Source organism: Zalophus californianus, chromosome 12 (genome assembly GCF_009762305.2).
Source record: "Zalophus californianus isolate mZalCal1 chromosome 12, mZalCal1.pri.v2, whole genome shotgun sequence".
In the NCBI taxonomy this organism is placed as follows: domain Eukaryota; kingdom Metazoa; phylum Chordata; class Mammalia; order Carnivora; family Otariidae; genus Zalophus; species Zalophus californianus.
In genome coordinates this window covers 53,041,858-53,457,843 of record NC_045606.1, presented here as the reverse complement: position 1 = coordinate 53,457,843, position 415,986 = coordinate 53,041,858, and the positions used below count along the sequence as shown (strand labels likewise).

Below are 415,986 nucleotides of genomic sequence, written 5' to 3'. Positions count from 1 at the left end.
ACCATAGTAATTAGTCTGTCTTCCTAATATGTTTTTTTTTAAAGATTTTATTTATTTATTTATTTAAGAGAGAGAATGAGAGAGAGAGAGCACATGAGAGGGGGGAGGGTCAGAGGGAGAAGCAGACTCCCTGCTGAGCAGGGAGCCCGATGCGGGACTCGATCCCGGGACTCCAGGATCATGACCTGAGCCAAAGGCAGTTGCTTAACCAACTGAGCCACCCAGGCGCCCCCTAATATGTTTTGATATCTGGTAAGGCATATCTCCTCTTTGTTCTTCTTGTACAGAATTAGCTTTACTATTCTTTTTTTTAAAAGATTTATTGATTTATTTGGGGGGGGCACATGCACAGGGAGGGGCAAAGGAAGAGGGAGAGAAAGTCTTTTTTTTTTTTTTAAAGATTTTATTTATTTATTTGACAGAGAGAGACACAGCGAGAGAGGGAACACAAGCGGGGGGAGTGGGAGAGGGAGAAGCAGGCTTCCCGCTGAGCAGGGAGCCCGATGCGGGGCTCAATCCCAGGACCCTGGGATCATGACCTAAGCCAAAGGCAGACGCCTAACGACTGAGCCACCCAGGCACCCCGGGAGAGAAAGTCCTTTTTTTTTTAAGATTTTTATTTATTTATTTGAGAGAGAGAGAATGAGAGATAGAGAGCACGAGAGGGAAGAGGGTCAGAGGGAGAAGCAGACTCCCTGCCGAGCAGGGAGCCCGACGTGGGACTCGATCCCGGGACTCCAGGACCATAACCCGAGCTGAAGGCAGGCGCTCAACCAACTGAGCCTCCCAGGCGCCCCCCCGGGAGAGAAAGTCTTAAGCAGACTCTGTGCCGAGCGCAGAACCCAATGCGGGACTTGACCTTATGACCCTGAGATCGTGACCTGAGCCGAAACCAAGAGCTCAACTCACTGTGCCATCCAGGCGCCCCATCTTTACTCTTCTTGAAGGCTCTTCTTAAATATTAATTTCAGAATTTAAAGCTTGCCACATTGCAAGCTTGCAACACAAAAATTGTGTTGGCCTTTTGATTGTGATTAACTTGTATATTACATCATGGAGGATTTTTCACCCATGAATGTTTTCATTCACCAACCCAGTATATCTGTCCCTTCATTCAGATCTTCTTTTATGTCTCTCAGTAATATGTTACAATTTTCTTCATAGGCTTCATGGATTTGTAATGGTTTCGTCAAGTGGAGCCATCTAGCCACCCATTCCAATTTTCTAACAGCTATTTTGACTCTGAAGGTAGTCTGTGTGATATAACCGCTTGCCATTATTTTAGACCATGTCTTATATTGTTGACTAGTGGGGTGTATATTCTAGATGGGGAAACTCTAGGCTTGAGATCCTAGTTGATGAAGCTTTGCCCTTGTATAGTGCTAGCTGCCAAAGCCTCTGGAATAAGGAACACAAATTCTAAATCCAAAGAGGTATCAACTTCCTTCACTACACAGCAGGCCCCTCTCGCCCTGTGGACAAGGCTCTGATATAGTCCATCTGCCAGCAGTGGGTGGTTTGTACACATTTGAGCTTGTGCCTGGTGATATTCACTTGTTCCCACTCTGCAGCAATATTTTGGTTTTCAGAGAGACAATGAGACCTACCCGAGCAAGCAGCCTACCATGCCCTGATACTCTGTGAGCCCACTTGGTGTTCTGCAGGTTAATAAAACTCTCATCTCTATGTACCATTCAAATTTGACCTCGATGGGCCCAATTTTTCAGCATCTGTTGAGCCCAAACATGGACTGTCTTACACGACCCAACTCTCCACTGTCCACTTGGCCTTAGTGGAGTTTTGGCAGTTGTTCAGGAACTGGTATGAATATGTACCAGGTGGCCAGCAATGATGCCAGCCAAACTTTGGCCTAACAGACAGACTGATTATTCTCTGTTCTTGCCACTCACATACTTCGAATGTTGGCCATAGTCTGGCAGTTTACCACCAGTAGGCATCAACTAATACTGTTGGTGAACCAAACTGTGGCTTATAATTATTTGGAAAGGATCTCAAAAGTAGAGCCCATTGAGCCACAGATGGAGACTGTTCGTCCAAAGATACTAAGGACTCATTAGTCTTTGTGCTCTGCTGGCCTTGTTCAAGAACCTGGCTCTCCACCTGGATCTTTCCAGTTGGCATATTCCTGACTACTGCCTTCCATTCAACGGAGACACTCTGCAGCTCCTTTTTATGAGATGATTGCTCTAACATACCTGAGACATAGTTGCACACTCCCTGAGGAGAGTAATAAAATTGCCCATTGATAGTTAGGGTGAGCTCCAGTGAAGCTCTGTAGTAACCACAATAAATGATGAAGATGATAATAAAAATGTTGAGGGCTTACTCTCTGCCAGGTACTATTCTACGTGTTATACATGTGTTAACTCATGTAACCCTCACAACTATCCTATGAGGTTGGTTTGATCATTAGTCCCACTTTACAGATCATAAAACTGAGGCACAGGGAGGTTTAGAAATTTGCCAAAGGTAATGCAGCAAATAAGTACCAAAGACAGCACTTAAGCTCAGGCCCGCTACTCCTGGGGCTCTGAGACCAAACACTTTACTGCCTCCAGGTGTGTGCCTTCGGATTGTGAATATCAGATATCAGTTCCAGGAAAACACTGAGTCCAGAAGGCAGTGTTAGAAAGCCACCGTCAGCCTTGCGTAGCTGCAGCCGAGACACCAGACTCCAACGGACCTCACATGTGCAGCTCATGTCATTGCCTTTTAGTAATAACTCAGCGGAGCGTGTGCTTGGTTCCCTACACCGTCGGTCCGTCTTCTTCCGGGTTACCCGAGATGTAGGACCCAATAGGATCCACAAGTGTGGGGTAGGATTTTGCCCAAATCCTAATAGTTCTGCCAAGGGTTAGACTTCTCCCTTGGATTTGAGGACTGTCGGGGCTAGTCACTTATTCTTCAGGTTTCGGTATGGTTCCATGACTGCGTGTCCCTCTCATGCTGTTCCCACGGGTAGGACTGACAACCGTTCGGTTCAGAGGGCACAGTGTCTGGGGCCCATGGTACTTGAGGGCCTCCAAAAATGTCTTCAATTCTTTAAAAATCAGAAGAGAATTTGTAATGTTTACAGAGGAAGACACCTACAAAGGCCAAAGTGGGGCCCACAGAAGCCAGAATGCAGCCCTGTCTGTGTGTCTTAGTTATTTTTTCTGTATCACACCATCCAATTTAGCAGCTTCAAATAGCAAACCTTTATTATTATCTCATGCAGTTTCTGAGGGCCAGGGGTCAGGGAGCAGCTTAGCTGGGTTGTTCGGGCCGCAGGTTCCTCTTGAGGTTGCCATCATTTGAAGGCTCTGCGGCAGAAGGTCTGTCTCTGGGCTCAGACCTGTGTCTGGTGACAGCTCGCTCTTCCACATTGGCTGTGGGCCAAATACTTCTCTTCCTCACCGCTGTGCCTCTTCATAAGCTTCCGGATGTGTCTTCACAAAGTGGCAGGTGGCTTCCCTCAGAATGAGTGATCAGAGGGAGGGAGAGAGAGAGAGAGAGAGAGAGAGAGAGAGAGAGAGAGAGAGGCACCATGACAAAAGCCACAATCTGTTTGTATTTTTGTTTTTTTTGTTATTGTTTTTGCTTAACCCAGCAAAGCATATTTCGCACATATGCTCCCCATCTACCGTGGGTGGGCAAGGAGGTCTGCTCATCCCAGTTACCCAGAGACCCGGGCTGATGAAAGTTCCATGTGGACACAACGTTTCCAGAATTGCAGAGCCAAGGGATAGAAAATAGAAAATATGTCAAACCGCATGCCGACTTTTAAACAATTATTGTTTTTTATGAATTGAAATAATTACAGACTCACAGGAAGTTGCAAAAACAGTACTGAATTTTTAATTGTCCACTTAGAAAACAAGCATTTCCTCCAAAGAAAAGAAGTGCTTCTGAGACCCTGAACTCGGAACTCTGTTTGGAAATCCTCTGTTAGCTTCACCACCCCATCTAGTTCCAAGGACTCTGCTCTTCTTTCTGAACCTAGAGGTTCTAATCTGAAAAGAGCAGGATGATTGCCTCACAAACATTAAAACAGAAACTCTACTTAAAAGTGATCATGTAACACATATGTAGATGCACTAAAAAAGATGGGGCAGACACCGTTGACTCGAGATCCCCCCTGGGAGTTGATGTGCGTGGGTGGGAGGGGGGAGGGGACAGGAATTAAGAGGAACTTTAAGATTTGACTTTCTGTAGGTCTATATAGTTTGTTTTGTGAGGATGTATTCATGTATATATAATGATAATCGTCAGGAAGTCTTTTATTTTTTTCTTTGTAATCTACTTCCCTCTTTTTTTAATCAGCCACGCAGGTAGAGTTACATCCAGTAAACATTTCTCAGGTTCATTCTCGCTCCTTCCCCCTCTCACCCCCACAAAAGTCAGCTATGACCCAATTTCTGCCTGCAGGTCTCCAATCACGAGTCCGCTGGGGGTGTAAGGGGCTTTCAGTGCCTCACCTCAACCTTTCCTACTTTACTACTATTGGGGCTCCAGGTGTCAGAGATTGGTCCATGACCCAAACTTTAGGCGCCCCCACTTCAGGGATTCTCTGTTCCCCAGCCCACCTTGGCTGTGTGGTTCTGAGAAACCAGGCAACCATGTCTGAGGGCACCCTGCCCTCCCCTCAGGTTTAAGTAACTGCTGGGCAAAGCCAATTGGTAGTCATGGGAAAACTGGGTAAATTCTACAAACACACTCCTTCAGGGGCACAAAGCCTATCCTGTCTGCCCCACCAGAGTGCCTGGGATATTCTTCATCATGTTCTCCCTCCAGCTTCCCGAGCCTCAGCAAAGGTCATTTCCTTGCATTTGTCCTTTCTGTGTCCCGAGTGTATGGATGCCATGTCTCTCTTTTCGCCATCAGCAGTCTTGTCAGATGCCTATGTAAGTTGTCTTTTCCAAGAATCAGCTTGGTTTTTCTATGTTGCCATCATTGTTCATTTTCTTCATTGTTATTTCTATCGTTATTATTTTCTTCTTTTTTCTTTGAGTTCAGTGTACCCTTTTTCTTTTTTGAACTTTCAGCTGAATGCTTAGCTCATTTATGTGCAATATGTCTTACATTCTAGTGCATTTTAATTTAAGGCTATACATTTCCCCCCAGTTTTTTATCTGTATCCTCATGTTGTGATTGGAAGCACTTTGAATATTTCTTGGTACTATTTCGTATTGTATTTTAGTTCCTTTGAACCCACAAGTTACTCAGAAGTAAATTTGATTTCTGTCTGTTTTGAGTTTCTTTTTCTTTCTGTTTTTGATTTCTAATTTATTTCGCACTGAGATTAAAGAACATGACAGGTGTGATTTTAACTCTGCAAATATCTAATATGGTCTTATTGCCTGCTCATAGTACATTTTTTAATGTGTTTTAGGATTTATGAATCCCATAAATTGTACATGTGTGTGTTCTATATCCTTCCTAATATTTGGTAAACTGCATAAAAAATTTGCCAGGAGAGAGATATGTTTAAAGTCTCTCACATTAGTGTTAGTGTTATGGATTTGTCAATTTCTCCTTGTAATTCTTTAAATTTTTTTTATATTTGAGATTATTTTGGCAGGTATGCAAAAACACACAATTGTTATACATTCTTAAGGGATTATTCTATTTATTATTATATAATCTCTCTTAATCCCTAAAGTGCTTGTTATGGACTGAACTCTGAGCACCCCCCCTGCCCCAAAATTCATATATTAAAATCCTAACCCCATCCTAGTACCTCAAAATGTAACTGTATTTGGAGATAGGCCCTATAAAGAGGTAATTAAAGTAAAATGAGGTCACGTGGGTGGGCCTTAATCTGACATGGCAGGTGTCCTTATGGAAAGAAGAGATTAGGGCGCAGACATTTACATATACAAAGGAAAGACACGTGAAGACTCAGTGGTAAGATAGCCATCTGCAAACCAAAGAGAGAGGACTCAGAAAAAAGCCAATTTGCCAAAAACTTGATTTTGGACTTGTAATCTCCAGAACTATGAGAAAATAAATATCTGTTGAGTCACCCAGTCCGTGGTATTTGGTTATGGAAGCCCTAGCTGACTAATACAGTGCTTTTTATCTTTTATTAATAATGCTATGCCAGTTTCCTTTGTTATTATTTGTCAGGTACCTCATAAAGATTGGTAAAAAGGAACAAATGTATGGTTATTTATAGACGCCATGATTTTCCTGATAGAAAATCCTATGGAATCTTACAAAAATTCCTAGGATAAGTGAATTTATCAAGATCTCAGGAAACAGAGTCAATATATAAAATTCAATTGTAGTTGTATATACTAGCAACAAACAATTGGAAAATGAAATTTGAAAAAAAAAAATCCAACTGGAGATGAAAAGACAGACCACTGATATTTAAATCAGGAGTCATGGGACGAGACTGATGAGAGAAAGAGTTGAAATAGAGAGGGAAGTGGTCCCAGGATCTAGCTCTGGGCATTGCAACATTTACACGTGAAACTGAAGAAGAGGGGATCAGCAAAGGAGACTGAGCAGGAGTTGCCAGTCGGATAGAGGAACCAGAAGACATGGTGTCTCAGAAACTGAGAGACGTTATGTGGCCGGCTGAATCCATTGCTGTTGAGCGGTCATGAGTGATAAAGACAAGAGAAATGACCGTCATTATTGGCAACACGGATGTCTTTGTTAATGCCGACTGAAGCCCAATTAATTTGGTTTCTGAGAGAACAGGACATAAGGAAATAAAGATAGCTACCGTAGGCAACTCTTTCAGAATGTTTTGTTGTCAAGTGAAGGACAGATTCGGATTAGTAGCTGAAAGGAGATTGTGAAATCAGGGGAGGTTTTTTTCTTTTTTTTCTCTTCTCTTTGTCTCTCCTCCTCACTTTTTATTTCTTTCTTTCAAGTTTTGAGGCTTTTCATAGGCCATAGGGAATAATCCAATGGAGAGGGAGAAACTGATGACAGGAAGTGAGGGGATGATAGTTGCGGAAGTGAAGTCTTTGGGAAGAAGAGAGGAGATGAAAGCCAGGACCCAAACAGGGGGGCTGATCTTTCATAGAAAAAGAGTCATGTCACCCATTCTGCGAGAAGGAAAGCAAAAAGTCTAGGCTCAGATACAGTTAGCTTGGTCTATCTGGTGACAGGAAGTTGAGGGAGCCTAGGTTTCTGTTTTTGCCATAATTAGCTGGCAGTGATGGGGAGAGGGGTAGAGTGAATGAGACTAGAGGAGAAAGAGAAGTTGTAAAATGTGAAATAGTATTTGGGAAGGGAGAGAAGTAAACACACCAGGAAGATACGGTCAAATTGTTGAGGAATATTGAGGATCTGTTTGAAATGTATGATCATGGAGTTAAAGTGAGAGCAGTCAACGGTCAGCTGCTTTGCTGCGGGCATAAAGTGGTTGGATCATTTGGGCTTAACTAGAGATGGCATTCTGATGGGCAAGTTGGACACAAGGAGAGAAAATCCAGGGAGTTAACAGTAAGGACGTGCCTATCATGACATGGAACCCAAGCTGTGTAAGGAGGCAAGTATAGTTAGAAAAAGAGGGATGGTGACTGTCTGTTGAGCATCAATGGATTGGACCTTTTAATGAGGTCAAAGTGATGCCAAAATAGGAGTATTAGAGCGGGGAAACCTTAGGTATGGGAGTAGTCATCAGAGAGTGAGATGCTGGAGGTTATTATTTCAGAGGTGACACAGATACTGGTGGTGACAAGCTCAACTGCATGATCATGGGAAAGACCGACGAAGGTCAGGGCGCCTGGGTGGCTCAGTCGGTTGAGCGTCTGCCTTCGGCTCGGGTCGTGGTCCCGGGTCCTGGGATCGAGTCCCGCATTGGGCTCCCTCCTTGGTGGGGAGCCTACTTCTCCCTCTGCCTCTTTCTCTCTGTCTCTCATGAATAAATAAATAAAATCTTTAAAAAAAAAAAAAAGACTGACGAAGGTGAGGTGGGAGAAAATGTCACAAGAGATGTACCCACTGTTAAGCCCTTGTCTCTTTGCTCCAAACTCACCTTGTATACTTCCCCTTCTGATTCTAGGGCTGGAACTTTGCAGCTCACTTGTGCTTTGTCAGTTGGCTCCCTGTTACACTTTGCCGGTGATGGAGTGCAGAGCGAGACGGCAGGGCTGGAGGAGAAAGAAGGGGCTTGCTCCTTCCTGTTTCCCATTTCTATCACTGTTACCCAGCAGGGTTTCTTCACCCAGGCAGCAGTTCCTTCCTATAGCAGCCAAGGAGTCCAGTTTGTGTTTTCCCACCACTTGCAGACCCGGCTTTATGGAGCCCATCTCAGAGACCCCAGCACCAGCCGAGCACACTACCCTTCAGAGGTATATGTTTCAGCTCTGAGGGCTCTCTTCTCAGTGTCTGATTTTTGATAATCCTGGCCTCCTCCCTGCCCTCCACCCAGCCCTAGGGATGGTAGCTGCCTACTGCAGCAGTACCTTAGTGCTCTCTACTTAACCCTTTCAGTGACCTTGTTAAGAATTTTATACCTAGCTAACAAGTCTTCACATTCAATTCTCTCTGTGCAAATAGCTGACATGGTTCTTGTTTCCAGACTGGACTCTGACTGACACAGAATGTGAGGAAGTCAAGAAGCAGGACACCTAGATGTCAAAGTCAACAAGAATGATGCTAGGAGTAAGGGTGAAAAGCAAGACAGTGATTCAAAGGGGAAAGTTACCATGAATGTGACAAATGGAGCACTGTGGGAAGGGGGATATTAGGTGCTAAAGTCTGATGGATTTTGTGTATTTAAATATTTAACTTGTCATCTTCCTATCCACAATTTAGGCTTGAAAGTGACCAGACTTAAAATCCACCAGGTTCTTTTCATAGGCATACTTAATTTCATCTTGTCCTTCCCCCTGGTAGGAATTGCAAGTTAATATCAACTCTCCAGGTTGGCATTTCTCAAAATACAGTCTGAAGATTATCCACACACAAATGTACTAGAATGCTTGTTAAATGGGCAGATTCCAGCAGATAGACCCAGAACTGAGGGGTTTCCCAAGTAGCATGATTTTCGTAAAACCAGGACAGTTCCGGGCAAATTGGGATAGTTGGTCATCCTAATGCTGGACCTACTGAGTCCACATCTTAAAGGGTAGCACAGATATCTGCAATTTGAACAAGCATCTCAGGTAGTTCTTGGGCATACTAACATGAGAACCACTACTCTAGGTATCCCTGGGCTTGACGTATGCCTGGACCTCTTTCTGTCTAGGCTTCGTGCTGCTTCCAAATTGGGAAGCATTCCTTGATTGAGGTAGTTTCATTGACTTGTCCTGGAACATTGTGGAAATCCTAGCAATTTCTCCTGCTGCTGATAATGAGATCTTAGCGTAAAAAGTGAATCACACTTCCTTTTCTTTCTTCCCTTGGTCCTTAGGACAAGATGCACAACCAGTGCTTTCTCATGGTAGTGTGGGCTGGCCAAGCATAGCTGGGGGCTTCTGTGCCAGGGTATCACTGGCACAAATCCAAAGTATCAGGTAGCTCGGCTTGCCACAACAAAATACCGTAGACTGGGTGGCTTAAGCAACAGAAATTTATTTTCTCAGAATTTTAGAGGTTGGGAAGTATAAGATCAAAGCGCCAGCTGATTCAGTGTCTGGTGAGAGCTCTCCTTCTGGTTTATAGACAGTTGCCTTTTTCCCCCCGTGTGCGCACACATAGCAGGGAGAAGGAGAGGAAAAGATGTCTTCTTCTTTTTATAAAGCCCGTAGTCCTATGGGATTAGGGCCCCACTTTTATGACCTCATTCAACCTTAATTACCTGCTACAGACCTTATCTTCAGATATAGTCACCTTGGAGGTTAGGGCTTTAACATATAAATATGGGGAGGGGGAGACAAGTCCAACACATCCAACAAAAAAATGTATCATTTTGCAGCTGCCCCACATGATGCTGCCATGGTGAAAAAATATAAAGTGCTTTATCATTAATCCCCATGAGAAATGCTGAACTTTTCCTCTTTTTTTTTTTTTTTAACAACCACATCTGTTGACTACTATCTGACATTTTGAATAATGTGCATGGGCCAAATGTTCTAGTCATGAAGAAGAGGGAGAGGGTACAAAGAAAGGGCTGCAGAGGAATTTTGCTATTTGCCAGAACCTACAGCTAAAGCAACAAAAGCTTAGAAAATCCAAACATTTATAATGATTCTTTTACTTGTATTCAATATTGTACTGGGAGATCTAGCCACTGCAGTAAGGCAAGAAAAAGAAATAGAAGGCATATCATTTAGAAAGAAGGCAAGAAAAGTGTCCCTATTTGCAGGTGACATGATTGTCTTTATAGAAAATCTCTGAGAATTTCCCCATACCTCCTAGGAGTAATAAGCAAGTTCAGCAGGGTCACAGGATAAATGAACAATGTACAAAAATCGACTACATTTCTGTATAGTAACAGTGAACATATAGAAGCTGAAATTAAAAACCATTTGCAACAGCATTGTAAAAATACTATTTACAGTTGCTCCATAGAAAATGAATACTTAGGCATGCACTTAAAAACATGTATAGCATCTATATGCTGAAAATTACAAAATGCTGATGGAAGAAATCAAAAGAGACATAAATAATGGAGACATATAACTTGATCATGGATCGGAAGAATCAGTATAGTAAAGACATCAGTTCTCCCCCAATTAATCTAAAGGCTTAATGCATTTCCTATTAAGATTCTAGCAATCTTTATGTAGCTATAGGCAAGCTTATTCTTAAATTTACATGGAAAAGCACAGACCTGAGAGTAGCTAAAATAATCTTTACAAAGATGAATAAAGTGGGAAGAATTAATCCATCTGATACTTAACTATCCAGTTACAGTAATGAAGATGGTGTGATATTGGCTGAGAGCTATCAATGGAACAGAATAGAGAACCCAATCATAGACCCACACAAACATGCTCAAGTGACTTTGAACAAAGGTGAACAAGTTATTGAATGCAGAAGGGATAGCCTTTTCATCAAATGGTGCTGAAAGCAACTGGATATAGGGGGAAAATATGAACCTTGACCTAAATCTCACACCTTCTAAAAAAAGGAACACAAAATGGATCATAGACTTAAAATATAAAATGTAGGGGCGCCTGGGTGGCTCAGTCGTTAAGCGTCTGCCTTCGGCTCAGGTCATGATCCCAGGCTCCTGGGATCGAGCCCCACATTGGGCTCCCTGCTCCGCGGGAAGCCTGCCTCTCTCTCTCCCACCTCCCCTGCTTATGTTCCCTCTCTCGCTGTGTCTCTTTCTGTCGAATAAATAAATAAAATCTTTAAAAAAAAATAAAAATCTTTAAAAAAAATAAAATAAAATATAAAATGTAAAACTATGACTGTTTCTGGGGAAAAAAGTGGCAAAATGAATTGCATCAAAACTAAAAACTTTTGCTCTGTGAGACCCCCTCCCCGTGAAAAGGATGAAAGGACAAACTACACACTGGCAGGAAATATTTGCAAACCACATATCTGACAGAGGACTCCTATGGAGAACATAAAAAAGAATTCTCAAAATTCAACAGTAAAGAAACAGCCCAATTAGAAAATGGGCAAAAAGAAAAAAGACAGACATTTTATCAAAGAGGATATACGCATGGTAAATAAGCACATGAAAAGATGTTCTACATTATTAGCCATCAGGGAAATGCAAATTAAAAGCACACTGAGCTATCACTACACACCGCTCAGAATGGTTAAAATAAAAAGTAGTAACACTGAATACAGGAGAGATGCATCTGGAGCAGGATCCTGGATCCAGGAGAGGAGATTGGATCACTCACAAGTTGCTGGTGGGAATGTGAAATGGTACAGACAGTCTGGGAAAAGTCGGCAGTTTCATCTGGAACTAACTTACAACTACCGTATAACCTAGCAGGTGCACTCTTGGGCATTTATTCCAGAGACATGAACACTGTCTTCACACAAACGTTCATAGCAGCCTTATCTGTAACACTCCCAAACTGGAATCAACCCGTGTCCTCCCATAGGTGATGGTTAAAACCTGTGGTACAGACATATCATGGGCTACTGCGCAGCAATAAACAGGAGCGATACAACTATTTGGATGACTGTCCAGAGAATGATGCTGAGTTTAAAAAGCCAATTCCAAAAAGTCACATAGTGTTCTCTAAGAGGTTATAATAACATTTTTTAAGAAGTAGACTCCACACCCAACACGGGGTTCACACAACCCCAAGATCAAGAGTTGCACGCTCCACTGACTGAGCCAGCCAGGCACCCCTCACATTTTTGAAGTTATAAAATGTTATAAATGGAGAACACACCTCTGGTTACCAGGGGTTAATTTAAGGAGGGGAGTGGGTCATTAGGAGGGAAGTGGGCATTGTTATAAAAGAGCAACAGGAAGGATCCTTGTGAGGTTGGAATGTTCAGTATCTTGACTGCTGAGGTGTAAGCACAAAGTTACATATGTGATAAATTTGGAACTAGATACACACATGCACACACACATGCAGGTCAAATGGGGGATATCTAAATTGGATGGTAAATTGTATCAGTGTCAATATCCTGGATGAGACTGTACTGTAGTTTCCCAAAATGTCACTATTAGGGAAAACCGGGCAAAATACAGAATTTTGTCCTATTTCTTATAACTGCCTGTGAATCTACCATGATCTCAAAAAAAGTTGCAACTAAAAATGACACTTTTAGAGGTGTATTTCATCTCTTTGTGGGTCCTTGGGGAGAAAGAAACAATCTACTTTTTAAAAAATGAAGAAACAGTCTGCTTAAAGATGGGCTGTTGGCCACAAGACCACAATTAGCCACAAGGCCACAATTATGTCTTTATTTGCAGCTCTCAGGGATGCAGGGGAACTTCTAAAGCGTAGAGGTCAACAATGAGGATCAAATACCAGCTGAAATGTGAAACAGTGAGGTTGCACAGCAGTTCTATTGCTGGAGGGAATTGAGATCAAGATGCTGAAGCAGAAGCTGTCAGCCCAACCACTTTTGCTCATCTCCAAGGTTTTGGGTAAACGATTTTGTGAGGATTAAAGATACTTAAACACTTTTAAGCAGTTACAGTTTTGCCCAGAAGTTAAAAAACTTCAGAAACCGCTGATTTTAGTATGTGACTTTTGCCTAATCTATTTCAATAGTTTAGTTTGCCTTTTTTTTTTTTTAAAGGAAGAGCGGAAAGCAAATGTTACATTTATGAGGTCAAATAAATGGTTTGCTTGCCTTGCTTTTTCTTTCAACCTTGTGGGTGAATTCCCTTTTGGTTGTAATATAGGCACTGCTTTACCTTCTCTCAGAGCATATTTTTTAGGCTATGACTATTATCCCAGGCACTAATCATCAATAGAACATGAGCAGTTTCTGAAAAAGTACACCTCCATATATTACTATTATTATTGTCTTGGTTTCTGTTTGATTGTTTTGCTTACTTTCCTATTTTGAGAAGCATGTTTCAATTTTCAAGTATAATAGATTCTTTCTGGGCCATCACATACCCCGGCTTTTCTAAACAATTTGCAGAAACTTCTTACATAAGAAATCCTTTCAGCTTTTCCTGGGCCCTGTAGAGAACTGCAAGCTCTGGGATATAAAATGCTTTGACAGTTTCAGAGTGTTTGGAAAGAAAGTGGCAAGGAAAAATGGAGTGGGAGCAATTCTAGGAAAGAGGCAGGGGAGCTGGTATTAAAGAACAAAAAGACTGAAACAACATTTCAGTTTACTTGGTCAGTGTCTGAAACAGTCCACCTGTTTGTAAGCGGAGGGTGGTAGGGCTGTGTGTGCAAAATGACATTCTGTAACAAGCCATGTTTAATATGCTTTCTGAGTGTGGGACTTCGAGTCCATATTTCATATACAGATATGATTTGCTTTGGAAATAACAGTCAGAAATGCCCAAGTCCTGTTGTATTTCATTTCCTGAGCCTACCTTGGAATTTACGGTTATCGGTTCCATTACATAGTCTTAAAATGAGACCTCGAATTTTATGCTACCAGAAATTTCCTGGTACTGGGCTACAGTTAGCAAGGTCAGGAGCTCATCTGGACTCAAAAGCTGTAAACAAATCCAGACATGATAAGCAGGTCAGAGCCAAAAGCTGTAGAAGGCATGGTGATCAGATTATCAGCTGAGAGTTTGTCTTATCTGGGACAGTTGAGCCACATGAGAGTCCAGAATGTGTAGATTTTGGAAAAGAGAGACGGTATGTGTGGTCGGGGGAAGACTTGAAAAGAATGCAGAGACACCTGCTAAAGGTGCTCTGTAGATGGAGAAATCATTACTTTCAGAAACAAGGAAGGAGAAGATACCCGAATTCTAAGTACAGTGTAGGTTGGAATGATAGTACATAAAGAACCTCATTCTCGTTTTTTAAGTTAAAGGTTAAATTTCTGCCCCCACCCTCAAGCTACCTGAATCAAGGCAAAAATCGAGAGTACCCCTTTGTGGTAGGATCGATCTGGATTCTCTCTTGGCTCTGCTGGGTCACCATGAGCAAGTTTCTTAAACCCTCAGAACATCAGTTTCCTCATCTGAGAAATGAGGATTCTGTTATGTACATCCCATGTCAGTGGTGGTGACTGAATGTAATAATGCATTTGCGGTTCCTGGAATGTGGTCAATGTTCAATAAATGGAAAGGTTATTACTGTTAATACCACTTTACAAGTGTCCACCACTCTAGCCTTCTCAAAATACAATCACATCTGATATGACATGTTCATCTTTGTAGAATACTGTTGGCAGGGATTCCGCAGGTATGCGGTCTCTCCATTTTTCAGATGAGAAAAATGAAGCTCAGTGATTAGTCCCAAGGTCACCCAGCTGGTGAACAGTAGACCTCGGAGGACAACGACAGTGGTTCTTAAATTTAAGCAAAAATCAGAATCGCCTGGATGGTGATTAAAAAAACCCAGATTGCTAAGCTCCCCTTCCACAGTTTCTAATTCAGTAGGTTTCGGGTGGGACCCAAGAATCTGAACTTTTTTTTTTATCAGCTGATGCTGATATTGCTGGGCTGAGGATCCTACTTTGCAAAGCGCTGAGCTAGACTAGGGCAATGGTTTTCAAACACCCGTGCTCATAAAATCACCTGGAGGCTTAAGGGAATAAATGAACAATAAATGAACCCATAATCGCCCAAGTCTGTGGATTTTCTATCACAAATATGATTTCCTCTTATTACTAGTATAAATACTTGATTATTCCAAGTAAAAAAAGAATAAATCTGTAATAACTTCAGAAATTCTACAAAGTCTGGAAAGTTGTTATATATATGTAGAATTAATACAAAATATTCGTAGCGCCAACTATTTAGAGAAATTTTACATTGTTTTTATCTTTAAAGATTTTATTTATTTATTTGACAGACAGAGACACAGCGAGAGAGGGAGAAGCAGACTTCCCGCCGAGCAGGGAGCTTGATGTGGGGCTCAATCCCAGGACCCTGGGATCATGACCTGAGCCGAAGGCAGATGCTTAACAACTGAGCCACCCAGGTGCCCCTATAGGTTACTTTAAAATAATGCTGCATAGGGGCACCTGGGTGGTTTAGTAGGTTCAATAGCCAACTCGGGTTTTGGCTCAGGTCCTGATCTCACAGTGGTGAGATTGAGCCCTGCATCAGGCTCTGTGCTCAGCACGGAATCTGCTTCAGATTCTGTCTCCCTCCCTCCCTGGCTCTCTGTCTGTCTGTCTGTCTCAAATAAATAAATAAAATCTTTAATAAAAAAGGCTTCATATATAATTCATTGTGAAAAAACTTAGTTCTTTAAAAACCTCATACCACAGTACCTTTGTCGAAATAGATCATTATTACCCTTTCCTTTTATAATACATTAGGTTCTTAGAAAGGTAAGAGCTTTGAATAATGTTTTCATTTTCATCCCTTTATTGTCAGTGCCTAGTTATAATTACATTTTATGTTCACAGACTAAATTATTAAGACTATTATTTTCTAAAAACCCTACAAAATATGGATTGCATTAATCATGTTTCGAGTTTATTAAGAAATCTCAAATGCTTTGAAAATACTCTTTCATTTATTTTCCCAGCACTATTTTTGAGTAGCAGATGGGTCACTGTCAGAGTTGAGAGATGAGATGAGAGAATGCTTGCAAAGATGAACTCAGCACAGGGTTTGTGCCCAGCCAGTGCTCATTTAGCTAGCTGCTGTTACTGATACCACTACCACTCTTGGCTTTTTGGTGGAACCATGCATTGGCATTACAGTTTCATTGTGATGTGTACTCTTCTGCACCCAATATATGAAGGCCTCAGTTATTGGTCGTTCACGTCTTGTTCTCCATAGCCGTTCAAGTGGTTATTATCAGAACGTATTTAAATTGGCTGTGACAGCAGTATCTTGGCAAGCCAAGTCAGGAAGATAGAATACCAGCTTGTAATTAAAGAAAACTTCCCAGATAGGCACCCAGTCACTGTTAGATGATGACTTTGCTCTAAGAGACTTGATTTTAGATCTTTTATTCTGCAACAACTTGGAAATGTTATCTCTGAGGTCTCAAATGTAGTGATGTCTCCCCTTCTAGGTGGGGTGTTATCTAAACTCAACGAGATGGGAGTTTGAAGATACTGAGATAGAGAACAAGTAGGGATGTTATCTTGTGTGACTGTCACTTCGCTTATTCACGATCAAATATAATGCTAAGCGGTATTCAGATATTACCCACATTGCTTCCAGTCCTCTGCCAAAGGTGGATTCTTTGCTGGGCGTCCAGAATACCAAACTGGCATGCTTCTCTGTTATAAAGGGTGCACTGAGGATTTGCCCACAGCTGAGCTCCGTGGGGAGAGCAGAGCTACTACTTCAGAGCAGAGGAGAAATGTTTGGACTCCTTTTACGGAGGAAAAAGTTGTGGGCCAGGGCTGATAAACAATCGCAATTCTTTCATGTCATTTGAGGCATGTGTGGTGGCATTTAATCCCAAATTTCTTATCTTGTTGAAGGTACTATGGACCAAGTTTTTAATCGCATAGACACATTAAAAAAACAGGCACAGATTTCTAGACGGATTCTTAAAGAAATTTTGCAAACACGACATCTCATTTTCCTCTGTTGCAGTATGTATGCTATTGCTTCTGGGAAGGGACACTCATTCTTACAGTGCCATGCTGAAACCCAACGCTCACAAGGCATGAATCCCAGACCCTCGAACAGCATGGGTTTGAACTGCAGGTCTACTTACACGTGGATTTTTCTAGATAAATACAACACAGCACTGTAAGTATATTTTCTCTTCGTATGATTTTCTTAACATTTTCTTTTCTATAGCTTACTTTATTCTAAGAATACAGCATATAATACCTGTAGCAAATATGTGTTAACAGGCTATTAGTGTATAAGTGTTGGGGGAGTCAAAAGTTCTGCATGGGTTTTTGACTGTGCTGGGGTTTGGCCATCCTCACCCCCAGGTTGTTCAAGGGTCAAATGTAGACAGAAGGGAACCAAAATCTGACAACAAAACACACCACTATAGAATCAATTACTAAGTACTATTCAAGTGCATGGGCTTTGCCTGACAAAGGAGGAAAGTTTCCACGTTGGCGTTTGAAAACTTAATACTAAATTTCTAAAGCAAGATGGCTCAGCTACATTCAGGTTTCCAAATAAGGACTAGGTTACTGCAAGGGCTTTGCAAAATCTGACCTATTTCAAATTTATACTCCCTTTTGCAAAAGGGATTTGATGCATCCTACAATGAAAGGAAATAAGTGAAAACAAGACCACTGGTTCATGGGAAAGCAAGTACACCAAAAAAGAAAAAAGTTCCAATGGAACAAATTTCACTCTTGAGTTTCCTAGCAGCCAAAAGGAAAAGGTAAAGAAGAATGGAGACAATGTTGAATTTGGAGGCATAAGGAATGTTTTCCACTTTGGCAGTCTGCAATTGTCATTTACTAGCAGGGGGACGGGGATCTTTTTCTCTTAATGCATCTTCTTAGATTCTGTCTCCACATTTAAAAAATGTGGATAATAAGAATCTGGAAGAATGTGGGGAAGATTCAAGAAGATACTCTATATGAAGGAAAACTCTAAAGCATAATAAAAATGAAAGTGGCTCTAATGAATAGTTTGTTACCCAATAAAGAGAAAACATTTAAAAAAAATCATACTATGTTTTATTGGTCTTTCTTCCTCCCCCCAGTCTGGAACATGGAGAGCACATAACACATGTCTGCTGAACCAGTGAAAGTAGGAAGGAGGACAGTTTGCAGATGTTCTCTCCTCAAGTTTGAGCAAATGTTTGGCCAATTTCATTCACTGCTTCAACAAAAAAAAGATGAGTGTCAGATCCCAAGCAGCCAAGAAGGGCTGCAGAAGGTCTCATGCACTCCGTGATCCACTCTGAACGCATGACCACAATGCTAAAAGGCTTTCCATACTGCCCTGCAAACTTGCTCTGATTTCAGGACAACTTCATCTACCACCCTTCCCCAATACCCACTTCAAGCCTTCCACAGTCTCCACCCACTGGATTCTTCACTCTTCCTACCTGAACTTTTAAGAAGTTGTCCCTGACCTGTGCCAAAAGTCTCCCTATTTTAAACCACCATAGTACCATTTACCTTTTCCCTCGTGGCATCTATCATGGCTCCAAATTTACATTTATTTGCATCATTATAATTGAACTTATCACATTAATGGTATTTGAATCGTTAAATTATGAATCAAATTATTGTTACATTATTATTACACTTACTTGCATCATTATTACATTTATATCATCTTGCTGGTGGCTGGCTCCCTGACCATAAGCTCCAACAGAGCAGGGACCTGTTTTATTGTTGTTCAATCTCGTGTTCCCAGGTCTAACACACAGTGAGTGTCTGACGCATAGAAGCTACTCAGCTAGTATTTGTTAATTAGCGTTTCTAACCTCTAGAACTCTCTGTCTAGTGGGGCTGTAGGCCTACGTGTATAATGGTAGAGCAAAGACTGCCGCAAGTTCGAGGGGATTTTTCAGCTCCCCAGCCTCAGGGCCTCGGTAAAGAAACCCGGGTTGCTAGTTTTGCAAAGTGAACCCTGTAGCAAACGTTCTGGGAGGCGGCAGAACCCCGCCCCTTTACAACAACTGAACAAAACGAGCCCCGAAGTTTCAAGCTCTAAAATGCTCTCCTGGAGCAGAGACGGATTGCCGCGGAGGCATGTGCTTCAGGGCAGGACCTGGAATAAGCCCTGCAAATATCCGGCGCGCGTAGCCGGGCGTGCCAGCTGGAGGCTGCGCCGGGACTGCCCCCTCATTTCTCCCGCGCGAAACCCGGCCGGACGGCTCCACTCCCTCCCTCCGCTGCAGGGGGGAGCCCGGCGCCCCCGCATCGGCAACCGCCGCCGGCCGCGCCCCATCTGCAACCCCCTCTCGCGCCGCGGGCGAAGCGAAGTTCCCCAGTCGCGAAGTTTGGCCCGAGATCCGAGGCTCGCAGCCGGGCGCGGGGGCGCCGAGTGGGCGGCGCGGCGCGCTCCCCCTGTCCCGGGCGCCGAGTGCGCCCCTCCCCCGGCCCGCCGGAGCTCCGGGCGCAGCGCGCGGGCTGCGCGGCCGCGGGTGTTCTGCGTGCGCCGGCCCGTGGCGAGCCAGGTTCTCGTGGCCGCGTGCTAGGAGGAGGCCGGAGCCCGGGTGGGAAGAATGGAGTTGGCGTCTCGCTCCCAGGTGAGGGTCCCGCCGCAGCCCGGCCGGCATGCCTTTGCGCCCGGCCCTCCTCCCCGCCTTGGGCTGGAAACGTGGCCCTTGGCCACCGCGTTGTGGACCTGGCCAGCCTCGCCCCGGGAACGCCGGAGCGGCGCGCCCTGCAGGTGTGCGCGGTGGCTCACCGCTGCGCCGGCCCGGACTGGAGAGGTTGGGCGTCCCCCCGCGCGGCGGTCGCCTCGGTCCCGGGGGGTAGCCCGGGGGTCGCAGGCCGGGCCGCGAGCCCCAGGAGTGGACGTGTTTCGAGGGAAGTGCGGGCGGGAGGCAGCAGGGGCGTAGCGCCTGCGTTTGCAGCGCTGGTGGATCCGGCCCGGGGGGGGGGGGTGCGGGGGGCCGTGTGCGGGGAGCTTTTCTGGTGCGCGCCCCCCACTTTCTCCGGGAATTGACACAGAGATGAGGAAGTTTCAGAAAAGTATAATTTTTCTAAAAAAATTGCCGGGAGTCCGGTTCAGCTTGGATGAGGGAGTGTAATTTGCAAGGAATTGCTCTTGTATTTGTTCTAGAACTTTTGTGTTTTTAAGGAATTTCAAACCACTTGGAGGGGGAAATGGCAACGTCATGAGGCCAAGTTAAAAAACAAAAAGCCCCGAGATCACAAACCGTAAACACAGCAGGACCCCAAACTGGGTTTTAAAAATCTCATTTACAAACATTTGAGAGTAGCCCCCCCCAATGTTTCAGTGGGTGGTGGGAATGTGAACGTGACCTCAGTTTTCTATTTTATTTCTTAAAAGAGCTTTTCCTTACTTTCTAGTAACGAATATACCTAGTATTTTCAGAGGTAAGCAGTACCCACTTTTTTCAAATGAACTAAAAATAAAACTATTAGAAAGGGAAGGAAGCAGCATGTGGGAGCCCCGAGAGAGGCTTTGTGACGGTTGGATTTTTTTCTTGCTTTTTTGAGTGCCTTTGACTCGCCGCTTCCACTTTACCTTGGACTGGTAATGTTTTACTACTTCTCCACCTGGGTGCTGGGCCTTGGAGAGAGAGGAGGGGCTCCGGGCGTATCCTTGGAAGACCGAAGCGACCCAGCAAGTTCAGTGGTGCCTGAGCCCAGGCCGCTGTCACCTGCCTCGGTTCTGGTGCCAATTAAAGGCAGAGCCACTAATGATTGGTCGCTTTGGCCATTTAGTGATGCCCGAAGGGCTTCCTGAAACTAGACATTTGAGAAAGAATTGTTGTGGATGTTGATGAGAAGTACTGTTTTTAACTTTACCCAATGAGGGGGAGGTATTAAAAGCAAGGAAAAGAAACAAGAGTAAGGACTGAGACAGGGTTAGTTTGTTTTTATTTTCCACTGATCTTTACCATATAGTCAGTATCCTCTGCTTCTAGGAGGCTTGGATTTCTCTAGGACTTAACCCTTTCTGCAAGGAGCCTCGAGCCACGTGTGAATTTCATCAGTGTATCTTGATAACATAGGACTCTAGAAACCTGTTGTTTGCTCAAACTGTACTTCCACCACTTAAATACACAGTTCATGTTTAGATTTAAAATGTCCCCAGAATGTGTGGTCGGGAGTGAACCTTTTACCATCAAATAACAAGGCTAATTTTTGGTACCTCTAAAACGTTAAACAATTTACCATGTGGGGGTAATCCACAAATTATATCTGACCCATTATGCACCAATTAGGGCAAATTACTATATGTAAGATAACCAGTTTTTTCCCCCCTTTTCCAGAGACTTAATTGGCAGCATAAATTAAGATGCATGACGATTTTTTCCAGTGGAAATGTTCCTGTTCATCATAATTTAAATGTGAGCAGATTATAGACTCTTTAAATTAGTGGAGAGGTTCAGTGGGGTGGGCAGGTGACTGCAGATAAGAGCCCTTAATGAACATTTCAGGCACAGCAAGATCTTAAATCCGTGCGGTTCTACCCTGTACCCCCAGCCTTATGAATAAAGCAGTGTGATGAACCGCCTGAGGCGGCATTAGTGCACAGTGGTTTTTACTCTCCCACGTACAGTAAATAGAATTTCCATCCCTTGGAGGGGGCAGAGCGGGAAGGGCTTCCAGCGAAGCAGCTTAGGCCCGATGTTATGAGAAGACCGTGATTTGAACCAGCGTCCTTTCTAGCTTCTGCTTTTTTGCAACCTCACCCGTGTGTCAGATTTGATGCCCACTGACTGGGACCACAGCTCCCAAGGGTGTAGTCCTTGTTGGGCTGACCACCGTGTCTTTGTGTCTTTACGTCGAACGACAGGAGTAATACTCAAGGCAAGGGTCTGGTCCCTTTCTGAGAGCTCTCAGCAGTGCAGCTCAGAATTTCTGGAGGATGAGACTACCTCCGCCTCCTAGCAGAGGACCCAGCAGGTCCTGGATGTCACTGTTGCCCTGTTACTCTCTTCTTGCTCTAGGGTGCAGGTTGGACTCGCACAGGAAGAAATGCAGCTAACTGGTCTCAGGAGTAGTATGGAGCATGCTGTTGGAGTGGTAAAGAGGCATTTCTCTGGTGCTGACTTCATAGCTACAAAGTGTTGTCTTCTCATTCTCTGACTTAATGTGTATGCCCAGAGCCTCAGAAGCTGCTCACAGAGGGGGATGGTTTGTGACTTCTCGGAAGGACAAGCACAGTGATTTGCCCTGAAGAACTAAATTCTCAGTAATGAGGAGGAATTTCGGAGATCACAGCAATTCTGATCTGGTCGGGCACACGGGACAGTAATCCATGAGATAATTATGTGACTTAAAACCGTTTATGAATATTACAATAAATTAAAAATATCAATAAAGCCGTTCAAATAGAATAGGCATGTTCATTTTAAACTGTTCTTGAGAGTTCTGCTTTACCCATCAGCACTTTCTCTGAGCTACAGTTTACAGTTTTTACCTCCAAGATATGATTTTGTTTCATAAAAGACATAGCTTCATTCACCAAAGTGGGATTGATAGAGGCTCATGGAGAAGCCTTACCTAATAGAGTTAAGACAATATTAGTAGGACTGTTTTATTTTCTTTTTGGAAAGCAGTGGTTTCTGAATGTTTTATTTTTATTTCATAGAGTTTTTAATTTTAATTCCAGTATAGTTATTAAACAGTGTTGTATTAATTTCAGGTGTACAATAGAGGGAACCAACAATTGTGTACGTTACTCAGGGCTCATCATGAGAAGTGCACTCTGAATCCCCGTTACCTCTTTCACCCATTCCTCATCCAGCTCCCCTCTGGTAACCATCAGGTTGTTCTCTCTCTGAATCTCTTTAAATAGGACCAGGCAGAGGCATATTTGGTAAATACAGCTGAAGATAACATGCGGGAGACTTTGTTTTCCACAGTGGTAAATGCTACCATCTGTATGCAGTGCAAAAATACGCTGTAGTCTCAAAGTTAAAGGGGCCAGAGTTTGAGTTCAGATAGCGGATGGCTTCCTGCCTGTTCTTAATCATCAACTGATGACAGAGGGCTCCCTGACTGGGTTAGTCCATTTGTCAGATATTCTTTGAGCACTGACGTGCTGGGTACTAAGGTCACTCTGGAACTCCTTGCCTCTTCTGCCTTTGCCGGAACTCAGCTGGCTCCTGCCGTGCTTTGGGGGGGATCTACAAGGCCTTGGGTTTTGGGAATGGGAGAAGACCTGAAGAACCATCCCGCCCCCCCCCCCCCCGAAAATGTCATTTCCTTTTATCAGATTTAATCCTCACTGTAGTTCCGAAATGGCTTGTATTATCTCTATTTTAAAGATAAGGGGAAGTAGAGCCATTTGCTCTGGGCAGCCCAGCTAGGAAGGGGCTGAGCCAGGATTCTGTCCTCAGAGCCAGTGCCTGACTGGCCAGTAGACTCACGGGATCTCGGCAAGTCACACAACTTTCATGGAAATAACATTGGGAGGATAGACATCTTTGTCCAACTTACAGTGCCATTGAGTTGATCAAGGACATGCTAAGTATAATGTAGAATTTAAATACAAGGGGTTGTCAGCGCTTTGGGGTTTTCTCCTAATACCTTTACTTTACTCTTCCCTTTAACTAGAAGGGCTGGGGCATTAACAACAGCTGGTCTGGTTCTTTTTTAGAAACTGGCCAGTTGAGGCTTTGGACAGAGTTCCTTGGATACTTACTGTAAAAGTCAGCATGGGAGTATGAATCAGATCCAGAAGGCTTTTACACAGTAATGGTATTTAGATGAGTTTTGTATTGTACAAGTAATATTGTACAAGTGTTCATAGCAGCTGAAATAAAAACAAAGTTGGAACTACTCTACCTCCCCTGCTCCCTGGGTGTCATTTTCTAGATCTTTCCCATCCAGTGTTTGCCCGTGTTTAGTCACCATTTCTGCAGTATGATTGCAGTTTGAATTCTGTCTTTAGCACCGTCAGTGCTATTTCTTAGTAGCTCGGAGGTCTTCACGGTTTTCATTTTTAATTACTGCAGCCTTTCCCTGAGGTGTGTATTTTATGTACTTTTCTGTTTAAAATTTTTTTCTTTATTAGAAGGAACTTTGCAATAAATGTCTTGGGGTGGTACATGCCTTGTGCCTTGTGTTGGGAGTCCACGTTTCTTTATCATGTACTTTCTCCCAAAAAGAATGTGCCTGCTTTGCAGTGGATCACAGTCTCTGACACAATGTTTTTTCCCCTTTATTGTGCTGTGTTAGCCAAGAGAAAGCAGTGTTTACTCAGGTTAGAACCAGGGCTCTTGGTAACTGGACTGAAACAGTGTTTTCTTCCTGAACCTAGAACACCTAGCAGTGTGTTTCTAGTTTGGGGGGAAGATGGGGAGTCGTCTTAGAGGTATGTTCTTTACCACCTAGGAAACCAAGAAGATCCAAGCACGTGCTCATGGACGCATAGTGGCAGTGCCTGTGGATTGGGCTGTCCTGGCATTTTGCAAGTTGGTCACGTGGATGCGGGAGGGCGGGAATCCCCTGCTCTGAGCTCCTCTCCCATGTGGCACTGAATCACTTTGTTTTGCCTTCTTTTGTATTGCTTATTTCAATTGTAAATCATCTCCTAGATGTCTGAAAATAGGTGTTCATTGAAGGTTGGCTGTCTAAAGGTAAAACCATAGGTTCCTAATAAGCGGTTTCTAAGAGCTGAGACTGTATTTCTGGATCTGGGTGCTGGTTATCATGAGTTGGTGCAGTTTGTAAAACTTGACCAGACTGTGCGCGTAAGCTATATGCACTTCCCGTTGCACTTAAAATGTTTAAAAAAATAGCATTTAGAATCCCTACGAATCAGGCCCAAAGCCTGTGCTTTCAGACCGCCCAGCCTGCCCAGGGGTATGGGTGATGACTGCCCAGGCGTCTTGTGCCCTTCCGGTTGTAGGGATACCCCCTGCACTGGGCATGGTCCAGGGATCCCTTCCCACAGACCCCCTCTGATGTTCCCCCCAAGCCCTGCAGAGTGGCGGCACGGCTGTTGGGGCAGCCCACCATCGCTAAACCTCTGCTGCGGGAGGGTCCTACGTACCTGGAGAGTCCCTTGCGTTTGTGTTTGCACTCTGGCATCTGGGTCTTCTGGCACAGAGCCTGGTCTGGCCCCCCCCTCGGCTGCCTGCTGGTAGACCTCATCCTCTGTTAGAAGGGCCCTAGGATTTACCCCAAGGTGGTGACCCTCAATCATGTGGCAGGCCAAAATGATAATTATCCTGAGTGTGCAGGGCCTGCCATATAGCAGGTGCTAAATATTTGTTGAATTGAAAAAAAAAAAGGTTTCTTGCTGTCATCGTGTAGTGAGAGGAAGTATGAGTTATGACAGGCTGCAGCATCCTTCGGGGGAGCTTCTCAGATTCTTCTGTCAGACTGATAGCGGAGGCCAGTCCGAGCCTGCCCCAGAGCCCGGAGGTGCAGCAGCCCCACCCTGTCTGTGCAGGGGATTTTTTTCATCCATCTCCAGTTTTATCTTTTAAAGTTAGGCCTATTTTGCATTCTATTCCGTAATATATGTTTGTTTATTTTAACACAAAAAGGGTTTTTAAAATTACTCTCCTGGGAGAAAAAGTCCCCTCCCCTGTCCCACCTGTGGTCTTGAAAGCCTTGCGGCTGTCACTGAGCTCCTCAGTTTGAGAAGCGTGGGACTGCGGGCTGAGTGTACCATGCCGAGAGCATCCCTGTAATAAATCCTAAAACAGAAAAGGTAACCTCCCTGTTTACTCCCCCACCCCATGATATCTTCCTATTGCAAGCTCCACGACTCTGAAGGTAAATGGAAAAACAAAAAACAAACCAAAAGACTTTCGTTGATACTGAAATAAATCCCTAAGCATATTTTTTTTTAAATGCAAGATGTCTAGTGCCTTTATTTTGTTCTCCATAACGCTGGTTTAAAATGGGAAGTTAAGAAAAATAAAAGTGCATTTAAAATTACTGGTTATTCTTAATTCTTCCCCCCCCCCCCCACTTGGTCCCAGGCATTTTTTATTGGAGGAGGTTTTTCATTAAAATAACTGAAGGCATTCCCGCGCTCACACGGGCCTCCTACATAAGGCTGCCCCGGCCCGACCTCACCGCACAAAGCCTCCCTCGTTCTGTTTGACCACACTGCCGGCTTCAGCATCCCCGTGAGGGCGCCTCCTCATCAGGAACCTCCTTCGCAACAAGTGTATCGTCCTCCCTGGCTGTGACTGAGGACCTGAGAAAGGCCGCCCTCGGGGAGGGTGCACCTTCACTGCGACACAGTGCCAGGAGCTAGGTGCTATCAGCAGCAGCATGGCCGCGGTTCAGGGATTGTTCGGCCGTGTCTCCGCCCCCGCCCGTGTTTGTCTCACACGGGGTGGCCGTGTGTCCAGAGGATCCCAGGATCAAGGCTCTCAGGGCAAGGCGGGGGGATGAAGATCCCTCCCCTACACTCCTGTCCCTGTGAGGGTCTGTTCGGTGCTTGCTGGGAGCGAGCACAGGGACCCTTGCCTCCCCCTGCCTGCCTGTTCTCCACCTTTTTTTTTTTTAAGAATTTATTTGGCAGAGAAGGAGAGAGCGCATGCGCACACAAGCAGGGGGCTGCAGGTAGAGGGAGAAGCAGACTCCCCGCTGAGCAGGGAGCCACCCGCCCCCCCCCCCATGCAGGGCTCGATCCCAGGACCCTGGGATCCTGACCTGAGCCAAGGACTTAACCGACTGAGCCCCCAGGCGCCCCCGTTCTCCACGTTCTTGCTTCCACCTGTCCGTCTACTTCAAGTCCTCCTTGAGGCTGACTCCGCCCTGCGGCTGTGGGGACCCAGCCAACCTGGAGGCTGCCAGCCGACTTTGTGAGCGGTACCCCTCACTGCTGGGTCAGTTGCCCTGCTACACTTGCTGCCATGATGATCCTATGCCTCACACCGCATTGAAATTGTGTAAAAATTGCTTCCCCCGCCCGTGGCTCATCCCTCATGGGGCTCCTTAGCCTGGCGCCAGTGGTAGTACCCTCTCCAGGCCTACACTAAGCCGTAACATGCTCTTCAGTTACTTTCAGTGATGGACGTGGGCCTAGCATCCTCACAGAATGCTTTTAAGTCATAGCTGGGAAGCGGTCAGGCCTCTGTACAAATGATCTCTGGTTCTTTTCCTTCTGGGTAAATGGGAGGAATGCATTTTCCTGGCCCTTGTAATAGGCAAGACCATTTGATCTGCTTTGGCCAATAAAATGTAAGAAGTGTTGTGTGTCACTTCTAGGTGGAATTTTTATTTTATAAGAAAGACTTTTTTTTTTTTTTTTTTTTTTAAAGAGAAGGAGAGAGAGACGGGTGGGGGGAGAGGGAGAATCTTAAAGCAAGCTCCATGCCCAGTGGAGAGCCCAACACAGGGCTGGATCTCGTGACCCTGAGATCACAACCTGAGCCAAAATAAACAGTCGAATGCTTAACTGACTGAGCCACCCAGGTGTCCCCCAGGTGGAATTTTTAAATGCCAGTACATCATTTGCCATGTCTCCTTCCCTCTTTGTCAGCCCAGGTCCTGTGTGAGGACAGTGTGGAAGAGTGTGGAATGTTCCACCTGGCTGGCCCGGAGGAACAGGTCATGAACAAGAGAAACCTTGTTTTGTTTCAGCCCTTTAAGACTTAGAATTGTTTGTTACTGCTTTATAACTTGACACATCCTGACACACACAGGCTATCATATTTCAGTTGTTGGATTCACTCTGTGATGTTCATCTGAGTGAGCTGGGGTTGTGGTGGTAATAGAAATCTGTAGGCTACTTCTCGATTGTTAGTGTAATGGGGTGAGGAGAGTGCTCCTATATTAAAGGGTTTGGAGTTCAGGGATAGTAAGTGCCCTGTGGTGAGCAGGAGAGTCCCACTGGAAGCAATAGTCATTCTTGTCCAGAATGCCGATAGCCCCTTGTTGAAAAACACGGAGAGCAGACTTGTCCAGTTTGATAATCAGTCTGTTAGGGTCCAGTGAAATCTTGACATTGGCTTCATATTTCCTGTCTGCTCACCTTTTTGGAAAAGGAAATCACCCAGCGTTTCCCAAGTGGTTTGGCTCACTTCCCTCCTAGGACCTCTGCCAAAACTCTAGTTCCTCTGTTGTTACTCACCTGGATAGCTCTTCGAAGCCCTCTGCACATACGTGTCTGTAAGTTTACATGATCTCTTTTTGAAATAACATTGGTCATTTGTTTTGCCTTTTCTTTTATTATAGTAAAATACGCGTAGCATAAAATTTACTGGCATGAAGTATAGTCACATTGTTGTGCAACCATCCGCTCTGTCCATCTCCAGAACTTCTTCATGATCCTCAACCGGAGCTCTGTACCCACTAAACACTAACTCCCCATTCCCCACCCTCCCCCTCATTCCACCACCAATGGTCACCACCATTCTCCTTTTCTGTTTCTATGAAGTTGACTAGGCTAGGTAAGACATGGAAGTGGAATCATAGAATATTTATCCTGTTGGGTCTTATTTAGTTTGCTCAGCATGTTTTCAAGGTTCATCCATGTTTCTATATATCAGAATTTCATTCCTTCTTAAGGCTGAATAATAATGCATTGCATGTATATACCACATTTCGTTTATCCATTTGTCCATCCAAGCCAGTTGGGCTGTTCCCACCGTTTGGATATTATGAATAATGCTTCTGTGAATGTTGGTATAAAATAACTGAATCTCTGATTTCAATATTTTTGTTATATACCTAAACTGGAATTAATGAATTACGTGGTAATTCTGTCTGTGAGTTTTTGAGGAGCTACCATATTTTTGTCGTAGCAGCTGCCTTGTTTCACCTTCCTTCCAACACTGCACGAAAGTTCCAGTTTCTCCACATATTCACCACCACTTAATTTGTTTTTTTGGTTGTTTTTTTTTTTAAATTTTATTATGTTAATCACCATACATTACATCATTAGTTTTTGATTGTTTTTTTAAAATTTTTTTTAATAGTAGCCACCCAGTGGATGTGAAGTGGTATCTCATTGTGGTTTTGATTTGCATTTCCCTAGTGATTAGTGTTGTTGAGCATCTTTTCACATGCTTAACTGGCCATCTTTTTATTTTTGGAGAAATGTCTATTTAAGTCTCTTGCTCTTCTAAGTTGGGTTTTGCTGTTGGTGTTGAGCTCTAGGAGTTCTCTATATTCTGGATGTTAAACCCTTAGCAGATGTATGATATGCAAATACTTTCTCCCATTCTGTAGGTTGCCCTTTTCAATCTCTTGATAGTGTCCTTTGATATCTAACAGTTTTTGATTTTGCCAAGTCCAATTTATCTATTCTTTTCTATTGTTGCCTGTGCCTTTGATGCCATATACAAGAAATCATTGCCAAGTCCAGTGTCAGGAACTTTTTCCTTTATGTTTTCTTCTGAGAGTTATGTAGTTTTAGGTCTTGGATACATTTTGGGTTTTTTGTAGGTTGTTGTGTTAAGGTAAGGATCCATCTTCATTCTTTTCAGTGTGGATATCCAGTTTTCCCAGCATCATTTCTTGAAAAGACCATCCTTTCCCCATTGAATAGTCTTGGCACTTGGTCAAAAATCAGTTGACCTGCATGTACGTGAAGGTTGATTTCTGAGCTCATTGTTGTATTGCACTGGTCTTTCTGTTTTTTTTTTTTCTAAGATTTCATTTATTTAAGAGAGAGGGAGAGGGACAGCACAGGGGAGAGGGAGAAGCAGATTCCCCACTGAGCAGGGAGCCCGATGCGGGACTTGATCCCAGGACCCTGAGATCATATGACCTGAGCCAAAGGCAGATGGCTTAACTGATTGAGCCACCCAAGCGCCCCTGTATGGCTTTCTTTATGCTAGGACTACTCTGTTTGGATTACTGTAGCTTTGTAATAAACATTGAAATTAGTAAGTGTGAGCCCTCCGTCATGGTTCTTCTTTTTATTATTTGTTTGTTTATTTATTTTTTCAAAGATTTTATGTTTAAATAATCTCTGCACCCAATGTGGGGCTTGAACTCACAACCCCTGAGATCAAGAGTCACATGCTCCACTGACTGAGCCAGCTGGGGGGCCACAAGTTCTTCTTTTTACAGATTTTTTTTTTTTTTTTTTTTTGGTTATTCTGAGTCCCTTTAGATTCCACATGAGTTTTGGGAACGGCCTTTCTGCAAAAAAAATGTTGCCAGGATTTTGATAGAATTGCATTGGATCCATAGATAACTTTGGGTAGTATTGTCATGTTCATAGTGTTCAGTGTTCTGATCCATGAATGTGTGATGCTTTTTCATCTGTTTCTGTCTTTACTTTTTTTCAGTGATGTTTTGTAGTTTTCAGTGTGGTTTTACTGCTTGTTGCTTCAGTTAATTCCTAAGTGTTTTATTCTTTTTGATGCTATGGCAAATGGAATTGTTTCCTTAATTTCCTTAGCCAATGGTTCATTGTTAGCCTGTAGAAATGCAACTGATTTTTTATGTGTTGATTTTGTACCTTTCAACATTATTGACTTAGCTAATTAGTGTTCACAGGTTCTGTGGAATCTTTAGGCTTTTCTATATAAATGATCATGTCACCTGCAAACATAATTTTACTGCTTCCTTTCCAATTTGGATGCCTTTTATTTCTTGTATAATAGTTCTGGCTAGATCTTCAAATACTGTGTTGAATGTAAGTAGTGAAAGTGGAATCCTTGTCTTGTTGCTGATTTTAAGGGAAAGCATTCAGTCTTTCACCGTGGAGTATGGGGTTACCTGTTTTTTTTTTTTTAAGATTTTATTTATTTTTTGACAGAGAGAGAGACAGAGAGGGAACACAAGCAGGGGGAGTGGGAGAGGAAGAAGCAGGCTTCCCGCTGAGCAGGGAGCCAGATGTGGGGCTCGATCCCAGGACCCTGGGATCATGACCTGAGCTGAAGGCAGATGCTTAACTACTGAGCCACCCAGGCGCCCTGGGGTTACCTGTTTTCCATATGTGACCTTTATTATGTTGAAGTTTCTTTCCATTCTTTGTTGATTGTTTTTTGGATTGGTTTGGTTTGGTTTTATCATGAAAGGGTGTTGGATTTTGTCGCATGCTTTTTCTGCATCTGTGGAGACGATCGTGTGTTTTGTTTTCTGTGTTATTGTGTGTGCTGCCGAAACGAGCACATTTGTTTTCTATGTTGAACCATCTTGCATACCAGAAATGTATCTCGCTTGGACATCTTGTGTAATCCTTTTACTATGCAACTGAATTTGGCTTGCTAGCATTTTGTTGAGGATTTTTTCGTTGCTATTCACAAGGGATATTGCTCTGTACTTTTCTTGTCTTTGTTTGGCTCCAGTATCAGGGGAATACTGGCCACATGGGATGAGTTAAACTCTTCATTTTTTGGAAGAGTTTGAGAAGGCTTGATGTTAATTCTTCTTTAAAAGTTAAATCGAATTCACTAGTGAAGCCATCTGGGTCATGGGATATACTTTGGGGGGAGGGCTTTTGATTACTGATTCAAATCCTTAGTAGTTAGAAGTCTATCAGGTTTTCTATTCATGAGTCAGTCTTGGAAGGTTATGTGTTTCTAGGAGTCTATCCATTTCATCTAGCTAACCCAATTTGTTGGCATTCAGTTGTTCATAGTACTCTTTGATTATCCTTTTTATTTCTGTCAGATTGGTAGTGATGACTCCACTTTATTTCAGTAATTTGTACCTTTTTTTCATAGTCTAGCAAAAAGTTGGTCAATTTTGATATTTTCAGAGAATCAGCTTTTGGTTTTGTTGATATTTCTCTGTTGTTTTTCTGTTCTCTATTTATATCTGCTGTAATCTTTATTATTTCCTGCCTTCTGTTATCTTTGTGTTTAATTTGCTGTACTTTCTCTAGTTTCTTTTATGGAGTAAAATTTGATGGTTTGAGATCTTTTTTTAATATAAGTGTTTACAGCTTTAAATTTCCCTTTTAGCATTGCTTTCTCTGCATAGCGTAAGTTTTGGTGCAATTTTTTAATTTCTGTTGTGATTATTTCTTCTTTGGAGTAACCCCTTGGTTATTTGACAGTGTGGTGTTTCATTTTCAGCGTATTTGTGAATTTGTTAGTCTTCCTTCTGTTACTGATTTCTAGTTCCATTCTGATCAGAAAAGATAATTTGTATGATTTTAACTGTTTTAAATTTATTTTGACTTATTTTGTGGCCTACATATGGTCTGTTCTGGGGAGTTTTCCATGCGACCTTGAGGAAAATGTATCCTACTGTGTTGGTTGGAGTGTTCTATATATGTCTGTTACTTCGAATTGGTTTATGGTATTGCTCACTTCCTCTGTTTCCTTATTGATCTTTTGTTGTAGTCTGTCCATTATTGAAAGTGGGGTATTGAAGTCTCCAACTATTATTGTAGAACTATTTCCCTTTCATTTCTGTCAGCATTTGTTTTATATGTTTTGGAGCTCTGAAGTTTCCTGCAAATGCATATTTTTAATTGTTATAGCTTCTTGGTGAATTGACCCTTTTATCCATATGCAGTGTCCTTGTAATATTTTTTGACTTAATATCTACTCTGTCTGACGTTAGTACAGTCATTACATTTCTCTTTGGATTACTATTTTCATTTGCATATCTTTTCCGTCCTTTCACTTTTCAGCCTTAGTGTCTTTTTTAGGTATGAAGTGAATCTTCTGTAGGCAGTGTATAGTTGGGTCCCATTTTTTTTTTTTTTAATTCTTTCTGCCGATCTGTGTCTTTTGATTGCAGAGTCTAATCTATTTGCATTTAAAGTGGTTACTGTTAGGAAAGGACTTTTGCCATTTTGTTTTGTTTTCTGTATTCTTAAAAGCTTTTTTGACCCTCATTTCCTCCATTACTGCCTACCTTTGTGTTTTGTTGATAAATGGCATGTTTTGATACTCTCATTTCCTTTTCTATGTATTCTATAGATTTTTTTCTCTGTGGTTAGCATGGGGGTTACATAAAACATTCTACGATTGAAGTAATCTATTTGAATAATACCAGTTTGTCAGTGGCATATAAAAACTCTATTGCTATACAGCTCTTCCCCTCCTTTTGTTATCAGTGCCACCAATTCTATCTTTATGTGTCGTGCACCACAAAATATAGAATCATAGGTGCATTTTTATATTGGAGAAAACAAAGTGAAATTATAGACTGAATTTACATTAATACCAGTATTTATATTTTACTTAAAAACTTTGTATTTCATATGTCTTTGAGTTACTCTCTAGTGCCCTTTCATTTCCTCTTGAAGAACTCCCTTTAGGATTTCTTGTTAAGCAGGTCTGGTGCTAATGAACTCTCTCAGCTTTTGTTTATCTGGTAATGTCTTAATTTCTCCCTCATTTTTGAAGGACAGTTTGCCAGATAGAGAGTTCTTGGTTGACGGTTTTTTTCTTTCAGTGCTTTAAATGTCATTCCACTGCTTTCTGACCTCCAAGGTTTTTTTCTGAGCAATCAGTTGATAATCCTTTTGAGGATTTCTTGTGTGTGATGAGTAGCTTTTTTTCTGGCTGCTTTCAGTATTCTCTTTTTCTTTGTCTTTCACTGGCTTGATTAAAATGTGTCTCAGTGTGGGTCTCTTGGGTTTATCCTACTTGGGGTGTATTGAGCTTCAAGTCTTCCATCAAACTTGGGAAGTTTTCGGTCGTTATTTTGTCAAATAGTCTCTCTGATTCTTTGTTCTGCCTCTTCAATTTGATTTTGAACTCCTCTAATAAAATTTGCAATTTGGGTATTGTATTTTTTCACCTCCAGAATTCCTGTTCCTTTTTATAATTTCTCCTTGTAGATATCATTTTGCTTATACAGTTGACCCTGAATAACACAGATTGGAACTGTGTGGGTCTACTTATACATGGATTTTGTTTTTTATAGTCCAGTACTGTAAATGTATTGTCCTTATGATTTTCTTAATATTTTGTTTTTTCTAGCTTAGTTTATTGTAAGAATATAACGTATAAGACATATATCAAACCTGTTAATGGACTGTTTGTGTTACTGGTAAGGCTTCCAGTCAACAGTAGGCTATTAAGTTTTTGGGGAGTCAAAAGTTGCGTGTGGATTTTCAACTGTATGGGGGCAGTCAGTGCCCCAACCCATGGTGTTTAAGGATTAACTGTGTATCATTTTCCCAATTTATCTTAGTTTGTGTTTTCCTTTTGTTCTTTGCGCATACTTAAGGCAGTTGTCTTTTGTCTAGTAAGTCCACTTAGGTCTGTGCTACCTCAGGGACAGTCTCTATCACTTTGTTTTGTTCCTTTGAATGGACGAGTTTTTTCTATTTCTTTGTGTTTGATCTGTTGAAAAGTGGGTGTTTGAGGAAACAGCCACCTCTTCTAGTCTTTGCAGATTGGCTCTGTGCCAGGGAAATCATTCATTGATTAGTTGGGCATGTTCTGACCCTGTAAGCTTAAATTCTTGTCAGATCTTTGCTGAGCATGTGTCTGGCCTGGCCCGGCCCTGTGTGAGGCTTTTCCAATTCCCCGATGTACACAGCTGCTTTGCAATGCCTTGGTTTCCCAAGGAGTCTTACCCAAGCTTTCCCCTGGGGCTTTGGGTGGTCTGTTGTATTTCTTCTGCATAAACTCTTCATCTCAGTCGTTTGTAGGTCTGTAGTCCCCTGCAATTTTCATGAGCAATGGCTGGTGCTCTTCCTTGTAGGAGACTGAGTTAGGTGAGAGAGGGACCAGTCCCTTCAGGCAGTCCCCCTTTTGGTCAGAATGTCGCAGTCATTGTCCTAAGGAGCTGCATTCTGCATACGATTTGCAGTGTTTAGTAAACCACTTGCCTACTTTTACATAATTATAGGTAAATTTGAATAGTAAGATGATAAGTCTTTCAATTCTTATAAGTTTAGGTTTTTAAAAAAAATTAGGTGAAATTCATATAACATCAAATTAACCATTTTAAAGTGAACAATTTATGGGACCTTTTGGGTTTGGCTTCTCATTACTTAGTATAACATTTTGCAGGTTGACCTACGTCGTAGCATGGATCGGTACTTCATCCTTTTTATAGCTGAATAATAGCCCGCTGTATATTGTGTATACTACAGTTTCTTATCCATTCATTTGTGATGGACCTTTTGGCTACTGTAAGTAGTCCTGCTATTAACATGCATGTATATGTATCTGAAACAGCTGTTTGCAGTTCTTTTAATTATATATCTAAGAATGAAAGTGCTGGGTCAGATAGGAATTCTGTGTTTGACTTTTTGAAGAATCCTCAAACTGTTTTCCATAATGGCTGAACCATTACATTCCCACTAGCTATGTATAAGTGTTCTGGCTTCACTATATCTTCTCCAACACTTTTTCCTTATGATTTCTGGACTCTAGAGGATGTGAAGTGGTATCTTGTATTTTTGATTCGCATTTCCCTAATGACTAATGATGTTGAACATCTTTTCATTTGTATATATATATTTTTTGGGGGGGGAGAAGTATATGTCAAGTCCTTTATGCATTTTTTGATTGGATGGTGTTTGTTGCATTGTAGGAGATCTTCATATATTTTGAATGCTGGGTCCTTACCACTTACATGTTTCGCCGCTCTTTCTTCCATTCCATGGGTTGCCTTTCACTTTCTTTTTTTTTTTTTTTAAGATTTTATTTATTTATTTGAGAGAGAGAATGAGATAGAGCATGAGACGGGGGAGGGCCAGAAGGAGAAGCAGATTCCCTGCCTGAGAAGGGAGCCCGATGCAGGACTCGATCCCAAGACTCCAGGATCATGACCTGAGCCGAAGGCAGTCACTTAACCAACTGAGCCACCCAGGCGCCTGCCTTTCACTTTCTTGATAATGTCCTTTGATGAAAAGATGTTTTCAGTTTTGATGAGGTCCAGTTGAATCAGTTTTTTTCTTTTGTTGCTCATGCTTTTGGCCTCCTATCAAGTTTAGGCTTTTTGATTGAATTAAACAGTAAATACTAATTAGTAGGTAGTTATTTTATTGAAAAATAGCATTTGCCTGGAATGTCATTTGTAGGGGTATGACAAGCGGTGTGCCCTTGAGTAAGTAGTAGGCTAAGGTTTGCTCCTTTCTGAGAGGAGGCGCTCCAGCTGATGGATGAGATCTTGTCACACTCTGCTCATCCTTGACTTAGGATCCTCTTAGCTATAAATAAATACTTCATATGCTCCATCACTGAGTTGAACCATATTTTCTGGAGGTTTTCAAATCTCACCGCATATACTTGTAAAAAACTAACTACCCTGCTTTAGATGTACATGACCACGTTGGTGTTTTGAAACCTCAGGCCCTCTTGTCCTACCACCAGTTGTGTACCAGGGTGCTTGTCTCGTCACATCCACCCCGTCCTTGAGTGTGCCCTTAAGGGAAAGAGAGCATGGCTAAGTTGCTAGTTGAGAGGGGAACTTGTCCTAATTTCTCTTGCTTTCATTACTTAGGGTGGTTGAAGGCTTTATGTTCCCTTTATAGTGAATTTTCTTTCGTTTACTTATTTTATCTGTGTGACTCTTGGAACATTTCATTTTGTAAGCGCTTTTCATTAACAATAATTTATCTATTTGTGGCAGATGTTTTCTCCCAAGTTTGTTTTTTTTTTTTTCCCCTGGATTTGTTTTCTTTTAAGGCGACTAGAACTCTTAAGTGGTCCATGATACTACTCCTTTCCATTTTGATCTCCTTTATGTGGGGGCTTAAAGTCTTCCTCATTCACGGGCCAGCTGCATATTCACATAAATTCTCCTCTGTGGTTTGTTTACCTAATTTTAACTCTCTGATCTTCTGATTCGTAGGTAGTATTGGAGAGAAGCAAAGTGGACTGTTGAATTCACCTCAAATAAGCAGTTTTGCCAGCATCCTTTATTGACTTACTGACATCTCTTTCCCATTGATTTGTGGTGGTTTTCCTATCAAATTTTAATGATATATGCTAGGATCCATTTCTAGGCAATCTGTATGCCCCACTGTTTCTACATCATTTTCTTTCTTTCTTTTTGACCAAGGCTTAATTTATATACAGTAATTTCATCCTTTTTAGTTTTCAGTCCTATGAGCTTTTTGTGTAATCACTATCACCATTGATTTTATCACCGCTCAAAAATTCCCTCTGACCTCTCTTGTCAGGCAACCGTTGATGTGTGTTCTGTTTCTCTAGTTTTGCCTTTTCTAGCATGTCTGTTAAGTGGAATCAGACAGTATGTAGCCTTTTTCACTAGGCCTAATGCATTTGAGATTTATCCGTGTAATTGTGTCTATCAGTAACTTATTCTTTTTTATTGCTAGCTTTAGTCCATGGCATGGATGTCCCCCGTTCTGTTAATCCATTCCCTTGCTGATTTGGATTGTTTCTGGGTTTGGAAATAAAATTGCTGATGAGAAGTTTGTTGTGAACCTAATTTTTCGTTTCATTTGGGTAAACACCTCGGAGCAGAATTGCTGGATCATGTGGTAAGAATCTGTTTAACTTGATGAGAAGCTGCCAAATTGTTTTCCAAAGTGGTCCTACCATTTTGCGTTTCCACCAGTCGTTTAGGAGAGTGCCAGTTACTCCAAATCCTTGTCAGTCAGCACTTGGTATTGTCGTATTTTTTTAAGCCATTCTAGTAGGAAGATGATCGAGTCTCATTGTGGTTTTAATTTGCATTTCCCTAATGGCTGTGGATGTAAGACATTTTTCATGTGCTTATCTGCCGTCCTGTATCTTTGGCAAAGTGCTCACATCTTTTGCCCATGTTTAAATTGGGTTCTTTTCTTTTTGAGTTTTGAGGGTTCTTTATATATTTTGGGTACAGGTCCTTTATCAGGCGTATGGTTTGTAGGTATTTTCTCCCAGTTAGTTGGTTTTTCTTGTCATTCTATTTAAAGTGTTTTTTGAAGGGCGGAAGCTTTTAATTTCGATTGTCTAGTTTATAAATTTTTAAAATCTGTATTCTGCTTCTGGCGTCATATCAAAGAATTCTAATCTAAGGTCACAAAGATTTTCTCCTGTTCTAGAAGTTTCAGAGTTTTAGGTTTTATATTCAGGTCTTCTCTATTTTGAGTTAGTTTTTGTAAATGGTGTAAGGTATTGTATATATCTTAGGGATCGACCAATTTAATCGTAAGAGATTTAAAGAAATGACAGTGTTTGTGATAGAAAATGTTGCAAAACAACCCTATTTGTGGAGGATTGAAGGAATGCTTTCCTCTGTGTAAAAGGTTCTTTCGCAGATGCAGGGTAGTACACCCTGCAAATTCTGCTTTCCTTGCTATCAAAATTGCTTTGAAAACACTTAATAAGGAAAATGCAGTAGTGTGCGCAGATTTCTTCTGTGCTCTTCCTTAGGCCTACAAATGGAATTTGTTTCCAGGTGAAATATATGCAGTGTTCCTGGAATAAGAAACATTTCCTGAAGCTTTATCAAAATCAGCTCTGGAATCAATTGGCCTTTAAGAAGAATCTATTTCTTTCCTTCAAAAACTAGTAGATGATAAATATGTGCCTTCCAGCTAGGAGGTGGTATTTCTTAATCTAGGAAGAATACATTCATATATCATTGAGATCTAGAAAAACCTTAATTAAAAAATTATACTTAATTTTAAAAGTACAAAATTTTAGATTAATGATAGACTCATTTCTTTTCAAGGGTGAATCCTTGATTGAAAAGCAGCTGGTGGTTTGAGGCATCTTTTTATGGCTTACTAGTTTTCTCTTTTTAATTGAATTTTAATTGAGGGTTAGGCTGAGGTGGTTAAAGAGATACGGAGAGCCCCCAAGCATTGCTTTGTGTTCCTCAAGAAATGCTGGAAGGGCACCTGCTAAATAGGAAGCAAGCAGCAATTTGGCAGGATTGATTTTTATTAGTATAGCTTAGTTGGGAGAGAACAAAGCCAGATTTTAAACCAAGTGCAGTTCTGCAGACGGCTCGATCTCCCAGACTTGCTGTTAACTTCAGGGTTTCGGAGCCCAGGTACTTGGGTTCAGGGTGTGGTGCTGCCAGGCATGCAAGCTGAAGCCTGGACTCAGGAGCTGATGTTTCTGAACCTGCCTTAAGGTGAAGCACTGGGTTCTTAAACCACATGCGCCTCAAGTGCTGGTAGCACGAGAAGTGGAAGGAGGTCTAGACTTGCTCTGGGAGTTTGGGAACAGATTGCATTCATTTAAGGAGGGAAGATTTTCTTTGTTAGTGTATACAAATGCAGCAGACTTTTGTGCGTTGACTTTATATCCTGCAACTTTGCTGAATTCCTACATGAGTTCTAGCAGTTTTTTGGTGGAATCTTTTGGGTTTTCCACACAGAGTATCATGTCATCTGCGAAGAGTGAAAGTTTGACTTCGTTTTTGCCTATTTTCATTTCTTTTTGTTGTCTGACTGCTGAGGCTAGGACTTTCAGTACTATGTTGAACAGCAGTGGTGAGAGTGGACATCCCTGCCGTGTTCCTGATCTTAGGGGAAAAGCTGTCAGTTTTTCCCCATTGAGAATGATATTTGCTGTGAGCTTTTCGTATGTAACCTTTATGATACTGAGATATGTACCCTCTATCCCTACACTGTGAAGAATTTTAATTAGGAAAGGATGCTGTACTTGGTCAGATGCTTTTTCTGCATCTTTTGAGAGGATCATACGGTTCTTGTGCTTTTATTAATGTAGTGTATCACATTGATTTGCGGATATTGAACCACCTGTATCCCAGGAATAAATCCCATTTGTTTATAGCAGCAATGTCCACAACAGCCAAAATATGGAAAGAGCCCAGAAGTCCATCAACAGATGAATGGATAAAGATGTGTTATATACATACAATGGAATATTACTCAAGTATCAAAAAGAATGAAGTCTTATCATTTGCAACAACATGGATGAACTAGAGGGTATTATGCTAAGCGAAATAAGGCCATCAGAGAAAGACAAATACTGTATGATTTCACTCATACGTGGAATTTAAGAAACAAAACCGATGAACATAGGGGAAGGGAAGGAAAAATAAGACAAAAACAGGGAGGGAGGCAAACCGTAAGAGACACTTCACTCTAGAGAACAAACTGAGGGCTGCTGGAGGGGAGGTGGGTGGGGGGATGGGGTAACTGTTAGGGTGATGGACATTAAGGAAGGCCCTTGATGATTGTAATGAGCACTGGGTATCATATACAATTGATGAATCACTGAATTCTACCCCTGAAGCTAATAATACACTGTGTTAACTAACTTGAATTTAAATAAAAAATTTTTAAAAAGGATGATTTTCTCTGCAGTTTTAAATTTTTTAAGATTTTATTTATTTATTTGACAGAAAGAGACAGTGAGAGAGGGAACACAAGCAGGGGGAGTGGGAGAGGGAGAAGCAGGCTTCCCGCTGAGCGGGGAGCCCTATGCGGGGCTCGATCCCAGGACCCTGGGATCACGACCTGAGCCGAAGGCAGATGCTTAACCAACTGAACCACCCAGGTGCCCCAAATTATCTTCTAAAGTTGGTCTTTTATTGCGGAATTTTAAAAAATTGTGGTTAAGGTACACATAAAATTTATCCTTTTAATAATTTTTAAGTAGCATTAAACACATTTAAATTGTTGTCAACCAGAAAATATTGGGCAAGCAATCTCCAGAAGGTTTTCATTTTGTAAAACTGAAACTCTCTACCCATTAAACAACCACTCCCCTCCCCCACCCCCGGCAGCCTCCCTTCTACTTCCTGTGTCTGTCACTTCGAGTGCTCACATGAGGTATCTCATATGAGTAGAATCATAGTATTTGTCTTTTTGTGACTGGCTTATTTCACCTAGCATAACGTCCTCAAGATTCATTCATGTTATGGCATGTGACAATTTCCTACCTTTTCTTTTTGAATTAGTTGATGCTGCTCATCAGTTAATCAGATGTTAATTAAATACCTCTAAGTACACAAGACTCTGTTCTTGGTGCTGGAGGGGGGCAGTCTGGTGAGAAAGATGGCAGGGAACTCAAGAGTCCACTATGAGAGTTGACTGTCCGTTTGGGAGGTTAGGATAGGCATGTGGATAGCTGGCATGGCGTGGAAAAGGCCATAGCCCACGAGACAGGAACAGAAAATGGGCCCACACCTTTGTGCTCTGAGTGAGCGAGTATTCTCTGTGTCACCAGGGAACTTGCTACAACTGTGCAGTCTCAGGCTCTGCCCCCACCACCCCACAGACTGTTAATTTTGTGGAGGTATAATTGACCTGTAACATACTAGCATCAGGATTTGATAGTTTTAGAATTTCCTTCCTAAGGCTGAATAATACTTCATCATATGTGGCTCTGAATTTTGTCTGTTCTTCCACTGATGGATCACACTTGGGCGGCTTCCCCTTTGTGGCTGTTGGAAATTGTGCTGTTGTGAACAAGGGAAGGGCAGTTTTTTAATTAGTTAGTTGATTTTTCTGCTCCAGTCGGTGAAAGGGAGACTTGATTGAGGTGCCAGGGCCTTGAGGCAAAGTCAGAGCCAGTGGCGGGGCCTCGTGTGACCTTGGGGCGCAGTTGTTGGCGTGGAGCACTTCCTGCAGGGGTGCAGGCGAGCAGAGCACTCGGCGGCGGATCATCTTGGGGCAGTTGGTTTCTGGGCCAGCTGGCTGAGGGGAGGCTCAGTGATGCCGAGCACGGCTCAGTGATGCCGAGCGCAGGGTGCACTCTTTCTGGATCCTGTGGGCTGAGAGAGTGCGGGCATCCTCCAGCTGTTCAGCTGCCGAAATCGGACGCTGCTGATCATGCGGATGCCCTCCTTGTCTTGGATCTTGGCTCTGACGTTCTCAGCGGTGTCCCTGGGCTCGACCTCGAGGGTGCTGGTCTCGCCCGTCAGGGTCTTCACAGGGATCTGCCTCGCTGTGTCCACAAGGCCGCCACCACCACCCCACCGCTCAGCCGCCTTGTAGAGGAAGAGGGTGGCCACGCTCTTTTTAATGTGAAGTTTTTCTTTTTACTTTGTTTTTTTAGCACTCCAGTGTCCACTGCTATTTGTACCAGACGCTGGTAGATAGACTGTTGGTAATATTTGAAAGTTTGCATTTAAAATGCCCTTGGTGTTCTACGAAGCACCATGAGCGCTGCTGAGCTCTTTCCCTGAACGAGTGTGAGGTCCAGCCGGTGGACGTTTGCTTCTTACCTTAGAGGCTGATGTTACACGCCTGGGAGATTTCTCAGCAAGACCAGGATTCCTGGCTTCCCTGGGGGGGGGGGCGGGCCGGGAAGGGGGTTGAAGGTGGAGCACACGGGACCCCCGTTTCTGCATGGCAGAAATGAGCTGCTGCCTTACCACCCTCCTGTTCAGCCCCCAGAACTGCTGAGCCTGCATCTTTGTTTGCGATGAGCTCTGAGGTCATGTTTAGGGCTTGCACGTGATCTGCAGTCCTTTCCGAAGGAGGAGCTGTGAATGGGACTACTTTGTACGTAGATGGTCTGGGTGAAAATCTTCAATTCCTCTTTTATAGGAATGGCATAGAGTGCACCTTTTCACCCTGTGCCCCTTCCCTAGGAAACGGACGACAAGGGCAGATGTGTGTCGATACCGTCAGTGTGGATTATTGATAACCTGCTTTAGGCCAGGCCCTGTGTGAGGTGCTGGGGACTCCGTCCTCGTCGCTGTACCCTTGTAGGGGGTTTGGCTCGCAGCCGCCACCTGACTCTTGGTGATACATTGTTATCCCAGCAAGGACCGAGGGCATGGATGTGGCGAGTATATAGGATGTGGCGAGTGTATAGGAAAGGAATAGAACAAATGTATGTACTTCAAAAAATTATGAATCATTAAACAATCTTTTCACTTTCAGAAGGGAATTTTCTTGATTTCTTTTTGGTTAGCTGGATTGCAGTTATCTTAATGTGCAAGTTTGACTACGTAAATGTATCGGTTGGCAGTTTTTAATATTTTCTTTTCAGTTACTTTAATTATTATTAGTAGTATTTTGTGAGTGTTATGATTGGGGTTGCAATCAAATGGAGCATAGGCTTCAGAGAAAAAAGTCTGTTGCACTCTCTGTCTACACGATGCGGTGACCCAGTGGATCCCTGGTGATCTGCACAGGGAAATGACAACACCTTGGGCCTAACGTATTATGATATTGCTGAACTGCTCACACATTAGAAGGGTGTTCCCGTGAATCTTTTAACAGGTGCCTTGCATAGAAATCCTGATTTCTTTGTCAACTCTGTTAAACAGTGTCTTGCAATGAAGACACTTGAATATCTTACGGAGATTTTTGCTAAATCTTGGAGCTTGTGACCGAAACTCTTCTCTTAACACCTTGTGAAGTTAGGCAGGCAGAAACCCAGCCCTGCGTGCCCCAAGAATGCGTACTGGTTTTTGCTTTTTTCAGAGTGTGTCCTTTCCTTTTGTTCCTAATTGGTAATTCCAGCCCCCCTCGTGGCACCTGTGGAGCAGACTCTGGAGCAGACGCAGAAGTCCTAGATGAGTAGGGAGGATTGGGGGGTGTGGGGGGACGACACAGGCTTCGCCGGGAAGCAGTTCCTTCACATTACCAGCCTTCCAGGTGCTTCCATTAAGTCATGACAGGGCATGCTGCTCCTCCTTTAACCTTTTTAGGGTAAACAAGCTTCTGGGCCAGTGGAGCTTTCTGGTTCGTAGAATGGGGTAAGTCAAAAAGGCGACGACGGAAGCCAGTCCCGGCCGGTGTGTCTCACTGCCCCAGTAGGGACGGACCTCGGGGCTGTTACGTAAAGTGTAACACACTTACACTGTGATAAGTATCATTTATGTTTCTCCTGTTACCAGTGTTATCTTGGCGTGTTGGTTTCATGACGAAACAAAAAAGTATCTTTGAAAAGATAAGAGGTGCCAAATACTGTTTAAATTTACCTCCTTATGAAAAGTTTAATTTTTCTCCCAAGAACCGTTTCAGGGTTTGTTAGGAGCTTCTCAGCATAAATGGGGCGGGTTTTTTGTTGTTGTTGTTGTTGTTACTGTTACTGGAACTCTACTTCTGTGTCTGCCCCATCGTCCCAAGCGGTGATTTCGTTAGATGGTGGGAAAGTGTGTTAACCCGCTGACACCATTAAACTTGGCATATTCAATTTCTGGATTTGTGTTCTCTATAAACCAAATGTTAGACTTCCTTTGATTGAACCATTGACTTTCTAATCATTTTTTAAACAAGCATTAAAATCATGATAAAAATATTAGAGATTAGTGATCTCTTAAATGAACCTAACTGTAAAATTAATTCAATGCACAGAAAAAAATTCAAAGAATTAAAGTAACTTAAATGTTACTGTGTGTGCTAGTGCCCCACGATGTGGTCTAGGGAACCCCGAGGGTTGTACAAGGACAGAGTTATTGTGAGGGGTAATAATTCTAAATGCTTGTTTCACATAAAAATGTCTTGTTGTAGTCGAGGCGCCTGGGTGGCTTAGTCAGTTCACCATTCATCTCTTCATTTCGGCTCAGGTCATGATCTCAGGGTCGTGAGATCAAGCCTGCTTAAGATTCTCTCTCTCCCTCTACCCCTCCCCTTCCTCTCTTAAAAAAAAAAAAAAAAAAAGTATAGCAGTAAAAATTATTATATTAAAATTTCAACCCTTGAGGGCTTCTCTTTATTATTCACATGATGAAATGTGAAGTATTAAGTACCTTTGCATCCCCACGAACAGTGATTGTCAGGTTATCTCAGGGCAAAGATCTAGGAAATAGCGGGACTATATCCCAAGGATAGAAAGAACTACAAAGAAATCTTATACTTGATTGTTGTTGACGGTTATTGTTGGTAGTGGTGGTGGTGGTATAAGTTTGAAACTGTTTTGTACGTATTGTAGATGAAGCAAATGGGTAAGTGTATGAGAAATACTGAGAGTTGGAGCTCTCATTGTGGGGGAAGGGAAATAATGTGGGATTGAGGGAGGTGAGGAAGAAACCTGCCGTTTTGGATTTGAATTCAAGGTGTCACCGTGAATGTGTGATTTAAGACATTTAAAAGATCCTTACTCTGTCCAAAGAGCCGAGAAGTAATGATACTTAACTAGCAAGGAGCATACCGAGTCCTCACATCTGATTTCGGAATGCCTGTGCACCTTGGGGAAGTGGCTGATCCCAGGGCTGGGGCAGGTCAAGTATAAGGCTAGCTTGGTATCCTTGTGCCAGAAAGCAGAGGTGCTCAAAGACCATTAGGGTTGTGTCAAAAGGACACAGAAACTGGCTTGAAGGAGCTCCCAGTGGCCAAATTTAGGACAATTTGAGCATCAGAAAGAAAGGTGACAATGGATCATAGCACGTGGAATAAAAAAAATTCCGTGAATCTACATGGGAGCGAGAGATGCAGAGAAAGGGAGAGACAGCAAGAGAGAGAGAATATTGTGTTATAGAAGAATGCCAGCAAATATATGTAGAATGGATAGAATTTGAAAATGACCATTTTGCAACCTCTAACGTGTAATCATTGATTCAGGTAAGAGCTCTCAGTGGATGCCAAAACCAGAGTGAAGTGTTATCAGTCGGGGGGAAGGATAGTCATAGAATATCACATATCACCGTGCATACTTCTTACTAAGTACAAAGGGGAAAAGGTATTTTTGCTAAGGAGAAATATGGTACATCCCACCTTAATGTAATCAAAGAGCATTACCACTAAAAACGAGAGACAGCAAGACATTTGCTTTCTAAGAATGTAGTACTACCTGTGAAGTAGTCATCGTTTTGTCAAAGGAAAAAGAGGACCTGTGAAAAAAGACTTTAGAGACCTGTTGACCAACATATGGACCTTATTCAAATCATGATACGAGTAGACTGTGTATGTGCTGATGATACAGGGTGAAATGATACTGTATCTTCATTTGCTTCAAAATAATGTGGAAGGGGGGCAGTTGGGTCGGGATACAGACAGAACAAGATTAGCCATGGCACAGAAGTGCTCCGACGTCCGTGTGTGTGTTCATTATACTGTCCTGTGTAGGATTGTTTGAAAAATTACATAATTATGTTAAAAAACACTAATAGGGGATAATCTGATATTTTGTGCCTCTTTATGCATTGCATTGAGAAGTGCATGTCATCTGTATAGAATTGTTGCCGAAAATATTTCGCTTAAATGTATTAGGAACCAATCAGATAAGTTCAGAACGTATGACATTTGATAAGGCGGTTGTCTTGGGCTATTTAAATGATGTCAGTGTTATGAAAAGCAACAAAAAATAGTGTCATTAAAAAAACAATGCATGGTCTTTGCTTGAATGGATCCCCTTTGTCCCCCAAAAGTTATTAAAGACATTTTGGGGACAGTTGCAGACATTTAAATATGAACTTGTAGTAAATGATACTATTGAATTATTTTAGGTATGATTGTAGTTTTATGGCTCTAGGAGAGTGTTTTTATTTTCAGGAGGTATGTGCTAAGGTATTTTAGGGTGAATTAGTATGATGTCTGCCGTTTCCTTTAAATATACACAGGTTGGGGCGTCTGGGTGGCTCAGTTGGTTAAGTGTCTGCCTTCGGCTCAGGTTCATGATCTCAGGGTCCTTGGATCGAGCCCCGGACGGGGCTCCCTGCTCAAGGGGGAGTCTGCTTTTCCCTTTCCCCTTTGCCCCTCCCCCTGCTTGTGCTCTCTCCCTCTCTCAAATAAATAAAATCTTTAAAAAAAATAAATACACATGGATTAAGTTGACTCATACCAAGTGACTGTCTAGGTCAGAAACTGAAATACTAACAAATGCCTATGGTTCCACTTGATGTTTGTTGAAAGAGACAGCAAACGTGGTGACACATGGGGGCTCCCCTTGAAGAATATCTAGATGTTTGTACCATTCCTTCACCTTACTCTGGGTTTGAACTTTTTCAAAAGAAAGAGTTAGGAACAAATAGTCAACATATGAAAGTGAACTGAACAGATACATACTTGTTAGATGAAGTGTGCTGACAACATTCTCAGAATACCTGCCTATAATGTATGTGTTTAAATTCTCTTGGAATTCTGAAACTACTCGATTGAGAATATAGATAAGGAACAAAAAAGCTACTTATTTCATTTTATGAATTTCCATGTCTGAATCAGCAGATGACAACAGAAAAATTAAAGAGCTGTAGGTGGAAAGGAAGAAAAGAGGAGCTTAGTAATACTGTATTTTGACATAGTTGACAATTTAAAGACAAATCCACTTGTAGGAGAAAAATAGATCATTGGTTTCTCAGAAACCGAAGACTGTTTATTTTTTGTGAAGAGATCACACGTGGCTTCTGTCTAGGTATGGCCTTGACATTGTTTGTAAGATAGGATAGATCTCTAGAGTTTGAGAACAGTCTTGTCCTGCCCTCCCCCACCTTCAAGCTGAAGCACATTTTGCTCTGGGGGTTGCTGGGCTCTCCGGGCGACCACAGCAGATCGATAGAGCTAGGAGATGCTAATTCCTGCTGCTCTCTAGAAAATATCCCTAAGTGATGATAACAGCCCCTGGTTTGATCCTTCTTCTTTTCTGAATCCAAAACAGATCCCTAAAGAAGTGGCTGACATCTTTAACGCCCCCAGTGATGATGAAGAGTTTGTCGGTTTCCGAGATGATGTTCCCATGGAAACCCTCTCATCAGAGGAGAGCTGTGATAGTTTCGACTCACTGGAGTCAGGGAAACAGGTACGGATGCTTCCTTTCATGGAAGGCATGGTCTTCTGGAAGCCTGGGTCTTGGTTCGGATATTCTTTTATTTGAATTTGGTCTGAGATTGGTGATAGTGCTTAACTGTCGAGCATTTATTTTATAAGCGTTTTGCCTTCATGTTTCAAGAACCAGTGAGAGTACCTAGATCACTTTGTTTAAGCCCTTTCTGTGTACGATAATTTTTTTTTTTTTTAATGGGGCCTCCCATGATCAGATCCATTTTCTTTGCAACCTCAGGGTTGCAGACTGCCGAGGCTGCATTCATAGTGTTCCTGCTCAGCCGGCAGGGAAGGGCTGGGCCCCCACAGCAGTGGGCCACCCCACAGTGCTGTGCAGGACCGTGTGGTTGCCATGAGCCAGTCGTGCCCCCGTGCTCCTGGAGCATGATTCTCTGGGCATCTCACTCTTGGAATTGCCAGGGAGGGCGTTATTCTTTCTTGAATTACTTGGATCTCTGGCAAACACAAGTTATATTTCTCTGAGAGCTGGTTTCCTGGAGGTTTTTGTTGTGCCTTAGCGGGGAGCATGGCCAGTCAAAATTGCTAGCCTTCGGTGGCATTTTCTTCTGCGTTCATCGTGGCTCTTAAAATTCTTCATTTTCCCTGGACTGTAGCCTCTCTTAAAAGACTGTAAATTAAACCCTACCTTGCTTCGAGTGGGCAGGCGCAGGAGAGGCAATAAATTATATAGGGAAGTACCTGCTTGATCGCGTGGCTGCCTGCGCGTGTTCTGGCCTCTGTGCGGGCGGGTCTTGCCCCCCGGGTTCAGGGGCCTCCCTGGTCTCTGTGGTCCACACTCTACATGCTGTCTCATTTGACCCGCCAGCCACCTGCTTCCACTCCCCCTGGTCTCTTCCTCTCTCTGGAAACAAAGCAGCTTCCATATCTTGGCTGTTGTAAATGTAATGCTGCAGTAAACATACGGGGGTCAAATTACGGGGTTTTTTTTTGGGGGGGGTAATACCCAGTAGTGAAATTACTGCATCATAGGGTAGTTCTATTTTTATTTTTTTGAGGAACCTCCCTGCTGTTTTCCACAGTGGCTGCACCAACTGTATTCCCACCAGTAGCGCGTGAGCACCTTTTTCTCCCACTTTCTTCTCCACATCTTCACCAACACTTGATTTTAGCCATTCTGACAGGTGTAAGGTGATACCTCATTGTGGTTTTGATTTGCATTTCCTGATGATTAGAGAGGGGAGCAACCTAAGTGTCCATCAGTAGAAGAATGGATAAGGAATCGCTGAGGATGTGTACATTGGAATATTATGCAGCCATAAAAAGGATGAGGTTTTTGCCACTTGCGGCAACGCGGGTGGACCTAGAGGATAGTATGCTCAGTGAAATAAGTCAGACTGAGAACGACAAATACCACAGGATTTCACTCACGTGGAATCTAAAAAATACAATAAATGAGCAAAAAGCAGATTCAGACTTATACAGAGAACAAGCTGATGGTTGCCAGCAGGGAGGGGGGAGGGAGATGGGCAAGATGGGGGAGGAGAGTGGGGGGCAGGCTTCCAGTGACTGAGCAAACAAGGCACAGCACAGGGGATATAGGCGACGATCCTGTAGCCGAGTTGGATGGCAGCGGACGGCAGCTACACTAGTGAGCGCAGCATGAGGCCTAGAGAAGGTGAAACGCTGTGTTGTGCCCCTGAAACTAACGTAGCACTGTGTGTTGACTGTACTCAGATACCAAAATCTAAAAAAAAGCCAAAGCAGCTGCTTTTGCTGCTCTGAGCACTGCTCATTCCGCGCAGTCAGGCCTGCCCTGCTCCCCCTGCCGAGGTGGGGACGCCAGTGTGCCCGAGATGGCCCGTGACCGTGTGCTTTTTATACAGCTCCCCCGGAACTCACGCACCTCCCAGGGACAGTTTCACAGGGGATGGAACTGACGCTCAGGGCAGCAAGGCGACTCGTCCAAGCCCCCACGTCTGAGAAGTGTCCAGGCCGGAATGTTTGAAATCTGGGAGCATGACTTGGCAGCCTCGTCCCTCTCACTGCTCCCCTGTGCTGCAGGGGACCGGAAGCCGCACGGACACCCTCCTTGTACACCGTTCCGCTTGCTGTAGGCACTGGTCCATGCTGTGCGTTCTGCTTGTGTGTCCTCTCCTCATTTTTCTAGTCTGCCCCGGTTCAGATCCAGTTCAGATGCTGGTGCTGCCTGAATTTTTACCGGATTTCCTTCCTTCCTCCCTCCCTCCCTCCGTCTCCCTTATGACACTGATCCTCACCTCTGTCGCACTGCCCCACTTAAACCCTTACCTCCTCAGTGGGAGGAGGCGTCTCGTACGTGAATGATGCTTTCCAGCTTTCCTGGGTTGGACTGCTTACTCGTGTTTGCCTTTCATGTTCCATGCGTTCAGCACCCATTAGTGAATGAGTCCCCGCAGGGTGGAATTGAGATGGGAATGCTGGTCTAACTGGTTCAGCTCACCATCATTTTCTAGTTGGTTTCTTCATGTCCCGTGAGCTTCAAAATAAAAAGTGTAACCACTCTGTTAGCTCCACTTCTCATCTATTATTTGCTTACGTTCTCAATCATGGGAGGTAGATACAGGGAACCCAGGGCCAGAGCATACTGCCTGCTACTGACTTTAAAGGGTCACAAATTCTGGAGAGCAAACTGCTACGTGAGAATTGTAACCAAGACTGCAGTGAGACCATGGAGTGGATATTTTGTTTTATACAGACTCACATTAAGAACAATTTTTTGTTTTTGTTTTTTAAGTCAGCTCCATGCACAGTGTGGAGCCCCAAGTGGGCTTGAACTCACGATCCTGAGATTAAGACCTGAGATCGAGAGTCGGACATTTAACTGACTCTGCCACCCAAGTGCCCCCAAAAGAGTTTTTATATCTTGTGGAATGAGGAGAAGAAAAGCAGGGGTTTAGGACTGTGGCTAAGTTGTTTTTGGGTTCAATCTGGTCACCAAAGATCCTGATTTCTCCCAGGCTGACCACTTCCTTGTGAGGCCAGCTCAACGGGTAAAGCGAGCCAAAGGACTGGAAGGTTGGAACTTGCTGCTTTAAGATGTGACTTGTTCTCTCTGGGTCCTAGGCAGGGACAACAGGTGTATGATGAAATGTACACATAGACCCACATGTGCCCTAGAGCCACCTGCAGGGGCCAGCTCAGGGCTCCATGAGCCAGATGTTTCCTGCCCTTGGAGGTGGCAGGTTTGTGGTGGGTTTTCGTGGCAACCAGCTATGCACCAGTTTTCCTTAAAAATCAGCCCGGGCCTATTGCTTCTTCACCCTTAGCCCACACATTCATGAGCCGTGTTAACCGGCCAAGAGAAGCTGCATGAACTTGCACATAGTATGCAGCAGTGTTGACTTTGGTCTTCCTTAGATGCCATTTGAATTTCACTTTAAAGAAATTTCCCTTTTGTGGTTTTTTTTTTCCCCCCAAGCAGCTGCACCACAGCTATCAACAAAGGAACAAAGTAATTTAGCTCCAAGCACACTCACTCCAATTACCCATAATAATTCATAGGAGACATTTAAGCTTAAAAAAAATGCTGGATATAGACATTTCTTTCTCTATCCCCCTGTAAATTTTCCTACTCATCTATTACATCTATTTTTCTCCAGAAATGATCTGAGCTTGAAGAAGTATATAATTAAAGTCAGGGAGAGGCAGTGGGGGAGATAAAGATTCTCTAACCACATGTGCTGTGATGAGGGTCATTGCTCTATCGGGTGCGGGGGGAAGAGACATCAGAGGCAACTGGGGACACAGACTCCAGCCCTGGCTGCCAGCTTGGAGGAGGCCAGTCTGCGGGTCTCCTTTCTGTACTGCAGGTCTGTCTGTTCCCTCCTTTCTTTCAAGAGAACCATTTAGAGAGCCTGGTTTCTTGCCTTTTATTGGTTCAAAAGACAGAAAACGTCATTTGAAAATGTCTTTCCTTTTTAGGTGTCCTAGAGCATCTTTCCTTCTGCTCACTTGCCACCTGTCGGTGGTTGCTGGCCTCCCACCTCCTGCAGGAGAGGCTCTCCTGGAGGCTGGGGGAGGGGGGGGTTGGTGCTCCTGTCCACCCCTGCCATGGGAGGCACCCTCCTCAGCAGTGGGCAGGAAGGGGTGGGAAGGACTCTGGCCCTTTCCTGCACAGAAACTTGCTGTGTCTGGGAGGGAGGCGGGAGGTATGCTCACGGACTTGGAGGAGACGGCTTTGGGTAGCTGCTAGGAAGGAGGGCCAGCCTGTGGCAGGGAGCCAGGGTTTCTCCTCCTGGCTCCTTCCCGTGTGTGTTCGCTTGTGTGTGAGAGCAGACCTTCCTGATGGCCAGCCCTGGCAGGAGGAACTGAATTCCATCGGTGTGCACCAATCACAAAAGCAGCTGAGCCTGTGGCTCTGCTGACTTCTAGAAATGGTGCAGTTGTTTGATGCTTTCAAATTGTTCAGTTCTGTTTCTGTGATATATAGAAAGATGCATTTATGTGTGTGTGTTTGGTTATTGTGGTAAAATATACGTAGCAGAAAACTTATCATTTTACTATCTTTTAAGTGTAGAAACTCCCCATTAAACAACTCTTAGTCCCCTTAGCCCCCGGTCACCTCTGTTGTTCTTTCTTTATGATATTTTGTGTTTTTAATTTAGCAAGATGTACGTTTCCATTCCAAATACTTCACGGAAGAGCTAAGAAGAATTTTTATAGAGGACACTGACTCAGAGACCGAAGAATTTGAAGGATTTACACAGAATGACCTGAATGGAAATAGTAACTCAGAAGTCATGGTAATAATTATCAAGACGGTAGAGTGTGGGTTGTCATATTTTCAGTCCTGTTTCTGAATTGTATTTTCTCATAAGAAGTCACTTCACAAATGAATGACTTTTTCTTACGTGTTTATCTTCTAAGCCAGTTAACACAATATAGAAATGGCTGTTCTAAAGCTAATCGCTCCAGTTGTCTTTCCTTGGTACCTTAGGGGTTTGGGAGGACATGTTTCAGGTGTCCCTTACTGTCCTTCTGAAAGAATTTATTTCAGACTTTCTGGAACATCTTTTATCTGGAAAGAGGACCGTCTGCCTAGGAATAGCAAGTTCCTTAAAGTCATTTCTTGTTGTGTGTAAAGTCATGTTCTTAAGTTTGGAGTTAATTTGGCCAAAATTTAGCTGTGGTACAAACCTCAAGAGTTTTCCCTGTGTATTCTTGATTTGGATGCTGAAATGCTGTTTCAATGATAAAGATGACCTGGACTTGTCTGACTCCTGAGGGAAGTCTGCTCTTAGCACTTGACCTTTAGGAGACTTGATGATTTCTTCCTTCGCTCCCCTATATTGAGGCCAGTGAACTGCCAATTAGTATTTGAATCTCAGGGTACCTCTAAAGAACAGCCTTCGGGTTTTTTCCAGGCATGAAGGTGTTTTCTGCTAACTGAAAAATAGCATACGTTTATCCCCCCCAAATCGGTCCACCGTTTCTCCTTCTTTGGTATCAAGATAAAGGATAGAGGTTAAACCTTTTCACATTCAGAAGCTCCTAAGGAACCACGGCTGGCGTGGAACTTGTGTAGAAATTTAAATAAGCTGTAACTAGTAGGTTTGCTTTGTTCCTCACCTTTTCCTGGGGGCATCTTAAGGCCTGAAAGCCCTAATGGTAGGCTGCCTCGTTTGATGTTGATCCCCCACCCTGCCCTTCCCAGCGAGTAGCAGCACAGAGCCCCTGCCAGCCTGCAGTCACCAGCCCTCCTTTGGCTTTCTTTACAGAAGCTGCTTGTGAAGCAGTTGATTTGTTCTGGCCGGCAAGCCTCCAGTTCTCTGCCAGCAAGACACTAAAATTCTTCCCAAACCCTAATGGCTATCATCTCCTCTCAGTAACTTCTAATTTTTAGCTAAGTGATGACAGGTTATTCAGGGAATCTGTGTTTCTAGCACTGGGAAGACTACTCCAAAACTTTGTTGGTTCCCCCCCCCCCCCTTCCCCGTTCCTAGTCTATACATTTGGGGTATGAATTCTGACGTGTTGACTGATGTAACTCATAGCTTAGGGCAGGTCCAGCTGCAAATTTTATTTTACAATTCAGTGAGCCAACAAGCATTCTGGCCTCCCTCCCCAACCTCCTGCCCACCTAGTGGGGACTGGTGAGACCCTGTTTTCCGATAGTAGGATGTTACTGCCTCTTGGTGCCTCGTGGTCTTCTAGCCATACGTGAAGAGGCCCTGTGTGCTTTGCCTCTGGCCTCCACTGGTGGTTACAGTTTGCTCTTGTCTACTTTAGTCCTTCGCAGAGTCCTTAGCAAAGAGATATGGTTTAGAGGATGATGAAGATAAATAAAGCCAATCTGAGAGATAGTTCCTCTGAAGTTCCCCAACACTGTCTTCCTAAAATTGGATCCTCCATTCCCACCAATTTGGATTCCAGATTTTTTCCCCTCCCTTTTCCTTTTTTATTTTATTTTATTATTAAGTAGGCTCCAGCCCAGTGTGGAGCCTGACACAGGGCTTGAACTTACAACACAGAGATCAAGACCTGAGCTGAGATCAAGAGTCACTTAACCGACTGAGGCACCCAAGCGCCCCAATACATTTAAAAATTTTTTTAAGTAGGCTCCATGCCCAGTGTGGGGCTTGAGCACACCCTAAGAGTCACGTGCTCTACCGGCTGAGCCAGCCAGGTGCCGTCCTCTGCCTTCTTTGAGTCCAGCTAGAATTTGGGGGGGATGGTCACCGAGGAGGAAGCAGGGTCATTTACCTCAGTCCTGGGCCCATTGGGATGCTGGCTACCTGCTCTTCTCACAGCAGTCCCGTTGTCCACAGTCCCTGACAGAGGGTCTCAGCGTGTGGTAAAGGAAGGAGGTGGCCTTGATCTCCATAGTCAAGCCTAGCTCTGCCATTGCTAAGAGTCCCCTGGCATCTGAGATGTCACCCCCTGCCGCCTGGGTAATGTCACCCTGCCATTGCCTTCTGTTCTGTGTTCTCATGTGTAAGACTGAGTTCCACTTTAATGCCAGAAACCTATATGCCAAGCGGAATCAGAAAATTGGGGGCAAGAGTTTCTTGAGCTGACAGAATGGATGCTTCGCAACACCCCAAGGGCTCTCTGCCTTGATTTCACCCTGTGGCTCTACAGGTTGCAGAAAAGGGAGGGGACGTTCCTGGGAGTGAAGACCCATCCTGTGCTGGGGATAAGGCTCCCCTGCTGACCCCGCTGGCTGGTCATCTGCTTGCAGCTCTCCTGTCCCTTCTACCCGAGTGCTGTTCCCTCTCTTCAGCACAGAATAGTATTCTTCTTCCCCTTAGCACTCTGTTGTTACCTGAAGACGACCCTTAACGCCATGCCCACCCTTTTCTTTGGCCAGTCCTCATAATACTTGGCTGTTCCACAGTGGGGGAGCCCTCCTTTGTCAGTGTCCCGCTTGCAGCCCATGCAGTGAAGGCAGAAGTCTGCCGGGGCCGGGCCAGAGGGCAGCAGTAGAATGCCTGCTCTTCCACCAGATGCCTCAACAGAGCACTTAACTGAAGAGTTCAGCGGGAGCTCGCAGTAGGAAGGGGAAGCTTTCTTCTCATTTTTCTCTCTGCAATAATGTCAGAGTGCTTTTAGATAATGTGTTTGGGGAGGTCTGTTGGGAAACGTGGTCTCTTTTCTCTCCTTTTGTTTAGCTTGTGGAGTCAGATTTGAGTGATGCTGGTGAGGCGTCTTCAGTGAGTGAGGAAGAGGAGGATGAAGGAGGAAAGGCCACACCTAGAAGAAGCAGGCCTAGGAGGAGCAGTATTGGTCTTCGAGTAGCCTTTCAGTTCCCCACCAAGAAACTGGCAAAAAAATCAGATGACAGTTCTTCGGAGCCACTGTTTTCTAGCACACGCTTACAGGACAGTAAAAAAGCAATTCTTGGAAGAAAGAGAAGCTGCAGACAGGGGAAGGAAAGGGAAGATTCGGTCTCGGAGTCTGAGGACGACTCCAGGGATGAGGGCCAGGAGGGCTCGGATGCACTGCTGAAGAGGACCATGAACATCAAGGAGAACAAAGCCATGGTAAGGCCCTGCGGCAGGCGGGCCGGGAGCTGGCACCGGGCGCCGAGGCTCCAGGGACTGCCCTTAGAACTGCTGCTCTGGCTTCTGTCAGGATACGTGATCTGGGTGTTGGGCGTCCTTCCTCTGTTCCCGAACCCCAGCCAGTTATTACCTGATCAGCTCTGGTTTGGGAACAGAAAGCGACTCCCCTGGACCGTTTTAGCTCTACTTCCTGGTACGATGACCTCCTGCTGCTTACTGTCCATTACAGAGTTCTAAATAGGAAGTGGTATTGGAGAGGGGAGGGCTGAACAGCTAGCTGGTTCCCAGCAGAAAGGAGCGGAGTGTGGACAGTGTCGAGGAGCCCACGTAAGGTTTGCAGTGTGCAGGATAGTCAGGCAGCTTGCAACGAGAAACCCTTCTTTGATGACCCACTGGGGCTTGAAGACCTCAGGTGAGGGAATGCAGGAGGCCTAGGTATTCAACTGAACAGTTTTGAATCGCGTGAACACATCTTCGCTGGAATGAATGATGGCACACGGGGAAGTTTTTATGTGTATTTGGTTTTTCTATATTCGGTCAGTAGCTTGTTTGCTTCATAATTTTGTATATACAGAATTAAAAGAATTCTACCATTCAACCACTTTTAGCATTTTGGTGTATTTTTAATATTTTCTTTTTAAAAAGCATAATGTACTGTATATGCAGTCTTAGATGTCTAGTAAGAAAATAAAAAGCCTACTTTTGAGTGAAACTTATCCTAAGACATATTTATGCTCATTAGCTAAGGGAAATTTTTAGCACTCTATCTGCATCTCATTAAAATAACTATGTTCGATTTTTTAGTGACACCTACACATTTGTATAAATCTAAAATTAAAAATCCGAACTGACTGGAATATTAATGCCTGTCATTTGGTATTCTTAGGTGTTTATTTGGGAATATTTTCATAAATTATTAATGAGAAATCAACTTAGAGTTTTTTTGGAGCTCTAAATAACTGTCCGAACAATCTAGTTGAGCCTTTCGTTTTGAACCTGATGAAACCTGACTTAGGTGTGCATGATGATCTGTTCCAGGGTCACACTTCTCATCAGTGGCCCCGTCATTCCAGGGACCCGTCCATCGTATATGATATGATGGTCTTTATATATAGAGAATGGGCATAGACTTTATTCCTATGAATGACGATCCCAGCATCTCACCTCTGGAGATAAAAATCTTTACCTTTGAGGCTAAAAATATAGCAGTTCTTGAGAATCGTACCTGAGCTACTTGAGTCAGTTTCTCATGTTGGCAAAACTGAGGACTTGGGGATAAGGTGTTAGATGAACGAGGCGTGGCAGTACTGATGTGAGGTCCTTTCTTCTGTTCTGAACCCCAGCTCGCTCAGTTACTGGCAGAACTGAACTCTATGCCCGATTTCTTCCCAGTACGAACCCCGAACTCCGCTTCTGTAAGTAGGACTCCTTTATAATTACTGATTCCAGTACCGATGGATAGAGTCTGTTGCCACAGGGCCTTTGTCCAAGGAAGCACCTGGTCGCATGCGTCTGTGCTCTTGTTTTCAGAAGAAGAGAACAGCAAGGCGGGCTTTCTCAGAGGGACAGATCACCCGGCGCACGAACCCGACCCGGAGCGCACGGCCTCCCGAGAAGTTTGCCCTGGAGAACTTCACCGTCTCAGCTGCCAAATTTGCCGAAGAGTTTTACGGTTTCAGGAGAAGGAAGACAATTAGTGGGGTATTTTCTGACCACAATAACCAGATGATTCTTGGTCTGAGCCAGTGCTGAGGCTCTGACCCAGTAGGTGTGCAGCAGCTGAGCATTGGCATTTCTGCCAAGTTCCCCGGGTGGTGCTGGTGTTCCCGGGACCACACTCAGAGAAGAAGCCCCCCCACCTAAGCTGAAGGCTGGAGTGAGCCCTTTACCTCAGCCGAGCAGAAGAGCTGCTCAGGGTTAGGAGCCTCAGCCTAATCTGCAGGGGAGGTGGTAAAGGCCCGTCAGTGTCGCCAGGCTGCCTTGTGGTTTTGCTTGTGGGAAAGGGCAGTGATTTCTCCATGCCTTTCAGTTTTAGGAATGGGGCATTTTAAGTGCTTTCCAAGTCTGGAGTGAGAAACTGGGTCCTTTCCATTTGCAGGTGTGGCTGTTCATTGTGGTTCACTTCCCTGTCCTCACAGAGTTTACAGCTGCTTACTACGTACTGGTCGGGGAGAACCTGGGCTGCTCATTTACTGTTGTATCACCTTGCCACGGAGGCCGCCGACGCCGTGTCTGGCAGGAGCTCCATAAATGATGGGTTCCAGGGAGATTGAAGAGAGGGACATAGTTAACATTACTGGTGTTAGAGCTCTGAGAGAAATGATTTTTTTTTTAAGATTGTATTTGAGAGAGCATGAGCAGGGAGAGGGAGAAGCAGACTCCCCATGGCGCAGGGAGCCCGATGCGGGGCTCGATCCCAGGATCGTGACCTGAGCCGAAGGCAGACGCTTAACTGCCTGAGCCACCCAGGCGTCCCTGAGAGTGTGAAATTTTTATGTGTGTGTTTTAACCATTCAAAACAGCTTATACCAGGTTTCGCTTTGGCTCATTTTGCAGGGGAAATGCCAGGGGTATAGACGGCGTCACCGAATATCTTCTTTTCGGCCAGTGGAGGATATCACTGAAGAGGACTTAGAAAATGTTGCCATAACTGTTCGAGATAAAATCTATGATAAAGTTCTGGTAAATTATGTATAATAATTTGCATGATTGTGATTCTCATGGGGAGCCCAAGGCACTGGTAGTAGAAATCTTGCGCTGTTTCTAAACTGTAGCTGGGCTTGTCCCCTTAGGTCTTCTCCCGTCTGACGGGGTCACCTGTGACTGGGAAGGGGAAGTCGGCCAGTGTGGGAATTCTCCTCGGGAAAGGTCTTTCCAGGGGATGCATACGCTCTGTGGGAAGGCAGGTGTATAGTTTGGAAAAGCATATTTATAATAGTCATTTTTTTTTTAGGGTGTCTGAAAAAACATACTGTGGGGTTTTTGTGTGTGTGCTTTTTGGTGCATATAACCATAGGAACTTAGTATTTTTTAGTAAACAGTGATTTGGAGGGAAGCTGTGTGGTGTTATGCATCATTTTTTAGATGAGGCAGTGTCCTATTACTTAAATTTTAACACCAGGAAATTGTATCCTGAAAAGACCCAGATCCCCGGAAGCTAGGCCAGAGCCCAGTGCTGCTGCCTGGGGCTCAGGGCCCGTCACCCTCTGCGGGCTCTTCCTCCCCTGCCTCAAGGCTTTCTGCTGGTCTCTCTGGTCACGTCCTTCCTTCCAGACTCCTCACTTGTCTTACCTGCCCTAATAGGTTTCTCTGGCCCCAGAAGGAAAAGTGCTTACAGGCTTCCCGAGGGTGCTGTGGTTTGTACCAGAGAGGCAGTGCTGCTTCCCTCTGGAAGACAGGCCGTGCTGCTTCGTGCGGGACCAGTGTACGCCGCAGCACGTGGCCTTGCGGCTGTCACCCTCTAAATCCCCGCCTTCCTGCCTCAGGGCAACACCTGCCACCAGTGCAGGCAGAAGACCATCGACACCAAGACCGTGTGTCGGAACCAGAGCTGCGGGGGGGTGCGAGGACAGTTTTGTGGGCCGTGCCTGCGGAATCGCTACGGGGAGGATGTGAGATCTGCGCTGCTGGACCCGGTAGGAACAGTGTTCGCCTTTGTCATGAATTGTACGGGCAGAGGGAAGCAGGTTGAAGGTGGGGCTCCCTGGGCCCTTTATCGGGTCCTGTAGCTGCAGAGCTCAGTCTACCCCTCAGCACTCTAGAGGAAATGAAAAATCTGGCTTCCTTCTGGAGAGAGAGCAAGCTAACCAGTAGGACAGAAGAGATGAGGGTGTTTTCCAGGGTCCAAGCCACGGTGGTTTGTAAGGTGGACCGGTGTGCCTGGCCCTGGTCTAAAGTTTTTTCTCTGTTAATGCAGTTGACTGTTTCAGGTGTTCCTAATTCGTTTAACCTAGTAAAGTAGGTATATACCCTCCCCGTTCCTCGGTTCCCTCTATAAAATGCGATAATAGTATGGTTAGTACACATGCCAGGGATTGAATCTGGGCGTTCTGGCTCCAGAGCCTGTGCCCTTAGTTAGCCCCTGCCCTATGTACGGCCTCTTTCACCGTACGGGGTAAATACATACTGTCCGCAGTTGGCAGACGAATCTGTACTACTACTCAGGTGAAGTAGACGAGCTAGAATTCACACCTAGGTCTCACTGCTCTTTGGTACTCCTAAAATTCACAATTTTTGATTGTCTTAAGTTTTTGGGTTTCTGCACATGTGGGACGCTGGGGTGGTCAACCAGTCTGGGCCTTTGAAACCTGCGAAGGAAGGAGACATGTTGAGGAGCCTGGGCCTCAGGGTGGGAGGGGAGGCCGCGTGAGCCGGGCCGGAGCGTGTGACGGGTGGGGGCTGCTGCTCTTCCAGGGTTGGATGTGTCCCCCCTGCCGCGGGATCTGCAACTGCAGTTACTGCCGGAAGCGTGACGGCCGCTGCGCCACGGGAATCCTCATTCACCTGGCCAAGTTCTACGGTTACGATAACGTTAAGGAATACCTGGAGAGGTAGGTCTCCCAAAGCAGAACAGAGGCTGTGATCCCCAGAAACCCTCGTGCGAGGGCCATCCATTCCATGTCTGCTCGCGTGGGAGAAGCTCAGGACTCCCAGTCCCCCCTCATTGTGTAGAACAGACGGGAAGCGGCAGAGAGGTGTGGGCAGTGTGCTCTTGGGATGCTGTGATCACCTGTGGGGCCAAGGAAATAGCGTTGACCTCCAGAGCTCAGTTTTGGAGTGAGGCACGGGGGCTCCTGCGCCCTGGTTGCAGGGTGTACTCATGGAAGCAGGACGAGGTAGGGACCAACCTTGCAGCAGAAGCTCCGGCGCCGGGCTCCGTACTCTCAGTGGGGGGGTTGAGCCTAGAACGCAGCTCCCGGTTTGCCTCCGTGCCTCGCGCACTAACGCCTCCGTGCCCTCTTGCTCTCAGCTTACAGAAGCAGCTGGTAGAAGACAACTGAGGAGAACTGGCCGGCGCGCCGTGGAGCACGCCAGCCGGACCTGCCCTGCCACTTGTGCCTGAGAGTTCTTACAGTTGTGTGTTTATGCAGAAATTCTTTGTAGATCTAAATACTATTTTTTTTTAAGATTGTTTATATGCTTAAAAAGATTTCTCAGGAACCCGGCACAGCAGAGGAATCTCTATGCATGTATCCATAGGCCCCTACGTGTATTGAATTGTTTTAAAGCATCTGCATACGATGAAAAAAAAAAGCAGTTTAAACGGGGTGGAGTTAAAAGTCCAGCTAAGTAAGTTCCAGAGAAAACCTAGTATAAGCAGCTCTTGCCTTTGACACTGTTTATTCGGGTGGCCTTGATCTTTACCTCCGGTCCAGGACCACATAGTTAATCCTTCTCGGGGGCATTGGAATTTGCTAAAATTACAAAGTGCAATTAATCGTAGATCTTGAGAGTACTAGAGTTTTATTTTTATGAAAACTTGAATGAACAGGAAGTAGACTGGCACGTTACTGCTTGGAGGCCGTGGAGCACTGCTGGCTGGCGGGAGCGGCTGCCCCTTCCTTCAGGGTTCACTGGCTGCCTGCAGTGTAAGCGTGTCAGGGCTAATTCTTAATTTAAAAAGATTTTTGTTTAAAGTCTGCAAGAGCTAAAATCCCCCTTCACGGATGGGGAGACTTTATTAAGGAGGGTGTTTGTTTAAACAAAATCAAGGCACCTGTAAGTTACTTGGAAGTGGGAGGAGGGTGTGTAGCTCTCAGAATGACTTAATGTGCACGGACGCCAGTGGCTCGACCCCCTCCCCCTCACGCTTCGAGCAGCAGAGCCACGCCTGCCAGGACCCACTTGGTGGTCTTGTCTGGGCTCCTCAGCCGGAAGGTCCACACATAGTTGGAGCCCCTCATTTTGGTTCTATACACCGGGCATTCATATGTGTGTTTGGTTTCTTGTCTGTCCGTGGGGATGGCTTTGGCGAAGATGACTGGCATCACCGATGTGACCTCCTTGAGGCAGGCTTCTGCAATGGTTCCTGACTGTGTGTCCCATCTGGCACCTACCGCAAAAGCACAAGGGTTGTAATAGTGTGGCATGTTGGTACCGCTCCTCTCCCTGTTGGAGGCAATAAATGTTTGGTTTTTGGCACGTTACCGCTTGTCAGGGGCTTTCTTACCGCGGGGGGAGAGTGGGCTAGCTGCTCCCCAGCTGCCCCACACACCCTGGAGGCAGAAGGCACGGCTCCACACCTCCGCTTTCCTTTGAAAAATCAACTAGTTTAAATTCAAAAGGTCTAAAACTTGCATAAAAACAGATTCTATAGGAATCCAGGCCCAATAAAGCCAATGAGTTCATCCTCCCTTAAAAAAAAAAAAAAAGGAATGGGGAGGTTTTTCAGACAGAAGTCTCTAGTTCAGTACATTCCCTTATCACCCACCCACACCCCTTAGAGATTCACACATGTGCACTGGCATCTTCACGGCTTAAAGTCTTGTAGTAAAGGAGCAATTAAGTTGTTTTTAAGATTTTGAATTAAAAGATTTTGAATTAAATCTGCATCTGTATCTAGTGTTACCACCATAGGGTAATTTCAGGCCTACACTGAATTGACAGCCATCACCCTAAATGCCTTAAAATTTGGCTCACCTTGAACACAGAACCTGGTATAAAATTTTGTGAAAGTGGGAAACAAGGTAAATCAGCACTAGATACAAGTGACTGTGAGCAGAGAGGTGTGGGCAGTGGGGTAAACAGGGCAAATACCAATCCAAACTTAGGTCCTTCATGTACTAACCATACAGGTGCTCCTCCCAGTGTAGCTTACCTTCCATGATGAGCCCGTGGAGATAGGCACCTTCCCGTGGAGGATGGCCGTAATCTTCCTTCGTTTTTTTGGTGACATCAACAGTCAAGCACGTTTTATCCAGTGGCCACCCGTTTCTTCGAGCCATGGTCTGCATGACTGCTGTGGGAGGAGAAGGAACAGGCAGGTTCGCAGGAGCCGGCAGCAAGCTGCCCACGGACCCGCGGCATGCTTCCGGCCCATGGGGGGCGGCGGGGGGCAGCGGGCTGCACTAGACCAAGGGCCAGCCAAGGCCTGCAGGACATCCTCCCTGCTCTGGCGGAACAGCCATGCCCAGTGGGTTACGTGTCATCGGGGTTTTGCACTGTCGTGGCAGAGTGGAGCCGTTGGGAAAGGGACCACGTGGCCCTTGACAGAAAATGGTTCCTAGAGTGAACCACGTCCCACCTCACAGGGCTGTTCCGCTGGGACTCTTCCTTCCTCCCCCTTCTGTACTGGCCCCTCGTGAGCACTGGGGAGCAGGGCAAGAGGGGCCAGCAGCCCTTACCAGTTAAGAAGGACTGAGGGTTGAAGAAGCCAGAAAGCCACACCACAGCCGGGAGGGCAAGATCGTGGGTCCAGGTCTCGAGTTCCTGGCATCGCAAAAGGAGGTCACTAAACCTGGTAAATACAAGGGAGCAAGAAACAAACTCGCTCTTTAGTAATAGATTTTTCCAATAAGATGAGGTAGATTTGGGGAAAGATGGGATAGGTACACCACTGATACCCAAGAAAATCCTTGCCTAATGAATGATTTGCAGAACACCAGCCCTTTAAAAAGCTAATTTTTTTTATTCTAGGGACAAGAAACATGAGAATGTGGAAAATTCATCTCCACTTACTGAATGATTTTAGGGATGGGTGGTGATCACACAGGCGACAGGCTCCAGTGCAGAGAGTGGACAGGGTGCGCGGGAACGCAGGGGCGCGTGAGGACGGGTGGGGGAAGGCTGCCGGGACAGGCGGGGCGGGGGGGGGGGGAGACAGGTAATGAAGAGGGACAGCACCTGCCCGCCTCTGCATGCCGGTGGTTTGAGCAAGTGCGGGTTTTACCCAGGTTCTGAACTCATCAGCGCAATTATGCAAGGGCGGAAGCCGACTCCCAGAGGCTATGGGAAAGTGAACCTCTTTGATAAAATCAGACGTGTCAAGCCTTGCGGTGTAGAACTGAGGGCTGCCAGAAAGGGTGAGAAGCTAGAGCAGGGGTAGGAGATGGAGGACGGCCCCGAGAGCGAAGCTGGCAGGCACTTCTCCAGGGGGAGGGCCGCACAGGCTAGCTCTGAGGTTCTCCGGGACCTGGTTCGGTTGAGGATTACAAAAGTAGCAGGGCTAACGCTCACAGAGAAACTTGGGTCACCACCAGGAAAATTCCTGCCATCTCAGAACATGGCCCTTGTCCTGCCCCATTTAAATTCTTTCAAATAGCTGGTTTAGGGAGAACCTACTTGAAGATAGTGAAGGTGAAGAACAGGAGAAGCAAGGATAGGCAAAGATGGTAAAGAAAAGACTTTTATCTAAAAATGTCGCCACAAGAGGACAGGCTTGTAACCGATTTCCAACAGATTTTTAAACGATTGCCTGTGCAAGTAGGACTACGGTTTGGAGGTGATGAGGTAAGAAGACGACATTAAGTAGACAGATCTCAGAGTAAGAAAAAATGAAATGGGATAAAAGTTGAATACAATTCTAGGAAATTTGAGTTTTCCTCAATTACAGATTTGACTCTAAAATCAGGGACATGCCGGGCACCTGGGTGGCTCAGTCGTTAAGCGTCTGCCTTCGGCTCAGGTCATGATCCCAGGGTCCTGGGATCGAGTCCCACATCAGGCCCCCCGCTCCTTGGGAGCCTGCTTCTCCCTCTGCCTCTCTCTCTGTCTCTCATGAATAAATAAATAAAAAGTTTAAAAAAATAAAATAAAATCAGGGACATGCCATGTGTCAAGAAGATTTGGCCGCAAATAATCAATACTAAGATAAATCTTACTATACACTGAGGACAAAATCCTAGGAAAAAACAGTCTTTTTTTTCCCTTCTTTCTTTCTATAAATTAGCTGCAAACACCACCTCCCCAGAAGCATTTGATCAGAGAATGCCGGACTGCCTACAAAGCCCCCCAACTGGGTTAAATTTATTTTATAACCCACCAGCCTGTCGTTTGAGTATAAAGACAGTTGGTTATATGGCATAAAAAACTGGCACCAAATCCAACGAACAAAAAGGTTGATAACCCAGCAAATAAAAATAAGAGGAATCTGAAAAAAGGTCTCTTAATGTGTTTAAATTCCTAAAAACTAGAGTAATAGTCATAAAAACAGGAATTTATGAAACCAAGTCTGGTACCTCCCCTGCCCCCAATATAAAGAACGTGGAATTGAAAATTGATTTTGGACAAGGAAATTTTAAAAGCCAAGGGGAGACACAGTAAACTGGAAACAAGTTTCCCCCCAGGACCAACGAAATCAACCAGAATACAGCAGAGCAAGACACAGATTGAAAATATAAGATTTCAGACAGGTAAATAAGATGAAGACAACGGGGAAGGCAGCATTCAGAGAAATAAGGGCTAAGAACTTTTCGGAGTGGAAACAATAGGTAAACTTACACATTTATCACTACACAACAGTACCAACGGGGATACATTTAAAAAAGTCCACACCTAAATAAAGTAGTGAAATTGCAAAACATCAAGGGTGAAGAGAAGAATCTTAAGAATGTCCCAGAGAAAACAAGTATATTTAAGAACAGTCTCATCAGCTATAATAAATGCCAGAAACCAATGGAGGTACCAAACCACAGGGCTGAGAAAATCATCGGATCCTAGAATTGTACATGTAGGTAAACTATTGAGCGAGAGTGCAGTGAGGGAAACTCAGATACACAAAGAACCCTATTTACTTCCCACCACATACCCTGAAAGCCCTTTAGTAAAAAGGTAAAGAGGGCCCAGAACAAAGGAGCCCAGAATGAGATATAAAAAGCAACAATGAGCGAAGAAATCAATATATGTTGTTAAAGCAAAAATAATTGACTATAAAAACAAAAATACAATGGTTTAAAATAAGGTTGAATTACAGTTGCAGACCGGAGGAGGCTGGCGTTCAGAGGGAGGTTGAAAATGTTGACTTTACATTGTGTTAGAAAAATCAAGTGTGTAGGTTATAGTAAAGTGTCTCTGCTAAAATAACAGGAACTGTACAGGGATAAACATGGAATAAAGAAAACTATGAGGGGTGCCTGGGTGACTTGGTTGGGCGTCCGACACTTGATACCCACTCCGGTCTTGATCTCAGGGTCATGAGTTCCAGCCCCATGTCGGGCTCCACACTGGGCATGGAGCCTACTTTAAAAAAAGGAAAAGCGGGGGGGGGACCCAAACTATTAAATGGACAGAAGCCAGAAAAAATTGGAATAAAAGAAGAAAAATATAGAAATTAGAAGGCACAAAATAAGATGGTGGAAGTGACTCCAAAGTTACCATTATCATAAAATTTAAGTGTAATATATATATTTTTTTTCAAAGATTTTATTTATTTATTTGAGAGTGCGAGAATGAGAGACAGAGAGAGAGCATGAGAGAGGAGAGGGTCAGAGGGAGAAGCAGACTCTCCGCTGAGCAGGGAGCCCGATGCGGGACTCGATCCCAGGACTCCAGGATCATGACCTGAGCTGAAGGCAGTCGCTTAACCAACTGAGCCACCCAGGTGCCCTGTAATATATTTTTGATTGGAAATAGAAAATCTGATTTTGGACATCCACAGCGTTCACAGAAAGCCAGTGAGTAGCTCTGCTCTGCTCTTTCCCGCCATGGTCCTTTGCTGCCATCTGTGTCCCTTCCACATCATACCTTCCCTTTTTATGTTTGCACATGGCCCCACACAGCCAACATCTGGCTGCCTGGTGGTCAGTTCCAAGGTGCAGTCATTTGAAAATGTTTTAGATTTTATTTTTTTAAGTAATCTCTACAGCCAACATGGGGCTCGAGCTCACAATCCAAGAGTCGCAGGCTCTACCAACTGAGCCAGCCAGGTGCCCCTCATCTGGAATTCTGATGGAGCTTTCCAGTTTAAGGCTCAGAGTAGCATTCTGGTTCATGGAAAGAAGACAGGAAAGCAAGGATAAAAAAATTTCGGTACGGAGAAGACAGGAATAGAGAGAATCTTTGAAACTTCCTGTGTTGACTATGAAGGCCAAGGAGCAGTTGGGAGAGAGCACTAGCCGTCAGGGAGCTGTGAATTTCGGCCCCAGCTTTGGAACACCTCTTTGCACTCACACCCACACACTCAAGCAGTCAGATTTACTGTATACTGTAAATTTTTTTTTTTTTTTTAAGATTTCATTCATTTGCCAGAGAGAGAGCACACAAGCGGGGGCAGTGGCAGAGGGAGAAGCAGGCTCCCCGCGGAGCAAGGAACCCGATGCAGGGCTCGATCCCAGGGCCCTGCGATCATGACCCGAGCCGAAGGCAGACGCTCAACCGACTGAGCCACCCAGGCGCCCTTCTACTATCGTCTTTTAAAAAGTTATCTATGAGATGGCATTGGTAATCACTAACTTTGAAAAAAGCATATGAAGTGACAACGAAAGCAAACTCAAGTTGCCTCCCGTGGCTATTTAAATACTGGTGGAATTTTATTACCTACGTTTTTCAGATGATAAACTGAGAAGTTAGGAAGATCAGGTATTTTGTCCAGGACCAAACAGCTTAATAAGTAAGGCGCAGAATTTGATTCTTGCTTTGACCCTAACTTTTCACTGATTTTTGTCTTTAAAGCAACACACGGAAGAAACTCAAGTGAAACTGGTGGTCCTCTGTTTGCACAATCACAGGCCAGGTATACTCACAAAGTACACTCTTCATAGTTGTTCCAACACAACAGTAACTGAGAACACTGAACCAGCACCCAGGTAGATAATGGCAGGGGGAGCAGCGAGGGGGCCGCTTACCACTGGGCCAGGCTGTACGTAGATGGATAAGCCAGTCTGCTCCAGGTGTCTGGGACCCTGTCAGAACTCAGCTGGGACTGCTGGGCTTCCACCTCAGGAGATAAGGTCAGCTCCCCCTTGCATGGAGAAGAAGGGCCACAGAGTCAGTGTCCCCCCACGTGGTGAAGCCGGTTCTAGTACCACTGTTAAACTTACTTTGTAACCGAGGTCTAATTGTTGGAGTGACACACGGATTTCCCGCAGGAGAACATTCATCCTTTCACACTCTTGGAAGCAAACAAGAACGTAGGGGCTTCTGTTTGAGCTTTTTTGCATTATCTCCACCATGTTGAACTCTTCTGGAAGTTTCTCCAAAAGGTCATCCAAAACATTCTTCACCTTAAATGATCAACACACACAAGCTTGAGCTCGTCTGGGTTTCATTTTTAGTTACAGGGACTATGCCCTTGATTTTTCAAAGTCCCAGAATATATTCTACAACTCCTGAAGATGCTTGCTAATGTTTTAAAAGATATCCACTGCCTCCTGGAGGTGGGCAGACAGGCACTGCCGACTACCTCCACTACCTTTGCATCAGTGCAGCCCTCCCTGCTCTGTAGATCCCAGCAGGAAGGAGCTACTATTTGTCTGCAGTTTATTCACTGTTAGCATTTAGGGAGTAGAACTGTCATCAACGACATTTCACTTGTACATAAAGATACAATCAGAGGAAGTAGAACCCCAACGTTTAGGTATTACATTTTGTAATCTAATGCTAATTAAAAAAGGAAAAAAAAAAAACATTTGAAAAGTCACATGAACCAAAAATGCCCTTTAGGGTTGAGCTAATTCTGGTTAGTCTATGATGTTGCCCTCCTGACTGACATAGCCTAAAATTTTAAGAGCAGTTTGGATCCACATTTTCAACAGCAAGGGAGCCCCTGTCTTCTTCAGTTATTGCCTTGAAGAAATAAAAGATTTATACATTAAAGATTTGGGTGCTTACTATATGCTAGGCACTAAAGGAAGTGCTACATAAATTTTCACAAGAGTCACCGCTACTATCTGTTTGCCATACTGAAGCATCTAAAGATCATTTGCTTTGCAGTTTCTGGTTTAATGGTCAGCTTCTTTGTTGGAAAGATCAAAGCCCCAAAACTAAATGAAGACTTCATCCATCTCTCTGCTTCTATTAATACTATAGCTTTTCCCAAATGGATGAATGTTTCCTTTTGTATCTTAAAAAAAAAAAAAAAGGTCTAACATTCATACAAGGAAAATGTTAGTATATAGGATAAAACACTCCACAACAAATCCTAAAGCCTCTAAATGACAACCAAGGGTCTCAACAAATGGCCCTATTTCAAGAAATAATACGGAAAATTCCTCAGACTTCACTATAATTAAATCTGATGGTTAGTGTGTTCCAACAACCTGAATCCTTGTCAATCAAATTCTGATTAAATGGGGGAGGGAAATAAGGGCTAATTTATCTAGGGGGGGAATAAACTAAATGTAAAAAATAGCATTTGATGTCTATTTCTCATTCCTGTCATTCTAGGACAATATATACCTTCAAAAGAATAATGTCAGTCTCCCAAGATAATGTAAGAAAGACACCATAACAAAATGACAGAGCCAAAAAACACAGAGTGAAAGGCAAGTCACAGATTTGGAGATGTTTGCAATAGGGCTATCTGAAAAAAGGATGTATGTTTAGAGTCCTTAACAAATCTGTAAGAGAGACATTGACAACTCAATTAAAGAATGGGCAAGCAACTGGAACAGGCACTTCATATAAGATTACATCCAGATGGCCAAGATCATATGAAAAGATGCTCAGCATCACTCCTTGACTAAGGAATGCAAAGTTAAAAACCACAAAGAATTATTACCATTAACACAACCTCAAGGACACAGAACAGGTGAAACTTGCACACTGCTGGTGGAAGTGGAAGTGGTCCAAACACTTCACAACTGCTTGGGAATATCTACTGAAGTTACACATTACACCCCACAATCCAGCAATTCCACTTCTGAGGAAAGGGGTGAGAAGTATGGGGGGACACCTCTGAAAGTTGCCTGTGCCGGTTGACAAAGGACTACAAGAATGTTCATGGCTGTGCTAAGTCAAAATAGTGAAAAACTAGAAATAACCCAAACATCCATCTACTGTAGAATGAATAAAGCATGAACTGTATATTCATGCAACAGAATCTAAACAAAAATGAGTCACTGGTCCATGCAACATGGATGAATCTCATAAATGTAAAAAAGGAGCTGGACATACATCAGTACGTATTGTATGAATGCATCCATTTGACACTGAAACACAGGCAAAGCTACTCTATGGTGATAGAGGTAAGAGTGGTAGTTAACGTTTGGACAGCACGGGGAGGGATATACTGACCCTGAGTGTTGGAAATGCTAAGTATTTTTTATCTGGGTGGTGATTATATGGGCATATGGAAAGGGAGAGAAAGCCACCAAGTTGTACGCTTAGATCAGTGCACTTCACTGTTAGAGCTCAACAGAAAAGAAAGACCTTCTACCTTCTCTTCTGTGGACTGCCCCAGCTCCTCACTGATGAGTGCATTCCTGGGCTGCAGCTCCAGCAACGTTCTGAAGAGAGTGTTGGACATCACGGTCAGGAATTCTATTTCAGCATTTGGGTGGAGGCCATACAGTGCTGGGCTTTCTGGAGGAAGCTTCTCCTCTATGTACTGATGGTAGCCTGAATAATCTAGATTAGGTGGGGCTGCAAATCCTGGTGCCAGCATAAATTCATCTTCAATCTTCAACCACAAAGGGAAAAAGTCTGTTATTACAAGTCTAAATGGAAATCAATCTTTGCATCCTAAGACACTGAGAACACTCTTGATAAGAATGTCCAGTGCAATGCTGGATGGATAGCAGGCTCTCTAAAATGTTTCATGATGCTTTTGTAATCGATCATTTTGACCCCGTGTATGGCACCAGGCTGATCCCCGGGGAAGAGTCCAAGAAACACTCGCGAATCCTTGCCCCAAGGAGACAGGAGTCTGCAGTTTGCTTGGGGCAACGTGATACATGCACACAAAGGAATGACTGGGTGCTGAACCATCTACTGTGTACTGGTCACCCTGTCACATGCTCCAAGTCACCGATTCTCCCAAACCTCTGCAAACATTCTGCAGAGAGAAATCGAGACAGAGTAACTTCCCCAGGCAAGAGGTCTGATTTAAATCTTAATTCTGAACTCACTTTAGTATGACTCTATAGGCTTTGCTTTCCTAATGTACATTTTTTCCACAACGCTGCTTCAAATTATTTTATATGATACATATGCATGTTAGAAACAGAGTTATATGTACATATACTGAAAAATAGGACTGTGCATATGTAACATTTTACAGGGCAGTATATACAAAGAGCCGTATCAGTGCTACCTCCTTACCTTTGAGCTACTCAGGGCAGAGTCAGTGTTGCTCACCTCAAGATCCATAGACCCTGGGACAGTTGCTGGCACATACTGGTGCTCAGTGAATGAGGCATAAGTGCCTAATGGACAAATGACTGGAATGATAAGGCATTTATCATGCCCGTCTACTTCATTAAGGCTTGGGTAGAGGGTAGACATTCCATGTAGAGAAAGGTTCTTAACAAAGGCAATATGAGTAGCAAGACCAAACCTAAATATGTGCATGTAGTTCTTCTAACAAAAGAATTTACGGACCTGGTTCTCTCACCAACCATAAACACAGTCGAGTGCTTATAATTTTCTAGTTCACTCAGCATCATCTCAGATTTTTTCCTAATAGTTTTTAGTTCCCAGGGGCCATAACCACCTGTTTTCATTTTCCCAATCTCTCTTGCTATAAATTCTGTCTAGATATGCTTACATGTACAGAGGGATACTTGAAAAAACACCTAATGTAGCTATTTTATGCCTAGATTTTCTCAATCATTCTCTGAAATTGGGGTTTTCCTCTATAATTGTGTATGTTATGTGTACGTATGTCCCCTCACTCTCACTCAGAGCCAAAGTATTCACAGATTCTTATTCAATACTATGTACTCACCACCTAGTATACCCCAACAAGCCTTGAAAGTGTACAAGGTCCATCTACCCTAGTTCTTAAGAAACTCCCAGTCTGGTGGGGAAAAGGAAGTGATTTTCTACACAACCAAGTCATCCGTGAGTACTGAGAGTTCATTCCCTCTCAGACACGCAGTCACTGGTTTCCAGAGAGCCTGTGTCCTTACGGACGATGCTCAGTGGCTGGCTGTGAATTCCAAAAGGCGTTTTAAATCTTTGAGTTGGCATTTCTTTTTGGCGCTAGGAAGATTTCCAAGTTAATCTAATCTTTCATTTTGGGAGAAACAGAAATCTGGACCAACTAATGGGAGAAGGAGCAACTTGGACCATCCCCCCACCGGTATCTATTAGCGTGGTTTATTGCACTTGTTTATCCACATTTTCTATCATTTCATTCTTATAAATCAAAATAATCCATTTCCTTTTTTTTTTAAAGATGTCATTTATTTGAGTGGGAGAGAGAGCGTGCGCACACACAAGTGGGGGGAAAGGCAGAGGGAGGAGAGAGTCCAACGTGGGGCTTGATCCCAGGACCCTGGGATCATGACCTGAGCCAAAGACAGACGCTTAACTGAATCACCCAGGTGCCCCCAGAATAATCCATTGCAATCTCACCTGTTCAGGGTGACCGAAACAAAACTGAGGGGGAGATTTCAACTCATGTTATTAGTCTATGACATAATTTAGTCAAAATACAGATATGGGCACAAAGTACAAATAATGAAACGAAAAGTTAGAATGCATATATACAAACCACACTTTATTCCCTGCAAACAAGGACTTGGTGTTCCCTGTAAGTGCTCACTAGACTGTTAAGAGGAACGTTAAGAACCAGTTAAATTGTCCTTCAGTTAAAGACAAAGTTAAAAAACAGAGTTTCAAGCAAAGAAACAAACTAAAAAGTGGAACCACTTAAAAATGTTAAAATGCGGGGTGCCTGGGTGGCTCAGTCGTTAAGTGCCTGCCTTCAGCTCAGGTCATGATCCCAGGGTCCTGGGATCGAGCCCCGCATCGGGCTCCCTGCTCAGCGGGAAGCCTGCTTCTCCCTCTCCCACTCCCCCTGCTTGTGTTCCTGCTCTCGCTATCTCTGTCTCTGTCAAATAAATAAATAAAATCTTAAAAAAAAAACGAAGTTAAAATGCCATGGGGACTGGAAGTGTGTTTGAGTGCCTACTCTTGTAGTGCTGGTGGGAACGCAAATGGTCCATACTTTCTGGAGAGACAGGCAGTCTTTTTACAAACACGTGAAGAGTGCCTTTTATATGTTCGTTAATGAGCAAGACAAAAGAAAATCACAAAGGAAAGGCAAGGGCTTGAGGTTTACAGTCAGCCAGACGTGGTTCAGTTCCCATCCCTGAATACGGGTTGGTGGCTGGTGGCCTTAAGAAATGGCAGTTTATCTGAGTTTCAATCTCGTCAGTGAAATGTCGCTACTAGCAACCTAGTAGTGATTGTGGCTGTGGGAATTTAATGACCACGTATGCAAAGAGCTAGGCATGTAAGTAGGCTTTTATGTTAGTTTGCGCTTTTTCTGTGTCCCAGGAACAGACATGATTATTTCAAGTACATTTTGATTTTCTGGAAGGAAACAACCTGAGGAATGTTCTACTGTACATTCCTACTGTGATGTCAAACAGGCAAAGTCTGAAGTGAGTCTTTGTTTATATAGGTTCTTATGTGTTCTCTTTCTCCTTTAAGAAAACTAAAGATTTCAGTGTACTCAAGGAACTCTGTCAGTCTTAGGTGTGAATCCCTTCCCAGCTGAGGCTTTCATGAAAAGCTGCTGCTTGTTGATGGGGCCTGAAGAGTAGAGCTCTCTGCATACGCACCACCTGTCTGGGCTTTGGAGGAGGATATTTGAGGTTATTGTTACTCCTCCAAGAATCAAGAATCAATAATTCTATAGACATTTCTCCAAAGAAGATAAATGAATTGCCAATAAGCACATGAGAAGATGCTCAACATTGTTAGTGCTCAGGGAAATGCCAATCAAAACCACAATGTGATACCACTTCACACCTACCAGGATAGCTTAAGGAAAAAGAAAAAAAAAGGTAACAAGAAGTGTTGGCAAAGATGTGGAGAGTGGAGAACCTGATACCCTGCTGGTGGGAATATAAAATGGTGCGTCCATTTTGGAAAAATAATATGGCAGTTCCTCAAAATGTTAAACAGAGTTACCATATGATCCAACAATTTCACTCCTAGGTATATATACCCCAGGGGAATGGAAATGTATGTCCACACAAATACTTGTTCATAAATGTTCATTAGCAGCATTACTGATAATAGCCAAAAAGTAGAAACTGCCCAAATGTCCATCAACTGATGAATGGATAAGGAAAATGTGTCCATACAATGGAATATGATTTGGCCATAAAAAGGAAGCACTGACATAACACTACAGCACGGATGAACCTTGAAAACCTGACGTTAAGTGAAAGGTAGCAAATACGTAAGGCTGCATATCGTATCATTCTATTTACATAAAACGTTCAGAATAGGCAAACCCAGAGACAAAAAGGAGATTAGTAGTTGCCTGGGGCTGGGGAGTGGGAGAGAGGATGGTGAGCGACTTCTAATGGGTACAGGGTTTCTTTGGGGAGTGGTGAGGGGTCTAAAACGGACTGTGGTGATGGCTAAACGGCTGTGAATATGCCTAAAACCTGTGGATCGTCCATGTGGAATTGGGAAACTTCTGTCTGAATTTGTCTCAATAAAGCTATTTGAAAAAATTAATGGCGTTGTGCTCAAAGAGAACGAGACTCCACATCATGAAGAAAAAACCCATCAAGGATCTAAAGTCATTTTTGCAGAAATCAGTGTCAGGCACAATTACTGGGCACGGGGGAAGCTGGCACCCTACCGCTCTGCCGACTGTAGGATTGTGGTCCTTCCTACATTTTGCTTTCTGGTATTTAATAAAAGGCCCACCTCCTCTGCCACCTTTCCAAGTAGTCTTCCCTATGACAAGCTCCCAAGTCAGTGCGAGTCTAAACAAGTCCATGTGCCCTTGGCCTTTTGAGGCAAAAAGGCCATGGCCCCGAAGTGCTGTAAGGGATTTTCAGCAATTACTCAAGGTTAAATTATATCATCATGGTGTCTTCAGAGCTGACAGGTACCGGAGTGATTTTTCTAGATGGTGCCTTCATTTTGCAGATCACTAAACTGATGCACAAGGAGGTCCTGCACAAAGCTGGACAGCAAGGTAGTGGCAGGACCAGAACCCGGAGCTCTGGGCTCCTGGACTGCCCGGTTTTGTTCACGGCAGCACCCGGGCTGCCCACCACGCACAGCACAGACACGAGTCAGTGGTTCGGGGACTCGCGCTCCACATACTACAAACGGATCAGCATTCCAACCGCTGCAGACAAAGCCCACGGTCTGTGGAGGCTGACTGCGAGTTCGAATCCTGGTTTAGCTACTTACCAACTGTTTCACCCCCAGGAATCTGGGTTTCTTTTCTGATTATAGGGGATATTAATACCTACTTGGCAGAATAGTGCACAGAAGAAATAACACACATGAGATGTGTAGTACTGACCCCTGGCACAGAGCAAGTGTTTAATAAATGGTTTCCATTGTTATCATCACAGATTAAATCTAGTCAAGTATGCAAGAGATGTCATGAAAATTTATACTTAACAATAAAAGACCTTCCATTTATTAAGCATGTTGTTCTAACACTGTACCAATGTTTAAACCTAACAACAAACCCACGAAATGGGCCATTCTTGTTCGGTAGATGATGAAACTGAGGCTCAGGGGAGGTGTCTAAAATCAAAGCAAATACAGGGAGAAATGAGTGTGAACCCTAGTATTGTTTTTTATTTCAAAGTCTAGCCTCCTAATGGTTACTCTTTATTACCAGAAGCTTTTTTAATACATGACAACTTTCAGGAGACTTGATACCTTATTTTCCCGAAAGTAATTTTCTGTGTTACTTGTTTAGCATTGCCAAGTACATGCCTTAGGTCAGAGAATAATAATAATAATAATTCCCTAACTCCGGCCAGAGACCTCGAAGACACACTGCCGTCAGGGAACCCTCTGCCAGTGCAGCCCTCACTTATCCAGCCAAGAAACTCATCCATCCTCCTAACAGGACAACGCCACTGAAGGCATTCCGAGCAGAGCTCTGAATTCCACACCACTGACGAGTTGCTTTTCTGATCATGTTTCAGTGCAACCAGAGATGGCTAATTCCTAAATCAGTTAACCAGCGTGAGAAGTGGTGAAAAGACGTCCTGCAGATGCACAAGGGTTAGATCAAGCTCCTGATATAAACAGCAAGAGTAGGACACATTTGCTAGAGGACAGAATAACTGACTGGGATGGCGGCGGCGTCTGACACCGAGCGAGCAAGTGTTTTAACTTCCGCTGTCGAGTTGCGAAGGTGGCGCTGTCCGGTGAGGATGCAAGATGGCAGAGGAAGCGTTTTGAGCCTGACAAACGTCAGCGGATCTGCAGGGGAGGGTGGATACCTTCGTTTCTCAAGGGCTCACGCACACTGCAAGGCTGCCCCTCTGCTTTCATCATCTGTATTCAGTGTACCACTATTTGAATGGGAGTTCAGACTTGTGAAGGTTAATGGACTGTCTAGTTTGGCAACAGCCATTCGCTCCTTATCCTCAGGCCAGAGCCAGAGAGGGAACATCAGCATGAGCTGCTCACTCTGCCCCGTGACCTCCACTGTTGTTTGGAGAAATCAACCTCTGTAAAGGTCGTGCGCCTGGCACTGTTTATCTTGCCCATCTCCATGGTAACCTGCTCCCAGACCTCTTCTGAGGAGTGACTTCCAATTGTAGAAAATTGAAAGTGTCTTTCTGACCTGTGAAATCCTGCTCATTAGAACTAAGGAAAGACCAGGAGACTCACGGCAAAGGAAACAAATAATGGTCACATGGCAGGTTTTTTTTTTTTTTTTTGGCACTGTCCCCAAATTGTTTAACATTATTAAAAGTAAAACAAAATCAAAATTAAAAATCAAAAGTAAAACAAAAACAAAAACAAAATCTGTCCTCAGTTTTCTACATTAGACAACAAATAATACCCCACATTTTCTAATACATGATTATTTACTTCTCAAAATGGACTCAAGGAAGGTGATCAAAACTATGTAATACTTTTTTTTTTTAATTTTGGGTTTTTTATTTTTTTATTATTTTTTTAAAGATTTTATTTATTTATTTGACAGAGAGAGACACAGCAAGAGAGGGAACACAAGCAGGGGGAGTGGGAGAGGGAGAAGCAGGCTTCCCGCTGAGCAGGGAGCCCGATGTGGGACTCGATCCCAGGACCCTGAGATCATGACCCGAGCCGAAGGCAGACGCTTAACGACTGAGCCACCCAGGCGCCCCAAAACTATGTAATACTTTTATAAGATGAAGTTCTCAGAGAAATTATCAACAGGAGGTTGCTCAAATTATTAAAAAATATGCACTACTTTGTTATTTTTTGCAGTCCTTTGCATTATTTTTTAACGTTTTTATTTAAATACCAGTTAGTTAACATATCATGTAATACTAGTTTCCAGCGTACAAGACAGTGATTCAGCACCGGCATACATCACCACCCAGGGCATCCTCCTGCATCCTCATCATCCAGTGCCCCCTCCCCCCAGCCACCTTAATCATTAGTTTGTTCTCTGTAGTGAAGAGGCTCTTTCTTGGTTTGCTTCTTTTTCCCCTTTGCTCATGTGTTTTGTTAAGTTCCACATGAGTGAAATCGTAACAGTGTTTGTCTTTCTCTGACTTACTTCTCTTACTTAGCATTATACTCTCTAGTTCCATCCATGTCCTTGCACATGGCAAGATCGCATTCTTTTTTATGGCTAATAGTCCATTGTTATATATACGCCACTGCTTCTTTATCCACTCGATGGATACGTGGGCTCTTTCCACAATGTGGCTACTGTAGATAATGCTGCTATGAACATCGGGATACATATATTCCTCTGAATTAGCATTTTTGTATTTTCTGGGTAAATTCCTAGTAATGCAATTGCTTGATCATGGAGTAGTTCCTTTTTTTTTTTTTTTTTTTTTAACATTTATTTACGAGAGGGAGAGAGTGAGTGCACGAGCAGGGGGAGGACAGAGGGAGCAGGAGAGGGACAAGCAGACTCCCTGCTGAGCTGGGAGCCCGGTACGGGGCTCAATCCCAAGACCTTGAGATCACAACTAGAGCTGAAGCCGGACGCCTCACAGACTGAGCCACCCAGGCGCCCCTCATGGGGTTGTTCTATTTTTAACTTTCTGAGAAAACTTCCTATTATTTTCCAGAGTGGCTGTGCCAGCTTGCATTCCCACCAACCATCAGGAGGGTTCCCCTTGCTCCCCATCCTCACCAACACCTGTTGTTTCTTGTGTTGCTGATCTTAGCCATTCTGACAGGTGTGAGGTGGTAGCTCATTGTAGTTTTGATTTGTGTTTCCCTGATGAGGAGTAATATTGAGCATCTTTTCCTGGGTCTGTTGGCCATTGGTATGTCTTCTTTGGAAAAATGTCGATTCATGTCTTCTGCCCATTTTTCAATTGGATTGTTTTTTTGAGTGTTGAGTTTTATAAATTCTTTATATATTCTGGCTACTACTAACCCTTAATCAGATGTCATTTGCAGATATCTTCTCCCATTCGATAGGTTGCCTTTTAGTTTTATTGAATGTTTCCTTCCTGTGCAGGAATTTTTTATTTTGATAAAGTCCCAATAGTTTATTTTTGCTTTTGTTTCTCTTGCCTCAGGACACCTACTAGAAAGAAGTTGCTCTGGCCAATGTCAAAGAAGTGACACGGCACACCTTTAAACATAGTTGGTATCTTGTTCAAGTGGGAAAAGAGACTGCATGGTACAGGGTGCCCTGTGTTTCCATGAAAGAGGCAATGGCCATGAAACATGGAGGCCTTTAGAAAGACAGCATGAGGAGAGTGTGGCCACCACTTTTGGCTATTTCAGTAGGGAAAACAGGGACTGAGCACTTTTGCCAGACACACAGCCCTGGTGACAAATGGAGCAGCTGTTTGGTCTTCGCAGACACAGAGTGGTTAAGATGAGAACAGGGAAAAGGAGCTTGGTCTCTCTCAACTGCAGTACAGGGGGTGCTCTGCCCCCTCCTCACAGACGGAAGAACTGAGTTCTCGCATCCCATTTTTCTTGAGCATATATTTAGGAGTTAGTGACCAAAACTGAGGCTACTCCATGGCTTCTGTGGCAGGGAAAAACCTAAGGGTTTCACTTATTTTAGAACCCTCAAATTGAAATCAATACATCTATCTTCTGGCTGGAGCTCTTCTTGCCCAAGGTAACTGATGGAGCGGGGGCACGCCATTCCTCAGTCTGTATAAAATAGGTTAACAGCCTCAGTTCTGCAGACCTCCCAGGGTTATTCCTAGGATCCGGTCAGTTTATGGGAGGGTCCTTTGCCTGGGCGTAGAACATGAGACACACACAAAAATCACCTAGGAGGTCTTACTGAAACAGATTTGGATTTCATAGATAGGAGATGGGGCCCAAGACTCTGTATTTCTGGGGCGCCTGGGTGGCTCAGTGGGTTAAGCATCCAACTCTTGGTTTCAGCTCAGGTCATGATCTCAGGGTCAAGAGATGGTGCTCTATACTGGGATCTGTGTTCAGCAGGGAGTCTGCTTGAAGATTCTCTCTCTGCCCCTCCCCCGACTCGCATGCCGGTGTGTGTGCACACTCGCGCTCTCTCAGATAAATAATAAATCTTAAAAAAAAAAAAAAAAAGACTCAGCATTTCTAACAAACTTCCAAACTCTGTGACAGTGGGCAAGAATATATTCACAAAAGTCTAAGATTCGTCAATAATATTTAAGAAGTATTTATATAGTAAAATTAGTTAAAAAAATTCTTACTCGAGGGGCGCCTGGCTGGCTCAGCCAAAGGAGCATGTGACTCTTGATCTTGGGGTTGTGAGTTCAAGCCCCATGTTGGGCGTAGAGATTAAATAAAACTTAAGAAAATTAAAAAAAATTCTTACTAGAATTTTCTCCTCTGTAAAATGAATTATAGTGTCTTACCAGAGATGGATTCAGGAATTCTTCCAAATACGCCCGACAAAGTTTGCGATCCCAGTCATCTGTGATGTGGCCCCCATACATGATCTCACCAAAGAGGTAACGGAGGTCTTCCCATGGGACCTGGGAGGGATATCATGCAAATGTTCATTTCTAGGCCTGGTGCATCTGCCTCACAGAGGCCAATTAGCAGTACACGCCTCTCTCCAAGCCCCTCTAACACCATGTTCCCCCAAATCCCCATCAACAGGAACATTTAAAAGAGGTTCAGAAATTGTCTGGGCTTCTCCCATAGAGTTTCTTGACAGAATTATATTCAGGGTGTTTTAATACATTCGGTGAAAATTCACTAACACTGAACTTCTCATGCAGATTTTAAAGCAATTATTCCTAGAACATCATGCCACGCAGGAAACTTTATAAATTCAAAATCTCATCCAAAAATCCAGAAAAGGTATTAGTTCACAGGGCCTTTGAGGTATGTCATGTTTTTATGATCTGACTGGCAGCAGGTTTTATGATCTCATTTAGGCAAATAAAGGAAAACTTATATGATCTGAATTTGGGGTATATTTAAGATATCATCCCCCTGCAAAAATCCAGGCAAACCAATCCCCTTGCTGCAGACTGATTTGAGGGCTTGGTTTATGGCACGACTGGCCTATTCCATGACTGTTCTAAGGGTTCTAACTAATGACTGTACCATGTGGTATTCAAGAAATAACGGTATCTCTTCTCTATTTGGCTTAGCAGGATTTGAAGCCTCTCTCTGCTACCCTTTAGCTTCCTCTGGGTTTGCAAAACATGCCAGTCTGTGATGAAGCCTTTCTAGACAGGAACCTTTAAACCCTCAGGGGCAGTAGATTGCCTCCCAACAGTTCAAGTAAAAACTTAATTATAGCCTTCATTGGTTGCATGATGTGACAGAACAAGTAAAATTGCTTCAACTATTCCAATGTACTGGTTACAAGTTTATTTGAATTTGAATAAATGAACCTCACAGAGGTCTTTCTTTTAAGCCCATCTGAGGTGAGTGAGGAATACGAGAGAAGTGAGTGGACTGAAGGAGGCTCCCTGAACCACCATGTGGGCCCCTTCCATGTCGCCCTCATGAAATGGATGGGCAACAGAGACCTCTCCATTTCATTTCTCTGAGTGTGTTCTATTAGTACCTGCTGTACATTCTACCATCGGATATGCATCGCCCTCAAGATTTTCATCAGCTAGGGTTCTATTCTTTTCGATAACTGACTCTTCTTCACCAAAATCCTGATCCTTGTTTTTAACATATACCTTCTTGAAAATTTCAGGGCATTTTGTACCACCAAACTCCGTGAACATAACCTAACCCCCAAATCCTGGTCACTGGCTTCGCCATACTGGTTTCTCCACGTGTGGTGAATGACTTGGGTGTAGACATCTGAGAGAGGAGAGAGCATTCAAAGCCAAGAGCTCTATTGCTCCTGGAGTGCCGGTGTGGGGGTGGGGTAAGCAGCACAACACCATTCACTTGGGCCACCCGGTTGCCACATCTCGGGATGCGAGAGGCAGGGACCAACAGAAGTCCGCTCCTCTCTTTCTCCCGGTCATTTCTAACTCCACTCTGTACAGGATTCAGCTGAACTGGGATAATATTCCTTGCCTCAGCCTCAGCGGACAGTTACAAAGGACTGGGATCGAGTCCCGCATCGGGCTCCCTGCTCCTTGGGAGCCTGCTTCTCCCTCTGCCTCTCTCTCTCTGTCTCTCATGAATAAATAAATAAAATCTTTAAAAAAAAAATAAAAAAAAATTGTTTTAAAAAACAAACAAACAAAAAAAAACAAAGGACTTGTATAAAAGGTTAAGTGGTCCATTTCACTTTCTACCTAGAACTATTGTAATAGTTTCACCTGCAACATTTTACATAAAATGTGTTAAGATCAACTCAAAATATTATGTATTACGAAGATCAAAATATGCTCAATTTTTGTATATTTAAAAAATGATAGATATGCGGGCGCCTGGGTGGCTCAGTCGGTCAAGCGTCTGCCTTCGGCTCAGTCATGATCCCGGAGTCCCAGGATCGAGTCCTGCACTGGGCTCCCTGCTCGGTAGGAAGCCTGCCTCTCCCTTTGCCCCTCCCCATGCTCGTGCTCTCTCTCTCTCTCTCAAATAAATAAAAATTAAGAAAACAAATTTTAAAAAATTGATGGATATGTAATGTTGATATGATCATCACATGCCATATTAAATCCACTTATTTTGGATACAACTTGCTCAAAATAGGTTCCTTAGGAGAACACACCCATGTTATACACTAAGTGTACATACTCTGATAGCAGTCACATCACCTTTGAAGCTTGAGAAGACTTACGTGGCAACAAAAATTGTAACAATTTGGTTACCAAAAGAACATAAAGCAACTCTCTATACACAGAAACACAGATGAGTCATTTTAAAGGCCCTTTACAGAAAGTGTGGCCCAGAGCATAATACCTGGTTTGGATAAATATTATCTCAATTTTAACAGCTTTAACTGAATGGGAAAAGTTTCCTTTATGAGGACTAAGCCAGAAAATTCTTACAAATGGTTCTTCCTTTTTGAAATCCAATCACTGGGTTTCTAAGAGTTTACACAAATGTTCTTGATGAAGCATTCCCATTCCCATCTGTAAAATACATTTTAGCTATGAAATAAAATCATTCATCTACCTTTAACTTCCAATCAAGGGGAACATTACTGAGAAAGTCACAACAAGGTGGCATCCTTAATACATAATAATGACATATGCAGGAAATGCACCATTATTTATACATGTGACGTGCTGTAAATTGCTTCCATCATAAGAACTAATTGTAGTGATTATTAATGCAGTGTTATGAACTGTCAGAATTGCTGTATGTAATTACATTTGTGCAAATGCTTCATTACCTGCCTAATGAATCTGGCATACATGCACATGTAAACCACTGTTTTTGTTAACATAATGAAGGACATTTTTTTTTTTTTTTTTTTTTTTTTTTTTTTTGCACTAAGCTGCTATGTAGAACTGGTTTGACCTATCTTATGAAGTTCGAGCCTCCACTGCTAGAAAACCTTTGATCTGGTGTATTTTCACACTTGGCAGAAGATGCATATACAGTGTCAGCTATTTCAATAATAGCTTCAAAAGAGAAATTATGGTCCATTTGATAGTGGCCAAAGACTGACAGATTCAGTACACTCTTTGGAAGAGGTTATCTGGCCACTGGCACTTACGTGAGGGTTTGCCTCTAAGTAGTTGTAGAGGACATTGGCGCAAATGGTGAGGTCTCCAGGACTGAAGGGGTAGTTGCGGCTCCAGCCCCGGGGGCCAAACCTCAGTCTCCCGGCCACACAAGCATGGAAGTAGCACAGAGCAAAGAGGATGCTTTTAAACTCCTGCTCCTTGGAGCATGCCTCAAGTGTATCCTGGGAGAAAAGGAAAATATTTGATTATCTTTCTGCACCCTTTCCAAGGGCAAGGGTCTGCATATTCAATGACCTTGTGTATAACCTCGAGGGAGATCTAGACAGGGGTACCATGCAGTTTGAAGCACCACTGCTTACCCTATCAACGCATAATAGAAGACTGACCTTTTGGTGCCTGCCAGTCTGTTAATTTAAGAGGAATGCTTTCACTTTGCTTCAGTTATTTTACTGAATGCATCTAAGTTCGCTAGAAAATGACAAAATTCATTCTGAGCAGTGCTGATACTGTTTGACATCATTTCCCCCTGCAAAATTCTTCTTGAGAAATCTAGCTGATCAAAGGACACCACCTTCGTTTCATCAGTGTAGCAGAATACTACTTAACCCCCAGCCCTTCATTTCCTCTAGTTTCAGAGTCATACAGATTACCTGGGCACATGGCCACCCATCAAAAAACCATTTCCCATCTCCTGCTGAAGCCAGATGTGCCATATGACCAAGTCCCTGCCAAAAGAATTTGAGCAGAAGTGATGTGTACAATTTTCATGTCGTTTACTTGAAAGGAGGTTGCTTGCCCTGGGTGTCACTCTTTTCCCTTCTCTGTGGGCTAGACCGGAGGATGACCAGACAGCCATGGAAGCCATGAGTGAGTTCCAGGGGAGACACCTACCAGCTTGGGTGTGCGGCTGAGCTCATGAAAGCTGCCAGTTATACATGAGAGACGTCATCTTGTTTGGATCACTCTAATTATGTAGTCTACCAGAGCTAATACAATCATCCTGACAAATGGTCTCCTTCCAATGAACTTAAAGTAGAATTCATTGCTGGGTGGAGAGAATGGCATATGGAAGGCGGGAAAACACACCCTGTAGACTAGATCTCCAACATTTTTTTGAAATTGCAGAGGGAAAATTAAATCCTGGCATGCTGGTATGGTTATGGCTCCCCCTGCCATAAATTTAAAAGGTGAACAACAGCCATCCAATCTCTGTCTTAAGTAAGTAGTACTTTATTCTCAGCTTTGGCAGTTCTGTGAGGCAAACAAGGACTACTTCGACTGATGCTGGGCAGTAGAGGAAGATAAGGCCAAAGCTGTACCTTCTTGCCTTGTCCTTTAAAATGGCCCAATTACAGCCAGTCTACATTTAAAATGAATCTGACAATTTGGGCCATCTATAAAGTGTATTTAGCACCTTTCAGGTGGGAGTTCAGATCTGGTCTCCCAGGCAACTTCTAGTAAAAGTCTAAGCCAAACCAAGACTAGACTTGTTCTCTTGTTCTAAGACTAGAAGAAGCTTTTCAGTTTCTTTCTGTCTCACTTTCATGAGAATCCAAGATTACTACTAAATACAGTTCTAGAACTGGCCAGGCCATCCACAGTGCAGACTCAACTAAATCACTAGGTCATTCTTTTTTTTTTTAAGATTTTATTTATTTATTTGACAGAGAGAGAGAGAGAGAGACAGCGAGAGAGGAGACACAGGCAGGGGGAGTGGGAGAGGGAGAAGCAGGCTCCCTGCTGAGCAGGGAGCCCGATGCGGGGCTCGATCCCAGGACCCTGGGATCATGACCTGAGCTACCCAGGTTCCCTTCCCCTCACTAGGTCATTCTAAAGCACTAGGCCATTTCTAGGTAATTTAGATAGGCTTGAAGATACACAGTCATTAAACATAACATTTCCACAAACATGAAATAAAAGACAAGTTCGTGAAAGAATAGAAACCATACCATTGGAATTAATCTTGAAGAATATAAAAAATGTATTAGTTTTAAATGTAAGAAATTTCTAGGAGATGAAACAGAAATATCAAACTTTTACTTAGGAATTATGATCTAACAAGTGACCTACCAGCTCCCTGAATAACATATAGTCCACAGAAAACCAAGGTACTATAATAACCAAGTACATTAATTCCATAAATAATTCATATAATGGATTTAGTTTTATCCTCAATGCTAAAAAAAAAAAAAAAAAAAAACCAAAACTTAAAATTTGGGTACCCGGGTGGCTCAGTTGGTTAAGCGTCCGACTCTTGATTTCAGCCCAGGTCATAATCTCAGGGTAGTGAGATCAAGCCCCACTGTTGGGCTCTGTGCTGGGCGTGAGGGCCTGCTTAAGCTGGGAACCTGCTTAAGATTCTCCCTCCCTCCCTCCCTCCCTCCCTTTCCCTCTGTCCGGCCCCTACCCCACCCCCCTCTCTCAAAAAAATTACAACTTAATGCCCATTTCTTTATGCTCTGATAATATAAATGCCACTGGAAAAAATATGAATCAAGTTTTTCTAATTAGGAAAAAGTATGAGTCTACCTAACATTCTACACTTCAGGTCAGTTGTATTTTTACAAACCAAAAGATGAGCAAATTACTATCAGAAAATACACAACAGCACTGTGAACAGAGAACAGGCATCCACACTCACGCAGATGACAGTTTTACACGTGCAACTACCAGTTATTTGTTTCTGCTGCAAATCTTACAGAAAAAGAAACCTAGGGGCGCCTGGGGGGCTCAGTCGGTTAAGCGTCCAACTTTTGATTTTGGGTGGGGTCATGATCTCAGGGTCTTGGAATTGGGCCCTCTGCACTGAGCACGGGGCCAGCTTGGGATCCTCTCTCTCCCTCTGCCCTTTCCCTGCCTCCCCTAGCATGTGCTGTCTCAAAAAAAGAAAAAGAAAAAAGAAAAAAAAAAGAAATCTATATCTTATTTCAAAAATGTGGTTATTATCTGGGTATGAAAGGAGCCTAAACAGCCTAAACAGTACTCCCTTATGACATCTTCCTTCTTTCTTTCTTTGGTTTTTAGTTTTTTTTTAATTTTTAAAATTCAAATTCAATTAATTAATATATAATGTATTGGCTTCAGAGGTACAGGTCTGTGACTCATCAGTTTTTTTTTTTTTTTTTTTAAGATTTTATTTGTTTGACAGAGAGAGAGAGACAGCGAGAGAGCGACCACAAACAGGGGGAGTGGGAGAGGGAGAAGCAGGCTTCCTGATGAGCAGGGAGCCCAATGCGGGGCTCGATCCCAGGACCCTGGGATCATGACCTGAGCCAAAGGCAGACGCTTAACGGCTGAGCCACCCAGGCGCCCCTTTTTAAATTAACATATAATGCATTATTTGTTTCAGGGGTGCAGGTCTGTGACTCATCAATCTTTTTTTTTTATTAGCATATAATGTATTATTTGTTTCAGGGGTGAAGGTCTGTGACTCATCAGTCTTACACAACACACATCTTCAAGAGGCAGGTGCTACTGTGCTGAAACACACAGGGAGACAGGACCCTCTAAGAAATGCTTCTTTACATCTTCATCACTTAATGATTGCATTTACATAAATAAAGGACTAATATTAAACTTGTTCATTATGAACGTACATATCAAAGTTCAAAGGTAAATTCTCACTTGGGGGTAAGATTAAAAATACAAATTTAATTGATTTGAACAGTAAAACATGCAAAACAAAAACACCGCATGAGAACAGTTCATTTGTCCAGATCCCTTGAGTGCTTTTCTCATCTGAGGAGGGCGCCCAGTCAATAGAAGTGATGATTTGGACTTGTTTCCCGAACCCAAAGGAGTACGCAAGGTAGACGGCATTCATTACCCTTTGTCCATGTCGCAAGCCTCAGCTACATAAGACTGTGGCAGCCACACAGAGCACCCAGGATGATACAAGCAGCCGTGGCAAAGTGGGAAGCCTGTGATACAGATCACTAACTGCCTGTCCGAAAATATCCTGTTGCTGACTTTTAGCTGGGCATACGGCTGCCCAAGATAAACTGGCTTTTCCTAGCCTCTTGTGCAGGTAGGTAACAAAATGTGACTGCGTATAACCAGCAAGAGGCAAGGAGAAGCATTATGTATTCACTTGCAGAAAGCATCTTTAAAAAAAAAAAAAAGCAAACATGTGCCCATGGTCGTCATCTTTGTTTCTTCTTTCATCCTACTGTTAGGTACATGGATATGGGGGCTGCCACCTGGAACCCTGGCAAGCCCATTCCAGAAACAGCGAACTGTAAAAGAACTAGATTGATGACAACTTCATGTGACACAATGAGCTCTGAATGACCTACCTCCAGAATTCTCAGGTGGCAGATATACTTCTTTAACTTCTTTTTAAGCTACAGTTGTTTCCTACTTCTTTCACAGGTAGCCAAGCATAATTCTAACTGGGAACATACTCACAGATGGCCAGGGAGTATAGGTTAATACCCTTGAATCACATCATCTGGATAAAACCCACATTTTATTTTCTAACATAATGACAAGTCAACATTCATAAAACTATCCTAAAATTTTTAGATTTTCTTTAGAGTTTTTGTTGGGTAGGTTTGGGCTGTAAGAGGTTTGATAGGAAGTTTATTAAATAACTTTGATTATCTTTGCTTTTGCTACTTCTGATCAAATTTAGTCTTAATATTTCAGAGGATCCTTTCTACCAGATAAATATTTCCCCTTTAGGTACTTAAGAGTCTTTCCAATAGTTGTCATCTTCAGTTAATCTAAGTGGCTTTCCAGGTAATACTCAAAAGAACAGATACTTTCATAAATAAACTAGAACAGGGGAAGGGATTCATGTATAGGGCTTTGGGGGGATCTGTTCATCCCTATCATGATATGCAACAAATTTTTCAATGTGCATTTCCCTGGGGAGAGTATCTGTGGTTTTATCAGATTATCAGAGAAGTCCTTACCCGCCCCCCCCCCAAAAAAAAACCCAAAACAAAAAGCTGACGGGCAATGGGGCTGAGGCATATTTGATCATGATATGCTCACTTTTCAGAAATACAGATAATTGTCTTATGGGTTGGATAAATCCCATTTAAATGTATTAAATTCCTGTTTTGTATTTACTTTGGGAAAGAGGTTGAGAATGTCCTAAGTGGTCAGAAATTATCAACCGAGGAATAAAAAAAAAAAAAAAAAAAATGCCTGCCATGGCTCACAAAAAAAAAAACATACTGCAACTATGTAATACAGTCAACAAGATTTCTTGAGTGCCTTCTGTATACAGTTGACCATGTTTATATAGGCTATAAATTAATTACTTAATTAGGTAATTAACTGTATTCTTCAAAACTGTAATCTTAGGTGGCCAATTATTATAATTCCTTCATAATGTTGGCTTGTATTGGCCCAGAAGATACTAGTGAAGAATGATAATATTTCTAACAGGAGTCTTAATATACCAAACCATGTGCATTTCCTCTTTAGGGTTCAGTCTACTTCTCCTAATAAGAATACTATTTCCCGGCATGCCTGGGTGACTCAATTGGTGAAATGTACTACTGTCGAATTTGGCTGGGTCATGATCTCAGGGATGTGAGGTGGAGCCCTGCATGGGGCTCTGTGCCGGGCATGGAGCCTGCTTAAGATGCTCTTCCCTCTCCCCCTCCCCTCAACCCCTCGCTTCCACTCTCTTTCTCTAAAACGGACAAACAAAATACTGTTTCCCAAGGGTGTCTAAGAAATCAGAGGGAATGGCAAATGAGAAAAACAACAAAGGAAATTTGAAACACTTGATTATGATACAGATGTGATGATACACACAAGGAGAGTAGTGATAATAGGAGTGTTTGTTTGTATTAATTTATTTATTTTGGGAGGAAATCAAAGTATGAATAAGATGGCAACATGGATATACGGGGAAAAGACAATTTACATTTACTAACATCAAAAGCAGATAATGGTGGCTTCTTCTGTTCCCATGCTAAGGGATACTGGTCTGCCATGTTTATCTTCAACAGCAGGTTCTTCAGAAAGGAATGTAATTTATTCTCCTTAAACATGTGGCTGCAGTATTTTTTTTAAAGATTTTACTTATTTGAGAGAGAGAGCACATGTGCAAGTCTGAGTGAGGGGGAGGGAAGGGGAGAGAGAGAATCTTAAGCTGACTCCATGCCCAGCGCAGAACCTGACTTGGGGCTCCATCTCACAACCCTAAGATCATGACCTGACCCTAAACCAGAGTCAGATGCTTAACCGGCTGAGCACGTGGCTGTAGTTTTAAGGCAAAACATAGATTTTCTAGTCCCTGGAATAGGGAATGGCAGGGGGATCCTTTCAAGAGATTAAATCAGACACTCAGATTTCACTTCATCCCTCTGCACGAGATGCATGAGTAGCTAATGGCCCCGTGGTTTTGTGAGAAGACCCTGACTTTGCCCTCAGACCAGGCTTCTGCTTTCTTACCTGATCAAAGTTGTAGAGGGCGGCATGCAAATTGGCCAGCATTCCTGTGGGGGGTTCATTAGTAATTTTAATGGAATTTTCCAGGAGTCCTTGAGGGATGATGTGTTCATGTGGTGTAGCTGCAGATTCAGCACTCATGAAAACCCGGTAATCTCTGTGGCCTCCTTGGCTGAATCTTTCGAGGAGTTTCTCCAAGGTTCCTAGCCACTTGGCTACCAAATGGACATTCTGAAAAAAACAGTATGGCTTATAATTCCAGTGAAACTGAAGTAGCTTACTTCAATTATGGGATCACAACATTTTCCTATATGTCAATGCGTAGAAAACTCAGAGAACCAGGATTTAATTTTTCCTGTATCCTCATGTTAGGGAACAAAACAAAGCACCAAAACACGACTGTACAGTGAACACGTGTAGGGTTCCAAATCACCACAGCTTACCTTTGCAAACCCAAATCTCCTTCCAACACACTTAGCCACTTCCAGCACCCATCAATCACCTCTGACATGGAGTTTCTGACACCCTTCTTTGTTACAGTTCAAACTCAATTATGGAGACTTATCTGGTTAATCAAGTATAAAAACTAAAAGCCAGAAATGTACCTCATCACCCATTTCGTTGTTTCTGATACCAACCACCTCTACTCAACGCCTACATTAGTATATGAACTCCAAAGGATGTGAGCGGTAAACGGCTCGCCAAAAAAGAAATCACTCTTTGTTAAGCTGCTCTGCGGATCCCTGGCAGATTAATTTCCTTAAACCTAGAACTTTCAAAAATTATGAAAGAAACAAATGTCACCACCATCACTTCTTGATTTTCAGTTTTATGATTCACAATCCTCCAGCCCTCCAATCCTAAACACCCACGGAGTACATGGTAGTTGGTGCGGTGAGAACAGCATGAAGGCCCTACCCTCACATGCTCTCTGGCCCTGGAGACGTCCTTATTGTAGTGATTGCAACATCACACCTAGGAATATGTAGTTACTTCCAGCAATATTATAAAAGCTACAAAAAACCTGAAGAATAAAGGCAAATTGGGAATGGAATAGTAATGTAGGTATCTTTCTTTGAAACAGTTCTGTTGTAAGAAGATCTATGCCAATTGAGTTGTTCACATAATGAGGCTTTTTCTTCCTTTGGCAAATACTGAACACTGCTAGGTGTCATAGCTGAACTGTATCCCCCCAAGTTCAAATGTTGGAAGTCCTAACCCTCAGTACCTCAGAAAGTGACTGTATTTGGAATAGGTCTTTAAAAAGGTAATTAAGAGTAAATGCAACAATTAGAGTGGGTCTTAATCCAATATGGCTTACATCTTTATAAGAAGAGCCGATCAGGGGACAGACACACACACACACACTCACACACACAGAGGGGAGACCATGTGAAGACACAGGGAGGAGACAACAATCTACACACCAAGGAGAGAGGCTTCAGAAGAAACCAAGCCTACTGACAACTTGATCTCAGACTTTTGGCCTCCAGAACTGTAAGAAATTAAATTTCTGTTGATTAAGCTAATCAATCTGTGATACTTTGGATTGGCAACCCGAGCAACCTTATAGAGTAAGTAAGGGCTGTGAGCTTCCCGCCCTCCATGCTTGCTACTAGATTATAGCCAAAGTACTTCTCACACCTAACTGTGCCACTCGCACAAGCAAGCAAAACAACAACAATAAAACCTACTTTGCAAGCTCAGATATGACCTCTCTATCTTATGGCCTACAAGACCTTACTCCAGAAGTTTACTTGAAACGAACATAAGGATACTCTAGGCAGTGACTTTGGAGTCAAGGAACAGAAAAATCTCCAAGTGAGCCATCCCTGAACACAGGCACATTCTGGAGTCCAGCCTGAGGTTCTTGGTCCTTGAGGATCTTCTTGAGGATCTTGGCTTTGACACTGGCTAGATTCTTGTGCCCGTTTGTCCAAGGGCAGCTATGCCCGTGCAACATTTTTAGACAATCCATCTATCTTGGAAACCACCCATTTTACCCGTGAAAATAGATTTTTAATAAATCCATCATGTCAATTCACAAGCCATCTGGTGTATATCTGAGACAAAGATAGATGCCATCCTGCTATCTATGCGCCAGTTTTCTCTGGCCTATGGGCTTCTGATAGAATGCTAGCTAAACATCCCTTGAAGCGCTCTATCTGATCGCAGTAACTGACCGCGGTAGAGTCTGGTTAAGAGCTCATTAGCATGAGCACACATATCACATGCCTACGCTGATATAATTTAAAGTACATTACAAACAACATAACAAGTTCCCATTATGCTAGTCTCCCCTCTATTCAAAGTCCTGCTTCTCTTTTGAATGGCAAAGAGATACTAGAAACCTCCAGAAACTGGGACAGCCACAGGCCTGGGGCTGAGCTCCGCATCAGGCTCCCTCTCCCTCTGCCTGCTGCTTCCCCTGCTTGTGCTCTCTCTGTCAAATAAATAAATGAAATCTTAAAAAAAAAAAAAATAAAGCAACTTGCAAATGTGAGGTATTATGACAATGGCGTTGGCAATCTATACAAGCCTGTTTGTCTTCAAGCACTCTTAGAATGTTCCAGCTATCTGTAAGTCAGGAGAATAAGAGGGTGCCCTCTAGTATTTTTAATTTTAAAGCACAATGGCTAGAAAATCCCTCAAAAGATGATGGCCGTCCTTGTCAGCTGAGTCTCCTAACACTTGTGGAGGGGTCACCAGTACTGGGAGAACCCCGAGGACTCTGCCAGTCACCATCTGTCAGGAGGAAGGATCATTCCTATTGGCCTGGACGACTCTGCACCGTCCATCCCTTGGGGTCATTGCCAGTTTTTTCCAAGAAGATGAAATACTCACTTGGAGGATGACCCAGTGTCCTCCTTTGGAAGCTTTCTCCAGGGCCTTTTCTGCCACCATCTCCTGACCTTGTCCTAAAGACACGTTGTGGAATTTTCCCGAGTCCATCGTAAACCCCAGTCTTTTGCCTGTGGGATCATACAAGATGGTAAGAGGCGGGGTGAATCAAGGAGAGGTGAGCAGAGTCTGGAATCCTGCGTCTCATGTCCATCTGTGGTTACTGCTGCCACCTGCTAGGTCACTTTCCTGAAGAATCCAAACTCAACTTCTGTTGTTTCAACAGGCAGCATTTTGAGCTCTCAGCAATGGCCTCCTCCGGAGCATTAGCAGAGCCTGTGCAAATAAGTTCCTCTGGTTTTATGGTAATGAAGCTTTTGACATTTTGATAGATGGCAAGTATTGTTATTGAGCTTTCTTAACTCTTGCAGGAGTAGCAAAGCATTTCCCTCATAAAAACGAGCAACATGTGGTAGCTATCACATCATTTTTTGAACAAATTGGCTCACTGGGTAAGTGCAGGAGCCTCTCACCTTGTGGCCATGCTTGAATCGAGCACAGGCAGGTCAGAGCTCTGTTAACCTGGCATTCTCGGTGCAGGCTGCGCAGTATAGTAACCCAGAGCATAATGCGACAGTGCCCTGCACAATCGAATAGGCCTGCTCTAATGACCACTACTTAGTCACAGGGGGCACAAGATTACACGAGAATGCAGAAAATTGCCCTCTGGCCCTTATATAGTCAGAAGGCGGAAAACAGTACAAAAGAAACTTGCATTATGCCAACCAGAGGAATGTTCCGCTTGAACATTTCTTCAGACCACAGTGTTATTAGCCTTACATTTTCCATATACTCCATCTCCCACAAATGAAAAAGAAAGGGGGGGGGGAGAGAGAGAGAGAGAGAGAGAATGAAAGTAACTAGCTGTGAACTGAGAGCAAGGTTGGGTGGGCATCGGGCGAGAGGGAGGGTGGGAAGGCAAGCCTCTGGGCCCCTCACCAAGGATCTCTAGGTCTTTAAGGGCGTCCACCCCTGGAGACAGGATGAAGAAGATGGGCGTGGCCGGGCTGCTTTCTTCAAATGCTTTAACTAAATCCACTCTGGTCCTCCCCACATACTTGGCACCCAGTTTTTCCTCCACGAAATTCCTATAAAAGAGGATAATGTCAAAGACATGATCAGTGCTCATGACCTTGAAAAGTGCCACAACTTGGATCAGCTTAAATCACAGGCTCAGGAAGGAAGCAAACTACGTTCATTACGTGGGATGTTTTCGCGGAACAATACGAATCCAGCTAGATTTATGCATCGGTGTCAGTGAAATCTCTTCCTGCTTTAGAAGCTCTGAAAATCAGAGGCCTACTTTCCATTTTGGGGGCTATTGAGACCCCCCCCCTCTGCGTACCACCAGCTGCCTGCGTATGGCTTTGTATCCCCCAAATCTCCTGCCAGATCCCCCATTACTTATTAACAGTTCATTAGATTTGCCACAGTGCAATTTTCCGGCTTGCTGGGTTTCTCATGAATATACAAATGCTTTTTGGGGTGTTTCTAATATAGGGAAGCTCAATTAAGCAGGGATTATTTTCCCGCGGTATCAGATTTAGCAGAAAGTAAGTACTACTAAACAGAATTAACTTGTAAAGTAGGGCACGCAGAGGCATCTGCAAAGGGGAAATTAGTTGGACAGAGTGGAGGAAAAGACCTGAGGTGTGTCACTGCTGTTGAACAAGGAGCAGAAAAGGAAGGAACCCGAGAACTCTTTGGTCGGTGAATTCAAATGAAAACACGACTTGGCGTGAATTAAGCCGCAAGTTACCATTTAGAAGCCAAAAGAGCAAAGAAAAAGGACACAAGGACCAAGACACAGACAGGGGTTCCTGCTTTAAATTGCATTGGTTGTAAAGTTATAGGACTATTAGTGTCTCCATGAAAGGAATTCATTTTTGTTTGATGTGCAAAATCGTCGGAGCCCAAATGCTATGGCTAAATAAAGACAGTGGAAATTGCACTGGGATAATGCATGCTCCTAGCCTCTGAACTCTGCTGACACCCATCTCTCGGGCTAGAATATTTCCAGCAGTTCCCCATCTCCCCTCCTGATGTCAGAAGCAAGGTTTTCAGGAAGGATGGGCTCAGCCTGACGACAGACCTGCACACTGCTTAGCGCTCAGCGAGTTTCAACAACAGTAACGATGACACTATCCAAGTTTCAAGCAGCATCGTGGCTCATCAACAGGGACCGCACATGCCTCCACCAGATGCTCCTCGCCCCCTAAGACTAAGTCTCCTCTAGGTCAACATGTATTTCCAAAAATGCTGACTGCCCCACCTGAGAGCATATGTCATTCTGTCAGGGCGCACTGCTCTCAAAATAATCAGCTTCTGTATCAAACTTTTCTTCTTCCATTCTTGCGGCAGCTTCTCCTTCTCCGGGCACGCGGATTCCGCCCATTTCCTCCACTGCTTGGCTGATCCTACCACATCTCGGTCTATGCCTCGAAACTCTTCCAGGACGGCGAGTGCCTGTCATACAACGGGGCACAGACAGGACGGGGGCAAACAGCTTAGAGTCTGAGAAAGAGACTAGCGCAAGTATCGAATCCTCTGTGAACACGCTGGCCCAGAGAGTCTTGGTTTCCTCGCTGGAGGTACTCTCACCCTTTCCTGTCCTGCTAAGAGGGTGACCAGTGAGGCTTACTGGAACCCAGCTCCCTGGTTCTCTGGCCTAGTTGGGGATGGCCAAGAGGGGCACTGGCCAGAGACTGGAGGGCTGGAGGAGAGAGATGCAAGGGTATCCCTTCCTCAGTGCCGTCCCTGTAGTGACGTAGGTTGGCAGTGGCTTTGTTCGTCTATGGGAGGTCACAGCTCCTATAGGTTGGCTCTCTCCCCCAACTTCACTTCTCTACAGCTGCAGTAACTACTCCTTTTCTTCCTTTTCCCATCCCCATTCCTGGCTGATTCCCTTAGTCTTCTTCCCATACGATGAAAATACACTCTTTCTTAAGCTTTTTTTATCACCCCTTTGAATGGGCCATCTGTTTTCTGCTGAGACCCTGAGTGATCAACAAGCGGACTTGAATTTATAATTCTACATAACCTAATAGAAAATTCTATTACAAATAAACCTAAATATACTCTAAAAATAAGGGATAATGGTTATTTTTAATGGACAGAAATTTTCCTTCTTAGACAAAGAATGCAGCAAATACCATATGTATATTAGCATACAACAAACATCTTTAAGGAATTCCAAAGTCTAGGGGAATAAACTTTTTTTTTTATAATGTCAAATTTGCTCTTTTTTTAAAAGATTTTATTTATTTATTTGACAGAGAGAGACACAGCAAGAGAGGGAACACAAGCAGGGGGAGTGGGAGAGGGAGAAGCAGGCTCCCCGCTGAGCAGGGAACCCGATGTGGGGCTCGATCCCAGGACCCTGGGATCACGACCTGAGCCGAAGGCAGCTGCTTAACCAGCTGAGCCACCCAGGCGCCCCGGGAATAAACTCTTTTAACAGTAGGATCTTCTGACCAAAAAATGAGGTAAGTATCGGTACCTGGGGTTGACGAATAACTTTTTTCTCTATAACATTCTGTTCTGCTTAAACAAGTTATAATGAGAATAAACTACTGTGTTGTTGTATGATTAACAAAAGTATTTGGAAAAAGTGGACAAATATTATTAAAAAAAAAAAAGAAAACAAACCTGATTTAGGTAAATTGACAACAATGCTCATTTCTGTTCCTTGACTTTTAGCAAAGGTCCTGCAGAATATATCTACTGAAGTAAGTTTTAGAAAGTGAAATACTGTCTTCTTCACCTACCTTGAGAGTACTCCATGACTGAGTAGTGAGGAAGTCAACAGGACTCAAGTAAATGTGTTCAACTGTGAATCGAAGCAGGAAATCCAATTCCAGAGGGTCTATCTCTTTCTTTCTCAATAAAATCTTGAGGATACATAAATTAAAAAGGGTCATTTAGTTTACATCAAAATCAGGACCCAGGAAGCAGTCACGATTTAACAGGATTGAATAGGCAGGACCAAGTCTACTGATAATTCCTATAGATACCTCTCTGTTCTAAAGCTGAAGTAATAAATCTCAGATTATGCTCATGATCTCAAAACCTTGACTGAAAAATCTAGTAACAAATAATTATGAAGACTGCTTTTTTCCCCAATTTTAACACATGCCTATTAGCAAATTATTTGAAATATACATTCATACTTAGTCTTTTGCTGTTAGGCCAAACTTGTCTTAAAACTTGCTACACAAATTGAGAAAGCCTCAGGTGGTCATGGACCAAATTACTAAACAAAAGGTAGAACTAGTATTGTAATTTAGTCCTGATACAGAAATTACATCTAATAAACTATGAGATATATGAAAGATTTTTTTTAAGAGAGGTGGGGGAGGGGCAGAAAGAGAGGGAGAGAGAGAGAATCTTAAGCAGGCTCCACGTGGAGCCTGATGAGGGGCTCGGGCTTGATATCACAACCCTGAGATCATGACCTGAGCTCAAATCAAGAGTTGGATGCTTAAATGACTGAGCCACCCAGGTGCCCTGAAAGAATTTTCTTAAATGTGAGATTATATTAAGAAAAATAGGAAATTATTGTTTTATAGATACAACTAAACAAACAGTATAAATGGAAATAAACTTTAGATATCTGCATTAAAAAATGGGTAAGTCCACAGAACATTTTGGGGGGTAAGGAGAGGGGGATGAAATATTCCTAACTTTCACATAAAAATTATAATACCACATAAACAGGTAAAATGTTTGAGTTTTATGCTATTTTAAAACTCTAGGTATTTTCAAAATGTATTATGGGTAGTAACACATTAAAAGGATATTTTATTCTATTGATTTTTTTCTAAATTCAGTTTATTTCAACAAATAATTGCCATATATATATGTATATGTGTGTGTGTATATATATATATATATATATATATATATGAAGCTTTGATTTACAAAAATTGTCAGGATTTGAGATGAGCTATAATTTATCTCTGGCTTTCAAGGAAAAATTTTTTTTTTTTTTTTTAGAAAGAGAGTGAATGGTGGGGGAGTGGTTGGGGGAGGGAGGAGCAGAGGGAGGGTAAGAGAGAGAGAGACTCTCAAGCAGACTCCCTGCTGAGCACAGAGTGTGACTTGGGGCTCAATCTCACAGCAGGGAGATGATGACCTGAGCCGAAATCTAGAGCTGGATGCCTAACAGGCTGCATCACCCAGGTGCCCCAAGGAGACTGTTTTAATTAGATGATGTGCATACATGTGTGTGCATGTCACATATCCTCAATCCTGGCTTTTTACTGTTAATGAATACTATGTATAAAAACCATTTCATTTTGTAGCACCTTGCTCCGATTTATGACGTACATCGTGAAGCACCTACACCCATGTATTCCTAAGTCACCCGAAGGAATCTACAAACACTGAAAGTACTGAGAGTCATAGCCTGTCATTGTTAACAGCAGGTATTTATAAAATGCCTTCTTTGGGTGAGGCACTTTGGAGGGTACAACACACACCAGGCATTGATCTTCCATGTAGATTTGGGTTGACAGAAAAAGTTATACAGCAAACAAACTAATGAAAGGACAACATGCTTATTTCATCTAGGCATTCAGTCCTCAATGTTTTCTTCTTATCACGGGCATCTTTATTTAAAAACAATCTTTTGCTGGGGCACCTGGGTGGCTCAGTCGGTTGAACGTCTGACTCTTGATTTTGATTCAGGGGATGATCAGGGCCGTGAGACTGAGCCCTGCATTGGGCTTCCTGCTCAGTGAGGGGAGTCGGCTTGGGATTCTCTCTCCCTCTCCTTCTTCCCCTCCCCCAGCTCTTGCTCTCTCTCAAATAAATAAAATCTTAAAATCTTTTGCTGCAGTCCCTATTAAAAGAAGAAAAAAGAATGAAAGGATAGATCTCACTAAAGGTGGCAGCGTGAAACCTGGAGCTCTTTTACGCAGTCACTGGTTTTTAAAGGGAAAGAGAGACTCCTAGGAACATCTAGATCTGGAGTCATAATTCTGGTCTCAAAGAATCTCCCCGGTAGCACCTGGGAGGCCCTGCACAGGACCTGAGTAGTGAGGCGGAGGTCTCACTGATCTGCTTTTCAGGGTGACAGCTAGTGGAGTCAGCTAAAGTGCATACCCACCCAAACCAACACCGCAGGACCTACTCAATGGCGGTCATACGTCCAAGTTTCCCCTGGGAAATTCAAACTTACCTTAGGCTACCAAGGGCTTCCAAGAAAGGTGTCATGTCTCCCTTGGGTGGAAGTAAAGCTTATAATAAACAGAGGTATGGGGCTCTGGGGATGCTTTCAAGTGACGGATTTCCTTACCTGAAAAGCCATCTGGGACAGGAAGGTGAGCTTGTCCCTCTCAAACAGCGCCCGGCTGGTATAGAGGAAGACAGCGTAGGTGATGCTCTCCATGAGGACTGAGACACGCCCCTGCGTGGCCTCTACCTTGTCAGCCTGCTCAATTGCTCTGAGGAACAGCATGTTGAAAGCCTGGGGAATTTAAAGTGACTGGTAAAGGCTGGAAACCAAGGCCTGATGTCTAGCTAGTCCCAGACACAAAGTAAACATGTGGAATCCCTTTGTACGCGTTTACGTTTAACTTTATACAAAACTGCCGAACTGTTTTCCAGAATGGTTTCACTGCCTTGTGCTCTCATCAGCAACGTAAAGAGTTGCAGGTCGGTGCCTGTGTGGTACTTGTTACCGCCGGTCTTGGACAAGCGTGGCTATTCTTTTTGGTCTATAATAATACTTCATTCTGCTTTTACTTTGCATTTTTCTGATGAACACTGAGCATTTAAAAATGTGCTCATGGGCAGTACACATAACTTAGCATAGGACATGTCTGTTCAAATCTTTCATTGTTTGAGTTGTCTGAGTTGTACAAGTTCTTTATATATTCTGGTATAAGTGCATTATTAGATACATGTATTGGAAGGAAATTTTAATAGTACATGGCTTGTCTTTTCATTTTCTTAATGTCTTCTGAAGACCATAGATTTTTAATTTGATAAGATTCAATTTATCATTTTCTATTGTATCCTAAGAAATCTTTGCCTAACCTGAAGCCCAAAGATTCTCTCCCATTTTTTTTTCCTAGAAATGTTATAGCTTTGCTTACTTATTTTGAGTTAATTTTGCATAAAGTGTGATGTAACAGTTAAGGTTCATTTTATTCTTTGTGGATATCCTGTTTTCTCAGCACCATTTGTTGTAAAAACTATCCCTTCTTCATTGTCTTGGTATCACTGCCAAAAATCAATTGATCATACATCTGTGGGACTACCCCTGGACTCTTGTTATCTACGTATTTTTCTTTAGGCCAATTAGCATAGGTTTCTAATAAGTGCTGAAATCACGTGCTGTAAGTTTTCTAAATTACTTATTCTTCTTCAAAATTATTATTTTAAATCCTTTGAATTTCTACACAAATTTTAGAATCACCTTGCCGATTTCTACTAAAAAAGCCTTCAGAGATTTGATTGAGATGGAATTGAATCTATAGATCAATTTGGAAAGAATTGGCATCTCAGTAATATTGAGTGTTCTAATCCATAAACACGGTATACCTCTCCATGGTCTATCTCAACAATGTTTTGTAGCTTTTAGCACATGGATCTTGTTTTGTTAAAATTATCCCTAAGAGTTTTGTGATTTTTTGGAAGCTACTGTAAATAGATCAAGTTATTAGTTTTATTTTCCAATTGTTTGTACCTCATATATAAAAACAACTGATTTTGTATATTGACTTTATATCCTGCCATCTTGCTGAAAACTCACTTCTTAGTCCTAGTAGGTTTTTGGTAGATTTCTTAAGATTTTCTACATACATTATTAGGTCATTTGTGGAAAAAAAAAAGACACTTTTTCTTCTTCTTTTTAAATGTCTGTGCCTTTTATTTTATTATTGTACTGGCAATAACCTGCAGGGCAGTTCTGAATAGAAGTGTTGTGAGAAGACATTGTTCTGATCTTAGAGGAAAGCATTCAATTTTTCAACATTAAGTATAATATTAGCTGTAGATTTCTGTAGATGACCTTTTTCACTTTTAGAAGTTACCATCTATTCTTAGTTTGCTCAGTTTTTTTTTTCTTTTTTTGACCAGGTGTTGAAATTTGTCAGATTCTTTGTCTGCATCCAATGAAGTGATCATATGGTTTTTCTCTTTTGTTCTATTCATATGAAGACTTGTGTTATTTTTATTTTTATTATTTTTTAAATTTTTATTGTTATGTTAATCACCATATATTACATAATTTGTTTTAAGACTTGTGTTATTTTTAAATGTTTAACCAGCTTGCATTCCTGGCATAAATTCCACTTGGACATAATATATTGTTCTTTTTATATGTGGCTGGATTCAATTTGCCAATCTTTCCTTGAGAAGTTTGGCAACAGTGTTCATGAAGAGGTCTGCTCTGTGGTTTTCTTCTCTTGTAATAGTCTGGTTTTCCTATTTGGGTAATGTTGGGTTGATATTACTGATTTAATTTTATTACTCTTTACACAATGTGGTTGTTCCGAAATCCAACCACTCTGTGCTTCTCAGAATTTCTGCACCTAGCTCCATATTACTAGAAACCTGCTAGTTATTCTTGACTCTTTTCATTATTGTCCATATCTAATCCATTTCCAAGGGCTGATTATTCTAGCTTCAAACCATAGGGCAAGTCTATTCACTTTTGAGTCTTCTGTCATCAGTCATCTGCTTCAAACTGTTCAATGGCTCCTTTTTGCAGACAAACTATAATCCAATATCCCCCACCAGGCAATGAGGTCTCCCATGATCTACATTTTCCCACCTCTCTAGACTCTTGTCTTGTCATCTTCTCCCTCACTAATTACCCTCCAGCCACATAGATTCATTTACCACCTGGAATCCCAAACTCTTTCATGTCCCACACATCCTTGTTTTCTCCAAACACTCCCTAGGTGACTAAACTCTATAGGAATCAACTATAATGTCACTTCCCCTGAGAGGCCTTCTCTGAGCTAAGAGTGAAACAGTCCCTCCCATCCTTATTATTCTCTCATTATACTCATCACTTTTACACACACACACACACACCCCTGTGTATCTCCATTCATATCTTTTTTTCGAAATTGTACACTCAGCACAACATCTGGCATGATGATTGATCTCAACAGCTATTTGTTTAAAAACTGCCTGACAGAATGAATGAATACTGCCCAGAGGCACAATGACGCAAAGTAAAGAGCATGGCTTTTCGGATCACAAAAACCATGAGTTCCAATCCTACCTTTTACCATTATAATGTGAATTCTTGGGCAATTTATTTAAAATCTGAAAATGTTAGCTTTTCTTTTTTTTTAAATAGGGACACAATAATATATTGAGATGTTCCATGCATAAGAATGAACCAAAGTATGAAAATGTCCGGTATGTAATAGAGTGACTTAATGAATAGTTGTTCTCAATCTTTCTCCTGCTCTACCAAAATGATATGAGAAATCTTTATATAAGACACCTACATTTTCACAAAGTAAAGGAATCACAAGGAGACTTCCCTTATATATAATAAACTCAAGACTCGGTTTAAGAACAAAAACAAATGTATTATGATGCCACATAATTTAATTATCTTAGAGCCTTAATGAAAATCATAAATAAAAGTTCCTGAGAAAATGAGGTGTTTTTTTTTGGGTTTTTTTTTTTTTTTTTCCTCACTAGATCCTCAGGATTCCTTACTGGATATACCGATTGCTTAAAAATAAATTCTAAACTTCCAGAAACAGGTAGAACTCATGAAATTAAAAATTTTTCTTAGTTTATTCAGCATTACCTTCAAAGAGAACTGATAGATGGGGTTAATTTTTCTGAGATCATTAATAACAAAATAAAGAAGAGATGCTCTTGCTGCCACTGGTCTGTAACCTTCTCGGGCCTCATTGATTTTTCTTTCATTTTCTTTAGCTTCAATCACCTATGGTGAGATCAAACAAGGTAAGTAACTCATAACTTACTCTTCATATTCTTTATACTTACCCAATTGATGGAAGGTATGTATCTGAAATGAAAAATTATTTGCATTAAATAGAGAACATATATGGCATCTATGTGCTTCAATTTTTCTAAAATGATTAGATTCATATTTTAAACCGGTTTTTTCCATAAATTGAGTTTTCAGCAAGAATGGACATAATCCTAGCTGTTTTACAGTTACAGATTAAACAAACCTGATTGGTTTCGGTTTTTCAGAATTTGTTCTGAGTAATGTCACCTTCCCCTGCCTCCTCTCTCTTTTTCAGGTTTAATAACCCAGCTATATCACCTCCCAGGGATAGCTCTTAAAAGTCTGCTGGGTCAATTCAATGCCGATAACTTTATTAGTCAACAAGGTATACAAAAGCAGTCAAGGGCAATAATATATCCCACAGCCAGGCTTACTAAAAAGTCTTTATATGAAGACTCTCATGACTGTCTGACTTTGTACCAGATGATCCATATGCTCACGTTTTTCCATTTAGTTTCTGTATTAGCCCCTGGTTACATTCAGTGAGATAATTAAAACAACAATAATACCACCACCACCCATCAACCAACATATTCATTTTTACTCAAGGTTCAAATATTTTTTTTTTTAATTTAGGATTATTGCTGGTCCTACAGCTTTTTAAGAAGTTTTTTTTAAAAGAAAGTTGATTCTTCATACTTGTGTATAAAAGGAAATAAAACAGAGCAGAGAGGGGAATCCCTACATAGCAATATACTAAGAAGATAGGAAGAGACATTTTAAGAGACAATTAGAAGCTAACTTCAAAGCTAAGACCTAATTTACTTAATTGCCTCAATCTTTACCATCTTAGGAGCTACCTAGAAGTCACTTAAAAGGATAGAGTAATTTGGGATTCCATTTCTTAGCTTAAATTAAGACAAACATATAGGATGTATGGTGACACAGCCTCAATCGGGGAATTAAGAGATTACTTAGTAATGAGGATATTCCAGAAAGGAAATAAGGTTCCTCTCATTCCGAAACAATGGAATTTTAAAGTTCATGGCCATTTGTGTGAGTCCAAAGTGCACGTCATGCGTAAGGCATACTGGGACATAGGCTGGACATTCAGCAGGAAATCTACTCAATAAAAATTTTTACTGGCATTCAGGAAATGTCATTGTTTCCCAGGGTGAATAATGTATCTGAGCACAGCAAGAGACTGTCCCTTGCTCAGCCTCTGACCACTGAAGGCCTGTAAACAAAACGTCAGCTCTGAATATTTCCCTGAAAGGCACAACAGACTGGGAAGCCTGTGGTGGCACTGTGGGGTGTCAGTCTGCCAGAGCTGGACGCTAAGCCTTTTTAGATTTTAGACCATATAAGCCAGCAGGCTCCAATTTTCTTCCGATTTGGCCACTCAGAAAAAATAACAGCCTGACAGAGTCTCATGTGAATGACTGGATCTCTGCTGAATTAGGACAAGCACAAGTTCAACCACCTCCGTCTCCATGCACAGCCCTGCACATTTTAAGGGTAGTTTATTAAAGGACCTGAAATCCGCAACAAGGCAGTGCTCTTAGAGACGCTGTCAGGTTGGATCACATTTTTACACCAACCACTTGATTCAAAAGGAGCACTGTGACCCTCCGGGTGTCCTGGGCGCCTTGTTACCTTGCGTTCTATCTCAGCCACGGTTGCTTTTGTCATCTCTAGTCTCTCCACCAGCTCGGTGTCATCTAGAAAGCTCCCCTCTGCCGCAGAAAGGCGCAGAAGGAGGTCATCCTCCAGATACTTCAGCTCGATCTTAAAGTCATTTTGGTGCTTTGTCAAAACCAACTAACACAAACCAGGAAAAGTGTGAGAAATGGTGATACAATTCATGTTTGAAAGCAGTTTCTTTAATCATCGATTTCATGGAATCATGTCACACTTAAAATTAAAAACATACTAATCATCATCTTTAAAAATTTATTTTAAAACAAGTCAGAAAATAGGTTAAGAACTGGTTGCACTCCAGGGTCCAGAGAGTGAGTGAGTATTTGTCATAATCATTTAACATTGGGAACCTACAGGAAGAATCTACTCTATAGAAAGAAACTTCTGGTTTCTGCTTCATATCTAAAGAGTTGGAAGTCATCATTTCCATCCTCACAACGGGAAAAAAGTGAATCCTCAAACTCCTCTTACATCCATCAAAGAACTGAGGTCATAGGGCGACTGCTACCCTCAAAATCAGAGAGGTAGGTGAATACAGACCATCACAGCTACTGGCAAATTCACAACAGTCACTGGCTAATTGCTGGAGGCAGAGCTTGAGGGTTAAAAACCTCTGGGGGTCCAGTCTTAGGAAGCCCTTCATACTTTTGTGAATTTACCTCCAGGAGACTTACCAGGTTCTCCTGGTAAAGATCAGGAAAACAAAACAAAACAAATCTACTCCTGTTTTGTCAGTGGAAGGGGGAAAAGCAACCATTCTGAAATATGGCCAGAGGAAAGCAACCATTTAAAATATGCAAGAGCTTTCCGTTCTCTTAACAAATGCCTGCCCTCAAGGGAAATTACATTATCAGAGCCTTACCTGACCTTAGGTGGGAGGATGACTGGACCCCTCAGCCCCCCCCCGAGGTGGCCTTTCTCGCACAAGGAAGACAAAAATAAATGATAAACTCTTCTGAAGTTCAAACCCCAGTGGGCCTATCAGAAAACCCTGAGATTTGATGATAGGATTACAGAAAACTTCCCATCCAAAATACCTTACCATCATACCACATCAGCAGACTCCAGTATAACACTGGATTACAAGACAGTGCAAGGTACTGACTCTATTTAAAAAGGAGCTTCCAGGGAAGTGCAAGGACACAGACGGAAAAAAACAGGGGTCTGAGAAGGAAAGTGAAGCCGATAGCACTAAAAGCTCCAGCAAACATGACATGTAGCCTAACTCCTAGTCACATAAACAAAACCTAACACTAAAGCTCTACTTACCTCACTTCAAATTATCTGATACATCATATCTGGCTTTCAACAAAAAATTACAGGGCACAATGAAAGACAACACAGTCTGAGGAGATAAAGCAAACCTAAGAACAAGACTCAGGAATGGCAGAGATTTTGAAATTATCAGACTGGGAATTAAAAATAACTATGCTTGGGGCGCCTCGGTAGCTCCGTCATTAAGCGTCTGCCTTCGGCTCAGGTCATGATTGCAGGGTCCTGGGATCGAGCCCCGCGTCGGGCTCCCTGCTCCGCGGGAAGCCTGCTTCTCCCTCCCCCACTCCCCCTGCTTGTGTTCCCTCTCTTGCTGTGTCTCTGTCAAACAAATAAAATCTTTAAAAAAAACAAAAAACAAAAAACTATGCTTAATGTGCTAAGGGGCTCTAATGGATAAAGTGGAAAACATGCAAGACTATATGGACAATGTAAGTAGAGAGACAGAAATTCTAAGAAAGGAAATGCTAGAAATAAACACTATGACAGAAATGAAGGATGTCTTTGATGGACTCCTCAGTAGGCTGGACACAATCAAGGGAATCATCAGCCACCTTGAAGATAACTCAAAAGAAACTTTTCAAAGTGAAAAGGAAAGAGAAAAGGAATGAAAAAAAAAAAAGGAAAAGAATATCCAATAAATGTATGACAAAAAGTTTAACATACACATCATGGGAAAACCTGAAGGAGAAAAAGGAGAAGAAATATTGGAGGTAATACTGGCTAAGACGTTTCCAAAATTAATGACATTCACCAAACCACAGATCCAGGAAGCACACAGCATACTAAGCAGAGTAAGAAACCAACAAACGAATCAAATTCAAACTGCAGAAAATCAAATACAAGGAAAAAATCTTAGAAAAAGCTACAAGAAAAAGAGAACAACAACCCACCTCACCCATAGAAGACGACAAGAATTACACAGAACTGTTGAGAAACAATGCAAGCAAAGAAAGAGTAAATATTTTAAAAATTGAAGAAACAAACTATCAGTCTAGAATTCTATATCTTGCCAAATCACTCGTCAAAAATGAAGGAAAAATAAAGACTTTTTCAGACACACAAAACCTAAAGGATTCTGTCACCAGGAGACATGTCTTACAAGAAATGTTAAAATTTTTTGTCACAGAGAAAAAAATGATATAGGTCAGAAACTCAGATCTCCATAAAGAAAGGAAGAATGTCAGAGAAAGAATAAATGGAGGTAAAAATTTTTTTCTTACTCTTGACAGAACTGTTCAAAATAGTACAGACAACAATGTATTCAGTGATTATAACTTACAGTAAATGAAATGAACGACAACAATGTTATAAGAGACTGGAGGGAGGAAATGAAACGGCTTGTAAAAGATAACCTGCATGTCCCAGGAGGCAGTATAATAATGTGATTTGAAAGTGGACTTAGGTTACTTGTTTTTTTAAGATTTTATTTATTTATTTGACAGACAGAGACACAGCGAGAGAGGGAGAAGCAGACTTCCCGCTGAGCAGGGAGCCCGATGTGGGGCTCGATCCCAGGACCCCAGGACCATGACCTGAGCTGAAGGCAGACGCTTAACGCCTGAGCCACCCAGGCGTCCCTGGACTTAGGTTTCCTGTAAATGTATAGAGTAAATGCTAAAGAAACCACTATACGTTTTTAAAAAGAAGTATAATTTATATGCTGAGATAGGACAGGCAATAGAATCCTTTAAAATGCTCAGTTAAAATCAGAGGAGGCAGAAAGAAAGAAAAGAAAAAAAAAAGGGTAAGGAAGAGTGCAGTAAACAAACAAAAAAAGACAAATATGGTAGATTTTAATCCAACTGCGTCAACAAAAATCTCTTTGTGAATTTTCTAAATACATCAATTAAAAGACAGACACTGACACAGTGGATACAAAAACAGAAACAAAAAACAACAAAAACCAAGACGCAACTGTCTGCTGTGTACAGGAAATCTACTTTGCTCAACGGCAAAGGGATGGAGAAAGATACAGCATGTAACACTAAACAAAAGAAAGCTGAAACAACTATAGTAATTTCAGACAAAAAAGACACAAAAACAAGGAAAATTATCAAAAGCAAAAAGGGGACTTATATAATCATAAAGGGGTCAATTCTCTAAGAAAATGTAAGAGTCCATAATGAGCATGTCTCTGACAGCAGAGCGTCAAAATACATGAGGCAGAGACCGATAAAACTGCAAGAAGCAGACAAAGCCACAGTGCTGGAAAATGGAAAACTCCTAGATATTTATACTTAATACACCTAGTGGGCAGAGATTCAGGAACGACATGGTCGAACCAAACAGGACCATCACTGGATGTAACCGACATTTATAGCATACCTTCTCAACTAACAGCAGAGTATGCCTTTTTTTCAGGCTTAGATAGGATATTCAAAGATAAACCAAACTGTGGGCCAGAAAACACATATAAAAAAGTTTAAAAAACCCCAGAAATACGAAGTATGCTCTCAAACCACAATGAAATTAAAGAAGGAATGACTAATGGAAAGACAGCTGGAAAAATCCCAAAATATTTGGAGGTTTAACAACACACTTCTAAGTAACATATAGGTGAAAGAAGAAATCTCAAGAGAAATGAAAAATACACTGAAATAAATAAAAATGAAGGTACAACTTAACGAAATGTGTGAGAGGTAGCAAAAGCAGTGGTTGGAGGAAAATTTATAGCCCTGAACACATATTAGAAAAGGAGGAAGATTCTAAAATTAATTATCTAAGCTTTTACCCTAAGAAACTAGTGAAAGAAGAGCAACATAAACAAAAAGCAAGGAAATGAAAATAAACAATAAAAATTAGAGCAGAAATCAATAAAATATAAAACAGGAAACCAATGGGAAAAAAATCATCAACCAAACATTGTTTCTATACAAAAATCAATAAAATTTATAACCCTGTAGTCAGGCCAACCAAAAAAAAAAAAAAAGTGGGGGAGAAAGCAAAAATTACAATGTTAGTAATTAAAGAAGGCCCATCACTATTGATTCTACGGGTTAAAGGACAATAAAAGATTATGATAAACAATGGTATGCCCATAAATTTGATAATTTAGATGCAGTAGACCAATTCCTTGAAAGACACATCTACCAAAAACTCATACAAGGAAAACTATATAATCTGAATAGGCCTTCGTCTAATTAAAAAATTGAATTGACAATAATCTTCTAAAAAAGAAAGCACCTGGCCCAGATGATTTTTCTGATGAGTTTACCGAAGATTTAAAGAAGAAATGCTATCAATTCTTTACAGTTTCTTTCAGAAAACAGAAGCAAAGGGATTACTTCCTAACCAATTTTATGAGGCCAGCATTAGCCTAATATCAAAACCAGATAAAGTCATTACAGAAAAACCCCAAAACTATATACCTCTATTCTTCATGAGCATAGATATAAAAATCCTCAACAAAATATGAGCAAATCAAATCAAACACATGTGTGAAAAGAACTATATACCATACTACGTCGGATTTATTCCAGGTATGCAAGTCTGATTCAACATTGAGAAGTAATGTAATTCATCTCATCAAAAGGCTGAAGAAAAAGCATATGATATACCAATAGACGAAGAAAAAACATTTGAAAAATCCAACATTCATTTATGATAAAAACTCTCAGCAAACTAGAAATATAGGACTTCAACTTGATAAAAAACATCTAAAAATGAAACCTCTAGCTAATATCCCACTTAATGGTCAGAAACTATATGCTTTCCCCCCAAAACTGGAAACATGACCACTATTTTCCTTTCACCACTTCTATTCAACATTGTACTGAAAGTCTTAATGAACGCTGCAAGACAAGAAAAATAATAAAAGGTATACAGAATGGGAAGGCAGAAATGAAAACAGTCTTTGTTCAATTATGGCATGGTCATCTTTGTAGAAATTCCTCAAGCATCAACAAAAGGACTCCTAATAAGAGATTATAACAAAGCTGCAAGATACAAGGTTAATATACAACAGTCAATTGCTTTTCTATACACTAGCAATGAACAAATGGAATCTGAAATTTATAATGCAACCCATTTGCATTAACACCAAAAAACTGAAATGCTTACGTATAAATCTAAGAAATTATATTGAAGATATACATGAAGAATTCTACCATATTCTGATAAAAGAAATCAAAGATCTTAAAATGTAGAGAGAATCCATATTCATGATAGGAAAACTCAACATTGTTAAGGTATCATGTCTTCCCTTCTGTGATTCAACATAATATCAATCAAAATTCCAGCACATTATTTTGCAAATATTGACAACCTGATACATGGGAAAGGCTTAAGATCCAGAAGAGCCAATAGTCAGTGTACAGAGGAAGAAGTTGAAAGGTTGACAATACCCAACTTAAAGGCTTGCTATAAAGGTACCACTAATAAGGAAGGTATGGTTTTCACAAAGTAGACAACAGATCCACAGAAATATCAATTGATCTTTGACAAGTAGCAAAGGCAATGGAGAAAGGACAGTCTTTTCAACAAATGGTGCTGGACAACTGGGTATCCACATGCAAAAGAATGAAGCTGGATCCCTACCTTATACTATATAAAAAAATTAACTCAAAATGGATCATAGACCTAAATGTAAGAACTAAAACTATAAAACTCCTAGAAGAAAACACAGGAGTAAGTCTTCATCAATCTGTGTGAGGCAATGGTCTCTTAGATATGACATCAAAAGCACAAGCAAAAAGGAAAAAAAGACTGGATTTCATCATAATTAAAAACTTTTGTACATCAGAACACACCATCAAGAAAGTGAAGACAAACCACAGAATGGGAGAAAATATGTGTATATTATATGTCCAATAAGAGCATAATACTCAAAATATATAAAGAACTATGACACAACAATAAAAATAACCCAATTTTTAAAATGGGCAAAGGATTTGAAGAGATGTTTCTCCAAAGACGACATATAAAAGGCCAATAAATATATGGAAAGATGTTAACCTCATTAGTTCGTAGGGAAAAGAAAGTCAAAACCAGTGAGATACTGCTTCATATCCACTACTATGGCTATTATCAAGAAGAGAGACAAGTATTGGTGAAGATGTGAAGAAATCGGGTCCTTTCTACATAGTTGGTAGAAATGTAAAATGGTGCAGTTGCCTTGAAAACAGTCTGGCAGTTCCTCAAATATTAAACATAGAATTACTATATGACCCAGCAATTCTGCTCCTAGGTACATACCGAAGAGAAGTGAAAAATATATGTCCACACAACTTACAGTGAACATTCACAGAAGCACTGAACATCACTGCCCAACAGTGGGAACAACCTGAATGTCCTTCAAATGATGAGGGCATAAATGAAATATGGTATATAATATCTACAAAAGAATATTATTCAGCCATAAAAAAATGAAGAATTGATAGATATTATAATATGGATGCACCTGAAAAACATTATGCTAAGTGAGAGAAGCCAGGTACAAAGGCCAGATATTTTAAGATTCGATTTATATGATATGTCCAGAACAGGCAAATCTATAGGGATAGAAAGTAGATTAATGACTGCTAGGAGCTAGGTGGGCGGGGACGCTGGGGTAAGTAACAGCCAAGAAGCATGGATTTTCTTTTTGAGGTGCTGAAAATGTTGTAAAATTGATACTCTGTGAATGACCTAAAAAAACCACTGAATTATACAATTAAAAAGGGTACGTGAATGATATCCCAAACTTATAAAACACAGGGAGAAATATTACTATGTCTTAATGAACAGCAATGAATGGATAGGTTTTACTGAAGCTGAACAGTATTTTAAATAAATTTTATTTTTATATTGCAAAAAGAAAGGATAACATTAGGAGAAAGTGACGTTGGGCTAGTGATGTAGAGGAACTCTGTAGTATCTTGCAACTTTTCTGTAAATAAATCTAAAATTATTCCAGAGTAAATTAACATTTATTTTAAAATCTTGCTTCTGATTAAAAAAAAAAAAATAGGGGAGAGAGGCAAAATGTTGCTAATTACTGAAGCTAAATGATGACCACATGGAAACTTAGAACTGTTTTTTTTTGTTGTTCCTATGTTTGAAATATTTCACTATCAAAAATAAAAGCAAATAAAGAAATTAACCAGACTGTCAAAGCTTTTGGAAAAAAGAAAAACATGTATACATAAATTACCACGACAAGACGATTTTCTTATATGGTCATATGGTGTTTCGAATGCAGACATGTTCCCTGTCCAATTTGGCAGTGATGCACCAAGCAGCCTGTGGTCCTTGAAACCCTGGCCTTGAATCACTCATCGCTAGCAGGTCGCGATTTCACTACATGGGAGCATGCCCGCGAGGAGACCGGAGGGAACTGTGCCCACTCACTCAGCCTCCATCCCAGGGCTGTCTCTGCCCTGTTTGTGGACTGGTGCAGAAGTAAATCCAACTGAAATTCGCTTCCAATGGACTCTTGAACATGCGTGAGAGTCCCTTGTAGGGCCTGGTAACACAGACTGCTGATCCTGCCCCCACAAGGTCACTTTTAGTGGGATCTGGTCTGTGGCCCGAGATTTTGCATTTAAGGTTCCCAGCTGATACTGATGTTCTAGGAACCACCATTTGAGAACCACTAATTTATATCAGGAATGGCGAACACTTTCCATAAAAGGTGAGAAGGTATTTTTGGTTTTGGAGGCCATATAATCTTTGCTGCAATGACTCACCTCTGCCATTGACTTCCTTCTACATTTTCAGGCTTCCTCTGTTGTTTTGGGTGTGGGTGTGGGTGTGGGTGTGGGTGTGGGTGTGTGTGTGGGTGTGTGTGTGTGTGTGTGTGTGTGTGTGTGTGTGTGTGTGTGTGTGTGTGTTAAATCAATCCTCATTTTTTTTATTAATTTTTCTTAATCACTGTACTTAAAGCCATATATTTTCCTTTAAATGCTAGTCATCATCAGCTATGAGCCCCTCAATTTGTCCAACCTTATTCCATTATGCCTCTTTTTTGTTCTTTTGCCCTGGCTGACTTAGACTATTATCACTGAACCTACCAGGACATGTTCCTGCTTCTCTCCTTTCGTTGTCCATGACTCCTATGTCTTCTTGCTTGTCCTTGTCACCTGCATCAAAACACACCTAGAGCGAGCCCATCTCCTACTGGGGGCACAATGCTAACTACCTGCTTTAACGGGAGTTCCCTTGAATTGTTAACTGTTCAAATACATCCTCATTTTTCTCAATGAGACTGTAAATCCCTGGTGGGCAAGAATCCTATCTTAGACTCCTAGGTCTAAGCACTCTAACTTGGGCAAAGCAGATACTGAGTAAGTGTTGATGATTTTGTAATTTTTACCTTAAGTTTCTCCAGATCTGGTCTTTCAAGACTGACCACCTCTGCCAGGAGCTGGGCTTCTAGACCATCTTCTGTGACTGTGAAATTGAGGAGGGTTGTTTGAGCTTGCAATTCTGGCTTATAGTGAGGATTTGCCAGTTTTGTGTGAAGGATAAGGCGAAAGTTCTTGTTAAATTCACATTCTTTGTCTCCAATCCTGATGTATCTAAAAGGGCACAAGACAAACATTCAGGAGAGTCCCACGAACCATAACTGATATTTAGGTGGTATTCCATTTCCTCTATTCTGATAATGTATCTAGGCTGTAAGACCAGGTAATTCAGGACTTTTCAGCTACTCTGTCTCCCTCAAGTACAGAAGAAAAAGGAATTATCCACCGAACTTCTACAAGATTGTTTACATGCAAAATTGTGATAACAGTACTCATCTCGTAACGTCACCATAACAAGAAAATGCAGTACTTCATATGAAGGTCGTATAACAACAAACATTAGCTTCTATTATACTTCTGTGATTAACCTTCTATTAAACATTGTTCTTTTTTCTTTTTAATTTTATTTATTTTTTTGTGAGAGAGACAGAGAGCATGCACAAGCAGTGGGGAGCGGCCGGCAGAGGAAGAAGCAGACCTTTCACTGAGCAAGGAGCCTGATGTGGAACTCAATCCCAGCACCTGGGATCATGACCTGAGCCAAAGGCAGACACTTAACCAATTGAGCCACCCTAGAAGTCCCTAAATATTGCTATTCTGAAAGGATGAGTATGTATTTGCATATATCTGCGTGTATTAAGTGCATAAATATTTAAAATTTATATACATGTTAAAAGTACACATACACTTTAAATTACTATTTCAGTATTTTTAGTACTGGCTCACGAGCAAAATTTAAGCAGCCTCCTGTGTGGAATGCATGGGGATGGGATCTCAACAACCACGCTTCTGTCCCATATCCCGATTCCCTCGGTCACGGGGACCAGAAGCGGGCACTTCAAAAGTACTCCAATCAGAGTGAGCTTTCCTGGGGCTTGGGATTGGAACAAAGAGAAGGGAGCGGTGGAACCTTTAAGCTCATGTTGACGTCACTCTTTCTTCCTGGTAAACCACACAGCAGAGAAAGACATTCCTGGTTTCCCCAGGTATGATTCAACCAATATTCAAGTTGAAGAGTCATACAAAGGGAGCAGGTTCTGGATTCTATGGGCTTCCAGGTTCCATGTTCCTTGAAGCCTGGCTGCCTTTTTACCACAGTTACCATGAGGCCTGCAGCCTTGTGACACGGTCTTTGTTTGGCTTCAGCTAGATGGAGGTGGTTTCTGTAACTGCAAGAAGCTCTGAATGAACGCAGCCTCGCCCTGGGGGGAGGGCCTGATTTCTGTTCTACGTCAGATACTGGGGTCTACCTCGTAAGGACCTCATCCCTCAGGCTCTGTTGCCCTCTGGGTTCTGGAAGGGCTTTGGCCAACGGAAGCAGGAGCAAGACGGCAGTACAGGCGAGGGGGTTCAAGGCAGATTTTCCCTGCCTCAGTGCCGTGGTCTGGTGGGGGCTCCGTCCTCCCATGACCATATTCCAGGTTTGGGATGTTCCCCTTCCCACAGCTCCACTCACAGGACCAAGTCGTACCTTCGGGCCTAGCAGGGGTAATGGCTTCCTGATGTTGTAAACCCCGGGTTGCCTGCACTCTTCTCCTGCGTTCCTTTATGCTGCCCTTAGAACGTTCTTTCTGTCAACAGTCACTCTGTTAATTCTATTAAAAGAATCTCCAGCCTATTTCGTGGTCTTGTTTTTCTGCCAGGCACCTGCTATGGGGATTCCGTAGAGGGGTTTTTAAATTCACACAACAGACAAGTGACAAACACTGAAATTTTTCAAACTCTTCCATCAAAGAGTTCTGAACTGCACAAGAGGAAAAATAGATGTAAAAAGCCTAAGAGTGAGCCTGAAAAGAGTATCTTCTCAGTCTCCTATTTTATATTAAATATAAAACTTCTGCATTCTTCCATAGTCCATGTATAAAGTATTTTAGTTATAGACAGAATGTTATCCAAAGGCCATATTATTTTTACTGTAAATACAGTATTTTGAAAAAGACTACTTATCTCACTGACTTACAGGCAAAATGTTATTTCACTAAATTTATCAATTTGAATAACAAGTTCAGCACTCAGGCAATATTCCTCTTTATTAAAATGTCACAATACTTGCAACAACCTTTTTTAAACTTGAGGAGAGATGCCCCAAATTTGTGATGTGGCAATATTTTAGGTTGCTGCTGGTGGATGTTTCCTAATTTTATCTTGCTCTGAGGTTATTCTCTTGCACCACATGGTGAGGAAAGGGCTTCTGAACCACTGGCCATTTTATCTGAGTAGGAAGAATTTTGTAAAACAGTTGTAGTGTGTAATGATTGTTTAAAAAGTCAGTTTTCTTAAATCACTAAAGCTCATCACAGAATCCCTCTTAATCACTAAAGATTTAGTCTTTACAGCTAAGAATCTCAAAAGACAGGTAAGACTCATTACCTCTTCATCCAACTCTCAAATTTTGTTTGCATTGTAATAATCTTATATTTTCAACAAAAACTTTCACAGGTTTTGATTAAGGGTCTAAGCTTGAAAAAGATCTGTGACACAAACCACTGTTGGAGACATTCTTTATTAAGTTGAATGGTCAATCCATTCATGTTATCTAGCTTTGGGCTGTTTTTACTGTGTCAAGACTTCCTACTCTTTAAAATTTTTTTCCTAGAAGGACAAAGAGCAATTTAGTTAGCAACTTTCTTCTAAGCCAGTATGTATTTGTATAATATGCTTCCCTTTAAAAAAATAAAAAATAGGGGCACCTGAGTGGCTCAGTTGGTTAAGCATCTGCGTTCAGCTCAGGTCATGACCTCAGGGTCCTGGGATGGAGCCCCCTTGTTGGGCTCCCTGCTCAGCAGGGAGTCTGCTTCTCCCTCTCCCTCTGCCCCTCCCTCCGCTCATGCTCTCTCTCTCGAATAAAAAAAAAATCTTGAAAAAAAAATTAAAAAGAGTATTCACATTACTGTTAAAGAGAAACATTGAGAAAAAAAAAAAGACAGAGATGAATGAACCACAGGCCATATGTTATAAATGAACCCGAGAGCAGCTGGTGGTGAATCCAATGAGCAGAGGGGCCCTGAGCCCTTGTTTCACAAGTCATGGAAATGACCCCATCTGTTCACATGTTTGCAAATAGTTTCCAGCTGATATCATGCTCATTAAAATCATCATGTACCTTATTGATAATTTCTTCAATTCTTTGTTTTTATAGAAAAACATGTTACAACCAAACATTCATTCACCCAAAAAGCAGTGACTGAACAACTACACCATGCCAGGCTGTTAGAGAGTCTTGTAGGCACTGGGCATATAACAGGCACAGTCTCTGCTCTCACCAACATTATTACCTAACTCTCTCATCATAGGCATTATGACTATAAGATCTTACAACACTGATGCAGCCACTCTTCTGTTTAGTCCGTTCAATAAATGAAAACACCTTAACTACCTACAACATGACAGCCATATCAAGATCAAAGATCTGCCTCTATTAAAAGATAGGCAAAGAATATGAATAGACATCTCTCCAAAGAATATATACAAATGGCCAATAAGCATCTGAAAAGATGTTCGACAACATTACTCATCAGGGAAATGCAAATAAAAGCCCCAGCAAGGTGCCACTTCACCCACTAGATGGCTAGAATGAAACAAACAAAACCCCACAGACTATAGTAACAAGTGTTGACAAGGAGAGAGAGAAATCAGAACCCCCCCATACACTGCTGGTGGGAATGTACAATGGTACAACTACTTTAGAAAGCAACTGGAGTTTCTCACAGTCTTATATACACAGCTATCATTTAACCTAAATATTCTACTCCTAGCTATATACCCCAAAGAAAGATACCCTTGTTGTATAAGACCATCCTATGTCATGGTTAACCCAATTCTTTTTGATGAAGACATATTCAACCACACCTCCATTTGGAGCATGATAAAAAATTTCTCCCACTACTTGAGCTTCTCTTTCCAAGGGTTTCCAAAATTAATTTCAAAGGTAGCTTTGAGAAAGATCTTTCTTTGCTAGCACTATTCACTGACTGGCCTTTAAAGGAACTTTCAAGAGTGAAGGTTTCATTACCGTGCCTGGGGTTCCCACACATAAGCGATACCAAAGCTGATACTCATTTCTATCACCACAGTGATAAAACCCAAACTTAAAATAAACCTCTGGTATGTTTTATGATTTTGTGATACTGCTCCATCTTGGTTTGAATTCTTTCCCTCTCAGAGCAGTATCTCAGAAATGCTAAGTCTGTCACCACCTTTCATGACTTCAGATTTAATTTCCCCTAATTTGCTTATGAATTTTTACTGGATTTGAGTTCATACCTCATAAACTTCCTGTTTTAATCACCAAACTATATCCCCAGATGAAAAGAAAATGTAAATATTTTTACCACTTAGAAATGTGCATTTTAATGAAGAACACTGAATGAACTAACTTCACAATTTTCTTCATTGTTGTCCACTGGGGCAGCTCAGTGTGGCTGGCTGAGGAACTGAGGTAAGAAGTTTAATTTCGAGGTCTGCATGTGTGTGTGTGTGCACGTGAGAATCAGAACAAGCCCCACAAGACGACTAACTTACTTCTGGAAGTCCTAGCTGTCCAGGCCTCAGGGAGAAATCTCTCTAGAGTGGGGGTTGGAGAACTATTTCTATAAAGGGTCAGAGAATCAATACTTCAGGTTCTGTGGCCGCATAGGTCTTTCCCAAATATTCTTCTTTGTTGACAACCTTTTAAAAACCATTCTTAGCTCACGGTTTGCATTGAGACAGGTTGTTCGCATATCACCACTCTAGAAGATCACGCGGTGAGTGGTATGAATGTAATCTTGCAAGAAAACAGCAGCTAATCACACTCAATCTCCTAGTACCACTAAGCTATAATTTTTCCAAGCAGCTACTACACATAACATTGCTCCCCTCCCTCGGCTTTCAAGAAAAAAAAAGTGTGAGACCAACCAACATGAAGCATGAGGTTTGAACAACTTTGCTTCTGGGTGTAGGTGACAAACACTTTCAATGGGTTAAATAATTAACAAATACCCAAGTTAAGGCAATGCTCCATAAAAGGCCTCAGAAACGACTCTGCAGCTCCCAATTTCCCTTGCACACCTCCCTTTTATACCTACATGTACCCTGAAGTGTTCACATACCCTAGTTTGAGAGTTGGAAATCTATCTGCTTGAGGGACAGGTCTGATTTTCTCGGGAAGAGACAGTTAATCAGAGGAAAAGAGAAGGATGTCTGCCTATAAAACTGGGTTTTACATTTTGCTTGGAAACATTATTTCATAGGTTCAAATCTCCCAGGGATAGTATATTATCCTCAATTGGGGTGTTTATGATCTATGAAAGGCAAAAACTGCATAAAGACCCAGTGGATTTTATCATTGCTGCTAGGTTAATTTTTGGTTTATCTTCTATCTGGGAAAATTAAACAGACTCCTAGTGCTCTCTCATGATTTGAAGGATCCAAAAAACAACGGAGTTAACCAGAGGGGTGGGAAAATCAATCACTTTGTTGTCTCTGTGAAAGACATGGGTCCAGAGGTTATGACTTCTAGAATACAGCAGGCAGCTACAAGCTCTTGAACTCGAACTCCAATGAGAAGCAATAGCAGGTGTGAAGAACAACATCAAACTTCCAAGTGTGGCTATTATCTTAAAGCCATAGGTCTTAACCCATTTTCCGGCCCTATTCACCCCATGAGCAGGACTGGCCCCTTTCACTGTATCCCAGTGAGAATCAAGTGGCGCAGGAATCTCTGAAGCTAGGGTGGAGTTGCTTCCAGAGGGTTTTTTTCATCTCTCCAAGGGAGTGACCAACTCCTGCCCCTTTTACTCAACGCCTGGTGTGGAGGTTAGAGATGGATTATATGACCTCAGATCAGAAATAAAATTATTTTCCCCAGTACAAACACTGTGGTTTTACTGGATAGGACATAGGATGAATCAAAAACATTGTTTCACCTGGCAGTCCTGCAGCTTTAGAGAGCAAGAAGGGCCCCTAGAGATCATTCAACTGATTCCCTTTCTTGGACCTGAAGAGTTTATGACTTGTCCAAGGTTACAGAGCTCAGTGACAGAGCTGGGACTAGAACTGGGTCTCTGGACTCCTAGTATAAAGTTCATTTCACCGCATCACGCTGTAGGTTAATTTGCTCTGTTTGATGGTGACAGCTTGAAACCCCAGCCTCCGTTGACCTGACCGTCGATCACAAGAGGGTCCTGAGAGAATATGACTGACTCAGTACAATCCATGGCCACTTGAGAAAATAATAGAGCCCAGAGAACATGCCCTGCTGATCTTCGCTTCGAAATTCTGTCCTTGTTTATGAAGGAGAATAGCACTGATTATCGAGGTGCCCAGGTCTAACCAAAGAGTTGAATTTCTGGTAGATATTTTCATTAAATTAATTAATTTATAAAATCTTAAAAAAAAAAACAGTCAACGTACAGAAAAATTTTCTGTCTTCTGGCTTTAAGGGGAAAAAAAGTCTTTTAAATATGCCAAAATGCTCACTCGTTAGTTGAATAAATTACTGTATAAAAGAACATCATCTACAAATTAACTATTAATTCAGTTTTCCATAGGTCAGGTTTACATAAAAATCAGGTACATTGGGAATTTCAAAATTCTTTCAGAGTTTATTCAAAATCTAGCTGAAATGTGTTTTGGGATGAAAAGATTCCTAACTTCGTCCAGTCATAGAAGGTCATTACCACTCTATGGACTGATATAAATACATGTGAAATGAATTCGTGGCTAATATTCACAGCACTTCTGGGACAGAACGGGGAAACATTTCTCCCAGCTATCAAATTTACCTGAAAACCAGAATCTCTGTGAGTCGAGGCACCATTATCTCAACATAATCAAGATGAGAATCTCAAGTTGGGGATTATAACCTGGATAGCTTGTATCTAAGATACCTATGTAGAAACTGAGGAAGTATCTTTTACTTTTGTTGGAACTGTTCTCAAGATTAAGTGTAGCTCCTGCTGAAAATGCCATCAGTCCTGGATCATAAAAACCCAAACGACTTTCTGTAGTGATTAGATATTCTGAGTACATGAACCAACACTATCATTAATTTTTATTGCCATCTAAAACAAAGCTTGGAAAAGCAGCATATTCAGTTTAGAACAAGGACCCGCTGCAGGAGGACTGTTTTAAAAAAGATTTGCAAAACCTTTCTCACAATGCCGTGGAGAGAGCAATTTCCTAGGACACCGTGTTGGCACACTGGAGGCCCTTACTCTAAGATGGGCAATTCAGAGAGCTCCCAAGTTCCCTGGACTGGAGGAATTCTCCAGGCCTCTCACCAGGGCCTGCTTGTCAAGGTAAAGAAATGGCAGGTGGGTTTTGAGATAATAATATAGTCACACTCATTGGGGGAAAAAACACACGCAGGAAAAGAAAAGGAAAAAAACAAACTTTTCAATGGACATCTAAAAGCCTTACTGCATGTCCTGCTGCTTAAAATTAAATGCTTCTCCGTGAGGCTTGGGAGCTCCCATGGCTCTGGCTGGGAACATGGTGGCAGGCCCCAGGCCCACGTGGCGGTGGCCATGTTACTTAGCAACTTAGCAACCCCATCAGGGGGGCCCCCCTGCAGAGTTGGTCACCCCCCCCTTTCCTGGGGAAAGGTGTGGGCTGAAAGCCGCACAGCCGGCAAGATGGGCCCGGTAAAAGGAGGAAAGAAGTCCTGAATAGAAATGAGTTAACTGTCTTGCTGCTTCATACAGTTAATATAACCAACACGTCCTTCTCAGATAAAAGCAAACTTCAATTAAAAAAAAAAAAAAAAAAAAAAAGACTGGTGTTGCAGGGACTCCAGGTACCCTTGCACAGAAAGAAAAAAGGAAGCTAAACAAGAAAATCCTAGATTATTTCCCTTCTGACAAACAGAATATGTACACATTTTACATATATTATGTTCAATATGATGACATACATATGTATCTCGATATCTATTTCATTTTTCAATATATCCATATTAAAATATTATAATGTAGCATGAAAAAGAAATTCTGGTTCTCTTTGCATTTGCTTTTCTAAAGAAAGTAATGTAAAGATTCTTTATCTGTGGTCTGTTTGGAATCACATGAAGACAACTACTACCCAAGAGAAATATGAGTTGTGTATCTACACTATCTACGCACTATCTACAGACCTGCGATGTTATTCTTAAAAAAGAAAAAAAACTTGACTGAATTTAGGAACAGAAATGTCTTTTCCGTAATTAAACTTTATGTTGAATTTAGAAATTAGGAGAGACTAGAATGCTGAATTTTACTACATGAGGACATGAATTAACTTGAAAATAAAGCAATTCCTATCGGCAAGGGTGATAATGAGAGAACTACATACCTCCTGAGTTTATTTAAAAACCAGAGGCTCCCAGCTCAAGAGAACACATTTTATTACAGTGTGGGATTGAATTTGTCATGGTTCTCTATCTTACGTCTGACCAAAGACCTCATATATTTAAACAGATCTAACATCAACTGTAATACAATCATGTAGCATCAACTCCAAGGGTAACAACATAAACATACCGAATAAACTGAAAACTGGCTAACTGTAAGCAATTCCCCCAATTAATCTTAGTAGCACTTTTAGGAAACACAGTCATGGTATATGTCTGTAAAATATCTTTCATTGTATTATTTCTGTAAAATTTATAATCATACAGTTAATATTTCAGTTTTAAGTTTCTTTATATGACATGCTACTTAAGGACTATAATTAAAAGGACACTTACATGAAAAATATAGGAAAAGTATAAAATGTCTTTTAGAAAATATTTATATGCTTAGAAACAATCTGAAATACATCTTACAGTAAGGTTACTCTAAGATTAAAGTTAAAAAATTACTTCAATAATATCCGGGGGGATTTGAAAGATTAAAGAGATAAAATTTTATGAAGATGCTTCACAGATCAGCAACTTCTCTAATATGTAAGCCAGTAAATTTGCTTTGGAAAAAGTACATGTTGATAAATCTTCCCAGATATGTTTTCTGTCGATTGATATGATAAGATGTATTTTAGTTAAAATTAGGATTGTCTGGAGTTTGGTGGATTTAATTATTTGTAATTACCCAGCTGTTGTCAGCCTGTGGCCATTTTATGACAGTGGTATCTACTATGTGGGTCAGGTTCAACTGTATATCTTCTCAAACACAGACTTAATGTGCTATTGATGAAACCATTACTAGAACCAAATTAAAGTCTGGGCTGATGTATTGGTCCACAGGGACCTGTCAGACATGAAAGGAGTAATTAGTATTCATTACTTCATACTCCACAACATTCCAATTATTAATGAACTTCAACTTTTGGACTATGCTATATCTATCACAAGCGTCTTCCCAGACATTCGTTATCAGGAAGAATAAACTAATATTGGTTAAAAAAAAAAAAGGCCTCTAAAACAAACAGAACTAAAATGAACAAAAACGCTATTGACGCTGGAAAATTTTGCAAGGGATGTGACTTTCAAGAGGATGCAAATGTTATCCCACCTGTGTGGGAGGGATGGGATGCGGTGAGGACGCGCTGGGTGAATACTCTGGCATTGCAACCCTTGTGGGTTGTGTCCCCCTCTTTTCCTTGTTTCCAATGCTACTGTGACTTTACAAGAGGAAGGGAATCATTTGCAGGCACAAAGGTAATGGCACGGACAGAACACAGAAGTGTAGAGACAGAAGGGAATAGGAAAAAAGTGAAATGTTCATCGGTGGACATGAGAATAGGATGTCCATTAGACAATTTACGACCATGTAGGTCAGTCTGGGATGTGATCAAGGTAAAGTCAAAATTCTTCTGTTCCTGTTCTGATATTGCAAATGGGTATCTCTATTTTTAAAGCCCAATTGACCTTCTTCCATCAGTTTTCTTTCCCGTTGTTTTCTTTTTATTTACTTCATCAGAAGAAAAATACTTCTTACATCAACCAATTTATTTTAATTTTGCATATCCCCTTCTGGTTTGCATATGTGTATATTTTTCAAAGTTTTCTTTTTTTTAGAGTTACACGAAGTCACAAGGAAGCATTTGCTTTGTTTAAACAGAAATCTTGTCAGGTGGAAATAATACTCTCACTAAAATATCAAACATTATTCCAAAGTACTTTTAAAGCTCTTGTAAACAAAACTAGTATCAAAATGTAGAGTGTCCTCAACTTTTTCCACTCAAAAATAAGAGGTGGCAAAAAAAAAAAAAAAGGATGTAGAATAGTTCCTCCTAGAAGAAGCAGCTAATAGGACTGAATATATAACTTGTCTGTATTCAAGAAAACACCAGAAGGGCACGAGTCCTGCCTTGGCTCTCCGAAAGCCTCCATAGTTCTTACACACTAGTGGTGAGCATGTGAGTTTGTACTAACACTTTGGAGAACAATTTGGCATTATGTTTTAAAGCTATTTGTGCACACACTCTACAACCTAACTCTTCTACCCCAGAATATAAACTCTGAGCACCTCCTGCTGTGTACACCTGTAGATGCATATATGGATGTTCAGTGTATTAATATGCATAGCAGCATGGCTTGTAATAACCAAAATGTCCTTCAATAACAATATTAAGTAAATTGAGGAACAGTTACACCACTGAATATTATGATGATGAAACAATTAAAGCTAAAAACAAGAATTCGGGTAAGTCTTAGATACGTAACAGTACAAAATTTGAGTCCCTTTATATACACAATGATGACACTTTTGTAAAGGCCCAACTCAAACAAAAATAAAGTATTGTAAATAAGTTTTGAAATGAGAACAAAATTTAGGATACTAGCTTTGGGAGAGAAGGCCCAATGGGGAATGAGAGGGGCACAAATGTGGCTTAAAGAATATCGTTAACCTTTCGATTCATAGTTTGAATGGAATTTATATATCTAATTTATTATTATGCTTTCTAACTTTTATATATTATGTATTTTATACGTACCAGCACTAACTAACACAATTTAAGTGACTAAAAGTCTCTCTTGTTCTTAGGAGTCAACTTAAAACACCAAAAGCTATGACCGATTCCTTGTTCACGCATCCTACATCCAAAAAAACAATGTCTTACGTCAGGATCTCTGGCTTAGCATCTGATTCAAGCTCCCAATCACCCACATACTGTACTTATCACTGGTTCAAGATTCAAAGGAAATAATATACTTTGACTCCCTATTTGTGCTATGTTGTATTCTTTTCCTCATCACCAGGTAAGAAAACGTAAAGGCAGAAAAATGGCCTGAACCACTTACCCCAAATCACCAAACTAGAGGGTAGCGGACCAAGATCCGAACCAAATTTCATCTTCCTTCTTCTACCGCAATGCTAATTTCTAACAACCACATGCTAGCACATAAGCCCCAACTCAGAGCCTTAAAGTCTCTCTTGGAAATGCTCACACAGCTAGTTCAAGACCATGGATTGATCATGGTATTTACTTTCCCTCCTATGCCAAGTCCTATGGAAAAGATGGAAAAATATATGTTGAAAGAGAGAATAAATTCAAAATCATGTTGGAAAGAGAACAATGAGTGGAAGCAAAAAAAAATGAATGAAAGAAATTGATGAACATCTCATGGAAAACATTAGCAAAAGTTAACAATAAACAATCCTTGGAAGGTTAATAAACATATCCTCATTAACAATCAAGGAAATATGAAACAAAGCAGCAATGAGATAAGGATTCTGTTATATGATGTAACTACTGGCTCTCGTTCATGATGCCTTATTTCCTATGTTCTGTGATTTTTGCCCGTGAACTCATATACCCTAGAATTATATCCTGTATGTCCTCTGAAGTCTGGGTACATAATTACAGACAGGATTTTTGTTTGTGTCTGCCAAGTACTTCAGGGTGTGACCAATCCAGCACCACTTAAAGTAAGTTATAGGTTTGAGTTTTTTAGGTCATCTAAGTAAAAATTTGTCTTAAACATTTATAAGAGAGACAGTTTCTGAACTCTCAGGGCACATTTTCCCACCTCTTCTCAGTGCCAAGGTACAGAAAAGGAAAGCACTCTTTTCTGCAGGGCTGGGTTTTGTTTAATTTTTGACAAATTTACCCTTAAAATGAAGGCATGGCCCCTTGAGTCTCTAGGTTTATACAGCAATCTCTAGGCAGACTTCACACCCTCAACTGGCTTGGTCCAGGCTCTAGGCATCCATCAAAACAGAAACCCATGGTCATCAGGTTTTAGCAGGTGCCCTTGAGAAGAAAACCAGCTTTGGTGTTCCTTGTCTAATCCAATTCCCGCTTTTTGGTTGCACTTTGTCAACCAAGTGCCAGAAGGTATGAATATTTTAACATATTTAGTTGTTTTTCAGCATTCACACATCTAATCTGCCCCATAATGCCAGAAATAAAAGTCTATGTTTTGATTATTTTTACTATTTTACTTTGGTTAACCATCTTTTTAAAGACAGATGTTTCTTATCCATCTAAGAGAACCTGCCATCTAATACAGACATAGGACTGAAAAAAAAAAATGAACATATCATAAGAGGGACAGATAAAGGCAGAATGTCACAGTGGCCCAGTAGAGAATGGATTGTGGTTGGAAGGCAAAGAAAGTGGAAACTTAAAATTCCTATTTAATTAGTTAAATGGCAGTTGAATTCTGAATTAAGTGAATATTGGATTTGTAGAAAGACAAGGTAGGCAATATAGCACATCATAGGAGGGGGCAAGTAATCTGTGTGAATGAAGGGAATAAGAAGCATCAAACAGGTAAAGCATTTCATAGGCCTCAGAGCAGAGTTTCATTTCAATTTAATGTAACAGGCAACAGAGAATTCTTAATGGGTTCTTCAACAGGCCAGCAATAGAAGCAGTATTAGGGAAAGATTATTTTAACCACTCTCTGGGTTGGAAAGGAGTGAGCAGAGAGAGAATGTAAAGACATTACTCCAACCAGCAATAAGAAATGAAAGGTCTGAACTCATCGGAAGATATAGATTAAAAAAAAAAATGAAACACGGATTCCAAAACATTGATGAGAAAATAAACAAGGTTTAGGGGAAATAAAGAGTAGGGAGAGTTATGATGGCCAAGTAGCATTCATAGGAATTCTACTGAAAGGGGGTAGTGCCTATTTATTTGGAAAGTCTTAAGAAATTATGATTCCACATATGTATGAAACTTCATATGGTCAAAGGGCTTTCAAGAGGACATTTAGTTGCTCGTTTAGTCCCCATTTTTCTCATCTGTGAAGTGATTGTGAAGTGATTGTGACCTCTGATCACATTGTAGAACATGTCCCTAAATAATCACATCTACGGGGGCACCTGGGTGGCTCAGCTGGTTAAGCGTCCAACTCTTGGTTTCAGCTCAGGTCATGATCTCATGGTCTTGGGATCGAGCCCACATAACACCAGGCTCCCCTGGCTCCCAGGCTCAAGGGAGAGTCTGCTTGAAGATTCTCTCCCTCTCCCCCTCCCCCTGTTCACGCACAGGTGTGTGCACTCTCTCAAAAATAAATAAATCTTTAAAAAAAAAAAAAATCACATCTACTATGCTGGTTTAACTACCTCTTCATGTAGATATTCCCCGATCTACAGTCAGCCAAGATCTCCTTGTGAAGCTCCATACTCACATGTCCACTGGCTTCTTAGACTTCCTGAGAATCTTAAAGTAGCACCTTCATCTTGGAAAGTCTAATAAGTGAAATCATTACCTCTTTCCTTACACGTACTCTGGTTGCTGTACCACAACTCTCCATAAATCACACCATCATTTAACCTGGCAGAAGAGTGGAAATAACCCTCGAAACTTCCTTTTTTCCCCTACCTACAAAATTCCATTAATGACCATGAACTGATGAAATTAACTCCTTGAGGGGTGCCTGGGTGGCTCAGTCTGTTGAGTGTCTGCCTTCAGCTCAGGTCATGATCCCTGAGTCCTGGGATGGAGTCCCACATTGGGCTCCTTTCTTGGCAGGGAGTCTCCTTCTCCCTCTGCCTGCCGCACCCCCTGCTTGTGCTCTCTCTCACTCTCTCTGGCAAATAAATAAATAAAATCTTAAAAAAAAAAAAAAGAAGTTAACTCCTTGAGAATTCTTTCGTTTGTCCTCTCCTGTCTTTCTAGTATCACTGCCTTAGTTTAGGGTCATAGCATGTCTCAACTGGATGACTCCAACTGTTTGCTAATTAGATCCTGGCCCCATGGACCATGGTCCATGTCCCTTCAATCAATACTTTACAATGCCAACAGCATGTCCCTTCAGAAACAAATCTGATTACATTACTCCTAGCAGGCTTAAGTGTCTTCACTAGCTTCCCCATTGACATGCTCATGATTCTCAAGTGAAAATACGGAGACTCCAGATTTGTTACTCCAGGAAGGCAAGGTCTTTTGGTGAAGTACCACTGCTGCTATTGTCAACTAATGTTACTGACAGGAACAGGCCCCTTTAGTGTGTTTACTGTGTTTCGTAGTGAAAGGAAAGAGAATTACCAACCTATAGGAAAAAGCCAACTTAGAAGTCATCTATGGGTACCCAGGACATCCACACTCTGGGGTTCCTGCCCATCTCTCAGGTCTCGCCTCACCCAAGCCTTACTGTCCTTTATGCCTTCCAACACAGGACTCTCCATTGATGTGGATCCTATTCACAGTCCTGCCCAAAGCTGTCAGGCTGTTTTCTGTTTTGCTATTTGTTATTAGTTTTCTCATTCCAAAATTCTCTTCTCCCACTTGTCTGTCTGACAAAGGCCCACTCATCTTTCCAGACTCCTATTAAATGTCAATATAACCGTATGTAATTTTTTTCACAATGTCTTTCCAAGTCTCCACTCTGGCAATGATGAATCCCTGCCACGTATACTTCTATCGTCACACCAACGGCACGGTATTTCTTCTGTTTACAGGTGTGCCTTTCCCCTAAGGAAATGGAGCTTCCTTAAAGGCAGGCTCTCTACCTTATCATACTTTGGATCTGCAGCCCCCAGTACAGTGCCTGGTAAACACAGAGCTCAGAGAAGTTTTATTAGTGACTGATACAGTATGTAAGGAGTCCACCAGCACTCAGATTCTCTGGAAAAAGATACTAAAAATATGTGCAAGGGAGAGGGAAGTGGGAAAAACTGGAGATACAGATATGATTTTACACTCATGTAAGTCATTGTTCCCACATGTATGAGTTTAGGAACTAGGATTGGTAATGTAATAACTGCATGTGATAAACACCACTTGTTATGTCCTTACATATCATTTTAAATTCTCTTGGTCGTTAAAAAAAAATGCTGGAATGATAAGATCAGTACTATAAAGTCTAATAGAGGGTACCTATTCAGGAAATAATATAATTTGGAATAAGTTGTTTTAGACTGTTTGTGATAAAGCCTTGATGCTCGACATAAAATAATTTGTTTCTGAAGTATAAGACTTCTGGGACTCACAATAATATGTACCTACAGCCATCCTGAAGAAAACTCATGACTCAAATTTATTAGTCTCTGGAAATTTTAAATTTATATATATATATATATGCACATGTATACTTGTAATTATTTTATTTATATTCATTATATATTATTCATATTATATATTTAAACATGTAATATAAAATTATGTATTTATTTTATATTTATATTATGTATTACTTATATATTTAAATACATATATAATATATAAAATATAACTATATATAAAATCATTTATAATCATATTTATATTTATTACATATTTATATATTTTTTGTTTTATTATATATTAGTTATATATCTAAATACATGTATACAAAATATAAAAATAAATAAAATGTTATATGTTTATAATATTTTTAAATGATATAAATAGAGAGAGAAAGAGTGATAGAGAGAAAGAGAGAGAGAGAGAGAGAGAGAGAATCACCAAATTTCTTACACCTAAATTGTGTTAGTAAAGGTCCAAGTTAAAGCTAGAGAATGTGTATTTCACGGACAAAAAATTTTAGATCTTTCTAATAGAGTCAAAACCTTAATAACAAAGATTTCACTTCAGTGACATTCACGATTTTACACTATATTTTTAACGCATCAGACACAGCTACAATTATATTCATGTCAGAGTTGCAGTTTGTAAGTAGCTTATTAAATTTTTCTAAATGCATGGCTGGGTAAATTTTGGCTTATTAAACAATTATAAGTTGTCAGTCACTGTAAATGGATTTCCTTGTATAATAAATATTATACTAAGCTGTTAGGGACTCTTTAAAAACCAGAAGTTAGGTATCCTTATGTAGACCTATTTCCATTAAAAATTGACAAGAATGAACTGGTGGTGAGAAAAGAGACCGTTAGCTCTGAGGCAGAGACTGGGTGTCAAATAAGGGTGCTGGAGAAATTTTGAAATCGTATCTCTTTGAAGGAAAAAACCCACACAAGAGGAGAAGGAAACCCAGTGAATTAAGTCTAGCAAGTGTTGGTTTCGTGAGTGAAGGGGCACAGAGAGTGTACGGCATATGCCACAACCCCTGTGAGCCCGCAGAGGCTTGGTCAGAGACATACTTGCTGCTTGTAACCTTTCACACATTTATAGAAAGGGCTAGGAGGACTCCTTGGAAATGGCTTCTGGGCCTCTGGGAGAATGCCCTGGAGAGTCTGGTGTCCAGGGGAATGGCAGCTATCTGGAACATCACACAGAGCTCACGGGGCCCGTTCTTTCTTGTTGGTGGTACCGCTGCTGGTATGGGAATGATTTTAGGGGTCCGCTAATGAAGTTCTAAAAAATATACTATCTACATATTGCAAGTGTATTAGAAAAAAGAGAACCAGCACAGTAAACCCCTCATTTTGTGTATGCCATTACTCTGGATGAAGCTGAGTTAAACCAAAAACATTAGTGGGCTTAGAAGTGTTCTAAAGAAAAATATGAAGTAAATAAGGATACAAAAGATACACAGTATAGGTAAACACACTAAAGCCGTTTTGCGAAGTCTTAAACTTCGTTGGTATGAACTGATAAAGGAGCAGCTACTCGCGCATTTGTGACAATGCATTTTCTGGTTTATAAATCAGGGACTGGATAACATGAGTCTAAATCTACCAAAGAAATAGTCTGTAAGTCTGCATCATGTTGAGGTTGCTTCTCTCTTGGAATGGAGGTGCCACGGAATGGAAACTCAGAAACCTCATCAAGAAGATTCCAGTGGACTGCGCTGATTTCAAGGCTAACAGGAGCTGCTGATCACATTCATATGCAGCACAAAATATAGGTGAAAAAATCAAGAATACTTACTTTCCTTTTTTAATTGTGTTTCTGCCAAGCAGTGGATCAAGGACTGGATCTATTGTTTCCCCCAGATTTTCGACTAAGATGACATCTCCAAAGGCCAAAGCAGTTTCAATGGCATTCAAAAACCTTAAAATTCAATCAGAATTAAGATAAATAAGCCCAGCAAAAATGTTCAAAATTATTTATATTAAATTATATTTGATTTAATACATTTTTTTTAACGAGACAGACTAACTTAGAGAAAACTGTTTCATAAACTATTCACCTAGATTACACAGAAATTCATAAGATTTTGAGATGAATTACACAGTGATATTTTCCAAGTGAAATTCAAGAGTATGAATAAGTCCATGTGTAAATTAGTTCTTTTGACAATAACCGTGGTTGAGACAAATGTAACTTACCCAAACATCATAAATTTAAATTCATTTAACAGGTCCTTTTTTTGATTAAAAAAAAATTCAAAATACATTAAAAGTCTTGTGGTTTTGTCAAACATTCCTTTTTTTTAAACCTTTAAGTTCAGTCATGACAAGTGGCATATTATCACTATATTTCATTCGCCCTCTCCAAAAATAGGCTCTCCCCCTCAAAAATAATTTTCCCCAAGTATTCAGATAAGCAAGGAGTACATTTATCTGTGCAGTGGCAGAAATTCTTTATTTCGTTTTATATGTGAAAAGATAATGAAAGGATCAAATCAAATACCAGTAAGTCTAAAATTATTCAATATTAACTGAAGACCAGCTACGTCCAAGACAACTTTATTTATCAGACAGTATTGTCATGAGGACCCAATGACACAAAGTCTCAGAAGAGACTGAGTTCTCAAAGGTGATATATAAAACTCAACTAAGAGATTATCTTCAGGCATTCAGCGCTGGGGCTTGCAGCTGTGCTAAAATCCTATATTCAGGAATAGGATTCTGGTCTGCTGACCATTCTTGGGTTGCCGTATGCCAAATGCCCTAAAGGATTACAGTCCTTCCTATTCCATTTTTGGCCTTGGGAAACCCACCTATTTTTCCACTCAGGGGCAGTGTTTGTTCTCATCTTCAACCTCATTTCATCTTCAGGTCAGTGGATGCCACCTAACAGAAACGCCCTTTCAAAAAATATTTTATGTGAAACCTGAGCAAGCAGATAGACAAGGAGTGCCAGAGCGTCGCATGTAACAGCGCTAGCAAACGCCGGGACCTTGTAAAAATCGGACCCAGTTCACAGCAGCTCAATAGAAAGTCAATCCTTCCGATTTCACATACCCTTTCTGGCCCAAATGTGTGACTTTCAGCTCTGTTCCGTACTTATTCTTGATCCACTTAATTCCCTGCTGTTGGGGATCTATCATCAGGGGCCAGCGCTCACAGTGTGTCAGGATAGTGGCATTTTCGGTGGACATTCTGTCACTGGGCAGCCCCTCGTTATGCCAGGTGGCAATGGTAGCATCATCCGTCAACATGGCAATCGAGTCCAGGCCTTCAGTTATTGGGATGGAAACCTTGAAAATCAGAGTTGAATGCAGTCAGCTGTCAGTGTGGCAAAGCAGAAGACTCCGCATGACAGACCAGAAAACAAGAGACCAAAGCCAAGACAACACATGCCGACTCTCTCCGCGCTCTCAGAAGCCAAAATGAAACTCTCATCGTGAGGTACAATTTGACCCTATAAGCGGGGTATTTACCTCTCCAAATTCTGTCAAATGCAGTATTCAACATCTGGTTTATTATTTTTTTTTAATTTTTTAGATTTTATTTGGGAGAGACAGACAGAGATAGTGAGATAGAGCAAAAGTGGGGAGGAGAGGGAGAAGCAGGCTCCCCGCAGAGCAAGGAGCCCGACGCAGGACTCAATCCCAGGATCCCGGGATCTTGACCTGAGCCAAAGGCAGACGCTTAACTGACTGAGCCACCCAGGAGCCCACATCTGGTTTATTATTGCGTCTCACTTCAAGTGAAAGAGACAGGGCCCTGTGCAGACATCGACGGCTGCTCCCCCAATGGGGGGCGGGGAGGACTTAGACACCAGGAGGGACCACAGGACAACAGAAAGGTACTTGCTGCAGGGGGTCATCACCCCACATGAGCAATGCTCAAGCGCAATACCTTGCTCAGGCAATTCATCCTGTAGCACAGGTCAACACTACGAAGAGAGGACTTTTCTTCTGTGGATAAGTTAATGGAATGTATTCAGCCGGCGGCAACTCCATCAGCTCGCTGGCTGTGCCCAGGAACAGACTGCAGCCTCGTGTGCCCGAGCATGAGCGGGAGTGGGGGTGGGGTGGGGAGGGAGGGGCAGAGAACAGAGGGAGAGGGAGAGAAGCAAACTCCCCGCTCAGTGCAGAGCCCTATGTGGGGGGCTTGATCTCACAACCCTGAAATCGTGACCTGAGCTGAAATCAGAAGTCAGATGCTCAGAACTGACTGAGCCACCCAGGTGCCCCCAAAACCCGTTTTAAAGAGTAAAGAGCATTCTTTACAAAAGTGGACTTTACAAAAAATACACGAGATTATAGCAAGGAATTTATTAAGGAATTTATTCATTTGGTCATCCATCACCCAATATTTATGGAGCACCTCCTATGTAATAAACACCGTCTGGCAGCTGGGTGGGGGCTGACATGGAAACATGCCTCTATAAGACAGTAAAAGCCCTACTTAGCGTGGGCCAGGGGGATGTAGCAGCAGCTGGAGTCAAGACTTAGGGGTTAGCCAGGGATCTTCAGCAAAGAAAATGCTGGAAGAATTCTTACAGGAGGGCTGCGATGCAATTTGATATCAATAAATCTAGGGAAAGTAGCATAACAGTCCCATTGTCTCTGACCACGTTATCTTAGAAATACACTCTATCACCTACTGATATGAGCAGCGAGCCTTGGTATTAACACACAGTTTTCTTAAAGACACAAGAAAATTGGTATCTTTTAGAATATGCATCCTCCTATTAGCAAGGGATCTGTGGCTTTAACTTCTTACCTTCTACTTAATGCAAACAGCTTGGAACAACCGGAGGCTTGAAATAACTTTAATTTCTGATGCAAAAAGGAGTAAGAGACAGTATACATGTAGATCTTGTGTCCGAATTAGACAGTTTGAATTGTTTGAGCCGCTACCGGGCACACCTCTGACCACCTTTGTCTCCTTCCCTCCCACCTAAGTTCAAAGAACCTTACTTCTCCTATCTGATGGTCATTCTACTACCTCTATTCTGGAGCCCATGCCCTTCCCATTTCTGGTGGCTCATCCCTCTTCACCCTTTTATCCTCCACAATTCCTTTTCCTTTTCTTCTCCTCTTGAAGCAAAGAAACATGCTCCTGTCTCATTCACACTGAAAAACTAACACTGCACGTAGCTCCATGTCTAACTAGGCACTCGGCTTACCTCCTTCCCATCACAGGCAAATTCCTCCAAGAATAATCTGCCTTTTCCTTCTACTTCCTCACCTCCCACTTACTGTGTAACTCTGTGCAATCTGGCCTCTGTCTTGTCACACCTTCGTGGTCACAGAAGACCTTCACATTTCCCTATGTGAGGACACTCTCAGTTCTCAGCTCCTCTCTCCGAGTCTCTGGGGCTCTGACCATTCTCATGTTTATACTCTGGTCTCCCATGTCACCACGTTTGCCAGAGGTGGTCTCCAATCTTCGCTCCTTCTTCATCTTTCTCTACTTCCCAGCGCTGAGTCATTTCCCTTTACTCTAAAGTTCCTCTGATGTGATCTCATCCAAGGGCAGTTCTAACAACTCCCTACACATCAGTGACTCCCAAATCTGACTCTCCACCCAGTAACGCTCTTATCCAGCTCCCTACTGGTCACGGACACTTGAATGCTTCCGAGACACTGTGCAGTCATCTTTCTGTTATCTTCATCTTTTCTCCCAAACCAATTTTCATCTCCGGGAATGGCACCTGCACCTACTTACTATCTCCCCATCACTCCCATGTGCAAGCCAAAACTTTGTTTTACCAGTGCTTCCTCCTGGCCTCCTCTGGTATCACTCCCCGGCTGGCCGGGTCCGCTGCCATCACTTTGTTCAGCTCACCGTCTTCCAAACAGCCATCATAACACGTGGCCTCAGTAACAGTGGTCTCTTCCCCGTCAAGTCACTGTTTCTTCTGTGCCCACTGTCAGCTTTCGAATGTGTAATTCTGACCACAGACCTACCTAAAATCCTTCAATGACTCCCGATGCTTATGATAAAATTCAAACTCTGTTTCTCAGTTTATAATATGGGGGCTATAATGCGGCTCCTTACTAATTCTGTCATGTTCATCTGTATTTTCCAGTCTATAATGATATACCAGAGTATTTACATTTTTTAAAGCTTACTTAACATTCTAATACTTAAATCACTTGGAACTCTTTTTGTTTGCTATGAAGCTGAGAAGGAGAGGGCTAACTGTTGTTTTGTCCAAAAGGTTGGTTAGCAGTTCAATCACCTTTCATTGAAAAATCCATTACTTCCCCCACTGATGTGCAATGTATATTTAAGCATATATTCCTTTATTTTAGAATATATAGTGATAGTCTGGTAGTTCTTCAAAGGATTAAACATAGAGTTACCACGCAGCCTAAAAAAATAAAACTCACTCCTGTATATATACCAAAGGGAAATCAAATATGTCCACGCAAAAACCTCTATACAAAAAATTCTAATGTTTACAGCAGTCTTTTTCATAATAACCAAAAAGGAGAAACAACCCAAATGCCCATCAACTGATGAATGTGTAAATAAAATGTGGCACATTCATGTAATAGAATATAATTGAGGCTTAACAAGTAATGAAATCCTGATACAGGTTACGCGTCATGGATGAACCTGGAAAACATGTCAAGTAAAAAGTCAGGCATCAAACGCTGCCCATTGTGCGAGTTCATTTGTAGGAAGTGTTCACAACAGGCAAATCTCTAGAGACATAAATTAGACGGTGATTGTCTAAGTCTGAAGAGGATGGGGTGATTGGAGCTAATGGACATGGGGTGATGAAAATGTTCTACAATGGACTGTGATGATGGTTGTACAACTCTCGGAATACACTAAACACTACTGAAATGGATACTTTAAGTGGGTGAATTGCATGGTATGTAACTTACACCTCAATGAAAAGATATACTGAGCATCTACAATGTTCCAGATGCCATTCCAGGACAGAGTAGTTAACAAAACATACAAAATCCTTGCTCCATGGATCTTACACCATAGCTGAGGGACGGGAAAGCTATTAACCACAGCAAATGAATAAATGAAATGACATATTCCACCACATTATGGTGAAAAAAATGGAGTGGGATGAAGCATGTTGAGGGATGGAACTTCTAATTCTATCTAGAGATACGAAGGTGTTATTTGAACAAAGACCTGATCGACGGGAATGAGGTACTTTTATGTCCTGAGAGAAGACTTTAAGAGATAACAACTTGTGCAGAGGGCCTGCGGTCAGAATGTACCTGGTATATTCAAGAAAGGTGGCCCATGTGACTGCAGCAGAGCAGTGAGGAAAGAGTAATAGGAAGTGAGATAAAAAGAGTAAGGGGCAAAATCACAGAGGGTTTTGTAAGACTTTATAGGATTTCTAGCTTTTGCTTGGAGTGCAGTGGGGAGTCATCAGAGGGATTTTCAAAGAAAATTCACTTTACCTGACCTGCACTTGAGATCAGATTTTGGAGAGAAGCAACAAATGCAGCAACAGGGAAACTGGTTAGGATATTTCTGCAGTTATTTAAGAGAGGGATGATAGCTTGGTCCAGGATGGGAGCAGTGAAGGTGGTGAAAACTGGTCAGATTCTGAATAGATTTTGAAGGTGTAGCCTACAGAATTTCCTAGATGGAGTGGATATGAGTGTCAGAGGGAAGAGTCACATCAAGGTGACTCCAAGGTTTTTGGCCCAACAGAAGGATCGAGCTGCCATTCAACAAGTTGGGAATACCTGGGTAGAAGGAGCTTTGCGGGGAAGGTCAGGATTTCGGTTTGGATGTGCTGTATGTGAGACATCTTTCAGACACAGGAGTGAAGATGCCAGGTCTAAGCCACTGATATACTTTTGCAAATTACTGATGTGCAGGTGACATTTAAAGCCACGAACCTGATGAAAAGCAGCTCAAAGATTAAAGGCCGGGCATTTCACCATTAAGGTTGGGGAGAAGAGGAAAAATGTAACGAAGTCCAAGAAGGATTGGTCAGTGAGGTGGAAGGAAGATGGGGAAAGGGGAGGTCTTAGAATCAAGTAAAGAAGGTACTGATGCAAAGATGGAGTGATCGATTGCATCAGATGCAGCCAAGAGTCAAGCATGATGAGAATGGAAAACAAACCGCTAGACTTAGCAACATGGAAGCAAAATCGCCCCAGAGGGGTCTTGGTGCAGTGGTGGGGACAAAAGCCTGTCCAGAGTGACTCAGAAAATGGAGGGAGGATGTGGTGACAGGGACTACAGATGACTCTTCTGAAGTGTTTGCTGTAGATGAGCAGTGAAATGGAAGAGTAGCTCGAAGGCTGGGAAGGTTCAAGAGAAATTTGTTGGGTGTATTTGGTTTAATGGGAGAAATAACTACATATGTGAATGCTGGTAGCAATGATCTAGTAATGAATTAGTAGGGAGGGAAAAATTGGTGAGAGGGGAGATCTGCTCTGGAATTATCCCCGAGGAAGGGAAAGGGGATGGGAACGAGTATAAACCCAGAAGATCACCCTCAGATACAAGCATCAGCTGTTCCTCTTACAGCATCAGGAGGGAAGACACAGTATGAGCACAGATATTGTAGGGAACGTACGTTTGTGGGAGTTTATACGCTATTACATATTAAATAGATCGAATCTCTCTCGACACCCTCGATGGCTTCTGAACTTGATTCTAGTTTTCTCTTTCCCCTGCAGAACCACCTTGTTGTAATTATTATAGTTTTAGAACACATTTTACTATCTTGAAGGGCAAGTGCTTTCTTAGTGTTCTATTCCAAAATTAGCTTGGTGTTCTCAAAAACATACTCTTCCGACAAACTTCAGAATCACTCGGTCAAGTAAAAATATAACTTCTCACTGGAGTTTTGACTTGAACTGAGCTAAATTTATTTACTAAATTGGGGAGAATCAATCATTTAGAATATGAAGTCTTCATTTCTAGGAAGTAGTAAGGATGGCTGACTTGCTTTATAAAAATGTTCCTTCCAAGGTCACCCTACCTATGTCAACAGGTCATTAATAAATGACATGCTTGGTTTGCAGGTTTTAAAAATCACAACAACCATAGTCACTTGCTGACTGGTTAACTCACAAACCATCTGAATCCCCAGGATACCTGAGCCAAACCAACAAGCCAGAGACACTTAGGGCACTTATAGGCAAGTGGAGCTCTAGAAAACACCGTAATATAATGGGGAGAAATAACAACGGAGGCTTCTTGAGAGGACAGGACAAAGAAACATCTCTGGAGGAAAATTAATTTAAAAATTAACACTATTAAGTGATTTTAGCTCCTCTTGGCCCCTGGCACAGGTTTCACACAGATGTGATCATCTTCCCACTTCGCTGTGACTGGATCTAGAAGTAGGCAAGGTTAACTAGCTCAGAAACTGGAACCCTCTTTCCATAAGGACAGGCCTCTGTTAGGTCTTATGGGGTACGTCCTGCCTGGTGTCTTAGAGACCGAGAAGACTCTTCCAAAGGAACGTCATTCATATAACTTGGGACCCTCTTCTTCCTTTAGCATAGGTATGCCCAGACAGAAGCCGAAGAGTAAGCTGCTCCCATCTTAGGGCCTGCTTCTCAGTTTGCACAGTGCCTGTGCGCTCAAGAGGGCGGGAGAGAGACGGGGATTACGGGAAACAGGCATGAGGCTCCCTGAGGACAGCTGCAGGGCCACAGGCATGCCAGGCCCACGGTTAAAATGACTATGTGTTCAGCATATAGCATCAGAGAGGTGCTATTTTGCTCTGGGGATAAGTTTAGCATGTTCAGACGTTTTGGATAAGTCAATCAATTCTATTGTTTTATTTGTACGACTTCTTCAAAACAAGATTTTATTTAATGTTTGGGCTTTTAAGTTAGTGGGAAAATACACATGGGTTGACAGGAAACTTCCTAGAAACACACACACTAAATAATGCTCTATCAGCGATTCAAGACCGATTTTAAAATTAAATTTGAGAAGGCACGATTTAAACTTAAACACTGTAAAATGACTAGTACCTGAAGTTCCCACCGTCAGGACTATGACATGCCCGAAAGTGAAGAGGAACTGTAGCAATGAGAAGACAAGGTGAAGTTCAATAGTTTGGACAGATCAAGAAGAAGGTGAATTTCCCTATAATTTTGGAAACAATGAGAAAGCTTTGTGGATGATGGAGAATGCAGAGGGGACCATGCAAGAGGACAAATGTCAGTCTAAAGTAGGCACGGGGTGACCCGGGCAAAGACACCCATACAGAGGACTGAAGTCTGGTGAAGGCAAAACTGAGAAAAAGGGCCTGAGCAGAGTCAGGTAGCTGATACCCTGAAGCTCACGACACAGTCAGAGTTGGATGGTATCAGCAGAATGCTTTATCTTCTTACGTAAAAGCTACATTAGGGCAGAAATACTTAAAGAGAAGCCTTGCACTTTCGGGGAGTAAGAGAGATAACCACCTTTTAAAAATCCTCGATATTACAAATGTTTGATACCAAAGGTATGTTAAATCATTACAAAAGGATTGTTCTTTTAAAATTATCAATTATGGAATGCCTTTAATAGTGAATTTTCCCTCCATCATTTCATTTCATCTGCACGAGCGCACAGACATGTATTTATGTCATGAAAACAACTATTGTGAAAACTGAGGCATTATTACCAACGTAGAACGTTAATATACCCAGAGATGTAACGATATCTTAAGGGCTTCTGTCAACTGAGCTGACACAGTGTCGCAGAGCAAACAGGGGCGTGGAAATCAGGAAGTCAGACTTCCTCTTCTATAGGACCTTAGTCACTTAGACTTCCATGACTCAGTTTTCTCTTTTATACAAGGACGATCATGAACTAGATGATTTTATATCTTCCAAATCTGTGATTTCACTTTGCTCGTGGGTTTGGATTTTTAGATTTAGGAGGAGTTATTTTTATACTTGCATACAAAATGCTCACTTTTTATCTGAAAGTAGGTGTGAAAAAAAAAGTCTTTAACAAATAACCCATGTCAGGAAGAAAACAAAACTTCATGTTATACCATAACAATATAACAATAACTATAACAACCCCAATTTGATTTCAGTTATCAGTTTTGTTAAAAGCAGTTTTGCAATTGTATCACTACAGTGTATACAGTACACTCGTACGGTATACACTGTATATACAGTATACAGTATATACAGTATATATTTACACTACGATTCCTTATACAGTATATAAATATATACACTGAATATACAGTATACTGTATAAGGAATCGTAGTATAAAAAATAATTTATTACTTTTCATCTCTCTGGTGAAACCATCATTTAAACAAGAAACACTGTGACACACAAGAAATGTCTTTGTCCTATGAGAATTTCCAGTCAGAGAGTCATGGTAGAGGTACCAAAGAGCCTGGTATACAGACTGTTTTTTCTACTGAAATGCCAAGATGATGTTTCCAAATGCTGCCAAGGTAAGGAAGTGAGCTTACCTTGTGCTGGAGAAAGGGAACCCACTTGCAGTCTACCAGTTTCTGGCGATACGGTCTTGTAAAGGATCCAACGTAAGACACAAAGGCTGCCGTAAGGAGAACATCTCCACAGAGGGTCTTCTCTTGAGCTTCAAACGATTTAATAGACTGACCCCAGCGAATCTTCTCTGACTGAAAGGCAAAATTACTCAGATGTAATTGCAGGGTGAACACCAGCTAAAGAAATGCTTAATAAATATGACCACCTTACAGCTCCGTCTTAGTGTACATCCTTCTGCAAAGCCTTTAGAAGGAACAGAACTGGACTGCAAGGCTATCATCATCTTTCTTACGTTTGAAACCCATCATTAGGAAGTGCAGTTTACTGCAGTATGGCATTAGATCTTTCATGTCTCCTTGTTGGATGCCCTCTTTCTTCAAAAGCTGACAGTCACTTTCCCATCCCTCTGAGAGTGGAGGACCAAGAGCTTCGGCCAAGCCTGAGTGATATTAGAATTTTTAATGGCAGCTTGGCGGCTCTGCCTTCCTCCCACTTTGCAGCAATGGTAACTGTACCGCCCTAGACAAATGTCATTTTAAACATACTGGCTATCAGCTGATTATAGACAAAGGAAAAATGACCACCACCACTCACATCAACTAATTAAAATGCAAAGCTTTAAGAGCTACCTATCCTGGATTCTATTAAAGAATAATGCTGGTAGTTACTAAACTCACTCTATCAGTGGAAGAACCTATAGCCTACGTAAAAAAAAAAAAAAAAAAAAAAGATATCAGGAGGGTTTCACTAGGCTTGAAGACAATACACTCAAAGAATGCTGTTGAAGTCCTTCTATCTAGTTGGATGGCCATTTAAAATCTGATTTCCGGGACACCTGGGTGGCTCAGATGGTTGAACGTCTGCCTTCGGCTCAGGTCATGATCCCAGGGTCCTGAGATCGAGCCCCGCATTGGGCTCCTGGCTCAGCGGGGAGTCTGCTTCTCCCTCTCCCTCTCCCCCTGCTCATGCCCTCTGTGTATCTGTGTCTCATATGAATAAGTAAAATCTTTAAAAAAAATAAAATAAAATCTGATTTCCAGGTTAAGTATGTGGAGGCCTTAATATTGGATTTAAATAAAACTGCAATAAATGTCTATGGATTGTCTGAAGGACAACTCACTAACTCACCGTTTGATGCATGCTAAAATTAGCTATCACATTCTAAGAACATGCAAATTAATAGGTACTGAAAAAAATCAGCAATCTGATAGTCCAAGCAAAGAAGAACCCTGTGGAATTTAGCTCTGCTTGTGAAAGAAGAGAGACAGCACAGAAAGCAAAAATAATGTATGTCATAAGAGACTGGAATGCCAGTTCCCTGCAAGCCACCATAATAACCATAATAACCACCAACACGGAGGTTGTGAAATTAGCAAGTGAGAATGGTTATCAAAGCTATTTTAAGATTGTCTCTTTGCTTTGCTTGATAAAGATCACCTCGAGTTAGCCATACAAACACTAAGGAACTTCACAACTCTTTAGCCCTTGTTAGAGAATTCATTACTCTCCCTCCTCAGCTACCAACCATATATCCATTAATTTTGAAGAGAAATTTCTCATTTGCCTTTCCTCCATCTTTGTTGTCTTTGGATAGTAAATGATAAACAATAAAGTGCACCCACCTCATTCTCCAAAACAGCTTTGAAATTTGAAGATTTACTAAACACAGACTTATCAGCTATTGAAATCGTCAATAATTTCACTATACCACCCACGCAACATAAATCATTACTGACATTGGCTAACAAGGGTTTAAGAGTTGGAACATGTCCTGTAATAAATTTCTAGACAGTTAAAAATCACTATAATTTTATTCTAATGCATTATAGATTGCCTGTAATGTCATCCTGGCTGGGGTGACCCATTTCTAATTTTGAACAGCTGTTCAGCTCAGGAGTTAGTTAATGATTAAATATAAATTGCCTGATTTATTAGTCTGAATGGTTGAGACTATAGCTTCCAGGTCAATGCTATATAGACAAAATCATCAGTCTTGATGCTTTTCAGAAGTTAACTGTCTCCTGTTCTAGTCAGAAAGAATTTATTCTCAAAGGAAAAGGTCTGACGTTTTTAATTAATCCTTAAAAACGTGTGTATGTGTATACAAATATATATGTAATTTGTTTTTTGGCTAGTTAACATGCTTTCACCTTCTTTCCTCATCTAAATCATGAGTAAGCAAAGCCTTTGGAAGACATTGCCATGTGACAGACACAGGGTAGAGCCTGCTCTTTACACTTCATGGAAGTTTTGGATATCCCAAACCTACTACAAGGAAACAGTCCATTAAATGGCACTTTTTTTATTTTCGTAGGTACCTCGCAAGTGGTGAACACTTCAAACTACTTAAATCAAATCCCTTTTGATGGGAACGGGTATAAACTCCACTAATGGCTGTGGAATTTCTCAAGTGAGCTAAGAAGAAAGAGTCAGTCTTCAGAGGGCTACAGAAATTTTTTGTTTTTGAACCCAGGAGGCTCCCCAAACTCAACCACTTACTCATTCAACAAGTATCTATGGGTGCCTGTGATGGGCCAAGGATTATCCTCTCTACTTGGGGATCAAGCGGTGCAGACAACAGATGTAGCTCCTGTTCCGGAGGAGCTTATATTCTAGTTAGGGGAGAAGACCTCCCCCAGAGTATACGCATTCACGTACGTACATATGTAAGTATGTCATGTGGTGGTAGATGCTGTGAAGAAAACAAAGCCAACTCAGGGCAAAGAGAGCTACGGCGTGGGGGGGGTGTATGGGCAGAGTGAAACCATGTGATAAGGAGAACTTTCAGCAGCCGCCTGAAGAAAGTGAGGGAGCTAGTGATATCATGATTTGGAAATGTGTAAGCCATGTGAAGGAAAGAGGCAGGGGCCACAGGTGTAAGAGTGACTGACAGTACGAGGAAGAGCGTGGAGGCCAGCGAAAGCGGAGCCAGAGGGAAGGTGACAGACGTGGGGACAGAGGCATCTGGGAGCCAGATCATGCAGGCCAGTGAAAGCCTTTGGACTGTATCTTGATTTAGACAATTAATTATTGGAGACTTCTGGGAGAGGGAAGACATGAATGAATGTAATTTTTTAAATTACTCAGGTGCAACAAGGGGGGCAATACTCCAGAGCTGAGGAGTGGGTGGCCTGGACCAGTGTGGGGGAGAAGCCTGGGGTGAGGAATGGACTTCAAAGGCAGAGCCAAAACAATATGCTGATGGACCAGGTATGGGTCAAGAGATAGAGCACAAACACTCAAGAGTGAGTCCACAGCTTTTGGCTGTAACCGTTGGAAGAACAGACTTGTACTAACTGAGATGGAATGCAATGAGTGGATTTTGCAGGACGGACCTTGAGTTTATGTACAATGAACCATGAGTGTCAGAGAGGAATTGAGTTCAAATTTGTAGTAAATTTTAACTAGATTTTTTTTTTTTGAAGTCGACTTTCAAAGTGAGGCTGCCGCCCAGCCCAACCCGTCCTACACACATCCTCCCCTCCTCTGTTGCTAAGACAAACCGGATTTTCAAGAGGGGTGATGTGTGCAGCCCCACGAGATGAACTGTTATTGGCTAAGCCAAGGATGATAACCCCATCTGCCATCTTCCTGGCCTTCTTTGAAGCTAGATGGGGTCAATCGAGTTCTGGCTAAAGAAGCGTTAAGTGGCTGTCTGCTAGACAGGTTTCCAGGAAAACTTCAGTTTTTCACATAAAAGGAGAAGAAACCAGGCGCTACAGATTATTTTCTCTCCCCCGGAATCTGGAGGTCTAGCAGCCGTCTGGGAGGAGGCTGCAGAATGCATGAGGGTGAAGGACCACGGGCTAAGTATGGAGAAGCAGAAGGGTACAAAGAGATTCAGTGTCTGACCACCAATTCCCCGAATCAACAATGATAACTGCCCAAAAAAAAAAAAAATAGCCCAGGTAGACGGTTATTTGAAAAATAAATTCCCATTTCTCCAAGCCACTGTAAATCAACTTTCCTATCACCTTTGGTTAAATGTATTTCGAATAGTTCAGTTATATACTTCTGGTAGCACTTAAAAAAAAATAACAGCTTTACTGAGACTTAATTCACATATAGTGATATTCATCCTGTAAAGTACGTCACTGAGTGTTTTTTAGCATATTCACAGACGTGTATGATCCTTCCCACTAATTTGAGCATGTTTCTATCACACAATGGACAAATTCTATACCTATTAGCAGTTACTCCAGACTCTGCCCCTTTGTCCAGACCCTGGCAACTGCTAATCTGCTGTCTCTGTAGCCTTGCCCATTCTGGACGTTTCATATACATGGAATCATGCAACATGTGGCATTTTGTGTCTTTTTTCACTGATTTCCATTTATATTTTCAAGGTTCCTCCATGTTGTAATATGTACCAAGACTTCAATCCTTTTTATGGTCAAATAATAATCTATTGTATGAATATATTATACATTGGAGAGCAAATAAAACCTGGGACTTCCTGAGGACAAAGGCTGTGTATTCTTCTAATGCTCGTGTTCAAACAGGAGAAATTTATTAAGAATTGTTTTGAAAGCATTTATTTAATAGGGGCACCTGGGTGGCTCAGTTGGTTGAGTGTCTCTTGATTTTGGCTCAGGTCATGATCTCAGAGTTGTGAGATTGAGCCCCATGTCCTGCATGTACTGGGCACGGAGCCTGCTGGTCTTTCTCCTTCTCCCTCTGCCCCTCCCACCCTGCACCTTCTAAAATAATAAAAATCTTTAAACAAATCTTTATTTAATAGAATAACCATTAACATTAGTATGTCAGTCACTTGTCAAAAGATGTCATAGGAAGAACAAACCAGCCAACCAAGCAGGCTTAGCTTTAAAAAATGTTCTGATGATACAACTCAGTGGCAAATGTATATTAAAAGGATCAGACAACAGTTCAACCCCACAGTTATCCAACACCTGCCCTCGGTTTCTAAGATAGCCTAGAAAGCCCCTGAGTTTGTGGCTCTATACTAAAAAATGCAAAGAATCCATCACTTCTTCCTTTCAGCCAGCTGCAACTACAGTGTGAAGGCTGATTATTTCCTTTCACTATTGATTCCATGTCTATTCAGTTATTATTGACAGCAAATAAAGATAAAATCCAAAAAAAGGGTGATCTGAATATTTTAGTTAGAATTTTGGAAGAAAAGGTCAACTTGCCTCAAGTTCCTTGACAAGCCTGTTGGCTAGTTCAATAGTTTTGTTGGTTTGGTTCACCTCTTCTTGACATTGGACTTTCTTGGCTATTGCTTTTTCAAATGAAGCTGTGAGTCTGCTCAGATGTCGATCCAAAGCCTAGGTAAGAGTGAAAATTAGCTTGTGAGCCACTGTTAGGTAAAATGGAAATACTATAATCATCTTAAATCATCTATTATCTTCAGGTCAATCAAACCAACCTCCCTGCCTCCTTCACCTTTGCCCCTGGTAAGCATACATATTTCACCTGCCTTCTGCACTAAGCAGAGTGTACACAGCCACTGGGTGGGGTGGGGGGGGCAGTGGACGAGCCCTCCAGACTCACACACACCCTGGGTACACTGTCCCCTCTCCCTTGTACCTAAGCCTCATCCTCTGGTACCATCTTTATTCATAATAATGGTCATCTTTTGGTTCTCCACCTCCTGACTCTTTTCTTATTTCTCAATGATCAGTAACTCAGGCAATGAAGAGTGGTATTGATGACAGTCCCTCCAGACCTCAGCAACCTGACCCAGCCTGGGCCAGATTGTAGCTTCTGGAAACGGGCAACTGAAACTCAGAGGTATGTCATTGCTTTTAGCATCAAAAGACTGGGAAAGAGGTGTACATTTTGGAGGGCTTCATATGGAGAGGGACCATGTTCAGGGGCACAGGAAAGCAGGGAAAAACCATGCTGGAGAAAGAGAAAGAAAGGGCAGCAATAGGAGACGTCACAAGGCTCTGGAGAGACACTAACAGACATTCACAGCAGCATCCTCTTTTCTGGATCTCTTTCCTCCTGAGACCAATCACACTTCTTTCCCTCAGAGCTCTGTCACTCATCCTCATCTCCTTTTTGGCTTAAGGTTTTCTAAGTAGGTTTCTGTTACTGATAGCCAAAAAAACAAAAAACAAACAAAAACCCCCAACTAAGATAACAGTACTAGGGAGACTCCTCACTACAGCATCTTGCTATCTGTCAAATTCTAACAATCCTAAAGATTTATAACACTGCTTTTGTGAGTGAGTCCCAACTTCTAAGAGACTTTAATAAGCAAACCTGTAAGAACATACACTATTCATCATTTAGAGATTGCTTATATTCCAATGACCCAATTACCACATCACAGTCATTAATGCAGCACCTCTAAAGAAAAAGGTGTACGGGTCCTACTTAAGATTAAGATGCAAAATAAGATCAAATATATGAGAATGGGAGAAGACCATCACACATCATCAGTTCGAAATCAGATTAAAATAAATAATATTTAAGTATTTGTGTTAGGTCAAAGTACTTGTGGTTCCCTAAAATAGAGGAGCATACGTGAACTGTGGCATCCAACACCCACGTTCATACTGAGACTCCGCTACCAGCGAAGGGGCATCAAGGTGGACTGCTTACTTGACCTCTCTGTGCCTCAGTTTCATCATCTGCAAAATGGAAATAACATTACCCAATTCATAGGGCTGAACTAAATACACACAGAACTAAGGTATAAAATGGTTTATATTCATTCCCTGCATAAAGTTGGGAAGGGGAGCTGGATGTTGGGACACCACAGTCTCTTGCACTGGTTTCTGGGTCTCTAGTGAAGAAGCACGGAGAGCTTTTGTTTGGGATGCTCTTTCCTAAGATATCTACATAGCAAATCAGGAAGACAGAGACAGTGTTCTTCTCTGGGCAGAAGACAGAATGGCCTCCTGGCAAGAAGAATAACGACAGGTTTCTTTCCGGGGGAAAGGCTGAACAAGTCTAGTTGCTGTGCTCTCTACACTGGGCTCGTGCGCCTGGCATGTCTCAGCTGAGACACTCACAGGAGAGGACAGCATCAACTCTTCCCCAGTGCATCAGTCCCGTGGGGGCTGGGGGCCCAGAGAAGCAATGCACGACATCCGTGCTGCTGGCTGCACTATGCATCACGGGGTCCCCTGGCCTCTCTCCCCCAAGGGTCAGGTCTTCCACCCGCCTCCATAAAACTAAGGCAGGCTAATGGTTGAAAGACCTAAACGTGAGACAGGAGTCCATCAAAATCCTAAGGGAGAACACAGGTTGCAACCTCTTCGACCTCAGCTGCAGCAACGTCTTCCTAGAAACATCGCCAAAGGCAAGGGAAGCAAGGGCAAAAATGAACTATTGGGATTTCATCAAGATAAAAAGCTTTTGCACAGCAAAAGAAACAGTCCACAAAACCAAAAGACAACCCACAGAATGGGAGAAAATATTTGCAAATGACATATCAGATAAAGGGCTAGTATCCAAAATCTATAAAGAGCTTATCAAACTCAACACCCAAAGAACAAATAATCCAATCAAGAAATAGGCAGAAGACATGAACAGACATTTTTCCAAAGAAGACATCCAAATGGCCGACAGACACACGAAAAAGTGCTCAACATCGCTCGACATCAGGGAAATCCAAATCAAAACCTCAATGAGATACCACCTCACACCAGTCAGAATGGCTAGAATTAACAAGTCAGGAAACGACAGATGTTGGCGGGGATGTGGAGAAAGGGGAACCCTCCTACACTGTTGGTGGGAATGCAAGCTGGTGCAACCACTCTGGAAAACAGTATGGAGCTTCCTCAAACAGTTGAAAATAGAGCTACCATACGATCCAGCAATTGCACTACTGGGTATTTACCCTAAAGATACAAATGTAGGGATCCGAAGGGGTACGTGCACCCCGATGTTTATAGCAGCAATGTCCACAATAGCCAAACTGTGGAAAGAGCCAAGATGTCCATCGACAGATGAATGGATAAAGAAGAGGTGGTATATATACAAAATGGAATATTATGCAGCCATCAAAAGGAATGAGATCTTGCCATTTGCAATGACATGGATGGAACTGGAGGGTGTTATGTTGAGTGAAATAAGTCAATCAGAGAAAGACATGTATCATATGACCTCGCTGATACGAGGAATTTTTAACCTCAGGAAACAAACTGAGGGTTGCTGGAGTGGTGGGGGGTGGGAGGGATGGGGTGGCTGGGTGATAGACATTGGGGAGGGTATGTGCTATGGTGAGCGCTGTGAATTGTGCAAGACTGTTGAATCACAGATCTGTACTTCTGAAACAAATAATGCAATATATGTTAAGAAAAAAAAAGAAGACAGCAGGAGGGGAAGAATGAAGGGGAGTAAATCAGAGGAGGAGACGAACCATGAGAGACGATGGACTCTGAAAAACAAACTGAGGGTTCTAGAGGGGAGGGGGGTGGGGGGATGGGTTAGCCTGGTGATGGGTATTAAAGAGGCACGTTCTGCGTGGAGCATTGGGTGTATGCACAAACAATGAATCATGGAACACTACATCAAAAACTAATGATGTAATGTATGGTGATTAACATAACAATAAAAAATAAAAAAAAATAAAAACTAAGGCAGGCTAACTTGTTAGCTTGCAAGTAGCGTCAAATCTTGGTTCCTTCACAGTTCTTGACAGGCCCTGGCCTCTCAGGTTCCAGAAGTAAATGGAATGAAAAAGGAAGGGACCCAGCCCAAGGGACCCAGCCCATCAACTACCCTAAAACCAGGGCTTCGCACACTTGAGTGTGTATCAGAACCACCTGGGGGGCTTGATAAAACCCAGATCCAGGGGTATGCCACCACAATGTCTCATTCTGTCGGTCTGGGGTGGGGTCTGAGAATCTGTACTTCTAATGAGTCCCCCGGGGGCCCTGCTGCTGCTGCTGGTCTAGGGAACACACCTGGAGAACCAGGGCCCCCAAGAGAATGACTTCAGGTTTTCTTTATGCCCACCCTTAGCTCCTGTAGATTTGAGAGACACGCAACCTTTCTTCCACTCCAACTCAGCCAGTTCTTTTCCGTTCTACCGTCACTAAAAGGCCACTTTTTAGTCTTAAACTAGAGATCAAGAGTGAAAGGAACAAAAACATACAGACTGGCGCTGGCATGAATGAAGTGCCATCACGGCGCCAATGCCGGTATCAGACACACCCGTCCTGCACGAGGCAGGAAAGCAACAGGAGATGTAAAATCAGGAGGAAAACCCAGGAGGGAGGAAAACTCAGAGGTGGCAGGAAACGAAGGCAAAGCTAGCAAAAACTGTAATTTCACTTGGGCTCCAACATTCATCTAACCTGTGCCAACACACAGCAACAACTCAGAGGTACTTTGTCCTCGCCGCCACCAGCATGGTGTCTTCACAGCGAACAGAACCCTGGTGGGACGGCAGCGACATTAGTAACTACTCTTCGGAAATCTATTTGTGGTAGGGGTATAGAGGGAACCCATTCTTCATCAAGACATTTCAATTATTACTCTGTCTTCTTTTCTGTGTCTGCAAACTTAGCTCTGAGGCTTACTGATAACGTGAACCTCTGCTTACATTGTGAGTCTCTGAAAACAACCGGCATGAACAATTCTATTCAGCTAGTTGCAGTGTCCAAAGGATTACTAATTCTACAACCACAGAAATTCTTATGTTTAGGGTCACATGTGGCTGGCACCCTCATCCCTCTTTCTATAAACATTAAATTGCTTACAATGGAGATGAAGCCATTCACAGTAGATGGCAACTTTTTTAAAAGGCTCTGGTCAAGGTGACAGAGTTTTGACCAATGAAGGTAATTTTTCTAAAATGAGTATGCTTGCTCTACGTTTATCTAAATCAACAGTTTGCCTGTTTTTCTTGTGATAGTCACCAGGTATTTATTGAAGAGCATGTATGGTGCTATAATAGGAAATGTGTGTGAATGCTGAAATGTTCCACACCTTAAGAAAACTTTTGGGGTTATTAACCACCTTATCAAAATAGCTATCAGAAAGAAGGCATCTCTTCATGATTGAAGAGTAAAACGGACCCTGTCTCTAGAATGCAGGAACTCTTGTCAGTCGTCTTTATTTTTGTGCTCATGGTTCAAATTCTAGAGGATGAGGCCCAAAGTGGCAAAGCATGGATCGTATACCCAGCCCTCAGCTGGAGAAGGCCAGGGCATCTCTGGGAAAAGCCCTACCTGAGTGTATCCAATGAGGAGGGATCATTTCCCCAAGATACATCAGGCTGTTATCACCCCGAGAAGGTAGACTGGATCCTTGGGAGCCACAAATCACAAACGCCCACCTTGAAAGGCAGCTGGTACAATCACTGTGTTACAGAAACAGAACCAAAGCTCACTTAGGCATTCCCTAAGTTGCCAGTGACGGACAGCCTCAGCACTCTGACTGCGCTCCTCCAGGCCAGGCACAGTGGGCTCAATATCCTTCTTCTGGTTCGCGCCCCCTCCCCACCTGCCATCAGCCAGCCTGGCCCCCACTTCGCTCTCTCCATCAGAGCTGCTCCTTAGTGGAGGCCCTACAGGGACCCACCACAAGGCCTCGGACTTGTCTGCCTGCATCGGGACACTTTCCTCCCTCCTGCCTCTACTCAAGTTGTTTAAAAGTTAGTTTAATCACTCCATCAGCCTATTAAAATCTTTCAAAATTTCTAATTACACTCGTCAGATAAAATTTAAATTCTGTAGCATAAAAGTCAAGGAAGGCCTTTGCTCACCTTTGCCAGTTCATTCCTTGTCACTCTGTACTACTCCCGACCCTCCCCCGAATGCTCATCTTCCTTAGGGCTCTGGCCCGTTGAGTTTCGTCAAGTGCACCAATTGCTTCTTCCTTCTTTGTCTTTAGTCTTTGCTAGGAATACCTTTTCCAACCTACTTATCCTCGGGATTCCTAGGAAACTCGGGAAGCCCATGTCAAGTACAGCTTCCTTATGAAATGTTCTCTAATTTCTCCAGGAAGAATCCTGTTTTGTTGCCCCCTCACAGATACACATAGTCACAAATGTACTTATAACCCTGGGCTGGAACGACTGGATAGATACATAGTTGTAAAAATAGTAACAATGACAGTATTTGTAGCTGATATTCTCTAAGCACTTACCATGTGCCCGGTTCCATGCTAAATTCTTTTTTTTTTAAGATTTTATTTATTTATTTGACAGATTGAGAGAGACAGAGAGAGCACAAGCAGAGGGAGCAGCAGAGGGAGAGGGAGAAGCAGGCTCCCGGCTGAGCAGGGAGCCCGATGAGGGGCTTGATCCCAGGACCCTGAGACCATCACCTGAGCTGAAAGCAGATGCTTAACCGACTGAGCCACCCAAGCACCCCTCCCTGCTAAATTCTTAATATTAATTACTCTCATTTAATCCTTATAACCCTATCTAAGAAGTGCACGCTATTATAATGCCTATTACACAGATGAGCAAACAGAGGCTCAGAGAGGGGAACTAACTCATGCAGGGTGAGATAGTACACGATGCAGCCAGGATATCAACCCAGGCAGTCTGGCTCCAGAATCCTTGCCTTTAACCACCATGTGCTATGCTCCTCTTTCTACTACCAGACCAGGAAAGACTTTTAAGTGCAGAAACCATCAACATTTCTACTTTTTCAGGTCAGGGTCTAGCATACAGCAGACAAAAGACATCTACTGAATGAGTACCTAAATGAGTGTATCGATGAAAGCTCAAGCTCCTTTGTGCTTGCTTGGACTCAGACGTGACCCTGTCTAAGGGGGGAGGTACCATTTTTAGTGTTACATTTTGCACTCACCTCAAGCTTCTTCCTGATAGCCTCGAGTTTTTCAGTAGCTGCAGCCAATTCGAAGTTGGCTTGGGCTAACGCTTGCCGTTTGGGCTCCACGTCACAGTACACCTGAAAATCCATATGGAGTTTAACTCATGGGGTAATGAGAGGCAAAGAGGACACATAATCATTCAATCCTACATTTGAGGGAAGCTTTGTCATTAAGATTTCTATCTCGGGACGCCTGGGTGGCTCAGATGGTTAAGCGTCTGCCTTCGGCTCAGGTCATGATCCCAGAGTCCTGGGATCGAGTCCCGCATCGGGCTCCTGGCTCAGTGAGGAGCCTGCTTCTCCCTCTCCCTCTGCCTCTCTCCCTGCTCATGCTCTCTCTCTCTCTGTCAGATGAAATAAAATCTTTAAAAAAAAAAAAAAAGATTTCTATCTCACCCAGCAACTTGGGTTTTATTTCTTAGCAATGGCACTACCCAATGGCAGAGCCAAAATCTACACAGCCTTCCAAGTTCTGTTTGGTTGTTCACGATTGAGTCATTGATTCCGGACAGGAGAGTTATAAATCCTTGCTTAAAGTGCTATAAACATCAAACAACATTAAGATGCTACAGTAAGTCTGTCCTAAAATTTGGAGATAATCTTCCTGTCATTAGAAACTGCAGTGGGCAGGAACTATACAGCTCAAGTCGGGACCAAGTCTTGACTTTAAAGCAAAACTAAGTGTGGAGAAATTCTCTGAACCCAGAAAGGACCGTAAGAGATAGCCTCACAGTATTAACCGTGTTTGCACTTTCCAAACTCCTGCCAGCTTTCAGGGTATGTTATCTGAACGGGTGGTTTGAGAATGTGGGGCACCCACTTTCTTCCCTGTTGGCGAGAGAGGAAGGAAATGACGTTTTCTCTTTTACAGCAAAACCACACAGAACATAGCCACCATCTAGCTCCATGCTTATCTACCTATGGTGCAAAGAGCGCACAGGGGTCAGACATGTTCTTAGGGAGAGAGGCCATACATCAACTACCACCTGTCCAAACGCTTGCTCTATACAGGCTTCCACTGAAGAGATAGATCCATAGGGTCCCACTCCCGTGGGGGCCCCAATATAAAGTCTACAACCTGGTTTTACAAAAATCACTTTGGGACTGCCAGTGATTATACTTGGTATTTCCTCAGTAATTCTGTTTTTGAATATAACATAACCTTCCAAGAAAAAAAAAATGAGATGGTTCTTCCAAGTTAAGGGCCATCCATTGTTCCCTTTTTACATCCAGCCATCTGCAAAGTGCTGGCAAGACAGGTGTCAGGCAGTGAGTACCTGATAAATAAATGACTAAACAAAATAATCATCTCTCCCTATGCTGCTTGAAAATACAAACTTTAGATTAGACCGTAATACGGTCAGAACGGTATTTGTTGTTAAAATACTAAAGCAAAAAAAAAAGGGGGGGGTGGGACTATTTCCTCATCTCATTAAGTCTACAATACATGGTGTCAATTTCTGCATTGACAGCAGGGATTGAGTTGAAACATGAATTGAGACCTGCAGTTGCTTTGAGCCAATGCAAAATTAATATTTACTAAAATTTTAAAAAGATTTTATTTATTTGAGAGAGAGAGAGTGTGAGAGCGCACAGAGGGAGAGAGGGAGAAGCAGACTCCCCGCTGAGCAGGGAGCCCGATGAGGGGCTCGATCCCAGGACCTGGAGATCATGACCCGAGCCTAAGGCACACGCTTGACTGAGCCACCCAGGCGCCCCACAAAATTAGTATTTTAACGTAAAAGAAATATAATTAATCTACCAGCAAGTTTTTTATCTAATCAAATCAAATTAACTGCTATTTGATCTATAGTAGCTGGTCACTCTACCCTAAAAGATAGTTTCAAACATTTCAAATATCCTCCTGTGTAGAACTCTGTTTAGTCTGACACTTTCGGATCTCATTCTTAGAACTTCATCTTATTCAGGTAATTAAACTTCAAAGTATTTTATTTTTTGCCACTACAGAAATTAGTATCTTGATGGTCCTTGCGAGTAACAGCTATACCCAGTGGATTAAGACTGATACCTCATAGAACTTCATGATGTTGATGACCCAGGCACACAGACCAGCTGCTGCAAAGGATTTGGTCCGAATCAGGCTTGGATTGAACTCTGGGTCTTTCAAATACTGCTCATTTACTACTTTCAGAGAGTTCTCTGGAATGTGCTCTTTGTCATAGTTAATTAACGCTTGCAAAAAATCATCAACCTGTAAAGCAAAAAGGCTGATTGCAATGAACCCATTTTGGCTGCAGAGAAAATTCCAAGATCAAAAGTTAAAAACCAGCTTTTAGGACTCACATTACAAAGGCAAAATTGGCAAGCCACATTTATCCTACTGTTTGACTTGTTCAGTCTTTACCGTATGAAGTAAGAATTAGCAATGGACACTTTTAAAACCTCTTCTATCCCAGGGTAAAATATTCAGTCCCCACACAGGAAGCATTCACATTTTGAAGAAAAGACAGAAAAGAAAAACACCTACCAAAAAGCCCCTCTGCCTCACCTTCTTGTGCATTAGTAACATTTTTCCAGCATAAGAAATCTATGTAATTTTCTGCCTCCTACACTTAAACGCTTTCATAATTTTGCAAATAATTAGCAACCTTCTGAGTGCTGCTAGTGTTGACTTAGGTATGCTATAACACCAAGCTAACCTCCAACTTGGCAAACAAAAATTCTGTCTAGAGCACACGTGGCAGATTATACTCGATGGATGCAAAGACGATTTCCTTTGGTTTGAACACCTTTTGCTGTCGAGTAGGGCCACGGTACGAGGAAGAGCAACTGTGGGGATTTTCATCCTGCCAGGCTGTCTGATACCTTTCCCATGAAGACTCTAGCTGCTTTCCAACTCCGGTCTTTGGGCACTCTGCCCCGGGGAGCCAGGAGGACCATCACGGCCGCAGTAACATTGGTAACGGCATTCGGTGGGTTGGGAAAGGCTTTCAGCTCAGTGAGATTGACCTGAAGAAAAGCACAGCCACACTGAAGGGCAGGGTAGGTCTGGAGAAGAGCTGTGAAGTTGGCAAGCTGGTCGTCAGGGGCCTCCTCCCTCTCCCTGTCCCCCCAGTCTCGGTTTGGCAGTTTTTCCTCCCCCGCCAGTGACTCCATCTTGGGACCCCAGGAGGTTCAGTTCTCACCGGACACTTTCCTGATACTCTGGAAGCAGCACTGGTCTTTTTCGCTTCCCCAAAATTCTCCATCTGATATACCAGTCCTGTGGAGCCTGGCTCACCGAGCCCAGGGAATTTTATATACCAAGTCTTTAACGTGTTCATGGGTTCTACCCTATCTATGTAGTGGATCTGCATTTTAACCAGGCCCTCCCAGAAACATCATCCCTTGGTGGAGAGTCTCTTGGTTTTTTCTGCACAAGAAACCTCTTCGATTACTCTACGATGACTCTCAACTGGGAACATGCTCGTATAGGCTGAACCTATTCTCTGCACAACTCCCTAATCTCCTCTGGTCAAAATCTTGATTTACCCCACAGATGGTATTAATGTTTGTATGACCTACAAGTATTAAGGCAAATACTTTGAGGCAGGAATTACTGTCTATGAGCAGTATATGTAAGTTCATGATATAGGATTTACAAAACTAAGGACTTCCTGTGACTATTTCATGACAATTCATATAAAACCCTATCACATGTTCAACCTGGGCGCTTCTCCCCCTGTCCCTCACCCTCTGCTCATGCTCTGTTTCTCGCTTTCTCTCTCTCTCAAATAAAATCTTTAAAAAATAAGAAAAAGAAAAAGAAAAAGGACGTGAATTATTTCTTCGAAGGGCAGTTGAAGTCTGGATCAACCTTCGAGGTTGAATCTTAAGAACCTCAGGCCTGGTTATTTCCCGGGATTCTCCCCAGAGGCCTAGTGGAACCCGAGTACAAAACTAGCTGCAGACTCCTCAAATACAGTGCCCACAATTCCTTTTTTCCTTACAACACCCTTCTGACTATCACACATTATTTTCTCTTAGGGGAATCTGAATGGTCAATGAGGTTTTGCTAATAAGCTGAAGCTAGGGAAAATGATGTGGGCCAAACCTAGGTACCCGTGTTCCTAGCACATTGTTCTTTTCATGAGGATCTCTCATTAATGCCTTTTTATATCCAGAGGAAATAAAGAGTCCGCATTTAGTTCCTAAAGCAACACATAATACGAACAACTGGATTTGGGCCAAATCCAGCAGCTAACGACAGAGCTGCCTCTCAAGAAAGTATAAATCCCACGGTATTGGAAGTATTCAAAAGGAGACTGCTTGTTGGGGTGTGGAAGGACAGACTCCCAGATGGGAAAGGAAGTCACATGATTAATGATGACCTCAAATGCTTGTTCCCACTTTAGTATTTCCTGTCTCTATGGTTGCATGGAATCCACTCTGAGTTCACTTACTCAAACTCTGAGAACCTTTAAATACTATGTGGAGGAATCCCACGAGCCAGGTAATCGTCTTTACCCTGTTGAGCGTGTTGAGCGCAGCTGTTGCGGCCACGAGCGCAGGCTCAGCCTTGAGTACGTCAACCTCACACTCTCTCTGTTTCTGGGACACTTCAGTCTGAATGGCTGTCACCTAATGAGAGAGGAAAGAGCACAAACCTGCAAATGCACACCGTCACCTTGGATATCGCTACTGAACGATACGGGCTGACTCAGATGCACTGCTCAATCATTCCTTCATCTCTACTTTCAAAAGGTGAGGAGTCTGTCCTGAGGATGAATTTCTCTCAGGCACCGTGTACACACAAAGCTTCGTATATGCACAAAATACACTCACAAATCCCAACTCAAACGGACTCAAATATTGAAGTGCCCCAAGAAGGGCTTTGACTAATTCAATTATGAGGTGCTAATAATAAATTCAAGATTGAGCGATTCCTGTGTTCTTCCATTTTCTTTTTTTTTTTTTTTTTGTTAGTCATTTTTGGCTTTATTTTTGTGTTTTTAAAGTTTCTTTTTTTTTTTTCATTAGTCACCATACAGTACTTCATTAGTTTTTGATGTAGTGTTCCATGGTTCACTGTTTGCGTATAACACCCAGTGCTCCATGCAGTACGTGCCCTAATACCCGTCACCAGGCTAACCCATCCCCCCACCCCCGTCCCCTCGGAAACCTTCAGTACAATGGAGTATTACTCAGCCATCAGAAAGGATGAATACCCATTTGCATCAACATGGAAGGAATTGGAGGGGATTATGCTAAGTGAAATAAGTTCCGTTTTCTTTTTGAGAGTGTCCAGGCTGGCTCAGTAACATAGACAGAAAATATTCTTGTTAGAAATCCCTATCTAATTTTTGTTTACATTTGCCCAAAAGCCACATTGGCTATTCTTTAAGAATAAATGGGAAACTTTTTTTATTCAACAGAATAGAAGATACTGCGGTTTCTGTGTATGCTTAACCACCAATCTAATTTTTATAAAGACTAATAACAGGTTTCTCTAAGGACCTGGTAAGAAACTAGCTAGGATAGCCCAGTTCTGTCTTCGGCAAAGCACCAATCACATGGATGTGCACCCTACTGTCAAGGCCCAGTGGCTCCCTTCACATGCCAGACGGAGCGCTGCATCCGCCTCCTGACGTGAGCACAGATGTTATGCCTATAGTAAAGCCAGGCTGGTAAACCCGAACCAAGACCAAATGAGAAGCTTTGGAGTTTTTACCCTCCTGTTCCTCGTAAGACACATATAAAATTCAAACGGCCAGGAAGAGTCGATTTTGATCCTCAGCAGAAAGTGGAGGTCCAAAGCTGTGGCACTGGGCACCAGGACCCAGTCACCAGGGGGCATGGCTTTCAGGGATGGTGACTGGGGCATGTAACGTGTGAACAAAAGTGCATTTCTTCAGATGTGTCTGGAATGAACAGGTTTAACTCTACCATAAATTTAACGGTGCTTACAACAAATTATGTTGTCTAGTGCCGCTTTATTAGTGGTAACTACCATTCTTCTGATTAACCATTATTTTGCTGTATACTGTAGCTTTTACGAACATAATTGGTTCAGGGTAGAGATGTGATCTCCTGCCAATCCGTACACAGCCACCGTTAATGGAAATAACCCTGCATGCTTACTGAGAACTGCTCCAACCCCCTCGGAACTGCCAAGAATGGACCATGAAAATTCTAAGACTAGGGCACTGTCGGTGTGCTAGACAGCACCCCTGCAGATGAAAGGGAGCGGAGAGGTAAGGGAGTGAGTTCGTACCTCAGGGGTATGTACCTTCCATAAGGATACACTCAATCTAAAAATGCTGTTTGCTACCATTTATAACAGCATCATTTTAAATTGGTTTCAAGATCACAGAGTTTTGGTACTAGAACAGTATTTCTTTTGAATGCTGTTTCGATGAGACTGGGTGTTGCTATTCTTCTCCATCTGACTCCCTTACCATTCACGGAGTATTATTCTTTTGGGTAATCTTTATAACCAGAGCAATCCTGAACATTAACAAAAACCGACAAATGAAAATGAAAAAAATACCCTAGGTTGGTCAACTTACTTCTCATTCCCAATTCCCTCTGCGCACTTTTGTTCACAGGTCCTATGCCGCAATCACCGTGGGGACTGCGCCCAGCGCCACAGGCAGGACGCTCGGAAGTTCTGCGGAGGACGAAAACTCACCTCCTCCCGCCCTCTTCAAATTCTAAGCTACAATACTCTACATATTTCAGGCGCAATGATACTTGAGTGGGGAAAACGCTTTGTATCTTAGTGACCTGATAAACCTCAGTGTGCAATTTCCTCTGCCCCATGGCTCCTGGGTAGTAGTCAGCAAGGTTCAACTTGGGGAAGGAGGGAAGAGGTACACACATCACTTGGAATGTGTGCTTTTTCTTGACAGCTGTCTGTTAAAGCAGAGTTTTGGAGATACTCCCATTCTTGGATGCACAGAACTTTTCTGCTCTCTATTTGGTCAAAAGCTCCTTGCAAATGCTTCATGAAATTTAGTGACGCTCACACAGAGAGAATTAAGTAGCAATAATGGCTTATTATGAGCTGAAGTTATGTCCACCTAAAAATATATATGGTAAAGCCCTAACCTTAGTACATCAGAATATGACTGTATTTGGACACAGCCCTTTAAAGAGGTGATTAAGTTAAAATGAGCCTGTTAGAATGGGCCCTAATCCAGTCTAACGGATGTCCTTTTAAGAGGAGAAAGTCTGGACAGGCACAAGGGACACCAGGGAGGTGTGCACAGAGAAAAGACCATGTGAAGACAGAGTGAGAAGGTGACCATCTGCAAGTCAGGAGAGAGGCCTGTCTTGAGAGGTTCCTCCAAGGGGAGAGCGAGAAACCAAACCTGCCGGCATCCTGATCATGGACTTGCAGCCTCCAGAACTGTGAGAAAAGAAGTTTCTGCTGTTGAAGCCATGCAGTCTGTGGTATTTTGTTCTGGAAGCCCAAGCAAGCTAATACACTGCTCTTGTCTGCCTTCAGCCCATAGGAAATCCCAGACGATCCTTCAAAATCCAGCCATTCCGACATTTAGAAACACACAAAAAACTGAAGACCACTCCAAATCAAGGAGGATGTCCAACTTCTGAAGAGATTATATTAGCCCCGCAATGTGGAAGGTACGTTAACTCATGAGGATTATACTCAACAAAGAAAGCAGTGTGAAAGGGATCAGAGGATCCTTAGAATTTGGAACTGGTAAGTCAAACGAAGATGCAAGAACTAATTTTCATAGGCTTCATGGTGCCTGTGTGGCTTGGTCCCTGCTGGTCATGTCAGTGGCTTGAAAGGCTCTTGACTATTTCAGGAATCTGAAGGAACAATTCCAACCTGCTGTGCCACAAGGGTTGTCAAGATGCATGGGAAGGCAGTCAACATCTGCTTAGTCATATTAAATATGGCAATGTACTTTTTAATAGCTTCTCGCGTATTAAGCCTTGAGATCCCAACTTCATAGGATCACAGCGCCCACATATACCCATTTAATAACTGCATACAATCTAGTATATTGCTGAACCTATGATAAATGTGAACCCATAGCACATACTCGATATTGATTAGTTCCTTGACTCGATATACTCGATATACTCCTTCCATGACCAATTTAAAATAATTCATTCCACTATCACCTCGATTTGATTTTTAACTTAGCCCTAATCACTAACCCACAGTATCTTGTCCCTTGTCTCCTGCCAGTCTTTTCCCTTATAATGTAAGCTATGTGAGGGTGCCATGTATGTCATATATGCTCAAGAGCCTAGAATAGTGCCAGGCCAAAAAGAAAAAAAAAATTGCTTAGTATCTGTTACTGATAATTAAATTAAGCATCATGGGTAAAGTGAAAATATCTTTATTTCTTCGTACAGGTTAGATATAAAAACAGTATGTGTCAGGGCGCCTGGGTGGCTCGGTCGGTTAAGTGTCCGCCTTTGGCTCAGATCATGATCCCAGGGTCCTGGGATCAAGCCCCTCATCGGGCTCCCTGCTCAGTGGGGAGCCTGCTTCTCCCTCTCCCTCTGCCTGTCGCTCCCCTTGCTTGTACTCTCCCTCTCTGTCAAATAAATAAACAAAATAATTAAAAAAATAGTATGTGTCTTTTTCACGTTTGAAGAACTTTATAAAACAAGTCAGATGAGTTCTCATTTGCTAGAACATTTTTTTTCTTCTTTGCAAGGATGACTTTGCCTTAGGAATTCACGTGCAAAATGTGAAAATACTTCTGGCATATTTTAAGATCTCTAAAAGGTATTTGTAGAGTTAGGTTATAATAGAACAATTACCAGAACATCACTTATTTATGTAATGCTTGAAAAATATCCCTTGAGTGGAAATGGTTCATGATAGTCACATCATATGTGATACCTAATCGCTTAACATAATACACTTTTAAGGACATCCTCTGCTTATCTGAAACTCAATAGAAACAGTTATTGCCAGAATTAGGAATTATATGCCCATCAGCCATGCCAAATGTAGCTTAACTTCAACTTTAGAAACAAGTTTTTTTTTTTTTAAACTATTCAGCATTTTGATTTTCAACATACATTTCAACCCTTTAGTTGTGCAAGCAACACATAAACATGCTCAATACCTATTAGAAAAAAGGGAAAAACAACTCAATTGTCTATGGATGAATGGCAACCCCAGTGGAAAGCTCAAGTCTTTCTGGCATCATAAAAACAGAAGAATAATGGCATAAAAGCTACTGATTCAATGGCTATAAGTGTGGTCATAATTTATAATTTTTCATCAACTAAGCCCTGATTATAATCTTTTGTCTAAAATGAAAGAATTTGTCTCAAAAAACATATTCAATTTTTAAACAAATAAGATGCCTAAAAATGGAATACCTTCAATTTGTGGCCAAAGTTCTGGTAAAAGAAGAGGACAAAGAAGTTATATTTATTTCAGAATTGCCAGTAACCCAGGTACAAAGAAAGCAGAACCTATATAATCTTAAAAGTAATTGTTTCTAACAGTAAAACAAAATACAAAATGCCAGGGCCCTCAATCGAATCAAAAAGAACAAATTTGGCTTAGGATTTAATAATCAACTCAAGTTGTATTATTAAAATGAAAAATCTGAAAAACCATCTTGCATAGTGATGGAATGGGCTTTGTTAACAATTGAGTTGTTCAATTTGCCTAAAAACTGAAAACCTTTAGAAACCTCAGAGGTGACTTCGTGACCTTTACTGTATTACAAATCGGCCTGATGTTCAAGATCCACATCCATTATATGCTTGAATGAGCTCAGTATTTATTGTTCTTGCGTATCATTAAAAGAGCTAAAAGGGTGGGAAAATGCATAATGTAAAGAAAGGTCAAGTGGTAATCATGGTGTGAAATGCTGTTCCATGTGTAACTATAATAATTCTTTAGCTTTTATGCTCCCTGGAGAGAAAGTTGTTCAAAATTGTTCACCTACAAAGGTTTATTTTGTGCTCAATATAGCTCAGCGCTCTAACTGGTGGAATGAGCCTGACCTTTCGCTCCTCAGCGTCGGCAATGGCCTTTTCCCGGCTCGCTTTCTCCGTCTGGAGTCCAATCTTTGTGATCAGAGCTTCGGCATCATCATTTCTCAGTCGCAGCTCGGCTTCTTGAGAGGCCAGTCTGGCTTTCAGATCTGCAACCTGAAGGCAAAGTCGGTATGTGGAAGCAGCCTCCGTCCATAAACAACAAACAGCAGGCATGGCTTAGTGTTTGTTAAATGAGCTCACAGATGCCTACCAGTCTGCATCTTTTCCTTCTTTCTACCCTGTCCCGACTTCAGGCCCGTGTGCAAAAATACAGCCCCATTCCCCCCACCCCCCTGCAGAGAGGAACACACAGAGTCCTGGTTTCCAGCGGTTTTCTGAAAACGGTCATTTATGCCAGCACCAACTAGACATGTATCTTCTCCACCCAGTCTGTGTAGTCAGGGCCGTGCCAACAGCCACCCCAGCCAGAGCACATGTCCCCCGAGCACGTGCCACTCACAGCCCTGGGTTTTCTGGTCCTGCGAAGCCCAGGCTCAAGACAGCAGGGGCCAGAGGGAGACTTGCTTAGAAAGACAGGCTGGAGAAACTAAGGCCTGCACTCTCCCCCAGAACCTCACTAAAGGCTCAGACAAGCTGAAGGCATCGGGATGCCCTGGCTGTTAACTATCAGTTTATTTAATCCATTACTTACTTTGATGGAAATGCCCACAGACAGGGCTCATCTCTTCACACAAAATAAGAAATGGTCCTCTTAGCTTCTTCCACCACATACAACACTCAACTTAGTACCTACTACAGAAAGACAAACCACAAGCGCCCCGTGGGCATCGGTTGGGGTGTGCAAAGCCTGGTGAGTATCCTAGGTGGGCACTCCTCCTCTCGGCTCCCCAACTCAATAGCCTTACTCAGCTCTTGAGGAGCTCAACTCTTTCTGAGGCATCAACAAATTAATCTGCTCTAAAGAATGATCCTGCCCTTTTAGGATTCAGAAGGTACCACTAGGTTCCCAAGTGTGAGGATTGTGTAAAGAAAAGCAGAAGTGCTGGAAAACAAGATCTCACTACTGCGGCCGAGGACTCCTGTAACCCCCACCTCAACACAGTCAACTTGCCCTTTGCCCAAATGACACAATTACTACTATTACTGCTACCTGTACGATTTATTACAGTTTAAGCTAAGATGGATTTTTTTTTTAGCCTCTCTGTGAACTCAGGGTAATAATGCACAGTGACATTTGCTTGTCTGTTCCCTTTAGTCATGTGAAACTTGTCCTATATTAGACTATAATCGAAAGAATCATCCAAGAGACCACGAGGAAACGGTTATTTCAAGCCCTGACTTCAGTTTCTAAGGAAGCCGTTAGGTCTGAAGTATCTAGTGACTCAATCCCTGGAAGCGAAGCCTTATCTATGAAGAAAAGGTCACGAGGATATCTATGATGACCCAAGCTGACATCTAGAGAGGAGATATGTGGCTTTAACAGGAATTTATGGCTTTAATGCAGTGAATAAACACGGCTGAGGTTTAGACACATATTTCAAATGGCATGGATATTCTCCTCCGAGCAATTACTTAAGGCAGGTCCGTAGAGGACGCATGCTCCAATATGAAGGCATTCTGTTCCACACACAACCTGATCTTATAAGGCTTTCCAACTGCCCACACAGGAAACTATGCTTCCTTTCCATAATCAATAGAAATTTTTAAAACTCTTAGGGACATATTAAATATTCCAATCACTCTTCTGATATTAAGAGCATTCCATGCGCTAATACCTAACGAAAAGAAATCACCAGTAGTCCTTCAATTAAGACTTCACGTATCTTCTTCTTAGACTTTCTGCCTGTTGTTTCTAGCCAAGGGGAAATAAGGAGACCCAAGCAGCTCTGAACTTGGCAGACACCCTGAATAGCCAGTCCCTCTCTTTCTTCCTCTCCATCACCTCTTCTTTTTCCCTATGGTTGAGAGGCTGCCACCAAGGGTGCTACTCTGTTTTTATACTCTGAGCTCTGTTATTTGGGAAGGGAACATTAAGTGTGGCACAGGCCATTTTTTTCCTTGCCAAGGGCTGCCCCACCAGTACGACAGTTCAGTTTAGTCAATGCTATCATTTCCTGGGGCAAAGTCAATGGGTCCAGTTTGGGACATTATTCAAAGGGACATTAATGCTCTGGGACATAGATCTCTTGCACTCAATGTCTTCTAGCTCAACAGGACTCCTAGGCAAGTCTTCACTAGGAAAAAGAGTCATGATTTAAGTGAGATGGAAGTGGAGCGATTGGTAGAGAGAAGAAAAAGGAAAGAGAAAGAAGGCAGAGAGTCAAAGAGTAAGGTAACACGTACGCAAAAAGTAAAAATAAAATTTTTTTTTTTTTTTTTTTTAAAGAAAAGGGAAAGATGCACAAATATGGATATACTCTTTGGGTGCGTCCCAACAACTATTCTTTGCATCATTAGATTCTGGAAATTGTCCTGGAAACCTCCTCACTCTGGTTCCTCTTTCCCAATCGTGGTCCATCTACCCACTATTCAGCACACGTGAGTGGTTCACCAAGAGACAGTCCTGGTTTTCGAAATGAAGGGCACAGGGGGCAGGAGGTGCTTTGGCTGACAGAATGCGTGGAGGACGTGGCCAGAGAGGCCTTCAGGGTCAAAGGCACCCCCGTGTGCTCCCCTTACCAGGTTGTAGCTTATATCCAACCTGGGCACAGATAGGCCACGTGACATGCTTGGGGAGAAAACTGGCCCAATCTCTTGAAAAGCAAAGGACTATGACCTAATGACAATCCTCTGAAGAAGCCCGCTGCAATTCCTGGCCTTGAAGGGACCACCAGGGAGAACTGTTCCCTTTCCAACCCTAGAGCCCAGATGGCTCAGAGCAAGCTGAGCGAGTCTCCAAGGTCTCCCTATCTTCTTATTCTCATTTTTTTCTCCCCTGGTCACAGAGGCAGCATGGGACTATGGACAATAGCTTTTAGAATCATACAACTCTGGGTTTAAACTCCAACCTCACAGGTTCTGTGGCCTTTAATGCTCTAAGTTTCATCTATAAAATTATAGTAGCAACATTTGACTTCATAAAAATGGTTAGTTTTTACCAATGAAATGAGATGACAGATGTAGAGACCCACACATGGTTAACATCGGGAGTGTGCGAATTCTCTCCCGACTTACTCCTGGAGGTTAACAGTACTGTCCTTCGAGACAGCAGGGGCCTTATGACTGAGGATGAAGACTACCCTGGACACTCTGTTCAAAGAGAGATTATGGCCAAAAGGAGATGAGACGCCAAGGTGGGAGGAAACAGCTACACTTTGGGACCTCACACAGAGCAAACCGTGTCATGTCATCAGACTAGAAATAATGCTCTCACTTGGGGGTTGAGAATTTGAGACCAAAAGGGATCCTACTTCCATTACTGTGTGACAAAATTCCTAACAATAAATGCAGGGCACCAAAGCAGGTGGACAGAAGATGGGAGTGAGCTGTGCACTGAGTCAGGCCAACAAGTGAAGGGCTCTCTCCAAACCAGCATGAGAGAGTACTTGGCCAATCCCTTTCTGGACTTACAAAAGCATAAATAGTGTTGTTTTGGTGTCATTAAACTGTACATTTTAGGATGGAGCATCTTATATGAATGGGTTGAAACGCTGCTTTCTAAATAACTACATATTTTTTTAATTTTAAGAGCATACGTTTTACTCAGTAATAACACATCCTGATCATACCTGAGAGGCAGTGGTCTTTAGCTTTTGGATGCCATTCACCAAGTGCTCTTTCTTCTCAGATACCTCTTTTTGTTTCTTCTTCAACAGATTCTTAAACAGTGATATTTGTTCTAGAAAACTCTTCGGGGTGGTATAGTTGTATCTTCTCTCATTCTGGTAATACCTGGTACTCATTTCATTCACGCTAGTGTGAACGTGGGCCATGAAGAGGCTAATAGAATCTTTGTCCAGTGGCTGAAAATATAAACACTGTAATTCATATGCAATTCTCTCAAGTTAAAACAAAAATGTAATTTAAAAAACGAACAATCAGCAAAATTATGCAGTATTCTTTTGTCTAAAAGCCAGAACAAATTACAGGAGGATCTGGGAAGACTTATTAGTCTTTAAGAGATAGCCACAGGATTAGAGAGATAACAATAAAGCATTCAGCTTTGCCAAGTAGAGCAAAGGATTTTTATGCGCTCCACATACCAAACCCACAAGCCAACATATAACACAAACACAGCTTTTCACAACCTGATTTTAATCTATCAAGTGTGTGAAAGAAAAAAATGGAGAAACTGAGACACAGTACTCTGACAAGTATTTCTGGTGTTGCTTTCAAACTAAACTGCAGCAGTCTCTCTCTCTCACTGACTCTCTCTCTCTCACACACACACACAGCTGAAACTGAGAAATACAGTTTTATAAGAACCCAGGTGGAAACAAACAGGATGGTAAGGTATAAAAGTCACTGCTTCTGGGAGAAAAACACCATTTCTAATCCTCATTTGGAAAAAAAACAACAGGAAACAAAACAAAACAAAAAAATGAGTAACTTCCCTTAGAAGATTTACTAGAGAACCCCCCACTATACCATTCTTTCTGTTTTGTCCTCTATGACTTCTGAAGTAGTTAACTTTTTAATTTGTGGAGTCACATCTCCCTCATTTTAATGATTATTTATTGCATTCTGTACAAGATGAACCAGGTTCAATTAATCAAGGGAAGCCTAAAAATCAATTAATATGAATTAAATGAGCTACACCAACTCTTAGGAAAGTCACACATAATTTACCAAAGTGTTGTCAATAATGCTCAGACATCTTTGGGAAAATTGCACACAAGTGGCTGGTGAGGCAGTTGAACGTTTCAAACCTGCACCATTAATATTACAACCAGGGTGCGAAAAGAGACAGGCCAATTCTTGTTGGTGAAAAACAACTGCTCCCAAGCAACTAGGTCTAAACACTTAGCTTTCCAACCTCATGAAAAATCTGTGAGTGGGTTTCCAATATGCATATATAGGATCGTCCTGCATATCAAAAACCCACCTCACTAGTAACTGAAATAATGTTTTTAAAGCCAGAGTTAAATATAGAATGATGCAAAACCTGAAAAGTCTTTATTCTCTAGATCTGAGACATATGTGTATGTTACCCAATAGTGGACTCCGAGTCTACACTTCCAAGGAAGTTCTAGAACTCCATATAAATGAGATCCCCTGAGGGATTTTTAAGAGCTTCACTGCAACATAAACAGGGATAGAAATTCATTCCTGTCCTATCTTGTTTTAATGAACCAAAAGCGAGCACATGTCTTTCTACAACATAAATACTTGCCCGGCCAAGAACGACCTCCTTGCGTGGGGCGGAGGTCGGTGGGGGGAGGACCTGGCCTCTGCCCAACCATGATCCTTATGAGGAGGTTCCTAGGCTGCCCTGAAAAGCTCTCTCCAACAACGGTTTCATTTGTAAATCTGGGATGGAAGAAGTGGCTTCCGGGAGAGCTGGAAGTGGCCCGAGACAACTTGTCTCAATGGGGCAAAATCACTATTGTTATCGGGCTTAACAAAATGGCACAGCATGGGAGACTTGCAGGGCCAGGGAGCAGCTGGTTGTAATTCACACTGTTTTTCAGAAAACTCTAATCGTTCCAGAACAGACCTCTTTGACGACTGGTCTTCCCCGCATTCTCAATTTGTCACTTTCTCCTATGATAAGGTCAGTAGTGACAGCACTTCTTGACATTAACAGCTGTGGCTTTTAAAAGGGTCATTGTAGAACCACTAATTGCAGTAATTTCATTAGCATAAATTATTTATTCTGCCATTCATTTACCTCCAGTTTTCTTTTTTTGGGGGGGTGTGTGGGGAGGATATGGCTGCTGCCGCTGCTGCTGTAGAGAAGGAAAGGCAAGGCTGTATTTTTCGTTTTCAGAGATGCAAGTGGAGAACGCCGTTCCCGCTACATTTGGCCCTGTAACGACTACCAGGGGATCCGATTCTGTCGTCATTTAGCAGCCAATCGTGGCGAAAGCAAAAATATAAACAAGCAAAGTGCTAGTATCACACAGTTATAAATCCAAGATTTCTCCATTACGATGCCCTGGAAAACACTGCTGTAGCCAAGGCAGCAACAGATATACACGGGAACGGCTTTTTGTCCTCCCAGTTAGAAAGAGGTTTCGTTTTCACTCTCTCGCTGGGCTCACTGTAAATGCAAAGACAAGTCGGCTATTTGGGGTGGCGGTTCTCAAGCGGTGGCAGTCGCTGCCACACCAAGTCCCCCGGCCACCTGACTGTTTAAGCAAGTGCCCAGTGTGGCCCGGTTGTTGAAAAGGACGGACAGCACAATTCAAATGAAAACCAATACCGGAGGCCAACACCAAATATCCTGGGTTATACAGGATTTTACATCTGCCCTCGGCCAGCTGGTGTCAGGATTATACTGGTCTGTACTTTTACATTCGGAATCTCAAGAGCACTGTCTTCAAGGAGAGGGAGAAGGAGGGACAACAAAAGAGAATGGAGATGAAAGGAAAACTATTTCTTAAGTTTAACTTGGGATCATGTTGTAACGTGTGATGTCCTACACCTAACACTCGGCCTTGAAAGTTGGTCTCAGAAATTATTTCTATGTTTATTTTTTTACAGTTTTTGAAGCACTGGTGATATAGAAAAAAACTGCCCGTATTTATTATCTGTTCTTTTATAGTAATCCCAAACTGCTGGGTTTCAAAATCTATTATTTGTACTTTTTAGCTCCTTTGGGGGTGCTCAATAATAGAGACTAATTAGATACTGTGGTTGTAAAATTGGCTTATTAAATAGAGAAAATGTAACGATACACGAAACGAGCACGCTGCACTTGAGCACTTCTCCTACGTTCCTCAGAGTGCAGACTCCCTCTGAGGAAACGTGATCCTGGAGGGCGCCAGGGAGGCTGGGTTTGAATCTGGAGACGTGGGGTAGACTCCCGGTTCTGTATTGTCGGGCAAATGATTGCACTGCTTCCTGCCCACAGAATCCAAGGTTAGACTTTTGGCACTCCTTTTAGTCTGTCTCTTCTTCTTTTCCTTGTCTTCCTTTTTCAGAACAAACTCCTCTGCACGGGTCCCGAGCAGGATTTAAGACTGGATTCTGGCGTCAAAGGGCTGAGGGGGCCCTTACCTGCTAAGTGATCTTGTGCCTGGCCCCCACCCCTCACCTGGAAGCCCAGGGATCCCTCCTTAGAAGGTCTGTGAGCAGAGGCTGTGGGCACCGCTGCCATCAGCAATGGGAACAGCACACCAGTGTTGGTCCTAGGGAGAGGACTTCTGCCACACACAGCGGCATGGGAGTTGGAATGCAGCGCCCAACAGGTTCCTGTATCACATACTGGTGTCTTGTTCTTGCCTTTTCTGTTTGTGTGTTTTTACTTGGTCTGGTGAATGCATTTTGTTAGTTTGCTTGAGTTTTTAAAGTTTTGTCTCTAATTTTAGAGGCTACTTTCCAAGGCCAAAAGTAAGATCCAATCCAGCATAAGCCAGCCGTCTTCAAGAAGAGTTTCCAGTCGCTGAAAAGGTAGCCTCACTGGTTCTCTGACACAACGTTCGAACAAAGAAGTAACGGAGGATGGTGGGGGCGAGGAGGTGAAACGCAAACCAGCTACACCTCCCAGAGCCAGCAGGACAAGGCAGGTGTTGTAGCTGGTGCTGGTGAGGCCAGGAAAGTCACAAAGCTAGGATTTGGAGGGACCGATGCCTTCATTTGATTGACTTCGACTTTGGGCTTAACAGCGAGTCCAGGTTTACGGGCAGCTATACTAAGTGGACCCTACTTTCAAGGTAGAGGGGATTCCTAAAGTTTATCTAACTGCAAAAACCCTGGAAAGCGGCATTTTACAGCTTTTTTGCAATTCTGCTCTTAATTTGATTACTATGCACAGAGAAAGAAATGCATGATGAACAGTGTATTGGTGTGCATGCACAGGAGAGGCGGGCTGAAGAAGAGGGAAGGATGTTAACAACCACATGGGCCTTCCCTCATCTCTTTGAATACAGGCTTAAGCCAGTTAGAGATGTAGGCAGATTCAGGATAAATTTGATTGCATTTGCTTCTGCTTTGATCTCTTAAAATGACTTCAGTACTCCTCAGGACGAGGAGATTTTCCTCAAATTCACAGAATTTCTAATGCACAAGGCTTTCTACTTATAAATTCATACTGAACAATCCTCATTTGTATTTCAAAGAAAAAAACTGCACTAAAAGTCAGTAAGAAAAACACTGCTAACATACTTATCACTGACAAAGCATTGTTTACTGTTCTTCATGCTGTCCCTACCATTTTAAAAAGGAACCACTGAAGAGATCGGTCTTTACGTACAGCAGTAAAGTAACTTTCCTCTTTGAGGGGACGCTTTCCGTGATTGGACCGGCAAATGCTTGTAAAATATGCCATTCATTTGTTACCAGACCTTGCAACAAGTTCTGGATTGGAGAGGTGGAGGTATGTGGAAATTAATGAATTTCACTGAAAAAGCTGATGATATTGAACTTACGGAATTATTCAGTTGTATCGCAACCAAAGGAGGGAGAACTTTAACTTGTCAGGTGGCCAATATGCTCGGAAAGGACGGGTCCTCCACCTTGCTCAGATCTTAATGAGAACAGAGACTCCTCCCAATGCAAATGTCACTCCTCAGTCAGAGTGCTTACCTTTTCATTTCCAGTCAGTAATTTCTGCTTTCCTCAAGTCCAGCTCTCCAGTATGTCTATTACTCACTTTGAGTCAAAAACTAACAACACTACTTATCTTTTAACACCTGTTTCTCCTGCCTTTTTTCCCTGTGTGTTCCTGTCTGGGACCCACACACCTCTTGGGAAGGGCTCCTCCCAGTTACCTCCTCACAGCGTGTGCAACCCCGCTCCCGGGGATGCCCAGTGCGCCTTTCCTTCTCTCCCTCCTCACACCACATGCCCCCATCTGCACTTCCAAACCCGAGGAGTGAGGAGTGTATGTTGACACAAAGCCTTCATATTAATACCTGGTGACACTTAAGGGTCAAACTATTTCGGTCATCTGCCAGCTCTCATTTAGTTCAATACCAGGTAGCAGAAAAGTAGCATAAACCTTTCCTTAGACACAGGCAGCCCACACCCCTGGGTGCTGAGTGTGTCCTGCTAAAAGAGTCTACGTCAACACACACAAAACCGCTTGCCTTGCGCGAATCCTTTCTCGGTGGCTAATGGGGGTCACCTTGGATAACTACCTTACACTCAGCAAATAAGGTCAATAACTAAGAAGTGCCTAAATTATGCAGATACCATTCAGTCTTAATGATGAAAATTCAAACTAAGAAAATGATCGAATTAGTGCCCATTCAAAAAATTTAAAAGCTATTTTTGACCTCTGCAGAAAAGGCACCATGCATTTTTAGAAGATAGACACTTTGCCCTCTGAATGATAATTACTGCTCCTAAGCAACAAATTGGGAAGGCGGGAAAGTTAAATAAGCACACTGCACTGAAATGAAATCATCTGGCTGAGCTCTTTGCAGGCATCATTCAGCTCAGCAGAAATAGTTCAGCCCGCTTTTAAAATTCCTATTTGACAATAAGCATCCTATAGGAGGCGTCACGACACCACAAGATAGAGCTTAGCACCTGCCAGGAGGTCTCTGGACTGAAAATGATGCAAGTCCAGCCTCATCCAGCAGATGTCAATGGTCACTGGCGTATCAAAGCTCCTGCACTTTTTGAAGTGGCACCTAACTTTGCAGGACCAAGTCGGCATCAAAGAAGTAAAGGCAAGAAACTTAAAAAAGCACTGAGCCAAGCACTAAGTCAAAGCATGCTACTAGCTTTGGGTTCCTCTCATTTGAGAAATTAATATTAATATATGAAGTGCACTGGTCTTTAGCAAACCTGTGTGATCACATGAATGGTATAAAACAGAATTATGAAAGATACATACTGATTCTCTAATCAACTGGTATTTTGAACCCTTTTTATAATGATCAGGAGACAAAACAAGGCCCTATATATAATTCCAATAATGCAGTGATCCTAGCAAGAGTTTGAGAAGTGTGTGGGCTTAATAACTGTCACTATTATTTGTCATATTTCATGTGTTTTCAGATTTTATTTATTTATTTATTTGACAGAGAGAGAGACACACAGCAAGAGAGGGAACACAAACAGGGGGAGTGGGAGAGGGAGAAGCAGGCTTCCTGCTGAGCAGGGAGCCCGATGTGGGGCTCGATCCCAGGACCCTGGGATCATGACCTGAGCCGAAGGCAGACGCTCAACGACTGAGCCACTCAGGTGTCCCTGTTTTCAGATTTTAAAGTATAAAATATTTCTGGCAGACTTTACCTAATGCTAGTGTTAGTCTCCATTAAAATGCGGCTCCTTGGGCTCTTCAGAAAAACACAGTGAATGGTGAAAGCCGGGGCTCAGAAAGAAATTAACCACTTCTGGGACTATCTCTTATTCCACTTACCTATCATGAGAACAAATTTACATAGATTTCCCCAAAGGTAAGAAGTGCTATGCAGTGCCTCCTGACCAGTGGAAAAAAGTGAAAATCAATTATAAAAAAAATCCAGCTACACATTCCTATTATTCACTCTTTAGCCAGAAAGTCCTTTGCCACTGTCCCCAAGGTCCAGGTAAGAGCATCCGACGTGGAGTACAGAGAAAGGCAAAAGAAGAGCTTTCCGGATGTAGAAAAAAACAGCCAGAAACAGAAGGAGTCATTGTTTTTTCACTTCTTTAAAAGATTTTATTTATTTACTTGACAGAGAGAGAGAAAGAGAGCATAAGCAGGGGGAGCAGCAGAAGGAGAGGGACTCGATCTCAGGACCCTCAACTGACTGAGCCACCCAGGTGTCTTTTTTTTTTTTTTTTTCATTTCTTTACAGAAATGTTTTTAGGTGTGTGAGAAAAGGAGAGAGGAAAGTAAGCATCCAAGTAGATTAACGGATATTCCAAAAGACAATAAACCATATTATAATAAAGCTACCCATAAAAATAAGCAATAAGCAATAAAGCTAGTTGCATACAAATCATACAAATAATTAGGTAAATATGCAAATATGCCCAGATTACTAACCACCTGGCCACCAAGAGATACAATAGTCAACAACATGTGAAAGGATTCTCGGGAGAAGTGACAGGCTCTTGGGAGGAAGGGAGGCCAGAGGGGGCTGTCTCTGCATGCAGACACTTTCAAGTGGAAGCAGACATCATTCCTTACACAGCCCTGACTCTATTTTTGGCTCCGAGAATCACTTTCAATGTCTAGCCTTATCGCTCAGTGGACTCAGAAGACAAACCTCCCTGGGCAATGTTCACAACTACCACATTTCCAAGCTATTTAGTCATGAAGGTGCAAGATACCAATAAAGCTTCATTTCTAGGAAGCCTAAATGATGCTTTCGTATTTACATTCCTTTTTCCCCTCTAAGTGGGGAAGTGTACTGGAAGTGCTTTTCTAAACTCTATGCAAACATTTTAAAATGTAATTGGATCTGCAAATTTCATTACAGTCAAACGACAAACCTAATTTATAAAACATAAACCCATACAACAAAGAAGCAGATACATTATTTGACTTAGTGACTGAATTCATGGGGCTGATTTTTCACCCCTCCATACTATAAGGAGAAAAATCACAATTAATTGCTTTACTTTGTTAAGATCAAGAATTGCATGACTATGAATGGCTACTTTTTTATTTGTGGATTTGAAGGATTCATATTCAGCAAATCCTATCATGACTCAAGGAAGTAATGATCCTGGCTTTCTGGTGAGTCAGGCTACGTAACACGCTTGTATGCTGTGTGTGCTCATGTGTGCACAGACATTCAACCTGGTACAAAGAGGTCAACTACCATATTCCATAGAATGTAAACACAGATGATCTTTTTTTTTTTTTTAATATTTTATTTATTTATTCATGAGAGACAGAGGAGGAGAGAGAGAGAGGGAGAGAGAGAAGCAGAGGGAGAAGCAGGCTTCCAAGGAGCAGGGAGCCCGATGCGGGACTCGATCCCAGGACCCTGGGATCATGACCTGAGCCGAAGGCAGACGCTTAACCATCTGAGCCACCCAGGCGCCCAACACAGATGATCTTATCTCTAATAAAAGGGATAACTTTTCTATAGGAGATGTTGTATTTTGGAAGTTACTTCTTTACTGAGGACTTTTGGTCAGAGTGAGTGAGTATGCGTGTGTGTGTTTGTGTGTGAGAGAGAGAGAGACAGAGAGATTCAGAGGCTGACACAGCATACCTCAATTCCCTTGGTTTCTTCAATGAACCTCCTGCTGACTGAGACCAGAGCCTCCTGTGGCCACGCATGAAACCAGTCAATAGCTGTGCAGTTAACTATGGCAGGGAACTTCCGAGCTCTCCCTCTCAACGTTTGACCAACGGGAGAGAAACACAGAATGATCTGTGGAGACATGGGGGCAGGGCAGAAAGGGGAGGGTGATGAGTGAGCCAAGAATTACACTGCAATCCTAGACAATGAAAGCAAGGAGCGCAGCCAAGCAAGACATGAAACTATCCTAAAGCACTACGGAGGAGAAAGCAACATTAACCTCCGTGCTAACCAAAGGATAAACCTCCCCCAGGTGGCTGCCCCATGGAACATTCAGAAACACTGCTGTGTACCTTCCTTCAAATTGGTCCCTCTCCTTTTAAACATTTTTGATGATTATCATTAATAATGAGAAATGTATTCTTTTCTATTACACAAGTAACAGTATAGCAATAGAAAATAAATATCCGAACCCAATCACCATGATAAAATAACACCAGTACTTTCACCTTCTGTCTCCTTCCATTCTGTAATTCTTCAGGTCCAGTAAAACTTTGTAAATCGCTTAAAAACAATTTGTATCATATCGAATGATTACTTTGTTTTCATTTAAAATAAACCCGCTTGCATTCTTCAGCCCTCCAGGTGACTCCGACACCCGCTGCTCTTCTCTAGGAATGGCATGGACTTGAGAGAAAACAAAGCCTGGAACTCTCTCACCTCAGTCTCTAACCCTTTGAGATCAGGCAACCAATGAAATCACTTTTCAAAAGGTATGATATTTTTTCTTAGAACATTTAAAAAAATTCACATCCTAAAAATCTCCAGCGTATAGGAAGCCATATAATATCTTATTTAACATGTGGGTTTATTTTTTTTAAATAATAAATAAAATAAAAAATTTTTTATTCCTTTTTAAAGGAATAAAAAATTCAGTTTATACATGCTCCTGGTGAGAAAATGTTAAGTTTCTGGTTTAAATCCGAAGATCTGTGTATTTGATGATTTAAGAGTTAATTTATATCTGATTATGTTTCCATGCTCTCTGTAGTGACACAGGGATTTGATCTGGAAGGAGCACCTGAGCTTGGCTGTGGTGGGGTCCACAAGCTGAGTGAGGGGAGACAAAGGAGGTTGGCTCTGAGTGTCCCTTCTGGGCATCTCTGAGTGTCACATGGCTCTCAGATGAGACGCCCTATGTGAAGTGCCAGCACAAAGGAGGTGTTCAGGAAGCACTCCTTTCATGCTCTCCCTTCTCTCCTAGGTTCCTGTGGACTTGAGGGCACTGGGGATAATAGTGACGCCCACTGGGGTAAGGTCTGGGAATTTACCCATCCCGGTTTCCTCTTCTCTAGGAATGGCATGGACTTGAGAGAAAACAAAGCCTGGAACTCTCTCACCTCAGTCTCTAACCCTTTGAGATCAGGCAACCAATGAAATCACTTTTCAAAAGGTATGATATTTTTTCTTAGAACATTTAAAAAAATTCACATCCTAAAAATCTCCAGCGTATAGGAAGCCATATAATATCTTATTTAACATGTGGGTTCACTATGTTTAAATAGTATGGCTCTTGAAAAACTTGATAAATCCTAATATTTAAAATGTTTAACAGTACATAAGCTGACTGATCATGTATTCCTTATATGTGAGAGTCTAGTTACAAATTGAATAACTGCTCTAAGAGTGCATGTACTGGGTTAACGAACTTCAGTTAGAACGCAGAATTTTCACTTTCCCTCATAGTTCTTAGGTTTCTCCCACCAGCCTTCCTTTCTCCCCCTACCTGAATATTTCTTTCTGTCCTAGAAGTTCGGTTTCCACACCCAGTTTCTCTCTCATTCCTGGCAAATTTAGAAGCTTCATTTATAAATAATTGTAGCCAAGGCAAAGGAGGGAAAAAAGGATCCTTTTGAGATCTTAAATATTCCCATCACTTCTACACTTACTGCATTTCCCTTTTTGGTACTGGCACATTACTAGGTCTATGGAAAATATTAGAAAACAAAGTACCGGAACCATGTGTGTTTAGCCTAAAGGAAAAATACTTTGAGTTAATATAATGATATAATGATATAAATTCATTATTTATTGAAATACAGATTTCTCATGGAAAGAATTATTTTTCTTTTCTACAATTTTACAGCTGAATTTTACACAGTTCTCTATGTTATTTATTACGGCTTAAATAAGGATCCTCATAATGCCAGCTTCATTTTACATGGAGGGCGGTTGGCAGGCCATCAGTGATTCTCAAAGGATTATTAGGCGCTGGTTAGAAAAGCAAATTCTTGGACCCAATCTAGACCTAAGGAATCAGAAACTCTGGATGGGGCTTGGCAATCAGTTTTCAACAAGCCCTCCAGGTGACTCCGACACCCGCTGCTATAACCTTCCAGTTTAAAATTTTCTATGGGAATACTTAAATCAAACACAACATTTTCAATGCTTCTGCAGTTGGTGAAATACTCATAGAATGTAAGTCTCCTTCTATATAGAAAGTGAAAATGAAAAATTTAGAGGATTCTAAATAAATTAGATAATCATGAATAACCTAAATTCTATCATCTAAAACTGACCTTGGGAACGAATTTACAGAAAGATGCTTGGTTATTAGTACCTCCTAAGAAAGAAAAGGCCAGTATCACACCAAACTTGAGTTGTGCAATTATTGACCCAATGTGTTACTCAGTAATTTTTAGTTTTGCTAGAAGTCTAGCACAGAATTTCTCCTCCCATCCAGCTTTCCTTGATAGTAGTCCTATGTGAGATTTTTCTGAGAGCCCATGCTAATGTCTGGAAATAGGTGGTTGTTCTTTTCTAACATGGTCTCCACATTTTTTGATTATGAGCATGGAATGGAATGTCAGCTCTGCCACCGGTTCCTAGATGATGTGAGAACAGCCACGTTTCTTAATTGTCCTGTACTGTCCTCGTCTCCAAAAAGGAGAGATCACAGTCACATCCCAGGGTCACCAGGAACAGATACAATGTATGTGGTAAGACCTCCTCACAGTTGCTGAAGCATGAATGGTGCTCCGTCAACTCCATGCTCTGTTACTTAAAAAAAGAAAAAAAGTTTCAACAACTTTACAGGTAAAGTTGTTGTTGCCTCAAAGCACATTACTATGGGGAAAAATCATCCTGGATAATTTCCCTATTGTATTTCCCTTAATTTTAGGAGATTAAAATAGCAGAGGATTTTTAAGTAATAAAAACACAAAGATTTTAAAAAGGGTGTTAGGTTATCTAACATTTACTTTTTTAGGTTTAAAAAAGTAAACCTAAAACCGTGTGAGGTGAAAAATAGCATCTTTCACAGAGCTAGAACAAACAATCCTAAAATTTGTATGAAACCACAAAAGACCCTGAATAGCCAAAGCAATCTAGAAAAAGAAAAGCAAAGCTGGAGGCATCACAATTCTGGACTTCAAGTTATATTACAAAGCTGTAATGATCACAACCACAACCACATGTTACTGGTATAAAAATAGACTCACAGATCAATGGAACAGAACAGAAAATCCAGACATGACTCCACAATGATACGGTCAACTAATCCTCAACAAAACAGGAATGAATATCCAATAGGAAAAGGACATTCTCTTCAACAAATGGTGTTGGGAAAACTGGACAGCCACAAGCAGAAGAATGAAACTGGACCACTTTCTCACACCATACACAAAAGTAAGTTCAAAACGGATTAAAAACCTAAATGGGAGACCTGAAACCATAAAAATCCTACAAGAAAACACAGGCAGTAAATTCTCTGACACTGGCTGTAGCAACTTCCTTCTAGATATGTCTCCTGAGGCAAGGGGAAGAAAAGCAAAAATAAACTACTGGGATTTCATCAAAATAAAAAGCTTCTGCACAGCAAAGGAAACAATCAACACAACTAAAAAAAAAAAAAAAGATAAGCTACAAAATGGGAGAAGGTATCTTCAAATGATATATCCAATAAAGGGTTAGTATCCAAAATATATAAAGAACTGATCAACACAGCACCGCAAAAAACAAATAATCCAATTAAAAAATGGGCAGAAGACATGAATGGACATTTTTCCAAGGACATCCAAATGGCCAACAGACACATGAAAACTCATCATCAGGGATATACACATCAATACTAAAATGAGATACCACCTCACACCTGTCAGATGGCTAAAATCAACAACACAAGGAACAGGTGTTGGCGAGGATGTGGAGAAAGGGGAACCCTCTTACACAGTTGGTGGGAATACAAACTGGTACAGCCACTCTGGAAAACAGTATGGAGGCTCCCCAAAAAGTTAAAAATAGAACTACCCTATGACCCAGCAATCGCACTACTGGGTATTTACCCAAAGGATACCAGTATACTAATTCAAAGGGATATCTACACCCTGATGTTTATAGCAGAATTATCTACAATAGCCAAATTATGGAAACAGCTCAAGTGTCCATTAACTGATGAACGGGTAAAGAAAATGTCACACACACACACACAGGAATATTATTCAGCCATAAAAAAGAATGAAATCCTTGCATTTGCAATGACATGGATGGAGCTAGACTGTATAATGCTAAGTGAAATTAAGTCCATCAGAGAAAGACAAATACCATATGATTTTTCACTCATAAGTGGAATTTAAGAAACAAAACAAATGAACGAAGGAGAAGATAAAAAAGAGAGGCAAAGCAAGAAACAGACTCTTTACTATAGAGACGTGATGGTTACCCAAGGGGAGGTGGGTGGGGGGATGGGTTAAATAGGTGATGGGGATTAAGGAGTGCACTTGTTATGAACACCAGGTGTTGTATGGAAGTGTTGGATTACTATATTGTACACCTGAAACTCATATTACACTGATGTTAACTGGAATTTAAATAAAAACTTTAAAAACAGAAAACAACAAAAGGTGTGAGGTGTTATCTCATTGTGGTTTGGATTTGCATCTCCTGATTATGAGTAATGTTGAATACCTTTTCATGTACATGTTGGCCATTTGTGTTCCTTCTTTGAAAAAAGGAGCGTTCAGGTCCTTTGCCCATTTTTCAATTGGGTTCTGAGTTTGTTGAGTTTGTTGTCTGAGGTATAGTCTCAGTTTGGTGAGTTTTCATTATATATGAATGTTCTATTTTTTCAAATGCTTTTTTTACATCTATTGAGATCATCATGATTTTTATCCTTCATTTTGTTAATATGGTGTGTCATGTGGATTGACTTGTGGATGTTGAACCATCCCCGCATCCCTGGAATAAATCCCACTTCATCAAGGGGTAGGGTTGCTTTAATGTACTATTAAATTCAGTTTGCTCCTAGTTTGTTGAGGATTTTCGTACCTTTCTATCAGGGATACTGGCCTCTAAGTTCTTTTCTGGTGACATCCTTGTCTGCTTTGGTATTAGGGTGATGCTGGCCTTGTAAAATAAGTGTTTCCACCTCTTCAATTGTTTGGAGGAATTTGAGGAGGATTAGTATACATTCTGATATTAAGTATTTGATAGAATTCACCAGTGAGAGCTATCTGGTCCTGTATAACCTACCTCTGAAGTAACTTCACTCTCATATGATCTGCATGGAAATACTCATTTTCTATCTTAGGGGCCATTGGCTCGTATCTGAAGTACTTCAAGAGAAACTGCAGAGGCCAGGAATGCTTAACCAGCATTTCCCATTTCTAACAGAAACTCACAATGCAAAATCGGCTACCTGCGCTCTTTGCTAACTTCTTTCATCAACATAAATGGTTGATTAGTTAGCATCATGCACACCGGATCTGATTTTTTTACTGATGAAAGGAAGAGTGTCCAAGGTATCTGAGGAAAACGGAAATATTAGACTTCTACCTCCACCACTGAAGGAACCAAAGAGGAAAGTCTAGATATCGAAGTATCCCAACAAATATACCCTTTGGCTTTTTAGACTTTGATTTTGACCAGTCCTGTGGTAAACAGCTTACAGAAAAATTGTTTTTATGCGATTCCAGTGAAAACACCAGCTGAATCGTACCATGAGAATAACTACTACAACTGCCCCAGAAGGTCCTTCTGGTAAGAGCTCTTCCGTTTCCCAAAAGAACAGAGCTGAGACCGCAGTAAGCTTACAGAGCTGGTTTTGGAAACTTTAAGACCCACAAACTCTATGCGTACCCGAGTTCAGTTTGAGACTTCCTCTACTTGAAACACACCCGAACTGGGATACTGGGGGACAAGAGCTCCCCCACCCCGGAACAGGTGCCATCTACCTGTAAGGACTAAATGTCACTGAAATATTCACCTCCTCCCAAACAGTCCCTGACAACTGCAAATGACCAAATTGGCTTCAGTTAGTTCCCAGCAGTGGACTGAAAGAAAAGTCTGCTAAGGAAATAAAGTTAAAAATGCCTCAGATAGCTGTGTTCTTTTCTAAAAGCAAATTCTCACAAGTAAGAAGCAAACCCTGAAATCACCATCTATGTACTTCCTACAGCTCTAACATTTGGACGTCAGAATCTTGCTTTTGGAAACCATACCATAGAATTTTCTATTCCTTTTTTCCCCCTGCCATAGGTGTTAGGACTCATTCGCAATAACCCATTTTTCATTGTGCTTTGTAATACGTTTCAATTTCTTTTGGGTAAGATTCCATCATAAGTACACATTTATTTGTATATCACTAACAGGACTCAGTCCATTTCCTCCTGTAATGGAAATGTGAATTGCTACCGTCACTCTGTATTTTTTTCTAGTCAATATATTCTCAGATAGAAGTAACCCTCCCACATATTTACTTCAGAAGCTTCTATCTGTAACTTAGGTTTGCATTTATTCTCAAAAGTCTAAGTATTTTTCAAGAGTGATAAGATCTGAATCTTACTGAGAGAATCCTCTTAGGAAGTTTAGCAGATAAACTCTTCCCTTGTTTGACTGTTTTAATATCATTTAATCATTCTTATATTTTCCCTTATCAACCACCATCCAATAACCTTTTAATTTCAATTATTTTCATGAACTCCAATAGCATCTTCAACATATACACATGCAATACATTTTTATATTTCATTCTTTTTAGGTAACATAATGAAATAATTCACACAACCTTTTATTTATGAATATTGGTCAGTGCCAATTTTTAGAAGAGGTAATATTTTACACTGGGGAGTTTTTGTTTGTTTTTTTTTTTTTTGGGTCGGGGGAGAGGCAGAGGCAGATGGAGGGAGAGAATCTTAAGCAGGCTCCATGCCCCATGTGGACCCAATCTCACAACCCTGAGACTGTGACAGGAGCTGAAATCAAGAATTGGATGCTTAACCAACTGAGCACCCAGGCGCCCCTACATTGGGGAGTTTTCTTTCTTTTTTAAAAAAACAAAACTCAATTCATCAAGAAATTGTATGTGGAATCCCAAAAGAGAGCAAGAAGCAAATCCATTCCTGGGGAGTAAAGACATTAGGAGTTATACTCCCCACTCTGTTCTCCCTGCTCTATATTCCTATCTACAGGAGGAATGTGTTCCCTCATCTCAGCTGCCCTGCTTGATGCCAGGGACTCACGTGCCCACATACTACTTTCGAGGCCAGTCTGCAGCTCCGTACATTGTATAACAGTGTTTTGTTTTTATTTTTTCAAATAGACGATAGGTGCCTAATGATCTACAGAATAGGCCCATATTAAACCACGTCATGCCAAGTTTTTGGCTTGTGATCTGTGCTGCTCTGCTCGTGGTCGGCATTTCTGCCGACACCACGTGCTAACTCCACACACACGGGCATTTGCAAGCACAAGCCCCATACTGTGCTGCAAACCCTGTATCCAAATGTAAGCAGAATGTGAAAAACATGAACCATGCTTTCCAAAATGCAAAGTTTATTCAATTTTTTTCCTTCCTCCCTCCCTCCCTTCCTTCCTTAAGATTTTATTTATTTGCCAGAGAGAGAGAGAGAGAGAGAGAGAGAGAGAGAGAGCGCGCGCACAAGCAGAGGGAGTAGGAGAGGGAGAAGCAGGCTCCCCGCTGAGCAAGGAGCCCGATGCGGGGCTCGATCCCAGGATCCTGGGATCCTGACCTGAGCTGAAGGCAGACGCTTAACACTGAGCCACCCAGGCGCCCCAAGTTTATTCAATTTAAATGGATAAATCCTTTAGTCTTTGATTAAGCCCTTCACTTCTGGTATTAAAAATTTCTTTTATAATATAAAATACGGGAGATGATATCTACTAGAATAGACACCTTGGAGATACTTCCCAGTCCTTTCCCCCCGCTCAGTGAAACCTTCCTTGTTCCGTCTTTTGTTATCCTATATACCCCTTACCTCTCATACACAGAGGTGTAATTGTATACTCAGTTTGTGTGATTTGGAGGTTCAGGTTTGTCTTTCCAACAATGAGGTGGGCAGGGGCTGGCTCTTGCTCACTACCCTAGATTCAGGGACCAGCACATCACAGGCACTCAGCAAATACTTGCTGAGGCCCGGTGGAAAGATCAAAGAGTCAACAGATGGCGATGTGAAATATTCTTTAGAGCAAGATGAAATTTTGTTATTTGCATCCTAATTTGTTTTGAACCAGCCCTTGGACCTCTTGTCTTTGCACAGGTCGTAACTTCCTCATCTAACCCCATGGGTGGCTTTAAACTCCATCTCTAGCCCCACCCGCCTCTCCAGACTCCAATGGCTACGTTCAACTGTATCCTGTTCGTCTCTCTTTGAATGTTTAATGGGCATCTTAACTTTAGGTCGAACTTTTTATTTACCCTCATCCACCAAACAAATACAAGGCATACCTCTTCCCATGTTCCCTATTTCAATAAATGGTATGTCCTTTATCCCGTTTAGTCAGGCCAAAGTCCCTGAAATCATCCTTGACTCTCTTCTTCGACCCTACCTCCAAAAAACAAAAATGTTTGGCTGTTTTATGAAATTTCAAGAACAGTGAACCTCAGATACAAAATACAAGGTCACACCTTTCATCTCTCTCTGATGTTCTTCCCATTCCTCTTATGTAAATAATACCCAAAAATGCAAGGGCAGGAGTTAGCATACTATATTCAGAGAGGTGTGGTCCTGGTCAGCAAAGCACTACTGGCAGGGCAGAGCCTGACAGGGCCTGGGATTGGCCCTGGACAAGCTGTCCATGAGAGTGGGTGCTGTCTTCCACCAACTCGAGGATCAGGATGAGGGGCAGGAGGGATAGAAGACAGCACTCCTCACTGATAAAGCAAGCCGTCCTGGGTGGGCATACACACGAACGAAAGGAAGCTGGGTGCTCTGCCTGTTAACCCATGAAGATCTGAGGCGATAAGACTTGACCATCATGCCAGGGTAAGGTTTTGCAACATCTGATTTTCAATGATTTTCTACTGGACAGGTTAAGTATTTGAGCGTTTTATACAAGGTCACAGACATACCATGAAAATTACTTGTGTGGGTGCTAAGTCTTGTGGTTTCTGCTATGTGCTTCTGTGTTAAACTGTTGCTTCAATGGCAGTGTTGCTCAACGTCTCCGCTCAGACTCTCAGGCTCCCTAGATGAGCTGCAGTGGGAGCCAGGAGCCCGTCACCCACCCTGGCTGTTGTCAAACCCCACACAGGAATTGCTCTCTATTCTGTCCAAGAAGGAAGAAGGGGGAGAAGGAAGAGGGAGAAAGAACAACAAAACCCAGAAGAATAAGGAAAGCTCAGCTGGGGCCTGAGGAAAAATATTATGAAAACAAGAAATATTTGAAAAACATCCAGCAGATTTTCAGGGAAGGTAATTCCACTGAGGTATCTAAGAACCTAAAAAAGAAAACTTGCTTCATACTCTCAAAAGGCTAGAAGGAATGTTGTAAAAACCACATGATAATAAAACAGTCCAAGATTAAAAAAAAAAAAAAAAAAGGATAAAACAAGAGGATTTATGAAAGGACATATATGATAAAATACCTCTTCCTAAAAATATTAAAAATATCTTAAGCCTATATTTAATCAATATAATGATAGAAAGCTTAATGATGGAAAGCTAAAGGCATTCCCATTAAAATAAAAAATAAGACAAAGATGCTACTATGATCACTTAAAAGTTTTAAATGGTATGCAAAAATTATGGTTATTATAATACACAGAAAAGAGGTAATTATTAAAAAGGAAGAGTAAAAATTCAAAGGTTATATAACTACCTACTCAGCAAACTCAAGTATAAAATGCAAAACTTACTGGAGTGTTCAATGGACTGGCTGGTCAAACAAACAAACAAACAAACAAATAGGCATCTGTCCATCCAACCCTCCCTCCAGTCAATGGCGCTCTTATACGCCCATCATGACCTGTGGGAAAATTTGGCAAGAGCAAAAAATAATATAAAATATTGAGAAAGAACTTAAGAAATGTGTAAAACATATGAAGATAGCTAGATGCTTTACTGAAGGTCAGTGAAGACATTTTGACCAAATGGCAAGATGTGCCACATTCCTGGAGAAGATCATCTCTTATAAAGGTATTTATTCCTCTTACGTTCATTAATAAATTTTAGGCAAGTCTCGTAAATTCCCAAAAAGATGAGCGGAGCCTGACAAAGTGATTCTAAAGCTCATATGGAATAAAAAAGGCTAAGGACATCAAAGGACATTTGTAAAAAGAGAATATTCACAATTCACACTGTTGAGGAACAAAACTTAAGTTATAAGTTATCAATAAAGCAGTATGGAAACATTTGATACTGTAGATGTATCCATCACCCTCAATTTAGTCTCTACATTCTCATAGGATTTTTAAAAAATTTTTTTATTGTGAGAGAGAGTGGGAGACAGCCTGTGTGCGAGCATGAGCAGAGGGGTCAGGCAGACAGAGAGGGAGGATCTCAAGCACACTCCACACTCAGCTTGGGGCTCGATCTCATGACCTGAGCCAAAATCAAGATGCTTAACCTACTGAGCCACCCCAGGTGCCCCTCACAGGATTTATTTTAAATGTTAAGCTGATTCCATAGTTCATCTAGTAAAGGTACAAATAGCTCAGTAAATGTAGAAAAGGAAGAAGGTATTATTCTACTGGATTCCAGAATATACTATAAAGCTAATAAGCAAAGCAGTGTGGTATTGATGCAGGCTGAGATGAACAGAGTTATAGAACATAAGAGTAAAAACTAGAATACCATGTATTTAGACATTTAGTTTATGATTATGAGACAGGGAGCATTTCAAATAAGTGGTAAAATATTATATAATAAATGGTGTTTGGAGAATCTAGTGGTGGGGAGAGTAGAAAAGCCACCTTGTAGTAGACACATCCAGAGCTAACCGTTCAGAGTATTTTACATTAATTTAAATAGAATTAAGAATAATATTTTCATAACCATGAAGTATGGAAATGCTTCCTAAAAAAAGCTTTAACACATAAAATCCATGTAAGAAAAATTAGGTATGTTTTGATAATATAAAAGAGAAGTCATTGTAAACAAAGTTAGGATTGTGATGAACTTTGACAAACAATGGCAACATGTAAAATGGACAAGAACATTACAGACACAGGAATATTATCCAGATGTAAAAAAGAGTTCCTATAAATCAAAGAAAACAGTAACAAACCAGTAGGAAATTTGGTAAAGGGTATATATGAATAAAGGTGTTCTACAAGTAGAGAACTAGAATAAAGTACATGTGAGTGAAATATTTCACTCCATACACCAAATTCTTGGAATCATTTCATTTTTTTTTTCCTGTGAGAGGCTTCTAGTAAAAAAGGCAAAGAGGAGTATGAAGAAAATTGTGACAGATGTGGAAAAACATTTCAGTTTGGAATATGCACTTTGCATGCATTTATATACATATAGAAAACTAGAAGGAGATATACCAATGTTTTCAGTAGTTACCTCCAGGCAATATAATTAAAGCCCAATTTCTTTTCCTTCATATGGTTCTGTATTTTTTAATTCTCTACAATGAACACATATATCTTATATCATCAGAAAGGATGCTTTCATTCTCTAAAAATACAGAATCACATGAGTATGTATGTGTATACACATGCGCACACACACATACACACCCTCTATAGACAGATACATAACAAGACAGATGAGTATCTAAAGTCTTGGGAAACAATCAAGGGCTGTTATATTCATTAAGCATTCCTTTCCCTATGGCATCAGACGGCCAAGAAGGAAGGCAAGAAAGAAAAGTTCTTGGGTTAACTAAAATCAACAGGAGAGAAGATGAAAGTACTACGTTCTAGTTGCAAAGTGAGTATTACGTAGGAAAAGATGCACGTGTGCAAACGTGAAGGAGAGAAGGCATTTGGAATTTATTCACTGGTTTATTTCAGGCAATCCAAGGGCTCACATCTGATCATCATTAATGGGAACTGCCCTGTGGGATTCGGAGGTCACATTTTGCATGCCAACAGGTTCTTACTGCCCTGGCATTCCAAATGGGAACTGGCTTTGGGTGGTGAGCATGGGTAATGGGGTGGTAACTTCACATCATTGAGTTCGACCTGCCAGGTGTGCTCACCAACCCTGTAACACATTTAGCTTCCCATGTTGCCCAGCTAGGAACATATGCAAGGGAAGGATCTGCTCATCGGGAATTCGGAGTCATTAGTATACGATGGTGAATATCACAGCATATGAAACTAACACAGAGCAAGCCAGAATTCTTTAAAAATCCAAAGATGCCAGGGTAGTATTTATGTATTGAAGAGAAAGATGTTACCATTTCCTAGCTAAAGGGTGACCCACTTTCAAGCCATGTTATTTCTCTTTCAGGGTAAGGTGCTGATCACTACTCCTTCTCATGATGCAGCAACCTGAGTGACAAGGCCAAGAAGGTTTGGGAGCGTTTGAGGGAAATATCCTATTCCCCCTTAGCAGGAAATAAACCAAAACAGTACAAAGCCCCCAAAAACCCTGCTATTCATTTTAGTAGAAAAGAGACTATCCAATCAGAAACCCTGTGACAAGGTGGGGAAAATGATCCATACTGAACTCCAAAATAAATTCTAGCTTGTAATGAGGTAAATGCTGAAAAGGGGCCTCGGAAAAGAGAGGGACATAAAACTGGTCCCAGCTTTGGGAAGGCTTCCTGAAGTGGAGTCAAAGGAAACAGGTGATGGGAAAGACTGATGGGTTTATTTTTTACTGTTTGAAGATCTGAGAGAGAGAGAGAGAGAGAGAGAGAGAGAGAGAGAAAGAACGCAAGTGGGGGGAGGGGCAGAGGGAGAGAATGTCAAACAGACTCCCCGCTCTGCGCAGAGCTCCATCCCAGAACACTGAGAGCCAAAACCAAGAGTCGGACGCTTAACCGACTGAGCCACCCAGGCGCCCCAAGACTGGTGGATTTAAAACAGTATAAAATGTAAAACTTCTGTACATCCATCTGTACTGCATGAATATTAGTAAGTTCAAGGAGCAAAACCATATAATTATCTCAACAGATGCTGAAAAGGAATTTAATAGAAACTTCCTTGACAAGATAGAGCCAATGTAAGACCTAGAGGAAAGCCGATAAATAGAATATTAAAAAAGACAAAATATTACCTGCATGCTATGTGATAGCAACCCACTAATAGAAACTATCAGAGAGGCTGGTTATAAACACAATGGGTTATAAAATTAAAAATCAATAGCTCTCTATATACAAACAATACACCATCAGAAAACCTTATGAAAGAAATATTCCTTCCATAAAAAACTTTATATAAGATTAAATTCTCCCAAATATAAAATAAGCCATCAGTACAATTTCAATCAAAATTAAAACAGAATGTATTTAGAATTTGAAAAAATGATTCTGATATTTTTCTAGATCTGTAGGCATGTGAGAACAAAGAAAAACTAGACAAGAACACTGAGATATTTGATATAAAAATGTGTAACAAAACCTTAATAATTTATACAGTACAAGGCTGGGATCAGTAGTACCGAGACTTACCAAGAAAAGAAAATAGAGGATCTAGAAACAGACCCAATGTGACATATAATAGATGTATTACTCTAAATCAGTAAGGAAGGAATACACGGTTTTAAGATAAAAGGATACCGTTTTGGAAAAAAAATAACTTGAAACCTCTCAGCTCACTCTCTACCATGTATGGTAATATATTCCAGATGTAGTCAAGTTTTAAATACAAAACATAAAGATACTGGAATGATGGATTCTGTTGCTATTCCAAAATCCCATTTCTAATTTTATTCATAAAGGCCATGTGACAAGATAAAAAATTCACTTCCTTCGACTCCCTGGTAGGTAGAGGTGGCAGGTGATACACACGGCCTCAAAGACGTCAGCTTAGGGTCTTGGGGGAAGCCTTGGTTTCCTACCCAGAGTGCCCTGGGGTTGCCTGCCCCCTCCTTCCTGAGAATGCACACCCCACCGCCCTCGCGTGGTGCTCACGAGGCAGGGGGCACCAGGAAGGGCGCTGGCAGGAGGGAAAGACAAGAAAGCATGGGTCTTTCAATTTTTTGATATTTTCTACTTTACTGCCCAGTTGAGTTCTAAATGCTTCTAGCCACTAAGTTTTATCATCTTGGAGAGAAAAACTATGCTATGAAGTCAAAAGCATCTCCAAATCTAAAAAGAAAACACTTCAAGTTATAAACAAGTACGTACTGTATGAACATTTAAAAGACAAATGCTATTAGGAAAAATAGACGCAACACATATGCAAGACGAACTGCTCAGTATACAGAGAACTCCGATAAACAAAATCACGTGCAAGTCAGTGGAAAAGCAGGCCCTTTGGAGCTGAGCCTCCCAAGTTCCTCAGAGTCCTGTCTGGGGTCCTATGCTTGCAAGCCCACCCTGATTCAACAAGCGAGGACTGAGACCCTACCTGTGAGTAAGAAGCATGGCAAAGAACTGGCAGGCGTATTTTAAGCTGCAACTGTTGAACCCAGCAATACCCCTTCCAGGAATTTATCTCACGGAAGCAAGCAAAGGTGTGTATAAAAGACATGTGTAAAGGGCACTTACTTCAGCCTTCCCCCCACCCCCCCCAAGAGAGAGAGTGTGTGAGAAGGAGCAGGTGGGAAGGGGCAGAGGGGGAGAGAGAGAGAATCTCAAGCAGGCTCCACACCCAGCACGGGGCCCACATGGGGCTTAACCTCACAACTCTGAGGTCATGACCCGAGCTGGAATCAAGAGTCGATGCTTAACTGATTAAGCCACCCAGGCAGCCTTGCATTATTTTAAACAATGGTTCTCAAAATTTCAGCGTGCCTCAGCATTACCTGGAGAACTTATTACAACTTACATTGTGCATACCATGCAGAGTTTCTGATTCCAGAGGTCTGGGCTGGGACCAGGGGAGAACCCACATTTTTAAAACGTTTCTAGGTGATGTTGATTCTGTTGCTCTGAGGAACAGACCTCAATAGTCAGTGATTTATAACATTACCATCTCATATTCTATTATTGTACTTGTTTTTCCATTTCATAAAGAAAATGTGATCCAAATGTACCGCCATGGAACAGGGAGAAATCTCTAGCCTTGTTACATATGACCTAGCAAAAATATTCTTAGTAACATTTTGATAGGGACAAAAACTCTTTGGGCCACTGAACCGTAAATCCTGATCTAACAGTAGCCCAGAATTGCTCAGTAAGATTCATGTGGAATTTAACAGAGTAGGGCGGACGAGAAGCTTACAAACACTCCACACCTCCAAGGAGAGGTATATTCCTGGCTAATGCAATGCCCCTATCCCCTTTCCCTGGGGGCTCCAGGCTCTTTTGCCGCCTGGACCCTGTTACTAGCTTGACAAACCAGGAATACTAGAAGCAGCAGCCAAGTGGAAACTTGTCTAGGTTACTAACCATTTCTACACCAGGAAGCCAGATTTTGCCTTAAATTGGGCTTCCTGCCATGAGTTCAGAGGCATTTCTTACAGTACTTGATCTTCACTGCTGCTAGTATTTGGTTACATTATATCTCTAGGAGCCACACTGAAGCAGAGTCATCTGTGGGGGGGGGGAGGGGGAACCTCCCGGGGGAGCCTCAGGGCATCTGGTTAATACACCTAAATGGCTTGCCTCGAAGTTCTGACATAATTCAGTTCTGTAATTCAAACCTCGCCCACCTCTCCCTTCATGATTTTCAGCCCCCTACCTCGTCCTAACTTACTTCCCAGCCTGATCCACCTCCTTCTCCCAAAAGGAAGCCTGTGTTCCAGTCGTTCAGAGCCATCTTGGGTTTCTCTGAAGGGGTCCTGTCCAGTCCAACCTTCCTCTTACATAAATGCTATTTCCTCTCCCTGAAGGCTCCTCCCCACTCATTGCTTCTCCATGGATTCCAACCCATGCCCGACCCACGGCACAGCGCTTCCTCTAGCGAGCCCAGTGCAGTGAAGGATGCTGCTCTCATCTGTAACCCGTGGCACTACCCACATCAGTCCTGTACTATCATTACTTGTGAGGGTCCTTCTCTCCTGGAGCAGTGTCAGCCCCTCCGGGACAGAGACCACGTCCAGTTCAATCGAGCACCGCACTGTCTGCTCAGCGCCATGTTTTGTAGATGCTCAGCATCACGGGCAACTTCAGGAAGGTTTACTCCAGACATGGGCACATGTAAAAATGCAAATGTCCTTTCAAAACGAATGGCTGCAATTCAAAGTCATGGTATGAATCCTGACAGAACTGTGTCATAGTTCCAAGAGCAGGTTTTAAATATTATGCAAGTAAACAAGGGTTCCTTACTTTGAGCTGTAGCTGCACCCTGGCCAGAAAGAATTTCCAACAATTTTCTCTGGAGTCCGCCATGCCTAGACCACGAACTTCACTACGAATTCCAGAAATTATGTTGTCTACATCTTCATCACTGAACAGATCCAGGATTTCTCCTGCTCGCAAAGGAATGAGAAGAATTACTGAAAGACAGTCACAATTTAAATTTTAGATAGCAATGCTCTATCATACAAAGTTCAGTTTAAAGGATGAAGAGTTTGAAATCAGAAATGTCTTTTTTTTTTTTTTTTTTGCATTTACAGGACACGCCACACACTGAGGACAAGCTCTGACAGACACACCCACTAAGCAAGTATGTGTAGGAATAACATTTACTTCACTGAAGGCTTCTCCAAGGCACCTCACTCACATCCATAAACAGGCTAAGAAAGTGATACCCCTCAAATTAGTTAGGTTTATAGGTTTCTCCCCAAAGACTGCCCCAGCAAACATCTCAAAGACAAATTATCTCTCTTTAAAGTTCACTGCAACTACAGATAATTTGTCATTGGGGAAGATCTTTCAAGGAATGTGTTGGTTTAATCACCTGATGCCAGCAAGTCATTAATCAGCACGAGAAAGCTCTCATCTAGAACCTGGGCATCTGTCAGGAGGAACACAGTGGGCATGTTCTTGGCTCCAGTTCTGATGTACAAATTGGCAAGATCTACCTGTAAGGAAAGGAGGCCATCATTCATGCACTGTTAAAATGCTGATGTGACGTGGGGAGTATGTGTGTGAGGGCTGGGAAGAACTCAGGAACTATAATTTGAGAGCTTTCCCCATTCACACCTTCTTCCCTCTCAGTGATCCCGCCTGGGGGCAAAGAGCATGACATCACCTCCTTTTCTGGCATTTAATGATGAGCGCCATGTTCCTGGCTTAATGGACCATAGGGATGACAACCGGCGGCTGGTGGACAACTCCCTCCGAATACACTGAAAATGAATTTGGTGACGCCTTTGCCAAGCAACGCATTAAAAGGAAGAGTCTGCTCATTTCAACAACTATTTCACTGAAAATAGTTTTTGTTTGGTTATTTACTTAGCTTTGTTTAATAATAATATTGAATGCATGGGATTTGTTTTCTTTTTTGGGTTGAAAATGGCCACATTTCACCCACATTTCACTTGCCACAAACTCTGAATATTATTTTTAAGTACTGTTGTGATGAAAAAGCCAACTTTTAAAAGCACACGGGGGTTTCCTGAATGTATTCTCTCACCACATTTTATTTTCACGATTCATCCAAAGTGGACTTGTAAAGGCAGTATCTTTTTCTCCCCCTCCAACGTACAGGAGTATTAACTGTGTCGAACAGCAGGTGTGGTCAATACAAAGGAAAAGCCACTTTGTTGTAATCAAGTATGTAAACTATTTTTCAAAAGATTTATTTGAGAGAGCGAGCGTGCGCACAGGGAGGTGGGGCAGGAGGAGGAGGAGAGAGAAACCCAAGCAGATCCCAGGCTGAGCACAGAGCCCAGTGTGGGGCTCGATCCCACAACCCTGAGATCATAGCCTGAGCTGAAACCAAGAGTCAGACGCCCAACTGACTGCACCACCTAGGTGCCCCCTGTTATAAGTATTTAATAAAATATTTTCTGAGTTGGGTCTATAGGCTTATAGGTTTATATACCTATAAACACTTACAAATTTTATGATTACTAAACTTACCATGAAGGAGAAACAGACAAATATAACTAAATCCCCACAAAGACTTCCCCCTCTTGGTTGGGGAAGCCTTGGTCAAATCTAGGAGTCAGAGCGGATGTGGGCACGCTACCGGCTCAGGCTTTATTCGCCGGGCAGGACGGGAGACGGGCTGCCTCCCACTCTTACTCACCCGAAGTTCTTGGATTCCGAAGCCTTCAGTCAGAGTGATCTGGAAGACCTCAAGGCTGCAAATGTAAGCTGCCAGCCGGGACAGGCTCTGCTTGCCACTGCCGCCCACGCCAATCAAGAGCGCGTGACCCTGGGGGGTCTGAAGGATTCGGCTGATGCGACACCTGCTGAGACAGCACACCCATGGAGGAAGACTGCAGGGCCTAGGGACTCTGTCTGTTTCATTTTTGGGAAAAGTTTCTAGACACGCAATCTGAATTTTTATTTTACACCTTTAGCCTTTGTTCATCTGCTTCCCCATCAAAAAAAGAGGCCCCTCACACTGGATGCCAACTAAGTGTCCCTGTGGAGATCACATCCGGGGCTCTAACTGCTTCCTTACTGTCCATATACAAGGCCTTTCTGCAAGGCTTCAGGTTTTTTTGACTAGCAAGAAAGACCCCAATTTTACACCAGCAGCCATGTGCAGCAAACATCAAAGGGAGAATGTCTTCATGCCAGAAACTTGTGCTGTAGAATTATTTTGGAAAGACTGGATTTGTTTAGGCCAACAAACATCTCACATGTGATTTACTTCATGCAGATTCAACACTTGCCTCTAGGATTCTTACTTCCTTTGCAACAAAGCTTTGTCTGTCCTCGAGCACTCTAGAAAATTTATATGAAATTTTCAGGAGATTTGCTGAAACCTTCAGAATCCAGCAAGGCCAACTAATCCCTTGTTCTATATTGTGGAAGAGATTCTGAATGATTGAGCTACTGATATTATTGCTACATTTTACAGTTCGGAATAAGTTGGCCTTATCATCTTAGAGGATGAAATAGGTCATAATTATGTTATAAATACTGAGAAAAGAAAGAAACTGAAATATAAGGATACAGATACCCAAATGCAACAAATGAGACACCATCATGTTAGTTCTAGGTTGCTTTTCTCAAATGAATGTAAGCTTCTGGCCTTGACTGATGCACCTAGATGACTTTTTTACCAAAGCACTTCGTGGAAAAGCAAGGTTGGGGTCACTTGTACCAGGACAAGCACATCTCAGCTGCAAACCATCAACAACTGAAGAGATGGGTCATCGTGAGAGGCTCAGGCAGGTCCATGAGGTTGACTTCACAGGACCACACAACAAAACCACCTTGGGAAAGCTGTGAAATTACTCTGAGGCAAATGAAACCCCAAGTTATAAAGCAGAGTTTTCCTTTTATTTTAATGTACGCTTTGAGGTTTGGACCTTACCAGATTCTCGAAGCAATAAAGTTCCTTCCTAGGAGCTCTTGAGGACACGTTTTCAGATCATCTCTAACCCTGAGTAAATCAGCTGTGAGCTCACAATCCCGGATCAAAGCAACAGCCTTCCTCTTGAAGGCCACCGAGAAGCCCCCGATGAAGGATCAGGGGAGAAGTCTCTCGCCCTTGGTGGCAATGGGCCGTCGCTCTCACCTGCCCCGTGACTCCCATTCACAGTCAGTGTCCTAAGCCAAGCAGGAACAGCGACACTAATACTTCAATTAGCAGTGCAGTCATAGACTCTACCTACCACCAGTGTGTATCATCAGAGGACTGAAGCTGTGAAGGGATCGATGAATCAATCAATACTTCCCATGCTTATAATAACTCATGATGGGAAGGTCTCCCAAGTTTTTCCTTGCCACTCGTGAAAACTGAACTCTCTGCCTTTTTGGGATGTCTCTTTGAATTTCCTTCTTCCCATACTTCCTTCTTTCCTGACTCATTTTTTAACCATGATTTCCTTATTTTAATCTTTGCCCAAATATCCCTTGTTGGAAAGGCCAGTGTTACTTACTGAATGGCAACCCCCCCCAATTCACATATGAAAGTCCTAACCCCGAGTACCTCTGAATAAAAGCTTATCTGGAAATAGGGTCGCTGAGGAAGTAATTGGTTAAGACAAGACAGTATCATTCTGGAGCAAGGTGGGCCCCTTATCCACTATAACCAGTGTCCTTCTAAAAAGGAGAAATTTGGACGCAGGCACACACAGCAGGGGAAAGCCATGTGAGGGCTGGAGGTAAGCCGCCACAAGCCAAGGAACGACCAGAAGCTCGCAGAGAATTCTGGAACAGATCCTTCCCAGCATCTGCAGAGGGAGCATGGCTCTCTGTCACCTCTCTTTCAGATTTCTTGCCTCTACTGTGCAACCATAGTACCTGTTTTTCTAAACCACCCATATGCGGTATTTCAGTACAATGCTAGCAAACTAACAGAGCCAGTGACAAATCATGGTGATGAGGGGAGCAGTGCCGGATGTGACGGTATACCCAACTGCCCACACAGAGGCAGCAAGGGCCAGCTGCTTGGACTCTTCCACAAATGACGTCATTCCCATGCTAAAATGTGTTGAAAAACTTCTCACTGCACTTAGAGTAAAATGGAAACTCCTTTCTCTGGTTACAGGGAAATACCCTGTGTCAGTAAGACCCGTTCTGGCGTCTCCATGCTTGTCGAATATTGCTCTCTCCACTTTTTCTCCATTCCGCAGCCATAATGACCCCTTTTCTGTTTTTGAACATTCAGCCTTGGGGCTGCATGAAATATGCCCCTGCCTAGAATGGTCTTCCTCTAGATCTTTCCAGGCTTCACTCCTGCTTACCATTTGATCTTACCTTAAATGTCACCTCCTCATAGAGATACCCAGGCTTTTTATGGGAATGCACATATTTATTTCTCAGAATCGATCTATTTCTCAGCATGACACATCACTTCCTGCCATCTTGCTTATGTCTTTATAAAAGTTCATCAGCATCACTAAAATGTAAGCTCAACTAGAGTAAGGACTAGAGTATCTTGTTTGCTGCTGTATCCTCAGTACCTAGAACAATGTCTGACAGCAAGGGAGCAATGGATGGTTGCATGATTTGTGCACTGCACAAGGCACCCAGTCTAGGAGGTGAGCCAGAGCCTTGTCAGCCAAGCTCTACATCAGGACAGCGGCATCTGTCATTATCTGCCAAGAAAACATGCTCCCTTCCTTTCCTAACTTGTACCAGAGTAGTAAATCGGCTGCCAACTGTTCCTGTTTAGCACTCAGTAGGCACTCAATAAACATGCTTCATCAATGACCAGCAGTTTCCATTCATCTTGTTTCTGTCAGTTAAGAACCTTACGGCTTTGAATGAGTCCCACGCCTTTCTCTTTCTCAACCTTCTTACCTATTAGGGCTACAGTGAAATAAAATGAAATTATGGCTGTGACAATGCTTCAGAAAGTAGTGTACTGACCTCAGACATGATTAAGATTAGGATGTAACTTAGAGAGACACTTGCAGTTTTATACTGTATGGCAAACAAGAGACAGGAGCTGCTAGCTCGGAGTACCGAGTATGATGCACAGAAGTACGATGACTGTGGAGACCTCGCCATTTCTACTCTGAGAGAAAGCATCATGACTTGTCAACTCACACATGCTGCATGGCGTCTTCAAATAAGACCAGGTGCATGGCAGCATTCAGTTCATTATAGTTGGCTAAGGCTTCCGTGAGGACGGTCTTCAGCACTTCCCAGTCCCTCACTGGCAGGTAGCATGGATCTTGGCCACCGTGAGCAAAGTGGCAATAGATGAGGGGCTGCTGAAACAGCACGTGACTGTCTACACCCTGCAGGAGGAGGGAGAGAAGATCTGCTCACGTCAGCCATCCAGAATGAGCCATCTGGAAGCAGAGTGGCCCACCAAAGGCAGAACCTGCAGGTCAGTCTGTGAGTCGCTGGGCAGAATGTTCCCCAGGACAGACCCAAGTATATTCTGGAATCATGGCTGTTCCAGCAAGGTAACCATGTGCCCAATTCGTTCACATCCTTAGCTGATTCTGCCCCAACACTGATTAGTGCCAGGGCAAAGGGTGACCTCGGACACCCCACACACTTACTTCAAAATATTTACAGGCAGTTTCCAGCATTTTTTTCTGAAACAAATCACAATCCTTTGGGTCTACCAGTTTGTCTCCATAAACACGAGAAGACTCATGAAGCCACAGGCGGATTAAATCATTTGGACATTTTAAACATTCAGGAGAAGTAAATAAAATGCCCTACAAGGCAAGAACGGGAACAATTAAAAATTTGGAAACTGGTGACATTCCACAACAGTATTTTCCTTTAACATTTTAACTGTATACTAAATTCAGTTTATTAAGTTAGAAGAATTACTATAAGTAGAATTATTATAATAGTAGTTTTACTCTCTGAGAAGTAACATCTTAAAAACTGACGATCATTATACCCAGTTTCAGAATATAGGTAAGACTGTATTTCACAAGCCAGCCCAGGAAATAAATAGCTCATCTGAGGACTTGTGTTTATCAAGTCTCCCAACAGATGAAGTTTCCCAAAGTACAAAGAGCTAACATGAATGTCACAGGATCAACATTTCTTTTAATCCTAAAATCCTTTGATATATCTGTTAATCTAGCCCTTCCATTTAGCAGATGAGGAATATGAGACCAAAAGTAAATTGTCTGAAATCACACTTTGTGGGTAGATCCGGAACTAGCCCCAAAACATTTTGACTACCACCCCCCCCGCCTGCCTTCAATACTACCCTTCAGTATCTTGGATTCATAGACCCACTCCTTTGGGAAAGAGTCAGCTGTCTCTGGACTTCGAAGAGACACAGAGAGTTGGCGGCAAGTAGTTACAAAGCCTCAACAACTGTTTGGTGGTGTGAGGGGTAGCTGACAGACTGGACATAGTGGTGAGCAATCCCCTCATCCCGTGTCACCTACGGCTTCCCTTCCCGTTTTTCCCTAAGATTAAAAATCAGCTTTGATGCATCTGGGTGGCTCAGTTGGTTAAGCATCTGACTCTTGATTTCGGCTCAGGTCACGATCTCAGGGCCATGAGATCGAGTCCCATGTCGGCCTCTGTGCTCAACATGCCATCTACTTAAGATTTTCTCTCACCCTCTCCCTCTGCCCCTCCCCCACCTTCTCTCTCATGCGAATAAATAAATAATTTTTTTAAAAATCAGCTTTTAAACAACACCGTAGTGAGCACAGTCGTTCTAGCAGGTGCTAGAAATACAGCAATGAGAACGAGTGGAAGCTCGGTCTCAGGAATCTGTTGTCTGACACAGTGTTATGGTTGTAAGGTATTTGCAGAGTGATTGAGAAAGAGGATTATAAAAATATAAAGAAACAAAAATCACCAAATATAAAGAAGTCTCCTGAAATTCTCCACTAGCCCTCTCACAAAAGAACTTCATGCCATAAATAACCCTCTAACTGCTTTTCCTGTGGAGGGTAGATCACACCAGTTGATTTTTTTTTTTTGTTTTGTTTTTAATTCTGGTTTCAATACCCTCTGTAGAATTTCCTTTCTAAACCAAATACAGAAACACTGCCCTTTTACCAGGTAAGCCAATAAGTGTCAAGGTCAAGTAAAAATAATCCAATGGTGTAAGAAATTGTGACGTTTCTCTTGGTGTATGTTTAAAAATCATACCGTATAAATATGAATAAATAACAAATGATCCTCCTCACTTGGCCCAAAAGGAGGCACTCGGATATTTATATAGAACACACAGAACAGGGAGTGAGACTTCTAGCCTTGTTTCTGCAGCTAAGTCTCTGCGCTTGAGGGAATCCATGAGTCCCATCGGTAAAATGAGAATAAACCTGCCATCCAGACTTTACAGAGAAGTTTATGGTGTAACATCCAAGAATACATACAACAGTACACAGCTTCACCTTGAACTAAGTTCCATAACTGAACGCCATTAATCTTACCAAAATCATTCCTCCACCCAAGATGCATAACCCAGAGCCACCAAGGTACCTGGAAGACGTTTGATAAGTCTCTCAGATTAAAGAGGTAGTGGAATTTAACAGCTGTGGGTAAAAAGTTATGTGTCATCATCTGATGGAACGTGATTGTTGCCTGTATCAAAGAGGGGCCACTCCTGAGAAGTGATGGACAAAAGGCTTGCTGCTGAAAATGGAAGTTAAGAATTTGGCTATAGATGGTTTGCAGCGTATCCAAGGATGGAAAGTTGAACGCAAACACAGTGAAATGTCTCTGAAAAACAAAACAAAAGAAATATAAGAATTACATATAATAGGGATTATAATGGAACCATTAGATTGCAAAAAAAGGTTTTTTTTTTTTTTTTTAACCCTTCCTGTATTCCGTGCCCCCTCCCATGTCACTGTGGTACTTTTCTCTCTGACTCTGTGCCTGGCTATAGGACTCGACTGAGCTAACAGAGTGAGGCAGAAATGACACTGTGCCAGTCACTGTCAGAAGCCTGTGTGTTTCCACTTGCTCTCTTAAGGCTCTACCTTTGCCATGAACTGTACAAGCCTATTAACGGATGAAAGACACATGAAACTGAGCCACCCTGTTCCTATCACTTTAGTCAAAGCCACCATAGATTCGCTGATAGAGTCACCCAGCCGACCCCCAGTTGATTCCAGATAAGGGAGTAACCAACACTTACTGTTGTATACTGTTGTTTTTTTGTGTGTTACAGTTGGTGGGGGTTATTGTTATTAAAAGCTTATATGTACACACAAAACATGCACATTAATATTTTTATCAGCTTTATTCATAATTCCAAGATGTGGAAATTACCAAGGCATCCTTCAATAGGTGAATGGATAAACAAACTGGTACATCAATACAATGAATATTACATAGTGGTTAAAAAAAAAAAAAAAGAGCTATCAAGCCATGAAAAGACATGGCAAAACCTTAAATGTGTATTTAAGCTAAGTCCAAGAAGCCAATCTGAAAAGGCCACATACTGTGGGATTTCAACTGTGTGACATTCTGGAAAAGGTGAAACTATGGAGACAATAAAAGGATCAACTGGTTGACAGGGATTCAGGAGTTGGGGGATGGATGATTAGGTGGAGCACAAGAGATTTTTAGTACAGTGAAACTATTCTGTATGGTATTTTCACGGTGGATACCTGGCATTATGTATTTGCCAAAATCCACAGAATACACAACACAAAGAATGAGCTCTAATGTAAACTTTGGACTTTGGTTAATAATAATGAATTGATACTGGTTCATCAACTGTAATAAATGCAGGACACTAAGGCAATAATGCTCCTAATAGGGTAAAATGAAGTGGGCGGAGGGTGAGAGGGTATTAAGGGAACACTTTGCAGTCCTTTCAACTAAAACTGCTGAAAGAGTTTGTAAACCTGTACCTGCTCTCAAAAAATTAATTAAAAAAAAAAAAAAGCTTCCAACAAAAGTCCAGTAGGAGCCCTAGGTTGTATGAAAAGCATCAAGAATCACAATCTACAATGTTTGAGGTTTTACTCAGGGCCTATTTGGGCGAAAGCAGGACTCTACATCCTACCTGCAGTCGAGGATTGATCGTGGAACTGCCCACTACTGGATTCATGCAGGTGATATACTGACAGCTGTGGATTTCTTTAAGCATCACCTTCTGTCTATCATACCTGAAAAACAGAAACTGAAGTCCAAAACCTGAAGGTGACAACACAACAAAATCCCTCAGTTTATGAAGGACTTCGTCACAAACTGTCTCCTTTGGGGTTTATAATCTCTCTGTGATGTTGGGCGTGTTAGCCTCAACTCAGAGACACAAAAACTAAAGCTTAGAAAAACGGAAGGCTACATAGCTCTTCTGATGCCTGAATCAACATAAGGAACTGAATCAATACCTGCTGTTCCTGCTTACTGATTCCCACGTGACTCTATTTCCGGTGAGCAACAACCACAGTGAGGCTGGGGCTCTCCCTCTAGTTAACGGCAGGGATGGACACACTGCAAGGCCCAGAAATGACCCAACAGCTACATCCCACAGAATAAGGTTAGGTGTCTAAGTAATTTAGTGCGAGTTAACGTATCTGAGAGTTTAATGCTTCAACTAGACAGTAACATATCTAAGACACTTTTCAATCCAATTCTTCCAAAGATACAAAGGGAACCTACAGCATTTACGATGATGAAAGGGGGATGTAAAACGAAACCTAAAAGTTATCCCAGAAAATGCTCCTCCTCCTCAGAAGAAATTGGGGTAATTTCATTCGTCGGCATTCATCCATAATAACAATAATTAGATTTCAGTAGACAATAAGACACAGAGAATCGCTTACCAGTGTCCGTAATCGATGTGCTGCCGAATCAGAGTGTGGGGCTGCACTGTGCCATAGGGGTCCACTTCGGGCATATTCAGGTCGTCGATGAAATAAACTAATTTTTTATTTCCTCCTGGACCATAGATACGACCAGCCTTTTTCTCTAGAGGTTTCTCAAGAATTCCTGAAACAAATGCATCATTTTGCCCACCAATCAGATAAAATGTCACTTTCTGTCCTTCGTCTTTTTTTTCCTGGTTTTTCCTCATCTTCTGTCCGTTTCATCCCCTCCTAAGTCTTCAAGTATTAACTCTGTGCAGTTCAGTATCAGCGATGACCCTCTGGTCACCTCCTCTGTGTCATGCTTTCCTGCCAACCTCCCTCCTATTGGCAGCTCACCTCACCTCTCCTTTCCTGGAGAGTCAACATCTGACACACGACATCACACTGGCCAGCAATCTGAGGCAACGCCGCTGCTGGTCTGAACAGTTCGCCACCCGAACACACTCTAACCCACGGCCCACTCCCTCTGTCCTTCCCCATCACCCCTGCAGGAGAGGTATCTACCCACAACAGAGAGAGTCCCCATACCTCTCTTCTTCTTGGGTCATCCAAGGGCACAAGTGTAAGGGAAGGCTGTACATAGACTCTATCCTGTGCACACATGAACCTACATTTCTTCATGTGCCTCAGTGACTGTGTTGGGGGTAGGAAATCCTGAATTGAGTGTGTAAGACATAGTGTCTAATAGTTGCTGACTCTCCAAATAGACTATGAGTAGCCTGAGGACAACGAACTGCATCGTGTTCATGACTGTATTCCTGATGACAACCACAATAAGCCATTTGTTAAATGAATGAAAGAACAAAGAAGTATATCAGGAATAAATTAACAAAGCCCTCCTCCAAGCAGTGGCTTGGCACTTCCAAATGCGTGCGTCCTACCAGCCACTGGTGCCTGGATGTTTGGCCCACACCAAACAAGCCTCTTGCCCACTCCCAACCCAGCTCTTCCTTTATCCCTTCTGTGCTCCTCTTCGTGTGATTAACACTCTCTTAGGCAGGTGCCAAGCTTTAGTATCATCTTTCTCTCCTGGTCCCAGATCTGCCGGACTACAGCCTATAAATGCTACCTCATATCTCTTCCCTTTCACCATTCTTTCTACCATTTTAGTCAGAGCAATGTTACATTCAGCTGGTACACTACCCAGGGGAACTGGTCTCCCCGCTCAGACATCTCCTCCCAAAGGACAGCCTGCATCCTTGCTCCCCATCAATGGCTCACCATTTCCTACCAAATGAAATACATTCTCTTCAGCTTGCATCTTAGCTTTTTCTACAGTTATAGTGACCATTCCACATTGCCTGGGACTATCCTGGTTTGTCTGTTTGTTTTCTGAGAGAGAGAGAGAGAGCACGCACACATGTGAGTTGGAATGGGGGTGGGGTGGCAGTGGGAAGGTAGAGGGGAGAGGAGAGAGACAATCTCCAACAGGCTCCACACCCAGTGCAGAGCCCAACTAGGGCCTCAGTCTCATGACAACAAGATCATGACCTGAGCCAAAACCAAGAGTCAGATGCTTAGCCACTGAGCCACCCAGACCCCCTGAACTCTCCTGATTTTAACAATAAAAATCTCATGTCCCAGAAATCCCCTCACTCCATGGCAAACCTAAGAGTTGGGCCTTCTATCTACAATCTAGCTCCAACGTACCACTGTAGCCTTTTCCCTATGTTCTACCCCATCTCTGTGCTTCAGCCAACTTAGAGATTCAATTAATTGCATGTCTTCTGTAATTTTCTCTTTCCTCTGTTTGCTTACACTCATTTTTCTATCTCAAATCCTATATTTGCCTGCATACCACCCCAACCTGAAGGTCTGAAACCCAAATCTTCTTTCAAGTACACTGGTCTATTTGTTGTGATAACAGGCAATGTCTAAATCTTACACCATGCCTGTACCCTTTCAGGAATTAGCAAGATGAACTCATAGTACAGTCAAGTATTTTGTTCGATTATTGAATTGTAGCCCTAATCTTCCATTTACAAGTGATAAAGTGATCCCTCCTTCTTTGTCTGTGCATGAAAAACATGCACTGGACACAATGCCTTGGGAAAAATAGATAAGTAATATAAATTTGCTAAAGAATTAAATAAAACATCATCAAGTTGGATTTTTTTAACTGTTCCATTCACGAGGTCAAGAAAGACAAACCTCATTAAGAGATTACAAAAAGTCACTCTTGGCTGAGTTAATGATGTCAGTCAGTAAGAAAATTTATTATTAACCTCTACTGATAAAGCTAGGAAAACAGTAACAACATATACTGATGTGCATGAGCGCGCGCGCATACACACACACACACACACACACACACACACACACACACACACACACACACACAGAAACCACAATCAGGGCAACTCAATAGGTTTAATCAACTACTAGATAATAGGGAGTTTCACTGCCCCCACCACCAACATAACCCTGACACTTTCCTGGATAGTGACAGATCTACCAATAGCAGCTCTTCCTACACTATCTCCTTCACTTCCCATGTCTACTTAGCTTGCCCTTCCTAACTCAGAATGCCCCAAATCTGGTTCTTTTGTTTACACCGATATATTTATTCAAAGGCTAAAATTATTCTTACAATTTTCCTAAGATTTAATTAACAGCTCATGGCCTGGCATTTCATCAATACAGTTTTAATGAAGTTCTCCTAAATCAATCCGTTACTTGAAAAGGTAACCAGGACACTCTTCCTTGTGGACACCCTTATGTTGCTAGGGCTCCATAAAATTGACTAAAGGTGACCAAACTGTGTTGAGGCAAAGCAATGAACACTGCTGATGTCGGTTCTTGCTGTTCTGAACAGTAATAAGCGAAATAAAGCCACTAGTGATATAAAAAGCCAAAATCACAATACTGAAACAAAATATATTTTACCCAGATTGGTGGTAAGTAAAAATTCATCTGAAGCCAAAGCGAAATGGTCTAAAGCCTAGAGAAAGTAGTTGTCCCCTCCAGCTACATGCCCCAGCCTTGACAGTTTTTGATGCCTTGTTTCTAAAATATAAGCAGGAGGAACACTTACTTTGCAGAACTGCAGATGTTGTATAGTAGTTGAAAGGCACACAGGACACGAAATAATCCTCAGAGAGACTTGCCAGTGTATCGCCTACAAAGGCTGTCTTTCCCACCCCAGCATTTCCTACCAGCATTAGGGGTTGTCCTTTCTCAAGCAGCAACTCTATGAAATATCTGAGACGAGTTGTCTCTGATGTATGAACCACAACTCTCTGTGGGGGGGGGGGGGTTGGGGAGGGGGGGAAGGATAGAATGAGAGAAAAGTCAGAAAGAGAGGCATTCCAAAATTTTCTATCTTAAGCAACACAGTCACTTGAGAATTGAGATACAAAAAATTCTTAACTCAAGTTCACACTCGGTAGGAGAGATCTTACCTGATTTTCAGTTTTGAATTGTCAGAGTTCAGACATCATAACTTGAGAAGAGCAACTGGGTAGTACCATCAAAATGCAGTAGCATAAGCAACGGATTTATCTTTTCCAACTTAAGTACCAGCCAAAGCCCCCTATCACAGAGTACCTACACTCTGTCCAGCCTCATGTTAGGCATACCAGGGAATCCAATAAAAGTTTAAGAAACCGTCCACCACTCTCTAGGAGCTGACAAAACATGTGAAAATCAAGCCAAACATAAATCAAAGCTGGGAGCAGTGCCTTGGCTGGGTAAGATTAAGTGGTCAAATGATTAGGGCAGAATTTAGACTAAAGGAGTTCTGCATGGGGAGAGACCCAATGGCAGGAAACGGTGATTTTAAGTGAAATATTCCTAAGTCCAAAGTACTGTCAAACATATCATGCATTGTTTTGTTAAAAAAAAAATCTTTATAGCAATGCTTCTGCTTTGAAAATTAGCGACTTATTTATATACTTTATTGTTTCACAACAAATTTGAGGTGGCTTAGGGGAATAAAATAAAATGAACAGAGGAGGAGGGGAAAAGATGGCAGAGGAGTAGGGGACCCTATTCTGACTGGTCCCCGGAATTGAGCTGGATATCTACCAGACCACTCTGAACACCCATAAAACCAGCCTGAGATGTAAGAAAGCAGATCTGGATCTCTACAAACAGAATCTCGCAGGTGGTTGGTTTTGAGGTATGAAGCGGAGAGCCCTGATTCTGCGGGCAGATATCGGGGGATAAACGGCTGCTGGAGGGAGCCTAGCCATGAGGATCCTACACCACCGGTGAGCGATACCCTCCCACGCTGGGGACAGGGCACAGACTCGCAGACCGGTAGGTAGCGGTGGGGAAAGGACGTTAGATGGAGACCGGAGCGGTGCGGCCATGTGTGCGAACTGGCGGCGGCTGGAGGTTTTAGAAGCACAAAGGGCAGAGACGTGCCCCGACCTGGAGGCACGATTGGGAGCACTGCAGAAGGGGGCACAACTCAGGACACTGCAATTTAATTATTTTTTTTATTTTAAAGATTATATTTATTTATTTGACAGAGAGAGACACAGCGACAGAGGGAACACAAGCAGGGGGCGTGGGAGAGGGAGAAGCAGGTTTCTTGCAGAGCAGAGAGCCCGATGTGGGGCTCGATCCCAGGACCTTGGGATCATGATCTGAGCTTAAGGCAGATGCTTAACGACTGAGCCACCCAGGTGCCCCGAGGACACTGCAGTTTATAGCAACACAGACACAAACAGATATAGTGTGGCCTGGAGAGCTCACTGAAGAAGAGGCTGCGATCTCTCCACTCTGAGGCAGAGAGGTGGAAACGGTCTCTTCTGCTCTGACTCTCAGAAGAGATGCGGAAAGCCGCCAGAGAACAAAAGCCGCAAAAAACCGGTTTTCACTGAGCCCATCCCCTACCACAGGGGGGCAGGGCAACAGGGTTGCCTGAGTAAGAGCACGGCAGACCCCTCCCCCAGGAGACAGGCTGGGAGAACAAGAGGCCAGCAACCCTAAGGTCCCTATAAAACAGGTGCATCTTGCTTGGGTTGTGGTCAATAATTTGGACTCTGTACATTCCCTCAACCACCCCTCAACAGAATGACTAGGAGGAGGAAACCCCAAAATAGAAAAGACTCAGAGACTGTGACTACTTCTGCCACAGATTTACAAATGGATACAGATATAACCAAGATGTCCGAGATGGAATTCAGAGTAGCAATTTTGAAGACAATAGCTAGAATGGAGAAATCGATTAATGGCAACATAGAGTCCCTAAGGGCCAGAACTGAAAGTTGAACTGGCAGGACTTAAAAATGCTATCAGTGAGATCCAATCTAATCTAGATAATCTAACAGCTAGGGTAAGTGAGGGAGAAGAATGAATAAGCGACCTGGAAGACAATATAATAGATAAAAAGGGAAAAGAGGAGGCCAGGCAAGAACAACTCAAAATCCATGAAAATAGAATCAGAGAAATAGGTGACACCATGAAACGTTCCAGTGTCAGAATTATTGGGATCCCTGAGGGGGTGGAGAGCGAGAGAGGACTAGAAGATATATTCGAGCAAATCGTAGCTGAGAACTTCCCTAATCTGGGGAGTGAAACAAACATTCGTGTTCTAGAGGCAGAGAGGACCCCTCCCAAGATCAAGGAAAATAGGCCAACGCCCCAGCATGTAATAGTAAAACTCAGGAATCTCAGAACCAAGGAAACCATCTTAAGGGCAGTTAGGGGGAAGAGATTCCTTATGTACAGAGGGAGGAACATCAGAATAACGTCAGACCTATCCACAGAGACCTGGCAAGCCACAAAGGCCTGAAGACATATTCAGGATACTAAATGAGAAGAACATGCAGCCAAGAATACTTTATCTGGCAAGGCTGTCATTTAGAATGAATTGAGAGATGCAGAGCTTCCAAGACCTGCAGAAACTGAAAGAATATGTGACCACTAAGCGGGCCCTGCAAGAAATATTAAGGGGGGGGGGTTCCATAAAAGGAGAAAGACCCCAAGAGTGATATACAACAGAAATTTACAGGGACAATCTATAAAAACAAGGTCCTCACAGGCAACATGATGACAATAAATTCGTATCTTTCAATAATCACTCTCAACATGAACGGCCTAAATACTCCCATAAACTGGCACAGGGTTGCAGATTGGACAAAAAGACAGGACCCATCCATATGCTATCTACAAGAGACTCATTTTGAACCTAAAGATACATCCAGACTGAAGATGAAGGGATGGAGTTCCATCTTCCATGCCAGCGGACCTCAAAAGAAAGCTGGGGTAGCAATTCTTATAACAGAGAAATTAGATTTTTAAGCTAAAGATGGTAGTTAGAGACAGAGAAGGACACTATATCATTCTTAAAGGGTCTAGCCAACAAGAAGATCTAACAATGGTAAATATCTACACCCCCATAATGGGAGCAGCCATCTACATAAGCCAACTGTTAACCAAAATAAAGAGTCATACTGATAACAATATGTTAATTGCACGAGACCTCAATACTCCACTCTTAGCAACAGACAGATCATCTAAGCAGAAAATCAACAAAGAAACAAGAGCTTTGAATGACACACTGGACCAGATGGACCTCATAGATATATACAGAACATTGCACCCTAAAACAACAGAATACTCGTTCTTCTCGAGGGCACATGGAACTTTCTCCAGAATAGACCACATACTGGGTCACAAATCAGGTCTCAACCGATACCAAAAGATTGAGATTATTCCCTGCATATTCTCAGTCCATAATACTTTTTAAAACTGGAACTCAATCACAAGAAAAAATTTGGAAGAAATTCAAACACTTGGAAACTAAAGACCACTCTGCTCAAGAATGTTTGGGTCAGCCAGGAAATCAAAGAAGAACTTAAACAATTCATGGAAACCAAGGAGAATGAAAACACATCAGTCCAAAACCTTTGGGATACTGCAAAGGCGGTCCTAAGGGGGAAATACATAGCCATCCAAGCCTCACTCAAAAAAATAGAAAAATCCCAAATTCAACAACTAACTTTACACCTTAAAGAACTAGAGAAAAAGCAACAAATGATGCCTCAGGCACTCATTAGAAGAGAAATAATTAAGATTAGAGCAGACATCACTGAATGAAAAAGCAGAAACACAGTAGATCAGATCAACAAAACTAGAAGCTGGTTCTTTGAAAGAATTAATAAGATCGATAAACCACTGGCCAGACTTATCCAAAAGAAAAGAGAAAGGACCCAAATTAATAAAATTATGAATGAAAGGGGAGAGATCACGACTAACACCGAGGAAATAGAAACAATTACTAGAAATTATTATCAACAACTATATGCCAATAAATTGAGCAACCTGGAAGAAATGGATGCCTTTCTGGAAATCTATAAGCTCCCAAGACTGAAACAGGAAGAAATTGACAACGTGAATAGATTTCGACAATAACCAGTAACGAGATTGAAGCAGTGATCAAAAACCTCCCAAAAAACAAGAGTCTGGGGCCTGATGTATTCCCTGGGGAATTCTACCAAACACTCAAAGAAGAAATAATACCTATCCTCCTAGACTTATTCTATGAGGCCAGCATTACCTTAATCCCCAAACCAGGCAAAGACCCCATCAAAAAGGAGAATTTCAGACTGATATCCCTGATGAATATGGATTCCAAAATCCTCAACAAAATCCTAGCTAATAGGATCCAACAATACATTAAAAGGATCATCCACCACGAACAAGTGGGATTTATCCCAGGGATGCAAGGGTGGTTCAACATTTGCAAATCAATCAATGTGATACATTAATAAGAGGAGAGAGAAGAAGCATATGGTCCTCTCAATTGATGCAGAAAAAGCATTTTACAAAATACAGCATCCTTTCCTGGTTAAAACTCTTCAGAATACAGGGATAGAGCGAACATTCCTCAAGTTCATAAACTCCATCTATGAAAAACCCACAGTGAATATCATCCTCAATGGGGTAAAGCTGAGAGCCTTTCCCTCAAGATCAGGAACATGACAAGGATGCCCACTCTCGCCACTATTGTTCAACATAGTACTAGAAGTCCTAGCAATAGCAATCAAACAAAAAGAAATAAAAGGTATTCAAATTGGCAAAGAAGAAGTCAAACTCTCTCTCTTTGCAGATGACATGATACTTTATGTGGAAAATCCAAAAGACTCCACCCCCAAATTACTAGAACTCATACAGCAATTCAGTAATGTGGTAGGATACAAAATCAATGCACAGAAATCAGTTGCTTTCTTATACACTAACAATGCAACTGTAGAAAGAGAAATTAGAGAAATGATTCCATTTACAATAGCCCCCAAAACCATAAGACACCTTGGAATAAACTAACCAAAGAGGTAAAGGATCTATACTCTAGGAACCACAGAACACTCGTGAAAGAAATTGAAGAAGACACAAGATGGAAAAACATTCCATGCTCATGGATTGGAAGAATAAGCATTGTTAAAATGTCTATGCTACCCAGAGCAATCTATACCTTCAACGCCATCCCGATCAAAATTCCAATGACATTTTTCAAAGTGCTGGAACAAACAATCCTAAAATCTGTATGGAATCAGAAGAGACCCCAAATGGCCAAGGAAATGCTGAAAAAGAAAAACAAAGCTGGGGGCATCATGTTGCCTGATTTCAAACTATATTACAAAGCAGTGATCACCAAGACAGCATGGTACTGGCACAAAAACAGACATATAGACCAATGGAACAGAATAGAGAACCCAGATATGGATCCTCAACTCTATAGTCAAACAATCTTCGACAAAGCAGGAAAAAATATGCAATGGAAAAAAGGCAGTCTCTTCAACAAATGGTGCTGGGAAAATTAGACAGCTATATACAGAAGAATGAAACCTGACCATTCTCTAACACCATACACAAAGATAAACTCAAAATGGATGAAAGTTCTCAATGTGAGACAGGAACCCATCAAAAACCTAGAGGAGAACATAGGCAGTAACCTCTTTGACATCGGCCACAGCAACTTCTTTCAAGATACATCTCCAAAGACTAGTGAAAGAAAAGCAAAAATGAACTTTTGGGACTTCGTCAAGATAAAAAGCTTCTGCACAGCAAAGGAAACAGTCAACAAAACAAAGAAGCAACCCACAGAATGGGAGAAGATATTTGCAAATTGATACTACAGATAAAGGGCTGGTATCCAAGATCTATAAAGAACTTCTCAAAGTCAACACCCAAAAAACAAATAATCAAGTCAAAAAGTGGGCAGAAGATATGAAAAGACACTTCTCTGAAGAAGACATACAAATGGCTAACAGACATATGAAAAAATGTTCATCATCATTAGCCATCAGGGAAATTCAAGTCAAAACCACATTGAGATACCACCTTATACCAGTTAAATGGCAAAAATGGACAAGGCAAGAAACAAATGTTGGAGAGGTTGTGGAGAAAGGAGAACCCTCTTACACTGTGGGTGGGAATGCAAGTTGGTACAGCCACTTTGGAAAACAGTGTGGAGGTGCCTCAAAAAATTAAAAACAGAGCTACCCTATGACCCAGCAATTGCACTACTGGGTATTTACCCCAAAGACACAGATGGAGTGAAAAGAAGGGCCATATGCACCCCAGTGTTCATAGCAGCAGTGTCCACAGTAGCCAAACTGCGGAAAGAGCCGAGATGCCCTTCAACAGACGAATGGATGGATATGGTCCATAGAGACGATGGGATATTCCTCAGCCATCAGAAAGGATGAACACCCGACTTTTACATCGACATGGATGGGACTGGAGGAGATTATGCTCAGTGAAACAAGTCAAGCAGAGAAAGTCAAGTGTCATATGGTTTCACTTATTTGTGGAACATAAGGAATAGCAGGGAGGACATTAGGAGAAGGAAGGGGAAAATGAAGGGGGCGGGGAATCAGGGAGAGACGAACCATGAGAGACTACAGCCTCTCAGAAACAAACTGAGGGTTCTGGAGGGGAGGGGGGTGGGGGGATGGGTCAGCCTGGTGATGGGTATTAAGGAGGGCACGTACTGCATGCAGCACTGGGTGTTATATGAAAACAATGAATCATGGATCACTATATCAAAAACTAATGATGTATGGTGACTAACATAACATGATAAAATAAAAAAAAAAAAAATGAAGAACAGAAATAAACCCCAGATTCAGGGAACACGGACTAATATATAAAGTCAGGGAAAGAGGTAGCAGGTGCAGACATGCAAGAAATAGAATCCTGCACAGTGATTAAAACAGAGTTGACATTTCTTGCATTTTTAGTGGCCAAATTAAAAAGGGGATTAAAAAAAAACCACCTGCAAGATTCAGACTGGTTCTTAAAAAAAAAATTAACACCTAAATTCTGCAATATATTCTCCCCTGTTTGGTTAGCTTATACTGAATACAACTGAGTATTTTATAGATCATTCAGGATCATTTTCATGATTATGACTATTTACACTAGAATTCTGTTTTAATTTGGTGAGACTCTCAGGGCCTACTGAAAGGCAGACTGTTCTATGCTACATCAAACAGTCCCAGATGACTGTTTTTCATCAGAGTTACATTTTACAGTATTTTTTTCTCCTCTTTGTCTGCTCATTGTCATCATGTGCTTTTTAATTGGGCTATTAGCTCTGTTTTCTACACAGTAATTCACACTTCCTGAGAGTTCAGTATGTGACAGGTACGATGTTAAGCACCTTCATACACTAGGTCATCTGATACTCATAATTTACGAGGGGAGCTGTGTGATGATTTTCATTGCAGAGACGATGAACCTAAAGCTTAGAGAACAATGGTAACTTGACCAAGGTCACAGCAAAGTAGTAAGTGGTGGTACTTGGATTAAAACTCAAGCCCGTCCAGAGCCCAAGCCCTGTCTGCCCTACCACACAGAAGGCGTGTCAGGACATGGACCGGACACACGTTATGTCATCTCTTGGCTCTCCCGTTTTCCATATGTAAAAGGTTATTAATAGGCTATGCCTTAGAAAGTTGTTTTAAGGATTAATCTATGTAAAGCAATTAGAAAAGAGTCTGAGATAGACTTATGTAATATTAGCATTGACTAGGATTGCTGACTCTGTATGGTTCCCTTCCAGTATGTTAAGACGCTGTTAGTGGAATAACCACCCTTGGTACAACTGTGTGTAGAGTAAGACTATAAAGTCCTAATAGGTTCCCTGTTGAATAAAAGATATCATTGGTCAGATCCATCAACCTTGCTGTACCAGTTTTGGTCTTTGGTTAATTATGAATTCTCACCTTTCAGCCAGTTAGGTAATACTCCCAGGTAGGTGAAGTCCGGGTAGGTTGAGCAAAAGCAGATTTCAAAATATATCAAGCAGATGGAACAAACATGGTTGGTTGCCTCCCAGCACCCATGTCTTCACTTCCCTTCCTGTCAGAGCTCCCACTTTGTCTAAGTCTCCATGCTTCTTCCACACACTCATGTGTTCAACCTGGCTCCTATGGTACTGTGATGCTCTGTCAAATCCAGTTAGGGTAAGCCAGTACCTGGCCTGAGACAGGTTAGGGGTGGCTTGTGAGCCCTGGAGTATTAGGTGCTCAAGAGACGGTCTGCTCTGGGGCTTCTGAGAAGTTTCCTCACTCTTAATAAAAATATGTGACAAAGTGTCCTTTCCCTCTGAAGGTAACTCCTGGCACACTGGAGCCAGACCAGGAAGGATACTAGTCTTAAAAATGATGCCAGTGTTAAGAAGAGTAGAGCAGAGAGATGGAAAGACCCAAATCCTTGGTGATATCACCAAGTCACAGAATTAATCAGTCTTGGGGCCATCCTACTTCTGATTGCTTGTTCGTGAAGTTTCCTCATGGTTAGGTTTATGGGTTGAACTGTGTCTTCCCCAAATCCGTATGGTAAAGTCCAAATCCCTACTACCTCAGAATGTGACTATATTTGAAAACAGGATCTTTCAAGAGATGATTAAGTTAAAATGAGGCCGTTAGGGTAGACCCTACCCCCATCTGACTGGTGTCCTTGTGAGAAGAGGAAATTTGGGCAGACCTGGAGACGTGCTCAGGGAGGCACACACACAGAAAGGCCATGTGCGGACACAGCAAGAAGGCAGCCATCTGCAAGCCAGCGAGAGAGCGCTCAGGAGAAACCAAACCTCCCAACACCTCAATCCTGGATTTCTTGCCTCGGGAAAGAACTGTGAGAAAATGAATTTCTGACACTTAAGCCACCCAGTGTGTGGTATTGTGTTAGGGCAGCCCCAGGACAGTTAACACGAGTAGGCCCCTAGCGCGATGACCGGTGTCCTTATACAAAGGGGACTTTGCACACAGAGACACACATGGGGAAAATGCCACATGAAGATTGGAGCTATGCTGCCATGAGCCAAGGAACATTGAGATCACCAGTGAACTCCAGACGGAGGCCTGGAGCGGACTCTCCCTGACAGCCTCAGAAGGAACCATTCCTGCTGACACTTGGTCTTTCAACGTCTAGCCTCCAGAACCATGAGACAAGAATTGTCTGTTGTTTAAGCCACCTACCTTGTGGCGCTTTGCTCCAGCAGCTCCAGGAAGCAAATACACTGGGTTTTCTCTTATTTCACACCAGCTGCCTAGTTAATACCATAGAAACCCCCTATACTCTAGTCACACAGTGCCATTGGAAGCACTAAGCTCCCAAGTGAATCAGAATGTCGTGATTTTAAGAAGTCTAATGAAAAGGAAGAGAGATTGGGGCAGAAGAAGAAGATGACTGAAGAATAAGTCAACATTAGAGAAATGCAAAACAACAATCTATGAAGAAAAATAATTAAAAAACAAAAAAGATTCATTTAGATTTCTCAGCGGCCATGAGAATTGGAAACCTCTGAGTTGAGGAGCTTGAACACATTTATTTTATGGCTTAGGGGGCTAAAGGAAAGACGTTGTATGTGAAAAGTGCTGTCTAATAAATTCACAATATGGTCAGATACAAGAATCACTGGAACTAACAAATATGTCTGATTTTTAATAAACCTCACAAAATGTCTGAGATATTAAGAAAGCAGTTATTTTAGACTTAAGCTGAAATTTTTTAATAAAAAAGTTTGCATGAAACTTAAGAGCCATCTCACTAGTTGTTCTTATAACTAAGATTCTTCTCTCCCAGGCAATATGCTATATATGCTTGACCATATCAACAAAAATTTTTCCATCAGGCAGGAAAAGAAGGACGGCTCAAACATGAAACAAAAAGGCTCAAAGCAGCACAGTGTGGCTGGAAAGTTACTACGTTCCATCCACCTACCTGCAGAGGTACCTCTTGATCCATAGTAAATTTGGGGACTTTATCAGCCCAAGGCAAGAATTTCTTAGTTTTGTGGTCCAGATAATAATCGAAGATTGTCCCCTGGGATGGAAACTTTACTGCTTTCATCTCTTTATGCCACCACCGACTGAATTCAGCTTGAGAGCCAGAAAGCTAAGGAGAACAAGAGAAATCCTTACTGCAGACTTAGAGGTAATTTTAACACATACAAAAAGCCCCTCCAAATCCTGTTCAACACAGTATTTGCCATGTAAAGAGTTATAATTACAAATGGGATTGAGTAACTGACCCAAGAAAAATAAGTAACTAGAAGGAACTTAGAATGAGTGATAATATCAAAGAGGCAGAAAGCTATAATTGCCATATATCCATCAGGTACAAATTTTCTGGAATAATTATTAACTTAAAAAGCAAAGTAAGTTTAGGTGAACTTCAGATTACCTACCCCTGGGTTATTCAATTTAACAATGAGCTCTCATGCAAATTACTATGCTAGGTTCAGCGAGACAGTGGTTCTCAAACACTGGTGTTGATTTCTACCAATATTATATCAATTCGTGATAAAATAAAAAAGATAAGAACAAAGGAATACTTTTTAAAAAACTGGTAAGATTATTTGATTTCAATACTGCCCTCTATTTGAGCTTATAGGCTTCTTGGACCTTTTGGTGTTGAAATAGCTTTCCTTTTATAAAATTATGGTATTCATTATGGTCCTTGTTTATAAATGTCCTTATTTAGAAAAGTAAACATTTGGTAACCCTATTTCATTCCTTCAAGTCATTAAACTGTTTATCTTTTGAAATTCGAAATGTGGAAACCCCCACCATGAGGGATGAGGAAAGGCATGTTCTTGGTTTTCTAGCAGGGCACAGGTGAGCGGTCCAGTTGAAAACTCTCAAGAGACAAACTGCTGCCCTACAGAGAGGACTGAGAGTGGTAGGGAACAGGCTCTCCTTGCTAGAAGGTGCTCCTTTTTATACAAGCCCTTTGCTACTAGATTAGGGTTTGGAAAACAAAGAAGGGGAAATGGCAATTGTGTATCAGCAGCTTATAAAACCCTTCTGTATCTATACGAAGACCTGGCCTACTGTCTCCAACATCCACTGGACGACCTGGCCCGCTAACTCCCTCCATCCACAGCACAACCTGGCATAGTGACTTCTGTATCTGCAGGATCATCTACCACAGTGAGCTTCGGTGAACTCTAAGAACAGTGTGTTTGAGTGGCCATGGCATTCAGCAGTCTCCTACTTTCTAAGATCTTAACTCCCATTTTTCTCCAGTGACATTCTTTTTTGTTTTTTAAAGATTTTATTTATTTATTTGACAGAGAGAGACAAAGCCAGTGAGAGAGAACACAAACAGGGGGAGTGGGAGAGGGAGAGGGAGAGGGAGAAGCAGGCCTCCCCTGAGCAGGGAGCCCGATGTGGGACTCGATCCCAGGACTCTGGGACCATGACCTGAGCCGAAGGCAGATGCTTAACAACTGAGCCCCCCAGGCGCCCGGGGGTGAACCTATTTTAATTGGATGTCCAGGTGAGCCATCTTTGAAAACCAGCACAGATTAAGGAGAAGACGGCTCCAAGAAGCAGGAAGAGGTCATCACGGGCCAAGATCCTGTGGTATGACAGACCCTGTGTTCCAGAAGTGGCCACTGCAGCTGGCAGACGGGGGTGGGAGGTGGGGGGAGCGGTAGGGGTAGGCAGAAGAAGCAGGGAAGGACTGGCAGGACCAGCTCCAGGGGCCGTGTAAATAGTATTACATTTTTCACTTTATCCGAAAGGCAAACAGAATCCATTAAAGTGTTTTAAACTCTCAAGTGTGTCAGGTAATTCAATTTACATTTTAAAAAATTGCTCTGGCTGCTGAGAGGATAATGGACTATGGGGGAGGTACAGAAGCAGACCAGTGAGGCTGTTACCTTAGAAGCCAAGGGAGAAGTACTAAGAGCGGTTTATGGGAGCTCAGGGAGAGTTGATCCAAGACGTGTTTTGGAAGCTGCCTGCAATGGCCTGGCTTTAGAACACCGGACCTGAGTCAGTGTGCTGTGGTCGGAACGTGGCTCAGACAGTACCTGGGCATCCTCAGGCGGGCTAAGTTTCGACTCCTTTTTTTGTTAAAAGGGGAGGAGGGTAGTTGTACCTATACATAGGGGTTTTATTTTTTTGAAGATTCAGTAAAATAGCTGACCAAGAGGCCTAAGCACCTTCTTGGACATCCGGCAGGCGCGCCGATTTGTTCAATTAAGAAATGGCTATCTTAAGAGCATTTCTTCCGTCTTTTTCATTCCTGTTTCCAACTATCTAGCTTCTGTTTTGACTGTTTCGTAGTTAGGGCCCTTTTGAAGACGTGAAGGTGATGATGATGAGGAGGAGGAGGAGGAGGAAGATGAAGCTTATTTAGGGAGAGAGTGTCTGGAGAAGTGAGGTGACCACTGTGGCGGCCCAGGGCCCGGCTTGACGGACTGCTAGGAAGGCCACCACGTTTGAAAACTGGGAAGATGAAAAGGCAATCAGCTGGGAGGGAGGTGGTCAGGAATAGAGGGATCTCTGCTGTCCACGTCCTACTCACAAAATTTTACCTGGTTTACATCCTAGCGAAGGAAAAAACCTTGTGGAGAACCCCAGGAGGACATAAAAGAAAACATGGGGGAGGGGGAAGGTGGGGAGAGGGGAGATTCTGCCTGGGGCCTCCATGAAGGAGAAGTCCACGCATGCTGTAAATTGTGCCTGAGAAAAACCACATGAAGTCACCCAACACCAACTCTTGATTTTCACTCAAAGTAAATGGGCTGCTTTTCTTTAGAAAGCCCCTGGATATTAGAGAAGGAAATGTGGCTTCTGAGAAGGATCAAAATCAGATCTAGCAGGCCAAGTGAATTCCACACCTATTTATAGACACGGTTTATGGTAACCTAGTGACGAGAAGCAGAACTGGGCAACGGGTTTTAGTAACCATGTATCTGAGGACCTACACCAAGTCAACCAATGGAAATATGGGGCCCTCTTGGCTGTGATGCCTTCCAATTTAAATTCCCTGTTTACATCCGGAAATATTTGGCAAAGTCTAGAAGATGAGTGCCATCTATTTTTAAGGCAAAGATTCAGGGGTACCTGTAGGATCAGTCATGACCGTGGGAGATCCTGAGGTACCCTGGAACAGGTTGCCTTTGGAGATGTACATGGGTGTGAATCCTGGTACTGTCATTTCCTATCAGTGTAACCTTGGTCAAGCTCCTTGCCCCTCTGAGCTTTATGAGCACCATGAAGATAGCCTGAACAATTACTGGAAACATTACATGACAGAATCTACATGCAGAGGAGCATGGTGGAGATGTGCCCTCCTGTAATGTTGAAACACTTCCACTTGGCACCTGAGCAAGTCTAAGCCGTGTGTACACATGTGTGTATGTGTATGTACGCACTCGAGCAAGCTCGTCTCAAGTGTTTGCCCAAAAGAAATCAGCCACAGATGAGCTATGCTAGGAATGCTGGGCAGGCATAGTGGCCTGTTAGGCTGAAGGCAAGACCCTTGGAAAGGATCTGGCCTGAGTTGAGTCTGGTTCCCCAGTAATTACCCCAGGAATCATGTAAGAGACTGATTGCAGGTAAGAGGCCAGAGACAGGGAAACCGATTTCAAGGTTCTTACGTGCTGTATACTGCATGTGTCCGCTCCTCTCACCCCACATCCCTACATTGAAGCTCTAACCCCCAATGTGATGGTATTTGGAGACAGGGCTTTGGGAGGTAACTTGGTTTAGATGACGTCATTAGGGTTGGGCCTTCATTATGGGATTAGTGCCTTTATAAAAAAGACATCAGAAAGCTTTTTATTGTTCTCTGTCATGTGAGGACACAGCAAAAAAGCACCTGTCTGTAAGCCAGGAAGAGGGTCCCAGCCACAACCTGACCATGCTGGCACCCTGACCTTGGACTTGAACCTCCAGAACTGAAAGTACATTTCTGTCAGTTACGCCATCCAAGGCACGGTATTTTGTGACGGCAGCCTGAGCTAAGATACTGTGACAGCCCAGGACAAGCTAAAGATGATACATTCCTGAATGAAGGCTGGAGGGACTTGGAGGTGGGGACTGACCTGACAGCTGTTGTGTGACTGAAAGAGTCTGATAATCACGAGATTCAGAAGTAAAGAAGAATGGGGTCTCCCAGGTTTTTAGCTCGAGCAACTGGAAGGAATGAGAGCATCCCCGAGGATAAGAAAGGGAGGAGAGGAGGAGCCGTCGGGGGCTGGGGCAGATGAAGAGCTCTGTCTCTGGCCAGAGAGCCGAGCGGCGTCTGAAGAGCACGCCGCCGGCCCTGCTCCCGAGGCAGGCAGGAGCACCGACCCCTGAGCTCCGAAGAGAGACCGGGGCAAGGCTATGGGTTTGGCAGCATCTGCCAGAGTTAGAGCTACCAGCCTGGATGAGCTGGCCTAAACACACCGGCTTACAAGAGAACAGGGCAAATGGCAGAGATTTATGATGATATAAAAAAAAACAAAACAAAACACAACAACAAAACACAGGGATCACATCACAACCTGCCCCCCAAGTAAAACTGGTGCTATAAATTATTTCTGTGAACTATCTCAAAACATACCTGATCTTGCAGCAGAGTGCCTCCAAATGCCCAGATACAAGCAAAGACAAAGTAGACTTCATAAACCTCTTTTGGGCTGTCCGAAGGTACGTTGTCAGGAGTCAACAAGCATTCTAGAAGGGTACAAATAGTCTAAAGAAAAATAAATAGCTATTTACTTAGGGCGACAACTCCTTAATAGCAGAGTAAGGTCAAAGGACATACTAACAAATCCACTTACTCCTTATGAGATTATAGAATTTTCCCCAATCTGGGACTTGCTACATTGAGACAGACAAAAATTACTGCCTTGGTTTTCTAAGGCAATACAGGAAAACCTTTGCCACTTTTAATGAAACCGATCTTCTAAGTAATCAAGTCTTTTTAAAAAAGGACTATCTTATCCAGTTTGTACTCACTATAATGAACACGAATACATATAGGCACAAAGGAAAGATAATGCGGAATATATCTAAGCTCTCTCTCTCTTTTTTTTTTTTTTTTTAACAGGGAGTCACCGGACAGAGTCGTCTACAGCTCACATTCTCACTCAGTAGCAAACTAAAGATATCTTGCCTTCCCAGTGAGCATTGCCCTACGGTGTCAGTGGGAATGAGTGCCTAAGATTCCACTTGACAGAGAGGTATTTATTCATTTCCCTCTTGCTGGACATTTAGATAACCCACTTTCCCTTAGTGCTTTGGCAGCGGCTTTTCCCACCTGTTGTATAAACTTAGTCAGACTGGCAGCCTTCGCCCATGACTTTTTTTTTTAAACACCAAACTAAATTCAACCTTGGAAGAAATGCTCTTCAGGAACTTGTCCTTCACTCCTTCCATGTCAGACAGCAATGTGCTGTTGGTCAGAAACACCGTCTGAGTGTTCTGACCTTAGTTCAGGACAATCAGGTCAGTGATGAGGGGGACATGGCTGCTTGCTTGCAAAGGCCTTTCCAAAGGTAACAATAACCAGTCATGAACATGTTTTCCAGCTACTTCTTTGACCTGAACAAAACAGGTCAGGATTGCCTGTGGGTCTTTCTTTCCCAGTCATGAAAGCTGGGGAAAACCCATGGTAACCTGGAAAATAGCTCCTGGAAATAATTTGCAAAGGTTTTCAATTTGAAAAGTTGACCGCCTGTTATGTTTTTCAATCTTCTCTCTTGATTTCTATTATGTTATATAGTTCTGTATCTGCCAATTTAAAATAAGCCTCCAAAAGAAATAAAAATCACCCATTTGTTATCAAGAAAAGCCCTGGTGCTCTAAGGGACTGTGAAAACCAAAACCAAAACAGGGACTGGAAGATTTCAATGTGACGTTATCCGCTGATCTGGAGACTCTACTAATTCATCGCTTCTGTTTTCTCCCAAACACATTACTTGGAAAACACTTAGAGCAGTTCTATGTCAGCAATTAGTAACATCAGACTCTGGTGTATATTATGGAGTCAATATACCTAACCAAACTTAAAGCAAATACATGTCATTTATTGGAAAATGGAGCACATTAATTTCTTAAAGTAGTCATTTGAAGGTATTCCCTTTTGTACTCACGTTCATCTCGAATTTTGTCCTTACAAGTAATCACAGAAAAGACACTACTCTATAAAACAACAGCTGAAAAGGAGCTGAGAATAAAATGCCATTTCTGAATACTACAAAAGAAGGAAGTGAGAGGGAAAGTCATATTAATTCCTACTGACCTATTTTCACACTACTCTTGAATGAAAAAATTCACACTACAGAGAATCACACCAATACATAAGTCAACTTGAGAAAGAACACAATCATGCTTTTGCAAGTACTACACCAGAGGAAGTCTAATTAGGGTAACCACATAATTAATTCATTATGAATAAATTCAGACCTGCTTTCAGAAATAAATTATACCTCAGATAATTACTGTTGAAGACTATCGTTTACTTAATTGGTGTGTGAATTATCCAAAAACCTGAACTTTCTCTTCTTATTATGCTTGTGACTATTTCTAATTTAGCTTCAAACAAATCTGGTAACATAGGAACTTAATGGTAACAAAGTACTCTGAAACCAATTTTGTTCCTAGAGGAAAAAAAAAAAGGATTTCTAATTGTAACCCTTTTATGAAGTTTTATACTTGTAAAGGCTGGGGACTGTTTTTCTTCATGCTGAGATTAAGATCACAACCTTCATTTCTGTGTGCTGTGAATTATTTTCATTTGCTTCCATGACAACCTATCACATATACCCTTCAGTCTTACCAGCTGTCTCAGAAGGAGAATCAGAACAGACTAGTAACTGGAGTATTATGAACTCTCCATTGGGAGTGACCTGACTTTATGAGCATCTGGGGGAGGTGGGAGAACAGAAAGGAAGAAGAGCATGGGAGGGCCGTGGGTGATCAAGCTCAGAAGCTTTCTTTTACTAGCCAGCATCTTTAGTTGCTGGATTTACTGTAGTCAAAAAACATACTGAGCCCCTTCTCTAGGCCAGTTTCTTAGAAGACAGAAAAATAAATACGGTTGTTACTACTTTGTTCTTCTTATTCTATTCCAATATACTTGGAGGAACACAGTGATTAAGTAAACACATACTTGGCCCCCGCTATGTGCGCTATGTGCAAGGAACTCTGTAAATTTCTGGGGATATCAAAATAAATACAAGGTAGCTTCTGCCCTCTAGATGACAGTCTCATGAAAAAAAAACCAAAAAACAAAAAACAAAAAAAACCCCAACAGACTACAACCCATAGTGGTAACAGACTGTGACAGGTGTGTAGGTTTGCAAAAACACTGGGGGACATGGAGCTGGGGAAAGGGAAAGATAGATGGAGCAACCTGACGATGCCAGCGATCTTTGCCTCTTCTTTTTTTATGTTTCATTTTTTCAAGTAGGCTCCACACCCAGCATGGAGCCCAGCACGGGGCCAGAACTCACGACCCTGAGATCAAGACCCGAGCTGAGATCAAGAGTCGGATGCCCAACCGACTGGGTCACCCAGGCGCTCCTCTCTGCGTATCCATCGAGCAAACGAAACCTCCTGCTGCCTCAGTCAGGCCACACACTACCGCATCAGGACTAGAGCGTGGATGGTGTGCCCAAAGCCGCACCTGTACCAGGCTGTTCTCTAGAATTGAAGTGATGGTTTTAAAGCTTGTTCTCAGCTTATCCAAGCATGCAGGAACATATTTATCAAAAAGAATAGTTAAATTGGCCTTTTCTGATTGATGCCGCCTTCTGTCTATCCAACTGGCCACATACCTGAAAAAGAACACAGAAAATCTTTTATTGAACACAAGGCTTGAAAAGCCAAATTCCACCAACTCAAAAGCTTCCCCCCGACTCAACACAGCTTGGTGCCACCCTTCGGGGACATGTTAGTGAGTTCATTCTATTTCTCAAATGGAAAATATTTTTAAATGACCCCTTAAAAACTTGTTCTAATGGCCATTTTTACCTTAATGAAAAAAATTAACAGAAACTCCTAATAGCACTTAGAAGGCAAACATAATAGAGTCTAAGTAGGCCATTACTGAGCATTTATAAGGAGGTACCACGTGTCATTTCCTAAGGGACTGAAACTGGTTTCATAGGGCAGGCTTTATTTATGAAAACAGCTTGGGATTTTTCTTGATTAATCTTGGGATCAATTATTTAGTAATGACAAATCAGTTACATATAAAAAGGTGAAAATTCCACAGGGGCTATTTCAGAGTCCCTCCTTTTGCATTGGATTAGAGGTAACTCCAACCTAATAAGCAGATAATGTGTTTCTAATAAGTAGCTCTGAAATGGTTATCTCACGCCTGGGTACATGTGTATTAATCTGGAGCTTATAGAAGGTTATCAATTCTGATACATTAGTATTCTTAACATATTAATAAAATCATACTTATCAATAAAATGAAACATAGCCTAGAAGCTCCAATAGTTGTCTCTGCGGAGAAACTGTGTGATGTTAAATGAAAAATAACTGCTCGAAAAGTTCTCATCAAAGAGAAGGCAGTGATAATAAATACATTTAGCCACCAGCAGGGCAGCCATACGATTACCACTATACCTTGCTATAGGCAAATCAGATTTCACATTTCTACTATCAGAAGAAATTAAGGCAAGATAATTATCCTATAAAAGGCTCCCTCTGATTTTTACAAAGTGCCACAACAAGGGCTCTATTAACCGTTCAATTACATTTACACTATAGTGAGACTTATACAGCATCAACTGTCAAAACCTCTTCAGGGCCAAGAGAAATGGTTTTCATGTGAAGTCCAGGTGCAAGACGGTAACTTGAGAGAGCATCTCTGCGTGGTGGGGACAGTGGGCACCAGGGAACAATGGCAACCAAGTGTGAGTTACTGGAAATGAAGACACGAAGGCCTCACCTACCTCTGCGCTACTTGTTCAGCCGCACAGCAGCTGCTGGAAGCAGAATGTTAGTGTCCGGAGCTTTACTAGGGTAATGGGGGTGGTAAGGGGACTGCTCTCCTGAGTTCTCAAGTCAGACTGCCTGGGTCTGTATCCCAGCTCCACCATTTTTTAACCGTTACCTAGGCTGAGTTGCTTTAAGTTTCTCACAAACTTCTTGGATCGTTGAGGATGAGACGATTTCTTGTGCAGAAAGTGTTTGGATTACTATCTGACATAGAACAAGTTCTCAGGAAGTGCCATCCAGCACAGAGTTGGTTCAAGTCTGAGAACTGGGGTCATACCCTGGCTCGGCAAATCTGAGCATCTCTTAAAGGCAGCAGAGTCCTACAGGGCCCAAGAGTTGGTGGCCAGTGCTCTGCTGCGTTACAACAAATTCTACCGCCACCCCTCTTCGGTGTCGGTAGGAGTAAAAGCCTATGAGGGGATGACTAGAGGCTGAAGCCTCAAGAGAGCCAGAGAAGGGGAAAAGGGCTTTGCATGACTTCAGTTCAACCAAACCAGGAGACATGGCAAAAGGTGATCTTGCATGCCCTCCTAAAAAGGCCCCAAACGACCTCTGCTGGGGGGTCAAGCACACCATATGGCTTAGGGAGTAAAAAAAAGTCTGTATTGTCAAATAGCAACAGTTTAAAATTTCACATATAAATTACAGATAAATTTTCATAGTTTGGAATAAAAATAGACATTAAAACATAGTGAATTCAGAAGAAGACACTATTACCTTCAGCAATGGCAAAAACTGAAGATACAGATCTTTGTTGGCAATTCTTTCCACCTTACTTCATAAAAAAGTCCCTTATGGTTTCCAAGAAATGATATACGTTTGAACATAATCAAATGAAACAGTGCTATTATATGACATACAGTGGAAGATGACATGCTAAAAGGTTGTATTTATTTCTTACCTACGTGAGAGATGGTTGGTGCCCCTATCTCAGGAAGGAGCCACATAGTGATGCCTTAATGCATCATCATCATGCCAATATCCAGGTCACTAACAGAGCATCTTCAGTTCTTCAGCGTTTGCAAATGTGTTCCATATATTCAGCTGTGTTGCCCTGCCCTTCTTCAGAAGTGCTATTCATATGATCACACGACTCTAAGACCCTAGAGTTTGGAAACTACCTAGGTAGCCAAAGTTTTCAGGCTCCTGAAAACTTTTCAATGTATTACTCACGAGTCTGGGATTGGAATAGTGTCCTGGAGGAGAGCAGGAACTCATGAGAACTCTGGTTATACACGTGCCCCCCACAGTAAGCTGCAGGTTCTCCATCATTCACGGTGACGCGGAAAAATGGCAGAAGTTAGACATACTGACTGGCAGCGTTATGTTGATGATTTCTAAATCTATTTTTGCAAATATATACAGGAGGCCAAGATGGAAGGATGGGATTGCGGGGGTAAAAGCCAACAAGCTTGGGGTGCCTGGGTGGCTAGGTCGGTTAAGCACCTGCCTTCAGGTTAGGTTGTGATCCCAGGGTCCAGGGATTGAGCCCTACATCGGGCTCCCTGCTCGACGGAGAGCCTGCTTCTCCCTCTGCCTCTGCCCCTCCACCCCGCTCATGCTTTCTCTCTCTTGCTCTATCTCAAATAAAATCTAAAAAAAAAAAAAAAAAAAAGACAACCAGCTCATCTAATGCAGATCAGAGGATGAGAGAGACAAAATCAAAAGGATATCATACAGTAATAAAGGAGTAAGTATGATTTAAAGGTGGGGCTCCCAAAACTTATCTTCCAGGAATCTCTTAGAATCAGACTAAATTCCAGAGATATTCCACCTTTTCCCATCATTATCTAGAAGTTGAGTAATACACCATTTGGAACATCTCATTTTCAATTGTGTTTGCTTTAAATAATTTTAAGTTAAGGGACTTAATTTTAAGTGAATTAAATAATTTAATTCCGAATGAATTTAAATAATTCATTACCTGTATGCTTTTCCTTTTCTATCCATTTAATCCCTTTTTATGCATTTCATCCCTTTCTAATGGGAATAAAAAATCTTGCTAATTTTTTAGAAATTTTCTTCTAATTCCCGTTCTTTCTCAATTTCTCAAGATCTCAACAGACATATATGAACTATCCAGCATTCACCTAGTAAACTCACTTAGGACCGAGCAGTAGAACAGTATTTGATTTCAATAGCCAGTCACGTACTCATGTGATTTTTAAGGATGTTTGTTGTCTGACATGATATGCTCTGTGTCTGTTAAGTGCGTATATAACATTATTTTTTAGAATAGCTCAGTGAATTTAAAAAATGTCTAAGAAGCGGGCGCCTGGGTGGCTCAGTTGGTTAAGCGACTGCCTTTGGCTCAGGTCATGATCCTGGAGTCCTGGGATCGAGTCCCGCATCGGGCTCCCTGCTCAGCAGGGAGTCTGCTTCTCCCTCTGACCCTCCCCCCTCTCATGCTCTCTCTCTCTCATTCTCTCTCTCAGATAAATAAAATCTTAAAAAAAAAAGTCTAAGAAGCTTACATGATGATACTACTTTCATTCCTTAAATGGAATCACAGATACCATAAACAAACTATGTTGTCATCTCTTCTATCCATGATAACTTAGGGTTTCCCACAGTATGAATTAAGAAACTATATTTCCTAATTCCATTCACTGAAAGAGCCTAAAAGCAATGACCTATCAGTAGCAATGAGCACACTTAACATCGTTCTCTGGGATTCTAAATACCATTCCTTATACAAAAAGTCGTTTCTTCTGGCTTCTTGGAGAAATGACGGAATTGGGCGAGGGGAAGGAAGAATGAAAGGAGCCAGAATCATGTTGGATAGCCAGAAAGCCACGTGCTCCAAGACTGGGGAGGAAAAAGTGAAAAAGAACAGGTAAGGGGCTGGTTGGAAGGGGCTCTTGTTGGCAAACTTGGGACCAAGAAAGCGTTCAATAGGATCATGTTGGTAATGAATTCTAACCCACTGAACCGAAAGAAAAGAAACCATGAATAGAAAATGATGCCCATGGAGAGGGAAAGGGAGAGGGAGAGGGAGAGAAAAAGTGAGAGAGAAAATGGAAGGGAGAAAGACCGGTGAGGGAAGGAGGGGATTAGGGGGAGAGAGGAGGAGGAATTCTTTTAGGAAAATGTCAGCTCATCTATGTAAATAGAAGGAATGAATTAGAAAGTCACCACCTTGCAGCCACCAATGGGTCACTCTTCTGGGAATCTGGCAGGTTACCCTCAAAACTGTGAATGTCATGAAAGAAAAAGGTAGGCGGACAGTCTATATTAAAGGAGAAAATACAGACAAGTAGATGCAATGCATGATGCATGCAAAACATCCTTGCTTTGACACTGGATTCAAAACAAAAACAAAAACAAAGACAAAACCTACCAAGGAAATTTCTCAGTTAACTGAAAAAATTTGAAAAATTACTGTTTAACACATAATACTGTATCCAGAACAAATATCTTAGCACGTTACTTGTACTGTGTTCATGTAGGACAACATCCTAGTTCTTAGGGAAGAGATGCTCAAGTACACAGTGGTGAAGGGGCTTAATGTCTGCAGATAATTTTGCAAAAATAAGTAAAAGGAGAAAATGTGCCTCTATGCCTGTGTGAGAGTGTGTATACATTCACAGAGAAAGTAAATGTTGGACGATGCTAACAACTGGTACCGTGGAAAAAAGTGGATAGAGTACTACCACCATTTCAGATTTACTGTAATTTTCAACACTTTCAAGTTAAAAAGTTGGGGGAAATTGAGACCTCAGATACAGGTTTGGAAAACTAGGTTGATAATTTTATCTCAGAACGTAATTAAGGATTGAACGAGTCAATACATGCAAAGTTACCCTGTAATTAATATTATGACATTAAAGGTAGCAATGTACCCAATAAATATGGAGTGAAAACATATCCCCCGGTCTGAAAAAGCCACTTTTCTGTAGTATATTTAAAGATTCTGATGGTAGGAAGTAAAAATATAAAAGCATCCTTTAGGGAAGATTCCCATTGTTTTGGTTAATGAGTCTGTGGTCACACACATGAAAATTAAAACTTACCCATTGATCCTGGATCAAAGAAAAACCTCGGTAAAAATAAAGTGTAATGGTGAAGACGGAGTTGTTTAACTTTCATAGGAATGCAAATTGGGTGTTTTTTTCTAATCAAGTTAAGAGTCTTTGACTTACTAGATAAAAGTCCTTCTTGAAATAAGGATTTAAAGATTTATTTATTTATTTATTTATTTATTTATTTATTTATTTGAGAGAGAGAGAATGAGAGACAGAGAGCATGAGAGGGAAGAGGGTCAGAGGGAGAAGCAGACTCCCCGCGGAGCAGGGAGCCCGATGCGGGACTCGATCCCGGGACTCCAGGATCATGACCTGAGCCGAAGGCAGTCGCTTAACCAACTGAGCCACCCAGGCGCCCTTGAAATAAGGATTTAGACAGCTTTTACTAGCACGAATCTCCAGGTGATGTTACTGAGACCCTGGGAATTGTGAGGTTCATGACTGAAGCCAGACCAAACCCAGAGGGGTGAGGGGTCCCCTGAAGGAAAGAGGGTGTGGAGAATGCCTCTGCTCTCTGTCTAGAGGGGGATCAAGGAATACTGGAGATTCTCTGTTAGCCAGCCCCAAACCCCTAGAAGCATCTAGAAGACAGTCTGAATCCTAGCTGGGGAAAGGACCTATTAGCTCAAGAAGAACTCTCCATTTTAGGCTTTTGAAAATCACCCCTTCCCCAGACAGATCCAATAAAACCCTGTTAAAACAGAAGTGTGGGCAGGGCTCTACTTTGCTGTGGTGAGACCTCGAGTGAACAAATCAGTATCCAGAGAAAGGAGCCTGGAGAAGTGCCATCAGTCAAGCATCTGGCAGGGAGCAGAGGTCATCCTCAAAACAGGGTAACAGGGAAGGATCTAGAAGGACTGTTGGCAAAGGTGGACATGGAGCAGGGAAATGAAGGGAGAGAGCTGTGCCACAGGTATCAACTGAGGAACGGGTAGTGTACCTGTGCCTGCAGGGACAAGGGAACGAAGGACTACCATGGTGTGGAAGGGATGGATCGTACAGAGACATTTTAGAGGAGAGTGACCTGCCGTTGAGGGACACAGTCATCCTGATGCAACACTGCGGGGAGGGAGCCAGGGAAATAAAGAGCCTGACCTCACTCTTGTCTCTCTCCCTCTCGTTTCCTGCTAGGGTTCCTCATGGGCCAAACCAACCGGAAGCCAGAGGGCAAGGAGCCCACTGAAGTGGCTCTGGGGTCAGCCTGCGCAGCCTGGACAGCCTCTGGGGTCACAGAGCAGGGTAGAGGGTCAACAGAAGATTCTGACACCAGCAGCACACCAGGCGCAAGCACGTGTCACTTGCGGAGGTCAAGCATTATTTCCGCAGCTCCTAGTGGGAATGCTAGGGGCGGCAACACATGACCTCCAGGATGAATTCTGGAAAGTGCAAGCATCTGAAGAGTAAGCAGGTGGGCAAAGTCAATCTGTTCTGAATCAAAGCATTACTGCTATTCATGTATGGCTATTATACATATACATATGAATATACATGTGTTTATATGACATATTAATATATTTATATAAATGATTCATGTCTCAGTGCTCCATATGAACTATTATTATTACTTATTCACTTATTTAACAAATACCGAGTTCTTAACTTGTACAAGGTGTGAACAGGGTAATGTCCAACTAAAACTGACAAATCATACAGGTGCTAATTTCATTATCTTTAGCCTATTCAATTAGCTTTCAATTTATTTGCTAATACGTTCTTCAAATGATCACATAAAATTTTAGTTTTAAACCTAAGACTGAAAAAAGAAATATCCACAACAATAAAAAAAACCAAACTAGATTTAAAACCTAGGCAAAAGACTGAAATAAGCATTTCTCCAGGGAAAATACACAAATGGCCAATGAGCACATGAAAAGATGCTCGATATGACTAATCATTAGGGAAATATAAATCAAAACCAGACTGACATACCATTTCACACCCATCAGGATGGCTGTCATAAAAAATAGAGAAAATTACAAGTGTTGGCGAGAATGTGCAGAAATTGGAACCTTGTACACTGTTGGAGGGAACACAAAATGGGGCAGCCACTATGGAAAACAGTATGGTGGCTCCAATGAAAATTAAAAATAGAATTACCGCATCATCTAGAAAGTCCCCTTGTGGGTATATATCCAAAAAAGTTGGAAGCACTCAAAAATATACCTGTATGCCTATGTTCACAAAAGTATTATTTGCAACCATCAAAAGGTAGAAGCAGCCCAAGTGCCTATCAACAGATGAATGGATAAGCAAAATGTGTTGTACACATACAATGGAACATCATTCAGCCTTAAAAAGGAAGGAAATTCCGGAACATTCTATAACATGGATGAACTCTAAAGGCATTACACTAAGCTGAATAAGCCTGCCACAAAAAGACAATTACCGTATGATTCCAGTTTTAAGAGGTACTTAGCAGAATCAGATTCAGAGAGGCAGAAAGGAGAAAGGGAGGTTACTGTTTAATGGGGATGGGGCTTCCGTTGGGGAGGATGAAGAAAGCTACGAAGACGGATGGGGCTGATGGTTGTTTCACAATGTGAACGTACTTAATGCCACTGAAGTGTACACTTAAACACGGTGAGAGTGTTTTTGGTTATGAATATTTTACCACAATTTAAAAAAAAAAAAAAAAGCAGTACTCACGGATTCCAGCCCAGATCTTGTGGGTTCACATACAGAATACCAGCTCTGGAAACAGTAGCCGGGGTTGCGCTCCGCAAGTGATGAATCTCAAAGAGCAGCCTCATGGAGGGGGTGAGTGCTATGCGCTCATTGCTGGCTAAGGTCAGCACCTGGACAGACCAGCACAGCAGAAAAGAGGCGTTGTTGTTGGGGGGCAAAGGCTATGCGTCTAACTCACCAGAACAACACCAAGTACTCCCTCTCCCGAGCCCCCGGTACAAGTGCCAAAAGCAATGAGCTCACTCTCCCGAGTTTGAAGAGTGGTCTGCATAAAGATCTCAGTTAATCCCTGAGGGGAGCTCACTGACCCTTGAGGAACAAACTCCCCAACATGGACTCATTCATGCCAACCTTTAAATGTCTGTGGTAATTACTACTAAATAGGAGACATTTGTTCTAAGAGTTGATTACATGAAAAGGCCTGAATACCACATACACAAAAAAAAAAACTTTCTTTAGAATCTGAAATACCACAATTATCAATTGTGCTATAGAATCTCATGCAAGTATAAAGATCTCAGACCTACATTTTATGATGAACAATGTCTTAATGCAGGAAGCGGTAATTACCGCTCATTTAAGGGGGTTAGTAATTCTGTTCTGTAGCAAGGATGATTGCCTATTTCTTTCTCCTGACCCTAACCACAGACCTTGTGTTGCTTTAAGTGGTGTCTCACGGACCTGGACTATCACTTTTTGTCTTTGTTGGGAATGCTGGATCAACCACAGCAAAATGCTTAGAAATGCATTTACACTCATTCTGTAGCCATAGGAATTACTTAATTTTAATAGCTATATTTCATCAATTTACATAGGGCACAAACTCATCCTTTTACTGTCCAAGTACTGCAGACTTAACCGAAGACATAATAATTTATGCCTGGCTCTTAGAAAATGGTGAGGCATGTATGAACTAAATTCTCAGATGTATATCTCTCTTTAAAGGTGGTTAAATTTATGCAGACAAGAAAAATGTATTTCCCTTCAAATCTTTACCAATGAAATTAAGAGAACTATCAGGATAGTGCCACTTACCAAAACAGCAATTACATAAAGAACATTAGGTTAATGATTAAAAACTAGCATTCAAATCAACAAGTGAAAAGATCTTCCTACACTCCCAGTGTGATATTTGTTTAGCTAAAAGGTATTATTCACCTTGTTGTCATCCATGACAGTATTTAGTGACTCAATCCACATGGGATCAATATCTCCATCCAGGATGATCCATTTTGGTCCATCATGCTTAAGATTCGCTTGTTCTCGCAAAATGGATGAGAAGAGACCTATACATTAAGAGTAAATGATCCACAAGAAAAAATGCTCCAACACTTGCCATCAGGGAAATACAAATCAAAACCACAGTGAGATACTACCTCACACCAGTAAAAATGGCTAAAATTAACAGGACAGGAAACAACAAATGTTGGCGAGGATGTGGAGAAAGGAGCACCCTCTTACACTGTTGGTGGGAATGCAAGCTGGTGCAGCCACTCTGGAAAACAGTATGGAGTTTCCTCAAGACGTTAAAAATAGAGCTACCCTACGACCCAGCAATTGCACTACAGGTATTTACCCCAAAGATACAGATGTAGTAAAAAGAAGGGCCATATGCACCCCGATGTTCATAGCAGCATGTCCATGAGAGCCAAACTGTGGAAGGAAATGAGATGCCCTTCAACAGATGAATGGACAAAGAAGATGTGGTTCATATATACAATGGAATATTACTCAGCCACCAGAAAGGATGAATACCTACCATTTACATGGACATAGATGGAACTGGAGGGGATTATGCTAAGTGAAATAAGCCAATCAGAGAAAGACAATTATCATATGGTTTAACTCATATGTGGAACATAAGGAATAGAACAGAGGATCATAGGGGAAGGGAGGGAAAACTAAGTGGGAAAAAATCAGAGAGGGAGACAAACCATGAGACTCTTGACTCTGGGAAACAAACTCAGGGTTTCAGAAGGGAGGTGCATGGCGGAATGGGGTAACTGGGTGATGGGCATTAAGGAGGGCACAGGATGTGATGAGCACTGGGTGTTATACACAACTAATGAATCACTGAACACTATATCAAAAACTAATGATGTACTCTATGTTGGCTAACTGAATTTAAAAAAAAAAAAGAGTAAATCATCCTAATATAGAATAGAGTTGTGTGTTTATTTCTAAAATAAACTGCTATTATTTCTATAGGAAGCTCTTTTATTAAGTAAATAAATTTGCTGTACATTTGCTGCCTCTTTCTGATGGGCAATGTGGGATACCTTTTGAGCTACATCTGGACTGCAGACCAATGGGCAGGTTTCACTTCCAGGAGGATGCACCTTACCTTCTCTGAGGCTTTCCCACAGTTCCATGAAGATGATAGTAGCTTTCTTGAAGAACATGTGTGGGGATTTATAGAGGGTAACATACATGCAGCTCAAAACTTACACCAAATGAAGACATTATCCTTTTCCATGTACATATATTCAGTATCTATTTTAGGCCAAATACTAGTTTATTTAACCTTTCTCCGTTTTTCTATAACCAATATTTATGGGATAGAATTCTGAAGCTAATTCAGATGTTTTACATTTCTTTGAGAAATTTGGTCATTGGCTTAGTACCTTACAAGATGAGAAGATAAAAACATTTATTTTTTAAAGATTTATTTATCTTGGGGGGAAGGGCAAAGAGAGAGAGAGAGAGAGAATCCTTAAGCAGACTCCCCACTGACTACAGAGCTGGATGTGGGGCTTGATCCCAAGACCCTGAGATCATGTCCTGAGCCGAAACAAAGAGTTGGACGGTCAACCGACTGAACCACCCATGTGCCCCAATAAAAATATTTTAAACCCACAGTCCTTTTTGCTGTCACTACTTTTCTAGACATTGTATTACATGATGTATTTAATAATCATTGCTTTTTCAAAACTCAAGTATATAATGAGAAAAACTGTTCTGATGCACGTAGGTGGAAGGTTTCCTGTGAAATATTTTGTGCAAAAATCAACAACAGTATGCAAAACCTACTACCACGACTCATAAAAAAAAAAAAAAAAGCCAGCAACGTTTTCTAATGATCACTGATCTGAACGGCTTCCACAGGTTTTCAGCATAAACTGGTATTAGTCCTTTCCTGCCAAAGTCCTTTAAAAAAAGATGATATAAAGATGATTAAAAAGGATGATATAAAAAAGAGTAAATTTTGATTGTCCCCAAATTAAGTGGATACACATGGTAAGCAAACAGAATGGGGAGGCATGCTCCTATAGACAGGATGCTCAGCGAAGCCTTCTCTGATGTGGCATTTGACCAGACGCTTCCATAACTTAAGGCTGCAAATGGTGGGTACATCAAGTGCAGGGGCCCTTGATGGGAAGATGCTTGGCATGTTCAAGGAAGAGCAAGGAGGCCCGAGTGTATGGATTATGGTAAGTGAGGAGTAGAGCACGGGAAATGAGATCGGAGCTGGGGGATGAGGGCCCTAATCCCACAGAACCTTGTAAGCCTGGGATAAAGTTTGGATTCTAAGGGAGATGGAACCCAAAGGAAACTGTAAGCAGGGAACTCGTATTTTGAAGAGCGCCCTCTCTCTGTTGTGTGGAAAATGAACTGCAGGGAGACCAGACAGAGAAGGCAAAGGGTACTGGAAGACAAGGTAAAGCCTAAAGGATTTGCTGTGAGGTTGGATGTAAGGTGTGAAAGGGAGAAAGGACTCAAAGATGATGCCAACGTTAGTGCATTTACTGAAATGGGAAGTAACAGATTTGAACAAAAGGATCTGCTTGTCTGCAAATACTTTCAGGACAAGAAACTTGTCCCCTTTTGTCCCTGGTGCCTAGAATAGTGTCTGCCTGAAACTCAGTCTGTGTCTTGCATCAGATACTTTACAAATTCTCCTGAGGCATTCAAGTTCACTTCTTGCCTGGTTTACAGGGAGCCCCGACATAATTAACTTGGGATAAAATACACAGCTCCGAGCGTAAACTTGCTGAATGCAAATTGACCACTTAATCAGATTTGGTTTTAATTTACTCATTATAAATGCTGTTGTGAGCTACTCCATTTCCAATAATGCCAACACATAAACAATAAATCTACCACTATGACTGAAATTGGCCTGAACTGAGAAATAGTTTTCTGGATAAAAAAATTTTTGCACTTGTAACAGGGAAATACTACTTGCCATCTTTCCATTCTCGAGTAGCGTGATGTATGAAACCGAAGAGTTCATCTGTTGTCACAGCTTTGGGGTTTAAGTCATTCCAAGTAGGTTTTTGTTTCATGTTAACATATGTTCGGTTCAGTGTTCTCAAAATCTGAAGGGAAGAAGGAAAAAGCTAAGAAAATTAATACTCCTGTAAGGCAAATGGAAAGCAAATGATTTCTAAAGGATTTTCCTTCCCTAGATATTCTGAGTATATTAAGTATGAGGAAAAACTGACATGTGCACATTTTCATTACCATCTTGAAAAATGTACTCCTACCATCTCTTATGATCTCTTCACCGGATTCTTTGAACCATGTAGGCTAGAGGAGCTCACTCTATCATTTAAGATTTTAAACCCTGTGTGCAAATAAGTCAACAAGTGTTCCTGTTCAAGTTATGAAAATCCACTCTGCCTGTAGGTAGGCGCATCAGAACTGCTTAGAGGGTGTTAAGACACAGATGGCGGGGCCTAATCCCAGAGTTTCTAAGGCAGGTCTAGGGTGGGACTGAGGATCGGCATTGCTAATAACGTCCCAGGTGACACGTGTGATGCTAGTTTGGACGTGTTCTAACACCCAGTGACCTAGAGCAACAGTTCTTAGCAGGAGATGCTCTGCACTTGAAGAAGAGGGCACGCTACTGAACAGAGGCCACGGATGCTGCTCAATAGCCTACAGTGAATGCATGGGACAGCCTCCACGACAAAGAGTAATCAGACCCAGCATGGCAACCGTGAATGCAGCCGAGAAACTCTCATCTAGATAATTGAGCAAAAGCAGCCTTGAGGATAAGAATTTACCGGATAGATGCTTTATCTATGTCTGTTTAATTAACTGACACCCTACGCCAAATATCTGTCCCAACTATCCTTTTGACTTTCTCTGAAAAGCCATGACTTTTATTTTAGATATTTATCATTTCCTAATCGACTCATAGGCGTTCAAAGGACTGACAAACAATTGCTAAATACTTTGGAAGAGTAAGTTGCTAAGTAACATGGCCGTGAGCTCCAGTGTTCTAATTCTATCAGCTTAAGTAAAGGTTGGATAGAACAGAATCAGTGAAGACTAGATGAAAGAAATTGAATGCTTTAGGAATATTAAGCTTGTATTTTTAGAAACCATTAATCTACTGGAAATTATAGAATTTAATTTTATCCTTCCCTGAACCATGGCCCACATCTGAAACTTACTCTAACAAAATAATTACAGGTCTATCAGTTATCTACTTCAATATTTCAATTCTTACATTTTTCACTAGAAAATTCCGATACTAGGCCTCCCTTTGCAATTGTCCCACTTCAGGTTCGGATCTAAATACTGGCAAGTTCTATACACACCCATGCTCTAAAGTCTTCTATGCCCAGTCTGATGATTTTTAGTCTTTGGCTACTCAGTATGTTTATACCCAAGCACTCTGAATTAAAATGCATGCAGTTCTGCATATACCGTCTGCCAACCAAGAAAATAAGTATGTTGCCAGGATTGTCAGTGAGATCAAACAAAATCAAGCAGGGAGGTAAAAAAAAAAAAAAAAAAAAAAAAAAAGGGATAATACCCAGAGCACATCATTGCTGTGCACAATAAATTACACATAATGCACCCAGCAAAGCATATAACAGGTACACCCAAAATATGGGTTTTGCTGTCTCCCTTGCTTTTCAAGTTTCCTTTTGCCCCTACAGAGCACTCTGTTTCTGAGAAAGTACTGAAGGAAAATATTTGGGTTTTTCTTAGTGATATGGGAAGGAGAATCTAAAATAACTTGGGAGAGATAAAAAAAGTAGTTTTGATAAATATGGAAAGCCCAATCTTCTCTCAGCTTGCTTTTCCTATTTGAACACAAGGTTCTACGTGCTACATTCTCCCTGCCACTAATATGAAAAAAAAATAGTGTCCATGGATCAAAAAGCAGTATTAGAGACTCGGATTCCAACTCAAAATTATGGGGGACTTTGACAAAACGAACTCCTCAGCAGAAATGAAAATACGCCCGATCAAAATGTGTTCCTCCCATGGCTGAAAACGAACAGGCAATTTACCATACCTTACTCTTTCCCGTGCCTGCATTTCCAACCACAAAGACAGAGTGCTGCACTGCCAACAGCTCCTCAAGCTGGACAACCTGCCAACCAAACAGTCAGTCACTGGTTCCTTAAATGAATTGGTCATTTAAAAACAAAGCAAAAAAACAAAAACAAGAACCTGGCTCCCCCCACCCCCTGAAAAAAATCCCTACCCATTTTTTGCTTAATTCTTGGCTGACAACTCAAGCCAGCTCCCACTGACAAAATTATGTTCCAGGAAAGTTAAAATAGATGACAAGTGCAAACTACAGTTTCTCCTCAATTTCCCCAAGTACGACATGGGAGTAAGAATGAAGACAAACCATTACTCAGTGAGTCACAGCCACAGGCAGAGTGAGGTACATTAGTACTTGGTACGTGGCAGGAATTACTTACAAAACCAATGACTCTTCACGAAGTGCTGAACAAAAACAGTACAAGGCTAATTATCCACACCTGAGTAATGACTTACATCCTTGACAATATCTAAAAGAGATACTAAGTGTATTTTTTTTTAAAGATTTTATTTATTTATTTGACAGAGAGATAGCACAAGTAGGCAGAGTGGCAGGCAGAGGGAGAGGGAGAAGCAGGCTCTCTGCTGAGCAGGGAGCCAGACATGGGGCTCGATCCCAGGACCCTGGGATCATGACCTGAGCCGAAGGCAGCCGCTTAACCGACTGAGCCAGCCAGGCGCCCCAAGAGATACCAAGTGTATTTTAACGTCCGTGTATTCACTACACCCAAATTGAGCATGTATATGCACAAGTGAGAAGTCAGATGTCACACATGTTGACATTTCTTTCCCCACTAAAAGCATGTACTAAGGATTTACTTCCAAGTTTCTCTAAGATGGAGAGAAGAGAGCAAAATTAATTTCTGATGCATGTCACCAAGAACAACGAAGAAATTTTATCAACTGAACAAAAGTACGCTTACACTTAAAACCATGACTTATTTGTATGTTCCTTCTCACATCGAACTACAAAATAATTATTTCTGTTTACTGTAGTAAAGCCTGTTGGGTTAGAACGCTTTAAAGAACATACTAAGATGGCATGAAGGTCCGTGGAATATGTAAGTTAATGTTTTGGTTAAAGATCACTTAAATAGAGTAATTCTCACTGCAAATCCCAAGAGCTGCCATGGAAAAGTACATGCTCCTTTTACTTTAAGAAGGAAGCTCTCCTCAGGCTGCAGGTGGAGCTCCAGGGTGGACTGCCTGACCATCTGTTCAAAGTGTGGCGCTCTCCTCCGGGGTACATCCAGGGCTGGAAAGAGGTCACCAACCAGGCCCAGAAACACGGGAATGTCATCGGTCACTATTTTAGGCAAATTGAAGTCCCTCAGTGCTCTCATGAGTACCTAGAAAGAAAACACTTTATTGAAGAAGCCGATACAGGGTGTAACGAACAGCTTGACAACTGAAGATGTTATTTTTAAACCTTAAATCTAAAGCATGGGATATTGATACTGGTCCTCCATGAGGATGGCACTCTATCTATAGAAAGGGTAAATGCTTCCAGGTTCACATATCAGAACACGAGAAGGCTCTGCTGATATCACAAACCTCAAACTCAAGTCAGGAAGGAGGTTCTGTTCCAGCAACTCTCTGTTTTGATCTTGACAGAGAGTCTGAGGCCCTTCCCTCCTTGATCCTCAGACTCCAGGATATAAATTAACCAGGCCCATCGGATCATTTTGTTCAAAGAGAATCTCTGAGAATCTCAGAATGATAAACTGAACCATTTTTAGTTTGGGTATTTGTTCTGTATTGGCTGAAAACTAAAGAGGGCTTTAGATTTTAAAAGCAGTAACTTGAACATCAGCATGACTTTTCCAGAAAGAAGATAAGCAATCCAACAACAATAATAACACAGCAAAGAAATGCAAGAAAATCCCTACCCAGTGGTTAATTATGACTGAGAGGAAGAGAAGGAAGTATTACGGAAGTAGAAAATTATGTAAGTATCCTTTAACGTGAAAAGAAACTCATAGGAATAGAGTTTTTCAGCTTCTCAAGCCGTACAGAATATATACAGTGTTGCATATCCACTGTTCTCACTCTTTAATAAAGGAAAAACGCTTCCAAAAAAAAATTAGAGAAGGCTGTTACTGTTTCTCCCCAGCAGGGACAGAACATTGCCCCAGCAGCTGTGACTAGCCACCTGAGCATTTCACTGGTGTCAGGCGACCATTCTTCCTGTTCCATTCCTCACGCTCATCGTACAGCCCATGAGAGGAACACACTTTGCTCCGTGAGATCATGTGTTCACTGACTTTTCAGGATTAATTTCCCAAATCAATTAATCAGATTCTCTAAATGTTCCTCAGAGGAAATCAACCAGTGATTGCTGAATTATTTGATTATGACCGCCAAGGTATTTTTTGTAGCTGATATTTCAAAAGCACCTAGAAAATCCCCTTTTCTTTCCTGTATTTATATCCTCATACTCAAGAATAGTTATCTTTTATAACATAAGAAATGCCAGTCCTCAGGATATTCTACGTGAAACAGAGATTCTATTTGTTCAAAGTTGCACTACGCATGGCCCACCATCCGGGTATATACTCTCATTTCTGTGAAGCTGTTGAGCTACCCACGCCACAAAACCAAGTTAGTACTGCGGTACCTGATCTTCGGGTCTATTTTTATCTTCTCGTTTCAGGGAGCCAGCTACAACCAAGACAGATTTAATAGCGCGAAGTCCCCAGTCATAATGATCCTAAAAATCAAAACATAGTTATATTTTCTCAAACATTTTATGAGGGAGTAAGTTTCTCATTCCAGAGGTAGAAGCCAAAAGCTCTAAGGAAAGAGTTCAGACAAATCCATGCTCTAAGGATGTGAAGTAGTGTTTTCCTCTTCTCTTTCCAACTATGAAAACCATGTCCCTTCAGTCTCCTCCTGCCTCTTCCCATGGCTCTTTGCCTCTGTCAGCAGACCTCTGCCCAAAGCACTGAGCTGCAGTGTGTGCCCGAGGCTCCAGTCATCTCCCCGGCTCTTCTCCCCCAGAAACCTGATAACTCAGGAGTTGAACGACCTGCACGTTTTCACCTCCAAACACGGCCCCGTGAGTCCGTCCCTCCCAGCCCCAGATCTCTATTCGTCCTAAGGACTCTACGTCTTCATCACTTGGGCGCTCCAGCACCGATGTTGGTGTTGAATACAGTCCAAGCTCTAGTATTAAAATTCAGTGATAAAATAGTACCACTCTGCTTTGAGACTTTTACATAATTCCGATGGAAGATGCCTTTCACGGGCTCCGGGCTCCTGGAGGACAGAGCCCAGATCTGTTCCCTTTTGTCTCAGCACGGGGCACTGCCCAGGGCAGGTGCTCAGTAAAGGGACAATGAATTAACAGACTGATCACATACAACAGGCCTACTGTCTTTTGCCTTTCATCTACAACCCACAGAGTGACAACCCTTCTCCCAACTATGCCTCTGGGAAAATCACCACCCTCTCCAAGTAGCGTCATCTATAAAAAGGCACATAAAAGAATCTAACCACTCTACAGGGCTGTTGTAGGAATAAAATGAGTTAATGCTTTGTGGGCAGTGAAACAATACATCCATGTATAAATATGTCCTTCAATCCATTAGTGCACTAGTAAATTCAATTTTAGTAGGTCTTGACCATCATTTCTGCTGACAATAAAAGAGAACAGAATAGAATGAAACATACCAGAATGCACTGCAAACAGGAAGGGTAAGAAGTGTCGGGTGAAAATTGTTTCACAGCTGTGCATATGACACACACAGGTGTGTCCGGAGTCTCAACAGAAGAAGTAGTTTTTATGCTGGCTCATGGAGAGCCACTGATGCAGAAGTAGACTAGGGCTTGTGGAGAAGTGGAAAGGGTGAAGGACTGGAGTGTGAAAGCCAGAGAGATTGGGAAGAGGGCTTAGTCAGTGCAGTGAGAACATTAAAGGAGAGGAGGTAGTAGGAGAAATTCTGGACACAGGTTTAAGAGAAGTTGGTGACCCTCCTAAACATGTCAAGGCATGGAGTACTACAGTAACCTTCCCCATTTTCATTATGTCACTCTGTTAGTCAAAAATGTTCACTGGTTTAACTACAGGAAACAAACTGAGAGCTGCTAAAGGGGAGGAGGGTGGGAGGATGGGGTAACTGGGTGATGGGCATTAAGGAGGGCACGGGATGTGATGGGCACTGGGTGTTGTACACAACTAATGAATTACTGAACTCTACTTCGGAAACTAATGATGTACTGTATGTTGGCCAAGTGAATTTAAATAAAAATTAAATTTAAAAAAATGTCCACTGGTGGGGCACCTGGGTGGCTCCGTGGTTTAGGCATCCGACTCTTGATTTCAGCTCAGGTCATGATCTCAGGGTCGTGAGAGTGCCCCCACACTGGGCCCCATGCTCAGCTGGGAGTCTCCTTGAGATTCCCGGTCCCCCTCTCCCTCTGGTCCCTTCCCCCTCAACACGTGCGTTCATAAGTAAATAAATAAGTAAATTTATTTATTTGTTTTTTTAAAAATGTCCACTGGTTCTTCTTAAATCTATTCCTACAGCTTAGAAACGTATCAGTGACTGTTCCTAACTCAGCCCTTCTGTCCTGGTCTCCCTGCCTCCCCTCATCTCATCCATGACACTCGTCTAGTTGGAGAGCACTTCCCTTGACTGTTCTAACTTTACTCCCAACACCTCCCTCTTAAAACCATGATTATCGTCTCATCCTTCATTTTCTTCTCATTTTTATTTCACGTAAACTGAATCTCCTAAGTTCTCTGAACTCAGAAATCTGAGTGCACTTGCTTCATTTGCTCTTGTTTACCTTCTTCATCATCACCGGCAACAAACATAATACCTGGATATAGGAAATGCTCACTAAATGTTTAAATATGACCACTGGGAATGGATGTGGTTGCAACTCTGTGTTGCCTGGGTTCAATGACATTCGTTTCTTCTGACTTCTGACCATTATAAAATTAAAATGAACTCCTTGCAAAAATAAAAAGGGTATTACAAACAGGGAGAAAAATAAAAAATACTCAGTCTTACTACCCAGAGACACTGATTAAAAATCACAATGTATCTTCCAGGCACATACGTACATACTTAAATATATAAAATGCACAAAGTCTAAAATAAAAAAATACATGCAAGTTGTACATCACATCTAGTTTGGTATGCTGTTTTCTGCATGTAACACTGTCATCAACATTTTTTCCATATCATTAAATTTGCTATGATTTCCACCCAGCATGTAGATTTACAGTTATTAAAATGACAACATGAATTTCTCTCTCAGATCCCAGTTCCACCTCAACAACAGGTAATTTACAATGAGTACATCTGTCAGTACAAGTAACTATGTGGTTCTGACGGTGGCATTTTAATACTTTCATGCTGGAAAAGCTGCAAAATAATGTCACCAGGAATTAATGAAAGGTCATCAAAAGACCAAAGTCAAAGGTGACCACAAAGCTGAATTTAAAAATTGTGAGGCTGATACCTATGGTATTTTTGTAGCACATCAGCAACTTGGGTGAAACAGCAAGCAGCTAGTGACTGGACAGGAATAAAAGGCACAGCACAGGGAACAGAGTCAATGGTACTGGAATAGTCTCGTAGGGTGACAGATGGGAGCTACACCTGTGGTGAGCGTGACCAAAGGGACAGAGATACCGAGTCACTCTGCTGTGGACTTAAAACGAATGTAGTATCATTTTCAACTATACTTAAAAAACAAAAAAAAAAATCAAGGTCGTGAGGAGAGTAAAGAGTATGTTTGACCCACTTCAGAGACTAGGGACTTGTAGAGCAAAAGTAAAAACAAAAAACAAAAAAGCCAACCCCACCTTCAAATAAAACATTACCACCAAAGTGAGAGAAATTTTAATTTAAAATTTCTTGAGGGGTTCTTCAGAGCATCAGCTTTTACTTCTTTTGATTCTTAGGAACACTCCTGCCATCTCTTACTAGAAAATAATGTTCTCACCAAGAAAGGGAGACATCATAAAATTCCATGTATAATTATAGCATTGCTGAAGGTTAAAGAAAATCACAGAGCCCATTGATAAAAATTATATGAAGTACCAAAAAAAAATAGTCAACTTAAGGGGCACCTGGGTGGCTGTCTGGTAAGCATCTGCCTGCAGCTCAGGTCATGATACTGGGGTCCTGGGAATCAGCCGGCTAGTGGGTCGGGCTCTGGCTCCCTGCTCAGTAGGGAGTCTGCTTCTCTCTGCCCCTCCTCTGCCCCCCACCCACTTATACTCTCTCAAATAAATAAAATCTTTTAAAAAAGGTCAACTTAAAATGTCTCAAGTTTCATTTTAGAAAAAAAATTTAAAACTGTAAAATATTTTCAAAATTTTCTAGAAAATTTTTAAAAAATGACTCCAAGATGTCTAACCGTCATGTGAGTGATAAATTACCCAGCATCTATATTTCCAAAGCAGTTTTAATGGGATATAAAAACCAAGCCAAAGGAACAAAAAGCCCCTCACCTGCTTGGAGAGAAGCCCCCTGCAGAGCGTGTACAATGTAAGGAACTTGCGGGCTAATGAGCGAGCGTCTGCAAACCCTTCAGCTACTAACATGATTTCACAGATTAGCTCAATGTCAGGGGCCACCATGGCACAGGGCCTAAAAAGTAAGAAATTTAGCTTTATTATATTATAAGGTACTAAGTACACATTGCCGAAATCAAGTGATTAATTTATATCCACATTCTCACCATTCCCAAGCAGCTCACAATTACCTTTGTTCGTCACGGTTAACAAGACCCTTCACTTCAACTAAAAAATGTCCTGTTTGTTTCTAGATATGTAGAAAACTATGGAATGTGTGAAAAAGGCAGAAGCATGGGTGTAGGAGTTTAAGGGAAATCTGTAGTATATCCAGTAAACTCCTACAAGTTGTCACTGCAGAAAGAGGAGTGATATTTGGGGCTAGAGGCCACCTTTACCCATGGCCAGAGCTAGGATGGTCAATGTTTAATGACCAGCTCTCCAAAATAGAGCATCTGCTGGTTTCCATGGAATAAACACCTCCACCATGGCTAACTTCCATCTATCAACACATCACTTAGCATGGGCGGGGAAAGAGATGCCCAGTAGCACATCACCAAACCGACAAAACAGAAAGGACCTAAGAGCATCACTATTAACGAGATAGAGAAATTCAATTAGGCAGTGATGTGTTTTGAGTACTCATCGCCTTTGTTTTAAATATAACCATATGTCCATATAATTTAGTTTCTATCGGTGGCTGTGCTTAACAACAAACTCAAAAATTTCATGAAAATTTAACCATCGGCTCTTTCAAGGTGGTACAGGCCAGTTCTGGAATACCACTGCCTCAAGCCAGTTTGGTTAGACTTTTAAGATTTTGCCAAAACATAACATTCAAATCCCCTTTTTGGAGGGGTAGCTCCAGAAAGTCTTCCCCAAAGACCATTGCCATTTAAAGCAACATCTGAAAAAGTTTCACTCAACTGAACTGCAAAGAAGGAACCAAGTAAGTAAGCCTGTGATTTTAGACTTCGTAAAGCACACAGTCCGGTAATATTTATCCACCTGCTCTTGTAAATATAATTACAGTCCACTTCATGCATATCTAATTTTCACAGTGAACATGCCTAAATTTCTTTGGATCTGTGCCATAAGTACTCCTCCTATTTAAACTAAGCCCACATTTTCCCCACATTCTGTATTCTATCATACAATAGAAGCAGTAAAGACCAACAGGAAATAGGGGACAGAAAAGGTAGCGAACTGACTTGCTTGGTCTATACATTAATATTGAGAACTTGTGTCTACTGAGTACTTTCTTGACGCTGTACAGGGTGTTAAAAGCTTTTCATGCACTCTCTCCCTTAATTCTCACAACTCCAGGAAGTGGCTACTCTTCTCACCTGTATTTTGCAGAGATGCAGGCCAAGGTTCTGAGCAAGGTGAGCACACGCCCCAGGCCCCATGGCAGGTCAGGGGTAGAATCATGATGCTCTTAAGGCTCAGGCATACTGCTGCCTCCACTCATGAATGCTACCTGCATCATCCAAATTGTCCTTCAAACTTTGCTGATGCAAGTACTAGCACCCCAACAGCAATGATGCTGTCCTTAATTAAACCAAATTTATGGAAACGTTACCAAATAATTTCAAATTTTAAGACCTAAGTGAAAACAGGTAGGAGATGAACTGGGACGCAAATGTAAAAATACCTCATAAGGGTTCAAATTTCAAATGAAAGTATTCTATAATCCTGACAATGTTAGGATATTATTCTCTAAAATTATTTTTCAAGAAAAACAGACATTATAGAGCTGCTATGCTAGACAAAGCTGGTCTAGGAGGAAAGGAAAACATTTGGTAAATGGCGTTAGAGTAGTTGACTGGGAAAAGAATTCAGTTTAAATACTCCTGTTATCTGCCAAAACAAGTTCTCAAAAAATAAAGTACATTTAAAAAGTATAAAAATGAGAAGAAAATACAAATAAAACATGGTTTAACAGATGGATGGACAAGAAAATTTTAACCTTAAAAGAGTCAAGAGAAATCATGTTAAAAACCAGAGGTTCTTACATTATATGTTAAGTAGTGTATCCTTTTGAAGGCAGACAGTGAATAACAATACAGACTGTGAACACCAGAGACCTGGTTAAAAATGTAACGGATAAGCCTCTAGCTCAACAAAGCAAGAAAAGGAGAGAAGACACAAATGACCCAGGACATACACGGACTGCAGGACCTCATTACTGATAATAAGGGAATATCACGAACAAATTAATGTCAATGCATTCAATAATCTAGATAATGTGGAGAGATTTCTTAAAAGATGCAAATTATCAAAACTAATTCGAGAAGGAGAAAAAATCTGAATGACTCTGTATCTATAAAAGAAATTGAGTTTAGCAATGAAAAAACTGCCACAAAGAAAAATCTAGGCCCAGATGGCTTCATTGATTAATTCTATCATATATTTAAGGGGTAAATAATACCAATCCTACACAAACTCGGAAGAAAACAGACAAGAAAACTGCCAATTCATTATACAAGGTCAGCATCACCCTAATGCCAAAACCAGATAAAGATATTACAAGAAAGGACACTACAGACCAGTATCCCCCCTGGCATAGATTTAAAAGTCCTTAACAAAGTAGTAGCACATTGAACCCAGCAACAAATATAAAACTAGTAACTCCTGACCAAGTGGAGTTTATCCCAGGAATGCAACATTGAAGAATTGTTTAGCATTTGAAAAATCAATCGATATCATCCAGCACATTAACACAAAGAAGGGGAAAACCACAGGAAAATTATAAAACAAAACTTCTGGAAGAAAACATACTCGAAAACTTTTGCAATGTGGGACTAGTCAAACATTCTTTACTAGCCTATTTTAAAAAACAAATTGATAATCAGCATTTCATCAAATTTAAAGATTTTACCTTTGATGGACACCATTAAGAAAAATTAAAAAATTTAAAAAAAATCATAAATATATGAATTTAACAAAGGAAACACACACAGTACAGCACTTCACAGAAGTAAAGTGTGGGAATGGCCAGCACACTACGTGAGAAAATGTTCAACCTCATTAGCCATCATGGAAATGCAGCAAACTAAACCCACAATCACATACCACTATATATCTACGAGATGGGCTAAAACTAACAACACTAAATATGCTAAGTTTTGATAAGAACGCAGAGCACGTGGACTTCTTACACGCTGATGGTGAAACTGTAACACAGCCCAACCACCTTAGAAACCAGATGGGCAGATTCTGATGACGTCAAACACACATTTGCCATGAGACTGTCATTCATAAATATTTACCCACAAGAAAAGGTATGTTCACACAAAGATCACAGATGAATGTTCAAGGCAGCTTTATTCCTAAGAGCCCCCAACTGGAAACAACCCAAATGTCCATCAACTGGTGAATGGATACACCAATTGTAGTATGTCTCCACAACAGAATACTAACCAGCTGCAGAAAGGAACTACTGCGATACTCAACTTGGAGGAATCCCCACAACTTAATGTTCAAGGAAAGAGGCTACACAAACAAGTATACACTGTATGGTTTCACTTGACATGAACTCTGAGAAAGGCAAGTTTAATCTCAGCGCCCAGAAGGCAGATCCTGGGGTATGTGGGGGATTCACTTCAAAGAGGCACAAGACAACTTCCAGTTGCGTCAGAAATATTCTGTATCTAGATTGTGGTGATGTTTTCATAGTTTGTACCCCTAGATACATGCATTTTCTTATAGGAAATTACAGCCGAACAACGTTGATTTACAATAGGAGTTAAACCTAACTGGTTCAGATACAGCACAGCTTCTCTGACAGACTGTTAATGAGTGTATATATTGGTGAAATACTTTTGGAAAACAGGTCATCAAGAGATATTTTAATCTTTCACCAGGTAGTTCCACAGGTAGGTATCTGTTCTGGGCAATATCTGAAATAGGTAACTCTTCATGCAAAGAGATGTTTATAGCCTGAGGAAAAACTGAAAAGAAAAACACAAACCCTTCATGTCAGACAATAGGAAATGGTTAAGAAAATTATGGATAATCCATGAGAGAGACTATTTTGAAGCTACATAGAAGAGCATTTCCAAGGAATTTCCAATAATACAATCAACTGCTTATGTCAAAATATTAAATCAGAAATAAATAAAAATCATACCTAACTTCATATCTTAACTCCATAAAATCTAAATTATAAAAGAGACCAGAAAAAAATACAACAATCATCATTTCTTGGTGGTAAAACTGTCACTTTTTCTTTATTCTTTTCTATATTTTCCAAATATTGCATAACTGGTAAAAACTTTAATAATAATATTATATATAATATAATAATAAAAATATTATCACAAAAGAGCTGGTAATAAGTGTTCAAACGTACCATGTAACTTTTAAGTAATGATTTTTAAGTTCTGGCTTTGTATTTCAAAAGAGTTAATTTATCATGATAAAAGTTCTCCCTATCAGGGAATCCCAAAGAAATAATAAGGGTTTTCCATAGGAATTCTCAAGGAAAAACAAATCATTTAACAGTGCAAACCAGCAACGTTAGGTGGCATGAGTGTTCCAGATGCTAAACCACAAAGCTTAACACTTGCCTGAAAAGAGCTTTGAGATTTTCCGGTAATTCGGTTCGACCAGCATATCCTGGGTTCATAGTAATAAATATTCCAACTGATGGCTTCAGTGTGATGGCTTCCCCAAGAAATACAAATCTACCGCAAGAAGAATGTTGACGGAATTAAATGGGGTCCCTGAATGTGAATACACATTGACAAATGCAAACCACTGCAAAATGCAAATTATTAGGGAGCTGTTGATTCCCAGTGATTTTCTTTAAAACTCATATGCATGCATATTCTGAAGAGGTTTTGAAGCATGTTTATTAAAAAATGCACTCCCTTCTCTGCCAAGAGTTACAAATATGGCAAGTACTCTTTTCTATTTTAGCACAGCCATATAGGCTAGAATATAAAAATGAGGACTTGACTACTTTAACAGTTATTGAAAGGTGATGTCATTTCTGCCTTTATTGTGGGCTGCGATTCCTTGAATGAGATACTGCAAAGATAGAAAATACTCACGTTAAGAGGAGACAGTGGCTTCTTTGTTCAGTCTTGATTTCGCCTATTTGCTAACCCTCCCCCCTTCACTCCCTCCCACCTGTCCTCCCTTTTATTCAGCACGTAACTGCTGACTACCACGGAGAGACAGAATAGCGTGGTGGTTAGGACAGCGAGCTCCGGGGCCAGACGGTGAGTGTTCAGAGACCAGCTCTATCACTTTAGACATGTGCCAATTCCCTCAGCTCATAAGAAGGTAAGGGGGGGTGGATAAGAATATTACCCACATTATGGGATTATAGGAGGATTAAAAGAGATTATGCATATAAATGGCTAAAAGGACAATGCCTAGAATATGGCAAATACTCAAAAGGTGTTAGCTATGACTGCACGGGGGAAGCAGTGGAAGAGTTGTAGGAAGATCACTGAGGCAAGGTCCCACCGATTAAATCCTCAGATATAAAGAGCACGTAATAAAATGCATGAAATCATGAAGAATCCTAGCCATCTGTCCATGGGCTAGCATGAGATGAACAGGTTCAATTCACATATACACAGACATGGACAAAGACGGAAACTATCGATGAGCATAGTTGGGAGTGTCCAGAAATCCTTGCAGGGATCAGTTATATAAGTCTCCATTAGAAAGGATGGTCTCAAATAACACCTGGATTACATCAAATGATAAGTTTTTTACTAAAAACTAAAAATATGCTGGGGGGGGCTGTCAAAGAGGAAAGAATCTACCTTCTCTAACGTGGCCTTAGAGTAGGGGCAGGTAAGGCAGCAGACATGTGGTCACAGACAACTGATATCCCAGAGCCATGCAGAAGAACTGAGAGGTTTTCTAGGAGGTGGAAAATCCAGATGTTATCTACAATAATGGGAAACCACTATAATAGAGTCATAGTTTCAAGGGGCTAGATAATCCTTCCCTCACTGGGAGACTGCAATGTTCCTGTGGACAAGACAGCTGGCTGAGCAAAATACCCTAAGAAGGGGGGTAAGTGAGTAGGCCAGAAAAACGTGATTGCCTTGTATACAAAAATGTTACAAGGAAAAACACAATTGAATACTATAATACTTGTATTTTTTAAGATTAAAAATTTTTTTTTTTTTTTTAACAGAAATAGAGCCATCACAGGGAGGAAGAGAGGGGGAGGGAGAGGGACAAGCAGACGCCCCACCGAGCACAGAGCCTGATGCAGGGCTCAACCTCATGACCGTGAGATCATGACCTGAGCCAAAACCAAGAGTCGGATGCTTAACCAACTGAGATACCCAGACGCCTCTATAATACTTATTTCTCAAATTAAGCCATCAGACCCCAAGTGCCAGTCATGTTTTATCTTTTAGAGTATGGCATCATGTTGAGAAGTTCTTAGGCTCTGGAGATACTGGGAAGTTTCTTAAGTAACTGAGGAACTAGTAGAGTGTGTGGGTGTAACCCACTGTGAGGGAACAATGAGCAAACAGGTGTTGCTGGAGAGACCAGGATTTTGATTTTGGATCTATTAAATCTAACAGGCCCACACGACATCAAGTGGAGTCTTGAGATGCCCCTACAGGCACAGTCTTCGGAGATGTAGGTATCAGGGAAACAAAGTCTGGGCATCTGGCAGCCAGCAGCAAACAGGTGATTCTCAAAGCCACATGGTGGGGTGAAATCACGAAGGGAATGAGACCCAAAGACTGAGGCCTGTGGCATCTAGTATCAATAAGGTCAGGAAATACTAACAAGAAAAAATAACAAACCCTGACACAGTGCTCGCTATGTGTCAGATACTTGTCCAAGTGTTCTGTATTTAGTTATCATCATCATCATCCGTATGGTAGCCACTGTTTGCCAAATTTGTAAAGGAGAAGAAATGAGCCCAGGAGCATCCCTGAGGGTGGGAGAAAACCAGGAGGACGGTGGTGTCCTGGAACCTCCGTGAAGAAGTGTGCCCTGCAGAAGGGAGGGACCAGGTGTGTCCAACGTCACCAGAAGGTCAAGTCAGATCACGACTGAGAACTGGTAGCTGGATTCAGCACTGTCAAGGGTGTTTATTTTTGCAGTATTAATGTAGTATGCTCTTGTTTATTCAACAATTAAAAAACACTAATAAAAAAATGGGAGGTTATTCAAACTCATTCTTCAAAATATACCAGTATCTCTTCTTTTATCCATTTCCTGAGACAGCGAGAGGCATCAATAAAAGGGCAGGGTGAGGGTGACTGCCTGACCTCGTGTTCCTCTTTCTATTGGCAACAACAGAAAGAAGCCATGCGCTACTCACCTCTCTCTCCTGTTTCTGATGGCATTGTGTATCAGTTTCACCTGCACGGCCACCACGGATAGGACTTCCACAGAAATTCGATTGAATTCATCAAAGCAGCCCCAAGTCCCTGTCTGCACCAATCCCTTATAGATATTTCCTATGGACTAAATCATAGAGCAAGGCATTAACAATTTCACAGAAGAGGGTTTTGAGCTCTTAGTTTCAATCATTCCAAATCGGGGATAATATTGTTAGAAGGTAACATTTTCTAACTCACTCACTTTGTAGTCCATTTGCTCTGAGCAGTTGAATACATAAACCATCATGCCAAGGGCACGTCCAAGATCTTTTGTGGTTTCTGTTTTCCCTGTACCGGCTGGGCCAGCTGGAGCTCCACTCATGGTTAAATGAAGTGATTGAGTTAAAGTGATGTAACACCTTTAAACCATTGACAGCACAAATATTACAGTCTGATATGAGATTTTTAGAGAACACTACAGGCAATCTAACTTTTTCTTTAGTTTAAGATAATCAGGCTCTAGAATGTGTTACTAACACACAATACTGATTGATATACCCACAATTTGTTCACGGCAATAACAAGAGTCAGAATAATATTTTATATCAAATTTAATTTTAGGTTGGCTATTTAAAAATATAAAGCATGTACTGCTTTGTCTCATTTCCTAAGAACTATGCATCAATACAAGTAACACTTGATTCCCAATGCTACTGAATTTCTGATGTGTCTAGGCAGAGATACTATTAATATGGCAGATGACATTCCAAACTATTGTTTATAAAAGAAAAACAGAAGAGAAATCTTGGATGGTGAATGAATTAAACATCAACTTCATTAAACTGCTATTTAATGAATACATTAAGAGATATGTAAATACACATGCAGAGTATGCAAATATATACATATTTCAATGCATAAAGCAAATACACAAATGACAATTTGCTACATTAAAATATATGTCAGGAACTCATTTTGAATGTGTTGCCACATGAATTTAGATTTTGAAAATACCTATTTTTGCAGGAAAGATTCAGAGGTTCTCAGACTGAGGAGAATTATGCAAAGACAGAATTTGATACTTGTATATCATATGATCTCACAGATATGAGGAATTTGAGAAACAAGGCAGAGGATCATAAGGGAAGGGAGGGAAAAATGAAACAAAACGAAACCAGAGAGGGAGACAAACTATAAGAGGCTCTTAATCTCAGGAAACAAACAGGGTTGCTGGAGTGGAGGAGGGGTGGGAGGGATGGGGTGGCTGGGTGATGGACATCGGGGAGGGTATGTGCTATGGTGAGTGCTGGTAATTGTATAAGACTGATGAATCACAGACCTGTACCCCTGAAACAAATATTATATGTTAATTAAAAAAAAGAGTAGGAAGGGAAAAAAGAAGGGGGGAAATTGGAGGGGGAGATGAACCATGAGAGACTATGGACTCTGAGAAACAAACTGAGGGTTTTAGAGGGGAGGGGGGTGGGGAGATGGGTTAGCCCGGTGATGGGTATTAAGGAGGGCACGTATTGCATGGAGCACTGGGTGTTATATGCAAACAATGAACCATGGAACACTACATCAAAACCTAATGATGTAGAAGAATGAAACTGGACTATTTCCTTACAACACACACAAAAATAGACTCAAAATGGAGGAAAGACCTAAATGTGAGACAGGACTCCATCAAAATCCTAAAGGAGAACATAGGCAGCAACCTCTTTGACCTAAGGCACAGCAACTTCTTCCTAGACACATCGCCAAAGGCAAGGGAAGCAAGGGCAAAAATGAACTACTGGGACTTCATCAAGATAAAAAGCTTTTGCACAGCAAAGGAACCAGTCAACAAAACCAAAAGACAACCGAGAGAATGGGAGAAGATATTTGCAAATGACATATCAGATAAAGGGCTAGTACCCAAAATCTATAAAGAACTCATCAAACTCAACACCCGAAGAACAAATGATCGAATCAAGAAATGGGCAGAAGCCATGAACAGACATTTTTCCGAAGAAGACATCCAAATGGCCGACAGACATGTGAAAAAGTACTCAACATCGCTTGGCATCAGGGAAATACAAATCAAAACCATAATGAGATATCACTTCACACCAGTCAGAATGGTTAAAATTAACAAGTCAGGAAATGACAGATATTGGCGGGGATGCAGAGAAAGGGGAACCTTCCTACACTGTTGGTGGGAATGCAAGCTGGGGCAGCCACACTGGAAAAGAGTAGGGAGGTTCCTAAAAAAGTTGAAAATAGAGTTACCATACGACCCAGCAATTGCCCTATTAGGTATTTACTCCAAAGATACAAATGTAGGGATCCAAAGGGGTACGTGCACCCCAATGTTTATAGCAGCAATGTCCACAATAGCCAACTATGGAAAGAGTCGAGATGTCCATCGACAGATGAAGGGATAAAAACGATGATACACACACACACACACACATGCACACACACACACACTGGAATATTATGCAGCCATCAAAAGGAATGAAATCTTGCCATTTGCAACAACGACGTGGATGGAACTGGAGGGTATTATGCTGAGCGAAATAAGTCAATCAGAGAAACACATGTATCATATGATCTTACTAATATGAGGAATTCTTAATCTTAGGAAACAAACTGAGGGTTGCTGGAATGGTGGGGGATGGGAGGGAAGGGGTGGCTGGGCGATAGACATTGGGGAGGGTATGTGCTATGGTGAGCGCTGTGAGATGTGTGGGACTGTTGAATCACAGACCTGTACCTCTGAAACAAATAACACATTACATGTTAAAAAACATTTTTAACATTACATGTTAAAAAAAAGAAGATAGCTGGAAGGGAAAAATGAAGGGGGAAATTGGAGGGGGAGACCAACCATGAGAGACTATGGACTCTGAGAAACAAAATGAGGGTTCTAGAGGGGAGGGGGTGCGGGGATGGGTTAGCCTGGTGATGGGTATTAAAGAGGGCACTACTGAATGGAGCACTGGGTGTTACACGCAAACAATGAATCATGGAACATTACATCAAAAACTAATGTAATGTATGGTGACATAACATAATAAAAAAAATTTAAAAAACAAAGAATTTGATATATTTTTTTAAAGATTTATTTATTTATTTATTTATTTGACAGAGAGAGAGAGACAGCGAGAGAGGGAACACAAGCAGGGGGAGTGGGAGAGGGAGAAGCAGGCTTCCCGTGGAGCAGAGAGCCCGATGTGGGGCTCGATCCCAGGACCCTGGGATCATGACCTGAGCTGAAGGCAGACACTTAACAACTGAGCCACCCAGGCACCCCAAGAATTTGATACTTGTAAAAGAAAAAAAACTAACAAACGTCAAGGATCTACTATGAGGTTTCCATAAATTAATTTTGTCTTAGTACAGACAGTGGATCTAATAAAAAGACATTCGCATCAGGTCTGAAGACCAGGGACCAGGGTCTACTTTGCCAATCATCAGATGATGTTAATCTTAAATAAGTCTTTTGACATCAGCATGCCTCAGATTTCTCCTGAATATGAGGTTTATTGTAGGTCTATATTAAGAATGCCCAAGGCAAAGGGCGGAGCAAGATGGCGGAGGAGTAGGAGACCTAGATTTCGTCTGGTCTCAGGAATTCAGCTGAATAGGGATCAAACCATTCTGAACACCTACGAACTCAACAGGAGATCGAACAGGAGAGTAGCAACAACTCTCTGAACAGAGAAGCGACCACTTACTGGAAGGTAGGGCGTGCGGAGAAGTGAATCCGAGGCGATATTCGGGAGGATAGACGGCGGGGGAGGGGCCTCCGCCGGCCGCTTCTGGCAAGTGCTAGAGCCGTGGAGCACAAAATCGGACCTTTTAGAAGTTGGCTCGGCGGAGGGACATCGCTGCAGTGGCTAAGCGGGGGGTGGAATCCTCCCGGGACAGTGTGATCTCAGGACCCTCGGGTCACAGGAAGACCGGGGGTGCCTGAGTGCGCCAGAGCTCCCAGGGATCGGAGCAGGGAAGCCGGCTGCAGAGACGGAGCTGAGGCGCGGGCTCTCAGCTCGGGGTTGCCATAAACTGTGGTCTACGGCCCAGTCGGGCCACTGCTCCTCCAGCAGGGACCCAACAAGTAGCAGATCCGGGGAGACTCCCCTTCCTTCCCGGGGAGGAGCGGTGCGGGAACGCACTGCAGGGATCTGCTGGGTTTGGAGACTCCGCGTGGGGTCGGGTGCCAGAGATAGCAACGCTCGATCACGGGCCCGGTGAGCACGGAGTGCGGCCGGAGACCGGGGACAAGGAAGTGACTGCTTTTCTCTGGGGGCACACTGAGGAGCGGGGCCCCGAGTTCTCAGCTCCTCCGAGTGGAGATTGGGAGGCCACCATTTCTGCCCTGGTCCTCCAAAGCTGTACCGAGAGCTTGCAGGGAACAAAAGCTCCTGAGAGCAAACCGGAGCAGCTTCCTTAGCCCGGACCGACAAGGGCGGGACAATTCCGCCTCCGGCAAAGACATTTGGAAACCACAGCAACAGGCCCCTCCCCCAGAAGATCAACACAAACAGCCAGCAAGCCAAGACCAAGTTGATCGATCAAGGAGAATAGGAGAACTCCAGCGCTAGGGGAATACTGCACATAGATTCATGGCTTTTTTTTTTTTTTTTTACCATGATTCATTATTTCATCAAAGTTAATTTTTGTTGACTGTTTTTTTTATTTTTCTTTTTCCATTTTTCAACCAACATCTTATAAATCCCTTTTTAAAAAAAAATTTTTTTTTATTTTTCATTTTTAGAGTTATATTTTATCCCTTCATAGTAGTTACCCTTATTTTTGGCATATATATATAAGTTGTTCTCTCTTTAAAATTTTGAGGTACAGTTTCTTCTAACAGATCAAAATATACCCTAAATCACTAGTGTATGGCTTTGTTCTAGTCTCCTGCCTGATCACATTCTCTCCCTTTTTCCTTTTTTTTTTTTCTTAAATCTTCTTTCTTTTTTCAAACAACTTATCTTACCAAGTCCTTTTATAAAATCTTTTATAATTTTCATCTTTACAGTCATCTTCCATCCCTTCATTGTATCAACCCTTATTTTGTACATATATGTCTTTCTTCCTTTAAAATTTTAGGAGGCACTTTTTTCTAACAGACCAAAATACGCCCAAAATCTAGTGTGTGGCACTGATCTATGCACTAGCCTGATCATATTTGATCATATTCTGCCTTTTTTGTATTGTTTTGTTTTTGTTTTTATCTTTTTTTTTTCTTTTTCTCTTTCTTTTTTCTTTCTTTCCCTTTCTTTTCCCCTGGTTTCAGGTCTTTTCTGATTTGTATACAGTATATTTGCTAGGGACGTTGTAAACCTGTTAGCATTTTGTTCTCTCCTTCATCTATTCTCCTCTGGACAAAATGACAAGACGAAAGAAATCACCTCAGCAAAAAGAACAAGAGGTAGTACCGTCAGCCAGGGACCTACTCAATACGGACATTAGTACGATGTCGGACCTAGAGTTCAGAATCATGACTTTAAAGATACTAGCTGGGCTTGAAAAAAGCGTGGAAGTTATTAGAGAAACCCTTTCTGGAGAAATAAAAGAACTAAAATCTAACCAAATCGAAATCAAAAAGGCTATTGATGAGGTGCAATCAAAAATGGGGGCACTAAATGCTAGGATAAATGAGGCAGAAGAGAGAATCAGCGATATAGAAGACCAAATGATGGAAAATAAAGAGGCTGAGAAAAAGAGAGAGAAACAACTACAGGATCACGAGGGCAGAATTCGAGAGATAAGTGATATGATAAGACGAAACAACATTAGAATAATTGGGATCCCAGAAGAAGAAGAGAGAGAGAGAGGGGCAGAAGGTATATTGGAGCAAATTATAGCAGAGAACTTCCCTAATGTGAGGAAGGAAACAGGCATTAAAATCCAGGAGGCACAGAGAACCCCTCTCAAAATCAATAATAATAGGTCAACACCCCGACATCTAATAGTAAAACTTACGAGTCTCAGAGACAAAGAGAAAATCCTGAAAGCAGCTCGGGAGAAGAGATATGTAACCTACAATGGTAGAAACATTAGATTGGCAACAGACCTATCCACAGAGACCTGGCAGGCCAGAAAGGACTGGCAAGATATCTTCAGAGCACTAAACGAGAAAAATATGCAGCCAAGAATACTATATCCAGCTAGGCTATCATTGAAAATAGAAGGAGAGATCAAAAGCTTCCAGAACAAACAAAAACTAAAGGAATTTGCAAACACGAAACCAGCCCTCCAAGAAATATTGAGAGGGGTCCTCTAAGCAAAGAGAGAACCTAAAAGCAGCAAAGAGCAGAAACGAACACAGACAACAGACAGTTAACAGTCACCTTACAGGTAATACAATGGCACTAAATTCGTACCTTTCAATAGTTACCCTGAATGTAAATGGGCTAAATGCCCCAATCAAAAGACACAGGCTATCAGATTGGATTAAAAAACAAGACCCATCAATATGCTGTCTGCAAGAGACTCATTTTAGACCCAAAGACACCCCCAGATTGAAAGTGAGGGGGTGGAAAACCATTTACCATGCTAATGGACACCAAAAGAAAGCTGGGGTGGCAATCCTTATATCAGACAAACTAGATTTTAAAACAAAGACTGTAATAAGAGATGAGGAAGGACACTATATCCTACTTAAAGGGTCTATCCAACAAGAAGATCTAACAATTGTAAATATCTATGCCCCAAACATGGGAGCAGCCAATTATATAAGGCAATTAATAACAAAAGCAAAGAAACACATTGACAACAATACAATAATAGTGGGGGACTTTAACACCCCTCTGACTGAAATGGACAGATCATCTAAGCAAAAGATCAACAAGGAAATAAAGACTTTAAATGACACACTGGACCAAATGGACTTCACAGACATATTCAGAACATTCCATCCCAAAGCAAAGGAATACACATTCTTCTCTACTGCCCATGGAACATTCTCCAGAATTGATCACATCCTAGGTCACAAATCAGGTCTCAATCGGTACCAAAAGATTGGGATCATTCCCTGCATATTTTCAGACCACAATGCTTTGAAACTAGAACTCAACCACAAGAGGAAAGTCGGAAAGAACTCAAATACATGGAGGCTAAAGAGCATCCTGCTAAAGAATGAATGGGTCAACCAAGAAATTAAAGAAGAATTAAAAAAATTCATGGAAATCAATGAAAATGAAAACACAACTGTTCAAAATCTTTGGGATACAGCAAAGGCAGTCCTGAGAGGAAAGTATATAGCAATACAAGCCTTTCTCAAGAAACAAGAAAGGTCTCAAATACACAACCTAACCCTACACCTAAAGGAGCTGGAGAAAGAACAGCAAATAAAGCCTAAACCCAGCAGGAGAAGAGAAATCATAAAGATCAGAGCAGAAATCAATGAACTAGAAACCAAAAGAACAGTAGAACAGATCAACGAAACTAGGAGCTGGTTCTTTGAAAGAATTAACAAGATTGAAAAACCCCTGGCCAGACTGATCAAAAAGAAAAGAGAAATGACCCAAATCAACAAAATCATGAATGAAAGAGGAGAGATCACAACCAACACCAAAGAAATACAAACAATTATAAGAACATATTATGAGCAACTCTATGCCAGCAAATTAGATAACCTGGAAGAAATGGGTGCATTCCTAGAGATGTATCAACTACCAAAATTGAACCAGGAAGAAATAGAAAACCTGAACAGACCTATAACCACTAAGGAAATTGAAACAGTCATCAAAAATCTCCCAAGAAACAAAAGCCCAGGGCCAGATGGCTTCCCAGGGGAATTCTATCAGACATTTCAAGAAGAATTAATACCTATTCTCCTGAAACTGTTCCAAAAAATAGAAATGGAAGGGAAACTTCCAAACTCATTTTATGAGGCCAGCATTACCTTGATCCCAAAACCAGACAAAGACCCCATCAAAAAAGAGAATTACAGACCAATATCCTTGATGAACATGGATGCAAAAATTCTCACCAAAATACTAGCCAATAGGATCCAACAGTACATTAAAAGGATTATTCACCACGACCAAGTGGGATTTACCCCTGGGCTGCAAGGCTGGTTCAACATCCGCAAATCAATCAACGTGATACAATACACTAACAAAAGAAAGAACAAGAATCATATGATCCTCTCAATAGATGCAGAAAAAGCATTTGACAAAGTACAGCATCCTTTCTTGATCAAAACTCTTCAGAGTATAGGGATAGAGGGTACATACCTCAATATCATAAAAGCCATCTATGAAAAACCTACAGCGAATATCATCCTCAATGGGGAAAGGCTGAGAGCTTTTCCCCTAAGGTCAGGTACGCGGCAGGGATGTCCACTCTCACCACTGCTATTCAACATAGTATTAGAAGTCCTAGCCACAGCAATTAGACAACAAAAAGAAATCAAAGGCATCCAAATCGGCAAAGAGGAAGTCAAACTCTCACTCTTTGCAGATGATATGATACTGTATGTGGAAAACCCAAAAGACTCCACCCCAAAACTGCTAGAACTCATACAGGAATTCAGTAAAGTAGCAGGATATAAAATCAATGCACAGAAATCAGTGGCATTCCTATACACCAACAACAAGACAGAAGAGAGACAAATCAAGGAGTCGATCCCATTTACAATTGCACCCAAAACCATTAGATACCTAGGAATAAATCTAACCAAAGAGGCAAAGGATCTGTACTCAGACAACTATAAAATACTCATGAAAGAAATTGAAGAAGACACAAAGAAATGGAAAAACGTTCCATGCTCATGGATTGGGAGAATCAACATTGTGAAGATGTCAATGCTACCTAGAGCAATCGACACATTCAATGCAATCCCCATCAAAATACCATCGACTTTTTTCAAAGAAATGGAACAAATAATCCTAAAATTTGTATGGAACCAGAAGAGACCCAGAATAGCCAGAGGAATACTGAAAAAGAAAAGCAAAGCTGGCGGCATCACAATTCCGGACTTCCAGCTCTATTACAAAGCTGTCATCCTCAAGACAGTATGGTACTGGCACAAAAACAGACACATCGATCAATGGAACAGAATCGAGAGCCCAGAAATGGACCCTCAACTCTATGGTCAACTTATCTTTGACAAAGCAGGAAAGAATGACCAATGGAAAAGAGACAGTCTCTTCAACAAATGGTGTTGGGAAAATTGGACAGCCACATGCAGAAGAATGAAACTGGACCATTTCCTTACACCACACACAAAAATAGACTCCAAATGGTTGAAAGACCTAAACGTAAGACAGGAGTCCATCCAAATCCTAAAGGAGAACACAGGTAGCAACCTTTTCGACCTTAGCCGCAGCAACTTCTTCCTAGAAACATTGCCAAAGGCACGGGAAGCCAGGGCAAAAATGAACTATTGGGATTTCATCAAGATAAAAAGCTTTTGCACAGCAAAAGAAACAGTCCACAAAACCAAAAGACAACTGACAGAATGGGAGAAAATATTTGCAAATGACATATCAGATAAAGGGCTAGTATCCAAAATCTATAAAGAACTTATCAAACTCAACACCCAAAGAACAAATAATCCAATCAAGAAATGGGCAGAAGACATGAACAGACATTTCTCCAAAGAAGACATCCAAATGGCCAACAGGCACATGAAAAAGTGCTCAACATCGCTCGGCATCAGGGAAATCCAAATCAAAACCTCAATGAGATACCACCTCACACCAGTCAGAATGGCTAAAATTAACAAGTCAGGGAATGACAGATGTTGGCGGGGATGTGGAGAAAGGGGAACCCTCCTACACTGTTGGTGGGAATGCAAGCTGGTGCAACCCCTCTGGAAAACAGTATGGAGGTTCCTCAAACAGTTGAAATTAGAGCTACCGTTTGATCCAGCAATTGCACTACTGGGTATTTACCACAAAGATACAAATGTAGGGACCCGAAGGGGTACGTGTACCCCAATGTTTATAGCAGCAATGTCCACCATAGCCAAACTGTGGAAAGAGCCAAGATGCCCATCGACAGATGAATGGATAAAGAAGAAGTGGTATATATACACAATGGAATATTATGCAGCCATCAAAAGGAATGAGATCTTGCCATTTGCAACGACGTGGATGGAACTGGAGGGTGTTATGCTGAGTGAAATAAGTCAATCAGAGAAAGACATGTATCACATGACCTCACTGATATGAGGAATTCTTAATCTCAGGAAAGAAACTGAGTGTTACTGGAGTGGTTGGGGGTGGGAGGGATGGGGTGGCTGGGTGATAGACATTGGGGAGGGTATGTGCTACGGTGAGCGCTGTGAATTGTGCAAGACTGTTGAATCACAGTTCTGTACTTCTGAAACAAATAACGCAACATATTTTAAGAAAAAAGAAAAAGAAGAAGATAACAGGAGAGGAAGAAAAGGGGAGTATGTCAGAGGGGGAGACGAACCATGAGAGATGATGGACTCTGAAAAACAAACTGAGGGTTCTAGAGGGGAGGGGGGTAGGGGGATGGGTTAGCCTGGTGATGGGTATTGAGGAGGGCACGTTCTGCATGGAGCACTGGGTGTTATGAACAAACAATGAATCATGGAACACTGCACCAAAAACTAATGATGTAATATATGGTGATTAACATAACAAAAAAAAATTAAAAAAAAAAAAAGAATGCCCAAGGCAAATGCCTTAAGAAATTCAGAGTACAATGCAAACAGAAGCAGTTCCTTAGGAAAATGTAAATCGTTTCTGTATTTTATGGCTGGCACATGTTTAATTGCTCCTTACAATGCATCTGGAATGGAAAGACCCCTGAACTAGGAATTACAGCGTTTTTTATAGTGCAGACTATCCCCTCAGCATCTTTTCTCATAGTTCCAAGTTTTGGCTGGACGCGTGGCTGTCTATCTGCTGCAGATGACCTTTCGTACCACCTTCCAGTCAGGAGCTGCCCAGTGACCAAGCTCCAAGCAACATATTCTGTGCTGAGATGCCATGTACAAATCCCACAACAACCCTGTCTAGATGTTTTGCCCTTGTTCCCTGGCTGACACGAAGGTGGAAGTCACATGTGGCATGTTGGTCACGTGCCGGGCTATACTGTGGAACCGCTCTCCTCTGGACTGTGACCCAAGTGTCACACCAGCCTCTGTGGAACTGCAGCCGTTCTATCTTGGGTCTCTTGGTAACAGCTCAGCCTTCTGTGCTCCTAACCAGTCCACCTGTGCTCCTGCTCCTAACTCTCTGTTACATGCTGTTGACCTCCGTCTCTCAACCTGCCCACAAAGGCAAGCAGCCCACCTACCCCACAGAGGGAAGGTCAACATCAAGTGAGATGTGATCAGCACGTCTGAAAGGCATTACTGTGTGAAGGTAAAGAACTAGTAAACAACCCAAAAAGTGAAATGGAAAAGAAATGTATGCAAAGTGAACATTTGCAGCACCACTCACTCCATCAAAAGGAACATTCAGCTTCCTTTTAACTGGCAAACAAACCACATAGTGATTTTTTTTAAATCAAAAAGCCAATAAGCTATTAGTCCTCACATATTGGCACACTTTCAAGTGTCTCTTCCTCCTACAGCCCATGCCTCCCTTCTTCTCAGCTTTATTTATCATGGCGCGGACGCGGTAGACTCAGCGTCTGCAGTTTTGACGATTCTCAAGTGATTTTGTCAAGGTACAAGTTTTAATGTCTCACACTGGAAGATGTACATAAATTAACCAATTAAGATAGTGAACAATGAGTTTCAGTTAGAGACAAGTTAAAGAGAAGTGAATTAGAAAAACAGAATTACAGGAGCGCCTGGATGGCTCAGTTGGTTAAACGTCCGACTCCTGGTTTCGGCTCAGGTCATGATCCCAGGGTCATGGGATCGAGCCCCACATCAAGCTCTGGGCTCAGCAGGGAATCTGCTAGAGATTCTCTTTCTCCCTCTCCCTCTGACCCTCCCCCTGCATTTGCATGCTCAGGCATGCTCTCTCTCAATCTTAAAACAAACAAAAACAAAACAACAAAACCCAGAATTACAATTTATCAGTGATGAACTCATGAGCAGATTAATACAAACAAGAACAATCACAAAGCTTGTGGCAGAATCTCACGGGCTTCCCAGGACCATCAACAGAAGCCAGCGTTACTGACATATTTAAAACTGTCTACACTTTCACTCCCAGATAAATTGTATGGTACGGTTATATACTGCATAACTGGGAATACTCCTGTGATTTTGAGATGTTTTTTCCTTTCAGGAATGCCAATGAGTCAATAGGCTTCCCCACCACCAAGTAATTCGGCAGAGGCTGAAATACTGATAGGGAACTCCTTATTAATGTGACAGATCCTTATCTCTACAGCATTCTGACTCTGTGTGTATACTGACTTAGAGTCAAGTGGCAATGAACTTCTAGTAATGGTAACCCCCTCTCCCTTGACATGCTTGAGCCACACTGGCTCTCTATTTTTTTTTAATTAACAGATAATGTATTATTTGTTTCAGGAGTACAGGTCTGTGATTCATCAGTCTTAACACAATTCACAGCGCTCACCATAGCACATACCCTCCCCAATGTCTATCACCCAGCCACCCCATCCCTCCCACCCCCCACCACTCCAGCAACCCTCAGTTTGTTTCCTGAGATTAAGAATTCCTCGTATCAGTGAGGTCATATGATACATGTCTTTCTCTGATTAACTTATTTCACTCAGCATAATACCCTCCAGTTCCATCCACATTGCTGCAAATGGCAAGATTTCATTCCTTTTGATGGCTGCATAATATTCCAGTGTGTGTGTGTGTGTGTGTGTATACACACACACACCACATCTTTTTTATCCATTCATCTGTCGATGGACATCTTGGCTCTTTCCACAGTTTGGCTATTGTGGACATTGCTGCTATAAACACCGGGGTGCACGTACCCCTCCAGAACCCTACATCTGTATCTTTGGAGTAAATACCCAATAGTGCAATTGCTGGGTTGTATGGTAACTATTTTCAACCTTTTTAGGAACCTCCCTACTGTTTTCCAGAGTGGCTGCACCAGCTTGCATTCCCAACAGTGTAGGAAGGTTCCCCTTTCTCCGCATCCCCGCCAGCATCTGTCGTTTCCTGACTTGTTTATTTTAACCATTCTGACAGGTGTGAGGTGGTATCTCATTGAGGTTTTGATTTGTATTTCCCTGATGCCAAGCGATGTTGAGTACTTTTTCACATGTCTGTCGGCCATTTGGATGTCTTCTTCGGAAAAATGTCTGTTCATGTCTTCTGCCCATTTCTTGATTCGATTATTTGTTCTTTGGGTGTTGAGTTTGATGAGTTCTTTATAGATTTTGGGTACTAGCCCTTTCTCTGATAGGTCATTTGCAAGTATCTTCTCCCGTTCTCTCGGTTGTCTTTTGGTTTTGTTGACTGGTTCCTTTGCTGTGCAAAAGCTTTTTATCTTTATCTTGATGAAGTCCCAATAGTTCATTTTTGCCCTTGCTTCCCTTGCCTTTGGCGATGTGTCTAGGAAGAAGTTGCTGTGCCTTAGGTCAAAGAGGTTGCTGCCTATGTTCTCCTAAAGGATTTTGATGGAGTCCTGCCTCACATTTAGGTCTTTTCTCCATTTTGAGTCTATTTTTGTGTGTGGTGTAAGGAAATGGTCCAGTTTCATTCTTCTGCATGTGGCTGTCCAATTTTCCCAACACCATTTGTTGAAGAGACTTTTTTCCATTGGACATTCTTTCCTGCTTTGTTGAAGACTAGCTGACCATAGAGTTGAGGGTCCATATCTGGGCTCTCTCTTCTGTTCCACTGATCTATGTGTCTGTTTTTGTGCCAGTACCATACTGTCTTGCTGATGACAGCTTTGTAATACAGCTTGAAGTCCGGAATTGTGATGCCACCAGCTTTGCTTTTCTTTTTCAACATTCCTCTGGCTATTTGGGGTCTTTTCTGGTTCCATACAAATTTTAGGATTATTTGCTCCATTTCTTTGAAAAAAGTTGATGGTATTTTGATAGGGATTGCCCTGAATGTGTAGACTGCTCTAGATAGCGTTGACATGTTCCATGCTCTGGCTCTGTATCCATCTCTTGAACTGGCCAATCTCCTTCCCATCTTAGCAACTTTGCACTTGTCTCTGCCTGTCACTTTCTGCCCCAGGATGTTTGCAAAGCTTCCCTGGTATCATTTAGGTCCCAACTCACACAATCTATAGTGGACTCTCCATTCAAGATACTGTGTGACGTATCACCCTGTTTTATTTTAGTCATAGCATATATAATCATCTAAAATAACTTGGTTAACTTGTTTATTATTCCTCTTCATTCCCAGACACTCACATGCCACAGTCAACTAGAAAGCGCATTCTATGAGACCAGGAACCCTGCCTGTTTAATTCTGGAAGAGTACTCAGCACCATGCTTCCTAAGTGTTGGTTAAATCATTTAACAGATGTTCCTGCTCTTTTCTTCCTTTCACTGTAGGTAACCCTTCAAAAATGAATCACCATGTAGGCAATTCCTATGTTACACTTTTGATAAAGGGATTCGGGCGTGGGAGGTGGTTACAAACCCTGGTATCAGGATGTTAGCCATAGATAATCAGAGAGAATGGACTCAGTGATCAAGAGTGCTGCCCTCCGCCATATTAATCTGCTCATGATTTCATGATTTATATACCATCTAGTATACTTCTGCTTCTCTAATTTGGTTCTCTTTAACTTATCTCTAACTAAAGTCAACGTTTACTGTGTCGCTTCATTAGTTCATTTACACATAGCTTTCATACCTTTCTAGTTTGTTCATCATTTTCTCTTACTTATTTCAGTTCCAACTCACTCACACACCTTTACCCAGACTAGGGGACTTTTCCAGCTCACTTTTTCCCATCTGACTCCAACTTCTCACTCTTACCTATCAGTTAGAGGAGTGATCACTAGCCGAGGACTATTTCCTAAATATTCATAGAAGTACTGGAACTGGGCATCACAAATATTAACAAAGCAGTGTTTCTGGACGTCCTCCCACTGGTGACGAAGTTGGGACAGCCAGGCAAAGGCTTGGGGACTGACAACCTGAAAACATCACATGATCATTACACACAGGACACTGATCATTTTGAGGCAACAAATTATTAATCCAACCAATCCTGCTGATTTGCATCTCTAAGACTTTCACAAAAGGGCCATGTCTTGTATGCTATTGCATGTTGTAGTTGCATGTAAATGGTTCAATACTCAATCAGAAATACATGTCGTAAGTCTTCATTTTAAGAAGGCTTTTACTGTAAAACAACATCAATTTGTTCAAGCAAGGCTTTTTCCCCCCTTTTATGAATCAGTCTAGGGGATCTGATCACTTTTCTAACTTTATAGTCGTATCACTGAAATCAGATGGAAAAATACACTCCATAGTCAAACACATAATCCATCATTTCTGCGTGTCAGAGATAGCAACAAACTGTACCTTCAACAAAGTCCATTCTAAAGCCAGTTTTACTTTTAGGACAGACGTTTCCCACTTTGTTTTTCAGTCAATCAAATTACAGTATTTTTTTCATTGTTATTTTTTTATCTTACTCAAGCCTATCCATTCTTTTTCCACTTTGAAAAAATAATTTCAGTCTCATACATTTGTGACCCTAGGATTTCTCAGGGACCATTTAAGTTATCAAAGTTATTATCTACTACATGTTCTGATAGCTACATAAATGTCAACACTGTACATTTGTGCATATTAAATGATCAGAAATTAGGCAAAATCTTTACCTCTTTGAATACAAAGGACATGTTTTAAATCATAATTAATCCTACTGCAAGTAATCACCACTGATAAAACATAATATGTAAGAAAGTACAAGGTCATATTTAGAGTAGTTATCAATGGTTCATTATCAAAATGAGAATACACAGTAAGTGGCATTTTGCAAGGATCAGTTTTGGATTAGCAATTAAACATTATTCACTAAAGGTCCAGAACTTGGATGAAGAATTTTTTTTATGTTTATGGCTTACGCCAAGTACTGCTTGCACTCTCTGGAGAGAATTAAAATTCACTTTGATTTTAGTAAATTGAAAAACAACTAGCAAAACAACAAGAAGCATCTCAAAACACATACATGCATTCAAAATTGAGAAAGAAACAGTCTTGCTTTAGAGTACCACCCCCCCGAGACAAAAAAAAAGGGGTGTGGAGAAAGCAGCTGATAGGCATGATAAGCCAACGTTGTTCAGGAGACAAACACACTTGTGACATTTCTAAGTAGGAACGTATTTTAGAAGAAAGCTGAGAAAATTCTTTCACGTTAAACGCTGCCGGTATTTAAGAGACACAAAGGCTTTGTAAAGAGATAAGAATGATATTAATGCCCTGGACGGATTAGAAAATGACTTCTCTAAAATCTGTCATTAGGCTTAAAAAGACAAGGGGTGACCAATATTTGTCTTTCTTCAAAGCAAAGGCACACAGAGATGGTTCAAATGACAATCTTTATGCTATAGGCTGGAAGCCGCATGGGTCATAATCACAGGCCAAAGGACCAAGATGATGACATGCAGCAAAGTGTGAAGGCAGGGGAATGAACACGGTGACTTGACGAGGTTCTCCTACCCTGGGCTAATCATTTGGATGATGTGCGTTAGAAGTTCCTGACTTGGAGGAAGTCTGTGGGGTACCACGTGGGCTAACTCTCATGAGGATAACTAGGTAACTCCAATCAAAGTCACTCTTAGTAAGTACAACTCACCTCACAGGACGCATTAAAAATACACAACATAAAAAAATGACTTCCTCAGAAGTACTCTTAATAATAAAAACCACCTTTAGGAAACAACAAAAAAAGACATGGCATTTCTATGAAGAACTTGCCTTCTGAGAAATAAGTTTGGCCACCACATCTCTGGCATGGACGTCGATGGTACAAATGGTCATGATCTTCTGACGGTCTCCAGGTAGGAGTTCTCCCAGTAAAAGTGCAATCAGGGTATTCAACTGAGAAATCTAGAAGAAATTGTGTAAAAAGATAAAGATTACAAATATAGAGTCTAACAGCCCAACAGTCTTATTTGTGAAGACCCCTCTAGTTTACAAAACCTTTTCAAATATGTACCTCAGCTAGCCCTCAAACAACCCGGGGGGAGGAGAGGGAGGAAGGGATGTTACTAAATTAATTACTTAAATACAATAAATATTATAACCCCCACCCCCATCCCCTTGAGCTGACACTCAAGAAGGCAGGCAACTGCGTGACGACAAAGCCAGAGGTTAGCAGCAGGGTTTCCCGGCTGCACGGGACTGACTCTTCATCCTCATGACGTTGAGTCCCCAACTTTGCTGGGATAGACAAGATGACAAATTGTAAAAGGTCAAACTGAGCTCACCTCTAAAAGTACATGAAGAACTAAATATCAAGTCGTCTTTTTGTTTGGTTTTTGTTATTTGGGTTTTTTTTTTTTTAAAGATTTATTTATTCATTTGAGAGAGAAAGAGAGAGAGTGCACGATGGATGGGCAGAGAGAGGGAGAGAAAGAATCCTTAAACAGACCCTGGCTGAGTGTGGAGTCTGATGCGGGGCTCGATCCCACGACCCTGAGATCATGAACTGAGCTGAAACCAAGAGTTGGATGCTTAACCGACTGAGCCGTCCAGGTACCCCATTATTTGGGGGTATTTTTTGTTTGTGTTTGCATAGCAGATAGGTTAGTAGGAAAATATTTACAATGTATAGCTGAAGACTATTGCTCTAATTCTTCTTACACCCCTATTCTTAGGTTCATTGATTTCTTATATCAATATTTTTCAAACTACAGGTCTCTTTTCACAGAATGCAAGGGAACGAAATGGAATGACAGGGAATAGAAAATGGTGCATTACAGAAGAATATGTATTGTTTTGTGAAATTTTCAGTTTCAGACTGTTGAGTATGTATACATAATGTGTGTAAACTAGATCTGATACAAAGTATTTCTTACTGTTAATTGTGTCAGGAAGCTTTTAAAGATACTCCCTTAGGTGGTCATTTTGTTAGCATGGTTATTTATTCAGAGCACGCCTGCTTTATTCAAGGCTTCTTAGCCAACCCCACCCACCCCAGTTCTGCCCTATTTCAGGGTAACACAGAATAAAACAGTACTGCCTTCTTCCTTTTTTACTCTGCAAAGGACAGTCCATTGCAAACTGTTAGCTCCTGAGAGAATTGGTAATGAGTGAATATGACACATCAGCAGAGGCTCTCAAACCTTTGTGGCCTACTGTCAAAAACACACTCCCCACAGCACTATTATCACATCCCAGAAAACAGCCAGCACTGCAGACTTCCCTGAGCCTGCTGGGCAGCTGAACTGGAGAAGGTTATGTAACTCCAGTGAGGATGCAGAAGGAAGGCAGAAAGACAGTAACCAGAACATGCACAGTTCACATTCAATTAGAATATGCAAGGTGCCAGGCACTAACCAGGCTGCCTGTATCATTCCATTCAATCTTCACAAAAACCAATTACTATCCTAACTCTGCAGATGAGGAAACTGAGTCACAGGCATATTAGCGTGAGAGGGCTAGTTCAAATCCAGATAGTCTGCCTTCAGAGCCTGAGCTCTTACTGGTCCCATCCCCTAAAGAGCCACCTACCACCTGTGAGGTAGAGAAATCCATGTCCAAGAGGCATTCAAGAGAGACTTAAACCCAATGGAAGGTTGGTTTCAAAGGAATAAAAAGTATGTACTTTAGACATTCAGAATATACAACATCCTTATAAGTATTTATCTGCTTTTAATACTTTACATCTATAAAAGGTAGCCACATGATAAAAAAAAACAAGAGGTGATCATTATTTCACATATGTCATATTCAGTGTACCTGAGATTTTAGGTTCCACGGAGGCACATCTGCAACTGTCTAGTACACTACCTGGTCCCCAGGACCTCTAAGGTGCTGGCTGTCCAATAGCATGTACTCAGTGTTTGCTGAGTACATTAACGAATATAATTAGCTTATGCACATCGAAGTTTACCAACAAAGTTCATACGCATGTTGGTTAGAAAAGAGGTATTTTGGCATTGGCTATTTTCTCATCTGGGTCAAGATATCCAGGCTTTATGGTCTCAAATCTTACACCAGTTCTGGTATTCGGTTAACAAGAATGGGCTATAGCGACAGTAATAAGATCTTATGCCTTGTATGAACATTTATAATTCCAAGTGCTTTCACATGCATTGTCTTGTCTGAGGCTCCTACACCCTGTGATTTCTCCTTTATTGATTCATTTGTCACCCAAGTTCAGTCAAGTGAAAGAGGATTAAAAATATAACTTGTCAACATTATCCGCTCAGCTTCCTATGTTGGGGATCTGATGTTGTCTCTCAGGATTCCACGTTCCTGGCAATGCTCTCTTGTAAGCAATAAAATTCTGTGCCCACAAAAATAAAGTGATAAAATGTCTATCACTGGGGCAGCAGCCTCAGGCACTCTCACCATCTGGTCACACTATAAATGCATACCTGTTTATGGCCTGTGACATATAAAACATACCTGGGCAGCTCTAAAAAATACATACCGTCTCATGTAATCAGCACTTACTCTTGCCCTCGATCAAAGCAGTGTTAGGTGATGTTCTGGGAGGACCATGGATGTCTGCCTCAAGTCAACAGCCTAGCCCCACCTTGAAACACAAGTGGCTCTTTTTCTTGTACACCTTGCCTTTGGCTGGAGCCTAAGCACAGCATATATCCAGAGCCAGAAAGAAGCCTACCCTCAAATACGATCCAAACTCCCCTTCATGAACACAAAGCCCTCCATGACCTCCCACCCCTCCTCTCCTACCTCACATCACTCCACCTGTACTGGCCTTGGTGTCCTTCCACCATGGCTGTGTCAAGGCCAGAGAAACGGTTTCATCTTCCTGGAGGTGTTTCCCCTCTTATCTTTATACAGTTGGCTTTCCCTCATCATTCATCTTAGTTCAAAATCACCTCCTCAGATCGGCCTTCCCATTTACTATGACCCCCACCCCGTTATTCTACAGGCTCCTATTTTATTTTCCTCATGGTACTTACTAGTATCCTATCATTCACTTACTTATTTCCTTATTTACTATTTGTCTCCTCCACCTGATTCTAAGCTCTAAAGGAACAAGGCCCTTACCTGTCTTTTCCAGTCCTACAATCCCGAGTACAGCAGCCAGCATAAGGCATGATCTCACCACACACTCATCATATGAATGCAGGAAGGAAGGAAGGAAGGAAGGAGGGAGGGCGGGCGGGCAGCAACGATCCATACCACATCAACATTTTTTCTCTCAGTGACACGGTAACACAAATGTGATGACTGTTTCCAGAGGTTACAAGTCAAAGCAGAACTCAGATACATAATTAGAATCCTTTTGCTAGTATAAAAAGAAAGTGCTATGATAGTACACATCAAGGGCTTGGAAAGACATTTTGGAGGAAAGGGTATTTATGCTAAGACTTAAAGGATGAGTATAAACTAGGATGTAAAAAAAACTAAGAGGCTGGCCCCCCAGAAAAGCAGGGTGGAAGCCACCAGAGGCAGCATGTGTGAACAGCCAGGAGACAGCAGGGTGAGCTCATCAGGGAACTGATACAAGTCTCACACGGGAGAGGGGAGGGGCCAGGTCGACCATACGCTCGAGGACGTGCAGGGCTTGGCCGGCTTATTAAGGAGTCTGAACTTCAAGGGCAATGAGATGTTGCTGAAGAGTTTTAAGAAGTGTGATAGTTAGATTTGTGTTTTTACAAGACTTCTCTACCCGTAGGATGATGAATTGGAGGGAAACCAGACTAGAGAAGAAAGATCTGAGAGCAGAATGCTATTGTCATCCAGGTGAGAAAAAAGTGTGTCTGGGACCAGGATATTAACAAAGTAGTGGAGGAAACTGTGAGAACAGATATATTTAGGATAACTGAAGAGATGTGGTGGCTGATTGGACAGCAGGCAAAAGAAAAGTCAAATGGGCTTCTAGGTGAGCAACTAATGAAGGACGATGGGTATGTTTTTCTGAACTTGGGAACACTGGAGAAGCAGGTTTGAGAAGAAGAGCGAATATTCTTTTCCATGTTCTAGGTTGGAGATGCCTGTCAGACATCCAATGGAAGCCTTTTGCATGACTTTTGGTCATGCTTCAGGAGAGAGGTTCGAGCTGAAGGTCACAGTCATGAGCATCTTACAAAAGAAATGATGCAGCCGTAAAAGCAGATGCGATGAGCAGGGAGGTGTGGTGTGGTGAGAAGACACAGGCACCTAAGTCAGAGACACAAGGGACAGACACAAAGAGGAGCAAGGAAAGAAAACTGAAGAGCCCAGGACATTGATGATGAAGTAGATTTCAAACAGACATGAAATAAGGACAGAGTATTAAAATAGGAGGAAGCATTTCTAACAACAACACAGAAAGGGACTCAGTCAAGTGGTAGAACTGGGTCATTGAGAGGAATGAGAATGAGAAGATAAAACAGTCAAGTATCGGTATTTAGGTCAAACAGCTTGGTTATAAATAAAAGTCACAGGGTAAAAGCAGAAATGGGAGAGGCGACACCTAGGAAGAGTTTTCGCTGGTTATTTTGTTTGTAGGCAATGGGAGACTTGGCAATGTTTAAACGCTGACAGCAAGGAGACAGAATGGGAATAGGAAGACATAGTAGAAAAGGCAGCCAGGGAATCCCAAGAGTCCATTTCAGAAGAGACCTGAGCACAGGTGGAGAAATGGCTCCCAACAGAGGCTTCACTTCCGTTCCAACAAGATAGTGGTGCAGAGAGCTGCACACCAGCTCATCATGGTTGATCTACTTCCTCTCTGATGGCAGCATCACATAACAAGAGCTGATATTTAATGAGCTCTTACTATCTAATAAGCATTGTGTGTGTGCATATGTATGTGTATACATAAAGCATATATGTATATGATTCTATTTTAATCATCACAATAACACCATGAGGAAGGTACGACCATGATTCCAACTTTATATAAGAGAATTTGCTCAAGATCACACAGTTCTAAACAGTGGAACCAGGATTTAGGACCTGATTCTAGGATTTTATTGCACATTTTATTAACCCCAAACCTTCCCATGTGGACAACCTATTATTCACTACCAGGTCTTGTTGGCCAGCCAATAGCTGACCTATAATGATTCTGGCAATGAAGGGAAATAACTAGGTATCCACCACCTATGAATTCTCTTGTTTGGATACAAATGGAAACACTTGCCCAAAAACCCACATGAATCATGACCACCACTGACGTTTATATGTTAGAGACGTCTAAGACAATAAGGTGTTCACAAAGAGGGCCACCTGCTTGGTGGGATGATGGTGAACTCACCAAGAAGGAAGGTCTCAGGCACAGACTCAAGGTCAGAGAAAAGGGCTGGTTCTTGATCCACGATGGTGGCTGATTCTCAATTCTGTCCTGACCCACCCAGCTCTTGTGGTGGTGTGGTATGAAAAGACCATATAATGTGAACCTAAACAACTATGCCACTAAATGCTCGAGGATTAAATAACACAACACAAGAGGAACATCTTCCCTGCAGCAGAAGCATGCAATTTCCCCAGCATCTAGCAAGGCATTTTCCCAACTGAGGCACACCTGAGCCACAGTGGCCGAGAAGCTGCAAGTGCCCCTCTGTTGCAGTGGTAAGATCTGAGCTTATGGTCGTCAGCGAACTTTGCTGTGTAAGGGGTCAGCTACCAAAACTTTGATCCCTTTCCAACTGGACATAACACAGAAGTAATGTTCTTTTCGTTTTATAACAACAGCAACAAGGATCTCGAATCCTGAAAACCACCCATGTTTCCACTTTAGCAGAATCAGAAGCAATGGATTTTCTCTTCAACTGGAACAAAGCAAAGTGCCGAAGAAACCCAGGTCCCATACTCTCTTGACACCATCACGGCATGTGCTGTGGAGCCCCCGTTTGTGGCCTTCCTTTTCACTGTTCATTTCCTATTTCTCCATTAATCATATTGCTAAACCCAGCACAATATTGAGCAATGAACGTCAGTGACAGTGCATAGAACTACCTCATTCTTGACACTAATGGAAAGGATTCCAAAGTTTTACCATTAAGCATGATTTTCTCTGCAGGTTTCTAGTGAATATTATTCATCAAGTTGTAAAGTTTCCTTCAAATGCTTGTATTAAGAAAGAAAAAAGATGTATAATCAATAAACCACCACCTTAGAAACTTGAAAAAGAGCAAATTAAAGTAAGTAGACAGAAGTCATCAAGAGAAAGCAGAAATCAGTGAAATATGAGACAGAAATCAACAAAGTCAAAGGTTAGTTCTTTGAAAATGTAAATAAAAATGATAAACACAGAGAAAGCCTGATTTCAGAGAGAGAGAGAGAGAGAGAGAGAATACAAATCACTAACACCAGGAATGCAAGTGGGACATGATAGGAGATCCTCCAGATGTGCTAAGGATAATGTTAAGAAATGAAGACCAATTCACACCAATACATTTGAAAACTTAGATCAAGGCTGAAAGTAAATGTCCTGTAAAGGTCCAGACGAGGTCTCTATCGAAACGACTCCATGTAGCCATGGTGGTGTTAAAGCATCCACAGACACAGGCACTGGACCAGATGTGGCCAGAGGGCTGTAATGTGCCCGTCCCTGACTTCGATAAAATGGATAAATACCTTGAAAAACACTAATTTTCAAAAGTGATGCAAGAAAAAAAAGAAAAAAAGCTAGAGAGCAGTGTGTATTTACATATATATATAAAAGAAATTGATTTATAATTAAAAAATGATCCACAAAGAAAACTCCAGGCCCAGATGGTATCTCCAGTGATTTCTATTGTAAACTCTTTCACAAAATACATGAGAATACAATATTTTCCAATTCCTTTTAAAGAGCATAATGCTGATGCCCAAACTGGCAGAGGTATTATAAGGAAACAACATATAAACATCCCTTATGAACATATGTAGAGAATTCCTGGACAGAGTATTTGCAAATGAAACCCAGCAAAAATACAATATACATATATAAATGATAATACATCATTAGCCAAGTGGAGTTTATTTCAGAAATGCAAAGTTGGCTTCATATTCAAAAATTCACCACAGTAACAATAGAAGAGGCAGACATATGAATAATCTCAACAGATTTGAAAAAGTTCTATGTCTCTTCATGATAAAAATTCTCAGTATAGAGCAATAGAAGGGCTCTCCCTCAAATTCAGAAAGGGCATCTCCAAAAACCTGTAGCAATTATCACACTTAATGGTGAAAATTTAAATTATGCTTCCCTGAGACTGGAAATAAGCCGGGATGTCTGCTCTACTTCCATTCAACCTGGCACCGGAGGTCCTAGCTGAGTCAGTAACTCAAGAAAAGGGAATAAAGAGCAAAGAAGAATGGGAGACCAGAAATAAAACTGTTATTATTGACAGATGATATATTCATGGACACAGCAAGCCCTATGAAACTATAAAAAAACTTACTAAAACTATTAAGCAAATTTGGCAGTCCTAAGACACAAGGTGAATATTAAAAAATCCACCTATTTTATATGCCAGCCACAAACATTGGGAAACAAATTTTTAAGCAACAAAACATAGCAACTATTTAAAATTAGGTCTAGCAAGAAATGTGCAAGACCCTGACATGAAAACCACAGAAAATATTTTGAGAGGACGTTAAAGATAATGTATGTCAAGACATATACCATGTTCTTAGACAAGATGCATCATGGTTGAGACATCCACCCTCCCAACATTCCTATTTATATTTGATGTCATCCTAGTTAAAATTAATTAGGCCAAAAGATTAGGTTTCTAAAAATGAACAATATGATAATTATGTAGAAATGAACAGAACCTAGACTGGCCCATGGCCCAAACAATTTTGGAAAAAAATCTAAAAATAGAACGAAGTTGGAGGCTATATATATATATATATATATATATATATATATATATAAATATGATTTCAAGGCTTACTATAATAATTAATAGTTGGATTTGGCATAAAAACATAAAAACAGATGAATACAACAGAAGAGTCTGGAAATAGACCCCTATATAGGACTTTGATCAAGGTGCCAAGTTAATAAAATGGAAAAGAAAAAAAATTACATATGGATCACAAATCTAAATGAAAAACCCAGAACCATAAAGCACCTAGAAGGAAACAGGAGAATCTTTTCAAGACATTGAGATAAGAATTTCTTATGCATGACACAATACTTACCAATCACAGAAGAAATATTTGATACACTATACATCAGAATGAAAACATTCCACTCACAAATATACCATTAATAAAATGAGCAGTCTGTTCATTTCCTTCAAAGGAACTGTAACCAAATAAAGAAATCCTCTAACCAACAATAAAAAGACAAACATCCCAATTAAAAACAAACAAAAAAACTGGGCGAGTTATTTGAACAGACACTTCACAATAAAAGATATATGAATACCAATAAACATGTTAAAAGTTACTCAACATCTCTAGACATTAGAGATAAGCCAGTTAAGACCACAATGAGATACTATTTCACACCCATTAGAATGTCTGCGGTTGCAGAGACTGATGACACTCAATATTGGCCAGTGTACAAAGCAACTAGAATTGTCACCTTGTTAATGGGAATGTAACAATGGAGATCTGTCTGGCAGTTTTTTAAATGGGTAAACATATACCTTCTCTATGATTCAGCAATTTCAATTTTTGTTATTTTACCCAGGAAAGGAAAATCTTTGTCTATCAAAAGACTTGGACAAGAATGTTCCAAGCAGCTTTAGAAACAGTAGCCTCAAACTGGAAACCCCAGGGTCAGTCAACAGAATGGATACACAAAGTGTGGTATAGTTATACAATGGAATACTAAGCAACAAAGAAGAATGAATTTCTAACACATGCAACAACATGCTTGTTAAGAAACGAGAACAGTCTGAGATGTTACCCTACTTGTATGCTCAAGTCAGCCTGGCTCAGATTAAGGCACAAGACACAGAGCCTCTGGGTCACGGATAAAGGACAGGTCATTAGTCACACCAATAGCATTGAGTAAGTATCAAGTATCAACACTTGCACCCGTCCCCGATCCCCAACTTTTAAAGGATAACCCCAAAAGAGCCACATAATCCTTGTACATGCAATGAGTTGTGTTATAGGACAGGAAACTTGAGTTTAGGGAACCCAAATATTAGTTTCTAAAGGAAAATCATGTCTGAACTTAGCCCTGGAAGGAGATTTTTTTTCTTTATTTTACTGGACAGTAAGCCAATCTACCATTTGCTCTGGAGAGAAACGCTATAGAGACTATCTTGCAAGAATGTTTGTGTAGTAAACATCCTTGGAAGATAGCCTAGAACAAAGGCATTAAGTTCCTCTGCTCAAAAAATGTACAAAACTTGAGACCCACAGAAGATGGTCTCCAAACAGTGTTAAGTGAAAAATTCATGAGATTGGCCGACAGAATTTTCTTTTGTACTTTGTCAATGCCTGCATTTTCTATCAAGTTTATTAGAACTTTATAAAATGAATTAAAAAAATTCCATCTTTCTACACTCTAGAACAGGTGATATAACATGGCATGTATTTTTTTTTAATGTCTGATAAAAACCACTGGAGCAGGGCTCAACTTAGGGGGTAGGTATGCAAATTCAACTGCCTTGATTACCATTTCAATTATTTCTGTGGTTACGTAGTCTACTCAAATTTCGACCTCATTTTGAATCTATTTCAGAAACAGTGTTCATGAAAAATCATCCATTTATTTTAAATTTTTACGCTAAACATTAAGTCACACGTAGTATTATACGATCTTTTTAAAATCTCATAGGAAGTTATGGTTCCTTTCTGTGATTTTTTCCTTCTCCTTCCCCACCCCGCCAATGTTTTTTTTTTTTTTTCTCCTCTTAACTACAAAAATTTGTTGTTATGGGGACACCTCGGTGGCTCAGTCAGTCAAGCAACTGCCTTTGGCTCAGGTCATGATCCCAGTATCCTGGGATGGAGTCCCACATCAGGCTCCCTGCTCCGCAGAGAGCCTGCTTCTCCCTTGACCTGCCACACCCCCTGCTTGTGCGCTCTTTGACCAATAAATAAAATCTTTTTTTAAAAAAAGTGATGTTATGGTCTATTTAAAGACACAATTCTTGGGCTTATGGATTAGACTGGACTCACATGGCATATGTGGATAATAAATCTCCTTCTCTTACATCTGTCACTGTGGAGATCTTGAATTACTTCAGGATCAGTTCTGCTGCTTTCTCTAGAACAGGGATTGGCAAACCACAGGCCACCAGACAAATCTGGCTCACTACTGGTTTTTATAAATGAAGTTTTATTGGAACCTCACCATGCCTATTTATTTAAAAATTGCCATGGCTTCTTCCCTACTGCAACAGCAGAAATGAGTAGATGTGAAAGAAACTACACGGTCCAAAGAAACAAAAATATTTCCACCCCATCCTTCAAAGAAAAAGCTGCCCAACTAGAGCTCTAGGGTCAAGATGGAGTCATGGCAAAAGTCCTCAACAGATATCCCACAATATTTATGACGCAATTCTCAGGGCTTTATCCTGGGAGCAACCACGCCCACTGATAATCTCTTGGGACGTACAGGAGACAGAACTGTCCATCTCTTCTACATTTACTCCTTAACACTGACCATGGACCCGACTTTTTTGTTATTGAATCTGTTTGTCATTTCCCTGGAATTTCACTGGATCAAACAGGCTTATCTCTATAATAGTCTCTTCTTGTTTCACCTGTGGTTTTCTCTGCTCTTAATGACCCATCGCAACTACTGTCAACTTCTAGGCATTCCTCAAAGTATCTGGTTCAGTGTATCCAGATACAATATCATTTTTTTTTTATTGCTTATCATTCAGTAAAATTTTGGCTGTGTTAAAGTAACCAGATGAAGCCCAAGATGAAGTCACTCATGCTAAACGCCCTGTGTCAGCAAACTGAAACTTACGTTTCTATGCTCAGCTTTCCCAGAAAGGCAGGCCTAGGTCAACCTGTCAGCATCTGCCTGCTGCATACAAGTGACCTGACCCAGCTCCAAGACTTCCCTTTGCTCCGTATGAGGAAGGTAAAGCTGATTTAACCAATCAGCAAATGTCCAGTATAATTTCCTTGTTCCTGCTCACTTGGACTATAAAAATCCCTTGCTTTATCAGCATTTTGGTGCTCCTTTTGTTAAGACTGGATGATGCCTGATTCATGAATCATTGAATAAAAGCCTAATAAATTGGTAAATTACAGGAAATTTTTCTTTTAATAGATGAGAGGGGAGGTAAAGAGTATGTGCTCCACTCATATGGGTTCCTGCTACATTATGAAGCACGAGGTTATGTGATTACACTTTTCTAGAGAGACAAAAATAAAAATGTGGTGTCCAGTATACATTGGATAGCTTCAGGCTTCATAAGCTTTCCTATTCATGTAATAAAGTTGGAATAAGGAACACTATCAACATTGTATCCAACTGGTTTTGAAAGAATCTCTCAACGGCTAAAAGTGAGGCCAAACACTGGCCCTAAGAAGCAAAATTAGAGTCTCTTTCTTATATGTATTTCTTAGTCCTTGTGATGGGGGAGTGACGAATGATCTTATATTGCTCATCTTGAGTCTTACTGAAAGCGCTCTGGGTCATGTCCCAGCACAGCAGCAATTAGCTTTTCAAGTCCAAAATGTTTACATCTCTTCTTTGATGATTTTCACACAGCTTAATAATAAAGGAAGAGCAGAAAATCCTTCTTACCAGATCCCAAGCCTCCAGAACACAATACTTTTGCCAAGGACCTGTCAAATCCGAGCAAGTGAATTTACTAGATCTGTAATATTTTCTAAGACTCTGGCAAGGCAGGGATATATATCCAAAATGCAGTATTTTTGCCTTTAATCCCAACATTACCTCACATAAAATCACATAAGAGGGAAAACAGAATTTAAAATAATTACTTAATTTATCTCACTACAATTTGGACATGAGGACTAAGCAAAGAAATTATTTGTGCAGGTAGATCATCAATTATAGCCAACTCTGATCTCAGTTTAAAATGGAGTGATTTTAAAGGACTAATAATGTTCATTTTAAAAACTGCTCACAGTATTAGGAGTAATGTTAATTAAAAACAAACTCCAGCAGATGGTTACATCCATTTTTGAAGAGAGGATGCTAATGGGGTTTCAATTTAGATGCACCCACTTCTCATGAACCTCACTAAGGCTTTAACAGTATTCAAATGTTAGCTTCTCTAATATGCATATTAGTATCAGTTACAAAATTGAAACACTGTATTGAAGGCATCTGTTGGCTGGTCTGTCAAACATTTCAATTTGTGCTAGAAGTGTTTCATAATTAAGCAGATAAATGCTTTCTTCATAAACCTTCCTCTAGCCTGCTTCTCATCCAACATGAAAAGGAAGCATTACATAACTCTTGAACAGAATGGAAAACTTTATTTGAAGGGGAAAAAAAAAACCCTATAAATTCTGTTAATTAGTGGAATATGCTGAAGCACCTGGGATATGAAGAACTTTAGCTATTAGAATAAAAAGAATCAACCCTGTGCTGCCAACAGGGGAAAGAGTGGACACCTCTCACACACTCATAGTGGGAAGGTAAATTTGCACAATGTTCCAAAGGCTTAAAAGAGGTATATCTTTAACCTAGCACTCTTACTTCTGGAAGTTCGTCCTGAAAAAATAAAGAAAAATATGAACAACATGTATGTATGTATATACAAGGCTGTTTACTGCAGTATTATTAACGATAGTCAAAAAACAGAAAACCAACCTAGTCACCAGTATTAAGTACAGTAATAAAAGACACTCTGCAATGTACTGGATTAAGCCAAATGGGCAACTCCTTTATTAAAACACACACACACACACACAGAGCAAAAATACACCCATGTGCAAAGTCCACAGCAGAACACAAGAGAGGTGGAAGGAGACGGGACAGGAGGAGGAGGGGTGGGTGGGAGGGAGTAATAGTCCCTGATGCCAGGAATGCACCTCAAAGCCAGGACAGTAGCAAATGTCATGGAAGCCTAATGTAGGATTTGGGTACAGATTCAAACATCTGGAAATTGAGATTTAAACTGCCACACAGGAACACATTTCTGTCTCCTGCCTCTCACACTCCCTGAGCAAGGCCGTGAGTTGGAATTGAGATGCTGACATGTAGCTGAGATTCTCAGAGTCTTACATAGTCTAATAAAGAACTCTAGAAAAATTCTACCGACTAGCTCAGAGAAGATGAAAGCCTTTGGAGAGGAAAAAAGTCCCTTTAGAGATATCAAAACCTCAAGCCCGTGCCATGTGATCTGGAAATCCTCAACTGAGTAACCAACCACAAAATTAACCCAGCAACCACAAAACCTAGAAGAAGCAAGGAAGAGAAACACACTATGGGGATGCATACTCTCTCCAGGGCACACGGAATTCCTACAGAGAAAACCAACCTAGATCAAGTTTAAAAATGAATGCACGGGGTGCCTGGGTGGCTCAGATGGTTAAGCGTCTGCCTTCGGCTCAGGTCATGATCCCAGAGTCCTGGGATCGAGTCCCGCATCGGGCTCCCTGCTCCTCGGGAGCCTGCTTCTCCCTCTGCCTCTCTCTCTCTCTCTCTGTCTCTCATGAATAAATAAAAATCTTTAAAAAAAAAAAATGAATGCACGAAAAACAAATTCAGTTTAACAGAAGAACCAGCCTGAAAAGAACAAGCATTAGAACAGTCTAAATGAGACTATTAAAAATGTCTTTCAAAGAATTCAGATAAAAAATAAAAATGATAATGAAGAGATAAGTCATCATAAAAATATGAGAGAGAGAGAGAGAGATAGGTAAGTCATAGGCAAGTCATTTTTAAAGAACCAAAAAGAACTTTGGGAAACTGAGATACAATAATCAAAACTGATGAAATGAGTTTTTAGACTGAAATATTTACAGGTAAAGATTACTGGCATCTGCAATTTCCTTTGAAATGAGTTGTAAATATAAGGCGGACTGAGGGATCTATAGAGCCATAGATAAAGCACAGATAATGTGATAAAGAAAATAAAATGTTAATTGTAGAATCCTGGTGTTAGGTTTACACATTATTATACATTTCAATTTTTGTCTATTTTAAAATTTTATGATAAATTATGGGGTGATAAATTAATTATGCATCACATTAGACACCAATGTTACTGTTATTTTTATAAGAGCAACAATGACTAACACAAAGTCAAGAGTTGGACACTTAACCAATGGAGCCACCCAGGTGCCCCTGGGTCAAGCACTCTAAAATCGTGTTTTAAATCTATTAACTAATTTAATCCTAACAATACTGTGATAAAGGCACTATTATTACTACTGCTTTACAGATTGTAACACTGAGGCACAAAGTTGTTAAGTAAGGTGCCCAAGACAGCACAGCTAATAAAACCAGTGGCAGAGTTGACATTTGAACCTACATAATATGGACCTTGATACTGTTTTTTAATCACTACCCTCTAAGAAAAACAAGTTAGTGATGTGGAAGAGGTATTCAACAAGCCTCCTAAGGGCCCCTGACTGGCTCAGTCAGTAGAGCATGCAACTCTTGGTCTTGGGCTTGTGGTGTTCGATCCCCACATTGGCTGTAGAGATTATTTAATAATAATTAAATGATTCAAAAAATTACCTAAGTTACAGCACAAAAAAATGGAGAGTTTGAGAATATGATACAGAGCTTAAAAGACAGAGGGCATGAGAAGGTCCAACATATAGCAGAAAAAATTCTAAATGAAGAAAATCGAGCAAATGGAAGAAAGGCATCAATCAAAGAAAAAAGGGAGGGGAATTTTCCAAAGTTGAAGACAGACATGTAACTGAAGATTCAAGAAGTTCACAGAGTACTTAGCAGGCTAAATTTTAAAAGCAACAGAAAAAAAATCTACAAGTAGATACAGTAGAAGAAAACATCACAACCACAAAAAGAAAAAAAATCATAAAAGCAGCCAAAGACCAAAGATCAAATGTTCCACAATTAACATGAAGGAAAAATAATTTGACCTGAAAGTTTACAGCAACAATGAAGGCCATAAGATAACAGAATATTTTTTAAAGTTCTGAAAGAAAATAATTCTCAACTTAGAATTTTAGGCCTTAACTATCAAGAAAGAAGTCAAAAGAAAGACAAGGGATCAGAAAATGTCCTACTTATTATCCATCACGGCATAAACCACTAAAACATACACTACAGGAGGAAGGGAACTGGATTTTAAAATAAGAAATGGGGTAAAAAAAAAAATAATGAGCAAAGTCACTGCTTAATATGTTGGTAAATCTAAGACTTAAAGTAACACAAGAAATGATTGATTTAAAAAAAATTAAATTAGGGATGCCTGGGTGTTTCAGTCGCTTAAGTGTCTGACTCTTGGTTTCGGCTCAGGTTGTGATCTCAGGGTGGTGAGATCGAGCCCCACGTCGAGCCCCGCGCTCAGCACAGAGTATGCTTGAGATTCTCTCCCTCCGCCCCTTCCCCTGCTGATGGTTTCTCTCTAAAAGTAAATAAAATCTTTTTAAAAAATTCAACAGCAGCATGTAAAATAGGAAGTGGGTATCAGAATAAAGATTTTGTCCCTGTGAGGAAGAGGTAAGATCTATTAACAGTTAGCCAGAACATAAGCACCGTGAAATCAAGAACTTCACTGCTGGAACCACAGAACCTACATCAGTGCTTGATGAGCTCTCAGACTATCAGAGTAGACCTAGAGAAGGGAGGAAATAAATTCTGGAATACCCAGATAAAGGGATACTATTTGGCCATATTTATTGTCAATTTGATATATATTTACAGCAACAAAAAAGGCAGACAATACATTGAGTGAAAATACAAAGTAACAAAATGTATTAAATGTAAAAAAAGATTTTTTTCTATGTATGTTTAGATAATTGACACATAGCAGCACAAATACACATTTATGTAAATAGCTACAAACGGACATATTTATAGAGAGACAGACAGATGTCTACACATTCACAAAGAAAGAGGAAAAATTTTTGACATCTATATGCCAAAATGTCATCAATGGTCACCTGTGGGAAGAGAAGCTATGAGGGCTATGGGTGTTTTCTAAAACTTATTTTCCTTTTGTTCTTTCTCAACCTGTACTTTCTTCTTCTAAATCTTTAATAACACACGTTAATAAAGAAATCATGACATTGAAAATAAAGTTGACAGAAGAAATATCCATAACATATAATTTATTGTTTTAAGCAATTAAAGATTTAATTATCACACAAAATGATATCTTGTAAGCAAAGAGAGAATTAAATGAAGCAAGGGAAAAATAAAGTAGCAATACGTATGAAGAGTTTAAGTTTGAGCAATGATTGATAATACCTGAAATTTGAGAGGATGTTAGAATTTTTTTAAAATCCTTTCTTCAATAATGAAAGTACTTTTAATAAATGCAAAGATATCAACAAATTAACCAGAAACTTATTTTTATAAAACCATAATATAATTGCAATTTAATTAACTATTAATGTTCATAAAAAAAATTACCTACTTAGCTTCCTCATCTAAGTGGCATTGACTTGAACTGTAGAGCTATTGCCCTAGGAGGAAACCAGTCACTTTTGAAAATCCAATCTTGTAACCTAAAGCCTGGTCAATATAAACCAATGCCCTCTTTTCCTAAATATGTACATCAAGAATATACTTCTCTCCAAAGGAAACAATACAAAGACTTCTTTAATAACATCAATAAAGTCAGGTGATCTCTATGATCTCTACTCAAGATTCAAGCAAAATTAAAAGAAATAATCAAAACACTCTAAAACCTAAAATTCCTGAATATGTTAACAATACAAGTATCCTTCACCCTCTGCATCTATTTGATTTTTCAGGGACTGAATTAAAAGTACTGCTAAGAGGACAAGCAATAGAAAGCAGTGGAAAGCATTCTGAATTCTGCTGGTCCTGCCAGTGTTACTTACAAATTGTACAACATTGGGAAAATCATTTAATGTCTCTGGATTCACACTTCATCCACTGAAAATAAGAAAGGTAAACACACTAATATTTAAATACTTTCCAGCCTAATATCCTCTTAATCTAAAAGCCAATAAAAAAGGCCAAATCTCTGAACTGTTCCACAACTAGGAGCACACCTTAAGTGGGCAGGCTCACGTAGAGGTCACAGAGTAAGCGGGGTGAATAAAATGGAATTCGAAATGGATCATTTTCCACAATTGCTCATCTGTGATCTGTAATTAACCGAAACCCAAAATACATGAAAACATCTGTCTTTGTCGAAGAGCTCTCCATCTCTGAGTCATGCAAATCGTCTACATATTTTGTAATAAATACTCCATTACCTAGATGGAGAGTCTTACACAGAATGACAGAAATAGGCACAGTGTCTAAGTACACGTGATATACTAGAGACTTGGGGGAGGAGTGATGCGATTTTTTTTTTTTTTTTTTTAACCCATGTAGCAAACCAGAAAGATAACACAAAGCTAGAGAAAGAAAAGTCAAATCATTGATTGCTGAAACAGTCCGAGCATAGCGCCTGGCACACAGAAGACACTCCCCTAAATGATGGAGGGATGAATGCTAACCTCTTCAAGTCCCTTCAAGCCTTGAAATCATGCCATCTATAAAATACCTGCTTTTTATGGAAGTCCTTTAGGGCCGTTTCACAGCCTTCCTCCAGTCTACTGAAGGCTATCACTACATCTGTCGTCCACCAGATCTGTGAGCCTGTGAGCGCAACCTGGGCCGGGAACTCCAAGATCCACAGTTCCCTAGGTTTCTCTTCATAGGCAGCTATGGCTTCTGTGATGGAATGTCGCACTGTTTCCTGCATCGTCTTTTCAAGTCCCAGGAGCCACGTTTCCACCTTTTGACGCAAATTGAAATGACTTAGCACAGGCTTAACTCTGGAAGAGAGATAATTCCACCCTCCCACGGACTTAAAAGCCAGGCAGAGAGGCCTCAGGTGTGTTTGTGTTTATAGTCGAGATTTATTTATTTTGAGACAGAGCACAGAGGAGCATGAGTGGGGGGAGAGGGTGAGGGAGGGAATCTTAAGCTGGATGTGGGGCTGGATCTCACCACCCTGAAATCACGACCTGAGCCGAAATCAAGAGTCAGATGCTTAACCGACTGAGCCACCCAGGCGCCCCGGATTTATTTCAAATCCAGGTAGAAAACTAGAGGAGGCATATAACTCCAAGGATAAGGTGAACAACAATGGATGAATTCCATTGAATCTGTCTTCTCCCAGGATAGTGCTCAACTTATTTCACCTACTGGATGGCTAATAACTTTCTACAGCCTCAAAAGAGGAGGGGTTCTCGATTATTGATTTTTCACATCTGAAGACAAGGGGGTTCTGGACCGAGATCCCCTGTGGTAATGCACAGTGTTCTGAGAAACCAAACATCACAACCCCCTACCAGATAGAGTAATATGGTAGAGTAATATTCTAGAGCTTTGGGGATAAGAGTAGATTGATTTTTTTTAAATGGTTTTTTTTTTTTAATAATTTTTAAATATACTGAAAATTCTTCTCTAAAATCTTCCTAGTTCTTAGTCTTAAGACAAAGTGCTTCCAGCAAGTGTCTTAATTATATTCCCTACTGGTTCTCATCTTTACACTTGTCAAAAATTAGACTGCAGGAGAGTATAAGAAATAAGAGTGTAAGAGATAGGACAACTGCTGACTTGTGAAAGGTAATCTTTTTTTTTAAATGCAAGTGTATTTTGCCCCCACAAATTTATCTTAACCCATTTTCTAACCTATTCAAATATGCTTTGTTGTATTTATCCACATATCTGTTTCCATGGGATATTATCTAATGAAAAGGATATGTACACTATCCACAAATAGTTGACCTCAACAATAAAAAATGATAATAAATTAATTCCAAGGACCATATGAGATCGTGAAGATGTTAAAACTGTTTTCTGGGGGGCGCCTGGGTGGCTCCGTCAGCTGAGCGTCCAACTCTTGGTTGCAGGTCAGGTCATGGTCTCAGGGATGGTGAGATCGAGTCCCTCATCCAGCTCTGCTCTCAGCACGGGGTCTGCTTGAGATTCTTTCCTCCCCCCTTCTCCTCACCCCCACTCATGTTCGTTCTTATTCTCTCTCTCTCAAAAAAATAAATAAAATCTTAAAAAAACACAAAAAACCCTTTCCCCCCCCTGCGTCTGCGAAAATGGCAGAAACATTCATTCCTAGAATCTTTCTCTGGAGACCTGGGAAGGAGTACTGTGTAGTTAATGAGCTGACAGCCTTCCCTACTGGAAGAAAAAGGTGGCACTGCCCTGGCAATGGACCCCATCATCCCAACAGCCTTCCCCTCTGACTTTGTAACTGGGTTTTGTTTCACGTGCCCAAGTTCAAGGTCTCTGATCCCATCACTACTTTAGTCACTAAGCACAACACTTGATGTCACCCAGCAACTAGTTCCTTCAGGAAATCAGACATCATTTGAGCATTTCCCAAACACTCTGGGATCCCTGTCCTCAATATGGCCACCTCCTCATAAGAACTTTCCAGTCCATCTGGGAAGACCCAACACACATATAAGTTGATGGATCATCTCCTGTTCAAATGACTATGCCAACAATGGCTACTTAGCTCAGCGTGATCTGAGAACTAAGCTCTGATGAGATGTTGTTTGATTCTGGTGTTTCTTCAGCTTCTGCCCTACCCTCTATAACAACAATTACCACTTCCCATTATTGCCAACTATCCATTTCTTCAAGGAGCCGAAGAGCTCCTCCAAGACAGGGACCATGTCTTATTCACTTCTGGATCCCCAGAAGCTTAACCCAGCATCTGGTACATAGTAGGTATTCAATCAACACTAATCAAACAAAATACAAATAGTCTACATTGGGAGGAACTAATCATCACGGTGCCGGGGGGGGGAGTAAAGACCTAAAGGAAAAGCATCTTTTTGTCAAACAAAGGCAATTAGAGGATCAATGTGGCGTACGCTCGAGTCTCTGGCCTAAGTTGTTTACACAGAACAAATGAGAGCACTGTGAAAATGCTCAGTACCAAGGGTTCCCGCGAGCGACAACCACATCCGTCAAGTGGACTGTCCTCCTTCTGGGCACCATGCCAGTCGGCTTGCAGTCTGCCAGGGAGGGAGCAGACAGCAACACACTTTTGTCAAGATAGTTTATGGTGACTTTTCTAATCACTGTAATAATATCCTAAAGAGCCCAAGAGATCAAAAAATACACTTTAATCAAAGTATTCCACCATCTGCTTCCCCTTCATTTGGCAGGATTTCTTGGTACAATATTAAAAAGCAGCAGAGAGAAATAAAGAAAATCCCTGTTTAAAAAAAAAAAAAAAGCCTGCCATCACATTTCTGCAAGGGACATTTTAAGGAACCCTGCCTCAACCCAAACAGCTCTGGAATGGAGGCTACTGTCTCAGTGACTCTGTGGATTAACTCGAGCTGCACAAGCATCATAAAAAGATGCATTTCCTCCACATCATGTGGAAACACCAAGAGCTCTTTCAGAAATCATAATGAACCATTCTCACCATTAACCATTAAGAATATTTTTGAGGTATTTGGCTGTGCGAGGAGAGAATATACTAACTTACCTGTCCGTGCATATTAGGGAACTTGACATCAGAGTGGTAGACTCCATCAACTTTATTTATGAGCAGCGGCCGTTTAGAACATTCACATCACAATCCTGAACCACAAGCCTCTTTTAAGACATGCTTTCCTACAAGGTGCTGCTTCACCCCAACTCTCAGTGGTGAAACCAGTAAGAGGTTTGCAGGAGATTCTGTCACTGGGCTGGCACCTTCTTCTCCTTCTGGGTTCCACTCACTCAACCTGCGACAATCCTTCCTGACAAGCTCAACTGCTAGCATTTCTGAGACTCTGCAGGGTGCTGGAGCCACATGAGCACAGAGGGGGAAACATGGTGGACCTCGGCGTGACATGGGAGGTCAGACTGGACATGGCTAAACAGGAAGCCCGGATCTCCAAACCAACCAGGGCCTGATTTGACAGCAGTTGATTTTTTTCTTGTTCAAGTCAACCTTTAAAAATTATCCCCAAAATACTCCCATAGCACAGAAGACCTCATCACCAAATCTTACATGGCCTATGCATTCACATTCGGCTTGGAACGGGACGTATTCTTTCTCTCTGCTGTACATTCCAATTGCTCTGTGGACGGACACATCCTGACCTTCTTTGAAGTGCAGATCTGCAATGCTGTCAAAGAGCTTGGTAAGGTGACGCGTCACCTAAGATAATTTGAAAAGACAAGAGCATTTTTTACTGGAGATATATTCAGGTTATCTAGTGATGATGCCATGTGAATTCACAAAACATTCTTTATATAATTACAGAGCTGTCTCAAAATGTTTTTCTTCAAAGTAACCATCACTTCTTAAATTCCAGAGTTTAAAATGACCTTGATGGGGGCACCTGGGTGGCTCAGTCAGTTGGGCAACTTACTCTTGATTTTGGTTCAGGTCAACCACCTTGGGGTTGGGAGATCAAGCCCCATGTGGGGTTCCGTGCTCAGCACGGAGTCTGCTTGAGATTCTCTCCCTCTGCCCCTCGCCCCCCACAACCTCGGGTCAGTCACACACTAAATAAATTAATCTCTAAGAATAAATAGGGGCATCTGGGTGGCTCAGTTGTTAAGCGTCTGCCTTCGGCTCAGGTCATGATCCCAGGGTCCTGGGATCGAGCCCCGCATCGGGCTCCCTGCTCGGCGGGATGCCTGCTTCTACCTCTCCCACTCCCCCTGCTTGTGTTCCCTCTCTGTCTCTCTGTCAAATAAATAAATAAAATCTTTTAAATAAATAAATAAATAGGCCTTTACGGAGAAGTAGCCAGGCACTCTGGCCGTATCATCAGGTGTCAGGTGTTGAATGCTCACCATAAAAAGTCACCTCTCTTTTACTTGGCGATTAGACACCAACTTCCCTGTCTGCACCATATACCTGTAGCTGTCACCCTGCTGGGAACTTTATGGTCAAGTTTTTTTTTTTTTTTTTTTTTTTTAAGATTTTATTTATTTATTTGACAGAGACACAGCAAGAGAGGGAACACGAGCAGGGGGAGTGGGAGAGGGAGAAGCAGGCCTCCCACCGAGCAGGGAGCCCGATGCGGGGCTCAATCCCAGGACCCTGGGACCATGACCTGAGCCGAAGGCAAGATGCCCAATGACTGAGCCACCCAGGAGCCCCTATGGTCAAGTTTTTAAAATTCAGATATATTCTTATACTATAAAAAATCACTTACTACAAGAAAAGTGTGTTCAAATATTTGAAAGGGAAATTTAAGTTACATACAACCTTACTGCTGTGTTGGGTGTTATGTTAGTGTGCGCTTGCTTTGATACTTAAGTGTACTCTATGGCATATTTATTATACAAAGAAAGTGAATAAGATTCCCCCATTTTTATTGACAAGGAAATTGAAGCTGAAATACTAGATGACTTTGTCAAGTTGACAATGCTAACACTAAGTGGCTTTTAGATGTTAAGTCCCCAAATCTAGAATGTATCTATGAAGTTCAAATTCTTCTGGCTTAACTGTGATACTCCAAATTGTGGCATCTCCAAAGGAACCCCCAATAACATACTGAACTCTACTGTAGGTACCAGACTATTTGAAAAATAAAACAAACCAAATTAAAAGACACAGATCAACATTTGTTCAGCCAGAGGCCAATTCAGAGACTAAAGCCTAACTGGAATACAGAATACTGGAAGAGCCATACTTGTCCATGGAGTCCCGTCAGCACAGACCAGGACAGGGCTCTCCATCTAGAGGTGCTGGCACAGAAGAAAGGAGAGGAAGACATGCATTCTGAAGGCAGACTCACAAGGAGAACAATCAGGTGAGCCACACTACCTCTTTTGGGGTAGACTGAGTGGCAGAGAGTAAACCCGAGGCAGTATCAAGAATGGGAAGAAGTTCCTCCTTACACATGGTACAAACAAACACTGCTGAGTGGAAAACGGTTTGGTGTTCCTCGAAAAGTTAAATATACAATGAAGACCCAGCAATTCCACTCCTAGGTATATACTCAAAATATTTTAAAACAGGTACTTGTACACAAACGTTCACATCCTTGTACACAAGCATTTACAGCAGTCTTATTCCCAAGAGCCAAGAGGTGGAACCAACCCCAATGTCCAATGATGGATGACTGGACACAATGCAGCACATACATATAATGGGATGTTGTTCAGACACAAAAAGGAGTGAAGTGTTCATACATAGGACACGGATGAACCTGGGAAACATGATGCTAAATGAAAGAAGCTAGTCACAAAAGACCATATATTGTATGATTCCATTTAGATGAAATGTCCAGGACAGGGAAATCCCTAGAGACAGAAAGCATTGGTGGTTGCTAGGGGCTGGAGGGAGGAGGGAATGCTGAGTGACTGTTGATGGGCATAGGGTTTTATTTTGGGGTGATGGAAATATTTTGGAACTAGATAGAGATGATGTTTGCACAACACCACGAGTGTACAAAATGCCGCTGAGTTGTATATTTTTTAAGCATTATCATCTCCATTACTTCATAAATGAATGGCACACAATGATTTTTTTCTGTCAACAAATACTGAAATACCTAGATGAGCAATCAAACCTAATCAATAAATGGGCAGAAGACATGAACAGACACTTCTCAAAGAAGGCATACAAATGGCCAACAGATACATGAAAAAATTTTCAACATCACTAACCATCAGGGAAATACAAATCAAAACCACAATGAGATACCACCTCACACCAGTTAGAATGGCAAAAATTAACAAGACAGGAAACAAGTGTTGGCAAGGATGCAGAGAAAGGGGAACCCTCCCACACTGTTGGTGGGAATGCAAGCTGGTGCAGCCCCTCTGGAAAACAGTATGGAGGGTCCTCAAGAAGTTAAAAATAGAGCTACCCTATGATCCAGCAATTGCACTACTTGGGATTTACCCCAGAGATACAGATGTAGTGAAACAAAGGGGCACCTGCACCCCAATGTTCAAAGCAGCCGTGTCCACAATAGCCAAACTGTGGAAGGAGCTGAGACGTCCTTCAACAGATGAATGGATAAAGATGTGGTTTATATATACAATGAACTGTATACTTTAAAATGGTTAATTCTATGTTATGTAAACTGTGTGCCTCAATAGAAATGAAAGGTGCTGATAACCAGAAGGTGGTTTAAAGCTATATAGCATTTACCAGCAACATATAGATGCCATCTCTATAATGAGTTTTTCTTGAAATACAGTTTAACTGGACTTCAAAACAATCCCAATAGCAACTTCACCAACCTGCCTCAATTTCCTGCATGACAAGACCAACACCAATATCGGTCAGGAACTCCTTAAGGGTGATTTAATCTTTGAAGCTTTTGGCCTTAACATTTGTGCTGTATTCGCAGTTTTAGTACTAAAGAAAATCACAGCTAGAAATCTGAGTTTAAAATAGATGAGTTTTTGAGACTCACTTACTTGCAAGAGCCGATGATCACTGCTTGGGTTATCATATTCTCCTCCATCCCTGTACATCACCCAGAGGACGTTTATACACAGAAAGTATCTCCAATAATCTAACAATTCACCGTCACAACTGAAGTGGCCAGGAAGTGCACAGATGTTTAATGGCTTCTGCCATGTAAGGGGCCTAAATAATGTTCAGGTGAAAAGCTGCAGGATAAATGAGACCTCAACTATTAGACACTCTCAGACATTACTGCTTTGGTGAGAAAACAGTTTCAAAACAACTTCTAGTCTTGTAGTCTCTCAATCAGTGACCAGGAAATGCAAACCCTGTGGCTTGCCGTGCTCATGTTACCTACCTCTGGCATGTTTGAAGCCGGGCGTGTTCACACCCTGTCTTCCATTTAAAGCTTCTGAGACAACAGAGCTGGGTTTTTTCTTATTTTTTGTTTGTTTTTTAACTAATGTGGACCCCAGTGTCCTCAAATTTGTTCTATTTTTTTTTTAAGATTTTATTTTTTATTTATTTGACAGAGAGAGACACAGCGAGAGAGGGAACACAAGCAGGGGGAGTGGGAGAGGGAGAAACAGACTTCCCACTGAGCAGGGAGCCTGATGCAGGGCTCGATCCCAGGACCCTGGGATCATGACCTGAGCCAAAGGCAGACGCTTAACCATCTGAGCCACCCAGGCATCCAAATTTGTTCTATTTCTATGAAGATCTCTGTAGTTTTTAACACTAAAATAAAATTCTTTACTAGTTTGATGTTCAGAATAACTTTTTATGATTAAAAAGACAAATGAGTGCCTTAGAGGCCCCCGTTTTTATCTCACTAAATAGAAAGGATTTGAACACTTTAAATCATAAACAAGTCATAACATCATTATATATTACGTAGGTTTCTAACAGTGAATTGTTAGATCATTGGAGATACTTTCTGTGTATAAATGTCCTCTGGGTAATGTACAGGGATGGAGGAGAATATGATAACCCAAGCAGCGATCATCAGCTCTTTAAAGTGAGTGAGAATCTCAAAAACTCATAACCTAGGCCATAACAAAGGCCAATCATAGCAACAAAAGAAAGGTTATTCCCTCAGTTTACAGTTTATAGCAAATCAGGTACATCCACCCACTAGTGAGTAGATACACAAGCAATCCTTGCTTCACACAGTAGTGTAGGATCATAACAATGACCATGCAATCTTAATAATTGATGGGAAACTTATGATTGTCCTTGGACTTCTAAAAATCTTTATTAAAACGTTAAAATCCCTCTCACTCTTGGTTACAGAAGTACAAGGATATAAAATAAAAACTTTATTTAGTACACTATAATTTAAAATAGTAAAAATATTGATAATTTTTATTTCTTTATAGAAAACTTATCAGGAGTAGTTTGATTAGCATTTGCCTTCTTATCTTAGAACTTAAGATACAGAACGAGCATCTTTTCTATGCCTTCAAGAACTGTCATGTTCCTTTCAAAATCTGGATCAGCTGCCAGCATTTTATCCCTTGAGTTTTCAATGTCATCGAATTTCTTTCAGAGTTTCTTTAATGTGAAGCTATCTTTGGGGGGCTGGTATTTCCCTCATTTCCCGTGGGACATTTTCATCCATTTTGGCACAATAACTGTTTTCATTTGTATCAGTAAGTTCATTTTCACCAAAATCCTCCGGCTGCAAATTTAGAATTTTCAAAATGGTACAGAGCCATCATTCCCAGTGAGCATTCTCTCTGTAACTACATCTATGTTTCATTCAAATTAAACATTTGGCATGATCAATTTTCATTTCTTCGCTAGGCTTCCAATTGTATTACCAATTCCCTCCTTCAGTTATGTGTGTCTGTAAAATGTTACATGGTTCATCACTGGGGATAAGGAGATAACACACTACACGCTTTGCTGTCTGTGTGTAAAGAGATGCGTGATGGCCAGTCATGGACAGACTTGTCTAAACTGTCCATGAGGCAGGAGGCACCTCTGTTATTCACCCAGGGATTTCTGTGAAGAACTAGCAGTGAAGTCTGTGCATTTTGCACTTACTCGCATTTAACATCCTATAGTATCTTAACTTTGGACCGCATTGGGGGGGGACTGGTGCTATTTACCCAATCCTTGGTAACTGAAATTCCTACACGTGGGAACTGTGCACAGGAAGAGCTACTTATTTAAGAGCATGTATTTATCTACCTGTAAATAAAGTAAAAAGTATTAACTCATTTGTGTAATTTTAGAATGTAACATGTGAACCAATACAGCCATCACATCAGCTGGTCCACTCTATGCTCACCTAGAAAACAAAGGCAAAGAGAAATGAAATTACTGTAGCTTCTTACTATATTCTCAAAGCTTACCACTTGCCTTTTGCCCGTATCTAATTTCATATTTGCTCCATCTATGAAAGATGCCTCGACGGGATAACATAAAAGCCTACTATCACTCCTGGCATGGAGAGCACAAGATTTATTCCTCTTTGGTCAACTCATTTATTCATAACAATGGTAACAGTCATGATGATGAAATTTATATGGATGTAAGTAATGTCCAAAACGTAGGCAGTCCTGCCTATTGTGGATATTGTCCTCTGGAGTAAGATGAAAATGAGTTATTGGTACATGAGCAAAAATTTAAGCCAATCTGTCAAAATGTTACTTTAATTAATATTACTTAGTATTGGGGATAGTACAAGGAAATGGACATGCAACATTGCTGAAAATCTAAATCTGCAAAAACTTTCTAGAAGTTGGTTAAATTATCGCATATTCATGTAATGAAAACTTTTATAGACATGGAACATATTGTAAAAGAACATTCCAATTTTGATTAAGTATATATGCTATGACACAGACACATTAAAAACTATAATCACTCAAAAACAGTTTCTAGCAGTGTATTATTCTGATCTTTTACCTGTTTATTTCCATATTTTTCAAATTTGCAATAATGAAGATGCAATTACTTACATAACCCAAAAAGACTAAATTAGCTTGTTATAAATTTTGTAAATCATTATAGCCAATACTAGGTAACAGGCAGTGCTTAGTTTATTTTTACTAAAAATAAAATATATAATATTTTGCAATTTGACTTTCTATTTATGAATAACTGGACATACAGACCAGTGCTGATTGTTTCACATCTTTAGCATGCATACATAAATTTATATAAATATAGTCACAACACAAATGCTGAATTTTTAAATAACCTTTTGAAAATTGAGAGAAGTAAAAAAAATCATGTGTGTACATCTTAAATTTTAGCAAAGTGAACACAACTCTTATAAACACCAAGAAGAAACAGAATACACCTGCACTAGGAAAACCCCTAATATCCCATGACAGTCACTAGACCCTCCTCTCAAAAATGGACATTATCTCTAGATAATGTAGATTCATACAATCTGTACTTTTGTGTCTGCCTTCTGTAATTCAAAATTATGTCTGTGAGGCTTATTTTTGGTATTAGATACAGCACTAGTTTTTTTCCATTGCTAGGTGGTATTCCATTGTAGGAACATAACACAATGTTTTTATCCATTCTACTGTTAAGGGACATTTGGATTGTTTGCAGTTGGGCCTATGACAAATAATAATGACGTAGCTATGAAAATTCTTGTCTACATTTTTTGGTCCACACATGTATATACTTCTTCTGAGCATACACTGAGAAAGGAAAATGCTGGAAAATCATGTATTCTTAATTCATATTTATAAGATACTTAAATAGACTTCTTGAGAGGCCATATCAATTTATGATCCCACTGGCTAGAGAAGAACATGTCCCTGTTCCACATTCTTACCATTATTTACTATTGTCTCTTTAGTCTTAGCCTTCTGGTGGGTTCGATCGTGGTATCTCATGGTGTGAGACATGTGTTCAGGTCAAAGCCTGAAAAACTCAATGCACAAACTGACAAGAGAGGGAAATAGGCCAATTCATGATATCCTCACCAGTCCTCCCACTCAGTGACGTCACTCAGTGATGTCAAACCAATGCCACAACTCTTATCAAGGTATCTTCAGTTGGGGGGGGGGGGGGAAGAAAAAGGAAAGAAACCAGACAAGACTAGTTCCATGGGCCACTATTTGATATTGTTTTGTTTCTAAATTTCAAGTAAAATCTTTTACTTCAAAAATCAGTAGCACATAAAAGTCCTCGAGACTGGTGAATATATATTCCAGTATTTAGGCATATATACGTAAAGACCTAACTAAAGTGTTTGAATTTGCTTCTGCAGTGTAACTACCCCAAAGTTCAGGGGCTTGAAATGGCAATACTTTCTTTGCTTCCAACTCTGTGGGTCAGCCTTTGGGTTTCCTCAGCTGGTCCCCTGGTGTCTGTGGTCCGCTGGTGATCAGTGGCTTTGCCTCTGGAGGTACTGGCTACCCAGCTGGTAGCTTGGGCACGGGCGTGTGCGTTCCCTTCAGCCGGCTAGCTGTGGCCCCCTCACGATGAGGTAGTCCGAGGTTTCTGAAAAGCAGCAAGAGGGTACCCCCTAGCTGTGCGTGAGCTCAGCAAACCTCTTGCTAATGATACGCTGGACCAAAATAAGTCACATCACAATCTCAACAGAGATACAAGCTCGAGCCTGGATGAAAATTGCACCATCACACTAATAAAATGGCATGGATGCATGGAGGGGAAGAATTTGTGGCCGTTTTGCATTATTATAAGTACTTTTCATATTTCTTTACATATTTTGTTTCCCTTCTTGCTCAGAAACCAAAGAGATAGTACCTACTGTTTTCCCCGCTTGGTATACAAGGACACTGATGTTTGGGAAAGTAAAGTAGTAACCTAGCCACTAACCAACAGAACCAGGGTCTGAGCTCATGTAGCATTTCAAGGTCTGTGTTCTTTCTTATCCTTCTGATGGATGGCTGATGTGCCTGTCTTGTCTCGTTCCATACAGTTAACATTTCAATGCTGACAATTTTTTGTGTAGATCCAGATTTCCATCTGGTACCATCTTCCTTCTGCCTGAAGCACTTCCTTTAACATTTCTCATATTGCCAGTCTGCTGGTGATGAAATCTTTCAACTTTTGAATGTCTGGAAACATCTTTATTTTGACTTTACTTTTAAGAGACAATTACCCAGGATAAAGAATTGTAGATGGATTTTTTTTTCTTTCAGTTCTTTAGAGCTGTTGGTCCACTATTTTCTCATTTGCATTGGGAAGCCTTTCACCATGCTTACATTCACTCCTTTGTACATACTGTGACTTTATGGATGATCTTTGGGTCTCTTTATCACTGGTTATGACCAATATGAGTGATCTGATAGAGGTTTCTTTGTAGCTTGTGCTTTGGTTCACTGAGCTTAAATCTATCGATTTCTACTTTTCATCAAGTGAGAAATCTTTTGGCTGTTACTCCCCAAGTATCTTTTCTGTCTCCCTTCCTCCACTTGAGGATACCCAATATACACACATGGAGCTTCCTTATCTTTCCATATCTCCACTTTGTTTTTTGAACATACAAATACAGCTAAAATTTTTGATGTTTTGGTCTGTTAATCCTAACATTTGTATCTGTTTTGATATTTTTCCTCATTATGAGAATTGAATATTTTTTTTTTTTTTGAGAGTTGAATATTCCTGACTCTTTACATGCCCTGTCATCTTTAATGGTATGTCACACATCACAAAGTTACCCTCCTTAGGACTAAATATATTTTTATTCTTATCTTCTTGAGCTTTGTTCTGGGATACAGTTTAATTAGTTGGAAACAGTTTGATCCTTTTGGACCTTGCTCTTAAGACTTGTTTGGCAGAACTGGAATAATGTGTAATCCAGGGCTAATTATTCCTCCTGCTGAAGACTCTAAGAAGGGCCTCTAGAAGTTTCTGCAGTTCTCTCTTTACAGTTCTCTCCTCTTTGGCACTCAGCTCTGCCAACTCTCGCTACCTTGTTCTCCTTGGACTCTCAGCTCTGAACCCTCAACTCCAGGAGGCCGCCACATCCTACCTGGTTCCCCCTCCCTGTACCATGCCCAGAAACTCGCTCAAGGAAAACAATTGGGACCATCACAGAGCTCACCTCTGTTGTGCCAAGTCCGTCATGAACTGCTATCCTCTGCTGTCGGATATCCAGTGTCTGAAAAGGTCCAGCACTTCACGTATTTTGTCAAAGTGTTGTGCTCTCTCAAGCAGGGGGTAAATCCACTCCTCTTACTCCATCTTGGCCAGAAGCACAAGTGTATCTTTCTTTGTGGGTTTACTCTGCATTTTTCTGATGACTTACAGAGTCAAGCAACTTCTCCTGTTTACTGGTCATTACAATACCTTCTTTTGTGAACAGGCTGCTTATGTATTCTGCCCACTTTTATACCCAATTATCGATCTGTCCTTACTTCTTTGAATGTAGGAGTTCGCTGCATATTCTGCATATGAGTCTTTTGTTTGTTTAAGGCACTGCCAACCTCTTTCCCCACTTTGAGGCTTACACTGTTAGTGCCTTAACAGTAACCTCTGACAAGGAAAAGTTTTCAACTTTAATACAGTCAAATCCATCAACCTTTCCCTTGTACTCAATACTTCCATGTCCAACTTGAGGAATTTTTGCTCAAATATGGTTCTTTCTCGTATTTTATGTATTCATTGTTGTACCTTTCAAATTTCTAACTATATCCACCTAGAATTGATTTCTTAGATACAGTATGTGTCAGATGCCCCTTTCCCCCCATCCCTGCACATTTGCAGCCAATCTACCCCAGAACCGTTATCACTGTTTGATTCTCTGGATAACCTCTTCCTTGGTGGTGCCTGATCCCAGTTTTTATTTTTTATTTTTTCTCCTCCTTTTAAGTTCCATGATACTGATGAAAGTTCTGATCAGCTTTTCAGACTCTGTCCTATCTTGTAAATAGTCACATGTCGCCAAGGAAACATCAATAGCAAATATCAGGTAAATCTATGGTTCTTTCTTGCTCCTATCTTAGGCCCTGAGCTCTAGACTTTCCTTTGATGCTCTTTAAGAACTCTGTGATGCATTTAAACAGATTGTTAACTATTTTATTCAGCTTCTCTAGTGGTTCCCAGAATGCACAGTACTCTGTGAAAAGCTGATCTCTTGCGTCCAGAAACCCTGAGCCCTGATTTTAAGCTGAAACTGAACAACTTCTGCCAGGACCAGGAGCTCTAGACACCACAGCAAGGCCAAAAACTACTTGGCAGCAGGATCCCACATTTGTAACGCTTAATTTTTGGATCTCCTAACATTAAGGTGGTATTTTATTTGAATCCCACATTGTAATACCCCTGATTGTATTATAACTTGGTTGTGGAGAAAATGCCAATAAAGGAGCGGTAACAAAAATCTCAGCAGTGACAGGGCGCCTGGGGGGCTCAGTCGTTAAACGACTGCCTTCAGCTCAGGTCATGATCCCAGGGTCCTGGGATCAAGCCCCGCATCGGGCTCCCTGCTCTGCGGGAAACCTGCTTCTCCCTCTCCCACTCCCTCCGCTTGTGTTCCCTCTCTCGCTGTGTCTCTGTCAAATGACTAAATAAAATCTTTAAAAAAAAAATCTTAGCAGTGGCAACACATTTGCAAAATGAACAAAGAAAGTGTATCTACTGTTATACAACTTGTGTTTAACCATATACTAAGTTTCCTGTGAGGATAATCAAGGATAATCCCCAGGCAATATAAAATTTATGACCTATTTAAAACGAGATGGTCTATTTTCTCGTCAAACATGTAAATACCTCAGTCCTTTGAGTATGAGGCTGCCTTCATAGGAAGGCATCCATGTCCAACATGACATATTCCCTGCCTGCGCCCTGTGACTCTGCTCTCACGTGGCCATTTCCAGGACAAACTACACTTAGGTGAGCAGCTTCTATTCCTCACTGCTGACTGGAAGGCCAGTGCGAGATGATCGAAACCGCGACCATCTCCTGTGCTTGTCGCCTTCTCCTGCGTCTTCCTCATTCCATCCGCAGTCCCAGACCAAACTCAAGGGCAACCCCTTCCCCCACTTTACGTACCTAACAGCCCTCCAGCTTTCTAATTCCTCTAAGAAGTCACAATTTTTCACTGTTTCAAGTAGAACTCATTCACTCCTGCGTGCCCTCAAATAACCACTCGAATTCTGGGCCTTTTTCACCGTAGTTGTTGAAGGAAGACTAATCTCTGTGAGGAAAGATGGCGATACACTATGAAATCATCCTGATTTCCGAAATTCATGGCGTGAGACACATTCACTTGATGGAGACAACCAAACACTAGCGCTCTACGGGGACACACTGTGCTTGTGGAAATGTGGGGTCTTACCTATGTACCCCGAAGATCCAGCAGGGCTTTTTGTCACCTAATACTAAGCCCACTCCTCACAAGCACCTTTCCAAATGCCCATATTTATAGTCCATTAAGGCTTTCAGTTTAGTGCCATCTGTGCAATCACTGCAAATTTGGGGATTTCTTAATAGACAAGTTGGCAGATTTCCTCTTATGTAGATTTGGGTTGACACTGCTGAAGGACAGTTCTTGATGGAAACTTTTACCATTTCTGAGTATATATATTTCTGAACTTCTCGTTTCATTTTTTTTAAAGATTTTATTTTTAAGTAATCTCTATACCCAATGTGGGGCTTGAACTCACAACCCCAAAATCCAGAGTCACATGCTCTACCAACTGAGCCAGCCAGGCACCCCCTGCCTGATCTTCTCATTTTAGAGAATGCACTGTGGCCTCGATTTCCACAACAGTGGATTCCTAGTTGCCACATTAAAACAAGTAAAAAGAAACAGGCAAAATTAATTTGAATGTATTTTATTTGACCTAGTATATCTGAGATGCTTTCAACATGTAACAAAAAAAAATATTAGACACTTTACATTCTTTTCTTCACAGTTAACCTTTCAAGTCAGGTGTATATATTTATAGGATATCTCAATTTGGATTCTTCATCAGATATACTTGATCTGTATTTCAATTTCATAAAATATACTGTTGCAAAAGTAGATTTACATGCTCAAGTTGATTCAAACACACTTTTGTTTTCCAATAACTGAATCAAATATCAGTATTTAAATATAAATCAATTAAAAAATTTTGAGGTTAAAATTCAGTTACTCAGGGGCACCTGGGTGGCTCAGCTGGTTAAGCATCCGACTCTTGATTTGGGCTTAGGTCGTGATCTCAGGGTTGTGCTATCAAGCCCCTGCTTAAGATTCTCTCTCTCCCTCTCCTTTGCCCCTCCACCCCCATGTTCTCACACGCTCTCTCTCTAAAAAATAAATAAAAATAAAAGATAAAAATTTCAGTTCCTCAGTTGCCCCATTTCAAGTGCTCCCTGGCCACGGTTGGCTCATGGCTACCCCACATTAGACAATACAAATGCAGCTCATCCCATTGCAAGTTTCTCTTTCCTTAGTACAGCTCCATCTGGAGAAGCTTTCACTCATCAGGCAGTGGACAAGGGAAGTAAAAATGTGCAAACTCTTCTAGGACAAAAGGATCTTTCAAATTATTAGGAATCAGTGGCTAAAAAAACATCTTGACTACATGAAAATGTCAGCTATTTGAAGGCACCGCATAACAATGGGACTGTTATTCTGTCTGCCTTTAACCACTACACCAGCCCCTTGAAAAAAAAAAAAACACAAAGGGATGTTTTTCTAAAGGGGGGGATAAAAGAATGTTAATAATGAATGTGTAACTTCAAACCCATTGCACATAACTACTGCGCAGTTAGGCAGGGCCCATACACGGCCCACACGGCTCCTTTAGAGCCTTCATGCCACTGGGAGAGCAGGGTGAATTCTGGAAGGAGAACATCTTTAAAACTTGATCTTAACCAAGTTCCCAGCAGCTAATCCTCACCGAAGGCACTCTAGACACACTGATTTCATCCCTCTGGCATTCCAACTCACTAGGGAATTTCTGCTTATGGGATGGAGGTTGTAGGGACATCACACCTCCCCGGCTGAGGAGTTTGGGCTGATCAAATTCCATAATTAACTGCAGAAACTCCCATTTTGGTCAGCACTCTTAAATTGAGTGTGGCAGGTGCGGGGGGGGGGGGGGGGGGGCGGTGGCTGAAGAATTCAAGTCATTCACAAGATGTCAACATGAGTTATCTCCCCACAAAGGGTTTCTTTTCTGGCCAAAGTGCATTGTTATTGCACAGGCTGCAGTGGCCATGTCATTTTGGTCACACTGCAGGGAGCACATTCAGGAATCTAAGGACAGAAGGCAAAGGCAGAAAAGCTGTGTCTGGTGGTCCAAATCGGATTCTGACATTGAAAAGAAGGTAAGAGTGTAGCAAGGCCAGGCTCTTTGGTTTAATTGCCAAAACCATTAACTATTCCCTAGTAAGTGACCAAGAATCCTGAAGGCATCTTCACTTGGCAGAACCACATCAGGGAAAGAAGTGGACTGTGGCTCTAGGCGACTCAGACTGCCCTTAGCTCCTTCTAGCTTCCCTGCCCACCTTAGTCACTCCCAAGTAGATATCTGCACCACAGAGGAACCTTTTTAAATAATGCACCTTTACTAACAGTGGGATACCATTTTATGTGAATTTGAATTGTTAGAAGTTTAACACCTCAGTGAAATCACTTTTTGAGCACAATTTAAAATATCAATTTCAAAAATATAAAAAATCTAATCCTTTCAAAATGTTCAACGTCACTGGCATCAGGGAAACACAAACCAAAACCACAATAAGATACCGCCTCACCCTGGTCAGAATGGCTACAATGAACAAGTCAGGAAATGACAGATGTTGGCGAGGATGCGGAGAAAGGGGAGCCCTCCTACACTGTTGGTGGGAATGCAAGCTGGTGCAGCCACTCTGGAAAACAGTAGGGAGGGTCCTCAAAAGGTGGGAAATAGAGCTACCCTACGACCCAGTACTTGCACTGCTGGGTATTTACTCCAAAGATACAGGTGTAGTGAAAAGAAGAGGCACCTGCACCCCAGTGTTCACAGCAGCAATATCCACAATAGACAAACTATGGGAAGAGCCCAGATGTCCATTGACAGATGAATGGATAAAGAATATGTGGTTTATATATACAACGGAATATAATTTAACCATCCAAAAAAAATGAAATCTTGCCATTTGCAATGATGTGACTGGAACGAGAGGGTATTATGCTAAGCAAAATAAGTCAGAGAAAGACAAGTATCATATGATCTCACTGATATGTGGAATTTAAGAAACCAAACAGAGGATCATAGGGGAAGGGAGAAAAAAAATGAAACAAGATGAAATCAGAGAGGGAGACAAACCATAAGAGACTCTTAATCATAGGAAACAAACTGAGGGTTGCTGGAGGGGAGGGGGTGGGGAATTGGGAAACTGGGTGATGGACATTAAGGAGAGCATGTCATGTAATGAGCACTGGGTGTTACACAAGACTGATGAATCACTGAACTCTACCTCTGAAACTAATAATACACTATATATTAATTGAATTTAAATTTAAGAAATGCTGAGAATTGAGGGGAAAATCACAGAGTAAAAAAATCTAATCCTTTCAAAAGCTGACAGGTCAGGACCTCTATAAACCGTGTGTACACTGTAGCCACATGGCTGGACACCTTTTTTTTTTTTTTAAGATTTATTTGGCGGGTGTGGGTCGGGGGCAGGCAGAGGGAGATGGAGGGAGTTCCAAGCAGACTCTGTGCTGAGTGCGGAGCCAGATGCAGGGCTTTGATCTGAGCCAAAACCAAGAGTTGGACACTTAACTAATTGCACCCACCAGGCACCATCGCTGAGCCTCCTGCTAGTAAGCAGCAGCACCCACCTCCTTTGCTTAGCACGGGGTAGACAACACTGCCGGGGGCGTTGATCAGCAAGGCTGTGAGCAGTTTTGGAGACCTCTGTGCTGTGATCTTAATATTCGGCTTCATTTTAATTTAAAATCTTTTTAATGTCTTAGACTACCTAGTCATTCACTAAGGGGGCGGTAGTTGTCCTAGGACTGAGCAATGTACCCGAAGCGGAGATGTCGAACTTCTGATTACAAAGCCCGGAAGGAAGGGTGAGAGGGCTTCCACGGGGCGTCCCAGGGATGTTAGAGAACACTCCAATATGGACGGGGTACTGCAAACATACAAAGAATGACCTAAAAGGTACACCTCTGAAGTTTATATATATATATATATATAAACAAACAACTCATCCTATGACTTAGAAAGGTTAATGAAAAAAAAAAAAAATTGGCATCGGGGATGCATGTACTGGCAAGCCAGCATGTCGTCTGGCTAAGGTGTGAAGCACTGCTTGATTCTTTGAAAGGAGGTAAAGTGACAAGTGCGGTAGTGAGCTGTCCCCTCAGCAGCAGCCTAGGGCTTCCAGTAAGGACCAAGATGCACTGGGTATGCACATGTTCTGAGGACAGCAAATGGGTCAGGACCACTTGGTCCCTCCAGGGCCTGTCAGACACAGCTCGACCCCTTACCATCTTCTACTGCCATCCCCCCTTTCTATAGCCAGTTCTGCAGGGCAGAGGGGATTAGAGGTGGCCATCTCACGCCTGCAAGCTATCGGCCCACGATGGGTGCTGTGGCTTTTCCTCACTCCTTATGGGGCAGGTGAAGGACTGTTTCACCCAAACCCAACCCTTAAGTCATCAAGTGAGAGAGGTGTGGGACAATCACTCAAAGAAGCTACAGGTGCCCGTAGGAAGTCCATCTTTGACATGACCCTTGCTAGCCATCTGCTGATGAGGAAAAGGAAAAAGAAGATGTAACCCCCAATGGCTGATTTCACTGCCCAGAGCAAGAACTGGAAGCGCCAAGACAGAGCTGACTCTGCAGTATATACCCCATAGGAAGTTCCCCTCTGTCCCCATTTCCCACCAGAGTCAACACGCTGATGCTTGCTGTTGAGGACAGAGAACAGTCAGTCAGTGCTGGTCAAAGAATCAAGAACAAGTAGTAAGAAATGCCAACGACTGACAGATGGTGGTCCCACCTCCTCTCCATGACAAATGGGTGGGAAGGGCATATGGAATAAAATTATCAGTGTCTCCCTGCCAATTCCAAATTTATTATGTGAAAGCCTGGCCTCAACACAGAGGTAAGACTGGGTTTGTAACGAGACCTTGCTGAGCTTTTTTTTTTTTTTAAAGTAAGAAAAAGAGACCGGGATGTAAGATGCCTACCCAGAGTGTTATTAAGGGGTCTGCTACTCAGTTCACGGAGATTCAGCAGGGCACATTTGCAATTAGTAGTCATAGAAAATACAACTTCATCTCTGTCCTCTCTGTAATTAACGCTGTTCAATAAACAGGTCATACAAATATTTATTATGTTTAAAGAATGTAATTAAAAGAAAAACAATTATCCTAGGTATAGATTTATGCACCTCTTCTAATTTACGTTTTGAGAATTCAGAATTTTAAGTATTTTGGATTTCAAGGTCCTCGGGAATGTATACCTGTAATGGAATATGATACCTTCTACCTCACAATCACGCGCCAGGGCCCAGCTTCTGGTCATGAGAATGTTCCCAGGAGGCTACTGAAGTTTACGTGTGGTTATGACTGCTCTCTGAGACTAATTAAAAAAACAAACAAAAAAAAAACAACCCAACACTCCAAACATCCAATTGTGTGATACGCAAATGAGAGATGGATATACCAGATTGCTAGTCAATGTAATCAGAGGGATTTTATTTACAAAGCCATCTGGAAAGTAGCATGGATATAAATAACCATAACTGAGGGCTGACCCCAGAAATGTTGCCCAAGTCCGACTAACAAGTCTGTCATTAATAGCAGACTGCACACGTATTGTCGACAGCAATCCCACCAAATTTAGGTTCAAAGAGAAATGAAGGCGAGAGAAACGATGACTAACTTCTTGCAGGTCACTAAACCTTGCACACTTTCACTTGAGGACCTAGTTGTTTTTTTTTTTTTTAAAGTATGCTCCACGCCCAATGTGGAGCCCGGTGGGGGGTTTGATCTCACGACCCTGAGATCAAGACCTGAGCTGATATCAAGAGTCAGATGCTTAACCGGCTGAGCCACCCAGGTGCCCCATGGATTTGGGTTCCTTTAGCACCAGCTCTGACATCCTTCTGTTGTTGCATTACAAATCTTTATTGCCGATTTTCTAGTTCCTGACACACGTGACAAGGTAGATGGCACCTGACAATGACATTCCTTAGCAAACGTAGTAGAATATGAGACTTTCAAAAAATATCCATTACCTGCTTAGGCTGAGCTCCCTTTGAGAGAACGTCAAGTAAGTCTGCAGAAGAGATGAAATAGAACCGCGGGAAAGCCACACGCTTGGTCTCCAGGTAGTCAGCGAGAGCTTTTTCACAAAGAGAAAGCCTATGGGAATGAAAACTCTTTTTAAGCCTGTCTTGCCCATTCAGTTATTACAACACCAACAAAAGTAAACCCAGCTCCTGTCATCTGTCCACTCACAATAAGCTTTACTGTCTCACACGTAGCCTGACTCCTCCTTGACACCATCATCTTGCTTGTGACTGATCTACAAGTCATGCCAAGTAGGAGACAGGTACACACATACCATGGGCTGAGGCTAAGTACAGATCAGACTTAGGTTGATGTCACTCCTCACTTTTTTTTTTTTTTTTAATATTTATGTTGCGAGAGAGACAGAAAACGAGCGAGCACAGAAGGGGCAGAGGGAGAGGGAAAGGATCTCAAACACTCTCAGCAGAGCACAAAGTCTCATGTGGGACTTGATCTCACAACCTTGAGACCACAACCTGAGGTGAAATCAAGAGCCGGATGCTTAACTGACTGAGCCACCCGGGTGCCCCACTCCTCACTTTTCTTAATGACGTTCTTACTCAGCAACTAGGTTCAGCATCACTAATCCTGAGCACAAAATGCATTCGTTAAGATGTATTCGGTTCAAGGTCTTCCTTTACCCACTGAATGCCTACAGAACACACATGGCTTCAGCTCCCTCTGGTATTCAGAGGAGTCCTAGGAGTCAGAATCATTTCTGCTTTATCCTTCTTAGCAGAGATGACCCAGAGGCAGAACTCCCAAGTCCCCAAGATTACTAAGAAATAATCAACTTCTGGGGCGCCAGGCCGGCTCAGTCAGAAGAGCATGTGAATCTTGATCTTAGGGTCATGGGTTCAAGACCTGCCCTGGGTATACAGATTACTTAAACTTCTTTAAAAAAGAAGAAATAGTTAACTTTTGTGGAAATCCACTCTTTTAAAATAATGGCTGACTTTATCTCTAGAAAATTTACAGATTATGAAATGATTTTGCTTATGTAATATTCTTTTATCTAAAGCTCTTTTCTACCTTGCAATAAAAAGTAATCAAAATTCTGCACAAACACCTCTGCATTCAGTAGCTATCTGCCCCTTTTTAATCAAAAGCCAGAATATCCTAACCACCATTAGCTGTGTAGAATTCTATGTGAAATTACAAAAGGCCCCTAAGGATTTCTTAAGTACTAACTGGCTTCCTAAGAGTAATTTCTACTATAAACTATATACAAAATAAATGATATGAAATTACTAAGTGCAATCCAAGTTCTTGGAATAGAGTAGATGCTTAGTAAGTGATCAATCAAACTTATCAATACTCTATATACACACCATCTATATGTCCAAGGCAACTAGACAACTCTAAGCAAAACTGTGAAGTAATTTGATAGAGATCTATCTACAATAAGACGATGTTAGATACCATAAGATACGTGAAAACAATCTCATAAAATTATTACAAATTGATCAGTTCATAGTTTTATTCTTACCTGTACTGTAAATCTTTAAGTTTTTCATAGAGATTAGGTCTGCATGTTGCTTCTAGAACATTCTTTATTTTAGCTGTCTTCAACATTAACTCCTGTATGAAAGTATAAGATAGATCCACTGATATTAGAAATTACTTTTCTAAATTTTTCATCCATTTGGGGCATTTAAAAATGAGGAACAAACTCTAAGCAAGTAAGGTTAAAGAGACTTCTAACACCATGCCTATTCACTTTTGCTTTTAAACTTAGAAGTTTAAAAGAAGATCAAAAACAAAGTATAATCACAGAGTTTTTATCAAAATAAATTGGATGGGCATTACCACCATTCTGGGTCCAAACAAACAAAAAGAATGGAGAGACAGAGAACACAGAATCTTAAAGAGGACATTCACATATGAAAATGAGATGAATACTGAACAGTCTATTCTTTCTTCCTTAAAAGTTAAAATAGTATTCCTCCCGATGTTCTTCTTTAATAATAAAGTTATTCTTCAATTCTATATGAAAAACTATAGGCAGTATTCTTTGCTGAAAGTCTTTCAAATCATTCATCATTATCATATGTACATTTCTGTGTGTTTTCTTTGGTTCTTATAAAATCAACAAACAAGTAACTAATAGTATTGTTACTGGTATCCCCTCCGCAGTATTTACTTCACGAAGATTAATGTTATCACACCTTACTGCAGGGCTTAAGGGAAGTATCAGGCTTGCTGTTGCTTTTTGTATGGCCAGAAGCTAAAAATGGTTCTTACATTTTTAACTGGTGGAAAAAAGTCAAAAGCAGCTTGATATTCTGTCTCACATGAAAATTCTAAGAAACTCAAATTTCAGTGTCGATAAAGTCTTACTGGTGCATAGCCACGCCCGTTTGTTTACCTAGTGTCTGTTTTCTTTCACACTACAATGGAGGCACTGAGCAATGGTGACAGAAACCATACACAACCGCAAAGCCTAGAATACTTCACAAGAGCGAGCGTCCTGCTCCGCTCCCTAAAATGCAACACTGTGCTTTTATAAATACGATACCCCAAATCATGGTTCTTCACAAGATTTTCTTGTTTGGAAAACTCTGCTAGGATAGAAAACAGTATCTTCTATGAACCTTAAATTCAGCATCCACTCCATCGAATCTTCTAGCATCTTCCACAAGCTGGATTTGAATGTCTTCTGAACAAACAAAGATGCTTTCCAGGTGAGACCAAGTTCGCTGGACTTCCATCCAAGTGAAGATGACCAAGTCTGCTATGTTTAATTTATTTTGCCAGCTTAACATTTGTTCAATAAAATATTCTACATACTTGCTCTGAAGCAGACTCTGCAACTGAACCTAAAAGAAAGACAAAGAATTTTAAATAACAAGTCAGCTGGAAGACTGCAAGTACCATGAGGGAGGGACCATACCTCTCTTCTGTTGATTCCTAGATTCCTAGGATCTAGCATGCAATACCTGAAACAGGCATTCAGTATTGGCTACATAAATGAACTAATGGCATTAAATAGTCATATCGGCATGTTTTCCAAAAGAAAAAAGATAAATGCAAGAAACTGCATTTTCTGTGTCTTCCACCAGAAGACCATATATCTCTTTGTAGGCAGAAAAAAATACTGTGCTCCAGGGTGCAGCTTTAGGAATTAAATTTTATTCCGTCATCTTCTCTCATTCTTTCCTTGGGGTCCATGCCTATTAACCATTGCAAGGTATAAATATTTTCCCCCAATACTACAAAAATAAAACCAACTTCTCTGTAGCTTCCTAAGCCCTCAGCTTCCATTTTTCCTCCCCTCTCAGATGACTACCCAGCATGGATGCCGAGCAGTCTGGTGAGCACTTCTCACCATTCTCTCATGTTGAGATCTCAAAAAGTCACAGAGTAGAAAGGCTTCTTCTCACTCTCTTTCACCTCTAACTATTTAGTACATTTGACTCTTCTCCCCCAGAACCGATTTAAGCTATTATTGACATGTTACGTGAAGTTTAAAGTGTACCATGTGAGGGGCGCCTGGGTGGCTCAGTCGGTTAAGCGTCTGCCTTCAGCTCGGGTCATGATTCCAGGGTCCTGGGATCGAGCCCTGCATCGGGCTCCCCGCTAAGGGGGGAGCCTGCTTCTCCCTCTCTCTCTCTGCTGCTCCCCCTGCTTGTGCTCTATCCCTCTCTCTCTCTCAAATAAATAAGATCTTAAAAAAATTTTTTAAAAATAAAATAAAGTGTACCATGTGATACCGTGATACATATATGTATCGTAAAATGGTAACCACAATACGGTTCCTTAATACCTCCATTCCTCATGGAATAACCTTTTTTGGGGTGTGGTAATAAGGTCCATTCTCCTAACAACTTCCAAGTGGACAAGACAGTATTGTTACCTATAGTCACCATGACATACTTTAGATCCCCAGGACTTACTCATCTTATACCTGGAAATGTGTGCCCTTTGACCAACATCTCCACATTTCCCCAACTCCCCAGGCCCTGACAACCACTGCTGTCCCCACTGCCCCGAACACCTGTTTCTGATTGCCACTCTTTACTGACTTACCAGCCCATCTCACAAGGCTCTCCCTGAGTCTTTCACCCTCCCCAACACAAAGCCTCTCTGTCACTTCTTAGACCCCTTGGAACCCTACTGTCTGTCTCCCTGCTCAAGTCCAAGTTCATACCTTTTGATCCCAAATGCCCAGAGTCTGGGACAAGGAGATACCCAATGAATGAATAAATATTGAGTACTGGAACTTAGAAAAATTCTGAAATTGCCATTTCAAAGAAAAAAATCTGTAATCAAAACACCCATCTTACTTGGTTGTGCTCTAGAGTCTCAAAAAGTTGTTCATCGGATTTTAGTAATGGAATGCCTGTCCGATAGTGAACTTCGTAAGAGAACTCCATGGATGCCCAGGTCTGGCTGATTCCAGTAATAGCCTAGACATAAACAGTATATTAAGTTATGTGCACAAAAGTTGAATTTATGACAAACATCTAGGCTATCAACTGAAATTTAAAAAAAAAATTCAATTCTCAAAAAAAAAAAAAATCTATCCAATACTATTGGCCTCATTTTTTTCCTGTAAATAATTCATGGTGATGAGGTTCAGAGAATGAATTCCATCTCCCAAAAACAAGCATCACCCTATTATCAAATTTTTGTTGGATCTGAGTTTTACATCCTTCATGGAAACAGAATGCCGGAGCAGAAAGGGACTTCAAAAGTTATGTGAAGGTTATTTTTAACAGAGATTATGTACACATCAGCCAGCAGGAGCCAGGTAGTGCTCGGAGAGCCTGAATGTGAGCCGGGATGAGTCAGTTACCACACTGTACCTCAGTTTCCTCATCTGTAAAGGCTACGAGTATTACCAACCTCAGACTCAAATGAAATAATACAAAGTGCTTAGAGCAGTGCTTGCAACAAAATAAATGACATGTACGTGTCCTCTGCTATCACCACGACCACCACCAGCACCACCATCCGCCATCACCGCCACCCGCCACCACCTGCCATCACCGCCACCCCCAACACCACCGCCCCCCATCACCACCACCACCCGCCATCACCACCAACTGGGCCCACCCTCCTGTTTTACACATGTACTGTGGCTTAGAAGGATTCAGTTTCCAGCCCAAGTCACACACACACTAGCAGTGGAGAAGAAAATGGGCCTCAGGTGTGTGCACACAACCCCGGCACGGGGAACTGCCGAGTCTTAGGGGCTACTGCAGAGAACTAGTTCAGTGTAACAGAGAACAGCCCGAAGACACCACCTTTTCCGTCCCCAGTTCCTTCACAGCTTGGTCCACAATGCTTCGGACATCCTCTTCCACTTGGTGTAACCGCAATGCTAACAAATCTGCCAAAGTTGTGGCTTCGTTGATAGAAAATCTGACCTAATTAGGAAGAGAAAAGGGCAGAATTTACATTACACGTGTATTAATGGTTCTTGTGCCTAATGGCCAGAAGGATGAATCACAGCTAAATATATTCAAGTTAGCTGCCAAGCACACCTCTAGTTCTGGAAGGTGGGGACCATTAAAGACACTGCTTTTTAACTCAGAGTTACTGAGGCATCACCCACCAGAAGCTGGGGCCAAGGTTCAGGCCCACATTCACACTCCGCTACTTTCTTTTGTTTCATATCCTTCCCTTGTCAGTTCATTTCTTAGCTCTTTGCCCACAAAACTCATTTTTAAAGAGAATCACAGTGTTCATTTATTTTAATTTGGTTGACATCCCAGGAATCAGCGAGTAGCTCATTTGTCTTTTCTTCCTCAAGTACTCTATTCACTGGACATAATTCCCAGTTGCTTCCGTGATTTAACTTAGTTTTCTCACTAATTTAATCTGAGTTCCTTGGCAAAAAAATATTCTTACTCCTAGTGTCATTATTCATATTTATGATGTGACAAAATAATTCACATTTATTTCCTCACCATCTTGTTGACTGCCACCCCCCCCACACACACACACAACCCCAGTATTTGCTAAGAAGCTCTCGACTCTTCCTAGGTGCTCAAACTCAACTGCACCCCTCACCCGTGAAGAGCCAGCCGACCCTGCCCCGCGGTTACAGGAAAGCCCCTTCCTTTCCTGCGGCTGCTAATACCCAGTCCCTGCTTCTTCGTAGCTGCACCCTCTCTGGCTCTCCCCAGCCTGTGACTACGGTTCTGTGTGGCCACGCTCTGCTCCATACAAGGCCCTCACATCCTCTCACTTGATCCTCACGAGATTCCTCTGCTGTAGGAGAGCACACAGCATCCACTCATTTTATTAATAAAAAACAAAACTCAAAATAGGGACATTAAGTGTCTTGTTTGAGGTTACATAGTAAAAGAAAAAAGGAGGGCGTCTTAGTTCAAACTGCTATAAGAGAATGCCGTAGACGGGGTGGGTTAAACAATGAACATTTATTTACTTGCTCACTGTTGTAGAGGCTGGAAGTCCGACCAGGGTGCCAGCATGGGCGGGCTCCTGGTGAAGGCTGTCTTGGTTTACAGATGTCTGTCTTCTTGCTGTACCCTCACATGGCAGAGGCTAGAAATTTCTGCTCTTTTCATCTGGTTCTAATGGCACTAATCCCATTCATGAGAGCTCTACCCTCCTGACCGAATTATCTCCCAAAAGTCCCACCTCCAAATGCCATCACATTAGAGATTTAGGCTTCAATGTATGAATTGGGGTGGGGTGGGGTAACAACATTTAGTCCACAGCAGGGACTGAAGGAGGATCTTTGCATGATCAGTCTGCGGGTTCTACCTTGAGGAGCTTGACTTCCCCCATTTGACTTGAAGTCTTTTCACAAATCCACTTCATCCCAGATGAATAATGTAAACCAAGGAATAACTCTCCACAGTCACAAAAATATTCAATTAACAAGACTCAGGAAACTGACCCCAGTGGCCTTCATCAGCTGGTGCCAATGCCTGTCTCTGAGAGCAGGGCTCTGCAACTCCATGACTGCTCTCAGGGAGGCTGCCATGTCCTTCACCGTGCTTTCCAGGCCTGCATAAGCATCCCATACATGGACTTCCTTGTCTAGTGACCAGATTTCCTAAAGTAAAAACAAACAAAAAATAGATCCCCAGATATATTAGTACATTTCCTAATTTGTGTTCCATGAAAGAATAAATCTACCTTTCCCGGGATTATGAAAGAATAGAAGCATTTAAGCCCCTTGGTTAAGGGCTAAAACCAGAGAAATAGAAAAGGATCCACTCATCTGTCTATCACAAGTTCTCTTGTGTATAAGCCACGTGGATACACTGGTTTCTTATTCACAGGCTCTCACTGGGGGTCCCATGAGGAAACCTCATGAGTTGAGGCAAACACGTTCTGAGAAAAAAAGCCAAAAGCCCTGCCACTTTTCAGCTGCATTTTACGTCTGTGCATTTTGGCTTTATCCGAAGAGGTTCTACCCTCTTTAGAGGGCCTATGACTAGGTACCAAAGCACTACATTCAAATCAGCTCCATTCTGTATATATTGAGCCCCCATGGGATATCAGAATAGTCAAGAGGAAGAACAAAGATCACAGTATTCCATATATATTCCCAAGTGGCATACTTCAATTAGTTGCCCCAAATCCCAGATTCAAAATGTATCTTGCAATACAAAATAATGTTTGCCAAGGAAAGAATTCAAAAGCTTTCATAAGCCTAACCTCTCAGCCCTGGTACTTTTAAATTTTTTTTTTTTTTTAAGATTTTTTATTTATTTATTTGAGAGAGAGAGAATGAGAGAGAGCACGAGAGGGAAGAGGGTCAGAGGGAGAAGCAGACTCCCCGCTGAACAGGGAGCCCGATGTGGGACTCGATCCCGGGACTCCAGGATCATGACCTGAGCCGAAGGCAGTCGCTTAACCAACTGAGCCACCCAGGCGCCCCACCCCTGGTACTTTTAATCTTAACATCCTCCATTCTAGATAGCCAAAGGAAGTTCAAGATTATAGCTGCTGCTCATCAATCCATTTGCCCTAACATGTTTTCATCCACTCATTCACAAAAAAGGCAGGCTTGATTAGAAATGCAACTGGCTCAGGGTTTAAAAAAAAAAAAAGTACTGTCTACTATCATCCTGTTTGAAGTAAACAAGGACATGCAGCCCAACATACCAGATACTCGGTTAGGCAAGATGGAAGGAGGTGGGGCTGAGAAAGAGAAATGGTTGTAATCGACAGTTATGGAACTTGCCTTGGCAAACCTTCTGAGTTCTACATCCATCTGTTCCACATTAATCTGTCTCCACTGGGTTTTAGTCCAATTATCAATGCTTCTCTGAAAACGCACAAGCAGATAAAAGTGTCAACAACATTTGGTGAAAGCAAGTCTCCACAGCAAAATATATAAACTGATGATACACAGTGATTCCATCATCCAGTGAAAAGTCAATTATTTAAATATTAACTGCACTAGTCAAAACTTCCCTATCAGCAAAACAAAAAAGTTGTCAGGACATGTCAAACTTAAGGTGAAAACATTATGATATATTAATTTCTAGTAGCAGTGACAAATTCCATTTACATACTATCATTATCATTTAATCCTGAGTACTCTGAATTGATAAGTGTATTACCATTAAATACCAGGTTTCAAAGTTCTGCATGTAATATAAAATGAGCTTCCATAAGAGAGTCTTCACCCATTATCAACAAAATGCTCATTAACTTTCTGACCATATTCTATGTTCCTTAACACTCTATATGGCTTTCAACTAACTTCAAAGCAAATTATGAAGAATACGTGTTGCAATATACCTAGTTCCCCAGAACTTATATTTAAGTTTGGGACTTAATTAACAACATGCAAATTAACTTCAGTCAGGTCTCTTATACATGCACATACACGTAGGTAGAAATATATACATGAATTTGCATTCACAGGTCACCAATACATGTAGAATATACTTAAATATTATTTTCATTTATATCCTACATAATCCCTGAAAAGAATCTGAAGCAGTCAACTCATTATACAGTTTCATTCAGATCCAAAAGGAAAACAACTGATAATTCAGAAAAGAATCTTCTCACAGAGATAGACAAATTCTAATTTGGCGGGGAGGGGAATATATTGCCCACAGATTTCAAGACATTATAAAACCCCCACGGAATGATATAGACACTAAAAATTGCCTATTTATACAAAAGAACTACTAAAAAAAAAAAAAGGCAGTGTCTTACTGTAACGTAAGTAATGACATCCCAGAGGCCCTTGAGCAATTTTATTTCTTTGCGACACCGCTTCATCTGTTTATACTCGGGAAGAGCCACTTCAAAAAGGTGGGCAGCTTCTTGCATCTGTAACATTTCTTCTTCCAATGCCTCAAGCTCTTGATTTGCCTAAGGAGAAAACACACACACACATGCACCCCAACACCCTTCACATCCAATGAACTGCCAAAGAAAGAGAACCTACACGGTTCTGTGAACCTCTGTAAAGGTCAACATTTGCAACCTCTATCTTAAAATGAAAATTAAAAGAAGGCGGCTAATGACTGGTGAACTGTAGGGTTCTGATGAGCAAACTCATGGTTACTCAGCAAGTGAGAGGAGACTAGTCATCAATACAATCATGTCACCAATACTGCCCCCACCCATACTTCAGCAAAATTTGCTCTATGAAAACCATCTTCCCAATTTTCATTGTACAGCTGGGGACTCGGCTAGGGAAGCCAAAGGTGAGGCTCTAGAGCTTCCCCTGCAGCAGCAACCACTTCTTTAAAAAAAAAAAAAGTTTTGGATTTAAAAAAATATCCCAGAGATTATCAGTAGTACAAAATGTACTTTAGAGAATTCATGAAATAAAACCCTGGAGCTAAAGACAGCACAGTAGGAGAAATTTCACTGTACGATGGTCTTTCCTACAACTGGTCTACCATCCCATCTATGTAGGCTAGTCTGTGTCATGCCAAATGTAAGCGGAGTTATTTTTTTACTTTCTTGATAAGCCAACTTTTAGTTTTTATGAACATAGTAGCGCGTTCACATGGTAAAAGTCAGAGGATGGAGGAGCCTGTCGTGCAGAAGCAGCTGGTTCTCTCTCCTGTTGTCCTGGGTGCTATTTCTCTAACTTGATTCTGTGCGCAGGCCACTCCTTCTTCATTTATCAAATTGAGACATTACACTGGGTTACCGGCTTTGCAAAAAAAAAAAAAAAAAAGGGACCTGACTTCGTTTTTCCACCTTACATTTTCTCCCACCCTCCTCTCAATAACTATTACTTTAATTCTTCTGATTTTTTTATTTAAATACTCATACTTAGTCCTTTTTGCTTCATCAGTTTTCAACTTTACTGACTTCCTACTATGTCAAGAAGAGCATCAGCGCTTTGATCTTTCATTACACAAGTTATGGGTTTCAGTTTTATAAGTTATACCTTTATAAATGAGAACCACAGTTCTCTTAGTTTTACCCATTTTCTATTATGAAAAATTCCATACACATCAAAAGGAGGTGTGTGTGCACACCATCCAGCTTAGGACTATGTTATCAGTAACTTTTAATGGACTTCTCAGTTTTATTCCCCTCCTTCCCACTACAGAATTAACCACCTAATTTTTATTTAATATTCCCGATTTTTTTTTACTACCTATGTATGCACTGCTAAATGCTAAAATGTTAAAGTTTGTTCCTGAAGTTTATGTAATTTTATCCTCTATATTAAGACATTTTAATTCCTATTTATTTTGGAGGCTTACTTATATATATTCATGAGGCTGTGCGAAATTCATTGATTCCTACTATTGTGTAAGCACTGCCTTGCATGAATACATTTATTACCTTGTATGAATACTGCAATTAATGTTTTCTGCTTCTGATGGTCATTTAGGCTCCCTGGATAACCAGTACTCATGCTCCCAAGCATCTCCATGTCCCCTGGTAGCAACGTTTCATTTGCCCCCACAAGGAGCACAGGCTTCTATGTTTGCCTCTGGCTTTTCACCCTAGATTCAGAGCCTCCATTTTTCCCCCCTGCCCTTTAGGAGATTCCTCTTCTTATCTGGGGAGCGCAGCAATTCATTTCAAGTTGCACATCTGTGAACATGTTTCGGCATCTGTTTTTCAAAAGGATTTTTCAAATTGTCTACAGTACCGTGCTCCCCAAAGTCAACAGCCCTTCTAGTCGCAATTTTCCCTATTATTGTTACTAAATCATTCCTAAATATATAACCGAGTTATGTTAACTCAAGTGTTTTCTGCGTCTTTGCCTATGAAGAAACAAAAGCTCATAATGTAAGTTTACTGACGAATCCATTAGAATACAATATACAGTATGATATACCATACCACTTCCTTTGATTCTGGAGGGTCAAAGGTTTCTGTCTTGTGGAATGAGATGCCTTGAGTACCAAGGTCTACCATACCCACCCAGAACAAGCATATATGTGCCTCTGGATGAATCCACTGAGGTATTAGATGTGCACGCACCTACACACACACACACACACACACACACACACACACACACACACACACACACACACACACACCACACACACACACACACACACACACACACACACACACACACACACACACTTCAAAATATAGGTAACCCAGCCCCACTGTATTCAAAACATCCCTCAACACATTCTGTAGGTACAAAGATAAACATCTCTGACTTTTAAATATTTAACTCCGTGCTGTTATATTACAGCACACAAATGGTAGCATTCAATAAATAACTGTAGTAAATGTTTATATACAGCACATTGGTTAGTCAAGTAAAAATGTCTCCCCTTCCACAATCTGTTCAGACCACCTGCAATTTAGATAGAATCTTTGAAAACCCCACGACTCTATTAGCATATTCTAATCCACAATGAATACATTAACCGGTTTTCTGCAGCCAAGTGCAAGAGAAGATATTCTGCTACAGAATGGTGCTTTCTGAAAGGGTGAAAAGCAGTTAAAACTAAATTCAACCCAGAATTTGGACAGAGAGGTACAAGCTGTGTCCACTCTAAGTTTTCTACCAGTCTAAGGACTCAAGCCTGTCTCTAGTATGGAGTAAAAAGAGGATGGCAGCCTCCATGAAGATCTCAGGAAGATTCACTGCTCCTGAATCTAAACTTCACCATCACTGCTCATTTTGGCTGCTAGGTTAAGAATTCCTCAAGAAATCAAAGTGTTAATTTTCTAATAAACTTTTAAAACATCTTTTTCAAGCCTCATGTGAGCCACTCACCACTTTGGGTTATCTGCCCATTATGTTCATTCTTATAGTCAGCTACAATAAAGCAGTTCACTAGAAACTAGGACTGTATGATTCCATAATATCTGTATCCCAAGTTAAGCGTAAGTTATGGACTCTCTTTACCATGGTTAAAAGTCGCTAGCCAAGTATCACAGGGCAAACAATAATAGTGGGTAAAATTCCTGATTAAAAAAATTTGGACAGCTAGAATTTTAATACTAATCTGTCACTATGTAATCCCCAACGTTACTCAATTACACATGATGGTTTCTCTATCTGAAAAGAAGAGAAGCTATATTGTAGGGATATTATAAGAACCAGAACAAATAACATAAGCAATATGCTTAAAGCTTTTGACACATTTACATAGTAAGTGCTTAAAAAATAGTAGTTGTTACTTTCACTAGCATAATCGCTTTGATAATGACGGTGGTTTTGGGAGACATGATTTAAAACCCTATTGGGGTGAACGGTTCATAACCCGGTTTGTAATAGTTAATTCTCAACTGCACTAACTGCCAAACTAAGGCAAAATATCTCAGTACATCAGTGTCTAATTTGACTTTCTACAAGGGCTATTGTAGCAAAAAAACAATTGACTTCAGCGTTACCTTATCAAGCACTGTGTACGGATTTTCTGCATTAAAACCAAGAGGAGCATAGAGTCTGAATCTCTCTCTGAACTCGGCCTGCTTCCGCTGATGAGGGCAGAAAAAAACTGAAGGTGAATCTCAAACAATAGCTTCACTTACCCTTGTAAAAATCCTTTCTCTAAAGCAAAGAAAATGAACATAACACCCACAAAACTTAGCAGCTCGCTTACATCAAATAAAATACACTTTTTCCTTATGAGGGTGACTTCTGCGTTTTGGAGAGGTGAGACAGCATGTCTGACAGTTCCTGCAATCTTTTTGGTAGTTTCCCATCTTTCAGGTAATTCCTACGAAAACAAAGGTGCAGATGGGAAAATATTTCAGTGCCTGAATTAAATGAACTCCACAGGATTCAATTATTCCAACCTCTATACATTAACCTATAACGTCTTCTCATTCTTCTCGAACAGAAGGAGTTTATCCTCAGAAAGATGCAAGTGGCTAAAGGCTCCGAGCCAGGGTGATCCACTGGCACCACTGGATTTGTATCTTCCAAGCATAAACCAGAGTCGTCCTCTGGTGTAAGATTTATCTCAGAATACAGGAAATCTTTTCCAAATACACACCAATTTCCAAATTGTTTTGCTGTTAAGGGAATAAAATTCAAGTGCTCTGGAAAGGACTTCCCTGATGTCTAACAAGTGGAAATGGGAGGCAGGTTTAGCAATTTAGCAAGTGAAGAAAGATGCTTTGAATCTGGTGGGGCACAGAGGAAAATGTGAATCAATCTCATCTGCCTTGTCCTCTAGCTTCCAGAGCTCTGTGTGTACTCTGTCCTGATGGAGAGTTCGCGCATTTAGGTCAGGTTCATTGTAACTAACCGGGATTTCTGAAGTAAAGAGAGGCCAAGGGAAGGGAAGGTTAATTTCTACTTGATGTAGGACAAAAACAGCAATAAAGAGTTCAGGTAGCGACTCACTCTGCACTGCCTGACTACAATGCAAATAGGACAACAGCAAATTCTTTTCTTTGAAGAGCCGTTGTGCGTAAATGCTGTCGAAAAGCATTCCTTGTGCCCAGACTAACAAAGCATTGTTTCTCTGGGTGATCTCCTAGGACACTGAAATTGTTTTTGTCACACAAAACCACCCATGGTGAGGGGACTCTACTTGTGTAGCTCCAGTGCAAAAACAAAGGTTCTAAAGACTATTTTGCAAGCCTCAATAAATATTTGATGAATGATTGAGTAGCTGCCAATTATGAAGAGTACGCTGTGCTAAGTGTCAACTGTATCAGTGTGGGGGAGGGGTCCTGGAAACGTAAAATACGTTCTTCCACTTCAATTGTTTTGCAATCTGTCAGAGTCAATGAGAGGCGCTCAAGAACTCTTCTGTGGGACAGAATGCTTGGAAGGCAACACTCCTGACAGGAATCACCGAAGCAGACCAGAGACCAAGAGACCTGGGCTTTACACCCCTTTGTCCTTCGTCTCCTCCTTCCACCCTTCTCATCAGAACTCTGCACCCTCCTCTGTGCAGCTCCCTTCGCACTTCCTATCGATCCTATGGAACCTAACCATCACCTGGAGTCCCTTCAGGAGCAAGGGCTGCAAAGGTCACATCCCTGGGCTGAGGCCCCTTAACCCTTATTGACTAAGTAAGCCTGCCATTACCTGCTTCTTTTTTAGGGATTCCAAATAAGATTCCACTTGATACAAATAGATGTTCCTTGAAAACTAAAAGATCAGATGATCTCCAAAGTTTCAATGACAGGATTCCCCTAAAGAGGGAGCATTGAATCTGTGCCTCAAAGTAAGGACCGGGTTCCAACAGGCAGAAATTTGGGTGTGATCCCTTGAGATCCTGCAAGGTGAGAAGACCAGTGCAGGCTGGGGGTAGAAGAGCACTTGTAGGGCAACTAGACAGTATTCAGAGGCTAGAGGCAGTCAGTGAAGGCTTTTTTTTTTTTTTTAAAAGATTTTATTTATTTATTTGAGAGAGAGAGAGAGAGAATGAGAGATAGCACGAGAGGGAAGAGGGTCAGAGGGAGAAGCAGACTCCCCGCTGAGCAGGGAGCCCAATGCGGGACTCCAGGATCATGACCTGAGCCGAAGGCAGTCGCTTAACCAACTGAGCCACCCAGGCGCCCTCAGTGAAGGCTTCTTAACAAGGAAGGGACTTGATAAAAATCTGTATGTTAAGTTTAGTCCTGCTTCAAACAGTATTATAGAGAGGGAGTGAGGACGCAGACACACAGAGGGCTTTCTTAGCACAGAACCAAGCACAGGCAAGTATTTGGAAAATGTTATAACTGCTAACTGCTAATGATTGTAAGGAAGAAACAGTAACTCTCACATACTGCTTTAATTAAAATAAAATTGGGGCACTGTTACCCTCTACGTGAAATCTGTTTTGCCTATGAGTCTTGTTTTTTCTCCTGAGCAGCCTGAATTACTGACAGAGGCAGACACATAGCTAGAACTGTAGCCCACTTTCAAAATATTAGAAAGCCTAGCACTTTCAATAATTCATTAACCGTAAGTAAGGAGCCAAATTCTTATAGTGCAAATTCTAGAAGCCATAGCTAAAATCCCCGATATCCATGACCTGGGTTATGACTGGTTTCTCTATTTTAAGGTCCAAGATCTAGCTCAAAGACTATCCAAAACTTTCTAAAAACAAATATTTACCTTGTGCCCCATACTATTTCATCTCTGACTCTTGTTATGTATCTATGTATCCACATCTCTGTGTCTAAGTGGACTTCAGTTATAAGGACAGTTTTATAGATAAAGAGAATTTAGTAATTCATCTGTATTAATTCTTTATAGTCAAAAGAGAGCACCTGTAAATACACTGCTGCATTTAATCCTCACAAAACAAAATCAGAGATATAAAAGGCCGCAGCTGCCGTGAAAAGTTTGGCGTTTTCTCAGAAAGTTAAAGTTAGAATCACTCTGAAACTCAGCCATTTCACTCCTGTGTTACAAAAGAAATTGAAAACAGGTACTGGAGGGAGGGAGGGAGGGAGGGAGGGAAGGGAGGGGAGGGTGGCAGGGAGGGAGGGAGGGAGGGAAGGGTACTCAAATACTTGTGCACCCACGTACATAGCAGCATTATTCACAATCGCCAGAAGATGCAAACAACCCAAATGTCCCAATGTCCATCAACAGATGAAAGGCTTAACAGGTTGTACCCACAATGAATCGGTGGGTGTTCAGACACAAGAAGAATGTGGCACTCACATGCCACAATGCCAATGAACCTCAAAAATACCATGCCAAGTGAAAGAAGCTGGACACAAAATACCCCAGATTGGACCATTGCATTTACATGCAGTATCTAGAGTAAGTCAGCCCACAGACCCAGGCAAAAACTGGCAGCAGCAAGGACTGGTGGCAGGGTGGTAGGGAGGAGGGACGGGGAAGGACGGCTCATGGGTGCAGAGGTTCTCTTCGGAGTGATGCAAGTATTTTGAGATTAGAGGCGGTGGTTACACAACATTACATACGTACTAAATGCCAAGCACTTTGAAAGGATTACTTTTATGGTGTGTGGACTATGACTTTCACTGCAACAAAGAAGTGGGAAACTGGAGACTACCAATTTTAGAAGTGAGGAATCTGGAGAGAGATTTTACTCAAGAGGAAGCACGTTCTGAGGCAAACAGATGAGATGGCCTCACACAGTACTTGAGTTCCAGGTTTGAATCACTGAACTAGAATTTAATACAAGTTTTTTAAGTTCATGTGTCCACTAGTCCCACTTGCAAGGTTAAACGTAAGCCCATCCTGGAAGCTGGTGGATAATGGAAACATATGATCTATAGATCTTCAACACAGGCATGGGAAGAGAAGCTTGGCCTTGAGACTGTGATTCGTGGTTTCAGTTCTAACTAAAAAGACTTTGCTTGTCACTGGGCAGAGAGCAGCCACCAACTCTCTCTAGATCATAGAAACAGGAGGAAGACACAGAACTCCTTTTTAGAAAACAGTGATTTCTCCACCCAAACTGGGCTTTCCTTATTCTTTATTAAAATGTCCATGCTGTTTCCAAAGACTAGGACACTGCTCAACTGAGAGGCAGCTTTCAATGAAAGAGAACAGGGGTACGTTTCACGTTCAAGGGGAACTCCACGGAGCAGCTTAGGGGCTGCTCGCTAATTACCTCCTAATAAGAAGGCAGTGGGCACAGCGGTTGACATGGAATATCTTGGCATGAAACAGACCTAGATTCATACGGACCGGAGTGACAACTTGTGCGACCTTGAAAAATGTATTACATCTCTCTAAGTTTCAAATTCCTAACCTGCAGAATGCCAACAGTTGTCCCCAGTACAGGTTGTTATAGCATGTCCTCAGAGAGGGCATGTGAAGAACTTGGCTAAAGGGGGTGCCCAGTTTATGTTAATCATGGGTGTTTTACTATGACACTTACCTCTAGCTGAATATAGACTTGCTCAGGCATCTTCTGGCCGTAGTTTTCCAGGAGTATGATGGTTTGTTTTAAGGGTTCAAATAGTTCATCCGTAGTTCTCTGTCGGCTTCTTACTGCCAGAAGATGCCCCATGATATCTACTAAACCATCGTGATCACCCTCACTTAAATCTCTCTGAAGTCCAGCATCTGTCTCCTTTATAAATTCCTGTAGCTCATTCAGACTATTAAATACATATATACATACATACACAGACACATATACATACATGAACACACACAAATCCAAATTAAGCTCATTAAAACCTTGAGAAGTAGAAGACATCTGATAGGTCAACAATGAAAGTAAGATTCTATTTAAACATCACATCTCTGCTAAGAAACTGGCAGTTTTAATGTTCTTAAAATTTATGTCTCAACTTTAAAAAGCAGTCAGGTGTTAAAAGTTGTAATTCCAAATACCAAAAGCATAGACTACCTGTCTATGACAAATCTCAAAAGATGCTCCTGAAACATCCAGCTCCATTTCTTAATAATGTTCAGCAAGCTCACTTTGAAAGGCTTCATGTCCACCTTGAACCAACCATCGAATACTCTGAAGTCATCAAACTTGCTCATTTGAACATACAAAGCTTCATAAATGTCAATCTACAATTAGAAAAAAAAATTCCTTGAACAGTTCAATCAAACAGGAATAACTACATTGAACACTAAGGGTTTTCCTTGCCTGCTCTTTGAATTGTTCGAGAGTTGGTGGTTGTTCGGGGACTTCTTCATTTGCATGAGCATCCATTCCGTCAGATGACCCAGTCTGGCCGTACAGGAGAAAATGCTCCATGAACTCAGCTCGGTCATCAACCCAGAGGTAGGCGTATGTGTCCAGGGTATTTCTGAAGTCCAAGACTTTGCTGATAACATCTGCCACTCTCTTCATTATCTCCTGCCTGACCTCTACCAGGCCCAGCATATTCTCCATGTCATTCTAAATGAGAGGAAAAGCGAGTGTTCATTAAAACCCACCCTGTCCTGTCAATCACGTGCAACGTAACATCACCCAAGGCCATGCTTCAAAGGGAGAGTAGTTGGTAAAATCAGAAACTGTGTTGTTTTTTTTCCCTAGCTTCTCCTTTCCGTGTACTCCCCATTACCTCCATTTATTTTTCCATCATTAATACCAAAGGTCATAGTCTTTTTCAAAGATAGTACCTGATAAGTTGCTATTTCCAGATGTGAGGCCACTCGCTCCATCTGGGCAGACATTTTACAGCTGCTGCCAAGCATTTCTTCTACCAGATCGTAGAAGCCATGCCCAGCCTCTCTTTCTAAAGAAGGTTTGAAAAGAATCTCAGGGGGCATTAAAATCATCTGTGCTTGAAAAAATGGCACAGGTTTCAGTTGTTTTTCCGTATTCATCAGAAAGAAGTCTAAGTCATGCATGATAGCTTGAAAAAAGCCTTCTACCACCATGTCATCGATGAATTCCACATAAATCTTCCAGGTATCCAGAGAAGGATTGGCTTTGAAGAGCTTCCTATTTTCCTAGAAACATAAATATTAATAGACGGGCACAAACAACAGTGAGTACAAAAATGAAAGCTTTCCACTGAAATGTTTTGTTAAAGAAGGGGTTGCGTTTTTGTGCATGAGATAGGAACATTTAAATGCCAGGTCATAGAGCCTTAAGCTGAACAGTAAATATCTAAGCAGGATTTTGTAACACTTAGATCATTTACACCATACATTCAAAAGTCACCTTTTAAAAGAAAAATCATTATGAAAATTGCTGTCTTCAAATAAAAACAAGAGATACAGGAGTTTTTAAGCATTCTCTATGTCCTGGATGTAGGTCCCAGCCCTTGCTCTGTGCCAAACTCTATGTGGTCCTGGGCTTTGTCTTCCAGGGCCTCATATGTAAATGAGGTTTCCCAAACTGGTCTTTCAGAGAACACTGTTCTGTAATATCCAAGATCACTGAGACAGCCAAGTGCTATGTACTCTAGGCCTTTCTTGGAGATTCACCTTGCTACTATTAAAAGTCGACTGAACTTGGTTGAACGAAAACAAGCAACCAAACAACAAATACTTTGTGCAAGCCACCCATAAGCAGCCTATGGAATAGTAACTCAACTTGAGGAAAACCAGCCTGGTGAAGTCAAAGCTCCCTTTGTGCTTCAACAGTATTAAGTTCTTCTACCTTGACATCTCCTCCCAAGAGTCTGGGTAATGAACAGGTCAATAGGGCATGACAAGGTCAGACAGGACTACGGTTTAGGACTGCTAGAGGTTGAGCAAACGGCGTGGCAGGACTAGGAACACAGATTTGAAAAGGTCAAATGGGCAGCAAGGGTTGATTCCAGAGATACCTGAGTGGTAAAGGTTACACAGTCCATATAATCCAGAGGGCAGATGCCCAAGGCAGAAACCAGATCAGAGAGAAAAGGAGACAATGGAATGAGAGCTGATTATAAGGTAGACAATACTCTGCCCTTTCTTTGATCATTTGCCACTGCGGATATATGATCCACAATTCAAACGTACGTGTTACATGCAAGAACCACAACTACAGAGGTGATAAAATAGGGCCAAGACTGGAAAGCTCTTTGAGGGATTTCTTGCCCTCAACAAATTTAAGGACCTCTCCTTTCAAGGATGCTGTCTTGCCCATCCAGGTGGAACCATTCACATCTGTATATATCTGTAGTATATGTGGCCCACACCCCTGGAGTTGTGTGATGTGCAGTAGATATCCTGGGCAGCTGTACACAGCAGTCCTGGCTCCTTTGTAGGGACTAGAAAGGAGAAGTATAGATCTTAGAGCTGGAAAAAAAATCCTTAAAGACCATCTTGTTCAGTATATTCATTTGAAAGATATAAAAACAAAGACCTAAAACACATCAAACATCACATTGGTAGGAAGTTAGCACCCAAGCTAGGACTACAAACAGGACCTTTTGACTCCTTTGGATCCCCAGGGTAGGGCTCTTCCAAACACATCACACAGTACAGTACCTGTGATTGCCTCATTGTTTATACTTTTTCATCCCAAGATATCCAGTTTATATACTGCAGTGCCACTCATAATAGTTTTACTTTCAACAATATAAAGAGGAAAAGGGAAGAAGAGCTTTGGGTCACTCAGGGATGGCTTAGGTCCCTTCCAGATCCAATCTTCCATAGTTCCAGCCCTCTCTCTTCATCTTAGACTCTGCCGGCAAACTATCCCTTGGAATCCCCCAGCCACACAGGGTGCAGCATAAAAAGGCAGAAATGACCTACCCTCTGCAGTATTTCCACAGCTTTCCCCCAAACTATACTCCTCAGAGGTAGTCTGAGAGCCAGGCTCAAAACCATGGGCTGATGCCGGTGGGGGGGGGGGGGGGGGGGGGGCGGGGAGAATCACTGAAAAGATACAACTTCTAGAAACAATCATTTCATCCCTGTTTGGAAGTTGACTTCCCTCAAGTTGGAACCTCTCCTCTCTTCGCATACTGAGAACAAGGACTCCAGAGTTGTTTAGTTTTTGACTTGAGGAAAAAAGAAGAGAGTCAATTTATTAGTAGAAAAACTCCAACCTTATTCTCTGAGGGGAACAAATTCTTAGAATAATCCTCAATGCCTTCTCCTACAAAGCTCCACATCCAGCCTGGTAGAGGATTCTGTTCATTCTACTTAAAATATACCCAGAATCCAACCACTCCTAATCACCTCCAGCGTCATGGCCCCAGTCCAGGCACCACGCATCTGTCACCTAGGTTACTGCCACGGTAACCGCCCCACCCCGCCCCCGGCCCTGTGCTCCACCTGGGCTCCACTTTCAACACGACAGCCAGACTCTCCTCCAAATCCAAGTTAGATGTTTACTCTCCTGTCTTCCAAGTCCTGCAATGAGCTCCCCACACGGCCCAGAGTAAAAGCTGAAGTCTGTACAAAGGCCCGTGAGGACCTCGTTGATGTGCCTGGCCCCTCCATCCTCTCCTCACAGCCCGGGAGCATCTGACCCAAGCTCACTGTCCCCTGCGCCCCGCTACTCCCCTAGCGGTGCTGCCGTCAGCTCCTGGCTTCGCACCAGATGCCGGCACCTTCCTCCCCGATGCCTGGAATACTCCTTCCCCCACCGGCCCACTGTGCGGACGCTGTAACTCGGCTCTCATCTTACCTTCTCCTTGAGGCCTCTCCTGATCACCCCCAGCCCAGTACTCGGAAACTCCTGCATATCCTGCTCCAATTCCATCTTGGTTCTGTAGCACTCAACCAATTCTACCATCCCTGCCTTCCATCTGCTGTTGCTGATGTCTCTCCCCTCACTACGATGGGAGCGCCACAGAAGCAAGGGTCTTCCTTCTGTTCACTCAAGTATCTCCAGAAGCTAAAAGGCTACTGGGCCCATAGGAGGCTCACCTTAAATATTTCCTAAAGAAGTGAATGATAATGGAATACTAAACTACATAGTTGGTTATAGTCAATTTCAGTAGAAAAACCATAGTCCGTTGCTCGTTCTCCCACTGAGAATGAGCCCAGAGACAAGTGTCTTCACTTTACGCATGAGGAAATTCAGGCCTGGTTTCTGGAAGGCACAAGACTAAAAACCCTGGTTTCTAACCTCCTCCAGGGCAAACCCCAGGCCATAGTGCTTTGTGATGGTGGGGAGTGGGTGTGGGGGGGGGGTGTGGGGGTGTGTGATGGGTGTGTGTGTTGCCCTGCCCAAAGGAGAGTGTCATAGTCTGAGGACTGCATCCATCTATAGAGATAATTCCATATAACAAACACACTCAGAAGGAAATACAGAGTATTATGCTCTTTAAAAAATGAACTTCCCCACATCTCCCTCACTGGAGTCGCCCCCTTGTGAGCACCACATTCCTGTGCTCTGCCCCCCTCCCTCCTGTTACTACGGATGAACTCTCCAAGTTCCTATCTACAGCCGACTTCCACATGTATTTACAGAATCCCTTTCCTTCCAGGACTTTCCTCCAACAATTATTTCCCCTCTACTAGATCGTTCCAATCAACATACCACCCCTCAGAAACACCTACCAACATTAAAAATAAAATCCTCCCCATCCCTCACATGCCCCAGGCACTGCGGAGTTTTAGGTCCCTGCCACCTCAGAGCTCCTCAGGAGCTGAGTGGCCTTCTGGTCCCATTTCTCCCGTTCTTGTCAGCCACTCCATTCTGGCTTCCATTGTATCAAGTTAGCTCTGTCACAGTCACCAACGGCTTCCACGGGGCAACATCTGGCTGCTAACGTCGGCCCTTTCAGGTCCTGAATCAGGATGGGACAAAGTCAAATGCTTCCTCCTCCTTGGAATGTCTTCTTGACTTGCTTTCTAGGACAGCATCTCTCTGGATTTTCCTTCTGCTTCACTGGCCTCCTTTTCAGCATCCCGTGCTGGACCCTCCCCTTCTCCCTGGCCTCAGAGAGGACTTCAAGGTCAGGCCTTGGACCTCTTGTCTACCTACGATTAAACCCTACACAAACTCGTCAAAGTCCATGGCTTCACATATGACCTACATACTCCTGACTCTCACTTCTATGTCACTGGCCTGGACTTCTTACCCCAAACTCCAGCCTTGACTGCAGTGCCAGCCTACTTGAAATAATCCCTTGGGCATGCATCTCTAACCAACATGGCCTAAACCAAAGCCTCTCTTTTCCATTCAAAATCAGCTCTATCACAGTTCTCCCCATATCAGTAAAGGCAAACTCCAATTTTCCAGTTGCTCAGACCAAAAATTTGAACCCATCTTTGACTTCTCTCCGACTCATCACAGCAAATCCTGTTGGCTCTACTTTCAAAATATACCCAGAGCGTGACGGCTTCTATCCCTACCATTCTGACCCAAGCCATTATCACCTGAATTACTAAAATAATTTCTCAAAGGTCTACCTCCTACCACCCCCTTGCTCCCCTCTGATTTACACTCAACAGAGCTAACCTTTGAGTAGAGAGTGTCTGGCTGCTATTTCACCTTACAGTAAAAACCCAAGTTCTCAGAACGGCCTGTCAATCCCACGTATGTGTCCTCAGTCCCTTCCAAGTTTCATCAACTACTACTATTCCCCTTGCAAATTCTGCTTCTGGCATGCTGGCTCTCTGACTGATCCTTGGACAGACCAACCGTGTTCCTTCCTCAAACCTCCATACTTTTCACTACCTAGAACATTCTTCTCCTGATATCCACATGGCTCATTCTCTTTCCCTTTCAGTTCTCTGGAGAACTACTATCTTAGCACAGAAGCGTTTCAAACCACCTCATATAAAATACACCCCGTACCAATGATTCCCTATCCTATCTGCTGTATTTTTCACCATTTCTCCCATTCTGTGTATGTTATTTTTCTCTACCTTTGCCAACCAGAATGTAAGGTCCAAGAGAAAGGGACTTTTTTGTTTGGTTGAGTTTTCTTTTTCTGCCTTGTTTCATTTTGTCTTCTCTGCAATTGACAACTCTAGAATAGTGCCTGTTACTGTTTTTAAAACTCAAATATTTGTTAAAAGGAGAGTGACTACTGTCCACCCTCAGGAGAAGGTTGGGAGGGTAACCGCACAAGGTGATGCGGACAAGATGGCTGGCACCTACGGGCACTTCACAAACCGTGCCAGCTATCAACAGCATCCGAAAGAGCATGTAGCTAGGACCAAGGCAAGGATCCCATCTCTAGGCTTTCCGTTTCACCAATATATCTCACATTCCAATCTCTTCCCTCAGGAATGAAAAGAAGCAAGGGCTGCAGAAGTTACATGCGAGCCATGCAAAGTCGTCCATTTTAAATGCTGAACAAAACCATACATAAAGCTCCCTCAGGCGCAATAAAAAAATCCTACATTATTAGGTTGAGTATGTCTGCTCTTTTCTCAATTGAAAAGATCTTCAATTTCCAAACCTCAAAAGCCATTACCTCCACCAAGTTATGTATCCTGCAGCCATCTTCTTGAATTTGCCTGTATTTTTTAGTAAATAAATCGCCCTTGTCCTCCAAAGTCAAGGCAGCCTCTCTTCTGGGCTCCCTCCTGGGAAGGAGTGTACACTCCGCCCAAGCCTTCATGGTTTGCTGGATCACCTTCACGTTGCTCTGCGTGTGCTCCACTCTGCGTGCCAACTCAGACGTGGCCACCTTCACCCTCTCGATGTACCCCCAGCAGTCATCCCGCCACGTGAGCAATGTCGCAGCTGTCTCCAGGTGCTCATCCATGGCCCTCAGCTCATCTTCCACCAGAGGATATTCCACTTCCAGGAGGGTCTGCTTCAACTTATTATATCCTTGCACAACAAGTTCAAGATTTCCAATGTACTGAGCAAAAGGAAATCCCGGAACAGAAAGTGTCAAATGTGTTAGAGCTACATATATTAGAGGCATGAAAGTATTACAGGTCTACATGTTCATAATTATGAATCGAAATACGTCTGTTCAAAGAATATCTACAAACACTCACCTTTAAAATAGTGTTTCGTTTTTGGAAGATGGCTAACGCTGAATCCGGTATGTCAGATTTCTTCAGCATCAAAAGGTATTTCACCTCTCTCAAAACAGCCATGAGCTATTAAAAGAAAATCAAGGATTATGTATTTTATGAATGACATTCTCTTTTAACACGTGTTAAAATCCAAACACTTAAAATATCATCCAATGATTACAGTATTTTCCAATTGTCAAGGTGAAGAGGCTGTTGTTTCATATTGTTTTTAAAAGCAGTCATCATACATTCTTATGATACAGAAGTATAAATAACAATCTTATTTATGGCTATGGCCTACAGTCAGAGAAAGAATTCAGGCAAAAGACAGTAACACGTGCACACCGAGCTGTGAAATGGAAGGTTGTACATGGACCTCCATCTTTTCCCAGGACTGTTCTTTCTGTCACAATGTTTGTTTGGAAACAAACTTGTTCCAGTACAACCGACAGACTAGCAATGTGGACATACAACAAATTTTCTCTGTGCTGATCTGCAATTTCATTAGCAAGAAACTAGGTAAATGCTAAAAACTGCACCTAACTCAACTGAAAGGCTTAGAAATATGTAAAATGCTCATATGCCAGGAGCCACCAAGCACCTCAGTTCACTCAAGTACAATGAGCCATGCCCATTCACGTGTAGGGGTACAACTTTCTGCCAGATATCAGATAACCCTCCTTCCATCACTTCACAGTAATGCACAAATTGTCACCTGTCCAACACCCACTTCCGTGAGCAAACTTCCAGTCTTTGTCAAGGCAAAGTGTCATATTTACTGTAGTATTTATGTACTACTTAGCCACTGAAAATGTATAAAATGCTGTTTTTATAGGTTCCTGTTTTTCTAATGCACCGCTGACAGCTTTTAAGTATGAGAGCCCTAGCCCCCATTTGCCCCATAAGCTCTGTACTTTTTATTGTGCAATCTTTCATACCACAGTGATTTTTTTAGGCATGGGTGTCATGTTGTAGCAGAAGGGACTATACCTCTAAATCACAGGCTCTGAGGAAAAGACTGCATAACACGTTTAGAAGGTAAGCCAGTTGACTTCCTTAGGCTGTCACACCACAGATGAACTAGTACCATACATAAATCACAGGAATTATCCCTGAAACATCTCAGGCATTTAGTTTTTTAAGTTGGTTTTATGAAATCAGAGGTGGAAGAAATCCTAAGTTCTCTTGGTTATATATTTATATATGTGTGCTAAGGTTTGTAAACATAATTAAATGATGCTACTCTGTGTAATATCTTAGAACAGATGAGAATTTGGGTGCAGAATATGACAAACAGATCCAGGGAGGCTTACTTTCTCACTACTTACCCAGACATATATTTGAACTGACATGAAAGACAGGGCAATCGCTAAAAAAACAGCATATAATCTTCACTGTTTAAAAAAATTAGCCAAATGTTTACTAATTTCTTTGTAATGGCAACTTACCAATAGGTATTTTCATATGTTTGCCCTTTCCTGTAAAGCATATTCTTTTAGGTAGAGAAGAAAGCTTATTTTGTGCCTCCTACCAAGCTCTCAAAGTTGGAGACAGGTTAAAATACATATGTACCTACATAGATATCACTTATCAGATGTATGCACATATAGTACATTATATATATATATACACACACACACACACAGATATAATTGCTCTTAAAGTTTCTGCACTTTCATTATTACATAACATGTAATACAATTTTAAGAAAATAAACTTATTCAGAGAATCTATGAAATTTCTCTGTTAGGTGGCTTATCATAGGGGAAAAAAAAGGATCTTCAATAAAGGTAATTTTCATCCTGAGTATATTTAACTGTTCATATTAGTTGGGGCATTTAGATGTTGTTTTATTTTTTTTGGAAAACTGTTTTATAAAAATAACCTATTAACCAGCATATTACATACAGTTTACTGACCTTTGAAGGATATTCTCATTCCATACATTTTGTGGACTCCCCAAACCTTACATGATAAAATTCTAATTAACTGAAAACACTGGTATATGTGCTACAAATATAATCCAAGCCAGAAAACTCTTATAAAAGACTAATGACTACATTGAATTGAGTTAACGTTTATTAAGTATTACCAAGTGCCCAACACTACACTAGAAACACAGGACACAAAGATAAAATGAAATGCACCCTACTCTCAGCTCATTGTCCACTAAAGGTGGAAATGGTGATTACAGGCCAAAAAAAAAAAAAATTAATATAGTATTTGGGAAACAAATCTCTAAAACAAAGACCTATTAGAAGTTTTCAGTTATAATCCTCACAGGACTGACATTCTCCCAAAATTAAATATAAATCACTGGAAATATCAGGAATATACTTGTGAAAAAAATGGCATCTATAAAACAACTTAAAAATATCAAACCCCTACCTGTGGGTCAAAGTTGACAATGAGAAGCCCATTTAAGGCACTGAATTTAATCAAGGGTTGATTCAAATTGAATTCACAGATTTCATCCATGTTACTTTTCCATTCATTATAGATACGATTTTCAAATTGCTCTAGCAAAGCAGTCATTTCAATATACTTCTGATAAACTAAGGCATCATCAGGACTTTCCGAGAATCTGTAGGAACAGGATTTTTCTACTTTCCTACACATTAGATTTCAGCTTAACTACTTTACAAGGAAATATACAATAGAAAGTATAATAAAATGCGCTATAAAAAACAGGAATAGAAACAAGAAAAGCCAAATAATGCTTATGAATGGTCTTTGCCTTAAAAGATAGCGTTATGAAATGAATGGAACGCCCAAGAGTTCCACTCAACATCAATAGCAGAAAGTTACCAACTCCTACAAAGACAAGAGGAGGGTACATTAATCTGCAAAATAAAAGGAGTGCTAGTTACTGAAGAAAAGGAACCAAAACTACCAACATACTGTGGGTGCAAAGGAAAAGTGAGAAGAAAACATGTAAGGACCTACAACAGGGAAACATATGGAAACTTTAAGCATCCCAGTGAATGTATTCTAAAACCACGAGGATGAAGTCTTCTCAGTGAACTCAGCCAAGGAAAAGCGTTAAATAGGGCAATGATTCCTCAAGTGCTAAAATGAACAGTCTACTGCCCTCTATAAAAACTGCCTGTCTCATTAAGATCGTTTTACCATGAAATAGGCCTAATAACTTACAAATACCGGAGAGATGCAAAGTTGGACCAGAATGTCTGAAGTCGTTCAAAGACCTCTTTAGCCCATTTGATGTTGCCTGCAGTAAATGGCATATTCCGGTGAAGAACTACATTTCCACGTTCAATCTGCAGAATCATATTTTGGTGAAGAGGAAGGAAGAGAATGTTTAATCAGAGTGCATTCCAACCTTGAAAGCAGTTGTTCATTTCGGTGGTTTCATGGTACAAAGACATAAAATGTACGTGTTAAGTAACCTGATTAGTGGAGTTATGGTCCTAAAGCAGGTTCTTCATCTGCAAAAGGAAACCAATTAAATAAAGGCATAAAAGGTTTACTGTCACAATCTCATCTTTAGGTATCATTAAATAAAGTTCTAGTTGATGGCCATTACCCACAAAAATGATGCTGGGAATGTGCTCGACTTCACGCCCTACTTACCTGTTTCAGGTGTTCATCATACAATTGCTTACACATATCCAACTCTGCGTTAAACATGTGCAGTAATGTGCTGTAATGTGGGCTGAAAATTTCCATGACAACTGGTTTCTCTAGAAAATTCCCAAATATGGTCAAAAGCTGTAAAAATGAAAGTTGAAAGGTTAAAAACTGTGGATTTTTAATGCAGATACTCAGTTATTTTCCCCATTACACCTCCTACATGCTTAGAGTTAAAGGAAAAATCTAGAACCCTACGAGAATCCTGAAATAGCTCCAAATCTAAGACACGTTTCCAATAAAACAAATATTAAATGTAATCTCCCTTTCTCAGCAGAAAATGAGAGGAGTCAGAAATTAACTACGATCTGTCGGCAATCCCTGCTCACAGATAACACTACTCCTTCCTGCTGGGTGCCAGGAAATGTTTGAGAAGATGCTTGCAGATACAAAATCAGAAGCAAAATGTACATCCTGTCTTTCTTTGTTCTCCCCTCCTACACAGGTACTCTTTTGATATAGAATATCCACGTCGAGGACCTCCAGGTCATACCATTAATAATTACACGGAATGGATCAGTTACTGGGACTGTCCTGGCTTGTGGCAGCCCACATCCCATGCCACACCACCCAGCCACCCCAACACCGTGGCTTGGGGCGGCAGCGGTGACCGGTGGCAAGGACAACCACTCCACAGGCAGACAGTTCCTTTGACAGGAATGTCCTACCTCAAACTAATGCCTTGAACTAATCACATTCTCTCCTCCTCAGGAAGAGAACTAGGGCATGGCAGGCTGAACCTATGGAAGCAAAATTATGAGGGAGCAAGAACTATTAGCAAGCAGAGGAAGGCAGTGAGCAGGGAGACTGGGGGGGGGGGGGGTGGGTGGGTGGGGACACATGGACTGAAACAGGTACACACACATTACCAGCAAGCCGACAAGTAAAAGTCCTGAAACTCTCCTCGCTCAGTCCATGCCCCCACACTCAGATCCAAACTCACCTTCACCACCAGCTTCCACAAAGCTCAGCTACCTGAGGAGCCTAACCTTGGATTTCCATTAGCCTCCTGCCTTATTCTCTACCCCATGTGGGTCCTTCTGTGTGCCAGCATGAGACAATTTTCTTTGCAAGCACAATAATGTGCTTACAGAAACAAAAATGCTTGTTTCTGTACAAGCAGTGTTTATATAAGGCTGACAAGGTGCCAGGTGGCCTTAAATTGCTGTTATGATAGGTTTCAGGTAAAAGAATGGAGTTGTGGAGAGGGAGGAACCTCCCCAAGTTCACACAGCTAGTGGCAGAACCGGCATCTGACACCGGGCAGTCCGGCACCGGGCTCTGTGCTCCCCTGTGCGGGCTCTCAACAGCCACGGTGCCACTGGAAATGATTCTGTTACTTGCTGACTCTGTGTGGGATTCATACAATATTAGTTAGTAGGCCTGTTATATAGAGATTTCTTTAAAAGAAGATACCTCCTCAGGGCGCCTGCGTGGCTCAGTCGGTTAAGTGTCTGCTTTTGGCTCAGGTCATGACCCCGGAGTCCTGGGATGGAGCCCCGCATCAGGGAGCCTGCTTCTCCCTCTGCCCCCTCCCCCAGCTCATGGTCTCTCAAGCACACTCTCTCTCAAATACATAAAATCTTAAAAAAAAAAAAAAAAAAAAAAATACCTCCTCAAAGTAAAATATAATCAAGAGGGCAGAAAACCATATACCATGGTCTGTGCTTTGTTAGCAACATGGCCAAAAAGAAAGTTTCGTTACTCCTCTTAGGGAAATAATAGGTGTTCCTCAAAATTTGTTTTCTTTAAATGCCAACTGTTGACAAGGATGTGGAGAAAAAAGGAACCCTCGTGCACTGCTGGTGGGAATGCAAGCTGGTGCAGTCACTGTGGAAAACAGTATGGAGGGTCATCACAAAATTAAGAACAGAACTACTGGGTATTCACCCAAAGAATACAAAAACACGGATTTGAAAATACATGCACCACTAGGTTTACTGTAGTATTATTTACAATAGCCAAATATGGAAGGAGCCCATCAAGAGATGAATGGATAATGAAGCGGTGTATATATATTCAATGGAATATTACTCAGCCCTAAAAAAAGAATGCCATTTGCAACACAGATGGATCTAGAGTGTATAATGCTAAGAGAAACAAATCATGCAGAGAAAGACAAATACCCTACAATTTCACTCATATGTGGAATTTAAGAAACTAAGCAAAGGAAAAAAGAGAAACAAACAAACAAACAACAGACTCAACTATAGAGAACTGATGGTTACCAGAGGGATGTGGATGGGGGTAATGGGTGAAAGAGGTGACAGGGATTAGAGAGAGACACTTATGATGAGCACTGAGTAATGTACAGAACTGCTGACTCACTACATCATACAGCTGAAACTAATGTAACACTCTATATTATACTGCAATTAAAGAAAAATAATGGGGAAAAAACCTGTTTTCTTTAAAAACAGCTTCATCGTTAACATTCTCTAAATATGTACATCAACTAAATTCACTGAAAACAACACAGTGAAAAAACTGTACAATGAAAATGTAAATCAAACCATATCTTAGAGGTCAGTTTAGACACATTTGGCTTCCCCTCCCCCACCCCGGGTAGTATCAATTATAAGAGTAGAGAAACTGCTAAATATTTTAAAACCGCTTGGTTAGCTGCTCCCTAGCAAAATGCTTATTAACTTTCTTCTTTCAACCACTCTTTTGTTGACTTTGGGCTTCATGTTAACAATCAAAAGCAAACACTGACTCACAGATTTAACAAAGAAGTGCAATCCACCAACACCAGGGAAATGTACTTCGCCAATTTGTTCGTTCTTTTCAAACACTTAACATATGACCACAACTGAAATACCAGAAGCTCTCCAACTGCATCTCATCTTGCCTACCTGATATGCTTAGTGGGACGTGACTCCAAATACAAAAGGGAAAAAGACAGAGAAAAAATATTCTTTTGGGAGGCTGTAAGGCCAGAAAATAGTAGTAAGGAAACCTTAACCTTTTAGGTAGTACACATTGTCATAATTTTTCAGCATCACAGATAAAGAAAAACTACCCTATGGGAAGAGAACAAGGGTCAGGTGGACCTCCTGCTTCCATGTCCTCACGAAACCGAGAGCTATTTTGTGAAGAGTATAGACATTTTCCTTCCTATCAACCCCCAAAGATTAAAAATGGACTCCTACCACATGCTTCTTTCCCTGACAGTCCCATTTGAGATCTACACGGTCTACCTTTTCTTCTCAGTTGCACTCCATAACATGGCTTTTCATAATGCCCTTGCCACTATTCAAGTAGTACCTATTTATAGTTTTCCCGGGTTTGCCTCTTTCCAAGAGGTTTCAAATGTTGCCACCTGAACAATTTTACTCTTCACAATTTTATAGCTTTCAATTTTACTGTCCGAAGACTATTCTGGATACTTCATCTTAGACATTTCAGTCTACCTTCATGTAGACATGCTGTAAATTTTAGAGGAATATCCACTAGTGTTTTGCTTCGTTTTGTTTTTTATGGAGTGCCAACACTGTAGGCTTTGAACTACAGTTTCCTATTCAAGTAGAATAGCGTCTGGTCCCAGTGCCCTTCCTGGTCATGTCTTTGCCAAGAGCAGGCATGAGTCATGGTCTCCAGAGAACCGTCTGCATATATTTATTCCCTGGCACCCAATGGCACATGGTCAGAGTTCATCATCCAGTACCTATGGTAGACATCATTTTTTCCTCAAGATGCCATTCTGCAATTGTCTTTCTTCCACCACGACTTTTCCCGCAGTTTAAACCTCATCTGTGAGCCACTGCAGTACTTTGACTACCAGTCCATCCCCCCAACCTCAAGCAGTTATTGGACATCTGCTTTATAAGACACTGAAGACGGGGATTTAAATACAAACTGTGACATGATGTCCCACCCCTGCAGAGCTACTGGGCAGGGGCTCATGCTATATGTTTCCATAGACAAGATACAAATAGGTGCAAAGTTAAAGACAAAAAACATGACAAAAAGATAAAGTAATTTAGAAAAAGTAAGTGGCATGTACTAGAACAGAATCCCTATCAACAGCTGTGCTACGGGAAGGAGAGAGACTTGAATTAGAAAAAGTAGGAGCCTCTGTAAAGGGAACAATCTACATTCTTTCGTCCTGTTATTTATAAAAGCATGAAAGCAAAGTAGCTCCAGCAACAGAGAGTATGATACACTATGGAGCCATTACAAAATAGTGAATTCTGCTATAAAACCAAGAAAATGTTTATGATCCATTCCTAAGTGAAAAAGGTTACCGAAGAGGGTCAGCCTCTGATGTCACTCTTGTCAAACGGATACATATACATATACGTATCCAAAGAAAAATTTCTGAGAGATGGAATCACAGGCAGCTTAATTTTACCCTAATAAGATACATATTTTGGCCAACAGCAACTCAGTTTCATCTACCAGCTCTTACAAAACAAAGAACTATTTGATCCTTATGAATTTTTTTTGTAGGCTCCATGACCAATGTGGAACCAAACATGGGGCTTGAACTCACAACCCTGAGATCGAGACCTGAGCTGAGATCAAGAATCAGACGAGTCACCGACTGAACCACCCAGGCCCCAATCCTTGTGAATTCTTCGTGTTAAAATGCTTGACAGGGGCCAGAAGATACTTGCACGTCCACCACCACCTGACCCATCATGTGAATTTGAAGGTCAAAATCAAACAGTATCCCATATAAAGTCTGGGTCCGTTCTATTGTTTTGCACAGCCATTTTCAATGAATTATACCCATGATCCCCAGTGTATTTCTTTGGAAACAGAAGCCTCCACTCCTCTTTTGGGATGTCATCTGGTTTTATACCTCACTTGCAGTTCTTTTCTTTGACAAGAAAGTTTTGCATGGTGTCCCTCTTCCCCACATCCTAAGTTGTCCATTTGGGAGGTCTAAGAAGATGCATTTTTTTTATTAATGCAACTCGGAATACATAAATACCACTGCATTTCTTTAATTCTCTGTCCAACATTTCTTCATGTCTTAACATCTGAAAGTGGACTATGTTATATAATCGATGGAATAATTTTTTGGGCATTTTATTTATATACAAAATAATGGCGTGCCTGATCACCAACGGTGTCTTATGCCTGATGGAATGTATTATAAAACAACTGCTATTTGTTTCAATCAGAGTAATGAAGTGGGCAGGTGAACCCAACATATGTAAACAATGGTACAGAGAAAATCTTCCATGAACAGGTATTTTTCACTTTTCATGGTGGCTTAATTTGGAATCAGGATTTCGTTAGCTATGCCAAACTAGCTCTAAAGGTAACGAGAGCTAAAACGCTGAATTTGAGAAAAGATCAATACTGCAAAGTCCTAAAACTGACCTTGTCCCAAGTAAACATCATGCATTAGTGCCTTATGTAAAATTTAATTCAGTGAGGTGAATATAAACAGGATGTGACTAGTTGTTTACCTGGGTCAGAAAGGAACGTATTCACTCCTTTCATCTAACAGTCGAAATTATTCATTAGTATTTTTTTAATGATAGCTTCTTCAGAACTAACCTTAAATGCAGCTTCTAAACCGTTGCTGTTAAAGAAACCTTCGCAAAGAATCGTCCCAAGCCTTCTGTCAAAATCCAAAGTTTTGGACTTAAACACAACATAATCACTTTCAAATTCCTGTAAGATTCAAAGTAAAATAGTTTACAGGAAAGTTTCCCACAGCGGAAAATAGCCACCACATGGGCGTGACATGCCTCCTTCCCTCCCCCTCCCTCCCTGTCTCACCCTTCCCCCGCCTCTTCCCTCCCTTCCCCTCCCCTGCCCCATCTCTCCCAATGCATGTTTCATAGCAGGATTCCAGGGACTATCAACAAAGAGCTGCATCTGACTAACTGTTCAAAATGGCAGTCTTAGAGGAAACGGAGCCTTTAGCACTGCCAGCCCGTGTTTCCCCTGTCCTTCTCACTGCCTCAGACCCCAACGTCAGCACTCCGACCCACCAGTGTGCCAGCCCTCTCCCAATCCATTCTGATTATCAATGATTAAGCAAAGCTTTTCCAAAAATCAAAAAGAACCCATTCTCATCACAACTTCAGTGTAAGTTTCAATAGGAAAGTTGTCTGTTTTGTTTTTCATGGAGCAGAAAGCCTAGCAAGCAACACTAGTTCTTCAGGTGAGGAGTAAAATCACAGGTCTGTAAGAAAGCACCATTAGTGATACAGATGAAACTCAATGCTCTTCCATTTGCCCAGTGTGTTAATATGCAGTTAACAACCCCCAGTTTCCTCTTAACACTAACCATCCACTCTCATAATCAGAAAGAACGAAACCAGGGGCGCCTGGGTGGCTCAGTTGGTTAAACGACTGCCTTCGGCTCGGGTCATGATCCTGGAGTCCCGGGATCGAGTCCCGCATCGGGCTCCCTGCTCGGCAGGGAGTCTGCTTCTCCCTCTGACCCTCTTCCCTCTCGTGCTATCTCTCATTCTCTCTCTCTCTCTCTCTAATAAATAAATAAATAAATCTTTAAAAAAAAAAAAAGAACGAAACCATCAGACAGTAACTATCATCTGCAGGGCAGTGCAATTCACGGTGAAGATGTCCCAGAAATTCACGTGCACTTTGGGCTTTCCAAACTGCCACACATTTAATGTAATGAAGTCCTCTATTACCTCTGTAAATTAAGCCTGATCTATTAATAACGGCCGTAATGACAGCTAACATTCAGTTTTCTGTTCTAAATGCTGTACATTTTTAACTCAATTTGCACAACACATGATGTAGGTAATACTGTTTCCATTTTACAGATGACAAAACAAACTCAGAGAAGTTAAATCATCTGCCCACAGTCACACCATAGCTAAGTGGTAGAACCAGAATTTCAAACCTGGCAACCATAATGTTTCTATGTTTCTATGAAGAACTGCCCCCTTGTGTGGACTCTAACATGCCCTGAGTAGAGAGAGTAATGGCAACGTCCTAGGGCACTGTGTGTCATACACAATGTTATATTTAGCATCAAGAGGAAGTCTCCAGGTCTGAATGAGACAGTCTCTTCATCCAAGCATCATTTTTTAAAAGTAAACACAACCTCCCAACAAGTCGTAACAAGCCTAACTTATCCCTCCTCTCAGTATGGCAACAAGAAACTTCCAACTTAAGATGCTCAAATATTATTTAAACAATTAGTACTTAACATCTCAGCGAGGGGAAAATGCAAATTTCTATCCCAACTATCTCTCCCTCTCTCCCAAACTGTTTTACTCATTCAAGCCAAATTCAGAATGGCCAAAGGCACCACTCCCCATCAAGTCCCACAGATAATTCAAACTCATCTTGCACAAATCTCAATTCACCATCTACTCTATAAAGCAGCTCTTTTAAAAGACACCCAAACAAATTTTGGCCATCTCCTTTGCTCTCCTAACCACCTCTTGAGCACGTCCACTATGCTTCCTCTGTCCAGGTGTCACTCTGGTCTAAATCACCATCACCACTCACCTGGATTTCTGCTAATCACTTTCCAACTACTTTCTCGGCCTCTATTACTGTCTCTCTGAATAATTCCTCAAAGTGCCATTGGAATAAGCTTTCTAAAATAGAGGTCTGGTCCCTCTAATTTTTTTTTTAAAGATTTTATTTGAGAGAGAGATAGCGAGAGATAGAGCACAATCAGGGGACGGGAGAAGCAGGCTCCCTGCTAAGCAGTGAGCCTGACTTGACTCAGGGCTCGATCCCAGGACCCCCCCCAGATCATGACCTGAGCTAAAGGCAGACACTTAACCAACCGAGCCACCCAGGCGCCCCTGTCACTCTAATTTTTAATCCTCCAATTCATAAGCCTTATTTTTTAAGATAACGTCTCAAAGTCTTACCATACTCTACAAAACCCCATGTGATCTGGACCGCATGTATTACTCTGAACTATTCCAGGAACTTCTCTCCCTTTACACAATAGGATCCTGTCACACCTGCCTTGTCACATCCTCTCTCTGCAGGATACAATTTCCCACTAATCCCTTTCTTTTTACCTAGTCTTCACCTGCTTAATTTCTACTTATTTTTCAGTTCTATTTATCTTTCAGTTACCTTCTCAATTTCCTTCCACCTCCTTTGGCAAGGGGCCCTTCACAAATGCTCTCAGAGCTCTCTGTACGTTAGATATCCTAGCACTGAGCACCGCGGGTAACTGCCTACCTGTATTAGTCCCTGGATTCAAAGCTCCGGGAGTATAATGAATAGGTTTAGTTTTCAGAGTTACAGTACCAGTATTTAATGGGGTTCTTATAGCACATAGCTGTTTCTCAACAAATACTTATTAAAGCATAAACGATATGCCAGTATTACTCAAGGGTCACTATAGACTTTTTTTTTCCTTCATCCTGACAACTGCAAAATTGTCCTCATTAGTGACGTGGGAAAGAGTTTTAGCCAGAGACATGCACTGGTTTGACTTAGCTCCAAAAAGGCATTCATGCTGCTGGGGGAAACACAGACCCTGAGGGAGCCTGAAAGGGGCTGAGGAAGCAGTTTCAGGGCAAATGCAGTAATTCGGGTCAGAGAGGAGATCTGGATATATTTTCAGGGTTTATCTGACAGAACCTGATGTTTATCATGAGAAAAAGAACAAGGTCATGAATGACTCCAAGGTTATGCACCATGTAGCCCAGTAGGTGGAGAAGACCGGGAAGAGCAGGTTTGAGTACAGGTAGAGGTTCAGTTTTGCAAGTTCATTTTGAGACGTCTATCAAATATTTAAGCACAGACATGGAGTGGGCAGCTGAAGATACGCTATGGGTTTACCATTATGTAGCTTTCGGGTGATGTTCTTCATGCAAATTGAGGCACTTACCCTCTTTCTATTTCTGAGAGTTCTTATCAGAAATGGACATTGAATTTGGTAAAATGTTTTTCATGCATCAGTTAACACAATAATGTTTTTCTTCTTCAGCCTGTTAATATGCGCATTTTCAAATACTAAACCAGCCTTGCATCCCTAGAAAAACCTCACTTGCACATGGGGTGTGCCCTTTCTCTGTACTGCTGAATTCTGTTTACTAATACTTTAAGAATTCTTATGTCTGCCTTTATGAGGAAAAATAGTATTTTTTTTTTTTTTTTTGCATTATCTTCTCTGGTCTGAGTATTGGGGTAGTAACTACTAGCATCATAGGACAAATTAGCAAGTGTTCCCTCCTCTTGTATTTCTGGAAGACACTGTGTAGAACTGATGTTAATCTTAAATATTTGGAGAAATTCTCCAGTGAAATAGTCTGGGCCTGGACATTTCCTTTTGGAGAGTGTTTTTAAAATCACAAATCCAATTTCCTTAATAGTTATAGTATTATTCAAATTTTCTGTTTCATTCATTACAAGAAAAAAATGTCAACTATGTGTGGGGGTGGATGTTACCTAAAATTGTGATAATCATTTCTCCATCTATGCCTATGTCAACTCACTATGCTGCACAACTAAAACTAATACAGTATTATGCATAAGTTTGAAAAGTTATTTCTTATTGGATGATTTGTTAATAGTTCTGGTTTTTGAGGAATTGGTCCAGTTCTTCTAGGTGCCAAATTTATGCGTGTAGAGGTTGCTTCTTGTTTTGATATTGCCTATTATTCTTTTAATGTCTGCAGAGGATGTAGTGGTAGCCCATTTTATTCCTGATAATGGTAACGTGCCTTCTCACTTTTTTCTTTATCTTTCAAGAATTAACTTAGTTTCAGTGATTTTTCTCCATTTTTTAAATTTCATAGACTTTGCTCTTTATTATTTCTTTCTGGTTGCTTTGTACCTTTTTTGCTCTTCTTTTCTTTAGATTCTTAAAGTGGAAACCTAGATTACCAATTTGACACTTTGCTTTTTTTAATGCATGCATTTTCAGGGCTATCAATTTCCCTCTGAGAACTGCTTTGGCTGTTCCCACAGATTTTGGTATGTTTTATTTTCATTTTCATTAAGTTCTCTATTTTTTTTTTCCCTTGAGACTACTTCTTTGACCCATGGGATATTTAAAGATGTGCTTTCCAGTTTCGGAGTGCTGAAATTTTCCTATTATGTTTCCATTATTGATTTCTTTTTGATTCCACTTTCAAAAAAGAACATACTCTGTACCATTTCACATCTCTTGTATTTGTTAAGGTTGTCTATGGCCCAGGATATGGTATATCATGGTCTACGTTTCATGAGCATTTGAAAAGAATGTGAGTTCTGGTGTTGTTGCATGGAGTGTTCTATAAGTGTTGACTAGATCCTCCTGGTTGATGGTATTGAATCCTTCCATATCCTTGCTAATTTCCTATCTGCTTGTTCTTTCAATTTCTCAGGAGGGAGCAATGAGGTCTCCAACTTGAACTGTGAATTTGTCTATTTTTCTTTTTGGTTCCATCAGTTTTTGAATCACATGTTTTATTACTATCTTCTTTGGTGCATACACATTTAGGATTGCTAGATCTCTTAGGTGGATTGACCCTTTTATCATTATATAATGTCCCGGTCCAGTAATTTTATTTTTTGCTATGAAATCTACTTTATCTGATATTTATATAGCCATCACTGCTTTCTTTTGATTCACATTTCCATGATATGCCTTTTTCTGCCCTTTTAGTTTTAATCTACATATATGGTTAGATTTAGAGTTTCTGAAAGAAAGCATACAGTAGGGTCTTATTTTTTTAATCCACTCGGGCAAGCTCTTTTTGTATTTTGACCATTTACATTTAAGGTAATTATTGCTACATTAAGGTTTAATTCTGCCACTTTCTTTTTTTCTTTTCAGTTGGTTTTCTCCATTTCTAGCTTTTTTCTGTAGCTCTCTAGGAATTTTCTTTAGAATTACATTTGATGTATCCATAGTGTTTTAAATGTATCTCTTTGTATTTCTCTAGATGTTACGTATCTAGATACATATATACATTTTTACATTATATGTACATTAGTTATCACTGTCTAATGTTATCATCTTTCACCAGTTCAAGTAAAATATAAAATCTTAGCTCCCACAACCAATGAGTCAAGGAAGAAATCAAAAAGGAAATGAAAACTATGTTGACACAAGAGTTCTAGGAAGATGACAGAGTAGAAGGATCCTGAGCTCACCTCTACCCATGACACACTGAGGCAACAGATACATATAAGGCAAGTCCTTCTGAAAATGGCCTGAAGAATAACAGAACAGATCATCCATAGCTAAAGACAAAAAAGGAGCCACACCGAGAAGGTAAGAAGCTAGCAGAGATGGAGTTTGTGAACCGAACCCCTGGTGCAGGGACCTACAAGTGGAAAGGATATCCCAAGTGTGAAGGTCCTCCCTGAGGAAGAAAGAGATCAAGCCACACATTAAGCACCCCAGGCCTTGGGAACCTCTACCTAAAGACGAGCCCCCATAACACAAGGCTCTGAACAGGGCTTAACTCCAGGAAAGCCAGGGTGTTATAGGAAACTGAGACTTCTCCTAAAGGGCCAGAATGCTGTACCACTCTGTCCAAGGCCCAGCACAGAGAAGTTTGTAAAGTACTTGGGTTATAAGTGAAGATTTACTGACTAGTTTTAGGACATGTAAAGGGGCAGGGATCTATAAGGGCTTTCTCAAAGAATGTAAGTGCTAGTGGGTGCCATTTTTCTTGCCCTCCTTCCGCCCAGCTGGCTGGGGGCTTGCTAGAGCCCATTCTGACACTCGCCATCTGCAATGCTAGCATTGTTCACCTCACCCAAGCATTCCCCTGCAGACCCACCTGCCCAGGCATGCATCGCTCCAAAGCAGCTCCTACCCCTGACACACCTGGCAGGCAGTCCTAGCCAGGACTGGCACCCCCACAAGAGGCTCCTGGAAGGGGGTGCAGAGAGGGAGCTACACCCACAGCAGCTACACCCTGGCCTCTCAGCCAGCTGTGCCAGAAGCTAATCCTACCCACCAGGCAAGCCTGCAGCAGGTATAGCCAGGCCTCTCAGCCAGCCACAGCTGGGGCCAGCCATGTCCACCAAGGCCCAGGCTGTACTCAGGGCCAGTAAATGCAGACAGTTAGGCTGGGGGCCAGCAGCAATCACCAGCACAACTCCAGCAGGTGCAGCCCAGTCACAACAGGAGGGGGCATACAGCCCACAGAGGGGACACCCCTGGACCACCTGGTGCTGGTGATGAGGGGGCACTGTACTACTGGGCCCCACAGGATGCCTTCTAAATAGCACCATTACCTTCAAGACCAGGAGACATAGCTGACCTTACTAATACATAGAAACAAAGAGATTGAGACAAAATGAGGAGACAGAGGAATATGTTCCAAACAAAGTAAAAAAAATAAAACCTCAAAAAAATACCTAAGTGAAATGGAGATATATGATCAATTACATAAAGAGTTCAAAATAATGGTCATAAAGTTTCTCACTGAATTTGAGAAGAGTGGATGAACTCAGTGACAACTACAACAAAGAAATAGAAAATATAAGAAAAAGACCCAATCAGAGCTAAAGAATATTATAAAGGAAAAATACAGTAGAAGGAATCAACAGCAGATTAGAGGATGCAGAAGAATGGATCAATGATCTGAAAGACAGTGTACTGGAAAGTACTCAAACTGAAGAGCAAAAAGAAAAAAAATGAGCATATATTAAGGTACCTCTGAGACAAAATCAGGCATACCAACATTTACATTATAGGAGTACCAGAAGGACAGAGAGAGATAGGGGCAGAACGCTTATCTGAAGAAGTAATAGTTAAAAATTTCCCTAAACTGGGGAAGGAAACAGACATCCAGGAAACACAACCCCAAACAAGATGAACCCAAGGAGATCCACACCAAGACACAACAATTAAAATGTCACAAATTAAAGAAAAAGGAATCTTAAGAGCAGCAGGAGAAAACAAATTACTATGTACAAGGGAAACCTTATAAGGCTATCAGCTAATTTTTCAGCAGAGACTTTGTACCAGAACAAAGTGGCAAGATACATTCAAGGTGAAAGGCAAAAACCTACAATCAAGAATATTCAACCCAGCAAGGTTATCACTCAACACTGAAGGAGAAAGCTTCCCAGAGAAACAAAAGCAGTTCATCACCACTAAACCAGCCTTATATGAAATGTTAACAGGACTTCTTTAATCAGAAAAGGCAAAGCCATAAATAGAAGAAAATTATGAAAAGAAAAAATTTCACCAGTAAAAGCAACAGAAGTTAAAGTAGATCAATCACTTATAAAGCTAGCATGAAGATTAAAAGCAAAATCAATCATACCTACAAAAATTAGTTAAGGGATACATAGAATAAAAAGATGAAAAATAGAACATCTGTAGCTTTATATACATAAAACACACAGTAGGAAATAAAATGTAGTGTTTTCAGAATGTGTTTGAACTTAACTGACCATCAACTTAATAAAGGCTGCTATAAACACAAGATATTAAATATGAACTTCATGGTAACCACAAACCAAATAAGTATGATACACAAAGAACTTACAGAAAGGAACCCAAGCATAACATTAAACAAAGCCATCAAGTAACTAGGGAAAAGAGCAAAAGAATAAACAAGAACTATAAAAACCACCAAAGAACAACTAAAATGGCACTAAATGCATACCTATCAGTAGCTGCTCTAAATGTAAATGGTCCAAATACTCCCATCAAAAGACATAGGATACTGAATGGAAAATAAAAGGGGATTCATCTATATGCTGCTTACAAGAGACTCACTTCAAATCTAAAGACACATACAAACTGCAAGTGAAGGGCTGGAAAAGACATTCAGTGCAAATGGGAGTGGGGAAAAAAAAAAAGCTGGATGGCAATACTTATAGCAGACAAAACAGCATTTACAGCAATGACTGTTAACAAGAGACAAAGGCATTACATAATGATAAAGGAATCAATCCAGCAAGAGCATATAACAATTGTAAATATCTATGCACCTAAATGTTTAATATATAAACAGAAATATATAAAGCAAATACTGACATAAATGGAGAAACTGACAGTAATACATTAGATTTTAACACCCTGCTTACATCATTGGATAGAGCATCCAGACAAAAAATCAGTAAACACACACACACACACACACACACACACACACACACACCAAACAACAGTGGCTTTGAACAACACATTTGGCCAGATGGACCTAACAGATACGTACAGAACATTCCATCTAAATATAGCCAAATACACATCCTTTTCAAGTGCACACAGAACATTCTCCAGGGTAGATTATATATATTAGGCCACAAAACTAGTCTTGATAAATTTAAGAGGATGGAAATCCTATCAAGCATCTTTACTGACCACAACAGTATTAAACTAGAAAGTACAAGAAAAACTGCAAAATACAAACACATGGAGACTAACACATGCTACTCAACAACCAATGGGTCAATAAAGAAAAAGAGGAAATAAAAAAATACCTGAAGACAAATAAAATGGAAACACAATGGTTCAAGATCTTTGAGACAATGCAAAAGCAGTTCTAAGAGGGAAATTTATAGTAATACAGGCTTACCTCAAGAAAAACCAGAGAAATCTCAAACAATCTACCCTCACACCTAAAGGAACTAGGAAAAAAAGAAAACCCAAAGTTCGTAGCAGGAAATCAAGATCAGAGAAGAAATAAAAACTAAAAAAATGAAAATAAGATCAGATCAATGAATCTATGAGCTGGTTCTGTGAAACAATGAACAAAAATGATAAATCTTTAGCCAGGCTCATCAAGGAAAGAAGAAAACTCAAACATAATCAGAAGTAAAAGAGGAAAAATAACCAATGTCACAGAGATACAAAGGATTAAAAGAGACCACTATGAAAAACAACACACCAATGAAGTGGACAACCTGGAAGAAATCAAAAGATTCCTAGAAACATGCTATCTTCTAAGACTAGGTGTGAAAGAAATACAAAATCTGAACAGACCAATTACTAGTAACAAAAATGCATCAGTAACTAAAAAACCCCCAAACAAAAGTCCAGGACCAGGTAGCTTCACAGGTGAATTCTACCACTTATTTTTTTTCCACCACACAGTTAAAGAAGAGTTAATAACTGTCCTTTTCTAACTATTCCAAAAAAAATCTACGAGGAAGAAATGCTTCCCAGTTCTTTCTATGAGGTCAGCATACTGATACCAAAAACATTACAAAGAGAATAATAACAGGCCAATATCCTTGATGAATATAATTGCAAAAATTCTCAACAAAATATTAGCAAACCAAAATCAACAACACGACTCATTCACCATGACCAAGGATACATCAACAAAAGGAAAGATAAAAATCCTATTATCATCATCTCAATATATACAGAAAAAGCATCTAACAAATTCCAACATCCATTCATGACAAAACTCTCAACAAAGTAGTTTTAGAGGGAACATAACCTCACCCTTTTAGAAGGAACACACCTCACCTTAATAAAGACTATATGACAAACCTGCGGATAATATCATTCTCAAAGGTAAAAAGGTGAAAGCTTTTCTTTTAAGATCAGGAACAAAACAAGTACGTCCTCTCTCACCACTTTTATTCAACATATTACTGGAAGTCCTCGCCACAGCAATCAGGTAAGAAAAATAAATAAAAGGCATCCAAATTGGTAAGGAAGAAGTAAAACTGTCACTATTTGCAGATGACATGGTACTATATATATATAAAACCCTTCGGATGCCATCAAAAAAACAAAACAAACAAAAAAACTATTAGAATAAATGAATTCAGTGAAGTTCCAGGATACCAAGTTAATATACAGAAATCTGTTGCATTTCTATAGTAACAAACCAGCAGGAGAAAAATTAAGAAAACAATCCCATTTAAAACTGCCTAAGAATAAAATACCTAAGAATAAATTTAACCAAGGACATCAAAGACCTTTATGCTGGACCTTTACCTAACAAAGAAAATTCCAAAACTGGATGGCTTTCCTGGTGAACACTACCAAACATTTAAAGAAGAATTAACACCAATCCTTCTTAAAATCTTCCAAAAGATTGTAGAAGAGAAAATACTCCTAACTCATTCTATGAGGGAAACATCACCCTGATAACAAAGCCAAATAAAAATATTACAAGAAGGGAAAACTATAGACTGGTATTCCTCTTAAGTACTGATGCAAAAACACTCAACAAAAACTAGCAAGTAGAATCCATCATATTAAAGGAATTATACACCATGACCAAGTAGATTTATTCCTGGAATGCAAGGATGGCAAGCGAAAATCAATGTAGTTCATCACATTAATAAACTGAAGGGAAAAAAACCTCAATCATCACAATTGATGCAAAAAAACATAAAATTCAACACCTTTTTATGACACAATCACTCAACAAAGTAAAGAATGGAAGAAAACTTCCTCAACATGATAAAGGCCACCTATCAAAATGAACAGGAAATATTTTCAGTGTTTAAAGGCTAAAATCTTTTCCCCTAAGGTCAGGAACAGGACAGGATGCCCACTTTTACCACTTTCATTCGACATAACGTTAAAAGTGCTAGCCAGAACAATCAGGTAAAAAAAAAGCAACAAAAACAAAAAGAAAGAAATTAAAAGTATCCAAAGTGGAAATTAAGACGTGAAATGATCTCTTGACAGACTGAAGGATTTTATACGCAGAAAAACCTGACGATTCTGTGCCCCTCCTCCAAAAAAACTATTAGTGGTAATATATTCATCGAAGTCACAGGAGACAAAATCAAAATGCAAGCATCAGTTGCATTTCCATATATTACTGATGAACAATAAAAGTGATTCTTCCAAGATATCCAAAAATTTTTAATATTTTGTTTGAGAGAGAGAGCACAAGCAGGGAAGAGAGTGATAAAAAGCGTTCCTGCAAGCACGGAGCCTGATGTGGGACTCGATCCCAGGATCCTGAGATCATGACTTGAGCCAAAGGTAGTGGCTTAATCGAATGAGCCACCCAGATGTCCCAAGACATACAAAAATTAACTCAAAGTAGATCAAGACCTAAATATAAGAGTTAAAGCATGAAATTCTTATAAGAAAATACTGGAGAAAATCTTCACAACATTGGATTTGGCAATCATTTCTTGGATATGACATCAAAAGGAAAAGACAACAAAAGAAAAAATGGCTAAATCTGACTTCAAAGTTAAAAACTATTTTGCATCAAAAAACACTATCAGGAAAGTGTAAAGATAATGCAAAGAAAGGGAGAAACTATTTGCAAATCTTCTATCTAATGAGGAATTAATGTCCAGAATATAGGAAAAACTATAAAAATCCAATTAAAAAAAAAAAAACGGGCACAAGACTTGAACAGACATTTCTTCACAGATATAAAAATGGGGTGCCTGGGTGGCTCAGTGGTTAAACATCTGCCTTTAGCTCAGGTCATGATCCCAGGGTCCTGGGATCGAGCCCCACATCAGGCTCCCTGCTCTGCAGGAAGCCTGCTTCTCCCTCTCCCACTCCACCTGCCTGTGTTCCTTCTCTTGCTGTGTCTCTGTCAAATGACTAAATAATAAAAAAATGGCCAATAGTTACTTTAAAAAAAGGCCAACATCACTAGTTATTAGGGAAATGTAAATCAAACCACAATGAGTTATAACTTCACAGCCATTAGGATGGCTAAGAGAAAGAAAGAGAGAGAGAGAGAAAGAAAAATAGAAAAAAGAAAGAAAATTAGTAAGTGTTGGTGAGGACATGGTGAGAGAAGGGAAAAGGGAAGGGGGAAAGGGAAAAGGGAAAGGGAAAAAGGGAAAAGAGAAAGGGGAAAGGGAAAGAAAGGGAAAGGGGAAGAAAAGGAAAAGAAAAGAAAAAAGAAAGAGAAAATTAGTAAGTGTTGGTGAGGACATGGCAACCTTGGAATCCTTCTCCACTGCTGGTGGCAAAGCAAAATTGTTCAACCACTATGGAAAAGTTTAGAAATTCCTCAAAAAGTTAAAAAGCGGAGCGCTTGCATGGCTCAGTTGGTTAAGCGCCTGCCTCTGGCTCAGGTAACGATCCTATGGGACAGAGCCCCATGCTGGGCTCCATACTCAGTGGGGAGTGTACCTCTCCCTCTCCCTCTGCTACTCCCCTTGCTTATGCGCTCGCTCTGTGTCAAATAAACAAAATCTTTAAGGAAAAAAATTTAAGTATAAAATTACCACACGATCAAACTTTTTTTTTTTTTTTTTTTAAGATTTACTTATTTGAGAGAGAGAGTGTGAGTGAGAGTGAGTGCATAGGGGCGGAGGGTAGGGACAGAAGGAGAGGAAGAAAGAATCTCCTGCTGACTCCCAAAGAGCATGTGAGCCCAATGTGGGGCTCAATCCAAGGACCCTGAGATCATGACCTGAACCAAAATCAAGAGTTGGACACTTAACCAACTGAGCCACCCAGGAGCCCCACAATCAAGCATTTCTAATACCAGGTATATACCGCAAAGAAGAGAAAGGACTCAAACAAATACATACATACTATTGTTCATAGCACCATTATTCACAAGAGTAAAAGGTAGAAACAACCCAAGTATTCATCAATAAATGAATTTCAGGGGGAGAAGATGGCAGAGGAGTAGGAGACCTAAACTTCGTCTGGTCCCAGGAATTCAGCTAAATAGGTATCAAACCATTCTGAACACCTACGAACTCAACAGGAGATGGAAGAAAAGAATAGCAGCAACTCTCTGAACAGAAAAACGACCACTTTCTGGAAGGTAGGACGTGCAGAGAAGTGAATCCGAGGTGATATTTGGGAAGACAGACCGCGGGGGAGGGAGCCTCCATCAGCCGCAACCAGCAAGTGATAGAGCCACGGAGCACAAAATTTTAACTTTTAGAAGTCGGCTCCGCTGAGGGACATCGCTCCAGTGGCTAAGTGGGGGGTGGAACCCTTGCTGGGACAGTGTGGTCTCAGGACCCTCGGGGTCACAGAAAAACTGGGGGTACCTGAGTGCGGCAGAGCTCCCAGGTATCACAGCGGGGAAGCCGGCTGCAGAGACGGAGCCGAGGAGCAGGCTCTCAGCTCGGGGTTGCCATAAACTGTGATCAGTGACAGTCGGGCCACTGCTCCTCCAGCAGGGACCCAACAAGCGGCAGAGCCAGGGAGACTCCCCTTCCTCCCCTGGCAGGAGCGGCGCAGGAGCGCACCGCAGGGATCTGCTGGGTTTGGAGACTCCACATGGGGTCGTGTGCCAGGGACAGAAATGCTCCGTCACAGGCCGGGTGAGCACAGAGTGCGGCCGGAGACTGGGGAGACAGGAGTGACTGCTTTTCTCTAGGGGCACACTGAGGAGCAGGGCCCCGAGTTCTCGGCTCCACCAGGGCAGAGATTGGGAGGACGCCATTTTCACTCTCGTCCTCCAAAGCTGTACAGAAAGCTTGCAGGGAACAAAAGCTACCCAGAGCAAATGGAGCAGATGACTTAGCCAGGACCAGCAAGGGCGGGGCAATTCCGCCTCCGGCAAAGACATTTGGGAACCACGGCAACAGGCCCCTCCCCGAGAAGATCAGCAAGAACAACCAGCCAAGACCAAGTTTACCGATCAATGAAAACGGCAGAACTCCAGAGCTAGGGGAACACTGCACATAGAATTAGTGGCTTTTTTCCCAAGATTCTTTAGTCTTTCAAAGTTAATTTAACTTTTTTTTTCTTTTTCCCTTTTTCAACCATCTTATCAATCCCTTTTTTAAAAAATCTTTTATAATTTTCATCTTTACAGTCATATTCCATACCTTCATCATATTTACCCTTATTTTTGTACATATATGTTTTTCTTTCTTTAAAATGTTGGGAGGCACTTTCTTCTAACAGACCAAAATACACCCAAAATCTAGTGTGGGGCACTGATCTATGCACCAGCCTGATATTTGATCATATTCTGTTTTCTTTTGGTTTGTTTGTTTTTATCATTTCGGTTTTTTTTTTCTTTTTTCTTTCTTTCCCTTTCTTTTCCCCCCAGTTTCAGGTCCCTTCTGATTTGTTTGGTGTATATTTTTCTGGGGTTGTTCTTACACTGTTAGCATTTTGTTCTCTCATTCATCTAGTCTCCTCTGGACAAAATGACAAGATGGAAAAAATCACCTCAACAAAAAGAACAAGAGGCAGTACCGACTGCCAGTGACCTAATCAATACAGACATTAGTATGATGTCAGAACTAGAGTTCAGAATGATGATTTTAAAGATACTAGCTGGGCTTGAAAAAAGCATGGAAGATATTAGAGAAACCCTTTCTGGAAAAATAAAAGAACTAAAATCTAAACAAGTCAAAATCAAAACGGCTATTAATGAGGTGCAATAAAAAATGGAGTCTCTAACTGCAAGGATAAATGAGGCAGAAGAGAGAATTAGCGATATAGAAGACCAAATGATGGAAAATAAAGAAGCTGAGACAAAGAGAGACAAACAACTACTGGATCACGAGGGGAGAATTCGAGAGATAAGCGATACCATAAGAGAAAACAATATTAGAATATTTGGAATTCCAGAAGAACAAGAAAGAAAGAGAGGGGCAGAAGGTATATTGGAGCAAATATAGCAGAGAACTTCCCTAATGTGGGGAAGGAAACAGGCATCAAAACCCAGAAGGCAGAGAACCCCCCTCAAAAATCAATAAAAATAGGTCAACACCCTGACATCTAATAATAAAATTCTGAATCTCAGAGACAAAGAGAAAATCCTGAAAGCAGCTCAGGAGAAGAGATCTGTAACCTACAATGGTAGAAACATTAGATTGGCAACAGACCTATCCACAGAGACCTGGCAGGCCAGAAAGGGTTGGCATGATATATTCAAAGCACTAAATGAGAAAAATATGCAGCCAAGAATACTATATCCAGCTAGGCTGCCATTGAAGGAGAGAGAAGGAAAGATAAAAAGCTTCCAGGACAAACAAAAACTAAAAGAATTTGCAAACATGAAACCAGTTCTACAAGAAATATTGAAAGGGGTCCTCTAAGCAAAGAGAGAGCCTAAAAGTAACAGAGACCAGAAAGGAACACAGACAATATACAGTAACAGCCACCTTACAGGCAATACAATGGCACTAAATTAATATCTTTCAATAGTTACCCTGAATGTAAATGGGCTAAATGCCCCAATCAAAACACACAGGCTATCAGACTGGATAAAAAAACAAGACCGATCGATATGCTGTCTGTAGAAGACTCATTTTAGACCCAAAGACACCCCCAGATTGAGAGTGAGGGGGTGGAAAACCATTTACCATGCTAATGGACACCAAAAGAAAGCTGGGGTGGCAATTCTTATATCAGACAACTTAGATTTTATAAACCAAAGATTATAATAAGAGAGGAGGAAGGACACTATATCCTACTTAAAGGGTCTATCCAACAAGAAGATATGACAATTGTAAATATCTATGCCCTTAACATGGGAGCAGCCAATGATATAAGCCAATTAATAACAAAAGCAAAGAAACACATCGACAACAATATAATAATAGTGGGGGACTTTAACACCCCCCTCATTGAAATGCACAGATCATCTAAGCAAAAGATCAACAAGGAAATAAAGACTTTAAATAACACACTGGACCAAATGGACTTCACGGATATATTCAGAACATTCCATCCCAAAGCAAGAGAATACACATTCTTCTCTAGTGCCTATGGAACATTCTCCAGAATAGATCACATCCTAGGTCACAAATCAGGTCTCAACCGGTACCAAAAGATTGGGATCATTCCCTGCATATTTTCAGACCACAATGCTCTGAAACTAGAGCTCAGTCATAAGAGGAAAGTCAGAAAGAACTCAAACACATGGAGGCTAAACAGCATCCTACTAAAGAATGAATGGGTCAACCAGGAAATTAAAGAAGAATTAAAAAAATTCATGGAAACCAATGAAAATGAAAACACTACTGTTCAAAATCTTTGGGATACAGCAAAGGCAGTACTAAGAGGAAAGTATATAGCAATATAAGCCTTTTTCAAGACACAAGAAAGGTCTCAAATACACAACCTAACCCTACACCTAAAGGAGCCGGAGAAAGCACAGCAAATAAAGCCTAAACCCAGCAGGAGAAGAGAAATAATAAAGATCAGAGCAGAAATCAATGAAACAGAAACCAAAAGAACAGGAGAACAGATCAATGAAACTAGGAGCTGGTTCTTTGAAAGAATTAACAAGATTGATAAAGCCCTGGCCAGACTTATCCGAAAGAAAAGAGAAATGACCCAAATCAACAAAATCATGAATGAAAGAGGAGAGATCACAACCAACACCAAAGAAATACAAACAATTATAAGAACATATTATGAGCAACTCTATGCCAGCACATTAGATAACCTGGAAGAAATGGGTGCATTCCTAGAGATGTATCAACTACCAAAACTGAACCAGGAAGAAAGAGAAAACCAGAAAAGACCTATAACCACTAAGGAAATTGAAGCAGTCATCAAAAATCTCCCAAGAAACAAAAGCCCAGGGCCAGATGGCTTCCCAGGGGAAATCTACTGAACATTTCAAGAAGAATTAATACCTATTCTTTGGAAACTGTTCCAAAAAATAGAAATGGAAGGAAAACTTCCAAACTCGTTTTATGAGGCCACCATTACCTTGATCCCAAAACCAAAGACCCCATCAAAAAGGAGAATTACAGACCAATATCCTTGATGAACATGGATGCAAAAATTCTCACCAAAATACCACCCAACAGGATCCAACAGTACATTAAAAGGATTATTCACCACGACCAAGTGGGAATTATCCCTGGGCTGCAAGATTGGTTCAACATCCACAAATCAATCAACGTGATATATTACATTAATAAAAGAAAGAACAAGAATCATATGATCCTCTCAATAGATGCAGAAAAAGCATCTGGCAAAGTACAGCACCCTTTCCTGATCAAAACTCTTCAGAGTACATGGATAGAGGGTACATATCTCAATATCATAAAAGCAATCCATGAAAAACCCACAGCAAATATCATACTCAATGGGGAAAACCTGAGAGCTTTCCCTGTAAGGTCAGGAACATGGCAGGGATGCCCGCTATCACCACTGCTATTCAACATAGTATTAGAAGTCCTAGCCACAGCAATCAGACAACAAAAAGAAATCAAAGGCATCCAAATTGGCAAAGAAGAAGTCAAACTCTTACTGTTTGCAGATGATATGATACTTTATGTGGAAAACCCAAAAGACTCCACCCCAAAGCTGCCAGAACTCATACAGGAATTCAGTAAAGTGGCAGGATATAAAATCAATGCACAGAAATCAGTGGCATTCCTATACACCGACAACAAGACAGAAGAAAGAGAAATTAACGAGTCGATCCCATTTACAATTGCACCCAAAACCGTAAGATACCTAGGAATAAATCTAACCAAAGAGGCAAAGAATCTGTATTCAGAAAACTATAAAATACTCATGAAAGGAATTGAGGAAGACACCAAGAAATGGAAAAACGTTCCATGCTCATGGATTGGAAGAACAAATATTGTGAAGATGTCAAGGCTACCTAGAGCAATCTACACATTCAAAGCAATCCCTATCAAAATACCATCAACTTTTGTCAAAGAAATGGAGCAAATCATCCTAAAATTTGTATGGAACCAGAAAAGACCCCGAATAGCCAGAGTAATGTTGAAAAAGAAAAGCAAAGCTGGTGGCATCACAATTCTGGACTTCAAGCTCTATTACAAAGCTGTAATCATCAAGACAGTATGGTACTGGCACAAAAACAGACACATAGATCAATGGAACAGAATCGAGAGCCCAGAAATGGACCCTCAACTCTATGGTCAACTAATTTTTGACAAAGCAGGAAAGAATGTCCAATGGAAAAAAGACAGTGCTTCAACAAATGGTGCTGGGAAAATTGGACAGCCACTGGCAGAAGAATGAAACTGGACCATTTCTTTACACCACACACAAAAATAGACTCCAAATGGTTGAAAGACCTAAATGTGAGACAGGACTCCATCAAAATCCTAAAGGAGAACACAGGCAGCAACTCTTTGACCTAAGTTGCAGCAACTTCTTCCTAGAAACATCACCAAAGGCAAGGGAAGCAAGGGCAAAAATGAACTATTGGGATTTCATCAAGATAAAAAGCTTTTGCACAGCAAAAGAAACACTCAACAAAACCAAAAGACAACTGACAGAATGGGAGAAGATATTTGCAAATAACATTATCAGATGAAGGCTAGTATCCAAAATCTATAAAGAACTTCTTAAACTCAACACCCAAAGAACAAATGATCCAATCAAGAAATGGGCAGAAGACACGAACAGACATTTTTCCAAAGAAGACATCCAAATGGCCGACAGACACATGAAAAAGTGCTCAACATCACTTGGCATCAGGGAAATACAAATCAAAACCTCAATGAGATATCACCTCACACCAGTCAGAATGGCTAAAATTAACAAGTCAGGAAACAACAGATGCTGGCGGGGATGCGGAGAAAGGGGAACACTTCCACACGGATGGTGGGAATGCAAGCTGGGGCAGCCACTCCGGAAAACAATAGGGAGGTTCCTCAAAAAGTTGAAAATAGAGCTACCATACGACCCAGCAATTGCACTACTGGGTATTTACCACAAAGATACAAACTTAGGGATCTGAAGGGGTACGTGCACCCCGATGTTTATAGCAGCAATGTCCACAATAGCCAAACTACGGAAGAAGCCAAGATGTCCATCGACAGATGAATGGATAAAGAAGATGTGGTGTGTGTGTTTGTGTGTGTGTGTGTGTGTGTGTGTATATAATGCAATATTATGCAGCCATCAAAAGGAATGAAATCTTGCAATCTGCAATTTTGTGGATGGAACTGGAGGGTATTATGCTGAGCGAAATAAATCAATCAGAGAAAGACATGTATCATATGATCTCACTGATATGAGGAATTCTTAATCTCAGGAAACAAACTGAGGGTTGCTGGTGAGGGATGGGCTGGCTGGGTGACAGACACTGGGGAAGGTATATGCTATGGTGAGTGCTGTGAATTGCAATAAGACTTGTGTCACAGACCTGTACCTCTGAAACAAATAATACATTATAGGTTAAAAAGAAAAAAAAAAGAAGATAGTAGGAAGGGAAAAATGAAGGGGGGCAAATCAGAGGGGTAGACAAACCATGAGACTATGGACTCTGAGAAACAAACTGAGGGTTCTATGGGGGGTGGTGGGTTAGCCTGGTGATGGGTATTGAAGAGGGCACGTACTGCACGGAGCACTGGGTGATATACGCAAACAATGAATCATGGAACACTACATCAAAAACTAATGATGTAATATGTGATTAACATAAAAAAATTAATAAATGAATTTCAGCATTTACATATATCTAGCCTTGAAAAAAAATGAAATCTCGACACATGCTATAATATGGATGAACCTTGAAGACATTACACTAAGTGAAATAAGCCAGACACAAAGGACATTGTATCAGTCCACTAAACATGAGATATGTAAAAGAAATATGTTCAGGGACAGAAAGCAGAATAGAGATCACCAGAGACTGAGGGGAGGAGGCAAGGGAGAGTTGTCATTTAATGGGTACAGAGTTTTCAGGTGAGATGATAAAAAGTGTTCTGGAAGTGGATAATGATTGTACAATACTATGAATATACTTAATGCCATTTCACTGTTTAGTTAAAATTGGACACAAAAGTAAAACGTAAAACACATCTTACCACAATTTTTAAATAGGCAAAAACAGAAAAGCCTTACCTCCATTTCGATCCCTTTATGCTCTTCCATTTAATTATTAAATGGCCTTAAATATTTTCAGCACATACACTTAAAACCAGGGTTCTGATTTCTGCTTTCACTGTCAAACAATTTAGACAACTCAAGAGTACAAGGCAAGGCTCTTACTTTGACACACATTTTTCCTTACCATATTCTTCCTGGCACCCCAAGGCTCCCTGTTTTATCGTTTCTTCTCTGTCCTGAGAACTTCCTTCAGCTGTTCTCTTAGGGTCAGTCTACTGGTGACAAATTCTCTTAGTTTTTGTTCTTTTGAGAATTCGATCTCTCCTTAATTCCTGAAGGGTATTTTTCACTGGGTAGAGAATTCTGAATTAACAGATTTTTTTCTTTCAGGGCTTGAAAAATATTTTGCCATTTCCTTCTGGCCCCTATGGTTTCCAATTAGAAATTCCCTGTCATTCAAATTATCTTTCCCCTTAGGCAAGTTTTTCCTTGTTGCTTTGAAGATTTTTTGTCTTCAGTTTTCTCAAGTTTAATTAAGTCTCTTAGCATAGAATTCTCTGGGTTTATTCTTGGATTTACCTGAGTTCTTATTTCCTCTTGAATCTGAAGGTTTGTATCTCACCAAATTCAGGAAGTTTTCAGCCATTATTTCTTTGAGACCTTCGGCCTAATGATCTTTCTCCATGTCCAATGACACAAACGCTAGGTCTGGTACACTCTCACAAGCCCTGGAGGCTCCGCTCATTCTATTTCAGTCTATGCCCTCCCTACTGTTCAGACTGAGTGGTTTCTCTTGCTCTACCTTGCAGTTCATGAATTCTTTATCCCTCCATTCTGCCACTGAACCCCATCCCTGTGCTTCGTATTTTGTTCTGTTTTTCAGTTCTAAAATTCCCATTCGTTCTTTATATCATCTATTTGCTGAAAACGGTATTTCTTTACTGAGGCTGTTTTTTCATTTCTTTCAAGTATGTTTCATAATTACTTATTGAAGCATTGTTAGCATAGCTCTTTAAAATCCGTGAGAGAACTCTAACATCGCTGTCAGCTCAATGTTGCCATCTATTAGTTGACTTTCTCATTCAGAGGAGATCTTCCTGGCTCTTGGTATAGTAAGTCATTTTCAATTGACTCTGGACATTTTCATATTATCTTAAGAGACAGTGGATCTTAAAACTTGTTTTCGCTGACTTTCTCCGATACTGTTCCAGCCTCCTTATTGCAGGTAGAGATAGAAGTCCAGGTTCTCACTTGGCATCCATTAATACCTAAGTGTGGGGAGCTCTTTACTATAGCTGGGCATTCAAGTTCCCCATGTGGTCTTCACAGATGCCACAGTGTAGGTGACTTGGTTACCACTTGGCCATGGTCAAAGTCCTGACTCTCCGACAGCTTCCTGTGACACTACCCCAGTGGGGTAAGGATGTTGCTGGATGAGGAAGAAAGTCCAGGATTCCCATGCAGTCTCCACTGACTCCATCAAGAGTGAGCTCTTTAGTGGCCAGCCAAGATGACAATCACAGCTAACTGGCCAATCTCTGGCACCATCCCAGTGGGGTGGGGGGCTGAGGCACCTATTATAGACTGTCTTTTCCTTTTTTTAAAGATTTTATTTGTGAGAGAGAGAGAGAGAACAAGCAAGGGGAACAGCAGGCAGAGGGAGAAGCAGGCTTCCTGCTGAGCTGGGTGCCCGATGTGGAACTTGATCCCAGGACCCTGGGATCATGACCTGAGCCAAAGGCAGACACTTAACTGACTGAGCCACCCAGGCGTCCCCAGACTGGTTTTAAATCTAGGCTCCCCACTCAGTCTTTGCTGGCATGAATGGGAGTAAGATACATTTTCTTCCGTGGCGTTTGGCTGAACTAGAGAAATTATGTTTGCAAGTTTTCTTACTATGCTGCCCCCTTCTTGAGAGAGAACAGTCTTTTACTGGGGCATTTTATGTCTCTGCCCATTGGTGTTTCCAGGTTGCCAGTGTATCCAGTCCCATGTCTAGGTAAATTTCAGGTAACAAGAAAGGTCCCTAGCCAACTGGCCTTCTTTTAATCCTACAATCTTATGTTTTTTTATATAAAGTAATCAGTGCTTTAGTCCTACTTACTAAAAGGTATAGGGAAAAGTACATCTATTTCATCTTCCCAAAAGCAGAAGTTCCTAAATGTATCTTTAAAGAATGTTATCTACTACTTTAACATTTAAAAATAAATAGTACATAAATACAATGGGATAATACGCAATTGTTTCACAAAAGTAGGCAATGCTTTTGTAGTGACACAAAAGGACTGCCAAAATATACTACGTGACAAAAGCAAGGTGTAAGTGATGTGTAGAGAAGGCTATCTGTGCAAAAGCAGAACACAAAAGAATCCATACATGGATTTGCTAGTGCATGAACCAAGTATCTTTGGAATATTATACAAGAAACTCATAATGGTAGGTGCCTTTTGGGAAGAAAAAAATGGAAGATTAAGGAAAAAGAAAGCAGGGTAAGAAGAAGGAGACTACACTTTTGCACATGTTACGCTTCCAAAAGAATGTCATGCTTTTAAAGAACAAATTTTATCTTGAAAAATAAGCAGGTGAGACATATGAAAATCCTGTAGAAGGCTAACTTCTACAGATCTAAAGTTTTTACCACTAAAATTAGAAAATGCTACATATAGTAATAGAAGAATTAATCATTCAGTAGACTAAAACAGAACAGAGGACTAACTGTAGGAATTGGAATACAACCCAGTATAGATTAACTAAATAACAACTTTGAAAATGTATTTTAGGGGACGCCTGGGTGGCTCAGTCGTTAAGCATTTGCCTTCAGCTCAGGTCATGATCCCAGGGTCCTGGGATCGTGCCCCGCATCGGGCTCCCCACTCCGCGGGAAGCCTGCTTCTCCCTCTTACACTCCCTCTGCTTGTGCTCCCTCTCTCGCTGTGTCTCTCTCTGTCAAATAAATAAAATCTTTAAAAAAAGAAAATGTATTTTAGATTCTAGTATAATGACAGACTAGAAGGAAAAGACGCAGTGTATCCTGGATCAGTCCACCTCAGGGCACAGGTACTCAGGTCAATTCCTCCAACTGCAGCCACTGCCCACAGATGAACTTATTCCTTTCATTTCAATGAGGAGACAACAAGGGAGGCAAATACTGAAGAGTCAAGAGTGGCACAGTGGGGAGAGTGCTGGACATGGCCTTCAGAGTTCGGGGCTGGAATCAGTTCCACTCCCGGGGGACAGTGTCATCTCAGGTAATTTGCTTGTTATCATCCACCTCGGCATCACTCTCGGGGTTATAGTGAGAATGAAGCAGGAATGTGTGAAGATTCTGCACAATTCCTGGTACCCAGCAATTATTCAGTAAATATTAATGGACTCTGATTAACAGAGACTAAGTGGAGCCAAGACATTACTCTCACCAATAGCCACCACCCTTGATTAAATAAAATTCTCCAGATCACTAAGCAAGTAACACCTCAAAATGACAGCAAAGCAAAGCTGCTGAGCCTAAAGTCATTTGACTAGCTATTAAATACAAACAATAAGGCAAATATCTTAGGAAGTTTGTTATTTTAATACAATACTGTTGTGTGTACATTCATTTAATATGAAGCTTGCTAAGAGACTAGAACATAATGATTCCAACCACTAAAAAGAAAGCATAATTGTGTAGTGTGATGGAGGTGTTAATTATCATTACAATGACAATAATGTAATATATAAATGTATGAAATTAACAAGTTATACACCTTAAATATACACAATGCTATATATCAAATCAATTTCAACAAAAAATAAATAATTCAAGTCTCTCCCCCACAATTGTCTAAATCTCAAAGGTTCCATAGGAAGAAGTCAAAGAAAATGCTTGAAGTGATCTTTCTATTGAAAAATAATTGAGAAAACCAAAAATATTTTTATGGATATGCCTGAGAAAATCCCTATGTTCTGTAGGGACCACAGTGGCACACCTCTTTTGGCTGATTATAGGCTTGAGATTGATTGAAAAAAATACTAGCATATCCAAAAGCAAATTAGCAATTATTTATTTAATTTACTGAAACATATTTAAACCATTATTATACCGAAGTTATGATATACTCAACAGTTATGTCAGCACTAGCGTATATTCACCAGGAACCAGGGAACATGCAGAAGTACATGCAGTGCGTGGAGAAGGGTACGGGGTGGGCATGTGGATATACCTGTATGAATATACTAGGTTGGAAGTATTTTGAGAAAATGTCTCATAAAAATTACCAACTGAATTCATCATAAAAATCAAATACAATGAATTCAGCTAAAAAGCACCAAATAAAAAATTTATTAAGCTAAAAATACATAATCATTGCAACATTCTGAGGCAACAATGATAACCAGGACACACACACAAAAAAGCAAAGGTCGGGACACCCGGGTGGCTCAGTCAGTTAAGCATATGCCTTCAGCTCAGGTCATGATCCTGGGGTCCTGGGATCAAGCCCTGAGTTGGGCTCCCTACTCAGTGGGGAGAGTCTGCTTCTCCCTCTCCCTCCATTCGTGCTCCAATAAATGAATAAAATCTTTAAAAAAAAAAACAAAAAAACCCAAAAAGCAAAACAAAAAGCAAAGCTCTTCAACATAAGTAAAGCCATTAAATGAACTTTTAGTTAATGAGTATTTTAAGGAAGGACCAAAGTCAAGGAACTTCCAGGTTCTCTTCTAAAGTGAAATAACCAGATAGGACGATGAAGGAGAACTTCAAGGGCAGGTTACTGATGTCTCAACCCAGACACGGACATCAGAAGTAAGCCTAGGGGCGCCTGGGGGGCACCTGGGGGGCACAGTCGGTTGAGTGTCTCACTCTTTATTTCGGCGTGGGGCATGATCTTACCGTTGTGAGACCAGAGGCCCATGTTGGGCTCCACACTCAGCGGGGAGTCTGCTTGAGATTCTCTCTCTCTCCCTCTCCCTCCCCTGCCCCTCTCCCTGCTTTTGTGTGCACTCTCTAAATAAATCTTAAAAAAAAAAAAAAAAAAAAAAAAGGAAAAAGGAGTAAGCCTTGCCCATTTTACTTGCAAACTAAATGGGGCTTCAAAACACTCAATACCAAAATACAAATACCAAGCAAATATGTAGGTCAAAAGCAAATGAGTATTGTATTCCTCCTTGTTGGTGACTGTGCCAGGCTTTGGGCAGACAGAAGGATAAATTCGGGACCTTTGGTGTTGCCAAGGTGGTGACATCAGCTAAAGTTCGCCTCGTTCTCCAACCCAGGCACTGTGAAAACCTGCCAGGCGTTCTCATCATGAAGAAATCCAGACTTTGCTACTCAAACGCACCTGAGGATCCTACGCCCGGTGGGTCTCACGCTCCTCTGCCACGTTGCTTAGGAGAGCTAAGCCAAGGCCCTGCCAGAGTTCTGTTCCATCCAGATTCATGGAATGCCTGCCAAGTGTGTGAGACATCATACCAGGCTCTGGAGATGAGCTCAGGCTCTCAGTTACCAGGGTCCTAGGCTCCTCCTACTTTTGCACAAAGTAGCAGGACACACAATGGCTGCATCCTCTTGCCATTACCTTCACTTCCCAAAAGCTGACTACAGTTCAAAAGGATTAAGTTTGCTGACCTTGTCTTCAACAAGGCTAACTCACTGCACTTGTGCATTACAATTATTTGACCAAATATAAAAACAACAGTGAAGAAATTCACATTCTATAAAAAACAATGAAGACGAGAACGAAATTTTTTTTTTTTTTTTTTGTACCTGGACTTCACCGTTCTTGGCCAACAACTGAAATGAAGCTATTCTTATCCTAGAGCTGCAGGGATGCTCACAGTAACTCCCCAGCTACTAATGTGCTGGGAGTGGCAGAAAACAGAAAGCACCTAAGTCTGAAAGCTTCCCCTTATTTCCTTGAGCCTGAAATTATGAAACTACAGATAACACTAAAGAAGAACAGTAAAAATATATGAGACAATATACATCTTAATAATATATGTAGTAAATAGACTGAAATTAAATGTTCGAATAGACCAAAAAATTATTGAGTGATTCAGGAAAAGGATAAAATAAAACACACGAGTTACAGAGACATCAGATAGTCACATGGAAATGAGTTAAAGTGAAAAGTTCCTTTTCAATACACATAAGCCAGAAACAAATCCAGACTGAGTCCACTGTTCCATTAGAAACAGTCGTCAATGTTCTCAACTTCTAAATGCAAAGGCCTAAGTTCCAGTCCCTGATCTACCACTAAGTAGATAAGAGACTTCGGGCAAGTCATTTAATCTCTTTCATCCTAGAGAGATTGTACCAGATGGTACCTATTACCACTGTGACCTTTCACCCTTTCTAGCTTTAAAATTACAGGGTTCTATGAAATGAAAATGCAAAGGTACAGTATTACCGTATTATTGTAATCAGATGGGTCATAAGTGCTCTGTTTAAAAACTTCACACAGTTCCATAAAGTCTTCTGTCATCTCGTGGATTTGTCCATTTAAAATCGCTCCTTTGGTACCACCAAATTCAAGTCTTTCCAGCTTTTCAAATTCCAATATTGTGACAAATATATCCTTTGTAAAAACACAGTACAATAAAGATCTTTCCACCATCTTGGACAGGACAGGAGCATTTTAACATTGCAAAGAAAAAACACTTCCAGGCATTCAAAAAAATCAGTGAGTTAATGGACATTTACATGACAGAAAATCATTAATGATTTAAATGAACAAAGTTACTGTTTTCAAAATCCTATTCCCATTTCCTAAGAATTTTCTAGCAGTACAGGCAAGACCTACTTTGCCATAGCTAAACCTATGCTTCCCTAACTTTACATCCTTCCAGTCCTAAGTCAGATCCCCAGGTAAGATCTAAAATCCTATCTTTAGCTGCCCCCGCTTGGCAGTGAATCACCTCTCTTACTGAAAGGGGGTGTAAGTCTGTTAAGGAAGGGGGGCCAGTCACCCAGAGTTAGGCATTTAGCAGTCAGGCTTTGAGAGGCATTCAGGCTGATGAAGGGATGGGAATTTTCAAAACATAAAGCTCGCATTTTGGATGAAATACAACAAATTTTATGATAACAAGAAAGTCCAAACTTGAAAGAGCTTTAACGGAGAGTCTAAAAGGCACTACCACTAGATTCCCTTGTTTAAAAAAGCCCTTAGCCAGTTGGCTCCAACTACATGTGCGAATGCTTGTCCATATGTGTTTTCATTCAGTGCTGTTTTTGAAGTACCTGAAACACATTTACACACAGCACGTATTTCCATATTTTTTATGAAGGGCTTTAATATTTTTTATAGTCTGTATGTTTATATACTAAAAGAGAGTGTGGTATTTTAGATAATCAAACGGGTTTTCCAAGTATAGAATCCCAATGTCAAACAGAGAGGAAAAAAAGGACAGTTTAGAGATTCCTGGTTTACAACGGTCTTCCAAGAGCTTAAATCAGAAGTCAGAGGTCACTAATACATAACAGAGTCTCACTTATACATAACAGAGTCTCACTTATACTCAGTATTCTAAAAGAATTAAAAATTCGTTAAAAAAAAAAAAAAGTAAAGCCTATAAAACCACCCAAACAGCACTGGCCTTGTCAGCACTTCATAGTAACTGAGAAAGATCTCCCACTCTCCCATCCAAATAGAATAAACTACCTCCTGAATGATACAGAAAACTACAAGATTTTTTTTAACCCACCCACCATATGAATAAATCACAAGTCAAAAAATGAATACCTCTATTTTCATGAAACGGTCCAGAAATTTGTCAAATCTACAAAACACCAGGTGAGACTGGAAATCCCATGGTTTTGGCTCCTTATTTCCCTTAAAATAGCTTGCCAATTCTTTTCTATAGTTGAAAAAAGACGTTTTGAAAGTCTTTAAGATGTTAACGGCCACCTGAACCTTTTCCAAAGAGTCTTCAACTTCTCCTTTCAAAAGGTCTTCAGGTGAAAGGTAAGCTATTGCCTAGGATTTAATAAAAGGAAACTCTGATCAAAAATGTTTTAAAAAAGTTTACTTTTAGTGAAAACACCTGTTTCAATGAATCATTTTATTTTTTTAATGAATCATTTTTTTTAAAAGATTTTATTTATTTAAGAGAGCATGGTGGGGCGGCTCAGAGGGAGAGGGAGAAGCAGGGAGCCTAACATGGGGCTCGATCCCAGGACCCCAGGATCATGACCTGGGCTGAAGGCATATACTTAACCAACTGAGCCACCCAGGCGCCTCTCAAATAATCTTTTTTTAAGATTTTATTGGAGAGAGAGAGAGATAGAGATAGAGATAGATAGATAAGCACCCAGGGGAGGTAGAGGGACAGAGGGAGAGGGAAAGGGACAAGAAAACTCCACCCTGAGCCCAGAGCCTGACTTGGGGCTCAATCTCATGATCCTGAGATTATGACCTGAGCCCAAACCAAGAGTCAGACACTTAATGGACTGAGCCACTCAGGCGCCCCCTCAATGAATCAGCTTTAAATGATACAGGTCTAGAATTGGACTAGCAATGCTGGGAGACAAAAAGTAAATTCTGGAAATTCATACACTTGGATTTCAACACATACTTGTATACATTAGAAAAATCTACAGGAGACTACAATTTCTGAATATACTTTCCAGGAATCACTACGTTTTTGCCAAGCTCTGCAGGTATGACAAGTGTATAATGAGAATTTGCATGGGTATATTCACTACAAATATTCTGCATAATTTTTCCTTCATATAAAGAAATACACAAGCCAGAAGGGGAACTCTTGAAGACCATGGACTTTAAAAATATGGTTACCTTACCTGGTAGCACTGGGTCATTTGTAAAGGTGAGAAAGAGCTAATATAGTGAAGGGTATCACTGGCAATTCTTTTAGGTTAGCAAGCATCTCTTCTGCGAACATTATAGCACATGAAGTCTAGTGGAAATAATGCCATATAAACTAGTTTTAAGTAGAGGAAATGGGAAGGTGAGGAGGGTTTTTAAAAGAAAGACTCATGTAGGGGCACCTGGCTGGCTCAGTAGTACAGCATGTGACTGTTGATCTCAGAGGCAAGAGTTCAAGCCCCATGTTGGGCAAGGAGACTACTTTAAAACAAAAACAAAAAACTGACGTAGCAGATTCATGTAGCACTGGCCAAATTCTCATAGGTCAGTCATCTAGGTACCTCCTAGTCCTTCCTTATCCATATCTGTTAGGAATACTCAGAACTTCCCTCATTAAGGACAAGAAAATATGAATTCTAAAGGTTCTTTTATATTCTATTTCTTCCCAAAGCATCTTCAACTCATATAAATCACAGGCTTAAATTGTGTGCCTTGAATGTTGTGGTTGCTTAGAAAGTTGTTACATATCTGAGTATGTAAGGAAAGCCACTGAGTTCAACCGACCGGATGGAAGGATTTTTTTTCTAAATGTAGACATTCTCCTTCTCCCATTAATGGCTACAGTTTACACGTAATATAGACTGTACCATAAATTTGTAAGTAAGAAAATCACGTTTAGTTTCTAAAACCCCTACTGATTAGAATCCTTTGAGTTCGAGCTGTAGTTTGCCAATCTATGGTCTTACTTCCCACTCCGACTGCATGGAAAAGTAACTTTTGCGTGTGAGCTGCTAACACCGCACAGAGAACCCTGAAGAGAACCACCAGTAATCCCTTAGCAATGTGTGTTATAAAGGAGTTCACATTTTGGTATGGGCTAGGGATTCCAGAGACATTTATCTTTATGTACTCTTTATAATAATGTGTCCTATATCCCTTTAGGAAGCTAAAAAAAAAAAAAATCTATGAAGATGGCTCAATTGCCTTCTCTGTTTCAGGAGCCCCCTGTGACTTAATTACCTAGATCTAATTTAACTTCCAGGCAAGCCGTTCTTATTTTCATTCTTACTCTTCCTGACAGACCTTCACACAAATGAGACAATCACAGCAATTAACCTCCTCAAGACAAGGGTACAGTAATAATAGCGCTAATTATCCTGGATCAGAAAATCCAGTCTATACCCTTTCGGTGGGCAGTAGGGTGTGTGAGGGAAAAACCATCAACAGGAGGCAGGAGACCTGGCTATGATCCAGTTAGGGCCCACTAATTGCTTTTGTGATATTAACTAAATTATCTCAGAGGATCTCAGTTTCCTCATCTATGAAAGGAGAGGGACGAATTAAGTGAACCTCAAAATCCCTTTTAGCTCAGCTCTGAATTCTTTTCTGCTCCCTAGAGCAACTCTCTGGAGCATACCCAGCTATGTGTATTCTCCCATACTCAATGGTATCAGCACACAACAAAAAAACCCATGGGATTTAGGATGAACTGGTCCCCACTTCAGAGGTCTTATACACCAAAATACTGCTAACCAATTTATCAATAAGCCCATTAATCAATTATTAATTAAGCAATTTATCAGTGATACTATGTTAACTCGATGCCTGTCTCCCTGCTGCTGTTCTTTTTTATGTGCTTTTACGCATTCTTACTTTTACTCAAACCTGACATCTCTTTTCCGAGCTCATCCCCCTTAAACTTTTCTACACCTAGTAGCTTTTTTTAAATGAAGATTTTAATCATTTATTTGACAGAGAGAGAGAGAGAGAGCGCACAAGCAGGGGGAGTGGCAGGCAGAGGCAGAGGGAGAAGCAGGCTTCCTGCTGAGCAGGGAGCCTGATGTGGGGCTCGATCCCAGGACCCTGGGATCGTGACCTGAGCCGAAGGCAGATGCTTAACCATCTGAGCCACCCAGGTGCTCCTCATCACCTAGGATCTTGAAGGGCAATATCCATAAAAGAGATACCAAGCTATGGAATAGACAGAGTGGTGGGCCTAGAGTGGTAATGAGGTACAACAAACAGTGAGTAAAGTCAGGTTACCAGAGAAAAGAAGTCATAAAAAAAAAAAAAGACCCCATTATCATAACTCCAGTATGCCATCACGTGAGGTGGCCAGGTGATGAGATGATGCCTTTTTAAAGTCTGGCCTAAATGACTATGTTAATGGCCACCGTTAGAAAACAAGTGAAGAGAAACATATTTACTTTTTTTTTTTAAAGCCATTTATTGAAACATATTTACTTCTAAAATAAAAAGGATCTGAAACTGGAATGCCTAGAAGGATCAGCCGTATAATGAAAATGAATGGAACCAACCAGGAACAACAGCAAATGGTGGAGACCATGGTCACCTAGACAGCACATGACCTTTCCAAAGCGGTACCTGAAGCTCTCACAAACATTTTGCTGTAATTCACCAGCTTTGAGCAATTATTTATTTTTTTTTTAAAGACTGTATTTATTTGAGAGAGAGAAAGCAAGAGCAGGTTAAGGGGAAGAGGGAGAAGCAAGATTCCTGCTGAGCAGAGACCCTCAGATCACGACCTGAGCCAAAGGCAGACCTTAACAACTGAGCCACCCAGGCACCCCTGACATAACCTTTTTTTTTTTTTAAAGATTTTATTTATTTATTTGAGAGAGAGGGAGAGAGAGAGAGAAACAGCATGAGAGGGGAGAAGGTCAGAGGGAGAAGCAGGCTCCCCGCTGAGCCGGGAGCCCAATGCGGGACTCGATCCCGGGACTCCGGGATCATGACCTGAGCCGAAGGCAGTCGCTTAACCAACTGAGCCACCCAGGCGCCCCCCTGACATAACCTTTTAAAAAAGAATTTGTAAATATCAAAAAATTGTTCAAGAATCATGAAAAGATTATACCCTTTGATCAATGTCAAGAATTTATATTAAACCAATTATCAAGTTAAGGAAAAAGGACTCTCATATAAAGTTGTTTATTGCTTTAATAGAGGGGACTGGAAGCAACCTAAATATCCAATAATAAAACAACTTTCCAAGGAACTAGTAAAAAAATAATTATATGTATGATAAAATGCATAAAAATGTGTAAGTTCTCAAAATGAAATATAAAAAAAGGTGAATTTTATGGTGATAGATGTGCAGGAGTATTTCTATTATTATAAATTTTACGCAATGAAAATATTTTACAATCATTAGTACACCACATATTACATTCTAATTAAAAAAAATCAAAACCGTTGGGGGATGGATGAAATAGGTGATGGGGATTAAGGAGTGCACTTGTGATGAGCACTGGGTGATGTACAGAAGTGTCAAATCACTATATTAAACACCTGAAACTAATATAACACTGTTAACTACTGGAATTAAAACAAAACCTTAATAAAAATAAATGAATAAATAAAAATCACAACTGTCGTTTTAAAATATGGAGCTAGTATAATGGTTAAGAAACTCTGCTACTTAAAAACTGGGTAACCTTAGGAAAGCTACTTATCTTCTCTTGACTTCAAGGGATTTTTTTAAATTATAGAATGGATTACTCATAGTACCTATAGGTCACAGTATTGCAAGGGAATTCCCTTTGTAGTTTTTGTATAGGCTTAGAAAAGTTCCTAGCAAATAAAAGGCACTATACAGTGCTTGTGAATTATAAGAAATAAACTAGACAGCAAATCACTGGGGAAGACTTGGGGAGAGTTCAGCTCTCCAGAGAACCCAGGTATGAAAGTTGGCCCATTACTGATTTGTGATTCCTAACATGTTGAGACACATTACAACAAAGTCCACTTGACAATAAAGAAAATCATCGGAACATTTGGACAGAAGCCAGAAACACTAAGCAACAAGGGAAGCTACATTATTTCCTTGGGAGCTTGGCAAACTGGCCACTGACATAGACTAGAGGCCAGAGATAATAGGTTTACAGGCTTACAGGACTTCTTATAAGCCACCTACTATAATTAATTAAGTAATAAAACCACCTCTGAAGTTGACACATTAGCAGGGCTTTGTAGTAAAAGTTTTAATAAATCTCAAAATGAGATGAAGATCCTTTAAAAGGGGTATAGCAGGAGCTGTTTTGAGTCTAATTGTTGACTCTTCAATAGGGATTATGGTCTTTAACATTGAGATCAAAAGCCCTTAGGACCCAGCACACTTCAACAACAAAGAAAGAAACAGAACAAAGCCAGAGGAGAGAATAAAATATAGCAAGGAACAGACCTGTTATCTCCCATCAATAGCTGCAACTAGTTTGGAGGTCAATAGCTTAGAACTAGCCTTGACTGAGCCTCTATTAAATGCCACACAAGGCACTCAACTTAGTTACCTCTTGATTCTCAAAACAGCCCATGAACTGGGCATTATCCTCATTTACAGATATGGAAAACTGAGGTTTGAAGAACCAATTTAACTGCCCCTTCAGTGTTTCCATTAGAATTGAATTGAGGTTGGTCTGAGTCCACAGTTCTTTTCCATATACTCCACCTCTTTAAAAGCAGAGAGAAACACACACATTACTAACAATCTCACAATCCAGAAACTCTAAACGGTCAAGTTAGAAGACCCGTTCTTTAATCTGGATTTCACCCTCAATTCTCAGGGAAATTCAGCAAATGATGTCATTTTTCAAGTCTCAGGTAATTCATCTAATAAAAATATCAGGGACTGGATTGAAACACAGTTCCCAAACCACTGCTTCTAACAGCAAGGTTCTGGGGCCTGGGTCAGCAAGAGTTACAAGCTATTCGCCTTGTCTATGAGCACACTTTCAGGGTTCCAAATGCCCTCCAACTTACCCAAATGTAAAGTATTTTTATTTTCTATGTAAGTCACAGTGTCAACACCACTGGGAGGCATTCGTCTCGATCTGAGATTTAGGTCAATCACAGTCATCCCCCTCCTCTGAGCAAGTGACCCAGAACTGTCCCAAGCAGCCCATCTCCTCTGCCACAACGATTGCTCCCAGAATGGAATTAGAACCCACCGGACCAGAACTAAGAAAGGACACCCTCTTTCCAGGGAAGTTCCTCTACGAGAAGGATATACATCTGGAGCTACTAAAAGCCATCTTACTTAACAAGTGATGAGAAAAGTCAAACACAATGACCAAAACGGAGGCTGGCTGGGAGCTTTGAACTTATTATCTGAGACCTCTGAAACAAGCTGTTCCAGAAGCCACTGCATTCTTAGACTTGCTAGTTCACACAAATTTTTTTTTGTTTGTTTTTGCTTCAGGTTGTCAGTTGCAGCTGGAGGCGCTCCACTTCTCAGGGAAAGCATTCCTAACAACTCAAAGTCTAAGCTATAGACAGAGATTCTGCTTCTCGGGCATTTGTTTTACCAAAACTCCTTAGTGGTTCAGATGCACACCCTGCTTACAGAGCTTGCTATGGTGAGAATGTGTCTCCCCCAAAATTCATATGCTGAAGCCCTCACCACCAATGTGACTCTAGAAATAGGTCTTTAGGAGGTCATTAAGGTCAAATGAAGCATAAGAGCAGGACCCTAATGTGATAGGACTGTGACTTTGTAAGATCTCTCTCTCCACCATGTGAGGACACAGAGAAAAGGCAGCTACGGAAAGCCAGGGAAAAGAAACCTCTCACCAGAACACAACCATACTGGCACCTTCACCTGAGTCCCCGTCTCTGAAATTGTCAGAAAACAACTTCTGAAAATAAAGCCACCCAGTCTGTGGTATTTCATTACGCAGCTCAAACAGACTCAGACACACCCCCAACTGAGAACCACTGGGTTATGTGCCCTCCAAGAATCTTTTAGCTCTCAAATTATATAATATTCTGATTTTGTGGACCCATGAAGAATTAAAGTTCATAGAGAATATCTAAGAAGTTGGACTAAGAAATCCAATTTTCTTAAACATTTTCTAAGTGAAGAATAGAGAAATACAAACAAGAGATTTTTAAAGATCAACTATGAATCAATTTTTTAATACAATTGCATTACTATTTTTTCGGCATTTTTTTACAGCCAGGTTCTCTTACTTTACTTTCCAAAAGTCTTCCATCAGTGTTCCTGTGGAAACCAAAGGGAAAGCTACGAAGAAAGGACTATGCCTATCTGCCTTTTATTATTTATTTTTTGTGTGTGGGGGGCGTGGAGTGGGAGAGGAGCAGATGGAGAGGGAGAATCTCAAGCAAGCTCCATGCCCAGCGCTGGAGCCCGACACAGGGCTCAGTCCCACAACCCTGAGATCATGACCAGAGCCAAAATCAAGAGTCAGATATTTAGCCAACGGAGCCACCCAGGCGCCCTACCTATCTGCCTTTTATTAAAAGCTGCCTTCAATCTCTTTGAAGAAAGGTAGGGTATTAAATCCAGTAACAGACTGCCCTTTTAATGCACTGGACTGATTTCCAGAGCTTCTCAGCCACTGAGAATAAAAAAAAATCACCTGGTCTTTGTTACCATAAAAGTCCTTTCTGAAAAAAGGAAAATGGTGTTCTTACTGTAGATTAGATTTATTTGCTCTCCATTGGTTTATTAAAACCTACCACACGGCAATGATTGTTCTTCCTTTTTTTTAATACTACATACCTGGTCAATGAAGAGATTACAAAACTTTTGCAATAAAACTATAATCCGAGCAGGAGTATTGTAAAACTTGGAATGACTCCAGATGAGGCAGATGGTATGAAATAATGGGGTGATGAGTACCCGGATCTGCGGGAATTCTGTCTCCTGGAGACACTGAACATGTCTTCTCAGGGGTCTCAGGTAAAGCTCTACATCCTGGGCTTCCAGAAGCGCTGAAAGGAAAGAAAACCACCATTAATGTGATGCAGTCTCTTTTTCTCAATTCACAAGTTCAACAAAACAATGCAAAAGAACATGGCTATACTTATGCAGTCATCTTTTCTTTTTATATGGCTTATCCCACAACTGAGCTACTATGGGTTTGCAAGGCTTTATACAGTGTCCGTGTGTAGCAGCCATTCAAGAGAGACCTGGTGGAGTTACCTACACAGCCCAAGTAAATCATGATGCAAGACTCAGTGGGAAAACATACCTTTAAGATCTAAGGAACCTTACTCAACTCCATGAAACCGCAGGGATAAAACAGGTCTGCAAAGTTGTTGTGACTTTATGGTTGGGGTTACAAGCTCATCCCTAGAATGTTAATTCCTCTTAGGTACTTGGTACCAGCACAATTTTAGCGTCTCATCCCAGTGTCCTATGAGAGTAACTCAGGCAATGACTGTGGAATTTTAGATTATTCAAAATATAACTACTAAAATTGTTAAGTACAGGTGATAAAAAATGTTTTGGAACTAGAGATGAAGGTTGTAAGACATTGTGAATGTAATGAATGAAAAAAAAATTCAACTCTACAATTCAAAATAGTTATCTTTATGTGAAATGAATTTTATCTTCATATTAAAAATCATTAAGCAGGGGCGCCTTGGTGGCTCAGTTGTTAAGCGTCTGCCTTCGGCTCAGATCATGATCCCAGGGTCCCGGGATCAAGTCCCGCATCGGGTTCCTTGCTCTGCAGGGAGCCTGCTTCTCCCTCTGCCTGCCTCTCTCACTCTCTCATTCTCTCTGACAAATAAATAAATAAAATATTTAAAATAAATAAATAAAAGGGGCGCCTGGGTGGCTCAGTTGTTAAGCGTCTGCCTTCGGCTCAGATCATGATCCCAGGGCCCTAGGATCGAGCCCCACATTGGGCTCCCTGCTCTGCAGGGAGCCTGCTTCTCCCTCTCCCACTCCCCCTGCTTGTGTTCCCTCTCTCGCTGTCTCTCTCTCTGTCAAATAAATAAATAAAATCTTTAAAAATAAAAAAAATCATTAAGCAGGGTGAATAAGGAATATTTCCCCAAAACGCTACATATATATATACACACACACACATATATATGAAGAAAAATATTATTACTGCTTAATGTAATCCAAATTTTCTCTTCATTAAAATCAGTCCTTTTAGGGACTCCTGGCTGGCTCAGTCAGTAGAGCATTCAACTCGATCTCAGGATGGTGAGTTCAAACTCTACACTGGGTGCAGAGCTTACTTAAGAAAATTGGGGCGCGTGGGTGGCTCAGTCCGTTAAGCACCTGACTCTGTTTCGGCTCAGGTCATGATCTCAGGCTGTGAGACCGAGCCCCCCGTCAGGCTCTGTGCAGGGCATCGAGGCTGCTTGAGATCCTCTCTCCCCCTCTTCCTGCCCCCTCCACCCCCAACCTGCACTCTCAAAAAAAAAAGTCATTTTAATGTACCCTAAATCAAACTGCATTTTGTTCCTGAGACTGTAAATACTTTTGACTAACTGAAAAGAAGATTTACTTATGAAGGTAGGGAATGAAGTAAATTCTTATTTTCTGGTGTTATCCCAAAAGACTCCTGTCCAGAGGAGGGGGGGTGGAGGAAAAAGGCAAAGCAACACAAACAAACCTGCCAACTTTTTTTGGCTGTCAGAGTCAGGAATGCACACACTCCTATTACTCCACTTAACATATAACCCATTTATCTGTCCACCTAAACAATAAAGGCCTCGGAAGAAAGAGAGCATCCAGGGAATATTTTCTTCCCTGGTTGTATTCCTGTTTTCAAATTAGTGTGTTTTTAGTCATGTCTATTTCAAAATTAAATAATCACATCTGCTAAGTGCCTTTAAAATACAATAAGCACATGTAATTTCACAAGTCCTCAAGGACATCCTTGAGGGGGCCTTCCACCTCTAACTGACAATGGCTTTGGGCCACTTGTTCTACTGATGTCTGAATCTCGAAGTCCATGTGCTCTGAAGGCCCTGAGTACCCCTGGGATTTGTTCCTGCAGTAGCTTTATCCACAGAAAATGTTCATCTTATACTAACACAAAAAAATTCAAGCAGCTTCTACTTACTGAGGACATGCTCACTGTGTGTCTAGTACTATGTACCCTGTATATTTTATCTTCAATCCAATGGTTCTCAGCCAGGAAAGGTTTTGCCCCCAGGGGTCATCTGGCAAGGTCTGGTGACACTTTTGATGGTCACAACTGCAACAGGGGGAGCGGGTGGGGGCCAGGGACGCTGCTCAACATCCAGCAATGCACGGAGTAGCTCCCTACAACAATCATCCTGCCCAAAATGTCAATGGTGATAAACACTGACAAGATTGAAAAAAAAAAAAATGACAATGTTTTGAAATATTACTCTAATCTTCAGAACAACTCTGCAAGGAAGGTGTTAATATGCCAATCTGGCCGATGAAAACCAGAGGCTCAGCAAATTTAGGATGTACTGAGTGGATCTGGGACAGGAATCCTGATCTGACAGACCTTCAAACCCAAATATTCATGCTCATGATCCCTTTCCCAACAGAGCTCCTGGGGAAAACCCTGAAGAGATAACAACGAAGTGTATTTTAAGTATTTCCTAACCTCACATAGTTATATTAGAAAGAAATTAAGAACTCATTTTCTAATGTTAGAAACCAAAAAAGCTATGCACCCAAATAGCTTACATTTTCAACATTTAAAACTTCAGTCTCATATGTATGCCTTTTTGCTTAAATGTGCCTCAAGAAACATGAAGAGAAACAAGAAACAAGAGGGCTGTCAGCCCTGGGTGGAGCGGACACTGCACAATGAGGAGACAAGGAGACTTTGCACTGGAAATTCTCGTTTTTAACCATATGCATGCACTTATTCAAAATTCAGCAAACAAACCTCCTCTATGTTTAATCCTCACCAAAACTTCGATGAAGACTTTGAGCTCTTTTAAGCTAAGTAAGCAGGGGATGCCAGGCACGAGAGACTCTATCAGAGAGCTATGGGATTAAATGTAGCCACACTGTTGACTAGGAAACCCCCATGGTGGGCTTCCACTCACCCCCTGCAAAGGCCTTGCCCCTACACACACACACACACACACACACACACACACACACACACACACACACACACACACACACACACACACACACACACACACACACACACACACACACACACACACACACACACACACACACACACACACACACACACACACACACACACACACACACACACACACACACACACTCCCGTTAGAACTTCTATCTGGAGCCCATTTGTTAGGTCCCCACAATCTATTCTAAAAATAGTTCAATATAACTGGAGAATGAAGTACTGATGAAGACGAATTTATCCTCAGAAGAGTCAAGGGCCATCACTTCAGAACCATGCTTAATGGCAAAAGGGTGGAAGAGTCTGAGCGGGCAGGCAGGGGTCAGATCAGGCAGGACACCAACACCAGGCGAAAAAACAAGAATCTTACCATTTTTGACAGCCGTGAAAATGTCCTTCAAAGTTGGAAAATAGCTGCTTTGTTTAATTTTCAGGATCCTAACCATGCTGAGGACAACAGGAGTGCGAAGCTAAATTGAAAAAGAAAATGTAGTAGAAGCTGGATTAATGACTAAATAGATGCATTTGGTAATAAAATACTTCAGTTCTATTCCACTCATGCACAACACACACAGCATTTCATACACAAAGACTTATCTGGTTTCAGGTTGAAATTTTTTTAACAGCATTTCTTCCTTAAGTTTGAATTTTATTTTACATTTATAGCTCTTGAGTTTTCAAAAAGTGTGTCAATTTACACTTCATGTGTAAAATGTTAAATTTTCCACATAAAATTTCTTGCTATGTTTCAGAAAATCTGAGACATGTGAACATGCAAATGAATGTCTTAGTTTTCAGAACATTAAATCAATACGTAAGGCAAACACAAGAGGAAGCAAAGTTAGCTCTTCCAAAGCTGTATCTCTCCACCAAGCAAGACTCTACTCCTTCCTAAATCAATTCAATCAACTAGATTAATTAAATTTTACCATCTTCAACATTTCCCTGGGGAACCACTCTATGCCACAGTGTTTCCAATTATCAAACGCTGTCAAAATATTCTCAAAAAGGCAAAATTACTTTTAATCCCCATTTTTATTTTTTTTTTTTTTTTTGAGAGAGAGAGAGAGAGAGCACGCACAAGTTGGGGGTAAGGGGCCAAGGGAGAGGAGAGAGAGAATCCCCAGCAAGTTCTATGCCCAGCTCCAAGCCTGATGCTGGGCTCCATCTCATGCCCCTGAAGGTCATGACCTAAGCAGAAATCAAGAGTCGGAGGCTTAATCAACTGAGCCACCCAGGTACCCCAATCCCCATTCATTTTTTTTTTTTTTAGAGAGAATTTTTTAAAGATTTTATTTATTTATTCATAAGAGACACAGAGAGAGAGAGAGAGAGGCAAAGGGAGAAGCAGGCTCCCCACTGAGCAGGGAGCCCGATGCGGGACTCCATCCCAGGACCCTGGGATCATGACCTGAGCCGAAGGCAGATGCTTAACCATCTGAGCCACCCAGGCACCCAACCCCCATTCATTTTTTTTTTTTTTTTTAAGATTTTATTTACTTATTTGACAGAGAGACACAGCGAGAGAGGGAACACAAGCAGGGGGAGTGGGAGAGGGAGAAGCAGGCTTCCCGCTGAGCAGGGAGCCCGACGCGGGGCTCGATCCCAGGACCCTGGGACCATGACCTGAGCTGAAAGCAGACACTTAATGACTGAGCCACCCAGGTGCCCCTCCCCATTCATTTTCAAAGTGCACACCATATAGAATTTTGGAATGAGAACTATTAAGTCATCAAAGACAGTATGTTGAACCTTTCAAGTAATTAGAAATCACTGCTCCAGAAGCCAAATTCTACAACTGACTTTGCTAATTTAGCTTACAAGCAATTTGTAAGGCTATCTACTTACTTGGTCATAAACGCATGATAGATTTTCTCTCCTCATCATCCAGAAATCCAGTTCAGTTTGAGGATTCGAGTGAAGACCATTCAGCAAAGGCTGCCCTGAATCTTTCTCTACAATCTCTTGGATTTGATGTGACCATTTAATAACCACAGACTCAATCGCATGGAGTAGTGTCCTTTCATTTACCTCTAGCGTACAAACACTGAAATGATCAATAAAATAATTCAAAAACCAATTACCTCATCCAAAGGAAGATAGGACTTGGATGGTAAGCGTTATTTTTTCCATGAACTAGTTTTTCAAATATAAATATTTCAAAGTCAGATCCTTTATTTTTATAGCCTCAATTTCAATTGTGGCATAAACATTATAAAACAAATGATCATATCCTCAAACCATTATTGCCAAAATAATTTTGTTGACATCATGGCAATTGTTACAGCTTGTTTTTTGGGCAGTCTGCTTATAAGAAGGATATTTTGTAAGGGAATAATATACAGGTGCTCTGCACAACTTTTTAAAAAATAATATAGTTCTAATAAATCTCTATCTTACTAATAGTTTTCTGGGGATATGATACTAATTGGGTATGTGGGCTCTCCATTTTTATATCCTATATAAACCATAACATTACATACTTGGTCTCAGAGTATTTCTGATCCGGGTCCATTTTCCCTGCTATCGTGGGAATTGGTAGAAGAGTTCTTCTCAACATTTTGCCCCGAAAGACATGCATTTTACTTTTCATGACTTCTACGTGGCGTTCCATGTCTTGTGAAGTGAAACAGGACCAGGATTTATGGTTGTTCCTATTAGAAAGAATTGGCACTAAAATCTACAGAAAGAGAAACATTTTCAAAAGAAGTTAATTTACAGACAATGTACTCCTTCAAAGATGTTCTTGTCACACAAAATCAGCCACAAAAGCCATTCAATTTCTTAAGTATCTTCCTAGGATATCAAATTTACAAAGAGAGGACAAAAATCAGTATCCCGTTTAGACATCAATTAGACAAAATCTTTCAAAGTGGAAATACAATGCGGCTTGTTCATTCATTTATCCATTCATCAAGCATTTGAGGAGGTTCCCAATGACTCAAACGCTGCATAAACTAAGCACAACCATGTCAGGTAAATAAACAGCTTTCTTCATGCAAACTGAGCACAAAGGCAGGTACATAAATGAAAAAAATCTTTTTGAATCACATTGAGGCAAAAGTAAATTAATCTTCTCAAGCCCTGAGTAGCACACCAGTGGATTCAAGTTTCACAGTCAAAAACATTTTTATTAATCATATGGTCCTTTTTTGGAACTCCCTCTACCATTAAATTGGGAGCATCATGTATGTGACACCATGTATGTGAAAGCCTTCAACAATTATTTTTGTATTCCCAAGGCCCAGCATATGTTAACAAGAATTTTTTGAGTGAATGAAGTTATTAGCCTCTTCTTGCTTTCCCACCCCTTTTCTAATATCTCCTAATTCTCAACACTTTTCATTTTTCTGATAATCCGCCAGGTATACTGGCATTTTTCCATAAAATTGCCATTAGCTAAAATGCTCAGAATATAGTTACTCCACCTTTTCAAAGTCTATTTCGACAATACAATCACTTTTGTTTTCTGACGGTGTTGAAACAAATCTCTCCAAATTTTATTACATTTTCCTGCGTAGCACCCACTATGTGTCAAGCTAGGAAAACAGCAGAGTAAGGAATAGTCTCTGCCTATGACAAGCTCAGTGGGTTAGGTCCTTTGCTCTAAGAACGGCCATCATTCGAGGCATATTCAGGATGCCAAGTGGAGACACAAGATAAACACACCGATATATAAAAATCATTCAGGGCTCTAGAAGTAGAAGGCTTCTGGAAAACTGCCAGTCTGGCCGGCCCGGAATTAGCTTTGGGAAAGGCAGGGTAGTTCACGAAGAGTCTGGGAAACTACACGGAAGAGTTAAAGCTTTTTGGGCTTGGAACATGGCACTGACCCACTGGAAAACTTCCTTCTTGACTAAATCCCAGATCTCAAAAACTATTTCTGAACATCAGGCGTGAGGAAAATTCTGGTTATTCGGCATAGCTAATTCACTGGGTACGCTTTCAAACTTTCACTCCATTTATGATTCTATGATGAAGCCAACTTCTTTTAAAGTATTTCTGTCACATGCTGTAGATAAAACTGTGAAATTCTGAGCCATGTGCTTTGCAGAGCGATTAGTCAAAGAGCTAGAGCATCATTGTAAACCCCATTTAAAACAAATAGACCTGGGATGTGCTATTTAATTACAGAACAATTTGTTAAACTATATACAAAGTAATTCAATTACTTGGGGGTTTTGTTTTGTTTCTGTTGGAAAGATTTTTTTGCCTACTTTTTGTGGTTTAGAGGAAAAATTCCAAACTTTTTCTGAGAACTAAAATAACTTGAATGTTTACATATTCAACTGATGTACAATGTGTAACTACAAATTAAAGAACGATGGAGCCTTGGCTATGGTTTTCTCTACTTACCTTCTTTGATCTTTTTTTAAGATTTTATCTTATTCGAGCGAGCGAGCGAGCGAAAGAGAACATGAGTGGAGGGAGGAGCAGAAGGAGAGTGACAAGCAGACTCCAAACAAACTGCAGAGCCCAACCAAGGGCTCTATCCCACAACCCGGAGACCACCACCTGAGCTGAAATCCAGAGTCAAAAGCCCAACTGACTGAGCCACCCAGGTGCCCCCCTCTTTAATCCTTTTTTAAACTGGGGATTTTCTTTTTACAATGGTTCTTAAGTAGAGACTAATACCTGGTCAATACTTTCAAAAGGTAGGAGCCAGGGCCTCTCCCAGACTTCTTAAATTGTAATGCCCAAGGATGGGACCCAGACACTAACTATGGAAACCAAATCAGACTTCCATATGGGCTCAATAAGCCAAATGAGTAATAATGATAATTCACAATTACTGTTTCTTTAAGGATTAGGGTCAATATAATAAATAGCTATACAACATTTTAAACAGTTTGGCTAAATACAATACAGCTACAAACCATACCATATGGGAACACATAATAATGTAAGAAGATTGGGAGTTCAACTTTGGATAGGTTAGGTTTGAGACATTACACACTAAGTGGCCATGTCCACAAGGAAGGTGGACATCTGAGCTTGGAATTTAGAAGAGAGATCCAGGCTGGAGAGAGAAGTTTGGGAGGCCCCAAGCACATCAGCGTCAATTCCCATTATTCTGTGGAGTGGAGTTAAACTCCAAAAACTGTTCAACATTGAATATAAGTGAGAGTATCATTTAAATGAGAAAAAAGTAAATATGAAGGCGCAAATGACCTTCCCCACCTTCAGTTCAAACACTTGGTCCATCCCTTCCTTACTCTATCCCCATTTAAGAAGCCAAACACTAGGGGGGCATCTGGGTGACTCAGTCATTAAGCGTCTGCCTTCGGCTCAGGTCATGATCCCAGGGTCCTGGGGATCGAGCCCCACATCGGGCTCCCTGCTCAGCGGAGAGCCTGCTTCTCCCTCTCCCACTCCCCCTGCTTGTGTTCCCTCTCTCGCTGTGTCTCTATCAAATAAATAAATAAAATCTTTTAAAAAAAAGAAAGAAGCCCAACACTGGAAAACTCCTTCAGTACCTTTCAGGGCAATCACTGTTACCAGTCTCTCCTTCATTCAACAGAATCACCAATCTACCAGTGCTTGTATGTAGTGTTTCTTGTTAATGTACAAATCAGAAAGTTACAAGTTGATTAGCTTGGAATGCAAGTCATGAGGGACCACTGACATTCCATTTGACTCTACAACTTCCTAATTAAGCCTGCTCTGATAAAAACTTTCCTAGAATGTGCATTACCACAACCATCTTCCAATCAACACATGAATTTGGGCTTGGCCACCACCTTTGCTGGCAACCATCTGAAATACATGGCTCTTGTGTCTATTTGTTCGTTTTTGGTTTTTTTTTTTTTTTTCCTAATCAGCCTCTCCGGCCTTGTTTCTCACCACCCTCCAGCTCTGGTTCCCCAATCCAGCTACTTTAATTGATTCCTTTTTAAAAAATGAACCTTCATTTCCTCACCTCTGTGCCTTCACATTGTTTCTCCCTCTGCTCAGAATGCCCTTCCTCCTCCTCCATCTAGCTCTCTCCTCCTTGTCCTTCAACACTGTGGGGAGCAAGTAATTTACCATACAACTGTGGCTGCTTTTGAGAGTACAGACACTAAAAACTATTAGCAGACATTAACTGATCTGTAACAGGTGGAAACCAAAAGTGCCCCAGGCAAAGGGAGACCTTTGCTCGTCCCGTTCCAAAGTCCTCACACTCCTGCCAGCCCTCTAGGAGTGGGGAGCGCCCCGAGGCTCCCACAGCACGACTACTGTGACCTCCCCCCCGCAGACTCAGCAACTGGCCTCCCTGAACAGACTGCGTCCTTTCTGAGGGTGCAAACTACATCCGTAATTGCCACGTCTGTCCAGTCACCAGCACCAAGTAGGTCTTCAATACACATGGATTAATAACTGAGATTAGCATGAAATTTCCAAGTGTCTTTTCCACGTGTCCAAAAAGATTCAAATGGAAATATCAGAGATGATGTACCAAATGCTTCTTCTCTAAAGAAATACCTTGAAGCCTCAGTGTTTTGTCCCTTATGAGAACAGGGTGTCAATTAGCCCCTAACTGACTTTCATTCGTTCAACAAGTACTGAGCTCCTACCGCATGTCAGGCAAGGTCCTTAGGTGGTTTGGGCCACAACACAGAGCAAAACAAAGATTCAGAGCAGGGACAAGGGTAAGGCAAGTGAGGCATTCATGCTGGAACTGAATTATCAAAGGGCACCAAAAACCTCAGGAATCAAGATGAGTAATATTTTAAGTTTTTTTTTTTTTTTTTTTTTAAGATTTACCTTACAGAGAGAGCAAATGAGTGCACATTATCACATGTGAGTGCAGGGGGGTGGGGGGCAGAGGGAGAGGATCTCAAGCACACTCCCCTTTGACCACAAAGATCAACCCTAGGCTCAATCTTATGACCCATAAGATTATGACCTGAGATAAAACCAAGAGTCAACCAACTGAGCCACACGGGCACCCCTTAAGAGATTTTTTTAAATCAAAATTAATGCAAAAAAAATTCATGATAAACAAATTATCAACATTTTAAAATAAAAACAGCACCGATACTACTTACTTTTGCCTCAGGCTCCAATATGATCTAGTATGGCACTGTTAGCGATCAGTTTTTATTTAAAGTGATTTTTTTCATTGTTTTTTTAAATACTGCACTAAAACTTCATCTTGATTACTGAGTTTTTTTGTCCCCCCTCCCTCCTTGCCTACCTGTAAATTTTGCTCTTGAAGTGGGTGCCTCATTTGCTAACCCTAGTCTCTACCCTGCAAAGGTTTCTGCCCTCCCAAAGGGTGGCTTTATTAAAAGGAGTTATTTGAGCAAAAAGACATGAAGGACATAAAGGGGCTGAGTGAATTCTGGGGAAGATAAAGAAATAGCCAGGGCAAAAGTGTATCTGAGACAAGTAACAGCAAAAAGGTCATGGAGAGGTCCGATCACAGATTCTGGACTAGGGCTTCCATCCTATAAATAAGAACCACCCAATGGTCCTGATTCAGGAGCTCTCAAGAAGGTCCTGAGATTCTACAGCTGTAACACGTTTCTAGGTAACACTGAGAACACTGGTCTACAGAGAACGTGCCAAGTCTGAATGACTACAAGCACTTGGGCCCTGATTCGGAGTGAAAGGGAGCCCAGGGCAGGGTCTGAGCAGAGAAGTGACATGTTCTGACTCCTGCTGCAACAGAATGCAACAGAATCCTTCAAGCAGCTGTTCTGCACATAGGTTCTAGATGGGAACCATGCAAAAGCACAGAAATCAATTATAAGACTAATGAGAGACCATGGTGAACCAGCCCTGAGTGGCAGCAGTGGAGGAGAGTATGGAGGATGATTCTGAAGGTATTTTGAAGGTAGAACTTATATGATTTCCTGCCAGAATGGATACAAAGGTTGACACAAAGAAAGGAGTGAAGGCTGACTCCCAAGTCTTCCGGCTTGGATAACTGGAAGGATGGAGTTCACATCCACTATGCTGGAGGTAACCACAAGTAATGCAGGTTGGGGAAGATCAGTTCAACGTTTATTACCCAACAAGGCATGAATTTCAGGAAAACAAGTGGATCTCCAAGTTTGAAATTTGGGAGAGCGCTCTTAGCTAGAGAGAGAAGTTTGGGAGTACCTTGCTCATCATCATAAACCACTGTCAATCAGCCAATTTTGTGAGCTATACTGGATACCAAGCAAAGACAATCCTTGTAAAATCCTTTTAAAAAAGATTTTAAAGAGAGTGAGCATGCACAGGGAGGGGCAGAGGGAGAGAGAGAATCTCAAGCGGACTCCCCACTGAGCACGGAGCCTGACATGAGGCTCCATCCCATGACCCTGAGATCTCAACCCAAGCTGAAATCCAGAGTTGAAATCAAGAGTCAGATGCCCAACCTACTGAGCCACTAGGAGCCCTCCTTATAAATGCGTTTAACCTAATATATAGCTACGCCTTACCGCCTTGTTCATACTGAATTTAAGTCTTATTCATAAATAAACCCAAGTGACTTCCTAAGTGTCATCTTACTTTTTTTCTTTAATACTCAGATTCTCAAGCATAACAGCATAAATCTTCTAAATCACTTAAACTCTGGGGTTCTGAACGGTTTATACCTATGCTAAATGAACTTGTTGACAGCTTACTTTCTTTTTTTTTTTTTTTTACTCTTTCATTTAACGTTTTCCTGAGCAGAAGGCAGACCCTGGGACTGACACAAATCCAGAGAAAGGTCAGAGGAACTTCGAAGAGCTGTGTATCTTCTGTTGCGAGACACTGATGGTAGTGTAAGAATTCCAATGAAGAGTGCATCCTTGCCCTTCCAAGCCCCAGTGGGTGGCAATCTAGATTCAAATGACCAAAAGCCATTCACATTTCATGTGAAATCCTTTCATCAGGTTCAGATCAATAAAAATTTCTTGAGCTCCTGCTACAGACCACAAAGTGCCCCAGGGGCTTGGGGGGATTGAAAGCTCTTAGTGTTTCCCTGAAATCATCTAAAACCAAGTCAATTCAAGAGGAGGAGAGGGAAACCAAGGTAGGGTACTGAAGTTGGGAGTGAAAGACCTTGGGTGGTCCCAGGAAGCAGAATAGGTGTGAAACAGGGAGAATGGCAAATCATTAGTAATAAATATGCTGGTAATTATTCCTACCTTAAGCATTGGCCTTGGCAGGCCTGAACTGATGACGGAGATCTGATTTCTAATCCAGCATTTCCCCAAGTTTGGGACACATGAGAATCACTTGGGGATCTTTAACTTCCACCGGGCTCCAACTCCATTCTCACTTAATTGGTATTAGGAGTGACCGGGGCAAGGGTCGGTTAGAAAAGCTCCCCAGGTGATTCTCATGTTTAGCAAAGTCTGAGAACCACTGCTCTAGTTCTATAGAACCTGATCATTTGGTACATCTTTCCTCAAAGCTGGTCTGTGAACAAACACCAGAAGTAGGAGGTTAGAGGAAGAAGATTGGCCCCACCCCAGGCCTCCTGGAGGAGCCTGCCTTTAATAAAATCCCCCCGCATCCCACATTAAAAAACCCTACATTAAAAGCTTAAGTAACCTGGGTTTAGAGAGCTTTTCTCTGATTTAAGGGGAGAGGAAAGAGGAATTTTAACGCAATCATTTCAAGAATTTTGTTTCCATTACCTTTTCCCCATTATCTGACCTGAGTGACACAGAAACTAAGGGAAATCTGAAAAACTTATAATACTCATTTCCAAAGTGTCGGTTTGTCTCTAATCAACGTGAAATCTAAAACTACAGCTAATTACAAAAGCCTATTCAAGCTGCTTTTTACTTTCGTTATTTAGAAACAGAAAAAGGATGATCCTACAAATTACCGTCCGTTGAATATCAGCACCAGTATCATCTCATTTCAGAAACAGTCTGTTACAACATTCCATCTACCTGGCTAAAGAGATTATTGGCTTCTACAGTTTTTTAATAGCCAGAGTTTTTCTGAATAATTCCAAGCGTCAGAGAGATAAATTAAAGATTCAAATATTAAAGACTAGTACCTCGTCTAGGAAAGCAGTTACATGTCCAAATGATGACGCAGTTAACTCTCCAAATAAAACTGTCTGAGAAAAATCATTTACTCCAATGTTTTCGGTAATCTTCTTGGCAATATAAACAAGTTTATGTTTTGCATCTCTTGGAATCTGAAACAAGAGCAAGATAATTAGTTTAAGTTCCCAGTATAATTTCCATGTTAACAAACAGGATTTGCTGTATCTAACTTGTAGCTGGATCGCTAGAAAAAGAAAAAACCCTGGCATCTTGCCTACCTTTATAAATAAGGTAGTTCTGCTGCCCTTCCCCCCTTTCTACAAAATGTATACAGTTTTCTTTGTTCTTTTATAATGCTAATTTAATGGCATTCCTGGTGTGGAAGTATTGCCTTTAAAGGGCATGTCAATTACCCAAGATCATTACATCCCATAACATCTCGTAACTAAAAACAAATTCAAGGAGAATTTAGAAGTTTTCTATCTCAGGAAAGGTTTATTCCTTTTTATAATCTTTTTGTTGTTTGGAAATTAGCCAAACTGAAATGAAGATCAGGCACAGGAGGTTAATTTTTATTTCTATTCTCAAGATAAAGTGCTTAATGAAGATATTCTACCATTTCCACAACTACTGCGTTATTTCTTCAGATATAATCATTTAACTTGGGTAATGTTGGAGTTAAGTGTCCTACTTCCTTCTCTGACAAATTTTTTTAATTAGTTATAACTGCAAAAGTAGGAGAACAAAAACTCAAAATCCTAAGGCAGACTCCTGTTCTTCTCTGGGATTCCATTTCCCAACTATTAAAGTGACCACATCTAGTGATGATAAAAAAACACTTTTATAACATTACACTGAGGCACGGTACAACACTGAAGACTGTAAATCATGTTCCAAACTTTGCACTTAAAAAAAAAAAATCTGAATACAAATGCTGTACTTGTGATACCTTAACCTTCAAGCGGAGGAGCAGTCTAAATGTTCAAAAAATTAAAAAAAAGGGGGGGGTAAGGGAGGAGAGCAAAGAAAAAGGTAAAAAGATGGAAAGAAAGAAAAAATTTACCACGGTTGCTAAATACCATGTGTGCGCAGACTGCCCGGGGAACTCCTTCTTTAAGGACTAAGTATTTTATTCGAGATGAAATGTGACAAAGCAGTCAGAATGAGCACAGAACAAATTATTCAGACTCTACTAAACATTTTTTAAAAGACAGGCCCCCAGACTGACCCAAGAGCGACTGAAACGGAAGTTATCGGGAACCGAGAACCCACCTTGCACCTAAGGCCCACGCAGCTAAAGAAAGCGCAGCTTTTCCTGCTTTATGCCGGTCGAACAAGCCGACCTTCTAAAAAAAACTAAACTACAGCCGCTTAACTGCAGAGTGGGCGCACGTGGGGGATTTTGCAGACTCCGGGGTAAGAGCTCCAAAGAGTGTTTTAAAGCGCCCGAGTGCGTGCCCCACGGGAATCCAAGGAGACACGACGGGTCTGTCCCCGCTATGCAGGGCAGGCGGTAAGACCAGGTCCCTTTGCCTGTCGCCCCTTACCTCCCGGGAGACCGCGAGCGGCCCCGCGGTGGCGACTCTGAACACAAGGCAGGCGGGGCTAGGGCTCTCCAGGAACTCCCCCAGCACCTGCCGGTGGTCCTCGCTCTCCAAATACTGGCTCCATTTCTCCGCCGGGAGCCCCAGCATCAGCTCCAGGCGGCCGCCGAGAAAGCGCACTCGCGCGTCTCGGGCGAAACTCCGCGCTCTTCTGGCCGCCGCCGCCTCCTCCTCTTCCTCCTCTTCCTCCTCTTCCTCCTCTTCCTCCTCTTCCTCCTCTTCCTCCTCCAGCTCCATCACGCCCGCCACCTCCAAGCCAGCGACCGGGGTTAGGCGAAGGCCCAGGACTTCTGGGAAGCGGCGCGCCTCTGGGGCAGCCATCCCGCACTTCCGACAGGACGCGGGACCGGTCGGCTCCACGCGCTCGCCCCTGACCAGCCTGGGGTGGGCGAGGACGCCTCTTCCCTCCCACACGCGTCGCGAGAGGCGCCCACCTCCTCCGGCGATTGCAAGCAGCTGACCCCTCGTCCCCACCTGCTGCTAGTTGGCTTGAGGGCGTTGCTCGCAGTGCGAGACACGCCGGCGGAGGCGCTGGCCCGAGAGGAGCTGCGCGTCCCGTTTCCCGGGAGACGGCGTCCCCGCCCCAGCCCGCTGAGGGCGGGGTCAGCGCCGGGGGTGGGGCCTTCGGGCTCCGGGCTCCGGGCTCTGAACCCCGCGGGAGAAAGGGCCTGTCCTCTGCGGGTCTGAGCCTCTGGGTGGGCCGCCGCTTCTGTCCTCCGGCTGCTTGGCCTACTGGATGTTCCGAGAGGCTCCCAGCGAGCGAGAGTTAACAGCCCAGCACTGATTAATCTTGGCTTAAGCTGTGCTTTCTGGTGCCGAGCTCCATGCTAAATCCTTCACCTTGATTATTTCATATAATCCCTAAAAAGTCAGGGCTCCAACTGGTCAGCTTGTTTTATGGGCAAGGGAACTGAGTGACAAAGTGGCTGCCTAACGAGGAGAAAGTGAAACAGGAATTCAGGCCCAGCGCTGCGGGCTTTTATTCACCTTGCTGAAGGTTGTCCAAATATTACCAGAAAAGAGCTAACCTGGCAATGCAACTTTCCCAGTTGTGGAAATAGAAGATATAGGTATTCGAAGTCCTGATTCTGATCCTCACCGGCCACTTACTAGAATGTTAATACGCCCAATAAGAAAATGCATACCGCTCTTTGTACACTACAGCGTAGTACTTAGAATTATCACGCAATCCAAGAGTAAAAGGTCTGGGGAGAAAAGTTCCAGATTAAAGACAGTCTCTGTGATATTGCAATGGGATTTCAGTATGGCCTATTAAGGACATTTGTTGAGACTATTAAGGAAACTCCGAATACTGAAGTAGCCAGAATTTTGAGGGGGGTTCCTCGAACTAAACTTTTTTTAATGGGTCCCCTTTACTTGTTCATTTCAAAATAAAATCTTAAAACCCCAATTCTCTCATTGTAGCTCTGAAGGAGGGTTGCCCTCAGTAATCCATTATAATAACTGATGACTGATAAATAGTTATTTCTAGCAAGATTTGGAGCCTCAATAATTTCTCTTTTTGGGGATCTGAGTCTGATGACAATCTGTAAGCTTTTCTAGTGACATGATCAGATTCTTGAATTAACACAGGCTCCTGGAAAGCCTTTATAACAACTTCAGGCCATCAAGGGTGCTGGATATGGGCCACAGCAATCCTTGATCCTCCAGTGGCTAGGGTGCAAGTCTGGGAATCACTGCAAACACCTTACAATGGGCTTCTTCATCTCTACTCTCACCCCTGCATTCCAGCTTTGCATCCCTTACCCCAGAGAAACAGAAATTCTGTAAATAAGAGTTGACTTAAATTAAAAGTGAAAACCCACTTTCAGATTCAGGGAAAAAAACAAAACTCTATTACAGTGCTAATATTAAAGTACAATTTTTAAGAAGTTAAATATGTAACTCAATATAGAGAATGAAGACATGTCAAAGATATATTCAATTCATTATTGAGGAAACAAAATGGTGAAGTTGTTCCACAGGGAATTAGAGAAAAAGATTTCTTGTCCGTGGAGGAAGACTGTTAGATTACTAGGTTAGATACAGTACTCCTTAATGTCCTTCAGAACACTATAACATTAACTTTTGTTTGGGGGCTTTTCAAAAAATCATTTGATTTTAGAAATATTTAAATCCGTAATGAACAAAAATCTGTAAATAAAAATATAACTTCATAGAGTTCAGATATGTAATCAGTAGTAAATAGTGAGTCAATGATCTCAGGGTCCTTAGATCAAGCCCCACTGGGTTCCAAGGAGTCTGCTTAAGATTCCCTCTCCCTCTTCCTCGGCCCCCACCCCTCAAATAAACAAATAAATCTAAAAAAAAAAAAAATGAGTCAAAAGAGGTACATTTCCCTAGATAATTAAGTAATCTTTTGGTTAAATGATGTTCCAACGTGACACTGAAAAGGCTGCCTTTCCTTTACCTTCTTCCCAAGTTTTGAATAATTTTTCTTAATAATAGCTAACATTTATCAAGTACCAACCAATCAAGGGCTATGTACTGTGCTGAGTTCATTTATTTGCTCCACAAATATTTATTGAATGCCTTCTAAGTGCTAAACACTGTTCTAGGTGCAGAGAATACAACAGACTAAGTTCTTGCTCTCATATCACTGGTATAAACTAGAGTTATATTGGCTAGACGAGAACTATACCAACTGGATGTGCCTTCACTTCCACCCGTATTGAGTATGTGACCTTGATCAGCTACCTACCTTCCTAGGGGCCTCAGTTTGTCATCTAAAATAGGAATAATAAAATGGCAGATTTGATGATTTTTCAGTAAACATCCCCTTCCCCCACCTTCATGATTGAGTATACTTTTCTGTTAACACTTTCAAGTTGTATTTGGTCATATGACTTACTTTGGTCAATGGGATGTTAGCAGACATGACACAAAGGCTTGAAATGAGTTTGCATGGTGGGGCTCGCCCCCTTGTGCCCCTGCCATTGTCATGAGCAGAAAATCCTCGGCTAGTTCTCTGGTGCAAGGAACCAACCTGGACCCAACTTGAGCTCAGAGGCAAGTCCAGCTAAACCTGCTCTCAATCAATCTACCCTCGGTCAACTTACAGATACAGGAACAATAATAAATGATAATTGTTTTAAGCCTCATAATTGTGATAGGTTTGTTATGTAGCAATAGCACGGCAAGAGCCAATGGAGAGCGTTGTCCTGAGAATTAACTCAGTTTAAATATACAGAAAGCATGAGCACTTAGGTCAGTGCCTGGTACACTTAAACATTACAAAGAGTTTATCATTAATTAGGGAGTGCAAAACATGAGAAACTGAACAAGCAAAGGTGAAATATGTTTATTACGTCAGATAATGATAGGTTCTAAGAAGAAAAGCAAAGGGGAGGCAAGAGTTGGGAAGGACAAGGCTAATCAGTATCAGTGCTCAAGAAAGCAGAAATTTAAGTGAGGAAGTGAGCCATGGATTCTGGGAGAAGACTATTCCAGGTAGAGGAAAAAGAAATAGACTCATAGAGATGATGCTTGGTTTTTAGAGAAACAGCAAGACCAGTTAAGAAGGAAAAGAGTAGGAGATGCAGATAAAGAAGAAACATGTTGGGGCGCCTGGGTGGCTCAGTCGGTTGTGTCCAACTCTTGATTTCGGCTCAGGTCATGATCTCCGGGTTGTGAGATTGAGCCCCTTGGTGGTCCCACATCCGGCTCCACATGGGCACGGAGTCTGCTTAAGATTCTCTCTCTCTCCCTCTGCCCTTCTACCCCTGCCCCTGCTCTCTCTCTAAAAAAAAAAAAAATTAAAAAGAAGGAGAAGGAGAAGAAACATGTGACCAAATCATGTAGGGCAATGGTGATGGCTGGGTTTTTCTTAAAATGAGATGGTGTGGCAGAACTGTCCCCACTGTCCACTCACCCTTTATTCCTTCACGTAATAGAACACTTACACCATTCCAGGTTTCAACGGAACTCATGGTCACCCAACTGGAAATTTCACTTCCTAGTTTCTCTTGTAACTAATAGAAAGTGAAAGTTACGAGGTACAACTCATGTGTCATGTTCTTAAAAAGAATCTGCCAACCCTCCATTTCTTTTGTCTCTCCAGCTTGCTCGCTAGTATCTGAACATGGTATACTGAGTCATATTCATTCCCACAAATGATCCTTAAGCATATGGAAAGATGCTCAACCTCCCTCACAAAAGAAAAATACAAATTCAAACTATAGTACAATACTATTTTTTTTGGTTACTAGCTTTAAGACTGACATATTCTTGGTATGAGTAGGGAAACAGGCACTCACATCACTGCTGGGAATTCAAAATGATACAATCCCGGAGAATTAGTCAATTTCTAGAAAAATTACCTATGCATTTGCCCTTTGACCCAGCAGTCTTTCCTCCAGGAATCTATGTACAAAGCTAGTTATCACAGCACTATATTTTAAGTAGAAAAGACTAGAAGCTACCTAAATGCCCAGGAATAGCTGACTGGTTAAATAAACTACAGAACATCCAAATAATGGAGTAATATGCAGCTACAAAAAGAATGAGTATACCTCTATATGCTTTAGTGGAATGATTTCCAAGACATATTTTCTTTCTTTTTTTTTTTTAAGATTTATTTATTTATTTGAGAGAGACAGCAAGAGATCACGAGTGGGAGGAGCTTAGGGAAAGGGAAAGAGAGAATCTCAAGCAGACTCCCCAGTGAGCATGGAGCCGGACTCGGGGCTTGATCTCACAACCCTGAGATCACGACCTGAGGCTTAACTGACTGAGCCACCCAGGAGCCCTTCCAAGATATATTTTCAAGTGAAATATGAAAGGGAGAGAAAAATGTGTATGTTTTGCTACAATTCATCTATGAAAGTGGAGATGGTACACCCCTGCCCTCCCCATAGTATTTGTTTATGTGAAAATATAATTACCACAGGGGCGCCTGGGTGGCTCAGGTGTTAAGCGTCTGCCTTCAGCTCAGGTCACGATCCCAGGGTCCTGGGATCGAGCCCCGCATTGGGCTCCCTGCTCCGCGGGAAGCCTGCGTCTCCCTCTCCCACTCCCCCTGCTTGTGTTCCCTCTCTGGCTGTGTCTCTCTCTGTCAAATAAATACAGAAAATCTTAAAAAAAAATAAAAAGAAAAAAAAAGAAAGAAAATAGAATTACCACAATGGGAGAATAAGCCAAAAAACTTTTTAAAGGTTTACACATGAGAAAGGGTGGAAAAAACAGGGACAGAAGCTAGACTTCTGAAAATATACACCATTTTCTATAGTTGATGGGAATCATGTAAATATTTTGCATAATTAAAAAATAAGTTTAAACTTAAACCTTGAAAATAAAAAAAAATGAACCAAATGAACTTACCTAATTATTGAGTTGTTGTCATAACCATACAGAGAGGAACTATTTCAAGTGATTTTAAAATAGTAATTAGCATATCCCTAAAAAGATAAAACCTAAGAACAAAAAGAAGTACACAAGATAAAATAAAAATGATATAAACAAATCATTTTAAATTGTTTTCAGTAAGTATGTTGCTAGTAACAGTATGGGTAATATTACTGTAAAAATGACAGTGCATTGTGAGTACAAAGCTGCCATAGATTGGATTCTTAGATAAATAGATTCTAAGGCTCTGTGGAACTTGCATGCAGATCATTTACTAGGGCGTGTGCTCAGGAAAAAAAAATATCTGTAAGGGAATAGAAGCAGCAGGACTGGGCAGAGGGAGCAGTTGAATTGTCAGGCAGTTGCAAGAGAAACTTTGGTTGATCCCATGGGGAGCTTTCTTTTTTTTAGATTTATTTATTTATTTATTTGAGAAAGAGAGAGAGCGAGCAGGGGGTCGGGGGTCAGAGAGAGAGGGAGAGAAGCAGACTTCCTGCTGAGCGCAGAGCTCAATGCACAGCTTAGTCCCATGAGCCTAAGATCATGACCTGAGCCAAAATCAAGAGTTGGACACCTAACCAACTGAGCTACCCAGGCACCCACTGTGGGGAGCTCTTTTTTTTTTTTTTTAATTTTATTTATTTGAGAGAAAGAGAGACAGAACATAAGTGGGGGGGAGGGGCAGAGGGAGAGGGAGAAGCAGGCTCCCCACTGAGCAGGGAGCCCAACACAGGGCTCTATCCCAGGACCCCGGGATCATGACTTGAACTGAAGGCAGATGCTTAACCAACTGAGCCACCCAGGCACTGCCCCCGCCACCCCACCACGGAGAGCTCTTAAACTGTGATGGCTCTTTAGAGATGTCCCAGATTGAGGCAAGAGAACCACACCTTTGTAGCCCCATATTGTACCAGGGAGGAGGTATAATCTTAGCCAAGTCAACGCCCTCTGGCTGAGGGGCAATTCCTGGGGAAAGTCTCAGCATGATGTCTCCACAGGCAATATTTCCAGCAGATGGGACAATGAGTTCCTTACTCCTGAAGGGAAAGATCTAGGCAGCATGCACTATAAAAGCAAATGAATGATTACACTGGTGTCCTTGGAAACCAGGAATCGGACATAGTGAAAAAGAGAAACAGACATAAGATAGATGAGGTTAAGTAAAATGTTAAGAAAGGCAAGAAAACACTTAGTTGGGGCACCTGGGTGGTTCAATCAGTTGAGCATCCAACTTGTGATTTCGGCTCAGGTCATGATCTCATGGGTCATGAGATTGAGCCCCAGGTTGGGCTCCATGCTCAGTGGGGAGTCTGCTTGAGATTCTCTCCTTCTGCCCTCCCTCCAGTCACAAACACGTGTACACTCTCTCTCTCTCTAAAATAAATAAATCTTAAAAAAAAAAAGAAACACTTAGCTTATTTCACAAATTACTATTAATAGCGTGTGTGGTCTATTTAGAGAATATAGAGACTGTCGGAGCCACAGATACAAGGGGAATGTGTACCCACCCACTCATAGGCTTTTTTCCATGCACATGGCAGAATTCTTACTAAAAACATTCGGTGAGAGTCCTGAGAGAAGCTCCTTTGCAGTTCAGGCCTGGAGAAGGGGAGCAAGACCCCACTTGTACCCTTCTCCCCTGTCTCGTCTATGGTAGTTTCCACCAGCACTCCTCCTCCAGAAGAAGATCATATTACAATATATAAATGTAAGATATCAATACATCATACACTTAAAACTTACACACTGTTATATGTCAATTATTATTAATGGAATATATAAGTAATTTTGATTATTATTGATAGAACAAATAAGTAAATAAATAAGTACCCTCTCTTGACCCTCCACAACTAATTAATTAAGTGACCAATCAACACCCCTTCTGTCCAGAACATGTAGCCTAATTCCCCTCTCCTTGAAGGTAAGCCTGGATTTAGTCACTCTCCTATTGAACGGAACATGGCAGAAAGACCTAACGGTGAAGCAGACATTGAAAACTACTTTCTGGCAAATCAGCTCCATCCTAAATACAAACTAATGTTATAGGAATTTGAAGCTTGGGGTGCCCTAAGCATAACCATAGCAACAATAAATCTCAAACCAGGTCAATCACACACACCATAACAGAGATGAAGAATGTTTATAAGTGCATCAGAAGACTCAACACATCTGAGCAAAGAAGCAGTGAACGTGAAGATAGGTCAGTATAAATTACCCAAAATGAAACACGAAGAGAAAGGAGCATAAAAAGGAGGACTGGGCGCCTGGGTGGCTTAGTTGATTAAGCATCCAGCTCTTGATTTTGGCTCAGGTCATAATCTCAGGATCCTGGGATGGAGCCCCACATTGGGCCCCACACTCATTGGGAGTCCACTTAAGGATTCTCTCCCTCTGCCTCAGTCTTAAATAAATAAATAAATTTTAGTCCCCCTCCCCCCCAAAAGAGAGGACAGATCATCCAAAAGCTGTGGGCCATTATCAAAGAGTCTCAAACATGTAGTGGGAATCTCAGAAAAAGAGAGAGAATGAGGCCAGATAAATATGTTTTAAATCATGGCTGAGACATATTTTTCAAAATTAATGAACAATACCAACCACACTGGTAGGAAACTCAGAGAACACCAAGCAGGATAGATACCAAACAAAGCAAAACAAAACCAACAAAATCCCACGTACACACCTAGGTGTATACTATTCAAACTGTTTTAAACAAAAGATAAAAAGAAAAATCTTAGAGGCAACCAGAGGGGGAAAATACACACGTGGTATAAAGGAAAGAAGTACAACAGATTTGTTTTCAAGCCATAAGATAGTGGAGTGACATCTTAAAGGACAGGAGAGAAAAAAGAGTTAAATCAGAGTTCTATAGCTGGCAACAATATCTTTCTAAAATGAAGGAGAAATAAAAAACTTTCTCCGATAAACAAAAACCAAGAGGATTCATTGTCAGCAGACCTGCACTACAGGAAGGTGGCAGAACAAGATAGACGAAACCTGGCTTTCAGGATCAATTGATGGAGCAGTGCTGCTCATCCTTCTGGACTTCCTTCCCTCATGGCTTTGAACTTCTACAAAAAAGAGAAATAACTTTTTCTTTTTAACTGTATTTTGGGTCTCTGTTAAAGCGTTTTAGCCTATATTCTAATTTGTACAGATGAGAGCCAGCTAGGGGGTTCTTTAAGCAAAAGAGTGACATGATCTCAGGGACACCTGGGTGGCTCAGTCATTAAGCATCTGCCTTCGGCTCAGGTCATGATCCCAGGGTCCTGGGATCGAGTCCTACATTGGGCTCCCCGCTCAGTGGGGAGCCTGCTTCTCCCTCTGCCTCCCTTTCTCTGTCTCTGATGAATAAATACATAAAATCTTTTTTAAAAAATTAAAAGGATGATTCTAGCTGTTTGCTGTGACGATACAATAAAGAACCAAGGATTATAGCAATAACCCAGATGAGGGATATTGGTGGTGATATTTAGTAGTGGAAGTGGTGAGAAGTTATGAGAAGTGGTCAGATTTTTGAGTATCAAGGTGAAGCCAACAGTATTTCTTGAAAGTTTGGATGTGGAATATATGAAAAGAAATAATTATGGATTAATAGAATTTTTTTTTGTCTGAGAAGATGAGAGATGGATTTGAGATGTGCTGAGATAAAGGAGCCTGGAGATAAAACACATTTGAGGAAGGAAACCAGGAGACTGGCTTTGGACATGTTAAATGTGGGATGTCTAATAAATGTCCCACTGGAGATAATGAAATGTCAGTTGGATATATAGTCTAGGTTCAGGGGAGAGATGAAGCTAGAGAAATAAACTTTAGAATTATCAGCATAGAGATAATATTTAAGGTGATGAGACTGGGCAACCTGGGTAGCTCAGTCGGTTGAGCATCTGACTCTTGGTTTCGGCTTAGGTCATGATCTCAGGGTCATGGGATCGAACCCTGGGTCAAGCCCCATGTCCGGCAGGGAGTCTACTTCAGATTCTCTCCCTCTGCCCCGCCTCACACTCGCTCTCGTGCTTTCTCTCTCTCTCTAAAATAAATAAATAAATCATTGACAAATAAATAAATAAAGTTATGCGACTACAGGAGATCATCTGGGGTTATCTGAGGAACAAACCCTGGGACTGAGGAGGAACCAGCAAAGGAGACTGAGGAGAATCTAACAATGTAAGAGGAAAATCTACAGAAAGCAGAGTTTTAGGAGCCAAGACAGAAAAAATATGTTTCCAGGAAAAGGGAGTAGCCAACTGTACAAAATGTTTCTGAGAGGTTGAGGTAAAGACTGACAATCAGCTGTTGGACTTAGTCAGACAAAAGGGTCATTAAAGACCTTGAAAAGAGGTTTGTCAAAAGAGTGGTAAAGTCAAAAACCTGGTTGGAATGAGTTTAAAAGAGAATGGAAGAAGAAAATTTGGAGACAGTGAGTATGGAAAACTCTGTTTAGGAGGAGCAGAGAAATGGAGTAGGAAGTAGGTGTGGGAAGAATTTTCTTTTTCTAGATGTTTTCTTGTTTTCTAAATATATCAATGCATTTTTTTTTTTCTGATGAGAATGGTATAATAGAAAGGGAAAAGTTGCTGATGCTGGAGAGAAAGGGAAAGGATTGCTGTCTTTGAGCAGGTAAGTAGAGGCTGGATTCTAGCTTTAAACAGGGGTTTGCCCTAAATAGGAACACAGAGATTTCATCCACAGAAGCAGACTAAAAGGCAGAAGTAGCTTGATACATGTAGGGACAGGAATTTATAGAGGTTGTCTTCTGATGAAGTAGCAACAAAGTCGTTATTGGAGAATGCCAAATAGGGAGGTTCAAGGTTTGAGATCAGTGAAGGTGTGAAAGAGCGGCTCAGGAGACTGGAAAAGTGAATAAACTATCCAAGTATAGAGGGTTTGCAGAACAGCACTAAAGGCCTACTTGAGTTTAACTGGTATCAGTTTGGGGGTTTTTCTTCAGCCATATTCAGCTGCCTGGTTTTTGAAACTAAGTTGGCTGGATTTAATCTTAATTGGTTGGTTTTTGCCAGGATAGTTTGATGAAGGGAGTTTGGGGCAGGAGAGTTGAGGGTGTATGGAAATTAGTGATTAATATTTTACTACGAATGCAATATCACCTTACACCTGTTAGAAAGTCTTGTAAAAAAAGACAAGATAACAAGTATTTGGGAGAACGTGCGGGAGAGAGAATCCTTGGGCACTGTTGGTGGGAATGTAAGTTGATGCAGACACTATGGAAAACAGTATGGAAGTTCCTCAGAAAATTAAAACTAGAACCACCATATGCTCCTGAAATCCTACTTCTGGGTATATATCTGAAGGAAATGCAACCACCGTCTCACTATCTTGAAGAGATATCTGCACCCCCATGTTCACTGCAGCATTATTCACAGTAGCCAAGACATGGAAACAACCTAAATGTCCATCTATGGATGAATGGAAAAAAAATCTCAGATGTATATATATATTTATAAACACACACACACATACACACACACACACACACACACACAGAAGGAAATCCTGCCTTTTGAGACAACATGAATAGACCATGAGGGCATTATGCTGAGTGAAATAAGTCAGACAGAGAAAGATAAATACTGTATAATACCACTTGAATGTAGAATCTAAAAAAGCTGAACGCATAGAAATGGAGAGTAGAATAGTGATTTTACCAGAGCTGGGGGTTACCAGATATGACGAGATGTGATCAAAGGGTATGAATTTCCACTTATAAGATGAATCAGTTCTGAGGATCGGGCATGATGAGCGTTAACAATACTGTATTGCAATCCTGAAAGTGGCTAAGAGAGTAGATCTTAAATGTTCTCACTACACTTAAAACAACAACAACAAAAAAAGGTAATTATGTGAGGTGCTGGAGGTGTTAACTAACCTTGTGGTGGTAATCATTTCACAATATATACGTGTTTCGAACCATGACATTGTATCTTAAACTTACACGATGTTACCTGTCAATAAAGGTGGAAAAACTATTTTATTATGGTACCTAAGCTGAGTAAGGCGAGAAATGAGGGGTGATGGGGCAGTAAAAAGGTAACAGAACCAATGGATTCTGACGGGGAGAAAGGTGAATAACTTGCCTAGAGCGTGTAAATATTCAGTTTCTCCTCTGGGAAAGTAGGATTTCTGCTAAATACGTCCAAGGATGAATTCAGACTTAGCCTTCAGGACCAGCCTCATAAGTAATAGTATGTGACTATTTTCAGTGTCTTAAAAAGTTCTCCTCTACTGTTTGCTAATGCCCCAAATCCCCTCAACCCATTTTGCTTCAATCACACAATTATTCTGTGAGGGTAAGTGATCCAATTTCACAACATTTTTCCAAGCATGATGAATAGAGTATTTAAAAGAGCAGGAGGATACCCAACAAATGAAGGAGAAAAGAGTGTCCTGAGGAGAAGAGTAGAGGAGAATGACAGTGAAAATGAAAAACAATTTAACGATCCCATCACAAGCGATATGTCAGGGAGGATGCCTCACTTCTAACCACAGTTAACCAAAACCCCGACTGATAGTGGCACATAACAAGGACATTTATAACCTCACAGAAGTCTCATTGTAGTGAAGTCGTTGATTGGTTAATTCAGTGACTCAGGGATGAGACTTTGTCACTCTTTTCTGTGGTCTCCAATAGGTCAGTGATTCTCCTAGCACACTGCTAGGTGGCAACTGTGCTTTTTAGCACTCCGTGTAGGTGACAATATCCAAAGGGAAGAAAAGGGAACATCTTCATTTCTGAGTGGAGAAAACTTTGCAAAGTCTCCCAGAAGACTTCCCTTTACATCAAATCAGCTAGAATTACATCTCATACCCACGTCTCAACCTTGCACTTCTCAAGGGAAAATGAGAACTCCTCAGTTAGTTTAGCTAATTAAGATCCAACTCCAGCCTCCCCTTAAGGATATGGCCACTAGGAGGAGCCTGAGCAAAATCTGGGTTCTGTTCGCGAGGTAAAAGGGAAAAGTAAGTGTCCGTTTGGTAGTTAACCAAGAGAGGTATTGAAGGTGTTTTTTTTCCTCAGAAGCCACTAATAACGTAAAACATCATGGGAAATACCACCTTACGCTAACACAGTTTCTGATGAATTACAGAGACGTTATCACCTTTTTTTTTTTTAAGTGCAGCTAAACATTTAATGAAATTAATTCTTCTAGAATTCCTTGACTGAGGCCATCTTAAGATTTTGGAAGGAGAAAAAGAAAAACAGGGTAAAACTGAGAAAACCATGCAATTTGAGGAATTTTATTACCTGGATTTTCAGAGATATCGCGACATTAAAACAAGTTGATGAGAGAAAACTCTAACAGGGAGTCGCTGTCTCAGCCCTAATATGTGTAACACAGGCATAGAGAATGGGTGACTCACGGGTGAAGAGACATGCAAATCAGACAGGAATGGAAACTCATAGGGTCAAGATCATTCAAAGCAGATCTAAACCAACAGTTTAGTTATATTTTCTTACCACTGTTGGGTTTGATTTAAAAAACAAAACAAAACAAAACAAAACAAAACAAAACAAAACCACTTAAGGCATCTTTCCAGAATATAAGCCTGAATTTAAGAGCTAAAGGCAGAAATACAGTAGAAAACGAAAGGATTTACAGAAAGAATAATTTCATAATACTTAGAAAATACTGAGTTGTACTGGAAATGACAAAAGCAAGCGAGGAAGCAAACAAGAACCACAACACTCTCAGGAGAGGAAATCCTCACCCAGTACTTGGTGTAATCTCTTCCTGTACCATTGGTCATGCGCTCCACTTGACATTATAGTTATCTGTGGACGTTTCTTATTTTTTTCTTATTAGCAACTAAGCCCTTTGAGGGCAGGAACTATCAGGGATGGGGCCATTTATTAATTTACTTTATCCCTTACAGCATCTAGCATAAACCTTTTAGCAATACTATTGTTCAAATATTTGTTGACTTGAAACAAGCCCTTCAAAAAAAAAAAAAAAAATGCCAGCAAAGGAAGGACTTCTGTTCCCTAAGAAATTTTAGTCAGAGAAAATGTTAGTCTTTGAAGAAAAAAATAAATCTGTAAAAAGAGATTAATTCAATTACAGGTGATCAGAACAAGAAAGCAGCTTTATGTTAGGAGCACTAGTTCCAGAGGAGGAAGAAGATTTAGAGATTACATAAACTCATCAAAAGAATACGAAAGGCAGTGAAGTTGCAGGGGGTATAAACACAATTATTTCTGAATATCTTCTAAATCACATTAAACATTATTATTTCTATTCCTGTTTGTTAAACCTTTCCTTGAAAACAGAATAAGGAGAAAGCCCAGAGAAAGTGCTCAGCTTAGGGCGCAGGTGGGAATTAAATGAAGATTGGTGATCCCTCCCAGCGTGGAGGCAGCAGACATGTATTAATTAAGCCTTACGCTCAAGTTTAGCGCTCAGCAGTTTACAAAGCCCTCTCATGTAAGATATCCTATTTAGTGGAGAGGGATTTAAGGAGGAGAGCAATGTGCTTAGGTCAGATAAATCTTTTTCTTTTCATATTTACATTGCTGATGTACCTAAGGTTTGTAATGTTGCTAAGGTTTCTCTCTGAACCGGTAAGCAATTGTTTGCTTTTCTCCCTAAATATATATTTATATTCCTAATAGGTTAGTAGTGAATTGTTCCAGGATACAGAATTCCTCGTAAAACTAGAATATTCCCGAATCTCCAAGGATGATCATGCCCTCTTATAATGCCCAAATTTTGCCAGCACCAAAAAGCCCCTACCACTTTCCCAGCAATTCCTGCCTCTTACAGAAAGGGCATCCTCTGTGACTCTCCAAGGGTTGCTCGGGCTGGGACAGCTTAGAGTTCATAAAGTGTTCTTTCAGGTCACACCAGCAGCCCCTTTCTCAGCCGCCCAAGCCCTTGGTTTCCCATATAAACAATCGTGCAAATACAGCAACCCCACACCGTGAAGCTCAGTACTTTTGCCCTGAAATGGTCAATAAAACTGCCATTGGCAAGATCAAGGTCTTCGAGAAGAAAGGGGGTGGACGAGAGCAGAAGGGAAATCACAAACATAGCTTAAAGTGTATTTCATCAATTGTGTGGTGCACATGTTTTCACGTCTCTGAAATTGGGGTGTGTCTTACATTTGTGGACTGCCGAGAACCGTGTCTGTTGTTGTTAGTGCCCCTACCATCCATCTGCAGCAAAGCTTGCAGAGAAATTCCTGGAGATAAAAGTGAAGCCTTCTTTTATGAAATGCTGCATCATTAATGCTGTTAATGTCACAGAAAATGATATTGGTTGAAAATTCATGATTCTTGGTGTATTAGTTATCTACTGCTGCAAAACAACTCCCCAGTGTAGCAGCTTGAAAGGACAAACATTTGTTAGCTCACGCAGTTCCTGTTGGTCAAGAATCTGAAAGGACTTTAGCTGGGTGCTGCGGCTCAGAGTCTCTCATGAGGTGTAGTCAAGATGGTGTCGGGGGCGGTAGTCATCTGAATGCTTGACTGGGCTGGAAGATCCACTTCAAGGTCACTTACATGGCAGTTGTCCATAGGTCTCAGTTCCTTACAGTGTGGGCCCCTCCCTAGGGCTGCATACAATATGGCAGCTGGTTTCCTCTGAAGTGAATAATCCAAGAGAAGAACTAAGAAGGAAGCCACAGTGACTTTCTACGTCCCAGTCTTGGAAGCCCCACACTGTCACATCCACTTTATTTCTGTTCATTAGAAGCAAGTCACAAAGTCCAAACCACACTCAAAGGGAGGGAAGTAGGCTCCACTTATTGAAGGAAGGAATATCAAAGAATTTATGGACATAGTTTTAAAACTACCACTCTTGTGCACAAACGTGATTGAAAAGTGAGTCACTGCATATGAAGAAACTTTCATTTAGATTATTTCATTTAGATTATTTAATTTTTTAAAGTAATTTCTACACCAAATGTGGGACTTGAACTCACAACCCTGAGAACGAGAGTCACATGCTGCACAGACAGAGCCAGCCAGGAGCCCCTAATTGAGATTCTTAAAGTATGTACAGGAGTGATATATGAGAAAATATCTAAATAGTCTAATAGAGCTCTTTCATAAGTGTAAAATAAAACTTCTAAGTAATATGAAAGCATGGTGTTGTAGTGTTATTAGCAGGGATTCTTTTGTGATATATAAATTAATATATATAGAATAACTGATTGTGTCTCAGATTCAAGAGAGTTAACAGGCTTTTAAAAACGAGTGAAAATAAAGTTTAGGAAGCAATCACCTTTGTTGCTGTAACAAACCCTTTCTCTGACTTGCCTTTTAAAATTATTTAAGTCATCGTAACCCCCAGAAACTCTATCTTACACAAATATCACAGCAAGTTTTTCAATCAGTCTTGTCTTTAAGTGAAATGACTCTTCCAATTGCATTCTTCTTTGATTTTCGTGTGTCTTAGTAAAATGCTTATGTAACTGCTCGAGCTTTTTCGTGAATTCAGCAATTAAAAGGATAATTTGGGGGCTGGGTTTTCTATCCATACATTTAAAGTTCGGAGGATAAATGCACTGTCCAGGGCTCACATTCAGTGGTATAGCCGCAGTGGTTATTAAGAAATTGAGATAATTCCATACCAAGAAGTAAATAGGCACTGTGGTTCCTCATCCCCCTCTTACCACCCCATGACCGCCCTAGGATCCAGCAACTGCAAGAGTGTTGCCTGGCACCAAGGGGTTGGGTAGGGTGTGTGAGAATGGACGGACAGGAGGGACTCTGGGACCTTCCTCCATTACTATGTCTAGCATCTCTTCTGACTGATGCATGCTGTGTTGTGACTGTTATAAATACCTGGACTATCAAACCGGTATCTATGGTAATGAGAACCAATAATTGCTTTTGTATTTTTGTTTAAGAGGAATGCACTGAACTTGGAACAGAGTAATTCTCAGTTTGACATCGAAATATGTCTGAATTTTGATTCCATGTTGTAGATTCCTGAAAACAAAGCACTGTCCTCTGGATTCACTAGCTGGATGTACTTTAGGTCAAATTATAGCTCAGCTACAAAAAAAAAAAATTAAGCAGGGGGGTTACTTGATGTTTTTACAGATCATAATTATTTTGGAAGTATTCTGAACAAAGACAGAGTTTAAAAACATCTTATACTTTTCTAAGTAAGAGATTTAAGTACTTAAAGCATAAATCTGACAAGCATTTCTATTAGAATGCAATGTATAAACTGAAGACGCATATTTTATTTGAATATATTCTTTGGTGATTCTCAGCTCTTTTCTCATACCAATAATTCCTTAGAGAATTTTTTAAGATCATGGATTCAAATAAGGATAATATTTAAAAGAAATATTTTAAAAACATTTTATAAACAAAGTAACACTTCTCCTAAAAATACAGAAAATGTATTTTATATCTGCAAAATGGCCAATTTAATAAAAATTCTTTAGGTAGGTTTGCCCTTCCCCCCGTTTTTTAATAGATTTTATCCCTAGGAAATCTCTACATCTAATGTGGGGCTTGAAGCCACAATGGTAAGATGAAGAGTTGCACATTTCACTGACTGAGCCAGCCAGATGCCCCCTTTTCCTTTTTTTATGTCAAAGTCTATATTTACAATATGATGCAAGGATAAAAGTAAAATAAAAGGACTTGGTGGACATACTTACAAAGACTTTTAATACAAATTGGCATCCCCACTGTTCTGAAAGACAAAACAAACAAGAAAACATATGAAGAACTGAGGCTCTTTCATAGGTCCCCAAACCCCTTTCTAGTCATGATTTATTCAATAAAAGTGAGGATTAAAATAAGCTTATATATTATCATCAGAAGAGGGCTTATTTTTTCTCACAGTCTTTTTGTCCACATAATTATAGAAAGTGAGAGTAAGCAGCTATAATACAAAACCACAGTAACTTATAAATTTACTTCTGACTTCTGACTGTATTTAGAAAGAGACATGATGCTTCACCAAACATGCATGCACACACACACATTTCGTATATACATATATAAATTCGACAAAGAATAAGCTGATATAAAGAGAGCTTCAAAGATCTCAAACAGTTAAGTTAAAGTTGTAACCATTTACAATATTCCTGAACTGAGGTGGAATCTTTTTTCCAGTTAGCTTATTGTTTGCCTTTATTTTCCTCAACATGTTTTCCAAACTTGTTAGGGTGCCCAAACTCTTGGAAGCCATGATGCCCTTTACATAGCACCATTAATTACTGATGTACTTAATTCTAGCATAAAATTATACAAGCTAGGAAAGATTTTACCAGCAGAAGATATAACCTTTATTATGGCTTTCACATCTCAAAAATAATACTACTATCAATAAAATATCTATTAAACCACATTTCATAGCAAGATAATAAATAACACAATTTGAGCCAAGCCAACCATCTAGAAATGCATGATTCAAAGACAGATGGGTGATTGAGACAACTGCTTATGCTTAATTTCTTCCTCTTCCCTATAATTTGCTTTTTGTCTGATCTTTGCTTCCAGGGTCTGATTTCTTGGCTGACTCTGACTTGAAACCTTTTCATCTTAACTTGGCCCAACATGATCTGAACCTTGGCACCTCCCTGAAGATGCAGGCTATTTTAATACACTCCCATCTCTGCAAGTGCTGGCCAGCAGGTCCCTAGGATTGTGGCAAAAGGATCTTGAGGTGCTCTAGAAATCTAGCTGAGATACGGATCCAAGGAGACAGGGTTAGTGCAGAAAAGATGGATAGCATCCCTTGTGCCTGAACGTGGCATACAATAGGTGCTCAGTAAAGTACTGGCTGATTGGAAAAAGCATCTCCAAAAGTCAGCTTGGGAATGGAAGGGGCAAGTCAGAATTCAGAACAGGATCTGAGGTCAAGGTAAGACAGTGAAAGAACAAGGCAGGGGAATTGGAGAGCAGCAACTAGCCCCCTGAGCCTGGCAGGACACTAAGCCAGTTTGGACAATTTATTTATCTATATCCTATCTTATTCCACAAATAATCTGAACAACTAAGTGAAAGTAGCTTGGAGCTCAGAAATGTAGAGCATCCTGTTATTCTTTTTCTGAATCAAGTCTGAAAGGCAGTTGTCCAGGATAAGAAAACCTTTGGACACCAAATTGCACATTTTCTTTTTGTGGCTGTAATTTGGTAGGGAGCTGAAAACACAGGAGTACTTTTGCCCTGTAAGCTTGGATTCATTTTATCTATTTAATAAACATAGGGAATGATTTTAAATATAGAGCATTTTCCATACATGTCTACAAAATGGTTACTGAATACATGGGCAGCTGTTTTTGTTTTTCACTAATTGGTTTGCTTCTGTTCACTTGTTTGGTTGTCTGCTATCACTTTGGAGGTAGGCAAATTGTAGTTGGAATTAACATTTTAAAATTAGGAAAAAACTAGGGGTGTCCGACTCTTAGTTTCGGTTCAGGACACGGTCTCAGGGTTGTGGGATCGAGCCCCACATCAGGCTCTGTGCTCAGCAGGGAGTCTGCTTCTCTCTCTCTGCCCCTCTCCCCACTCGCTCTTTTTATCTCAAATAAATTAATAAATCTTAAAATTAGGAAAAAATGACTTGAAACTTTAATTTTGTTTACATTGGGAAAACATGACTAGCCTCTAATTTTGAGATAGAGCATCCCAAACTAGCTCATAAGCAGACAGTTTGAGAAAAATATACAATTGAATCAAGAAATTCCCACTGAGGGGCGCCTGGGTGGTTCAGTCATCAAGCGTCTGCCTTCGGCCCAGGTCATGACGCTGGGGTCCTGAGATAGAGCCCCGCATCGCGCTCCCTGCTCGGCGGGAAGCCTGCTTCTCCCTCTCCCACTCCCCCTGCTTGTGTTCCGTCTCTCGCTGTCTCTCTCTGTGTCAAATAAATAAAATCTTAAAAAAAAAAAATTCCCACTGAATTTCTTCCCTCTCTTTCCTTTGTGGGATATTGAGAATTAACTTTATAACATATTATTGTTGACTTCCAAAGCTTTTCAGTATTGGTCTAACTGAGACATATTCCATGTCCCTTCCCCCACCTTTTGAATTAATTTATAATGAACGATAACTTCTACTGAACACTATCATCTCAGGGGCTTGGTAGAATTACCTTCCTTGATCCTTTAACAGATCTGTGAGGTATTATCCCCCTTGTGCAAAGGAGGAAAAGAGCATGCAGAAAGGTTAGTTTGCCCAAGGTGGTGTGGTGAGTAAGCGGCCAAAGCGGGAATGAAGCCCACAACCCTCGGGCTCCCAGTTGGTCATCTCTGGAGCACAGGGCTTTGCTAGGACCAGGGACATCAACCCACTTGATTGTCAACAGGCCTTTACACTTGGGCCCTGCAGGATGCTGCTGTACTGACGCGTCTTCTCTCTCTCCTACTGCCTTTTGGCCCCTCTGGACTGCCGTGCTTTTGCCACAGTCCAATCTTAGGGCTCATCCCTCCGGCTGGAGTCCTCTTCCCCCAACTTCTCCTCAGATGCTCATTTGCAAGGCTCGCTTCCTCACTCAGTTTTGCTCTGACATCACTTCAGGAAGGCTTTGCCGCCTACCCTAGTTACAACTGCAGCCTTAGCACTCCTCACCTTTATTCTGCTGGTCCTCCCTCGCCCTTACCACTCTGCAATACGTGTGGTCTCCAGGAGGGCGGCGATAGGGCTTCTGGCTGCTCTTGGTCTCTCTCTGCCGCCAGCATTAGTGCCTGGCACAAAGTAGACAATATGGGTTCAATGAGTGGAGACTCAAAAACTGAACCTCTTAGCCTTTACTATTGTTAAGTCCTATAGCAAATTAATGTTCAGAAATACGGGGACTAGATAAAAAGGTAGTTTCATGGAAACTGTTGGTGCAAATCTTCATATAGCGTTCATTTTAGGCCATGTGTGTACGTTTAGTCCTAACTGTAATTTCTTATGGTCTTTCCTAAAGGATCTTTAAAAACAAAGTTTTATTCTGAAGCTTTAACTTTTTTAAAAAAAGATTTCATTTATTAGTCAGAGAGAGCACGTGCACACAAGCAGGGGAGCAGCAGGCAGAGGGAGAAGCAGGCTCCGATGTGGGACTCGATCCCAGGATCCTGGGATCATGACCTGAGCTGAAGGCGGACGCCTAACCATCTGAGCCACCCAGGCATTCCTGAAGTTTTAACTTCTTAATCCAACCCAAATGTTATGATATATATCTACAATGTTACACATAGCATAATCTATATACATGTACTTTTTATTAGAATATAGGGAACATCGGGGATCAGGAAGCAGGTACAGCAGGTTAGGAGGTGCCCAGCATGGACAAGCAGAAGCCCACGTGCACTGTGCTGAAAGAGCTATAGCACCCCACTGTAAAACTGAAATCTTTTGGGAATTAAAAAAAAAAAAATGGGGGGGCAGAGCAAGATGGCGGAGGAGTAGGAGACCTGGTTTTCGTCTGGTCTCAGAAATTCAGCTGGATAGGGATCAAGGCATTCTGAACACCTACGAACTCAACAGGAGATCGAAGAAAAGAATAGCAACAACTCTCTGAACAGAGAAGCGACCACTTACTGGAAGGTAGGACGTGCGGAGAAGTGAATCCGAGGCGATATTCGGGAGGATAGACAGCGGGGGAGGGGGCCTCTGGTGGCTGCTTCTGGCAAGTGATAGACCCGCGGAGCACAAAATCGGACCTTTTAGAAGTCGGCTCCGCTGAGGGACGTCGCTCCAGTGGCTAAGCGGGGGGTGGAACCCTCACGGGACAGTGTGGTCTCAGGACCCTCGGGGTCACAGAAAGACCGGGGGTGCCTGAGTGCGGCAGAGCTCCCAGGTATTGGAGCGGGGAAGCCGGCTGCAGAGATGGAGCCGAGGCGCGGGCTCTCAGCTCGGGGTTGCCATAAACTGTGATCGGTGACAGTTGGGTCACTGCTCCTCCAGCAGGGACCCAACACGCGGCATAGCCGGGGAGACTCCCCTTCCTCCTCTGGGAGGAGCGGTGCGGGAGCGCACCGCGGGGATCTGCTGGGTTTGGAGACTCCACACGGGGTTGGGTGCCAGAGATAGAAACACTCGGTCACAGGCCGGGTGAGCACGGAGTGCGGCTGGAGACCGGGGAGACGGGAGTGATTGACTGCTTTTCTCTGGGGGCACACTGAGGAGTGGGGCCCCGAGTTCTCGGCTCCTCCGGGGCGGAAATTGGAGGCCGCCATTTTCACTCTTGTCCTCCAAAGCTGTACCGAGAGCTTGGAGGGAACAAAAGCTCCGGAGAGCAAACCCAAGCAGATGACTTAGCCAGGACCAGCAAGGGCGGGGCAATTCCGCCTCCGGCACAGACATTTGGGAACCATGGCAACAGGCCCCTCCCCCAGAAGATCAACACGAACAGCCAGCAAACCAAGACCAAGTTTACTGATCAATGAGAACGGGAGAACTCCAGCGCTAGGGGAATACTGCACATAGAATTCATAGCTTTTTTTTTTACCATGATTCATTAGTCTTTCAAAGTTAATTTTTTTAACTTTTTTTTTGAATTTTTCTTTTTCCCTTTTTCAACCAACATCTTATCAATCCCTTTTAAAAAAAATTTTATTTTTCATTTTTAGTCATATTCTATCCCTTCATAGTAGTTACCCTTATTTTTGGCATATATATATGTTGTTCTCTCTTTAAAATTTTGAGATACAGTTTCTTCTAACAGATCAAAATATACCCTAAATCACCAGTGTACGGCTTTGTTCTAGTCTCCTGCCTGATCACATTCTCTCCCTTTTTTTAAAAAATCTTCTTTCTTTTTTCCAACAACTTATCTTATCAATTCCTTTTATAAAATCTTTTATAATTTTCATCTTTACAGTCATATTCCATCCCTTCATTGTATCAACCCTTATTTTGTACATATATGTCTTTCTTCCTTTAAAATTTCAGGAGGCACTTTCTTCTAACAGACCAAAATACACCCCAAATCTAATGTGTGGCACTGATCTATGCACTAGCCTGATCATATTTGATCCTATTCTGTTTTTTTTTGTTTTGTTCTGTTATCTTTATCTTTTTCTTTTTTTTTTCTCTCTTTCTTTTTTCTTTCTTTCCCTTTCTTCTCCCCTGGTTTCAGGTCTTTTCTGATTTGTTTAGAGTATATTTGCTGGGGACGTTGTTAACCTGTTAGCATTTTGTTCTCTCATTCATCTATTCTCCTCTGGACAAAATGACAAGATGAAATATATCACATCAACAAAAAGAACAAGAGGTAGTACTGTCTGCCAGGGACCTACTCAATACAGACATTAGCACGATGTCGGACCTAGAGTTCAGAATCATGATTTTAAAGATACTAGCTGGGCTTGAAAAAAGCATGGAGGTTATTAGAGAAACGCTTCCTGGAGAAATAAAAGAACTAAAATCTAACCAAGTCGAAATCAAAAAGGCTATTAATGAGGTGCAATCAAAAATGGGGGCACTAGCTACTAGGATAAATGAGGCAGAAGAGAGAATTAGCGATATAGAAGACCAAATGACGGAAAATAAAGAAGCTGAGAAAAAGAGAGATAAACAACTACTGGATCAGGAGGGCAGAATTTGAGAGATAAGTGATATGATAAGATGAAACAACATTAGAATAATTGGGATCCCAGAAGAAGAAGAAAGAGAGAGAGGGGCAGAAGGTATATTGGAGCAAATTATAGCAGAGAACTTCCCTAATGTGGGGAAAGAAACAGGCATCAAAATCCAGGAGGCACAGAGAACCCCTCTCAAAATCAATAAAAATAGGTCAACACCCCGACATCTAATAGTAAAACTTACGAGTCTCAGAGACAAAGAGAAAATCTTGAAAGCAGCTCAGGAGAAGAGATATGTAACCTATAATGGTAGAAACATTAGAATGGCAACAGACCTATCCACAGAGACCTGGCAGGCCGGAAAGGACTGGCATGATATCTTCAGAGCACTAAACGAGAAAAATATGGAGCCAAGAATACTATATCCAGCTAGGCAGTCATTGAAAATAGAAGGAGAGATAAAAAGCTTCCAGGACAAACAAAAACTAAAGGAATTCGCAAACACGAAACCAGCCCTACAAGAAATATTGAAAGGGGTCCTCTAAGCAAAGAGAGAGCCTAAAAGCAGCATAGACCAGAAAGGAACACAGACAATATAGAGTAACAGTCACCTTACAGGCAATACAATGGCACTAAATTCATATCTTTCAATAGTTACCCTGAATGTAAATGGGCTAAATGCCCCAATCAAAACACACAGGCTATCAGATTGGATTAAAAAACAAGACCCATCAATATGCTGTCTGCAAGAGACTCATTTTAGACCCAAAGGCACCCCCAGATTGAGAGTGAGGGAGTGGAAAACCATTTACCATGCTAATGGACACCAAAAGAAAGCTGGGGTGGCAATCCTTATATCAGACAAAGTAGATTTTAAAACAAAGACTGTAATAGGAGATGAGGAAGGACACTATATCCTACTTAAAGGGTCTATCCAACAAGAAGATCTAACAATTGTAAATATTATGCCCCTAACATGGGAGCAGCCAATTATATAAGGCAATTAAAAACAAAAGCAAAGAAACACATTGACAACAATACAATAATAGTGGGGGACTTTAACAACCCCCGACTGAAATGGACAGATCATCTAAGCAAAAGATCAACAAGGAAATAAAGACTTTAAATGACACACTGGATCAAATGGACTTCACAGACATATTCAGAACATTCCATCCCAAAGCAACAGAATACACATTCTTCTCTAGTGCCCATGAAACATTCTCCAGAATAGATCACATCGTAGGTCACAAATCAGGTCTCAACCGGTACCAAAAGATTGGGATCATTCCCTGCATATTTTCAGACCACAGTGCTTTGAAACTAGAACTCAATCACAAGAGGAAAGTCGGAAAGAACTCAAATACATGGAGGCTAAAGAGCATCCTCCTAAAGAATGAATGGGTCAACCAGGAAATTAAAGAAGAATTTAAGAAATTCATGGAAATCAATGAAAATGAAAACACAACTGTTCAAAATCTTTGGGATACAGCAAAGGCATATCTCAATATCATAAAAGCCATCTATGAAAAACCTACAACGAATATCATTCTCAATGGGGAAAAGCTGAGAGCTTTCCCCCTAAGGTCAGGAACGCGGCAGGGATGTCCGCTATCAGCACTGCTATTCAACATAGTATTAGAAGTCCTAGTCACAGCAATCAGACAACAAAAAGAAATCAAAGACATCCAAATTGGCAAAGAGGGAGTCAAACTCTCACTCTTTGCAGATGATATGATACTGTATGTGGAAAAACCCAAAAGACTCCACCCCAAGACTGCTAGAACTCATACAGAATTCAGTCAAGTGGCAGAATATAAAATCAATGCACAGAAATCAGTGGCATTCCTATACACCAACAAGACAGAGAAATTAAGGAGTTGATCCCATTTACAATTGCACCCAAAATCATAAGATACCTAGGAATAAATCTAACCAAAGAGGCAAAGGATCTGTATTCAGAAAACTATAAAATACTCATGAAAGAAATTGAGGAAGGCACAAAGAAATGGAAAAACGTTCCATGCTCATGGATGGAAAGAACAAACATTGTGAAGATGTCAATGCTACCTAGAGCAATCTACACATTCAATGCAATCCCCATCAAAATACCATCCACTTTTTTCAAAGAAATGGAATAAATAATCCTAAAATTTGTATGGAACCAGAAGAGACCCCAAATAGCCAGAGGAATGTTGAAAAAGAAAAGCAAAGCTGGCGGCGTCACAATTCCGGATTTCCAGCTCTATTAGAAAGCTGTCATCATCAAGACAGTATGGTACTGGCACAAAAACAGACACATAGATCAATGGAACAGAATCGAGAGCCCAGAAATGGACCCTCAACTCTATGGTCAACTCATCTTTGACAAAGCAGGAAAGAATGTCCAATGGAAAAAAGACAGTCTCTTCAACAAATGGTGTTGGGAAAACTGGACAGCCACATGCAGAAGAATGAAATTGGACCATTTCTTTACACCACACACAAAAATAGACTCCAAATGGTTGAAAGATCTAAATGTGAGACAGGAGTCCATCAAAATCCTAAAGGAGAACACAGGCAGCACTCTTTGACCTAAGTTGCAGCAACTTCTTCCTAGAAACATCGCCAAAGGCAAGGGAAGCAAGGGCAAAAATGAACTATTGGGATTTCATCAAGATAAAAAGCTTTTGCACAGCAAAAGAAACAGTCCACAAAACCAAAAGACAACCGACAGAATGGGAGAAAATATTTGCAAATAACACATTAGATAAAAGGCTAGTATCCAAAATCTATAAAGAACTTATCAAACTCAACACCCAAAAATAATCCAATCAAGAAATGGGCAATGGCCGACAGACTCATGAAAAAGTGCTCAACATCGCTCGGCATCAGGGAAATCCAAATCAAAACCTCAATGAGATACCACCTCACACCAGTCAGAATGGCTAAAATTAACAAGTCAGGAAATGACAGATGTTGGCGGGGATGCGGAGAAAGGGGAGCCCTCCCACACTGTTGGTGGGAATGCAAGCTGGTGCAACCACTCTGGAAAACACTATGGAGGTTCCTCAAAAAGTTGAAAATAGAGCTACCATACAATCCAGCAATTGCACTACTGGGTATTTACCACAAAGATACAATGTAGGGACCTGAAGGGGTACATGCACACTGATGTTTATAGCAGCAATGTCCACAACAGACAAACTGTGGAAAGAGCCAAGATGGCCATCGACAGATGAATGGATAAAGAAGATGTGCTATATATACACAATGGAATATTATGCAGTCATCAAAAGGAATGAGATCTTGCCATTTGCAACGATGTGGTTGGAACTGGAGGGTGTTATGCTGAGTGAAATAAGTCAATCAGAGAAAGACATGTATCATATGACCTCACTGATATGAGGAATTCTTAATCTCAGGAAACAAACTGAAGTTTGCTGGAGTGTAGGGGGGTGGGAGGGATGGGATGGCTCCGTGATAGACCTTGGGGAGGGTATGTGCTCTGGTGAGTGCTGTGAATTGTGCAAGACTGTTGAATCACAGATCTGTACCTCTGAAACAAATAATGCAATATATGTTAAGAAAGAAAAAAGATAGCAGGAGGGGAAGAATGAAGGGGAATAAATCGGAGGGGGAGACGAACCATGAGACGGTGGACTCTGAAAAACAAACTGAGGGTTCTAGAGGGGAGGGGGGTGGGGGAATGGGTTAGCTTGTTGATGGGTATTAAAGAGGGCACATTCTGCGTGGAGCACTGGGTGTTATGCACAAACAATGAATCATGGAACACTACATCAAAAATTAATGATGTAATGTATGGTGATTAACATAACAATAAAAAATTTAAAAGTAAAATATAGGGAACATCAGGACACCTGGGTGGGGCAGTTGGCTCAGGTCATGACCTCAGTGTTGTGGGATTCAGCCCCAGGTCGGGCTCCACGCTCATCACGGAGTCTGCTTAAGTTTCTCTCTCCCTCTCCCTCTGCCCCTGCTCTTTAATAAATAAACCTTTTAAAGTATATATAGAGAACAAAAAACCCCTATGAATTATGTTTACATTGAACAAAAATTTGAGACAGTGCCAGCTATGCAAGGGGAGTATTTTTAATTGGGGGAAATCCAGCTACTGTTTCCCTGAATAAAATTTTTTATCATGGTATTTTGTTTTTATGGAATATTTCACATATAAGTTTACATGGAAATTTGTTTGACTGTCACCCAATTTTCCTGGTTGACTTCACTAAGCAACGTACAATGTACTTAAGGCTTCAGTATCTGCACTTGATTGTGGGCAGAATAGTGATACATGATTTATCATAAAACTACCTTTTCTGTTTAAAGAGAACAGATTTTTATGTCTGTATGGTCTAATACATGCACTGCTAATTCAAATCCTTATTGTAAATAGTTGCACTGTATGTACATGCATACTTAAATTCCTTTTCTGGGCCAAAGTATTACAAGCAGCATATGTATTTTTTTAATACATGAAAACTTGGGAGTATTATTAAGATTCTGAAA

The 415,986-nt window shown here is 41.4% G+C and overlaps 2 protein-coding genes across 3 annotated transcripts; one reads left to right on the top strand and one right to left on the bottom strand.

Annotated features, from left to right (window-relative positions):
• The first annotated feature begins 19,277 nt into the window (after nt 1–19,277).
• CDCA7L (cell division cycle associated 7 like) lies at nt 19,278–61,325 on the top strand. 2 transcript variants are annotated; one of them, XM_027574452.2, is made up of 10 exons: nt 19,278–19,631; nt 47,358–47,498; nt 52,126–52,263; nt 55,132–55,503; nt 56,868–56,939; nt 57,058–57,225; nt 58,081–58,206; nt 59,010–59,159; nt 59,938–60,074; nt 60,494–61,325. In XM_027574452.2, the coding sequence occupies exons 1-10, from the start codon at nt 19,608–19,610 to the stop codon at nt 60,522–60,524; spliced, it is 1,359 nt and encodes a 452-aa protein (XP_027430253.1). In that variant the 5' UTR covers nt 19,278–19,607; the 3' UTR covers nt 60,525–61,325. The 2 variants fall into 2 exon arrangements, with proteins under 2 accessions (XP_027430253.1, XP_027430252.1); XM_027574451.2 differs by having other exon boundaries at nt 19,279–19,631; nt 57,055–57,225; nt 60,494–61,323.
• Nucleotides 61,296–389,104, bottom strand: DNAH11 (dynein axonemal heavy chain 11). The gene is made up of 82 exons (XM_027574450.2): nt 388,564–389,104; nt 387,025–387,168; nt 379,535–379,731; nt 378,900–379,098; nt 377,422–377,521; nt 373,715–373,926; nt 366,094–366,327; nt 364,762–364,929; nt 338,317–338,433; nt 332,746–332,883; nt 332,308–332,432; nt 331,543–331,738; nt 329,134–329,238; nt 328,599–328,991; nt 322,903–323,235; nt 322,424–322,678; nt 322,175–322,344; nt 321,698–321,920; nt 317,492–317,608; nt 317,280–317,366; nt 313,653–313,811; nt 312,664–312,747; nt 311,368–311,526; nt 309,743–309,865; nt 308,780–308,902; nt 307,088–307,312; nt 305,983–306,074; nt 304,439–304,565; nt 286,892–287,041; nt 283,415–283,648; nt 265,650–265,781; nt 263,697–263,857; nt 249,091–249,247; nt 248,828–248,973; nt 246,084–246,200; nt 241,450–241,588; nt 237,598–237,690; nt 236,135–236,329; nt 234,946–235,023; nt 232,876–233,008; nt 229,848–229,975; nt 228,651–228,799; nt 220,655–220,805; nt 217,586–217,717; nt 212,963–213,136; nt 202,812–203,016; nt 199,733–199,898; nt 198,970–199,072; nt 197,433–197,672; nt 195,527–195,688; nt 195,063–195,256; nt 191,638–191,800; nt 190,342–190,465; nt 189,768–189,910; nt 173,109–173,270; nt 164,571–164,804; nt 160,849–160,995; nt 155,362–155,475; nt 153,721–153,864; nt 152,924–153,106; nt 150,871–150,972; nt 144,280–144,414; nt 139,087–139,257; nt 130,715–130,950; nt 129,456–129,578; nt 112,142–112,346; nt 103,531–103,695; nt 101,704–101,844; nt 98,218–98,388; nt 95,687–95,809; nt 94,192–94,385; nt 92,859–93,007; nt 91,863–91,990; nt 89,022–89,249; nt 82,637–82,828; nt 79,401–79,520; nt 69,836–70,078; nt 67,500–67,682; nt 67,305–67,420; nt 62,868–62,980; nt 62,342–62,482; nt 61,296–61,576 (listed from the first exon to the last, which is right to left on the bottom strand). Exons 1-82 carry the CDS (start codon nt 388,939–388,941, stop codon nt 61,329–61,331), a joined length of 13,563 nt encoding a protein of 4,520 aa, XP_027430251.1. The 5' UTR covers nt 388,942–389,104; the 3' UTR covers nt 61,296–61,328.
• Nucleotides 389,105–415,986: the final 26,882 nt, after the last annotated feature.

Coding starts and splice junctions, on each gene's coding strand:
- CDCA7L (XM_027574451.2), top strand. CDS start 19,608: ATGGAGTTGGCGTCTCGCTCCCAG. Junction 57,226..58,080: donor GAAGGAAGACAATTAGTGGG/GTATTTTCTGAC, acceptor CTCATTTTGCAG/GGGAAATGCCAGGGGTATAG. Junction 59,160..59,937: donor GATCTGCGCTGCTGGACCCG/GTAGGAACAGTG, acceptor CTGCTCTTCCAG/GGTTGGATGTGTCCCCCCTG.
- DNAH11 (XM_027574450.2), bottom strand. CDS start 388,941: ATGGCTGCCCCAGAGGCGCGCCGCTTCCCAGAAGTCCTGGGCCTTCGC. Junction 306,075..307,087: donor GAGTGGATGCTGAATTTAAG/GTTCATAGAAGA, acceptor ACTTTCATACAG/GAGTTAATGTTGAAGACAGC. Junction 144,415..150,870: donor CTATCAGGAAGAAGCTTGAG/GTGAGTGCAAAA, acceptor ACTCTTACCTAG/GCTTTGGATCGACATCTGAG.